We start from the raw sequence: 521,437 nt of genomic DNA, 5'->3' as shown, positions 1-521,437 counted from the left end.
AATTGCATGCTAGTAGGTTTTTGCTTATTTAAGGTGACAATTCGAGATTCATTTGTTGGGCAAACACATTAATATCTGACCCAACTTTCAGGACTATTGGGAGTTGAAGATCACTCCTACGAGTTTGGAGCGGCCAATCACTCACAATGCAAATGAGAGCTCTCTACTGTCCTTGTCAGGAATATTACAAAATTAATCATTGAAATGATGAACACAAGAATAAAAGGTGGACAGGCCATAGATGAATCTGTAATATCTTGGACTGAGAAATGTATAAAACATACCTTTGGAAGCCCCATTATAAAAAAGGTATGTTGATTTATATCTCAACTGAATCTTACAACTAACTAAAAAAACAAAACTCTAGGTTGACTTCCAAAACAGAAGAGTTGTTTGTAGTTATTGCAGAGTCGTCTCAGATTGGTTTGAGAACATTACTCAAATTTACAATAATTAATTTTTTAATTGAAATAGTTATAGGACCAAAATTTTATCAAGTCCATTTGTGGCAATGAGAAAACTTCAAGTGTGTGTAAACATTAACAATTTTGAACTTTTTTTTATTTACTGTGAGAAATAGAAGTTTCATGATTTTGCTTCAGTGAAGATCAATATTTTTTATTACCATAAGACATACATAATTACAAAGCTACATCGTCATAATTTATGAGTTATAGGTATAATACCAGTTTAAAATGTTAAACACTAGCACTCTGGCATTTCAAAATAACATAGATGTAACATAGATCTAGAAAAATATGGTTTATTAAATCACCTTTCTTTTGATTTATGATTTTCTTGTAGCAATTTCAAGTTTCAGTCTGATTATTTGGATGTCTAGTAGCAAAAAAGTTGTCTCATAATAGGTCATTGAGATTTGATTGACTAAAATGTGATTGTACTGTATGTAAAATAATAGTGTTGGATCAAGTTGTATGCAGGATCTGCTCTATCATTTTCAGTGAATATAATTGGTTTTTTTTTTGTGGCATTACGATATAAATTTTGCATTAAAGTGATCAGTAAGTAATGCTCAACATTTTTGTATAGTGTATTTTTTAACAATTCACAAGAAGGTACAAAATTTAAGTTTTTTATACAATTATTTTAATATTTCTATTTGGTCTGTATTCTTAAAAGCAGATAAGAAGGGTCTAGAGATAAGGCCTGAGGAACTGATAAGTGCAGTGACCAGAACTGACCTTTGTATTGTTTGTTAGTAAACTTCTTATCTCACATGTCATTGTAATGATTTTGTTATGTACCTGTAACTATTCAGTGGTTTAGATCTGATAGCTCAATGATATAGTTGAGGACTTCTGTTCTGAAAGTTCTGGGTTCAAATCCAACTGTTGTCATTACTTTTTTTGTTAAAAAAGTTAATTATTGTTATTATTAAGTAACCAGTATTTATATATACAAATACATTTTCAGTTTTTTCCTGAATTCATACTAATAATTTCTAACAATTTTATATAAATGAATAAGAAAAAATTACAGTACCCATGTGGTAAATGTTCTAAAAATATAACCAAAGTCTGTCATGCTATACTTTGTACAGGAGCATGTTCTAAATGGTTCCACAGAAAATGTACTTCTCTAACTCTTGAGGAATATAAAAGCATAGTACAGTTACCAAGAAAATGGCTCTGTGACAAATGTACATCTGTTGATTTCCAATTGGAACATGAAAAAGATACTATAGGTATCAATCAAGATGTAACTCAAGAACTAATAAATCAACATGAAATTATAAATTCACTTAATGATGACATTAACCAAGCAAGAAAAGAAATAATAAGTCTTAAGAATCATAATATACAACTGGAAACTTTAGTAATAAAAAAAGAAGAAACAATTATACAGCTGGAAGAAGAGGTAAATAGATTACGTACTAAATTGAACCAAAAAGAAAATTTGAATATCTCTACAATCAAGAAAGTAAATTCAGGTGTACATCATAGTCTGTCTCCTTTAAATTCCACACCTTTCCATAATAACACTGGACTGAAAAATGTTTATGGAGCCCTGAAAAAACAAAGCTGGAGAGTTTTTCAGTGGTTGTAAAAAGTAAAAAAATATACCCAACCATATACCCAAGACGTATAATGGAAACCTAAATCCCATTGAATTAAGGAATCAGTTTGAGGTTTTACAAGTTGATGAAGATGAGACTTCAAATGTTAGTGATCTCAGTATTGATGGAAGCCACAGTGAGACACACATGAATAAGGTGCTCATTTGTGCTGATAGTCATGGACGAGATTTAGCCTGGCACCTTAATAAAATACATGAAGATCATGAAACAGTAGGTTTTGTGAGGCCTGGGCCTTAAAATTTTGTACAAGACAAATTTTAAATTATAAAAATATAGAAAATGTAAATTTAAGTAAAAACGATTACTTGGTGATGGTATGCGGCACAAATGACGTGGCAAAAAATGAAGCTTTGACTTTAATAACTGAAACCTTGGACAGAGCTACAAATACAAACATCATTTTAGTAGACCTCCCACACCGTTATGACCTGGCTAGTTGGTCCTGTGCACAACTAAAAACAGTGCACAAGTAGAAGCTCACCAGAATCTAAGGACTCATGCCTCATATCACTTAAATATTCAATGTATAAGAAATAAATTAGAAGAATTAAATCTATGGTCAAATAAGTTTTGAATTAGAACATTTATGTGTAAATTTTGTTTTTGAGGTTTCAGGTATATTTTTAGTTAGTTTGAATGCTATCATTATAACAATTTTATCGAACACCAAATTCTCTCATAAATGATTTCATAAGTTTTTTTGATGAGCTACTTGGTTATACAAATACAAAATATTCTAATGTGAAGTTTTTCATATCAGGTGATTTTAATATCAATATAAAAAAATTAGTGTCGAGGTAGATTCTTTTTTCAATTTATTGCGTTCCCATAACATGCATTGCTTAAATCTAGAAAGCACCAGGGGTGAGGCATGCCTTGATAATATAGTTACTAATGTAAAAAAAGGTACTGTAACCTGTAATGTTATTGAACCTCATTTATCCGACCATGCAGCAGTTTGTGCAAATTTTCACACAATTGGTGCTCCAAACTCAGGTATAAAAAAAGGTATTTCAACTAAAACCATTAGAACATTAACGCCATACGCTATTACAAATTTTAGGAAAAATTTGACTCGTGTAGACTGGTCACAGCTACAACGTTTTACTAATGTAGATGCAGAATTTGATTATTTTAACTTTGTCTTGACAAGCACTTTTAATGTGTGCTGTCCTTTTGAAGAGATTAAATTAGGCAATAGTGACAATACTAATAGGTTAAGTAGTAAATGGTATACAAAAGAATTGGAAAATATTAGGAAAATAGTAGTTGCATTGTATGATAAGCTTAAAAACAGTAAGGGTACAGTTCATGAACTACAATGTAAAAATGTGTACACTAAAGCCAAAAATCTGTATGGATCTGAAATTAAAAGACAGAAAAATTATCAATGAGAAATATATCACCAATTCAAAAAATAAATGTAAAGCTGATTGGAAAATAATTAATACAGAAAAAAATGTTGAAGAAAAAAAATCATGAAAGTTTTATTGATTCTAGGACTTTTAATAACTTCTTTACACTTTCACCTTCTAATATAATTAATACTTCTGACCAGCATAATGACAATAACCTTGCTCTTGAATATTTAGAAAATTACATAAGAAATAAGGGTGTATTAAAAAATGATTTTAAATGGAAAAAAACTTGAAAGAAATGATGTTTTATATTGTACATCTAGGTTGAGTACCTCAAAAAGTGAGGATTATTATGAGGTTTCCAATGCAATTATGAAAGACATCAGTGACATAATATTAGAGCCAGTTACTTATTTATTTAACAAAATGCTAGACCAAGGAATATTTCCTCAAGCATTAAAAATAACCAAAGTAGTGCCAATTTTTAAAAAAGGAGATAGGACTAACCCCTCTAGCTATTGACCAATCTCATTAGTTCTATATGCAGATGATACAACTATTTTAAATAGCAATAAACATCTGGAAACTTTAATTTTAGAACAGGAGCAGGCAATGACTGAAGCTATTAAGTGGTTTAAAGCCAACCTTTTGGTAGTAAATAATAGTAAAACAGAAAATTTAATTTTTACTCTTGATGGAAACTGTGTCCTTGATAGTAAGTACACAGAACCTATTAGGCTATTAGGAATATACATGGATAATCGGTTAAATTGGGATGCACATGTAAGTTTTCTTTGTAAAAAATTAGCTAGGGTTACATACCTTATCAGGAAACTAAAGTATAGTATCGGTAATGAAATGTTAATCACAGCATATTATGCCTTTTTCCATTCCCAGCTCAGGTATGGTGTAACACTTTGGGGAAACAGTACTAGTGCTAAAACTGCTGTAATTTGGCATAAGAAAGTAATTAGAATTATTGCAAATGTTGGCAATAGACTTTCTTGTGTCCCAATATTTAAAAAATTTAGAATTATGACCCTTCCATCCCTGTATATTTATTGTACTTTACGTAGTATCAAAGAACAATTAGACAGTTTTATTAGTAGACAAGAAATACGCTCCTACTGTACAAGAAAAAAATATATGCTTGAACAGATGAATGTTCGATTGGAGAAAACCAAAGGCACTTTTATCTATATGAAGATTAAACTTTTTAATAAACTTCCTGAAAAAGCATGGCATGTGTCTATTAGTAGATTTTAAAATGTTGTGAGTAATTGGCTTGTTGATAACACATTTTATGCTTTAAATGACCACTTAACCTGTGATATTAGTACTTAAATTTTTTGTAATAGTTATGATTTTGTTAATAGTTATATCTCTTGTTATTTATTTATTGTTGTTAAACCTATTTTATTGTTAATTTTTATTTGTTTTATTGTTTTTATTTACTATTTAATTTATTCTGTATATAATGTTTTAGACATGTTTTATATATATATATATATATATATATATATATTTAACGAGATGCTGCTAATACCATATTCACTTTTATTTTCTTTTTAATGACCAAATTGTGGCGTTATTCACATCTACCATGTACATATAACATTTACTTTGACTTACTGTTTAATCATTACACTTGTATTATGGGATTTTAAAGGTGTGATAGGATTAGGTAGCCTTTTAGATATAAGAAAAAGTGACGTTGTCCATTGCATTGTCAAGTGATTAAAGACAATAAAGATTTCTTGATTTATTGTTGTATGAAATTACAAATAATAATTTGATGACAGATTACATCTAACGATTATAACAAGAATTTAATTCTTTATTTAAAGTTTGTTATTGGCAATGGAAATTTTGACAGGATAACAGGATTTTGGCCATTTGCCATCGTTATACGTTACAAAAGGTATAACACAAAGTTTCGAGGACTGGAATCTAACCTCTTTGTCGGGTGGGGGAGGTATATAACATTATTATTAGGTATTAGTACATACAAAAATAAAGAACAGAAAAAAGAAAAAAGGGAAAGAAAGAGTTCAAACGTACTACCCAAAAGCTGCTTGGAGTCTAGTCCAGGTGTTGACACTGCAGAGATGCACAAGTCACAAGTACGAGAAATACAATCACACCGGCAACCGGCACGGATGTGTGATCCCACAGTATCCCGTGCCGGTTTACATTATTGATATTACCCATCAACCCTCAGGATTCCACCCCAGGCACTCTTTGTTTCCTGTTAAATGTAAAATTAAATGCTTCCTAATATAAAACTCTGAAAACCTTTCAGTCAGCATCTCTTCTACAAAATGGTCAAGGTCAACCAATTTTTGCTTACTTATGTTGCTTTCAAGAAACGTTTGTTCCTAGTCTGGGATCCCCCACACGTGTGTTTAGTCCAATTTTGTATGAATATTTTGTTAGTTTATTATTTTTTTTTTTGTTGCCTATATTTACTTTTTATTAGTACCTGTAATGAAGCTTTAATGTTTTTATTCTAAAAATAAAGTGTTCGTTTTGGTGCAATATAGATAATTTACGCGAGAAGAAGAGAGACTGCACAATCTGCGATAGTTGCTGCTATCAATTAACTAATAATCTATGCAATGAGTCTATCTATAAAATATGTCACATGAAACTCCTATTGATTAGAAGAGAATTTCTAGCAGATCATTAAAGCTAAAAAAATTGGCATCTTTTTAACAGATAATTCTTTTAAAAATGTTATATGAGAATGATTATTTTGTCGTTTATTTATTTGTCATAAGGTATTCTAAAAAAATCCATTCAACGGCATCAAGTTTAAATGAAAAAAGTTATGACAAGGACATTATTACTAACAAAACAGTCAGCATATTTAACACAAATAAATTAAAATAATCTAGATTATTTATATACATGACTTGTTCAAATGAATAAATCAAGCTGTATTTAACATATTAGTGACAAATTAAAACAAAATAATATATTTATGAGTAAAATATAATAAGGTTTAATCCATCCTCGCAAGTAGCGTTGTTACGAAAATTGGTGCATGTGCCTGAGGGTTAAATAACAATATTGTGTCATAGATGTAAAGAAGTTAATGCTTAAAAGATATTGTCTATAAATTACCTACTTGAAATATTATACAGTTATTAATTAAGAGAACTAAATATTATTCTAGATTAGCAGATGAGCTGCATATCGACATTCAGGTGAGAATGACCGATAGCAGCTTTCAAATTATATTATGTGAATGCTGCTCACATGGAAGGAAGGAAACCGTCGTTACTTCGAGCAATGTAGCATGATTGTATTTAAATATCATACAGCTAAATCTGCGAACGAGAGTGTATAAAAGTACGATTGATTATATCGTTTTGTTTGTATTTATATAGTATTATACCGAATTTATATTTATAGCGATAACCTTTTAAATATAATAACGTTTGATTTATTTTAAAAACATTTTATAATTTTAATTAAATACCAATAATTATTCTCTACAGAAGAAACACCCAACAACAAAGGCGCTCCCAACGGATAAAGTTTGAACTAATTCAGCCCGTAACCTGGTGGATAGGAACTGAACTAGCAGTACAAAACACAACAGGGCGCTCGCTCCAAACATATCAAGTGTAAACTAACTCCTGGTGAACAAGAACTGAATGTAATACAATCGTGATTATTTTGTTTCATTTTTTACAAGGTATTCTAATATAATATAACCATTCACAATCGAAAATTAAGTTTTACGTTCAATTAAACGGAAAGAATTATTTTAAGGACATTAACTACGCAATGTGCACGGTAGATCAACCGAATGTTTTACACATAACGTAGGAAGGGATGATTAAATGTTGAGTTGAGTCTTAGCTGTTCACCTTCCTTTTATTGTGCATAGATATCGGTCTATCACATCGTAGTGCGCTTAATTGTGCACCTAATGAGACAATGAGACTGTCACTTCACCTATTCATAGGTGACTCTGATGTCGAAACGACGTAAAGGTTCGTTTTGAGCTTCTTCGTCGCCGACTTTTTCCGACCACTTCGGATGAAAAATGATTCCAGATTCCAGGAGTCAAGTCTGACACAACGTCAGATACCTGACGCTGCAATAAAAGGAAGGTGAACTGGAGCTAAACTCAACAGTTCAAATTCTATATCGCTCCATAGATTGATCAGCTGGTTTTAAATATAACTTCTTCGTCCTTGATCTTAATCTCGTACTCACAATTCAGGGCTCGAGTAAATACCAGTACCTAATTGTGCTAAATACCCCTTGACATCTGTATAGCTATTTAGCGCTTAATTTCCTAAATTTACATTTTTACCTTCACAGTGATTTTCCAAAACTTGGATTTTACGAATGGACACAACTGAATTTATAATAATACTGTGATTTGCTTAGATCAACTATCATGATACTTTCTGTCATCGTAGCAGAGTGACAAGTAAATCACTTATTTTACAAGTTTTTGTATGTCCCTATTTGCCACATTCACAGCTTGAATATAGGGTATCTGATGAGAGATATTGATTTTCTACTTAAATTTAACCATAGACTTGTTATAAATTCTAACATTTATACTTGGCTTTTAAAATATCTCTTTTTCTGAAATTTAAATACTTTTTCTACTTAAACCCTCTAAAGTCTTTAAATTTCATGCTACTACAGTAAAAATAACTTACATGAGATACATATACAATCCTCCCTTGTAGACCAGGTTTTAGCTAAAACATTTCTTGAGTTTTGACCTCTTTGTCAGTAACAATTCTTCGCTCCCGCAAAGTGTGGGTGTTACCGCAGGATAAGGTGCAGGAGTACTCACTGTAGTCTGTATAATCCACACTGCTCAACATTGTACAAAAGTTGTCCTAATAACTAAACTTTTTCGAATAACACAAAATGCTAATTTAGCACTTCCAAACCAAATGTAGATTGGGTGTTTTAAAATGAAAACGGACAAAGAAAAAATGTGACACATTTACATAATATACATGAATTAAACCATCAGTGAGTGAAATTTTTATATTCGTTTGTGGATTAAGAAAGATATGTTTTTAATTAAATATAATTTATGAAAATGACATGATTTAGCGACGTTTTCTTATGAAAATAGACAATAGGCTTTATTTGTATATTCTTAGAGAATTACATTTGCGTCAAAACAAAAGTATAATATTCAGGGATAATACATGTATAGTTTTAAATGTCAAGATTCCATTGAGTTTTCCAATTTAAGAACTCTTCAATTGTGTGAAGTGGATGATGCAGCAACCATCTTCTTAGCTCTCTCTTCATGGCATCGCTAGATTTGTAGATTTGCTTTACTAGAGTTGCCCCATGCTGAAACACAGTAGCTGAGGTGAGACTCAAAAACTGCATAGTAAACGGTAGTTGCTGTTTTTAGATCACTTATAGACTTAATTCTCTTTACAACATAAAGTCCTGTGGCCAGCTTTTTGCAGAGAAATCATACTTTTCGTGAATAAAACACATAATACTTTCATCAGAGAACTTTGATATAAGTACAATCGAATATAGCTACAATATAAAAGATTCGACCACAAAACCGATGAAACCAAATTTCAGGAATATTGCCAGGTGTTAGGGATCACTCTTAGCTGAACCCACAACTGATTATAATTCACAATGGACAGTGAGGGTCAATAATTTGACGATTCTTTGTTTAAAATGTTTTGTTGACGATGACAGGCTTGAAACGATAACAGGATATTGTGCAACTGACATAGTTACGTTTTAAGAACAAATCACGGTGCTAAATTTGATTGTGTTATAATTAGAATTTGATACTGCTAATTTCCGCCGTTTCTTTATTCGTTCGAGAAACAGTAACTTCCGTTGAATCGAATTAAATCAATTTTGCGTTATTTTTCAAATAAACGAGCTTTTAACGTTGTCAACCACGAGGCGGTGGAATATTCGAGCATTGCCTGAGATATAACATAGTCTTCTGGAGATTTTGTTTTCTTCACAACTTTAATAGCATTTTAGCTCAGGGTCGATTTCCTTGTAGTATGGGGCATAGGCGTATGCAGGACTTCAGTAGCGGTGGTGCACTTAAGATAAAAACAGTGATGCATTTAGTCTTCCTAACCAAGTACGAGTATATAGTAGGTCTACTAACCAGTTTGTATGATGAATGTAAACAACTTTGATTTTAGAATTTTTATTTACATCCAGGTACACTGAACAATCTTAGTAGATACACAGTGTAAGTTTTATCAATGTGTACCGTGAACAAATAAAATAAGAAATATAAGAGTAGTCAATGCCAAGGTAATACACGTAACCTGAACGGCAAATATTACACGTTGACCTTTCATGTCACTTTATTGTACCCGAAAATCGAATGCTGTTCTTGAATATATCAATTTTAACACATGTTCGTATAATGGATTGATTTTAATTTTAGTAACATCAATTACTTTAAATTCCCAGAATATAGCTCCTGAAATATAATCTAAAATCAATTTAAAATATAGAAATTGAAGTTACACATTTATATTTCAATCCTTTACTGTGACTCTAAATTATTTAACTCTTCAAAATCAGGACGTTATCTGGTCAGAAAGGCATTTTACTCTTTGCAACGGATGGAAGGTAAATATTAAATTGAGCGACTACTCTCGGCTCATCATCAATAATGGTGTTATTGATTTTAATTTTGATTTTGGTTTATATCCGTTTTGTTAAAATTGTTATCTCGAGAAAGGTTGTTAATAATTTTCCAAGCGGTTTTCGGAAAACGTTTGCATCTACTCAAAGCTCTACTGTTGTTATAAGCTTTAGCTGCGCGAATGGCGTTTTATACCCCTCCCGGTATGTTCTAAAAATAATTGTTAAATTATGGTTTTGGGTTTCAGTACAAATGTCGTGGACAGAATTTGAGCTTTTCTTGAGGAACAAGAATCTCTTTGGTTATCCACGAACACTTTTCTCGTTTTTTAAACATTTGTTCAGCAAACAGATTTTTTGATATGTAACAATTCTTGAAATGTTTTAATTTTTAATTTTTATATTCCAGGTTGCGCTCACGTAGCACGACCTCCTGTGCAAACTGATCAGTACTTTTTGTTGCGGTAACTCCTGGCGAGGAGTTCACGGACCAATTTAAGTTGAAGGGGGTTAAGAGGGTGGAGGGGTACACTATATATAATCCCGTCTATATACTAACTTACGATACTACACGTTACAAACTGCTCTACTGTTTTGCTATGGCCGCCTTGCGCCGTTTCGCCTCCCAACACCGATTGTTCTTAACACCTCTGAATAACCTAAATCTAATTTTAATTATTGTTAATAATCAATATTTTTAATTTAATACTTTATTCTATAACAAATAACACAAGTTATTTAGTTTGCTTCATATGATTTGATATTAAAACAATTAGATTATAAAGTATTTTTGGCATCATCTATGAGGTCTGTGGCCAACACATTACAGTTGTTTATTTTTTATTTTAGCTTCGAGGTACGGCAATTGTTTTTACAATATACAAAATTGTTTATTATGATTAATAAATTAATTGTTATAATACCGCTGTGCACATCGACAATAATAATATACTTGTCACCACGCACAAGCCTCTGTGGCCCATGTGGGACTAATTTCGTGTACATAAAGTGTACTATGTGTGGCTGTAAGTTACAGAAATAAATTAGATTTTTATTTGAATATTCCATATCAAAGATAACATTGCCGGAAATTAAAAAGTACGTATATAGTATAAATATCAGAAAAACGTTATGAATTTTCCTGTATAATGCTACAAAATTGTTAAAAACGCCCCTCCCCTGCGAAGTGGGAGGAAGTAAAACTTCAAAGATAAGTTTTAGGTTCTGAAGTATACCCAAACACACTGTTTATGAAAAAATATACATAAATATAAACAGTTGAATTTTTATCAGACTCTTCCCTTAAGTCGACTCACACACGCGTACCCGCACGAGCGCAAAAGAGGCCATCCCGCTATCCATTATCAGTGGAGCATTATCAGTTGGAGCATTATCAGTTGGAGCATTATCAGTTGGAGCATAATAATAATAATAATTTTATTGCTTTAGAACCTGTACATGTTATAGCAATTATTGTCAATGAAAAAATAAGCTAAAATTTTGGATTCATACATTACATCTAGGTTACTTTCATACATACAATTTATTCCATCCATCCTACTGCTCATTCATTCGAATTTCCCACTCTAGCACCAGCGTCAGTCAGCCAATTATGTGGTCACCCAAACATGTGCCATGAACTCGTCTGTATTGTAAAAAGCTTCTGAGAGCAATGCAGTTTTCAGACGAGTTTTAAATGCCTTAGGTATTGCGGCACTTTTTATGAAATTTGGCAGTTTGTTGACAAACTGAGCTCCTGCCTGAGAAGGCAAGCGCTCATGTACTACCGTCCTGTGTCTCCCAGTTCGGTAGTTGTCCCTGCCTCTAGTCTCATATGAGTGTATATCACTACCTCTGATGAGATTGCATTTTGACTTGAAAAACATAGACGTCTCTAGAATGTAGAGGCAGGGTAATGTCAACAGTTTCAGTTTTCTGAATGCTGGTCTGCACGACTCTCTCCATTGTAGTTTTGAAATTGTTCGAACGGCTTTTTTTGGATTGTAAACACTCTAGAGAAATGTGTATTTGCACAGCCTCCCCACAAGACCACTCCGTATGACAGGTGGGGGTATATCAATCCATAATACGCCGTCATCAGTACCTGAAGCATTATCATTTGAAGCATTATCAATTAGAGCATTATCACTTAAAGCTATATCATTTGGAGCATTATCAGTTGGAGTGTTATCAATTGGAGCATTTTCAAACGGATCACTCACTACTGGGGCCGGTAGTTTCATTCCAAAACACATAAACCTCACCCATATTGTGAAAAGTTCAAGGGCCACGACAAACCGGCTAAAGTGAAAACTGGGAACATCCAAGTGCACAGGATAGGATCGGCCGAATTTCCACTCTGACGTCATCTAGTGCACTTCCCTAACATAACCCAGATTGTTGGTATTAGAAATTTTATCATAAAGCGAATAATCGAGGAGACAAACTGGAAAGAGGAATGATTTTTACCGTGAAAACGTCTTGTATCTGTATTATTATTTATAATAACAGTTAATAACTGAATAAGTAAAGTGTTTATAATCCAAATTTTGAATGTGTCCAGGAGTACCTCAGACCACAGTGTTGGGATCTCTTTTTATTCCTCCTTTCTCTATGTAAACAATATTCCTGATTTTCTTACAAACGAACGCATAATAAGCGTTCTCTCAATATATCCCCTTTTGCAAACGTGCCGCTTTGATGTTCAATCATTGTATTCATGAATTTCTCTCCCAACATGTCTTGAAACTCTCGACCGATTTCTATATTGGATAGCTGAAAACAAACTCCATATCATCCAGTCTAAAACTCGACTCATTACACTTTCGCTCCCAAACTAAACATCTTCCACACACATTTCTTTTTCATAATTAGTCGTTAAAGAGTACCCTTTCAGTAAGTTCTTGAGTATCTACAAACTGAAATGAGTACTCTCACATAAATTATCTTATAAAGCAGTTTAATTCAGTAAATGTTTTCTCTGAGGTGGATAGGTGTCTATTTGCATGCCAGGAAACTCTCAAATGAGTTTAAGTGGGTTATTCGAGTCAAGAATTGCTTACAGCCAATATAATTTACTATAAACTCCTTTACTAAAGTCTTCTATTTCCAAAAGAGGGCTTAAGACAATGTTTGGGGTTGAACCAACGTGAGAGCTATTGTGAGTTCTTCCGATTAAGTGGTACTCTGAGGTTGGCAACCCTTGTGATTTATTATTCCATGTATTTTTTCAAAACAAAAACAATTTAAATGTTTTAGATCACTCCCATGATACGAGTACAAGATACAAACAAAACCTTATAATTCATCAATGCAGATCGACTATTTTTATTCAAACATTTCCTTTTTTTACTTTCGTCCAAAATTATTGAATGCCTCAGTCTACTATATGTCAAACTAGTTGAGGCCACCGGAGATATCCAGGGGGTTACAGTATTTATCGCTGTTTTCCAAGCGTTTTGTTTGGTGTAAATGTAATCATGTTATTTCAGACAAATTCAATAGTCTAATTTAAGCTTGTTATGAATTATTTGTTGTTTTACTAAAGACAACGTTTAACTGTGAACTAAATACTCGATTTATTACTCTAGAGCAATCCACTTCAGTCAGTGAGTACCAAAGATAACAATTGCACGAGAGTAGTAAACACGCATTTTCCCGTTATTTATCATACATCCAAAACAAGTTGGGTATTACCATCTTTGTCTTTTACACGCTATACTCAGCATAAATAACGTTTAAACCACCTGGTTTGGTTTATACTCGTGAACACTGTAAGCATCACTATTTATGATGCAAGCGACATTTTTCCAATTTAAGCTTGCACATTTATGGTTGCCTCTCCGTTTATTTCGGTACTGTGGCAATGCAAATGTTGTATAATCTCTTAATAAAATGGAACTGTGTCACAGTTATTGGTAAGTAATTACTCATCAAACCAAATAATTTCTGGATAGAAGTTATCAGAAATATATATATATATATATATATATATATATATATATATATATATATATATATATCATCAAACTGACTCGTGCATGTAGCGGAAGCAATTGGATACCGCACATGTGCGTCCTTACGGCACGGCGTTGCCACATTGTGCAAAGTCCAGGGACCACACCAACACGTGTCTAAAGTGGAAACTGGGAACATTCAAGAGTTCCGTTTCCAACTGGCCCCTTTCCCCTCAGTCCACGATCGGCCACTGCACCTTTGCCGTACATACAGCGTTGCCATATTGTGTAAAGTGTAGGGGCCACGACAACCCGGCTAAAGTGGAAACTGGGAACATCCAAGTGTGTTAGGTAACCCTTCCCCCTCAATCCGTGATCGGCCACCTTACAATATTGCCACATTGTGCAATCCAAGTGTGTTAGCTACCCCTTCCCCCTCAATCCGTGATCGGCCACCTTACAGCGTTACCACATTGTGCAATCCAAGTGTGTTAGCTACCCCTTCCCCCTCCATCCCTGATCGGCCACCTTACAAGGTTGCCACATTGTGCAATCCAAGTGTGTTAGCCCCCTTCCCCCTCAATCCGTGATCGGCCACCTTACAAGGTTGCCACATTGTGCAATCCAAGTGTGTTAGCTACCCCTTCCCCCTCAATCCGTGATCGGCCACCTTACAAGGTTGCCACATTGTGCAATCCAAGTGTGTTAAGTAACCCTTCCCCCTCAATCCGTGATCAGTGACCTTACAGGGTTACCACATTGTGCAATCCAAGTGTGTTAGCCCTTTCCCCCTCAATTCTCGGTACGAATTCTGGTCCCACCCAATTATTAAAAAACGTATATCTTGGAAAGTTTCCATTGCAAACCGGGGATGAAATCGGAAAGTAGAATGATATTGAAGAAAACTGTTGCTTAGTTCAAAATATTAAGATATCATCTAATATTTTTGATCTCTTTTCTCACTCTGTAAATGTTCAAAGTACAGGAATTGTGTATGTGCGAGAAAATTTAAGGTACGTAAGCAAAATACGGACCCGCCTATTTTGTTACAAATTGGTTTGAGTAAGGTTATGTTATGTCATGTTAAATTACTATCGCAACATAACCTAACCTAACCTAGGTCAGGAGACTAGGTAGTGGACATGCAGAGCGGGCGCGTGAGCCACAGTCCGTCGCCTGCGCGCCTGTAACTGACTGACACGTACTGCGCAGCGACAGTACAGTCAATCCATTGCCGTCGCTACCCTGATTTGGGAGCTGCCGTCTACAGAAGAAGTTGTGGGTTTTTCCGATGTCGAGTTCTGCTGCCCGTAATGAAATTATGCGAAGGAGGACATGCTATGAAGTTGTATTTCGTGGTGTGGCCGACTGGCTGACAGTTGGGATCGTCTATTCACACAACAGTGAACTAGAACAATTACATGAGAGAGGTATGTGTTGAATCTGTTATAAAAAAATAATGTTGGGCAAATTGGTCGTATCAATAAAATAGTTGAGATAGACGAGAGCTTGTTTACCAGACGTAAGAACATGTTGGTCGTGTTCTGCCTGAACAATGGGTGTTTGGCGGACTGCGTAGGGAAACTGATGCCAGATTTTTTATTAAGGTACCGAACCGTTGAGCAGCTACACTTATGGCTGATGTTCTGGAGCATATCGAACCAGGTGTTACGATTATGTGTGACTGCTGGAAAGGATACAAAACCAGTGAAATGGAAAGTGCTGGATTTGAATATTTTTCGGTCAACCACAGCTACAACTTCGTAGATCCCGAAACTGGGGCCAAAACGCAGTGTGTACAAAGAGTGTGAGGTAGTGCGAAGTGGCGCAATAAGGTCCAAAGGTGAACCGCTCGGCATCATCTGGATACCTACTTGGCGGAATACATGTGGCGGTCGGCAGTAGCGGAGACCGGAGGCGGTAGGTTTGATGCGTTGCTAGTGGACATCGTGGCCTTCTGGGATGACGACAATACATGTGGCGGTCGGCAGTAGCGGAGACCGGAGGCGGTAGGTTTGATGCGTTGCTAGTGGACATCGTGGCCTTCTGGGATGACGACAATACATGTAGCGCTCGGCAGTAGCGGAGACCGGAGGCGGTAGGTTTGATGCGTTGCTAGCATACATCGTGGCCTTCTGGGAGAACGCCAATACACAGTAACCATTTTTTCTCTCTGTTCACTGTTGTAAATATATTCATATTCATGCTACACACGTTTTTTCCCTCCTAACTGTGCCCAATTTGTAAAAAAATTAGGTGCTGTCCGTATAGTGCGTAAGTACCAAATTAATACAAACAAATACGAGACGAACATTCAAACAAGACTTGACATTGTATACACAGAACGTCAATCACAACAAACGTGTCAGAACCTGTTGGCGGTCAGGACCGCTGTGGCTGTAGTGACATAACCTCGCTTGGTCGGTTGTTCAATCCCTCGCCATGGATTTCAAGGTAAATGTTAGATTGTGGCAGAGTTGTTCTAAACCGAGGTTCTAACACTTAAGGAGGCTCTGAAATATGATGTTAAGGAGTTACCTGCTTAGCAATACAATAAACTTATTTTATTTGCAATGAAAACTAACCGATGGGCTAGGGTCTTGGGTTTCTTATTCCAATCCATTTAAATTAGCAAGCCAACTATTGGTTCAAACCAACAAATATTTTCCAAAACTTCGAATTTAGTTTAAATAGGTAGCTTAATTTAAGCCATGATTTAATCACAGCTTAAAATTAAATATCGGTTTTCATGCAACAATCTTGTTGTCTCCCCTTAATTTTAGGAGTATTATGTTTTACGTTTCTATCGAACAACATAAATGTAAAGGGAATTGCAAACATATTCATATAATAACTTAATCTGACTAAAAAAGTCATATTTCCACACTTCTCTTAAATGTAATTTTCTTGTGAAAACCTCCTACAAAACCCGTTATTTGGACAAAATCCTGAGGTATGGACATTTATAAAAGAACATTTACTTATATCACTGTGATTTTGATAACATTCAGAGAAATGTAATGGTATACTGAACTCCAGTAAAAAAATTCATACTCTCACATTTTTCTTACACGCGTTTTTTTTTTTAAACTCCTGCAGACTAAATAAATCACCACTTACTGAATACAGTACATGGATATGCAGTCCCAATACAGATTTATAAATGATTAATTTTTATTATTTTTTTTATTCTTTACTTAACCCTTTACACGCCATGATTATACTGAATTGTGCAAAACTAGCCCAAACGGCAAGGGTGCAATGTATCTGTTTACTTTATTTATAGGTTTTGCATTTTCAGTCACTCAAATGCTTTTAAAACAACTCAGTAGCAACACTGCTACACGGAAAACACACTTTCGTAGTACAGGAGTTGCAGGAAATAATTTTCAACATAATTACTTTTACATTACATTTACTATTTACATTTAGTAGGTATTATTGACAGTATATAAGTTCATATAATAAACCGAATATCACGATTCAAAATAAAACCTTAACATTTCGTGTGCAACCTGATACCAAATTAAATTGAACTGAAATGGGCTCATAAATTTTAAGTTTTAAAATGATAAAGTAAGTTATAAATTAGAATTTTAATGTGTAATATATTGTTATTGTTGGAAAGCACTTTAATGTATATTTTTTATCGTATTTCATAAAAAGCTACTTGATCTATGGAGAATTATTGCATAGATAGACAGAAGGACCTAGATGAACCTAGGTCCAGTTTTAAGTCTCTAGGGCCTTATTATCAAGTGTAATTGTACAGATTGGTAGGTGGACAGACCGACAGATTGAACTTTGACCTTTTAATTTCAAAATCAACGGGGATTTTTCTTCAACCTAGAGGAACTTAAATACCAATTTTCAAGTCTCTAGGACGTTTCTAGTACAAGAGTTAATGTACCTATATGTTAGTTTTAAACTCTATATACAAGGTGTTTGAAAAGTTTGGGTACGGCTTAATATTTTACAAACCATAGCAGATAACATCTATAAACTTTGCACAGTGTCATATGGCTATGTAAACAATCTTTCCTTGCTATTACCATGACATGCACACCATGGGGGGACGGCCCACAGAGGAAAACATGGAAATCTTAAATGAAAGCATGGGTCGAGTGATACCTCATTTGAAAGAGCTCACTTATTAGAGTTGAATGCCGCAAACCGCACCTCAAAAGGTTTATCCAATCAGAAATGGCGGGTTGTTTTATGTACACATTGTGAAGTACATTATACGCTGCCATTTCTGACTGGATCGTCGTATTCTGATGCGGTTGGCGGCGTTTCACTCTACTAACCTATGGTTTCACTGATTAGTATTTATACAAAATAACAAACAAATTTAATTCAAAAATTAAGTGGTAAGTTAACTATTTCACCAACAAAGAACAATGGTAGAACTGAATTCATTCATAAACATAAAGACAACGAATTCATTTTAGTTTTATTTATTGTGTTATAAATTTATGACATAATTTGCTAATTAAAAAAAGTCAGTGAAAATACATCCAGTCAGAAATGGCAGTGCATAATGTACTTCACAATGTGTACCTAAAACAACCCGCCATTTCTGATTGGATAAACCTTTTGAGGTGCGGTTTGCGGCATTCAACTCTAATAAGTGAGCTCTTTCAAATGAGGTATCACTCGACCCATGCTTTCATTTAAGATTTCCATGTTTTCCTCTGTGGGCCGTCCCCCCATGGTGTGCATGTCATGGTAATAGCAAGGAAAATAGTTTACATAGCCATATGACACTGTGCAAAGTTTATAGATGTTATCTGCTATGGTTTGTAAAATATTAAGCCGTACCCAGACTTTTCAAACACCTTTGTATATAATCTAGCTTGTATCTATTGTAACTAAGTAGCTTTACAAAACTCCATTAATTTAATGATTTATACTACTGTTTTATTTAGTATACTGTATATTTTAATAATAATAAATGTATATGATATTTTATTTTTAAATACCTATATTTTAAACTGCATATTGATAAATGGTCAAATTGATATACATAACTCAACTATTCTTAATAGGTCTTATTCTACTATAATAATTACTGACTTTTGTTTTTTTATATTTTTAATGTTAAAATCAATAATTATGTTTTTTGTCGATTAGAAAAATAAGTTAACTTTGCCTATTCGATCTAGGTTGTCAATGGCAATAAAATTCTTGAATCTTGATATAATGAAGGACAAGGACAACTTCAGACTTATAGGATTTGTCTGATTAACTGTTATTTTATAGGCATTCTGAGAATACAGTTTCAAATATCAACGTGTTAATTTGCCCAAGGGTAATCTACGAATGTCCCACATTTTGACTGAATTTATGTTTTTATTTGTAGCCGTAATGAATCGTAGTCAAATCCTTATATTTAGTCATAAAAAGTAAACTAAGGATTGTCAACCCACCTAAACATCAAGCAACAAATATTAAATAGAAATTCTTGAAATCCTGGCCAAATAACAGTATACAGACATATACTGTTACATGTATATGGAATTCGTCGGTTTTAAATAAATGTAATGTAAATACGGTATAATTATATTACAATCATATTAATGAGTCATGCCTGCTGTTTTATTAATAGTTTAATTCTGTTGACTTTTAATAAGGCGTTTGTTTTATTTAAGGACTGAAAATGTTTGTCCAGTAGATTACGTTCAATAGATAAAATAACCTAAGCTTCAAAATTGTGTGCACTATTATTAAAGCCTAGCAACATTTAAGCAATTGAAATGCCAAAACTATTTAAGGCAGCTGCAAGAAGCCTCTAATTAATAAGGCATGGTGGGGGATATCTGGAGATTCCTTGTGTACTGACCCTGGCACAGTGCCAATTAATTGTTTTGTATCATAGTTTCAAAATGTGTTTATATCTACTCTAAATTTATTGATACATTTAAATCATAAATTTTAAATCAAAATAAATTTTTTTCATTTTTTTTATCCTATTACCTAAGGTTAGTTTTATAAATTTAACGATGACTTATATAAACTATTTAAATTGTCAATGAATAATAATATTGCAGTTATGTTGTGAATTTCTCATAACATATGTTCTATTGCACAATGTATTGTTACAATTGACTTCTTTATAAGAAAATAAATTCAGCTGCCAATCAATGGTTCAAGTTCCAAAAATATTTATGTTTTTATTAAGAAAAATTGTGTTCCTCATTGTTAAATACATTGAATAATTTGCATTTATTATTAACTCTTACCCATGGTTTTATACTAAATTTCCAACTTCACAATCGCTAACTTTTTTGTTCTTACCGACATGAAAACAGGAAGTGATTGTTTGTAAATATTTAATTGTACACGGAGAAATAGACATACTAAATTGTAATCTAACTTCTATTATTGTAGTCCTGCCAGTTAGTTGTTGGTTAACTTTGAAATTTGGGTATCAATTCTTTGTGATCTGAGAGTAGATATTCTTTTAAACCTTCAGAGATAAGTGATGATCGTCCGAAGATATTCCTATTCCCTCATGATTCACTTTGGAATAATAGAAATTTGAATTTAAATTGTAGTGTGGTGGAGAGGATACAAGTTCTATAAATACCAAATATACTGTTCAAAATTCAGTAATATTTGTTTGAATATGATGAGGTGGTAAACATTGCTGTTTTAAAAGGACCAAATACACTGATACCAATTTAAAGGTGAGAAAATTCACTCAAGCATCTTCGGCGTAATTGATAAATTTTGGATGCATCTATCCTAAGAATTTTAGTTATCTGACAGATTGCCAATGGACACTTACATTATCCAAATGATAATGCAAAACATATCTGATACAGAACCATATGTTTTACCTCTGTTCATTCCCAAATTATTTTAGTAAGTTTTAATATTAGAGGCTTTTTAAAAATAGAATTATTTAACCATAACATAACATATTATATCACCACTAGAGGTTTTCCTATATTGACTGTTCATATTTGTTTGGTAAATTATTTTTGGTCGAAAATAGTGTAAAAAATCACCTATTTAACTTAAATTTAAAATAATAAAGATAATAAGGAACGTGATAATTGAATAAAATAAGTTGTCAAATAGGGAATTAAACTTTCTAAAAAAATAAAACAGATAATAGACAAAAAATTGCTTATGGTTAAAAAAAGAACTGCTTTCAAATACGTAAAACATAAAAAAAATGTTTCCTCTACATAAAACCAAATTTGTGAAACATTTGCTTAGAAGTAGTGTTAGCCTAGATTAGTAGTTTGTTTCAATAAGCTATGAATCATGCATTTGACATTATAAATGTGTTATAACATAAATACAAAATAATTTTTTAAACAAATGGATTTTGGTAATATTTAATGGAAACCATCCAGAGAGGTCAGTTTCGGACATGAAGAGACCAACTGGTAGATATGAACTTGTCTTGTTTAGAAGCACTTTGATCAAAGTTGAACAAATTTTCTTTAGTCTCAGTTTTGTGGAAAGTAGCAACTGGAATAAAAGCAGTTTCCTATGTTCCAGTTGTTCTCTGGTGATATATGTTTTGAGAAAAAAAAAAAAAAAAAAAAAAACAAGAATGATGTAGGTAAAAATAGTATTTTAATATAGCATACATGAAAATAGTATTTTAATTGTATAACATACATGGTAAGTGAAAGCGTAGGGCATTAGAATGCTATATATTATTAAAATTTAATTGTAATTTACAACATTATAAAATTTATCAGAAAAAGTTAAATATACTCTCATGACAAATTTATATGATGTATTAAAATTAGACTTTGGTATATTCCATATTATGCGTAAATGCACCCGTTCAGAATTTAAATTCTCTAAAGATTTGGTTTTATTCAAATATAAGCATGATATTCGAGCAAATGGTTCCTATTCAAGGGTGAATTCAGTACTAATTTTTGGGAGAGGGGTTTCCTTTTGGTTTACGATTATCTGTACGGTAACAAGTAATTTTGTATTTTTATACAAAAAAAAAAAAAAAAAAAAAAAAACACATTTAGAAAGAAATTTACTTGCACTCAAAGTGTGGTTCATTAAATTAAGTTAATTTTTTATAGTTATAATATGAGAATAAGGTATATTTTTCACAAAACCGCCTTTTTTAAAAATCTTGTTGGGTGCCATAGCCCCTCTCTTGGATACGCCACTGATTTAATCAGGAGTTTTACGCAGCTTGTAGTTAGATTTGCTACAACAGAATAAATGCTCTAATATCACTTTATCTAATCTATTATCTTAGCAGTTTTGTTTGCAAAAGTTGAACATAAAGGCAATCATAACTTGGAAGTAAAAAATATGAAATTTATAAAATATGCATGACAACTGATTGTGACAGGAACTTTCATAATTCAACATACAATTACATAAAAAATACAGTCTATTTTATAGCTGAATTCCTCTTAAAAATTTTGATTAATTTTTTTGTCCAACAAAATTTTTGCACTAAAAACCCCCCAAGAAATCATAATGTTTTGCATCATATGCGGCACCCACACTATTACTAAGTAAAGGTGATTTATTCAAACTACAACAGAGGGATTTGTGGTAAATTGGTGCATTCTCAAAAAAATGTTTAGAGTAAAAAAATATAATTTTCATCTCTAAAACATAGATTTTAATGTTGTAAGGGGTTTCTCACCCTGTAGAAAATAAAATTCACCAAGCAAATCCATTGCTAAAATTCACATATTATTTTGGTTCCAATTATGAAATGATCATCTTGTACTTACCTGTCTATAACACCATATACACGATGGTACATACAATTAATAATATTATAACAAAGAATATAATCAGTTACTTTTTACACAAGAAAGTACTTTTACACCATGATAAATATTTATGACACTGCTCTCCTACCACTCTTTATAATCACAATACTCATCCTTATTGTTTAAAGTATTAATAAACATGAAATAAAACATCAATCTAGGGCATTGAAAATAAATGATTCAAAACTCAACTGAGATTTTAAACTGTGACAAATAGTATTCTGTTGTAAAAATGTAGGTTATGGAGAAGAAAAAGTAGTTGGATATTTTTTGTTAATTAAATCACAGCACCACTGCCGTGTAGCTGTCTACTTTTCCTACTTGAGCAAATCAGCACAGATAAAGTTAATTGATCTTATATTTCTAAAAATTTAGAAGATTTAATTACAGTATTTTCAAACTATGTAGATATTTGTACACCATACCCGATCAGTGAAAGGGTAGATCCATACCATACAGTTCAAGTTGTTGTAGTTCCTATAGAACTTGAGTGCTTGGACTGTTGAAGAACTGATTCTACTAAAATTGGCCTTGGTATTATCGGTGATAAAATCCTGATGAGGGAGTGAGAATACTGGCGGTCAGGAGGCTCTTCAGCGGGTGTAGACTCTCTAGGAGATGTGTTCGATGGCAAGGGAGGATGTGGTTGCTGCACGAGCACCACTGTTCAATCCCTTTTTTCTTTTTTTTTGTTCTCTTAGGACAAGAAGGTTATTAATTGCACTAAGTACTGTAGGAACCTTAGTGCTGCTTCCGGAGTGACAGGATATTCAGGATGGGTAAGGTTAGGGAGTAGGGGCCACTTCCTATCGAGAACCATGAGGAAGAATTAGGGAACTAATCTCAAAGTCATGTCCTCGTGGAAGAAGGGGAGGTCAGCTCTGAACCACCCTCTCCAGTCAAAGCAGGCAGGGGGTGGAACACTCTTGTTGAGGCTAGCAAGAACCTCTGATACTTAGGGAACGAATCCCACCAACTCCAACAGTCATCTCCCGCAGTAGACTAGACCTATCGAACTATCCTTGCACCCCAGCATTTCGACATTTGCGATCAGTGATGTGCCATTCCTGGATATCCATAAGGTTGCCCAGATTTAAGTGACACATCGGTTTTTGCTGTGCTCAGTGGTAGGTTCAACTGGGAGGTATAAACCAGCCAGAAGTGATTCCTGCTGGGTAGTTCAATCTCTTAATCAGTGTGTTATTGAGATCATTCCTGGGTGTCCTCATGATGGGATTAACACGTTTATCATGGCATGATTCACTGATGACTCATATAACACTTTCAGTTGAGAACCATACCGACTTCACCCACTACTATTTGTGATAAAGTAACATATACTGTATTTGTGATAGATTTTTACCAATTTAATCAGGGATTGAAGTGGACAGATGTATATTTTATAAGTATTACAATAAATAGTATTATTACGTAAGAGTCATGGTGGCTCATGCCGTACATGAACAATATTACTTACACAGTTATTTCTCATAGTCACTGGTGCCCCATATATGTAGCGCATCTTCATGAGTCACTGGTGCCCCATACCACACATATATAGCGCATCTTCATGAGTCACTGGTGCCCCATACCGCACATATATAGCGCATCTTCATGAGTCACTGGTGCCCCATACCACACATATATAGCGCATCTTCATGAGTCACTGGTGCCCCATACCACACATATATAGCGCATTTTTATGAATCGCCGATGACTCATATCACAATATGAGAAAGATTAGCAAATTTAACAATGCAGTGAATGTGTTAAAATGCCCAACATACTACTTAAGCTCTTGCTAATGATGAGAGAAATTCAGGACCTGGTTGCAGCGGTGAAGCGAATTCCTTACATAAAGTAGCAGATGTTTCGTTTCACTTTTGAGGTCTTCCCTCAATACAGCTGTCCCCTAAATGTCCTGCACTCATGTCATTTCTACATGTTAAGGTTCCTTGTGCAAAGTTCTGCTGAATTGTTCTAACTCTAATACTTTGTTCCTAGTACATTGAACAATAACCCGCAGTGTTAATTTTTTGTTTGAGTCTTCATTTCTTATGTATAAAGTCATTTTTCTTTGCTTTTAAGTATATGTTATATGCTTCAGCCTGATCTGTGAGAGTTCTTCCTGGTAGTTGTGTCATTTTGAAAGTCAATGCATTTTTCGGTTGACCTTAGAAATTTTACTTACAGAACTATTCAATAGTTTGCCAGTTTTTATAGGAACAAGATTAAAGTTTGTTGTCGGTGGATGTTTGTGTTTTTTTTAAATTTTTTATTTGGTGGAATGTAAGACTTTATACAATCTGATGAACATCTCCAACAGTCCAGTCCATGAGGCTAAAAAAAAGATCAGCATCTCCTTTATTATAAAAAGTAAGAATAGATCTCCTAAAGGATTTGATTTTACTCAATTCAAACCAGTTAGCACCCTTGTATGAGGGAAAGCTGAATGTGGATCTCTTCTTACCATGGTTAAACATGACTAATTGTTCGGTCTCAAATTTAAAGTCTTGGATACAGTATTGTATAATACACCCATACATTTCAATATCAATAATCATTAATGACTCTCTTCACATAAACTTAATATTATATTACGTGTGTTTCAGACGAGGTGTCCACTTTGCTACAAGTTCTTCTGCTGTGTGGCTCACCGATCTGATCATGAACTCAAGAATCACCCTGTTACGTTTACAAAAGAAACTGGACGTATACAAAATATGTTAGTGAAACGGTTTGAAAAAAAGGCTGAAAGGTATCTACTGACATCTCAGAAATATCAAAAAAATGTTCAAACGATTCACGCACAAGAAAAGACTTCGGCAAATTCAAACTTATCCAAGTTTAATCATAAATCGGCACCCAAAAGATTGTACAGTGAAATGAACAAACGGATATTGTCCACATCTGTTTCTGTTAGGTCTGAAACAAGGCAATTTTTGGTACCTATCAGACGACTGTCGACTTTTTACCATTCTAACGATGAAACAGGAACGAAGAGCTTCAATGAAGCAAAAGGAGATTCACCTTGTGATGGAGAAATCGGTAAGACTAGCACACCTATCAATGATGCGGTTGAGGACACTCCGCAGCATGGAGTGAGGCGCATCTGCACGCCCGGTTCTACTGTTTCAGTCTATCAAACACCCTGCAGTGACTTCAAAACTGATGGACAAAACAACTTAAAACCTAGGGCAAACCGAGCAGTTGTTACTCCTCTGCGGAGCATAATGTCAAAAATTTCTAGATACGAAGGTGATAGCGAAACAGGTCCGAGCCCGATCATAAACAACTCGAGATGTAGACGAGTCACATTTTCCTTCAGTAGTAGTCAGGCTTCTAGCATTAACAGTAGCCCTTTGGAGGTTGTCGAGGAAGTGGAGACTCACGTGGAGATCCAGGAACAGAAATTGTCAACTCCAGTCTGTCTAGTCGAGAGCTACAAAGGTTCTGATGTGTTATCTGAAGATTTTAAAGAAATAAAATCGTTATTTGAGGATTCTTCTTCGGTGAAGGAAGGTGGATTTTTTAATTGTGTGACAAGTATATTTTGTTCTGCCGTGCACACGATACCTTCGATTGGCTCTTGGGGTTTATCTCAAAACAAAAACAGAAACAACTCAAAACGCTGCAGGAGCCCAGAGATTAGAGAAGCCGGTGAAACAGAACTATCAAGCCCAATTCACAAACGCCCGTGCTACCCGTGTGACCTACGTCTGAATCCCATCAAAGCGAGGAAACCCATAGGTAATTCATAATCTATTGCTCTAAATTTGTTTTGTGTAACTTCATTATTCTCTTTGAAATATTTTTTGTGAATTTGTAAAGAAAACTCACACCATTCGTGGTTGAATTCAGAATTATAACATAAACTAGAGACTAGAAATGTTGACTGACGATCAAAAATAGTTGTGATATAGAAGTAATAATACACAATTATTATAGTCATGTAAATTCAAAGTCTGCTGTAACATTTTTAGTTCTATTGTGAAATTAATACTGAATAAGTGTGGGAGACATGTTTTATACCAGAACTGACTTTGTTCTATTGTAAATACTAGAGTTGCTATTACTTAAAGTTCCTGACATTGATTTATGGAACCTGAGCAGTGTAAATTTGGTAAGTTACTTATGAGCAAGGGCTATATGTAAGGATGATGTTTTAACTTGAACATAACTGAGTTGTAAATAGTCTTTTTAAGCGCTGTTTATTTATAAAATCTGAAATTTTATTTGAAGTTAGTGTTAAAATGTATAGCTTTAACTCTTATTAATTTATTACGATATATGTTAATTTTCAATTTTATTCTAACAAATGTTGTATGATGGATACCCTTTGGGTCCCTTCAAATATAATTACTGTTTTATTTGAAATTTAAATATTAAATAATTATAACAATGTTACTCATGTAAATGATTTATAATAACAATAAATGATCATTTTAAATTACGAATATGATATTTTTTCTAAGAATTTGTCTTATGATATTCTATTTTTTTGTCTTATACTCTTAAAATTCTTTGGCCAATCAATTTGGCCTGTAATACTGTATTTTACATGAACAATACCTTTGTAATAGTAAAGGGCAACTGTAAGATGGTGATGTTCATAGTAACACTAATAGGGCAATTATTAAAGAATCTTTGTGATTTAAGGCTAAAAAATCTCTTAAAAATGAATGAAAATAAAACTGAAAGCATACTCTTTTCTCTGAGAAATGTTGGAATGCATACTCTATTTTAAATCAAGTAAAAGGTCTTAGCTATTGGTTAATATAAGTTTGCATGGGGGTAAAAACAGATAATTTTCAAAGCCAATGAGAGTTTGTTTTTTATCACACAAAATTAAAGAGCTTTTGTCAGAAATTATTAAATTAAAATTGCTTATTTTAGTTTTTTATTCCATCTAGTTATAGAAACATTGTTATACAAAATAATTATGATATACAAGACATGCCTATGACTTGGTTCTGCCTAAAATGAAATTAACTAAACACAGTAAATGTTATAAATACTTGTAAATCAAACTTTTAACAAACTTCCTGAAGCATGGAGAGTAAATATTTGTTTAAAAATGTTTAAACAATACATTCCAAATTGTTCTTATCTTAATGTTTTTTCTTTACCCTAACATAAACAATGTCTATATCTCTTGTTGCACTCTGTACTTTTGTACATTATTGTAATGTGTATTGTTTACGATTGACTTTTCCTATTCTGTAAAATGACAATAAAATGATTTTGATTCTGAAGTATGGAATATCCTCCTATCCAACTGAGAACGAGGAATATCCTCCTGCCCAGTAGGGACCTGTTTGTGGAATATTGCATAACCATATTCAGGGTGTACAGTAAAAGTGTTCCAATACTTTGGCATTTTGTTCCACACATAAAAATGAGCAAAAAAGTTCATATGGTATGTCCTAAAAACATTAGCTTTCAAATTATCTGTTTGTATGTGTTTTTTATAAAAAAAATTGTATCTTTTGAACCAGCTAAGGTACAGTTATGAAACTAGAGAATTGTATTGACCTTTGGTAGACCTTTTTGAAAATAAAATATTAAAAGTTTAAAGATGGCGGACGTTAGTTGGTTTTGACTTATTTTGATGGAATAATTTAAACATCCACCATTTTGAAACAGGTAGAAGGATTTTGTTAATATTTTATTGTAAAAAATGTCTTACTAAGGTTAATACAATTCTCAAGTTTCATAACTTAATAACTTTCTCCTCTTAACTGGTTCAAAAGATATAATTTTTTTATAAAAATCACATACAGACAGATAGACGGAAAACTAAACGTTTTAGGACATATGTCATATGAACTTTTTTGCTCATTTTTACGTGTAGAAAAAAATCCCAAAGTATTGGAACACTTTTACTGAACACACTGTATAGAACATTCCACATTCCAACAGAAACTATAGAACGCAGTTGGTTCTTTTGTAAAAAGAATTTGCATTAAGTGTTCTTGCTTCAGGGTATTATGAAAAGAAGAGTCTTTCATAAAGTACATAGCCTAATACTCAGCTACTAGGTAATGAATGCATGGCATATACTAAAAAGAACACAACAAATATTAGGAATAATCTGTTTTAAAACAATACCACTGTTACTTTGTTTAGTTTGTTTTATACAAGCTGTAAAATACTCTTAATAATCCTGGACCATTATCTCTTTTTCATTGGTGGTGTTTCTATCATCATGTGGTGATTCCACAGTTCTAGAGTTCGTTAACATTCTTCTTTGTATTGCTTGAACAACCAAGGGGGTTCTCCTCAGTAGAACCCTTTGATGACACTGGTAATGTTGGGTCAGACTACCCAGCCATTTTCACTTTCGATCCTTCAAAGGAGACATGTATCCAGGAGACTCTGAAGAGAGAGAGATGAGTCATCAGACAGTTTCAACGAATTATGAGTCTGGCAATGTTACATGAACTCACAACGCGTGTAAGAAGGCTTAAAAAACCAAATCATGGTACAAGAAACATCTAGATGCTCTTCGTGAAAGATGTTGTGAAGCAGCTGTTGTGGTTTAGTCAGCAATGTTACATGAACTCACAACGCGTGTAAGAAGGCTTAAAAAACCAAATCATGGTACAAGAAACATCTAGATGCTCTTCGTGAAAGATGTTGTGAAGCAGCTGTTGTGGTTTAGTCAGCAATGTTACATGAACTCACAACGCGTGTAAGAAGGTTTAAAAAACCAAATCATGGTACAAGAAACATCTAGATGCTCTTCGTGAAAGATGTTGTGAAGCAGCTGTTGTGGTTTAGTCAGCAATGTTACATGAACTCACAATGTGTGTAAGAAGGCTTAAAAAACCAAATCATGGTACAAGAAACATCTAGATGCTCTTCGTGAAAGATGTTGTGAAGCAGCTGTTGTGGTTTAGTCAGCAATGTTACATGAACTCACAACGTGTGTAAGAAGGCTTAAAAAAACCAAATCATGGTACAAGAAACATCTAGATGCTCTTTGTGAAAGGTATTGTGAAGCAGCTGTTGTGGTTTAGTCAGCAATGTTACATGAACTCACAACGTGTGTAAGAAGGCTTAAAAAAACCAAATCATGGTACAAGAAACATCTAGATGCTCTTCGTGAAAGATGTTGTGAAGCAGCTGTTGTGGTTTAGTCAGCAATGTTACATGAACTCACAAAGTGTGTAAGAAGGCTTAAAAAAACCAAATCATGGTACAAGAAACATCTAGATGCTCTTCGTGAAAGATGTTGTGAAGCAGCTGTTGTGGTTTAGTCAGCAATGTTACATGAACTCACAACGTGTGTAAGAAGGCTTAAAAAAACCAAATCATGGTACAAGAAACATCTAGATGCTCTTCGTGAAAGATGTTGTGAAGCAGCTGTTGTGGTTTAGTCAGCAATGTTACATGAACTCACAACGTGTGTAAGAAGGCTTAAAAAGCCACATTATGGTACAAGAAACATCTAGATGCTCTTCGTGAAAGATGTTGTGAAGCAGCTGTTGTGGTTTAGTCAGCAGTGTTACATGAACTCACAACGTGTGTAAGAAGGCTTAAAAAACCAAATTATGGTACAAGAAATATCTAGATGCTCTTCGTGAAAGATGTTGTGAAGCAGCTGTTGTGGTTTAGTCAGCAATGTTACACGAACTCACAACGTGTGTAAGAAGGCTTAAAAAACCAAATCATGGTACAAGAAACATCTAGATGCTCTTCGTGAAAGATGTTGTGAAGCAGCTGTTGTGGTTTAGTCAGCAATGTTACATGAACTCACAACGTGTGTAAGAAGGCTTAAAAAACCAAATCATGGTACAAGAAACATCTAGATGCTCTTCGTGAAAGATGTTGTGAAGCAGCTGTTGTGGTTTAGTCAGCAATGTTACATGAACTCACAACGTGTGTAAGAAGGCTTAAAAAAACCAAATCATGGTACAAGAAACATCTAGATGCTCTTCGTGAAAGATGTTGTGAAGCAGCTGTTGTGGTTTAGTCAGCAATGTTACATGAACTCACAACGTGTGTAAGAAGGCTTAAAAAGCCACATTATGGTACAAGAAACATCTAGATGCTCTTCGTGAAAGATGTTGTGAAGCAGCTGTTGTGGTTTAGTCAGCAATGTTACATGAACTCACAACGTGTGTAAGAAGGCTTAAAAAAACCAAATTATGGTACAAGAAATATCTAGATGCTCTTCGTGAAAGATGTTGTGAAGCAGCTGTTGTGGTTTAGTCAGCAATGTTACACGAACTCACAACGTGTGTAAGAAGGCTTAAAAAACCAAATCATGGTACAAGAAACATCTAGATGCTCTTCGTGAAAGATGTTGTGAAGCAGCTGTTGTGGTTTAGTCAGCAATGTTACATGAAATCACAACGTGTGTAAGAAGGCTTAAAAAACCAAATCATGGTACAAGAAACATCTAGATGCTCTTCGTGAAAGATGTTGTGAAGCAGCTGTTGTGGTTTAGTCAGCAATGTTACACGAACTCACAACGTGTGTAAGAAGGCTTAAAAAACCAAATCATGGTACAAGAAACATCTAGATGCTCTTCGTGAAAGATGTTATGAAGCAGCTGTTGTGGTTTAGTCAGCAATGTTACATGAACTCACAACGTGTGTAAGAAGGCTTAAAAAACCAAATCATGGTACAAGAAACATCTAGATGCTCTTCGTGAAAGATGTTGTGAAGCAGCTGTTGTGGTTTAGTCAGCAATGTTACATGAACTCACAATGTGTGTAAGAAGGCTTAAAAAACCAAATCATGGTACAAGAAACATCTAGATGCTCTTCGTGAAAGATGTTGTGAAGCAGCTGTTGTGATTTAATCAGCAATGTTAAACACCTCTTAGTGTCTCAGTATGGAACAACCCCATTTATCCTAAAGTAAGATTTCCTGCAGCGCTGTTTCTGAAAGCGCATCCCTGAGGCTTCATCTCTCTCATGGTGAAGAAGATTTAACTAGCCCTTGGGTGAGAGTGTGGAGGGGAGAGTTGTGGTAACATAAGAAGTAATACTTTAACCCTGAATGCCAGGTCTCCTCTCCCGAACCACTTCCTCTTAGGTTATTGGTGTGCTCTCTGCTCTCTGTAATTAAGAGATGTTTGTTAACCTTCTTATCAACCAAACGTTTTGCCAGCATGTAATTTCTATATAATTACAAACTAAGATAGTTAAAAAATACTTACTTCACAAATTTTAATTTGTATAGAACTTTTGTATATTTTTATACCGTTGTATTATTGGTATTAAAAAGAAATACAACAAAAATGTTCAGTGAATGTTCCAAATAAACGCTCATTTTATGTTTACAACCCAGGATAAACTTGATGTAAAACCAAAATTTTAGATAACAGCCATAATTTTAGTGTCCAAATTCTACCTTTTTAAAAGATTCTCAAAATGTTTTGGGGTTATAAAAGTCAAGTGTTTTATTTATAGGCCTATTTTTTCATATTATAACCGGGTTTTAACATTGTGAAATCATTCAACAATTCTTCCCCATAATAGTAAGGGAAAGTTTTGCATTTTGCAAGTGTTTGTGGGCACATAAATTTGTAAAGTTCTATAAACGATAGGAGAATGATTGAAAGAAATTTGTTAATGAAAGTAAAATCTATAATACGAGGGGTCTCACAGTAAAATCTATAATCTCGTATGTAGCATGGGGTCAACACAGTATTCAAAAATAAAGTTACGACAATTTAAACAAATCGAAAAGACGTGTTTAGTTATTATTATTTTTTTTAAATTATCTTACTTTAAAAACTTGTGCTACACATTGTAAACTCAACTAACTGAACAAAATAAATAAAATCATACTTATATCAATCAGAACTTGAGAAATGTTTATACTTGTATTGAAAAAGTAAATGTTTGGAAAATAAAGGAAAACCCAAAACACTTTGTTAGTTTAAAAGTGATTTTTTTAAAGATCTATACTTGCTATAGACTAACTGATTTAAATGAAAACCCTTACTCAAATGTTGTAATTGTAAATTGAAAAAATAAAATTTTCAGAAATAATTTGTTAAAAATAAAATAGAAGAAGTCTAACTTAAATGTATAATGGTGTTGTTATGAATTATTTAAATTTCAATAATTCACAAAAATGTGTCATCTATTTATGTAGATATTTTGTATTTGTTTGATTTTTTGAATATTTTAAGTATATTTTGGATTTTTTTGTTGCTCAAATTAATAGAAAAGAACTGTCAAATAGTTTAAAGAAATAAATACGCAAGTAAACGTAATGTTTGTTGCATTGATAGAATTTTCAAGTAGCCTATATTTCCATTAGGTATTCAAGAAGACTTATTCAGACAACTAATTAATGGTTGTTAGAAAACAAAAATTTACTTTATTTTTTTAGTTTCCTTGTTAGTTAATTTTTCAAAATTGGTAACCAAGGGGCCTAATTTCGACTGATGGTTTTTACTAATCGGTTGGCCTGCTAATTGAATGCATGAAGTGTCAATTAATTTCTTTTTTTTAATATGAGGGTGCCGATGTATTATGTTGGCTTCATCCCAAATCATACCATGGTCTTTGGACCAACAGTCGTGTGCATTTTTTTACTTTTCTGTTAGCCCCTTCTTCGTTTTTTCTTTTTCTTGTTTTATCCTAACGCTTAATCGTATTTTTGTCTCGCCTATGTATTTTCTAATAAAACAACGTTTTGTACTACAAACACAGTTTTTGAAATCATGTGTACCATTTTTTGTTTGAGTGTTGTATGTTTTACACGATTTTTTAATGCGGTTCTAATGTACTTTCTACGCACTCCTCTAATTGTATACGATAATTCCGGCACATAGAAATGCAAATTTATCTCTATTTTGAGTCACTGTTTCAGAAATGATTTTTCAGTTTAGTTTACTATTGTTTATTACGGATCTATAGTAGTGTCCAAAAGTTTTTCTGTTCACACTGTGTTGAAACATCGGTTACACAATAACATTCTTTCAGTCAGATCAGATGTGCTGATGTACTGAAACTGCCAATATTTTCACAGCAAGGCCGAAATATTTAAAAAATGTAAGTCTACTTACATAATTTTGTTAAATTACTAATAATTCATTTGTTAATGGGGACCATGCAGAGACGTTTGAAAACTAATTTTATTTTAAATTATCGGTAATTTGGAAATTACATGATGAATAATAACAAATTCGTCAACTATTACTGGTCTGGTATATATTTACTTTGTTATTTATCGTTCTCAGTTAAAACCAGTCATCTGTTTTTTTTAAACCTGTATTTACACACCCTTATCAGACAGTGTACATGTTACAGATTAGTTAACATAAGTAGTAGTTATGTACACATCCTGTAGGGCTAGCTAGGACAAACTAGGGCCTAAAAACTCCTAAGTCCGACACTAACTACAGCACGATTTAGTTACATGTATTTTAGCCGCAGTTAGTTTTTTATGTGTTATATTGATGCGTAGAAAAATGTTTCAGCAGTGGAAAATGTTTATTTCGATTTTCTTCAAGCAGAAAAGATAAATGAAATCCGCTCTGTTGTGAAGTGAGAGCTAGTACTGCACAACACTTTGTAGAGTTTGGACTTTTGCAGCGAACATTAGGCAACTTTCGTTCTCGTCAAGGTCAATCTTAATCAGCTGTTTGTGTTTAATATAAACAGTATTATGTAACGACGTCTGTAATCTGCAATGATGCTCTTCACTCGATTGCTGACAGGCTACATACAAATGTTTACCTTCCAATGTTAACTCAAACGATCTGACATTATAAAGCAAACTTGTGAGTGGAAGCATAAAGTGGGGACTGAAAAATAAGCGGTCTACTTCACACTCAGGGTTGAGGAGCCTCCACCCAAATAATAATAAAAAATTCACTCAGATGAAATAACAAATTTGTATGCAAAATTCACATCTTTACTAACAAAATCACTATCAAATAAAATTGTAAAATGTTTACCCGCTTCAGGTGCATTTACGAGATCATTCAGTTCATGTTTTTCATCACTACAAGAACACACCTTCACTTTTTATATTAACTGACTTTTTATTTAGCCAAAACCAGAGAACCAATTCTCGAAATTTTGTCTAAACATCCTGTATACTTAATGCATTGTGTCTAACAAAATCGAGGTCGACCCCCATGAAATACTTTGTAAAGGTTTTGGGCCCCCAAACCCAGCTTAAGTTCCAATTATTTGAGTATTTCCTGCGTTATACTCAAATTGCAGTACTAATTTAAATTTAGAAATATCGAACTCAAGAGGTGAAGAATTAAATTAAAATCGAAGTGTTTCCTAGGGTCTGTCATTAAGTTGCAAACTTCTCTCAGAAACTTGAGTGCAGTTCGGATATGCTGTCACAGGACACACTGAAACAACTCACTAACTTTTAGACCATTATCACTAATCGCGGAAGGGAAAGTTAGCGTCAATGTACCATTGGCGAAGTGAACATCGCGTCACAACAGATTGTTTGACGCTATATAAGTACCAAAGAAATTGCCGAAAACAGTGTAGACAAAACTCTTATCACATGACACAACTTCACATGAGTTCTCTCGCTAAACTCGATCTTGGCGAAGATGATAGGCGGTCTGAGAGCACAATTAGTGAGCATGTGATCACGCACAGTCTCGTGATCAGAGGGCGCAGGCCAAGGAGCAAGCAACGGAGAGGCGTGTTTGCTTTGTGCCAGTGAATGTGAGAGTCAATGTTAATGTGTTGCTCTGACTTCAGGATTCCGGTCCACTGGATTTTAAAGTGGAAAATAATCGATTTTTTGGAAACAACTTAATCAAATATGATTAACATTTCCACACGACTTCATGTTGTCTAATGAATGCTCACTATGAGGAAGTGTTGATCTGACTTCAGGATTCCTGTCCACTGGATTTTAAAGTGGAAAATAATCGATTTTTTGGAAACAACTTAATCAAATATGATTAACATTTCCACACGACTTCATGTTGTCTAATGAATGCTCACTATGAGGAAGTGTTGATCTGACTTCAGGATTCCTGTCCACTGGATTTTAAAGTGGAAAATAATCGATTTTTTGGTAACAACTTAATCAAATACGATTACAATTTCCACACGATTTCAAGTTGTCTTATCAATGTTCATGTTAAATCATGTTTTATACTAATGTGATTTGGCCATTTTTATTCAAGTACAACTATACTTTTATGTCATGCACGAAAACTGTTTTATATTTGAGTAGGGCGTTTACATTAAATTTATACAATGATAATATATATTTGTTTATGGATAAGTTATATTGTGACTATCTTCAATGTGTTACAATATGGCGTATTGATATAAGGTTTATAAAACATAAAATTAATTTTATACAATTTATCTGTTGAAAAATGTAAACTTTAAGGGAAGAAACTATGTTGAACCCTTCACACCTTTTCCTTGTTCAGGTTTACCGTCCTTTGGACAAAATAATGATATCCTGTTAGAATGGTACGTACAGAAAAGTCTATGCTCTTGGAAGTTAAGTAACGCTTTTGTCAGAGAGAGCCGAATTAGATTATAAGATTGGAGATATAATCAATGTCGTTTAACGAGGATAGTCCAATTAGTGCAACACATTAGGACAGATGGATTGTTTGATCAACAATAACAAATGAACGTGTTTCTATACAATTAGCATAGGACACTTTTCAAAATAACTCAACTCTAACCTTATCAAAATCCATCCCATGGGCGCTCTATTATGAGTGTTACATTGATGAGCAAAACTTCAATATTGGTAGAGGAAATAATAATTTCGACTTCCAAATTGTGATAAAGTTCATTTCTTGAGTAAAAGCCAATTATATTTGAGTAGTTATACGAAAGTTTGACTTGATGACTAATTACGAGCAGAAATTTCAATTCGCTATACTGTATTGAAAATAAAACTCGTTTCTTAGATATAAACATGTTTCAACAAACCTCAACAGATTTTTATTCCGGATAACTTTAACGTAATTTTATGGTCCTTTGCTTTTTACGGTTTAGGTCACATTCTCAGTAACGGGGATTAGTATGGGAGTTCACATGTTATCGTGTAAAAGTAGTTTGAGCATATCGTCAAATCATTGAGCATAACTATGTCATTTAAAAAACAATATGAATTTGAAAATCGCACCATTTTAGTTAAGGTGCTTGTAATGATATTTAGGTATAATACAGGGTGTTAACGAACCAATATAAAAACAACATACAAAGGCGGGCGGTAAACTAACCATTTCTGACCCTGTTTATATTACATTAATTTTTTGTTCGTCTTGAGACGAAGAACAAATTTTAAAATTGTTGCTGGAAAGTACTTTAAAACACTGTATAATGCGGTATTCTATACATTTATTGATAACAATTTTAGGATCAAAATTTTAGTTTTTGGAATACACTCTAAGATAAGAAGGGTCACCGAAGTTACACTGCTACTTATAGTAATTAATACAGGGGTTTACATTTTAGTATTTTGATAACCAGTCTGATGGGCTATAAAAACTATGGTTTTTCGTACATGTTTTCAGATAAAAGATCATGATATATTGGCGTAGGCCCTATCCTCAGCATATGATGTGTTAAGTATATATAGCACAATTAATTTATTTTATAATTCATTTTTTAAATCTACAGTGTTTACAGGACGAAAAAAGTGGGACAAAAATATCTACACTGTATCTACTTAAACCCTTTTACAGTTGGTAAAAGTGAATGTTTTTTCATTTTTATCACTGTGTAAGATATGCACCTGCACCATGCAAACCATTTGGGTTGAATAATCTGATATAACTGATTTTATCAGTAGACAGATAACAAAGTTGCCATACTTGTTATCATCATTCTTACTTAAAAACCCCTTGAACTCTTATGCAGGCTATTGCAAACTTCACTTTTACTAATGCAGTTTTCCTACTTTTTTGTCCCACAGTGTAAATGGGTACTGCTAAATGCTATTATTAATTATTAATATTAATGATATAATAAAGAAGAAACGTATTTATTTGTTGTAAAAAACTAAAAAAATCCAGAATAAACTAGTTTTTACTAAATAAAAAGAAATTAATATATAAGTAGTGGATCTAAGGCGGCGGTCACCTCAGGGGGTCTCTTCTGGCAAGTTTAAACCTTCCAGTTGAATCTACTACACTGAGTACAGCAAAACATGTGTCATTTAAATCTGGGCAACCTTAAGGATGTCCTGGAGTGACATATCACTAACCGCAAGTGTTGAGATATAGGGATGCAAGGGTAGATCGATAGGTGTAGGCTACTGCGGCACATCACTAACCGCAAATGTCGAGATTCTGGGGTGCAAGGGCAGATTTATTGGTCTAGTCTACTGCAGGTGGTAATTGTTGGGGGGTTGTTGGAGCTCCCTGAATGTTAAGGTCTATTGCTAGCCCAGAAATAAGGGCGTGCAGCCCCCTGCCTGCTTTGACTGGAGAGGCTGGTACAGAGCTGGCCTCCCCTTCTTCCGAGGGAACATGACTGATATTAATGCCAAAATCCTTCCTCGTGGATCTCGACAGGAGGCAGCCCCTACCCCCAAACTTACCCATCCATGATACCCTGTCACTCCAGAAACAGTGCAAAGGTCCTTTGAGGATTAAGTTTATTTATCAGCTTGTTACCCTAATAGCATGAACCTTGACTGGTCATCATGTTCATTTAATGTCCTCGAAATTCGATGAATAATTCCGGGGGAAGAGGCTTAAGATAAATTATGTTACCTTAACCCATTAACTGCCAGTTACAAAAAAGTTTATGTGGCAAAACTTGTTTATTCTATCTTAAAACTATCATACTTAAAGTATTTACAATATAAATAACTTTTAAATTGTTATATTGAAAAAAAAGTCCCAATTGGAGATAATTGCATCTAGGGCGTGTAAGTACACATTTATGTGGTATTATTTACATGAAGATTATAAAAAAAACAGGACAAACTACTTGTTTTACTTGTGCCAAGCTTGAAAACAGTCCACACGTAATTCAGCATTACATTTTAATACTGGCTCCTTCTCCCTTCAATTGGTAGTTCTTTCTATTAAGTGTCCAACTGGATTCTTTATTATAGGCTCTGGTGTCCTCTTCGATGCAGCTTTAGATAGGGAGGACCTTCCAGATTTTTGGGGTCTTTTTGGGCAAGATAAACTCTGGCTACTTGTCGTCTAAAATCCAAAAGAGTGATTTTGGAATTTGCAATGTTGTAAAGCACATGCGCATTGTCAAGTGCCGTATCAATCATGTTTGTGAACCATGGGAAATCCCACTTCTTTTCAAGTATCTGTATTCCGTACTTGTTCATCAACCGATTCATTTTGTCTTCACACTTATTCCTATATTGCAGTTAGAAATAAAAAATAGTTGGTTAACTCTTAGTTGATTTTTTTCTTGACTAGAGCAACGGTTCACTTTCTGTAAAGGTGCGATCCCTTTGTGGTTTGCCACGACTTTAACAATGTTGTCGTCTTTACAGGTAAATTTTAAGGTTTCGTTTTCTTCATCGAACTAGTGTTCCATGGTCTTCTTTCTCATGATTTTGTCATCTTTCAAAGTACTTGCACACATTCGTCTGAATTTTTTCAGTACCTGTTGTGCACATTTTGAGCTCAATTAATGTTTTCATCAGTTTATAATTAGTTAAGAAGTGACCGAAGAACAGTGTATGATCCTCAGGATACTGTAAAACAGCAACCTTTTTCACGACAACAGAGTAGCCAAGTGAGAAAATGCCATCGTTGTTGAATGCTTCTTTGCCTTTATAGAGTTAAGTGTAAAAACCATATCCAGTTTCAGAGAGGCATAGTGCCCATTGTTTGAACCCAAACCTAACAGGTTTGCCTCTAATGAATTGTTTTAAAAAGTAGTAACCATAATACAGAACCATTTGTTCGTTTATACTCTGCTTTTCTGAGTAAACTCCGTACTTTAGTTGTTAAGCATTTCATAGAGTGGAGAGGTTTTAAAAACTTTTAGGTGAACTTTTCGTTACAATGTTAATATTGTTGTTCCAGTTTGCAACGCTGAGATTGAACGGAGTTGGAAATATCATCCTCAATCCAGTTGTTCTTGAGGTAATGAATTATAGACAGCAAAAAGCAAGAATCCAACAACCCTTCTGAGAGTGAAATTCTTAGAGTGAAACTATGGCGGCTGTTTTGTGATGCAACAATTATGCTTTGTTCAACAATGTGGTGATTATACTCTCATCGAAAAGAGTTTCAAATACTTCAGTTGGCGATTTATCCTTTAGTTGCAGTTTTATAACCTCTCTTTGATCAACTTCAAAATACTTCAATGGTAAACCAAACCCTGGATCACATTTCCTACAAGTCACAGTAGAGTTTTTAGCTTTTTTGAGGTTGGGTTTTAGATTTTATTTAAGTTTTCGTGGATTTACAAGCGTACTCGAAGCACTTGTAGAGGAACCAGGTCATGGTAAAGGACAACGAGTCGGTAATATGTTTTTTATTTTTATACCTTTGGTTGAAGGATTTTTCACAATATTGCCCTATATCACTGTTGGTTTCTTTCAGTTAGGTGTTTCACTTTTAGTTACTACATTAGGAAGCAAAGAGGGTTTAGTTTCACTATTCCCAAAACCATCATGCGTGTGTTGTGATTGCACTAAGGTTGTGTTTTGGTTATTACCATTGGAAAATTAAGGTGAAGTAGGCGTAAAGTCATGATCAGCTATTGTTTCACCTGCATTTTTTTCAAATGTATTGTAGTGAAGTTCCAAGTTCTTCTGCAACGTCAGTGGGAATTGTGTTATCTAAAATGTCGCCATCAATTTCCTACAAGTCTGATAAGTTGTATGCAGTGTGTGGTTGTGCCTGAATAATGTCAACATGACTATCAAGGTTAATGGAATCAATGAAATCGGGATAGTTTACAAACTCTTCTATGTCACTCAGTTTCAGAAACTATCTTTCAGTCATATCTGCAAAGAACGTCACAAAAACGCTACAAAACTTGATCTATCAAGTGTTAATTGTTAAGTGTCCAGGTTAAGCGTTAGAGTGGGCTTCTTAGCCCTAGCTTCGCCTGGTAAAATAAGACATCTTTACTTTAATTTACATTATCCAAATGGGGATCTAAGTTTATACACCTAAAACAACTAACCAAAGACCAATACAAACAAACCGATAGTGATTAGTGATGAGGTCTATACACTCTTTACAAAGAGTGTCACAAGTTTAAACATCCATAAACAAAACATAACTGCATTGCAACCATTGTATAACTAATAATACAAGAAGTTTTCACTTGACCTGTCATTGGTTAAGTAGATATCATGTGGTAAACAATAAAAACCATCAAATAGATTAAAAACACGTCTGCTTGAACACAACACTATGACAATCTGTATTACTTTGGTACCAAAGAAGCAGTTACCAACCTGAATAGCTTAGAACTGAATATCCCCAAATGGGGATCATGGCGGGCAATGGGTTAAGAGCGGTATCCTTTTGATAATGCAAGTTCGGATACGATAATGCAGTTTCACACTCTTTCTCTGTTGTTTATACCACAAATCATTGGAAGATTGTAATCGTTAGGAGCGGATCTGCGTGAATGAGATAACATTCTCAAGTAGTTCTATTGATCATGGCCCATGTGGATGCGATACTGTCTATTTCGTATTTGAAGAGAAAGTGCATGACCACATCGTGAAACATTGACTCCATTTGACATTGACTATCGACATTGCAAGTTTCAAACAGTTCGGGTGCATTTAGGAGAGGGGTTTTAAGAGACAAACGAGGTAAAATATTTCTCCACTGCTGCCTAATCGATAGTCAGATGCTCATACCTATATTGTAATGTTATTATCTTTTATCAGCCGATAACCAGGCAGAGGTCAAGGCCTCGTCTGATAACGGCAGTACATGGACTTCTCTCAGATCGCCCGGCCAGTCCAAGCGGTGTTCACCAGTGTGGTCGTAGCAGCATTCGCTCTCGCGATTTTCGGATATTTCTTCGTCTCTTTCGTCAGAGGTGAGTTTGTCTTCCATTACTTCGTAACTAGTTTTAATTTTGTTATTAGTCTGTACTGAGTTTCGTTTCAGAGGTCAGTAAGAGGATATCCGATAAACAATGTTTGTTTTTATGTAAAATATGCTACCGAAAGTAAACCCGTTGTTGTTACATATATATGCTCACTTTAGCTGTGTCGGCGACAGCTTTGGCTCACGTCATATTCAACAGCGAACAATTCGTTCAGTTCTCTGTAGTAAAAAGACGTTTTGCACTGCAGAAGAACTCTAACAGACACCACACGCTTCAGCGAATTGCTGGAAACAAATATACAAGTAATCAGAGATTTACATGCCCCGGTTGTTGCGTTTAATAGTAAATGTAATAACATTTGAGAGTCCAAGATATAAATATACATTAAATAAATCAGAAAGTAACACGAGTTTCTAATAATTCAGGATTGACTGTACTTCACAGATAATTAATTTGGTTTACGTATTAAAACGATGTTTATAAAAAGTGCCTCCGGAGTCCGGACCCATATAGACAAAATTTAAATTTTAAAAATCTAAGTAATTGAATGTAAAAAAAGTATAACACTGAACAAACATGAAATATCACGCGACATATACACAAAAAGCACCAATAGAGCCAAGTAAAATGAAAATGTACAATTTTACGGCCACGTAATAAATGATAAATTTCTTCACAAAAGTAAAAATATGCCTGCTGACTCATACAGGATACAAATTTGAAAAGATTGGATACATTCCAGAAAATTTTATTTTTACTTTGTTTAGCATAATCACTGAATAAAAAATCCAAAATCTGAGTGATTATGCTAAAATATAAAGGTCCAACTAGTTTACGTAGGTAAATATTAAACTTCGTGCCCACGATTTACATTAAGGGAATGTATTAACGAGAATTTCTCACAATGTCTGAAAGGCAATTTCGTTAGAATGCCGGGTGATTTAAATATCGAAAATCGGATTGAAACCGGTTTGCCCTTTGACGCACAGCCCAGTGTAATGGCTTAGGGTATAAGGTTGTAGGGTGAAATGGTATAAGCTTGCTTTATCCTATTAACAGCGTGTAATAAAAATATCTTGTTAAGGAGGAGAATGTTCAAGTTCTTGATGACACATGAAGTTTTTGAAATAAATTGCATCAATGGATGGTTGTTGTAAACTGTTAAAATGGCAGATACACAATTCCGTACACTAGGTTTTACCATTTAATGTACCAAAGGTTAAAATAACACTCTAATGTTAAAGGCAGCTGTTGAGTGTTTACCACTAACACGTCATAGTGTCAGGATTTTCAGGTTTGAAGCATGGGTGGGACTTATAATGTTATACTGAGGACGATGAAATGTATAGTTCAGTTAAAACTAAAGTATACAACTGTGTACATTTTTATAACAATCGAATAGTGTTTATTTACTGAAAAGATAAATTTATCAGGCAAGTGCTCAATGTAGCTTTAAAACAACAAACCAATCGTTTTGGGATTCTAGCAGTTTGTACTGACTGAATCATGTAATATGACTTTCGGTGTGCTGAATAATGCAATATGACATTCATTGTACTGATTGGGGTTCTAGTAGCTTGTACTGAATAATGCAATATGACATTCATTGTACTGATTGGGGTTCTAGTAGCTTGTACTGAATAATGCAATATGACATTCATTGTACTGATTGGGGTTCTAGTAGCTTGTACTGAATAATGCAATATGGCACTAATTGTACTGATTGAGATTCTGGTAGTTTGCTTGTATCGCGACAATAGTATGCAATCTTTCAATGTTAATGTTTAATTTAGCTCCATTTAGATTTAGTTTAGTGCTGCATCTGTAACAGACTTGACTCCTGGAATCTGGATTCCTCGTCCGTCTGAAGAGATCCAAATGAGTTGACGACGAAGACGTTCAAAATTTGCATTGTTTCGACATCAGATCGGCTTCTCATCGGGTGTGCACAACTGAGAACAGATGAGACAGTAAGAATGTCTCTCCATCTATAATTACACTGGATGGCTACTGGTTTAATGAGACAGACCACTTTTGATTTATGATTGTTTTTGGATCTCTTCAGACGAACATGACTCCAAATTTCGGGAGTCAGGTCTGTAACAGCGTCAGATTCCAGACGTTTGGTTAAGTACGATATTAGTTCACAGTCTAACTTTAATGAATTGCCGATCTTTCAGCTAGCTTGCGGTTGTATGAAGTCTATCATATTCGTAATTTTTCAAATGCAGGTTGATCTTTTTCAAAAGTTCGTCAAGTTTTGCATGAACATTCGGAAATAACTAAACACTTATCTGTCTCCTCCGTTAGTTTTCCTAGACAGTTGAAATAAGTAATCTCTTCACCAAAAGGATGAAACCTCACACTTCGTAAAATAATCATAACTTCCTTTAATCTATAATTTCAAACTATATAGCCTACGCCAGCCACAAGTTGAAAATTATGGGAAAATCCTCCACACATGTGGGGTTATGTGAAAGGAAAATTGTACGTAATTCTGCGTCCGCATCATCTCCGTTTCAAGAGCCCTACGTGGTCACTAACGTTAGTTACATACCAATACATACATGAAGCACGAACATGAACATACACCGTGTTGAGGTCACTACAGATTTGTGCAAGAGAAAAATAATACAGGTCCCAGTATGGAGCCTTGTGGTACCCCTTTTCTCGCGATTGTTGGAGATGAATCAACGCTTTTGCGGATTGACTGTATAAGAATACCACGTATAACCATAACAAAAGTATCGACTTTAAAGTCTTCTCTAAGTCGTTTTATGAGATGGAATCGAAATTATTGTGGAGATCTTGAAACCCCGATGGGTAGCACAGTTTTGTCTAGCAATTTGTAGTACTGATTTAAAGAATGTAGCACGATAAAAATCTTTGCTCAATTGTAATGTTATATTTAGCAGAGTAGTTTATATACTAAACCTGGACGGAATGTGTTAATTCATGTTTTGCATCTACTTGACACATCCGGGTTGAGAAAAATGCTATTGATAGTTAAATGTTTGGTTTGAATTTGTATCGAACAAACTGTCACGCAAACATTTTATTATTGTAAGCAAAATGAATATGACATTTTAAGTACATTTTCGCCGTATATTAAAACAGTATTATTTTCTTTCTTTCTAACGAGTGCAATGTGAAATGAAATACATATTTTTAAGTATATGAAAATATGTACAGTTCATTATAGAAACAAGGAAGACAATGAAACTGACATTTTATTGCTGCCGTTTTAATGGTAGACAAGGTAATAGAGATTTTAATACAACATTTAGTGGGTTTTTAAGATATTTAATTTGTTCTCCAACACTACCGAACTTTATATTTAAAAATATCAAATTTCGGGATTTTGTATTCGTATCTCCAAAATTCGAGATGTTATTAATTTGGAGTAAGTTTTGAATTCGATGTTACACGTGGTATTGTTTTCTACTTATATAATAAAAAAAAAACAAACCGTGTTTCCATTTTTATTCAGTACATTCACCTAAACCACGAATTTGTCAGATATTATTACGTAACATATTGAAACACGTGAAAAATGGTTCTCTAATGATTTATTTAGGTTCAAAGACAGTTCTTTAAATGAAGTACAAAACAAAAGGTGAACGCGAATCAGATAACTTTGGACTTGCAATCAGTTGCTTACAGTGGACTTTGAACTAATTTATTTTTATATAATGAAGTGGCCTGTACGACTCAGAGAAACATAATTGGCTCACACACGTTTACATTTGAAAAGTATTATCACGTATTGAAAAATTGGTGGCAGTCTCATGTAAAGTTAAAGAGTAATTCAAATTGTCTCTACATTCATGCATGTCTCTTGGTAGTCAGAGCTGTACGAATTAATTAATTGGTAGTTGCATGCACCCTTCCAAGAGTTTTGTTTCAGTAGCTGCTGTTTGTTATAACCTCTTTAAGTGGTAATTTGATTGTTAGGCGCTTAACTAAATAATGGAATGGGCCTTGCGGTACATTCTTTATAGATTAGTACTTCGTCCTGACCACCAATTATGTCATTTGGTTCCTTACCCCCCTCCCCCGGGGTCTAGGAGACCGGCCGTCTCGATCCCCCCCTATACCAGTGGTAACTACGGCCCTGACCGCTGCTGATAACAGCTGAGCAGCTGATCACTCGGATATCACTCGCTGAAGCCCGGAGCTGTGTGCTGATGTATTATTATCCAAGGCCGTCGCAGGGTTATCAGAGCTTGCTGATCGTGCCCTTGACTGTCCTTGACCCCGATCGACGTTTTTTAACCAATCACGTCTTTAAATACGCAGTTGTGCCTGCTGGCATGCAGTCAGCTGTATCGTTGAGACCTCCCTAAAATACGTGCAGCAGCTGTTTTGAACTGATTTTAGTTAATTATGTAGAACAAATTCTTGGCTTCAAACGTTGTAATGTTCCCCATGATTATATGAACAGGTGATATCCTATTTCTAAAAAATCTGAATATAAACAGAATATTTACAAAAACAATACACCAGCATTATGCTACACGAAAATGTATGTGCTCAGTTGTTAAGGGTATATATATATATCAGACAGACCTCTGTCTGAGTAATTTACCTCTGTTTTATATATATATATATATATATATATATAAAACAGAGGTAAATTACTTGTTACTGTTGAGAATTACAATGTAAGCTTCACTTGTACCTCGGTTACAATAATGGTAAAAACATGTATTTTTAAATCATTTCCTTGCAGTCCTCCAACTAATGATAGGCAAACACTTTGTGTTTTAAACAGGCACTTTATGTGTGTATTTACAGACGTTATAATTATATTTTCGAGGTGTTAAATAAAATATTTCCTTCCAATAAATGTTCTTTTTCGGTATTCATTTTGAAAAATAGTTAAATTATTTTCGTAGAAAATGTTAACTTATAAAGTTGAGTTTCTAAAAAATAATTTCATTGTCTTTATAAGGCCAATAAATCAATTACTCTATTGCATTAATTATAACTTAGTGATGTTTAATTTTATAAAAACTTATTTTCAAAGCCTTATTTTTGGTTGCTGTATTATATCAGTTTCTTAGACATTATTGGTTCCCAAACAAGTTTTTTTAATGGAGTATGAAATATTTTCAAATACAGATATATAAACTAGTATAGGTATTTGTCACAATGGTTTTGAAAAGGTCGATATCAAAAGTTACAAATTTTATCTTAAGAGCCGTACTATCTTACAGCTTTAGTAAAATGACCTTGTGTTGCAACAACAACGCAAAAACAATGTCAAATATAATGCGGTTTTACCATTTTAGTTGTAAGACAAAATCTAAACACATTTGAGTTATTTCGATATTTTTAAAAGGTATCCAGAAAGTCGAGATGTACTATTTAAATACTCTAAAAGTTTAGAAGTGACTACTTCTTTTAACGTGCTGTGAATATAAATTGGGAATATAAGTGGTACAATCCTATTATTTGCAAAATTTTAAATACCTCAGGAGTTAGACCTAGAGAAATCCATGAAAAATTAAAATTTCAATATTATAACAAATTACTTAAAACCCGATTTCAAAACATTTATGATATAAAATTTGAGTACCTAAACTATTAACTACAGTTATTCACACATACCATCATAACCTTTTGATTAGTACGTAATTTAGAATATTTGAGGTTATCCTAAGAATATAATATTCTGCAACCCTGTATTACAATAAATATGCATTTTTCCAAAAACAATAAAGAACAATAATTTGTGTTCCAAATCTATAACATCCTGAGTTCCCGAGGTTATAATGTCCTATACTCTAACAGTTTCCGAGGTTATAATGTCCTATAGGCTAACAGTTCGCGAGGTTATAATGTCCTATACTCTAACAGTTCCCGAGGTTATAATGTCCTATACTCTAACAGTTCCCGAGGTTATAATGTCCTATAGGCTAACAGTTCCCGAGGTTATAATGTCCTATACTCTAACAGTTCCCGAGGTTATAATGTCCTATACTCTAACAGTTCCCGAGGTTATAATGTCCTATAGGCTAACAGTTCCCGAGGTTATAATGTCCTATACTCTAACAGTTCCCGAGGTTATAATGTCCTATACTCTAACAGTTCCCGAGGTTATAATGTCCTATACTCTAACAGTTCCCGAGGCTATAATATCCTGTAAGTTACCACATGTCTAGGCTCTAAGTCTCAGTGGGCTATGGGGTTTCCGTGGTTACAACGACTAGTACATTATTACACCTTTTTTACTGAATTGTGTTATAATTGTTAGGTCTACAAACCTTCCCTATTCCATTATGCCTCTCAAATGCAGCTTCGGTGACTTCCGAAACTAAAGTCGTAAACTGTGCAGCTCATTACTACGTCGCTACCTACCTGCAGTAAAGGTCTCTCACTCCTACTATCAGAATTACATTTCTTAGTTTTACTGTGCGTTGTGTATGTGAATATGTTATGGATCTACCAACAATCATAACACACAATTATTATGCCCTTTACAACATAAAACTATTTAAATTAATCAGGAAAAATGCTGACTAACTATACCAGGTGTCTTAAAGTCCCTCCACCCCATTTTAAGTTTCTTATGAATAGAGATGGAGTAATTTACTTTAGAGGATATTTTATGACCAACTGAGGATTTCTTTATGTACGAAAGTTTTTTATTCTCCCCCCCCCCCTAAATACCCCATTTTTGGGATGTCGAAATGTAATAGAACTCCTAGCAAGTAACACCTAATTTTAAAGGTATTATAAAAAGAAGAAGAATGACGCAAACTGGAGGTCTCTAATGTTACTCTACCAAATTTAGTGGCCAATTAATGTTTGAATTTTTTATAAAGCGCCCACATTTTAAGTTACATTTAAAGTTGCAGATAAAACGTTCACTCATCAACAAGAATCAATTCAGCTTGTTTATTATCAGCATTTATTAGGTTTTGTTTTGTTTGAGCGAAGCCCATTAGGAAGTCCTGGGAATACCAATAGATGGATGGTCTTGCTATGTTATCTCTTATTGCTTACCAGTTAGTATGTGAGACACATTAAGACCACTTTGACACAGTAACTGTAATTAAAAAAAGTAAAATAAGTCAGAAAACAATGCGTTTAATCGTTTAGTGCTTGGGAATCATTGCATAGAAACCAAAGTTATGAACACTAATAAATAATGAAGATGGTCTGTTTGTACACTGTAATGCAGTCAAACTGTTTTTACTTATATTTAATTTCGTAGGAAACAACGAATTGCTCGTAAATGCTCTGTTACTCGTATTATCATTATTGAAGTTAATTGTTGGAGGAATACAAAAACTTAATTTACAAAATTATTGAAACACATGTTGAAAAAAGTGTTACATTTAACCCATTGGCCTTGTATCACGGAACGGTTCCGTGACAAGTACAGCGCGATCTAAATAATTTTTTTTTAACTCCTTTTTCAACCAAATGTTAGTATAAATTAGACTAATATTGTTGTAACACATGAGAAAAACTGCAATACTACAATTAATTGAAATTTAAATGAATAATAAGTTACTATAAGAATATTAGTGTATTACAAAAGAAAAAAAATCAATATTCTTGGAATTTTCAGTATTTTAGAAAAAAAAACATTTATTCTGACAAACTATGCATATATATACACATATTCTAGTATTTCTAGGTAGAGAAATACATTTCAAATAAAATAAAAGCAACAATGGGGTATTTTATTTTTTATTATTTGAGTAAAAAAAATTCCAAAATGTTTTTAGTTTGTACAGCATTATTATATTTAAATTGTGACCAAATATATCACTATATATTTATTATTAAAGCCCATTTCATGTTAATCCAAAAATATATAAAATATAACCAAATAACTTGAAAAATAATTTTTTTATAAACATATAACACAACTCTTACGTTTTTAGCATTTTTAATAGGATAACTCCAGTTGAGCTGATAGTAAAAATATGTATAAGCCAATGGGTTAAGATTGTCATATTATCCACCGTGCATGAAAAATCTACCTTCACTTTTAAACATTTAAAATAAATTTGTTTTAAAGTTTCTAACAATAATGTGGTTTCTACTCGTAAGTTAGGTTGGTGTCGCTCGCAATTGTAGTGCAATTGCAATGAACGTCTTGCGTGCAATTCTTGGATGGAGATAAAGACAAGCAGGAAGTCTATCAATATGCACACAAAGAGATGCTTTATCAAAATATCAAGCAAATGGATACATGATGATCGAGATTATAACGAACGGTGAAAAACCTGTTCTATAACCAGTTCTACCTGATGTTATTGCCTTCAGCGTCTCGGCGCGTGTAGAACATTTCCAAAGTGTTATATAACGCGTGTTGTGACACGCATCGTTTAAAGCACGATTCCTTTTTTTATTCTTGTAGAGCTTTAACACAAGGAAGTAGCCATCGAGGGAGTCCAAGGGTCCGGACCTCCCAAATTTTCTATTTTTTAAATTACTTTTTTAACAAACGATCATTATTGTTTAAATAATTCAGCATTACGGACATGTACTGTACATGAACATTAAAACGCTTTAAGGAACAACATGGAGAATGAGCCTTACTTTCTATCAAGTACTGGAAAATATCAGTCGTGTTAACCGGGGGGGGGGGGGGGCCCGGCAATTTTTTTCCTTGGCTACGTTCTTGCCGAGTTTAACCCAAACTCTGTTGGGAAGTTTGGAACTATTCTAATAAAATCAATCAATCAGTCTACACAATCTTAAATCATTTTAATTTACTATTAGACCTAATAAACCCCATCAAATACAATCATTAGCCCTGACACAATAAATAATCGAGATCTTCCATTAGTCATTTTGGGCGTTGAACTCCTCAATGGGTCAATTTGTTTGTGTATGAAATAAGATAATTATAATAAAATTTGTCACGGAAAAAATAACAGCTTTAAAACTATTTCTCCAGTAATTTAATTGTTTACAAATTTGTCACTTTGATAACAGCTAATCACGGCTCAATGTTTTTCATGTTTTTACCGTTATCAGAACGATTTTGTGGAGAACTCACATTTTTATACCTCAACATTACTAGTAATTTCCATTTTCTCATAACTGCTGTTGGAATTAACTCAACAGGATATCATATATCTGTCGTTGACACGACAACAGGAAATGTGTGTAGACCTGTCGCTCTGTTACGTCAGTAGTGAACTTGAAACAACATTAATCATTATTAAAGAAACAGCTAGGCCTAATTTTCTGTTTTCTACGTATCAACTGTGTGGTCGATTATACACAAATTTCATTAATATAGTAACCATCCTTCAGTGAAAGTAATTTTGGAATTCGGACTCTACGAATGCCCCAATTCTCACCCAATGCGATATCCATTCTTTTCTAATCAGAAGGAGCAGGTCGGTTGCCCCCGGCAGGCGCTGACCAGTCGGCCTTCGTCGGTATGACCAGATATCACGACCGGGGATGGAGTCTATGGCCGCTCTACACTAGCAGCAGGTGTATCACGTGGTTACCCAATCACTACGGTGTGTCCACCGAGGTTTCGTTACGGCCTAATTACGGAATTTGGGTTCCTATAGCGTCGAAACTTCGTCGCTATTAAACAGGTGATAGGGCCCAATACTGTTACAGTCAGAAACATATATTTTTATCCCCGGAATAATATGTCCTTCGGTAAGAATAATTTTTACCCGAAAAGACATTATACATGCGGCAACTCTAAAAGGTTCACATTTACCAATGACGAAGATAATTTGATGTTTGATTTTCAATTCTTTAATACATAAGACTCATTAATTTTCTAGCCATAAATACAAACAGATTCCTGTACGGGTTTTTACATGTTATGAAACACCACTGATTAGAGAACACCCTAGCCTGTATCGCTACGTCAGGGTCTGACATTTGGAGGCTATAACCTTTATCTTACACTGTGGAAGTTCCAAGAATCTCGCATTTCTGTGACGACCAATGAGGGAAATCATAATTCTTGCACCCTACCCCTTATCGCTGCGCCAGGCACTGACATTTGGAGGTTGTAACCTTTATCTTACACTGTGGAAGTTCCAAGAATCTCTCAATTCAGTGACGTTCAATGAGAGAAATCATAATCCTTGCACCTTACCCCTTATCGCTGCGTCAGGCTCTGACATTTGGAGGTTGTAACCTTTATCTTACACTGTGGAAGTTCCAAGAATCTCTCAATTCAGTGACGTTCAATGAGAGAAATCATAATCCTTGCACCTTACCCCTTATCGCTGCGTCAGGCTCTGACACTTGGAGGCTATAACCTTTATCTTACACTGTGGAAGTTCCAAGAATTCAATGACCACTAGATAACGTACCTTATTAAGCGGGAAATACGGATCGACGTTATGGAAATTTCCATAACTACAAATCATCACATTGCACTGAACAACTCCTGGATGCTTGTAACCTCAACAGAGACGTGATCGAGAACTCATACATGGATGATTATATATGTAAAATCAAGATACATAACTGAGATAAGTAATGGCCAATTGGACGTATTCTAACCCAACTCAACACCACTCACTCCTGCATGCAAGTGGCTGATATCCTTATTGGGAAGATCCCTTACTTGCCTGATACACCTTTATTTGGTACGCATAACCAAGTCAATCTCACGATCCGTGATCATTAACTAAATCTGTACACGCTTTTTGTCCACTTTACCGTGGGGTAGAACCCTCGCCTGAATATTTCCACAGAACTATGGAAGTTTGTGGTAAGATTCTTAAAAAAAATACTATGTTGGATGGTACTTTTTGGCCTTAATTAGGACGATTGACTAGGAAATGGTTACACTTTCTGATACACCTTTATTTGGTACGCATAACCAAGTCAATCTCACGATCCGTGATCATTAACTAAATCTGTACACGCTTTTTGTCCACTTTACCGTGGGGTAGAACCCTCGCCTGAATATTTCCACAGAACTATGGAAGTTTGTGGTAAGATTCTTAAAAAAAAAAATACTATGTTGGTGGCTACTATTTGGCCAGAATTAAGACGATTGACTAGGAAATGTGTAAGGTTGCGTCATGAAGGTTGTAAAGAAAGTAGCAGTCAATAGCCCGGCAGTCCAGTAGCCCATTGACCTTGGGGACCAGTACATGATCCACACGTTATGTGTGTGTGGGGGGGGGGGGAGGTGGGCACTGTGCCTTTTATACAACAGGTGACAAGGATGTCGGCTGGCCTGGCCTGTATGTACGGGTCAGACCAGTTTTTGTAACATGTTCCATACCATGGTAAGTATGTCACAAGAGATTCCCTCACACACTCACTCTAAAACAATGCTTATTTACCATTCAGCGTGGCAACATAGAACACAATCTTAATCAAGATTTCACCTTAATCTTAATTGTAATCGTAAAAACAATTTTCTAGTAAGCCCTTCGGCTATTTGGCAGGATTTTCACACTTTTGTGAAATATTGCCCTATTTATTGCGATAAACTATTGATCACTCATCAAGATTCTTAGGTATTAACACTTTTGTTTTATATTTTAACCTGTCTTTCAAGCCCTAACCTATTCTTTATAGAGAGTTTTGTGTTTGTGCCCCCTTTTTAAAAGCAACGCAGTTTTATGTATGAGTGATTGTTATATCCAGTTAGGTAATAAAGTTGAAAATCTGCTCCAGCAACTTTACAAGAAACGCGTCCAATTCCGTAAAAGAGTATGTTTTCACCACGAATATTTGCACCTCATATCTGCAACGTGTCTAATACTGTCACGAGTAACATTTAACGTAATATGAGTACAAGTGTTGCCACTCTATCTCCTTTTCCTGGGGCATTTACTAGCGTTTTCTTGTGTGTATTCTTTTTAACTGATGCTTTATTTCGCCAAAAGCGCGGAGTGCAATACAGTCTGTTATAGGCACAGGCCAGATTGAGGTTGCAATCAAGCAAAAAGCACAAGTCCTAAACGTGAAATACTTGTCGTATAAACGGGCTTGCGTTGTTGTGAGACCGAACGACCATGTAGGTCTATTGCTAAATCAAACCCAATACCGCGACTGTAAAGCAAGGTCCGGAAGGTAGACGACTTGTTCCTGCAAGGTAGACGACCACTCCGAGGTGAAATCTTGTTTACTACGTCACTTACTGGTATCCGACTCCACATGGACCACTACAGATGTTAATCTTGGGCTTCGGGAAGTCAAACACCATATAGGAGGGATAGGTGAAGCCTATATACAAGTCTTGCTAAACGTTTTAAATTACTCTCCGTACAATTGACTATGAATTCCATAGCATTAAAACAATATAAGTTAATTTGAACCTAGAAAAATTAAATAACTCTTGAAATGGTCAGGAGTAATTTCGCCTTCCTCCAAATACATATTTTAATAAATCTACGAACCACATTAAACCTAGCACTGCCATGAATATTTCGTTTGTACCGAAAATCAGTTCCATAAATACGTAAATACCGGTTTACCAGGAAAACTTTAGGGTTAATTGAATTTTCTATGAAGTGCTTAATTCGTGGCACGAGCTTAATATTTTGAACGTAGCTCTGTACCAGGTGTGCATATCAACCGAGTTACCAGGTAGGATTCATGAAGAATTTAATCTTCTAGAATAAAGTCTTAATTCTAGCCACGAGCTTAATATTTTGAACGTAGCTCTGTACCAGGTGTGCATATCAACCGAGTTACCAGGTAGGATTCATGAAGAATTTAATCTTCTAGAATAAAGTCTTAATTCTAGCCACGAGCTTAATATTTTGAACGTAGCTCTGTACCAGTTCATGCATAACAACCGAGTTACCAGGTAGGGTTCATGAAGAATTTAATCTTCTAGAATAAAGTCTTAATTCTAGCCACGAGCTTAATATTTTGAACGTAGCTCTGTACCAGTTCATGCATAACAACCGAGTTACCAGGTAGGGTTCATGAAGAATTTAATCTTCTAGAATAAAGTCTTAATTCTAGCCACGAGCTTAATATTTTGAACGTAGCTCTGTACCAGTTCATGCATAACAACCGAGTTACCAGGTAGGGTTCATGAAGAATTTAATCTTCTAGAATAAAGTCTTAATTCGTGGCACGAGCTTAATATTTTGAACGTAGCTCTGTACCAGGTGTGCATATCAACCGAGTTACCAGGTAGGATTTATGAGGAATTGAATCTTTTAGAATAAAGTCTTAATTCTAGCCACGAGCTTAATATTTTGAACGTAGCTCTGTACCAGGTGTGCATATCAACCGAGTTACCAGGTAGGATTCATGAAGAATTTAATCTTCTAGAATAAAGTCTTAATTCTAGCCACGAGCTTAATATTTTGAACGTAGCTCTGTACCAGGTGTGCATATCAACCGAGTTACCAGGTAGGATTCATGAAGAATTTAATCTTCTAGAATAAAGTCTTAATTCGTGGCACGAGCTTAATATTTTGAACGTAGCTCTGTACCAGGTGTGCATATCAACCGAGTTACCAGGTAGGATTTATGAGGAATTGAATCTTTTAGAATAAAGTCTTAATTCTAGCCACGAGCTTAATATTTTGAACGTAGCTCTGTACCAGGTGTGCATATCAACCGAGTTACCAGGTAGGATTCATGAAGAATTTAATCTTCTAGAATAAAGTCTTAATTCTAGCCACGAGCTTAATATTTTGAACGTAGCTCTGTACCAGGTGTGCATATCAACCGAGTTACCAGGTAGGATTCATGAAGAATTTAATCTTCTAGAATAAAGTCTTAATTCTAGCCACGAGCTTAATATTTTGAACGTAGCTCTGTACCAGGTGTGCATATCAACCGAGTTACCAGGTAGGATTTATGAGGAATTGAATCTTTTAGAATAAAGTCTTAATTCTAGCCACGAGCTTAATTTCAACACTGGAGTTACTGCCGTGGATTTAAGAGAAAAATAATCTTCTATACTGGAGTCTTTACTGATTTAATAAAAAGTTAATCCCCAAAAATTGTTGATAATTTCTTATTACTAGTGGAAATTAATGATTAAAATGATTTCTTTTTATTAATTTACGTTGTTATATCAATGATCAAAGATATTATACTTGCATTACGCGAATGCTCTTTTGTTGATTTTTCGAAAAGGGCTCCTCTGAGAGTAGGACAGGGCCCTCCTTACACCGGGAAGTTGACGTCCTAGCGAGATGTAATACTCCTGAAGAACAGGCTCTGGCGACTCCCTGACACCAGACTCTCCGTCTTTCGGGCAGTCTCTCCGCGGCCGTGGCATACTCCGGTGTGCGTTACCGTCTTCTCTCCGCGCCACAGTGTTTCTAGGAGTGTGTGTTACATTGTTTCTATTCCGATAGCAAACTTTCATTCCGGATATATTAATTTAATTTCTGAATTAAGTTTCTGACACATTTGAAGATATATTATACAAAAGAACAGACCCACAAGTGTAAATAATTAGGAATATCTTTAAGTTTTAAATATAACATGTAATCAAATTTAATAATTTGGTGTCCAACCATTCTTAGCTGACAGTCACATTCATTAAAGTTATAACTTAATCGTGTACACAATATTTTGGAGGCCATAAATGAATTAAAGTTTTTTTTTACGCCTATAATCTTTTTAGGCCTTGAACATTAAAATATTTACTAACCAAAATTAATCTATTAAACATTAATCTCTGTAGAAAATAGGTTAAATTTTAAGCATTTTAATTGTTAAAACGTATTGGTAATTTTGAAAACAAAAGAAAAATGTTGTAAATCGAACGCAGAATTCAAGATTTACCGCGTTTCCCATAAATTAAAATAGTATTTCTACAGAGTGTTCCATAAGTAGAGTTCATTACGTCACACGATGATTTCTCGTAAATAAATTTATCAATCAGTACCTGTGAGCATGCCATAATACATTAGCATTTCTGTCTGTTTGTTTGTTTGTCCGTTTCACTTAAAATTCCTAACTGATAAACCGTTTAAATTGCAGTGCTGTAACTTTGCATGGTTTTTAATTACTAATTTGCTTAATTTCTTACACTTACTTTCTTTTTAAGCTTATGGTTATTTAAAATGTTTTTGTGGAATTTCAAAAGAACTTACAAATCGGATATTATTAGGAAGTATATGCATCTTAAATACAATTATGGTACATTATGTTTGTTAATTATGCATTTTCTCAGGTATTTGACAAACGGATTATAACGAAAATGAGTTACCAAACGTCATGTCTGTTTTGGAATATATTTTTCTCTGTTATACCGTTATGATAATATGCACTTTTTCCGGTCTTTAAAATGTTTTGAATTGCTACCAAATTAAAGCAGAGGAAACTTTGTATTGTTTTTATCAATACATTGAATCCTGTTTTGAAAACATCAAGGCTGTTACTTAATAAGTTTTATGAGCAGAGCGCTTAGTAGAAAACGGAGATTGACGAACATATATAGTTACATATTAATTATCATTATTGGCTGAGCGCCAGCGAAGCGTATCAATGGCAGAGGTGGAAATATTTAAATTCTGTCTGTCTGTCCACTCGATATCTCGAAAACAAACTGGCTTAAAGATTTGAAACTTTGCGCGAAGCTTTATTTCTATATAAGTAACACTGAGTTCGATGACGGTGTATGTCGCTCCATGGGATTTGGCTGAGCGTTAACGAATATATTTACATTCGTCTTATGGGTAACCATGATGGCAAAGAAAACCAGCAGAACAAATAAAAGTTTTAAATCTGAGAACAACCTTTTGAGATTTTAAACATGTGACACATTGACACGGGCATTTACACTTTTTCATTCATTATAGAGTAAAATAAAAGTGAATAAAAATAAGATTTTAGACCTAAAGTTTTGCAAGCATTAACATATTATTTTACCGATTTTCCTTAACCTAATGTGTTTAGAATGGACTAGAAAGTACAATTTTTAGATGTTATTAAAAGAACATTCGTCCAACTGTTAATAAGAGGGTAAACAAATTAGAAGAGTGCAGTCTTGTAAACCAAATTTGAATTTAATCGGATTAATCTTTCCGAGCGACGCATTTTCGAAGTTGCAGTTTGGTTGAAAAGTGTCAAAAACCGGTACCTTTTTTCGCTGTTGTCTACATAAAAACTAGAAGTTATTGGGTGAAGTGAATAAAAAGTAGTAGCCCACTTGCTTCGTTACGCCGATTTCGAAGCAACTACTTCGTTTCCAGTGCATAAAAATGAAAGTACTGCCAAATGATAGTACTCGCTTCATATGTCCCAGACCCCGTAGTATTTGCTCCCGATTCATGCGAATAAAACTTAACTATTACCTTTCCGTAGTAACTGCTTCGAATTTGTGGAGCCTGGCGTAGGTCAGACTTCGTTTCAGTTCAGTTACCATCAGGGCCATGTTCATGCACGTTCGTGAGCGTAAGTAGTATCGTGAGCTTTGTCAAAGTCACTGACAAACAACTTTTACGTAGGAAAAACGTCACAACTTTTTAACTGCCGAGTTTCTGCTTGAAAGTGATAAAACACAAACATAAGCTTTGGCACTAAAAAATTGAAGTTTTTTTATGGTCTATGGCTATCCAGTATTTGTTGGGGGTGGTAGAAGATGTTGGAGTACTGTACCAGGAATATTTTGGAACCTTGGAATTTTCGAATTTTCAAGAAGTGTTAATGAAAGGGCGTTCTGTTAAAAGACGAAAAACAACGTTTTGTTCACAGAGCTCTTTTTCCAGAGTACCATCAGGGCACAGATTCATTTCTGGATATCATCAAAAGGTGATTTGAGCATCGTGCTCATCAGGCAACTATCTGAGCCTTAAATGCTTATCTTATCGGGTGGTTTAGGGAGATAGTAAGGAAGTAACAACACTACCATCTGCTCTGGACGCCTCATGGTAGTAACTACATAGTGATAGCTGTTTATTCACTTTATTTGAATAAAATGCTATTACTTTGTAGTAGTTGCTGCCACTATTTACTTTTCTTTATTTACTTCACCCATTGTTTGTAGGTTATTTCCTTTTTACGTCTAAATGCAGAAATACACAAGCAAAATTTTAATGTAATTTCTGCTTTACTAGTTACTTTGCTGTTAATCATTTTAATCACTTTGTTTTCAATTTAGAGTCTACCATTGTTTGGTTTATTCCGGAGGCCGAATTTACTAGCTCAATATACGCGTTCCAATCTGGTTTTTAGTGAAATGTTTTATATATAACCCATACTGTATTAATGGTTTCCCAATAACGCATCGCCACACTTACATACCGTTCTCTTACCGGTACTGGTAATATACACCACGATGTTACTAGCCGACTCATATTGTATTATGGTTTCCCAGTAACGTATCACCACTCTTACATACCATTTTCTTACTGGTAATATACACTACGATGTTACTAGCCGACTCATACTGTATTAATGGTTTCCCAATAACGTATCACCACTCTTACATACCGTCTTCTTACTGGTAATATACACCACGATGTTACTAGCCGACTCATACTGTATTAATGGTTTCCCAATAACGTATCGCCACTCTTACATACAGTTTTCTTACTGGTAATATACACCACGATGTTACTAGCCGACTCATACTGAATTAATGGTTTCCCAATAACGTATCGCCACTCTTACATACCGTTTTCTTACTGGTAATATACACCACGATGTTACTAGCCGACTCATACTGTATTAATGGTTTCCCAATAACGTATCGCCACTCTTACATACCGTTTTCTTACTGGTAATATACACCACGATGTTACTAGCCGACTCATACTGAATTAATGGTTTCCCAATAACGTATCGCCACTCTTACATACCGTTCTGTTACTGGTAATATACACCACGATGTTACTAGCCGACTCATACTGTATTAATGGTTTCCCAATAACGTATCGCCACTCTTACATACCGTTTTCTTACTGGTAATATACACCACGATGTTACTAGCCGACTCATACTGAATTAATGGTTTCCCAATAACGTATCGCCACTCTTACATACCGTTTTCTTACTGGTAATATACACCACGATGTTACTAGCCGACTCATACTGAATTAATGGTTTCCCAATAACGTATCGCCACTCTTACATACCGTTTTCTTACTGGTAATATACACCACGATGTTACTAGCCGACTCATACTGTATTAATGGTTTCCCAATAACGTATCGCCACTCTTACATACCGTTTTCTTACTGGTAATATACACCACGATGTTACTAGCCGACTCATACTGTATTAATGGTTTCCCAATAACGTATCGCCACTCTTACATACCGTTCTGTTACTGGTAATATACACCACGATGTTACTAGCCGACTCATACTGTATTAATGGTTTCCCAATAACGTATCGCCACTCTTACATACCGTTTTATTACTGGTAATATACACCACGATGTTACTAGCCGACTCATACTGTATTAATGGTTTCCCAATAACGTATCGCCACTCTTACATACCGTTTTCTTACTGGTAATATACACCACGATGTTACTAGCCGACTCATACTGAATTAATGGTTTCCCAATAACGTATCGCCACTCTTACATACCGTTTTCTTACTGGTAATATACACCACGATGTTACTAGCCGACTCATACTGTATTAATGGTTTCCCAATAACGTATCGCCACTCTTACATACCGTTTTCTTACTGGTAATATACACCACGATGTTACTAGCCGACTCATACTGTATTAATGGTTTCTCAATAACGTATCGCCACTCTTACATACCGTTCTGTTACTGGTAATATACACCACGATGTTACTAGCCGACTCATACTGTATTAATGGTTTCCCAATAACGTATCGCCACTCTTACATACCGTTTTATTACTGGTAATATACACCACGATGTTACTAGCCGACTCATACTGTATTAATGGTTTCCCAATAACGTATCGCCACTCTTACATACCGTTTTCTTACTGGTAATATACACCACGATGTTACTAGCCGACTCATACTGAATTAATGGTTTCCCAATAACGTATCGCCACTCTTACATACCGTTTTCTTACTGGTAATATACACCACGATGTTACTAGCCGACTCATACTGAATTAATGGTTTCCCAATAACGTATCGCCACTCTTACATACCGTTTTCTTACTGGTAATATACACCACGATGTTACTAGCCGACTCATACTGTATTAATGGTTTCCCAATAACGTATCGCCACTCTTACATACCGTTTTCTTACTGGTAATATACACCACGATGTTACTAGCCGACTCATATTGTATTAATGGTTTCCCAATAACGTATCGCCACTCTTACATACCGTTTTCTTACTGGTAATATACACCACGATGTTACTAGCCGACTCATACTGTATTAATGGTTTCCCAATAACGTATCGCCACTCTTACATACCGTTTTCTTACTGGTAATATACACCACGATGTTACTAGCCGACTCATACTGAATTAATGGTTTCCCAATAACGTATCGCCACTCTTACATACCGTTTTCTTACTGGTAATATACACCACGATGTTACTAGCCTACTCATATTGAATTAATGGTTTCCCAATAACGTATCGCCACTCTTACATACCGTTCTGTTACTGGTAATATACACCACGATGTTACTAGCCTACTCATATTGAATTAATGGTTTCCCAATAACGTATCGCCACTCTTACATACCGTTCTGTTACTGGTAATATACACGACGATGTTACTAGCCTACTCATATTGTATTAATGGTTTCCCAATAACGTATCGCCACTCTTACATACCGTTCTCTTACTGGTAATATACACCACGATGTTACTAGCCTACTCATATTGAATTAATGGTTTCCCAATAACGTATCGCCACTCTTACATACCGTTCTCTTACTGGTAATATACACCACGATGTTACTAGCCGACTCATATTGAATGAATGGTTTCCCAATAACGTATCGCCACTCTTACATACCGTTCTCTTACTGGTAATATACACCACGATGTTACTAGCCGACTCATATTGAATTAATGGTTTCCCAATAACGTATCGCCACTCTTACATACCGTTCTCTTACTGGTAATATACACCACGATGTTACTAGCCGACTCATATTGAATGAATGGTTTCCCAATAACGTATCGCCACTCTTACATACCGTTCTCTTACTGGTAATATACACCACGATGTTACTAGCCGACTCATATTGAATTAATGGTTTCCCAATAACGTATCGCCACTCTTACATACCGTTCTCTTACTGGTAATATACACCACGATGTTACTAGCCGACGTTGAACTGACGTTATTAAGTTGTACCACACAGAGTCTACATATGTGGTTTTATTCACACATTACTTTAGAACACAAATTAAGTACATTTTATAGATCACATAAAATGAATCGTATTAGGAAACAAGATGTTTTTACGTTAAACTGCGATATTATACATCAATATAGAGAACAAGCCTGCTAACAGTAATATCCTCTCTGGTAAACGAGCTCATTTTGAATTTTAACAGAATTCTGAGATTTTCCCTCCAGAAAAACTTCTATAAGTGTCTTTCAGAGTTATAGCCTACTGCTTTTAAACTTAAAATGCATTCAAGAATAAAGGCATTTTATCTTTTTAAATGTACAAGGAAAACGTTATTAAAATAGAAGTACTCAGGGCCAGAACCTAAATGCAATAAATACGTTTTATAGACCTAATACAGCTTTTCGAACGCATATTACGAACAGGTACCAGTAACTTTTGTCAGAATTTTGTAAGAATTTGTCAAATTAACTGTTCATAGTGTTTGGTAAATAAGATCTTACTAATTGCAACACAACTATAGTTTGTTGTTGAAAATACACATACAGTTACAGCACTGAATTATAGACATGCTGCGTTCGGCCCGACCCACCACTGTGCCTTGAGTTTGCTATATACGATATATTATATCATATTATTGAAACGCGCCTACCTATTCTGTATGTTAAAAAGGAAAAAAATAAAATATTGTTCCCACACAAACCAAACAGCTGATATCAAACTCGGGCATCTAAACGTTTTCATCCGAGAACAGAACTAGTTGAGCTTAGACTATAATATTTATTTGCGTGAAACTTCACTTCCACATAGACAAGATAGAGTTTAGTTGTGGCCATAGGATTTGGCTGAAAGTTAGTGAAGACTGTTCATAGAATTCTCGAGAATGAAATAAACCATATACTTGAAATTTCAGTCAAATCTCTCAGAGGGCTGCCAAATTCATCTTGTCTATTTTCCTACCCTCCGCAGGATATATATTGAACGCTTTGAACTAAAGACTTGAATTTTGTTGACACCAGTGAAGCCCACACACGATGTGGCGTATTCATGACTTTTATGTTTATGGGCTCAATCAATATTTCCAAAAGTCCTGTTATATTGTCCTTGGTCATGTGAAACAAAATTGTTAATAACGTTTATAACTCCAACTAAACGTAGACATAAAACCAATATGTTTATAGATATGTAAATGTTTAATTGAAAACCGAGTATTAATATATGAAACACACAATAAACAATTTGTATGGTTCAATAATTTTAGATCACACGTACCATAATTCTTAATTCGGCCTGCCCGACAAACAATAAAATAAGTTCAGCCGCAAAACACACTCCTGCTCATTTCGTGTGAGCCTGCCAGCGTGGTTTATGCAACTACGCGACATATCAGTCAAGCGGTTAGCGTTTTATATTTGTCGGCGCGAAGAATCTTGTATAGTATTACGTCAAACATAGATGTTTTATATTTCGCTAAAATCTCTGTAATCTCCTTTCATAAACATTTGTATTTTTTGTTTTTGTACATTCTTCTCTTGGATAATCACTAAAGAAAATTAAACTCCTAATAATATCATAATTTTATATGAGAAACTTGACCTATTTTAATAACATATAGCAAAATTAAAAATTTCAGCGAACAGGTCAAGATATCCATATAATAATGAATGGGAATGTTGTTTTCTGATTTATTGAACACAAATTTATTATTAAAAAAGTATTCGAACCGACAAATTTAATATTAAAATTATTGAATAGCACATGAATTTATGGATCCAGAAATTAATAAAGCATCATTAACACAAAATCACATTTAATTGGAATGAATTTATGGAAGTAGGGGAGGGGTGCACAAAATTCCGAGGCCCCCAAGGTGTAGAACTTTAGTTACGAAAATGTTACGTAAATAGGCATAGTTTGAAGCAGGGTTATCAAGATAAGTTAACACCTAGTTCCTTTCTCTGTTTCTTGTCTTATTATGGTATTAGTTAACTTATATTAAACCAAAAAAGCTGTAACTTAATTGCAGTTGGCTCTCAAATCCAGATACATTACCATTAGAGTTATTGATAATATGAGCAATATAAATAATTCAACATTGGTGTTATTCAGCATTAGAAGAATTTATTACATCTTAAGATTTTAATATGACTTGTAAAATATTGTAGCTTATAAAACACTTTTGAAAGTCAAACATTTTCAGAGATATTTTCTTAAAAGCTATTCCCATTTCACTATCGAAGATAAGGGACCCATTCCTGTCCGATAACTCTAATGTTTAAATGGAGTTCATGGTATTTGGTGTATCTTGGTTTAATTATTGATGGCATGCAAAATTGTGTCTTTAACAGATTTATAAACAAATCTTGATACATGGATGCTGAACAGTTAGAGCTAGATATCCTTCTGATTAAAAATAACCGAACCCAACAATGGATACCTACATTACTCTTGGATAGGAGTGTCAAACCACTGAAGAAACTAAGTATCATCTTAACTTGCTCTAGTTTCTTATTGTTTTAGGGGGGGGGGGGAGGAATAAAGGGATCAACCAATTTTCTTTGGTAAAACCACAGTTTATATTAAATTTATAACAGTGGTGTATGTAGAAAATGATTTCGGGGGGTGGGGGCTGACACTCTGGGTGGTTTAGGAATTATAAAATAATCTCCTAAAACAGGGACTTGGGAATCTTACCCAGGAGATTGTTGAGCTTTAGTACCTCATAAATGTGTTCTATCTTAAAACAAACTATTGGGTTCAATTTCAAAATATGGAGGAGGGGGTAAGGCTTGAGTCCCATGAGCTCCACCTTTTTTTATTTTCCAAACCATTGAGGGCGCATTTGGATTAAGAAAAGAAGAAACAAATACTTAATTTTATATCTTACTGTAATATACTGAATTAGTAACAAAAATGTATGTACTCATTAAAATTTTTTTATTGCTCATGGCGTACCAAGTGTTATGTATCAAAATTGTTTACAAATTGTAGTTTTAGTGACTGTTGATGATTTTTTAATAGGAGTTTTCAATTTTGGATAAATGTTATCAAGTTATATTTAATATTTAATAGATAAAAGTATTAACATAAAAATATCCTTATCTTCAATGCTTTTTCTTTGGATTTGATTATGAGATGTACTAAAATTCTTATTCAAATTCCTACCACTCCCCAAGGAATAATAAAAGAGAATTCTATTATTCCTGTCCATAAATGGCATCTTAAAAGCACAAATTTTCTTTTAAAATATATTCCAACCAAATGCACCATCTTTGAAGCCAAAGAGTGGTGCACTTTGAACCTTGCACAGCTTCAAGAAAAAAAGAAAGGCTTTCATGGTTGGAGGGCATTTATAATGAAATAATGAAACGTTTGTATTTGGGCAATTTTAGTTCCTATATAAGAAACTTTTTTAAATTGAGTACATAAGCTGATATTGTGTAATGTTATGTAAAACCATCAACCTGTCTAAATTTATTTACTGTTGCACCAAAAATTGTTATTCCAAAACTTATGTTTGATTGAATATATGCAAATTAGTGTCTATACATCAACATTAAAAATCTTTAATATCCTATTTTAACAATTAAATATCAGTACTACCTTTTTTGCAACTACATCAATATGAGCACCCCAAGTTAAATTATTATCAATATCAGCCCCAAGAACTTCGTTATTGTTACTCCTATCAGTTTATTGTTTTCAAAAAGTGTTACTTCAGGAGCATCTGACAATTTACTCTTAACTATTAATTAGCATAAAATTTGTTACTTCTACATACTGCTTTCTTTTGTTTGGATACGATTTAAACACGACAGATTTGGTTCTTGGATTTTAACTAAGCTAGTTTGTTAAATAGTATTTTGTGACACACTACAAAGGCCATTCTTTTGACCATGACCATTCCTATATCCTTTTCACGTACCGTATATCAATTGAACTAACGACTTATTCTGATTCGTTCAAATTAAATGCAATAGTTTAAAATTCCCCGTTATTATGCAAGCTAGACATAATGTTCTCTATGATGGAACATGCTATGCTATTGATCAAGCGGTTTTGATAAGGTTTTGTAAGACGCAGTTACGGACACGGTGAGGTATTTATTTGCTCGTAGTAGTGGTGGGGGTTAACGATAACTGAATGGAGATTGCCCTTGAAAGGGAATAAATTGAAGTAAATAATGTAGACGGTTGAGTGATGTGACGATGATTTTACTGTCCAAGACTCTATTTAGTACTTTATTTATAAACGGTTACGTTTTAATAAAACATGGTTCAATGTGACGTGGTATTGATTATAAGATGAGTAAGGTTAACCTCCAAATGCGGTTAACCTCAAAACACAACAGAACATTTAGTACTATATGTGTTGAAATGTGATTGAAGTTTATAATTGTGTGGTGTACTGGTGTGCTGATGAGTAGACTGAACATGAATTAAACAGAAACTACCAATAAACACTTTAAAAGAAATTCAATGCACTTTAATTTTGAGTCATGTACATTAGCTACAGGTAAATGGTGAATAGGAAACTTTCATTTTGTAGTTTACTTGTATGGTTTAATTAATTGCAATGACCTGTGTTGTTCATACAGATTCACATTTTAATGCATGGTTTGAATTTTATTTTTTAGGCATAATGCTCTACATTAAGGTGATACAGACATTAGGTGTTAAATAAGGTTAGTTCAATAACCAGCTGCATAATTTGAATGGGCTACAAAAAATATAATTTTATAACGGTTGATTAGGGAAATCAAAATATTAAAATGTGTACTAGGTAATCTTGTGTTATAACTATTTGAAGGATATTATGTCATGTATGCCGTAGTTAAATATTTACAAAGTTTTTTTATAATACTGTACATTGTATATAGGATGATTCCCCTGCACAGGGTTTGTTATACTAATTTTCCTAAATAAATTTATTTTAGTAATGTCATGTCCTCATCCAATAATACCATCAAGCACACCCATAACTTAGCCTACCTTATTTTTTATTTTGAGTTGGAGGATTCAGAGTTCCACTTTTTGAAGTGATGGATATTGACTGAATAAAATTAATTTGTTCTTGTATCTTGCAATATAACAAACAACAAAAATGATCCAATCAAATTATTACAAGGGGTTGGAAACACCTTAAGGCAACAATTCACTCTGTGCAACTACATGGAATTCACCCAGGCATATTTCTTACTATACAAATTGAAAAATTGTATGTGATTTTACAAATTTGTAAATGGGTTTGGATTATTTTCTTTTTAAACAATTGGTATGAATAATTAAAATCTATTGTTGAGAAACCCACTTAAAAATAATTTGCCAACCAAGTGTTATATCCCTCATTGCTTATCATTCTTACACATTTGTAGAATAAGAACAAATCAGTGTGTTACAAGTAGTAGCACCCCATGTTATACAATTTTGTCTGGTGGAAGTGGAGAGGGGTTCTGAATAGCAAGTTTCGTGACAATTTGAGGGATAGCAATATTTCCTTTGTTGTTATTAAAACTAGACATGATAACAAGAAAAACTTTGGAGGCATCTGTTCAGATGTATGACTATCCTCCATCCGTACAGGAGATTCTTGGTGTCTATGCCATTCATTATAACTTACACAATATCATAGAGACACGTCCATAATAACTAATTGGTTTATACTGAAAGGGATAACATCCCTGAATCTGAGGATCACTGCCATAACAAACAAGAGTATTTGAACTAATAAAAACAAGTATTGTGGTAAAATATATATATCTCAATATTTTACCCTTTTGTTCTCTACAAAAGGAAGGCCTACTACACATTGTACATAATTTTTATTAGAAATCCAGTACTCTTATTAATCAACTTATTTTTCCCCTATTTAAATACATTGCAAAGTGAACATTTAATACGTAAAAGTAATCCTTTGTTCCTATATACTATTATAAAACACAATTTTAAATTTTTATGTGTATAGGTATATGATGGGTATGTATTACTAAAAATAAAGTAGGGAATCACCCTTTTTTACACAATAAAAAAGAATACCAAAAATGTAGATCGAAAATAAATTAAAGGTGATAATTTAAGAAATATACAGAGTTTACATAAACTTTACCCACATGCTGAGTTTGATCAAAATCAGTCTGACCTATGGCCAATTCTTATAGTCTACAGACAGACATACAGACATATTCATACATATAAAATATGTTTTTACAAAAACAATTTTATTTTGCTCAGGGGTTTCCAACAAAATGAATAATTCCACTGGAAAACAAAATTAAGTTATTTTTCTATTATTAGTAGTTTCTCCTCTGCAAGAATATAGCAAACCAATAACAAAAAGAATTTAAAAGTTTATCAATCTGATTGTTAGAGTGTTGGATGTGTATTTGTAATGCCAAATTCTGGTACGGTACTTAAAGTAACTATTAAAATATTCTCTTGATTGGTTTAAGCATGTTCTTAATTATTCGTACTCTTTAACTTCAAGACTGAAACTTATTTGTTACGAGTTTTATTGTTTGTGTAAATGTTTTCTTACATACTGGTTTTGAATATATTAAATCTACATTTTGCATGTACTTGGAACAGATCTGGTCAGAGCTTAACAAAATAAATGAAAATTAACAATTTTAAAGATATTCATTTGAATGTGACTGATTATTGCATTTACAATAACACCAAACGTTAGGTCTAAAGATGAATGTTTTAATCAGCAATTAAAATTATGTTGAAGTATTTGTTGTTTGTTGGATAACTGTCTGGTGCCAGAGTACAAGGTCAAATTAATGTAGGCTAAAATAATATTGATAGTAACAATTTTCAATAACATTATTTCAATATCGTGATTAAAAAATGTTTGATTAATCAAAATTAACATTAAAGAATTTTGAGATGGCCATTATGTACAAAAAATGTGTTTAAAATTTTTTATTTTTCTCCAATGCAGGAACGTGCTACCTTAAATTACAATCATAATGATTTTAGTGAATGTTTTTGACTGAAAATATGGATTATATCAAATAAAAAATACTGATACGTAGCAGCTCACTAGTCGATAAAAAATGCTAACTAATCAATACAAAACAAACAGAATTTGGTTTTGGCCAAACATACTGGTTTTTGGTTAATTTTAAACATTAGTTATCATCTGTCGGCATCTATTGAATATTTCCACAACTAATACTTTGTTATTTTGAAGAGCTCTGCAACTATAACCGTTATAGTGTTATATCTAAGGACACAACTGCCTATTTCATCACTAGCTGGATTCAAAATATAAAATGTAATAAAGACTGAGATCTGAAAATTAATTGAAAGAAAGTTAAGGGTGGGGAGTTTGCTATTTTATAGCCTCGTATTTGAAGTATCTTGAGTTATAATTTTCGTACTTATAAAGAGATTAAATATAGCAATCAGTTTGTAAATTTTTGAGAAAATATAAATTTTTTAACTACCCAAAGAACCTTGTGAGCCCAAATTAAACACTTGTATTAAGCTACTAAAGTATGTTATTTATATATATATATATATATATATATATATATATATATATATGTATGTATGTATGTATGTATGTATGTACTTAATTAAAAAGTGTAATATAAGTGGTGCTATAGACATTATAGATAATTTGTCAGTTGCTATCCAAGAGGAAAATTAAATAGATAGTAATGAAATAAATCTAATCTATACTAGTGCAAATGTGGATATAATCATTACAATTATAACTCAAAAGTAAATAGATTATCATATAGTAATGATCAGTGGATTCCAAGCCATGAAGCGGGTCTACATTGAACTTCAGGGAACGTTTGCTGACCAACCCCCCAGTGATAGTAAGTAGGACCTGTTAACTAGCAATGGTGGTGGGGGGGCTCAAGTTGAGATAAGATTACAGTACTAGAGTATGTATATTCTAGTGTTCAGATAATCTGACTCGCCTCAGCTAATCTGTATTGAGCCTTTATCGTCATAGAACTCCTGCTGTGTTGACCTACTGTGAGCTATAAAAGTGTTAAACCATCTCAATCTGATAAACAAGTATTACATTTATGTTATTAAGTACTAAATTAGACTACAATTAAAATCTGGCACTGTCCGTTGTCTGCTTGGTTAATATCACTTGCACAGTTTTAGCTTAAGCAATTGTTATTATTCCTGATTAGAAACGTGATTTGAAAGGATTCCCAGACAGAACGATGACTCATATTTAAGATTAAAGAAAGTAAATGTGGTAGTTAGTTAATGTTGTCAATAATAGAAATAAGAAACTGTTTTCATTTTTTACACTCAGGAGATATATCCTGTCATTTATATAAACTATTTGACAAAAAAAAGATATATAATAGCACAACAACTCCTGTAAAAGTAATATTTTTATAAACTTGCAATATTGCATGGAATTTGAAATTTAGAACAAATTAGAAAACAAGTAACTTTGGTATATTTGTTTCAAGATGGCGGCCAATGTTTTCCATAGATTTTTTTCTATTCAACTTGAAATGTCATACACAGATTTTTATATACTGTATTTGTTGGAAATATCTATTTTGGACTCTCCTGACATACCACAGGAGTAAATAGGATCCATGTCTGCCAATCTATAGACAAATGTATCTAGGAACTTAAAAAATATTTGTATTAAAAAAAGTTTCATGTTGTTAAGAAACGTGCACAAATATTTTGTTTCTCTAAAATTTGTTTATGTTTTCAATTGGTAGAAATTGACATACCAGGCTAGGGGAATGCTGTGTTGACAGTCCTGGAAACAAATTTTTACTTTATTTTATACATAGAGTGAACTCTGCAGTAAAGGTGAGTGAGACAGTGTGTTTATGTTTAGAGCTGATGAAGCAGTTCCTCAGGCAATTCTTTGGATTAGAGAGGTCTCTGAAGAATCCATTGACTGATGGTAAATTGATTCTACCTTACTACTGTAAATGGGATCATAAGTTGTGGTTTTGGATTGTTGCTAAAGTCTCCTATGCGTATCCAAACCTGGTTCAGTCTAAATTTCCAAATTTTGCAAAGAAAACACTGTACAGGTTATGTCAAAATAGTTTATGTTCTTATGTATTGCTGCTAAAAAATAATGGATTCTATATTTAATGCCAATCCAGATAAATTGTGGATATGTCCACTGTTTATTTCAAAGCCAGTGGACAAATACTGGAAGCCTATACTCTGCTGGTAATACATCGTGTTCGGACATTTTGTGATATTCACCAATAAAAAATCTTTTATAACATTACTGTAATAATTGCTATTTTTGTACCAAAACTTTTGGCCTGAAATTAACCATAATTATATCTTGTGTGGAGCATTTAAATTGCTTAAAAAACAACTAATTCACTTAATTAAGGTAAGCCAGTTCTTAATAGCTGTATTTTGCCTCCCTTCATGGGCCACTGGCCTGTGTGGAGATATTATCAAATAAAATAATGCAGAGATGACCAAATTTGCTGCCAGATGACCAAGTCAAAAGTACATATAACAATGTAATATTCTACAAACTAAACAAAATAAAAATCATACAGAGGTCCAACAGTAGAATTTACAGCAACATTGTATAAGCTTAGTGGTTTAAGACAGTTTTTCTAATACTCTTTGTTTTTAACAAACCGCATTAAAACTAGTCAGAACAGGGCATTAACAGTTGTAAAAAGTAACAAGATTATAACAAAATGTATACAATTTTACAAAATTCCCCACCAAATATATAAATCATTAATAGTTATAAAATTTAACAATAAATATAAAATTCAACAACAAATATAAAATTTAACAATCAATATATAAAATTTAACAATCAATATATAAAATTTAACAATCAATATAAAAAATCATACAGATACAATTACATACAAAAAAACCTACAACAGATTAGTAAAGAATGATTTGTAGTGAGAAATTCCTCAACTGTATAAGATGGAGATGTTAACAATCAATGGTAAAATATGTGTTTAAATGTTTTTACAGGGTATTTAAGAATGAGATGCGCCAATTTATTGTAAATCTTAAGTGAAAGGACTGAGTGACTATTGATTGACACCTAATCTGTGAAAGTTAATTATTGTTTTATTTTTATTACGGGTGTTGTAGCTATGTACATCACTGGCAAGTTTTGTTAACTGTGGGTTTCTCATAATATATAAAATTTAGTTCACTGATGTATCCAGGGATAATATCAGGCATATCTTCCCAAATTTTAAATTAATATTTTTGTCATTGGGCTGTTGTAAGTTGTGAAATATCCCAAAACTATCAGTACATTTTTTATCCATTTATTAACACGTTCCAGTTGAGATGTATGGTTGTTTGTTGCTTCTGGCTTGTGCAAGTGTATCTTCAAAGTGGTTGTGCTCGCCTATCATTGAGGGTTTTCGTTGTAAAAGTACTGTTGGAATTGGTATACAAATTTTGAAATAGGTGGTATATTGTAAAATTTGTATAACCTATTTCAAAAAGCTGATACCTATCAAAAGACAAAATATCTTAGTTGCTCCCGGCTTGTGCAAGTATACCTATAAAAAATTATTTTTTATAAAAAACACATACGGACAGATAGACGGAAAACTAAAGGTTTAAGGACATTCCTTTATATGAACTTTATTGCTAGTTTTTATGTGCAGAACAAAATCCTAAAGTATTGGAACACTTTTACTGAACACTCTGTGTATTTAATGTTCATGATAACTGATCTGTTAGACTTTGTAGTTGTAGCAAGCATAAGTATTGGAACACTTTTACTGAACACTCTGTGTATTTAATGTTCATGATAACTGATCCGGTAGACATTGTAGTTATAGCAAGCATAAGTATTGGAACACTTTTACTGAACACTCTGTGTATTTAATGTTCATGATAACTGATCCGGTAGACTTTGTAGTTATAGCAAGCATAAGAGGTGGACATTCATAAGTTCACATGTGAAAATAATAATACTTGTTAAGTTTGTGAAATATGTAAGCGATAATATTCGCTAGGAACACAAATTGTAATATGACGTCTTGTTGAAAATCCTGGTTTAAATATTCAGTCACTGTAGAGTAAAAATATTCAAACATAGTAATTTTAACAGGTTCAGACCCAGCCATGTTGCCTTATACATGCATGATTAATGGCTGGCAAAAATTTACATCCAAATAGTGTTAAAAATGGTACACTGACATTGTAAAAACTTCTCAAGGTTATTTTTCAGATAGTAAAATACTTTCTGAAAGACTATACATAAATTGATGTTTAGATATTGGTTGTTGAGGGATTAGAGATAAAGACACTTGTAGTGTTTACTGGCCACCTAAGTGTATGAGTATATTGTTTATATCTGATAAGAGATTTTTTGTGTGTGAATCTTTCTGATATAGTAGTCACAAGGGAAAATAATAACACGCCCTTGAATAGTTACACATTTTTTAACTCAGTAATGAATAATTGTTAAAAACTTTCAGCAAATAAATGGGAAAATAAGAACAAGTAGAACTAAATAACAATTTTCTTGCCACTTGTATGCGTTAATAATAGAAAGTACAGTTTTATTTATTTTAAAATTATCCGTATATCTGGTGTTCAAGTATATGTATGTTATTTCAGAAATAACAGAATTTTATTTTTATTAGACACACAGTGGTGCAATTAATGCTGTAATGTTATAATTACCAATAATCAGTAATAAAATTTATAATTAATTGAAAAATTCAGAAAACCATAACAATGCTATTGAATTTAAACTGAATCTTTCAAGATTATTCTACAGAATAAAATGAAAGTGGATCCACCTGAGAAAACATAGTGTTACAAATGTTACAAAGTTGGTAAATGTTAAACAAATTCTGTGACCTTCCACCAAATATGGTGCCTTTACCAAATAAAAATTAGAAAAACATATTTGTAGTTCTTTTATAATATTACACATTAGGTTGTGACTTCTCATTAAATACCCCTCTAGAAAGACAAGAAATGTGATTTATAAGGGTTTTAAAATTGAGTTGTGATAAACCTGTAATTAGAAAAGCAATGGAAACTATTTTAAGACATGCAATGTATTTATTAATAATATTATTAATGGATAGACCTAATATTTACACTTATTAAATCATGTTTACTTTTGTTACTTTACAATCTTTTAGATTGTGTAAACACTTTTTACTATACATTTTTAACGGGTTCTATGGTTTCTTTTGATTATATTAAATTGCAATTATTGTATATTTAAATTTCTCGAGGCTGGTCATCCATCCAACAAACAAATTAAGTCTGTTGTAAAACGTTTCAGGACACCTTGTGTGAATAATTGAAAAATGAATAATCTGTAATAAACACTATAAATGTTACAAACTGCGTGTTACCTCAAACGCAGTTACACATCACTGACCAGAATGAGCATTTTGGTTTGTGTGGTAAACATCATCCAATAAAGTAATTGCTAGTTAAATTTCAACATATTTAGAATGCTTATCAGTGGGTATATTATGTTTTTGTATCAACGTACGGGATTAGACAAAAAAGTGGATGAACATGTTTACTTTATACAAGGTGAACAATGAGAGTCGAAATATTTAGGAAAAAATGAGGTTTTTGGTTAGTAATGGAGTGAAATTTCCCATTTTTTTCTGGAGGGGGGCAGCTAAAAAATTTTAGGGTACATATAAAGCCATACTTAGAGATATATCTCTTTTAATGTACTGTATTGTTAAAAGAAGAGATACAGTTAAAACATCGGCTAGCTCATCTCATTCATGGAGACTAGGAGAGGAAATTTGATGTATCCTTAACATATGTTAATGAACAGTTGGATACTGTTTAGTTTGTCTGTTTAGTTAACAATTACAGACGTTTAAAGTATAGTAAATGTGAGACTTAATTTCAATAGTTTCCTATTTTTATTCTATTGAGATGTTAATAATCCCTTATCAAAGGCATCAAAAAGAGGTAATCTTTGAGTTACAGGTGTGAACGTGGTGTGATGTTCACACTTATTCTCTAAATCAGCAACCAAAGTTTGACATCCCTAACTTCACTCGTTTAAGTTAATTGTCCACATGATTTTCTAACCTTGCATCACAATTAATTATTATAGTGTGGAAAAAGTCTGGATCAGACTAAAATATTTAATAATTCAGATTGTATACATTTGCCACCAACTTAACTCTGATATATCAAAACACTGCACTGATAAGATGTTCAGAAATATTTTGTAATATGTTATATATTTAAAACATTATGGTGTAGATCCTGCAATAAAACGCTCTCTAGCAGCACTGGATTTTTTTTCATAAAACAAGTATTTTGTTTTTCAAGACAAGAATCTCTTCTAATTCTTATTTGTGGATGGCAAGACTGAAGCAACGGTGATGAAAGGTATAATACGACCCCTGACCCTAACTTCCGCTGGCATTGTCACTACCAGAGGCCTGCTTGCATACCTTACACCAGCTCTCTCTTTACAGTATGCTAGTCACACTGGATTTTTTCTGGTTTTTAATGTAAGCAAGTTTGACATGTCGGCCTTAAACTAAGTTAAGGAAGTTGCTACAGTTTAGTGAGTCATTCATTAGCAGCAATAGATGTGATTATCTGAATGCAGATAACGTTATCTGTAATCTGTTTTGTGTGTGGAACCATTACATTGTATACTGCTTGTATATGTCTGTGTGTAGTTTCGACCCTGTTGTTGAGTAAGTAATGCATGATAAAAAATATGAATAGATGGATTGGATTGAAGAGATTTGATGAATGCTTTATGTATCAGATTGAGGGAACCACCACAGAACTAAATATTAAGATTGCTTCTATGTTAGTCTTAGTAAACATATAATGTACATTACTAATACTCACAATTTATTATTACTTTTTATGTGTAAGGATAATGATCAAACAAACTGAATGCTGTTGCTTAAAACTACATTAAAATAAGATATAATATAAATAAATTCTAAATTTGAAAAAATAGTTTGTTTCCATGAGTGTATTTCAAATATTAGAATGAGCTAACTACTCGTATATAACTTATACATAATGGAATGAGCCTTCAACAAATTAATACTCATTTTCTCAGAAATTTGTCTTCAACTCGTTTAATGCTAATGCATCACTGATTACAGACGTAACCATCATCCGATGCTGTACAAGGTTACTCGTACGAGTAATAGCAAATGCCAGAGTGTATTTATGTTATATGACACTCATTATTTAAAGCACTTCACACAAAGTCCAGTATTTGGAGGTATTTCTAAATATTGACAAAAATATACACACTAAATATATAGATCAAAGTGTATTTATGTTATATGACACTCATTATTTAAAGCACTTCACACAAAGTCCAGTATTTGGAGGTATTTCTAAATATTGACAATAATATACACACTAAATATATAGATCAAAGTGTATTTATGTTATATGACACTCATTATTTAAAGCACTTCACACAAAGTCCAGTATTTGGAGGTATTTCTAAATATTGACAAAAATATACACACTAAATATATAGATCAAAGTGTATTTATGTTATATGACACTCATTATTTAAAGCACTTCACACAAAGTCCAGTATTTGGAGGTATTTCTAAATATTGACAAAAATATACACACTAAATATATAGATCAAAGTGTATTTATGTTATATGACACTCATTATTTAAAGCACTTCACACAAAGTCCAGTATTTGGAGGTATTTCTAAATATTGACAAAAATATACACACTAAATATATAGATCAAAGTGTATTTATGTTATATGACACTCATTATTTAAAGCACTTCAGTCCAGTATTTGGAGGTATTTCTAAATATTGACAAAAATATACACACTAAATATATAGATCAAAGTGTATTTATGTTATATGACACTCATTATTTAAAGCACTTCACACAAAGTCCAGTATTTGGAGGTATTTCTAAATATTGACAATAATATACACACTAAATATATAGATCAAAGTGTATTTATGTTATATGACACTCATTATTTAAAGCACTTCACACAAAGTCCAGTATTTGGAGGTATTTCTAAATATTGACAATAATATACACACTAAATATATAGATCAAAGTGTATTTATGTTATATGACACTCATTATTTAAAGCACTTCACACAAAGTCCAGTATTTGGAGGTATTTCTAAATATTGACAAAAATATACACACTAAAATATATAGATCAAAGTGTATTTATGTTATATGACACTCATTATTTTAAAGCACTTCACACAAAGTCCAGTATTTGGAGGTATTTCTAAATATTGACAATAATATACACACTAAATATATAGATCAAAGTGTATTTATGTTATATGACACTCATTATTTAAAGCACTTCACACAAAGTCCAGTATTTGGAGGTATTTCTAAATATTGACAATAATATACACACTAAATATATAGATCAAAGTGTATTTATGTTATATGACACTCATTATTTAAAGCACTTCACACAAAGTCCAGTATTTGGAGTATTTCTAAATATTGACAAAAAATATACACACTAAATATATAGATCAAAGTGTATTTATGTTATATGACACTCATTATTTAAAGCACTTCACACAAAGTCCAGTATTTGGAGGTATTTCTAAATATTGACAAAAATATACACACTAAATATATAGATCAAAGTGTATTTATGTTATATGACACTCATTATTTAAAGCACTTCACACAAAGTCCAGTATTTGGAGGTATTTCTAAATATTGACAAAAATATACACACTAAATATATAGATCAAAGTGTATTTATGTTATATGACACTCATTATTTAAAGCACTTCACACAAAGTCCAGTATTTGGAGGTATTTCTAAATATTGACAAAAATATACACACTAAATATATAGATCAAAGTGTATTTATGTTATATGACACTCATTATTTAAAGCACTTCACACAAAGTCCAGTATTTGGAGGTATTTCTAAATATTGACAATAATATACACACTAAATATATAGATCAAAGTGTATTTATGTTATATGACACTCATTATTTAAAGCACTTCACACAAAGTCCAGTATTTGGAGGTATTTCTAAATATTGACAATAATATACACACTAAATATATAGATCAAAGTGTATTTATGTTATATGACACTCATTATTTAAAGCACTTCACACAAAGTCCAGTATTTGGAGGTATTTCTAAATATTGACAATAATATACACACTAAATATATAGATCAAAGTGTATTTATGTTATATGACACTCATTATTTAAAGCACTTCACACAAAGTCCAGTATTTGGAGGTATTTCTAAATATTGACAATAATATACACACTAAATATATAGATTAAAGTGTATTTATGTTATATGACACTCATTATTTAAAGCACTTCACACAAAGTCCAGTATTTGGAGGTATTTCTAAATATTGACAAAAATATACACACTAAATATATAGATCAAAGTGTATTTATGTTATATGACACTCATTATTTAAAGCACTTCACACAAAGTCCAGTATTTGGAGGTATTTCTAAATATTGACAATAATATACACACTAAATATATAGATATTTTTATATATTTCAGATTTGGTTCCTATTTATTAGTAATGTTTAAGTGTAAAAAAAATATATAAGGTGGCATAAAACATTTTAAAACCGTTAACAGTACTGGATATTATAATGTAACATTAAGTAAAAAGTAATCAGTATTTTTTTCAATTACAAAATAGTACGATAATTGAATCGTTATTAGCTATTTAATTTATTGAGTTAAATTTATCTTTAATAAACAAAGTGCTTGAGCTCCCAAATTTCCTTACAGTTTTTCAAATTCATATTTAAAAACGGTGCCCATTTTGGGATCTTAGATCCATCTCTCAGAAGAAGACCTGTTTATTATGAAGTGTAATGTAGCCTGTCATAAATAAAAAGAAAACAAAGAAGTGTCATCAAAGGGAAATTCATTGGTACATTAATTGTTAAGTTCTGGTAAAAAAATAACTGAGAAAGATTTTAGAGTTTGTAGTTGTTCAAACAGAAAGCTTTCTATTTACATTATCTGCAATGCAGGAATTTCTGTCAATGCAGTAGTCTAGTAGTCATGCAAAGATAGTTGCTGCTGGTGATCGCTGAGTCATGTCCTGGCTGTTGGTCACTTCTAAACTGTTGATTCAAGATACTTTATTAGAAAATAATTCTGTTACAATAGAAACAATACAAAAGTAGTAGAATAAAAATAAATAGAAGCAGCATTAAAAGAACAGAACAATTTGACAAAATAAGGTACAATTACATGTTCTAATGTATTGCTAGATTAGAACAGTAATTACATTCCAGTCCATTGGATAGTATTCAAAAGAAAAATTTTATTTTATGTGCACAAGAATGAAAACTATTATGAAATTAAAAGAATATTTCCGTATAACTAAACAGGGGAAGTGATCCTTAGGTTGTATGAGGGAGGGATCCCCATCACTAAAATAGCTGTTTTACTTGCGACTTTATAAGCAAGTAAGAAAAAGGTCTGAATATTTGTGTTGGTGTGAAATTCTGTGCAACAATTTGTAAAAAAGCCACCACATAAAAATATTAAATATTTGACTAAACTAAGATCAAATGGAAAAAGACTTTTTACCTACTGTTACAGTAAAATCCAAATCTGTAGCATGTTAAGTTTTAGTGAAACTATGTAGGTTCAGTAGTTTTAACTAGGTATATAAATATAAAACTGGTAGTATGCAATATATAGTATATAGTTTATATTTGTGTTAATTACATCTAGACCTGTTACCACTGACTACTGAGTGCTGCAGTGGCAATGTTCCAGTACCTTTGGTAGCATACATTTTAAACTCGCTCAGCAATTTTCTGCAATGTACTTATATTTGTGTTTCTATCCAAAAAGAGTTTCACAGGCATAGGAACAGTTTGAGACTGTTTTATATGGCATATAGATAAGAATAAGATAAAATTAGTGTCTTAAAAACTCTACACAGTTATACATTTTTCATAAAAGAAAACAAAGTACTAGACTTCAATAAAGTACATACCCTTTTCAGTTTCTATGTATATATATATATATATATATATATATATATATATATATATATATATATTAGTTAAATCAAAACTATAAACAACTCTAAGTATCCAATTTTAAATTTGTATTCCTTTAGTAGAAACTTTAACTAAAGATAAACTTTTGTTTAATTTATGAAGCATTCTGGTGTTGACCAGTTATAAAAAATATTTAAGATAATATAGGCTATGTTATTATGATCTTATAAGTATTGATGGTGTTGTAATCAATCTTTTAATGATTGATTGGTTGTAAGCACATTTTTTTATTACACCCATTCAACTATTATTTAAAATCCATTATCATTTTAGAATTATGCTTTTGAGCCAGATATAGATTTAGGTCTACTTATTTAGATAGGTTTACTGGAAGGTATCACATTTCTGGCAGTCCCTCAAATCACTGTGAATGATTGAATGCTAGTTAAACTAAGTAATTGATAACAAACTAATAAATGTATTCATTGTCAAAAATTACATTTTTGAGAAATAATAAAAACGACTAGTACTCAGTACAGAAAGATATAGTTTTAAAAACTTCTTTAATATTTGTATTCTGATGAAGGATATTAGGATCAGGTGCTACAGAATATTGTGCGATATCCAGAAACTTTTTAAAATTATTTCAGTCACTCTACAATTTCTTTTTTGGTTCTACCCATATATAGGATATTCTAGAAACGTTTTTCAACTCTGATCATAAGAACATGACTGTAAAATTATCAAGCACAACAAGATGGTCGGCAAGAAAAGACGCTTGCAGAAGTTTGACCAGAGATTTTGAGCCAATTACGAAGACCCTCGAGAGTCTTAAAGGAGGAAAAACAAATCACAAAAAATAGATCTAAAGGACTGTTGACACAACTTCTTTCTCAAGAAACATTTATGACAATTTTTTGGGAAGAAGTTCTACAAAAGTTCAATTTTGTAAGTGAAAAGTTCAGTCTGATCGAATGAACTTGTTGACAGTTATGAGCCTTTTACAAATTCCTCATTAAATTTGTTGATGAACTAAGAGGTACCTTTAATTTCTTTAAGGTAGCTGGAGAAAAAACTAGACATTATTCAAAATACCTGTGATGTGACACTGTCATTGAGTGTATTGGAGACAAACACAGCCCTAAACGATCAAGGAAAAGGATGAAGTTCTTTGAAGAATCAGACTCATCTAAATCAGAGGAAGTTGAAGAAAAAGAAGCAAACCATGAAGAAAGTTCAGATCATCGACTTAAAAGTTATTATTCGATAATTACTAACAAACTTCATTCTGAGTTAAAAAAGAGGTTAGGTTAACAGTCTATAATTAATTTCTCAATAGGTTATCAATCTTATCAGATCCATGCAACAAAAGTGCAGATGAAATCACTGAAGAAGGGAACTACTCCTTGCACAAAATATATGCAACTGACATTGAAATGTTTTCGTTTATTGTTGAGTTGCTTCACTTAAAGGGACTTTTACATCAAGAAAAGTCAGAGGGCTGCAAAAAAATGTTCTTATCATAAAAAGTTTCTCTTGTCAAAGGACCTTCAGGACTGACCTGAAGTTGTTTTGATGTACACTGGCAACCAATTGTGCAGCTGAGAGATTTTTGTACTGTCCAGAATAAAAAGTTATTTGAGATCTACTGTTGATAATAAACTAGTTTATTTTTCTCTTTTTGGGTATTGAAAAAAAACCTGACTTTTAAACATGATTTTAATGACTGCAAGGCGGAAGCAGTTTAAATAAACATAAGCAGTTTTGTTGTAGCTAGCAGACATTTAGATTTTATACTCTGACTTTTATTACAATACACTATTCATATCAGATCAATGAATGGTTTTATTTTTAATACCTTGTAAGTTATACTGTTATTTATAAAAAAGATTAATATATTGCATTATAGAGCAAAGTAAAACTGTTTTCTTTACACAGTGATTAACTACCAAATAGGTTTTTTGTTACCTGCTGTGTATGACATTATTCTTGTGGTGGGAATAGGAGGTGGCAGGAAATGTCTATGGCTCATGGGCGTAAAATATGTAAATTTGGCTCTGGTTGTGGTAGTGATTGGAAGACTGGTGTGTTTACAGATCTAGTGAGTTGGGGGGCAGCCGCCAACAGGTGACAGGATGAGCAGAATGGTCTGCCCAATGATAATTGGGAGTCTGTTAAATGTTGTGATAGTGATGGAAGGCTGGTGTGTTTACAGATCTAGTGAGTGGGGGGCAGCCGCCAACAGGTGACAGGATGGAGCAGAATGGTCTGCCCAATGGCAGCTCGGAGCCTGTCAATTTCATTGTGGGTGACGAGGGGGACGGAGATGCAGCGGGTGCACCCATCACTGAAGAGGAGAAGCGGGAGAACACTGATGCCTTCCCGAGTGAAACCACTTCCAACAATGCCTCATACAAGGACCTCTTTGGACTTGCTGAGCGGCGGAAGCGTCTCAGGTAATTCTCAATCTCTTAAGCATGTACCAGGCAAAAGATAGTTGGCTATATAGAAATCCAAAAACCTGAAACCAGCCAAGTTGATTGCTAATTATATTGAATTCACAAAGAAGAAATGTAGGTTAGATTTTGCATTGTAAGTTAACCCTCCAGCTGTCCACATTTCACTATGGAATGCAGGCCCATTTTAAACATTTTTAAAGTTTCTACTATAAAATTCATAAAAGTAATAAAAGTAAGGCAAAGTACAACATGATCAGTTTGGATATAGAAAGGATAAATCAGCAATAGACATAATCGTGAGTCTTGTCGATAAAATTGTGCACCATAGATTTGTTTCTTTGCCTATCCAAATCTTTTGTTTGCGTTGACCACTCCACACTGCCTGACAAATTAGAATCCCATGGCATTCTAGATGTGCCTCTCTTGTGGCTTAGTTCATTTCTAAGTCAAAGAACTTAAGTCATCCTAATTTCAGATTCCATTAAAATGAGCTATGGAGTCCCTCAAGGATGTATTCTCAGTCCCATTCTCTTCCTGCTTTATGTCAATGGATTTTTTGTGCTTGCGTTCGTAAGAGTGTTTAAATTTCAAAAACAATCAATCCACGTAATTGCAAAGTTGAAGTTTGCAACTGTTGATTCTGCTAACGTCTACATTCTGGAAACATCATTATATTGTATGTCTTAATTTTGTATTGACAATGGCTAAGACACACTCGTTCCAGACTAGAGGTAGGGAGAACTAGAGACTCAGTACGGCGATTCATGAAACACAGCAAAATATTAATTGCAGACATAAATAAAGTAATTCATAGTTCAAAAATAGTTTATTTTTAAAAGCTTACAACAAGCAATATTTAGTGCTTGATTTGAGCTTTCAGTGGTACAGTTCAAGAAATCAAGAAATCAAGAATCTTTATTGTTGTCCCACTTAAAAGTATTAACAATGTCAGAGCTGGTATGAGTTATGCCACATCAATTGTCACATTTCTTATAACTAATTAAAATTCCTTAAAACCAGTTTAAAATTCAACATTTACAACTAATTAAAATTCCTTAAAACTAGTTTAAAATTCAACATTCAATGTTATTAAAATCACTTAAATAAACTTCCTCAACTGAATAAAAGGCTTTCACTTTTAGCCACTTAATTAACATATTCTTAAAGTTCTTAGTGCTCATTGTTTTGCCGTTGAGAGGTAACTTATTAAATAGTTTTGTACCAATGTAGATATAGCTATGTTGGGATTTGCTCAGCCTAGTATATTTCACATCAATTAAGTTTACAGATCTGGTATTATAGGAATGTACAGAGTTTCTTAGGCTAAACGAAGTCAGATTTTCTTTGATAAAAACTAGGCTTTGCAAAATGTAAATACTTGGCAGCGTTAGTATGCCTAGCTCTATAAAAAAAGGTTTACAAGAATCTGTTTCACTTATGTTCGGTTCGTGATCGTCTACAAACTAGTCCAGCTGTGATTGAAAAAATGATGTAAACGTCAGCTAGCAGTGTACAAACTGTCTAATTGAAAACATGGTAAATAGTTTTATTATGATGATACAAATTACGAGGCTGTGAAAGATGTATTATACATGAAATAGCAAGTTCATTTTATTATCATTCTATTGGTATGCATTACTTTGCAATTGGAGTAGGATTTTGCAATGAAATGTTGATTGTAATAAAAGCTGCCAAAAGATTAAATTGTAGCTCCAACAGGACTAGGGCTGTAAACGTTCAATGTTTTTACCAAAGAGTAAGTGATAAGAACAGAAATGAAATAAATTATCGTTATTACAGTTTTGGTTCTAAAAACAAACAAATGCTTATCATCAAATTATAATCACAGTACACGATGTAGTGAGGCGTTAGTAAGTAAATGACACAAATCCCTTAGGCTTACATTTGGCTTATACCAAAGTAGCTAAGTATGTAACACATAGTACCTTGTAGCATTGGCTCTTATCCTGTGTCTAAGAAAGCTTTCACTGCCATCCATGGATCCATGGTATGACCACAATGTGAGTAAGATTTGTATACAATCCTTTGTTGATTGGCAATTTTAGGGATAAAAACAGGCCAGGTAATACAAAACCTGGATCTGAAGTGAAAAAATATGTGACCATATTGAAAATTTCCTCTCACATTATACTAACCGGGAATGTACCTAAGTTTCAGAGCGAAAAGCAAAAAATGCACAGCATTATAGTCGTAACTTCGTCTCCAATAAAGCCATGTTTGTAGAGCTTCATCCTAATAGTGGAATACTCTGCAGCTACCATTATAAAACATAAAAGAAAGCTTCAGTTAAGTTACAGTTATAGAAGACTTCAGGTTGATATCTGTGTCAAAGGTGAAGAATTAAAGAGTTAAAATTAAGAGTGGCAGGCCGAATGATGCAGCAATACAGGTGGTGGGTGGCGACCACTGAGTAAATGGAAGAGACAGTATCTGCAGTAGAATGTTTGTCAAACATGTGATCAGGAGGGTATTGTCACTAATCAATCATGCTATCAATCAATCAATCATTTATTATCAGACCACATAGTGTATAACAATGTCGTTAGTTAAAGGATCACAACAATCCACGCTAGCCTATAATTATTAACTAAAAATACATTTAAAAAAATTCATCAACTCTTTAAATACTTGTTTTCTTTATACCTCTTACACGATCAGTGTATTATCAGCCCTGTTGATCAACTGTAAATACTGTTACATCCTCAAAATATACAAGAAGGTGCAAGCTCGTTAAAATTATGTTTGGTTGTCAAATGCCAAATAATGCTGTTTAAAAAGTATTCTTAATTACATACCTGAATTTTTACATTCAAACTAAGCAACCATGTATGAGTAACCTGTTAACAAACAAGCGAAAGATTGAGTCTGATTAGTGCACATAATGACGATCAGATTCATTTTGTCATATGTCAATCTGTCAGTCAGTCATTCCCTACTATATACAGTCAGTAATAATGTTAGTCTTTTTGATTGTGTAGAGACCAATCACCAAATAGGTTAGGATCAGCACATTTATATTTCAATTTTATTTTAGGCAGAATATCAAAGCACCACATAAAATTCAACCGCATATCTAAATAAGCTTTACTTTGTTTACAACAAAATTTTGAATATTAATTAAATTTAGTTGATTTTACGGTATGCTTTGAAGTCCCTTTACAGTAAAAAAAATAAATATTAATATTAGTCAAAACTGCTCACCTATGTCCAGTCTCATGCACTCCTGAAATGTTGGAACACAAATACTAAAATGGTGAACTAACAGCAACTCTTATAAGTAAAATACGTACAGATAGACTCTTGTATGGGACAAAATAAATGGTTGTCTGGATGTGACTCGTAGTACAAAAAATAATTAGAGTTGAATTCTCATTGTTAGGACTGTTGTAATTGAATTAATTACAGTAATGAAAATGAGGTGTTTTGGCAGAAATAATTATGTTGTGTAGTGGAGGGCCAACTACAATTAGTCTGTAAACCGGTACTACCTTAATTAACTATGAAAACTGTTTCAAGGTGAACAGGAATATGTAAGTATTGCAATTGTGTGAGGATAATTTTTAAAGGAAGGTGGTTTCCTGTATGAGGATCAAGCCAAACTAATGTAAAAATACACTGTCAATAGTTATGTCCACAAATTTTATATAACTTTATATTCAGGTAATAAAAATTGATTATGATCTCTTGGGGTATGAAACCAATGTCCATAACCTATTCAAAACCACACTAAATAAGGATATGAGTTATACCGTGTGTCCCACAAAGAGGTTTGAATGTGTGATTTTATATTACTTGCCCATTTATGCACTGAACATTTTCAAACTCTACACAATTCATTAAATAGGTTTTAAAAATATCCTGTGAAAATTTCAGCTCTCTACCAGGTATTGAAACAAAATGGTGGCATTTTGAGAAACTATACTTTAAAAATAGTAAAAAAACACAGTATTTTGGTTTTGTAAAATTATTTATTGTGATATTCTAGAGAAATAAAGCATTTTAATCAAAAAATTAGAACATAGCTTATTAAAAACCTACAATTACAGTCCACAATTATTCAAACTGTAATCCATCCATACAACACACTGATAACAGCGTTTAACAAATGAATCGTAAGCTCTTACAAAAAATTTCTTTGGTATGTGGAGAAGTTCCTTTTCAATTGATTGTTTTAATTTTTCATCATTATTGAAGTTGCTATACTCATAGCTCGTAGACAATAAATAATTTTACAAAACCAAAAATACTGTGTTGTGTTTGCTAGAGATCTGAAATTTTTACAAAATATTTTTAAAACCTATTTAATGAATTGTGTAGAGTTTGAAAAATGGTGCATAAGTGGGCAAGTAATATAAAATCAAATGTTTAAACCTCTTTGTGTTACACCCGGTATATGGATTTACAAGTTTGACTAATAGACTAATAGATATAAATTTTTACTATGTGCATTTATATCATTAAAGAAAATCAGCATTTAGAAAGTTGACCAACAAATATAGAACACTCAAGAAATCATGATCTCTGTAAAAGTATATGCCAATCAAACGATTTTGGTAGGATCTCAAACCTTTTATATTCTGAGGTTTTAGCTCCAGGGAGTGTATTGAGGCATACTGAGTCCACCTTGAATAGTGACAGAATTAATTCTTCTTGGAGGTAGGGTGTCTGTTGTTCAGCAACTAAAAAAATTCTGGGTGATGAGACGCCCCAGAGAGAGAGAGAGTGCGCTCCTGTACAATCAAATCAAATTAGTTGTGTTCACCATTAGCTACACATTCGCTTAGTAGATTGTAGCTTATGGATGCTTTCCAACAACCACACAGATTATAGATGATGGGATGACCACGATTGAGTTAGGATGATAAGTTATGGTGTGAAAGCAACAGCTTTTGAAATTGCACTCACCATTGCTTGTTGCCAATTAAGATCGAATCTTGGAGGCCATTGTATGACAGATTATTATAATTTGGTGTAGGTTCTATAATCTAACTTGGGTTTTTTGTTACAAGTGTAGTGTTTATTCTATCATCTTTTAAAGAGAAGAATGGCTTTTTAATAAGGTTATAGAAATTGTGTTGGTGCTACATTTCAGTCACATATATAAATTACTCATTTAGATACTTTAGTAACACAGAAAAGGTAATGCTGTTACAATTCAGCAAACCTAAATAAAATCGAAATTATTTAATTAAAACAAACAATTTTAAATAAAATTCATTGTTTTCCAAAACTTTTAATTAGTTAAAACACTAAAAACATGGTGTTTAAAATAATATTAATATTGCTTTCAGACACCTTATAGCTGATACCGATTAAAATGGTAAATTCACTATTATGTTCAATGTTATAGGAGCCTTCCTTTTAAAATATAATAATAGTAGGTTGTAATGACTTCAGCTTTTAAAAAGCAAGTTTAAAGGCATTTAAAATTTAAGTACAGTAGTTTTAATATGAATAAACATTTCTTTCAAAATATTTTTTTGGAATTTTTTCTGAGATCTTCCTTTCTTCCATTCACCAAAATATTTAGCTATTAACTCATTCTGTAAAAGACATGATTCAGTTTTATTATTATTAGTCATTACAAACTGATATTAGGCTTTAATTTTTGTGTATGCTTAACCTTATGTTCTGAGTTTTTTAGCTAAAGAAGATGATAGGTTCTAATCCGTGGAACGGTTAGAAAAATCTTTAAGCTAATTTGTGACCTTAACTCAAATGACCAAATTAAAATATGTGGTAGATTTACAGTGAATTCTAACTCAGCAATGAAGGCTTCAGTTTTATGCCACAGATGTAATAAAGTTTTCTACTGACCGTTGTGTCAAAATGCCTACTAACACTGATCTGGTTTTGAACGATAGCAAATGTTCTGAAAAATCCTGTTTTGTTCACAATTTTTCCATTGTCAAAAACAAACTGCAAACAAAGAATAAATTTAGAGCTAAGAAATTCTCTCTAACACTTGACATGATCAATGGCCTAAGTAACTTTTGAACCACCACAATTAAAACGTGCTGATTGCTAAAACAGAATCACTAAGCGGTCAACTATATTAGGAGTGCATATGACCATTTTTGCTTGACTGTTTTGTTATAATTGCTGTACCTACAAGACATTAGCCATTAACAATAGTTTGATGGTGGTACATATCACTCCATGGGATGTAGCTGAGTGTTAATGAATATTTATTCATTGATCGTATGGGTAACCATCATGGTAATGAGAAAATAGTAGATTAAATAAATCTGTAAATAAACTCAGTACACTAATAAGAGATTTTAACTTAGGTCTTAAAACCTAAGTCCCAACTAGGTTTTAAAGTTCTATGTCCCAATTTGCCTAACTAACCTAATTATACAACATTATTTGACAGTGACTTGGTATGTAGACTTTTATTACTTAAACATTGATATTAAACCCAATGTAATGAACAAAATTGTGAATGTATCATGTAGCAAGACATATCAAGAAAGATTTCATCTGTTGAAATTTTGCTTGAAAATTAATTTCTTCATAGACAAGACTAAACTGATGGTTCATGAACTGATGGTTGGTGAAATTTGCTGTGTCGTTGCTGAAGTGACTCAGTAAACTGACACAAATTCTCTTTTGTTTCTCTGAGGGTGAAACAATTTCTTTTCCTTCTAATGTCTTGTCGTTCTATCTGTCAATAATAAAATTATCTATAGGCTTGAAATTTTATATTAAACTTCAGCCTCAGCAATGCCTGTTAAGCAACACGTGGTGTGGTCTACTCCTGCCTTGTTTTAGTCGGAAAACTTTGTTCAATTTGTCATGGTTTATAATGAAAGTCCATTAATGACCTAAAACAAGTCAACATGGTCAAACATATCTGATGAGGCATCCATGTTTCTTTCTATAACCTATCACTATTTTCCTACATTCGAACATTAAAACTTTTACTTTGGTTGGTTATCTTAGCTTTATAATTGATCTCCTATTTTAATTTTAATTTTCTTGTATATTAACATGGTAATTTCATCCCACAAATGTTCATCTCCATTCTTCATGCAGATATTCAGGATTGTGAAACTTGTGAAAGAAAGTATAACCTGAAATACTGGTAATACTGGTACTAGGGATTTTGAAATGTGTTTTAGTTATGTAGTATAGCTTTTCAGCAACGTCAGGTGGTCAAACCGATTATTCAGAGCAAAGGTCGCTGTGGGTAGTGTATAAGACATGAAACATTAAAACATGGGGTGCGGGGTGTGTGAAAAGGCGTAGCTTTGTTTTGAGTAAGAAGTGTTTTATCCTTACATCAGCAGCAGAGGTTTCAACAATTGTCCCACTAACCACTTGGGAAATACTCAAAGAACTATTAATTTCTGATAATGTTAAGTTGTATCTTGATTGTCTATGTGAAATTATATCTACAACGGCAGTTGTTCTGCTAACTTGGGGGGGGGGGGGGAATCCAATTTCAGTTTTGTTCTGCCAACTTGAGGAAACAATCCAATTTCAGTTTTGTTCTGCTAACTTGTAGGAACAATCCAATTTCAGTTTTGTTCTGCCAACTTGAGGAAACAATCCAATTTCAGTTTTGTTCTGCTAACTTGTAGGACAATCCAATTTCAGTTTTGTTCTGCTAACTTGTAGGAACAATCCAATTTCAGTTTTGTTCTGCTATCGCAGGGCAACAATCCAATTTCAGTTCTACATTTTGGCCTGTTTTAGATTAACACCTATTTTAATATTGTAGCGGGGTTATTAAAAGATTCCACATTATATCGCACATTTTGAAACGTTTGTCAGTGCATCATAGTGTTATAACAGATTTCCCAACAGATTGTTTCGCACATTTGCGTGTTGCATAGGTGGGCGGGGGAGTTGTAATCTTCGCAATGATAGGCATATCTTGTGCTGAGTTCATCTCCAAGGCAATTGGTAGCATGACAGTGAGTGCGGCTAGCTGTGCACATCGGCACCTGCGATTGTGAAAGTGACGGACCTTCCTTGCGCGGTGTGGCCACCAGTCAGTCACTCAGTCGGTGCTCGCGAGTCCCGGCGCATGCGTTGTCGTCGCGTCGCGTCTTCGTCCTCAGTGCGCGACTCTCTCTCTCTCTCTCTCTCTCTACAACACTCATTTTCTTAGCTGCTAATCTGTTAACAATATGGTGTAGTCCTTAGGTTTATTATTCATTTCACTATGGTATTTATATTTCCATATTTTAATTGTAATATTGTTTTAGTTTATTTGGCTAAGCTACAGGTCGATAATTACCAACTAATTTTATCGCGACTTCGGCATGGCCCTTTTCTAATTGCTACAGAAACTGAAATTTTAATATGGATGGATTTATTGATGTAGTTATTGTGTAATGTTTGTTTCGTCATTGCTGGAAAGCCGCATTTGTAAACAGTTTCCCTAAAACTGTAAAGGATTACTTCAAACTGTACAGACTGTTAAACTCTTCTTTTCATTGTCTAACAGACCGTTTAGAAATTAGGATTTGGACTAAGTTTTAGTGTAACAGTGATGGTTGATCACTTTTATTATTACTGTTTCTACATTTTGTTTAAAGGAGCTTAGGTCTCTAATTCGCCATAAGAATTTTATCCATAACCACCCCACTTGTCACACTTAAACTGAGACTTTAGAGGAGCGCTATGGTTGTAAAGTGCCCGTAACTCCCGATGATTTGACAAGTACCTAATTGGCATATTTAAAGAGCAATATCTCTATAAATGCCGAGATATTAACAAATTTTCGTGACCATTCGTTAATAAACTATACAGGAACGAAGCTGGCAAGCAGAATCTCTTTGTTCGTGCGTATTTTTTAAACCAACTAACTGACTAATAGTTAACTACTAGTGAATAACTATAACGGACTTAGTTAAGACGTTGGACTTTGGACCTGAGTTAGAGATAGCGCAGGTTTAAATCCTGTCTGTGACCGTTGCACTTTTTATCAGTACCATCGACCTTGTACTGTATCGACTCTCCCCCTTATTCTGTTTGATAAGATCCTCGCACAGGCCAGATGCCCATTAAAACAGTCAGAATAAGGGTTAAAAGATAAAGATTATAAACTACCGTATACGTAATTTACAATTCGCGCTTTTAATAATTTGTGGTTGGCATAGGTAGGTACCTTGTTTATAACGTTTCGCATGTCAAGCGTTGTAATCATGATCAGTGTCGTGTCTGTTTGCTCATTTCTGCTTCCGAACAGATTCGTTGTCAAACCTAACGCGTCGGTATCTGATCATCGTTGAATTTTTAAAGTAAAATCTGGGAAATATTAATGTTCTTATCGACAGTTTGTCTAGGTCTCTACAGTTAAAATGTCATAAGTAGTTGGTTTTATGAAATCAAGTGTGATGGTGCAAGTCAAATTCAGTGGTATGGAATAATTAAATTAAAAAACATAATGTGTGGTTCAGTATATATGTTATTATAAAATAATAATTCTTGATTATGACTTGATACTTCTTGATACGACACTTGTACCATAAAAATATATAATTATATAAACATTCATTTCAAATACAAAATTGCACATTAGTAATATGTAATGCAGGATCTTATTCCGCATATAACATGGGAAAAAATCTTTCAGTAACTTTTTTTATTTCTTAGTTTACTCGTCTTCTCCATGTGTTAAAACGTAAGTTTAAAGTATTCTTTATATTTATAAATAACATCTATTTCACATTTTTATACAAACTTTCAAGAAAACTGCCTCAATTACTGTCTGTGTTTGTTCCCACCAAACATTGAAAATACACGAAACTATAATATTGTAATCGTTATTTATGTTGTTTTATATTTTGGAAAGTATTTACCTTGTTTTATAATAATGAGGGTCAGGTAACGTTTCTATCTTATCTTATCTACTAATGCCTCCAGCCATCAGACCCCCTCACTGATGGCGACGAAAGGAAACGTCCTTCGAGATAAATCCTATCACGTAACAGAACTCTAGAGGGTCTGATCACAAATTTCAGAAAAATCAATCAAATAACCTATGTAAAGGTTCCAATGTAACCCATGTAAAGTGGTTTGGACTCGTAACATGTCTCGAGGTTTAGCAATTTCTTATGGGATATAGCTAGTTAAGATTGCCGATTGTACAGCCGGCTCTTAAATGCGACCATGTCTAGGTCTAGGATGTTTTGGGTTGTCTGTTGTGATTACTCTTGGATTCCCTGCAGCATTCTCACACGCGCGAGACACACGTAGCTGCGTTTACTGCCTGTATTAATCACCGGTTTGACTTCTTGGTTCTGAGTCAACACTCTGACATGTTCATTGAATAGTGTTGGCCACCCATCGCAAGTTGCGTGTTGCAGACAGCACAGCACTTAGGAGATATCTGAAATGCCCATAGCATCGCCAGCAGTCAGTAATTTTTGTGCCAGTTGCGTATTTATTAACACTTTCCAGCCAACTGTAATTGCGCAATAGTGTTTTTCTTCTACTGTGTCTTTGCACAAGAGTGGGTTTTCTTTTATGAGAGACATAAAACCATACTGGTGGCCTCGGGTTTGGCGAGAGAACTATACAGTTTTCGTTTGAACAGAAACATGTTTTAGTAATAAAACGTAACAGTGGTAGTGATTTTTTAAATTGGAGCGTGTTACTGAAATATTACCGTTCATCTTGGTGTATACAATTTTAAAATCCGACCGTATTTGCAGGAACTTACCTGGCCTACTTTCTAAGCAAAAATAACTCTGCCTTGACACGAGTCCACTCACCGTTACGTAATGTTCGCCGACCGGAGATGCCTGCAAGAACACCACAAGCCGGGGAGCAAACATCCCGGGAAGTGGTGCCGAAGGCGGACCGGTCAATGTTTGCCTACTTTGTGTGTAGACCTTGGTTTGTGGCCGCGGCCTTCCATTTGGAGGATTGGAAAACTTTCACTCCACTTGGAATTTGTGAAACGGTGGAAAACCGTTCTCGTCTCGGTTAGGAGTGACACCGCACCACCGCCCCGCGGCCGCCTGTCGGACAAACACCGAGTCGTGGAGAGGTTATTTTGTCAATTCCACACAGATGCGAGTCTGTCTATTTTAATAAAACGAGCAATGTTTCAACACGAACTTAGCAATCGCCCAACAACGGACTGGAATCGTAAAGTAACTTTTAATTTACATAACATTATAACATGAAGAAAACACATTTAGTGCGTTAGGTTCATGTGCCGGATTAAAGATTAAACCACTCCAGTCCAAAGTAGGTTGATAGGGAATGGATAGAAACACAGCTGACAGGCGGGTTTAGTGAAATTGACTTTAAAACAAGATTATAATTTAATCGATACTCTTTCGCTTTACGGTTTTTAAACTCAGTGAAGAGCATCGTGGAGGTAGAATAGTAATATGTGGTTACCCGTTCAGAAGCAACAGTTCCCTTTACTGGAATATTGTTGGGGCATTAGTAGTCATCGAAGCTTGCTAATTACCCAGGCTGCGTAGTTGAGAGAAACCTAAATAGGTGCCAGAATGCTGCAGGATTCCTGATTCTTTTCACCTACCTTTTTGAAACGTATTTTACTACGTAATTCTACCACTTAAGGAGTTACAGCGTGTTCTTTGTCCGGTGTTTGAATAGTGTCTTTTAACTCCTTCAAATGAAAGTTTGTAGACTCTGTTACATATTTTACACGGGAATAGGCTAGGAAAGGAGTTATTCTATAGACCTAGCCCTGTTCCTGTAGAACAGAAAGCACGTTTATTGAGTAAAGGATTCAGAAAAACTAAATACGTGGTGTAATAGAACCGACCACTAAACCGGACGTGTGAAACAGTAATTAGAACAGAAGTAAATATTTAACGGGTGTAATAGGACGTGAAATATCAATGAAGTTTACAGACCTAAAAACGGTATTACACTTAATACGCGTACTGGAGCATTTGTGTCCAGTTATCATATACATCTATTACTTATATTTTATACATTCTCAATTAATGTTTATTAACTGATATATACAATATGCCCTGCATAGGATATGTACAACATTTTTCCTGTCTAAGTATTGTCAGTCTAGTGGACATGAATGATGTCAGTGATCCAGAAACCACAAACCTAAGAAGCACCAGTTATGCCCACATCCGGTGTAAAGAGTATTAGAAACTACACATTGCGAGACCGAGTGCTGTTGCTTCTCGTGTGTAGTTAGTCGCTATATACTCACTGTGGTTCCGTGCTACAGTCACTAATAAAATCGCTGCAGTGCCATGTTTCATTTACACTCACATCAATGTAGTACATTGCTACAATTACTAACCACGCCACAATAGTGCCGCACTACATGTACAAGTAATATCACTGCAGTGATTACTACAAGTACGAATCACATTACTGTAGTGTTGTGTTAAAATTATGAACCACGCCATAAATGTGCCGTGCGACAGTTACTGATATAATCAATACAATGCCGTGCTAAATTTACTAATCACTTTCACTGCATTGCCGTGCTACATTTACTATTCACACCATAGTAACGTCCATCACTGTAATCCCATGGCGCTACTAGTACTGCTGAGGTATCATTACGTACATAACTACATCACTATTGTGACAGCTTGGAAAAAAGTGATTGGTCCGGAATTTACTGTGTAGAAAATTACTTATAAAGCCTCGAGAACAAATCAAGATTAATTTGTTAAGCAAATTTTCAAATGAAGTTATTGTCTCATTTGCGATTATTGATAACACTGTATTTCTGAAATGACATTTAATTTTTCAATGTGTAGGCTAACAAATGAAAAATTACAAATGCAGTCTTAAACGTTCATCGTACTGGTACCCCAAAAACAAAAGTGCGACATATTGGAACCATACCAGTGAGCCCGGAGTAGCTTAGTGATACTTGTGAACTCAGTGTGTGAAGTGGTGAATAACTGGTGAAAACAGAATGATCCAGCGTCGTAACTCGCGCCGGTTCATACTCTCCGAGTTGAACGCCGGGGAGGAGAAGGAGAAGGAACCCGAGGCCGAGACCGAGGACAGCTCTAACTCGCAGTGTACACCCCCGCCCGAGCCACCCCTCCATACTCCACCGCCCAGCCATAACGAGATCTTGAAATGGCGCTCCATCAAGTCGCTCAGAGCACAGATAACGTAAGTTACAATCTGTTGGTGGGTGCAGCAGTTACCTTAATACACGTGATTTCCAGCAAAAGCTGAGTTAACCCCTGACTATGTAGGTGGTACAAAGTTTGTCGTTGAGTGAATACTGTCATGCCACAATGAATACTGTAACTCCGTGGACGAGATAACCGCTGAGTTAGCGTTTAGCAATGTAGGTGGTACAAAGTTTGTCGTTGAGTGAATAACGTCATGCCACAATGGACACGGTAACTCCGTGGACGAGGTAACCGCTGAGTTAGCGTTTAGCAGTGGAGGTGTTACAAAGTTTGTCGTTGAGTGAATAACGTCATGCCACAATGGACACGGTAACTTCGTGGACGAGGTAACCGCTGAGTTAGCGTTTAGCAATGTAGGTGGTACAAAGTTTGCCGTTGAGTGAATAATGTCATGCCACAATGAATACGGTAAATTCGTGGACGAGGTAACCGCTGAGTTAGCGTTTAGCAATGTAGGTGGTACAAAGTTTGCCGTTGAGTGAATAATGTCATGCCACAATGGACACGGTAACTCCGTGGACGAGGTAACCGCTGAGTTAGCGTTTAGCAATGTAGGTGGTACAAAGTTTGTCGTTGAGTGAACATGTCATGCCACAATGGACAAATGAGGAATAATATACCCCATGCTTATTCTGGCTGAGCGGTAATACGGGTTTCGTTTGGTATTGGACATTTATGTAGGAGGTACAGTGACAAATTAGTAGGCGGAATTTGATATTTGAAGATGAGAATTGTCTTTGTTCAGAAGGCAATGTTATATGTGAAGCTCGGTTTGCTGTATTTAATAAGAATGATTGTCCATTTTTGACTTGACGCGGATAGCCAAGTCACGTGCATATGAAAATTTGCTGACTTGCTGACTTGACGCTTCAGCAGCCGTCTGTTGCGAAGACACGCTGCATCATCCTGCCCATTGTGCACGCACATCTCTGCCGGATTGTTGTAAAACTGACGTAATATCACAGCACGCACGTGGTTTGTTAAACATTTTGTAAATTTTCTCTTCGTAGAACAAATCCAGTATTGGTTTTTAAAACGCCCAGCCAGTTTAAATATTTTGGCACCTCTAGAGTAAACCAAATCGCTGCGATAAAATAGTAAATGGATGTTAACCTGGCCTACTTCGACTGAAAAAATTCTTAACTTACCTATTCTTACATAACATAACCTATTGTACTTACGATGATTAACTTCATTTAAACCTATTCTTACCGAGTATAACCTTTCCAACCTGACGTATTTCAATTTTAATGATAACTAATCCTACCTGTATTTCATGATAAGTATTTTTCCTGTATAAACGGTAAACGTGGCATTTTATAAATTAGGGATTATACACTTAACCTCGCCGTCAACTATTTCAACATGATGAACACATGTTCAAGATTAGGTTGTAAAAAATAACTGACCTGGTTTTAAAAATTCAGTAATGACAAGTTTTACCGATGGAGTAAAATAACCCAAACATTTTACAGAATGGCTAAATAAGAACAGGCGTATTATAAAATGTCATAGGAATGTTCAGGTATAATCTCAAACACTGGGCATTCATTAAACAATTGATACATTGTTTATTTCGATGTTCCAATGAACCCCTTAGCTCTTTTTTGACACTCTGCATATGAAAAGAAACCGAATTTCTACCATCCGGTAACTATAAAACACTATTTTTAGTAGTTACATGTTACCAAAATCAGTGAGAACACAGTTTATACATCCTTTTTGTCGTATTGGTCGTATCGTTAAAGTTTAACACACTCGCTGAAACGGATTTATCTCGTTGTATTGACCACTCAATGAATATTAAAAATTGAAAAGCCATTAATATTCAATTAAAACATTTAACAATTCTTAAAAATGCTACCTCATAAATCGAACATATTACTCTGTTAAAGAGTACTTAAATACTTTATTTATTTCTTGTATGTCTTAAATAATTTTGTTGAGCACAAATGTAATTTGTACCTTTGATTTCTCATTCCTTTTATTTGTTGGTTTGACTGTGATAATTCACGTGTTTATTTTAGCTCTGCTAAAGAATGTAAACACGATGTGAAGCTTTTATTGAATAAATGAATAAACGAATAAAGTAGTAATGACGTGTCTCCGCAGTGAAGGTGCACGTGTAAGAACATATGTACATACCCTTTGTTTGAAGTTTGTTTTTGACGATGGAAGGATTGTGAAGGTAACAGGATTTTCCGGACATTTTCCATCGTTCAGTGATACAAAAAAATCAGTAAAACTACGTTTCGAGATCTGCAATCTGATCTCTTCTTCAGGTAAATAACTAACATAACACACATTTAAAAACTAGGTTAAAATAAACAAATCATACCAGAGCGTTGTGACTCGCGTAAGTCAGAAATCACAACTACCAAGTTGTCTGTTAAATTCACTAACTCTAAAATATGCTCTTAATAAAAACTAAACACAACACTAATTATAAAAACTTGACCACAGAATACAGGTCACAAGAGATCAGATTGCAGATCTTGAAACGTAGTGTTACTGATTTTTTGTATCACTGAACGATGGCAAATGTCCGGAAAAATCCTGTTCCCTTCATATTTACACGGCTATATTCAGATTTATTTCTGGTATAAAACCATCGATTGCGCCAATTTCTGGCGAGTGAGAGGTCCTCCGTAGCCAGAGAGAGCACGTGGCAGAGCTCTCGCGTGGTCGCCGAACAAGAAGTAATCAAGCGGTACTTGATTCTCGGGTTTACCTGTAATTTAACAGATGTTTTCGTCCAAGGCCAGTGATGACGGCAGTGCTTAACAAATCCACAAATAACTTGAACAACGACGTATATTGAACATTCCGCCAGTAATGAGAGTCGAGTAAACGATGACCTTGCGTGTTACGGACCTTCCGTCCGTCCTTGGCTCAGGGGCATCAGGGCACCATTGTGGGTACCATTGTCCTTCATGTCCGTATTTTCTCATTTCATCCCGATTTCCCCTTTCTATCCGTTATCAGTTGGTATCGCTAGCAATAAAATGTGTTTTATTAAAAATTAAATCTATATATAAATGAAACAACATTTGTTAGTCTCACTAAAACTCGAGAATGGTTGGGCCGATTGGGCCAATTTCGGTTTCTAAATATTCGTAGAAGTTCAAGGAAGCTTTTAAAAGGTGAGACACATCGGAAAAGTTTCTCAGAATATTTTATAATTCTGGAAAATAATTATAACATTTACGACACGTAATCCAAAGTTAACTGACCCTAAACAGCTTTTGACACTTTCAGCTGAAGTTCACCAAAGTGGTGCAAACATTTGTTTAAATTTATATTGAATAATTATACAGTGATTGATCAGTAGTGCAGATGTTACGCAGATTGCACCAGTGACGAATAAACCATCTAATGTATTGAAAATAATGTTTAAACGGTGTTCTAAAACCCACCTTGATGAACAAAGCTATACATGTTTTACACATAAGGTTGTCTCCCTTAACAATTTTACTGTAGTTAAAGGAAAACGAAGGGATGGCTCACTCTTCCCCTTATATCAGTAGCAGAATGCAAGTGACGGAAGTAGATGCATTTTGACTAAAGTTGCCTTTTTAAGCTTATACATAAGCACATATTTTCTTGGCCGGGGTGAAAATCAACATTACTTACAGCACCAGAAGCATCGCAGACCGCAAGTAAACGCTTTAAAATCTAAGTTAGATTCCAAACCCCACGTGTGTATTTTTTTGGTCATTGCAACAACATAAATTTAACTGTGGAACCGTTAATAAATTAGAGCGGATGTGAGTTAAAAGGTCATAACTTTTCAGTTTTACGTAAGTTATATATTTTATTTATCGCGGCAAAAAAGCAAACCTTCACTATTATGGCAAAATCTTAAACAGAGAGTAAATTAAAAGAATCGAAAGTAGACGCTTTTTAGTCGAAGTTGGTTTATTGTTGGTATATATTTCTTTGATCGGGACACAAACCAAACTCAACTATGCTTGAAATACCTTACATAAAACATTAATCTAAACAAACGGAAGTTGACACTTTTTGATCAAATTAGGTTTTTTGTGACTTATGTGTATATATTTCTTTACACAACTAAACCTAAAATAGAACAGGCAAAATTGTTTTTACGTTTTAAATCTCGTATCTGTCGATATTGAAATAATATGTACCTGATGTGTCTACTTATGTCTAAACAAATTGTAAGGCTCCATCATATAACATAATAAATGCTTTCACTAAGAAACCTATGGCTTAGATTTTTAAAATTGCGTGTGAAGGTATTGTGCTAGTAGTTAATAAACCGATACTCTTGTACATTACTACAGTGAAATACTCGTACTGTGTACTGAGCGGTATGTATTGTAACATAATACGATGAAGTTGTAGCAATGTTACTTTGTTTAGTATGTCACATTCATCAATAAAGCAAGACAACAGGTGTTGATGACCAGAATTGTGATCATTTCATAGTTAACCTTCCAGAAGTGTTCGGAAACCTTGATTTCCCTCTCTCGTCAATAAATTTCTACCTCTCTCTCCCAAGCCAGAAATTTGATATTTATCAAGAAAAAATTCCACTTATAACTTTTGCTTCTAAATCGCCAGACGGCCTTCATGGACCCGAAGTGTTTACTGCTAATATCCTGCGTTGCTAATGTTCCGAACGGATGCAGGTCTGATTGTGCCAAATCAGATTATACCGGGTGTTTCAAAAGTCCCACTACCCCCACCCATATTAACTTTTTTATCAATAGAGGTTGAGTGATTTGCTTTGGGGGCTGTTTATATGAACAACTGAGGAGTTTTTGACGTATGAAAATTTTTGACTCACCTCCCTCCCCAAATGAGGTATTTTAGGGGTAAGTCCAAATTTTTAAATGGGAACCTCTAGCAAGCGACACCTCATTTTAAAGGTGTTATAAAAAGAAGAATGGCGCAAACTAGAAGTCTCTAATGTTACTCTATCAAATTTGGTGGCAAATTAAAGTTTGGATTTGTTATAAAACCTCCACAGTTTAAATTACGTTAAAAGTTATTGTAAGGCAGATAAAACATTCACTCACTAGTTATTTTGAGAACTTACGACACAAAATCGTAAAGTAAGTTATTAAAATAATCAACAACCATGATTAACATAGCATTTATCAGATTTGTTTTGTCTGACCGAATCCCATTAGGAAGTCCTGGGAGAATACCAATAGCTGGTTTTTTGCAATGTTATCTCTTATTGTTTACCAGTTAGTAAGTGAGACACATTCAGACCACTTTGAAACATTAACTGGACTTTTTATAAAAAATTCAAACTTTAATTGGCCACCAAATCTGATAGAGTAACATCACAGACCTCTAGTTTGCGCCATTCTTCTTCTTTTTATAATACGTTTAAAATGAGGTGTCTCTTGCTAGGGTTCCTATTTTAAAATGTTTACTTACCCCCCAAAATACTCCATTCTGGGGGGGGGGGGGAAGGGAGTAAAAAATGTTATAGGCTACGTATAAAACTGTTCGGTTAGTCATATAAACCCCCAAAGTAAATAACTCTATTTCTATTCATAAAAAAGTTAATATGGGAGGATGTCTTTTAAGACACCCAGTACAATGGACGAAGGGCAGGGAATATTACCAGTAAGGAATCGGCCAAGAGGTATATTTTAGCCGGTAATGATTGAATAACGCAGTGTTCGGTATGGGTGCTCAAGTGGACAGTGGAGCAGTGCTGACAGTCCCACATCCTCGGTGTCATTGGTCATCGTCAGTTTTTGCCTCTCCGATAGCAATTTGCTCCGGCAAAAACTTGTCCTATCCGACTTGTACGGCATAGTAGCCTGATAGCCTCGCTAGACTCGGCATTTTGCAGCAGTCTCTAGTCGCACCGTAGCGAATACATTTATTACCTTTTGTGGTTAGCTATTGCGAGAGTCATGCCGCTATTAGATAACTAATTTGTATTTACCCTGTTGAAGCAAATTTCCACTCAACTCCTCATTGTTTGACAAAACATTGTAATGTGGATTTAGCGAAGTGTCACATTAATTTTTTATGAGATTTTCACACCCTACACTTTTTGTGTAATTGATTCTTTTAGATATACCACAACAGCAGAAACTCATTAATTTCTCTACCACTAACGTATTTGGCCGAATCCAGTAAATTCAAAATTATGATACTGTTGTCAAACAAAGGACTCAGTAATCTCCAAAATAAATTTTCCAGAGTTTGGTTTATAAGATAGTCTCTACAATCACTGCTGACATACTCGTACATACAACTCAGTAGCAATTTATATAAGTTGATGTACATTATGACTGGAATTGAGCAACATCATGTTTGTTTCTAAAGGTTGTGATTGACTGCTTCACTGTTGCCACTAATCTAGAAGTTGGTGGCTACTCTTATATCTTAGCACGTCATCTGATACAGGGCCAAGTTGTGCAAATCATCAACCTTCCCTTTTTACAACTCAGACCTTCGTGAGGTTCTTTGTATTTCCCCAGGAGGGTTCACTTCTGGATGGTTTATACCTTCCAGTTGAATCCACACTGGGTACAGCAAAAATCGAGGTGTCACTTAAATCTGGGCTACCTTATGGATGTCCAGGAGCGGAACATCACTAACCGCAAATGTCGAGATTCTGGGGCGCAAGAGTAATTCGATAGGTTCAGTCTACTGCGGGAGATGACTGTTGGAGTTGGTGGGTTTTGTTCCCTAAGAGTGAAAGGTTCGTTTAAGTCTAGACATAAGGGTGTGCCATCCCCTGCCTGCTCTGACTGGAGAGCTGGTTCAGAGCTGGCTTCTCCTTCTTCCTAGGGGACATGACTTGAGATTACTTCCCTGAACTTTTACTCATGAATCTCGACAGGAGGCGGCCCCTACTCCCAAACTTACCCATCCAGAATATCCTGTCACTCCGGAAGCAGCGCAAAGGTCCTTATAGGAATAGGTGCAATTTTCTAAGTCTCTTGCCCTAAAAGAACAAAACGAGGTTCGTTGTAGACTCGGTAAAAATATCGATAATAATGTTTGAAAACTGCACACAACAGTTGGGTCTCTAAAACTGTAGTAAGTTATTTATCCAAAGGCTTAACTCAACTCCGAGTTGTGCCAATATACTCGTAGCTTTGCACGGGATCGACAACAATTTGTGTTTAAGTGGACACAAAATCACAAGTGAAATAGCTTTCTAAGATGAAGTACTCCACGTAGTCAAAGATAAAATGTGCACTTGCAGATCTTCCGGATATTAAAGGCGATGCAATAGTTTTTATTCACTCTTTATGATAACTCCTCTGAAAACAGACAAGTACGAGTATATCCAAAAACTTAGAGTTTAATGTGAGGAATACGATGGTATTGATAAAGCGAATTTCTGTCAGCTCTTCGAATCGTAATAACTAATTTCCTACAAGTTCGTGATGTTTTACTTCAGTAATGAGATATAGTGCCTCTCAAAATCCATGTATCATTTTGAGTTGAAATCATTTTAACACGTCCCAATGCTGTTTTTGAAGCCCTGCCACTAAACTCATAAAGTGTACACTCTCAGTGCTACTGGCAGGACCTCGGCAAGGACGCGGCAAGGAGGTGAAAGTGACATTGAAATATTGACTGATACCGGAGACCGGATCGGCCGCGGTCGAGCGGTGCGTAGCGGACACTGTGTGCGACCACTGTGCGGTGTGCGCGGCCATTGTGCGCGACATCGGCTTTCAAGGTGAAAGCACGACTTTACTTGAGCTTCTTTTGTATTTTCGTACATTTTCTCTCCCCCCCCCAACTCAATCTCTTTTGGTTATTTAAAGTCTAGGAAGACAAGAGTCAACATTATTTTCCAAACTTAATTTACCTATCATAGACGACTTCTACAAAACAAAACCATACGTCTACTAAATAGTTGAACTTAAGAGTTTACTTCAACAGAGCTGTACAGAAAGTCCCTTGAGGTATCTTCGCCTCCTATGGGGTGTATTCCCATAAAGCAGGGGTTCTCACCATTTTTGCACCTACGACCCGCTTTTTGTGTCCGATATTTTGACGACCCCAAATCATAAATTGTAATTGGGAGGAGGGACGAAAAGATCAACACCGCTAAATTAATAGGACTCGTATCCTGTAAAATGCTGTGGTTTTATTTTATGGGATTTCCTCATTAAATATTTGAAAAATATGAGAGTCAAACCAATAAGACGTAACGTTGAAACGAAATCTAACTATATTTTTTATCGCTTTATAAAGCTGCAAACGCCTGTGCTGCTACACGTGGGAGATTTTATGAAGTACTTAGGGATTTTATGAACTATGATGACTTGGTCTTATGTCTGTCTGAGGTAACCTGTATAAACCGGTAAGCTTTCTTGAACAAAACCGTAGATGTTTTTTCCGTGAGCTCCAACGTAGCCTTTCGCGGCCCCCTCGGGGGTTGCGACCTCCAGGTTCCAACTATAAGGAAGTTATGAAAAAATATCCATGATCTTATATTTGTATTATACAAATTGGAGTCTGTTGAAAATTGTTAAAGTCAAATAACAAAAAGCCTGATGTAATACAACCTGCCAAAGTACACACCTATCAATTGGCGTGTTTAAGAATGTCCAGTAATTGTTGTAATTATTGGTGATAGTTGTTAGGCTCCGACTTTTATTTTATTAACGCAAGCAGCCAATTTACAATAATTACACTTACGATGGCGAAATGTACAAAAGTTGGAAAAGTACACATTATAACACAATAATTAGAACCAAACATTACGAAATCACACACCACGTGTACTAACAGAAATAAACGTGATCAAGTATCAACAACAGGAGTGTAAATATGTTTACATCCTAATAACAACACAAGTGCCAAACTCTCTAATCATGGTCATGGTGGCCTAGGCTAATTGCATGGCATCATATATATAGCAATGGTGAAAATTTAAATGTGTAATTAATAGTGTAATAATACATTAAGCAACAGCAGTATAGCCGATACAAATCAATCCGAAACATAACAACAGTAAATAATAAAGTAAGTAATAAGTATAATTACAAATACATACTGGTTAGGATTTTAATACATCCGGTTATTGAGTTAACTTGTTATAGATAACTGTATACAAAATGGAATTGTTTACACACCAAATGTATAATCTGTTAGATTATGTTAGCGTAGTTTGTAACTGCAACAACAAATATAATCTATATCAAATATAAGAAAAAATAATCTAACTTAATGAAACTATCATTTTACTATCCCTATTATTTAGAACATCTTTTATAAACGGTGGAGGTCTGGAAAATTCTGACCTTTGGTCATTTTAGTAGTGAGATTTAAAGATATAAAATCATCTTTGATGCTCCTTTGTTGAAAGTCAATAAACAGTATTGACATATCTTTAATGAAGGTCACACTTATGGTCATGATACAAAATTTATTTATAAACGCTAAGGGGAAGATAAAAGGTCTTGGGGCAGCTTTAAGTTAAAATTTGCACGATTAAAATGATGTTTGGCTGATCGCTAAATTAACGCGGCAATAAAATAACTCACTAATCCACTGCGAAATTTTGTTCCAACATTTCTTGAGATAAAACCTATTGGCAGTCCCTTGGACGTTATCTTATAATTTAACTATTGAGGACTGGACAGCATGTTTCTTTATAGTAAACTTCGCAAATGTTTAATTATTTTGTTTGAGAATGGTATATTTGAGTGTTCTCTCTGCTTTTCCGAAATACTGTATGTTAAACGTGTGAACAATCGCATTATATATGGGTGACGTCGAAAGTCTTAATAAAACAGTGGGTTCAAAAACCATTCCGATATTATATTAATTGACAAATATTATGTTGGCGGATGTAACACATTTCAAGGCCAAATTTTTTGTTTTTCAAATTCTGAATATTTTATAAACCTCGCAAATAACCTTTTCTAAATGTTACATGTTGGTTAAAATATAGATTTTTTCATCTAAAATACCTAATCTCGTTAAGGAAAATGTAACCCGTGTGTCATCTGCGCTTTGTATTCATCCAGCTAAAGTGATATCGATTAACTGAATACCCAACGGGATGATTCACGAGTTAAATCACCGGTGCACCGGCAAGTGCCGGTGAGCGCAGCCCAGCTGTTTCTGTTCTCGGTGGTACGGCTAAACCCTATGTTCGTATTGGCTGGAATTATATCACGCCATCCATGGAACAACCAGTAGAAGCGAAGAAATTTTGACGTCATATATACAGTTGTCGGCTGCTGTCACAATGGCAGATAAATGTGATAAATTCAAAATCCTTTAAGTCAATCATTCGCTATCATCAAAATTATTTGACGTTATATTATAGTTATTAGGTGTACGGTTTATTTTATTTGATATTTAATGCAATAATTGTGTATTGAAATTGGATTGGCATTTTATGATTTCGGATGTAATGGATTTGTTATAGTAACCACAACCTAACCTATATCAAACATGTTAAAGTGCAAAGTCGACTTCTTAAATAATAACAACTATTTACTTCTGGATCAAGTTAGCCCAGGCCAATTGTTGCCGACAAAATGTACTATGGGGTAAGAAAAGCAAACTTTAAAATAGATTAATGCTTTGTGTAGAATAGTAAATTTGGTTAATTTTCTCTCAAAATTCTTTGAAAATTGTATTTATATTTATGAAGGTTTAATAATTAATAAAGTAAGTGCTCATTTATATTTTGTAGTTATATTATGTGTACAAAATAAATATATCCATTATATTATCAAACAGGTTTAAATTTGTTATCAAGTTAAATGAATAGCCTATAAGGTTAAATTTTAGATTAGGGATTGAAAGAACTCAATAAACTTGATTGTTAATTTTATTGTTTGTTAATTGAAAATGAAGATAATTTACACTAAAATCATTAGTATTCTTTTTGTAGTTAATTAATCTAAGACTAATTAGGCTATTCTTATTTCATCTTAACTGAGGAGCAACTGATGTCAAAATGCCCTTAAAATGTTCACTGAGTTTAATTTTGTTTCATTTATTTTAACTATTATAAGATAAATTGAATAAATACTAAGAAGGATTATTCCAAGTTGTAAAATTTAAAAATTGGCTGAAAATGTTGAATTTAACATCTAGGCCTATACCACTCTGAATTATGAAAAATGTTTAATGGAGTATAAGAATATTTTACACATAAGACGTTTATTTCTCCAATTTTATATTAATTTTACACTACGAATTGTCCTAGTATGTAAGAATAAAATTATTGTCTAATATACAGTTACAAATTAGAAATATAGGAATCATTTAAAAAATATTCTTTCAAGAAGTAAAATGAATGGCTTGTAAGGGAAGTGTTGATTGTTTTGCATGTCATGTAGTAAGTTGACTTTTTCCAGTTTACTAGAGGAATGAACAGGGTATGGAAAAATTACATCTTGTTTTATAGGAGCTTTGGCCATTATTTATAAACAAATTTGGTTTTCTTACAAAAAGTTACAAAATTAAAAATGTAATAAACTTCCTAAAGTCATTCATTATTTTTGCTGAAATGAATACTGGCTTACATTGGTACTTAAGGTCTTTGTATGTTATTCATAAAGTTCTTTTTTTATAAAAAATATTATACTACAATTTTGTAAATTTGTGCTATTCCATTCAGTAAGCCATAGTTCATAACATTTCGATAATTTCAAAAATATACTTATAATGTCTAATGACCAGAATTGACCAAAATTCTAAGTGTAAAGCAAACTGAATTAAATTATTTGCCAATTATTCAGTGTGGGAAGAAAAGCTCAGTTTTGAATCAACAAAAAGTCAAAGAATCTTGATGGAAAACTCCACAAAAACATTATTCCCTACAACGGGCAGATTAAACTGACTAAAATTAACTAATACATTTTAAATTCATTGAGCTTCAAATCATTGGTAAGGAACCAGTTATTCAGCTCACCCAAGCACTCAGAGATACCAGAGTGCAGAGATTGCAAATCCCTCTCCATGACCACAGTCTACTGTATATGTCATGTATATATTGGTACAACCCACAGTTTATTTTGTCAACATTGGCGGAAGATCAGCCACAAAGATAAGGAATAAAATTGGGCCCTGATTAGAGCCTTGAGGGCTTCCAATCGCACTTATTCTCTAGTCAGATTATGATGTGTAGGCCTACTACCTGTTACGGGCAATTCCTCTAACCTCAATTCCTCTAATCTCACGCTGTTCCATTTGGTTTAGAAATATATCTCCATTCATACTATCGTAGGCCTTACTGGATGAATATATGTATATAAAACAGTCACAAATATAGCTGGAGGTGGCATTTTATTTTTAAAACTCAAAATTGTTTCCATTTGTGATGTGTTGATATTCTGGTAATTCTATTATGTATGGCAATAATACCCTGCTTAGAGAGAATACAAGAACCATCAGGACGATGAGCAACCCAGCAGTAACCAGTAATATAAAAAAGACCACTTGTGCTTAAATAATCTTTACACTCCATCCTAAGTCAATGTTCTGTTAAAAAATAGTTTATAACTTGGTGGTAGTTGTGAAAAAAGTATATTTTATTCTTCTAACTTATTGGATATTACCTTTTTGTGCTAGTGCAGTATTGTTTTCTAAAAAAAATTATTATTGTTTGTACATTTGCTATCTGTTTTAGTTTTTTACATAGGCCTACATTTTTGGGTACTTAAGTTTGTTAGCAAAATGTGCTGTGATTCAGCTTGGCTTTTATTAACTAAACTTTGAAACTCAGAAAGAGACACATCTGCTGGATTTCCAATACTGCATTGGTGATAAAGTTTTCACTTGCAATTAGACTTATAGAACTTAGGTTAAATTTCTGCATTCTTCAGTCACTTTTCGTAGTATTAGCTATGTGCACCCAAAATTTATATTTGCCTTGTTTATTTATTTGGAGACCATGTCATATGTGGTATGACCTAGACAATTGAAGTTACTCATACGCACCATGTTTGTGCTTTCAGCCAACTAGTGAATTTGTTGTTGTTTATATTGTTAATTTTCTGAATGTTATCATTCAGATGGTCAAAACAGACAAAAACCTGGATAAACTATATCTCTTTTACAGGTTCTTTAACTTAAGTGCAGGCATGGAGTAAAGTCTTTTTCAGGCAGTTTCTATGTCGTAGGCCTTACACATTCTTTGGTCATGAGGGCAATTATCTCCTCTCTGTTACAGCTTCTTACATGTTCTTTAACTTAAGTGCAGGCATGGAGTAAAGTCTTTTTCAGGCAGTTTCTATGTCGTAGGCCTTACACATTCTTTGGTCATGAGGGCAATTATCTCCTCTCTGTTTATTATGTAGGTTACATGTTGTGTAGTACATATACCAAAAGTTACCTCATATATATATATATATGAGTAATTGCAGCATTGTGTATTTGTTGAGTATAGTAAAAAGACTACATTAGAACTCGCATCATGTAGGCATTCCATTGATTAATAATTTTCACTTTTGTCCATCTATAATCTGTATAAATTATAAGTTATAAATAATCTACAATTCAGTCAGAGTAAAATGGTGTACAACATGATGCATATTCCTAAATATGTAAAATTTACAATAAGTCTTTACACGAAGTTTAGAAAGAACCCACCACTCTAGACAGAAGATTAGAAAACAGTTTGTTACATTTTACTTGGCTAATCAGAACTACCTGACATAGAATATGCTTAACATAGGAGGTGTGTTTTGGTTCTTCTGTAGTCATTGCACAGTGATGGCAAAGTTAATTGGTAAGTGCTATGACAATAGTCTTAATAGATTAATCGTTATCCTAAATATTTTGTACATTCAAGTACTATTTATATTCATAATATATTACATGAACTACTGTAAGTTTATATAGCTGTTTTAACCGAACTATAAAATCTTATAATTAAATAATGAGCTAGATTGTAATTAAAGAATATTTCGTCTTGTAACTGTTAAGGTCTTGAAGTTATTCATACAATGTACATTTTTTTAACGATCACATTGACATCCATGTTCATGTGCTTATCTCTTATAATTGATTTTTACACGATATAGGAAATTAACAAGTTGGTTGTGTACAATGGTATGCCTATTTTTTCAGGCCGAGTATGTCTCAAGGAACCGTTATCCACGCAAGACAACTTGACAAAGACTTCACCGTAGGAACACCAGAAGAGTTCGTCCGCAGATTCAAAGGAACAAAAGTTATCAATAAGGTAGTTTTTCTTTCAAATATCTTAGTTGTAATATAATGTAAATTATACTACAAAATAGACATGAGGTATTAAGTGATACAGTCTTTCATGATGATTTCCCAGTTTTATGATGATTTGAAATCTCTCTTAACCAAATATAGAGCAGTATAAATGTCGAGTTTAGCTTCAGTTCACCTTCCTTTAAGAGCAGTGTCTAGAATCTGACACTGTCACAGACTTGATTCCTGGAATCTGGAGCCATATTCATCTGAAGAGATAAAGACTAAGAGGAAAGTAAATTGTAGCTAAACTCAATTCACATTGAATTCACCCTTCCCACCATAGCTATGTTAATGTGAAGGAGTAGTAGTTGTCTATTCGTCATATAAGTTAACTACTATAGAAGTTTTAACAATGTGGCCAGACCAAATAGTGAATGAAATGAGGAAGCCGTGTTAAGAAGAAATCTCTATTCAGGTGTGTGTAGATGTTTGGACTTGGATCAATTTTCAGTGGAGTTCATAAATTTGAAACTAATGCTCAGACTCAGGATTGCTTCCAAAATATGTTACAGTGATTTGGAGGCTTAATACATAGGCTTTGATATACACCCAGTCCTGAGATTCTTATTTTGATATTTATTCACTCCACCATATTCTAAATTATTATGTTATCAGCTTGATTTCTGCTAAGGGTTGATTACTTTCTAAGGCTTAAAGCAAAATAGTGATTGCTGACCTCACTGTAGGTGTGTAGTTTGTGTGTGACACCCCCTTTAAATTATAGATATCAATCCCAAACGGAAGTATATATTTAAGGGTGGTCTGCCTTATTTGAAATTTAGATTTTCTGAAATAGACTTGCTTCCAACAACTTAGGATAATCATGTCTAGGGCATGAAAAGTTAACTCCGTAGCGTGGCAGACCTGTTGTACATAATCTTGGCTTACTATACAAATTCAAGACTTAGGTTATGTAGTATTTTTGTTCCAGAAGATATTAACGATATGGCCCGTTATGGCTTTTTGTCCAGTTAGAAATCATGTGTGGCAACAAAAAAAGACTGTTTCTCTTTTTGTTAACGTCGACTGATGTGTTGTACATAGAATTCTAATTTCAATTGATTAGTTATAAGAATGGTAGCATAATCAAAAACGGTAATGTTTGTAATGTACATGTTTTTATTTGTAAATCTGAATTTGGCAATCAGGAATAGTAGTAGCAGGAGGACTAGAGGCTGGAAGTAACTGTTTTTAACTCAAATCACTTTATTGCTAAGAACAAATTTTCTGCATTACCAATAGTCAGTTTTCGTTGTACACTCTACCAAAAAGGGTTGTGGTATAAATATAGCATATTTTGCAAATTACATAAGATCTAGAGAAACAACACAACTTTAAACAAACTGTAGTGTTATATCTCAACATTAACAATTCATGGAGAGTATATAATGGTTTGTTAATGAGGATTGTTATCACTTAAAATAACTGTTGGGAGACAGAAGGCTGGTAGAGTGTGAAACAGTACAGTTGTACATTGCATGCTTAGTGTTATGGTGTGCAACTGGGATGTTTGCTTATGTCCGAAGTGCGTAAGGACTTGAAAATGAAATAACCTGGAAAAGTAAGGATATGCTGTTCCTTGAATCAGGATCAGAACTTTATTCCCTATTAGGTAAGTGTTAAAGTACATTAGGAATTGTCATAAAAATAATAAAATATGAAATATAAGTAAACATACATAATATAACATAATGCATACATAAAATTAACATTCTCAATGAAACATGCACATATTACCGTAGTAAACGTAAAGTATGTGGGACTTAATAGTATAAAATTAATCAATCAAAGTATTGCAATAATTCATTAATTGAACTCAAATTAGTTTATTTGCCTAATCTGAAACTGTACAGATTACATTGAGATGAGACCTGAACCGATCTTACCGTCTCATGTTCTCTTTAAACCGATTATGGTTTGGAGTGTTTTGTTCTGTAGTCAAAAGGTGTACTTGGTCATAAAGCTGTCATTTTCCTAATAGGAATGGCATTTGCAAGTTGCAACAGACATAATAGAGTGAACATGTGAGTTGTATACTGTGACAGTTCTTGAAGTGAAAATAAGTAAGAACTAAGCTTACCAATTATTTTTTTAATATGGATATCAAATCACAATCATCGCTCAAACTCAAAAACTGACTAATTCTGTACTAGTTACCATACATTCTCCCAGCATCGTCAAATGGGTCACGTTTGAACATGTGTTTTAACTATGCGTTCTTTTCAGTTTTTAAAGTAAAAATGTTGGGAAGAAACCACTTAAGTAGAAAATGTGATTCAGTGAAGTCATCAAACCTCTAAATCAAACTTGTTTGATGCAGTCATCGACAAGTAATGTGATGAGTTGGGTTTTCTTGTAGCTGTGCTTTGTCCTACATATATTTATAAAATTCACCGGTTCTTGCTAACAAAAATGGTAAAAAATGTTCTGCAAATGCTACAAGAGTTCTGCTTTGCCTTTTTACATTTTTAAAATAAAACATTTAATTTGTAAAATTTTGTGGTTATTATATGAAGACATACTCCAATTGTTTGAGTTGATAATAAGAGCTAGAATGATTGCATTAAATAAAATATTCTTCGTTTTCATAATTATTTTGTTACTGAAGTTTACAAACTTCAGTCTGCAAAGGTATAATTTGTCTATTGTACAAAACTATTATATTGTATTAGAAGTACAAGATTAATGTTTGTGTTCAGGTCCTGATTGCTAACAATGGAATTGCAGCAGTCAAGTGTATGCGCTCCATTAGGAGATGGTCGTATGAGATGTTCAGAAATGAAAGAGCTGTCAGATTTGTTGTCATGGTCACCCCAGAAGATCTTAAAGGTATTTAAGTTATACATGTAACAATAGATGTAATCAATTGATGGTTACAAGTTGAATTTTATAACATATTTGTTTTATTTATTATACACTTATTTGTATATTTAAATGTAAAATGTGAAATCAAACTATAAATCTCGTAATCTGTGAAATCCATTTCCAACAAATGAAATCCTGGTTTCATTAACCCAAACTTATGTTTTGCTGTCCATTATTTGAAACGGAAGAAAAGCCCAAATGTTGCCTTGTTATAGCAGTCCCAAGGGCCAAGAGCTTTTGTTTGGATTTTCATAAGATCAAGAAGATTGCCTGTAGATATAAGGCCCCTTATACACATAACGACAATTTGAACAAGGCAGAATTGAACTGGAATACTCTTACTAATCTAAGCTGATTCTTACTTCTTCAGAAATCTTGACTACTTGTTCTTTTTCAAATTTTGTTAGGGTGTTTTTACTTTCTATATAGAATTTAATTTCTAAACTTTCACATGTTAAATGTGCATTCAGTACTCACGGAGGGAGAGGTACAAGTTATTTGTAGGGGTTTGTGTTTGGTAGAGTATAGGGTATGTTAGTGATAGTAATAATTTTTTTATATTTGTTAGTAGCTTACATTACGAAATCAGTTGTCCACGAATATACTTATTTGAAGAATTGGTGGATTCGAGATTAGCTATCACTGATCACAATATTGTGCAGTTGTGAATTCAATCGTATTGAATCTAAGCACTTCTGTTGATTTTATTTATTATTTTGTAATAAAATACATTGAAAATGATGGTATCGGAATCGAGTGGAAAGAGTTGTGATGTAGAGAATCCTTGATACCACTACGAATTGAGGTATCGAGTATCAGATTTGATCCATTTCTAATTAAGACGAATGTTGTAATTTACAGCAAAATATCTATACTTATCAATACTGATATAAGCATGGGTTGAACCAAGTTTTTCTTTTAATGTATTGATGATTGCTTTTATATTTTTAGCTAATGCGGAGTACATCAAGATGGCTGACCATTATGTCCCAGTGCCAGGTGGAACCAACAACAACAATTATGCCAATGTGGAACTCATAGTTGATATAGCCGTGCGCACACAAGTACAGGTCTGTTTGGAATAATAACATATAGTTTAAAATATAAAATGTAGCCTATATGGAGTAAAGTACGGATATTATAGATAGATTATTTTGACGTGAAACGGTTCGCGCATGGAGGGGTGAGGGGATGAGTGGGCTGAGTGGGATATGGGGAGCGGGAAGGCAGGTACAGCCAGTAGACTACTACTAGAACTGTTGCAGGTATCCTTTTGATGCGCGTCTAGGCTTTCATTGTACTTCGTTAACATAACACTCCAGGGTACTGTTTCTCCATATAAACATTGTAGGCCTTTATTATTTCATCAGTTTTTGTACAGTTTTCGAAACTGAAACACTTGTGGTGTCCCTTTTAACCCTTTGACGTCGGCGCTATTTGACGTACGCTGTACCTGAGTGGCGGTGCGCGCGAGACCTGCCTGCCCTCGCTGGGGGGCGGGATTTCACTCAAATCTCACGTCCCACGAGATTCTAGTTATTTGCCTCTAACTTTCTTATTTTTTATTCAATTGGTTCAAAGTAAAGTTTTTATTTTGTTAAAACTAAATTACCTTTATTTTGAGTTAATCTTACGAATTTTCCGACAGTTAATATATGTGTTTTAAATTAATTTAGATTGAAAAACTTGTTTCATTACATTTTAAACGTGTTTTGTGGTAAAAAAAAACCTAGAATGAAGCTGTTTTCAAATACTTATCATTGAAATTAGTTTTAATATCAAATTAGTTTTAGTTGAAAGTCACTAATGGGCTTCTTTGTTCCATTTTCAGGTTTGTAGAGAATATAGCTGTTCAATAGCTGTGGTATTCCAAAAATGAAAGAACAATTTCAATTTGATTTTTGTGAAAAAATAAAAATTTTTAAGAAATGAACAAAAAACATTTGGCATGAAAAGGTTAGGGTCGGTCGGGGTGGTAAAATGGGTATACTGGGGTGAAACGGGTATAAACATTATTTTATATTATAAAACTTGAGTTATTGATGTTTTGGATCAGAAAAAAATACCATAAATGTATAACATCATCTTATATGATATTATACTGAAAAGTGAGTTGGCTAAACTGCTGGTAGCTTCTTAAAATGAAAAAAAAACATATGTTCACAGGAGTCAGTGTAACCAAGACAACCTAACTGATGACATTGTTAAAGTTACCTAATCAAATAGAAGTTTCAAATTCAGGTATGTATACATTACACATATATACTTTAACTTTTAACTTGTTTAATGTTTTAAAGTTTAATAGGTTTTATGCTATTCATAATTTGTTAACATGGGGTTAAAATAGGTATAATATTTTAAAAAACTGAAAACTAACCTCACTTTTTTGTTTTAGATCATGCCACGCACATACATAAAGAAAAAAACCAAAAATATGATGAAGATTCTTTGAAGGAAGCAGTAAAGGAAGTTGACAATGGAAGCTCAGTATATGCTGCAGCAAGAAAATATAACATTCCTTATGAAACCCTTCGGCGGGTGGAGTGAAAAATCCTCCTAAAACTCCTGGTTCTGGGAAAGGCAACAGTGCTATCAAAAGAGAGGAGAACTATATTGTGGAGGCTTTATTGTATGCAGCAAAATGTGGTTATCCACTAGATAGAAAAGACTTGCAATATATGGTGTGTAGCTATGTAAAATCAGTGGGTAGAAAGACGCCATTCAAGGACGATATGCCAGGGTATGACTTTTTAAGAGGGTTTGAAAAAAAGGTGGGCACATGAACTATCAAAACGGAAACCCGAAATATTAACAAAAGCAAGGCTGAAGGACTGTCTCAGTTTGTGGTAGATGAGTTTTTTAAAATTTATGAGCAAGTTCTTGTGGAAAATTGGGTTAGAAAATCACCCAGAAACGTATTTTCAACTTGGACGAAACTGCCTAGGCACAGATCCCATAAGGGTAAGGTCTTTGTCCCTAAAAGTGCAAAAGTGTCCTATTCAAGATCAGGAGGAGCTGGCAGACTGCAATTACAGTGTTCTTTTTGTAGCCAGTGCATCCGGTGAACGCTACCCACCTTGTGTTGTTTTTTAAAGGACAGGGAGATTTGCAAAGTACTTGGGTTCAAGGAGGACCGCCAGGTGCACTCTATGGAGTCACACAGTCTGGCTGGATGCAAGATTTCATTTTTGAGAAATGGCTCATTAATTTTGCAAATCAGACAAAAAAAATCTTGAAAAACCAGTTCTTGTCTTGTTTGACGGACATGGAAGTCACTTGACCTATAACGTAACCCGAGTGGTGGCAAGAGACAATGACATTATTCTTCTGTGTTTGCCCCCAAATACATCCCATGCACTTCAGCCATTGGATGTTGGGGTATTTGCTACCTATGAAAAGTGCGTGGAGAGAAATTTTGAAGAACTGGTATCGTGAATCGCGGCTTAAAAATGTTGACAAGGCTGTTTTTCCAAGTCTTCTAAGTAAACTCGGTATCGACTTCATTCAAATCTGAGCACATTATTGGTGGTTTTAAGGGCTCTGGGATCTATCCTGTGAATAAGTCTGTTTTAGAAAAAAGGATTGTTTCAGTACAACCAACTAGGCCAATGGACTTACAAAGTGGAGCACAACCTAAGCAAAACTCCATCGAAACACCCAAAGACATCGCAGAGGCACCCATTGGCCGACCAGAACCCACTGGATTAAAGTTAGCTAATCCTGTACAAGATTTACCCGGCCCATTCAAGTTCTGTAGCAGGCCTACCTGAAAATTTCCTCCTTCACCAATGAAGAAACTGAGAGAAGCAATTTTAAGTACATTGTCACCTGAACAGTCATCAAGTGTAAAAGATGCATTGAAAAATTCTAAGACAAAAAGGCGACGAGTTCAAGGAAGTTGTGGTGAAGTAATGACAACAAATGAAGTAATGGACAGACTGAAAGAAGAAGAAGATGCCAGAAAAGAGAAAATAAAAAGTAAAACTAATAGGCCTAAACCCATTACAGCTTAGGAAAAAACAATAAAACAAGAGCCTGGATTGGTCCAAGCAAAGCCGCAAAAAAAACCTAGAGCTACTAAACGCTTATTTTGATACGGCAGAAAGTGACGATGAAAGCAAGCCCTACCTAAAAACGTAAAACCTACTGAACCCACTGTAGGATCATGGGTAGGTATAAACTACCAAAGTGAATGTGGCACGGTTGTGAAGGAGTACAGGGGACAAATTACTGCACAAGATCTTCGCAACAAGGAGCGATATTCCGTAAAGTTTTTTGACAAAATGCAAAAGGTGAAGGAGAGCGTTACAATTTTTCCTGATAAAGAAGACATTGAGTGGGTTGATTTAGGACAAATTTTCTAATGTTTTTTCTGTACCAGATTATAATGGAAGATTTTTCAAGTTTGTGTGAAGTGCCCCTCTCAACGAACTGTTTCTATGTTTTAATTTTTTAAATAAATTACTTGTCTAACTGATATTTTTAGTAATAATAAATTTTTTTGTGACCAAAATATTTCATTAGTTATTTTTACTGTGCCTACTTTACACAAATACTGGGGTAAAATAAGTACAGCACTTGTAATTATTGTGTTTTTACTATGAAAAACATTACTATACCCGTTTTCCCCCAAACCATGGGGTAAAATAGGTATACTATAAAAAAAATAATTACTTTTATACTAAATAGTTTATTAACTTTTATTACATATTAAACTATTCTAAGAGGTCACAATGATAAGCTGGAACCTGTAATTATTTTGTAATTATTTCAAGAAACTTTTTAAAAGGCTTAAAGTTAAAAAGAGCATGTTTTTGTACCCATTTTACCCCGACCGACCCTAGTTCGTTTAGGAGATACAAAATAAAGAACAAATCAAATCAAAGCATTTATTGTCAGGATACAAAGACTGTGTATAACAACGTCAATATGATACATTAAACTAGCTTGTGAGATTTTGCACTACAAGAAAAAACTCATCGACACTGTAAATAGCAGATTTTAACAACCAATATTTTATGGTATTTTTGAAATTAGTCCTGCTCATGATCTTTACTTGCATGGGCAGAGCATTGAAAAGCTTGATACCCTGGTATTGAAAGCTGTATTGAGTACTAGTAAAGTTACAGGACTGCAGAGCGGGACAGCAGGTGTCCCGCTTCGTACTCAGCCACTCATCAATTACGTTTTTTTCGCTATGCTAGAATGCACTTTACTTGTGAAGCAGACAGAACTGACTGCGCGATCAGATGAGTGGGCGGTGCACGCGTGTTGTAACATTTGTCCACTGCGCCACCAGGGACCGTTTCACACCTAGGTAACCCATCTATACATATGCTTATACAGAATTGAGCCTGTTACTTAGCCTTGGAGGGTGACCCATATAGAGATTAAATTGAAATACTCATGTTTAGAATAACTATGTGTGCATTATTCAGATAAGTACAGCCAAAAAATTGAATAAAATTGGAAATTTAAATTGACTTTATTGAACTAGAAGCGGCAGTCAAAAACTTACTAAGTGGGTGACTAAGATTACTCTTCTTTCAATATTGCAAGTGCAATAGTAATATTTTAAATAGTAAAACCTGTTTCTACAACTAAAATATTTATTAAATTTACTAACTTGGCAAAAAACGTCAGTGAACACCTAATTGTGTTTTCAAATTTAAGTACCTGATAAAAGGTTTTGATCCTTTGTATTTCGTCATATATGTTTGTCATGAGTTATTCGAAACCATGAGTAATGTTATAGTTTGAGCGTGAGTAATAGTGGGCTAAGCAAATGTCAGTACAGGGAACGCCAGTCTCTCTTTAACTCACATTGAACATTCTCACATGCCATTGGTCGATCACAAGTTGGGTCTCCATCTTTACAGGGAGTCTGGGCCGGCTGGGGTCATGCTTCTGAGAATCCAAAACTGCCAGAGCTTTTGCACAAAAACAACATCGCTTTCATTGGACCCCCGGAGCGTGCCATGTGGGCTCTCGGAGACAAGATAGCATCAAGTATCGTTGCACAGACAGCGCAAGTGCCCACATTGCCTTGGTCTGGTTCAGGTAATACATTTTAAATTCTTTATTCACTCTTGACATTGTAAATTTAAAAAAAATCTGGAGCCATGAAATAAATACTGTTCTTATTGTAAAAGTTTCTTCAAATTACAGTAAGTGTAAGCCCAATTTAAACCCTTTGTGTACCAGGTGGGAAGTTGTGGAGTGTACAGTCTCATCTTCAAGAGCTGTCAAATAATCGTCTATTATTCAGAGGGCTATAGTCTGTTGTGACAGAAGCTTTTACATTGGTAAATTGTTTTGGGAAAAAAAATAATGAGATGTTGGCAATGGGCGGGGCTAGAGCCACCATCTTGGAGATAAAATGTTCCCACTTTCAGTACACTTCCAGCTTTGGAAACATGCAGACTCTGCCGCTCTCTCGCTGTGATGTGTTCAAATGTTTGCTGTAATACAAAATCTGACCACTGGTGAGAGATGTTCTTTGATTATGTTCTTGATGGTAACAAACTACTAACCAATTGAAATTTATCTCCTACTTATTGATTTGCATGGAAAGGGTATAATGAGTGAAGCGATGATTAGGCCTTGCCTCCAGACTGGTTAAAGCGTGGTTCTCAAACTGAACTGAATGCCAGTGTAAATTAGGGGTTAAATTTGCAGTCACTAGATTTCTACAGAGATACTATTGAAAATAGTATGATAGGTCCTTTAAATTGAATCACCATAATGTAGAATACCTTAACATGTTCGCTGTGGGCATAACTATGATTAACACAGAGCCTTTGTTCTGAAATGAGGTTAGTGTGCAGTCAGCACTCGAGCAATCATAACACTATATTTTTTGCTCCTCGGGAGGTACTTTTCCCACATTTTTATGCACTTTGTTTTCAAATTAGACTTTTTCATTATTTTTTATGATTTTTAAAGTTTTTTAAGGACCAAGTGGTGTACAACAACTGAGTTCTAGGCGTATTTGTAAATAATAAACGACTTTTGGGTGGGTTGGTTAGGATGTATATACACATTTGTATCAATATTTTATTTTTTAAACTTATTTCTTCTTTTTTCTTCATTTTTATAAACTTATGTACTACAATATTTTTTGTAAACTACAATTATTTCAAGTAAACATTTAAATATATATTGTTATAATTACTCACCATGTATTTGTAAATAATAACTGAATTTGAGTGAGTTAGTGGAGATGCATATAATCTTTTTCACATTTTTATAAACTTACATTCATTTCGGTTTACACACTTTCTTATAATTATTGTTTATATTTGTCTAAAACGCATAAAATACAGTTCACTTAGCTACGATGTATTCATTTGGAATATTCCCATTGCTATAAAAGGGTCTTCCCTAGAGCGAGTGGTAACTAGAGTTACCAGCTGGTAAGGAAGACTGTCCCCAGAAGTCTGGTGGTAACCACAGTTACCGGATTCCAAAAATGGTAAAGAATGATAGTTTTTATGACTAATGAGTAATTTTCATATATTTCTATCATATTTCATCCAAAAGTAAGTAAAAATATATTTAAAAAATTTCAGCATATACGGAACTTGATATAGGGATTTTTAGCAGTGAACGTGTTAAGCACAATGTTTGTAGTAAAACTTGGTCTTTAATTTTTAAATTTCAGCTTTTCTGTTACTTTCTGGATATGCTTTGTAACAGGCTGTCCAGAAAATAACAAATGTTTTGAATTTAAAATTGACATAGTAAAGGAAAATGTTTTACTATATAGATTTGAAAGCCTCATTCTAAGGCTATTTTTCAAAGTGATCTCCGTTACATTAAGGCACTTATCGTAGTGTTATACAAGTTTTTCGATTCCAAATTTGAAGAAATCTGCAACCTGAAGTCTAACCATTGGTAAATGTTGGCATGAAGTTCGGCATCTGTATCAAAACACTGCATTTGAGAGCCAGGTCTTCATCGCTGAAAGAGGTTGTATTCACTGGGTGTTAGATCTGGGCTGAATGAATGATAACCGATTACCTCCCATCCAAGAGGCTGTGTGTGTGTGTGTGGACGTGTATTGTTGTTAAGAAAGAACATTTTTATCTCTTGTCTTCTATGACATGTCTTTAATCGCCCATTGTGGTTTCTGCAGAGTTTCACAATATGTTTCCTTCAAGAAAAGTCAGCAATATAGCAAACCTATGTTTTTTGTGGTCGTCTGTAAAGATTCAACAAGTCTTTAGTAACCAGTCAACTCCAACCACTGCCATCCTTGTCTTGAACATTGGTGCATTGGTGCAACCATGCTTTAAATCAGTACACCATTGCCTCTATCTGTTTTCACTAGCAAACATCACAAAGTTGGCAATGTATTTAAATCAGTTTGTAGTATTTTGCAAAAATAATAAACCTAATCATCGAATGTACTTCACAAATGGCAGAATTTTCAACTGCGGTGTAAATGTATTTTAATACAGTTACAGCGTGAAAAGTGGGAGAGATACAGACTGCACGCCACCACAGCTCGGTGTGTACAGAGTGTAGGAATCTTTACACATGTTACTTTCAGGACATTCCTCAAATTACAGTTTGTCATGGTTTGATTGGCTGGTTCTAAAAAAATTGTATTCCAATATTGTTAATGGTATATATCTTAATATTTAATCCACCTTTTTCTTCTATTAAGTAGGTTTCAAGTACTAAGAATAACATGTTGCTAATTTTCCATTATTTTGTGTACTAGTATTGCATTAACTTTATTACAGACTTGACAGCGATGTATGTCGGCAAGAAGATCAAGATCAGCACAGAGCTGTACAAGCGAGGCTGTGTCAATACCTGGGAAGAAGGTTTACTCTCCGCACAGAAGATTGGGTTCCCTGTCATGATCAAGGCCAGTGAGGGAGGAGGTGGCAAGGGCATCCGGAAAGTCGAGGGACCGGAAGACTTTGCCAATCTCTTTAGACAGGTTTGTTATTTTTTATTTTTCAATCTAATCTTATATCATTTTGATTTTGTTGTAAAAAGAACTTTATAGGTGCTTACCTTTGCACATTGCCTACACCTATTGCTCATTTAAAATTTTTAAACTTAAACGTTTAAATCTTATATGAAATATTTTATAATAAAATTATCTTTTACACATTTTAGATCAAAATGTAAAAATTTGCTTAAGTCACAGATATTTTGTGCGGAATGTTTCTAACTGTTAAATACAACTACAACCAGTTCTAGGAAGTTCTTGATATCAAAATTTAATGTTTAATTTAGTAAGGAATAGAGGAATAAGCACTATTCTTCCCTGTACGTAAAGTAAAATTTAAAACATTCGAGGGCAAACATTTATTTTTTATTGCAAAATTGGGTTAAAAATGTATTTGTGTAGACATTTAGGTTGGTTGCCATGTTGTACATTGGAGACATTATGGGTAAAACCATTTAGGTGTTTTTATCAATTAGTGGGAGCTACTTCCAAATTTAAGGTATGTATGTTGTGAATTTTACTAATTAAAGTGAGGTATTGGCTGACTTAATATAATGTCATCATTCTCATTATTAATAGTTAATTTCTTGAAATCTTTATCAACAGAATTGATTCTAAAATGAGATCAATTAATCTTTATTAATTGGTGCAATCAACCTCTAAATTCATGACAGGGAATGTTCTTTTTATTATTTGTTCTTAGTTATTTTGCTTATTTCCCAGTTTTTATTTATGGCCTTGTCAAGTAACAGTTTACTAAATTCATTAAGAAAAACTTTAGTTGCAATCATCAGACTTGCATGTCTGTAGATTGTACTGTAAGTGTGATAGATGTAACATGAAGGATGTAAATGCAGGTCCAGTCGGAAGTGCCGGGTTCCCCGATATTCATCATGAAGCTAGCCAGCTGTGCCAGGCATCTGGAAGTGCAGCTGTTGGCTGACCAGTACGGCAACGCCATCTCCCTGTTCGGCCGTGACTGTTCCATCCAGAGGCGTCATCAGAAGATCATTGAAGAGGCTCCTGCCGCCATTGCCAAACCTGAAATTTTTGAGGAAATGGAAAAGGTTTGGATTCTCAGTTTAAGTATAAGTATTAGCTTAATGTTTTACAAATCATTCATAACATATATTATGAATGAAAATAAATAAGTCATACAGTAGTTTGTACATAACGTCTCACCATGTACAAGTGTGCTATGTTGTGAGCCAAGATTCTTTGCCATTCCGTCAGTTTTTATATTACTGCCAGTAAAACAAAAATAAAATAGAAAATTTCCTTTGGGGTATGGCAGATAAAAATGATTACATGTAAAAATGACAAAGTTTGACATGGTTAATACAATAGAAAAACCGTAATACGTTGAAGATTGTAGGAGTGAAAGACAAAGGTTTGCAAGGATACCCCTTGGCTTGGCAAAAACGAACAATATTTTTTTCAATTGGAAGACATTTTAAGAAATGCATGTTTAAATTTTAAAATGATTCCATGGAATGGTAGCAATTGGACACAAAGTTTTTAAATGTCATCATTAATGTCATAGTAGTTGTTTTTATGTATGTAAAGAACCAAATTGTATATAAGTAGGATGATTTGATATTTTCCATATACAATTGATAAACTGTACAAAGTATTAGCTGTAACCCCAAGTAAATGAATGTTGGTGCTTGCAGGCTGCAGTGAGACTGGCCAAGATGGTAGGCTACGTAAGCGCTGGAACTGTAGAGTATCTCTATGATACAGACGGAAACTACTACTTCCTCGAGCTCAACCCCAGGCTGCAAGTGGAGCATCCTTGCACTGAGATGGTCTCCGACGTCAACTTGCCCGCTTCACAATTGCAGGTCAGACAATATCCACGTTTCTTTTACCGATTCCCTTAAATTTTTGTTTTTTTCACTTGATAATTTTTTAGATCTATCCATTTCAAAATAATTTGATTCAGATTCGAATTAAGTTTGTCTTCATCCTCAATTCTAAATCAAATTATGATTTTTCTTATCATGATTTGGGTTATACATTTTTTTTAAGCGGTTAGTGCTTTTCAAAAAGTGTTCTATCTGATTTTGAAATTTTTTTGGATATCAAATTATGTATTCAAGTACTCAGAAACAAATAATTACATATTTTCCAATTAATTTTTCATATGTTACTGTGATTTTCTCTATTATATCTGTATTTATATATTGGTGTTATAATTGGTGTTACGTTTTCAATTTTCAGTTTTGGTACTAAGACAAAATTCACTATTTTAAAAATAGCAAATTCTTTTTCTTGATATTGGTTGCATCAATTTGTAATTCTTCTGCATAGTTTTGCCCAATTATAGAATTGACTACTTCCCGTTAAACCGTTAACTAAAGAACATAGACAGGAAGAAAGAATTTAGTGTGCACCTAACCTAAATATATAATCTCCATGTTTAACCCCCTCTTTCCCTTGCATGCTTACTAAAGAACTGTTAGCATGAAATATATAGACTGTGCTGATATATTACTGTTAATATAGTTTAGTTTGTAAAATAATCATAGAAAGTGCACCCTTTTTTCGCTGCAACTTCTTGGCTCTGCAATTTGGCAACACTGGATATCTCAGATTGAATCTCTCCAACACCAATACAAATGAAATGGTTCCAGTATCAAGAGTATAAATTAGCCCATTTGTTGATGATTTCATGACCAGGTAGAAAAATAAACTTTGTCATTAATATAATATTTTATTCTATAACAGCTCAACATTGAAATTATTTAGGTGCTCATTATATTAAACCTTACTGTTCGTAAGGCTCATTCTTGTCTTTAGTGCACTTGAATATTCAATGTGATGCGCTGTCCTCCCTGATCGGGCGGCCACGCTTAGGATTCTCTGCTCACCACTTAACGCTGACAAATTGGATTTATTTTACCGGGTAGCTCCAAATTGGCTTCACCTGCCTCGATTTCAAATGACCATAATATTGTTGTATGGTAAGATTTAAATACCAATCTTACCAAATACCAACGAAGTTTCCAACCTCCACACTCACGGTGATGGGTGACCATCTGACCTGCTGGGGAATCTGTTATTTTTTCCAAGCGCTGAGAGTTAATAAATTAATATTTTTTGCAGTTTTATAACTGGATGCTGTTACCATTTTAACTTAATAACTAGCCAATGAATTATAATATAAAAAAGGAGTTGTTCTCGTTCTACCGTCTCTCTTAATTTACTGTGTGTGTAATGATAGTAGTTAAAGAGCATTGCTGCCATTGTCTGTGATTGCAGGTGGCCATGGGTTTGTCTCTGCACAAAATCAAAGACATCCGTATGTACTATGGTGAGTCTCCTTGGGGAGACAACCTAATAGATTTCGAGAACCCGACACACAAACCCTCCCCATGGGGACACGTCATCGCTGCACGTATCACCAGTGAGAATCCTGATGAAGGTAAGGTCTATCTACATGTTGTTTGCAGTTAAATTAACTCTGTCATAGATAAATTAAGACTGTTGCACATAGACACAGCAGACACTTGGCGGTGCACACACATAAATATAGGTAATACAAACTGCAAGAAAACTTTTACAAAACTACAGTTACTTCTTATTAGATTTACTTTGTGCATAAAGTATAACAAAAACATGTTATATAGCAATCGGTAATTTGTGTACTGCCAATCAGCTGTTGTCCACAAAATGTGCAGTAGACTCTCTGCAATGTACCATCATAAATATATAAAATATATTTTATATATTTATATTTATTTTCTGTGATCACAGTTTATAAACTGTGATCACAGTTTATAAACTGTGATCACAATATTATTAAAAATATATTTTAATTATTTTAAAACCCCTTGTTTTATTGTCAATTTACTAATATTATGAATTTATTCCAGTGGAAAATAATTTTCCATTTTTATAACTTGTAGTTTTTAGTTGCTAGTCGTTGGCCTGCCTATCGCTCCTTTGAATATTATTGTTTGTTGGTTAGAATATAAATCCTGCATTTACAAAATACAAAAATAATTTAACTGTTTAGTGTATGTTATTTGTTGTTAATTTTGTACTAAGTTCAATTCTAAAAACTCACAAAATTTGACAAGTTGAAAAGTTAAAAATATAAAAATACTACAAACCATTAACTGTGTACAATCAAATAGAGTCAAACATATCAAATTGAAAATTAGAATTGTTCACATGGATAACCCAGCAGGCCAGGACAGGTGATTGAGTAATTTGTGAGTGAGGGAGAGAGGAATCGGGCAAAGGGCAGCGATTGGTAAGGTCTGCGGGATAAGCGAGTAGTTCTCTTGTTATTGGTTTTTGAAATGAATTAAGTCGTCAAAAATGGCTGGCTGTTCCCTTACCGATGCTAGGCTGGTAAATAACATCTTCTAATACCCTATTAATATCCTCTCGATGATGTGGGTCCAGCAGGAAGTTACGCTTAAATTACTTTCCATACATATATATATTTTTTCCAGGGTTCAAACCCAGTTCAGGAACTGTTCAAGAGCTCAATTTCCGTTCCTCCAAAAACGTGTGGGGATACTTCAGCGTTGCTGCGTCTGGAGGCCTGCATGAGTTTGCTGATTCTCAGTTTGGCCACTGTTTCTCGTGGGGTGAGAACAGAGAACAGGCAAGGGAGTAAGTGTTATGGTTTCATTCTGTTATTCTCCTTACATACCAATGCTAGTTGTAAGTAGAAGTTCAGAAATGTGTAGGCATATTGAGTAATCAAAATATTAAATTGAGTTTACTATGTATGCTTGCTCTGTCATACAGTGATCAAACATTGAGTGTTGGCTTATCAGGCAATATCAACATACGGCACTTTACATAATACTTTGCAATGCTTCTTAGAATAAATCAATGCACCACTTAAACTATCATGCTCTTAACAAAATTGTAACTTCATATAGAATGATGATCGTTGTATTAACCCTTTCCTAGAAAAATCATTGTGGCATGCTTTAGTGCCCATGAGTTGAATTAATCCAGCTGTTCTGCTAAAGGAGAACACTTATTCTTATCTGTTTAATTTTAAAGTTTATATTTTGAAAGAGAGCTAATTTATTATTTTGTTTTTAATTGGTCAATTATTGAGAAAGCAAATAAAATAACAAAATAAGAAACGTCTAACCGTCAAAATAATAAGTCTGACTACTTCTCTGTTTTCTTATGCATCATAGTTTTTCTATATGTTGTTCAGTTTTCACGTACAAGGGATTAAATATGATTGTGTTTCTGAACTGCTTTTTAGTAAGAAATTGTGTGAAACTGACATAGTTTTTCAAATTGCTGAAATGGTTTTCTTTTCCAATGCTCTCAATAATAACTAATCTTAATTTATTTCATTATTGTAAATCACATTTCCTAGAGCAGGACTCTTGAGAGTTGGATTAAGCCACTCCTTCCAGTAATTTTATTTATGAGGTAGACTTTAATCCCAGCTATCAACTTATGTAACACATTTTCTAACACAGTTTTTATTGATTTTGTAACATTTCAAAACTAATACAATCAATCTTACAGAAACTTGGTGATAGCATTGAAAGAACTATCTATCAGAGGAGATTTCCGAACAACTGTGGAATATCTTATCACCCTCCTGGAAACAGATGCCTTTCAGGTTGGTAATAGATAAATATTTTATGTCACTAATTAGTTATGCTTATACTTCTAAACTAATTGAACAAATTTCACTGTCCATGTTGGAACCGACTCAACTTAAAAATTCATTAATGAAATTTCTTTTTATAGCATAATGAATATTTTATTATGATGTTTGTGAAGTGGTACGAGGTAACTGTTTCAGAACAACACAATAGACACAGCCTGGCTGGACAAGTTGATTGCAGAGAAGGTACAATCAGAGAAGCCTGACATCCTGCTGGGAGTCATTTGTGGAGCTTTACACATAGCAGACCGTAAGGTGCAGGATGCCTTCCAGAACTTCCAGTCCTCTCTGGAGAGGTACGGAAAGGCATTTGTAAACTTTCTTCATATGTAATAATATAAATTTAATAAATAATTACAAAACTTTAAGTTTTTTATTTAATACAATAAAGTGTAATTTTTTGTATGTCTACAAGTAATAGTACAAAACAGATGTTTTAAAATCCAAAGCAACATTAGAGTTTAAATATTTTTAAATTAAATAGAACTTTTTCTTCAAACTGATGGAATTCCATATTTGGCTAAGTTTTATGTTAGTAATCTTACAGTGGAAAACAGGGAAAGAAGTGTGAAAGAATGAGCCTTTGGCGTAATGTGTATTGTTCTGTTACAGAGGTCAAATCCAAAGTTCCAACACACTGGACCATTCGCTGAACATTGAGCTGATACATGAAGGCTATAAATACAAAGTTCAAGTAACAAAATCAGGGGCGAACTCCTACTTTCTTGTCATGAATGGATCTTTCAAGGAAATAGAAGTTCATCGCCTTAACGATGGAGGTATAGTGCACTTAATTATTTTAATTTTGGCTATTTGTTAGTTGAACATGAGTAAATGTAATTTCAAAATTGTTATCGGGTTTGAGAAGGACTCAGGACCAGGTAAGTTAAGACGATTCATATAGAATTAGCGAGGCTTCTGACTGGAACACTGGAGATGTTACATAAGTCACAGTAAATGCAGATTTTTTTCCGTAGCTAATGGCTTTCTAAAAACAGGTTTGAAAGTGGAAAGATAACACCACATAGGTATGTTGCTTCATGAACTCTTTAACACCTTGATTGCCTCAGATGAGAGTACTCACAACTCACAATCACTAGGTACAAACCAGCAGTGAGGATATTACAGAGGGGAAAGGTGTATGTGAAAATCTTTACTGATTTTGGGTCTACTAGCAAGGAAGGTAGGAGAGGCGGTATGTAAATAACATTGGGAGGGCCATCCTCCATGAATGCAGGAACGGTTATGGACCATTGCTAGGTCCATAAGTCACGTTGATAAATACACAACTGCCAATAACAATCTCCACTACCACGAAACCACCAAAACTTTAATGGAACTGATAAGAATGTAACTTGCCCTATGGTGAGTCGCCAAATCACATGATCATCTGAACCTCAACCCTTTGAGGACTTGTGGCTATATATCGCTCACACACTTCTATTATGTCTAGTTTCATAATTGCTTATACTGCGGACATTCGTGTTTTTCAAGTTGTATTTGGTGTGGTTCGGGTGTTTAACTGAATTGCTAAAATTTGATCTGAATCGCACTGAGCCCCATTGTTAGTGCTGTATTTCACAACAATAAGCAACAAGAATTAATTGTCATGGGGAATTTATTTTTGTCAAGGCGTTTTTGTGAATAATGTACCCACCCATCTCAAAAATTATGTATTTATTTTAGTGTTTGTCAAAAATATTAACTATTTGAAAATATCTTTTTCCAGAAAAAAGATTTTTTCTAAAATTACTCAGTCCGATAATGTAGCAAAATAATGATCCTGACTGTTTCCAATTTTTCCGGAACACAACCACTGTTATACAATGGCACACAGGGTACAATTTTGTTCTCTGGATATATCCTGAGCCTGTTGACAGGTATCCTGCTGTCGGTGGATGGAGCCAGTTTCACCACGTACATGCGAGAAGAGGTAGACAGGTACAGAGTTGTGATCGGAAACCAGACCTGTATATTTGAGAAGGAAAATGACCCTTCACTTCTGAGGTCACCTTCTGCTGGCAAACTGCTCAGCTTCCTGGTGGAAGATGGAGGTCATGTCAACAAAGGTCAAGCGTACGCCGAGATAGAGGTGAGTACGTGTAAGATTAACATTTGTCAATTTCAGTCGAGAACAGTTAAACAGTTTAATTCTTCAATGCCCACAATGTACTACAAAGTGTCAAAAAAAATAAATAAATGCAGAGGACGGAGATCTACTACCACAATAAATAATGTAAATCTGGATACTTTTTGAGCTTCCCTTCTTTTCCCCTGAGGGAAAGAGACGATTGTCCCCGCACTTAGTCTTAAAAGGACCTCCCTAACTTATATTTGTATCCTCAGAATATACAAATATGGAAGGACTCTTACAGAAACCTTTTATGAGTATTCCTTGTATTTGTATGTTTGGATCTTCGTATTGTTTTTATCATAGGCAGGATTAGATTGAATTTTTTTATATTCTTTGTTTATAATGCATATTCTAAGTATTACCCATATATCTATTTATAGTATATGCCTTTCTATTTTGTTCATGTAAAAGTCATACATTTTGCAAGCCAATTATATAATTAATTTATCAAATAACGGTAAAAGGTGAGGTATATAAGTTATCTTTCAAAAATAATTATATCACAAACAAGAAAAGAGACTTTATGGTAAGAGTAAATATATAAATCTCATTTTTATGTAAATGGAAATCGTTCTGCTTCGTCACTTGGAGTTGGACGATGCTACTCTAGTCACCAGAGCCATCGACTATACTGTACTTGGGTGTGTTGATAGGTCATGAAGATGGTTATGACTGATGGCCAACGAGTCGGGGACCGTGTTCTACACCAAGCGACCAGGAGCAGTGCTGGATGCTGGGTCTCTGCTTGGTCACTTGGAGTTGGACGATGCTACTCTAGTCACCAGAGCCATCGACTATACTGTACTTGGGTGTGTTGATAGGTCATGAAGATGGTTATGACTCTGACGGCCGAGTCGGGGACCGTGTTCTACACCAAGCGACCAGGAGCAGTGCTGGATGCTGGGTCTCTGCTTGGTCACTTGGAGTTGGACGATGCTACTCTAGTCACCAGAGCCATCGACTATACTGTACTTGGGTGTGTTGATAGGTCATGAAGATGGTTATGACTCTGACGGCCGAGTCGGGGACCGTGTTCTACACCAAGCGACCAGGAGCAGTGCTGGATGCTGGGTCTCTGCTTGGTCACTTGGAGTTGGACGATGCTACTCTAGTCACCAGAGCCATCGACTATACTGTACTTGGGTGTGTTGATAGGTCATGAAGATGGTTATGACTCTGACGGCCAACGAGTCGGGGACCGTGTTCTACACCAAGCGACCAGGAGCAGTGCTGGATGCTGGCTCTCTGCTTGGTCACTTGGAGTTGGACGATGCTACTCTAGTCACCAGAGCCATCGACTACAAGGGCCAATTTCCTGAAGTGGATGTCTCCACTCCCATCATGGGCGACAAGCTGAATCATGTTCACAATAGCTACAGGACCATGCTAGAGAATATACTTGCCGGTTGGTTTTGCTAAGAAACATTCCATTTAGTGCACTTTTGTTATAAATTAAGAGCGAGAATATATGTATATCACCTTCCATGGTAGTTGTCACGCTTCTTTTTCAGTCTTTAAGAACAGACAAATTTGAACATGATAAGTTAGCAAGTCATGCATGTGGTTGTTTACCAACCATGTTACCGATACAGTAGTACTGTATTCCAAGTTTCTTAACCCTTTGAGTGCCACGCTAAGTGGTGGAGGTCATGCAGCCAGTGCCAATAATTTGTGACAAGCCATTCCCCTCAGTGCCAAGCACAATTTTTATGTTACTGCAGTATTTTACTAAAAAATTAACACCTTCCTTAAAGATTAACATAATGGGACACTTTTTGCTTTATTATTTAGGGCAAGATACAGGCTACAAATTGGTATATATATATTTTGACCATAAATTAAAAAAAAATATTTATATATGTGTAAACAAAAATACAAAAACAAAACAAAAAACACATTTTTTTATTTAAGATACAAAGAGTATTTCGGTTTAATCAATATTAAAAAAATTTCAAAATGCAACCAAAATATTTTAATGAAGCTAATCAGTTAGTTTAGAAGCTCTTTCAGCCCCAGATTGGTGACTGATTAATTACAAGTTGCCCTGTATCAATTGATTGTGGGTTTTACTAAGATTTGGTCTATGCATATGAATACTGACAACGGCTGATAAATACTTTCTTTTTGCTTCAATAAATACTTGATTTTAATAGTAATGTTAATGAACATTTTTAATAGTATTGATATCTGTAAGAACACCAATAACAATTATTGAAACAGTTTTTGCTCCAGTTGGTTATCAAAATATACAAAATGAGCACAGCCTTTTGTAGCGTGTACTCGCGTTTGTGTCTTAGCCACATGGATATTATCAGTGTACAAACTACATTTTACTTGTTGTTGCTGGCTGATAAACATTCAGTCATATGGGAATGTTTGTTCATAAATCTTGGATCTGGCAGTTGAAAATTCTATAATGACAGACACTATTGTTCTAGTTGTGTACACCTTCATTGATACCTGTGTAGAAAGTTTATTATTGAAGTGAAGTATACATTATTATAATTTTATTTTTCAGTACAAAACCAGGAACATTTATATGCAGTTGGATTAATTTTTTTTATTTAAGTTTTTTTTTTTAATTATAAGTGGAAACAAAGAAAAGTAAAACAAAAACATTCAAAAGTAAAGCCTTTAAAAAAATAAAAATATTTTATTTTATTACTTTTCTAAATATACTAAATGGCCTAAAGAAGGTATTTTTATGGAAAACATAAAAAGTTAACTTTCCCAAAAAATTGTTTTGGCAAATAGTGAAACAGACTTTAACAAAATAAAATATTTACATTATAACATTTTTTAAATATTTTCTGTATGCTTATTATATTTTGAGACCTTTATGTCATAGAGCATAACATTTCATAAAAAATATTTGTTTATTTTTTTATAGGTTTATATGTTAAATTGTCAAATCCTAATAGTGTTTTTTGAAGAAATAAAAGTTTATAAAAACATACTATATTTTGTTAGAAATGTTTCAAATGAAGTAAATTTATTATAATAAAAACTCATTGTCTAATAATAATTGTCAAGTTCACCTGACTTATTTACTAAGTCATTTATAGTGTTCAGTAAATGAACAATAATGAAATAAACATTTGTAAACTAGGCCTAGGGGAAGGCATAACTATTTTTATATAACAAATTAGCCTACAGACCTCTGAATGTCACTAAATTATTGCCCGATAAATGAATCACAAATACAACTATTGTTCACCCTGTAATTTATAAATACAAGTTTAAAATACACATTGAGTAATGCTGGTGCATCACTATGGGCCCTTAGTCCTCTCGAAATTATAAAGTTTGTTCACCAAATTAATACTTATAATTCACTTATTCCTTGAAGATATCTATACCACTTGATGGCAAATTTCACAAGGAAAAGTTTGATGCCATTGAGTAATGCTGGTGCATCACTATGGGCCCTTAGTCCTCTCGAAATTATAAAGTTTGTTCACCAAATTAATACTTATAATTCACTTATTCCTTGAAGATATCTATACCACTTGATGGCAAATTTCACAAGGAAAAGTTTGATGCCATTTGATATTAGCACAACACTAATAATAATACGAGAAACAACAAATTACTAGCGACTAGTGAAACTAGTTGTCTAACATTAAAGAAATGTCATTTTGAAATAGTATTTGTCCTACTTGACTTCTCTTTATAGCAAAAGTTTCATTAAAGAGATCACTGCAAAAATCAAGTAGTGAATAGTCGTTCAACATTGAAAAACATTTTTTGGCGACTAGTCACTAGTCGTCTAACAGATGGAGGGTTAAACCAACCTATGATCCAATAAGTAGGAACTACAGATTGGTTTATTTTGAATGTGGACTAATACCAGCATTGACTGTTGAGATAATTTCATCAGGGATCAGTGCATAATCTTAAGTTAGAAAACATGTATGCGAGAACCAGTTACAAATAAACACCAAATTCAGTATAAAAAACTTAAACAATGTTCGAATATAAATAACATATTTTTGGGGTCAGAACACCCCATTAACATAACTTTTTAAGTGAACAGATAATTTAAACTTATTCTAACCGTGTGTTGAAATTAAGAAACTGATTAATCATTGATAAATGTTGCTCTTCAAAGTCCAACTGGGTTACATAGAGGTCTGGAATTTGGGTACTAAGTTATACATGCTCTGTTGTGATTGTTGAGTTTAGCTCCAGTTCCCTTCTTCTTAGTGCAGCGTCTGGTACCTGGAGTCTTGTTCGTCTGAGAAGATCCAAAATGAGTGGTGATGTTATAAATGTTGAGTTTAGCTTCAGTTCCCTTCTTAGTGCAATATCTGGAACCTGCAGTCGTGTTCGTCAGAGGAGATCCAAATAGTGGTGATGAAGAAGCTGAAACCGAATTCCGTACATCGTTTCGACATCACAGACTAAGAGGAAGGTGAACTGAAGCTTAATTCAACATTCATATTGTATTAACCCTTCCCACCTTAGCAAAGTTACACTCTATTGTAATGTTAAGTGCAGTAAATATTCGTTGTCTGAGTTAAACGCTGTGTAGGTTACTGCCTGCCCGAACCATATCACTTGGCTCGGCTGAGGGAAGTTATAGAGAAGTACATGAGCTCCCTGCGAGATCCGACTCTGCCGCTGCTAGAACTACAGGAAGTGATTGCCTCCATTTCGGGCCGTATACCCATCTCTGTAGAGAAGAAAATCCGGAAGCTCATGAACCAGTACGAGCGCAACATCACCTCAGTTCTCACCCAGTTCCCCAGCCAGCAGATCGCCAGTGTCATTGATGGGTCAGTCTTGACAGGGCTTAGCCCGTGGCTAGAATGGATGTGTGCGTAACTAAAAGTGTGAAAAAGAGTGTTGAGGATAGTCAAAAATCTTTAGCTTTGTCTGGTTATGGAAAACGAATCAGTAAAACATGAGTCGGTCTTGACCAGCTTTCCTAGTTGCTTTCTCCGATCGTAAAAACATAAGGTGAGAAATAACAGGCTTAGTCCAGGGCTAGAATAAATAGACGTGCACATAACCAAAAGTAAGGAATGGAAAGTGATGAGGATAGTGAAAAATCTTTAGCTCTGTCAGGTCAAGAAAAACTGATCAATATTTGAGTTGTAAACATTGCAAAAGTTCATCATTTGGAAAGTGTTGTGTTGTACCTTATCACAGGCTCATTGACTTTTAACAGATCTGTACGAATGGAAGACTGATTGTAATGTGATTGATTAAATTTTCTAAAAATTTAATAACAGATAATTATGTGGTGTGGACTAACATTGGGAAACATTTAAATGTAAACCAAGTTAAACATAACAAATTTCATCAGGTTAAAAATTAGAGCAAAAAAAAAAAAAAAAACAATCTGGGGATCACCAGCACGAACTAACTTCCAGATCACTACCAGCAGCCGGTAAGCCAGGTGTGCTTCACAGGAACGGATCATTCACCAGACACTCATATCCCAATTAATATGCACATGTTTTGTTGCTTGATTTTAACAGTTATTTAATAGCAATTGTGGTAACCTCCATAAGTTTGTCAATTTTTTTAATGGATGAAATCAAAACATGTTGAGCATTCTACGTGGGTCACCTTAAAAATTTGTTGATAGACTTCATTTCATACATGTTGGAAAGTAGTCACCCAGTGTGAATGCACTTTGGAAGCCAAATTTTTCATGGTAGAAAGCACTTCGCCACACATCTTTTTGGAATCAAATTGAAACATTTATTAATCATGTCATGAAAGACAGTTTCCAATGGAAAGTAACAACCAGAAGTCATACATAGAAAGATCAGGGTCACAGGATATAATTTTTATTGTGTTTAAACATCCATACACGACGTTCTCTGTGAATTGGAATGTCATAAATTGACATGTAGGTCTGACTTGTGGTAATTTTACAAATGATTACATGCATTAAACATTTACCTCAGTCACCTCCGGAGAGTTAACTTGTGACTAGTTTACACCTACACCTATGGATGTCCAGGAGCGGCACATCACTAACCGCAAATGTCTACATTCTGGGGTGCAAGGGCAGATTTATTGGTCTAGTCTACTGCAGGTGGTAATTGTTGGGGGGTTGTTGGAGCTCCCTAAATGTTAAAGGCTGTTGTTAGCCCAGACAAAAAGGTATGCCACCCCCTGCCTGCTTTGACTGGAGAGGCTGGTACACAGCTGGCTTTGCCTTCTGCTCAGATTAATGCTCAAAATCCTTTCTCATGAATCTTCACAAGAGCCACAACCTTACCGATCCAGAAAATCCTGTCACTCTGGAAGCAGTATAAAGGTCCTTTTAGGACTGCATGCAATATCTAAGCTTCTTGTCCCAAGAGAACAAAACATAATTCTTACATTCACAGATTTTTGTTTATCTGTAAAATTGTGAGGCATCTAATGAGAAAAAGTTTTCTGACTCCTATAAAATTGTGCAAAGTTATTTGCACTGTTGCGGATCTAGTCCATGTGTGTATTGAATGTGGCCTTCCTGAACATTTATTGTTTTGAAATTATCTATTTCCTCTCTGAAACCACATCCTGAAAATGCTCTAATAATCCATGACTTTTAAACTTTGTGCACAGGTGACACAGGTATGCTGATAAATCCACATTAATGTTCAGTACTAACTGACTTGTCAGACAATCATAACATTAGTCCAATATCCACAGCTTACTTTTGTTAATTTCAGAACTTTTGGGATGACCATCATTTACAATTTATTTAATACGATATTTCTTCTACTACTTTTTTTTCCTAACCTTTTCTGTTTGTCATGTGTCTCTTTCATATTGTAGTTGATAATCATGTCTATACATCAATCTCACAATTCTCCTCAAATCATCGTAAATAATATGCAATTAACTATGTTGCTGGTGTTGTTTGGATGAACATTTATTCCCTGTTGTTGTGTGTAGACACGCAGCAACTCTGCAGAAGCGGGCAGAGAGAGACGGGTTTTTCCTGACAACTCAGGGCATCATCCAGCTAGTCCAGCGGTACAGGAACGGTATCAGAGGCAGGATGAAGTCTGCCGTCCACGAGCTGCTCCGCCAGTACTACGAGGTCGAAAGTCAATTCCAGCAGGGTAAGTTGTTACAACATACTGGATGGTCATAACTGACAAACCCATTTCAATTTCTTGCCTCGGAAAAAATTTGAACCAATAAATGATATGGGAAAAACTGGGAATACAGGGCACGAATGTTTTTTAAGTTACATAAAAACAATGTAACTTTTTTTCCTGTATGATTGCTTTGAGCAGTGCAGATAAATGGAGATATTACACTACACAACAATATACAGCAATATAATACATCATTTAATTGATTATTATTAATTAGTTTTGAGTTAATAATATTATTAATTATTATTTTGTCCTTGTATTTAACATAAATGCCTGTTGCTCTAATTCATAAGCGAAGGTCCCTCTCGAACAAACCAAATTTTGTAGTTTGTAATTGCTCTTATAGCAGTGGTCACAAAGTTTTTAAATTTATAATTATAAAGTATGTTAGTTTTATGTATTATACAATGTATTTATTACTCTCATGAATAGTGTATTCTATTTAGATGGGTTTTAATTATTTAAAAACTGTTGAAAAGGTAACTAATACTTAAAGCATTTTAAACTTCAGAGTAACAATAACTACAGAATGTGTAATGTGTGCGTTTTATTGTTTGTCTTCATAGGCAGCTATGACAAGTGTGTCACTGCCATCCAGGAGAAGTACAAGGATGACATGGTGTCGGTGGCCGGAATCATCTTCTCCCATTCTCAGGTCTCGTTAACACTATTCTTTGTCATCAGTATTACATAATGTAAAGTTACTAAATACATGAAACTCACTAGATGATGAAGTGATTTCAGTGGTTTTAACCTTGATGTTGGAAATGACTGCATGCTCTCAAACATTAGGCGAGTTGAATAAAGCTGAGTAGACACTCTTGAGAGGGTTCTCCAAACGATCTGAGAGCCCGCTTATAAATGTGAGTCAAGTCTCTAATTTCGGTTGAATAAAGTTTTGACTTAGAAGGCGAGTGTCCACTCCCGTAAAATTACAAAATATGAGTGTGCTCTCACTGTCCGAGATGGAGGAGAGCGTTCAGGTCAGAACAGCAGCCCCAGCTGACTGGACCCTACCGCACCATCGGCACAACACTTTCTCAATTAGGTACAGATGAACTACATCGTCACATTTGTTTTTAATTCAGTTTATTTCATACATTCATAAAATGATACAACCCAAAGCGCACACTATCGGCGGAGGCAAAAAAAATCATTGGTATAATAAAAGATGTTCCCATCATTTATATACTTCTAACGTGGAATGACAAAAATATTTTTGTTTTTTTCTTCAAAAAAGACATTTTAAATAGCTGTAACCGTAATTTTCTGTAAAAATTGTTTAAAAATATTTCGTTCAAAACCGATTGTATTACCTTAAAGGTGGATGTCATACAAATATTATGTTAATGTTACCATAAACACTTATCAATTTTAAATGTAAGATGACATCCTATAAATTGTATCTTATTTTTTGGGTTTTTTACACGTATATCTTTTGCCAAAAAACTACATTTTAGTTTTGTTCCCTTAACTACTATGCAACTGAGGTTTTCAGGAAAAATTATATAATAACATGTTTTGCAGATATCTGTATGCAAACAAAATAAAACAGATTTGAAAGAATTTACTCTACTTTGGTTGATTTTCTAAATGCCTGCAAATTGATTTTCAAATATTGGTAAGCTCAATAACCTTCTTGTGCATTTCTGCTTACTTTGTACTGCACTAGCATACGTTCAGTTATGCTAACCGCAGAGAAAAAACACTCGACTGTTTTCAGTCTGCTACTGGGCACACTGGCCAATCTGCGAGTGTGCTCTCCATTGTGTGAGTAGGCTCTCAACTTTATTCATCTAAAAGCTAGAGTAGGCACTCGCAAATAATTACCAAATTCACAACACAAGAGCCCACTCATTGCTCAACTGAGTCTGAGTGAACACTTGCAAAATACGAGAATTAAGATGGTACTCATCTTTAATCAACTCACCCATTGCACTCAACAGAGACAAAGTTCTTTAACTATAGTAATGATAGTAGCAAGTACATGGTTATTCTGAGCCAACTTTAATTTTAGTTATACTCTCAGTACGGGTTTATAAAATTTTATTTTCTCTGGATTACTTCTGGTCCTAATTAGTCAAGTTTGCAGTATGTTTTATTTTAAATTGGTTTTTCATAACTTTAGAAATTTCTTATATGCTTATTAACCCTTCCCACGGCGTAGATGGCTGTATTAGAATGGCATATTTTGACCAAAACACCAAATACAGTTATATCCAGTATTATAGATTGTCTCTTGGAGAGTTTGCTAGTTCACAAAAGGCCTTTCAAATGCCCGGTGCATGCTCTGTGCTTATCTCAGTTGCCAAGGAAGTATTTATAAACGACCTTCACTTAGCGGCAGGGGGACAGGAGCACCCTTTGTCTAACTCCGACCGCCTGCTCGCCAGTTCTGTATCTCCTACGGAGCCATAATCAAACATATCCGTGGCGTGTATTACTGCTTTCTCGGTCGTCATGAGCACGCACTCACGCGTGTTGATTACGTATCTAATTAGTATTCTTCGTCGTGTGGTAGTATTGTGATTAGTTTGAAATATTTATCTTGTTTTATAGTAAAATATAAGTAAACTATTCAATTTATTACACTTTTCAACGAAATGGAAACTATTTGAAATAAACAGTTTTGTAAACAGTTATTTTTTTATTTTTATGAATAAATACGCTAATTTTAAGTAAAAAGCCCTGTTTATACTTTTTTTGCTTTTATCTTTTATAATTTTGTTATAATAAGAATTAGCTTGAAAGAAACAAAAGTTTTTTACTTGTCTTGGCGTTATAGGAAAGTTAATGGATTTATTAATGGCGTGTGAAGGGTTAATATGCGTATTTCTCTCAGATTCTTGAGTTATAAACACTAATTTAAATAAAAATTATCCACTCTTGAACCGGGTATTCCAATCGAAATTTGATTACCTTTTGATTGTAGGTAGCCAAGAAGAACATGTTGGTGACAATGCTCATAGACCACCTGTGGTCCAATGAACCTGGGCTGACGGATGAGTTGGCAGCCACTCTCAACGAGCTCACCTCTCTCAACCGCAGCGAACATTCCAGGGTTGCCCTCAGGGCCAGACAGGTAAGTCCTCTGTCACACCCTGTTCTCTTTACCCTGTCACCCTTTCAAGGGTTAGAGCCATAATTGTAAATTATAACTGTACTATGCTCCGTTTAATTCCTCAAGAGCATGATATGAATATAATTTTTGAAAAAGTTGTTGGTACAGTATTTTTATTATTCCTTAAACATGGTTTCTCATGTCAGTCTGGATCGGTAAACTGTCCATGTAACAGTGGTTTCATGTGTACGCAACCATGTTTTTGTGTAGACAGTATTCATTTGTTTCGGAAATCAGCGGAATTCTGAACTATTTCAAGCAGTTATTTCTGTCACGATAGAAGACGAATTCTTCTATCTTTTTCTTATTACTGCAATTTGTTTTATTCAGGTAGCCTTTTTTATCCAAACAGATTATTTAAATCTGCTGATTATTTTGACAAGAACGTGATGTTCATGCTGATTAGAATTGCTCAGGTTTACATTATTTTTATCATACAGTTTAAAAATATGATATTTTGTGAATAGAGATAATAGTACAAAATATTGTGTTTCTATGCAACAAGTGTAAAGTAATTTGCCACAAGTGTCGTAGTTGGGGACATCTTGTTGGACTAGCATTATCATGAAAATGTTATTATTTTATATGATGTGAACAGTTATGTAATACTGTAAACTATTTCAAATCCTTATTAAAAATGGTAAGTGACAATGACTGGGTAGCTTACTCATGATGTCAGTTTAGTAGTCTGACTAACTCTTCCAGGAGGCGGGAGCGAGTGTGCTAAAACCCCACTTGTAAGGGTTTACTAATGTGAATGTAAAGTGAATCATACTTTCCAAGACTTCTGTCTCTTGAAATTGGTTATACTCGGAATTTGAAGTTTTACTTCATCATCTGTGAAAATCCAGTTACACATTGGATGTGACAGCAGTAACTGGATGTATTGTGGATGTGACAGTAGTAACTGGATGTATTGTGGATGTGACAGTAGTAACTGGATGTATTGTGGATGTGACAGTAGTAATTGGATGTATTGTGGATGTGACAGTAGTAACTGGATGTATTGTGGATGTGACAGCAGTAACTGGATGTATTGTGGATGTGACAGTAGTAACTGGATGTATTGTGGATGTGACAGTAGTAACTGGATGTATTGTGGATGTGACAGTAGTAATTGGATGTATTGTGGATGTGACAGTAGTAACTGGATGTATTGTGGATGTGACAGCAGTAACTGGATGTATTGTGGATGTGACAGTAGTAACTGGATGTATTGTGGATGTGACAGCAGTAACTGGATGTATTGTGGATGTGACAGTAGTAACTGGATGTATTGTGGATGTACAGGTCCTGATAGCTGCTCACCAGCCTGCCTATGAGTTGAGACACAACCAGATGGAGTCCATCTTCCTGTCTGCCGTAGACATGTATGGACACGACTTCCACCCGGAGAACCTGCAGAAACTCATTCAGTCCGAGACATCCATCTTTGACATCCTCCATGACTTCTTCTATCACACTAACAGAGCTGTCTGCAACGCAGCTCTTGAGGTGATTTTCTGCACATTTACATCAAGTAAACTAAGTAATCTAAACACAAGTTCAGATTTTAAATAAACCATTACTCTACAACATTATTTAATTGTACATTCTATTAACTATATGTTTTAGTTTTGGTTGTGTGAGTAGTTTTAAATTAAAATTTACATTTAAGCTTCTTTGTTATTTGGTCGTCAAACTGCGGCACTAATTGTGGTTGTATGCAGACAGCAATGCTTGCGAATGCTTGGTTAATTCTTTCTTGTTTTCAATGCTTTTAAGTTGGCAGCTTAAGGTATTGATTTAAGGTTATGTTTTAAAATTTCACAAAGCCGCAAAAAAAATGTTATGAGTTCATTTTGTAACCTCAAAGGTAGATTTTCATTTATATTCTGCTCACTAAAATTTTTACTGCACATTAATGTTTCTTCCATTCTTTCATCAAACATAGCCATTAATTACATTTTCATATTCTACAGTAACAATAGAACTCTTTGAACAAGACTGTAAATTTTACCCTAGCAGGAAATTCAGCCATAGTTTCAGCTGTAGAATAACCATAACCATAACCATATCCATATCTATAACCATATTCATGAAAAAAGATATGGGTTATTTATGGTTGGTTGTGTAATGAGCTGTATAATCAGTTTTTAACTACGATAAATATTAAATACAAAGTAATTATAATGTTTTTAATGCTTACTGTATTTTCAAAATGTAAAATCTTGTATTACATGTTGCAGGTATATGTACGACGAGTGTACATTTCTTACGACCTTACTTGTTTACAACATCTGGAACTATCTGGAGAGATACCTCTGATCCACTTCCAGTTTTTACCCAAGACTGTAAATTTTACCCTAGCAGGAAATTCAGCCATAGTTTCAGCTGTAGAATAACCATAACCATAACCATATCCATATCTATAACCATATTCATGAAAAAAGATATGGGTTATTTATGGTTGGTTGTGTAATGAGCTGTATAATCAGTTTTTAACTACGATAAATATTAAATACAAAGTAATTATAATGTTTTTAATGCTTACTGTATTTTCAAAATGTAAAATCTTGTATTACATGTTGCAGGTATATGTACGACGAGTGTACATTTCTTACGACCTTACTTGTTTACAACATCTGGAACTATCTGGAGAGATACCTCTGATCCACTTCCAGTTTTTGCTGCCTTCATCACATCCTAACAGGTATGTACAGATTACACCAACTATTAATATACATATACTATTTTTATATTATATGTATTGAAGTCATGATGGTTTTTTTTTTAATTTGAGCATAACTATTATCTAAGTTTTCTAATTCTGACCTCATTGAAAAATTGCTACATAAATTCAAAATTTTTATATTTATCATATAAACCTTTGTCATGAACAAGTTAAATGTGATTGTTGTATGTATATGCCATAACAGACAAAAGTTGACTGACGCCATGAAAGAGAACGGAGTCACTGCAGAGGTTATGAGCACAGATCCCACTGGCTCCACAGTCGTTCATAGCTTCCAGCGCACGGGCTGCATGGCTGCCTTTGAATCCTTTGCACAGTTCGAGAACTATGCTGACGAAATATTGGATCTACTGGAGGTATGGGTCTATATCTCTTGTAGTAGATGATGTGTTGTAGTTTAACCCTTTTGGGACCTGGACCAGAAAATTACTACGTTCCGAAATTACACTTCGTGGATATGTTCCAAAACTGCATAGGCAGCAGATGTTTTTCTTAGAGTAAAAAAAAAATCATAACTAGAAGCCCAATAAACATAAAACTCTGTTTCATTACAAAAAAGGTGTAGAAACGATATGCCTTCAATAAAAGTTTTATGACTAGAAAATTGTAGTCATCCAAATTATATAAAAATAAAGTAATTGTGTTTATGGAGTAATTTTCCACAAAGTTTGAAGTAATAAGTAAGTTAAGCATTGTGGAAGTTGGATTCTCAAATGCAATTATTTGTGGCTGCCAATAATTGAAGACTATAAACGCAAAATGAAGTTTCAGTTTAAGATTAGAGTGCACATTACTGTACAATAAAAAATAACCCCTATTATAGAAAATTATCTTTAAGTAAGTGACTAAGTCCAGCTTTAATGTTTAGGACTTTGCTTCTCCAAACACGGTCTCACCGAAGATCCTGGAGGCTATGGAGAGTGGCAGTGAATCTCGACTCAGCACCTCCATCAATGTCTCGTTGTCTACAACTGACGTCAGATCGACCCCAAGTGACGAGAACATCCAGGTAGCTCCAGCTCCCTCTCAGTCATAGTTATTCTTAGGGAACACCTGTGGTCTAGAACTTTTTTAAACATATTCCCCTGTGTTTGTAAAAGAACATTGTAACCAAGCTAATGTTATTGGCAGGGATGGAATAATTCAATTAGGCTCTCAAATTTTGCCTTGTGATGAGATTCTGTATTCAATTTTAGATTTGCTTCTGTTTTTTGTTGTGAGACACCAACAGACGCAATCGTTGACTTGCTTGCTAGAGTGTTTTTTATTTTGTAGAGTGAATCACATATATGGATAATCCTAAATTGTTCAGTGTTACATGTGCTCTTATCATTCCCTTAATGTAGGATTGAGTGGTTTTTACTTAGAACGACTACCTACTGCAGCATGATTGTGTATTTGGTCAGGAGGGAATCTATTGATTATTTTCGGCTTTTGATTAAATATTGGCTTTTCAATGACGAGCCAGATATTTAAACAATTACATCACAATGACATTTTTGCCTGGCTGGATTTTAGGCTATTTTTGTTGTAGACAAGAAATGAGGTGGGAAAAGGAGGCTGTAAAAGTTTATCTATAAGTAGCCATGTTTATTTGTGGGTGAAAGGGAATGTGAGGGTATTCTTAAATTAAGTGTGTGTGTGCAAATGTGTTTGCCTGTGATGTATTCATATGGGATTGCATTAGATTAATAGTGCAGTTTAAGTTGACAATATATTAACAGAATGTTATTACTTTCTTGTTGTCTTATAAACTATACTTCAAGCAATGAAGACTGGACAGAAATTCAAACAATACACAATGTTGACGCAGCCTATGACTCTTTTTGCAATATACTTCAATATTCTCTAGATATTGCCTGTCCACATGTCACTTCAAACAAAAAACGTAAACCAACAAAGTACGTCTGGGATGAGGAAAGCAAGCTGTTAAGGAAAATATATATAGAAGCAAATGAACAGTACCTGCGCTCTGGGCTACCAGAAGACAAAGCAGAAGTAGCAAGAAGAAAAAAGGACTATGACCTAAAGCTCAAAAAACTTCGTAAAGACCAAAATGCAGCTTTCATTGACCAAGCGGACAACAAATCAAAAGCATTATGGCAGGTCATAAACCAAGAAAGAAAGGAAAAAAATGGAAAACTAACCGAAATGGTACTACAGGTGAATGGTAGGGATGTGAGAGAACCAAAAGATATTGCAAATAACTTCAATCAGTTTTTTTCAAACACTGCAGAAAGAACATTGAATGAAAATAACCAAAAAAACAACCCTGCCTCAAATTTCCAAATTTTACAACCAAACATCCTTGAAACACTCTCATTGTATCCTGCTACTCCTGAAGAAGTCAAGAAAACTATAGATTCCCTCAAACCAAAAACATCAACTGGAATTGATGAAATTTCAGCCAAACTGGCCAAGAGCTGTAAAGAAGAGATAGCCATTCCATTGACAACCATAATAAACAAATCATTTCAACAAGGCATCTTTCCATCAAAATTAAAAATTGCAAAAGTCTACCCGAAATTCAAAAATGGGTCAACCACAGAGATTAACAGCTACCGCCCCATTTCTCTACTACCGACTTTCTCAAAAATTATTGAAAAAATCGCCTTAACCAGATTACTACTACACCTGGAACAAAACAATCTACTAACTAATTACCAACATGGCTATTTGAAAGGCAGATCAACTACTACAGCGCTAATACAGCTGATTGAAAATATAATTGACAAACTGGAAGAGGGCTCTAAGGTGACAAGTCTATATTTGGACTTCAGCAAGGCTTTTGACTGCTTAAATCATAACTGCTTACTTGATAAGTTAAATACTCTTGGAGTCACGGGAACAGCACTAGCCTGGTTTGACAGCTATTTAAGGAGCAGACAACAAATGGTGGAAGTTGAATGCCTCTCTAATAATACTCTGAAGAAAGCTCAATCAACTCTAACTCCAATGCAGAGAGGTGTGCCTCAGGGATCAGTGTTGGGCCCGGTCCTATTCCTGCTACTAACAAATGACCTACCAGACCAACTTAAAGATGCTTGCCAGACTGTTATGTTTGCAGACGACACTGTCATTACAGTAGCAGAAAAATCAAATGAACAACTTGACATCAACGCCTACATAGCCTTTAATATGACAAAACAATATTGCTACTCAAATGACCTTGTGTTGAACGAGAAAAAGACTCTGCAGATGATCTATAACATTCGGAAAAAGGAAATCGAGGCTGGACTACCTGAACTGAAGAGAGAAGAAAACACAAAGTATCTCGGAATAGTGATAGATGAGAATCTGACCTGGCGAACTCATATAGACCAACTCTGTAAAAAACTCAGCTCAGAAACATATGTAATCAGACGAACCAAACAAACAAGTGGGATAAAAACATCAAAAATTGCATATTTTGCACTTTTTGAATCACATCTAAGGTATGGCCTGGCAATATGGGGTGGAACAACAAGCTCAAATCTGGAAAGAGTGCTTATACAACAGAAACGAGCGATTAGGAGCCTTGCAGGGTTAAACTACCAAGATAGCTGTCGAGAATCTTTCAAAGAACTTAAAATATTAACTGTAATAGCACTGTACATAAGAGAAATCATCCTGTATGCAGTAAAAACCAACCAAGACAGACACAGAGACCTACATCAACATAACACCAGAAACGCAATAGATTTCTCACTCCCAACTCACCACTTGAGTCTTTATGAAAGAAAGCCAAGCTACAGAGGAGCCTTGTTCTACAACAATATGCCTGGACACCTCAAGAAAGTATCTGGACAACGACTGAGTAGACAACTAACAGCGTGGCTGGAAGACAGACCCTTCTACTCAGTGAAAGAATTCCTGGAGAGAGCCCTTGACTAAATGAAGACCACATAATGAATTTACAAACACTGACTATTACACTCATTTATAACATTAACACTTCTTCTTGACCTTTGTTCTGTTCTCTAAGAATATGTACAATAAAGAAAATGAAAATGAAATACTCTTCATGCATCTATTTACTGATTTTTCTTAATGTTTGTTTAATTTGTTACATATTTGTTTTGTGAGTGTTCTATATATTCAAATACATGTTTAATCACTGCTGTAGTTTGGGTTAATTTCCATAACATGATGCTTGTGATTAATTTTTGGATGTATATTATATGCATTCAAACAGAGTATGTTGTTGTAAGTAATATTTAGTTTATTTATGAAGAAAAGAGGCAGGAAACCAGAGTTTAATATGTGAGCTTTAATAGAAGAGGATGATCAGGCTTATCTTTACCAGATTTAAAGGATATTCCTCTTATTCTTATCATAAGTATATTAAATTGAACGCTCAAAAATGGGATATTTCGTCAACTACAGAGAAATTCAGTTTGATGTGTTCAGTGGAGACAAATTTCAGAAACAAAGAGGTTGTACTTTCATTGAATTTATTTTACACTTAATATCATGTTAACATACAATGCTATATCTAAACTATCAATGAAATTCATGTTTCCAGTTCTTTAGTAGGCCTGCAAGGGAAGAAGGGGGTTAAGCAATGAAACTACCAAATGTGTTAAATAAACTGTAGATTGACGAGTTGCAAACATTAATTAAAAAGGACCTAAAACGATTCTGCTACACGCATTTCAGTAATTTCATGCATTGTAAATATTCACATAGCACAATGTATGGTTTCGGTCAGTTGCTCTTCAACTGGGTTTGTACAGTATACAATCGGAAAGCACTGTTCTGAACTCCAAGTTGCGGAGACTTTCTTTCTCACGAATACTCAATATTGCAAATTTCACTTTTCCTAAAAGTATATTAATGTTCGTTATTTTATTGGATTGTTGAGTTTTGTGTGGGTTTGTGCACGAAATATCCGGTTCTTGTGTGTTCTTTTTAATGTTTCTATGATGAAGAAGAGGAATATCCTTCCAATCTGATAAAGATCAGCCTGCTCTTCATATCCTATCAAAACTCTCATGCTAAAACCAGGCTTGTGGCACCCTTCATTCATAAAAATGCTATAATAAATTTGATTAAGTGTATCTGAAGTCCCTTATGCCAAATTATAGTAAGAAAATTATAATGGAAAATTAAAATTTTGTTGCAACAAAGGATTTGTTGGGTGAGGTGAATAAAAAGTAGTACTTGCTTTGTCACGCTTATTTTTAAGCAAGTACTTTGTTTCCAGTGAATAAAAATGAAAGTGCTAGCAAAGGATAGTACTTGCTTCATATCTCCCGACCCTGTAGTATTTGCTCCAGATTCATGTGAATAGAACTGAACGACTACTATCTGTCTGTAGTAACCGCTTCGTATTCGTGGAGCCTGGCGTAGTTCAGACTTTGTTTAAGTTCAATCTGCATCAAATATTTAATGGAAGCTATAGAAATATTTTATTTTGATGTTATTTCAAACTGAACTATGGACAATATATGAATCTTACCCGCAAAATTTTACATTTATTTTACTATAATTATAACTAATAGGAAACTGGACGTCTTTCTTAGCTCTTTAGCGGCAACACAAAATAATTCACCTTGTCCCGGTCCCTTACGTGAAGGTGGCAGTATTAACACTGGACAGCTCTAGTGTGTTACATAAGGGTGATTATTAACTTTCCAGGTAGTGCTGTGTAGAGAGAGAATCGGATGAATCAGAACATCTGAGGCTTTAGCTAATGACAGACCCAAAGAAACAGCTGTTTTGTCAGCACACAAACAATACTACTTTCAGTGATGAGGATGATTGCTCAAGATCAGCTGTTGATTCAGTTATAAGAGCCACTCCGGCTACTAGTACTTGACAATGAACTCACTGTGACTGAAGCAACTGCTATAACTTAACACAAGTGGTTGAACGGTTCTCTTGGTGTTGAACCAATCTTGTTTTCCATACTATTTATTTACATCACCCATTTTACTTAATTTAATATAAAATTCAACTTTGGCAAACGTTTTTTAATTTTTAATCACTCTAATATGGAGTTTGATTTTAATTAACATTCTAATCAAATGAAAGTTACTATACCGAGATACAGTACTATTGAAATTATCTTAACATTTAGTGATAATTATTTGATAATTGCTTGAAAACTCATGTTTAATAATAATAATAATAATAATTAATTAGTTGTCCCCTCTCAATGTAGAGCTGTTGTAAATTTTTGCAATGATTCCACGACTGGAACGACTTAGCACTCCTCTATTAGAGCAGACCTAAAGAGAAACAGCTGTTGTAAACAAGAATTATAATATATATATATATATTAATCAATGTATTAATCTATCAAACAAGTGTGATTATTAACTCTCCAGGTAGTGCCGTGTACAGAGAGAATCGGATGAAGCAGAGCATCTGAGGCTTTAACTGATAACAGAACTGAGGAGAGTGCAAGTCACTGTGTAGTTTAGTTCTTACTTGACAACACAGTAATTGTAGTTTGTTCACGTGGTGTGTGTGTGCCGTGTTCAGGTGGAACCCATTCACATCCTGTGCATAGCTGTGAAGGACAACGGGGACATGGAAGACTCGAAGCTGAGTAAAATGCTCGGCGACTTCTGCGCGAAGCACCGAGATGAACTCAAGCAGAGATCTATTCGCAGAATAACTTTCCTCGCTCTCAACAGGTAACGTAACAGTGTGTTCTCGCCATTCTAATACTGTAAGCTGATTCCATACATGGTACGAATCTTTATAGCATTTTCCATAAAATCCGTAACAAATTCGATTGTAACTTGTGAAGCTCATGTTGAACAACATTCTGTATTGATTGCGTGAACGAATAAGTCTTTATTTGTCGTATGGATTTTTACAATAATTGACAATGTCATAATACAGCCATTAGGCGAAGTGAGAAGAAAAACAATTGAAATAAAATAATAACTTATTCAATTATTTAGAACGAAATTTTATGCTGTAAACTAAACTATACATTTCATGGCTTTCATGAAAATACAAGCAAATAAACTAACTGAGAGGTTAAACTAATACCACAATCTAGTAACAAGTTTAGTCTATAAGGTAAACATAAACTATTAAATTTAGTCTTAATTTAAAATAAGGAAATTACTAAAAATATTCATTATAACAACAAAAACCATATAAACAGTTATGCAGCTAAAATTCAATTCTTCAAAAGCCAATCATACAGAAGCCTAGTGAAAGTTTAGTGAGGATACTTATTCACTGATGGTTCTAAAGAATTGTAGATTGTCAGGGATATCATTGTATTTCATGTAAAATTTAGACATTTTGAATTTTTGAAAATATAGATCTTTAAAATCATATATATTAATCATGGTTTGAATTTCTAATTAAATAAAAAGGGGTTTACAATGTTCCAGTTGATGAGAATTAATCATCATTCTAATAGCTTTTTCTGGGGAGGAGGGGGGGGAGGACTAGGTTGTTATTCCTTAGTCACATTTTTGTGTTGTTGACTCCATATATGTTTTGGAGTGTGTTGGAAATTCAGTATTTTTTTTATTTACTTATCATTCCTCATATTTTCTTTTTCATAATTTGATGTCACAATGTTTCGATCATGTTCCTCAAACATTTTGATAAATTTTTCTTTCTGCAGCCTTTTATTAGCCAGTTTCTGATCAACCTCATTTAGTGTCTTAACTAGAATGGAGTTTCTTTTAATTAAATCTTCTGGTCTACATTCCAATTACTCTATTTTCGCTTCATACTGAGTTTGTTGTTGTTATTTTGTTTATAAGTCTGCTGAGTCAGATGAGTGTTTAATAGGCTCATATTTGCAATATTGTTTTGTTGGTTGTTTTCTGCTAGAATTACATTTCTAACCTCTGCTGAAATAAGGGTAAACTCTAAACTCTAGATTATCCCCCTCTTGAAAATTATTACTTTTGTTTGGATATCTTCCATTTTTTGTATTATGTTTAACCTAGAACTGCCATCTTTATTGTTGTTTGCTAGTGCTGATTAGTTGCTGGGAGTTAACAGCACTTTTTGGCATTTCCAGGTGGTACAAAGGTTTTTAAAGTCATTACCTGATATTCTAGCACATTAACACTTTGAGTGCTGGCCCTAAATGACATGTAACTCTGTAGAATGCTGGGCGTTTTTGGTGGTTTTCAAAAATTTATTTAAAAAAAAGTATTTAAGGTATGAGAAAAATACTTACATACCTTAATTCAGCTTACTTTCGTCTTTCTTTTAATGTGAGATTTTTTGTGGTTTTTTTAAAAACTACACATAAAAAATGTTTTTTAAAAACATATATTTTTGGAAAAAAAAATTATTTTTTGAGACAGTTTTTTTATCTAACTTACTAAACTAAGCATACATACAATTATTTACAATGACCCATTTACAAATATAAACTGTCCTTTGAATAATACAAATCATGTTTTTATGTTTTGTAGTTTTTTGACAAAAAACTATGCCGTCATATTGATGCGTCGGCATCACTTTCGCTGTCAGCACTGTTTTCAGCATCTGTAACATAATAATATACTATGTAAAATATGAATATATTTTTATTTTATTCATAAGAATAAAATATTAGTTGTATAAAGTTAATTTATTATAATACAAATTATAGTTTGATTCACGAAAACAATAACATAACCAAACTTTTAGACTGATGTTTATATGATAAATAGACTTACTTATTCTTACCTGAAGTATGTGTCTAATCTTCTTCCATTAAATCAGGATCAATGTCAGAATCGTCAAAAATACTATCTACTCCAATAAAATTATCTTTATCTAATACATCACTGATCGCAACGTCGTTCAAGCTGCGAGAAACCATGATTGCGACATCGACTGCCGGCTGCAACGAACGTCACGTTAGCGGCACGTAAACAACGCGACCGAAGTTGCTTTGTCATTAAGCTCATACAATACATCTGACGCTTTCTAGCGGTGAATTGTGTAACTAAAAACCCAAATAACATTGTAGAGTAGGCAAAACCCGTTTAAATACGGACAATGTAATATAATACCAATTGAAATGACAACCACGTAAAACTACGGGATTAGCATTCTTCGGAAGTTTCGCCGTTCCGTAAAATTACGGGATTAGCACTCTAAGTGTTAAGTATGACCAATATTTGCAAGGGCCTGTACAAGCTATTGAAGAGTGCTTTGCTCCTATACCACATGTGTCAAAGGAGTTTTTGACAGTTTTGTGGGTTTATATTACTAAAATATTTGGTCAAAATTAATAAAATGGATTGGGTTTTCCAGCCAACAGATATTTATTTCTATTAATTTAGTAAAAATGCTAAAGAAAGAAAATGCTACAGACCACATCAACAGAGCAGAAAATCAAAATCAAAAGCAACACATATTACAATAATATTTTGGCAACTTTTATGCTCTACTATTTTATTTGGTTGTAAAGCCAAATTAATAGTCTTTTCAAATCAAATAAATAACATTCATTGTTATTACTGGAAGTAAATGAAGTTCTCAGGAGCTGTCAAAGAATTTAGTTGACAGTACAATCAATCAATCAAAATTCTTATTTACATGAACATAGAGTACAGTAATAGCGTCGTTATTAAAGATTTGTACATTTCATATCTTAAAATTGTGTATACAATAATAGCTTAGTTGAAATCAGTCAAGAAGATATAAATAGGTAACAGTTAGAGTTTGAAAGAGATAATGAAGCTAAGTTTATATATGGTACAGAAATGTTACCATAAATAGTCAGGCATTGAAAAATTCTTCTAGGGTGTAAAAAGATTTCTGTAGCAGCCAGGTCTTGAGTCATGTCTTGAAGTACTTGTCTTCTCTACGTCTCTTCAGATCTTCTGGGAGTTGATTTGAAAAGTTTTCTTCCCATGTAGGTAGGTTTCTTTTCAAACAGGGTGAGGTGGTGCGTTGGCAGGGCATAGTCATATGGGTTTCTTGTGTTATAGTTATGATTGTTATCTAGGTGGTCAGGTGTCTGAGCTATTGTGTAGCAGGTGACCTCGCAAATATAGAGTGAGACCACTGTCAGGATTCCAAGTTCTTCAAAGGCCTGACGGCATGACTCGTGAAGGGTTAGTTCTGCTAATATTCGAATAGCCTTTTTTGCAGAACTAGAACACGGTCCCTGTTTCTTGCTAAAGAGTTGCCCCATGCTAATAATCCATACCTCAGGTGGGACTCAACTAGAGAGAAATATGCTGTCCTGGTAGTATCTTGGTTACAAGAACTTTTTACTCTTTAAAGAGCATAAATACCGGAGTTAAGCTTACTACAGAGATCGTCAATGTGTGGGTTCCAAGATAGCTTGTCATCTATTATAATGCCGAGGTACTTTGCTTCTTTATCTTGAGCTATTTCTGGTAAGCCATAGTAGTTACTGGTTCTTCGGCCTTTCCATATAAGTTGCTGTGTTTTGCTGTCACTAAGAACAAGATTATTATGTTGGCAGTATTGTTTGGTCATATTCAAGGCTATAAAAGAGTTTAATTCGAGGGATATTGAGTCTTTTTGTGCAATAAGAAGGGCTGTGTCATCTGCATATAGCATTGCTTGGGCCCAGTCAAGAAGATAGCTTGGAAGGTCATTTGTTAGCAGAATAAAACTTCTCCATGTTCCCTACTTTTTGGAGAAGTAGAGAGTGGTTTAGGCAGTCAAAAGCCTCACTGAAGTCCAGGAGCATGGCAGTCACAGTTGTACTCTCTTCAAGTTGGTCGATGATGAATTCTGACAGTTGAACTATAGCTGTAGTTGTGGATTTACCACGGAGGAAGCCATGTTGCTGGGTCGTCAAGATGTTGTAAGTCGTCAGATGTGTTATCAGTTGGTTTAGTAAGATCTTTTCCACTACTTTAGATATTGTTGGGAGAATTGATATTGGTCTATAGTTTTTCACTGATGTTACGCTGACTTTTTTGTGAACAGGCAGTACTTTTGCAAGTTTAAGTTTTGTTGGAAAAATGCCCTGTGAAAATAAAAGGTTGATTATGTGACATAAAAGACTCACTATTTCATCCTTGCAGTGTTTCAGTAGTGTGGAGGTGAGTTCATCGATACCTGCTGATGGTTTTGATTTCAGAGATGAGAGTGTATGGGAAACTTCTTCTGGTGTGGTGGGATGAAAAATGAAGTCAGTTATTTCGCCATAGTCTTTGCATGTTGGTAACTGATTATTTATGGCTTGGCCAGCATTGCAGAGAGTGAGTCAGCTATTTTTGTAAAATACTGGTTGAAGTACTCAGCTGTTTCATTAGGATTCTTAATTTGTTCTTCATTGATTACAAGTTTTAGTGATTCGTCCTTTCTACTATTTTTGCATCTTTCGTAGTTAATAGCCTGCCAGATAGCCCTTTATTTGTTGTTTGAGTTGTCAATGAAGTCTGAAGTTAACTGTTTTCTTAGTTTTTTTAAGTAGAGGTCATATTCTTTTTTTCTGTCAGCAGTTTATATCTTATGGTCATCGTAGCCAGTTGTCCTTTCCATTTCCAGAGCTCTGAGGAAGGACTTTCTTTATCTTTCCGACTCTTCATTGGTTGCTTTAAATATTGCGTTCCTTTTCAGTCGGGATTTTTTAGGAGGGCATGTTAGATTGAGAATTTGAATGAGGATTTCATGAAAATAGTTATACGATTCTTCTGCAGAAGGGGTGTTGTAAGCGTTTTCCCATGTCTCTAAATGAAGTGGGTATTTAAAATAATCCATGTTTTCCTGTGAGAAGTGTCTTTTAGATAAAATGGGTGGAGGTAGTTTTTTATTTAGAGTAATAATAGTACAGAGGATTTCACAATGTGGTCTGATAGGCCAGTGACGACTAGATCAGTGTCAATTTTACTCTTGTCAAGGTTTGAGCAAACAAAGTCAATTGATGATTCAGTGTTTAAAGTGACTGTAGTTGGTGGAAGATCTATCCTACTGATGTTATGGCTGGCCAACATGTCTTTTAACTTTCTATTTCTGTAGTCATGATTTAGCCCATCCCCATTAATATCACCCATGATAATTGTGGGGCACTTCCAAGTAGGAATGAGGTCTATTGTACTAGACAAGATGTTGATTTTGACATGAGAAACTTCCTATTTAAGATCACTAAGTCAGGTGAGTTCTAGAACATGTGTTAGTCTGTTTATTTTCCCTCCTATGCCGTCAATGTTTTGATGAAAAATCCTCAGTTGGTGTTTTTGGTTGGTAGAGTTGTGTTTTACTATGGTATGGTTTTTGTGGAAATAGGAACTTCTAAAAAAATTTGCTCAGTAGCGTTTGCAGTCAATGCTTCTGTGGAAGTAGGTGAATTTGGTGGAGGAGCTGAGTTAACTACATTAAGATTGCTAAAAAAGTTGTCATTGATGGTTTTGTAAAAATCTGTATGTTTAGTAAAAAACATGTCTATGTCTTCACCATCAGGACAGATTTTTGCAGTTGAGGGAGGGTTTTTAAGCTGTGTAGACTGGAGGATATTATAGTTCAGTTTTTTCTGGTTGGGTTGGCTGGCTCCAACTGTCAGTAAAGTACAGTAAGTACAGTATGAGTAATGCAGATAACAACAGACAGATAGCAGACAGTAAGCTTATTGTTAGTAAACAATAAGCTTACTAACAACAGCTTGTGAGTGGTGGGGGTCAGCAGTCGTCAACAGGAAACTGTCAAAGCAAGTCATCAGTGCAGCAAGAATAAGGCTTCAAAATTGTGCTCCAAACCATGTGCTTTTATCAGGGAAGTTAGTGAGTATTTAGACGGTTTAATTTAATTAATTCATCTGCAGCAGTAAAGTAATACCTATTTATTCAATGTAACCTGTATAATTCTTGAATTAGTTTTAAATAAAACTCAGCACCAGCTAGTCTATAGAATTAATTTAAATAAACTTTAAAATTACTTTGACACTAAAAATTTAAATACTATAAGTACTGTAACTTGAGCAACGTCATATTACTGCTCATTACTGTTGTTTTATCAGAGTCATTAGTTAAATTATAACAATTCAGGAATTTTTCTAAGCCAGCCAGCTCTAATGTACCTCAAATTTATATTTCTTTCTCTGATTTACCTGATATTTTCAAATTCACATTGTCAGCGTAAAGGGACAAAGTTGTAGATGGTTCAAAATTTAGACATTTTTTTATATGTTTCAAATAACAAAGGAATAGAAGAGTCTTAAAACTCTTCTGTAGGGTTCTGTAAGGTAAAAGTATTTCTTTATTGTATAGTTTATTAAATTGGAAATATCAATATTATGTGAAAGATTTAGATTTATAGATTCAGTGATATTAAGATTTCTATATTTATTCTGATCTATATTTTTAAAATAGTTTTCAAAAAGATTACTAACTTCAAGAGGATCCATGACCATTTTATCTCCAGTTCTAATTTTAACATTATTGTTTAAAGTTCTCCCCTTATCCACATATTCCTCTATTCCTTATTGAAGTGAAAACTTCTTTAGGCGCGTTGAGCGTTTTGGTAGAGGGTAAAATCCTCGGTTCGCGTCACCGACATGCTAATGATACTAACCTGCATGAAAAAGTCAGTCTCGCTGTGTTTTTTTAACCGTAGACTTGGCCGCGGACTACTAACCTGCATGAAAAAGTCAGTCTCGCTGTGTTAAAACTGTCCCGGCGGAGTATGAAAATAGACTGCGAAAATCAGTGACCTTTACGGCTTCCTCTCGCGATTTAAAAGTGAAGCCAATGTCGTACAATTCTGTAAGATGCGTCAAATTAAAGCTCTTAATATTGGCAATCTATTGGTTACATTTTTAAATATTAAAAAAATTTCGAAATAATTTTGATTATTGTTTACATTTTACATAGCGTTTACAATGACAAGAAAAAAGTAGTAAGCGAGGATTTTTTTTTATTTTTTGGTCAGAAAAAATTTGTCAGCGAGAAAGTTGTGTGAAAATAGATGAATATTTTTTTTGTAATTTATCATTTTTTTATTGGAAGTTTAGTTTAGCCTGTAGTAGCGTATGAAGTGATGAGTGAACGTTTCTGCCGGAACTGTAGTTGGCGCATTGGCTCACTGATACCGTATTAACTCAATAAATTAGTTTATTGTGCAATAAAAATACCTTTACGAAAGAACCAAGTTAATTTAGCTAATTTATTAGTTTTAAAAATATTGTGGGTTTAATTGTTATTGCAATTATATACTTTATCCGTAAGTAAAGTTAAATTGACCACGTGGGAAGTTACAAGTGAGTATGAAACATATTAATATTTTTATACAGTTAAATGAATAATGAAAACAACGAATATATTTTTAAACATTTTTAATATTTGTACGAATATTTGTATTTAAAATTTAGCATTATTCATTTTAATTATGTTTTTAATATTTAACCTCTTCATCATGAAATGAGTATTATTACGGTATAAGATTTATCTTACTAGCGTTGTAAAATAGATTTCTAGTTATTTGATAATATTTTTTCGTGGATTTTAAAATTGGAAAATTAAAAACGCGTCACATTTACAATTACAGATGTACTGCTACTATAACGTATTGTTAATTACTCTCAACTTAATAGTTCTGTTTTCACTCCTATCGGCAGTCCCACGACTGCTACTGTTTTTTTAAATTACATATTAATATACTGTTAGTAACTGTGCTTTGACTTGACTGATAGATTAAATAAAACCTGAAGATAACATTTTCAATGCACTTCAGATTTTGAGTGTGTATGAAACTATACAATTTTCAACAGTTATTGGAATACAAATGTATGTTTTTGTGATTTTGATAATAAATGTTTAAAAACAAATTGTATAGCACACAATTTTGTAGCAAACAATAATTTTGAACCTGTAACTTTCACATTGTTGACCATTATGCAGCAGCAAACAATATTCTGTTCAAAACAGTGTCAAACTCCTAAAATATTGTCTTTTAATTGTATATTTGACTTGATTATATTATTATTCTGTTTTTCTTAGTCCTACATAAATTTTTAAAAATCTGCATGGTTTTGCTGCTAGGCTTCGGACTTAAAGTGTTATGTGGGACTAACTTATCTCTCGATACATGTCACTATCTCAGTTACGAAACTAAAATCCTGTATCTAATGTTTTATGCAACATAGTTCAAAGTTAATCAACTTGATCACAATGAAATTCACTGTTGACAGTTTGTGTTGTATTTAGAATTAAGTCAGCGCAATAGCACAATTATTAGCTATTTATTTGGTTAGTGTTTTGTGCTGTTTTACACAGAATTTACACTTACAGTCATACATCACATATATTGTATTATCTATATATATAAAAATCTTGAGTCACGATGTATGTTGCCAATAAACTCCAAAACGACTGAACCAATTTCAATCAAATTTCACATGTATCCGTAATTTAGTCTAACTTAGAAGATAGGATAGTTATTATCTGAATTATTCGCTTATGTCGTGAATATAAACGAATAAAATGAAGAAAAGTTTTCAAAGCGCCTGCACATTATAACCTGCAATTACGAGATAGATACGTATATTAAACAGTGAAACACTATTTGAAGGCGCTAAGTTATGATGTATAATTGTCTAAACTAAATTTTTGGTTGAACTTAAAGGTTGAGTGGTAGACCACTTTGTAATAAAATACATTATGCATGTACAATACATTTTTGACATATTTTCTTGATCGTGACATCAAGGTAAAATCTACATCGGGGTTGGAAATATAATTTACTTCAACCAGAAATGCTCATACGCGGGCAAAACTTATGAAAAGCGTGCGAAGCCGCGGGAAACAGCTAGTATTTTAAATAATAATGTGTAGTGAGTTTAGTAAACAGTAAGTTACCTCCATTTATGTTGTGTGTTGATCTGCCATTTTTAGCCTTGGACATATTTGTTCTATACAGCTTAGTCTGTATATGTATTGTAAATTTAGGTGTTAATATATTTTTCTGTGCCTAATTTTGGTTTTTTGTACTTTGTCACTTGTAACTAAAACCAAGAAAAACCATAAACATAGAATTTTTGTGTGTTGAAAGATAAAATTCTTCAGTAAATATTTATCCTTTGCATTACTTTTCAAATGTCCAGTTTTATTTACAAAATGATGTTTATTTTCAGTAAAGCCATAAATAAAATATACCAAAATAGTTCTTGTCCACAAAGCCAAGTATTTGAAAAGAGTTTTGTATACTTATGAAAACAGTTTTATTGGTGTAGGAAAAATATTAGATCTCAATTTGTAGATAATTTTATTTTGAAGAAGAATGTTAGAGCCAAAATTCATTGCTACACTCGTAAATTAAACCTACAATGAGTTAAATAGAATGCTGTTATTTTGTCCATTTTAATTGCTACTGCAGGAGACAAGAGCTATGCCAATGGGTTAAGGAACAAAGGTATACTGATACTTGAAATGTATTGATTGTTCAGACGGCAGTTCCCTAAGCTGTTCACGTTCCGCAATTGTAACAACTTTGAAGAGGATCGTATCTACCGTCACCTGGAGCCTGGTATGGCGTTCCAACTCGAGTTGAATCGTATGAGGACTTACGACCTAGAAGCTCTTCCCACTGCCAACCGCAAGATGTACCTATATCTCGGGAAAGCAAAGGTATTTGCTCCACCATTTTGTTTTGTTTACTTTGCCAGTATAATTGTATATTTATATGTACAGTATAATTCAAGTCACAAAACAGCATTTTAATTATTTTTCTAGTTTGAATATTTTAACTAAATGACTGTACGGATTTTATAGACAGGGGGCCTTATTAAAAAAAAAGTTTGTTTTGCCTATTAGTTATGCCTAGCTTGTTTCGTTGTTACAATAAACCAATGCCCCCTCCCGATAGAGTTTTGGAGACTTGAAATGACAAGTTCATTTTTGCACGCTCAAAAGCAATACTTTTTAGCCAATAGTTATACAACTGTACAGAAAAGATTTTGGACTTTCACTGTAATATGCAATTGATTGATTACAAGCGCAATTCTTCTTTTTCTGTATGAATGAATAATTAGACAATGCAGCACGTCACGCATCAAATGCAGACGTTCTGTTTCATTACCGTTTTCCACTATTATTTATAGATTTCTAGTAGTTCACAACAAAAGACTCGACAAATTGACAACACTGCTTTCTTTTTAAATGCTTGTGAATCTTAACCAATGTGTCAATCGATCGTAATATCTTTATTCACAAACTGTTCACAAGATACAGATGAGCAGTGTCACAAGTGAAATTATTTACAAGCTAACATCACAGTAAAGCTTATTTACTGATTAAAATTAAATAGTACTAATTAATACTAAGTTATGATTGTCACTAAGCAATGTCTGTTATACCGTTATTTTTTTTATAATTCAAAAGAGATAATAGGCGATATATAGCTTTTCCATCTTTGTGATCTTTACTGCTGACACTTTATGCCATTTTTACTGTAAGGTGGCAAAGGGACAAGCCGTAACGGACTACAGATTCTTCATCAGGTCTATTATTAGACACTCAGACCTGATCACAAAGGAGGCCTCCTTCGAGTATCTGCAGAATGAGGGAGAGAGAGTGTTGTTGGAGGCGATGGATGAACTGGAGGTTGCATTCAGTCATCCTCAGGCCCGGCGCACTGACTGCAACCACATCTTCCTCAACTTTGTGCCCACCGTAATCATGGACCCTGCCAAGGTATACATCCTACTTTATACCATAGCTGTGTTTGAATAAGTACAGGCCGTTTTGAAAGATTATTTCTCATAAAGAATGTAAAAGGGTATTTATTACCTGAGATATTTAGATAATGATTAATTTTATTAACTCATATTAAGGTAATCACAATAGTATTTTCTCATGATATTTAGTTTAGGTCCTGTAATATTATGTATTTCTCTGCAGAGGTGTAAATTATTCAGTATTGAAGTGTTGGTATTATTTGCTTTTCAAACATCAAATTATAGAAAGCTAGGAAAAATGTTAACAGGCTCTTTTAAATTACTTTTTGCTGTACAAGGTTTAAACAGTTGTCAAAATTGGGTAACTAAATATGATAACGATAGAAGCAGTAAATAAATATATAGGTTTTTTTTAATTGCATTTTATCAACTTTAGTTCATATTGATATTTTTTAATGTTAATTGTTTATATTTCTTTAGAATACTTCATAGTCCCAAAACCATTATAATATATCTCATTCAATTAATATATGTAGAAGTCATGGGAGGTATGATATTAACTTTTACAATTCTATGACAGCTATCCTTTTAAGTACACATCTCACATAATGGTCTATAAAAAAGACCTTAGTGTTAAAGACATACTGACAGGGTTTGCCTTATGAGTTTAAGACAAACCTGGAAATATAATAACATCAGTATATGAAATTAAGGATATAACTGTATGCTAAGTAAATTACATGAAACAACTCGTTTCCCACTTTATACAGGTCTTGCAGTCTATACTCACAAAATATACCCTCTGTTCAATGCAGCACCAAAAATATACAAAGATCGGGTAACACAATAATAATAGATTTTCAAATTTCAGCATTCATCATCATTTATTCCTTGAGAAGTGCTTAGGTACCAAATGTAGGTGTTGTAATAAATAACCTACCCCTTTATGTGCAGATAGAGGAGAGTGTAACGAGTATGGTGATGCGTTATGGCCCTCGGCTATGGAAACTCCGAGTGCTGCAGGCAGAACTACGGATGACCATCCGACCATCACCCAACGCTAAAACATCCAATGTTCGTCTCTGCCTGGCCAATGACAGTGGATACTACCTTGACATTAACCTGTACAAAGAAGTCACTGATTCCAAGACTGGGGTGGTAAGTCTTAACTATGTTACAAATGCAATATACTTGCCACCAAAAGTCATATTTGTACAGTTACTTCAAGTGGATTTCAATAATTTAATTTGTTAATCTGGCGAAGACCTGTTTGGCGTGCTCCGTCAGAATTATAATGTGTATCTCTTAACAGATCCGACTGGAGAGCTACGGAGCCAAGCAGGGCCCTATGCATGGCATGCCCGTGTCTACTCCTTACCTCACTAAGGACTACCTTCAGCAGAAGAGATTCCAGGCCCAGAGCCAAGGCACTACCTATGTGTACGATCTGCCTGACATGTTCCGCCAGATGACCGAGAAACTCTGGAAAGAGTTCATTGAAGAGAGGCCGAATGGTAATATACCATTTAAGCTTACGCTTAAATTCATACACTTTTAATGAAAAACCTATGAGAACTAGATTTAAGTAGGAATTATCACTGTCCACTTATTTTATTTTAACAAATCCTGTGGTTTTCTTTCCAAGAAAGTAGTTTAAAGTAATAATTAAAATGAAATAGTACTAGTTTTGGTAGAAGAAAAATAGTACAATATGATGGCAAATGTCTGAAATTGTATTATCCTTTATTATCATTTGTTGTCAATAACAATCTTCAAACAAAGAATATCTCTGTTTTAATCCTTTAACCGCCACGCCCGAGATATATCGTGCAGCTATAGCTTAGCAAACATCCGCCCAAGTATATTTGTTTTCATATTATCAGCTGTTTTATTTTTGTTGTATCAGCTGTTATATTGTGTTAATTGGTGTTCTACTATGTTAGAAATGTCTAGAAGATTGTTGTCCAGTTGGAGTTGGGAATGGTTACGTTGATATTTTGTGAGTTGTTTTCTGATGTGTGTTCATAGATAGTTGTGTGATAGAGGTAATATGTTGTAATCATTTGACAAATTGACATTATTTGAGAAGTTTGTAAACATTGTTAATTATTTACTCTATTCATTAAACTTTAAATAACATATTTAACATGTTATGCCAAAATCTTCTAAAAATGGGAAAAAATATTCTGTGCTGTGCGGGTCTTAGTAAGCCCAGCACTCGGGTGTCACTGAAAATCCAGAAATGTGGCGGTTAAAGGGTTAAAAGTTAAGTGATGAAGATGTAGAAATGTAAACACAGGTTCCTCATTGTGTTGTGTTACAGAGGCAATAGTGAAGCCAATCTCTGTGATGGATTGTGTGGAACTGGTGTTGGAGACTGGAGAGGATGATCAAGTTAGTCTGGTAGAACAGAAGAGACTACCGGGAGAAAACAACGTGAGTACTACTGTAAAGTTACTATTAGACATAATATCTTGTACGTGTCTGTATGAATATTGCCTTGTATTTGTGTTATGCAACAATCTTTCCATTTATCTAGTTAGCTTGAGTTCCAATCCACCAAAGTTAACTTGTCCTTTCTTTGAGTATGGAGCTTACATTGGTTATTTGCTATATACGACTAAAATAAATATACCAATACTTGTACACTTTTTATTTACAAAGTTCTTTCAACAGCAAGGTTGTCTTTGTTACACAAGTCATAGATGTAAATACAGAAACCTTTATTAGTATAATGTTTGAAAATTGTGATTTATGTATTATTTTGTACTTTTCAAAAGACATTTTGAAGTGTTGTGCTTTTAATCATCAAGAAAGTAAAACATATCAAAAATTTTGTATTGGTCCTTTCTCTGTTATGTTTGTATTCTCTGTGTTATGTTTTATGCATTATAATTCTCTTAATTTTGCAAACCAATCAGAGAAAGTAACGGATATAGATCAGTGCTGAGTGAATAAATTTTTCAGAAAATTGAAAAACATTCAAAAGACACTCAAAACATTAATAGTGCATATAAAACTAAACACAAACTTATAAAGTAAAGTTAAAATGTAAATGATGTTTAAGAAAATGATAATAATTTTGGAATTTATCAAGTAAAATGAATTAACTACTATAAGAAATGCATTACAAAATCATACAAGATAATATAATCTATGATTGCTAGCCATAGTATCAATATAGAGTTGGAGAGTTGACAGCCAATGTACATTGTTTAAACTAATGACATAGTTTTGTGTGAAATTGATACAGAAATTTCCCATAACAAATGTTGATTATCTATCACGCCAGTTTTAGGGAGTATCAAAAAGTGAGGAAGGGAAATGTCAAAATATTAAATCAGAAATGGTAACTTTTATCACCTTTTTAACTGATGCTGATTGAACTACATTTGAAAAATGTATAATTTGGTTGTTTTAACCTTTTCAATACCCTAAATTTAAAACTAATCATTCATTAGAAGGAATACATAAAACTCATATGAATACAATGTAAACACAATACAATACTAACAAAGAATGAATGTAAACAAACATCAGGTTGTTGTTCAACTTCACGGCCACAGGCAACCAAAAAGTCCTTATTTTGATTCAGCAAACCTCCTAAATTCATTCTAAGGAATTTTGAAGCTATTGTTACAATGTACAGTCAGTAAAGTTAAGAAATCCGAGCGCCCATGCCATAGATACATTGGCAATTTAGAAAAAAATGCTGACATCTGTTCAGTACAAGTTTTAAACATATATATCAACAACATTATCACAAATATTTTCAGTGTAAGTTTTATGCAAACTATTCTTATTGGTACACTGACATTCTTGGACTAATTTTTCAAATAGATTGACTATTTAATTCAGTATTAAAGACAAAATGCTGTAACTTAAAATGAGTTTCAGCAATCAAGATTTTTGAATGTGAATTAATGAAATTTTATTGCGTTATAGGTGGGCATGGTGGCTTGGAAGCTTACGCTGAACACACCTGAATATCCGGAGGGAAGAGACCTCATTCTGATAGCTAATGACATCACTTACCTCATCGGTTCATTTGGACCAAAAGAAGACATCGTTTTTAACCTGGCTTCTGAGCTGGCCCGGAAACTCAAGATTCCGAGAATATATTTTGCTGCTAACAGCGGAGCAAGAATTGGTAAGTTTACCATCTCCGAACTTTAATGGAATATAAATTTTAGGGGGGGGCTGGATATGTTAAAAATTGCATGATCGCAATATTCGTAATTGAATCAAGAAATCTTGATTTCTCAGCTCTTTTTACTCGATTCTGATTTGGTAAATTTGGTTGAATTATTATTTGATATCAGTTCAATTCAAATGATAGCATATTGTTGTTAAATGATAAACTGAATTTAATTTGATTAAAAAATTCAAATCAAATTGTGGCTAATGAAAAGTGGTATATGCACTAAATGGTAAAACATATTTAAAATTAAAATGTGAATTGAGATTAAAAGTGAGTAATTTACTGGATGATTTGCAGTAATTGTTGTACTGGATAGTAATACAGTAAACATCAGTTAAGTAATGTAAGTAGCGAAGGGAAATGCAAAATCTGATGTTTATTACAGTGTGTGAGAGAGTGGGAACTCATGAGATTGACTTGTTAAATGGAAACACCTACTAGATGCATGTCACTTGTACGTACTATATCTGACCGAGAGGTAACAATATTTGTGCGGTCGAGTGTACATTAGTAATAATGTGACAACTCGTGATGTGTCACAAAGTCTGAAGTAACCAGTTTATAGCTACTGTAAATTGAGATGGATTTGTTTGTATTGGTTCAGAGCAAATAACTGCAACAGAAGCAAATACCCAATTTATTTTGTAATTTGTCTGCTTATAAATTGTAGTAGAGTTTTCAAACTTGATGGATGGTCACGTGATCTTGTACACCAGGTATGTCTCTCAGGTTTAAAATGTGTCAAGAATGTGTTTCCAATATTTTGATAACTGATCATGTTATAATTTTTCTAAAATGTAAAGTGTCATTGTGTTCTACAGGTCTGGCAGAAGAAGTGAAAGCCCTGTTCAAGATTGCCTGGGAGGACTCAGATGAGCCGGACAAGGTAGGCATCTTGGCATATACCAAGCATAGATTATTCAGTGAATTAAAAAATTATTCCTAAGAATAAATTTTCTATCACATTTGCATCTGTTTAGCTACAAGACTTTAAACATAGTGTACTTTAGAAATAATCGGTAGGATACGATGGTCGGTTACTTAAGTTCCAGTTCTAAATGTGTTATGCATGTTTCAAATTTTTATAAATGGCATGTGATTATTACAAACTCTAAAAACATTTCTAAATAAACAGAAAATTTACATTAGAAATTTAAAGATTTTCAACATAAGCATGATGCTGTAATTCTACAGTGTGAGCTGGAAGGGATTGAAATAATGCTGTTTTTGTTCTAGGGTTTCAAGTATCTCTATTTGACAACGGAAGACTACACCAAAATCTCAGCTCTTAACTCGGTAAAAGCCATTCTCATAGAAGACGAAGGTGAAGCTAGGTACAAGATCACTGATATCATTGGTTAGTAGTTTTTCTTGCCAAGTAAGTAGTTTAGGATTTAAGTTATTGCCATGCACTTAAGCCTCATGGGCTTATATAATAACTAAGCATGATATTAATTAAACACGTTGAACTCATCATCTATGCATTTTCATGTTTGATTATAAGTTTTCAAAAGAGTTGAGCGTATGATTTAAAAATTTCTTTAGTTTTGTAAATTTTTGAAAATCTGGAATTAGTCTAAAATGTGTTTTAAAAATTAATTTAATTATAAAGATACCTTATATAATTAACTGCAGTTAAATTTAAAGTAAAATAATGTTGAAATAATTACTAAAAGTTTCTAACTGACTTCTGCTATTGTAATCTTGGTATCCTGTACTTTAATTTTGTCTACAGGCAAGGAAGACGGTCTGGGAGTGGAGAATCTCCGGTATGCCGGTCTGATTGCGGGAGAGACTTCACAAGCATACAAGGAGATTGTGACTATCTCCATAGTATCCTGCCGTGCCATCGGCATCGGGTCGTACCTGGTTCGTCTGGGCCAGAGAGTGATACAGATTGACAACTCCCACATCATTCTCACCGGCTACAGTGCGCTCAACAAGGTCAGTTATTATTCCACACTTACCAAGCTGGAAAGAGATTTTCTTCAAACAAGAATTAAAATTTAAAAACTAATGTTTCCAGTGTGAATTTTTCCATTTACTCAGTTTAAAGTGTAGTCAGTAGTCAATAATCAATAGTCAATAGTCAAGTGTGCTTTATTCATGAACATTAAGAACAGAATTTGCGTCAAAATTGAATTAAAAACAATAAATATTTACAACATAAGAATTGTATTGTCTTCTACGAAATGTGCATATCTTCTAGTAGTCTCCATTCAAAAAATTCATTTAAAGAGTAGAAGGGATGATCTAGAAGCCAGTTCTTAAGAAGATTACGAAACTGTTGTTTCTTGGACATTTTCAGGTTGGGGGGAAGAGTGTTCCACATCTTGGCTGCTGCGTAGCTGGGTATCTTCTCTGTCATAGTACGATGATGTATAGGGAGGCAATAGTTAGCCGAGTGTCTTGTATTGTAGTTATGGAACTGAGCTGCGTTCTTCATGGAATCAGGTGATTTCAGGTGTAGCTATGTGATGACTTCCAAGATATACAGATTTACCACGGTTAGAATTTTCAGATCTCTGAAACTTCTTCTGCAGGTTTGTCTGGGCTGGAGATCTCCAAGTATTCTTATTGCACGTTTTTGTACCAGGAGTACTCGCTCTAGATTATCTCCTGTAGTTGCTCCCCAAACAGCAATACCATAGCGCAAATGGGACTCCAACAGGCTGTGGTAGGCGATCTTAGCTGTTTCAGTATCACATATACTCTTCACCCTTCTAATTACAAAGAGACTTGAGATTATCTTGTTACAAAGGGCATTAATGTGAGGAGTCCAGCTGAGGCCTTCGTCAATAATTTACCCCAAGTAGTTTGTGGTGTTAGCTATCTCAAGGTCAGGTAGTCTCCCAATTTCCTCTCGGTGCTTCCCAAGGACTAGTTGTTTGGTTTTGGTCTCATTTACAATAAGTTTATTTTTATAACAGTACTGTACTGCCATATTAAGTGCAGTGTTGGAGGCCACTTCGAGTTGTTCTGGGTTCCTATTACCTAATAGTAAAACAGTATCATCAGCATACATTAGTGACTTACTGTATTCTTGTAGATATCTTATATGGTGTTTATTTGTAGTCCGATCCCATACATATTTGATTCAAAATATAAAGTAAAATGTACATCTTGTTTAGTTCAATTGAAATGAAAGAAAAGAACTTTAAACAATTTTATACTAAATTATTTGTATCAGATAAGAATTGATACTAATTATCATCCAATATTTAATGATTTAAGGCAGTGTTTCTTTTTGGACTCTAGACTCCCATAGGTTTTTACTATTTTCCGCAGCACTCCACCCCCTCAGCCTCACCTCCACAGAGTTGATGAAGAAAAACAATAAAGTATTGTGACTTTATAATTCACATAATAATTTGCCCCATCATAAAAATCCCAAGTTGATAATTAAAAAAAATATATATAAAACAGTACTATTCACTATTACTGATTTTTAAAGAAGAGCACTATTATTATTTTATTGTTAACTCATTGGCCTAGACTCACGTATATACCACGTGCAGTGATGCAAGGATCGAACCTGGACTCACGTGCGCAGCATGATCTGGTGACGTTGCGATGTACTATTTAAAGTATTTATAGTTTTTTTTTTTTCCCGTTAGATGGTATGCCAATACGCTTTCTGCAGACCTTTTGAGTTGTTGGTGAGTTCAGGTGTGCCAACTATGGCAGAAAAATATTAATTTTTTCTATAATTGTGATCTATTACCAGTGCTTATTTTGTGTTGATACTAGGATTATGTTACGTCTAAAATTACGGCACTTCTGACAATATTATTGAAAGTTTATTACAGTAGTTTTATAAAATCCATTTAAATATTTATTTGTGATATTCAGTAAAATTTTGTTTTGTTGCAAGGCTAAAGGTTAGCCTGCAAAATAGAAACAATGTCGTTTGTCGTTTGTTTGTGAAGTTTTATTTTTGTATGTATTATTTTTATTTTATTTATTTAATTTTTACCGTGTATTTTTAGTGTAGTTCTGTGTTTTTATATGCAAATTGTTTGTGAATGCTACAAAATCTGCGACCCGTGCAAACTGATGGAAAAACTGCACTTGATGAGTACTCAAATATAATTTTTTTAAATAATAAATGTTCAAAAAAAAATTGAATATAATTTATTTTTTATGGCAAAAAGTTACTGAACAATAATATATATTGTTTTTAGATAATAAATAATTTTAATAGTGAAAAGAAATTAAAACTAAAGTTTTTTTTACATAAAAAACACAACATTTTTGTTATATTTAACATTATTAGTAAATTTAAAACTAAATAATAATTAATTTTATAGTTGTAAAATGTAGCCTAGTTTCTTAGAAACATGATGGTAAAATAACCATGGTAATAACTTAATTAGTTAGGTTTCTATAAAAATTATACGAAACCTTTACACTTTCAGCAAAATTAATTGCTAGTTCAGGTCCATGCAGCACCAGAAAAACTACTAGGCCAATGGGTTAAGTCTGGAGTAGTAACAAGTAAATATATACAGTAAAGTAAACAAGTTTTACGTTTTAAATATTGCTTTAATTAATTCAATAACTGCTTCGTATATATTACAGTTTAGCGAGTCAGATCAATATTTTACTCTCTTTTCAATGCTGAGTCGTGTAATATTTGGTGTAGTAAAGAATCAAATCAAGTTAAAAACTGAAGATCTTGTACCTAAGTGAAATTTCCATTAAGTGATGTCTGGATGTGTTACAGTTGCTGGGCCGTGCAGTGTACGCCTCCAACAACCAGCTGGGAGGCACCCAGATCATGTACAACAATGGAGTCACCCACAAGACTGAATCCCGAGATCTTGACGGTGTTTACACTGCCATGAAGTGGCTCTCTTACATTCCCAAGGTAATACTCTGCTGTCTTTGACCTCTTGTACCACTATGTAATTGTTATTCTGAGATATTGTACAGAAGTTATAGTATAGTTGTTTGTATTGCATTGTGGATCGATTTGTTTGGCCGCCCGTGTCTCAACGGGAACAATTACGCTGTGTGTCGGCAGCAGAACAGTAATGCTGCATCACATTGATCCGCCTGGTGTTTATACTCATCTTATACTTTGAACTGGATTGTGATAAATTAGATATATTTTTGTCTGTGTACTTAAGAAGATTTTCAATATATTGTTTCAAGAACTATTGTGATATTTCATAGCACTCTCTAATAACTAACAATCGTAAATTTTTCATGTTTAACACATAATATTATTACATTGGTCGCTCTCAGTAAAGATTGAATCTTTTCCAGGACAAAATGTCCCCGATACCTGTAACAAAGCCTGTTGACCCGGTGGACAGAGAGGTTGGGTTCATCCCCACCAAGACTCCTTATGACCCAAGATGCATGTTAGCTGGTAGACAAAACCCAAGTAAGTTCCTGTTTTCACTCTAGAATCGAACAATTGTTTCAGTAGGAATGCTGGTTGTTGTAGTTTGATTTCATCTTAACATTGTAATTTAAATGCAGATTTCTTTTGAACTGGCAAATGGCCTAAAATGTAAAGGATCGGATAAATTTACAATTTTATTATAAATTGTTTGAATGTATTTGTTAAATTTTGTTAGAGCTGAATGAAAACTGAAATTTTAGTTTGAATTAAAATAGAAATAAAATTAATCCAAGATTAAAATCAAACTCAATTTAATGTCGTTTTCAAAATTATTTACATTTTATTAAATAACTCTAAATCAAATTATTCTGCGAATATTTCATTTCTAATAAATAAACTATCTTATTTTAAAATATTATTTAGCTAGCAATAAAATATTATTTAGCTAGCAATAAAATATTATTTTGCTAGCAATAAAATATTATTTTGCTAGCAATAAAATATTATTTTGCTAGCAATAAAATATTATTTTGCTAGCATATCTTGTATGCATTTACATGCATTGCCGAGAGCGTTGCGGATGTTCATGAACAGCAGGTGATCATCAGAATGCAAATTACAGATTAATAAAACATGTGTTTTTCTTTGTGTGTTAAAACACATAAATAGATAATCAAAATAATAAATCATTATACTTTATTAAATAATATTTTGCTTTCATTTCATATTTTCTATATTTTATGTGTATGCAATGGTGTGTCTATGTGTGGACGTCAGCTGCTTGACAGGAAGCAAACAGACAATCTCTAATTATTTTATTTAGCTCACAATATGTTTATCACATTAGGTATACCATTGCAACACCTCCTTAAAATAAATTTTATTTATTGTACATTTTCTACAATTATTTAATATTTAATGGTGAGAAAATTTTGGAACAGTTGTTAGTAGGACAGTATGCTAGTTAGCTGCTGGATGTTTATCTAAGACTCTGCTTATAACATTGAAATAAGTTTAAAACTGTGATACAAATAGAAACTCATGCCAAGTTAGTAATTCGTTCCAGAAACTTATTTTAATGTCTTATGCCAATTCATTGTTAAAAACACAGTTATCTGTTGGTTTGCATATTAATGGTTTGTAATTTATATTCAATATCGAGTTTTTTATAGGGAAATCTATACTGAATATAAATATTTTATCCAGTTCAGAGCATGTTTATCATTGTTAGAGATGTAACTGTGCAGGCAACACCTCGCAGTGGGAGAGTGGGTTCTTTGATCACAACAGCTGGCAAGAGATCATGCAGCCGTGGGCCCAGACCGTAGTGTGTGGCAGGGCTCGGCTAGGTGGTATTCCTGTGGGTGTCATAGCTGTGGAGACGAGGACTGTGGAGCTCAAGCTGCCTGCTGATCCTGCCAACCTCGATTCCGAAGCTAAGGTTCGTGTTTGTTGTCTTTGTTTCTTTGTTCCAATTTTAAGTTGGTAGAAAAACATGCTCAAAGGGGTCAGCCAGGTAATTTTCTGGTTGGCCATTATTCATGCAAAAAAGTCCAGTCATCCCGTAATCATAGAGTAATTTGTATTACTCATTATGAATTCATAAAAGATGTATCCGTTCCCAAAGTAACTTTTTAATAACATTTAGTTTATTATAATAATAGATGTTTATAAAGGTATTTGCCGATGCAGAAATAACTTATTATTAAAAAGTATAACATTTGTATCAAAACAACAATGCTGCCGTAGTTCTGAAGTAGCCCACTTTGTTTTTTTTTGTGTGTGTGGTGTTTTGTGCATTTTGGAAATAGTATAGCTGTATAAAAATCAAAGATTGATAGCTGATGAACTGAATCTAGAAAACTCAAAGTGCGCACTATTTTAATTGAATTTTTGAGTAAAAAAAATTGTGCAAAAACCGTGCCCAAGTTGCTGACATTCAATCAAAAGTTGAAAAGAGTTGAATGTGTTACCGACTAAAAATATTCACTTGAAAACGAGGCTGGATTTCTCAATAGGGTTATTCACTGATGACGAATCATGATTTTACGAGTATGACATTGGACTAAAATCACAAAGCAAGGAGTGGAAAGCTAAAGATGAACCTTCAAAAAAAAAAAAAAAAAAAAAAATTAAAATCAAAATCATGCTCCTGGTTTTTTTTATGTTGAAGGCATTGTTCATCATGAATTTCTTTTTGAAGGACAAACATTAAATGCTGAGTTCTACCTCACAGTTCTCAAGCATTTGAGAGATCGTGTGCGACTTAATTCGACTTAAGGCGATGGAAAGATCCTTCACCATGGCAATGCACCGTTCAGCATTGATTGTTCTCCAGTTTCTGGCAAAAAATCCAATCACCATCCTGTATCATCCTCCTTATTTGCCAGATATTGCCACCTGCGACATTTTCCTATTCCCAAAATGCAAAAGTGTGATGGGGAGACATAACTGGAAAGGCTTGGACACAATAAAACAAGAAACAATGAGAACATTAAAAAACCTAACTGTCGAAGACAAAATAACGTCTTTATAGCCTTAGTTCGCGTATTTGCTTGGCATCTCATATTTATCCCTTAATTACAAATTTAGACTCTACAGTTTTATTAAACATTCATTAAACAGTTTTCGGAACAATTTCATGTAAACAGATAGATAAAAATGAGACTTTAATGCAGAAATAGAAGAACATCAGAGAGGAGGAAATGCTGAAAAATATAAAGAACTGTGATAAAATTTAAAAAAAAATATATTTTTGCATTCCCATTAAATATGACAATATATAAAACAATAAAAATATTGAACATGGTCATCCACTCTTGATTGGATCACTTTATATGATTGGACAGAGGACTTGAGTTTTACAGTTTATTTTTGTTGCAGACGGTGTCCCAAGCTGGACAAGTATGGTTCCCAGATTCTGCTTACAAAACGTCTCAGGCCATCAAGGACTTTGACAACGAAGGTCTTCCTCTCATCATATTCCCCAATTGGAGGGGTTTCAGTGGAGGAATGAAAGGTAATGTAGTCAGCAAGCCGACTAGTATTCAATCACCATTTGTGACATAATAACTGACACAATTCTTTACGCTTTATAAGTATCGTTAATCTCTCTTTTCATTTTGCTTGTATGGACTTTTCAGAAATGTTCCTGAAATGTGTTCTGATATTCCGTATGGTTTTTATAGCAGCAGATACGTATGTGCAGGTAGCATAGGTTTTTGTGTGTGAAGTGTTATCAAACTTATTAAAATTGGTTAGAAATCAATTTTCCCCCTGTGCTATTAGTTTTTGTGGTGATGTGGACTGGGTAAATACCATATGGTCCATAAATACCCTAAGGTAAATATAAATTTGCTATTTACCATATCATATGGTCCTCTCTAAGTACCCAAAACAAGAGTATTTTTAGTTGTTGAGCTTAGTATAACTCTGTTTGATGTTTTGATGAATTTTTGAACAAACAAGAATTGAAAAACAGTCATTGAGTGAGTACCTTAAATTTAAATTAGCAAAAATTTTTATCCTAGTAAAAGGTACATCCAGGTGTTTTTGGGTATTTACAATTGTTTGCACTTCTATTGTCCTTCTTAGTTCTTTAAATGCTATTTAATGTTTAATGTTTTTTCTTAAACTGATGTGTTTTAATACATACTGAAATATATTTAAAGGATTGGTAACATTTCATTAACCTGGTACTTTATCCAGGTTTTCAATGCTCAATTAATATTTTTCAAGGTTAAATAAGGGTATGTATAAAAATAAATCCAATAAATATTAAAAATACATATATTGAACTTGAGTAAACTTTAAAAATAATGTTAAGTTTTTTAAAATTCTTGAATTCTGCGGTGATCCGAGACTTAAAGGCCTAGCATTCTAGGGATGTTTATGGGTTGTCGGGGTGGCTTCTTAAACAGTGTCTCCACACTATCTTGAAACCATTGGCCAGAATGATTAATTTTTCTTTCCAAACTGGGCAACTTCCAAACGACCTAAAAAATGCAAAAATCATTCCACTCTTCAAAAAAGGTGATTCAAAATCTCCAAGCAATTACAGGCCCATTGCCATTCTTCCAACAATCAGCAAAGTATTTGAGAAGTTATTTCTCATTAGAATGCTTTTCTTTCTGGACGTGCATGATATTCTCTGTAAGGAACAGTTTGGTTTCCGGAAGGGAATATCGACAATTGATGCAGTCACTAAACTGATCGACATTGTTGTGAAGGGCTTGGACAGGCAAATACCTACGCTTAGCATATTTCTTGACCTGTCTAAGGCGTTTGACTGTGTGGACCACCAGACTCTCATTTCAAAACTACATGACTGTGGGATACGAGGTACACCACTCTCATGGGTTGAGTCGTACCTGAGTTCCCGCCTGCAACAAGCCCATATAAATGGTGTTTCATCAAACAACACCCTCGTAAAATATGGGGTCCCACAGGGATCAATTCTCTGCCCAGCTCTTTTTTTAATTTATGTTAATGACCTCAGGTCATCTATATCATCTGGCCAAATGATTCAGTACGCAGATGACACAACTCTCTGTTTTCAGAGTAAATGCAGGGCCTCATTGGAAGTGGAATGTTTTGTAAGTGCAAATTCTTGTCTGCAGTTCTTATCTAAGGTCAATCTGCAGACAAATTATTCAAAATCCAATTTCATCTATTTCTTAGGGCGGAGAGTGTCCCATGACTGTGGTCCATCAGTTGTGCTAAATGACACAGTCATTGAAGAACTAAACATCATTAAATTCTTAGGAATCCACATTGACAAAAGTCTAACGTGGGACAATCATGTAGACACAGTCTGCGCCAAAATGTCCTCGGGCATCGTTGCTCTGAGAAAGTTAGCAGAATTTTGTGCAATTCCTATTCTAAAAATGGCCTATTATGGCCTTGTGTACCCACACATGTCTTATGGCATAACGTTGTGGGGAAGATGCGCAAACACCCACTTCCAAAGGTGCTTTGTCCTGCAGAAGAAAGCAATCCGAATCATCTCGAAAATAGGAATGAGAGAATCCTGCAGGGAGCACTTCAAAAGTCTCGATTTGTTAACGCTCCCATCCCTCTACATGTACGAGACTGTCCTGTACTGTCGTTACAAATGTGAAGTGACGCAGGGCAGAGACGTCCATGACTACAACACTAGAGGGAGGGATGCATTAAGACCAGCGCAGCACAGGCTCCGGGCTTTCGAAGCCCTGCCATCTGAGGTCGGGCCAAACTTATCAACAAGTTGCCTCTTGAGCTACAGGCTGAAAATGGGCAACCACTGTTTAAGAGGAAGCTAAGGAACCTATTGGTGCAAGGGGCCTTTTACTCCGTTAGCGAGTTCGTGGACCGGGGAGGTTAGCTGGTACAACCGTTGAGTGGGGGGTGCCAGGCTTTAGGCATACACGATAAGCCATAATGTTCTCTCTATTTATGTTTTGTTTTATTTGAGAATTAAAATTTTAAGTGGTTTCTTTTATTTGTTTAGTTTTACATATAACTTTGTAAAACATTACAATATTATTTTATTTAAATACCTACACGACTTGACGCATACCATGCAATGTTGTAAAAATTGTTATTACGGCAATAAAGAAATTTATTTATTTATTTATCTTCATCCCAACTGCTAACTTTGTATTTATTAATTTTCTTTTTATTTTAAAATAATTTCTCATCTGTATTTTATTTCAACCACTATTTTGAAAACAGAATGCGTTACAAATTGTAACTTAAACCTATTGTAGACCTATGCCTATGGTCATAAATGGATTTCTCCAACTTTCTCAATGTTTTCAAATCGTTCACTTGTAAAGAAAGCATTTTTTCGGAATTTGTCAGGTCAGATGGATTAGATCTATTAGATTATATTTCCTAATCTTTTAACCTTAGTGGTACGTCCCAATTCTAATGTCTGTTACTTTTAATAACTCTCTAGTGTTTTAACAAGTTTGAAAAATGAGTTTTCGTACATTTCCCAAGATTTAATTTACTCCAAGACAGGGTTTTTAATTAAAATTGTAAAATACCTAGCCTAATACTTTTTTTTCCCCCTTGGGGCGGCCTACTGCCATGCACTTAAGCCTCAAGGGCTTTTTGTGCACCTCAGAAACACACCATGAGGCCCACCAGTCTACAACTTCAGCAGTTCCACTAACCGCTGAAAACAACCTATCAAGTCCTCCTGGGAAAATTCACCACCCCCGTGCAAACTACCAAAGATGGCATACCGCTTTCTTGCTATTGCGGGGCAATCAAAGAGCAGGTGCTCAGCAGTTTCCTCCTGCTCATTACACCTTCTATAGAGCGGATCCTCCTGAAGGATGCCGACTCTGTGAAGATGCTTCCTCAGGTGACCATGCCCCGTAATGAGACAAATAACCTGAGAAGACATTGATCCGTTTAATGAGAGAAGGTCCGAAGCCACCCTGGAGGAAGGTGACTGTAATACCATTCTACTCATTCTCAAACCCGGATGCAACCTACACCTTCTCTCATGCTCCACGCGAATCCATTTCGAGACAACCCTAGAGGATTCACACCTTGGAACACCGCAGAACGGTTGAGGGCCCGTCATAATTGTCGCTGAGCCCCGGTTGGCCAGGGCATCAGCTCTTTCGTTCCCAAGAATCCCCTCATGACCAGGAACCCAACGAATGGTTACATTGTTGATTCTGGCAAGGGAGGAAACGGCCTGATAGCAATCCCAAACCAGTTTGGATTTGATCACGCAAGAGTCCAGCGCCATCAGCGCTGCCTGACTGTCCGTGAAAATATTAATCGTCTTGCTCCTATATCGCAGACGAAGATTCTCACAAGCACATTCCATAATAGCTGCGACCTCCTATTGAAAGACTGTCGGATACGGACCCATAGGGACCACCAGCTCCCTACATGGTCTCACTCCCAGAATTCCAGTGCCTGTGCCGCTTTTTGTTTTAGAGCCGTCTGTGAACCATTCGAGCTCCCCTAGTGGACCTAATACTTTACACGCCTAGTTTTAAATAATTTTCCATCAACAAATCAAATTGCTATAGTATTTAACTGAAACAATAACAGGTTTGCATTGGTTTATTTCCTAAGTTCAGAAATTGTAATCTTGTGGGTTTCTGACTTACTATTTAAACAGTCTAGTCATTTCATTCAACTTATACGATTACAATTCTCCCAAATACGTAATAGAAAGTGTTTGCTCAATGGTACTATGTTTACAGACATGTATGAACAAATCCTGAAGTTTGGAGCCTACATCGTGGATGGCTTGAGAGAATACAAGCAGCCGATTATTACTTACATCCCGCCGAATGGAGAGCTGAGAGGTGGGGCGTGGGCTGTCGTAGACCCCACCATCAACCCTGTACACATGGAGATGTACGCAGACCCTGACAGCAGGTGAGTCACATTCTAAAGTTTCAAGCATTTTATATAATTTATAGAGTTTTATGTAACAGACTATGATATTAAAATCTTTAACCCATTGTGGATCGTCATGTAGTGGCCGGGCCTTAAGTCAAGTTGATGAGCTCAGCTTTTAATAGCTTACTATAATGCCACCTAATGGTTGTAAAAGCTCATGGTAGAACTATTTATTGCTATTCCTAAATTTCCATAAATTACTCATAGACCGCACTAGTATGTTAAAAGTAGAGCTGCATTTAGTAGAGCTTATAAAGTTATCTGTTTGGCAGCACTGTTTGTTATTTTCCTTAGATATACATGAATGTAGTAATGTTTTATATGGTTTTACATTATAAAGGCACAAGTAATATATTTAAAACTTAAATTAACTTAATTTTAAAGGTAGATTTGGATGAAAACTACAAATGTCAACTGTCATGCTGTAACAAAAATGTGCATATGCTGTAGGGGCATGCTTACTCGAACAATGCCATTGAAATGGGCTTCACTACTGAGCCTCATTTTCAAAGAAAAGAAATGTAGACTTCTAAAGCAAATATCTAATGTTCTAAAGGTTGTAACAAGTGTAAAACTAAAAACTATTCATTAAACTACAGATGCCTTCAAGCCAGTATGAAAATGCAACATAACTGAAAATTAAATGCAGGAAGTGCGATATAAGTGAACACAAGAAAACATGGCTGCCAACTGCAGGGAGATCTACTCTGAGACAGTCATGTACAGACTGAGTGTGCGACTTGTGATGTGCAACTGATAGATCAACGTTTTTCGGACATTAGCCGTAATTAATGTTACAAAAATAGAAAGATCACAACGTTTCGAGGGTCAGAGCCTATGGGATCATCTACAGGCATTGTTGGCTCATAGTGCTGTGTGATGCACGGCATCTATCAACATCTTGGCTTGCTAAGAGTTAAATGATAGATTATATTAGCATATCCCATAGTCAAATAGGCTGAATGCTGAGAAATCATGATGTAATACTGAACAATTCAGGGAACCTGGATCTTGTCAATGAGTTAAAATACTCTAGATTGGTGAACATGATAAAGATGGTTTTGGGTATCTTAGATAAAGGGGTCAGTACTCAACACGACTACCCTGTGTTGCAAGTACCTGAATTGTGAAGTACTAAAAATATTACTAACAACCACTGTATTGTACTTCATAAACCAAATTACCATTTAGATAGAGTACCTTGTTGATGTAGTGCAATAGAAATTCAACTGTCATTAAACCTGAAAAAAATTCGTTTAAGATGTGACTTAGCTAAGCTATATCATAAAGAACTAGTTGTTAAGTTGTTGCCTTTATTTTTTCACATCATTTCTACAAAGAGATTTTTCTATACTTAAATGATTTCTTTGTATAAATTAATTTTCTAGAAATGGCCGATTTAAAAAATGTTCACTAATTTTTATACATGACTGTTTTTACCAATGTATGTGTAGTAATGTTGTTAAGTAATGTGTAACAAAGTAATAGTTTACATGCTTGAACTTGTGTTACAATATTATAACTAAAGCCACCTGAAACTGTATTAAAAGCACAGAATGCATGTCGGTGTAAGTGGCACTCAAAAATATGGCTGGGAATTACGGAGTAGTGACATTTTGTAAGGCTGGCAAACATCACTAAACAATGGTGTACAATATCTGAATATTTCTTGCATTGCAGAGGAGGTGTGTTGGAGCCTGAGGGTATAGTAGAGATCAAGTTCAGAGAGAAGGACCTGCTAAAGACAATGCACCGGATAGACTCGGTGTTGCAACAGAACAAGACACATCTGAGCGGAGAGCTGAGTACGGACGACAGGACCAAGGCGGAGAAGGCGTTGGCTGAGCGAGAGAAGTTCCTAATGCCGATGTATCATCAAGTGGCTGTACACTTTGCAGATCTTCACGACACTCCGGAGCGTATGCATGAGAAGGGAGTTATCTCGGTGAGTTTGACTTGAGTTACATTATATCTTTTACTATAAATTTCTACTTATACGGTTCCGATCATGATTTTTTATGTAATTTACCAACACGCAATATATGTTTCCCTGTCGAGAGTTTACAGTATACTAAATTTTGAGTGTTGTTTTTGTAAACGGTATTCTTAGCTTTCGGAATCATTATCTTAAAAGCCAGTTAAACAAATAAGTATTTATACAATTATAATTGTTTGAGAATGTGATATTTTTGTACTCTGTAACTTTTATACATCATGTATTAAAAATAACTTCGTTTATTTTATTTTTTTTTAATTTATTGATTTCTGGAATTTACGAACACCGTATTAAAACTGCTCTAACCAACTGTACAGTCATGAGTGGTGAAGAACAAGTATTTAATTTTTGTTTTGTTGACAAAATCACTGACTCGACTGGTGGAAAAGAACAACAGTAATGATGATGATGGTTTATTTGGTCTGATTGCCATGTTGGTTTCTGTTGTTATTACGCCAATTTGGCAGATTGTTTTTCTCTTTCTAATATTTTCATATTTTAAAATTATTATTGTTTATAAATAAACGTTTGTGTGATGTTTTCATAGAAGGGAAGTGAAAAATGTAGAGGTTTTTGTATGTAATGTTTTAGTGAATTGCTTATATGTGTATGAAACTATTGGTAGGTTTATTGGCCATTGAAATTTTGTTTGTAAAAATAAAGATAACAATAAATTTTTTTTTAACTTTAATAAAAGTGCTTTCAAAATAAGCGATTTTTGATAAAAAAAAAAAAAAACATTCTCTATAGATTTTGACCCTAATTTGCAGTTTTTATATTTGTAAGAACAAAAATTAAAGTTTGTTGCCTTATAAGAGACCCTATTATAGACATTATATAAACCTATAATTATATATTTTTTTAAAATTTTACATTTATGTAGCTTTTATGAAGAAATAAACTTATTCAGTACAAACAAAAATGTTTTAATTGCACACAAAAATATATCAAATGAAATATTTGCGGTTTTTGTAGTTGTTATCTATAAATTATTTAAAAGTACCAACAAAATCATTTACTGACAATATTTTTGATAATTCACTACTTTAGAATGTGCTGTTGTGCACTGTTGAATGTGCACATTTTAGTATAACTTAGTAGGAAAACACATTCTTTATTATTATTATATTTATGAGTTTTGTTGTAAATTTAGCATATGTATTTTTTTATATTTAAATTATTAACTACATTTATTTCTGGAGCTAATGGTGTTTCTAAAATGTCTATAGATTGAAAAATAGATGAGTTTCCAAAACAATCCTTATAAAATTGCACAAGTGCTTGGCATTTTGGTGAAATTGAGTGCCAGTTCCAGAGTGAAGTAACAATATAGTAACAAACAGCACCGTTACTGGACATATTCTCAAGTGCTCTCCACAGCCAATAACAGATTCTATATTTTAATTACCTGCAGTATTCTCTTTGAACAGTAAAATTGTTTTTAAATAGGCCGTAAATTACAGTTCAACATTATTTTATTTAGTGTTAGAGATTTTAAATTGATAACTAACAACAGTTGATAATTAGCAGTAATATCAGTTGTATGCAAGTGACAGCGCCTGTCAGATATAAATTTTAATCTACAAGTATTTTCTTATTGATCTAGTTTTGAGAATGTGTTGTGTTGCTAGGACATAGTCCCTTGGCGCAAGTCGAGGTGTATACTCTACTGGAGATTGAAGAGATTACTCTATGAGAATCAAGTCAAGAAAGAAATTATCAAAATCCAACCAAACTACAATGAAAACCAACTCCAAGCCATGATTAGGAGATGGTTTATTGAAGACAAGGGAACCACTTACGTGAGTCATTGTGCTATATTTTACTATGTGATAATTAAAATTTTGTGTATGTTACCCTGTAATTATTGTGTTACATTTTCTTGACTATTATTTGAACCTACTTTTTTATTATAATGGTTCATTTAAACCGATATATTTATATTCTATAACAGAGTATATAAACATAACCTTACTTAATTTATATTCACTATATAAGTTGGCTAATGGTCAACTAAATGCTCTCTTTTTGTTAGCGGTGAAGTCTAAAAATAATATATCACAATAAATAATGGACAGTTCTGATTGTAAACAAAGTTTGTGTTGGTTTTACAAAATATTTGAACTATCCTAACAAAAATTGAGGCGTTTTTAAGTTTTATAATGTTGGATATTAAATAATCCCAATTTGTTACTGCATTTAGTATGAAAAAATTGATTTCCTTGATTTGTTTCTATACACAATCTTATCTACATATTATTTTAAACTATAAGCAACCTGGTAAGATTTCTCAATGATTTTACTTACAGACCTCACGGAAATTGGTATATCGTCTTTTTACTTATTTCATAGTTCCCTCTTCATAAGTTGAATCATTTACAAAACATTCATTTTGTTCTTACGTTGGATTTATCAAATTAACAAAATTTCCTAGAATACATTGTTAGTATCAGTGATTTGATAGGTATTACACAATATTAGTCAGACAGGAAGTGAGTAAATGGTGCTGATGTTTAGGCTTACCAATGGGAGAACAATGAGGCCGTGGTCTCGTGGCTTCAAGAACAACTCTCCGCCGGAGACTCCACAATCGGCAACAATATCAAGTCTGTCACCCGAGACGCAATCATTCAGCAGGTCAAGGCCGCACTGGAGGTCAGTATTCATTCATTCTTTACTTCCATTCATTCTATTCATATCTCATGTCCAGAGACAAGTGAGCTGACAAGTTCGGTTTTGTGTTTAGAACTCACCTGAAGTAGCGATCGATGCCTTGGTAGAAATGTTCCAAGCCCTGCCTCCTGGCAAGAAGTCTGAAGCTGTGAGGACGCTGTCTTACCTGGAGTCCATACCTGCGCAGCAACCTCCGGACTCACAGAATGACGGATGAGAACCTTTCCTCATCTCGTAGTATCAAGTGCTCAGGTAAATTGATATATCCATTGTATATGTAAAGTTTTGTTTGTTTTTAATCTTAGAAGTTTTATAGTAATGCAAAACTGTGTATAACAGAAGACACTCATAGGAATTATTTACATTGGTGTTCCAATCGGTTCAGTGAAATCTGGGAAGAGTAGACAAAACTACACTTAAATCAATCAGTAGTTTATGGATACCATTGTACATTTTTTAAATAAAACTTATTTAACATTATAAGACTAGGACAAAAAAATTGAGATATTATGCTCCAAAATTGTGTGACCTATTAGCTATCAAGAGTTGTAAATATATCTTAACTAGGATTCTATTAAAGAGAGAAAGTATCAACATGTGCAGAATTTAGATAGCCTGTAATAAAAAATAACTTTTTATAAATATTTGAAAATATTTAGAACATTAAATAAATGATAAAAACTAAGCTAAAATTGAAATTTAAAATAAGTTTTAATTTGAAGGTAGTCTAGTTACCAAAAAAAGAAAACAAACACAATAATAATTAAATTTCATAATGCACATATTGAAAATGTTAATCAAACTCAGTTTTGGATTTAATATTAGATAAGAGCGTAACTTAGGGTGAGAGCGCCTGGTCAAAGGACATGTGATATCTCACAGGGAGCTCATTGGTAAGTTACGGCACTTTGTTGAGCTTCTTGAACGAGCTGGAATGTACGGAACCCTCTGTACGTAATGGCAAGTGCAAAAGCCCTTGTACTTAAGTTTTTAGGACCTCTCCTTTCGAATGAATGAACTTTACTTCGAACGGTCCCATAGAGGTCATCCAAAAGCAAATATCTTTCTAACTATATGCGTTAAAATAAATTTCAAAATTTTGTCATGAGGAGACGTTAAAAATGGTTTATTACTCTCATCTTCACACTCATATTTATTTTGGTGTAGTTTTGTATAAAACAGGTACATTGTTATTGCAAAAAAAGTTGTTCGAAATAAGGCTTATGTAAATATGGCACTTTCCACATTATTCAACTAGAAACCGTAATCAATTGGTAACCTCATAGATAATCTCCAATTTACACAGAAAAACCTAATAGCTGCAAATATTAGATCTTACAATAATTTTATAAAGAAAATAAAAAAGTACTTGATTGCAAGATATTTTATTCAATGTTTTCAACGACCTTAAAGGCAAAAACGTATAATACGTTACATTATTATTATATGTCTGCATTATATTTTATAAATTAGGTAAGGTAAGTAGTTATATAAATTGATACCATTGTACGTTTGCATGTATATGTCAATGTACAAATTTAGCAAGCACCTATGATATAAAATAAACTTAAATAAGATTTATAATAAAGATAATTAATAATATTTTATTAATCTAAACTCAGGTGGTTTCAGAGTCAGCAGTTGGTACTTTACTTATACTATATATATATATATATATATATATATATATATATATATATATATATTTCGATGAAAACTATTTAACATCTTAATTTTGTGTGTTTTTTTTGTTGCAGGTCAAATTATTGTGTTGTCTAACATAAGTGTTGTAATTGGTGGAAGCAGTTCCAAGGCACTTTTGTAAAAATGTCTGTATAAAGTCATACCCGTACACCACCCATTTATATGTAACAACTTCAAAATCTTTGAATATAATATTAACATTGCTGTAAATAATAAAATAATAAAATACCAAAGTGCCCTTGTTTGTGTTTATTAATGTTGGTAATTTTTGTACTGGATAAATATTATTTATTGTTACTATAATTATTTATTAATTACGTTTAAAAAGATCAGTGTGGTATATATCATCGTGTATAAACTATAACTTAGGTCCTGTGAATGACTTTTATTATTGTTCATAAATAAAAATAGTATAAAAATCATTAAAAACATCAAGTTTTAATAAAATTATGTGTTGTATCATATACCTTCTTCACAAATATTGTTTTAAAACCAACTAAGGTTATATCCGCTGGATTGGTTGAGTTGAATTTGCTAATGATATCTGTAGAGGCAGCAGTTGTTGGTTCCTTTGTGCAATAGACTTGAATTGAGGTCTGGTTCCATGAACTAGCTAAGATTCAAGATTCAAGATATTTTATTGCTATTAAGCAATTTATATGCAATAGACAAAGTCATAGCAGCAATATTTAACTGTTTACCCTAAAACAATAGTATATTTAAAAGCATAAATAAATAATTAATTAAAATTCATAACTAAAACTTAATAAATAAACATGACACATACAAACTAAGTATAAATAGTAAATAAAAATTATAAAATAATTAAAAAATCAGGGTATTAATATCACATATTAAATATTCGTCAACAGAGTAGAAAGCATTCATTTTTAACCATTTACTTAACACTAACTTAAATCTATTCATTTCTACACTAAAAGCTCTCTGAGGTAGTTTAATAAATAATTTAATCTTCATGAAGATGTGGCTACTTTTTGATTTTTCCAACCTTACTGAAACTTGATTAAGTAAGTAGTTATTCCTTGTATTGAGGGTATGAATATCTTGCCTAAATTTAAAATGGTACAAATTTTCCTTAACACTAACTAAACAAGAATAAATATACATACTAGGAAATGTCATTATTTGAAGTTCTTTAAAGATGGGCAAACATGACTGTCTTTCTGGTATAGATTTAATTGTCCTTAGAGCTTTCTTTTGCCAAATAAAAATTCTATCTGCATGACTGCTATTACCCCAAAGTGTAATTCCCTACAGAAGATGAGAATTAAAAAAGGCATAGTAGGCTGTAATCAACATGGACAAGTTAACAAAATGTTTTAGTTTTCTTAACAGGTAGATAACCCTAGATAACTTTTTACACAGACTATTAATATGTGAGCTCCAACTTAACCCTTTGAACCCCAGGCGACGAAATATCGTCGCCGAGAAGATATGCGAAGATCCCCGCGGCGACGATGTATCGTCGCCAATGAAGTTGCGAGAATCCCCGGGCGACGTAATATCGTCGCCATGGTATATGCGTTTAATACATATTTATTTGAAATCGTAAAATATTTATTTTATGAGTATTAATACATATTTATATGTATTTTATTAAAATACTAATTTTTTTATTTATTTATTTACTAATTTATTTATTTAGGTAATATCAGTGATTTTTGTGTTGTACGCCTAGACGTTTTTACAAGTTGCATACTTTTATATAAAAATTCAAAAAAAGTTTATTTTTAGAGATATCAATATAATTTTTTTTGTACATACACAAAACTAAATTTAGAAAAATAAAATGTGGGTGCCCATGGTAAAAATATTTCTTATTTTTTAATTAAAAAATCTTAAAATCAATTTTTTTGCCTAAAAATCTATATACATATATTTTAAAATTATGTTAATGCTGTTAAACATTTTTTTATACTTCAGACTAATCTTTTTCTGTGTATACAATTTCATTCTGGACATTTTGGTGTGTAATACAAGACAATAGCATAAAAAATAGCAAAAGTATTAATTTTTTACAAACAGTATGCAAAACAGCTGTTTCTGCTCCGGGGATTCTCGGTAGTTCTTAGGTCAAATGATTTTGGTACGTTTTTTCCACCATCAATATTTTGGTCTGGGGTTCAAAGGGTTAACTGGCTGTCTAGATTAATGCCAAGTAATTTAACATGCTTACTACTTTGAACTACTTCCCAATTCAGAGAGAAAATTATTTTTTCAGTTTTACTATTATTTACCATCAATCCATTTGATTTACACCATTCTAGAGCCATACCCATAGAATTATTTTGTTTAGTTATCAAATTATCTAAAGTTTTGTCACAGTTTAAAAGTGTTGTATCATCCGCATATAATACAGTTGGACATGGCATGTTAAATGATAAATCGTTCACAGCAACTATAAAAAGGAAAGGTCCTAATACTGATCCTTGTGGAACTCCTTTCTCTGTAATTTTAAAATCTGATTTTTCATTATTTATTGTTACCATTTGTTTTCTTCCACTTAAATATGATTTTATTAAATCGATTTCTTTATTTTTAATTCCATAGCTTTGCAATTTATCAATGAGTAGGATATGTGAAATACAATCGAATGCTTTTGTTAAGTCAATCAAGGTAGCAGAGGAGATTAGTTTATTTTCAAAGTTTTCTAATACCTTTTCTACAATATTTTCTAGGGCCTTGATTGTGTTAAGACCTTTTATAAATCCAAATTGTTCTTTGCAAATGTACTCGTTTTCATAAAAAATAATCATTTAGTTGCTCTTTAATGCACCATTAAAATATTTTACTAAAAATAGGAATAAGAGAAATCGGCCGGTAACTTGAGGGGTTTCATTTTTCACCCTTTTTATACACTGGAACAATTTTAGTTATTTTTAAGCTTTGGGGAAAAATTCCTTCATCCAACATTCTGTTGAAAAGTAGAAGGAGTGGTTCAATAATTAGATCGATTATTTCTTTTACTATTTTGTTAGAAAATCCGTAGAAATCCTCACTCTTTGATGTACTCAGTGTTGAAACACATTTTAACATATTGCCTTCAGTAATTCTCTTCCAGGTAAAAGGTCTAATCTCTCTATTACAATTCATTAAGTATTTGTTTAAATAATAAACTGCTTCATCACTTGACATTCCTTGAGTCAGTGTTGCAACAGAGCCTACAAAGTACTCATTAAAATCATTGGCTTTTATATTAATATCAGAATAAATAGGTACTTGTTGCTAAATAAATAGGTACTTTGGGATTATACCGACCACACCCGTATGAAGAACACAAAAATATAAATTTATAGAAACAAACATGATAGAACGAAAAAACAACTCTTTAATTACAAACTTACAAGCATTTCCAGGTATTGTGATCGGTATTTTTGTCGCTGTTATCTTTCTCGAGAATCCCGATTACGGCAGGCCACGCAGCATCACATGATTATTTAAGTTTTTTGCACGGTACATAATTGCCTTTCCATTACAATTTAATTTATATTTCTGATCAGCCCCTCTAGAATTTGATATTTTACTGATAGGTACTATCTCGAGGGATGTTTTTCTTTCGTCGACATCAGCGCGGGGCAGCAGGGTGCCGAAGCCTGCGCTGATGGCCGGAGGCACTCACATTTTGGGTGGCGGAGTGTGATCAAGAATAAAAACAAGTTTTTAGTGTTTTTTTTCAATAAAGAGTTTAGTTTTTGTTTGATAATGTTTGTTTTTGTTGAATTTTTGTATTTGGAGAAATGTACGGGTAAAACACGGAAGTACAACAAAGCGAAGCACCAGCTGAACGGGCGGCGAGACTCTGCAATCACGTTATCTATTAGACCGCTCGACTTTGACCTCTGTCTGAGGATGGGGAGGGGTTTGCGATAAGACAATTCCTGTTTTATACTGACGAAATATTGTTCTACGCTAATCTAGTAATCAGTAGAAGCAAAATTTCAAATAACGATTCATGTCTGGGTATGGTTGGTATAATCCCAAAGTACCAATAAATATATTGAAACAGGTGATACCAAAGTCTAAAAGTATAAGTATTATAAATTTAAACTAATCATTTCTAACTTTGGTGGCAAGGGTTGATTTAATGTGATTTTGGGATCACCTTCTTCTTATTACAGCGTCTGGAATATGACACTGTCACAGGCGTGACTCCTGGAATTTGGAGTCACTTTTATCTGAAGAGATTAAAAAAAAGTTGTCAACAAAGAAGCTCAAAATGAACTATTTACATTGTTTCGACATCAGAGACACCTAGACCCCAAAAATAGTGTAATCTAGGTGAAGAGGTATTCTCATTGTCTCATAAGGTGCACAATTGAGGCATTTAGCAATTGAGATTCAACTGTGTACCGGATGTGACATAATTCTAATTATGAGTAATAAATCTGTAAGTGGAATAATTTTGTTTTGAAAGTGCTTTTGTTCTAATATTCAAGGTTTTCATGAAAACTCTAAGTAACTATTCACTAAATTAAGATATTTGTGCTGTAGAAATTTCAAACAGCATAAAAAAACAATGGGGTGTACCTGTTGGTTTATCTGCAGTGATTGCTTGGCTATTATGTCAGTTAGAGATTTGATTGTTGCAATCAGTAATGTTTCAGTTCATGCCATTATGAGTTTAGTTAACGTGAACCATCAATGGTCAATGCAACAGTGTGCTTTCGTGATTGACACACTTTTCAAAAATAATGTGTCTGTGATGTCCTATTAACAGTTCTGTGCTCACATCAATTTCTGTCGTCATGGAGCGATTCTTTGTAGTAATACGATTTTAAAGTAAGTCGATAATTTCCGGAATATGAAGATGTAACCAAGTGGTAGGCCACATAGAGTTTGAACACCAGTAACCACTGTAGTGTTTTGCACAAGTGTACAGCAAAGTCCTAAGTGATAGGCCCATAAACACTCATTGCCATTATCCAACACTTCTGTGTGTGGAATCATAATTTGGTGATGTGAATATAGAGTTAGCTCTATTTCACTTTCCGTTTAGTGCATCGTCTGAAATCTTTACACAGGCACAGATTGACTCCTGGGATCTGGAGTCCACGTTTGTCGGAAGATGCCCATAAAAGGTAGGTAAAGAAGACATCTAAAGCCAACTTCTTACATCTCATCAGGTGCATCTCATTGAGTGCAAAACAATGTTTTAGACACTTACCATAAAGCATGGTAAAGCAACCAAGTTTTCTATACACAACGTAACTACCGTGGGAAGGGTTGATTGAACGTGAATTATAATTTTAGCTCTATTTCACCTTCCACTTCAAGTGTCTGAAATCTGATTAACTAGTATTGATTAACTGAACTGGAATCTTATTGACTTTTCAGACAAATGTGGATTTCAGATTCCAGGAGTCAATCGGTGCCAGTGTAGATTTAAAATGCTGCACTAAGCGGAATGAGCATAACTCAATATTCGCTTTGAATCAACCCTTCCCACCATAGCTATGTTATGTGTAGATTTTGTTGATATTCTAAGGTTTGCGTGAGCCTCAAACCTTGTTGCTGTTGGCTATGGAGCTTACTTAAATGTGTAACTCACAAGTGAGCTCCACAATATCATTGAACTTAGGCAATGTATATGAAACAAGATTGCTGTTGTTTCTGGAAGAATGTTACAGAAGGTCAATTTTGTAAGTATGCAGAAAAGGTGGGAGGCCTGTCTGTGTAGTGTATAACAATGACACTTGAGAGACATTATTTACCAGAAATAGAAATGGCAAAATCATGTAAATATTTTAGTTGCCTTTCTAATATTAAACTAGTTTCGTTTCAGTGTAGTTTAAGTTTTAAATAATTATGTTTTTTGGCTCACCCATAGTTATTTTTTAGATTCATATTTTTATGAATACATTATTTGTTGTTATTGTTGGTTTTGGGCTATGAGATTATGGAAAGTATACAAATTCATTACGACAAATAGAAACAGCAAAAATAAAAATGTGAATTTTATTTTTTAGGGAAGGTTTACACTCCTTTTACACCAATCTCACTGATTTAACGTTGAACTTAGTTTTATATATTTATATCAGTCACCAAGATGGTTGAAAAAAAGTAAAGCTGACTTCACTTTGACTGATGTTTGAACGATGTGACCTTCTTTTGCTAGAAAACATGTGAAACGGGTATTAAAATTTACATAGTTTATGTTGAGATACTTTTATTAATAAAATATACATAAATTTACAAAAATATTCATTATGAAAAATTATGGTAAATTCCAAAATGGCAATGAAATCCTTTTAACCCTTTCGTGATGTTACCAATTGTTCGATATACTACTATTCTTATGTTATTGCATTACATTATATTTCAAATAATAATTAATTTTGATTGTAATGTACATTTACATGTATAGCTATTCAATGTATTTAGTAAAGAACAGATTGTATTTGGCATCGAATGGATGATGAATACAATACATTACAAGAACCCTGACAAATACTAGTGACGTTTTACTGCTAACATAGAAAATTGAACACTGTTAATCACAAAACAAAGTCATTAAATATGATTTTGCCTCATATTGCTGTGAAAATGTATAAAAAAAATGTATTTACCAATCCATCCACAAATTCTCCTTCAAATTTCTAATTCATGTTTAAGTTTCCATATTGGTTCAGACATTTTCACAGATATTATCACTTAGAGTTATTCTACTCACTATCATTTGATCGATGAACTATCTTCTTGATATCTAGATTAGGTCCAAAGTCATGTTGCAGTACATGGTCATACATACATCAAGTTTCACTTAACGTAAATGTAAAATAATATGAAATCGACAGTAAATACAATGTGTGTTCAAAGAGTAATGGAAATTTTTAATTTTTGCGGGTTTAGAGTGTCCGATTGATTGAGTTTGAGGATTGGAACAAAGCACAGGCATAAATGCATAATATCTAATTGGGACTATTTTTAAGGTGACGGCATTAAAGTAGACGAATAAATAAATATTTTTTCAAAATGAAAATTCCCATTACTTTTTGAACATACGAGATCGATATACCGGGTGTCCGGAAAATAACTCCCTAGTTTTGGAAGTTACTCATGATAGTATTAGTTTAAATGGATGAGTAATAATCCTTTGGTGCTGTAGAGTAAATTTGTAAGTTTTAGTTTCGAACGTTGGCAATAAGTTTGGTACACCTGTTTGACCTTGAGCGTAGTTTTACCACGCATCCAGCGCTCAGCGCTGTCAGTACTGTCAGTGCAATGGCTACTCCGCAGCAGAAAGCACAATGTGTTATTTGGTTAGTGGAAACAAATTCCGTTACTACTCTGCAGCGTTATTTTAGGCGTGAATATGGTGGTAATGTACCTGATCCTAAGTCAATCCATAAATGGTTACAACAATTCAAAGACACTGGTAGTGTTTTAAAAGGAAAATCGCCAGGTAGGCCATTTTCAGCGGAGAACGTTGAGAGGATCAGAGCTTCTTGTTGTCGCAGCCCGAAAAAATCACTAGTGCGACGTAGTCTACAACTGGGATTACCAAGATCTACTGTTTATGATGTGGTACGTAAAAGGCTTAAATTGCATGCGTACAAAATCCAACTGGTACACGAGATAAAACCAAATGATAAAGGTTTAAGGTTAGATTTTGCTGTGGACATTCTAAACAGAATTGATGATAGCGAAGACTTTTTAAACAATGTAATTTTTACTGATGAATCGATGTTCCACGTTAATGGGGTTGTAAACCGCCACAACTGCAGAATTTGGGGGTCTCAGAAACCACAGGAGATCGTTCAATACCAACGAGACTCGCCTAAGGTTAATGTGTGGTGCGGCCTAATGAATGACCGAATTGTTGGACCTTTTATTTTTGCAGAGAAGAAAATAACTGGTGATATCTACTGCGACATGCTGGAACTGTACGTGTTTCCACAGGTGGATGACATCGAGGCGAAAAAGGGGCCGGTCATATTCCAACAAGACGGTGCGCCGCCCCACTACAAACAATGTGTGCGCTCAGCCTTAGATGCCTGTTTCCCAGGGAGATGGATGGGTAGAGGTGACCCAATCGCATGGCCTCCAAGAAGCCCTGACATAACACCATTAGATTTTTTCCTGTGGGATTATGTCAAGAACTTTGTGTATTCAGAGAAGATACGTAACATTGACCATCTTCGCCAGAGAATCATAGCAGCAGTAGCATCGGTCACACCTAATATATTAACTAATACCTGGAGAGAGTTCGAATATCACTTGGATATCTGTAGGGCTACAAATGGTTCACATATCGAGGTGTACTAGTGTTAAAAAACATTTATTTCATTACCTTTCATTTAATGTAGCAGTCATTGTAATTTGTATATTGTACAATAAATAAAAAGAATCCAAAACTAGGGAGTTCTTTTTCGGACACCCGGTATATGTGATCTCTAAATACATGTAATAGGGTACGCGGATATAATCTTTTTGATTAGAAAGTGTTGTACATGATGGCTTAACTTAACTTACACTACCATTTAACCTTTTTTTGCTTAGAGGTATTTGAACATGGTTTGTGAAAGTTTTTATTTATAGGTGACTGGAAATAGAGGGGAAATACAAAATTTCAGACAGGAAGAGAAACCATAATAGAAATAAAAGAAAACATTTAAATAATAATGTTTTTATAAATTTTAAGTATGGAATAAACCGTACGCTTTTGTATAAAGTGTGAGAAAACAAAATGGAGTGATGATGGCTAAAACATTTTGACCCACAAGCCTTGGTGTCTTAAAAATAATGCATACATATTTAATTTGATAAGAGCATGTAAACATTGTTTTACAAATGCCATTTATTACATGATTTTTCACTCTTCAATTCTGATTTGAAAACGTTCAGTTATCCTTTCATTCAACACTTGCCCATGGCAAATTTCAGAACTGAACTGAAATGAATGATAGTGCTTAGCCCAGAATAGGTTATCAGATAATACCTCAAACAATAAAAAGGTTTAAGTGGGTTGTAAACTACTTTTGAGTTATGTTGTGTATTATAGTATGAAGATAACACAAATGGTAAAGGAAGGATAAAATTTCACTCTTGTGTCTCTAAAAACTATTAAACATTTTCTTTTTTACTTAAATTTTTAAGTTTAGTTCAAAACATTACTAGGTTGTTTCTGGATTAAAAAAAAAAGTTGATACTGTTTTAAATTTCAATAATAGGTATTTGTGTCAATTAAAAAACCCACAAAAGATCTCGACTAATAGATATCCAGATACACACAAATTCACTCTCACACAACATAAGTACGAGTGTGAAACATATCATAAGTAATATAAATACTGTAAACAAAACGTGTTATAGGATTTTGTGCACATTTCACTCCTGGACGTTATTTTAAGAGCAGCCAAAAGCAACTCGTATATAATTTTCTCAGTAAAACTAAAGGTGGTTAGAACACCTTTTAACCATTACAAAGATGTAAACATGGAACATATTTGAATACACACAATCGTAGAATGGTCATCTGATAGCAGTGGTTCTGTGGTCGAAAGTAGATCTAGTCAAGTGTCTATCCCACGAAGTCCGTCTGAACACGTCGCTCAATCGACTAGAATTGTTGGTATTCCTAATTGCACTCAGTAATTCATCGTACTCGTCAGTTCTGGTGCCCTGTTCATATTTTTCTTCCTTTGCCAAAAGTTTTTCTCGCTGAATTTGAGTTTTCACTTCTCTAGGCACATCAGGGATCGCGTAGGCCATTATTCCAGTCAGTGCAAACACTATGTGCTGGAAATGTAAGATAAATAAAAATTAAACTGATTACATACAATCAAACCGTTCAGTTCTGATATTTATAGCAGTAGTTAAATATTTTGAGCAAAATACATTTTTGTTTGAACTTGATTATTGATGATGGATAATTTGAAAGGGTAAAAGGATTTAGGACATTTATCATCGTTACAAATTACTAAAGTAGAACACATCGTTGCAAGATCTGGAATCTATCCTCATCTTCAGGTTTGAGAAAATTAAGAAATAAGGTTAAGCATGCACAATAAATTGAAGCACAAATCAATATTGATTTGTGCTTCACTCTTATACATATGCTTTACCTTATTTGTTAAGTTTTTTTGACAACTGAAAAGGATAGATTCGAATACTCAATCAATCAAATCAATCAATCAATCAATCTTTATTCACATATACATTGAGTACAGTGGTGCGTCAACAATTATTAATTAATACATCTAAATTTAATAATTAAAAAACATGAGAAGAAAAAAAAAAATACATCTTTATATTGTTTCTTTGTTATCTTGGTGTTTGATTTCTCCAGTCCAGGAATTCTTGAATTTGAATATACAGATCTGTCTAAGAGCCAGTTCCTCAGGGAAGTCTTCAATTTTTCTTCTGGCAGTCTCCTCAGTTCTTCAGGCAACTGGTTGTAGAAGGCAGCGCCGCTGTATGAGGGCTTCTTCTTAACGAGACTGAAGGTGGTGTGTGCTTCAAGTAGGAAGTTGCGTCTATGCCTTGTGTTATAGTTATGCTGGTCTCCCATCCTGGTTTGTCCTGATTTCACTACGTAGAGGATTGCCTCAAGTATGTAGAGGGAGACTATTGTCATTATCTTGAGTTCCTTAAAGGCATCTCTGCAGGTTTCACGCGAGCCTAGTCCATTCAGTGTTCTTATGGCTCTTTTTTGAATTACAAGTACTGTTTGGAGGTTTGTACTACTTGTTCCACCCCAGGCCAATAGTCCATATCGTAGATTTGACTCGAACAAAGAGTAATAGGCAGTTAGGGCTGTTTTTTTTTATCACTAATCTGTATCATTCTTCTAATAACAAAGAGGTTGGAATTTAACTTCTTGCAGAGCTGTTTTATATGGCCTGTCCATGAAAGGTTGTTGTCCAAATGTTATTCCTAAATATGCATTCGAGTCTACCGTTTTAATGTCTGGCAATCCTTGGTGTTGGTTTGGAGTTGGTGTGAAAATAAGTTGATGGTGTTTTGTCTTCATTTAAAACTAAGTCATTATGATAACAGTACTGCTTTGCCATGTTGTAAGCTATATGTGAGTTTATTTCCATTTGTTCTTTATCTTTGGCTGTAGTGATCAATGCTGTATCGTCAGCAAAACATGACTGTTTCACAAAATTCTTCAAGGTATTGTGGGAAGTCATTTGTTAACAGGATGTAGAGGATAGGGCCAAGAACGGATCCCTGTGGTACACCTCTATTCAATGGTAGGATTTCAGATTTAATTTTGCGTAGGACATAATTTTCTTTGTAAGTAATCTCTAACCAGTTGTTTCCTGTTTCCAAGGTAGCTTTCAAACCATTGAGCTTCTTTTCCAGTGACACCAAGAGATTTTGAGCTTTTCAATTATCAGTTTGTGATCCAGAGTGTCAAATGCTTTACTGAAGTCAAGCAAGATGGTCGAAGCTACGTGTCCTTGTTCTAGTTTGTCTATGATGCTTTCGATAAGTTGTGTGACTGCACTTGTTGTTGACCTGTTCTCAATAAAGGCCATGTTGCCTTTGGGTAAGAAGATTATGATCTCTTAAATGTTTTAAGAGTCTATTCAAAACAGCTCGTTCAAGGATTTTTGAAAAATTTGAGACCAGTGATATTGGACGGTAGCTGGCTGCCTCTGTAATTTGGCCCTTTTTATAGTTAGGGTAGACTTTAGTTGTTTTTAGGCTGCTGGGAAAAATACCTTCGTTTAAGGATTTGTTTATTAGGTTCGTAAGTGGGATGGTAAGTTCACTTTTTGCAATATTTAATTAGTTTAGAGGTCATATCATCTATGCCGGCTGATGTTTTAGGCTTCATTATGTCAATTATTTTGCTTATTTTCCTCTTCAGTGGTATTTGAGAATTGAAAGTTTTGAACTGCGTTGTTGTTTGTGAGATTTATTATTTTACGTTGTTTTTCATTTTTATTTTGTTCAAGTGTTCTTTCTGCAATTGTTGCAAAAAAAAGCAATTTAGGTAATTGGCAATCTTTTCAGGTGATTTGCAGAGAGCTCCTTCAACATTCATTTTCTCAAGATATGCGTTTCCACATTTTTCTTTCTTTCCTGATTTATTACCCTCCACAAAGCCTTTGGCTTATTTGGTGCTTGCTCTATGAAATCCGCATTGTGTTTTTTCCTTAGATCTTTTTAGCTTAAGAATCATAGTCTTTCTTTCTAAGAGCTGTGACTTCTTTATCAATTGCATTTCCCAGTAATGTTTTGTCTGTTTAGTGCTTCTAAGTAGGATCTTTTTAGATCTTCGCTTTCAGCGTCCCATAGTCTTTTTGCTTTTGCTTTCTTTTTCTTTATTGTTTTATATGGGCATACAGAGTCTAGTGTAATTTTTATGACACTGTCTAGAGCTGAAAAAGCACTTTCCGTGTTTTCTTTAGATGTGACATCTGACCAATTTTGTGTTGCTAATAGGGCTCTTATCTCTTCCATATTATGTTTATTTATGACCCTTTCCTTTGACCCCGTTGCTGTATGGTTTTCCATGTCTGTCATTATACTACATACTTGTGCTGTATGATCTGACAGCCCTGTTTCTATCACACAGTTTGTTATCTGTTCTGTAGTTAAGTTTGTGCATATAGTGTCAATCGAAGTCTGGCTGTGGTGTGAAATTCTTGTGGGGGGTAGTTCTAGTCTGTTTATGTTGAACCCTCCTAGAGCTTCTATTACTTTTTGATTTTCATGGCTGTCAATCAAGCTATCCACATTTATGTCACCCATTATGACTATCGGGCTATTCAAATTGTGAATGTTGTCCAATTCTGTTGAGATTGTGTCTAACGTATTTTCCAAGTTGGAGTGTGGTGGTCTGTAGACTCCCATCAGGTATAAAGTTGCATTTTTTTAGATTTATTTTCAGCAAGATAGATTTCACATACCATTTCTGTTTCTGAGTCGGAAATGGAAACTATACTGACCTTGCATTTGAATTCCATGTTCCTGAATATTGCCACCCCTCCCTTCCTGTGTTGTGTTCTAGAGAAGCCTCCAATGAATTTATATTCTGGTATTCTGATATTTTCCAAAATTTCACTACTGAGTCCATGTTCCGTTACAATGACAATATCCGGTTTTTGACTGTGCAGAAAATGGGTCAATCGTTTCAATTTTGTTTTTTAAGACCATCTATGTTTTGGTGGATTATTTTGATTTTTTTGCCTATTTTTGTCTCCTTTTTTTTATTGTGGTAGCTTCTAAAAAATTATGGGAAAGTGTGTTCTGTGAAAGGAGCTGGACTCAGTTTGTGATTATTCAATTTTATAAGTGTAGTATAATATTCAATATTGTTTTTTAAAAAAATCTTCTAGTTTTTTCGTCACTTGCCCTAGGTTTAGCATGCATTGGCGGTGATCGGCTCAGGTGTTTAGGGCCCATCCTAGGCAAGTCAAACAGGCTTTTTAACCAAGTGGATTGGTGCTGAAGGCTTGCTGAGGGTTGCTTGTTTACCAGCGGTTTAATCTGTGTGTTCAGCTGATAGTTCTTTTTCCTCGGGTTTTTCCTTGAGAGGAAAAAAGTTACTCAAAAGTTACTCGGGTTACTCAAAAGTTAGTGTTCTTTTTGAATTAAATGTCCAACATTTTGATATCCTTTCAACACTGTTTAAAAATATACCTTTCATAGCAAACAAATTCATGAATTTACCTTTTTTATACATAGTGTTTACAAACTCTCCAAAGATATTGTGGGAATTTGTTTTTTGGATCATTGCAAACTAGAAATGTAATTTAAACATTGGTTCAAAAATTTTAGATTTTATTTTTTCAGAAACCAGTAAAGATAAAAAATTCAAATGTGGAACGATTATTGATTTTACAAAATCAAATTGAGAAAGAAATTAATATTAGATTATAATCTAATAACTAGCGTCAGATCACATTTTAAGATGGTGGACGGTTGAAATCTTAAAAGCTTAAGTAATAATATTTTGAAAATGTTTAGTAATATTAAGTGTTCTAAATTTAAATACAAACATTTTGACACCTAGATCATAAAAATTTGTGAACAAATAATGTAGATATAAGTTATAATGCATCGATAAAGCTGCAGAAATTTGGGCCAGGTACATTATTTTTTGTTTAAAGATTTTGACAAGATAATCTTCTAGTTTGTTTTTATTTTATTTAAGTTTAACCCTAGAGTGCCAGTCTGATATAAACAAGATTGGCTGGTTTCAAATACTGTAACGTATGACGTTGGCACTCAAGTGATTTAAATTTAAATTAAAGGAATGTTATTTATCTGCTCATTAAAAATCCTTCAGTGAAGACCTTTTTTTATAAAAGATATGTCTTGTTATGGTTTCTTGGTAATAGATAAAAATTTAAAGACAATTATTTGATATTTGTATTATTAAATAGAACCTTATTTCTGGAATAATTATTTAAATTTAATAACTTAATTGAATTAACAGATTTTAATTTTAATTGTGTTTCAAGGTTCACTCTCGTTTTAGCTTTTTCTAGTACTAAATTAATGATCAACTGGAATTACAACTCGACATTAAAATATACATATACAGTATAGGTTCCTCATGTAGGGATAGGGGTGATAGACTTCTGCACAAGCGGGATATATAAAATGTTCTTCTCTGGAGTTTACATTCATATTGTTCATTCTAGACTGTTAAAAAGAATGATTATAAACCTTAAGATTTTTATAAATGAATTTTGTTTTTTGTGTTTTATTTGATAAGCATCATTTGAACACAAGAATGACAACGATGAAGTATAACATTTCAGTCCGTCACAATAAAAATATAGGCCTTGTATTGGATTGGTCCGATTTTACTTCATGGGTACAGTAATTAAATGAAGTAATTGCTCCTACTTCTATATTTTCAAGTAATTATTTGATTTTAAGTTAAAAAAAACCGCTAAGCAATTGCTCATGATTTCCGGGTCTGAAGTAACCACTGATAAAATAAAGTGAATAAATCGATGTTTAAACCATTTTGAGCAATTTCCTGGTAACAATCAAGACAGCCTGTGGTCATAATTCTTCAGATTTCAAGTGAACTGGATTTTTAAGAACTACACAAGTTATAGATAAGCATTGAAATTGTCCTTTTCTCTTATTCTAAAACATCTTACAACATAAAAATACACACACATAATTTAGACACATAAAACACAAAAAGGAATATGAGCAGACATGTGAAAAACAAATAGGCATGGACTGAAACACAAAAAACAGGATTAATTTGAAGTAATTGTTCAAAATAAAGAATCAAGCATAAATGCAATGACTGCTCAATGTTTTTACATATATTTCTCCGTTGACTTCACAAATCAAGCACTTGTTTATTTCCTCAAATTAAGAATACTATAAACTCAGGTCTAGTGCTTCATAAAAGCAACAATTATTCACATATTCCCGTTGTTTCAAAAATTGTATTACAGTTACAAGACCGATAGGATTCAGCAAACGGCAATGTAGATGAGGCATACTGAAAAATATTTTAAATGTTTGTAAAAGAACAGTTCATTTTGATGTTACAATGATCCTTACCTCAAAAACAACAACGAACGCAAGGCGGGCAGCGAAAACGTGCCAGTACTGCGGTGACAGTCCGTACTTGTCCTCGTGGTCAGGACCGTTACGGTAACCTCTGTACTGACAGGTGGGCGGTTCATCTTCTTCCAGAGCATCTTTGTCTATACCCATGTCATCCACAAAGTCTGATGTGTTGAACACTAGACAGTACACGTTACATAGCATCGGACTTTGAGTGTGGGTTAGGGTTACGCTACAAAAGTTAAATTCCTGTTATCTGTAATATCAATCTATACTGTAGATTCTCTCCCTTTCTTTGATAAGGTTCTTACACAGGTCTGCAACTCATGAAATCATACACTGAAAAGAAGACCAGCTTCTCAACGATGTTTATATATATTAATTGTAAATTTTTATTCTTCTTATTACTAAAGGAAATTAAAGTTTTATAACATTATTCCCATTTAATTACAGTGTATATTTTATTAGTAGCATGCATAATTTCTTGTTTACACAAATCAATAATGCTATTGACAATGATTAGTAAAGATGTTGAATTTACTAAGAATATAAGCTTAAATAAGTAAATTCACAATTATATAGAATAATTGTTGCACATAAAGTGATTTCATATATTTATATTTCCATTAATTTTTTATTACTACTTATACAATTTATATTAATATTTTACAGGATTAAAAATATTGGACCAGTATTAAGTATTTTTTTAATTATTCAATAAATAAAAATGCAACTCTTTGGTGCCTAAGAAACTACTCTTTAACCCAACAGTGACTTTATATATCTTCTGGGAAACAATCTGTGAGGAGTGTGTGAAGAATCTTTAACATAAAAATAGCTCAGGTTGCATATCTGTTTAAGGTTTTGATAAGACAAAAATAATTATATTATACAAAAACTAGAAATTTGAAATATTAACAAAACATGGTATTTTTTGTCTCTTTCAATGTATATGTTTTAGTAGAAAATGGACAGTTCTGACTATTTCATACCCATCAATAAGTCTTAATTATTCATGCAAAAGTAAACATGACAAAAATATCTACTCCATATTTAACAAGCACGGGGAGTGGGTTTTCACTGAACAATTATATTATTTTCTTGTATTTCGTTTCTTCAGCAAAAAAGCATGTATGTGCGCCAAACCACTGCAGCCAGCTAAGTGTCAAAACATCCAAGTATTCATCTTTCAAAGTTCTTTTACAAAGATCTAAGTACTTTACGAATGCTAGTTTTATTTCATATTTTGATTTCACTTACGAATTTTATTTTTATGAATTAAGAGAATTTATTGAATGTTTATTAGTAATCTTCAACTCTTAAATATTTTAATCTCATTTCTTGTATGTATGTGAAGAGATAATTTACTTACATGATAGAGAGGAATCTATGTATCCTTCAAGAGTATTAGTTGGTGAATACACAAATGCATAAACCATTCTAGGAATGTAGTCACTGGTGTAAGCGATTACAAATGCCTAGAAACATGACATACACAGTACACAGTATACATAGGTTAATTGTTTAAAACTAATTACATTGATAATGAGTGGTATTATGTAATTTTTACCATTAAGCTGAGTATTGAGCATGTTGAATGGAACATTTGGATACATATAGTGGATGAGTTGTCATTGCCATTAAAGTGTTGTATGTATGTGTGAATGTTCGGATGAGATGCCAAAAAGACTATGAGGGGCGCTGTTGTATATCTGGGGGCCAAAGTATCCAAATCCAGTCCTCCCCATCTCTAGCCTGACCCTTGGTACCTCGAGCAAGGCATCCTGCTAAGTGGAACAGTTCCTAACTTCAGCGCAGGTCTGCAGCATCTCCCTGACCTGAGGTAAAAGTTATTCCCGTCAGCAACACCTTGCGAGCAAGGCAAGCCACCTGAAGCCTGAAAATTCACTTTACCGGAAGGATCCTAGTCACACTGCGATACTGTCTGATGTGATAAAATGTTCTCAGTTTTTACGCAAATCTTACAGTAGAGTTCTACAACCTATTAACCAAGCCCGTGCTCCCGATTGACAATCTTCCTCCAAAGGTTAACTGTTTGCCAAAAGTTACACCAAGGATTTTAACTGCGTCCGAAAACTTCAAAGGAACACCTCCCAAGGAAACTCCGAAAAGGTCCATAGGAAAGAGATTTGAAGAGGGGTAAAAATTAACAAGTGAAAACTTTCTCGGATTTAACTGAAGTCCTTAATCGTCAGTCCAGAGCTTGACCCTCAACAAATCATCATTAATCCGCTGCATTACCAAGGCATACTGTAATGGAGGATGTCAACACAAGCTGAGTGTCATCAGTGTAAGAGTAAATGGAACAAAATTGTAGCTCAAGATTAAGATCCGCAGTATACAACAGAAACAGAATAGGACCAAGCAGCTACCCTGAGGAACACCTGACTGTTTGAAAGCAATCATTGAAAGATGATAATTCACTCTGGTTAGCTGGGTTTTGTCAATCAGACAAGAGACCACCTTGATGAAACCTGATCAAAGCGTAGTAGTGAAGTTTAACCAAAAACAACTAAAAAATCACTGAGTCAAATGCACGTGAAAAATCAAGAGCTGCTAGACCACTACAGAAATTCTTATCCTTAGCGGAAAACATTTGGTTTATCAAGCTTAGTAGAGCATATGTCGTGCTGAAACCCTTCCGCCATAAGCATTAGTATTGTAACTGTTAACCATAATTTATATGCAAATGATCCATGCCTTATCAGCAATCTAGTTAATTTATATAATGCACCAGGTGTTGATTTTATGAGGGTTATATTGCTTCCCGCATTAAGAATCATCATGCTATGTCTTATAAATGTTAGCTGAAATAGAAGTTTCTATCTAGGCACAATTTAGAAGAAGGGCAAGGCCTAATGGACAAGCTGAATACTTTTATCTTGTTTTCTTATTCCATACTGTATTCATCACACATTGAACACTTGGCATGATTTGAATATTTAACAAATCCAAAGTAAAACAACGGATTTTATATTTTATAAATATACACATAATAAAATCAGCCTCTAAGTTTTTGTCTGATTTCAAACAGTACTCATGTACATGCATTCATATACAGGAATGGGTAAGATTACAAAACGTGTGTTGTACCCAGGGTACCTCAAAATGGATAATTCTACCAGAAATAATGGTTAGCCGGTCAATAGACTTAAGTAAGATTTGGGCAAATTAAAAAAATGGACAAATTTCCCAAAAGGGAACATGTATGTTGTATTTCTCATATTGTGTATTGTGAAGAGACTACGTTGTATACTCACATTAGACACTACTGCACAGTAGGTGATGCCTTGCAGGATACCGTACCATGCACCGATGTCCTCCACACGCTCGGCAAGAGGCCGTCGTGCCTGCGTCACCATCTTGTACGCATCCAGGCGTATCTCTCCGATGTTGTTGAGTAAAGCAAACAAAGGTGCCAAGGGAAATGCGGCCACAAAGAGTGTCACGAACCCATACTGGATAACTGAAATACTTTGTAAAGTCAGTCCTTTTCAAAGGTAAAATCACCTGAACCCTCTTCAGAGATGGATAAATTTGCACTCTTACCACCTCCGCTCTGAGGTAACATTGAAACTCCTCCGCACAGTACAATCTCCTTTCAGAGACACCTGAATTGCAGTGAAGGGCTTAAATTATAAGAGTTGTTTCCACTTACAATCCATGAATCTTGTGAAAATTCACTATTTTAAGGTTTCTCTATATAAGTCTGTGTTTAGTTGTATAAAAATCTTTTAATTTGGTTATCAAGTAAAATAAATTTTATATCCAAGCAATATATTGTGCCTTTTGTCGGTAACATTATGAATTAATGGAGTAATGTATACAAGGGGTATGGGTTTACAACTCCCCTCCCATGAGATCTCTTGTATAATGGAGGAGACAAAATATTGGTAAAGTTGTATAAATGAAAAAGTTGTAAACCAGGTAATTAATAATTGACATAACTCACAACTGGATGTTCTTGCTGGCATTGTTCTACTGCCCATTTGTATGAATTCGATAAATCTACTTTACTAAAAATTGTAACTAGTGCTGTAACTCAATGATTCAACAATAATGTTATGTATTATATTGAAGAGTTTCTTACTCCTGATTATAGTTTATTTATGCTACAGTATTATGTTTTAAAATGTTACTAAAATGCTTACCCATCTCCAAATATTCTTCAAAAAGAGCAAGTTTTCCAGGGTCTTGGAGCTGGTAGTCCTCTTCCCAGCGAGTATAAGGCCTGTTTACATCTTTGGTATCGTGTCTCTGTTTTCTGTATCGCCACCAATTCAGAATTGCTCTGGAAATAGCGTATCGGATGGTATATGAGAGGTGATTACTGACTAATGTGCTACTAATACTAGTAAGTGCTAGCTGATTACTGCTATCAACACCTACCTGTCGGATGAAAACTGAAGGATATCCAAACCTAATTCTAAACAGACCAAAATATATGCAATACCGAGGGTTGATTAAAATCTACCTGGTTACTTCTACATGATTAAATTCTATGTGGTTACTTCTACGTTCTACATCCATAAACTACTCCATCAAATTTCAACATTTGATTTACATGTTATAACAAGTAAGAAATTTCATAAACTATAATTCTAATTTGCTTAGTTTACCATATGTCTGTCTGTTTGTGTTTTATATTTAAAAAATTATACCTTTAAATTAAATAAAGGTAAAAAGATCAAACTTTGTGAAAATATTTATCTTATTAAGTCCTGTTTTTAAAAAAAGTCTGAAAAATATGATTTCAGGTTTTAAAATGGCGGCTATAGAAAATTTTCAAACTGTAATAATTAAAAAAATGTGAGATTTTATTGACAAATTTAAAAGAGTGGTTAAATACTTTTAGACAAACATTTTATTACCAAGTTTATTTCACTATGAAATATAAGAACAGGTTTTACTGAGTACCATCTCACAGATAGAAGAAAGAAACAGATGGGCATAAGTGAGCGGCAAGGTCAGGTTTCACCAATAAGGAGTGGGGTTGGAATAATTAATTCATTCACTACCAAGGGTCAAGCCTAACTATTTCATCACTGTTATTACTGTAAATAATTGCAGTATGAATACACTTTTAAAAGTAATTATTCATTTAAAAAGTAACAACAAACTTTCTCTATTTGGAGTATATTATGCAGACCCCACCTAAGAATCTGTAATTGCTTAATGTAGTTTGAAGTATCTTTAATTTATCCTGTGCTTCATCAAAATACCTAATACATATATATTGAGAATATTATATATATATACATTTCTTTATTTTAATTAACCAACCATACACACACAACGTAAGTGGCTAAGTGGAAGGAGAAGTAGAGGTGAACTCAACATTCGTAGCCATACAGATCATGTAAAGACAAAAAATTATCACTATTAAGATTATACCCTATTCAACAGGTGTGTTATGGTACTGGTATCAACTTTAAATAATCTTATTTAACTACAGTTGTAAAATTATATTTATAGATTTTAAATTTAATTTACAAATGTAAGTAAGACAAATTCACTGCAGAAGATAATATGCTAGTTTGATAATAACTTACTAAAGGAAAAGGGATTTTTCCTGAGATTTGCCATCATTCAGTACAAAAAATCAGATCCTTCTTCAGAACCAGTCCATTGTCAAAAAAAAAAACTTAGAACATAGAGACAATTTAATAAACATACAATACATCATAGCATGGCTCGAGTGGCTGACTCCCTCATAGTGACGGGCCATTTCTGATCTCATTTGTAGAAAAATTACACAGCTCATTAAAGTATATGAAGAATACAAATTATTTATTCAGGTTTTTCCCAACAATTTTATTGTTGACAAAAACTCCTGACCAAATAAACTGTAACTTTCTCATGTTTTGAAGAACCTTTTGATGTTTTGGAATTAAGAAAAGTTTAGCCTCTAATGTTTATTTATTCTAATAAAAATGAAAAACTATAATTTCTAAAATGCTCATCATGATACCAATATACTGTGCACACAAGTCAAAATTGTAGAATTCTATTACAAATGTAACTGTGCTTTATGTCAGTTGTAATGAATTAAAACTGAGTGCTATTTTTGAACATTGGTTCAATGGTTTCACCAATAAGGGACATGTTTCATCAAAATTATAAAATTTGCTCAAAAAGTCAACATTTCAAAAAGTTAAAAATTACTCCTGCTGACTAACATAAGGCACGAATCGTTGCCTGATTCGAACCAAGGGGTCTAATCAGTCGTCACTAAAGATTTTACTCTCTGGCACAACAGACATCAAACCATTACAGTTTCTAAAAATCATACAGATCAAGTTAATTACTTGACAGTTTCAATAAAGCAACCAATCCTGAATTCTCACAGCTGATCAGTCTAGAGAAAAAATTGATTTGATAGTCTTGTTCTATATTTATACACTTAAAATCAAACACTACAATTGCAAAATCAACAATAAGACACTTTATAACTATAACTTAAATTAAAATTTCTTTTAGATTGAAATACATGTCCGTTGTATTATCTGTGTAAAAGAAGATCCAAACGAGCTAAACTTAAATGCACTATTTGAAAGCCACATACGTTACAGAATAACTGTTTGGGGAAGTTCTTCTGAAGGTAATCTTCACAGAGCTCTTTGTCTTATTTTGCAGAAAAAAGCAGTTAGAATAATGGCAGGACTAAGACCTAGAGAGAGCTGCGGAAGCATTTACAAAGACTGGAAACTACTTACAGTAGCTTCAATTTACAAACTGGAAACCATCCTGTACTCCATAACAAAAGACCCTTCGAAACAAAGCCACCTGCACAACCATTACATCAGGCAAGCAGAAGATAATTCACTACCAGTCCTCAGAACAGTCTTATTAAAAAAAAAACCATCATATGCCGGATTGAAACTGTTCAACAAACTACCACAACATATGAAAGAATATCTGAAGGACCACAATCCAAGAACCATGAAGAAGACCCTTCAGAGTTGGCTACAAGACAAGGCTTTCTACATGCTGGACGAGTTCTTCTCATGTAATGATGAACCTGACTGACTAAAGAATTTTGCTAACGACACTGTAACATATCTTAATGATATTGTTAATAGAGAATATTGTCTATTGTCTAAATGTAAATATTTGTTTTGTTCTTATTTTTATACACATTTAAAAATATAAACAATTTTACATTTATATTAAGGAAAATTGACAGTATTTTCTTCCACATTCATGTCTTAATTGTACTGTGTATAAAATACATTTGGATTCACCCCAACTTTTGACGTCCACTAGCTGGTTACAATTTTTGGATTTTTATTTAAACTGAGACTAAGTACAACATTACTAATTTAGTATTTAGCACGAAAACAACATAACTACAATTTATGGTAGGGTTATCCAAATTTTATTGTTATAGTCTCATTCAGAATTTAAATTGAATAGAATGCTTAACATTTTTGTTGATTACCACTGGCCTTACAGTATGGAAAATCTTACAATTTACATAGACATGCCAAATTTCACCAATGCAGCAGGTTAATCAAATATTACTAAGTAATTTAAATATTTTATAAATTTAGGAGTTCATCCACAGTGCTGCTTAAAATACTGTCAGTTCTTTAGAGAACAATTTAATTCATTGGGGGTACAGTTGTGGCTCTACTTAATTGTACTTAACATGAATTCGCTGCAAATAATGAATTTGAAAATCCTCAATAGTTCAAAAATTGATATGGTGAGGAGGGGCTGGGACTTTTGAGAAACAGGTACAGATCATTCAGGTTTACAGAATTACGATTTCGTATGGGATATCGGCCAGGTGAAATACTATATTTGGTTATGGACTCACGGTGAAGCCAGTTCAAGGAAATTGTTGAAGCACTGCTTCCCCACCATGATGATGGCAAGTTGGATGCATAGCTCACTGAGACATCCAGCAGGGTCACAAATATCTCCCTTAAGTCTGAGAAACTTGGAACTGCGTGCCTCCTTGTCACCTGGGTAACTGTAGAACCTTCCCTGTAGACAGATAACAGATCATCTAGTCTACATTTGAAAATCTCAGTTCTTAGGCTCACACAGCCAGTATCACATTCATTATCTACACATTCCGGCTCACAATTCATTGTAATGTAATTATAACTGTGAAATAATTTGTACTTACTATAGAGAGCCACATCAGGCAAAAGCTTAACCAATCCATGACCAATGATCAATATGGCTTCCTTATCACAGACTGCCAGCATTTCTATAATTTGATACTGTCCTCTTTGTTGAAGTAATTTTCTGTCTTGATTATTTCTAAGATTTTATCTTATTAGATATGGAATTTATGCAAATACTTTTTTCTTTTCACTCATATAAACGATTTTTTTAGTACTCGCAATAATTCCACATTTTTATCTAATGCTTTCTGTTTCCTATGTATTGTGTTTACCTTTACAATATTCACCATATATAAATAGGACATTTAAAGTTATATCACAGTACAGCCCCCTTATGACAACGCATGTTTACATTTCTTTAGTAGTGCATAAGAATCCAAATGCCACAGGGTTAAGTTACAGTATCAAGTTAACAAGCTTGAAGTTTAAGAAAGACTTGAAAATAACAAGAAATATCAAGAGTATCGAAACACATCTATGTATTTATTTAACTAATGCAAGTAAAAATGTTTAATAACTTTCTGTGGACATTTAAATGTAGACATTTAGACTTATTTATTTCTTTGATACATTTAGGTATCAATCAAATTACAGGTGATTACAGGTGAAAAATACAAATGAATTTTTGGATCTGTTAAACTATTTTTTCTAACTAATAAATCTTGACCCCTTACACTAATTCTCAAAACTAAAAGTTTTGGTCTGTAATTGTGGAGAAATGTATTATATTAGTTTACAGCAACATAAGTTATTGTTAACACATATTACCACAGCAATTGTATTGCTCAATATAAAATGCGAAAACAATCTTTTACTACTATAAACACAATTTCAATAAATCATAAGACAAACCTTGAAAAAGGCGATGTATATAAGAGAAGAATAGAAGTTCATAAACTCAAAGAGGAATATTTTGAATGTGTAGCTGTCTTCATATTCTGTTTGAGTGCGGGGATTCTCCTTGTTGGTGAGCCACAATGCCAAGTGGTGGTACAACTAGAACAATCCATGCATCTACAATTGTTAGTGATCCGCTAAGCTTATTTGTGATATTCATAGAATAGCCCAGAACTGAGCAAAAATGCAAACTGAAAGTACACCTTCAAATTAATGTGAGTATATTATTAGAAGTACAAAACTTCATAATATTATTCTTTATGTTTCATTTAATGTCAATAATATAGTGGAGGTATTATTTCAAGGCAAAGGACAAATGATAAAACTTATAATTAATTAAGGGAAAAAATCTTATTTCCAGCAATTTTACAAACAAATACCTTAAGTTTAAAAATAACCAAACTATATATATATATATATATGTGTATATAAACAGAAAAAGTGTCCTAGCGACCCTGATGTGAGTGATAAACATTAGAAGAAAACTCCATCTCTACACTTTGTCCTAACTCATTGCTCCATGAGAGATTCTCCTTGAACTCCAGTTGAGAAGACATCTAGAACCTTAACATGAAAAGGCAATGCGATGGTAGCTATGGATATAAACTTACAAGGAGAAAATTAATAATATGCTAAAAGATGTTCCCTACAAACCAGTCAGGAATCCTACAAAGCGCATCACTTCATTAGTAAATGAAGCAATTAGATCTAACACAGAAGACACCGTAAAGAGACGTTTCATTAACTCTGACCCAAAACCACCACTTCTGTATTGGTTGCCAAAAATGCATAAAAAAGACCTATTACCAGCTCTGTTGGCTCACCTACATATAATGTAGTTTAATGTGTTCAAGTTGTTGTCTTATTGCATGGGAAGGAGTGGTTCATATGTACTGGATTCAAGTCATTTCATAAAAAATGTGATGAAAAAGATATAATCATCAGTTATGATGTTGAATCGCTTTTAACCAAAGTGCCAATTCATGAAATAGTTGAATAAGTAAGGAAATTAAATCTCAGGAAATGGCAGAATTGGCAGAAATACGCCTCCAATTGACTTATTTCTTTTTTTAAGGTAATTTCTACTAGCAAACTGACAGAGTGGCGATCGGGTCACCTGAAGCAGCAATCCTGTTTATGAAAAAAATGGGGAAGCCCTGAAAGGAGCGGAGAGGAAACCGAAGTGACAGGTTCACTTCATAGATGTACGGTAAAGACAGCCTAGATGAACTCCTACCATATTTTATATTAAAGCCATACATCCCAACATCAAGTTTACCGTAGAAGTTAAAAACAATCATTTACCATTTTTGGAGATAATGACAACTAGGAAGCCAGACGGGAGTAAAGGAATTTAATTTAGTATATAGGAAACCAGCACACACCAATAAGGTATCTAAACACTGATTTTCATCATTATTCCACCAGTTTGGAGTTTGAATACAATCAGGTGATCTGCATGTCAGATGAAGACAGTTGGAATAAAGAGAACAGGATATTATGAGGAGAATTGGTACAATATCATGCATATAGATAAAGCATATACACAACAAATTACAAAAGTCACATGTTAAAATGTGCCATATTTAGATTAGAGGCAAAATGTAGAACGTCAAAAACTAGCATGACTCCCTTACATTCAAGGAAAGACCAATACAATAGAAAGGACATTAAGGAGACATAATATCAAAACTGTATTCAAGCCAGCCCAAAGTCTAAAGAACTGTTTGAGTCCAGTGAAGAATAAGATTGCTCTGTGTATGGAATCCCATGTAGCTATTGTCAGTCTGCATTGGAGAGACAAAACATTTAATACCCAGACGAGTGAGTAAACACATTAGATACATGTAACATTAAGATACAGAAAAATCGGTCATAGCATAATACGGTTTCAAAATCAAATATGCCATAGAATAAAAATAGTACTAGCAAAAATCCCATCTATTATCAAAGGGTAATAAGAGAATTTTTAGAAATAATCAACAATGAAAATAAATTTAATAAAGGAGATAGTGTGAAATTGTCTAAATGCTGGCAACCAATGATACAGAAAAACATTATATAGCATTGTTAATGTACGTGACAAACATTGGAAGGAAACCCCATCCCTGCACTCTATCCTATCTCGCTACTTCAGGATAGATTACATTTTGCTCCAAAGGGTGATAGTGCAGTACCTAAGTATAAAATTGAAATGTTCCTTAGCATTCCTATGAAGTGAGTATCAGACATTAAAATGGGGTGCCGATTTCTGTTTCAGTCTCTTGTCTGTGTGTGTCCATTATTGGTTGCAGTTAGCTTTCAACATGGAGGTCATCCAGAACCATAACAGAAACAGTGAATTATTTCCAACCATCCTTGTGGGTAAGTTATGACAATAGATAGGAAATGGTATGAGTAGGGCTTAATGGAGTGCATTTAAAGAGTTTCACTGCAAATTCAGGAATGTACTTGGTTTGGACCCTCAGTTCTTTTTGTTGTTTTTAATGATTTAACTATAAATATTATAAACATAGTTCTATCTTGAACTATGATGTATAGTGTATAGTAAACGGATATATTCCAATTAATTATAGACTTTGACTGAAACAACAAACACGGTTATATCCTAAATTATACATTGTGTCTCTTGAAGATCTTTTTAGTTCATAAAAGACTTACGGAATGACAGATGCTCCAAACAATGAGAATACTATTAGTGCTTACTTATGGGAAGGATGATCACTGAGGTGTAAGAGTCAATGGGAACATAACTTAAAATTTAAAACTAACTTTATTTTATGTGGCAGCTTAAGACATTATTTCAGTTTTGCTATTATGTTTTACTAAATATTATTTATAAATTATGGGAATACAAGAAATATTTATTATTGGATTCATTGCAACGCCTATCACTTCTATCCTACTATAATTATCTCCTTTCTTTGACATTCTCTAACAAGTTGCTGACGAGACTGTTACACATTTTAAAACGAACAGTACAAGAAATGTTTGTATCGTTTATAAATTGTGAATTTATTGAATTGTGAAAAATCGTTTCAATGTGTGAATTTCAACGTGTTTCAAGTTCTTCAAGGTACAAAAACTTGATTTGGTGTGTTTGCCAACATTAGGCACTGTGCCGCTCAGGAGTCAAATGTTAAGTGCAACAAATCATTTATTACAAAAAAAAACTTATCTCTTCAAGCAAGTTGTATCTCTCAACAGGACCTTTATTGTTTCCATAACTATACGTAAACAATGCAGAGGAAATATGTAGATAATCTATTAATTTCCCATGGAACTCACAGAATTTCCTACTATGTCCTGCTCTTATATCTTCTGTTGTGCCACAAAGATTGTGAATCTGAGCTGATAGGAAGAAGGTGGAGGGTTCGGCTTTTCCTTCCAAGGATCAGAAAGGATATGCTTCTACTCTGAGAAAGTTTTGAGTGTCCAGTCACTATTGGTTGAGGTGAGACTGGCTCAAAAAAGAAAACCAAACTTTAACCTCTCACTGGTTTTCTGTCCGGAGAAAAAGACTGGCGAAGTTGTAGAAACGTTCTTCCAAACAAACAACAAAGGGCTTCTTTACCTCTAAAGATGCCCAAAGTTTCAGAATGTACCACTTGGTCCCTTTATTATTATTATTATTCCTTTCCTTTCGTTATCTTTTAGGCAGTTCCTTTTCTAAAACCGCCTAAACATAACAGTTGATCAATAAATAACATTATTAAATAACATAGAAACTCGACAACAGTTTCTATTCCCTTTCCTAATCGGTTGTCTTGTTTTTTTCTTGCAGTGGGATTGTACAATATGCAATTAAATGAGCTTGTGGTTGAGGTAACAGTCACTGTGTCCATATCTAAAAAAGAAGACAGAACTAATGTAAACAACTATCATCCTATAGCCCTGGTACCAGTCATATCTAAAATAATTAAAAGCGATTATTAACTGTCAGATTGAGTATTATTTTGAACAAAATACTTGCTCTTGTCTGCACAGTTTGGGTTTAGATGCAGTCTGTCTACTGTTAAGGCTGTTGATAGCGTGGTATCATACATCTTTCAGAATTTTGAAAAAAAAAACAAGTTAGTGCCCTACTTTTAAATTTAAGCAAAGCCTTTGACACCAAGAACTTATTAGAAAACTGAATTACTATGGAGTTGAGGGAAATAAGCTTTCACTTTTTATCTCTTATATATCTAACAGGTACCAGTTCGTAAAAATAGGCGGATAGAGGTCAGACCTTAAACGGGTGATAATCGGGGTCCCCCAGGGCTCTGTCCTGGGTCCCTTCTTATTCACTATTTCATTAACGACCTTCCAAACTTTGTACCTAATGAAAGTGTACACTACACAGATGATACTACATTAATGTGCTCTAATTTTCTTCCAGAAATTAATTCAACTATGATCAACTAACTATATAAAGACAGGTCTAAACTCTGGTTTTCCGCTAATGGCTTACAAGTGAATGAAGATAAGACTGAGCATATTATTTTTAGCTTAAGGAATAACTCTGTAAATAAATCAGTCAAACTACTTGGTAGCAACCTGGACTCAAAGCTTACCTGGAAACACCATACAGATGTTCTTTGTATCCGATTATCTAGAGTAATATTTTTGTTAAAAAAACTCAAAACTTGTACCAGCTCCACCTTGATAATGAAAGCAAATTTTGCACTATTTCACTCATATCTTTTGTATGGAACTCTTCTTTGGGGTAACTCAAGTGGTACTAAAGAGGTCTTTCTATGCCAGAAGAAAGCATTACGCACAATGTTCAATGTAAGTACTTCTGACTCATGTAAACCCTTTTTTATAGATCATAATATACTTACTGTACCCTGCATTTTTATATTTCTAAGTTTAGTGTATATTAAAGAAAATTTAGACATATTTAACCTTAGAAGCTCAAATCATGATTAATCCACAAGATATCGAGACCTTATTGACTTAGAATGTGGTAGGCTGACTAAAACCCTTGACTATAGATCCTTAAGGATCCTCAGAAGGATCTATAATCAAGGCTAAAACCCAGCACTCCTACTTCTATGTTGGAACTAAATTATTCAATTAGCTGCTTGTAAATGCCAAAGATGTCTCTTTTAAAATATTTTGCTTAAATGGTTCATGCAATAAGCTTTTTATAATGTTAACGAAATTCTGATGTGCAATTTAGATAATTTATTCTTTTAAACTTTTTCTTTGACTTGTACTATTTACCGCATGTATGTAGTATGTATTTATATTTACATATATATTTTTATACTGTTGGTGTTATATATTGTATATATGCATATAACTCTTTTGCTATGAGGACTTTGTCATTACAATGTATTTGTGGGATGACAATAAACATTCTTGATTCTTGAAGGTACCTTTTCAGAAATCTCCTAATCATAAAATAAGCTATAACCTATATTGGAACAGAAAACATGTATCATCTTAAATTTCAAAGTTACAATATGATGATATAAATCATTATGATACAATGAATAAAGTAGAAAAATTGAAGGCTGAGTTTAATAATTTATATAAAATATAGATGCCACTTCTCATTAAAATATTAAGGTTAAGTACCTTAGTGAGAATCATGATAATTATCAAGTTGATGAGTGCTGCGGTCATGGAGGTGAAGATCTTGGCATGTCGCTTGATGAACATATTCCCTCCTTCGTATATGACGGTGACCACAGTGATGCGGTAGATGATGGTACCCAACACTGCACTGAGGGCCACACACACCTGCGGATGGATATACCCAACATAATAATACAAATCCACTTTACCATGGTACCAAAAGATTAATACTCGAAAATACAGCTCTTGGACATCTCAATGTATCACGACGAGTGACTGCAGTATTGGCTAGGGATGTTGCCCTATGAACATGAGCCATGGACTAAAATTTTATTACTTTACATAATTACTAAATTTGAAAAAGTAAAGACTTAAATGTTAATTTGTTCAAGGAAATTTTTTTGCTTTTATTAAGTGAACTTATAGACCAAGATCCTATGCAATAGTCATGTAAGATATAATAAAGAAAAGCATGTTCAGATAAAAAGTTTTATATGTGATAAGATGAATTTGTATGTCTGCTGCTGTTGTGTTTTGGTATCTGCCTAATTGATTTATTTTTAGTTTATGTTTTGTTTTGGTTATTAGTAATATGGCTGATGAAGTCATGCTCAATTTTAGGAATAAATATAGTAATCTGAGAGAACTATTAGCTGAATTGGAACCAGCATCCGCATCAGGCTAGTTCAAGGTAAAACTTTTTGTGAATAAAAAAAAATATAGCAACAATAATAAGTGAGTATTATTATTCCTTTAGTTTTCCTAAAAATAGTGATGCATAATAAGTCATATATAGGTAGAATTTCAGTGTTGTAAAGCAATTGTACAAAATGCTAAAAATACAATATTAGTGGATTTTGCGCTATTCAAAGATTGCTAAAAAAGTAAAAAATTTTTAATTAAAAGAGCTAAACTATATATATATATATATATATATATATATATATATATATATATATATTAGTAAGTATAAAATTGTGTTCCTTTTGTGTGATTTGGAAATTATATAAACCTTTTACACATTTACACATTCATGATGATATAGTGCAGTTATAAAAAATTTAAAAACTTCTTATCAAGAATATTTAAACACTTACATTTTTTGAAAGTAAGACAATTTTAATGAAGATCATTAATGATTATTATGTAAAATATTCTGAAAACATTGATATATAATAAGCCATATATAGGTTAAAGTTTCAGTGTGTAAAGCCATTGAACAAATAGCTGAAAATACATTCTTAGTGAATTTTGTGCTAAAGTTCAAAAGGTCCTAAAAAAGTAAACACTTTTTAAGTAAAGCCACTAAAACTATACGTGTGTGTGTGTGTGTGTGTGTGTGTGTTTTTTTTTTTTTTTTTTTTGGGTAGGGATAAAATCGTGCTTCTTTTGTATGGTTTGGATTTTATAGAAATCTTTCATACATACATGATAAGATAATGTGCAACGTTGTCAAGTCTTAACAAAAAATAATATCTAGCCCATTCAGACACAGAAATCTTTAATTTATTATTGTTATTTGGAATATTCTGAAAACAGTTATATATAATAATTTATATATCTGAAGAATTTTGAGAGGTATGTAACAGTTTAGTGTAATTCTTACAAACAGCTGAAGATAGGGTGCCAGTACAGAAGCAGACACCACCAGCTCGAGGGTTAAGCACTCCTATGCGCCGGGACAATAAAACCTCTAGTTATATGAATGGATCATGACAACTGTCTGAAACTCACCATGAAGAAAACCATGCTGCCCGTGGCGGCGAAGCGCAGCAGCTTGTTCCACGCGGGGATGTAAGGTTCCTTACGTCGCGTGACGGGGTTGGTGCGGATAGTCTTCACTGTAGCCTCGAACTCCGGCCTCGGCTCCTCGTCCTCCTCCACGTTCTGCAAATCCCACTCCCAAGCTACCACGGCCTGCTTGCGTTTCCACAGTTCTAAAAATGTTGTAGCTGTAACAGGGAAGTGTAATTAGTAAGCTGTCACATCATGTCTAAATCCACCTTCTAGAAAGCAATTATATGGAGTGATCAAAAATGAATTTATTTACAAAATATTCAAGTTTTTGGACTCCTCTTGGGAAGGTATATATTTTCCCTCTCGTCGTTTCACTGTTTGATCGGCCCTGAAAACTCATCTACTGTAATGCTGTTCAGCTCCTTCAGTAGTTTTTCTTTATGTCGTAAACTGACTCAAATCTCTACTTTTTAACGATCTCAACAAATCCACAGAGTTCAAGCCTTGTCCTTACAGGGGTCGGGAGATGATGGTCTCGACGGGGTTTGTGCAACAATTATTAATATGTAGGCTTGTGAGGAAATATTACGACACATGAAATCTTCATAAGCATGGGCAGCGTCATTATCAAATATTAAGGTAGAAACATATTGTAGGAAGGATGACTTCAGGAGCGGATTAGAAATATCCTCATGAAAATATAGCCAATATATGGTCAAGAGTACTAAATACATAATGGTTGAGGGTATTTAGGTTATTTAGCTGGTGAAAGTGGTTTCGATCGTGTATGGGTGACTGGATGTGAGTTATGCCTTGCATTGCAGAATAACAATGGTAGATTGGTGACTGGAATGGAGGGGTTATGTTGGAATCTGACCAGACGCCAGAATGTTTTGGAGTTTTGAGCAAAGTCAAATTCGGTCTTATTTTATGCTATGTTATGCTACCAAAGAAAGCTGCTTTCACACCTGTACGCCATGAAAGCAAAGCATAGTACCATATGCAGTATGAAAACAGGACTTACTCGAGTATACAAGATCTAATTTTCATGTTGAAGAGAAGAGATACATGATCAGAGTTAATGTTGTGGCTTATAAAGGCATTGATGATTTTGTAGTTAAATTCAGGGCGATTAGGGTTTAAATGCTGGTTATCAGGGTATGGTGCCTGTTGGAAGAAGATGAATGGTGGCATAGATTAATGGTCACGGCCAGGATCACGTAGGATAGGATAGTGTTGAGGTTCACAAATCTTGATGATCGCTGTTGAGGGACGCTGCCGCCGCTGGCTTGGGTGTTCTGTGAAGGGTCAGGAGACAGAATGGTTATTGGGAAAATATGAATTTCGGCCATGAAGTTGGTGTGACGTTTGATGCACACAGATTATGGTACGGCCAGAGCGGTTATCATGCACACGAGAAAAAAGTTTTCGCAGTATACATACACCCCAAAGATGTAGTATTATATATGACTAAAAACTGGCTATGTTACTACGTTAAGTAAAAAAACCGGTTTTATAAACATGATCAGTCTCTAGGACAACATGTTTTCAAACTTATAAGGTGCTTATATTTATATTTAAATACACAACCCTTAAGAAGAGGTAATTCTAAGTAGCATGTAATTTTACTAACTGAACTATACAAAATTCGATCAATTTACCTCAAAATTACGCATGCATTATTTAAAAATAATTTGTTCACTACGCATACTATCCAACTCGGTCTGACGACTAGACTGTACCATGCTTGCTTGAAGTTGGGGTCAGCGATTCTGTATACAGTAACAGTAAAGTTCCCGACACGGTACGTATGCAGTTAGCACATATTTACGCTCGAGACGATTAACCGGAGATTTGGCCAGTTCGGGCACACAAGTTCCCAACACGGTACTTACGCAGTTTGCAGATAGTTACCCTCGAGATGGTGAACCGGAGATTCGACCAGGTCGGGCACACAAGTTCCCAACACGGTACTTACGCAGTTTGCAGATAGTTACCCTCGAGATGGTGAACCGGAGATTCGGCCAGTTCGGGCACACAAGTTCCCAACACGGTACTTACGCAGTTTGCAGATAGTTACCCTCGAGATGGTGAACCGGAGATTCGACCAGTTCGGGCACACAAGTTTCCAACACGGTACTTACGCAGTTTGCAGATAGTTACCCTCGAGATGGCGAACCGGAGATTCGGCCGGTTCGGGCACACAAGTTCCCAACACGGTACTTACGCAGTTTGCAGATAGTTACCCTCGAGATGGTGAACCGGAGATTCGACCAGTTCGGGCACACAAGTTCCCAACACGGTACTTACGCAGTTTGCAGATAGTTACCCTCGAGATGGTGAACCGGAGATTCGGCCAGTTCGGGCACACAAGTTCCCAACACGGTACTTACGCAGTTTGCAGATAGTTACCCTCGAGATGGTGAACCGGAGATTCGGCCAGTTCGGGCACACAAGTTCCCAACACGGTACTTACGCAGTTTGCAGATAGTTACCCTCGAGATGGTGAACCGGAGATTCGGCCAATTCGGGCACACAAGTTCCCAACACGGTACATGCGTAGTTTGCAGATAGTTACCCTCGAGATGGTGAACCGGAGATTCGGCCAGTTCGGGCACACAAGTTCCTAACACGGTACTTACGCAGTTTGCAGATAGTTACCCTCGAGATGGTGAACCGGAGATTCGGCCAGTTCGGGCACACAAGTTCCTAACACGGTACTTACGCAGTTTGCAGATAGTTACCCTCGAGATGGTGAACCGGAGATTCGGCCAATTCGGGCACACAAGTTCCCAACACGGTACATGCGCAGTTTGCAGATAGTTACCCTCGAGATGGTGAACCGGAGATTCGGCCAGTTCGGGCACACAAGTTCCTAACACGGTACTTACGCAGTTTGCAGATAGTTACCCTCGAGATGGTGAACCGGAGATTCGACCAGTTCGGGCACACAAGTTCCCAACACGGTACTTACGCAGTTTGCAGATAGTTACCCTCGAGATGGTGAACCGGAGATTCGACCAGTTCGGGCACACAAGTTCCCAACACGGTACTTACGCAGTTTGCAGATAGTTACCCTCGAGATGGTGAACCGGAGATTCGGCCAGTTCGGGCACACAAGTTCCCAACACGGTACTTACGCAGTTTGCAGATAGTTACCCTCGAGATGGTGAACCGGAGATTCGACCAGTTCGGGCACACAAGTTTCCAACACGGTACTTACGCAGTTTGCAGATAGTTACCCTCGAGATGGCGAACCGGAGATTCGGCCGGTTCGGGCACACAAGTTCCCAACACGGTACTTACGCAGTTTGCAGATAGTTACCCTCGAGATGGTGAACCGGAGATTCGACCAGTTCGGGCACACAAGTTCCCAACACGGTACTTACGCAGTTTGCAGATAGTTACCCTCGAGATGGTGAACCGGAGATTCGGCCAGTTCGGGCACACAAGTTCCCAACACGGTACTTACGCAGTTTGCAGATAGTTACCCTCGAGATGGTGAACCGGAGATTCGGCCAATTCGGGCACACAAGTTCCCAACACGGTACTTACGCAGTTTGCAGATAGTTACCCTCGAGATGGTGAACCGGAGATTCGACCAGTTCGGGCACACAAGTTTCCAACACGGTACTTACGCAGTTTGCAGATAGTTACCCTCGAGATGGCGAACCGGAGATTCGGCCGGTTCGGGCACACAAGTTCCCAACACGGTACTTACGCAGTTTGCAGATAGTTACCCTCGAGATTGTGAACCGGAGATTCGACCAGTTCGGGCACACAAGTTCCCAACACGGTACTTACGCAGTTTGCAGATAGTTACCCTCGAGATGGTGAACCGGAGATTCGGCCAGTTCGGGCACACAAGTTCCCAACACGGTACTTACGCAGTTTGCAGATAGTTACCCTCGAGATGGTGAACCGGAGATTCGGCCAATTCGGGCACACAAGTTCCCAACACGGTACATGCGCAGTTTGCAGATAGTTACCCTCGAGATGGTGAACCGGAGATTCGGCCAGTTCGGGCACACAAGTTCCCAACACGGTACTTACGCAGTTTGCAGATAGTTACCCTCGAGATGGTGAACCGGAGATTCGGCCAGTTCGGGCACACAAGTTCCCAACACGGTGCTTACGCAGTTTGCAGATAGTTACCCTCGAGATGGTGAACCGGAGAATCGGCCAGTTCGGGCACACAAGTTCCCAACACGGTACATACGCAGTTTGCTGATAGTTACCCTCGAGATGGTGAACCGGAGATTCGACCAGTTCGGGCACACAAGTTTCCAACACGGTACTTACGCAGTTTGCAGATAGTTACGCTCGGGATGGTGAACCGGAGATTCGGCCAGTTCGGGCACACAAGTTCCCAACACGGTACATACGCAGTTTGCTGATAGTTACCCTCAAGATGGTGAACCGGAGATTCGGCCAGTTCGGTGAGGTGCGGTTTCCCCGTCACCGTACCCAATGAGTTTACCCTGTCTCCCATTCAATCAAGTTGGATGAAAGATGAACCAAGTCTGGGGCTTGTTCCTGTCGAGTCTGACCAGCTTCTCAGCTCGCCTACGACTATAGATTTCATGTAGTTCTCAGCCCCAAGTTACACATTTGACTCCTGGAATCTGGCGTTATGTTCTCAAATGCGTTTCTTTGGTGGTTTTCTCCTTTTTGGAGTTTTCTCTAAAATATGTAGTGCTTTGCTGAGAGGATTATGTGCTCAGGTCAGGAGTTATACTTGTCTATGTCCTGGGACATCCATTGGAACAGAAATAGACTAATTATCTCAAATCTATGATACAAAAAATTGTAAGATGATAGTATAAAAGTAATTAGAGAACAATATTTACCTGTGATCTATAAAAATTCCACACCGTACTGAAATATAATAAAGCATGAAAACCGAGTGCAAATTAAATCAGTATTAAAATTTGTATTTATTTGCAAACTATAGTGGCCAATTTGAAGGAAATTAAAACTTAATAAAGATCATAGAAGTTATACAGGATATTATAAACAAAATTACAACTTGAAAGGAAATATTTAACACAATATAAGAAAACCTAATGTGTGGAGCAAAATATAATTCAGAATATTTTAGAGTAGGTTGTGAGTGTTGAGTTTAGCTTCAGTTCACCTTCCTCTTAGTGCAGCGTCTGGAATTTGGCGATGTTACAGATTTGACTCCTGGAATCTGTATGGCGTAAATAAAATTATTTCAATTGAAAGTTTATTTCATTTAGTCAATTATTATCAAATTTTTTCACATGTGATTTTAAAATCACTATAAAATCATAAAGATGTTTAATTAACTTCAGAGCGAAAATTAAGTAGGTACTGAGTAACACTAGAGAGATCCAGTGTCTAACTAACACCCCATAGTTCAATAGCTTGCCAAATTATAATTTTAAAATCTAAATTTTTAATTTGCTGTGGAATTTTAATAGCAGATAAGTGATATTACCATTGCGAATCTAATGAAATAAAAATGTAAACATATACTTATTATAAATTAAGCTTTTTATTATCTGTACGTGGATTTCTAACTAAATTAAAGGAATAGACTCTCTTAAATTGTGTTGCAAAACTCTAACTGCATCATAAATATTGGATTCCTAAGCTATAGAGTTTACGAAATATATCGTCCACAATATTCGAATGAAAAATATTTCCCTCAAAATTCTTGACTCATTTAAAGTAAAGCATACGAATATCGGATGGGAAATATATTACATTTGCAGACTTGTTGCATCTTATTTTCATGAAAAATTGTCTTAGAAACCGTCTTTTTGGGTTAGTATTGTCGTTATTCAATGAAATAACAAATACGACAGGTTTTAACTTCAGATATGTACAAATTAATTTTTACGGACTTCTGCCTTCATCAATAAACATGGAAATTGCTGTTACCACAGTAATGATTACAACTGAGTTCAGGATCTCTATACAAGAGAGAATAAAAAGAATATCTTCCAACTACTCCCATTTAAAACATGAAGTTATGAGATCAAATGGTGAAGAATTTCGGATAAATTGGCTTATCTTACCCCAGAAAGACATGAATATCGCAAAAAAGACGGTGGCTGGGTTGTCGAAGAGGTACGTGATTTTGGCAAATACACAAGATTCCTTCAGCCTCTGGTAGGTGCACACTTTATCACACAATGGGCACAGGGTGATGTTTCCTGCTAGCTTTGGATCGCAAATCTCTTTGCTGTAAACACAAATCACTGGATTTTAACGTCGCTGTTATTGGAAAATTGATCATTTATAAAATGGTAGTTAGTAAACTATAGATACAAGTAACTTAGCAGGGGTGCCTGGTTTAGAAAAAGTGGTAATTGTAAAATTTGGACTTCTTTATGTACTTAGTGTCCTGTTGATTTATGAACTACCTCAAGTTGAAGTCGAGCAGTACAATCATTCGAATGTGATGTTTGCAGTGTCAATAGATAATTTGCAATTTCTTAGTAACAGTGAAACCATTAGGCTTAAACTTAATTATACAACATTAAACTCCCTTTCCTTGAAGAAAGCATCGTCTTAATTTGATGACTTTGGTGAAAGTTTGTAATTAATGAATAAAAACATCTTACTGTTTTAATGGACGAACTCAGAAATAAGACTACCTATTATAGTCAATGCAAAACTATGTTGGCTTTTTTACTGGCATAACTCTTAATTAGTTATTAGTGAGTTATAAGTTCCCACTTCTTTTATTTGTATTTTGCATTTCTATTATTTTTACCGAGACTTTGTAACTTTACGGTGCAGAAAGCCATTCAACTCCTGTGTTTATGCACTCACTCAAGCCAGTAATATTTGTAACAATCAAAGCTTCTCAAGTACAATTTTGATTGAACATTAACTATTTATCTCCATTCTGTTCAAAATTAGAGTATTTATTATGTTACAAGTTTTTTTTGGTTTGACCATTATCTGTACGGCTTTTATATCTTTTTTAGTTGCATAAAAAGTCGCAACTGTCACAAATAAAATCTTAAAAACTGTGTTTTATGAAATGATTGATCAAAATTGTACTTTATTGAAAACAGTTGTAAATTGCTTTATAATTTGATCTACATGTTTATTATATTTATAATTAGCGATATTTAATATTTTATTTTAAATGACTATTAAACCATTTAGTTTGATACCAACCAAAAAATGGGAAAATGGTATTTGCAACATTTAGTTTTCTTTACTTATATGTATAATTTGATGAAATGCATACAACTAGTATATGTATTCCTATATCCACATGAACAGCCATTCTTATGAGCTTGAAAAAATGCTTATTAATCTCAACTCGGCGGACGTCGCGAATATGCCGTCATTCCCCAAAGGGTTAAATTGCTTTCAAATGTGTAAAATGATATAAAATTATCCATAATCAGTACTAAATACAATTGTTCTGTCGTTTTCCTTACTCTCCTCTTAATTATTTTTGTGGAAAGATGTTTAACTAGTAATAAAATAGTTTTGAACAAATAAGCTATTTTTTGGATCAAATTAAAATAGTAAGGATAATAAATACAAACGTACGATGAAAACTAGATTTTTAATTTACCTGGGAATATTGTCCGAGGAGTCCATAGACAGAAGGCCGTACATGAAACAGAGAAAGCCGACGATGGCTGCGGGTATCAGCATCTTCGTGTAGAAACCAAGCCAAGTAAAGTAAAGAGCGATTTTGTCTCCAAAGTACTTTCGAACCAACCACAATGGCTGCTTCTTGTACCATCGACCAGGCCGAGCCCACTCCATGTACAGCAGCTGTCATCACAAGAACATTACAACAATTATCAAATGTTCAAAGTTGACAAAGTCAACACCGTATAAACCACAATGGCTGTTTCTTGTACCGACGTCCAGGCCGAGCCCACTCTATGTACAGCAGCTGTCATCACATAGAACATTACAACAATCATCAAATGTTCTAAGTTGACAAGTCAACACTGTTACAAAAAAGCATTTGGGTTGTCTAAGGAAAGTATGCTCAGGTGTGCTAAGTTTTCTCAGTGGGTAAAGTCAAGTGAGTATTACTAGTTATGGTATTAGTTACGCAGGAGAGTAATCGTTCATACGGACGAGATGTGGATACAGTGGATACATGCTTCGGTACAGTGGATGTGTCAGTAACTGACTGTTATGTTCTGAGATCTGACGTTAGGGCTGCAACACGTAACTTTGATCGTTACCGTTTAAATATGCTAGTAGATTTTTCATTAAACAGATGGCAGTCCAAGCGCTCATTTTTGCCGTGCCTCAATTTATAGCACTGGATGAGTTGTCGCTTTTGTAACTTATGCAATAAAAGGTATTATCAAACACTGTAAAGATTAAAGTAAAGAATATGAATTCTGTAAGAGGAGGTTCTAATTTAAATTAAGTGTTTTGATTAGACAAGTTGTGTACAATGCAATCACGAAGGGAAAGGCTTTCAACGGTTCAAGGTGATAGCAGTCAAGTACGATCTTTTGTGTGGACAAGGACTTCAAGGCTTTGAGAGCAGTCAAGTACGATCTTTTGTGTGGACAAGGACTTCAAGGCCCAGATTAACTGTTACACACCGGTGTCAAAGAAACCATCTGTGAGCGAAGTGGTCCTACAACCTAAATATCTGAACTTCACGTGGAAAGGATGAATAGATCATCCTAGAGTTTATTTAAAGAGAATTGTTTAAATGAGGAAAGACATGATACTGATTTAAAACTTAAAAAGATACTTTTCTTCTTCTGGACCAACATGAAATGCAATTCTTGATATTTACACAGGTTAATAAGACACTAAAAGAACCGTACCCGCCTCAACTTACATCATCCACAATGAACTTCTGTCTTCTGGCCTAGTCTGTTACTCGGATCACATTAATTATAGCTGCTCAGATCCTGGACATAGATTATGTTGCCCCGATGGAAATAAAGGACAGATGTATTTTCCTTTTCCCAAATAATTTCAACAGAACATATAACCGGCCAGAGATGAAATAATTATTTATTCCTCCATTATTTAACATTTTGAGGATTACTTGGGACTGAGCTAACCACGTTGCTAGTAATATGTGTAGCTGGTTAAATATAAATTTAAGATCTATCCTGTTATAGAGATTTCAGTATTTAAATTTTTAAACTATGAAGTATAGAACTACAACTTTATAGAACTATACCACACTCCGGGCGCCCACATTAGCGCAAAAAATAATACAGCTTATAATACTTATCGTTACATAATACATTTCAACAGTTCATTTCATTTCCTAACACCTAAAATTTGGCTGTTCTGCATTTACTTTCTTACATTACCACCCAACAATTATTTTAATTTACAAGACACTTCAGCAACCACGTTTTTATTTAAGTAAACGACAACCACGTTGCTCGAGAAAAACCGGTAACTTCGGAAAACTCCAAATACCATTATCAACTAAGATAAGGTACCACCAGATAGATTCTTTTACAATAAACAGATAGCTCATGATCTGCAGAAGACTTCTATATACTACCCGCACAGTTCATTATCTGTTATGTGCTTTTTGCAAACCTGTTAAATAAACGAAAAACTGATTTGATGACCGGTACTGATGGAGTGGTGAACGTTTCAAATGTGTTTTTTTTAAAAATCTCGAACTTTAATAACGAAATGTGCTGGGGCACCATCTTGTTGCCAGATGAGCGAATGCATATAGAAAGCAGGATTGTTTCTGAGCTCGGGAACTACTACTTTACTTCTTGCAGCACCCGTAAGTAACCTTCTGAGTTAACATTTCCTTGAAGAAAATAAGGACCAATCAGTGCAGTACTCAAAATACCTCACCATTATGTATGGTTATGTATGCCGATTAACGCGTCCATTTAGTTTGAAACATGCCTCATCACACCACAACATTGATCGAAAGAAATTTGGATCAGCCTCTGAGCGGATAATTATTGTCTCACATAATTCCAATCGCCTATCGGAATCATCCTCGTAAAGGGCTTGGAGTAAAGATTTACGGTATAGTTTAAATTGTAATTGCTTTAACATTCTTTGCACGCTTCTTCTTGATATTTCTAGTTCAGCAGATGCCTTACGAGTCAATTTACCGGGACTTACTACAAAAGCTTGAGCAACTGTCTGCAGGTTTTCTTCGTTGCAAATTGATCGTGGACGACCACACTTCGGGGCATTTAAAATGCTTACTACTGTGTTTTCAAATTTCTTATTTAACCTCCGCATATACTGTCGAGTGGGTATCGCGACACCTGGAAATTTATCACTAAATTCTTTAATTATTATAGCAGTATTTATATTATTCTTCCACTACAACTGAATGGTGTAAACTCGTTGTTGGGTTGTAAACATAAACACACACACACACACACACACACACACACACACACACACACACACACACACACACACACACACACACACACACACAACACACACACACCACACACACACACACACACACACACACACACACACACACACACACACACACACACACACACACACACACACACACACACACACACACACACACACACACACACACACACACCACACACACCACACACACACACACACACACACACACACACACACACACACACACACACACACACACACACACACACACAAATAACAGTTGCAAAGAGCGCCACTTTACACTATAGCCACTGGAACAGACAACAATGAACTTACTCCGTGTTGCTGCCAACTTAACATTGTTACCAACCTATCGAAACAAAGTAACCCAATTTATGGAGAAACCGACATATGCGCCACCCTGTATTATTTGAAATCCTCACACACACACACACACACACACACACACACACACACACACACACACACACACACACACACACACACACACACACACACACACACACACACACACACACACACACACACACACACACACACACACACACACACAGAAAATTGTATTTATGACATAATAAGTAAAATGAAGAACAAGAAAAGTTGTGGATTGGATTGCATTAATATAATAACTATAAAGAAAAATATAACTGTTTTTGTTCCTATTTTGAATCATATATTCTCAAAATCGTTATTGCAGGGTGTGTTTCCCAATGCCTTTAAGGTCGCAGCTGTTGTGCCAATTTATAAATCTGGAAATCCGCAAGAATTCTCGTCATACCGACCTATATCCGTGATTAGCACTCTAGCAAAGATTTTTGAGTCTATTATAAAACAACAATTGTTAATGTATTTTTTAAACAATTCTATAATAGCTAATAATCAGTTTGGGTTTTTGCATAATAAAGGTACAGATGTTGCTATAGAGAAACATATAAGATATATTGCTGAGTCGCTGGATGTAAGTAAATTTACAGTTGCAATTTACCTCGATTTCCGTAAAGCTTTTGACCTTGTGGACATAGAGATACTGTTGAGGCAGCTGAGGGGGTACGGAGTTAAGGGTAATGCATTGGTCTGGTTGGAATCATTTTGTAAACATAGGAAGCAAGTAATAAAAATCGAAAATCATACTAGTGCAGCTATGGAATTGAAGTATGGAGTGGCACAGGGAGGTGTTCTTGGACCCCTTTTGTTTATTATATATATAAATGAACTATTAAAATTAAAACTAAATTCTCAGATTTTTGCATATGCAGATGATACAGCTGTAGTATGTTCATCGTATAGTAAGACTAGTTTAAGGTTGTCGATCTCTAATGATTTGGAAGCTGTGTCAAACTGGCTAATAGATTATAAACTCCTAATAAATACATCTAAGACAAAGTGTTTGGTATATTCAGAAAGAGAGAAAACCTGCGAAGATCTACAACACGACTTTACTTTTTATTGTCACAAGCACCTTTGTAAATATAATTGTGTATGTGAACCAATTGAAATCGTTAGTAATATTAAATACCTAGGTTTGATTATTGATAGGTGGTTAAAATGGGACGCTTATGGTAATTATTTAGTGAAAAAATTGAGAAAAGTAAACTATGCCCTATTTCATATGAGAGAATTCCTTGCCTCGAACTATTTATTAAAGCTTTATTTCTCTTGGTTTGAGGGTCTGTTAAGGTATGGAATAATCCATTATGGGGGGAGTAATGAAAATGTTTTAAAACCAATTCGTATGACACAACGATTTGCTATTAGAAATGTTTTTAGTTTAAAAAAATTTGATAGAGTTTCTCATGTATTTTTTGAAAACAACATATTAACTTTAAATAAACTATATGTATTATGTTCAGCAATTCATATGCACAAACACATAGATAAGTATCATATTAGGGAAAACGGGGTCAATACAAGATCATCGGATATATTGTCAGTTCTTGTTCCATGTTTTAGAAAGGAAATCGCTCGAAAACAATTTTGTTATATTGGACCAAAAATAATAAATAAATGTATTTTAAAATTAGGAAATGACATAATATTTGATTCGAGACCCAGATTTAAAATGAAGATTAAAATGTATGTCGCGGAAAGTAATGAAAATTATATATTCTATTAATACTTACATACTATTTTATGTTGTTGTCGTCTGTTTGTGTTATATTTGTCATTGGTATTTTATATTTGTTATTTACTGTTTGATAATTATTTGTTTGTTAAATCTATTTATATATTTATGCTTGTTGATATTTTTTGAAATTTATAATACTCTGTTGCTGTTTTGATAATTATTTGTTTGTTAAATCTATTTATATATTTATGCTTGTTAATATTTTTGAAATTTATAATACTCTACTGCTGTTTTGATAATTATTTATTTTTAAATCTATTTATATATTTATGCTTGTTGATGTTTTTTGAAATTTATAATACTCTGTTGCTGTTTTGATAATTATTTGTTTGTTGAATCTATTTATATATTTATGCTTGTTAATATTTTTGAAATTTATAATACTCTACTGCTGTTTTGATAATTATTTATTTTTAAATCTATTTATATATTTATGCTTGTTGATATTTTGAATATTGTTTGTTGATCTTACTGTTTTGGGTTGTTCATGGGGATAGAAAGTGTTCTGGCCAAAAATGTGATATTTGATATTTAATATTTTATTAATTATATATTTATTTGTTAAAACTTAATATATAACTTAATTTTTTTTTTACCTCGTTTTTGTGAGATGGTTCTTGTTAAAATCTGGATTGTATAAGTAGTAAATTAAGTATATATTATGGGCTGATAGTAAGAGTATAGTATTTGTGCACCATGGTGGAAGAAAGCATAAAAATAAGAAAAAAACCTGGAATTGCCAACTGCATGTATATTTAGCCTAAGTTATTGCATTATGTTGTAAATAAGTCACACGTGCTTCCAAGCACCTGACTCTGTAAATGTATGTACATTTTTGAAATAAAGGTTTTTGTAAACTCTGTAAACTCTGTAAACTCTGTAAAAAACACACACACACACACACACACACACACACACACACACACACACACACACACACACACACACACACACACACACACACACACACACACACACACACACACACACACACACACACACACACACACACACACACACACACACACACACACACACACACACACCACACACACACACACACACACACACACACACACACACACACACACACACACACACACACACACACACACACACACACACACACACACACACACACACACACACACACACACACACACACAAATAACAGTTGCAAAGAGCGCCACTTTACACTATAGCCACTGGAACAGACAACAATGAACTTACTCCGTGTTGCTGCCAACTTAACATTGTTACCAACCTATCGAAACAAAGTAACCCAATTTATGGAGAAACCGACATATGCGCCACCCTGTATTATTTGAAATCCTCACACACACACACAAAAGCCGAGTAAAAGTTTCTCGGTTCAACCAAGGAAATATATTATAATTTTTCACTATGCATTGAAATCTAATTCAAGTCATATTAAGCATAAATAAGTATAAAAATTCTAAAAATAATAAAATCCACATTGTCATTAAAAAATAAAACCTTAACTTGTTAAATATTTGGCTTTGCATAAAAGAAAGCAGAGGGAATCGCTTTCGTGATTTCCCCTTAGCAGTACAAAGTCTATTATGTGGATATATTCTTTACTAAAGTTCCTTTTTACTTGTACTTCAATAATAAACCCAAAAAGATGAAAATTGTAAACACCTTCCAGCTTGGCAAGCAACGAAGAGATAATACAATAGTTTCTATAAACCTAGGGTACTGAATTTCAGCAAGACATTTATGAAGTACGCTGAAATGTGAAGTAAAGTAAAGATGCCTTATTTTACTAGGTGAAGTTAGGGCTAAGAAACCCTCTCTAACACTTAACCTGGGGACCAACGGCTTAAAGGTGACTTCTGAACAACCACCAACGGTCGGGCATGCGGGCTGGATCACTCAGCGGTCACCCATCCAAGCAGTAGCCACGCTCGTTTGATCTGGTTATCTTGCGATAACCGTTGTACCCGCTACACTACGCCATTGGCATTGGAAGAAGTTTAATTTAACAGCGTATTATGAATCGATTGAAACAAATACTAATTGATTAAACGGTAAAACTAAAGTGTACCCTTCTATCGTAGATGAAACCGTTAGCAGAAGGGGTCTTGTAACTGCCCTCGTGGAGGGGGAAGGCACTGATGTAGGTACCGTTATTCAGTAATCTTCTGATCCCCACCTGTAACAATGTAGACACAGTTACATGAAGCAAGGAACACCTGGAACAGAAGAAACTAGACAGCAGACGTAACGAAAACAGGAGATTTTATCTGGTCTGCAAGAACTCTTGTTGGGTTTTAGGTTGGAAAATGTCAAGTTGACTCCAAAAAGTTTTAAATTCAACTTGGGGAGTTTAATGTAGGACTTAAGTTCAAAATCAATGTATACAGGATGACTTCTTCATCTCTTCTTTATGTTTGAACGCATTAAGAATGTTTAACTTTTCGGAGTCGAACTGACGACATAGACTGTTACTAACTGACCATATTTATTTATAAATATTTATTTATTTCACTTCCAAGGGTAAACTCAATATATAATAATAGTAAAAAAGATCTATTAATTTAAAGATAATTATTTTGTGTTAAATTAGAATAGTAAACAGGTGACAACATTACAAAAAATATTAGCAAAAATGCATAAATATAGTAGGTAGTGAATTAATATTTAATTCACGCGCGCGCGTGCGTGCGTGTAGCGCATGCTACCACTTAACAAGGCAGATGCTTATCACACACACAACTTATGAGATTTTCTTTAAATAAATTAAGATTTGCTGCAAAAAAGTCTAAATAAGGGGTAGCTACATTTTCAAGGCGTTGGATCCTATTCAGAACACTATAAAATTCATAGTTCCTGCTAGTAGATCTCCTACCAAAACGTTCCCTTGATCTTGTTACAGAAGAAATCAATACTGCTGAGAATGGATGGGCTATCAATCATTCCTGTGATGACTTTCTACAAGAACAGCACATCCTGGACATTTCTTCTGCATTCGAACGAATGGAGTCCCAGGAGAGTCCTAATATCATTGAGAGGAACCCGTCTATATGGAAATCCCAAACGACAACCAATCAATCGCAGAAATCAATTCTGTATGTGTTCCAACTGTCTTGCAAGAGTAACTTGATAGTGGGTCCACACTACACAACAGTACTCTAGAATAGGTCTCACGTGAGCACGGTAAATTTTAGGGCCCTTATTTGGCTATAGTACTGGAGGTATGAATTAACAACCCCCATGTTATTTAGTTACTGGTCTTATAAGTATTAATAGACCTTAAGAAATAAATTATAATTTACGTTACTGTAAATTCTTTCCATTTTAACCCAGGAGGGTTCACTTTTGGCTGGTTTCTACCTTTCAGCTTAACCCACACTGGGTACAGCAAAAACCGATGTGACACTTAAATCTGGGCAACTTTATGGATGTCCGCGAGCGGCACATCACTAACCGCAAATGTCGAGATTCTGGGGTGCAAGGGCAATTGTATAGGTCTAGTCTACTGCGGGAGATGACGGAGTTCGTGTGTTCATTCCCTAATAGTCAATGGTTCTTGCTAGCCTAGGCATATGGGTGTGCCTCACCCTGCCTGCTTTGAGAGGCTGGTTCAAAGCTGGCATCTCCTTCTTCACAGGGGACATGAATTGAGATTAGTTACAAAAAAGTTTTCCTTATGGATCTCTACAGGAAGTGATCCCTACCCCAACCCTACCCATCCAGAATATCCTGTCTCTCCGGGACCAGCGAAAAGGTCCTTATAGGACTAGATGCAATTTCTAAACTTCCTGTCCTACGAGAACAAACCCCTTTCCATTTTTCTAGTACTTCTAGTAAATTTCAGATTTTAAAAATTTAAGTTTTCATTGAACTTTTAAAAAGTATTATGTAGGTTGATGTACTAAAAAGTGATATAATTGTTTTAAAGATCAAATTATAAAATCTTTACTCCACCACTTTTTCAGTTTATTCGGGGAATAAAACTGTGAATGTACGACATAATGGCGTCCGAATTAAGCTTTATCGTGTTGTTGGTTTTATCCTATATTGTGATTATTGTGATCTGTAAAGATAAACATCACATGATATATTTACTCATTTAAAGTTTTACACCATTATTTTATAAAAATGTATTGATAAAAATAACAGGAGCATTGGTCAAAATGTAATGAAAATAATACAAATAAATTTCCATCTTTTTTTAAAGTTAAGCGGAGAATATCTCAAAAATACACACTTGCCTTCCTATGTGGACACTTTTGGATTAAGATATTTGATTCTTGAGGTAGCCTGTTGAACGTTTAACTAACTTGTCAATATATCAAATAAAATGAACACTGCTATGTGACTACAACTGTTGCATGTGTACATCGGGGGAACGGGCCATAGAGTGTCATATAAATTTTAAATATGAGCATGGATTGAACCATGCCTTTATTTTGTAGGTCTCGTTTAGCACAGTTGAATGCCACAACTACCATCTAAAAAGGTTGATCCAATCATAAATGGCGGCATGTTGAAGAAAACAAGTAACAAACAACAATGGTGGAAAACATTTTCCTTGTGTTTTAATGGTAATAAAACCCGCTGCACAGTAACTAAATGCAATATGTAAATTTAGTATCTTACCACCCATTGTGAAAGTTTTTCATGACATTGATACTCTAGTTGAATTTCTAACTAACCTTGCATTCTTGTTTATCTGATTTTCCTCAGAAACAAATAAACATTCATTATGACTTAAACAGGCATTGCTCACTGCTTTACAGCTCAGAGTAGTAAATATTTAGACAGAAGACTTTATTGATCCATCGAGATTTGCGAAGTAAGTAAAGATTTTCTGAAGTGTACACTCTTGAAAGCTGTGAATGTTCTTATTGAAATGCATCGCAGTGAAATAGAAAGAATAGCTCTAGTGTCAACAAGGTTTCCCGAAATCCCCTCATATCGAAGTATACTTGCATCCAGAACATATAACATTTTGAGGAGACTGGCAGTATTGAAAATCACCAAAGAAGTGGTAGACGATCTGAGGTTCGAAGAATGAAGGCAATTCTTAGAAAACATACATTATTCGAGGAACCTACATCATCCATAAGAAAGCTGCTTCACATCACGATGTAAGTCCTTATTCAGATTTAAAAGTTTTAGAAGAAAATCCATATCATCTCTATAATGGTCTATTACTTTGGTCCAGGAGCTTTCCAAAGTACATTTCAACCGTGAACTCGAGTTGTGTGAAATAATAATGACTAAGTGTGAGCGATAACCTAACATTTTAGTTAATGTGTTTTCTGACTAAGCTGCCTTTACCCTAAGTAGAAAAGTTCATAGGCACAAATGCCGTTATTGGATGAGGGAGAGTAACTTACGTTCTAGCTCTGTCAACCATAAACTCATTCTGTAAAATCCGATGTTTTGATAAACCAAGTATTTATCACCCGGGTTTATAACAGTTGAGTTCCAGTATTCCAAATATTGTTTTTTGTTTCAATATAGTTCTTGTCCAGTAAAAACATTTTGATATGGCAATCATCTTGATCTATTAACCAAAATTTAAAATTTCCATTGACACTAAACAAGGCTATATAATAAAGCCCCATGAAAAAGTAATGAATCGCTGAATGTATAACAGGTAACTTTTTCGCTTCTATGGAAATGTTCAAGCTTACTCTTTATAAATTAAACAGTTAAATCCTTTTATAATTCTTACATCAAGTTGCATTGGAATAATTTCAGTTTTTAACTTATGCTTGTCGAAAGCACAGGCGTGTGTTAAGCAGCCTCACCTGTCTACCCTCGTCGTATTTGGTTCTGATCAGTATTTCCCAGACCACCTGACTCCTCTGCGCCGAAGTGAAGTAGTTCTCTCGATCTTTCACCACGAACCTGAATGATACAACCAAACAATGACATTACGTAGAAGCAATGGTGGGAAGGGTCGATTCAATAACAATGTTAAGTTCAGCTCCAGTTCACCTTCCACTTATTGCAGCGTCTGAAGCCTAAAGCCGTGACAGATTTGACTTGTTTAATTGTCTCAGTTGTGTACCTGATGACAATAAGGACACCACTTCATCTTGATTACATTTGTTTTAGTCCAGGTGTCTCTGGTGTCCAAACGATGTAGAGAGTTCGTTTTGAGCTTCTTCGTCGCCGACTGTTTTGGATCTCTCTGAAGATAAAAATCTCTCGTTGATTGCAGATTCCAGGATTCAAATCTGTCACAGCGTTAGACTTCAGACACTGCAATAAGTAGAAGGTGCACTGGAGCTGAAAAAAACATTCTTATCAAACAATGACGTTGAAGCTGGTATAAGGCATTTACAAATCTATCTCATACAGGGTGACAAACTTCTAGCGTCAGCTGTACAAATCAAATCAGATTTTGTTCCATGCTTGAACTAAAAAAGAAACATATCGTGTAGTGAGCAGATACATGTAGGCCCACATTACAAACACAAGCGAACTATACTAACTCTTCTTTCATTTAATAACTTAGATTTCTTGCTTAGCGTTCAATCATAAGTTAGTAGAATACTTTTACATAATTTGTTGGAGAACTTGTGGTACTGGGAGGGATGATGGGATTCAGAACTTCGTAAAACATTGTGTAGCCTATTACTATATAACGTAATTTAAGTAAGTATTTCAGGGCTGTTTTACTTAAATGTTGAAACTCATAGACTTGTGCGCTTTTTATTGAGAAACGAATGTTGTAAAGAGGAACCTCTTCTTAAGCTCACCTTTAGAGGCCCTATTTTGTTTTCACGAATCATTAGTTTTCAGTTTTTCTTTCAACTTTACTCTTTTATATTTTAACATAATCTTGTATTACATGTTATAGAAATTATTAAACTGTAGTTTCAGTTATTAAGGAACAGCTTTCGTTTTAAAATGTGCTTTTTAAGATAAAACTTTACATACATATAGCAGTATCTTTGTATAAATGTGTGTATTTTATATGTAATTGTAACAAATTGTTTCTTGTATTATTTTAATACATGCAAAGAATTATATTTAAAAATAGTGAGTTGTATATTGTGTATTATTGTATTATTCATGGAAATAAATCATTCATCTTCTATATACAATGTTTCCCTTATTAATGTGCATACCATCTCTCTTTTACTCTTATAAAATTTCTCGTATTCGATTATTCTGATTGGAATGATTTAAAACAACTGTTGAATACCAATATAATAGTGCTATTACTAATATATGCAGCCTTCATTGATTAATTCGTTTAAAAAAATGAGGTGTTTTATGTATTATGCGATGAAACAATGGTCTTTTGACCATCACCATAAACGATTTTTAACTATTCTGTAAGTCCCTTTATCGTGTTTTCTTTTGATGTTTCAATTTCCAACCAATATATTTAATTTCCATGTAAATGAAATCTTAAGTTTTTTAGGTTAAAAGTCCTTAATTTGTGCGCGTTTCTTTAAAGAATTGCAAAACAAATAATTTCATGATCAAATAAGTTCGGTGTATCTCAAAAGTAAAATTAAAGTTTGTTGATACTATTTTTATAATTTGTTCATAAAACTCAATGACCGTTTGTAATATTATAGTATGTACACATGTTATGACAATAAGTACTATACATAAATACTACGAATTTGTAGAAGAGATCATTGATGATGCAATGAAAAATTGAATAAATCATTTCATACGTGACATGTTATGTATAAATATTACTACAATAATTACAAAATATATATTATACATTACACAATATTAAAACTGTTTTTTGCAGTTTTCACTTCATCTATCATCCAGTTGCTTTTCTTTTTTCCACCTGTTCATTGTCTATACACAGTCATTGTCGAAGATATAGCTGATTTTGCCAACTACTCTCTAACTCGCTAACCTCATGGTACCATCTGCTGATCCAATCCCAGGATACCAAGAGAACCGTTCTCGTGATCCCTGGGCCAAATTTAAATCCCTATCCTGATTTAAGTAGAATGTTATTGTTAGTACTCACTGTTCTTCTCTGTCCATGCTTTGTGTAGCACTGTAGAAAGACGGTTCCTCAGCTATGACCTTGGGATCCAGGTCGAACATTCTTCCCAGAGGGAACCGCAGATTCTTTGTCTCAGAATGTCTGTTGTCTCCTTCCTGTGCGGACAAACAGACAATCAGACAATACTTCAGGGTCTTCTGTAACGCGCAACAGTTTCTAAATTGATAGAAGAAATAGAAAAAATTATAGAAAAATTGTGGTCAATTAAGTGTTATTGAAGGAAACATTTAATATTCTGATAGTGATGTTATTTCTCAAACTCTCAAATGGATTCCAATCAAATTTTAAATGTGGGCAATTTGAAGCGGTTGACAATTAATATAATTTCGAATTAGGATTCTTTGAAAATCTAAATACTTCGATCTATAAAGGTGGATTTTACATTAGTTTTATAAGAGCGGTATTGAAAACAAAAACTAGAAATGATATGCCCGTTGATGGAAAAATTACTATTAACGATATTGTTATTTGACTTCCAATGGTTTAGTTGGTAAATGGTCAAATTTAATTTATTGATGAAACTACCTACAAAAACTCAATATATTATGTTTAGTTGTCTGGGTTGGCAATGCATTGAAAAAAAACAGGAATTTCTGGAACAACTTGTTCATTCGATATTACAAATACTTATAGAAATATATTCTATCCTAATTTTGTAATTATTGGGGTTTAAACAAAAAACATAACAATTAAGGAAAGATTCTTCAAAATTCGATAATTTGAATGTAAAAACTGAATTGCTCTTATTATATAAATGAATTACAAAATTGACAACATCCTTCTTCTTAAAATTATGTATAAAATATGTCAAGAATTTAAGAAAGTTTACTGCAAAATATGAACATGTATTACAATCCCTAAGAATTTATAGAAAATGTACCATTATTATTATCATTATTATTATGATTATATGTCATTGATACAACGAAAGGGTTGTCAAGTCTTTGTGGTCCAAAGAACAATAATAATTATAAATATGAATTTTCAAAATGCTATTACAAGATCAAACTGTTAATGTTGTTTCTGAGAGATATTTAGTACATGATGTAATTAATAATGATATTAAGGAAATTTAGTGAAGTTTTTAAAAATATGTTATAAGCTGTTCGTTAATTAGTTTTTATAATTTGTAAAAATATAAAAGACACTGATATAATATTCATTTTTAGTCTCAAAAGAATATCTAAAAGATAGGGATCATATAAAAAATGTATTTCAAGGCCATTTACTGGAAGTGATGAATTAAAAAGAATTCTTTAATATTTACTGATTCTATATACTATACAATTTTCATCGAAAAAGCTCTAATAGTTCATGAGATGTACGCGTTTTAAGATAAGGGTTAATTGGGGGGGGGGGGGTTTAGACAATATTGTTATTTTTATAAAATTATGAGCAGAATTTGCTTGTTTTTGTAGTTTAGGATTTTTTCAGATAAAACGTGTTATTTTTCTAAGAATATTAAGAAATGGGGGATGAATTCACTCTCTGGGCAAGTTAAGCCGAAAGAGATAAGTATTCGCAATATTTGTTCCAAATCGGTATTTTTCGAGTTTCGTGTTTTTAATGAAATTTTTGTTAAAAAAATCAAGACCACGCGGAACGCCGACGTCACAAGTCTACAGAAGTAGAGAATTGTTTATATATTTTGGCCGCATACCTTTTTTAAAATAGTTGACATGGTAAAAATAATAAAACGATTTAATAATAAATTGTAGTATAAGTTGTAAACAATACCAATTCACATTTTGTGCGTGAAGAGAACGGACAACATATTATTCTTAGCTAGCGATTGTACCTAATTCACCTTGTAAAAAAACATTACTCTAAGTGCAATAAATAAAACCATAATTTTTTAACAATATTTAAAATCTTAAATTTAAAATGTCCCACGAAGCAGATTTACTTCGGTTATATCATAATAGTTTATATCAATAGTTTTAATTGAACAAATCTGGTTCACGAACAACATGTTAATTTCACTGTAAAGCGTTCTTTGGACCAGTGTAATTTAATTATAGACATTGATGAACTATTTTACTTCATGTTTTGTTTCTTTTATAATACTTGGTTTTACATAGATATTCTTTTTTAATGTTTAAGTTGTAAGACTGCAAAACAAACTATAAAAGAAATTTGTCCCTCGTTCAAAATTATTAAAACTCTATAGTGGTGATTGGTCAAATCAACTTAAAATTGTTTTCGAGAATTAAATATATAAAGTGAACACACGTTCCATTATGTTCTATAACATTAATTCATCTGAGTTCCTTTAATTGATTTGGAACGTCAAAAGCACATTTCTATTCGCCAAAAAGTTTCCAATACTTTCTCTGCAATTGTATTTCATCTATATTAATATAAATACTTCCCATGTTTCTAATGTTTTAAAGGGAAGAAGTCGGTTTGGAAAATTCACCTTACGTCACAAAAGAAAGTAATTTTATGAAATAAATAAATCAATCAAAAATTTTACTTACCCAAGCCTTGACAGAGATGGACAGGAATCTCTGAAATCACAAAAGATCATTATAATAAGTACAGAGAAAGTGTGGGCATAAGGGCCATTATTGACGTAAGCGATTTGTCCACCATTTCTATTATGTAAATTGTTTGTTTTACTGCTGTTAGCAATATAAGGGTTTATATCTCTTAACAGAAAATCCCAATAAACATGACGACAATCTAATGATTTGAAGTTCTGGCTTGTAAATTTTCATTAACTTTCCTTCTCAAAACGGAATTAATGTTAGCTTTAAGTTAAAATTAAATTTGTACTCTTGGATTCCGAACTGACCGTTAATCTGGCACAATTAGCCAAGTTCGGTCAATATTACATTTCTAAGTGTAATGTATTAGGGATGATGCAGACTCTTTATCCACATATAGAACAGATATAAAATGTCTTGAAAGTTAACCTCAAATTACATATTATGTAATTTGAGGTTAACTTTCAAGACATTTTATTTGATATACGTAATTTACATAAATGAATAAATCATTCAAGAGCGATGTGACACGCATAAGATGTATGCATGTCAACTCTATGCACACTAACTCTGAAACATATACTTAATGAAAACAAAACACGAATTATTAAAACTAAAGTAAAGTATCCAGATCACATTGATTGATATGGTTCCTGACTTATGCGTGTCACAATGCTCTGGTATGATTTGTTTAGTTTAACCTACATAGTAATTATCTGTTAGGTTAGTTATTCACTTGAGAAAGAATATCAGATTCTCTCTCTCTGTCTCTCTCTCTCTCTCTCTCTCTCTCTCTCTCTCTCTCTCTCTCTCTCTCTCTCTCTCTCTCTCTCTCTCTCTCTCTCTCTCTCTCTCTCTCTCTCTCATCTCAACTCGTAGTTTTACTAATTTTTTGTATCACTGAACAATGGAAAACGTCCGGAAAATCCTGTTTCCTTCATGTAATTTTAATAGTAACGAACTGGTAACTTGATTTAGAGACTAATATTTGGGTTTGTCAAGAAAATGCAAAATATATCTGTATTTGGCAAAAACCTACCAACAATTTTAAAAATGTGAAGTGTTTTGTTGTGAAATAACAATTTATTTCTATTCTTTTGGATTTAGGAACATCTCAATTTAAGTACCTTCTTATGTTCTCGATAAACACATACTATTCATTTTATCTCAGATAAACAAAAACTCAAACAAATAGAAAGTTTAAACAAATAAAATGTTAAAGTGTAATATCCAACCATTTTGGGAAAATCGAGAAATGTCGCCGGTGTTAGCATAAAGCAATACATATGGTTGGCTTTTTTTTATCAAATTTCACTGGTGTACAAAAATAAAAATGAGAACAATTAAAACATTAAATTACTAATATTATCCAAAATATGCATTATATATAATAATTGTTTATCTCTTAAAGTGTTAACAGCAGCTGCCATAGCTTTATAGAACAAGCTTCTAATTCGTGCTAGCAGAGTATGTCTGCTATAATGAGGTTATTTATTTGTGTATATATCATAATACAATTGTAAAGTACAGTGAATTAGAATGAATAGTTATCAAAAGAATTATATTGATTTATTACCTCAAAATTTTGCAGAAAAACTTCCGACTAAAGTATTAAAAACTGTAATTTTAAAATAAAACATCTCTCCACTCATAAAACAATACGAATTGCATAATGGTAAGAAACCTTTAGCGGTGTTTAAAACACAGAAAATAGTATTGTCTATGACATTTATTCAAAGAGTTATATTACAAAAAAGAATTGTTTCTAAGTATGGGGCGTTGGCTTAACATGTTTGCTATATAAGGCATGTTCTCCACTTACAGCCGTTTACAGGTCGATGACGAAGCCACTGACACTTTCAAAATAATAGAGCAAAGGTCACTCACTATTCACCAACTCTTTATATTATATTCTCACCTAAATTAATGAATTAAAACTAATAGAATAATATAACAGACATGTGTCATTACTTGTGAAAACATGACAACATAAAATTATACATATATAATTTATTATATATAAATACATTTATTATATAGTATAATGTTATTCACTCCACATTACAGGGTCATCTTTATATTAGAATAATGAGTGGTCAAACTTTGAAAACAAATAAAATGTCTATAATAAAATCAAATTTCACTGGACATTTATTAGAAACTGATCATAACTACATAAATGTTGAAAAGAACATGGAAATTTTAGATATAGAAAGGAAAGGAGGAAAATTAACACGAAATAAGAATTACATATATGTCTAAATTATAATAAAGATCCTCGTAAAAGTTGAAATAGCAATCAGAAAAATAGACAAACCCAGTTTTCGAAAAAATTATAATATTAAAAACTGATTACTAATCAAGATTACAACTGTATAAATGTAACATCTGTTTAAATGGTCCACATGTGATATTTAGTTGTTTATTATTTATTTAGGGATGAAAGAATCATAATGTTCACACTGAAAATGGTTTAATACCGTAACACGAAATAAAGTTATTAAAATAAGGGTTTTAGTTGACCCTTTATATATATATATATATATATATATATATATACATAATATATAATTTTATGCTGACATGTTTCCACAAGTAATGTACAAGTAAAGTCTGTTATATTATTTAATTAGTTTTAATATATTTATATATATATAATTATTATTATTAGAATATATAATTATTCTACTATATTTACACACACACACACACACACACAAACACACACAAACACACACACACACACACACACACACACACAACACACACACAAACACACTCTTAATGAACCATACTACGCCATGAGAAGACAGAGACTTACTTTTATTGGCATTTTGAGGTTCATTGCGTCTGCATATTTCATGATTATTCTCCAAGGCACGTGGATTTTCAGAAAAAACGTTTTTTGGTCAAATGATACCTGAAACGCAAATAAAAATAAACATTATATAACAAGGTATATAACAAAGCCTTGACTGTTTTGTAAATATTTTGGCAGTTAAAGTATTGCGTCAAAAATCTATGTATGTGTATATCTCAATAGTACAATCTTTTCCAGAAGTGTCTTAACTGTTACGTAGAAAAAATTGATAGTTAATTTTGATAACTATTTTGTTCTCAATATAATCTCTCTCAATATTACAATCTTAGTTAAAACTGATAAAATCTGAGGATACAGCGATAATATACTTAAATATTAAAACTCTCTATAAAATGCAATAAATTAGTACTATTAATAAAATGTTTTTTTACATTAAGTGAAAAGTACTAAACATGGACTCCTGGAGGCTCAATCTCTGGAAAATAAAAAAACCAACGAGACTTGGAACCACCTTCCTTCAACTCGTGGAAGAAACCAACTTCTAGTTAGGATCTAGGTCGGTACAATGAGATGTGCCCAAGTCAGAGTACCCATATTTTCAATCACTTGCCGAATAGAAAACTATGAACTAGAAAATGTCGATTTTCGCAGTGGACTCTGTACCTCTTTATCCTCCAATTCCACTTCGAGGCCCTCTTGCAGAAGACTCTCGTAGAACTGACGACGGTACTCCTGCTTAAGAGTGTCCTGTTCGGTCAGCACTCCCACGCTGAGGTCTGGATCCTCGTACACCAACACCATGTCGATCCGGCGTTTACCGTCGCGGAAAAACAGCGTTTCTGAGTCCAATCGCTACAACGAAAATTCAGCTTTAAATTCAAAATGATATTTGAACATCTAAAAGGTATAATAGCGTGTAGGATACAGTTTTCCGTCCTCTTAGGCAGGCAACAACTATTACGTCACAGAATACGTCTATCATCCAAAAATCACCCTTTGCAAGAAACTACAATATAAGATTTCCAACAGATCATAGATTTTAGTATTAGTGTGACGGATGAGAAAAACACTATTGCTCAGAACTGATTTAAACACAGCTTTTTGTTTAATAGTTATGTTAAAAACTACTGTCGTGTTTTATTGTACATAAACCAAAACAAATTGGTGGTGCACACAAGTACTATTTGATTTGTTACAAATTGTTTGATTTATAGTCCGGTAAGTTTAGCAAAAAAATAGAAAGTTCTGTAATTGTTTTGTTTCTCAAAAATGGTTAGTGTAATTAAAAAAGTGGAGGGACAATTTTTGTAGATAATTGCATGATCTTCAATTTTTGTCTGACACATTTTATCATAAAACCAACCGTTTCGCTGACAAATACAAAAAAACACATTTTTGCAACCTTTGATTTTGAATAAAACTTTTTGCAGAACTGGGAAAGATGGGGACTTTTCACCATTTCATAACAATGGTGTCCCTAACATCTATGCAAATTTTCAGCTTTCTGAGAGCTAATGCAAGGTTACGCTTATTTCTGGGCTAAAGTGACCGGACTATTAATGAATCACTGGATTTATTTGTACGCTGTATTAAACACATAATAAAGGAAATGAAAGCGTAGAAATAAATAAATTATGGCTTTCTAACAAAAACCAAACACCACTCAATGATTCAACCCGACATTTCCGTAACCACCGATCTATGAAGATGGAACTTTTGCAGTTTCGTCTTACTTTCGTCTTTCAGTAAGGGACACTATGAAACCTTTATTAATCACGAAATTCTGAAATTGTGTACTTCGGTAGTACTTGCACCATAAATGTCCTTAGTGAAAGACTTAAAACTGTCACAATCCATTCACATACAGTAAAAAACCCGAACCTTTTCGATCACGAACCTCTCAGCTTATTGGGAGCTGAAGTTTGGAACTTTTACCGTCTGTCGCCTTGTAGTGTTGTAGTGCCTTCAGTGCTTTTGTATAAACATGTTTCAAAATCTTCACATTCTAATCGCGGATTTTCTTTGAAATAAGATGGGGTTCAAAGACACAGCGTCTAGCTTCCCACATGAACTTAATTGCAACTGTTAGAAGGTAAGGCTCCCAAATTTGATTTTATAAGGTAATTCAAAGAACTTATTAAAAAAATTAGGATATTGCTAAAAAAAGTTGAGATGTCGCTAAGTTTTTAGTTCGGGAGACGAGGGACCATTTGCATAACATGTTTAGCTTTATCATAGGGATTTGTAATCATGTAGGAATTTGGAACATGTAATCAACATAGGAATTTGTCCGTAAGGACGAAATTGATCGCCAGCCGTGCTAGTCTTTTTTGGGTGGGGAGGGGAAAATGAATGGGTATTGAATAAAAATATCGAACGATAAATTCTTTTGTAAGTTATAATATATATAACTTACAACTAGTTATAAGTTATATATAAGTTATATATATATAACTTATAACTATAACTTTTGTAGTTTACCTCATATATATATATATATATGAGGTATATGAGACATTGAGGTAAAAGTTGAATGTTAAGCAGAAAACTGTTGCTTTCTCTCTTTATTCGGTTGGCTGACGATGATCTAACAATTATATAGCTAGATTACCTAATATAACTGTTATATTACAGAAAGAAAACATGGTTCTCACTATTTTTTCTGAATTTAAAAAATGTCTTTAAATTCAGTGGGAGTTCCTTAGAATCCCACCCAATATCTCGCACACACATGAACGTATTAGACAGTGCGAATGATGTTAAAGTAGCAGAATATTTTAGAGATACAGTATACCATTTATAGCATCATTCTCGAAAAGCTCTAGGTTACAGTCCGCTAAGATTTGTATTTTAGTTTGAGTTGTAGAATATTCTAGGTGACCTTAAGGTTTGTTTCCACTATGCTTCTGATCCTGTGTATACTGCATCTCCGGTGCATGCATTAGCGACCTGCAATGCCTCTGTTTCCACAACCCATGCTCCTACAGAGGCAGTTTAATACAATTTAGTCTGCGTGATATGTACGAGCTGCCGATGCATGCATTAGCGACCTGCAATGCCTCTGTTTCCACTACCCATGCTCCTACAGAGGCAGTTTAATACAATTTAGTCTGCGTGATATGTATTAGCTGCCGATGCATGCATTAGCGACCTGCAATGCCTCTGTTTCCACTACCCATGCTCCTACAGAGGCAGTTTAATACAATTTAGTCTGCGTGATATGTATGAGCTGCCGATGCATGCATTAGCGACCTGCAATGCCTCTGTTTCCACTACCCATGCTCCTACAGAGGCAGTTTAATACAATTTAGTCTGCGTGATATGTATGAGCTGCCGATGCATGCATTAGCGACCTGCAATGCCTCTGTTTCCACAACCCATGCTCCTACAGAGGCAGTTTAATACAATTTAGTCTGCGTGATATGTACGAGCTGCCGATGATGCTGCAGCCATACTCATTCTTAATTGGGAACATAACAAGAGAACTAATAATATCTTACTTTATTACCATGATATATTTTTGGTATCGAGATTACACAGCGGTGTCGTGTTAATTTTATTAACCTTCACAAGAATGCCAACCCATGATTTTGACCTTTTTAGTAATTTAATATAAATCTGCCTGTGTGGACTTCTGCAATATAAGAATAAGAATACATTTATTTTTCTAAGTTTGTGACATATTTTTCAGAAACATATTTAATGAACTACTTTGTTGTACTGTATAACGTAAGATGGTGAACACAATAATTTGCCAAGTTTAAGCCAGTCTTAACCAATCAAAATGGCGGCCGTTCGCATTTTGGACAAGGGGTGGTTATGCTTTAGTTGACATTTATAATAGAACAGAGTTAGAATACTGATTTTTAACAGGGTTGCATGGTTCTAATATTTCTTTATAGAAAGATAACATACATACGGAAGTTTCAGAACGGGCATTTTTATTCAAGTTCATTTGTTTACGACGGAAATAAAGCAGATGCTTTTGATTTTATTAATTACGCCTTGGTAATCAAACGAGTAGGTTAACTTGGTAAGAATCTGAACTGTATTTCGCCATCCTGGGCAATCTTTGTAATCAAAGTGTGCGTTCCACGCCTTAACCACGGGTTTCTTGTAATTATTACAAAATCCATTACAAAGTTTTCTACATACTTCGTCCCTTGTCATCGATTAAAAAAATACTGAACTGTTACGATTGTAGCAAGACCTTTTTTCGGCAGTTTTGGGGAGCACATGCGCTTATCAAAATTCAAACTGACAACTCAACATTGACCATCATTGGCACCTACAGGTAGAGCTGATAATCTTTTTCTCAAATCTCGAAACTTTACTGACAAACCTGACAAAAACATCACACATTCCTTTAAACCACAGCCCATCAAAAAAACGTTTATTTTTCCTTACGCCCTACAGACTCACAGTGAGGTCACAATGTCAGCAGACTCCATGCTGAAAGAGGCCCATTCAACAAAATTCCTTGAAATATACCTGAATCAAAGGTTGACATCGAATGGTCACATCAATTCTGTCTTTGCCAAGCTATCCTCAGTCGTTTATGTTTTGAGATCTCTAGCTAAATACTGCCCAATACAGATACTAATGATGACATATTATGGCCTCATTTATTCACAACTCTCTTACGGAGTAGTGTTTTGGGGAGCATGTGCAACACAGACTTAGAATTCATGAGAGCATTCCGGCTTCAGGAAAAACTGTTTGAATTATTGCAAAAATAAAACCCAGGGAGTCGTTCAAAGAGACATTCAAAACCCTGCAGTTGTCGACGCTCCCCAGTCTATCTTGGAAGCCACATTGTTTTGTATGTCTAAATGTGCCTAAAGAAGAAGCCAAGACGTTCTCAAGTATGAAACTAGGGGTAGAGAAAACCACCGAACTGGAAGACACAGGACGGTAGTTTGAACACTTGTCCTTACAAGCGGGTGTTGACTTCATGACAGGTTGCCATGTTATATAAAAATGCCCCGGCGCTAAAGGCGGTAAAAAACTCGCCTAAAACGCCGGCGAGTTTCTGGCAATTATACCGGCGTTTAAACCATCCATTTGGCTAACTGACACCGGTGGTGAGGCTGGGATTTGGTGTGTGGCTGAGTCGAATGAATGTACAAACATTGTAAGTTTCAGTGAGGAAAATTGTGGTGTGCGTGTTAAAATTATCACATGACTTTGGCGATGCAATACTTGTTATTGTCTCCTGGAATAAAAGAATTCTATTGCATTCTATTCTAGATGCGCTTACTCACGGTAAGCCTTGCAACTAGTTTTGGGGCATGCAACGTCGTGCGTCTCTAAGCAACTAACAGCAAGTTGCACGACGCATGAGAAGAGGCATAGTATAAACAAACCTTCACAACTATATTTACTTTTTTTATTTCAATCATTTTATATATGTCCGATACAAGAGGTATGTATTTTTAACCAATTGAAGAATTTGTAAAAAATCAAGATATTCATCACATACAGACCCCATACATATTGCATGTTGCTGAGGCTTGAAACGTATTTTACTCTCAGGTCGTAAGTGTTTGCTAAGAATGGTTTCAGAAGTCTTAATGGTGGAAACCCATAAATATGACACTTTAATGCCTGTTTTCACCATATTGAGAAGTCTTAAACCTTAAAAAACAAATAGCTTTAAGGTCCCAAGTTTGTGATAATTGCCTTGTTAGGTATTTACATATGAAAACGTTTACCACGCAATTACAATTAATCTTAGAAATTCGCGGAAAACGGAAAAAGTACCTCTTAACTAACTTGTTTAGAAATGTTTATAAATAATTGAACTGAGACTTAAAAATAGTATGTTCTATGAAGATACAAATGCTCGCTAACAAATGCTCGGAAACAATTTTATAACTTTTATAAACACTTTTTATAACAAAAAAACTTTGAAGTGTAGTGGAAAACAACATATTCAAACAGAATTCGTCACATTTGCTTACTTAATAGCATTATAAAATACCGTTAGGACCCCAGTTTATTCTAAAACACGTGTTTACTGGCTGATTTTGTGTCGCTTGCTTTCATGTCTAATGGCAGAAATTTTCGGAAAAGCTTGTGCCATAAGATGATATGTCAATATCTCTCTACCTACAGCACAACATTTCCAGAACATACTGAGACTGCTGAACCTAACGTTATGAAGGTTGTGAACTGAAGGATGGGAGTTCTGCGCCTATAATTATCAGGGCAGAAACTATTACAAAAGAAAATACCTAGCCAAACAGCTAATAATGTTTCTAGCCTTTCGTATTACCACAGCTGATCAAACCTAGTGGCTGCCAGCTGTTATTGGCAACAGCGCCGTGATACGCCTAGTGATACTACTGCTCTCTGACGTTGTCGTCACTAACTACGGCTTTGCGCTCGGAGAGTCATCAATCTGCATAAAACTGTAATGTGTCCCACCTGTCCAGTGCCTAGAGAGTACTGTTACATTATAGTTCCCACTTCCAAACAAACGGTTGTAGAATTGACAGGCGGAAAATTAGAACTGACAGAAATTTCAGAAACTAATGAAATACTTGCCATGAAAGTAGTTTGAGCTATTCATAACCTGTACCTTCGTGACATTGGAGGTTCAACACTGAAGTTAAATGGTTCAATAACAAATAATAACAACTATTTCCCTTTCCGACTTCATGGTTCTGTTTAGCAATTAAAATTTATAAACAGTTCATGAGACATCTTACAACAATTTGTGTATCAGAAATGTTTCTGATGTTAATGCTAATGTTCTAGAACTGTACATTGATTGATGTTCTAACTGAGGGTAACAAATAGTTTTACTCATCTAAGCTGCGCATGTATTCCTGAATTATATTTAGCTATTCCTTACAGTTTGGTAAATGAAGAAGTTTCTTTGATCCCGGTGTGTACTAATTATTATTATTTCTTGAAGATTTCAGTACAAACATGTAAATGAAAATTTAAATATATTAAATGTATATGCTTCTCAGAATAACCAAATTCTATATATAGTGAATTTATATCAATCGAGTGAATAAATAAATCAATTAGTTTGCCTCTGTATAAGTAAATAGCATCAAACATACGGTCTGAATCGTGCCTCTGTATAAGTAAATAGCATCAAACATACGGTCTGAATCGTGCCTCTGTATAAGTAAATAGCATCAAACATACGGTCTGAATCGTGCCTCTGTATAAGTAAATACCATCAAACATACGGTCTGAATCGTGCCTCTGTATAAGTAAATAGCATCAAACATACGGTCTGAATCGTGCCTCTGTATAAGTAAATAGCACCAAACATACGGTCTCAATCGTGCCTCTGTATAAGTAAATAGCATCAAACATACGGTCTGAATCGTGCCAACGTACAATGAGTGTGTTTTAATATTTACAGAGATAGGGACTAAAGTTATCACGCGAGTGTGGCTCACTCTTGCACATTTCAATTATAACGTGATCGCCCAGATGGCCGATTATTGATCGCAATAAAAACACCAAAGTTACTCGATAAAACTTTACTCTTTGGCGTTGCTTCACTGAGTGTTACTTTCCTTTCCTGCCATGCTCCTTTCTGTTTACGCAAAAAAGTGACAGATGATTGTGTCAAGTAATTGTAACTGGTCTCTGAATAAGTAAGTTTGATGAAAGAATACCCCGTTATCAAAGTCCCGCTCACCAATTTTAGTTTGACCTCTTTGAATAAGTTATGTAGTCTACACCCGAAATAGAAGTAAAATACATTGTTAGAAGTCGTACTTATGTGCCTTATATGAAATGGACTCATTTTTGTGTTGGATTTATGTGGATGAACTGTCGAGATTCAACTGATTTCCTTTTTTATAAAAAACATGGCATACTTATTGTGATATCAACCCACAAAATTCTTCTAAAATTTCTCAATTAAAATTATCTTGGTTTTATACAAGTTTTTTGGTTGTAGAAATAAAACGATATTTTTAACACATGAAGATGTGTGTATATAACGTGCAAGATGTATAAGATGGTAACGTCATATCCTTATATTATACAACTAGAGTGCTAACAAACTAACAAATAGTACCTATACAAGACCTCAACAAGAATTTGAGTAAATTTTGTATTTAAATTTTGGGAAATTATTCAGTGAAATCACAATATCTAACTCTGTTAAGAACAAATCCTTATTTCTCATAAATATGACAGACATTAGAATATTTTTATGTCTCATATTCTTACTCAATTAAATGATCAGCTATAATTATAATTGTTAGGATTATTTTTCCCTCAAAATATACTTCAATAGTATAACTAATAGTTTATCTATAACTGCCCCAATTCGCGTTTCTTGCTTTTAACCACAAAGTAATACACACATACAGGTACCTTTCGACCTATAACATTTCTGTATATTTTGTTGGCAAACACCAAACCTTCCAAGTCTTAGGTTTATATAAAAGGCCATTATAAAGAAATAGCCATCAGTGAGGTTTTATTTTCACAGAAGTATAATGTACCTTGTATTACAAGAATGGGAGTTGGGTAATGTTCCTAAGTTCGGTATACGAGTAGGTATACCTCCTGTGGAATTCGACTTTAATCCCACTTGATGAGTAGTTGTGCACACTAACTACTTAATAATCTGAAGTGCAAAGATTGGTATATACCTTATTTTGAAGGAAGGTATGCCTCCTGTGGAGAATTCGACTTTAATCCTACTTGATGAGTAGTTGTGCACACTAACTACTTAATAATCTGAAGTGCAAAGATTAGTATATACCTGATTTTGAAGGAAGGTATGCCTCCTGTGGAGAATTCGACTTTAATCCCACTTGATGAGTACCAGTTGTGCACACTAACTACTTAATAATCAGAAGTGCAAAGATTAATATATACCTGATTTTGAAGGAAGGTATGCCTCCTGTGGAGAATTCGACTTTAATCCCACTTGATGTGTAGTTGTGCACACTAACTACTTAATAATATGAAGTGCAAAGATTAGTATATACCTTATTTTGAAGGAAGGTATGCCTCCTGTGGGGAATTCGACTTTAATCCTACTTGATGAGTAGTTGTGCACACTAACTACTTAATAATCTGAAGTGCAAAGATTAGTATATACCTGATTTTGAAGGAAGGTATGCCTCCTGTGGAGAATTCGACTTTAATCCCACTTGATGAGTAGTTGTGCACACTAACTACTTAATAATCAGAATTGCAAAGATTAGTATATACCTGATTTTGAAGGAAGGTATGCCTCCTGTGGAGAATTCGACTTTAATCCCACTTGATGAGTAGTTGTGCACACTAACTACTTAATAATCAGAATTGCAAAGATTAGTATATACCTGATTTTGAAGGAAGGTATGCCTCCTGTGGAGAATTCGACTTTAATCCCACTTGATGTGTAGTTGTGCACACTAACTACTTAATAATATGAATTGACAAGATTAGTATATTCCTGATTTTGAAGGAAGGTATGCCTCCTGTGGAGAATTCGACTTTAATCCCACTTGATGTGTAGTTGTGCACACTAACTACTTAATAATATGAATTGACAAGATTAGTATATTCCTGATTTTGAAGGAAGGTATGCCTCCTGTAGAGAATTCGACTTTAATCCCACTTGATGTGTAGTTGTGCACACTAACTACTTAATAATATGAATTGACAAGATTAGTATATTCCTGATTTTGAAGGAAGGTATGCCTCCTGTGGAGAATTCGACTTTAATCCCATCTGATGTGTAGTTGTGCACACTAACTACTTAATAATCAGAATTGCAAAGATTAGTATATTCCTGATTTTGAAGGAAGGTATGCCTCGTGTGGAGAACTCGACTTTAATCCCATCTGATGTGTGGTTGTGGACACTAACTACTTAATAATATGAATTGACAAGATTAGTATATTCCTGATTTTGAAGGAAGGTATGCCTCCTGTGGAGACCTCGACTTTAATCCCATCTGATGTGTAGTTGTGGACACTAACTACTTAATAATATGAATTGACAAGATTAGTATATTCCTGATTTTGAAGGAAGGTATGCCTCGTGTGGAGAAATCGACTTTAATCCCATCTGATGTGTAGTTGTGCACACTAACTACTTAATAATCAGAATTGACAAGATTAGTATATTCCTGATTTTGAAGGAAGGTATGCCTCGTGTGGAGAAATCGACTTTAATCCCATCTGATGTGTAGTTGTGCACACTAACTACTTAATAATCAGAATTGCAAAGATTAGTATGTTCCTGATTTTGAAGGAAGGTATGCCTCGTGTGGAGAACTCGACTTTAATCCCATCCGATGTGTGGTTGTGGACACTAACTACTTAATAATATGAATTGACAAGATTAGTATATTCCTGATTTTGAAGGAAGGTATGCCTCCTGTGGAGAACTCGACTTTAATCCCATCTGATGTGTGGTTGTGGACACTAACAACTTAATAATATGAATTGACATGATTAGTATACTTCTGATTTTGAAGGAAGGTATGCCTCCTGTGGAGACCTCGACTTTAATCCCATCTGATGTGTGGTTGTGGACACTAACTACTTAATAATATGAATTGACAAGATTAGTATATTCCTGATTTTGAAGGAAGGTATGCCTCGTGTGGAGAAATCGACTTTAATCCCATCTGATGTGTAGTTGTGCACACTAACTACTTAATAATCAGAATTGCAAAGATTAGTATGTTCCTGATTTTGAAGGAAGGTATGCCTCCTGTGGAGAAATCGACTTTAATCCCATCTGATGTGTAGTTGTGCACACTAACTACTTAATAATCAGAATTGCAAAGATTAGTATATTCCTGATTTTGAAGGAAGGTATGCCTCGTGTGGAGAACTCGACTTTAATCCCATCTGATGTGTGGTTGTGGACACTAACTACTTAATAATATGAATTGACAAAATTAGTATATTCCTGATTTTGAAGGAAGGTATGCCTCCTGTGGATACCTCGACTTTAATCCCATCTGATGTGTGGTTGTGGACACTAACTACTTAATAATATGAATTGACAAGATTAGTATATTCCTGATTTTGAAGGAAGGTATGCCTCCTGTGGAGAAATCGACTTTAATCCCATCTGATGTGTAGTTGTGCACACTAACTACTTAATAATCAGAATTGCAAAGATTAGTATATTCCTGATTTTGAAGGAAGGTATGCCTCGTGTGGAGAACTCGACTTTAATCCCATCTGATGTGTGGTTGTGGACACTAACTACTTAATAATATGAATTGACAAGATTAGTATATTCCTGATTTTGAAGGAAGGTATGCCTCGTGTGGAGAAATCAACTTTAATCCCATCTGATGTGTAGTTGTGCACACTAACTACTTAATAATCAGAATTGACAAGATTAGTATGTTCCTGATTTTGAAGGAAGGTATGCCTCCTGTGGAGAAATCGACTTTAATCCCATCTGATGTGTAGTTGTGCACACTAACTACTTAATAATCAGAATTGCAAAGATTAGTATATTCCTGATTTTGAAGGAAGGTATGCCTCGTGTGGAGAACTCGACTTTAATCCCATCTGATGTGTGGTTGTGGACACTAACTACTTAATAATATGAATTGACAAAATTAGTATATTCCTGATTTTGAAGGAAGGTATGCCTCCTGTGGATACCTCGACTTTAATCCCATCTGATGTGTGGTTGTGGACACTAACTACTTAATAATATGAATTGACAAGATTAGTATATTCCTGATTTTGAAGGAAGGTATGCCTCCTGTGGAGAAATCGACTTTAATCCCATCTGATGTGTAGTTGTGCACACTAACTACTTAATAATCAGAATTGCAAAGATTAGTATATTCCTGATTTTGAAGGAAGGTATGCCTCGTGTGGAGAACTCGACTTTAATCCCATCTGATGTGTGGTTGTGGACACTAACTACTTAATAATATGAATTGACAAGATTAGTATATTCCTGATTTTGAAGAAAGGTATGCCTCCTGTGGATAACTCGACTTTAATCCCACTTGATGAGTAGTTGTGCACACGAACTATTTAATAATCTGAATTGCCAAGGAAGATATATCTGAATCTTATATACCTGATTTTTGAAGGAAGGTATGCCTCCTGTGGAGAACTCGACGGGCGCGTTATCCTCCTCTTGTACCTCCTCTCTGAGTGGCACTTTCACTTCATCCTTGCACGAAGGATGAGTATCCTCTGGCAGAGGTGTTCCGGGAAGATCCTCTTCCACAGTTGCCCCCCCTGTTGGTGGACCTTACACAGTTATCGTCTACTTCAGTAAGGTGAATAACGTTGAAAACAAAGTTTATAACAGTACCCCTAAATAAATATTAATTCATAGTACAGAAATATATAAAATTGAGCTTTTATGGTACATTAAAAACAGGTTTTTTTTATTTAACAACCATCGGGAGTTCTCAGTATGGTGTAACCTTTTTTCATTTAATTAACGTAGTTTTAATAATTAACGCTCATTTATGTTTTAGGTTGCAATAAATTCCAACGTATAGTGTTGGTATTGGTCGTGTGAAAACATTGATTTCGTAAGGTTTGGTGTACAGTAATACTTGACGACATTTTATTATTTACTTGCCTATGCGAAATGAAATGCTGCCGGTGACAGCAAAACTGTTGTGTTGTATTCTAACATAGCAACTTTTTGTGTGTGAAGCTTCAAACATCTTTTCTTTGTTTTATATACACAAAATAAAGGAAGTAACCAGTAATATTCAATGAATGTAAACGTAGATTTTAAAAATTCCATATATTACATCTTCCAGTGATGATGACTCCTGGTACGGTTTAATCATTATAAAACAGCATTTCAAGATTATTATGATGAATAAAATATTATGTAGTAGAATATTGTTTGGCGTTTGAAAATTAATGGGAATATACTAAAAGGTTCGCATTTGAATTTTGAAAACTTATTAGGAAATCATATTACAGATGTTTTCACACAGTAACGCTGTGTCAGACTGTGTGGACACAATAAAATGTTTTTATGTCATAGTATAACGTTTTTATACCTGTGTGTTCAAAAATGAAATGATTTGAAAAAGCTTGAAATCTATAATAATTTCCTACACGGATTCCAAATTATTTTAAGACAAACATATTAATAGACTATTTTCCAGTCCGCTGTCTATTTTATCTTTCATTTGTCGGAGTGTCTATATATACATTGTTTAACTAGTCACTAGTCTTAACTATGGATACAGAATTGATACCAGCAGGTTGACGTACCGAACGCGTCTTGTAAGAAGGCATTGGTATACGGGTGTACTGAGCTCCGTGACCATCGTCTCTCCCAGACTTGGGAAGCTGAAAAATTTATTCGTTCTTAGAATATAATTGAATCATTCTTACAAACGAATCGTATATTTTCAAGAGGCTGACGGAGGTTTACCGAAGTGGTGATGATGAGGAAGCCCGGCGATAGACGAGCGGGCTGCACGCCGGCGCTGGGAGGCCAGGACCTCGGGTTCGTATTCTCCCCTCAACTCAGCTTCCAGAATATCCCCGGCAGACTGCCGCCTCAGACGACTCGGGGGGATCTCAGGAGTAGATGACCGACCCTGGTCAGGTGTCCGACTCTGCTCTCCTACCTCATCGTCTGTAAACAGGGCTCTCAGACATTCACTGTTAAGCTAGTGACTAAAAAAATAAACAGTGCAAAATATTTATTTTGCCCACAATTAACTGGTTCTGTAATCGACAGGAGAGTGGAAATTTCGTAAACCTCGAGCTTCTGTAAAGTTGATCCTTTATGGAGGAGGCAGAAAAGCAAACTCGAATCTTCTGCGACTGATAATATTAAATTGAACAGTAAAGAAAGTACAAATCTAATGTGGAAATCAGTTTCGTAAAAATTAGAATTTTGTATGAATGTTTTTGTCTGAGAAATGCACAGACAGGATAAGAAACGCGAGGTTGTAGTCTATTTACAGAAGCTGCACAACCCGTAAAGTAAGTAAGACATTGCTATCTTCTAGGTTGGACGTAACATCCGTGTAAAAATATTTCTAACTCAATAATATTCCTAAGATATCTTAGATGTTCATTCAAGAGATAATAAACTGAACCTAGTTAAGCCAGAGTATGCGGGAGGGAGACGGAGCTATCTCGTAATTTGCTCAGCCAATCACAAGTCAGTATAATTTAAAAAAAAGCACTGGATGCCAATTTTTGATAATCTAATGCTGTCGTAGTTGTTGAAGTTTATCTTTCCTTTGTTTATTTCTAAGTGTTCTCTTATTATCTTGGAATAAAACTACTTAATTTTTACAGTGAGTTTTATTTTGTCAAATTCTATTGGGTGTGTCATGTATTTTGCAATAACAATTTTTCATCACGGTGGTTTTAGGCCTAATATGTTGACAAACGCATATAAATATTGACCTGCTTATGTTCCTAACGCAGAATCAGCCGTAACTACATAACATTTCGTAGACATATAGACTGCCCTCAAACGCTACTTAGCTGTCAAACCCTCTTCGATCACCTATATTTGGTTTAAACAGTTCCAAAACTATAAAACTTTATGAAAATGAAATTTGTCACACTTATTCTTTATAAGTTCTTGATCCGTACTAAGAAAGGATTATGGGATAATCAGCCCGTAAGAATGTTAAATACTAAATAGTAATTGTATGTTCGTGTTAGCTACCTAACTTTGACGAAGGTGCTGACCTATCACTCGTTACAATATCACTTAAGACACACACTATCTATTCCTAGATAGATGAAATTTTCCACAGATGGTATTTAAGAGCCATAGCTGCAAAATCAGTAGTGATTACAAAATTTCCCTCTCTTAATTCGTTAAAAATCCCTCTTTCAATTCATGTATGTAAAATAATATGCCGTTTGTATTTTGGGAGACGTGTGGAAATTGGTTAACGTGTACAACCCAAGAAAGGTACGGGGTTTATGAGAACAAAATATTCCACTATAATACTATTCATGTTGCCTAATGGTAGAAATTTATTTGGAGCGTACATATAAAAGCTGCGTACGTATAGAAGCTGAAAAACTGAACCATTCTCACTATTACTTTTTGAGAATTTATCTATTACTATTTAGTTATTTTATTGTTCCGAAACTTAGGAAAGAAAAGATTATAGCAATGAGGGTTACAACTTATATAATGGCAGCCACATCTTTGGATAGGGGAGAATTGCGCATTCGACATTTCAACTAAACGTTAAACTCGAAACATTACAGACACTCCAATGTGACTATGGAATTACTTGTTGGGGTTTGACATACCTAAAAAATCTTAATACTGTAATCATATGTCAAAAACATGTTATTCGGGTCATCGCACGGAAATACAAACATGAATTTTCTTATCCAATTTTTGCCTTCCTCGATTTTACCTTTAAGATATATATTCATGTATACAAAGTTCTTATACACTTTTATGTAAGAAGTAATTCATACATTTCAGATAGCCCTTACAAATCCAAACTGATAAACAATTGTAACTTTTTGTCGCGAAAACCTTGAAACACTTATTTCACTAAAACAACTTTTCTAGGAACACGAATATTTAAACGTATTCCACCTTATTTAAAAGCTAATTACGCAGCAGTTCATTTGTTCAGCAAAGTGCTAAAATATGGTTGTTTACGGTGGATGATATTGAAAATGTAATGTTTAATATACAACTTTAAAAATTGTTCTCAGTATCATTTATGTCTGTTATATTATATACATATATACTTACTTTTTAAAATCATATTTACATTTTGGTAGCGTTCTGTAACACTAATGGTAATTACTGCAACTTTGTTTCTATTCTTATTGGAAAGCATTTTAGTGTTGGATTTGTTTGTATTACAATATTGTATTACAATATTACAATATTACAACAATATCTGAACTACTCTTCTTTTGTAGTTTTGTTGTCAGCTATTCATTTGATGGATCTTAACCAAATTATTACATTATTTTCATTTCATGTGTATACCTTATACTAAAATTGGAATGCGTTTTAACTTAAATTACTTTTCCTGCTCAACATTACTTCAAATGACTGTAGTGTTTCTTAATATTATTTTTGTATTAATTGTAGTTATAAGAAGTGTGCAGAAGTGCCAACCAGACAGACGGTCGAAATGACCATTGCATTTAGTGCTTAATATCTGTTCCTTTCTTTGGACTAAATAAATACTAATTTACTTTTAGAGAGCTAAAGCTCATTTCCTATAAAGGTTAGTGAGGGTAATGTGTTGTTATATTGTATAAATAAAACACTTATTCTTTCTTTCTTTTTTACCTATAATGATGTAAGGATCCTCCGAACAGGCTCGCCTTGTATGAATTCTACTTTGTTTGTCTCCTTTAATATAGAACAGTGTGCCGTTAACCACAAATTCTTCCTAATAGTTTATGTATTCTCAGTCCTATTTAGTCATAGCAGACGAGAAGTTACAGGAGTGGATGATGAAAGTAAATATTCCGGTAAGTCTTTCAAGGTTGTTCGATACCCAAAGAGATTAACAGAAAATATTAACCCGGATGTACACAATTTGAGTTGTAAAGAAACGTATTGGCTCAGAGACCGATCGATATGGTAACTCCTAAAAGCGAGTCTGCAACACACACGAACGATCTTTTACCGGTGAGTAACGATCTATCGATTCATTAGAAGAACCAGAAGATGCTGTTCACCGTCCTGTCAAGTTTCTTCAGTATATTAACCCGCCAAGTATTTCACCTCACAATCCGTGTTTGAAGGTGTATATCTAATAACGTTACTACGGAACCGCATTCTTGCTAGACAGTGCACGCAAGTGTGCACATTTTCTGTTATTTGCAACGGCACAAGGCTGCAAGTTTAGACTTCGCACAGAAATATCACAGTGGCTGTTGGACGAGTAAAACGATCTTCGTTCCCCGTATTCCCATGATTCCTTCAGATTATCAGTTTCAATTTAAAACACTATAGTTCCCAGTCAAACCCTGTTTTTCTATGAGTTATTAAAGTGACCCTTAAACATGGCTGCAGTGGATTTCAGGGGCCGTGTTTCTTTCACGACCACTGTTTGACCTGCTCTCGAATAAGCTCTCCTGACATCTGACGAGTTTTCGAAGTGATGCTGGCACAAAAAATATTGTGTTAAATTTAATTACTGACACGTTTATTACAGTAGTACTTGGCACATAGCAAAATAAGTTAAACAATTTTATGTTTTGATCCCGTAGCAGTTCACCGGTTCTTAGGATGCACATTACTTCACAGATCGTCTGTAATTAATCTCATTATAGAAAATCGTTGTAAAACACAATATTTAAAAATACACAAATACTCATAGACGGAACAATACTAATATTAGCACATGCGTATCGTATATATGAACTTGTTATTTCAATGTGCTTAACTGCCTGTATTTCTGGAAGTTAGTACTTTGGTCTATTTCAGAACCACCCTGCATAATTACAATAAGGACAGGCAAACTAATTAGATCAACCGTCCTATACGACAGGGAACATTCCAATACATTATGAAGCTTTATATGTTTACTGAAGGCGGTGCGTGCCTACACTCAATCGGTGAAGTGTGTCACTAGACATCGACGTGTCTGGCCATGTTTAGTCCAACCTGTCACATTTCACATCGTCACGGAAAACTTAATTGGACATCGCCCAATGGCGCAAACATTATTTTATTGCGTTCTATTCACAGATGCATTGTCTATTGATCACGGACCTGGATACTAAAAACATGTAATATAAATGTTTCCATATCCTACATTCTAGCATTTAACGTTTTATAACTATCGATTGAACTAACTGATCGCAGAGTAGATCAGCCCATTTTACTTTATGCTTTTTTACTTTTTTCTTTGCAATTAGGAATCAATCAATTGGGTAAGTATCAATTGTAAATTAGTATACTTTTCGGATAAAGCTCCAAATCTTACAATATTAATCAACATGTGTATGAAATAGTTTACGAAAATGAGTACTCTACGAAGAGTTGAGTTACCTTATATTAAGTGAACCTGTTGTTCCTGCGGTTATTTTGGACTACTCTTAGATAAAAAATGAACTGAACGAAAAATATTATGAGAGCATTTAGTTGTGACCTCACAAATCAAATAAAACTATGAAGAGTTTATAGTTTAACATAGTTTGGGGATCTACTCGGTACTAGATGAGGTTGCCCGAAGGTAACCCTATTATAAACGGTTACTTACTGGATTTAGTGGTATTAGGTGGGAAATATTCGTAAATGGGCATTTGTTTCTACAATCAACACTTACCACAGTGTGATGTGTGGGACATCATGATAAGGTTGTTTGATATCTCATATGGTTATTTGACTCACAACTCCTTATTGTTTGTTTGAAGGTTATTTTTGACGATGGAAGGATTGTGAAAGAAAAAGGATTTTTCCGGACATTTGCCATCGTTCGGTGAAACAATAAATCAGTAACACTACGTTTCGAGATCTGCAATCTGATCTCTTCTTCAGGTAAAGAACTAACCTAATACATAATTACAAACTAGGTTAAAATAAACAAATCATACCAAAGCGTTGTGGCATGCCTAGTCAGGAACCACAACCGCCATGTTGTTTGTCAACATCACTAACTCTAAAAACATGCAAAAAACATGCACTTAATATAAAACTATACACAACACTAATCATTACAACTGAACTACAGAATACAGGTCACAATACCTCTGCATTCGTCTACCAACAATCTACGACTGATTGTATTTTATTGTTATGCGTGAGGAATTACTAAATAAATAACGCTTTCTAGTACAAATCCTAATGTGTAAAGTTTTTGTAAATGCTGTATTCTAAATAATAATTAAATGAATCTATAAATATTCATTTTAAAACGTAGAAAACCAGGAATCCTAATCATACAAAAGTGGGACGAGAGTAAAAACTCATGTCCGCACATAATGTTTTAGTGCAAGTTTTAGAGCCTACTTTGGGGGTTCACAGTTCTGAATGGCAGTTTGTTAAATATACTTACAGTTATACGAAATACTTACTGATTTGATCACTATAGCACTGTGTAACCTCATGTGATGCTGATCATCACTTCATTACTTATGTTGAAGTTTACAAATATATGTATTACTATATTTGTCCGCATTCCTAAGCCGCCTCTTGGGTGTTCATAAAAACACGTTTATTTGTTTTCTTCCATGTTAAATTTTTTCTAATGTTCACCTTGCTTAATTCTACGGCAGGTGTTTAACGGCCGATTGGCTATATGTTTCTGGTTTCACAAACCCACTTGTTCATGCACAAAAGACACTACATAATATCAGAGTTACCTATGGAATGTTTCAAAGAATTGCAATGATCATTGTTAATCATCTTAAAATCTAATACTAGAAATTACAAAATAAAATACTAACTGTTTAGATAGGAATTTTTCTGCAAATTTCAGAAAAATGATTAATTTATTTAAATAATTCTGTTAAAGACCCAAGAGAAAGGTTGCCAATCTGTGAAATACGAATTGAATAAAGATATATTTCCCCCGGAAAAGGTCTCAGGGGTTGTCCCATGGACGATGATCTAAACGGCTGTCTTAAATTTTTTGAGGAAATAGAAGTGGCTCCTTTTTAAGACGTTTTTTTTTTTAATTATACTCTGAAGTATACTCGTACATAACAAAGTAAAGTAGAATGTTTAATCAGAGTTTGCAAGAGTTGGTGTTTTCTTAGAACCGTCCTCCTTTTAGCCGTAGATATTAAATGTGTTGATTAATATTCTTGGAAATACTATTTTGGGACCTTCAATTGAAATCTAAACGGAGACATGCATTATTTACAAGTATTCCGGCAATCGGTTTGCCGTTGTGGGAAGGTATATTCAATGCGAATCTTGAGTTTTTCTCTGTTTCATACGTTATGTGTTTCTCCACCGTTTTGAAAGTCACCGACTTCGAATCCCCCTCAGACTAGCGTGGACTCCTTCATCCAGGACTCAAGTCTGTGACAGTGTCAATGTTTAAGACGCTGCACTAAGTGAAAGGTGACATCCAACAAAAACTCAACATTCACAGTGATTTTGAGCTGTATACGGCTAAATATCAGTGATCACTGTGTCCATGACATGACGGTAGCACTTAGTGAGAAGCTGCAAAGGACTGAAAACTACTGTTTACGTTACGTTTATGATGTGAGACGAGACCAACACATTACACCGTACTATATTCAGGGAAATATTTTTAAATTAAAAGAACAACGATCAATCAAAATACTAAATTTAATTAATTCAATTTTACAATCTGGATTTCCAAAATATTTTTCAAACTATTTCCAATTTATATCTCATGATAGTGTAAGAAGCACTCGCTCTGGTTCTCGTACCTTTAGAATGCCCCAACACAGGACTGTAGTATTTGATAGATCTTTTCAAGTGATGGGTTGTCGTCTGTGGAACTCCCTCCCCCCAGAAATCACTTCCATTGAGAGAGATCGGCGGTTTGTGGCGGCACTGAGACGTTTGTACCATGAACGGTTGATCGGGGCGGGTCCATCCTAGGGGTCTGTGGGTGTGGTGCTGGCATTGTGTGTGAGGAGTGTGATTGAGACAAAACTGCATATATATTATTTATTTCAAAAATATTCTTATTATATATTTATAAATTATTGTTATTAGGTATTAATTATAGTTTTTGGTTCTTATTAAAAATGGAAGTTGTAATATTATTTTGTGTTATGACTGTATAATTATATTTTTATTTAGAAGTATCATATTTATAATTTTTTAGTGTTTAGATTAATGTTTAATTTAATGTATTTAATAAGGTAGATTAGTGTTAATATTAATTTGGTTAATATTTGTTAATAATTATTGATCAGACAGGTTAAGTGTAAGAAAGGGCCATGAGGCCCTAACTTTGCCTGTTTAAATAAACGAATTTTCATTTCATTTCCATTCACAGTGATGGTTACAATAAACCTCTTATACCCCAGATAATCTCGTATATTTGAGAAATGTTTGTAACTATAGAACAATTACAATTATTCCAACTCTGCGATACGAGAGTAAGGTTTTAATAAAACATTAAAAAGCTGTTAAGGTTTTCAGTAAAGCATTTATTGAAATTAAAATGCTAGCGAGTTGTTGTGTTTTTCATTAATACATTTCTATAGCTATTTATTGCGAATTGTTAATTTCAGAGGTTTCATAATTTTAAATTTGATTTCACTCTGAATCTACCAGTTTTTCAAAATGTTGTGTAATACCACTACCAAAATCGTGTATTTCTAATATAAATAAATTAAAAATTGTAATGATTTAAACGTTAAAATCGAACTGGAACCGAATGGGAAACGGAACAATCCACCTACGTAATAATGCTTGAAATTCCATGTGACTAGTTCAGATACCTTGTTGATCACTTCTTACAACTATTGGGGTTTCGATTGGCAGGGGGAGGGGTCAGAACTTTTCAATTACGGACACAACAAGTTTTGCCAATTATCAACATTTAGTGTTGAAATATTCAATATATCGATGGCTCAGATAATGAGCGCATAGCTTGTAGCTTTATTACTACAGACGCTATGGTTATAGGACATAAAGAGTGACGTGGTTTTAGAAAAATGAGTACACAGAGAAACAAAAATTGGGGATTAAAATAGCTGACTTCATAGAATATATAAATATACATATAAATATATGAATATACGTACATAAATATACATACATACATACACACATATATACGTATGTATATATATATATATATATAATTCAGAGTATATTCCCAACCATCCAACAATAAGAATGCCTCATAGAAGCTGCTTTAAAAATATATTCTGTTATTCGTCTTCCCTGTTTTTGAACAAACGTAACTACAAACAAGTTTCAACAATTCCTAGACTATATTCGTCACGGATAAAAAGTGAATTCGTAAATAACATAATGAGGATTCTATTCATGAACATTAAATAAATTTTTTGATTAATTAAACCCTTACTAAAATTGATTACTTACTATTATTTTCATCTATAAAAACACTATTATTTTACTTTAAATTAATTTTTGAGTTCTTACCTAACCTCAACGCATCCCTGGTCTAGAGAGATCCGCCGGACCATCCCACCATACGACCATAACACATCGGAGAAAATTAGCAGACTTTATCGTCATTTAGTAGGGAAGAACTCAGATAAAACCGAAAGCACGATGTAATACATTATTAATGTGGATAGATTTTCGGGTGCTTGTTTATTAATGCACTGGTATATCCAGGATTGCCAGGCTACTGGGTGTTTGGGTCAGCGGCAACACATTGTTGCTAGGTGCCTCTACCGGCCACTTTTGCAACTAACTCGTATCGAGGTTTCCGAGTCAAGGTTCTCGTGTACTCGAGACTTAAGCTAACATTGTTTCTTTACCTAGCTACAATCTTACTACTACAATGGCACTGTGGTTTATTGGATCCATTCTCCGTCGTTGACCACAGTTTCGTTCGTTTGTTTTGTAATCACCGGCATACACTACTGTAGAATGGCAATACTATTGGCAATTTCAATGTGACAACAAAACTGTGATTTAAAGTTACAACTGTTTGAAAGTCGGGAGATTAAACCTTCAAGGTCTTTTATAGTTAATATTAATTTATACAAATGTAAATGAAATAAGAGCTACATTTTATTTTCTGCAATCATATCGTTGATCGCAATTCGAAGATTGTCTTTCAGTTTGCATTTTAACCTTTTTCACCACCAAGTACCCTGCCCACAAAACCGATTAATTCTGAATGTTCAACTTTCCATAGTTTAATTGAACGGCCCTGGACATTCAGATGGGGCCTCTCTTATTCTGTTTGATAAGATCCTCGCACACGCCAGTGGACCAAGTGAACGGACAGAATAAGACTTAACAATGGATCGGACTATTCTTAAAAACGCATTACTTATTCTACTGAACAGTATATGAGTGTTTAATGATAGTCTGAAGTTGGAGGAGCTTCCCTTACTTTAACTTGTAGCATCAACCTTCACGGTGAACTAGACCCATCGATGGTACAAGAAAGGTAGAGCAGTGTTTAATCTGGAGAGCAATACATTAATGCTGAAAGTTTAATCACATTAAACTGTCTTTGACGTTGGAAAAGCCTCCCTTACTCTGACTTGTACCTTCATTCTTCACGGTGGATTACGTCCATCGACGAAGTAATAAATGTAGAGCCGTGTATAATCTGGAGAACAGTATATTAGTGCTCCAAATTTACACACGAAACTGTCTTTGACGTTGGAGGGCCCTCTTTTACTCTGACTTGTACCATCATCCTTCGCGGTGAACTAAGTCTATCGACGAAGCAAGAAATGTAGAGCCGTGTATAATCTGGAGAACAGTATATTAGTGCTCCAAGTTTACACACGAAACTGTCTTTGACGTTGGAGGGCCCTCTTTTACTCTGACTTGTACCATCATCCTTCGCGGTGAACTAAGTCTATCGACGAAGCAAGAAATGTAGAGCCGTGTATAATCTGGAGAACAGTATATTAATGTTCCAAGTTTAATCACATTAAACTGCCTTTAATGTTAGAGGAGCCTCCCTTGTCCAAGCCTACCACCACTGCCCGTGATTACAACTAATAGACCCATCCACGAAGACTAGATAATTAAGTATAGTCTACCACGTAATTGTATACGTATCTGTCGAGTGACTAAGTGAAATGCTGAACATTGAAAAATAAAATTATGTAAAAGTCATTACACAGTATCCTAGCTTTCTAGAGCTGACCAAACGTTTACTTTTCACTCTCAATTTGACAGTTTCATATGTTAAATATCTATAATTTGTTTTTGGTCAAATAGAAATATGCATATTATTTTGTCACGTCAGAAAAAACAACGATCAAAGTACTACTTCTTGCTTTTTGTAGTGTTAGATTAATTTATAAATTTAGTTGCAAAACCCTACTTATTATTTGGCTGGTTGGGGTCTAATATAAAGTTAATAACACCATAGGGCCAAATAACCGTAGTATTATAAGGGAATTGGTAGATTATATTGGTGAATTAATGAATACTCTAATAAAACCATTATGTGCCAATAAGGTGTAAATCCATCATAAACATTTATTCTAAATTCGAAAACAATGACGAAACAAACTAATGCTACCACACAGTATCTTTTAATGCGTTGTAAAATTATAATTCAGCACTGAGATAAATGCAACTCGACACCAATCAATTTCAGAAAGGCTAAAATGTTCAAATATTTATCGTCAAATCTGAACTGCAGACTGAGAACACAGAATTGTTAAAACAAAATTAACAAACCCAGATAGAAAGCCTTTAAAATGTAACTGGAATCATTTAAGTTTTAATATATTATGTAAAAATATTATTTAATAAATGTATACACAACTATTGTTTGCATTGCATTAATAATCTGTTTTTGAGAACATAAAAACAGATCATATATAATGGTCTATGTCGTGATGTTTCTTTCACATAGTTATAAAATAATTATTGTGTGAGACGCAATCACCTAGATAGATGAAATTAAATCTCTGCTACGTTAGCAAGCGTCCAAACTACACAGATCGGTATGATGACACCCGATGAATTGAAATTTCTCAGAGATGATTTTTTGTTCATATTCTTGGTTTAATATTTGATTTCTGTAGTGCTATATGATATAGGTTACATATGTTATAACAGACTACAATGCTACCGGTTTTAGAATAAAAATGTTTTATTGTTTTACATCTACATGACAACTTTAGTGGTTGATACAAATCCACCAATGCTCGTACGCACACACCCATAAAATATGAACAAATATTAAATATAATAGTTATTTACATTTTGCAAATTTATAACACCAAAATATTTCGTTCCATTCCGATAACCTCAGATTTAACTGTGATTTATGAATTATTACCTCTGGATATGGCAGTTCTTTATTACTAAGTTTGTAAATAAATAATTTGACATAATTAATACTAAAAGTCATCTAAAATGACTATCAATAGAACTGCTTACTTTTAACTTGGAAAGTCTTGGTCGGGATTCTACCAGTAGTTAACCTAGTGTCAAGTAAGCAAGACTAGGAAGTTTATATGTTGCAGATGTTAAAATCAAAGGCTCCTTTTTATTATGATACACACGACAACTCTAAGTGTAATACAAACGTAAGCCTGTATGTAAATTGCCTAACCCCAGGAATACAGGCGCTCCTGGAGACAGATACAGTATTCGTAATAAAAAAGAGTAAGTATTAAAGACAAGACATGAAAGATACGATAAAGTGTATGAGTTAACATAACTTTTTACCTTTAGCATTCACTTAACAAATACTCTTACCGATCAAAGAGATCTACCTGTAGTACTCCCAATTCTATTAACCTGAACAGCATTAAAACTCACAGATACACCCACTGACCAATGAGATCTACCTGTAGTACTCCCAATTCTATTAACCTGAACAGCATTAAAACTCACAGATACACCCACTGACCAATGAGATCTACCTGTAGTACTCTCAATTCTATTAACCTGGACAGCATTAAAACTCACAGATACACCCACTGACCAATGAGATCTACCTGTAGTACTCCCAATTCTATTAACCTGAACAGCATTAAAACTCACAGATACACCCACTGACCAATGAGATCTACCTGTAGTACTCCCAATTCTGTTAACCTGAACAGCATTAAAACTCACAGATACACCCACTGACCAATGAGATCTACCTGTAGTACTCCCAATTCTATTAACCTGAACAGCTTTAAAACTCACTGATACAACCACTGACTGACCAATAAGATCTACCTGTAGTACTCTCAATTCTATTAACCTGAACAGCATTACAACTCACAGATACACCCACTGACCAATGAGATCTACCTGTATATACCCACTGACCAATGAGATCTACCTGTAATACTCTAAATTCTATTGACCTGAGTAGCCCTTCATCTCACAGATGCACCCAATGACCAATGAGATCTACCTGTATTACTCCCAATTCTATTAACCCGAGAACAGCATTACAACTCACAGATACACCCACTGACCAATGAGATCTACCTGTATATACCTACTGACCAATGAGATTTACCTGTAGTACTCTCAATCCCATTAACCTGAGCAGCATTAAAACTCACAGATACACCCACCGATTAACGAGATCTACCTGTAGTACTCTCAATTCTATTAACCTAAACAGCATTACAACTCACAGATACACCCACTGACCAATGAGATCTACCTGTATATACCCACTGACCAATGAGATCTACCTGTAGTACTCCCAATTCTATTAACCTGAACAGCATTACGACTTCACAGATACACCCACTGACCAATGAGATCTACCTGTAGTATTCCCAATTCTATTAACCTGAACAGCATTAAAACTCACAGATACACCCACTGACCAATGAGATCTACCTGTTGTACTATCAATTCTATTAACCTAAACAGCATTACAACTCACAGATTTTAGCAATGATCACTGACCAATGTGATCTACCTGTATATACCCACTGACCAATGAGATCTACCTGTAATACTCTAAATTCTATTGACATGAGCAGCCCTTCATCTCACAGATACACCCACTGACCAATGAGATCTACCTGTAGTATTCCCAATCCTATTAACCTGAACAGCATTAGAAACTCACAGATACACCCACTGACCAATGAGATCTACCTGTAGTACTCTCAATTCTATTAACCTAAACAGCATTACAACTCACAGATACACCCACTGAACAATGAGATCTACCTGTTGTACTATCAATTCTATTAACCTAAACAGCATTACAACTCACAGATTTTAGCAATGATCACTGACCAATGTGATCTACCTGTATATACCCACTGACCAATGAGATCTACCTGTAATACTCTAAATTCTATTGACATGAGTAGCCCTTCATCTCACAGATACACCCAATGACCAATGAGATCTACCTGTATATACCCACTGACCAATGAGATCTACCTGTAGTACTCCCAATTCTATTAACATGAACAGCCCTTCATCTCACAGATACACCCAATGACCAATGAGATCTACCTGTAGTACTCTCAATTCTATTAACCTAAACAGCATTACAACTCACAGATACACCCACTGACCAATGAGATCTACCTGTAATACTCTAAATTCTATTAACATGAACAGCCCTTCATCTCACAGATACACCCACTGACCAATGAGATCTACCTGTTGTACTATCAATTCTATTAACCTAAACAGCATTACAACTCACAGATTTTAGCAATGATCACTGACCAATGTGATCTACCTGTATATACCCACTGACCAATGAGATCTACCTGTAATACTCTAAATTCTATTGACATGAGCAGCCCTTCATCTCACAGATGCACCCAATGACCAATGAGATCTACCTGTAGTACTCCCAATCCTATTAACCTGAACAGCATTAGAACTCACAGATACACCCACTGACCAATGAGATCTACCTGTAGTACTCTCAATTCTATTAACCTAAACAGCATTACAACTCACAGATACACCCACTGAACAATGAGCTCTACCTGTTGTACTATCAATTCTATTAACCTAAACAGCATTACAACTCACAGATTTTAGCAATGATCACTGACCAATGTGATCTACCTGTATATACCCACTGACCAATGAGGTCTACCTGTAATACTCTAAATTCTATTGACATGAGTAGCCCTTCATCTCACAGATGCACCCAATGACCAATGAGATCTACCTGTATATACCCACTGACCAATGAGGTCTACCTGTAATACTCTAAATTCTATTAACATGAGTAGCCCTTCATCTCACAGATACACCCAATGACCAATGAGATCTACCTGTAGTACTCCCAATCCTATTAACCTAAACAGCATTACAACTCACAGATACACCCAATGACCAATGAGATCTACCTGTAGTACTCTCAATTCTATTAACCTAAACAGCATTACAACTCACAGATACACCCACTGACCAATGAGATCTACCTGTAATACTCTAAATTCTATTGACCTGAGTAGCCCTTCATCTCACAGATGCACCCAATGACCAATGAGATCTACCTGTAGTACTCTCAATTCTATTAACCTAAACAGCATTACAACTCACAGATACACCCACTGAACAATGAGATCTACCTGTAGTACTCCTGATTCTATTGACCTGAGCAGGCCTTTATCTCATAGATACACCCACCGATTAATGAGATTGATTTATTTATTATTTATTTTTTATTTATTTATACGGCATACACCATTTTACAAGAAATGTTAAATCCGATTCAACAAGAGAGAAATTATTATATAATACAGTACAACAAGCAATAATATATTCAAAAGGTAACAAGCAACAAATAAATAACACCAACTATATGAACAATTAAAAAATTATGGCAATAATCACAGCAACGATTTATATGTGTGTGGGGGCGTGAGGGTTGTGTGTGTGCGTATAATATATGTATGCGTGTATAATTAAATATAACCTGCAGTAGATTATGAAGTTTCGACAAGTAATAATGTATCCTATAATATATAATAACAAGCAATAAATACATTTATAATATTTAACAAGCAATAATTATAAAACTTCTTATTACAGTATAATCACGATGCCAGAATGTGTGGAGAAGAATCACTCATGCACTTAACTTTTGTCATCACACTGATATGTGACCCTCTAAAGGCGTCACCAATCACTCATCACTAACTCCATCATTTGCAGTAAGAAGGCGCACGGCTTGGCTACGAAATCGAGCCACACCAGGAGAGAAAAAGTCCACAGATCCACCTATCTCATTTCCGAGTTGAAAAAGGCGTGGGAGCGTACTGCGTTGCTGGTATAACGTAGAGTACTGAAGCCTCTCAAACAAATCCTGGGATCTTGTACGACCAGGAATGTGTAAAGGAAGCTCCTGTAACAGCTCAGGGCAGCCCCCAAAACCATTGATCAACTACATGAGGAGAACTGAGTCTTGAATCCTTCTGCGAATGTCTAAGTCATGAAGACGGAAGTGAGACTTCATTAGTGGTACAGGGACTTCAAGGTAGTTGTATCCCATTCGGCAGCCAACAACTCTGATGAATCGGAGATCTACCTGTTGCACTCTCAATTCTATTAACCTGAACAGCATTACAACTCACAGATACACCCACTGACCAATGAGATCTACCTGTAGTACTCCCAATTCTATTAACCTGAACAGCTTTAAAACTCACAGATACACCCACTGACCAATGAGATCTACCTGTAGTACTCCCAATTCTATTAACCTGAACAGCTTTAAAACTCACAGATACACCCACTGACCAATGAGATCTACCTGTAGTACTCCCAATTCTATTAACCTGAACAGCTTTAAAACTCACAGATACACCCACTGACCAATGTGATCTACCTGTATATACGCACTGACCAACGAGATCTACCTGTAATACTCTAAATTCTATTGACCTGAGTAGCCCTTCATCTCACAGATACACCCAATGACCAATGAGATTTACCTGTAGTACTCTCAATCCCTATATTAACCTGAACAGCATTAAAACTCACAGATACACCCACCGATTAATGAGATCTACCTGTTGTACTCTCAATTCTATTATCCTAAACAGCATTACAACTCACAGAAACACCAACTGACCAATGAGATCTACCTGTATATACCATTGACCAATGAGATCTACCTGTAGTACTCCCAAATCTATTAACCTGAACAGCATTACAACTCACAGATACACCCATTGACCAATGTGATATGCCTGTATATACCCACTGACCAATGAGGTCTACCTGTAATACTCTAAATTCTATTGACATGAGTAGCCCTTCATCTCACAGATGCACCCAATGACCAATGAGATCTACCTGTAGTACTCCCAATCCTATTAACCTGAACAGCATTAAAACTCACAGATACACCCACTGACCAATGAGATCTACCTGTAGTACTCTCAATTCTATTAACCTAAACAGCATTACAACTCACAGATACACCCACTGAACAATGGGATCTACCTGTAGTACTCCTGATTCTATTGACCTGAGCAGGCCTTTATCTCACAGATACACCCACCGATTAATGAGATCTACCTGTTGCACTCTCAATTCTATTAACCTGAACAGCTTTACAACTCACAGATACACACACTGACCAATGAGCAGTGGGTGTTTGTGTTGTGTTGGTACCTGAATGCTTGGTTGTGTCTTTGGTTGCTCTGGCGAAATTACGTTACCACTTGTTATATTAATCTCATGGACTCTTTATTGACACTGATCTGTGAGTAGATTGTATGTATGTGTTCCACTTTGTTTGGACGAATAGTTAAATACTGGACAATTCAATAACCAATTGCTACCGGAATAAATAACACCATTATCCAACCTATGTTGTAAATAACCTACGTCACGTCTCTGTCACTCACCTTGTGTCAGCACTACAGACAGACTGCGGACGAGACCTGCGCAACCTTTTTGCCACGGCTTCTGAATCGCTCTTCGTCACTGGTGCTTGTACTATATAAATACGCGGTTTGTAAGTTCGTCTGGTGGGTGGTGTTGTTGGTCTTTCAACTTTGAGGTGGATCGAGTAGCCTCAGATCTGAATTCATCGACTTACTACCTTGCATACAATATAAGATATTCGTCTGTTCAGTCACAGATATCACATTCTTACACATCATATAACCTGGTGACATGAACTCTTATACCACAGTCGACACTACAACATGCAAAGTCTGTATGAAGAAAGTGTTGGACACCGAGGATGGTCTCCAGTGCGGACTCTACCTGCCAGGGATGGTTCCATATAAAATGTGTGGGAGTCACAAAAAACCGAGTATCTCATTATGCTAGTAACACAAATAACAAATGGTAATGCCTGAGAGTTGACTGCCTTCCTCATGGTTCCAATCCATCCCAACAACTTATTAATAAAATGGATGAGTTGCTAAATAAGTTTTCGCTTCTTGCAACTAAGGATGAGGTGAAGTGCATAACGGAAGGGCTTCAAGAAATAAAAAACTGATATTAATAATCTGAATACCAAATTAATTCCCTTGAGGCCTCGCCTTAGGAAAGCTTGAAGGTGAAGTCCTTGAGCTAAAAAACATAGCTGCTGATACAGTGCTTCATGCACCTTTCGAAGGTATTCTTGAGGAATTTAACGGACAGGCAGCGCCGCACACGCAATGCAATCGTTCTTGGTTTAAGGGAGTGTGAGTCATCATCACCTGCGGCTGTTAGGGAGCATGATAGAGGTCTCATAGAGCGTATTCTGGGGTGCTGTGGACTTGCTTCATCTTTGAATGGGACTCGGTTCTTCAGAATTGGGAAAATTACTGATAACAGACCCCGAGCTGTCAAGCTTTGCCTCCCGTCGGAGGATGATGCCATTACACTCTTCCGAAGTTTTGGCGTTGGTAAGGATTCGGATAGGGAGTTGACAGATGTCTCTCTTGCTCATGATCGTACCTTGAAAGAAAGGCAGTACCTCTCCGACTTACGGGAGAAGCTTAAGTCTCGTACTGAATCAGGGGAGCCTGACTTGACCATTAAATATGTAAGTGGAATACCCAAGATAGTTAAAAAAAAACTAATTTACTTCCAACGGCAAAACAAGATTAAATGTTTATTTCCAAAATGTTAATGGACTCCGAACCAAACTTCTTGACGTAAAAAATGCTTTGGCTTGCAACGTCTACGATATCCTACTACTGTGCGAAACAAACCTGTCTCCAGATATATCTAACTCTGAATTACAGCCTGTTAATAATTATATTGATTTATCGTAGAGATAGAAGCACGTACTCTAGCGGCAAGATTTCAGGTGGTGGGGTATTGGTGGCCATCAGTAATAGTATCCAGTCAACATGAAATAATACATAATACACCCATAGAAAGTCTCTTTATTTCATTACCTAGTTACAGACTTATTCTGAACTGCGTCTACATTCCCCCGGGTCAACCAGTCTCAACGTATGAAGTGTTCTGTGAATCAGTCGATGAGGTTGTCTCCTCTTTTCCGTCATCTTCATTGGTATTGGCGGGTGACTTCAACATCGCTACTTATGACACCGGTTCATTCGAGCAGCCCTCAGGCGACCGACCGAAGAGGGAGCTTCTTGAAAATCTCTCAGAGTTGCACTCGTTGGACCAAATTAACCATGTAAGGAACTTTAGGCAAGTGACTTTGGATCTGGTCTTTAGTAGCATCAAACCTGTATCCGTCTACAATGCTGATGACCCATTGGTTGAAGCTGACCCTCATCCACCCTCCGTTATCTTTTTCTCTGCCTGTCATGAGAGGGACTCTTCCTGCTAGATACGTCACTTTCCCAAATCTTCGTAAATGCAACCTTCAAGCGGCTTCAGATATGCTTTTCTGAAGTGGATCTTTCCTTCATTTATGAGCAAACCTAACATCCAGGAGAATTTCAATAAAATGGCTGCAATTCTTGGCAACATTTGTATTAAATGCAGTCCACTAAAACGAATTGGGACTTCACCCTTCCCGAAATGGTTCTCCAGGGAGTTTGATTTAATCTGGTGATACAGAAGAAGATTGCACATAAGCGTTATAAGCAGTCATTTCAACCATCAGCTACTCACGCTTCTGTTCATTACGTCATGCTTGCAAGATACACAGCCGGACTTGTTACAGAAAATTACTTGATCCACATAGAGAACTCAATCCGCATAATCCAAAACAGTTTCTGGAGTTTTGCTCGTTCCTCTGGAGAAAAATCTGGTATACCATCTATTGTAACTCTTGGCGATCGTTCCTCACTCGATCCGCAGGAAAGGGTTGATTTGTTCTCCGAATTCTTTTCATCTGTTTTTCTCACAGCCTGCAACTGCATGCCCCCCCTTTAATTTTAATTCCGCTTCTTCCTTGGCAAGTATCTCCTTCTCGGCCTCGGAAGTCTTGGGGGTCCTCAGGTGGCTCGACGTGAGGAAGGGTGCCGGCCCCGATAGCATCACACCGTCCCTTCTACAACACTGCAGCAACCTCTTGGCCCACCCCCTTGACCTTCCTATTTAACACATCTATTTTGCTTGGAAAATTTCCAGATACTTTTAAAGTGGGGCATATTGTCCCAATATTAAAGGGTGGCAGCCCCTCGAAAGTGGAGAAATATAGATAGACCAATCACAATTATCTCTGCACTTGGGAAGGTGTTTGAAATGCTTATTCTCTCTCGTCTCAAAACCATTTGTGAGGTCTCTGACTTGCCCTAATCAGCATGGATTCACCTCCTCTAGATCTACAGTAACCAATTTACTGGTATTTGAAGATGCCATATTATCAGCAATGAGGGAAGGGAGGCAGTTGGATGTGGCCTTCGTTGATTTCGCCAAGGCGTTTGACAAAGTCGAATCACTCTATCCTCATATGTAAGCTGAAAGCTTATGGGATCCATGGCCCACTGCTCTCATGGCTCCATGATTACCTGCGGGACCGACGCTTGAGGGTGAAACTGCCGGGCTCTATATCCAGAGAATTTCCTCAAACCTCGGGTGTACCACAAGGCTCCTTGCTCGGCCCTTACTTATTCACTGCATTCATCAACGACCTTACGTCCATCCTGCTAGTAGAGGCCCTTCTCTTCGCAGATGATGTCAAGATCTTCACAGTAATCTCTCACCCAGATGATTTTGCAAGGTTTCAGACTAGCCTTAATAGTGTCCTTGATTGGTGCAATACAAGCAACATGAAGTTGAACTCTTCCAAGTGCTCTGTGATGACCTTTGGCCGGTTGCGCGACCCACGCTATTTCCAGTACACCTTGGATGGCCGAGCTCTGGATAGGGTGTTCACGGTGAGGGACTTGGGTGTTACCTTCTCTGCTGATTTCTCCTTTAACGCTCACGTGGATGATCTGTGCAGACGGGCATACAGGATGTTGGGGTTCATCTCAAGGTCGACTCGTGGCATGACGAGCCCTGTTGTTTTAAAAACGCTTTATTCTTCCTTTGTGCGGCAACTACTGGAATATGCTAGCCCCGTTTGTTCACCCTACCACTTGACTCTCATCCGGAAAACTCGAGGATGTCCAGAGGAGGTTCTTAAGGCTGGTGGGAACGAGGCGGGGACATCAATTCAGGGAGGTTCCTCTCGCGGATCTGCAGAACGAGCTACTCCTACCAGATCTCCTAGCCAGACGAAAGGCTGCAGATGTCCTGTTCCTTGCCAAATTGCTGAATGGTCTGCTGGATTGTCCTTCTCTCCTCGCACAAGTGGATATCCGCATTCCTTCAGCTACTCGGTCGCGTGATCTGTTCGGCAGGCGTCACTCTCGGCGTGATTATGACTTCCATGGTCCCCTCGCCCGAATGATGAGGCTGGGAAATAACTTCTGCCACCTTGTCGATCTTTTTCACGACAGTGCTTCGACCATCCGGGGAAGAGTGCTGGCATCCCTCCGCTGTCCTGAGTAGAAACAAAATTTCTAAATCTTTAAATGTTATAGTAATTTATTTCATTGTTATGCTTGTTACCCCTCATATTGATTGTTGTCCTTACTGAATAGTTTACTGCTTTGTTGTTATGTGTTATGCTATTTGTTGTTACTGTTACTTGTATTATTAATTGTTGTATGAAAAATATTTATGTAGTTGTTTTGTTAGATTGTCACTGTCAACTTTATTGTTATTTAACTCATTGTTTCTTTCTTTCAGTTGATATTTAAATATACCACCCGCTTGTACTTTGGCTTGTTTGCCGTTGGAATGTAATAAAAAAATAAAAATAATAATAAAATGAGATCTACCTGTAGTACTCTCAATCCCATTAACTTGAGCAGCATTAAAACTCACAGATACACCCACCGATTAATGAGATCTACCTGTTGTTCTCTCAATTCTATTAACCTAAACAGCATTACAACTCACAGATACACCCAATGACCAATGAGATCTACCTGTTGTACTCTCGTTGTACTCTCAACTATATTAACCTGAACAGCATTAGAACTCACTGATACACCCACTGACCAATGAGATCTACCTGTAATACTCTCAATTCTATTAACCTGAACAGCATCACAACTCACAGATACACCCAATGACCAATGAGATCTACCTGTAGTACTCTCAATTCTATTAACCTGAGCAGCATCACAACTCACAGATACACCCAATGACCAATGAGATCTACCTGTAGTACTCTCAATTCTATTAACCTGAGCAGCATTAGAACTCACAGATACACCCACTGACCAATGAGATCTACCTGTAGTACTCTCAATTCTATTAACCTGAACAGCATCACAACTCACAGATACACCCAATGACCAATGAGATCTACCTGTAGTACTCTCAATTCTATTAACCTGAGCAGCATTACAACTCACAGATACACCCACTGACCAATGAGATTTACCTGTAGTATTCTCAATTCTATTAACCTGAGCAGCATCACAACTCACAGATACACCCAATGACCAATGAGATCTACCTGTAGTACTCTCAATTCTATTAACCTGAGCAGCATCACAACTCACAGATACACCCAATGACTAATGAGATTTACCTGTAGTACTCTCAATTCTATTAACCTGAGCAGCATTAGAACTCACAGATACACCCACTGACCAATGAGATTTACCTGTAGTACTCTCAATTCTATTAACCTGAGTAGCATCACAACTCACAGATACACCCAATGACCAATGAGATTTACCTGTAGTACTCTCAATTCTATTAACCTGAGCAGCACTTCACAACTCACAGATACACCCAATGACCAATGAGATCTACCTGTAGTATTCTCAATTCTATTAACCTGAGCAGCATTACAACTCACAGATACACCCACTGACCAATGAGATCTAACTGTAGTACTCCTGAAGATTCTATTGACCTAAACAGCCTCACAACTCACAAATACTCTCACTGACCAATAAAATATACCTGAAACATTCTCTCAAAATACAACAGTTCAAAATGTTGTACCATAGTATGAGAAAGTTTTAATCAAACCCTACCAGCGGTTATTATAAAACAAAAACATAGAGTAATTCTATTTAAAAATATGGTTACCATATTCGCGTAACTATATATACTGTTAAGAACAGTAAAAATAGTTTAAAATAATTCGTCTAAATAAAATGTGGGTTTGTTTTCACTAAATTTCATCTATTTTTTTAGTTTTTCAGATAAAATATCTCTTGTAAAAGTACCATTTACGAAGAGATTTAAGTTGTAATTGAGAAGCGCGGAGGGCTTCGGATTTGAAAATATACTATATTGCCACACTGTATTGGGTACAATCAAAAAAATTTAAAAGATATAGTATTACTTATTAAAAGATACATAGATTTCTCAAACTCTACAAATTATTATTTTTATTAGGTATCTTGAGGTAGGTTTGATTAATTTTCTATCACAAACATACACACACACCCCCGACATTTTACTTTTGTCCTTTACATTTTTAAATACCATTTTATGGATAAATAGAACGAGGAATAATCTGAAATAAAATACAGTACGTTACAGATCTAGCAATCTATAAAAAATATCGGCCAGACATCACTGTCTCAAAAATGTTTTTAAATGATCTTCGACATGCTCGCTTACAATATAAGAGTCAATATTCCTATCTCACGATCAGAAAGTTCACTCTTGGCTTTGTAATTCTTCCTATGTCTATAATAAAATCAATAGGAAAATAATCACAATCAATCAAATTATGGTTACCTCTTCAAATTACTCGTATACCTTTGTATAGAGGGACTAGAAACATAAAGTAATATGTAAACTATTTTATACCGTGTTAACAATTTTGAGAGCCATTCTCCTGAAGGTGAGGCACTAAATTAGCATTTTAATGAGGGAAGTTGTGGTCTATCAGATTCTCTTAGCCAGGAATGTTTAAGTAGTAGAGTTTAGTCTCCTAAACTGGCTGGGATGGTACTCGAAGAAAGAGAGAAGCTCTCGACTTCAGAGCGAGTACGCTGTAACACGGTGACAACTGAAATCTGATAGCTTTCAAGAGAACGAGACGAAACAATGTCGAAACAGCTTCATTAGGAGGAGTATCTAGCCTTTGCTCAACCGAGTTTTCCGAATTTTATGGTAACGGGTATTAATTTATGAAAGGAACAGTCCGTTGTAACTCTGAGGAATGGAATAAAACTAGTGAGATCCTCTCTAGTGAGCAAGATGACCGCTGGAGCACGACCGTCAGGTAAGTTAAGGACGATCGATGACCTCTTTCCTGCAATACAGTGAGCTACGGATTCTGGAGCTACGTCGGCACGATTTGACAAAGCGTGTCACGTTGATGATCTTGTGCGAGTCCAAAGTGCCACGTTATCCTCATGAATACAACTCGTCTATCTCCTCGTGGATACACCTGGATACTCCGTCCATGGTCCTAGCGTCTCCCGCTTCTTCACGCGACTGTCTAGAGACAGACATCTCGAAACGCTATCAAGAATTTCGAGAGGTAGCGTCCCATCTGGGATTTTTCTTTTTTTTCTGGGACTTGAGGTAGTAAGAGTCGTGCCCGACGAATTTCAAACAGTTCTGACTTCGGGGATATCTCAACAGTTCGAGAAAATTGGCATTTTGGACGCTCTCAGTTTACCAGTGTGGTACACTTTTCTCCGCAATCCCTCACCTCAGAGCTGACACGGATCGGTCTCTCAAACCGTATGACCCGTTACCACGTAGGTGGCTGCTAAGGCGTAGTGGATACCGTGTGTATTGTGCAACTTCAGCTTCCTTGAGAAACCTCGGTTGAGCAAAGAGTAAACACTCCTCCTAATGAAGGTGTTTCGACGTTGCTTCGTCTCTTCAGACACAGATAGACAACAGATTTCAGCTTAAAGTGTGTTACAGCATACTCTGTTGAAGATTGAGAGCTTCTCTGTTCGAGTACCATCCCAGCCAGTGTAAGAGACTAAACTCTACTACTAGAATTTTCAAATAAGAAAAATACCAGGTATCTGCTCAAAAACCTTTTCCAACCCTTCCTCTTGTTGCATGCGAATTGCGAAGTGCAAGACTTGCTGCAAATATCTGTATTTTTAACCAGGAAAATGCATGAGGAAATTTAAAGAAATTTACTGTTTTTAGCACTGCTTATATTTCAATTTTCACTTCTGAATTATTTTCTGACGCTTTTAAAAATTAGGCGTGTTGTTAAAAGTAGGACGCGTAATTTTTAAGATTTTGTGAAAATTAACCGGTATGTGCTAGCCACATCATCAATCCGTCTTAGAAGAACCTTTCGGAAATGAAATACTCTGCAAATTAATAATTAGTTAAACAATTTCCATAAAAGGAAATTTGAATTGTTTATTCAGTGCAAGAAGACTTGCATCTACTCGTATGTACGCTATGGAAACAAGAATCAATAATGAACACAAAATTAGAGCTTGTTTACCCCACCCCCCCTCCCCCACTTATCCATCTGTAACCACTTACAAGTCAGTAGAGGGGTGGGGAGTAATTGATCACCCATTACTTGTATAATGTATTATACAGAATCGACTATGAGAGGCGGACAGCGTTTAGATAATCGATTTCCATTTAGAAATCCATTTTCTGTTTGTATGAAATATGTTCAATGTTGTGCTGTAGCGAGGACTGGGAAAAGGAGATTAAATTTCCCTCGCCATTAACACATTTAAAATGGCATCGAATTGTGCTTCACGTAAAAATGGACACATGCTCCGTAATAACACAAAAATTGTGCTTATATTTTTCAAAAAATATGCCACCACAGTAATTCCTAATTAAATGTTTTGGAGGACCCATAAAACTTGGACTAGCCTTTGGCAAATCCCTTTGTCGTAGTAATGTTTGTATTTAGGTTTGGAAAATAAAACAATCAAGGGCATTTTATATATATATATATATATATATATATATATATATATATATAAAAGTATAGAAGTATTTGTATAGTTCTAATTATAAAAACAGTAAACACATAATTCAACATTACATACTTACTCAATAATACAATCTTGGAGGAAATCATCTGTAGGAAGTCGAAAAGAAAAGTTATCGCGTTTTCACTTTAGTAGTGTGCACTTATTAAAGTGTATAAGTTAAAGTAATAATATATAAGTTATAATGTATAAGTTAAAAATAAAATATACTTTGTTTAGATTTGAAGTACATTAACTTCATTAAATGGGTAATAAACACGCAAACTTGTTAACCAAAACTTTTCTAGAATTTAATTCCGAAGAGAATAATGTAAAGTAGGCTAATAATAAGCAAACACTAAGTTTAAAAAAATAGTATTTAATTAAATGAACACACGAAAAATAAGACAGAAAATGCAATATCTGTTTATTAAATAAACAGAATTTGTCTGATATTTCAGAAATGGATGGTCTTACAGGTCTAGAACGTATTTTATTCAATTTTCCAGTTACTTTTACATAAAATCTAATAAATTGAACAACTTTAAGCCATAAAAACATCAGTTTCCCTTTCTTTCTGTCCTTCCCTAGAAAATCGGGCGAAATGTTTCACTAACCGAAGCCTACTGACAAAGGGTTTCCGGACATATGTTTATATGAACTTTTTTCATTATTTTTATGACAGGAAATCACCTGAGAAGTTTGTCGGGTTACTCGTGGGACACCCTGTATAGTATTCTAGCTATCCAAATTTGTAGGAAGAATGTGCACTCTGGAAGCAAATTTTACTAAACTGTTAAATAACAATGAGTACCTTGAATTTTCTCTCGATCAATTAATATGTAAAAATAAACTATTTGAACCTAGTCAAATTTACATCTTGTTACATCGTGTTACATTTGCACTTATTTTCGAAATTGTTGCACATTTTAATTTGTTGGTGCATTCAAGTTCAATATAGACTAATAATATCTCTGAAGAATTAGTAACTCCGAGTTTTCCTTATATATATATATATATATATATATATATATATATATATATATATATATATATATATATATATATATTATACTTCTAGTATAAAATTTGTATATAAGTATTAAAATTTAATTTCTTTAAATTTTTGGCGTATTATTTTGTTATTACTAGTTATTGAGATAAAATTGAAATATCATGTACATTACTTGTAGCAGGTAGCTTAGTTATCTATGTAAAACTTTTAGGTTAAACTCAATTGTCTTTTTTGTTATATCTTTTGTTAAACTGACACACTACTACAAATTGCGGTGTGTTTATTTCCTAGTTTTATATGTTTAACTATATTAGTATAGTTGTAGAGAAAATACATTCATAATTGTATTTAAGATGTTTAAATTCTTATTTCATATATATTTTTAAGTCGGATATCGTGAAGGAAACAGGATTTTACCGAATATTTGCCAACTCCAGCGATACAAGAAATCAGCAACACATTATCACCGTACGACGGGAAATGTCCGAGGGATATATCCCTCCTTCACAGCCCTTCCTCCGTCAAAAGCAAACTCCAAACAGTAAATTCATTCTTGGGTCGTACACTTCAGAGCTCCTTTACATTGCACATATTTTAAATCTCTAATAATTCTTATTGGTATTCGCAAACTGTTGACAAAAATGTGTTACAATAATCAAAACTTTCTCGTACATACCGGCTGCTTGCAAACATACATACGTATGAAGAACATTACAAATTAACTGTGGGGTACCGTATGTAATCATTTGTATTTGGTATAAAATTAAATTGTACTGTATAACTTTCGGCACGAATTGTTGGTACACGTAAAGTTGTGCTATTTAGCTAAGCATCTTGTTTAGATTAGTTTGAGCATTTATAAATCATATAAATTTAACCAGATTCATTACAGTCGTTTTGCTAAAATAAATATGTTTTTCATAAATAACGTCGGTCTTTGGAAAAATTATAAATGTACAAAATGGTTCAATTAATGCAACCGTACATACAATAGACGTTAAACAACCATTGTGAGTGTGAGGATCTTAATCGCATTAAACATTCAGAGACCCACGGTTTAATATTATTACCATCAAAAAATTATGCTGTAGAATGGAAAAATGGTAAAATTAAAGTTTTAAAACATTATTGTGGATTCTCTTCTCACAGAGAGTTAATTTATGTTGGAAATTATATTACCATTACATTGAATGCTGTGTTTTTAATTGCTCTCGTTATGTTTGTGCTTTGTGTGTAACATATCAATATCTATATCCACACAATTTCATATTAGAGCTTTTTCATGTTTCAAATTACGCACGCTACGTCAAGGATGTTGTTCATGTTTAGACTAGAATTTAACAATATGTTTAGGACGTAGTGTTCAGCATAGTGTCCACATGATGCTCAACAATATGTACCATGTGTCGCTTTCATTTACTAGAGTAGTAAAAGTTAGAATTATGTATTACTATTTAGAAATATATAGTAAACACGATTAATAAATAATATTTATTATCTTTATAAATATAATTAATACGTGTTTATTTCATATTTAGAAATATTATTATTATTATTTTGTATTACTAGAATTACATCTCTATATCTATAGTTGATTAGAACTATTTATGAATGAATAAAACACAAATAAAACACACACAACATAAACAATGTTTTTTATTATTTATTTATTTATAATGGGTTTCCTTAGTTAAGTAAACTCATGTATAAATGGTGGAACCGCTGGAATAAATAAATAAATAAATAATATCGAGGAGACAGTTGTGATTATTTTTACGTTTCAAAAAACGAAATAAAAAATACAATAGAGGATGATCTTAATTTGTCTATCAGATATTCTTATCTAGGAAAGTTTAAGTAGTCGAGGTTAGTCTCCTACACTGGCTGGGATAGTACTCGTAAAGGTCTAATAAAATATGTACATCTTGAGCTATGCTTACGTTAATTTTCCCCCCACCCAACTCCTTATAGACTATCGTCCATTGGATTCGAAGAGTCACTAACTACCTTAAAAACTATTTATTTAGTCTAGCATTCATTTGCTAAGTTTAACTTTCACAACTTCAGCCAAGACAAGAATATTAAAGCATCCATAACAATACCTACACTGTAAATGTTTCGAACTTTAAACCAACATACTCGTAATTTTTTTAATAGTGAACCCTTTGAGATCGGATTTGCGGCATTGTACTGTACTAATATAGACCTTTAATTTGATGTACTACTCGACGCATGCTTTCATTTAAGACTTTATTCTGACTCCTAACGGTCCATCCCCCTGACATGACATACTTCAAAAAGTAGATTTATAGGTGCAGTATGTACCAAGTTTTATTGCTTTACCTGTAATCGTTCGGAAATTATCAAGCCCGTGCGGGACTTCTTTTACACCCTGTATATGTGACTGTCGGTTGGTTTTAGGTATGTTAGCTACAAATACTATATGTGAAGAATTGGTTATTTCTGTGATCTTTTAAAAAGCGGGCTGATGATTTCGAAAAATATAATGTGGGATTCTACTGTATTTGAAAATCGGCTTGAGATATTATCGTATGTTTAATGCAAGCTTGGTGTATTGTGTGTGACAAGACCACGAAATAGAAGCAAAAAAGCAGGTCGAACTTTTTGTTGGTTTGGAGAGTTATACAAATATTACCATAGTGAAACGAATCAATTATAAGAGATTTTATATTTATCTAAAGATATAACTGATTTCTTATCAGACTGTAGAATACGCTATTAAATAGATCAGCCCTTGGAAGTCTAAGTCAACATTCAATTATAAAATTCTACACTGTGGCGAGACAATCATGTTTTTGTAGCAAATTCCTTCATGTGCCACAAAAGTAGTATATGTTTTGTAAACAGTATAAAAATGTGTAAACAAAACTTGGTGAAACTAAAGTGCTTTTATTTTAAATCCTTTTGAAGCGCTCTTAAAATTATGTATAGTGGTTATATCATTGAGTTTTTTATTGCTTTACAAAATTATTTTTAAATAATGCATCTTTCAGTCTTCTCAGAACTGTTAGAAAGAACTATCAATCTGGAGGCGCTTGGAAGTTGTAGGGGTTATTTTCAGCTCTATTAAATAATAAAAAGTTAAAGGATTTCTTAACTTAAAACACTTCTAAAATTTGTAGGTATCACTAAAATAACGAATATTCCAAAAAAATATCATAATCACAATATTGAAATCAGAAAAACATATTAACTTGCAACTTAAGTACAAAAATGAGTTTTTGATAAATTGGTGAGTACGGGAAATAGAGGTTAGGCCTACCGTGAGAGGCGAGGGACGAGCGCGCTACTGTCCAGCGGCCTCGGAGTGCCATACCGGTGTCTATGGCCGCGCCGGCCGTTGTCCACTAAGTACCAATCACTATCGATCTCTTCTGAGACAATGGACATTGCGCGATTCAACCACACCCCACCCATCAGGAGCACTTCCGCAAAAATCTGCAATTTGTCGTTGGCTCGTGCCTTACTCATCTGTAAGCCCACTGGTGTGTTTATCGAGCAGACCAAACCGGTATAATCTTATTTTTTTACAAGAATAAAATATTTTATTTTATAAAGGGAAAGATTTGTCTCGCCGGTTCTCATACACACAGTTACACATCGTGCTACCGGTTCCTAAACACTCAGGTTCGGCTGCCAGGTACCATAAACACATTTGGGACTCCTGAGTACTTGTCGTAACCATGCATAACGAAGTATCCATTAGTTTCAATCTTAATTTACAAGTTATGGATACGTCATAAGTACAATAGTGTCACTGAAGCAGTGTTTGTAGCAGTAAACGACAGTACAAACGTACTGACATTATCAGGTTGCTACGAGAAGGGATACTTAATTGCTTATAGCGTTCCTTCCAGGACATCTTTTAAAATTGACGTTCAAAGAAAAGTTCTGAATTTGTATCTATAATGTCAGTGAACAAGGTTCAAGCATAGGTGAAAAGCTCCTTTTTCATACCCCGAGGTGGTGTGCCCAGGCCTGCCTATCGTATTTCTACGTGTGATAAGACACACTGACGGTGACCAAACATTGAAGGCACAAATTCCACAAAATGTGCCTTTCCACGCAAATGCACCAATCATAACACCGTGGCGGAGTGTCAGTAAAAATGCCAGCAGGGCCTTTTCTCTTGTATTGTACGTGTGATAATACACTCTGGCACTGACCAAATATTGGAGGCTAGGGTTTTTGTAACAAAAATGCACCACCCACTAATCCTGTATGTTAAATTTAAGTGATTAATAATGGCGTTAGTTTATAACCTTTAAAACAGCCATAATACACTTTTAATGTATTTTAAATATTCTAATAAAACTTGTGCTATTTGAGATCCATAAGAAAATACTTCATAGTGTAAAATATATTCCACGTTGAAGTGTACGGTGAGGAGCACCCGAAGACTGCAGACCCGGGATAGGCGACTAAAAGCAAGACACATCGAACGAATACGCCGACAAACGTGTCAACATGGATATCCCAACTCAGAGACTCAGAGATGTGCATGTAAAGATCCAGATATACAGCATATACTTTAAAGGAAAGCTGTGCTCTTGTAGGAAAGTTATTCTTCACTCTATACTACAAGGTGAATGGAGATGTATGGAAACAAACAAATTTGAATTATATGAAAATACTTTTGGGGGGGGGGAGGGATTCGGCTTTGTATCTATAGAGAGAGTGGGCGTTGGGTCAATCCCAGTAACAGCTTTGTAGTATTGAAAAATCTTTTATCTCTCAATTCTTGTAATAGTTTGCTTATAAGACTGCGGTACGATTACTCAAATAAAGAAAAGGACTGATTGATGTTAATCGTTATAAAAATGGGAAATGTGACGTGTACTTTTCTGTTTTACCTGAGCAATTGTTATGTAGAACTGATCACTCTACATAACGTAATTTTACATCCAAATGAAGAAGCGCGCATTCATTGTTGCTGCAATAACAGAACGGTCACTGATTAGACGCCAATCAGCTGTTCAAATAAAGGTTCGACTGCTGTTACGGTAAGCGATAAGGACGCCAACGACATGACCGTTGATCACCGACAGCTGTTCTGTGGAACTCGTGCCGTGCGACAAGTAGGCAACGGACTGGACTTGAGTTCTGGATTTGGCTGTGCTAGTGCGTGGTGAAGCCGACATCAAGCCCTTCAGCATCGCTGGATTTTGAGAGCCTGGATAAAGGAGTTAGGCTAAGGGCTTTTACTGGACCTGTCACTCAGCACTGGTAGTCCTGCTGACCCACGAGTCTACTTTTCTGCTGGACCCGTCCAATTACTTGGTGGTCTACGGCGGGTGCTCGCGCCCTGTGTCTCACTCGCGCCTACCAGACATTCTGCGCAAATTCCATACGCGCCGCGATTCGAGCGTGGATCGCACGGACGACACAATCGACGGCTCGTGTGTGTGTTTTTGTGTCCGCCCAGTTGGTGAGTAGACTTTACACTACTTATTCAATCGTGCTCCCCTGGGAGGTCGGACTAACTCCGTCAATGTCATGGTGGAGCCTCTACCTATCGGACTAGGCCTGAATAACTGCATTAGTGTGGATCCAGTTCCGAACTTTGACAAATGTGGCTCAACTTTAATTTAATGTCTAGCCATTCTGTATTCATGTGTATTATTGTTTTGTAATTTTGTAGTTCAGGAATGTGGTCATCATGATTTTGGCCACTGTAATTTTGCATTAATAATTGGAGCGCTCCTACCGTAATAATTTTTCGTATTTTTATTTCAACTTGGCCAACGAGTTTACTATGTTTAAGTTTGCATAACTATTTGTTTATTCATTGCTAAAGCGCTATAGGTGCTGATACTAACTACGCTTACTGAATATTTAGTTTAAGACCTTAGCACTGTGAGAGAAATAGGCAATACAGATTGAAATACGTGAAATATTGGTTTTAATTTCTAATTGCCTGATATTTACTTGGAGACCTTGCAACTTACTATTAGAAAATAATCAACCGAAATCTGTGGCTAATTTAAGTACCTAAGGCTTAGTGTCGTAAACATAATAGTTCTTGCGTGCATGGTAGTGGTCTCGATTGAGCATACCTGAGGGCAGGAAACTGTTCCTTGTTGGAGACCTGCAACTATCACACCCCATCAACAAGGTGGCGCCCTTATTACCGAGCAAACCGTACCCATCTGGGTATCCTTCAATCTTAGTAGTCCTCTATCACTGCTCAAGAACTTGGTTGTCCCGGCGCTCTACCAATACTCACGCCCTTCTCCACTGAGCGAGGCCGACAATATTTGCTAACCCTCGAGGAGGGGTGGCAGAAAACTAAGAAATTAACCATACTGTAACTAGATCAATGTTAATTATAAATCTGGAAACCAACTATAAAAAAAAGAAATATGGCATTGTATTGGTCACTGTTAAAGGATTTGTATACATATAACTGCAAAAACAAATTACACAAATAGTTTTATTACCTCCCTAATTATTTTTATATGAAACAATTTCAGTTGAGAATTCTTACAACAACAAATGAACACCTCACCATACTTGTAAGTATAATTTATGTTAAATAACAGTTTGAGACTGCATTTATCAAAGGGAAACAAATTTCACCTCATTTAAAAATGTTCTTTCCTACAAAATATAGTTTTAGTAAACATATAAATGTTACGAGAATGAAGAATAACAACTTATATCATAATCCTTTGTTTAAAGAAACATCTTAAATTGTTATCACGACGGAAGCTCAGAAATGGAACAAAATAAATGTGTACATACTGTACCCACTATCACATATTGGCATCACAGCCTTTGTCACAAGTATTTGTGTAAACTCTCCTTGGCCCTTATTTCCACTTAGGTCGTAGGTCGTAGTTCTAACAAATAATTAATTGTGAAGAGTTTGAAGCTACGTATTAAATATTTGTCTGCAGAACGGATTTGTCTACAGAACGGAGTGAAGAACCTGTTCTGATCACTGCTAGAACTAAGATCGAGAAGCAAGTGGCAACGTAGCCACTCAAACATTCGCGGTGAGATGCGAACTGAATCGACTGACCTCGTTCGGTTTGATTTCGTAATGTAGTGTGTAGCACCTACCTCTGCCGAACTTGCCTTGAGCAACGACCCAGTAGACAGAGGAACGCCCTTGCGAGTCACGCGAATCAGCTAGCACCGAGTAACAATGATATCTACAATAGTGTGTACCGACTCTTTGCTGGATTTGAGCGATCTGGTATATGTCACTCATTGTGACTTATAATGAGTAAAGGCAGTTCACGTATATTGTGCATCGTGGCCTTGTAATAACGTTGCATGGTGAACGCAGTCGAACGCCTTAATGCGGTCCAAAAACTCACCCAAAACATCTCGTCCTTCCCAGCCCCCAACCAGTAACACTACCAGCTCATTGTAGACATCGATTGTAGACATTTTCTACTAATCCGAGTTGTTGTGCGACAAATGAACTCTCGACGCTGAAAATTCAAAATCATGTCAAGGAAGACATTTTCAAACGCTTTACTGAACATGGACAGAATTTAAATTGGGCGGAAAATATTGAAATTATTCTTTTTTAAATATTAATTTGAAGTTTTAACAGTATATGTCAATGAATTCCGTGTTCAAAGGAAGAGTTGATCAGTTGTGTCAATTTTTTTTAAATATAGCTGTAGCGTCGTTTCATTCACCAAGTTGGAAGGCCATTGATTTAATTTAATTTCTTTGTTTTTAGTCACAAGATGAAATGCGTTCCACCTCTTTCTCCGACACAGAAGTCAGTACCATAGATGTAACCGATCCGTAAGGGAATTCACAAGATTTCAGACCTTGAAAGGCTAAACAGGAGTTGCATCAGTTATGCAAAGTAAATATTGAATGCATCTTCTATTTTCAAAGATGAATTTTACAACTCTGCACTCTTGGAAATATGTGGAGACATTACTATTAATAATCTTCCAAGCAGTTTTTTTAAACATTTTAGGTGTTTTTCCTAAATTTAATTAAATACTATAAGCCTTTGCGGCATGTATTAATTGTATTGTAACTTTTTTATAACATCTAGTTTTTAAACGTCTTTAGGCCGCGAGTTTACCGATGTTTCGGCTTTGTAATTAAATGACACGAGTTCTGCACATGATACATGAAACGTTTGTTGGATGCCGCGAGTTTACCGATGTTTCGGCTTTGTAATTAAATGACACGAGTTCTTCACTTGATACATGAAACGTCTTTAGGATGCCGCGAGTTTACCGATGTTTCGGCTTTGTAATTAAATGACACGAGTTCTTCACATGATACATGAAACGTTTGTTGGATGCCGCGAGTTTACCGATGTTTCGGCTTTGTAATTAAATGACACGAGTTCTGCACATGATACATGAAACGTTTGTTGGATGCCGCGAGTTTACCGATGTTTCGGCTTTGTAATTAAATGACACGAGTTCTTCACATGATACATGAAACGTCTGTAGGATGCCGCGAGTTTACCGATGTTTCGGCTTTGTAATTATATGACACGAGTTCTGCACATGATACATGAAACGTTTGTAGGATGCCGCGAGTTTACCGATGTTTCGGCTTTGTAATTAAATGACACGAGTTCTGCACATGATACATGAAACGTCTGTAGGATGCCGCGAGTTTACCGATGTTTCGGCTTTGTAATTAAATGACACGAGTTCTTCACATGATACATGAAACGTTTGTTGGATGCCGCGAGTTTACCGATGTTTCGGCTTTGTAATTAAATGACACGAGTTCTTCACATGATACATGAAACGTCTGTAGGATGCCGCGAGTTTACCGATGTTTCGGCTTTGTAATTAAATGACACGAGTTCTTCACATGATACATGAAACGTTTGTTGGATGCCGCGAGTTTACCGATGTTTCGGCTTTGTAATTAAATGACACGAGTTCTGCACATGATACATGAAACGTTTGTTGGATGCCGCGAGTTTACCGATGTTTCGGCTTTGTAATTAAATGACACGAGTTCTGCACATGATACATGAAACGTTTGTTGGATGCCGCGAGTTTACCGATGTTTCGGCTTTGTAATTAAATGACACGAGTTCTTCACATGATACATGAAACGTTTGTTGGATGCCGCGAGTTTACCGATGTTTCGGCTTTGTAATTAAATGACACGAGTTCTGCACATGATACATGAAACGTTTGTTGGATGCCGCGAGTTTACCGATGTTTCGGCTTTGTAATTAAATGACACGAGTTCTGCACATGATACATGAAACGTTTGTTGGATGATCCTCGAGTGATCAGGTGTATAGGTGTATGCAGAGAATTCCAAGGTTCTTGTTCACGACTCCAGTTCAATTGTTCAATATGTAAGGGTGTAACAGTCCTCTTTAGATAGCTATCCTCGAGTGATCAGGTGCATGCAGAGAATTCCAAGGTTCTTGTTCACGACTCCAGTTCAATTGTTCAATATGTAAGGGTGTAACAGTCCTCTTTAGATAGCTATCCTCGAGTGATCAGGTGCATGCAGAGAATTCCAAGGTTCTTGTTCACGACTCCAGTTCAATTGTTCAATATGTAAGGGTGTAACAGTCCTCTTTAGATAGCTATCCTCGAGTGATCAGGTGCATGCAGAGAATTCCAAGGTTCTTGTTCACGACTCCAGTTCAATTGTTCAATATGTAAGGGTGTAACAGTCCTCTTTAGATAGCTATCCTCGAATGATCAGGTGTATGCAGAGAATTCCAAGGTTCTTGTTCACGACTACAGTTCAATTGTTCAATATGTAAGGGTGTAACAGTCCTCTTTAGATAGTTATCCTCGAATGATCAGGTGTATGCAGAGAATTCCAAGGTTCTTGTTCACGACTCCAGTTCAATTGTTCAATATGTAACGGTGTAACAGTCCTCTTTAGATAGCTATCCTCGAATGATCAGGTGCATGCAGAGAATTACAACGTTCTTGTTCACGATTCCAGTTCAATGTTTCAATATGTAAGGGTGTAACAGTCCTCTTTAGATAGCTGTACGCACGAGAATGGTCCTACTACTATACGACACACCAGCTCATTGCACCTCCCAGTAGCCGCTGTCCCCTGATATTTCTAAGTCACCTCTCCCCACGGCGTCCACTACTGGAGGCTGCCAGTATCTAAACATCTATAGGGAACTGGAATAAAAACCATAACATACATTCTTAGATTGATAGTATTGTTAGAAGAAGACATTTTCGTCAAAACATCTTCAATTTCGTCAACATATAATAGTATATTATAATAATTAATAGATCTTCCTAAACAGTATTGTTTAGAACGATAGTACTAGAGAACCTCTAGTACCACTACTGGCACTACTATCTATATCTATAATATTTTGATACCTTTCACAGTTTTGTAAGGTGGATACGTCAATACCTATTTCACAGGGCTTGTCAAATATCAATATCAATAAAGAATGTTATATTCAAACAATTACTGTAATAATTGAATATAATTTAGTTATTACAGGCAGAACTGTAAGATCATTTTAGTTCTGTCCATCTCATACTGTAACGTTCCCCCTCGCACAGAACCGTTGCTTATGAAAACTTGTTAAAAAAACTAAAACGTATTGGTCAATCCATTTCCTTTAAATTAATTAACTACCGTAATCTAATCGATTGGTACCTGGGTCTCAATAGTTTATGTGTACTGCAATATTCTATATTCAATGAATGCTGTACATATCCAACACAGTCAACAATACAATTTTATAACAACTCACTCTGCCGAGAAGTAAATATTTAGAGGTTTATATTATAAAAGCATGTAAGATCACAACCTCTAATGCCAACAAAGGAATCTGGTTTCTAGGATAACTTTTGATGGATCCCTCTCTGAACACGCCCTCTGAAATTTGTTTTTTCTAAGCTGCGATCAAGAAAATATATTTTAAGCAGATCAACGCTGAGTATACTAGTCTAGATCTAAGCTTTCAGCAACGGTATACCGGGTTATAATTTATGAAAATCTATGACATTTGCTTGTAGTAGTAGTTTTAAAGATGGAGACAGTAGTAGTTTGCTTTGTGAAACGGTAGATATAGACACCTAGTCACTGTAATCGACCGTGCTATAGCAATCTTCCAAGCCACCTACCGTTATACAACACTGAAAGACAAACAAGTCACGCACGTCAAAGATGGCTCGATAACAAATTACTATACTTCTGCTTCGGCGATAATTAAAGATGGGTTAAAAATTTCATACAATGGTACCAACGTCTCGTATCGATCTTACGAGTATCGATTCTATTGAGACCCTTCTCGATAGGCCACCATTTGAAACTAACTGGCTGGTTAACTGTTACAGCTCTACTCAATTCTCTCTAGGGCTTTTGACTCTGTCAGTTATTTTTTTCCACATTAACATCTACTGCCCTACTAAAACGATCAATGTTTGCGAAAAAAAACAAAACAACTGGATCACAGCGGGTATTTTGGTTTCTAGAGAGAAACTAAAATTCTTTTCTGAAATTTACAAAAACACTTCAAACGAACAATTCAAAATTGTTTCAATAATTATAAAAAATATACAGGAAAGTGATTCAAGCCGCAAAAGCATATGATGTCTCAAAATCAATTCTCTCTTCCAAAATCGTTTCAAAAACAATTTGGGGCATCATTAACAATAAAACAAAAGCTCCCAAACAAATCAAAATTAAAGTTGGGGATAGGCTTGTAGAGGATGAAACAGAGGTTGCCAATCAGTTCAACGGCGTTTACGCATCCGTTGCTGGTGGGCAGGGTGCTCGGCCATCTGAACCTCAAGTACGCCCCTCGCGAAGACAGAGCCCCATATCTTCAATGGCGTTGGCTCCTGTAATTGAGGATGAGCTTCACCGAACTATCAGAAGCTCCCAGCCAAAAAATCGAATTACCTCAATCTAATGTCCCCATGGCTCATAAAAAAATGCTGCAAGCATTTAGTGAGACCTTTAACTCAATTGGTAAACTATTCATTCCAAACAGGAGTGTTCCCCTCTCTCCTGAAAATTGCTAAAGTTGTACCAATGTTCAAGAAGGACGACCCAGCTTCAATCACTAACTATTGGCCTGCCTCAATTTTGCCAGTTCTAAGCAAAAGTTTTGAAAAGTTTTTTCTTATAAGAATACTTCAGTTTTTTGACAAATGCATTCAGATCTTAGATTGGATTCAGGAAGATAAAATCGACCACAGACTCTCGTGAGTCTTGTCGATATGATTGTAGATTGGATTGAATGTCGTAACCACACAATGGGTGTGTTCTTATACCTGTCCAAAGCATTCGACTGCGTTGACCACGGTACACTGCTTGACAAACTTGTGTCTCACGGTATTCGTAGTTTGCCTCTTAAATAGCTTAGCTCGTTTCTAACTCACAGATCCCAAGTTGTCCAGATATCTAGTAAGTCGTCCAAACAAATAGAACTGAGTTACGGAGTCCCTCAGTGATCCATCCTCAGTCCTGTGCTTTTCCTGCTTTACGTCAACGATGTAAAATCATCGCTTCTGCATGGAAAATTAGTGCAGTTTGCCGATGATACGACTTTCTTTTTCAATGCAATTTAAAGTGAAGTTTTGGAACAACAGGCTTGTGTTTGACGTCAACAACTGTGTCCAATAGTTCCACAGCCTCAATCTTACAACAAACTCTTCAAAAACCAACGTTTTAAATATTGCCTTGCGCACTGCGGGCAACCAGTGTGGGCCTGCCATTTTGTTAGATGACTCCACACTGAGAGAAGTCAGTTCGTCAAAATTCCTAGGAATGCCTCTTGATCAAGGGCTGACTTGGAATGAGCATATTGACTATGTTTGCGCCAAAGTGAGCTCAGGTATTTTTGTTCTGAGATCATTAGCCAAATACTGCCCGAGTCAGGTACTGATTACGGCGTATTATGGACTGATTTACCCCCATCTGGCCTACGGAGTGGTTCTTTGTGGAGCTTGCGCAAACACACAGTTTCAAAAAAAAGCAATTCGAATAATCGCCAAAATCAAATTTAGAGAGTCGTGTAGGGAAGCTTTCAAGAAACTGCAGCTCTTGACTCTGCCGTGCCTCTATATTTTGGAATCAACTTTGTTTTGTATGAGTAAATGTGCATTAACCAGAGGCCGAGACATACACATGTATGAGACACGTGGGAGTGCTAACTACCGAACTGGGAGACACAGAACGGTGGTTTATGAACGCCTGCCCTCGCAGGCGGGTGTTCAATTACTCAAAATACTGCCCAATTCAATTAAAGATGCTCCAAACGCCCAAGGCGTTAAAGACTCGCCTTAAACACTTCTTGGTATCAAAAGCATTCTATAATGCAGGTGAGTTTTTGGCATTCGACTGGGAGACCGCCCAATTAGAAAACTGACTCCACTGTACTAAGTGGGTTGCATTGGCGATGTATGAAAGAGGCGTAACTGTGAAACTGTATGTGTGCGTGTGTATTGTTGTATGAATGTCAGAAATTTAAAAACCCGTGACGTTTGCCATACAATGTAAGAATTGTCGATGCAATAAAAAAGATTTGAGTTGATCCGAAACGCGCGCGCGCGCGCGCGCGCGCGCACACACACACACACACACACACACACCACACACACACACACACACACACACACACACACACACACACACACACACACACACACACACACACACACACACACACACACACACACACACAAATAATTTCATCATACAAGGCAGCGACGAGTTGTTGTTTGAAAGCAAACCAAAATTTAAGATGAAAGCTAAACAATATATTCGCCAAATTATAATATAATGTAATGCTCCATGATGTGATTCCTGATTATGGCTTTCCAGTTGAACAGTTTTATACATTTAATTATATTTATTGAGTTCTGTTACTGATTTTTTTGGTTTAAAGTTTTATTATCCTGTTATTGAATTTAGAAGTTTATTATTTGTTATCATTGTTGATATTTATTGCTGTTATGAATTTAGATGTTTATTGTTAGTTATTGTTGTTGTTCATTGTCATCATTATTGTTGATCTTTATTGCTGTTATGAATTTAGATGTTTATTGATAGTTATTGTTTGTTTATCTTGTTGTTATTTATTTATTTTATTTATTTATTAATCAATAACTTATACATATGGGTGTAGACTCATGAGAGAGCTTACATGTACTGGGAGTCACTTGGAATACCTTTTAGTCAGAAAATGTGTGTTTTGTTGGTGTAATTGTAATTGTAATAGTATTTATTGTATTTTGTTGGGGTGTAGTTTTGTTTTAAAATTCTGTATTTGATAGTTTTAAATTGTTATTATGGATTGTTATTGTTATTGTTATCATTATTAGTTATAAAAAGTAATTTCATTCTAGAGTAGACTTTTCCTATATTGGAGTATTGCACTGTATAGTAGCCATATAAAAAAAAAAAAAAAATTGTATTAAAGATGCTTGTTTTTTCAGAATCCCGCACGTGCTGTGTCAGGCACATGGGATCATGTATCAAATAAAAAAACAGTTAATAAATAAACATATTTGAACTGTGAACTGTGAACTGTGAACACACACACATAATTGTGTGTTACAGGGACTGTAAACTATCCTGCCTTGTTATTACTGAATAAAGATTTTTGTGACTTGTGGCACATACACACACACACGCGAGCTCGCGCGAACGCACGCACGCACGCACACTCTCATACATATGAACATGAATATGATGGTAAGATGTTTGTAATTCTACCTACCATTCTAATGCGTCTGTTGTATGGTAGTGGCATGAATAACTGTGACTTGTGACACACACACACACACACACACACACACACACACACACACACACACACACACACACACACACACACGAACGTACGCACGCACGCACACTCTCATACATATGAACATGAATATGATGATAAGATGTTTGTAATTCTACCTACCATTCTAATGCGTCTGTTGTATGGTAGTGGCATGAATAACTGTGACTTGTGACACACACACACACACACACACACACACACACACACACACACACACACACACACACACACACACACACACACACACACATTGTATAGTATGTTCAAAAAATCTTTAGAACAAGGAAGAGTACCTGATGAGTTCAAATTGGCCATTGTAGTCCCGATTTTTAAGTCCTGGTGATAAATCGGATAAATCGGAAGTATCTTCTTACCGCCCAATTTTCCGTTATTAGTGTAATAGCAAAGATATTTGAGACAATAATTAAAAATAAAATACTTGATTTCTTTACTCAAAGATCACTCTTTTCTAATAATCAGTATGGATTTATTCCTGGTAGAGGGATAGAGACCTAGCAGTTGAGAAACAATGTGAGTTCTATTGTAAATGCATCAGATAAATATAAATTATACAGTGGCTGTGTATCTAGACTTTCAAAAAGCATTCGATGTATTAGATATTAATTTGTTGTTTGAATAAATTTGGGAAATTTGGTTATGGTGGATTGGCTCTTTCATGGTTAAAATCTTTTTGTATAGGAAGAAAACAAGTTGTTAAAATTAATAATGTTATTAGTGATCCATTGGAATTGTACTTTGGCACAGCTCAAGGCGGAGTCCTGGGACCTCTTATGTTCCTTGTGTACATCAATGACTTGTTAGAATTAGATATGTATTCAACTGTGTTTGCTTATGCTGATGACACTGCACTAGTGTGCTCTGCCTACAATAAGCAATCACTACAGCTTAAGATTAAAAAAGATCTAGATAAGGTCTCTTCAATGGCTGTCAACAAACCGACTTTTGATAAATTCTACTAAAGTCTAAGTGTATAGTTTTTTAATGATTATCACCTCACTAATGAGCATTTACAACGGAATTTAATTTGATGTGTCATAAGCACCAGTGTATTTATAATTGTGCTTGCAGTAATATTGAGGTAGTTGACTATGTAAAATATCTAGGCATGTATATTAGATAAACGCCTTAAATGGGGACCATCACATTAATTTTTTATCATTGAAATTAAGAAGGGTAAATTATGTTTTGTATCATCTTAAAGGTTTTGTAAGAATGTGACCAATTAATGAATGTTTATCTTTCTTGGTTTGAAAGTCTAATGAGGTTTGGAATTATTCATTATGGCGGAGCCTACAATTCTTGTTTAAAAATCAGGTTATTATGAATCAAAGGCATGCTGTGAGAACTATATATACAATGTAAAACGCATGGACAGAATGAGCTACCTTTTTAAAGAAAAGAATATATTAACATTTGAGCAACTTCATAAGTATTCAGTAATCTTGTATATTACCAAAATTTATTTACCAATTTGACCTTAGAGAAAGTAATAGAGTCACTAGAGCTAGTCAACAGATAGTTTTAAGAGTTCCTTTCTTAACTAAAGAATCAAGTAGACACCAGTTTTGCTATTTGGGTCCCAGAATATATAATAACTTCCTGCTGCACTATGGCGATAGATTTATGTTTGAAAAAAACCCAAGGTAAAGATGAAAGCACTTGAATATTTGAAAAGTATGCCAGTTGAATAAACCTAAAGTATTGTTAAATTGTTGTCTTGATCCAAATTGTTTTTGTTATACGTGCTTCTCTATTTATTTTTTCTTGTTATGCTTGTGTTTGTTATATTTTTTGTATATTTTATATTTGTTATGGCTTTGTATATTTGTTATATTTTGTATATTTGTTATATTTTGTATATTTGTTATATTTAGTATATTTGATATTTTATATATTTTATGTATTTGTTATAGTTAATATAGTTAATGTGTTTTATAGTAATTATATAAAGGATATAGACTGCTTAGGCCTGTACCGCTTGTGCCTCATAGTGGTAAACATTCATAGTATGTGGTGTTGTAGTATTGAGCTTGATGTTAGCATTTAAAATGTAAGAAAAAAAAACCAACTGCACTCCCGCACGCGCATGCTGCGCATGCTGCGCATTGGGAGAATATTGTTTATTTGTATTATATGAAATTTTTTTGAATAAAATGTTTTGAACTTGAACTTGAACTTGAACTTGAACACACACACGAACGTACGCACGCACGCACACTCTCATACATATGAACATGAATATGATGATAAGATGTTTGTAATTCTACCTACCATTCTAATGCGTCTGTTGTATGGTAGTGGCATGAATAACTGTGACTTGCGGCACACACACACACACACACACACACACACACACACACACACACACACACACGCACGCACGCACACACACTCTCATACATATGAACATGAATATGATGATAAGATGTTTGCAATTCTACCTACCATTCTAATGCGTCTGTTGTATGGTAGTGGCATGAATAACTGTGACTTGCGGCACACACACACACACACACACACACACACACACACACACACACACACACACACACACACACACACACACACACACACGTGGTTGGGAGGGGAGTATACTTTGGGGTTTGTTGAAGTATGGTTTGTTTACATAATTTGTTAAATGCATTAAATGTATATATTTATTATTTATTATATTATTTATTGTCGTAAATATTTTTGTCTGTATTTTTTGAAATTGGTATAGCACTGTAATGGATGTTTATTTATTTAACATAATGATTATTTAATGAATTCTGATGAGACTTTTGACTGCCTACGGAATGTTGTGTATCTGTGAAAATTATTTAGAAATGGTTAAGTGACACTGTTTGGACTGCCAATATTAATGTAAAGCGATATTTACGATGTGCAATGTGATATCCCGCACGCGTCCTACGCGACGCTTGGGAATTTAAATAATGTAAAAATGCAAACCATTACTGAATAAAGTGTTTCTGACTTCTGACTTCTGACTTCTGACACACACACGCACGCACGTACGCACACACGCACACTCTCATACATATGAACATGAATATGATGATAAGATGTTTGTAATTCTACCTACCATTCTAATGCGTCTGTTGTATGGTAGGGGCATGAATAACTGTGACTTGTGACACACACACACACACACACACACACGCACGCACGCACGCACACTCTCATACATATGAACATGAATATGATGATAAGATGTTTGTAATTCTACCTACCATTCTAATGCGTCTGTTGTATGGTAGTGGCATGAATAACTGTGACTTGTGACACACACACACACACACACACACACACACACACACACACGCACGCACGCACGTACGCACACACGCACACTCTCATACATATGAACATGAATATGATGATAAGATGTTTGTAATTCTACCTACCATTCTAATGCGTCTGTTGTATGGTAGGGGCATGAATAACTGTGACTTGTGACACACACACACACACACACACACACACACACACACACACACACACACACACACACACACACACACGTACGCACGCACGCACAATCTCATACATATGAACATGAATATGATGATAAGATGTTTGTAATTCTACCTACCATTCTAATGCGTCTGTTGTATGGTAGTGGCATGAATAACTGTGACTTGTGACACACACACACACACACACACACACACACACACACACACACACACACACACACACACACGCACACTCTCATACATATGAACATGAATATGATGATAAGATGTTTGTAATCCTACCTACCATTCTAATGCGTCTGTTGTATGGTAGTGGCATGAATAACTGTGACAGTATAAAATGTCCAATGCAACTACTCCTGCACCCAACAGTCAATCATCCTCTACTCCCCTCAACCTCCAATATATGATTGGATACATTTCTATACACTATATGTGAAAGATAGAAATAATTCTTTTTATCAATGTTATTAATTATAGTCTAGGAGAGAAGAATCGAAATTGAATTCGTTCCGGACATTCAAGAATAGATAATTTTATTATTGTATATGTGTATTACAAAATTTTGTGATAAACAATTCTCGGGTACTAAGAACTGGAGTACATACTCTGTGCAGTACATCTCTTGGGTCCCTTTTTTGATAATCGCCCTCTGTACGACCGCCAGTGGCTCCGTGGAGGCACCGCCCCAGGCCAAGATGCCACACTGTAGCACCGACTGCACGTAGACGAAGTAAACCGTCCTGCAGTGATTAGCGGACAGCACCACACTTGTTTGTGAGAAGGCGTAGATCATGTATCTGAGTCTGCTTCACGTATTGAACGTGAGGGACCCAACATGGCTTATGATCAATAATTACTCCAAGACATTTGTACTGGTCGACTCGCCCCGTTGATCACTTCAGTAGTGCAGCCTAAGCACCATCCCTACTGTTCGATATTAGATTTGGAAAATATTGGTAAATGTGTAGTTTCACTTATATTTACACTTAATATATTTTGGTGTAACCAATTTTTAATTATAGCCAGGTCGTATGATGCCAGACTATAGGTCTCCCACGTCCAGCCAGCAGAAGCCAACACAGCATCTTCCGCAAAGAGGAAGGTGCTGCCAGAGATATTTAATTTTGAAAATTGTTTATGAACGTCAAGAATAAGAAGGGACCTAGAGAATTGCTCTGTATAACCCCATAATGTATGTCTATTTCGTCATTCTCGCTGCCGTTTATAGACTCAAACTGAAGCCGAGAAACCCAATAAAGGGAGTCTTTGAATCCTAATACTGTTTAGCTTTGAAATTAGTTTTGTTCTATCTACTGAGTCAGCAGCCTAAATCTAGAAATATACACGATTCTTACCGCCACACTTCTCAGCTATGGTCTTTCTAAAATCAAACAAAGCGTCTTTACTTCGTCTGAAACCATTCTGGTGGTGGTTTGAGAATAATAAATAAATAAAATACATGCGTATAGAAAAAGAGTGCTAGAGCAAAACAGTTATATTTCTATAACTAATAACTCTTTACACTTAGCACGCAAAATGCAATTATTAAGAGGTTTTAATATATTTCTTAAATAGGAAACACACGCAATCGAATTTGAAAAAAGCAAATGCGTTGTCTAGAAGAGTATTTTGAAATAAGGGTTTATCTTATAAATGTACAGGATGAATCTGATGCATTGCGTATAATTGAAATACTCGCCCTTACAAAACTTTGAGATTCGAAATATTAGAGTTATAAATATAGTTATAATATAGTTATAACACTAGTTAGTAAGATTACTTCAGTGATTGTAACTCCTTTTTAAATATTGGTGTTTAAGAATATCGAAAGTATGGTATTATATATATATATATATATATATATATATATATATATATATATATATATATATATATTTGTTTCCCCTCTCTGCTACACTCTGAAGTGCTTCTTCTATGGCAATATTAAATAAGATTGGAGAAAGACCATCTCCTTGCCTGACTCCTGAGTTTATCCCAAAAGGTACACAGTCCCGACCATTAATTCTTACTGAGCTTCTTGACTCTGTGACACTCATCTTAACTAAATTTATTAATTTTCTCGGGATGCCAAATTTATCTAGTTGTGTCCACAACTCTTTTCTGATTATGCTATCGTATGCTTTTTGAAAGTCAATAAATATGGCAAAAAATTCTTTATTATATTCCCAATATTTAGCTAATATTTCTTTGAAAATGAAAATCTGATTTGTGGTTGATCTGCCCTTTATGAACCCTGCCTGTTCTTCCCTGATTATTTCATTTGTATAATGTTCAAGTCGGTTTAAAACAATTTTGGATAAAACTTTATTGTTTTATAAGGGGTGGAAGTTGGAGCTAAACTAAACATCCTAGCTTTTGCAGATGATGTTGTCATATTTGCAGAAAATGTAGATGATTTGAGGTCACTAACTAGACTATTTATGAGTGAGGCAGAGATAGTGGGGTTGAAGACGAATGATGCAAAAACTAAATATATGAACTTTAAAAGGAATCAAAATCAAAGAGGAGGACCCCTACAAATTGATGGGCATGTTTTCGAACAAGTGGAGAACTTTAAGTACCTTGGGGTCACAATATCAAATAAAAACACAGATGAACCAGAGATACAAAATAGGATCAACTCAGCAAATAGATGTGTATATGCATGCAATAGGATACTTTCAACCAAATCTCTCTCTCACAAAACTAAAACTAGAATATACAAAACAATTATATGTCCAGTGCTTTTGTACGGATCCGAAACGTGGAGGCTAAATAAGAAGGATGAGAAAAAGCTTCTAGTTTTCGAGAATAGAATTTTACGTAAAATTTATGGGCCATCATATGAACAAGGGGTATGGAGAAGAAAACATAACAGAGAAATCAGGGAGCTCTACAATAGTACGGATGTAATAGGAGAAATAAAGTGCAGAAGACTCCGTTGGGCAGGCCATGTTTTGAGAAGAGAAGAGGAATGCAAACTGAGGAGGGTAATGTACGGTAACCCAGAAGGAAGACGACCCCGTGGGAGACCGAAAGTGAGATGGTGGAACCAGGTGAAGGCTGATATGGAGAAGATGGGCGCTTCAGAGGAAGATGCAGAGGACCGTTCAAGATGGAGGAGCTTTGTTGGTGCGGCTAAATATCACCTCCGATATAAATGGCCCTGGGAGTAAGAGTAAGTATATATTTGTTTAAACTAAATTAAATATTTTTTTTTATAGAAGATGTCTTTTTCTGTCATTACTAACAATATAAATATAGAGATTAGTACGTAGTTAGCTAACTCCCTGAATTGGATACCGTGGACGAAGGGATAGCTTTTAGAAATATGTGAGGACAGCGGCTACTGGGTGGTGCAATGAGCCAATATTCTATTAGTCTTCCTACTCATATCAGTGCTGGTTCCCGGTTAGAGCTGCTATCTTACAATTTTGACCAATCTCTCGTTCAGAAGTTTACACCTATTCAATATGGGCAGTTTGCGTGCTGCCAAAGCGCTAATACTCTGCCTGTTCCAGTTACTAGTTTAGCTACTGCTCAGGTACGAGTTAAGTCAAGAGAATATATCTCCACTTAAAAACTGCGCAGCTTTCACTTTTAAATTTAAAACATTCTAATTTAAACCCTCTTCTTATAGAGAAATTTATGCTGTATGGATACAAGTTAGATTTTATTTTCTTAATCTAATAAAATATAATTAATATAACATTTCTAGCCAGTCTTAAATTTAAAGAAATCTAATCGCACTCGTTCTTGTTAGGTAGTGCTCAAAAATTTACTAAGTGAGTTTTCCATTATAAATATCTTTGATTTGGTTTTAAATGTAACTGGTACACTCTTTAACCACGGGAGGTTTAAATATTTAGAGGCCTAAATACGTAATGGACTTAATTGAGAAGTACTGTGGAATTGCAAGATTTGATTTGTGATCGGTAGAACAGTCCTTCTTCTAACTAAAAAGATTAAATATTTCTAAGAGTATGAACTTATATAAAATAAATAAGGAAGGTAAAATTAGTACTATTTCATGCACAAAATCCCCCCCCTCCCAAATTCGTTTTACCTCTTCCCATGAAACTACAAAACAAGGGAACACACACTCGCCGTAACGCAATTCTCCAAAATATTAAATAGTACAGATGTATGTTATAGAGAAACATTGCCGTTATAAATAAGTTTAAGGGACTCAATATTTCAGATTTCAGTTGTATTTGCAGACATGTCACAAATAGCATTTACTGCGTTTGAAGCATTTTGTGTCACGTGATGTTTTTCCTGTTAAAGAAAAAGTCTATATCGAGACTGTAAAACAAATTACTCGCATCCGTTTCCAAACTCTAATATTATATGTCCTATACCACTTTATTAAAATTACCACCTTTTCCTATTCTAAAATCACTATAAGAGGATTTCGCAAATGAAATCAGAATGACAATAAATAGTTCGTAATAGGACAATAAACAGTTACCTATACAACAAATAATATTGTATGTAAAACAAACTCACAGACCAATACATTATTATTGTTCACCCATACTCTACGGTACTTTTTTTTAATTTTTTAAAATAAATTAATTTTTGTAGTATGGATATGGCTCAATTCCAAAAAAAGTTATGTCTTTGTGATCTGCAAATAAAATCAAAACTACGTGTAACGTGTCTATAGTAAGGTTATCTTCTATAAAACAAAATCACAACTATTTTTGTTTTAGTATAAGAGCGATTAATTGTGTTCTGAACTAATAACCCTTTATTTTAAGAATGCACAAGTTCCAATGGAATTCAAGAAATTAAACTCAGTATAAAATAATAGTAATTTTAATAAAGTTTAAAATCAATAATACAGCAACGCCAAGCTATCTTTTTTACTTAGAATTTATTCTCAATTATTTCATGTTTTTAACCCATCAAAAGTTCACAAGTCCAGTCTTAAAACTAACAATCAATCAATCATTCAATAATTGTGTCCTTCAAGTTCTCAGTGCTAATGTTTCAACACAAACTCAAAATTAAAATCTTCATTAAACTTCAAAATAAAATAATCTTCTTATAATATAAAATACAACAAATAATAAAATACGACTTCTTCTCAAAATAAAAATCAAACAAATTAAGATAATATTAATATTTAATTTATGAACAAAGACAATGTCCAACCAGTTAAAGTCAAAATTGTATCAATTTCAAACTACTTATTTTCTGTAAATTTCCAATTTACAAATTATTGAATTATCTAGAATTATCCGCTTGGCTTTGAATGTTAAATTTAGGAACTTGTTAAAATATATATAGAATCTCAGAAGATTAAATAAATTTTCTTTTGCAGTAGATTATTCCTGATTAAACCAAATTGAACAGGAAAAGATCATCAAGTAATTTTCTATTTCAATATTAAATTCTAACTTTCACAGTACCTCGCACATCTGCTGAAGACTTCTCCAAGTAACTAAAATGACTATTATAGATTAATTAATTCAAACTTGAGACTTTAAATTTTGAAAATAAATTTTAATCTTACAACTCAACAAACTCAACCTTCTTCCCGAAAAATCAAAACGGCAAGAGTAGGCTAAACCTTAATACGTCTAACACTCTCTGAGCACACAGCAAAGAATCTCGTGAAAACGTGGTTGAAGCCACCGGAAGGATCTAGAAGTCCCTCCCACCATCTAATCAAGCTAACATTGGCCAATCAAAATTGAGCAACACAATGTCTGAGTTGAATGGTATACCTATCCAACCCAGACATGTAACCTGTGCTCAATACCTACATACAAAAGGAAGCTTCTAGCATTCCTTGAACCCGAATTGACAAGAAATTCAGCACTGCTGGAAGGTTCACAATCTTACAATTCAATTACTATATAAGTTTACAATTCTCTTAATTAAAAATAAAAAATATTCCTATAAAATAATTCAATAATATAGGAAGCATCCTATATCCTCCCTACCTTCAATGCTAGAAGCAAGGCTTCTAGTAATAATACGGGCAAACTATTAACATCAATTTAGCAAGAGGCTTTAGTAATAATGAGGACCAAACTACTAACATCAATTAGCAAGAGGCTTTAGACCTCACCTACCTTTTACCAGAAATAAAAAAAAATTTTTTTTATACAACATTCACCTTACAAAGTTCAACCTTGAATATCCCTTAAACCAAGCAGATCAAAGAATAATTTCTTCCTACAATATGTTTACTTACAATTACTTACAATAAAAACAAGTTAAATTCAATTTAAGTTCAGAATATTTAAATTAGTACATCATCAATTAAGTTTACAGTTTAAAACATTAAGTTACTTCTCTAAACATTATTCTAATTGAAAACCATAATTTATTCTGTTAATTTAATTACACTACATCAAAACAATCAATATTTTAGAATCACTATAAATCTTGTTACCTAACAGACTCAGCTATATATAAATCAAATATTTACATTTAATGTTTGGTTAAGTCCAAAACTGATGAACATTATGTTTACAAACAAAGGTTTAAAATGTAAACAAACAAGAATTATTAATGAAAGTTAAATATATATAACTATGTTTCTTAACATCAATTAGACTACTAAAATATTATTTATTGTTACAAATCTTTGAATTTTAAAACCTTAAATTCTCCAAGTTTGTTTTGTAACCTTAAAGGTACATAAAGTATAATAACATATTTTGAATTTATTATCATTAAGTCAAAAGTTTTAAAGATCCTTAAAAACTAATTATTTAATTATAACAAGTTTACTTTTACAATCAATAAGATACTAGTCAGTGTATAAAACAATTGATTAATTTTAAAATGAATTTAAGCAAATACAATGATCTAATATACAAATGATGCAAATACAATGATGTTTTATAATTTATTATCATTAAATCAAAATTTTAAAAGATCTTTAGAAGTAATTATTTAATTATTTACAACTTTAGTTCAACAATCAATAAAATATTAGTCAGTACATAAACAATTGATTAATTTTGAAATCATTTTAAGCAAATACAAAGATTCATATTTTTACATAATTCATTAATTTAAATGTAAAGTAAGTATTCTAAAACTAACTATTTCGATGAATTTAGAAATGGAAAGTCTGTAGATAACGGTCCTGGTTATTGATCGAGAGAGCAGTTAACAATCTTATCTCGGGTCCTTTGTTTGTGAGGCCCGCTGATAACGGACAGTCCCTTCCGAAGCAGGTTATTCTGCAGACTGCTCCTGGTTCCAGCTCGGTCATCTCCTTCACCTCGCTCACACCCCATGACTTTCGTTCCCTGGTTTTGAATTTGTCTCGTTCTCAGCAATGGTTCCATATGAAACATTTATTTAGAACCCTTTAAAAGTATATCTGTAAAGGTTAAATCATCAAATGTCCACTTTTTACTCACTCAGTAGAATTCTTTGTGTATACCCCCAAAACGTTTAAGTTTATTTCATAAATACATTTATTTCGTCAGTCCAACAACTTCATCAATCCACAGCACAAATCTTTACCATAAGGAGCTTTCTACAAGATCATCTCTTCTCATCTTTAACTGTGCAGTGCAGTGCTGTTAAAATAATTTTCTTTCTTTAAAAATTTTGGTAATCATTGTGGTGCAAATTAATACAAGTTAAATTCTTTTTATTTTAATTTTAATCAGTGCTAGTTACTTGTTAAGTTATTATGGATAACCAATCCAGGTAACAATTATATATAAGCTGTATCCTTTTTCACTAATTATTTTTAATCTTAGTTTAGTGCTTATAATGAGGTAATATCATGTTGTATTTTCTCACTTTCACTGTGTAAACATTTACTCAGGGTTGTTGGAAAATTTCCTGTTATAGACCACAACCTGGGATTTCCACAACAAATACAGATTATTTTTCCATCCAAATTTGTTATTACAACAGGAAGGATAGGTATTCACATTCACCAAATTATATATAGTGTGTCTGTATGCGTGAATTAAACACATGTCTCATTGTACTTTCACTCATATGGTAACATGTATGTCGATTTCATAAAACATTAGTAATATCTATAACTAATTGGTTTGTTTATAAAATCCCACATTATTACATACTCATTAATCGTACAAGTTTCATGTATTAAACACTCACAGTCCATGTCCAACCCAATCGCACACATGTCTCATTGTACTTTCACTCATATGGCAAAATGTACGTAGATTTAATAAAACATTAGTAATATCTATAACTAATTGGTTTGTTTATCAAATCTCACATTATCGCATATTCATTAATAGTACAAGTTTCATGTATTAAAGACTCACAGTCCATGTCCTACCCTGAAATTTACACCATACACTTTCTACACCTATATTCATTTTACCATCATTGTTTTACCAGCTTCATGTTCATGCTGTGAACTCGCTTTATATACATTTGCATCTCTCAGATCTTGCACCATAAAACTGACATCTAAAATTACTGCAATATAATTTTGTAGGGTCCTTCGTTAATGGCATCCAACTTCTTTCTCTGAAAATTAACTTTACAAAACACAATATCACCCTTCTTAAATCTAACATTGTTACCATATTTGCTTAATTTCTCATTTTTTCAAACATTGTTGCTTCAGATTTCTGACTGCATTGATTAATTTAATTTTTTATTCTTTCCCCGTAATTCGTTATCTATTAAGTCCTTCAGATTCCACCGCAAACTTAAACTATTATTTGGTTTATAATTAAACAACAGTTCAAACGGGGTCGATTTCACACTTTCATTGAATGTACTATTTACTGATAATTGGAAAATTTTCCCAAATATTTAGCCCATCCTCTTTTATTTTCAGAATAATAACCAATTAAAACTTGATTTAAACTTCGTAGGTAGACACTCCCCTTTTAATTAAAAAAAAATATTTGTATTCTTCAGTAGTGAAACAAGTTGCGTTTGTCATCCACTATATTTTCAGGTAATGAGTAATTTATTAAGTAATACTATTTTCTAAGGCTCTTATCACATTACCTGATGTTATTTTCCCGCCGTGGAAGGCACCAAGTTAATTTATTCATATCTTCTACAATCATCATTATATATTGATATCCATCTAAGATGTTCCACATTGACTAATACCTTTAATTTAATAAAGTTTTCATAATCTTTTTCTTGACTCTACGGCCACAGACCGGTTTACGATAAATACCCCTAAAAATTTTAAATTCAAACAACAGTTCTTCTTTAATAAGTAGGTCCACCTTCAGCGACATCGTTCACTAATTAAAGTTCAGCACTGTTCACAATTGTCACTTTATATTACAGTTTATTCCTAACAGAATAATTTTTTTATTAAAAATAATTTATCAATTAATTTAATGTCTTCCTTTAAAAGTTCACACAAATACCAATCAGTGTTCAAAACTGCTTTCACATTAACCGCTCAATTATACCTAGGCAGAGTTGCGCAATTATGTAACGTGTCTATAGTAAGGTTATCTTCTATAAACAAATCACAACTATTTTTGTTTTAGTATAAGAGCGATTAATTGTGTTCTGAACTAATAACCCTTTATTTTAAGAATTGCACAAGTTCCAATGGAATTCAATAATTAAACTCAGTATAAAAATAATAGTAATTTTAATAAAGTTTAAAATCAATAATACAGCAACGCCAAGCTATCTTTTTTACTTAGAATTTATTCTCAATTATTTCATGTTTTTAACCCATCAAAAGTTCACAAGTCCAGTCTTAAAACTAACAATCAATCAATCATTCAATAATTGTGTCCTTCAAGTTCTCAGTGCTAATGTTTCAACACAAACTCAAAATAAAAATCTTCATTAAACTTCAAAATAAAATAATCTTCTTATAATATAAAATACAACAAATAATTAAAATACGACTTCTTCTCAAAATAAAAATCAAACAAATTAAGATAATATTAATATTTAATTTATGAACAAAGACAATGTCCAACCAGTTAAAGTCAAAATTGTATCAATTTTCAAACTACTTATTTTCTGTAAATTTCCAATTTACAAATTATTGAATTATCTAGAATTATCCGCTTGGCTTTGAATGTTAAATTTAGGAACTTGTTAAAATATATATAGAATCTCAGAAGATTAAATAAATTTTCTTTTGCAGTAGATTATTCCTGATTAAACCAAATTGAACAGGAAAAGATCATCAAGTAATTTTCTATTTCAATATTAAATTCTAACTTTCACAGTACACTCGCACATCTGCTGAAGAACTTCTCCAAGTAACTAAAATGACTATTATAGATTAATTAATTCAAACTTGAGACTTTAAATTTTGAAATAATAATTTTAATCTTACAACTCAACAAACTCAACCTTCTTCCCGAAAAATCAAAACGGCAAGAGTAGGCTAAACCTTAATACGTCTACACTCTCTGAGCACACAGCAAAAGAATCTCGTGAAAAACGTGGTTGAAGCCACCGGAAGGATCTAGAAGTCCCTCCCACCATCTAATCAAGCTAACATTGGCCAATCAAAATTGAGCAACACAATGTCTGAGTTGAATGGTACCTATCCAACCCAGACATGTAACCTGTGCTCAATACCTACATACAAAAGGAAGCTTCTAGCATTCCTTGAACCCGAATTGACAAGTAAATTCAGCACTGCTGGAAGGTTCACAATCTTACAATTTCAATTACTATATAAGTTTTACAATTCTCTTAATTAAAAATAAAAATATTCCTATAAATAATTCAATAATATAGGAAGCATCCTATACTACGTTTATTTTTATTTTAGTGCCATACGCATTTGTTGTTTCAGAAACTGACATTTTGACTAGGCCGCTGGAACATTCACTTCCCAACTTGTACACATCCTCCCCAAGCATAGAATTTTGAGTGTATATTATAGTGGTAACAGGATGTCGTAGAGCCCTGTAAAGCCTCCTCAGAGTGGTTATTGTACTGTACAGTTTGTATCCGTCTAAATCCCCAAACAAGCTCGGTAGAACAGTGACAAGTTTGTGAAGTGCCCCGTAAAGCCTACTCAGAGTGGTTATTGTACTGTACAGTTTGTATCCGTCTAAATCCCCAAACAAGCTCGGTAGAACAGTGACCAGTTTGTGAAGTGCCCCGTAAAGCCTACTCAGAGTGGTTATTGTACTGTACAGTTTGTATCCGTCTAAATCCCCAAACAAGCTCGGTAGAACAGTGACAAGTTTGTGAAGTGCCCCGTAAAGCCTACTCAGAGTGGTTATTGTACTGTACAGTTTGTATCCGTCTAAATCCCCAAACAAGCTCGGTAGAACAGTGACAAGTTTGTGAAGTGCCCCGTAAAGCCTACTCAGAGTGGTTATTGTACTGTACAGTTTGTATCCGTCTAAATCCCCAAACAAGCTCGGTAGAACAGTGACAAGTTTGTGAAGTGCCCCGTAAAGCCTACTCAGAGTGGTTATTGTACTGTACAGTTTGTATCCGTCTAAATCCCCAAACAAGCTCGGTAGAACAGTGACAAGTTTGTGAAGTGCCCCGTAAAGCCTACTCAGAGTGGTTATTGTACTGTACAGTTTGTATCCGTCTAAATCCCCAAACAAGCTCGGTAGAACAGTGACAAGTTTGTGAAGTGCCCCGTAAAGCCTACTCAGAGTGGTTATTGTACTGTACAGTTTGTATCCGTCTAAATCCCCAAACAAGCTCGGTAGAACAGTGACAAGTTTGTGAAGTGCCCCGTAAAGCCTACTCAGAGTGGTTATTGTACTGTACAGTTTGTATCCGTCTAAATCCCCAAACAAGCTCGGTAGAACAGTGACAAGTTTGTGAAGTGCCCCGTAAAGCCTACTCAGAGTGGTTATTGTACTGTACAGTTTGTATCCGTCTAAATCCCCAAACAAGCTCGGTAGAACAGTGACAAGTTTGTGAAGTGCCCCGTAAAGCCTACTCAGAGTGGTTATTGTACTGTACAGTTTGTATCCGTCTAAATCCCCAAACAAGCTCGGTAGAACAGTGACAAGTTTGTGAAGTGCCCCGTAAAGCCTACTCAGAGTGGTTATTGTACTGTACAGTTTGTATCCGTCTAAATCCCCAAACAAGCTCGGTAGAACAGTGACAAGTTTGTGAAGTGCCCCGTAAAGCCTACTCAGAGTGGTTATTGTACTGTACAGTTTGTATCCGTCTAAATCCCCAAACAAGCTCGGTAGAACAGTGACAAGTTTGTGAAGTGCCCCGTAAAGCCTACTCAGAGTGGTTATTGTACTGTACAGTTTGTATCCGTCTAAATCCCCAAACAAGCTCGGTAGAACAGTGACAAGTTTGTGAAGTGCCCCGTAAAGCCTACTCAGAGTGGTTATTGTACTGTACAGTTTGTATCCGTCTAAATCCCCAAACAAGCTCGGTAGAACAGTGACAAGTTTGTGAAGTGCCCCGTAAAGCCTACTCAGAGTGGTTATTGTACTGTACAGTTTGTATCCGTCTAAATCCCCAAACAAGCTCGGTAGAACAGTGACAAGTTTGTGAAGTGCCCCGTAAAGCCTACTCAGAGTGGTTATTGTACTGTACAGTTTGTATCCGTCTAAATCCCCAAACAAGCTCGGTAGAACAGTGACAAGTTTGTGAAGTGCCCCGTAAAGCCTACTCAGAGTGGTTATTGTACTGTACAGTTTGTATCCGTCTAAATCCCCAAACAAGCTCGGTAGAACAGTGACAAGTTTGTGAAGTGCCCCGTAAAGCCTACTCAGAGTGGTTATTGTACTGTACAGTTTGTATCCGTCTAAATCCCCAAACAAGCTCGGTAGAACAGTGACAAGTTTGTGAAGTGCCCTGTAAAGCCTACTCAGAGTGGTTATTGTACTGTACAGTTTGTATCCGTCTAAATCCCCAAACAAGCTCGGTAGAACAGTGACAAGTTTGTGAAGTGCCCCGTAAAGCCTACTCAGAGTGGTTATTGTACTGTACAGTTTGTATCCGTCTAAATCCCCAAACAAGCTCGGTAGAACAGTGACAAGGTTTGTGAAGTGCCCCGTAAAGCCTACTCAGAGTGGTTATTGTACTGTACAGTTTGTATCCGTCTAAATCCCCAAACAAGCTCGGTAGAACAGTGACAAGTTTGTGAAGTGCCCCGTAAAGCCTACTCAGAGTGGTTATTGTACTGTACAGTTTGTATCCGTCTAAATCCCCAAACAAGCTCGGTAGAACAGTGACAAGTTTGTGAAGTGCCCCGTAAAGCCTACTCAGAGTGGTTATTGTACTGTACAGTTTGTATCCGTCTAAATCCCCAAACAAGCTCGGTAGAACAGTGACAAGTTTGTGAAGTGCCCCGTAAAGCCTACTCAGAGTGGTTATTTATTGTACTGTACAGTTTGTATCCGTCTAAATCCCCAAACAAGCTCGGTAGAACAGTGACAAGTTTGTGAAGTGCCCCGTAAAGCCTACTCAGAGTGGTTATTGTACTGTACAGTTTGTATCCGTCTAAAATCCCCAAACAAGCTCGGTAGAACAGTGACAAGTTTGTGAAGTGCCCCGTAAAGCCTACTCAGAGTGGTTATTGTACTGTACAGTTTGTATCCGTCTAAATCCCCAAACAAGCTCGGTAGAACAGTGACAAGTTTGTGAAGTGCCCCGTAAAGCCTACTCAGAGTGGTTATTGTACTGTACAGTTTGTATCCGTCTAAATCCCCAAACAAGCTCGGTAGAACAGTGACAAGTTTGTGAAGTGCCCCGTAAAAGCCTACTCAGAGTGGTTATTGTACTGTACAGTTGTATCCGTCTAAATCCCCAAACAAGCTCGGTAGAACAGTGACTTTGTGAAGTGCCCCGTAAAAGCCTACTCAGAGTGGTTATTGTACTGTACAGTTTGTATCCGTCTAAATCCCCAAACAAGCTCGGTAGAACAGTGACAAGTTTGTGAAGTGCCCCGTAAAGCCTACTCAGAGTGGTTATTGTACTGTACAGTTTGTATCCGTCTAAATCCCCAAACAAGCTCGGTAGAACAGTGACAAGTTTGTGAAGTGCCCCGTAAAGCCTACTCAGAGTGGTTATTGTACTGTACAGTTTGTATCCGTCTCTAAATCCCCAAACAAGCTCGGTAGAACAGTGACAAGTTTGTGAAGTGCCCCGTAAAGCCTACTCAGAGTGGTTATTGTACTGTACAGTTTGTATCCGTCTAAATCCCCAAACAAGCTCGGTAGAACAGTGACAAGTTTGTGAAGTGCCCCGTAAAGCCTACTCAGAGTGGTTATTGTACTGTACAGTTTGTATCCGTCTAAATCCCCAAACAAGCTCGGTAGAACAGTGACAAGTTTGTGAAGTGCCCCGTAAAGCCTACTCAGAGTGGTTATTGTACTGTACAGTTTGTATCCGTCTAAATCCCCAAACAAGCTCGGTAGAACAGTGACAAGGTTTGTGAAGTGCCCCGTAAAGCCTACTCAGAGTGGTTATTGTACTGTACAGTTTGTATCCGTCTAAATCCCCAAACAAGCTCGGTAGAACAGTGACAGGTTTGTGAAGTGCCCCGTAAAGCCTACTCAGAGTGGTTATTGTACTGTACAGTTTGTATCCGTCTAAATCCCCAAACAAGCTCGGTAGAACAGTGACAAGTTTGTGAAGTGCCCTGTAAAGCCTACTCAGAGTGGTTATTGTACTGTACAGTTTGTATCCGTCTAAATCCCCAAACAAGCTCGGTAGAACAGTGACAAGTTTGTGAAGTGCCCTGTAAAGCCTACTCAGAGTGGTTATTGTACTGTACAGTTTGTATCCGTCTAAATCCCCAAACAAGCTCGGTAGAACAGTGACAGGTTTGTGAAGTGCCCCGTAAAGCCTACTCAGAGTGGTTATTGTACTGTACAGTTTGTATCCGTCTAAATCCCCAAACAAGCTCGGTAGAACAGTGACAAGTTTGTGAAGTGCCCCGTAAAGCCTACTCAGAGTGGTTATTGTACTGTACAGTTTGTATCCGTCTAAATCCCCAAACAAGCTCGGTAGAACAGTGACAAGTTTGTGAAGTGCCCTGTAAAGCCTACTCAGAGTGGTTATTGTACTGTACAGTTTGTATCCGTCTAAATCCCCAAACAAGCTCGGTAGAACAGTGACAAGTTTGTGAAGTGCCCTGTAAAGCCTACTCAGAGTGGTTATTGTACTGTACAGTTTGTATCCGTCTAAATCCCCAAACAAGCTCGGTAGAACAGTGACAAGTTTGTGAAGTGCCCTGTAAAGCCTATTCAGGGTGGTTATTGTACTGTACAGTTTGTATCTGTCTAAATCCCCAAACAAGCTCGGTAGAACAATTAAAAGTTATAACGTTTCATATAGATACAAATTAAGTACATTTATCCCCAATATCAAAAAATTTATTTAAAATTAATTTTAAATTTATTTATTTGTGTATTTTATTTCTTACTTTATCTTCAATTAAGAAATAAACTGAAATAAATTTTGCTTTTTTTCAGAAGATGAAACATAGTCTTATGACATCCCAGTTCAATATTAAAACTACGAAAGAAATACATGGTGACAAAATAAACTTCAGTTTTCCCAAAATTACATGCATAAAGAAAATATTCACTATACAGCACTGACATTAGTTTTAAACTTCTGCTACCTGTTTTTTAGATGGTTCCACCCCTGTAATACGGGATATTGCCGACATGCTTATTTCGGATACTGGCGGTTAAGTTAGTTGTGGTTAAGTTGCGTAGGTTTGATACAGTGAATGGCTAAACAGGTACAGGGGTTTGCAAAAGGTAAACCTATGCACAAAGATAGGTTTTGATGATTTTATTTTATTTTTTTAGTGATATAATAATTGTAACCAAGTAGTTTTAGTAGTTAAACTGATCTCAGATATGGTATAGTTTTCCGAAAGGATGAGTAGTATTACTTCAAAATGCGGTCGTGTGAAAATAAGTACAAAAGGATGCATCGGCATCCAAAGGTGTAACATCGGACGGAAGGGGCGTGATATCGTGGAAAGTAATAAAGAGGCAAGTAAGTGTATATATGTGTGTATCCGCCGCAACTGCAACTGCAACTGCACGCGGTAAGTGTACACAACCAGTTTCCTGATTGCACACAAGCGTCTTGTACTTAGTTGCACCTTTCACAACTGCTGCAACTAGTTTTCCGTCTTTTACAACTGCGACCGACCAGTCACTTGTGCCACTACACGCTTTAGTGTACACATAATATTACCATATGGGTGTGAGTTAAAATGTGTTCTACATACATATCATTACCTAAACATCGCCCTTCGTTGTCGGGTAGGCATTATTCATATGTTCTACCATAATCTCGAATCTACCAATAATATTGTATCATACATGCGGACATTACAACAACGGATACTCGACAATCATACAAAAGAATTGAGAAGCAAGAGTTTAGTTTACAAATTAGATATTCGCAAATTATTTGCAACTAGACGAAACTAATTGAAGAATTAAATTACATGCACTGCTTTTTTCATGAAGTGAAACCAATGTTGAAGTTAAAAATTGGAGGAGAACATTCAGTTTGATTGATTCGGGTTTTGATTCGACCTTGGAATAAGTATTCCAAAAAGTACTTATACAATTGTCTTGTAAACCCATTAAAAGTACTACAATTGAAGAAAGTTCGAAATGCAATTTAAGAAAGTATAGACCATACATAACTAAACAAGAAAGTCACTTTGACATCTCTAAATTGTCTAGAGCCCCAATTAGGACAAAAAATATAAAATTGTGGAACTAGAATTACTTGAAAAGGATAATGAGCATTACTGCTATTGTTTTAGGTTTCAGTAAATAATCACAGTATTTATCTGAAAATATTACAAATGTTATTTGAAAATTTCCATAGAGCTATATAGCACTAAATTCTGGAAGATTTTGGCCAAACAGAAAATTAAATGCGTATTGCCACAAGTTTAACTCTCATACTTGGGTGATAAATAATATGCATACTATATGGTACAAGATGTATGAAATTAAGTGGTATCTAACTAAGCATTGTACATTTTAAATATTCTGTCTTGGAACGGCCTAAAACGATAAATACAAGATGGTTGACATTAAAGGAACTATAAATTATGTATCTGACGGTTTTTTATAAAGGTTTTGAAACAAAAATAACAAAAAAGAGTGAATCCTTTTTATTAAGTATTTTAAAACTTTTAAAACCAGGTCCCACCAAAATGTGTGCGTCTGACGATTGATGCTTTGCCTGGGAGAAGTTATTCTATCGATTTCACTGAAAACTAGGCTGTAATTTTACACCAAAGTTCAGTCTACTCCTACGTCTCTGCCTGTGTCCCCGCACGGAATATCGAGGGCGTTGGTCGAGGTTGGTTTAGACCATTGATAATTTGTTTCCATTCTGTATAAAAATATAAAATGCAGAAACTTGGTGGTCAAAAACCTTGACCGAGGTAACTTAAAATTCATTTCGAGTAGATTCCTCTAGTATGGTATATTTGCAAACGTGTTATACCATATTCAACCTTGACCGAGGTAACTTAAAATTCATTTCGAGTAGATTCCTCTAGTATGGTATATTTGCAAACGTGTTATACCATATTCAACCTTGACCGAGGTAACTTAACATTCATTTCGAGTAGATTCATCTAGTATGGTATATTTGCAAACATGTTATACCATATTCAACCTTGACCGAGGTAACTTAAAATTCATTTCGAGTAGATTCCTCTAGTATGGTATATTTGCAAACGTGTTATACCATATTCAACCTTGACCGAGGTAACTTAAAATTCATTTCGAGTAGATTCCTCTAGTATGGTATATTTGCAAACATGTTATACCATATTCAACCTTGACCGAGGTAACTTAAAATTCATTTCGAGTAGATTCCTCTAGTATGGTATATTTGCAAACATGTTATACCATATTCAACCTTGACCGAGGTAACTTAAAATTCATTTCGAGTAGATTCCTCTAGTATGGTATATTTGCAAACATGTTATACCATATTCAACCTTGACCGAGGTAACTTAAAATTCATTTCGAGTAGATTCCTCTAGTATGGTATATTTGCAAACATGTTATACCATATTCAACCTTGACCGAGGTAACTTAACATTCATTTCGAGTAGATTCCTCTAGTATGGTATATTTGCAAACATGATATACCATATTCAACCTTGACCGAGGTAACTTAAAATTCATTTCGAGTAGATTCCTCTAGTATGGTATATTTGCAAACATGTTATACCATATTCAACCTTGACCGAGGTAACTTAACATTCATTTCGAGTAGATTCATCTAGTATGGTATATTTGCAAACATGTTATACCATATTCAACCTTGACCGAGGTAACTTAAAATTCATTTCGAGTAGATTCCTCTAGTATGGTATATTTGCAAACATGTTATACCATATTCAACCTTGACCGAGGTAACTTAAAATTCATTTCGAGTAGATTCCTCTAGTATGGTATATTTGCAAACATGTTATACCATATTCAATGCTCTTCATTATTCAAAATCTGCTGAGTACCAAAAAGAGCTGGACTATGAAGAGATTAGTTTCATTTTTTTTTCAGATGCGATGGAAATATGTGTTCGACATGATTATCAATTGCAACAGAAGACTCACAAATTTAAATTATTAAAATTAAAATTTGTTTCGTCGAAACGTAGTGTCACTACTTTATTTATTACTAGAAGAAGAAAAGTTAATGAAAATGCTGTTACCTACGTTATCGTCACAAACTTTCCATAGGTTACCCAAAACTAGCAATTTATTTCTTGTGCGTCGTTTGTATGTAGGACTGTTTCATGGTTTTCGCAGTCTGTTGACTGTTTCCAGAAGGTTTACAGACGGTTTATATTCTGTATGGAGACTTTTTTCAAACAACTTGGATACACAATCTCTGGAGACAAAACACAATGTTTTCCGGTCTCCATCTTGCAACCAGATACAAAACACGGACACAAGATACAAATTTTCTGTAGAATTTATCTTATAGAGGACGAATATGACTTAGTTGAAATATTTTGGTCAAATTTTTTTAAGTAGAGACCGACCCCCTTTTAAGCCCTTTTATGAAACAAAATTGTGTTGTGATTCTTGAAATTTCCTGATTGGATATTTTAAAACGCCTTCTTCGGTCACTATATTGTCATTCACTGGCCGGCATGTGTGGAATCAAAACAAGTAACAAACATGTAGGTGTTCTGATTGTATCCAGATCTGCATACAGTCTGCAAACTGCCTGTGTGCAATTTGCATTAAACAAGCTACAATAAATTTGCATGCGAGGACGAGGTTTTGGTCAAACAGACTATATTAGTCCATGAAGTATCAAAAACCTGTTGTACTTGATTTATATCTTACACTTTATAACAAATTTGGAAGAATAAACAGCTCCCTGCCTTATCAACAAAGTTTATATCTCTTTTAAACAGACGAACAAAGTTTCAGGTACATATAAGACTTTCATACTTAGACGACTCTTCGGTGAGGTTTCAATTTAGAGATTAATAACATCAGCTAAACATGATTTCCCTTAAGACAATTTCAAGTTGAAACATTCTCTCAGAGTCTGGCAATATAAGAGATGAAATTTCTATTTTAATCTTTACTGAACAACTAATAATAATGATGTTGATCGAACAAATATACTGTAATGTTAATAACTTAAACTACGTACGCAGTGCTGCCTTGGCGATATATTTAAATAGAATCCCTGTATGTGGTTTAAGGGTTGCATTTTGCTTCTTTGCTACGGCTCTAATCATTCTCCTAGTATAAATCTAACTCACCTTAGGCGATACACCCTGATGCTAGTGCCAGGTCAGTTATCCACCTGAGAAAGAGATCGGTTTGCAGGTGATACTGACTTTTTTAATTAACAAACGTCGTAAGAGGTACATTTTGGATACAGTCCGCATACAATGCTTCAGGAGTAGATGAGGCTTTAGTTCATATTCCCGAGTTTTTACTCCCGCGTGTATTTTTCTTTGTAATAAAGGAATATACTGCAGTTATTAAACTCGTAATTTGAAGCAGTACTTGAAACTGTGCTGGGTGGTGTTTGTCTCTAACTTGTAGTCTAGTTATATTTAAAATGTAAATAGCTGTTAACAGCAAGTTTATTCGCATACGTACACGTTATAAATCTCGTATTTGTCTCTAACTTGTAGTCTAGTTATATTTACAATGCAAATAGCTGTTAACAGCAAGTTTATTCGCATGCGTACATGTTATAAATCTCGTATTTGTCTCTAACTTGTAGTCTAGTTATATTTACAATGTAAATAGCTGTTAACAGCAAGTTTATTCGCATACGTACACGTTATAAATCTCGTATTTGTCTCTAACTTGTAGTCTAGTTATATTTGCAATGTAAATAGCTGTTAACAGCAAGTTTATTCGCATACGTACACGTTATAAATCTCGTATTTGTCTCTAACTTGTAGTCTAGTTATATTTACAATGTAAATAGCTGTTAACAGCAAGTTTATTCGCATACGTACACGTTATAAATCTCGTATTTTGTCTCTAACTTGTAGTCTAGTTATATTTACAATGTAAATAGCTGTTAACAGCAAGTTTATTCGCATACGTACACGTTATAAATCTCGTATTTGTCTCTAACTTGTAGTCTAGTTATATTTACAATGCAAATAGCTGTTAACAGCAAGTTTATTCGCATGCGTACATGTTATAAATCTCGTATTTAAATGCAATTTATACTAAACATGATTCTTAAATTCTAGTTTTTCGATGAATTATTTCGCCAAAAACCTGGTAACCCCAAATATGAAATCAAATGTATTATTCCACTTGTGTTTCATGAAATGTTATTATGTATCCTATTTCTTCCATAACACACTCTATACTCGTTTTCCAAGATTATTTACAAAGTTCATAGATTGATACTCTTGTTATTTTTATACTTGTCTCTTTGAGGAGACAGAGAATACATTACGTTTAGCAAACATAAACAAGAGCGAAATCGTGAAATAAAAAAGTAAAACTCATTCGGAGTAAAAACTGTATTGCAAATTAATTATTAAACAACCAACCTGTTTATTGTAATAATTGTAACAATAATTCCTTCTTCCTCAAGCCAAGTCTCCATCCCTCGGAACAATATTCAAACTGTAGTAATAAAACGTTAAATCTCTAATATTAAATACGGTACTTGCCCATATTTCAAAAATACATTTAAAATACTTTAGCACTTGAATTGAATTAATATTATTCTACATAGTGGGTCATTGGTTGTTTAGGTTCTTTGTGGGTCCTACTAGAAGAAATAACAAGTTACCCATTATCCTTTACATCGACAGAAAGCACCATCATCTTTTACTGGTCTATCCTTTCGTATGTAGTGTAACCTTATTACAAAAAACATTTCATGCACAACACTCTTAAAACAATCAATTTTAAACTTAATAAATTGCTTAATTTGAAAATTGTGAAAATTATACACACTGTTTCCCAAAACTGAACAAATTTCTTCAATAATTATTCCTGGACAAAGACAAATCAAACTTCTCATAAACTTCTATCAACCAATCATCTTGAAACTTTCATAAAGCCAATAATTACCAGAACAACCACCATTTGGATTTTTACTTATTGATTTTTAATTTCAGAACGCCTTATTGTAATAAGTTTAAATTTGTTACGTATGTTTATGATTCAAAATCTTTTTTTCAATGATTTAATATAATTAGTGTCAAAAGAATGTTACTAAACATCTAAGGGCTAATAATTGAAACCCACACATACAACGACTTATAAATGCTTGGCAAAGATTATACGCAGGCATTTTGTGAACGGATTTAGGGCAAATACGTAACAAATTAATATGTACGTAGGTATTTTACTTATCAAATAAATCGACATTCAATGCTAATAAACCCATTTATAGCCGTAGAGTAATTTTATTTACAGGGAATGAAATAGGTTTTTAAGAAAGAAAAAAATCAGTATATTTAATCACTATTATGTGGGCTTACTAAAGTATAAAATTTAATTTCAACTTATGACTATAAATTCAATTTAAGTATCTTCGTCGACACTGAATATTTGTTGCAGTAATCATGACAGTGTCATGCAACGAGGAATCGTACAACAAGACAATATCAAGCAGTAAATCTATTCACAGCACTAATAAACACACAGCGTCCCGTGATAAGCGTTAAGAAAAGATTTCTGTTACAATACTTGGTATTGGCTACTAAATGGTGTGTATTTAATGAGTTATAATCTAACTGTAAGGGAATAAAAAGTTATTATAGGATTTATTACAATAAAGGGACTCATTCTAGTACAACAGACATTTAAAAGTTAAGATACAGTGTGAGTTAAAAGTACGGAGACACTCTGTTTACTTTGATGGATAAATATGGAGGTATGGAACTCGGAACACCTTTATAGGAAATAGAAGTGAACTTTTTAGTCACTGCTACAACTTTGCCCTTTTCCCCAAAAATGTGATTTTGTTGGGGCGGCTCAAAGTTTTTAAATGTAAAGACCAAAATTATATTATATTATATTTTGCTCCTTTACTGACATTTTTGAATCAACCTGAAATTTACAAAAGATCAAGTACATCTTGTTTGCGTTTAATGATGCCTGTATGTTCAATTTTGGGCTTGGAGTTAAATGTTGTACTATTTCAGGAAAATCGAACCACATTTGCTGTGTATTTAGCGAACCATAAACTCTAAAATGTGTCCACTATTATAAAAAACGTCCCCCATTAATTAGCATATGATACAACGTTCCACTGCTATTATATTTTATAGTGCTATATAGGTATAAACGCAAAAAACATGGTGTGGTTAGAAAAAATGGCAAAACACTTACCGTCTGAATTCATAACACTTATCACAGGACACCCTGTATATTTTCAATCGGTAATATTTGCTGGTTGCATGATGATGTGTATGTATGATAACACAATGTGCTCTACTTGACAGGTTATCTACTGAGAGTGCATCGTTGAGCAGTGTACACTCTACGGCGTGCTCTAGGAGGGGGGAGGCGACAAAGGCAGAGACGCGGAGTACGGCGAGTAGAAAGCATCGCTCGAATCTCGCAGTTCGTTGGACGACATGTCTGTGGCCGTGGGGATGTTCGCAGTGGCGGGCTGCGCCCTAGTGGCCACCGTGCTCACCGACGTGCTTTGGGGACTCATGCTCGGCATCCGGGCACATCTTCTCCCCAGACTACACTTTTTTGCCGTCGACCTCAAGGAGAGGTACGGATCTTGGGCCGGTAAGTAAACTATTTTCTCAACGTAACATTTTACTTGTTTTTTTATGGTATCTAAACTAAGATAAACACAATTTTAAGAGTTTTTATATTTTGGATATAACTGCCTCTAGCGTTATTAAACCGTTTAATTTTTTGTCTTTAAATAATTAACGGGACATGATTTATAGCAGAATTATTTCTATGCATTTTAGATTTCTTAGCAATAATTTATTTGTAAAATCGTCTTCAATATCGCTAACATATACATTAAGCAATATCATTTTTACGTATTGTTAAATGTAATAACGTAAATTGCAAGAACGTAGCTAGGAAACCTGTGGGGGTAGGGTCGAGAAGACTGATATTTTTCCCGTAGTGGACAGAGAGTAAGGCAAGCACCGCCAACCGCTCATTCCCCATTTTGTTCCTTAAAAAGTTCTTGACTCGTTTCAATGTCAGCTATATTTCAGAAGTACATGTCAGTAACACTGAATCATTTAAATAATAATAATCTTTTGATGACTAAGTAATTGAAAATATTGAAAAATTCGGTTGGGGGGCGGGCCTCTTGGACCCCTCGCTGGCTATGTCCTTGCTAAATTGTAAAACTTAATGAGAAAATTGTTATGAAAAAATAATTTTTATATTATGTTTAAAATATAACGTTTATATATGCATAAGTTCTGTTTACGAGTATGATTCTTAAGTGTTTATAAATTAGTTTTAGTCGTATTAACTAGTATTATTTTTAAAATATAACAGCCAACATATGAAAAAACAAACGAGCCGGGCGACACAGCATACGATAGTTTTAGATCGTGTAAATTACTAGTATAACCATACCCACGATTTCAGTGTTGAAGCAATAAACTTGTACGTATTTTTTCTTTTAACCGATTAACTCGCATAAATCAACTAATTCTATCGTTGTACTATTTTATATTAGTTATTGTTTATTGTTTGTTGTTAGTTGTGCTTTACGTGATGCCAATATCCATATTAACAGGCATTTTTAACGTTAAAAATTAACGTTCGGTTATCTACTAAAAATTATAGTTTGAAATTGAAACTCCTGAACCACAAATATCACATCATGGCTATAAAGGATAATTGTATTTTACAAAAAGTGTTGTGGCCTTTGTGGAATAAGTGGTAATCAAGATACATCGTGACAAACGAGGTTTAATCAGTGGAAATTATTTATTGTAAAGAATAAAATATCATCTTTTTGGTCCGTGTTATAAAACATATTATCTTATTTCTATAGCTTAATATTAATACATGAATTTTGATGATTACAAGGATCTAACGATGACAATTAACGGTTTTCGTATATTAAGTGTAATATTATGAAAATCAAAGAGCTTCCCGGAAATCTCTAACTTGTTCATCTAGGTAAGTTATTTAATGCAGATTACAAACACAACACTACAAATACGTTTTTATAATTTTATAACACCCTCTGTAACCGGAAATTTGGAAATACAATACGAGTTCAGGGCTTGCGTGCTTATTTCTTGACTTTCTTGCCTTGGCCTACCGTTTCTTTACACCACGAATTTCACGGTAAATCAGGTACTGAATTGGTGAAATCGTGTGTATAAGTTTGATAGAACATAGACCTAATCTCATAAAACGTAAAATTTGCCCAGCTTTTGTAAATAACTATATACAAACAGACCACTGCCTTACTCGTTCGTAGCCCAGGCTAAACTTTACTTTATTTTGTCACTATAATATTGTTTAATGACCTTTTCCAGGGACCAGTCCACCTTTCATACTGATTAAACTGCAATAGACTCATTTAGCTTTTTCGAAGAGTACGAACTATTTAAATTCACAAAAACTCTTGAATTGAATTTGCCTTGAAAATAAAAATTTTAAATCCGGTTGCAAAAGACGTGTAACTCCGAAGCGGCAATTCGCGGAAGAACACTAGGAGTATCAAGAGCCCAAGAGACGACAGGTTATGCCCCAGGGCCCAGGCAGTAGTTACGCCCCTGATGACGAGAAGACAGTATTGCAGCGACAGCAGGAAGCAGCCTGATGGGAATGGGGTCACTCGTGGTCTCCTTGTTAACACACACTGCTCAGACATTGTATAATCCAGTTCAACCAGATCCCAAGATAGGTGCTCGTTCATAGAAGAAATCAACAATAAAAACAAGCTGTAATCATTGGGTGCTGAGTTCTTCATAGGAAGGTGCCCAAAAACATTGATAGGCGCTGTAATATATAGTTACTGTCCTCCGATTCACTTGCATGACTACAAATGTAGTGGTAGTCATCTTTTCCAAATCCCTTTTTCCAACAGTAGGAAAAGGGTCTGGTTCGATTACTCCACCAATCTTTGGCCCAACGACCCAAACATTGGTTTAGTTTTAAATAGGATTGTCGTTGCTCCAACGATGAGTGGTGTAATCGAACCGATTTGTTTGATAAAGTAAAACATAAACTAAACGGGTCGTTGGCCCAACGAACCTTATTTACAATTTAAATGTTGAATTTATAATCAAGATTCGTTGGTCCAACGATCCAAATTTTACTTTCAAATACTAATAGCTTATATGGTTCGTTGGGCCAACGACCCCTTTGCAGTAATGGGTCTGGTTCGATTACTCCACACGATAGTTGGCCCAACGACCCAAACATCAGTTTAGTTATAAGGTTATATCTTTTACATTTTACAGAAATGAAACAAATAGGATCGTTGGGCCAATCTAACCGTCCCCGTAGGAAAAACTACGGGCTGGACGTTTTAGATTCTTTTTTTACTTATTTCTATATCATAGTAAGCCAACCGCTCATATTTAGAAATGTTCCATTAAAATGAAGTTTGATTAAAAAGGAAAATATCTCTTGCGCCAAAAGAGCAGTAAAAGTTTACGCTTCCAAATTATTGTCACGTATCAAACTACTTCTCACAATCCTCTCGAACATGTGAACTACACTTTGCTGTTTCGCTGTTTAAACAGTTTACTGAGAAATATCCAACATAATAAACACACCTGACACATTGGGCAAAGACCTTCAGTGTAATTAACAATTTGTCTGTCCATTAGTGTAATATCAAGTTGTTCTGGAAGACGTTGGTGCTCCTCTTTCTATACACGATAGTCATCTTACTATCGTATATACGACTTACGGCACAAGATCGTAGTCATCTTACGGTAACTGTGGATTCTCATACCCTGCAAAAACACATGTTGAACGACATTAGAACACCTCTCTGAGAATATACAGATAAGGTAAAGCTAGCGATCCCTGAAAATCCTTCTTTCTACAACAGTCTCTATAATTTATATTTGACAAGATTCTGATCGACCTTTTTAGAAGAGTAAACGCCACGAGACAATGTGAGGGTAAACTCAGAATTCTTAGAACTTCAATGAGGGCTTCGAAACGTCAAGCATCAAAGCTTTTAACTCTTGAAAAGACTTTACACTCTAGTTCAGCCTCCGAGGAAGTTGAATTTCCAAGAATATTCTTGAACATTTCCAGAGACGTACTGTCTTTGGCCCAGTGTCTCCTTTCGTCTAACACTGCTTAATATATTTTTCAATAACATTTGATTTAGACTCTAAAAATTAAATTTTATTCAGTCATAAATTATTGAATACAATACCGCAAATTTACTGAGTAAAACAATTAAATTGTTGAAAAGGTAAAGATTTCAATGTATCCTGAGTTTAGGCCATATTTCTGTCTTTGTAATGCATTGTAATTAATGCCACCATTATGAAATGAAAATATAATGTCCTTAATTAATATTAGAACCGTAACTTTGGTCTTTAAAATGACTTTCAAAACTATTTCTCCTTTCTCAATAAGAAACAATATTAAGCAATGAGATAAGCCGTTAGTGGGTGTTCGAGCATCGAATACTTCAGCGCCTCTCGTTGCTGGACCTAGATCCTAAATCCGGAAGATGAGGATGATTCCTAGCTCAGGGTCGATGACGAAACTGGTTGTTGAACCCACAGAAGACGACCAGTTCGACCGTTCCCACACGTGTCGTTCCGGACCCGTGGCCTGCAACTCCACACTCTCGTAGATATGAACATTTAACACTGCGCTTAACGCTCTGGAACCGATCGTAAACGTAAATCGTTGTTCCTCTTTGAAAACTCTTCTCTCACTATTTTAGTGGTCCCTGATATGAAGAGTGAATCAATTGCTGCAGCCTTTCTCAAACGAAACTATTGTAACGCAGTATTGTTAGCTGATGCTCGCATGTTGTTCTTGGGGCGAATTCACTACCTTTACAAAATTAATAATATTAGTTAATTTTTTTTGAAACTCTTAAACCTCGATGTTTGCAGATCTTATGAATGCAGGAAATATTCTTATAGTTTGTATCAAAGTGCACGAACAAACAGATTAGTTTTGAAATTGAACTACTTTTTGGAATGTTGAGTTTGTATAGCAGGTTATATGGGTACGGGGTGCTATACTCAAGGAGGGTCCTATTGAAATCTCAGAAAATATCAATTCTACGTGAAACTTTAAATCAGGTATTTTACCTTATTTTTTATGCTTAGCATAATTAAAAAGTTAAATTTTTAAATTTCGATCTCCATTTACTAATATGGAAGTCAACTTTGAAATGTCTTCTGGGAACTCCAAATTCACGTATTTATTATGTTAAACGTGATTTTAGTACGTTTTATGTACAAATTAAAGTATATTGTGGAATTACAACAGCTTTATAACATTCCATTGAAAAACATATTGTATCAAGTATTATTGTTTGCAAATGGTAAAACATGCCTCTTAGATTTGCATGAAAAACTAAATCCGCCGGAGAAATTAGACAAATAATGACCAAATTTTAAAATTTTAACTACGTAATTCTAAGAAGAATAAACGTAATTAAAGTTTCCTTTTTAAAGCTTAGTGTAAATTAATAATTTTTATATTCCAATGGTGGCCAGTTGATCAATATTATATTTTTATAGTCGTCAAAAACATTAATACATTACTTTGGCGATATAGAAAACTGACAATAAATGTATATACCGGTACAATAGTACTGATGTAGATTAGTATTACATTCTGTTATACCTCTAAGAAATTAAATTCTTCTCTGGGAAAACACAAACAATACCTATCCTACATTTTCAGCATCGTAGCAGTGTTTTACGCCTAGTATGAACGATGTAAGCATTGGTGTAAATTTCCCGAACACTATACGCCTTGAAAGGCGATCATTTACGTACAATGCTAGGCTCACTGAATTAGCATTGATTAATAGACACCACATTGCACGAGGTGTACTATACTACTGGTCATTGATTGATAGACGACACTTCGCTCCGTATTGCACGTTGTGTACTATACTACTGACCATTTATTGATAGACGACACGTCGCTCCACATTGCACGAGGTGTACTATACTACTGGTCATTGATTGATAGACGACACTTCGCACCACATTGCACGTTGTGTACTATAATACTGATCATTGATTGATAGAAGACACTTCGCACCACATTGCACATTGTGTACTATAATACTGATCATTGATTGATAGAATACACTTCGCACCTCATTGCACGTTGTGTACTATAATAATGATCATTGATTGATAGACGACACTTCGCTCCATATTGCACGTTGTGTACTATAATACTGGTCATTGATTGATAGAAGACACTTCGCACCACATTGCACGTTGTGTACTATATTACTGATCATTGATTGATAGAAGACACTTCGCACCTCATTGCACGTTGTGTACTATATTACTGATCATTGATTGATAGAAGACACTTCGCACCACATTGCACGTTGTGTACTATATTACTGATCATTGATTGATAGAAGACACTTCGCACCACATTGCACGTTGTGTACTATATTACTGATCATTGATTGATAGAAGACACTTCGCACCACATTGCACATTGTGTACTATAATACTGATCATTGATTGATAGAAGACACTTCGCACCTCATTGCACGTTGTGTACTATAATAATGATCATTGATTGATAGACGACACTTCGCTCCATATTGCACGTTGTGTACTATAATACTGATCATTGATTGATAGAAGACACTTCGCACCTCATTGCACGTTGTGTACTATACTACTGGTCATTGATTGATAGAAGACACTTCGCACCACATTGCACGTTGTGTACTATACTACTGGTCATTGTTTGATAGACGACACTTCGCTCCATATTGCACGTTGTGTACTATACTACTGGTCATTGATTGATAGAAGACACTTCGCACCTCATTGCACGTTGTGTACTATACTACTGGTCATTGTTTGATAGACGACACTTCGCTCCATATTGCACGTTGTGTACTCTACTACTGGTCATTGATTGATAGAAGACACTTCGCACCTCATTGCACGTTGTGTACTATACTACTGGTCATTGTTTGATAGACGACACTTCGCTCCATATTGCACGTTGTGTACTATACTACTGGTCATTGATTGATAGAAGACACTTCGCACCACATTGCACGTTGTTTACTATACTACTGATCATTGATTGATAGACGAAACGATAGAATACTTTTTAACTCTAAATGAACAATTTTGTGACTTTTAAATAGACCTGAATTATAAATGTTGGTCTGAACACAATGTACTACCCGATTCAGGCGGTGCGATTGATTTGGGGTTTGGAAAGTATGTTTCTTATTAAAATTAATTTTCTTTCAGAGAATTTTTCTATTTTTAGACATCCCAGGCTGCAGAAAAAGTAGAAAATGTATTTAATCAGGCCCAAATAAAAAAGCAGAGTATAAATGTGTGAAATTGTCACAGTATTCGTATATACATGAAAGTTTTAAGATGGCTACAAGTAAATGTTCTAAAAGACTATAATTATTGTTCAGAATTATAGAGCAGAATAGAAGATAGTTTCAGAATTATCAGGCTATTTAAAACTGTTTTCCATTTGTTTTTTGAAATCTTGTGATATTTCTGGGTGGTGGCATATAAATTTTTAACAAGTATACAATAACATATCAGCAATACATGGACACAAAAACTATTTTAATTCTTAATTAGCCCCGATCAAAACTGATGTGGTAGCTTATTCACAATGAAGGGCAACAAGATCTCTTGATTGTGGGTTTGTAAAGTATTGTTTATGCTGAATTCGTAGCCCATTTATATGACTACCCTGATTACAAAAAGTCGAAAATTTATGTTTTATTACTAAACGTGAAATTACAGTACTTTAAAGTAAAACATTTACGTAAATGTGTAATCGGGCCCAAATAAAAGTGGAAGAACACAAAAATGTGAAATTAATTTTAAAAAGGAACTATAATAAGCGGGGTTTTGGTGGTCCTGCAGCAGGAAGAGTGCGGCCGGGGCCAGCGCGGTCACTGTCTTGCCCCTCACATTATGTAACAGGGTACTTACCTCACCACAGCACTGGGCAGGTCGAGGCTATCCCACTTTCCTTGTCCGCACAGAAAGTTCCCTTTCCGTGCGTATGATTACTGTCTTTCTCCTTCAAGGAGACCAAATGATACCGAACGTTGTCAGCTTCCTGGTGTAGCTTCCACCACTCGTCACTAAAACTGATGTAAATCGATCCGATTAGCTTCTTCCATAATAAGATTATATGTAGCCGACTTTATTAGTTGCGTCGACACATCGATCCAATTAATCGTAAATCGTGTTTTACCTGATAATCTTATTAATTGAGCACATTCTAGTATGTAACTTATTATACCCGGTGCACATGTCATCCATCCATATCGCAGACACTATCGCTAGAGAAATGTATACGCGAGACTAGTGGTACTATCGCACTTTCAAGTCATTAGTATCGAAACCTTCCATTCGATTGTACACGACTAGTCTTTCGGAGCTAATGCAACGCATCTTTCAACATAAGTCTAGTAGGTTCCTACATTTGTAATAACTTTAAATTTATGAACGTTTAGGGATATTTGTAAGAAACATATTTTGGCAATTGTTAACAGATTTACTATAGTCATCAAATAATTAACAACAAAGTGTTATAATATCGCGTGAATTAATTTATTAGGCTTTAGAATATTTTAAACATGCTGCATTAAAACTGTTAGTAAACCTTTTATGTGTGGGCTACAGGTATTTTCTTTATTATTTAGGGCAATGTTAGTACAACGTCGGTTACGTGACACATGTGCGTGTGGAAGTCTGTGTGGACTGCTGTACGTGGGCGGCCCTTGCGGGAATACAAAAACAATCTGTCCTCGAATAATTGCTTTTGTGAAAGATTAATAGCTAGATGCACCAACTGAAATTGAATTATAGAAACTAAATATAGGTTTTGTGAGAATCCAAATTTGTTGTAGAAGTTGACATTTGGTTGGTGTTCATAAATTTGTAGGAAAATGTTGCTTTACCATGGAACTTGCTTTGTAATACTATTACAAGGTTCATAACGTATATTACAACTAAGCTACTGTAAAGGGTCCAGGAGGCAAAGGCTAAAAGAGGGTGTATTTGGGTCACACCTGCTTTTCGGTTAAATACGAGTATTTATTCCTTGGCTATCCAGAACATCGAAAGACGTTTTCCATGTGGCTAAATTCTGAACTCGTGGTAAATATGAAGTGGAAGTTTCAATAAAATAGTTAATCAAATTATTAAAACACATTTCGTCTTAAGATACAACTATTATTACATAATATTTATCGAATTGGAAAATTTTAAATTCTATGTGGTACAATCGGTTTCCAGTTATGCTACTTTAATATATTTTTTAAACCATTTTATCACAACGGTTTAATAAAACTGGCCTAAAAACAATAACATTTAAAATATGTATTATTCTCAAGACATTTTAGGCCTTTAAAGTAAAATTTTGTGGCAACTTGAAATCAAGCTTAGAAAAAGATAATAATACGGATTTTAATAACAATTTTACATTGTATATTCAAGATGAAGGTAAAGAATACAATGTATCTATACACATAAAAATATAATCTTTCTAAGCAATAAATAATAAATATTATTTTCTTAAATTAAATTTAATTAAATAATATAATGTCCTTAAATTATAATTTGTGACAAAAAGCACGCTTTTCCAGGATGTAATAATTATTCATACACATACTGTAAAAACTCGTATCGCTCTCTTTGCTCGTTTTTCATCGAAGCTGCTTAAAAATTGCCTACTATCCTTACTTTAAATCATATATTAATCTTGATTTGCTCCTTATATTAAACCAAATGTAAAAAAAAAAATAGGTTAAGTTCTGACGTTGATGCTCTAGTTTTTTAACCAATTTCAACTTTATCATTAATTCATTTAGCCAAAATATTTATCTATACCGGATGATCAACTTATGTGGTCACTATCGTGATCTCAGACATGCCAGTCAACTTTGAAACGTCTAAGGAAACCCTTATTTTTCACTTTAATACATAATATATTATTACTGTACTACGTGATATTTATTTATATTGTGTATCAAAATTAGTGTAACGCCTTCTATGAATCCTTTTTACCCCAAGTTTTATTTATTGTTTAAATTTAAACCTAATACTAGTTAAGTTAGAGAAGAAGAAAGGACCAAGTTACAATCCTTGTGTATTACCTGGAATTTTTCATGTACTTAATCGATGTATTAATGTTTTGAATAAAATTACTTTAAGTCATGATCTAAGTCCACATTACTCGATTGTGGAGCTAACGGATTTGCTTGTGAAATAGTAAATTAAGAATTAAGTAACGTTAAATTCCTGGTTTCTGGAAGACAGTTTGACTTGGGCGACTGGGCAGAGAGAGGCCGGCCGCCTTTCGGAGTCCGGTGTTTGACCCGTAACGAAACCCCGTAGCGTGTGAAGTGTTGCATCCACAGGCCCAGAATTGTGCAACGTCCGGCTTCCAACAATTTGTATTCTTGGAATGAAAAACTAATTTTTATGTTTAAACTCAAGTTCAAACTAGTGTAAAGATTTACAATTTATCCGTTTAAAAACATTTAGTATGTTGTAGACTTTGCGCTATACGTTTCCTCACTTCATTTTTAATGTATTGTATGCGTGGCACTTTAAACTATCATTTTAGTTTAGAGACCACGTTGTCCAGTACATCCCCAGTAATATTTTTAACTATTTTGATTTTTACATCCGTTTATCTTGAAATAAAACAACATTTTATGAAATAAGGTTTATAATATTAGTGATTGTTCAAATATGAAAATACGTTATTTTACCACTGATAATTTCAAGAGCACAAAATTACGCTTTCCTGTTCAATACAATCTTGCAGTCCTAATCCCAAATTAATAACCTGAGGTCTTCCCGTCGTTGTAGACTCTTGCTATCGTTAAATGTAGACTCCAGTAAAAACCTACAGTTTATAACAGTTTCCGCTTCACATTCGACCAAAAATTACAAACCGTATTAAATCTTGACACATTTCATTTCACTCAAGAAACTAAAACCGTGAACAGAGATTGCGTTAGGAAATTCTTGGCAGGATGTGAACAGGAAATTTTAAAAATCCTCGCTATTTAAATCGATATCGTAATACTGCAAAAAATTGGTTTTTGTTTTATCATTTGTTGGGAATGGAATAGTTTTGACAATTAATTCAGGATTTAGATATGTTATCTTTCCGTATCGAACGTTCCTTTAGAACGGTGCCGTGAAAATAAGTTACAGACAAAAGTCAGTAAGTGGTTCAAGTTCCCTGGCTGATTCTATTTGTTAAAATAAGATGAAGTACCTGCACATACATCACGCCTCTGTACGAATTGACCACAGTTCCGACCTCACTAGTAAGTACATGAACCAGATTCCTTGGCCGATTCCGTGACTAACTCGGGGCTGTCAAGAGAATACCGATCACAGAAATAAAGTTTATCAACCCAGTAGTAGGTCCAGGCTCCGTGTACAGCTCCTACCAGCCGTTACATAGACAGAATACTGACTACACCCCTCACTACTAAACTACTAGTAGGTCGTCTTATTTTCTCTCCAGAAGTCTTATGAATGAAAACTACTGACATTAGATCATACCTGTACCTCGCGATCGAACAGTATCAGTTTGCTAGGAGCACGAACCATTAATTTCCCTAAGTATCTGACTATCCTGCGTGAAACTGCTGAGAAAATTCCCGAAATCCCAATCTACATAATCCCAATCGGTGTTCCAGCCTTTTACCCTGGGCAGCGGTTGTGAATGTTTTGGAGATCACTTAAATTTCCTGTTCCGAAGTTATTTTGGACCCATTTTTACGTATTGTTACATATAATAATATAAATTGCGAGAACGTATTCAGGCAGAAAATTTTGGAGGGGGTCAAGACGACTGATATTTTCTCTTAGTGGACAAAAAGTAAGGAAAGTGCAGTCGACCTCTAATTCCCCATTTTGTTCCTTAAAAGGTTTTTGGCCCATTTCAATGTTAAGAATGATCTTTCAGCAGTACATGTCAGTAATACTGAATTATTTATATAATAATAATAGTTTGATAAAAAAGAAATTTATAGGAATTCAAAACTTTTGGCGTGGGTCTAGACCCCTTGGACCCCCTCCCTGGCTACCTCCTGGTCTGAGGGGTCAATAAACTATGCTTCTGTAACCAGCTCTTGTACTACGCACTGTTTTCCAAACCACAAAAATTTACATTGAGGCTCAATCCATAACAATCTGAGCTGTGAAGAAAGTAAAGTTTTAAACAATGTATACACTTATTAATTAAGGAAATGTCTTGTAAACATCAACTGCAGATAATAGAGTTCTTGTAAAAGGAAGAGCGAAAGGTGCGACAACATCTTGTCGTGACTTCATAGAAAGGGAAGGGGCAATTGTCGCAACAATAATTGCCGTCTTAGTAAACACGGTAATTAGTCAGTGTTGCAGTATAACATAAACTGTAACACTGTAACAACTAACGCTCGTACAGATGGGCCAATCGTGGCCCAGACGGCATCAGTGTAAACATTTCTGTACTGTACTGCTACCACTAGTTCCGTTCACAACACTCAGATTTAACGCAATATTCAGATATTTATTTTTTAGCATATTTTTATGTCCTAACACGGTACGTACACGGTTCGCGAGTGTTTAAGGCTCTGACTGTAAACTGGAGATTCGGCAAACTCTATGTGGGTCGGTTCGCTCTTTCACTTGGAACCTACACAAGGACCTAACACGGTACGTACACGGTTCGCGAGTGTTTAAGGCTCTGACTGTAAACTGGAGATTCGGCAAACTCTATGCAGGTCGGTTCGCTCTTTCACTTGGAACCTACACAAGGACCTAACACGGTACGTACATGGTTCGTGAGTGTTTAAGGCTCTGACTGTAAACTGGAGATTCGGCAAACTCTATGCGGGTCGGTTCGCTCTTTCACTTGGAACCTACACAAGGACCTAACACGGTATGTACACGGTTCGTTAGTGTTTAAGGCTCTGACTGTAAACCGGAGATTCGGCAAACTCGGTACGATTCGCTCGCTAGCAAGCTCGTTGAACCTGGAGGATAGGCATTAGGGAATAAGACAGATCACAGAATATTATACTTTCTTGTTGTTTACTAAGAAACAACTCTTCTTTAAAAGTATCTGTAATCTCACTTTATAAATTAAAAAGGCTTAAAACATAGCAGACTGCTAAATATTTCTATTAAGTAAAAATGTTTACATTCTTAAATTAAGTAAACGGCTAAATACTTGGATCATTGCCCTGAACTCCATTTTATTCAGTACGAATGATCGTATTTCAAGTGTTAACAACTTGTTCCTGCAGTTAATGACCTAGAACCATGGCATCAGTGGTCTAACATCCGTATTTACATTGGCGGGCCAGTGAACCTACGGTTATGCGGGAAAAGCAAAGCCTTGGACGAGCACCTTTCCTCCAAGGTCACCCACTGACCGACACGGCGGTCAATCATCCTTCTGTGGCTGGTCGTCATTATATAACCTGGTATACTTCCGAGTTAACATTGTTGCAACTCATCCTGTACAATAATGCTATTTATAAATTATTTGTTTATGGTAAATTTTTATAGTTTTCAGAATCATTTTGGCATCGATTACCAACAAATAAAACTGCAAATGAAAAGATAACAGGATTTCGGACGTTTGCCATCGTTATAGGTTATAAGAGGTATAACACAACGTTTCGAGGATTGGAATCTATCCTCTTCGTCAGTAGTGTTTAATCCTCGAAACGTTACGTTATAACTTTTATAACTTATAACGATGGCAAACGTCCAAAACCCTTTTATCCTTTCAAACCTTTCATCGCCAATAACAAACCTTAAACAAAGAAAACTCCAATTGCTATGAACAAAATATAATTTCCCAATACCAGTAAAAGGTTACCATCGAACTTAATGAAATAAATAGTAATACGTATGCTATTGTTTGTGATTCAATTTATAAAAGGTACATAAATGTAATTATTGAGCGTTTCAAACACTTAAATGCCATTTAAATTCCATTAGCAAGCACAAGTCAATCATTTACCGCAGTTGTATCAAAGTATTGTAAATGTTCTGTAAATTGATAATCTGTGATGATAATCTGTGATTCCTTAATGTGAGGATATCTACTTATTGGGGCTTTTGACAAAGTGGTGATATAATTTATGTGCTGAGTATGGAAAGCTCATCATCCCAAATTGAAGATTGAATTTGGAAAGGTGAAGCTAATATATATAATCAAATCAAATCAGATTTGTACTGCCGGAACATTTTACAACGCATGGTAAAAGTCAACTTTTTACTTGCTAAAATTTGTCATGCATGTCTCCAGAAATCTCATTCAAACATACAGTTTGCATAACTTGCATACATCCATTCATTAGCCTATTATTCCCACTTCCAGCGACGGGTTCAGTCAGTATTTTTAATCGTCGGTCTCTCAATCATATGCCAAAACTCGCCATTATGAAATGTTTTTTAACACCTGGGACGTTGGTGCCTTTTTGATCGAATCCGGTAATTTGTTGACGAAATGAACACCTGCCTGTGAAGGCAAACGTTCATAAACTACTGTTATGTGTCTACCAGTTCGGTAGTTGTCTCTGCCTAGTCATATACTCATACTCATATATGTCTCGGCCATTCGTCATGGCACATTTATTAGACATACAAAAATACATCTGTGTGCTGTCAAGTGTCACCGACGGAAGCAAACTAGCACCATCCGATAAGGAAATGAGTGATTGAAAAGACTCGAATGGAAAGTAAAGTAAACTGCAGCGTTATAGATCTTCTAAGTTCGATCAAAATCTCCCCTCGAAACAGTGTTTCCTTTAGCAGTATAACAATGATGAAACTGATAATAGTCTCCCATGACCCCCCCCCTCAGCCTGTCAAGACCACCGTAACCGACTACATAAATTTCATAAGCTGTAGATCTCTAAATTGTTGAAACCCCTTTAATTTGCCTAAAAGGTGGAAATTTCCATGAACGGTGGCGTATCGTACCTGACCCTAAGGGGTCAAACTATCACCTCAATGTTTTACGATTGGGGAGGCATTCCGTGTGAATATTACCTGTGTATATTACAAGTAGGCGTTTAGAACGCGTCAACTAAATGTCTGAGCTTTAAAAAAATGGGTGAATACTTTTTATACAAAAATTTTTCGCCTGCGATTCTATGTCTTCGTCCCATTTACTCTGTAACAGGTACTAATGATTGTTACTGTCGTATGTGTTGCGATTATCAACCTTAACTAACTCTTTAACACGCACTAATAAATGTTACAGTCGTATGTGGAGCGATGAATAACTAACTAGTGTATTTAGTCAAAACACTAGGCTGACACGGCGTCATGCGAGGCTGGTCAGAAAAACGATGGTATTGATCGGTTTGAAAATGATGGATACACAACTGAATAGGCTTGTACGTAAATAAAAGAACTAGTAACCGAGACGTACTGTATTTAGTCAAAACACTAGGCTGACACGGCGTCATGCGAGGCTGGTCAGAAAAAACGATGGTATTGATCGGTTTGAAAATGATGGATACACAACTGAATAGGCTTGTACGTAAATAAAAGAACTAGTAACCGAGACGTACTGTATTTAGTCAAAACACTAGGCTGACACGGCGTCATGCGAGGCTGGTCAGAAAAACGATGGTATTGATCGGTTTGAAAATGATGGATACACAACTGAATAGGCTTGTACGTAAATAAAAGAACTAGTAACCGAGACGTACTGTATTTAGTCAAAACACTAGGCTGACACGGCGTCATGCGAGGCTGGTCAGAAAAACGATGGTATTGATCGGTTTTGAAAATGATGAATACACAACTGAATAGGCTTGTACGTAAATAAAAGAACTAGTAACCGAGACGTACTGTATTTAGTCAAAACACTAGGCTGACACGGCGTCATGCGAGGCTGGTCAGAAAAACGATGGTATTGATCGGTTTGAAAATGATGGATACACAACTGAATAGGCTTGTACGTAAATAAAAGAACTAGTAACCGAGACGTACTGTATTTAGTCAAAACACTAGGCTGACACGGCGTCATGCGAGGCTGGTCAGAAAAACGATGGTATTGATCGGTTTGAAAATGATGGATACACAACTGAATAGGCTTGTACGTAAATAAAAGAACTAGTAACCGAGACGTACTGTATTTAGTCAAAACACTAGGCTGACACGGCGTCATGCGAGGCTGGTCAGAAAAACGATGGTATTGATCGGTTTGAAAATGATGGATACACAACTGAATAGGCTTGTACGTAAATAAAAGAACTAGTAACCGAGACGTACTGTATTTAGTCAAAACACTAGGCTGACACGGCGTCATGCGAGGCTGGTCAGAAAAACGATGGTATTGATTGGACATATATTTTCGATGGTTTGCTGTTGTCTCTAAAAGTGTTCCCGGAGTGACATATTATTAGAATAATATAAGGATAATTATTATAATAATTTGAGTGTCCTATACCACTTTTGGGGACAGAAGGAATTTGCAAACTCTGTCTAATCTGCACCAATTAATTCATGGAAACATACAGTAAACACAGTATTTGTAATACACCGTATAAAACATACTGAAAAGTAGTATTAAAATCGTATATGCTCTACTCTTAATACAATATCATCAAATTTGAAATTTAATACAAATATAAATAAAATTGTAAAATGTAATAAAACAAATTTAAAGTCTGTAGGCAATGAATAAAAATTATGTTTCGAATAATAAAAATCTGTTGGTATTGAATAAAAATTCTGCTGAGAATAAATAAGAATACTGTTAAAAAATGAATGTTAAATATATAAAATTAAAACTAAATCTAATGAGAAATCCTCATTCAACAAAATTAATCTTAACACATTCTTTATTTTTTATTGTCATTTTTCAACAAGAATCATATATAAATTAGCTTTTTTATTTATTTCTTTTTGAAAGTAAATTTGCTTTAAAACTTGTATCCTGCTATAATTGTAAACCTAAATTATTTTAATATCAATTAACTTCTTATATTCGTTAACTCTTAATTCTCCAACTGTGTTCAAAAGTCTTAAGACGTTGTTTAAAGAAATTTGAAATATTTCAAGAGGGCATTCTAAATCCTCTGTATGAAATAAATGTAAAGTAAATGTTCTGGATATCTTATAACGTTTAACGCCGATTAACCCTTGGAAATGGTTTGGTTTGTCCCAGTGACACAATTAAATGAGCATTTTACCATGACTTCCAAACACTCAATTTCCCCTTTAATAAACGACAATTATTATTAAAATAATGACTATAAAGTGCCGAGGAATGAATAACAAGGATGAGCTAAAATATGCTGTGGTTGCCCAACCGTTGCTGATGTAATGTTTAGAGGCAATCAGAGAAAGTTGCTCTCAGAGGTTACGTCTGCATGGTCGACTGAGCTGGCGCGAATACACTTCAGTCGTATATTTTAGCTTGAACCTTTTAATTTTTTGTTTCTTTAGATCGAGTACATATCTATCATCCACGTGCCTGAAGGTTGGTTTCAAGTCTATGAGCCTAATAAAAACTGTTATTTATAAAGATTATCATTTGATATCTTTAACCCTTTTGCTACCCTTCCAATTCAGTACCCAAAAAGTTAGTGCGGCTGGCGATCAATTTCTTTCCTAGGAGGAATTCTTATACGAGTAGATGTTACAAAAATAGGTTATCTGCCCGTCCTAATAAGCTACTGGCCTGCGCTAGGATCTTATCAAACAGAATAAGGGGGAGAGTCGATAAAGTACAAGGTCGATGGTACTCATAAAAAGTGCAACGGTCACAGACAGGATTTAAACCTGGGCTATCTCTAACTTAGACCCAAAGTCCAACGACTTAGATCGCTCGGCCATCTGCACTCCAGAAATTGCACTGCAGTTAATGCTATGGTAATATAAACCCTGGATTAATTTTGCACGTTTGCATCATTACACAGACTACTCAGACATTTACGTTAATGCTATGGTAATATAAACCCTGGATAAATCTTGCACGTTTGCATCATTACACAGACTACTCAGACATTTACGTTAATGCTATGGTAATATAAACCCTGGATTAATTCTGCACGTTTGCATCATTACAACAAGACTACTCAGACATTTACGTTAATGCTATGGTAATATAAACCCTGGATAAATCTTGCACGTTTGCATCATTACACAGACTACTCAGACATTTACGTTAATGCTATGGTAATATAAACCCTGGATTAATTTTGCACGTTTGCATCATTACACAGACTACTCAGACATTTACGTTAATGCTATGGTAATATAAACCCTGGATTAATTTTGCACGTTTGCATCATTACACAGACTACTCAGACATTTACGTTAATGCTATGGTAATATAAACCCTGGATTAATTTTGCACGTTTGCATCATTACAACAAGACTACTCAGACATTTACGTTAATGCTATGGTAATATAAACCCTGGATAAATCTTGCACGTTTGCAGCATTACAACAAGACTACTCAGACATTTACGTTAATGCTGTGGTAATATATACCCTGGATTAATTTTGCACGTTTGCATCATTACAACAAGACTACTACCTGAGTTGGTGTTTTTCTTTCATCTTCATAGCGTATACGGATAATTGGTCACACCTGCTATTTGCAGATCCCATAGAGAGATTTAATTGTATTACTCGCAAAATCCTTGTTCTTACACATTTGTTTTGAGCATTCAGGGATTATTTTTACAAGTACAGAAGTTAGAATAGTTTACATTACACGGGAATGGTTCTACAAATGCATTCGTGCCGTAGTAAGTAAGGCAAAAAGGTACGTCCTGATTAAATGAAGTAATAATACATTTGGCAATTAGAATCCATTCTAAGACCGGGACTTCTGACCATCCTACACATGTTTTGTTCCCTCTACTCTGAGTTATGATACTATGTTATTATTTAATAATTAAATTATACACTTCGTTTTTTTTTTCTCATCATCACCTTTTGCAGTTCCAGCATCGTTGGGTCTGCGTGATCCTTTCCAGCGCCTGTTTCCTCATCTTCTCTCATAAAGCACCATCGGATAGGCCTTTCTGTTTTATCCTCGCCTGCTTTCACCTCCTTTACCCAGGTCCTAAAGGTCTTCCTCTCAGTCTTCCTCCTCCCATTCTACTCTCGAGTATGTCCTTCCGTAACCCGGCCCCCATCCTGTCCAAGTTATAGTTATTGGAAGATATATTTTGTCTTCCGAACTTGGATGGCTAAATTGAAAGTCTATAGTGTTGGAGCTCTGAAGTCGGAAAGTTAAAGTTTTTTTAGTGAGCATCTAAGAAGTGACGTGAATTTCGTAGCTATTATTGAATCATGCAACTTGTAAGGAGACTGCTGTAAGATCTGGAGTCATGAATATATCTACCATTTCTATAGTATTTCCTTCAATATTCCCTGATATTCCATTTGCTTCAAGACTATTGGGCGGAAGTATGGAATAGTAATGGACTCAGACAACCCTTTGTAAGAAGCAACCCTTAGGTAACTTTAAATATTCAGACGTTATAAATTTCTGTAAGTTATGACATTTTCAGTTTCTTTTCCTCCATACATGGCATATGTTCTCTTCTTCGGGTTTAAAATGTTACAACATGGGTTGAAACTGTTAAATATTTTGAAAATTGTCACTAAAATATGACAGTTATGATTTTTGAAATCGCTTTTACAAAATCTCCTGTGACAAAACTACATTTCATATTCTAAGACTTGAACATGAAATTTAATAAAAATTATGATTAATTTAGTACCTGGGATGTCACGATTTCTGAAAATATGCGGAGAGATTTATCAGAGTTCTAGAGTCTAAGAGCATACCAAAATATAGCTTTATAGGTACATAATTATCGCAGAAGATTTTGTGGTACATAAATAGAATCTCTAATCAAAATAAGAACTTCACAGAGCTACTACATTGTTTAAAAGATAGCAAATAGTTGATTGAGTTATCTGAAGACCTGTCAAAGGTAGTCGATAATAATGAAACTAAATTTCAGAAATATATACCATGTTAAATGTTCCGATTTCATAATACTAACTTCCAATCGACTTATAAATAATTCATATTTCATATAGGTCGTATTTGATCAAGTTTAGTTTCACCCTACAGATACTAGCCGAGATTACCTGTTACCAGTTGATCACAAGGTAATATTACCAGCTGATCACAAGGTATCATTACCAGTTGATCACAAGGTGACATTACCAGTAGATCATAAGGTGACATTACCGGTTGATCACAAGGTGACATTAATAGTTGACCACAAGGTATCATTACCAGTTGATCACAAAGTTGACATTACCAGATGACCACAAAGTGACATTACCGGTTGATCACAAGGTGACATTACCAGTAGATCACAAGGTGACATTACCAGCTGATCACAGGGTATTATTACCAGTAGATCACAAGGTGGCATTACCAGTAGATCACAAAGTGACATTACCGGTTGATCACAAGGTGACATTACCAGTAGATCACAAGGTGACGTTACCAGTTGATCACAAGGTGACATTAACAGTTGATTACAAGGTGACATTAACAGTTGACCACAAAATGACTTTAACAGTTGATCACAAGGTGACTTTAACGGTTGATTACAAGGTAACATTACCAAACCCTTCCAGTTGAGAGTATTATGTCAAAAACAAAACTCACAGGTCACTGCCACCAAACCCAGGTTTGGTCGAGGGTATTTGCCCCGTAAGATACCGACCAATTACCTGTTACCAGTTGATCACAAGGTGACATTACCAGTTGATCACATGATAACATTACCAGTAGATCACAAGGTGACATTACCAGTTGATCACAAGGGTAATATTACAGCTGATCACAAGGTATCATTACCAGTTGATCACAAGGTGACATTACCAGTAGATCATAAGGTGACATTACCGGTTGATCACAAGGTGACATTAATAGTTGACCACAAGGTATCATTACCAGTTGATCACAAAGTTGACATTACCAGATGACCACAAAGTGACATTACCGGTTGATCACAAGGTGACATTACCAGTAGATCACAAGGTGACATTACCAGCTGATCACAGGGTATTATTACCAGTAGATCACAAGGTGGCATTACCAGTAGATCACAAGGTGACATTACCAGTATATCACAAGGTGACGTTAACAGTTGATCACAAGGTGACATTACCAGTAGATTACAAGGTGACATTAACAGTTGATGACAAGGTGGCATTAACAGTTGATCACAAGGTGACTTTAACGGTTGATTACAAGGTAACATTACCAAACCCTTCCAGTTGAGAGTATTATGTCAAAAACAAAAACTCACAGGTCACTGCCACCTAACCCAGGTTTGGTCGAGGGTATTTGCCCCGTAAGATACCGACCAATTACCTGTTACCAGTTGATCACAAGGTGACATTACCAGTTGATCACATGATAACATTACCAGTAGATCACAAGGTGACATTACCAGTAGATCACAAGGTGACATTACCAGCTGATCACAGGGTATTATTACCAGTAGATCACAAGGTGGCATTACCAGTAGATCACAAGGTGACATTACCAGTAGATTACAAGGTGACATTAACAGTTGATGACAAGGTGGCATTAACAGTTGATCACAAGGTGACTTTAACAGTTGATCACAAGGTGACTTTAACGGTTGATTACAAGGTAACATTACCAAACCCTTCCAGTTGAGAGTATTATGTCAAAAACAAAACTCACAGGTCACTGCCACCAAACCCAGGTTTGGTCGAGGGTATTTGCCCCGTAAGATACCGACCAATTACCTGTTACCAGTTGATCACAAGGTGACATTACCAGTTGATCACATGATAACATTACCAGTTGATCACATGATAACATTACCAGTTGATCACATGATAACATTACCAGTAGATCACAAGGTGACATTACCAGTAGATCACAAGGTGACATTACCAGTTGATCACAAGGGGACATTACCAGTTGATCACAAGGGGACATTACCACACCCTTTCATTTCAAAATGGTATGTCACGACGTTTCCAGGTCACGAAAACGCATTGGTCACTGCCACCAAACCGGGGCACAGTCATAAGTAGATTTTAAATCGTTTAATAGCCAAAATGTTGAATCCTCTGGCCCAGGTCTAACATACAAACAAAATAACGAATCAAAAGTTCAAATTAAACTACGTAAAACATTTAAGCTTAGTATGCCATTTGATTTTTTAAAATAAGTCGTTACAATGTGGACGATACATTATAAACTTAACAAACTCAAGTTTATGAGATATCAGTATTTTCTATTAAAACATCAGATAATATTATGAGCTGGGTTAAACTCTCTACGAATAACAACGGAAATTAGTATAGTGAAGATACAGTCATTCTTTAGCTACATTCTTTAGCTTCTTTAGTACACATCGTTTTTAGCTTAAAAACTGTCCGAAATACAGCATTTGATTTTATATATACTTTACGTATTATGTTAGCAAAATATAGAGTCCAGATATAATACAAAAGTATTCTGGTTTCAATGGGAATATTGATATTAAATTTTACGAAGTCGATAACACAGCTTTCTCGATTCTGAAATAACATTGTTTTTGCAATATTTAATTGAATTTATTTAAACAGAAAAAGTGTACTTCCAGTTATATTTCTTCCTGTTCTAACACATAAGAAAGAAACGTATATTTAGGCTTTCTATGTATTTATTACATATCTATTTGTCTAAATATTAATTCTGTCGTAATTTTGAGATCAGTAATAATAGGTAAATGCCTATGCGAAACTGCAATTCCATAAGTTAAACAGCTTTAGAGTATCTTTAATAAAGCCGAAACATACAAAATTACATTTGATTAAAGTCGAATAAACTTTTTCTAGAAGTGTTTCCAATTCAAACACTTCCCGAAGTTGTGGGGACTTTAACAATATTCTAAGAAGTTTTGGTAAGGTCACCAAAACTTTTGTTATAGATACGGAGAAACTTGTTATAAACCTTGAAGCAAGAGTACGGATAATAAACTCTGTTCGGAAAAAACAATGAACGTACGTACGACAGGCAGATCACATTTATGCACGTTCACTGCAATCAATACAGTTGGTCACGGTCGTTGAAGAAAAGATATAATAGTCAGTGAAGCATCAACTACTGTTACGACACAGCATCGTACTGTCTGTAGATCGTGTTGTATTGTTACAATTCACAACGTATAACACTGGAGGTGGCCTGATATTGGGGCTTTGTTGTCAACCAATGCGCTTAAGACATTTATTGGTGGTGCGCCGTATATTGGCATACTGGCATTTGTCAAAATGATGTAAAAATACTGACGTAATGCAGCATCTGCGAGTTTTGAATGAGGAAGTCACTATAAAGCCATAAATAGCAGCTACGATTTCGACACACACGGCCTCATTGATCAATTTTAAATTGCATCGCTTTTTCTAAACAAAATCGTCCAAATACTGGAAAGAGATAATATTTGATCGGTTCCTTTTATATACGAGTACACAATGAAGTCCATAATATACCACATAATAGGATCCGTCCTATAATTTTTTAACGGATAGGCTTTGTATATAACCTTTAGGGGTTGCACATGCGCAAGCCAGGCGCTTAGGGGTCTTGACTTGTTTTGTATTTAGTTTTTTTTCTCTCTTAGGGCAAGAATATTATAAATTGCACTTAGTCCTGTAAGAACATTTGTCAAAGTAGGCAGGGGGTGGCACACCCTTGTTGAGGTTAACAAGAACCTCTGAGGTAAGGGAACAAACCATACCAACTCCAACAGTCATCTCCCACAGTAGACTAGACCTATCGAACTATAATACCCTTGAACCCCAGAATCTCGACATTTGCGGTTAGTGATGTGCCGTTCCTGGACATCCATAAGGTTGCATAGTAACGCATCAGTTTTTGCTGTTTCCAGTGTGGGTTCAACTGGAAGGTATAAACCAGCCAGAAGTGATCCCTGGTGGGTTTGTATTTAGTTAGTTAACGTGTAAACACACATCTTGGTAGCGTAGTCAATGAGCACGCAAAACTATACCAGATCCTAAATGCCTTTCATTCTTGGAAAATACTGACAGTTCAGAGTGTAGAATGATAGATGTCCTGAGGAACAGATAATGAGAGAGTGAAGGACAGTTTTGTTCACACGGCTTCAATGGATTAGCATTAGATGTAGAAACTGTATCAGTCATTTGAGCTGTTTTATTTTATCTGAATTTGGCAGAGAACTTTGAGTTCATTAGAATGGAGAATCATTTAAAAAGTAGATTTTGTATTTTAACGCAAAGTTAAAATCAACACACAATTTGTATGATTGACGTACATCAATCCTAGTGAACGGTTAAACATAATATCTAATGTGCAACGCGTAAGACTCATAAAACAGAATTGACGAAAACATTGATTTTGGCCCGATTGACTATAGTGACGTCATAATTAATAAAACATGACATTCTCGATGAAACCTTCACCGAATTTTTAGAGTCGATACAGTACAAGGTCAATGATACTGATAGTTCGACGGTCACTGACAGAATTTGAACCCGCGCTATCTCTAACTCTAGCCAAAGTCCGACGTCTGAGACCGCTCGCCTCGGCTCCCCATGTGACTTGAAACTTATTGGTTGTTTCGTTGACAGCTATAGCCTTATGCCTAAAAATGTTCAATATACACTTTTTACATTTGTTATTTTAATATAGAGAGCTGGCGTTATGTTTTTACAGAGATGAGAGTTGAAATGTGGAGATAAACTCCTCACAGAGACAGAGTGTCTTTTTCTGAGAAGCAATTTCTAATTTTAAATGGCATAACTTTTCATTTAATATATCAAATAAGAGGTCTAGATGAGTACGGAGTTCTGAAACTCAGCATTACCAGAAACTATAATTCCGACTCCTCTCTATCGGAGATGTCAGCTGTTATTACTTGTAGGAACCAGAGAGATATTGGGAAACTTCCTTATCACGACCCTCAATGTCACATGTCACTCGGACATCATAACACCTTTGAGTGATTTTGGACCAATCGATACATATATGTTTAATTTACGTCTTTATTATTATGCCAAATTCGTTTAATTCAGATAATTTGTTACCTCTTTTACCAATTAGGGTCTTCTGATGGTTTCTTGCTGACATTAGCATTCGAGAATACTCAATATTGTTTGATTTATCAATAAATGTTTTAGCACATATCTGTTTAAAACTTATGTGGAATTTTAAGCCATTCTTCAGCTGATGTAAATAGTTTATAAATATGTGCACCTCATTTAAAGCTCTGTGCTAACAATTTGCAGCAACTGGATGGACGGTGTTTTATATATATATATATATATATATATATATATATATATATATATATATATATATATATATATATATATTTATATATAAAACGTTTCTCCGCCGATTTGAGTTCACATTGTTTAAAAAACAAAGAGTGCCATTTGTGTAATATTAAATGCAAAATTTAAGTGTGGCGGATCTCAAAAAAGTCTTCTTCCAATTTAGTTATATCCAATTTTTTCGCAATATGCCTAGTTATAGGCTATGCGCAGTGGAGGGTCTTTAATGAGGAGATTATCTTTGTATGTTTACAAAGCGTTTTGTTCACAATGCAGTTGCGTCAGTAAGATTTTTATTTCTGCCTCCCCAATGCTAATCGCAATAGTGCAATTCATTTTTATTCCAGAGTTCTATTCTGTACTCCTGTAGGATATTGAATTTGTGCTTATGAGTTCAGCAGAAGCGGCGAAATATTAACTTCACAAGCTATCGACATCGTTACTAATCGAAATCGTTGTGTAATACACTTGGAGTAAAGAACCGAGCCCTACAACATAATCCTATCCCGAATAGTATATAGTACAATTTATACAGATATGTTTATTTATGAGGAGATACTGTGTCCATGTACTGCCATCTTGAGAGGATGTGTGATCTAAGATTGCTGCATAGTCGGAAAAAGTCCAAAGATTCGAGATATCCAAGAGCCTGGATAGTTCTTATTTGGGAATGTTTATAGAGACTATTATTCTACATATTCTAGTAACTACAAAGAAGAACTAGAAATGGGTAAGCTAGAACTAGTTCGGAGTTTGTGGCAGAGCCTGGTTTAGGCTGTGGTGGCATGGTCAGTGAGCTTCCGTGATCTAAAAGCTTCGTGAAATACGCTTTGAAAGTCATCCGACACAGTGCTAAAATATAAACACGAAAGGGTATTTATCTCAATTTCAATTCAATATTATGAAATCGTAACAATCGACTTAGAGTCCAAAACTCAAGTCGACTTCACCCACCGCTTTCTCATCGTAGCGTAACTGTGATCCTCCAGCGGTAATCACTGTCACGGTTTAATGAGACACTGGGTTGTTTGATGTACTGATATTAGGTATTTGAGGCAATGAGTGTAGGTCTGTAATCAGCCAATTAGGAAGTAAGTCAGGCCCGAGACCGGTGTAAACGGCAGAGCTCAGCACTTTCACCGCCAGCCCGAGTTGCATAACCCCGGCCACCGACTCCGAAGCGAGCGCGACACCACCGCCCACCGCCGCGCTGCAACTTGTTCTACCACAAAGTTACGGCACACTCCCCAGGCCTTCCCTACTTTCTATCTAGGGGAATTCTCAAACGGCACCAGGAGCGTCCCGATTGCATTACCTATTCTAGAAGTTAATAAAATTCATCACGCATTTATACTTGTGAACATGTCTTGTAATTATACCAGTTTGACAGGACAATTTTATTAAGTGGGGGGGGGGGGAATATTTATGCAAAACAATTTCTTATCTGTTATTGGATGACCATTAGCAAAACCTATCACTGCAGGGGATGGAAAATTTATTTATGTTACAACAAAATCACCCGTAGATATGAAATTGTCACGAAGCTTCATTTCTATGCAAGGAATATCGAGTCCAACAATGGTGTATGTCACTCCATGGATTTGGCTGAATAAATTGGCTGGATAGAATAAACAAACATATATACAGGCTGATTACAATCTTATGACATTTGTACATACGATATTTCGTGGATCGGCAAGACTTCTGTACTCCTTTGTATAGGTTTATTTGTTTTTAGACAAGATATAATTCAATAATGGTGAACGTCGTCAACGTGTTGATAGGTTTATTTCCAAAATACGTTTATTTCTGGAAATATTGATCAGTAACACACGCCAAGCCACTGGCATTGCACATAGACAACAGGGCTGCTTACCCAACCCTAAAGATCATTTGAGAATAAAATTATCCAAAAGTTAATTAAGAGAGTAAAGCACTATACATCACTATACAAAGACATCTTTTTCCAAAGATCAGAAGCAGATTAAGTGAAACAATGTGCTCCATTTTAATATGCACAGATTTGTTCAGATGCTCGGTCTATTTTGTTGACTGTAGTAGGTGCCTGAAGTATCAAGCCGGTGAGCAAGGTATGGCCGCCTTGGCTGTGACAGAACTGGTAGCACAAGAGAGGAGACGATCCTAGGATGTCGCAACAAGTCGTGCAATGTTTAACCTTTCTTGTCTCGTGCCCTACTTTCTCTCTTAAATCCTTGCATTGATCTCTGTGCAAGCTTGGCCTGCATACTACTCCTCCATCGTGCAGTATGCAATATATTTCCCTATGTGTTACTCGATTTGCTGTAAATTGAAAAGTAATCTAAAGTTAGCTAGTCCTAATTGCTGAAGACGTGAAGCGAGTTGCAGCATACTTACTCTGACAAAGGTGTCACAGAGTTTCATGTGGCTGATGTTCACATGAGTGCCTTAGATAGAGTGCCTTTCATTATTTTGCCACATATTGAAAGAAGCTTTTTATCCCCAACTCGTAAAAAAGTATTGTCTCGATACAGTTTTCAAGTTGCAAAGATTGGTAACAATGAATAAGCTATCATATCTTTATATATATATATATATATATATATATATATAATATATACATAATAGAATCATTATAAACGTTATTTGCATGCCTTGTTATGTAAATTTTATTAAAGAATACAAATTTATTTATTGTGCTTGAAAATAAATACAAAAAAGGTTAGATTACAAAACTATATTTTTTTTAATTTTCAGTAGGTACTTTCAGCTTCTTGTAGTTTTGATTCGGTTCTCAAGAGAATATATATTTTAAATGATTTTTTGTGAAAGAGATACAATTACGAATATCTGCAGTTGATATGTTTTTATCTACCGGGTTCGGGCATAATATATGATGAGTTTCAGGTGGAAATGTTGTTTTGTTTAAATATAAAAACAATAATGAATTAATGGTAAATCAACTGAGAGTGGAGTATCAAATCGAAGCAATTCTCTGCAGCGTTCACTTGAAACCACGCCCCAGATTTCTTCCCTTAAGGCCTCTTCTGAAAGACAAAAGGGTGTCAAACAATGAGACTCTTCGAGAGAATTTTAATCCAGTAAACAAAGCTACATACAGTAGTACTAGTATGATATGTTGCTTTATCATGTTTGAAAATCGTGACATTTTATTCCAATTAAAACTTAAAGCAGGTAATGTTTGATTCTAACCGCAAAAGTGATGCTCTAAATGTAACAAAACTCCTGTGTAACTATGTTGAGGTATTGTTTTCAAAATAAAACACCGTTATAACACTTTTCTTTATGAAAAATTGAGAGTGATGCTCGTCAATACATCGGAAAATTCTCTTAGTTACCTAAGAAGGCTAAGCTTGTACGTAATTGTTAATATATTACAAATATTATTGATTAATTATATTACTAATTATTAGTATTAGTTATTAAAAAAATGTCATTTATAATACAAATATTATATAATTTGTTAACTAAATATTTATTACAAGTTGAATAAATATGTTTTTCGTTGTTTTTTTATCTTAACATTAAGCAACGCTTAGAAAATGTGAGGAGTTTCGTTAATTTAACAGTGACCGCAGTCCACAACTGATTCGGGAGAAATGAGTTTGTATTATATTTAAATAAACTACAGCAGTTAACTTCAAACGGAACCCTACCTGCCCTTCACTGATCGAAAGCATGCCAAACCTTTCTCAATTCTTAACATCAATTTAAATATGGAGTATCTTTGGTTCACTCTCTTGTGGGGAATTCATGGTACATCAGCTTGCTGTGAAGGCTTCATGGTACATACTGGAGCCAATCTGCAGGTGGAGGTACTGTTGGTGTTACGTAGGTTATTGCGACAGAAGTATTTTTGGTATTAACGGGAGTTACTGCGATAGAGATACCATTGGTGTTATGGGCTGGTGTTACGGAGGTTATTGTGACAGAAGTATTTTTGGTATTAACGGGAGTTACTGCGATAGAGATACCATTGGTGTTATGGGTTGGTGTTACGGAGGTTACTACGGTTGAGGTTTTGTTGGTGTTACGGAGGTTACTACGGTTGAGGTTTTGTTGGCGTTACGGAGATTACTACGGTTGAGGTTTTGTTGGCGTTACGGAGGTTACTACGGTTGAGGTTTTGTTGGCGTTACAGAGGTTACTGCGGTTGAGGTACTGATGGTGTTACGTAGGTTATTGTGACAGAAGTATTTTTGGTTTTAACGCGAGTTACTGCGATAGAGGTACCATTGGTGTTATGGGCTGGTGTTACGGAGGTTACTACGGTTGAGGTTTTGTTGGTGTTACGTAGGTTACTGCGGCTGAGGTACTGATGGTGTTACGTAGGTTATTGTGACAGAAGTATTTTTGGTTTTAACGCGAGTTACTGCGATAGAGGTACCATTGGTGTTATGGGTTGGTGTTACGGAGGTTACTACGGTTGAGGTTTTGTTGGTGTTACGTAGGTTACTGCGGCTGAGGTACTGATGGTGTTACGTAGGTTATTGTGACAGAAGTATTTTTGGTTTTAACGCGAGTTACTGCGATAGAGGTACCATTGGTGTTATGGGCTGGTGTTACGGAGGTTACTACGGTTGAGGTTTTGTTGGTGTTACGTAGGTTACTGCGGCTGAGGTACTGATGGTGTTACGTAGGTTATTGTGACAGAAGTATTTTTGGTTTTAACGCGAGTTACTGCGATAGAGGTACCATTGGTGTTATGGGCTGGTGTTACGGAGGTTACTACGGTTGAGGTTTTGTTGGTGTTACGTAGGTTACTGCGGCTGAGGTACTGATGGTGTTACGTAGGTTATTGTGACAGAAGTATTTTTGGTTTTAACGCGAGTTACTGCGATAGAGGTACCATTGGTGTTATGGGTTGGTGTTACGGAGCTTGCTGCGGTTGAGGTACTGTTAGTGTTACGAAAGTTACTGCAATGGAGGTAGAATTGCTATTACGGAGGTTATTGTGATGGCGGTAATGTTGATGTTACAAAGGTTACTGTGATAATCCGAACGGCACAGATTATCCTTTTAAGGTTTATCCTTCTACTTGAAAAATAAAAATAGCAGGAGAAAATTTTAAGGCGTGTTTAAGGAGTGTGTTTATATATACAGGGTGTCCTATAAATAGAGGATGAATCGTTGTAAGGTGATCCGTGAGTTTATTTCCCACAAGAAAATCCTCATATGTGGTTATCCAACTGATAATAGTTTCCTAGTTTTCATACGTGTGTGGTTTTCGCCACAATTACGATCTAAAGCCATGAAAATGTTTTGTGATCATTACAAAACTAATAATACTTCTTAAGCTATTTTTGTAATAATGCAATGAATAATCCTCAAGAATAAAGTAGTATTTGAAGCTATTTTTTAATATACTGTAACATAAAAATGTTTTTAAAGTGCAAATTTTTATCAATTTTAAAATGTATACGGTACACATGTGTAACTGAGTCTCGTGTTTAAAACAACTCTTTAAAGGAGTGAACCATTTTTATAAAACCTTCCTTATTTAAAAAAAAGTACATAAAACAACAAGAAAAACTGAAATTGTATGAACATTTTAGTTAAAAAATATTTTACTGTAATAAAGACATTCAATAACGAAAATTGAAGTTTTTTAACTATAAAAACAAAGCGTATATCTCATTAAAAATTTTCTTAGAACAAGTCAATATATCTTTTATAGAAATTGTATTTTGTTTGCAGGGTCCATAGTCATATTGAGGAGATAAGGACAATAATGTAGAACGTGTATATTTATTTGAGCCCATATGGATATGTTATTCCTTATAATGAGCTGTCCTTCTATATAAGAGCTTTAATTCTCGACGTTTTAATTTATCAAGAGTGTTCGACTCATTAGTAAATAACTAACATGTCTATACATTAATGGCAATTTTGTGTATCTTCAATTGTTATAATTAAAAATTGTAATGAAATGCTAATTATTAGGTTCACACCGTAATGCGTTTATGTTAGACATACATGAATAGTTTAAATTGGGATGTATCAACAAATAACCTCACTATATACCCAATTTTCGAACGCTATATTTATAGCATAATAATCCCAAAAATATGCAAAATATTAGGTATTCGTCTATTAGAATCGGATGTAAGTGCGAGAGAACATGTCGTTTTACTATTTAAATAAACATATAATTTAACATATTATTTGATAAATAAATTTCTCGGCAATGTGATTGCAAAATATGAATTGTATTTTTTTATCCTAACCGATCCTAAAACAATCGGGGATTTTCTCGTGTTTTGACAAAAAATTAGGTCAGGTCTAAGTGTTGCATTTCTTTGTAGTTTGTTGTAGTCTTTTTGGAATTCTATTATTTACAAGTCCATTTTTTAACATCTTTAACCAAAGCTTTTAAACTACACAGTGTTATTCTTCATTTTAGCTATTGTATGATACAAAACTCTAGCTAGCTATTGTATGATACAAAACTCTAGCTATTGTATGATACAAAACTCTAGCTAGCTATTGTATGATACAAAACTCTAGCTAGCTACTGTATGATACAAAACTCTAGCTATCGTATGATACAAAAGCTAGCTAGCTACTGTATGATACAAAACTCTAGCTATCGTATGATACAAAACTCTACGTAAAACTACAACATTACAATTATATGTGAGCTGTGAATCTTATATCAAACCTCCTTATCAGGCACTAAAACACGGAATTCTAATAAGATTTTAGATTATTAAGAAAATCGAATTAGGTGTGGAATTAAGCCGAGTTTTTTTATTATACTCAGTAGGTATCTAAACTAAAACATTATATAGTTCAGTGAAATAAAATTGAACTATAGAAACAAACAACGGTCTGTCTTATCCTTCTTGCTGTTGGAAATCCTTAATAATTCTTGCGTGAGAAGACGTTGTCCTAGAACAAGGAATACAGGAACAAGAATTTGTTTGGAGAAACAAGGATTTAAAGATGCATGCACTGCATTAACCAATAGAAGACTTCCGAGAAGGCAAACAAGGCAGTAACCTCCGTGTCGCTTCCTCCAAGACCCCTGTTGGGTGAGGGGGTTAAGGTCGAAATAACATTGAGAATGGAGTAAATTAATACGTAATCTATTATATACTCCTGCAGCTGAATTTTAATATTTTACAATCGAGGTTGTGTTAGGCTTCTTAGTCCTAACTTCGATTTGGAAGATAAAAAAAATATTTAATTTTACACATTTTTATCTCTTGGATTTGACTATTAAATTAAATAAGGTTATGTACCTTGCCGTCAATCCAATTTTTATGTCAGTAATGACAAGTTTGATCTTTTTTACTTCGATTTTCAGTGTCAGGATATCAAAATATGATTGTAAACATTTTATCACAGTCAAAAATAAAATATTGCATATTGAGGTGAAATATCCTCAACTTCAAAATAATGTTGGTGCAATGAATAAACAACAGGAAACTGAGATGAAAGTACCTCCTGAAGAATGTTGAGTTCTGAAATATGACACTATCAGATATGACTCGTGAAATATGGAGTCCACGTCCATCTGAAGATATCCAAGATAATCGGCGACGAAAACTTTCAAAACGAACTCTTACATCGTTTCTATGTCAGAGACAACTAGACTATAGAAGAGCTCTTTCTACCTGGTTTACCCAACAGCCATATAGTGTAATTCAGATAAAGAGGTGTTCTTATTGTCTCATCAGGTGCACATCAAAATATTGATGTTAAAATCATGAACTTAAATGGTTCATTCAACCAAATAAGTATATCACTAATGCAGCATATCATTAAAAATAATGTACAAATTGTAATTGCATTTCGTGATAGGGGAGCGATTTAATACAGTTATGATTACTATTTCACAATATCACATTTCAAATTTTAAGAACTTGTTATTACGATTTTAATTCTTTAATATCCACATTTTTCAGCTGTAAACAGATTTAAGTTCTCTCAAATATTTCGATTCTGTATCTTCTAAATAGAGTGAACGAAATTCGCCAAGAATTTTCTCATCCGTTCCAGAAGTGAACATCGTATACTAAAGAAAATAAGTGGCATACGAGAAACCAGAGTACAGTTTAAAGTAGATCACTGGTTTACGTGAACGTATTTAGAAGAAAGGACTAACACTTCAACTAACAGTACTGTAGTTACCATTGGCAACATTTACTAATTGTTTAATTTAACCGAGTTAAATTTTCTATGCAAATTAGTTATTTCAGGATTGTTGATAAGTTAATGTTACTAAGAGGTTCTTGTTTTTTTCAGTGGTGACGGGATCCACCGACGGCATAGGCCGAGCGTACGCCATGGAATTGGCCAAACGCGGTATCAACATTGTCCTCATCTCCAGGACTCAGGACAAACTGACCAAGATCGCTGCTCAGATCGGTGAGTACGAAGATCACTGAAATCTCCACCCAGTAAACTGGCAACAAATACACCTTATTTATCAATTTGTGACAATTGTATTAAGCGACCTAGCTGTAAACTGTGACAGATCATAATGGCCTTCTAAGTTCAATCACCTGGTACGAAAAGAACTAGTTGTCACTAGACAAAGCCTTCACCGACGGCTTTATCTAGTATTGCAATAGCATAGTAAGTTACTCGCTTTTTACCAATAGCATTGCAACATACTGGCACACTTTCTACGTATAGATACAAACGGAATTATTGCGTCATAGACTTATACAATTCCCTCAAGTGTTTCTTCGGAGTTTCCCACTTAATGCACACCGGATCCTATCAAACTCATGATACTGAAATTGTTTATTAATTTTACAATTATGAAAAAAAACTAACATTTTCCCAACAAAATGATAATAATTTCCACAAATACAGAATACCGTAAATTCCAGTATTTAAATCAACCTATCTTCAAAAATTCTCAATTAAGCGGAAATATCAGTTTTATCTAGTGGTTTTATCGGTGCAGGTACTGGATTTCCTAACTGGAAACGAGGTGGCTGTTGCACAATAATCTGAGAAACAAAGTGACCGTTTTTGTCCATTCTTCCTACAAAGTACAATTTGACAACAGAGGAGAAAATGGATGTGTGGATCCTTGAGAAAAACAACACGGTCACAATCTTACCAGCTGATTAAGGCACCGCTGATTAATTCAGTAGTGTATAAAGAAAAGATTATAGAAACACTAAATAATAATAATGTTTCTCAGATAAATTAATACCTAAACTAACTTCTTGCCATTCCAAAATCCCTCGTATACATATCCTTTCGAAAATTCACAAACCTAGCATCCCTATCCGGCCAATTATTACTGTATTAGTTGCATTAGTTCTCGTGATTCGCCTTGCAGGGAATTGTCTAAAGTTCTTTTGGACATTCTAATGCCATAAGTAGGGGAAAATGTCCTTTTCATTAAAAATTCGAGGGATTTTATAGAGAGTCAAAATTCCCAAAGTTGACTGAAACTGGCCACCTAGTAAGTTTCGACGTTGAAAGTCACAAATGTAACATTTCGGAATCATTGATTCGCAATCTTGATAACGGCCAAACATTACTCGTAAATGAAAAGTCTAAACTTCCCATACCCGTAATTATGGAACTGTTACAACAATGAATGCACTTGATGTAATTATTTTGAGACAGATGTTCAAGTTTACTGTCAATATGAGGGAATGGCAATGGTTCTCGGTTGTAAGTCCTGTTAGGTTAGTTATCCACCTGAGAAAGAGATCAGAATGCAGTACTTGAAACGGACTGTTACTGATTTGTTTGCATCATTGAACGAAGGCAAATCTTTGGAAAAATCCTGTTTTCTTCAAATAAACTTCATATGTAATTTAAGTATAAATTATCTTTATGTTTCCTTCCTGCAAAAGGTATACTCCTCCGGCGATTGTGAAATTTATTATACAGGGTGTAAAAAAGTCCCGCACAGGCTTGATAATTCCCGAACGATTACAGGTAAAGCGGTAAAACTTGGTACATCATTACTGCACCTATAAATCTACTTTTTGAAGTAACTACCATTTATTGTCATGTGATGGGATGGCCCGCAAGGAGTCAGAAGGAAATATTACATTAGAGCATTGATCGAGTAGTAGATCAAATTAAAGGTCTCTATTGGTGGAGTACAACGCCGTACTGAAAAGATCCACTCTATAAAAAGTTACGCTGGTTTAAAGTTGGAAACATTTACAGTGTTTGTCCTGTTCTAGGTGATTTAATATTCTTGTTATGGCCAAAGTTGTGAAAGTTAAACTTAGTAAATGAATACTGGACTTAAGAAATATTTTCAGTTGGTTATTCACGTCCTTTTTTTCACCTTGTATAATGTACAATATGTGAAAACATGCCGTAAACACAAATACGGATACAACATCAATGGAACATAGCAATATAAATATTATGTATAGTATTCACTTTGTAGTAATACAAGAAAACCTGTTATATCCGACACCTCCGATACTCGGACTCGTAACAAATGATAACACGCTTTAACTGTAAGCTTTGTGAGCAGGAATGGCACACCAGCTATCTGGATTACTTTTTCCAGCACACCAACCGATGGGATAGGGCGGGATAAAAGTGGGACGTTTTTCCCCTTACGAAAATTTAACCCGTTGCTTTTAAGAAACAACAAGCTTGATGAAGCTATTGTATCAGAAATGTTGCATCAGCTCTCAAATGTGCGCTGGGACATGTTGTATTGGCGGGATAGTTCTGTATTTTTACCACTCCGAGTTGTATTTTATTTTACATACGTAACCAGAAAAACGTAAAATGCCAATACATTATTTTAGTTTTAAGTGTTCAAATGAAATTACATTTTTATATCACAAATTTATAAGGTTTCCAATGCACTATTTAACGTTTTCATAATTACGTAATGCCTTCAAAAAATAAACCACAGTATCGGTAGTGTATTTGCTATAAATGACTACTTACGTTCTTCATACTACAGTTCCATATCCGGCTATAAAGATACCCGGCCTCCCGTTGCAACATCAGGCCGGATATGACAGGTTTTAATGTAATACACCAAAATGTTTCGTTAAAATCAGTTAGTTTGAGGCTGGCGTTGTTTACTGCGAAGATTCTCGAACTATTCGGTAGCATGAATTGACGCCTGACTTGACGCCAAGCCCGCCATCGATGAATTAAACTTGTTATTACGCGAAACTGACTTGAAAGTATAGCATTTCTATATAACAATATTCAGTAACGGTGGTCCTCTTTTGCAAGAAACCCACGACTTTCCGTAAGCACTGTAAAATTATAGTCTCTCTGCAGAAAAATATATCATAAGATGGCAATTGACTGAAAAATCTATAACTTTCGTATTACATATATTTAATGTAACTTTTTTTAACTTGTAAGTTATTTTTACTTCATGTTTAAGGTACATTCAACGCCTTCACAAACATTGTACAGGGAAAACTAATTTGAACAGTATCAGGCAGTGAGTATTGTCCCTTTGCAAGATGAAAGTATACGAAATGGAGGTATTTCTTAACCGATTTACCAATAACACATTAGCCAATACGTAACAAAAACTTGGTTATTCGAGAATTTCGTCTGCATTAAAAACTAGTACTGCACGGAGCGCGGGGTTCGGTCATGTAAAAACCGGTCTGACCTTTTGACAATACAAAAAGTTTGAGCCGAGAGGTGTGACCAATGCATATTGGGACACATATGTCTTCCAAACTGTACGACAGAATATCACAGGTGTTTAAAAGGTTTTATGTAATTTGCTACTTATTAGTGTTCTTCTTTCTCTATGTTTAACTGCGTAAATTAGTATGTTATTTTTAATTTCCCCCCACACACACACACACACACACACACACACACACACACACACACACACACACACACACACACACACACACACACACACACACACGCACACGCACACGCACACACATATATATTTATATTTTAAGGAGAGGCCGATCCCCTTTTAAGCCTTATTCTGTCCGTCCTCATGGGCCACTGGCCTGTGCGAGGATCTTATCAAACAGAATAGGGAGAGAGTCAATACAGTACGAGGTTTATTGTACTGATAAAAAGTGCAACGATCACAGACAGGATTTGAACCTGCGCTATCTCTAACTCAGACCCAAAGTCCAACGACTTAGACCGCTCGGCCATCGGCACTTTGCTTGTTGCCTTCGTGTATTAAAATTACAAAATAACCTTGTCAAATATGAACTCAGCCAGTGAAACAGTTTTTAGTTTATATTTAAGTTTCTTTATGCAGATAAGCACCGGGTCGCGTCGAACGAGTAAGAGAGTTTAATCGCTTTGATTGGGAATTTAACTTGTTTGATATCGTAAACCATTTCCGACTTGTAAGAATAACTTAGACATCAACCTGCAAAAGAGTAATGCCCTCTGTTGTCACATCGCATATTATTATCCTCACATGCTGGTGATAACGGAAAACTTACTCGGTTGGACGAAAAATTTAGTGGAGAATTATTTTGTATTCCGTTATTATAAGTAGACATCGAGTGGCCACGTGATAAGACAACTGAAACGTCCAATATTTCTTAATGGGTGGACACTTTATTTATCCTAATTCGACCGAGAGACCGTCGATTCACAGTTTTTCAGCTCACATAAATTTTAAAAATAAGAGACAGTAGGTAACCCCAATAAGTACAATAATGTGGATAAGTGAAAGACGGAAGGAGTTGGCTGCCGATTGGATGACTTTACACTTTTATTTTGTTTCACCCAAATACAATTCTTTCCTTCAATATTACAGACATCTAGACATATGTTCTGTCAACTCATGAGGCGATGACAGGAGAGGTGGGGATCAGCAGAGAAAGGAGAGTGGACCACAAGGGTTATCCCCTACTGCAGCCTTGGGTCCAGCGTGGACACGGACACACTGACTACCATGTCACCGAGTGTTTAAGTGGACATAGTAGCTTCCGCAGCTACCTACACAAGATACGCAAAAGCCAAACTGCAGAGTGCTGGTACTGTCTTGAGGCTGATGACACAGCGGAACATACATTTTTATATTCAAACGGTGGAACCTAGAGAGAAGAAAAGGGGTGCAGAAACTCACTGTGGACAACATTGTGGGGAAGATTTTGGAGAGTGAAGGAGCATCGGAGGATGTAACTCGAATGATTGTAAAGCCAGAGACGAGTTATGGGAATAAACCGACCAACAGATGAAGCAATGAGTTAACTGAAAGCTAAAAGACCTTGCAAGAGCTGAAGTAATACCGACTCTTGCAGGATGAAGATCATAAGGCGGGAGTTTTAGTGGGTGAGAGAGCTTCACATGCCTTGGGGATCCGTCAAGGATAGGCGGTACCCTCTAGGTATCTGGTAGAGATTTCCCCCTCCCCTTGAAACAAAGAAAAAAAAAACATATGTTCTATACTTAAATCCAAAACCTTTGTTTTTATTGTTACAATAAAACAAATATTACACAAGTAAGAGATTATTTCAAACGTAGCGTTATTAAACGTGTATGCGTTGTTCTGAAAACAATTCTAAGCAAAGAACTATCAATAAAATTGCAAATGTTTATTTGAGAAATGTAGTGTTTAAATTCTAAGTACGTGATATGGTAAAAAGGACGAATTAGTTTGGTAGAAATAATTGCTTCACCTTACAAAATCATTAGGTCAAAGCATCAATTTCATAGACAAAGAAAATACATCAAACCAGAGCACTTTAGGTGACCGCGCGTACGTATATGTAATCAGATGATCGAAGGCTTGTTTAGTTTTGAAAAATATGAGGTGGAGGAATATTTAAAAAGATCCCATCTTGTCAAATATTGAATGACAGTAAGCACAAAATCATTCAACACAATGTCAACACATTATGAGTGTTTGCAAAACTAGTAGTATCAGCATCGAGTGAGCTGTGCAGTATTGTGTATAACATTATTTTAAAATGTAATTTTATAGCTTGATTATTTCCTCACCTTCCTGATCAACCCTCCTTTTCAAACGTGCAGTAAATACGACTTTGCAAATCCTCATTGGCCTTGTTTGTTGTGGTCTGAGATTTGCAAAATATACAAGCTATAATGCAAATTCCAAAGTTCCATTTTCGAAATCTCAGACTCTTTGTCATGATCCAAGTCACACAGAGATCGGTTAGATGAGTTACATTGGGATCATTAACTCATAGAAATACGTTATTCTCTCGGGATCCATAATTCCATGACGCTTTGACGATCTATGAAGACATACAAGTACGTACAGAACCGGCAGCAATGCAAATTTACAATGTCCATGGATTCTTCGCCATGTTAATGAGTTAGAATTAGAATGAAAACAGGATCGTATGCAAACTGGACCTAAATCATTTCCATTTTGCACAACAAACGCTCTCGTGTGAAAGGCATAAGTCACACCGAAATCAGTCACCGTTTTGGGACCCATAACTCTATGATGACCGAAATGCATTTTGTGAGTGCGTTGATGCAAATTTATTCTTTGAGCTAACGCTCTCACATCTTTTTGATGATTTGCCTGTTTCAATTTTGATTCGTCTCTTCAGCTGAGGAGTTTGTGTGTAGAAGCAGCAGATTTTCACTGCAACACACACACACACACACACACACACACACACACACACACACACACACACACACACACACACAGGATGTGGATGGCACACAATAACATTACCTATGTTACTTATAGTTTTACAATCAATTGTTTTAACTCATTTACACTTACCGATTACAAGAATGCATCATTACAAAAACGTTCTGAAACTAAAAACTAATCTCATCCTTATCTAATAGTGCTATATTAAATAAAAATAAAAAAAGTTTTCTTTAGAAAAAAAAAAGTTATGGTATGGTAAAAATAGATTATGGTGGATGATAACACTGGATAAGGTTTACAGATGCATAGATGATACCTAAAAATGTTACAAAGATGAGGTATTGGGTAATTTTGGGGGGTTGGAAAGACAGATATCCTTGCTTGGTGCGATCTTGACATGGGAAGAGCAAAAGACCAAAAGTCTGCCATATACCATGTGTTGAAATTAAGCAAAGCTTAATTTTGTATGCCAGACAAATACAGGAACTAATTAAATGGTATCAATCTCTTTTTCAGCTTTTAATGTGATGATACTAAAGTGTAACTAAAATGTTTAACTGGAAAACTAAAGATATATCGCAGAAATCTGTGAGTATATAAATTAAGAAAGTTTATTTAGCAAAATACAAAAGATGTTCTAGCACTTTTCCATGTTCAAAAGCATACATTCTCCAAACCAAGATAGCTTGGGTTTAATCACATGGATGTCTCTCTGATAATATAATTAATGAACTTTTATATAACAGTTGCGGTTTAAAGAAACAGAAACAGATTATATCACATTTTTTAATTCCATTTTATGGCATCAAACACCAAATAGATTTTTTTTATTTGTTTAAAGTCAAATATTAAGATTTGAATTGTGAATAGTCAATAGTTAAATTTGTATAGTAGCGACAATAAAAATGTATAGCAAACGTAATGTTTCAATAATTTCAACTAAAATGTGGGCTTGCGTAGCACAATTCTCTCATATTGTTTATCTCGACTTATTCATTGCCAATAAATCCCTTTTCAATCCAGCATCATTTTAATGATTGTATGGTTTCCCAGTTTATTTGCAAAAACTCCTTAACATTATAAAATGTGGATGCTAAACAGCGTTTTAAATGCCTGGAATATTTTATATACCAATTGGAATCTGTTGATCACATGAACTCCAGTCTGCGAAGGCAAGCGATCATGAACCGCCGCCCTGTGTTTCACAGTCTGATAGTTCTCCCTGCCTCAAGTCTGGTACAAATGTATGTCTCGACCATGATGTTTCCAGAATGTAGAGGCTAGGCAGAGTCGAGTTGCAAACTTTTGAAAGCTGGCATGCACGACTCTTCAAACTTCAACTTTCAATCACGCAGATTGATCGTTTTGCAATTTTAACACTGTCATAAATTTTGATTTGTCGCATCTTGACTATCATAGCTTAATACTTGTATATTTAATCGTATGTTATATTAATCCTTTATATTGGATATACATATCGTGATAGTTCAAATATATCAAAGCCGTTATAAAGCATGATTTAATAATGCAACAAGTGAGTGCAGTAGTGCACATTAAAATGTCAAAATTCTGCACCAGCCACAGTACATCTGTTAAGCATTGTAGCTGGCCAGAATTCTTCTTTTATTTTTATTCCATACTATGTTTATTTTATAAAGCAAAGATTGATTGGGATTATAATAACATAGCCCTAGTCACAATTACAAATTAACAATTTCAAATATGTTAGTTTGAGAAGTAATTAATTTAATAATTCCACTGTCTTGTGTCGTTTAACATTAACATTTTTTCATTTTATATTTATGTTATATTATTTATGCAATGACGATCGTGCTTTTATATTCATTTCTTGTATAGGATACAATGGTGAATAATGAAAAAGTAACTTACAAGTGAATGTGGTTTGGATTTCTTTTTCTTTCAAGCTTCTAAGTCATAGCCTTGTTATGCAACATTTGTGTCAGGAAATTCAGGAATAGCCGTGCATGCTTTTGCTCGACGCTATAATTGTCTATTTTTTTTCTAGAGGCCTCCACAAAATAAGAAATTTAGTTTGTACTAACTGGTATAAAGTCAAATGTTATGTGGCGTGATCTTTCATCTGGTTCACAACTATGCCTAGATAGAATATGGTATCTTGATCTTCATTCTATGTAGACGACTGGAATGTCCGGTGAAGAATCAGAAAACTTGCTATTTGTGTTCTTTTGTTCAATCTCAGGGTCACTCCAGCATTCTCTTGGCCTGAATATTTCCTTGCTCTTTCTTCTATTGCTCCTGATGCTTTCTTGACATCCAGCGAAAGACAATTTTCCTTGCCAAACTAAAGTATACAAGTAAACCACATAATATTGATTTTGGTCTGGTGAGAGGCATTGCAACTCCTTTCCTCACACAATGGTCTATTCCCTTTTGTTAATGGACGCCCTTACGACCTATTAGTGAATGAAATTGTCTTCATACTTTCGATCGATAGTAACGGTTTACCAATGCCATAAACTCTGATTTACAGCTAGGATTGATTTCAGAGTAATTTCAGATGGTCCATTTTACACTTGGTTTACATTTGATGCTAAGAATACTGCTTCCATCCCTAGTTTAATTCATTTCTGCCCCAGCTTTTAGAACTATTTAGTTATACATTAGAATATTAAGTAAATGGTTTTTAATACTATTCTAAAATAAGAATTATTAGAACGTTATATTCAGTGGGGAAGATAAGTAACTGCAAGAATATGTTGTGAGAATATATCACCCTCACAGAACGAGCTTTTTGTATTACAGAGTATTTGTTCTCATTAAAAAGAACAGAACCTATAACACTTAGTCTTTATCACAGATTTGAAACTAGTGTGAGGTAGTTTCGGCTGATATAGAATTATCTGTTTGTATTTTGACAGGTTTTATAGGAATACCGGAAAGTTAAACATCAAGTTAGTTATTCTTTGGCAGATTATAATTATTTAATATGTCAATTGGGTGCATTCAATGATATATTTATATGTAAAAAGTCAAGGTTGTTAAATCATTTGATATTCTTACCTCTAAGATTTAAGAGGCCAGTTTCATATACGTTTTTCAGTTCACACTGTGTTGAAAAATTGTTAGCACAATTAACACCTTCAAATATTTCAGTCACGCTGTGTTGAAAAATTGTTAGCACAATTAACACCTTCAAATATTTCAGTCACGCTGTGTTGAAAAATTGTTAGCACAATTAACACCTTCAAATATTTCAGTCACGCTGTGTTGAAAAATTGTTAGCACAATTAACACCTTCAAATATTTCAGTCACGCTGTGTTGAAAAATTGTTAGCACAATTAACACCTTCAAATATTTCAGTCACGCTGTGTTGAAAAATTGTTAGCACAATTAACACCTTCAAATATTTCAGTCACGTTGTGTTGAAAAATTGTTAGCACAATTAACACCTTCAAATATTTCAGTCACGCTGTGTTGAAAAATTGTTAGCACAATTAACACCTTCAAATATTTCAGTCACGCTGTGTATTACTATTCTCAGTCAGCATTCAAACTGACAAATGAATTTGTCTGTCCAAACCGAAACTGCTAATAATAAGCATCAATTTAGATGATTTAAGGAAGATGGAATTATATCGTATTTGGCTAAAGCTTAAACTATTTATGACCGATGAGTTCAATCAGTGATCAAAATTACTTCTTTATTAAAGACTGCCAGCTTCTATATAATTTACTACTGTCTTCTTTATTGAAGTGATTTTCTTTCTCCATTACATCTAAAGTTTCTCTTTTATCCTTCGGTAATAGAATGGAATTTTTCCAAGAAGTCTACATTAATTTTGTCAAATTCTATTGTGTATATTTTTGTAACTGTGTTCTTCTAAAGCAGATTTTTTCATATGTTGATGTTGCATAATGTATTCATGAAATCATGTAAATATTACACTTTTTTTGGGAAATAAGTGAAACTTTAGCCAATTACGACACAGCTTCACATCTAACTCATCTGTAAAAGCATATATGTATTACTGGAGTTTCAGTTAACATCAATTGACTGAAGATGGTTCTCCACAATGTGGGTGGAATATCTCAAGATTTTGATTGTGTTACCAATGTTTTGAGTATCTTGGTTGTCCAGGAGTAGCAGTACAGGGTTTTCAAGATTTTATTTGGACAAGATCAACAATTTTATAAGGCCATCCCGCCCATTTGTTATTTCCATTTTGTGTAAGAACTTTACATGCCTCGTGAATTGTTACATAGTGTTACGGTTTCGTCACAGTTGCATATCTAAAATGGTTGAAGTGCATCCACTACCAGTGCATTATGAAGAAGAATTCTGTTATAGTTTTAAAATTTAGCTAAAACAGTGTATTTGTGATTATTAAAAGCAGTTGTTCTGGGCAAACTAGTTGCTCATAGCTTTCTTTCTTAATCATTGTAGCTTTCCTACCACTATTTTCCTGCACTTTTGTTTGCAATCTAAAATGGATCTGTACTTTTTTCATTAGTTTAGTTATAATTATATCAATGAACATGTGCTACTCTTGTGTTTGTTACTTTGATTTTATTTAAAACACACTGCTCATTAGTAGCTACCTCCACACATAGCTACATCAATAAACATGTGTTACTCTTGTGTTTGTTACTTTGATTTTACTTAAAGCACACTGCTCATTAGTAGCTACCTCCACACATAGCTACATCAATAAACATGTGCTACTCTTGTGTTTGTTACTTTGATTTTACTTAAAGCACACTGCTCATTAGTAGCTACCTCCACACATAGCTACATCAATAAACATGTGCTACTCTTGTGTTTGTTACTTTGATTTTACTTAAAGCACACTGCTCATTAGTAGCTACCTCCACACATAGCTACATCAATAAACATGTGCTACTCTTGTGTTTGTTACTTTGATTTTACTTAAAGCACACTGCTCATTAGTAGCTACCTCCACACATAGCTACATCAATGAACATGTGCTACTCTTGTGTTTGTTACTTTGATTTTACTTAAAGCACACTGCTCATTAGTAGCTACCTCCACACATAGCTACATCAATAAACATGTGCTACTCTTGTGTTTGTTACTTTGATTTTATTTAAAGCACACTGCTCATTAGTAGCTACCTCCACACATAGCTACATCAATAAACATGTGCTACTCTTGTGTTTGTTACTTTGATTTTACTTAAAGCACACTGCTCATTAGTAGCTACCTCCACACATAGCTACATCAATGAACATGTGCTACTCTTGTGTTTGTTACTTTGATTTTACTTAAAGCACACTGCTCATTAGTAGCTACCTCCACCCCTGCACATTTTTTTTTTAATTTAGGAGGATATCAAGAATATTGTAAATCTGGCATAACTGAATGTTTTATTTTGATTACATGAATGATTAAATTCAGCTTCTTTACTTCAAAATGTCTGGAGTGAGCTATCGCAATTTGTTATTTTTATTCCCGCAATAATTTAATATTAACATCCACATTTTCTTTCTTAATGACTTTCTACTAAACTCATTGGAAATTGAACATTTTCTGTCAATTCTTTGTAAGAGTGGTATTAAAATAGCTTTGATACTATAGTAATACTATTTGACCCTTCTGTTGATATGTAGAGATTTAATTTTCAAATATCAATAACACACTTGTTATATTTAATACAAAATATTAATTCAATATTATATTATTCAATCTATTTACTCCTGATGAAGAGGGCAGATTTCAATCCTCGAAACATGGTGCTATACACTTTGTAACATATAACAATGGCAAATGTCCAAAATCCTATTACCCTTTGGAATCTTCCATCGCCAATAGCAAACTTGAAACAAAGGACTATGACTATGACTATGAGACAACTTAATCTTTGACTTCAGGAATCAGACAACCCTGCAATCAAAAACTAGTCAACACTACGACTACATTCTTGACAGAGCCAGGCAACCCAATGACTTATATAGTCTCTACATACAAACTGTTAAAGCTGCAAAACAATCTGACACCACTAAAAGAACACACAAAGTATTTAGTAATAAGAAACCAACATTACAGACAAAAATAATGCCAAAAGGAGGAATCTTTTAAAGAATTCTTCTCAATACATATTAATTTCAGAATATTAAATAAAAGAAATATGGTTAATAGGCAAATTAGGACCGAAGGAAAGTTGTAGAGACAATTTTGAAAGAATTGAAATACTGAGTCCATTCTCTATGTATTCCTGAAACATTATTGTATTGTCTATTAAAAGACCTTCCCCGAAACGGACATAATACAAGACATGTACTCCCCTCTACCACCTCACAGAACTTGAAAAAAAGCAAACCTATTTTGGGAAGAAACTCTTTAATGCTCCGCTAGAAGAAATCAAGAAATAGTAACAAGAAGCAATAAAGAACTGGCTCCTGCAGAGAACCATCCACATAATAGAAGTTTTTTTACATATAGAGACAACTTAGTAAAGACCAACATCACCTTGTATAATTATGTACAGTTTCATTAACACACTTGTAATCTTAAAGATTATCAATGAAACACCTCTAACTTCTAAGTTAAGCCATATAAAATCTAGAGGTGAAATTCTTGTCAATAAAGTAAAAGCCAAATGAAATAATTAGCAGTATCATTTTTCTTAGGAGATACACAATTAAAATATAATTCATTTCTTCCAGCATGTCTCATAAGTTGTTGTTTGTTTCAGAGAGTCTGTACGGAGTGAAAACTAAAACTATAGCGATAGACTACAGTAAAGGCCAGTTCGTTTTTGACACTATTGATAAGGAGCTAAAAGATATTCCTGTCGGCATATTAGGTGAGTAGATTATTATATAGATTAGCTGTAGATGACTATTATTATATAAACACAGTTTTTAAGCTTGATTTATCAGCATAGTCTGCACATTGAAAAAATGGTAGATGTGCTCAAAAACAGACTACAGGTATAGAACCAGCTAAGGTCAAACAGGTAACTGCAGAGAAACATCTGGAGAAATGTCATTAATTTGGATTTTTGTTGTGGCAGTTAATAATTTGAATCAACACAGACTTAGATCTGTATAATTAGGTGCTTTGTAATCAAGATTAAAATATTATATTAATCTTATCATTTCAATCAGTAAAGTTGCTTGGCCTTTACATTGATTCAAAATTAAATTAGTCTCATCACATTAGGAACCTGTTCTGTAGCATTTCTAGGGCTTACCTGATTTGGAAATTGAGTGACGTTGTTATTGTAGAGTATTGAAGAATAAGATATTTTTGGTTTGTTTCATTCCTGTATTTTTAATGGTATGATTCTCCGGATTATGCAACATACATGAGAGATATTTTGATGGATCAAGAGAAGGTCTTAAGAACCATTTGAAAAGCAGGTCCTATTGATCGCTGACAACTGATTTTTGTTCTGACTGATGTGTTAAAGATGTTGACTGTTATCAATCTTTATATTTTTCATGTATTAGTATTATACACAAAATCTAATCTACACTTATTCATCACCAGACAAGACATACATATACATAATACAAGAAATAATTTAAGCTCAATATTCCTCCGCATAGATGAACTAAAATTGGTTTGTCTCTTAAGTCAAACTGTGAAAACTTAGTTAATAGGTTAGATAACTCTGCTAAAGCAGTATCTCTTACTGTGTTTAAAGTGTGCTGTTGAACTGGCTGTCGAGTAACCCATTTTATACAGTAGCTTAATTTCTCAACTGTGAAGTAGATTTACTGTTATGAGTTGATTCTACATTGGCTTGTCCTATGCAGAGCTCTTATGTGATTATTGCATGATTGTACTTTCATATTTTTTAACTTTAAATTATGAAAATGTATTGCATTAATGTGCTTAAATATTTTAATTTATAATAATGCCTATAGAATATGCGTAAATGTGGTCAACAGCAATAAAATGATTTGATTTGTGTAGCAAACCAGATGCTTTAAGATCTTATACTAACTAACAAATCAAGATAGAATCAACATTCAGCTTTTTTAAGTACAACTGTAATAATCCTCTGGGCCACACTATTTAAAATATTTTTAGGAATTGGAGTGAGGGAGAGAATCACTAAGGGTTTTCTTATCTATACCATAGATTAATGTGGGATTAGGTTCTTTGCAAGGTCAGCTGGTGTGAAAGAAACGGGTTAATCTACTTCATTTACCACCCAACAAAGCAGCTATGTTGTGATGATTTCTTATTTCTGTTGAATTTGGGGCCAATATGCATTACTTACAGTACAGGTTGTCCCAGAACTACAGAAGGAATAAAGTATGTTGTAAACCATATGTCTACCAATCCTTGATACTGTCTACACCGGTTCATGTTATCCTACTTCAATTAATATTCTATAATGAATGAGTTGAAATAGTATGATTATTACGCAAGGCCTTAGTAACAGACTATGCTAGACAGAGGATGAGGGATGTACCATCATGAAACTTCATCTTACCTATGCAGTCAACTTATCTATCTTTACAAATCTCAACTCTGTAGCTGAATTCATCCTTAAGATATCGCGTAGACAGTCAGACAATGACAATAATGATTTATTCCTTCAAATAAATACAAAAACATCACAAAAACAAAATCACAAGTAGTGTGATTAGGTTTAACAAAATAAAATAAACTTGATACAGTACTTTTTGAGTTCAGTTACTTACATGCTGGCCACTCTCCAAGGTACCTGAAACTACATATGAACTAAAAATAAGAATACAAAAAAATATTACTAATATAAAGATAATTCTAACTAATTTTTCCATATAATGTCAGGATAAAAATTATCCAATATTAGCAGCAGAAACAACATAACAATTAATATCCTCCGTATACAATTTGAATTAAAACATAGTACGTAAAAACAAATCAACATTATAAACATATAAATAACTTCTGTCATTTACAGAAAGATCAATGCTCTATTTAAGCACATTCATTATTATACAATGAATATAGATGCATTCAATAACACACACAGAGTACATTATACATATATACAACAACCATTTATATACAATTGCTATATGAAACCAAATTAATTGTTATATAAAATAAACAGTAACTTTTAAATTTAGCTAATGATTATATTAAAAAATCTTACATAATTTATCTCAATTAACCAGCCAAATAAGCTATTGCTGAAAAGGTTTGATTTATCTATTGTTCTAGAATTAATAGGTAATTTATTTAAAAAATTTGGACCTAAGTACTGAAAGCAGACTCTAAATATTTCCTTTTTTACTTTTAGTACTCAAAAAATTCATCTATTTACCTTGTTCCATATACAAGGTATGTTGTACCTTCATTTCCACTTCTTCTATAAAATAGTTTCAGTACTTTGTACACATATAAATGTTGGAGAGGTAGAGCTCTAATTTGTTGGAATAGGGGGAACGAGCTATCTCTGAGTTTTTTCTTACCATTATCCATACTATATGATTTTGTGAAACTCTTAAGATAGAAACAACTGTAAGATAGAAACAAGCAGATAGAAGAGATGTTTGGGAAGTCCTCTGAGAGATAGGCTTCACTAATGCTAAGGCAATACTTTAAAAAGATTACCAGAGCAAAAAGCACTTCGTATTTTACTCTACAAGTAAGTAGCAAATTTTTCCTTTTCCGAGTTATTAAAAAAAAATTGCAATTGCTTGAGCGGTCTTGGCCAACATCAGTAAAGTCCTTGATCAAAAAGTTTGAATGGATTCTAAAAATTGATAGAGTACTAAACACAAGAATTTTTTAAGAGTGTATATTGATGCTCATCTTACAGCCACTGGTTAATTCTACTTAATTGCTTTAATCATGCTAATGCAAGCCAGTTCAAATTGTTGAGTCCTTTAAACTATTTTTCTGGCAATAAACCCATTTAAAAATAATTTTTATGCAAGATGTTAAAGATGCAAGATTTTTTAAGATTTGAAATAATTATCTAAAAAGATTAGACCTCTTATCTTTTCCATATCTCAAATTGAGATAAGATATCTTATATACAAAGTATTTATATAAGAACTCATTGGTTTCAAAAAAACCATAACAAAATAGAAAAATCAATGAAAAGTATGTGGCTTTCATTATTGTATTATAACATTTTTCATTATTAATGTTCAATCTGAGTTGTTATCCCTGACTACTTGGGATAAGGAGGAAGGCCGGTGCAGAACTGATAGTCATGTCTACGATGCAGCAGAACATTCAGAGCATGATTTAGTTTGTCCACAAGTTTGGTAATTACGGTTTAGAGTACGCAAATTTTAAATAGACTAAGAATGAAATAACATAGATCACAAACTTAAAAATGTAAATCTTTAAAACTAGTGTGTGATAAAATAAAAATGCATAATCGGCTACCTTTTTAAAAAAAAAAACTTCATGGGGAGGATCCCAGAACCTCACAAAGAATAAGCGTTCCAGTAGTGCCAAAATTACTATATGAAGTATATTCTATCTATGAATGTTTGAAAATGGTTCATGGCTAGCACCAATGTGCTCATGTAAAGCCAAACAATAGTGTATGGGCACCGGTATGTGTTAAACAACATTTAGCCAACACCTAGTTTTTCTCCGTATATGTTTGCACCACCACAGTTACAAAGGAATCATGTTTTCTTTGAAGTACTCATAACTATCATCATAGCCATATTCTCTGAAGATCTCAATAAGGGGGTTCGGCTCAAATTTAGCAAAAAAATTAAATTTTTTTTTATTTGTGAATTGTTTTTTACAACTCTTTACCTTTAATTTAACACAAATTTTATTTAAATAAGATGAGTATTAGTGGTTTTATTGATATTTTAGTTTGTGAAAGCACGTGCATTTTTTACTGGTACCGTTGGTTAGCAACCTTGATTGTGCTCTTGAACACACTTTATATAATACACACCTACTATTTTAGGTTATATTGTTTGTTGTAACCTTCCTCCTACAGTTATGGCAGAGATAAAGCCCATTTTTAGAGATTTATCTCAAGAACATTTGTTGCGGAAATGCCTCCATGGTGGAACACAAAATCCTTGCGAGAGCCTGAACAGCATAATTTTGAACCGGTTACCGAAATCGACCTTTGTGATGAAGAATACACTTGACTTGGGAATTTATGAAGCCATTGCTACCTTCAATGATGGCAATATCACAAAGTGTAAAATCCTGAGTAAATTTGGTATTTCCCCTGGCCCAATGTGCATAAACACAATAAAGAACTTTGACTTGACCCGGATTAAAAACGCTGAGAAAGATATGTTTGAAATCGAGAAAAAGTGCCGGAAACAGCGAGAGATTGCTAAGAAAAGACTAAGAGGACATGTATGAAGAGCAGGAAGATCCAGAAAACCCTTCATATGGGCCAGGCATGCACTAAGGTAGGATTACTTATGTCACTGTGGTTAAATGATGTTTACTAGCGATTTTCCAAAAAAACAGATTTTTTATACTTAGGAACAATTTTCTCCTGGACTACTTGAGTTATTGCATTGATTTTGGTTTTGTTTTGTTATTTACACTACAATGAACAATATGAATGATGGGATATTCATTATTTATACTAGAATATATTTTTTTATTAAAAATAAATTTTAATTTTGAATGTTTTTTCAACATTTTTTTGTTTTAAATTAAAAATGTGTTATTTTCATTTAATTCAAAAACCCATCACTTAAATGTTAGGTATAAGGATAAGTATCAAAATAAAAAAAAAATTAGCTTATTACTTCTAATGGTTTTGGAGTTGTGTGTTCCTAAGTTTGTGCTTTTTAACATGGAAAGGATAGGACGAGCCGAACCCCCATAAGCTGTCTATGATAACCGAAATGTTTACTCAGTAGACTTTGAACCAAAAGCAGCTCATGCATCAATGAGGACTATAATATTACTGACTAACAATTCTTTTCATTTCACCAAACACTTCCTCAATAACTCCAGTTGCAATATATCTCTCTTGTTCATATTCCAACTGCAATATCAATGCCATAATGTTTCCCAGTTCTAAGAAATCGAAGTGATCTGAGTAAGGTTTCTTATTCTCATCTAATAATAACCCATTCTGGACACAGTTTTTTTCTGCTTCAAGATGTTGTTATGTTCATTCATACACTTGCTGACTTTCTCAATAAACTTGGAGTTGGATGTTTCAACACTTTTGTAACTAGAAGATGTTTTGAGGTCAATATAGTCGACCACATATTCATGATTATGTTCCCTGCAACGGGGATTCTGTAATTCCACTTCTAAATAATGATATTTATGTGTTAAACTTTTTCTTGTTAGATTTCATATTTCATAAACCAGTCTGATACTTTGTTTACACAAACAAATATCAACTACATAAAGTTAACAAAAGAATCACAAAACAATCATGAAGTACTAAATTTGTTGTAAGCACACAAAAATGACAAAACGTCAAAAACAATGGTTGGACAAATTGGAAATGCTTGTTAACAGGACAAGCTAAAAAGACACTTGAAGGCAAATAGATCAATCTCTCCTTTTTTTTAAAAAAAGTTTTGGCAGGAGAATTGCAACATAAGTAGACGGCAGACTCCTCTTTGCATAAATTAGTCATTCTGCAGAATTTCAGCTCAATACAATACACATGCTACTGTGATGGATAATGGCTTTATAATGTAAATATTTTTAAATGATTTAATCATTAACATTTAATGCGATATTCAATTACTGTGCAAAAATACAAATTGGATAAAATTAAAATTATGCTGAGCAAATAATAATGCAGATTTTTATGAGAAGAGTATACAGTTATTCTATTTTTATGAAACAACTTACAAGACTTAACTTCTAAAAAATATGATTACTTCTCCCAAAAATTCAGAGTTCCAGCACCATAATACCCTTGCTCTAGACACAGAAGTCTAGGTCTTGTTTATGGAGCACCACAGCATGATAGACACAATTGAACGCTCTCATCCGAGATAAAAATAAAAGAAAACAGTCGAGTACATGACTGTACAACTTTTAGTTAACAATAAAGCTTTTTGTTTGTTTCAACCGCTACCTAATCACGATATCGTTATGATGATCTAATGTGTTTTAGTGAACAACGTGGGGAAGCAGTATTCTTACCCCATGTATCTAACGGAAGTTCCTGAGCAGGAGCTGTGGGACATCGTCAACATCAACATTGGAGCTGCAACATTGATGACGAGACTGCTTCTACCCCAAATGAAGCAGAGGGGCCGAGGAGCAATCGTGAATGTGTCATCCAGTTCTGAATTACAACCGTTACCTCTTATGACTGTCTATGCAGCTTCTAAGGTCAGTCATGTGGTCAGCTGTGTGTAGATAACAGCTTTATTGAGTTGTTATCTATTGAGTCTCTCCGTAACATATATTGTCAATGATTTTAAGGAACACAACAAGGGGATGAGTTGGTACATATGAGTATTTTTTTAGGTACATCTAGAACCAATAAAGTTGGTTCAATGGTTAAAGTAATTTTTTGTCTCAGGGCAAAATAAAGCGAATTTGATGAGTAATATTTAATTATCAAACATTCTTTAGTGTGTGTTGGCGTTAGTAGGACATACTGTGCATACCACTAAGATGGTAGATGCATAAGTAAGTTCTTTTATTTGTTGTTTGTACTTGGTATTTACAAAGCAGCAGTTTAAAATCATAATATAAACTTTATGACAATTATTAACAATCTGGACAAGTTAGGTAAAATGCGGAACCAAAATCTTTGTTTTCATTCAAGGTCACAAGCTCAGACCAGCCTATTTTTATGGACGGATACTATGGTGGGAAATAAATCTAATTTGTACTATAAAAAATACTGTTTTCTCAAAGTTTTAGATTAGCACAGTGGCAAAATTACAATTCACATGACAGAAACTGAGGAACCTTGAATTTAATAAAACTATTAAAGCACATACATAAGTCACAGCCTAATAATTTAATAATAATTTGTTATTCATTACAATTCAGGTATATCGACTTTCTTACTCCTTTATACTCTCATACAATAATCATCAAGCATATAATTACTACTCAGTTATTTATCACACTTTGATCCTACGTAATTACCCATTTTCTTACAATTACATGATAAAATACCAAATTCTTATAAATCAATAAGTTTTTACATTCTAACCAATATATTGTTATTCACCATTCTCACTATTCATTCAACAAATTTTAGCCATTCAGTCGAACACTACACCAGGGTTGCTACAGGAGTCCAATAATGAAATTCCCTGACTTTTCCCTGATTTCCAGACCAAATTTTTCATTTTTCCCTGACTTTTTTCGACGCAATCCCCAGGGTTTTTGGCAATTAATGGGTGAGCCAGCCGAGCCACCTCGGCTGCCTGCTTCATGCGCCGCGTCGTCTGCAGGCTTGGACTCGGCGCTGCGGCAGTAAGTTTATTTGTGTAAAGGGATTTTATATTTTTCCCTGACCAACGTCGAAATTCCCTGACTTTTCCCTGACTTCAGACCGGATTCCCTGACTTTTCCCTGATTTCCAGTCCTGTTTTTTTTCCCCTGACTTTTCCCTGACTTCCCTGATTTCCCTGACCTGTAGCATCCCTGTACACCCTCACCATTCAATCACAACAGCTTTCTTCCGATTCAGTAATTCTTTGCATTCATATCAATCAATCATTCACCACATTTCCATAAGTTATTCATATCACACTCACCAGTCATCCACTCCTACTTTCTCACCATTCTATAGCTTCACCAATTAATCATATCCATTTTCCTACCATTCAGTAATTCATCAGTCAATCATTTACTTTCATATAAGTACTTATTTGACAGGCTTTCATGATATATTAAGTAATTACTAAATTTGTTATTTACATATTGTATTAACTTGTAAAACTTTATTGAAATACGTACTTGAGATTCTAAAGCGCTGCAAATGGAGCACACATATTCTATAGAATCACAATCCAGTATCATTCTCTTCTGTTTATCAACATCAAAAGAAAGGGTTGATTCTATACAAATATTGTATGGGTGTGACAGAGTCAGATTTCAGACACTGTACTTAGTGGAAGGTGAAATGGATAAAAAACTCAATATTCACAAGAGAAACTAATTCAAGGAAACTTACTGCTAGGTGTACTTGAAGAGTTTCTCTGAAGCACTGCGAGTAGAGTACCAAGGCTCTGGAATCACAATCCAACATCTCTCTCCTCTGTTTATCAACACCAAGATGAATGCCTTCAGCTACAGGCTGCAGACCAGTAGCATCTTTGTACCAGATGCCGAGACTTATGCTCAGAATGCTATAAACACCTTGGGCATTGTCAACCACTCTACAGGCTACTGGGCTCATGGTATACAGGTATGTTCAATGCCGTCTTCTTTTTTTTAGCCTGCAGCTTATTCCTTCATACCCATTTTTATTTAGATATAGTTTAATGTTCTTTAATTTTTAAATTATCGTGACAATCCTAGTAAAAATTCCTTTAAAATACAGATTTGGAAAAACTTCATATTTAAAAACAGGCTTATTTTAATAAATGTCCATTCAGCACACGATTTGTATCAAATTTACGGATCTTAAAATAATAGTACATACATCTTAACTTTTGTGGCCATTTGTTAACCTCCTCATGTTTCAACGTAAGGAAGATAAATACAGAAAACTTTACCTAGTCATACGTAGCTCAGAGGCCACAACACTAAGTGGTGTATAAGCAAGAATAACAAAAACTATAAATACTTTTGTAATGAATTAACTATACAGAAAGAATAACTTACAATAAGAATCAATTGAACCAATAAAATGTCAATAGCAAAACACTTAAATCAACGCTTTCAGTGGTCTTCCCTGACATAGTCAGTTGATCCAAGGGTTCAATGTAAATCAAATGGCAAAAGCCTCGACCAATAACAGTAAGGCAGTCAAGTAGTAACATTTTGAAAAGGGGGTTTTTGGACAGAGCCCTGACTACAGCGCTACCACCATATTTAAGTGTTGAACGCAACTATGTGAGCAATTAAGTATGTGCAACGCACACAGTTGTTGGCAACACTGTGGCAGCGATCTATGGTACTATTTCTACACTTCTGCTACAAGTAGTAATTAATCAAGGTAGAGCAATGTACGTTTATTTAGCTACACCGGTTTTAGAGTGCAAATACAACTACTAATGCATTCCAAATAATAATGTGATGGAACATATCTGCAAAATAACTTATTGCTTCATACAATATTTCAAACCTGTTACTATGAAATATTCATTTGAATTAAATAGTAAATATTAGTTTTGCAATAGACTTAGGTTCCTCAAGAAATGCGGCTTGATTCAAAGTAATAAACTTAAATAGACTAGGTTTTATTAGACTACAACTATGAATGAACAAAAATATCATGTTTACACATAAAAATTTATGTAGTGAAATCATTTTAAATGTAATTTCGGTTGATGCCTAAATACTCCAACTACCTTTAATCACTAATTTTAAAAAACTCCACCCAACAGTGTAATCCCTACGTCGGTAACCCCTCCAACACTCACAACTGCCACTGAGTTGAATACATACTCTCACAAATTAGTGTTTGATGATACTTTTCCATAATAACTGAATGATTCCCAAGAAAATAGTTTCGCAAAAATGCTGCAAGTTGTCAGAGTAAGTTATTTTCACCATCTACTACAGTCTGCTAAATGCAAATCTAATGTCTAAGAATTATCATTTGATAACCACAGTAAGTAAACCATTAACTGATGTGTGTTTTATACTCTAGCTCCGCCTTTCCTATTCACTTGTGTTTGTACAGTTCTGTTATTTTATAATGAGTTTGGTATCTTTTAGAATTTTGCTCATTCCTGTAAATTATCACGGCTTATTATCAGATGACTCCGACCTTGACAATTTCATTTTTGAGTACAAAATTGTATACATTTTTTGTGCTAGGACATTGCTGCACAATAATTGGGCTTTCTGAGTGTTAAAATATTTTTTAGTTCTACTTTAAATAATCATTAATATGTAAGCCTCAAACAAGGGTCGAGGAAAAGCGGCTCATTTTAACCCGGTCCATGTGACAAAATGAAGCAGATAAAGAGGGGGTTACTGCCCAGCAATTTGTATAGATCCCAAATAAGAGCAATAATAAACAGTTTTACAAATTATTATCAAAATGAAATATTTTTATCGCAACATAACTCTTGACAATAAAGAGTTATTACTATTTTTTAAATTACTGGTTATATTATATGTAATTTGCTTTCATACATATTAAGTTCTATTGTCTAACACAATATTAGTAACATATATATGTTTTGTTGTTGCAGTATTTCTTCACAATAGTTCCTCCAATGTGGGTTCGCACATACATCGGTAACCACATGAACAAAGTATTCAGAAGAGACTACCTCAGTACGAGAAGTGCCACCCTACCAGTTCTTTGATCCTCATTGTTTTCAGTTATTTCATTTTGTAAGACATAGATTTAAGGATTTTGTTACCTGATATATGTAAATTCATAAATTAAATTGCTAAATGTGTAATATACCTATTATTTGTGATTTATTCTTTTAAGTTCCCCCCAAATGATAACACTGCTCTATTCAGGACAGGACTGGGCTTTATGGGTGAACTGAGAATATAGAAAATGCTTATGGTTTGACTAAGTAAGAGAGACAGCAACACCATTGCGTATCAAGATTATTTTCAGTTGAATACTTTATTGTTCTATGTTTAGCATTTGTTTGAATCCTTGAACTCGAGGGATATAAAAAATGTATGTGATGGAATTAAAGAATGATTTGAAACTTTTTCAGCGGAATCCAAACTGTATTGTAAGAGCAGAATCTGTATCTAAAAGCCAAGAAACTTATGGAAGCTGTTTTTGGGTGTTCAAAAAATAATCTCACTATTTAAACAAAGGGAAACAATTGGAAGATTTCAGCAATTCCTGTATCTCCAGTTCCCAGGTATGGCTCTCTTAGTATCCAACTGTCACCCAATAAAAAAAAGTCAAATAAAATCTGGTTAAAACAAGAATTCAGTTTCAGAAACAAATATATATTTTATGGCTTTGACCGAACTAATTATATTGAAGAGAAGAGATTTTATCCGAAAATACACATGGTTTATATCAAACAATTAAATACTTTGTACTTTTCATAAATGACTTGAGTTTGACAACTATCCTCAGAATGTATAAACAAATAAATGACAATGAGATGGCAATAAATAAAGTAAATGTTGCTTATAGCCAAGTATAGACTCATATTCCATACACACTGGGAAGATTGACCTTGTTGGATCTAATATTTATTGTGAACAGAGTAATAATGAGTTTGATAACTATCCTCAGAATGTATAAACAAATAAATGACAATGAAATGGCAATAAATAAAGTAAATGTTGCTTATAGCCAAGTATAGACTCATATTCCATACACACTGGGAAGATTGACCTTGTTGGATCTAATATTTATTGTGAACAGAGTAATAATGAGTTTGATAACTATCCTCAGAATGTATAAACAAATAAATGACAATGAGATGGCAATAAATAAAGTAAATGTTGCTTATAGCCAAGTATAGACTCATATTCCATACACACTGGGAAGATTGACCTTGTTGGATCTAATATTTATTGTGAACAGAGTAATAATGAGTTTCATTAAAATAATTGCCTTTTTACAAATGTACTAAATCCAGAAATGTTAAAAATCATTGAATCTTGATTGAAAGATCAAACTTTACATGACAAAAACTAAAAAATTAATATGCAGGGTTCATACAGTAATACGAAATTTAATTCGCTTGACATTCCATGATTAAATGTATAACTACTTATTTTGGAACATTTTTAAGGTTATATAAAGAATTTTATTTTTAAAACTACTGTCCTATACATAGCCATCAAACACTCCCAAAAGTTTATTTCGATGTTATAAAGAAATGTACTTTTTCACAGAAAATAATTCAAGAACAATTTAATACAGTTTTGACGCACAAAAAAGCATTTTCTCATCATTCTTGCCTGTGTTTGTAAATTTTTTTTATTGGATCTCAAACTTTATCAGAACTACAATAATCTCATATGTAAAATTTGATTCCTTTATATAATCGTGTGTCGCGAATCCGACTTATACTGTACATGACTACGGAAATAAACCTTGCAACTTTGGCACACACGAAATGTTGATATATTTCCATGTTGCTTGGCCAATAAGTACGGTCTGCCACTACTTAAGGCATTCACTTAGAAGTAATAGATCGTAAATGGAGAGTCAGGTGATGTAATAATACTGAACACATAGTTTTGCTTATTCAATGTTGTTTTACTCAGTGCTGGTCACACAGAGGTTGACAAAGGTAAGAAGATTAAAACATTTTAATATAATCAAATTTGTTAACAACAGTCATGATCATTTATGAACAAAAATAACTTAACATAAATGGCTGTAGAAAAACACTCAAAATGTTTTAAATAATTACAAACAAGATCCAAAAATACAACCAAGTAAATGTATACAAACAATTGATGTGTAAATATAATTTTAAACCTGGGCAGCACTTAAATTGAACACCTTGTATAATTAATTAATCTCTAGTTTAAATTTGTTGTGTGAAAATATTTTGTGATTTTAAAATTTACTATTTTATTGGGTGAACAATTACTACTCAAGTGCCCTAACACTTGTCTCTATATTGGAAGGCTACACTCCAAACCAAACATTTTACACTTAATCTAAAATAAAATTAAATAAACATTTCTCTTTTAAAGCCAATATTCTAGTGAATATACAAAACATGAAAAAAAGTTTTTATAAGTCAATATTTATGTCTAATAAATTTCCAAATATGTACAATATATCAACATATTAACACTGGTGGGTTCCATAGCTTCAGGACCAACCATGACTCGCACTCGTGTACTGCCACCCATTCACCTAACACGCACACAATAACTATTTTATCCTCTAATTAGTGATAATAGTCACTTAACAAACTTAATACTTTCGTCAGATTGCAAGAGGTCTACGATATAATCAATTTTAAGATCGGTATGGTTCGTCCAGGAAGAAAGTTGTGTTCCCCATGTTTTTGTACAAAATTCTTTTTACTGTAGAATTACACTTTTTATCCTAAATCTAATCAAATTAGACTAAAATTAAATATATTTGTAAATTTAGATTTAAATAAACGCTAAACTCGAGTTCCCCTCTACAGTTTCCTGCTTAAAAAGTCAGCGTGGATCGTGTCGACAGAAATACGTTACTGCAGGGTTTCACTGTATGGTACATAAATGTTTTTAATCCACTGAAATTTAATATTATTACTTACAATATTTTACAACATTTAATTTGTTTTTCATGTATGGTACATAAGTGTTTTTAATCCACTGAAATTTTATATTATTGCTTACAATATTTTACAACATTTAATTTGTTTTTACAAGACATTAAATAGTAAAATGTTGCATGCATCTGATGGTATTATCGATTGTAATAACTGTTCAGTAAAGTTCATTTTTAACATACTTTCACGATCAAAAACTTTCAATAAGATATGGGCAAACTGATCTCCATTTTACTCCTTCACTTTCCTCCATTAAAAGAAACTCTGGAAAGAACACTGTGATTCTACAATTACGTAACCTATAACATGCATATCACTGTGTACAGACTATATCATGAAGAATAGTTGTCTTGTGAGATGACAATTAATGATGACTGACGATTTATCTCACTTAATCTTGATTGATTTCATCATTTGATCTTGACATTTGCAATCCGTTGATTTCACATAATCTTTAAACGCTGATTTCACATAATCTTTAAACGTTGATTTCACATAATCTTTAAACGTTGATTTCACATAATCTTTACATGCATAATCAGTTGAACTGATTTAAAATATTTACACTGTAGCAGACTGATCTTGAGCCATCAATAAACATTGTACGGAACCAATGGCCCTTTATATCATAACAGTACCAGACTGAAATTTCAGGACAATACAAACTATTATGATTATTGCTTCTCATCGATCAAAATATAAAACACAGTTTTCTGGCCAAACAATATGATCTAGTGTCACAATCTTGACAATCTGACTAATCAGAGAAAATAAAAAACTAATAAAAATGTGGTAATGTAAAACAAAACAGGTACAGTGAAGTACACAGAAGAGAGATTTTTCATACTCGCTCGAGTATATAAAAAATTATTTTGACACACTTAAATATACATTTCAAATATTGAAAATATCGACAGGTGAACTAAACCAATAAAAGGCTCACTGGCACTGGAGTGTCTCAGACATGGAGCCGAAGTTTCAATACTACTTTCACTGTAAGGATCACTGTGAAGTTTTTAGGTTCACAGTGGCCTTAAATGCGTAATCATTTCATCTCATCTTGTTTAAACCTCTTGGTTGGAGTAAGTGGGGCAAGAGCTTCTCGCTTCACTCCTCCCTTCATTGTACTTGAACTTGCAACCACATCTGAAACAGAAGAAACCCAGATTATACACAATTATAGAATAGAACCGAACAGAATAGAAAAATCGCTTTGTAGCGATGTACTGGTTACATTTGTAACTAACATAAGGTGCTGTGCTACAGTTTATCTAACACTAGATATTTGTTATTCAGGTTAAATTAAATATAAACATGAAATGTAATACAAATTACTATTTATAAATTCAAATTTGTTCATATTACTTTAAGAAATAAATTAACAAAGACTATAAATTAAAAACCACAATACAATTACCAAGCATTCATTACATTCAGATGTACTTGCCTCACAATAATTAATATCGATTTCTTTTCACATCAAGAACATAAAAGCCTTTTACACTTTTAAACCGGTTTCAATATTTCATTTTGTACCCAAATATAGTGAAAACTGTACTGCCAGGAATATTCAGACAGTTGTACACTGTACTATTTTATTTTGCACTAAAGGTATAGCTTAGGCCTACTGTCTGCAAAAAAACCAATGATGATGGAACACTCAATTTACTAACAAACTTTTAACAATGCAACTTAAGCAGTTTCCTGTCAACGTATGATGGTTTGATCTCAAAGAGCGACATGCGATGTGCAAGCAGGTTGAACATTTGTGTTTCAGAAGTTGTTCTTATGAACATAATTTCATTATGAAGATTCCACGTTTACGGAATGGATTACCACTTCCATAACATGAGCACTACAACAGTCAAACTAGGCTCTTAAGAGTCTTGGAGGTCTCCCTGAAGCTATCCAATCTTAGTGGTTCTGCCAGAGTTCTGACTAATGCTGGGGAAATTCATAAATTTTTAATCTTGAATCAGATCCTGAATATTCAAAACTGATTCCAAACTTTCCCAGAGCTTTTTTAACCCACGTATAATTCAAACAAAATCATAACCAGTCCAATTTCTGCCTTTCTTCAATCTCAGAACAAAAAAGAAACACAAAACATAATCCAGGAATGCCACTCTATTCTAAAGAGATTTCTAAAGATCAAGGGAAATTACCGCAAAGGTTACTAGGATGGCACCATCCTACACCAATATCTATATGAGCAAGCTTTTCTGAACAAACAACTTGACCTCCTAACGGGTTGGTTCTGACAAATCCTTTTTATGATATAGACTGCCGGGAAAGATTCTTTAAACAACTTTTTGATAAAACTTCAACAAATTCAGCTCCCTACAGCCTCCACCACAGACGTACTGTTTCTAGATGTCATCATTAAACTGGAAAAACAGACTGGAGTTCATCAATCCAAGAAACCACCTACAATACCTTCACTTTAACAGTTAACACCCTAACAACGCCAAAAGATCCATTCCATTCACCCAAGCAGTAAGAGGACAGTGCATACGCTCTAATGAAAATGAACTGAATAATTTTAATAATATCATCACTGAAGTTTTTGTACAGCGGATTTACCTACGGAACTCAGTCCGGAACCAAATCCACCTTGCCCAATCTAACAACAGATCTCGCTCTAAGATCCAAATCTGATAGGTAAGTTCTTGTCTCTCACAACATTTAACCAAGACCTACAACATCTGAATTTCATATTAAAAGATTACTATAAAATATTACAGACCTCTTCTCACAAAAAACATTTCCTAACATCTGGTCCCACAGTTACTTTCAAACAAGCCCATAATCTGAAAAATCTGGTTGTCAATCCTAAAATCCCTGATCCCCAACAAACCTAATAGTAAATACAATCCCAAAACATCCGTGGTTCATTCTCATGCAATAACCAAAGATTCAAAATATGTTCCATAAACCAAATTACACTAAAAAATAATGAAGGAGACAATATTGTTTTTGAACATTCAAAACTAAAGAAAAGGGAATGTAAGAGTGTGATATAAGGAGACAACACCTGCTCTACAGAAAACCTCATTTACCAACACCAACACTGACCTACCCAATACATACGCCTTACAACAAACAGCCTAAGATAAAAAATGAGTTGTCACAGAGTCTTAGGCTATAAAGATAAACCAGTTCCCCAAAATACTGCAAGCCACATCACAGCCTCAATAACTGTTTTAAATTCACAAAATCATTACCAAAAGACTAATTCCTCACAGTTAAGGAGATGGGAACTAGCATACAAATGAGTAACATAATCAAGAAATCTTCCAAACCTAAACTTGAGATAAGTCACTTCTCTCTAACCCATTCAGCAGGCTAACAATTTCCATAGATATAGAATATAGTACTCAATACAGTATCAACAATTACGCAGTAATAACACATAACCTGAAGTAAGCAGACAACTGGAATGCTCTCCACCGGTTTAGAAGACCTGCTGATTTCCTTACTAATTACGAATAATTTATATAATTACTTATCTTACATAATTTATAAAATCTAACCCAGACCTACAATAATTTAGTCAATATGATACATATAACATATTATACATTTCAGTCTTTAAGATTGTTGAAAAAAATCATAAAACAGTAAAAATATCTGACAATCAAGAACGGTTTCAGCTTGTTACAAAGTCATAACATTGTCTAAGGCTAAAATATTTATGCGTAAATTAATGTAAAACCTGGTAATGCCAATGAAGCTAACCCAGACGCAATCAACACACTCACAATATATATTGTGCAAATTATGCAATGCATAAGGTTTCAAACTCTTATAATATTTCATCCTTTCCCTCAGTCTTTTAACAAACTCCACAACATTATGGACTTCAATAACCATTAGACGCCCTATAATATATAATATCGTATTATTCAAATTTAGTTTAAATAAATAAATGTCACAGCTAATATCTTACGTTTGGCACAACTACAACAGTAAACTTCATAATGCATACAACAACAAATATAACCACGAATGTCCACTAACTGTGAAGAACAAATAAAACAACAATTTACGCTAAAAAAAAGAGACAGAATCAAGTTCTGAATTAGACAGATATTAGCATTGTTTTTTTAGAAGTGTTAAAAGTTCTTGAGAGATTCAATTTCTTTGCAGAAAAATGCTCTGCAAACCAAGAATTTCACCAGACTTTCTCCTGAGAATGATGTATGAACTATCCAGTTGCAGGTAAAGCCTATAAACACAGAACTTACAACACTTTAAATGCGATTGCGATTATTAACACGAAATGTGCTTTACTTTTGAAATAGCAAAGAACAGTTCTTAACCTTTTAAGGTCCATTTGTTTCCCACTGGGTTGACTCACCAGGTCCAATTTATTTCCAGTGATTATGCCTATATTTCAATATTCCATAAATACACTATAAACCAATAAATTGTAATAAACTATTATTTTTTCCAGGAAGAACCTCATTCCATTGTTTTAAAAATATAAGTGATCCTAAATAATATTTGTATTTATCATTTTTTTAAATAAAGTAAACATACATTTTTATTCAGGTTTTAACTACTTTATTTCTTTGAGCCAAAACTGTAAGGGAACCCATCATAAGTATTATTCATGTTCTAAATACCTACAAAATGAAGTTCACGACTTAGGAAACTTATCTGATTCAGTAAAATACCCACATTTTAGCTAATGAAAGTATGTAGTACTAATTATACTGGCAAACTGTATAAGTGGATTAGTTGGTGTGCTCTTTTGAACAAAGTGGGCTACTTGAAACATAGTTAGGCCTACCTAAATTACTTGGGTTCTTTTTTACTTTTAAAGCTGATTACATCAGTACAATAGTAAAAAAACTAAAAAATATATGTCGTTACAATAACAATGACTTTTTGGACTGTACATAGAATTAAAAATTTAAAAACGAAAATTTATTGTCTGGACCTATTTACACAATACACCAATACACACATCATCCTACAATGCTTAGGAGTCCAGGTTTGCGTGGGTCTAGGCCTAACCTTACCTGGTGCTGAAGGTTGTTGTTCAGCCTCGTTGACATCTAAACCATGATCACTTACAAAACCTTTGTCCTCAGAAATAGCAAAATCAGAACAATATCATCATCACCACTATTAAAATCAAACAGTGCATCCTCAATGTCTTCATCGCATAAAACAATTGCATCACCTCAGCTAGTAGACACCATTTCAGTTGAAAATGAAAACTCACTTCACATGTTTCTTGTTGACAACTAAATAATCACAATACATCTGTATCTATTCCTAAACAAACGAATTCAAAACAGCAGCAGACGCTTCAGTGGTTGGTCAGCTGAAAATAAACACTAAGCAGGTTTTCTTATTATAAATAAATAAGATTCAATAAACCCACTTTTTTCTTTTCTTGTATACTACTATATGATTCAATTGGTAAAAATATTCTAACATAAAAATATATGAAGAGTTTTTAATATATTTATTTATATTTGTGTACTAATTATTATGCAGTTCCTTTGTTACAATTTATTCATTGTAATTTATCTGGGTAAAAGTAGTGTAATATGTCATATATTACTTCTCTGTGCACTATCTTGCAATATAGTTTATGCCTAATTTCAAGTGTTTTCAATGTGTATACAAATTTTTTAAATATATTATACTACATTTTTTTATCAAACGTAACCCCAAGGACTCCAAAATAAAATTTAACTTGAGATATAAAAAAGTTGGGGCATATTTTATTGTTTGGGAATATTTTAATTAGTGTTTTAAGGATTAATGCAATATACAGAAAGTATAATACAGACCTTGTAACCACCTGACTTGGGTGGCAGGCCCGTATCCCTTCTCATTACGAGCTGCTATCCTAAATATAATCGCAGGCTTGGTGCTCATGTCGATGTGAGCAGCTGCTAGTGAGGCATTTGGCACAATAGCTTGGTTCAGGGGTCCGCAGTACACTCGCACAAACGCTAACGACGCACTCTTCCCTTCCACCTACGACATATCAGTTATTCACAGTCACTATGCAATAAGACACCTAAAAATTAAAACTTTAATACATCAGCAGTTGGTAGCCAATCCTGTCTAACAGTCACATTGAAACTTGTACAATTTGATGTCATTTTAAATCTAAGACCATCAACACTGCTAAATTAACAGCTAAATTCTATTGTTAAAACCTGAATCTTGCCCTCTTTAACCATAAATAGTAACAAGAATATAACTTAGTGGTTTTGTGTTGTTACCATTCAAGTAAATCTGGCCAACAGGAGCAGCCAACCAAAATTTTTAAACCACCTTTAGCTATTCTATTATCAAACACTATTTAAAAAATTACAGTAATTTTACCTATCTATGTTTTTCCATATAGACATTACGACAATAACATTTTAGCGATTGATAATTTGCGTATTCTGTTGATTTTATTCATTAATTGTAATAACATTATTTGAAAATATTCGTGTTGGAATCAAGTGAAAAAAGCTGAGGTATTAAGAATTCAGAATATCTCGATACCTCTAAGAATCAAGGTATCAAGCATCGGAACTGACCCATCCCTAATAAAAAAACTTTATAAAAAGTATATGTAAAACACAAAATATTATTTGTAGTATGTTATTTTAATCAATATGAAGTAGAACTGTAATAAGACAATACACACATTTGTATACATACTTATTTCTTAAAAAATGAAAAATTTTAGTTTTGAACATTAACTTTTCACATAAACAACGATGTGGATTCAATGCTGCAATAGTTGGTAACAAATGTTAAATAATTATACCAGGGATATAAATGTCTGAAATGCATCTGTGTACAGTAAAACTGAAGGGTAAAAACCAAAACTTTCTAAACCATAACAATTTGGATAATCTTTGTTCATAAATATCATATATTTCACATAATATTTTGTTTAGTATACAAAATTCATAAAAAATGAATTTTACTATACTAAGACAAGGTATATACATGTATGTATTATTTCTTAGAAAATAAATTAATTTTCTACAAATTTTAAAAACAATTTTCTACTTTTACATCAAATTTTAATGCCCAACGAGTTATGCCTTGAATCTTGTTTTCAAGTTTTTCAAAAGTGAACCAAAGAAACAAATCTGTTCTATCTGCGTATTTATTTCATGTAAACCAACAGGACAAAGTAGTTCTAATTTTGTAATAATGCTAAGTATAGGTATTTTTAAGCCCATCTTCATTTGTTTTGTGTCCTAACAATAAAACACTTGAAGTCTCAAAACTATTAATAACTATGTAAATGAACGTTTGAAATGGAGGAAAATGTCAGAACTAAAAAGAAACATATACTGTATGTACAAAAATATAAAAAGGGAGATAACACTTCATAAATATAGATGGATGTCTATGGGACGTCCACAGCACGGGTGGGAAAATGTATGCTTGTGCTATGCATAAAAATATGTCGAAGAATGTTTATATAACAAAAAGTCATGTGTGTAAAGTTTTGTTGCTCTTCGTTTAAATACGGGGTGAGTATGACCATATCCAGCCAGCAGTGATCTGAACGTGTTGAACAGCAAGGAGTTTGTATATTTGTCCAACCACTCGTACGGCCAAAAACACTAATAAATGTATTTGGTTATTTGAGTAAACATAGACAGTTACTTAACATATTGAACACATGCTGGCCAGAAACTGTGGAATCTGCTCCCTAACAACTTACAGGCCCTAACTGGAGACCCACTGAAAGAGAGCTTAAAGAACGGCTTGTCAACTGACCCTTCTACAGTTTGGGCGAGTTTCCTAGATATCCAATGGAACAATAACTCTTTAATAATAAACACATTGTTTTTATTATTGACGCATGTACTTTTCTTGTTAAAAATGTAAATAAAGATTATATGACTATGACTGAATTCACTGCTAAGAAAAAAATTAAAACCTACTTATTAGGCATGCTATACAATTTTAATTTTAGCGTATATTACAACAATGACTGAAGGTCTCCGATCCGAGACCACAGCACTCCAGGAGCGTTAGCAGTGAATATGTTAATGAATCAATTTACAACAGTTTCATTTAAACACATTAAGCAATTGCGTATGTAATGAGATCAGAAGAAAGGTTGAGTATCCCTTCCAATCATACAACTCATATCAGTTTAAGGGTTAACAGTATATAGCACATAAAATTAATTTAGAAAAGTTGATATTTTGGTAATTAAAAAAAAGGATTACTAACGCTGTAAACGGTACATGAGTTTCTAACATGACACGAAATTGAGGATTAAATAACTTTAAAATGCCTTTTACTTTTTCTTTCAAAAAATAATTTCTACAAATTGTCTTATCAGTTCCAAGATAATTTTTTGAAATATTCGAGAGAAAATGTTTACAAAATGAATAAAACAATGTTTTACTATACAAGGAGTAGAGAGGTAACAGAGACAGATTTTGATAATGTAACTCAACATTAAAAATATCGGGAAGACTCAGCTTTGCTTGAATGTTAACCTGTACTCTAAAAATAACTTTTTAAAAATTACCTATTTTGGTCAAATCTACAAGAATACAATTTCCAATTCTGTGATAGGAAACATAAGTGATTATAATACAAAATTTATTTTTTTAAATAGAAAGAGGAAAAGTGGTATATACCTGAGGCTGATTCTGGCGTACAGCCAAGCAAACTGAATATTCAATGATCTTTCCTGCTGTATTCACAGGGGGTTCCCAGGATAGATGAGCTCCTTCTGCAGATTTGGAGATCTTAATAGCTGATGGAGCCCCGGGATACCCTGGCAGGCAGATTCTCGTTCCAGATGCCTAAAAAATATTCTTCAGTGAACTTCCTAGCATTGATCCAAATGGCAGTTTTTCAAAATTTTAACAACAATTTTAACCCTTTCAGTGCCAGTCATTTTTTTGGAATGTTAGTCAAAAATGCCAAGGTTATTTTTACAAGTGTTATCCAAAAGTGCCGTGTAATTTTTAATGATTTGGAAACAGTTATTATAAAATGACATAACTTTGTTGTTTACTGGCCAATTTTCATAATTTTTGTTTTGTTTTGTACACAAATGTGTGTATTAACACTAAATGAACTTTATAATGTCTTATACTACAATTAAAAAAATAAAATCTTACCTTGTTATTTTATTTTTTAATCTTCAGGTTTGACACGTATATATTGATAAAAAATTTCAAAGTCCTTTACTGACTTTCATTGTTCATACATGTGATAGCTATAATAATAGCTATATAAAATTGTAGAATAGAAATAAACAGAATAGGCCCAACACGATTTTGCCTATTTACTACTACTGCTACTTTCATCCTGAGATATTTCAGGTTCAGAAATATCACTGTCAAAGTTGTCATTTAGGAATTCTTCTTCCACTACTCTTCTAAGAGTATTTTCACTCAGTGGGGACCTTTAACGATCCATATTACATTGCTTACACAATTCACAATTTGCTTATAACATTATTATAAACAAACACGTAAACATAACCTCAACAGACCACACAGAAACAGCAGACCGGCAACTACGAAAACAAAGCGTCACGGCTACAACGTCATTGACGACCGGCCAGCTTGATCGTAAACTTTTGTCATTATTACTGATTGATCAGCTGTGTTTGTGCTATTTATAACATGCATAAAAGCAAGTATGTTTATTTTTAATGCGAATTGATATAAAATACGCGTAAAAATATAATGTATTATATTTTTAATATATTTTCTTAAAAACGTCCACCGGACGTTGGCAATTAATGGATGTTTTTTTAACATCCGGCCACCCGGACGTTGGCACTGAAAGGGTTAAATTGTAAATCAGTAACAACTCAAATCCAAAAGGAAATAACAAGAGGTGAGAGAAAAGTATTATTTTGTTAAAATATTGAGTAAATAGTTACAAACCTCATTCTTAATGCCGTTTGTTGTTGAAGCTTGGTTGCATCCCAGTGCTGCTGAGGCTAAAGTCGACAGTGCATCTGCTTCATCAACCTGAACTCAGAAAGAAATATTACTTGTTATCAAGGATAAATGAGATTAGGTTTAGGGACGGGTTAACCTAGGAAGTTCCGTTAAGTTACCTCTAGTTGTCTCCTCCTATTAATTAACTAAATTAAATCATTACTCTCGTTATATAAAAAGCTCATCAAGTCTGAAGTTTCAAGTATTCAATGACTGAGGTAATGTAATGTCTTGAACGAGTTAATAAAATATCTGATGTTTACGTGGTGGTTTTTGTACATTTTTATGAGCCATCATTACCAGCTCTTGTTAAACTCATAGCTCTGTGACAAAAACTAGTAGCTCTATTTCTAATTACATTTTCAAGATTTAAGTAATGAAGAATTTGGTTAATGACCAAGATTCTATTAAAAGTCTTTTGTGAATAAAACTAAACTTGTTTGTAATTAAGACTAAACATCCATGATGAGAAGCAAGAAGTGTCTTCACAGAACTTTTTGTGTAACTTTTTAGAACCTTTAAAAACATTTATCCTTTGGCCAGTCATACCTAGACCTACATGACTAGTAACAGTGTACTAGTTTAATACAATTTAGATAGCACTAGTTGTTTCATCTTTATAGAGTATTTGTAAACATCTTCAATTAGTCATATTATATAATAACATGTTTACTCTATAAAAAGCTATTTATTCTATAACAATCGAAATAAAACAGGATGGTCACTCAAAACCATTTTTAAAATTCCTGGTTGTAACCAGGAATGGTTCCAGGTTGTGGTTATTTTAGCCCATTTTTAAACCAAATATAAACTGTAATACTGTATTTAACCCTTACAGAGTGTAACATTGACAGTTTTTCGTCACCAGTTGTATTTGCAGAAAATTACACGAAGTTGCAGTGGCCCAGCAAATTTTGTTACCAACAGTATGAGCGAGAAGTTTGGTGACAATTTATCACTAACATCTATTAGAAGCTCCTTTGTTTATACCTCTGTGCCTTTCAATGTGTTAATATAACATAGCATATAACTAACAATTTTCCTTTCTGTGATGTTTGAAAAATAAATGTATAAAATTTGGAGAAATAAATAGAACAAATAGAAGCAACACAACACTACCATGGGGCAGACTAGCTGCATTGCAGGTCAGAGGTCTGTGGGTGCAAGGACTTTTGATACTAGACCACGATTTTGCTGGTACACAAAATCAGTTTGGTACAACAAAATATAAACCATAAAAACTTTAATCTGAACTCTACTTTATCTTTTTTTCTTTTTGAAAAAACAGCCTAAGAATACCACAATATTTCAAAGAACTCATGTGGAAACATGCAGATGTTCAAGGAAACAAATATATTTTTAAAACTACAAGTCGTATCCACTAAATTTTAATTTTAAATGATGGAAATGGTAGATCATAAAATGGCCTACCAGAATATATTCCATTTACATAACAATGTATTAGTATATATTTGAATTAATTATAACATCAATATTTGTGAAAACAAAGGATCTTTGTTCACGAATAGAAAAATGTGATACAATGATATAAACTATATTCTTTATATTTATAGAGAATTTATTTATGTACAACTACACAAAGTAAGACGTAAAGACGTTATTATAAAAAAATAAGAACTAACACTTATCTGATTACTGCCAAAAGCAGCTGACGTCCGTGTACAGAACCAGCAGACACATTGACAAATACAGTCATCGAAAATACGAACTTCAAGGGAATATTATTTTTTAAATCACACTATTTTTTATATTGTACGTTTCTAAAGAGGTTTTTATACACAGAGAACTACAAAAACTTGTTTAATCAATCACTAATTTGCGTACTGCCGATAAGTTGTTGTCCATTAATAGAAGCATCAATAATCGTAACAATGTGGCGAAATAAAAATATGAGATATGAATTATAACTAAAATATTATGTTTTAAACAAGGTAATTTGTTAATTAGGTTTTATATATATATATATATATATATCATCATGTATATGTATATATATATACACATGATTTCATACATAAAGTAAAACAAAAACATGTGTTAGCAATCAGTAATTTGCGTACTGCTGCTCAGCTGTCCCTTTGAATAGACCAATTTTGATTCGAGATTAAGCTTTCACGCATCACACACAGCCACAATATTGTGAAATCGAGTGAAGAATTTCATGGTACTGAGTATCAAAACTGATCCATCTGTAGTAAAAACTCCACGGACATTATACAAATTCACGCATAATCCACACACCCTATTCCGGAGCCCAAAACTTACGAATAACCTATATATAACCTATATAATAACCTATATAATAACCTAGAATATGTGTGAAAAATGCATCAGAAAGTTACCCAATGACGTTTATTCGTGACTTCTATAATAATTAGATATCAATATCGAACAGATATTGGGTACATGTTGTTATTATTAAGAGAGAACTGTACCTCTTTTTTAATTTTTATTTCAGGCTCTTTTTTAATTTCCGGTTCACTGGTGGTAGAGACAGGTTGTGACGGGGTAGCATCATCTTTGTTGTTAAGACCATTGGAACTGTTGCCTTGGACAAAGTCCGACACGTAATCATCAATGAGAGAGGGAATTCTGCCGGAGGGTTTCTCCACATCAGCTGTTGATGATGGCTCCATATCAGATGTACAGTCCATCCCTATAAAACATCAGCCCATCCACATTACACTCTAATATTAAACAAGGACATAAAACACACACTAGTTATGTGATCTGCATTTGATCTTGTATTTTTTAATATAGTTTCCTGAATTTTAACTAGATACTGTCCAAATTTTCTTTTTAACTATTTAATGCAACAGCTGATAAATTAATTTCATTAATTTTGTCAAGAGTGTCTTTGTTGTTTCTTCCACGTACCATTCATTCCTTTGAAGTATTTGTTTTAATTGTGCAACACTTCTGTTTACATAGCGTGTAATAATTAAACATGGAAAATTGAATGATTCTGAAATTGATAAAGTGTTGGTTTTATAGTGATTGTGAATATAATTAAAGTAATAGTGATATAATAATAATTAACTAGTGAATTACTGTAATAGAACAAATGAACCCTGCCAAACCTGTAAATACTTCTATATAGAGAAAAAAAGTTTTTAAGCTACTGATAATCTTTCATTCAATGTAATGTATTAACATGTTACTGGGGAAAATATACTGTTGTGAAACATACAAAAAATTCAAAGGCAATTCCTCTACCACTTTTTATTTTTAAGTTAGTATTATTAGATATTTTTAATTAGTTTTAACTTTTATAAATGTTGGATTTTATCTATTTAATTTAAATTACTTGTATGATATAGATGATAAGTAATTGTTTCAAAACGTGTTAAATTTTACAGTTATATAAAAAATAGAAAGTGATAAAAGTAAAAACCACATTCTTATATTTTCAGCATTCCTAAACAACTGCTAAAAAGCTAGCAAAGAGCTGAATCAACGAGTTAATGGATGAAAATTGTAGGCAAGTGTTGATCAAATAACAATGTTTAAAATGAGTAATTATAAACAAATTGTAAACTTTATTTTTTGTTCAGGATATGTGTTCACTTTATATGATAAAACTTTTGGAACTGTACTTGGCAGTTTTTTAATTCTTTATAGGGCTCAAATATTATAAATAAAATATGTCTTAACTATTGTGTGGTTTGTAGAAGCAAAAACTGATTTTCCTATTAAAATAACAACTGTTCAATACACATCCTAGTCAGATAACATAAGCACTGTGAGGACATGAAGTCCAGATACAAGCATGTCTCTTGAGTTTTAAATGGCTAACTCAATAGATGCCACATAATCTTCCACTACAAAATTTCACTAGAACTTCAAAATGTTTATCCCAAAACCAGATGACCATAATCTTTCTGTTGTTGAAATTTTGATTGAACTGTTAGGGATAGATTAATGAATTTGTAATGCATTCACTGTTGTGAATGGATTTTTGTCATATTAAATCCATGTTTAATTTACCCGTTACAACCATTAAAATAATCCTGTTTCCTTCACAATCCTTCCATCGTCAAAAATAACCTTCAAACAAAGGATTTGTTTTCTGTTAAAAATTATTATACTCACATTTCAGTTCTAGTATGATTTTTAGTAAAATTAAAGATTTTTATTGACTTATTTAAGATAATACTTAAGGACAAATAATCACACATGAATTTGAACTACGGAAATCAAGCAGTAAAATCAATACATAGGGAGAGTCAGCCAAACTCCCTTTAGCAAAAAACTGAACTACAACATTTTATTACAAAATGGACAAATACCCGACCAAGACATAGGGAGAGTCAGCCAAACTCCCTTCACCAATAAACTGAACCACAACTCTCTATCCTACGCAACAGAAAATGAGCTTCAAGAGCCCATTAACATTATACGTGGTAATGGTGCAAATCAAAGTTTTTTAGACCTCTGCCAAAAAATAAAAGTAAAACTAAAAACAAAATAGTCTCTCTGCACAGAAACACAGGGGAGAAATTTAATGACACAAGTAAACTGACTATATTACATCAGAACATCAACTCCATGTCAAATAAAGTGAACAGACTAAACCACTTGTTAGACGAATTCCTCCCTAGTATTGTTGTGCTAACGGAGCACGGACTAAAACATGATGCTCTTGAAAATACCAAAATTCCTAACTATGAACTGGTAGGAAGTTTCTCTAGGATGCATCATCAAAAAGGAGGTGGTGTAGCCATATATAAACACTTAAATCTGGGAAATAAAGTGGACAGGATTGATACAATCCCAGCACTAGAGATGATAATATGTGAGACCCAACTTATCAAAATCAAAGAAGGCCAAAAGAGCATCTATGTGTTGGGTGTTTATAGACCACCATCTGGGAACTTGGATGAGGCAATCGATCACTTGAACACAATCCCCTTTCAACAAAGCATTATAATTGGCGACATAAACGTGGACAACCTAGTTAAAGACAGTCCCTGTTTGAAACTTAATGACGCTCTTGCACAATATGGTGTTAGGAGATTATCACTGCCACCAACCAGAGTAACCAGCACTACATCAACATCAATTGACTGTGTCTGCTCCAACATCCCTTTACCAGAAGTCACAGTAGATGTCTTGACCACAGGGCTTTCGGATCACAACGCACAGCTGTGTTCAACGAATCTGAAGAAATCACCTGTTCCCACAACTTATTCAATTAGGAGACATCTTAATAAAAATAACCTTGACAGCCTGAGTGACTACTTAAAGGGACTTAACTGGGAATTAGTGCTTAATGCACCAGCTGTGGACACTGCTTTTAGAAATTTTAGCCAAATACTTAACTCTGCAATGAACCTAACATGTCCTTATAAAAAAACCAAAGCAAAGCTTAATGCAAGAGCTTGTCACTTTAATGATCCAGAAGCTCAAAGACTGAAGACCGAGTTTTTAGAAGCCTTAAATAGAGAAGAAACCACAGGTTGCGTAGCTGCTAAAACCCAAACAGCAGAAAAGAAAAAAGCCTATGATATGAGACTGAAATATCTAAAAAGGCAAGCAATAGTAGACAGCATAAGCAACTCAGAAAACAGGTCAAAAGCAGTCTGGGACACAATTAATAATGAACGCCATGAGAAGAAACAGGACACTCCACTTGAATTGACAGTCAATGGCAACAAATTAAACAATCCATTCGAAATAGCTGAGCACCTAAATACTTATTTTACAACTATAGCTGAGATAACACTAAAAGAAGCAGGTCAAACTTCAGATATCTCAAGGAAGCCTCAATGCACTACCAATGCACCTGAATTTGTTATTCATAGCACTACACAGGCAGAAGTTAAGAAAACCATCATGGCAATGAAATCAAAGCCATCAGCAGGCATAGATGATGTCTCATCTATCTTACTAAGCACTGTGTTGATGAAATTACAATGCCTCTGACTGATATTATGAACGTCCTTAGCTCAGGGTATTTTTCCAGCTGACCTCAAGATTGCCAAAATAATCCCTATTAAGAAACAACCACAAAGCACAGAAGCTGGCCACTTTAGACCAATATCTCTTGTATCAACCATCTCCAAGATATTTGAAAAAATTGTTTTAACAAGATTAATAACCCACCTCATGGACAATAATTTGCTCAGTAAACATCAGCATGGATGTTTATCCTCTAAATCTACAACCACAGCTATCACTGACTTCTTTGAGAATGTAATTGACCAAATTGAAACTGGAAAAATAGCATCCAATTTACCAATTTGGGATAGAGGAACCAATATACTTCCGCCAGTTCTTGGTTTTGGTTCTTTTCTCTCAAGCACCACTGGAACCGAGAGTCTACTCTAGAAACCGACACATCACTGATACTGACCTGATGAAACTTACACTAACACATAGTTATGAAGGACAGGGAAGGGAATGGGTAGACACATTTAGACGCTGTAGAATGAAGGCACCTTTTCTAAGATCGGGTCGACTGGTTGGTGTGAGAGGTGTGTCGAATGGCAGGTCCTCCGTCGTGGAGCCGGGGAGAGTTGAGCTGCTGTCTGTGTCCTGAGACTCTTGTGGTTCAGGATCATCTTCGTCCTCTTCGGTTAACTCATCTCCTACCAGTCGCAACCCTACATCACACACGACCATATGTTTCATATCAAAATATCCAAATACCATTGATTGTAATTAAAGAATAACAATCAAAATAACAAGCTATTTGTAGCAAATCTGTTGTCCTTCTACATTTTCCATGATATTTTTACCATTGTGTCATAAATTAAACATTTAACAATAGTATTATTTGTAAATGCAAACTTTCATTCAAATCAAAAGTTTAATTGTCAAGTTTTAAGACTATTTGTTAAGTTTAATTTATAGTAATTTAGTCACAGGAACATATATACATCATTATCACATCTACCTCCAACAAGGTAATAAGAAATTGAATCATGCACTCTTCTATTACATTCTGCCAAATTCTGTTAGCCATACACTCTTCTTAAAAGTGCGGTTCTATAGAAAGTATAAAACTATTTTATTGCCATTTATATTATTTATGTGGTGTCATTGAACAACTGTGTGCAGGAAGGCTACTTGATCAGTTAACAAGTGAGCAACGATGATCAACTGTGGTGTCATTGAACAACTGTGTGCAGGAGGGCTACTTGATCAGTTAACAAGTGAGCAACGATGATCAACTGTGGTGTCATTGAACAACTGTGTGCAGGAGGGCTACTTGATCAGTTAACAAGTGAGCAACGATGATCAACTGTGGTGTCATTGAACAACTGTGGTGTCATTGAACAACTGTGTGCAGGAGGGCTACTTGATCAGTTAACAAGTGAGCAACGATGATCTAACTGTGGTGTCATTAAACAACTGTGTGCAGGAGGGCTACTTGATCAGTTAACAAGTGAGCAACGATGATCAACTGTGGTGTCATTGAACAACTGTGTGCAGGAGGGCTACTTGATCAGTTAACAAGTGAGCAACGATGATCTACTGTGGTGTCATTAAACAACTGTGTGCAGGAAGAGTACTTGATCTATTTTCAAGTGTGCAAATGTTCCAGACTTGTTGTATTAATGATGATCTAACAGTGAATAAAACACAATCCTGATGTGATTGCATGTTTAATAGGTTTGATGCATAACTTCATCTCTTAACAGTCCTTTATTCTCCAGACCACAACCCAAACTGCTTCGATCAAGCATCTATAACAAGAATAATGAGGCTTCAAAGTTAAATTGAAATTAAAATTGCTTTTATTAAACAGATGGAGTTAGGGGCTATGAAATCCTCCTCTACCACTCAACCACAAACTATGGACCGACCTACAATCATGAACTCTGTGTTTGTAGCAAAATCCTTAGTGGATGATGTGGTTATTTTTAATTCACCATTGCACAGTTGCAAGTAACTGCAGTTGATGGTAGTTGAAACTGGCCTAATCCGTTGAAAATGATATTGTCTTTATGTTGATGTCTGAGTGTTGTTTTAAAAAGGAATGATGAATACTGTTCTAAAACCACTATCTGTAACAGAAATGAAGAACATACGACCATGGTCATTACTCGAAAAAGAATAGATCAGAAGAATAATGTCACTTAGGAAGAACATATTTTCAATCACGTGTAAGACACTGCAGCAGCTGCAAGAATGGACACAAACAAGAATCAAATCAAATCAAATCAAACCGTTTAATTGCAGTTGACAATATACATTGCATAGCAAACGTCAATTTTCATGTCTAAATTTTTTCCATTCATCCCACATCAAGGCCACATTTAAACTTACAACATTCAAACATTCAATCCCCATTCATTCCATGCCAATTACGCCCACTTTCGGCGCTGGAGTCAGTTTCCTCATCGCGTGGTCTCCCAGTTGAATGCCAGAAACTCATCAACACTGTAGAAAGCGTTTGACGCCAGGCAGAGTTTGATAGGAGTTTTTAACACCTTGGGCGTTGAGGCATTTTTAATTTTGTTTGGCAATCTGTTTATAAAATGAACACCTGCCTGCGAAGGCAAATGTTCATAAACCACCGTTCTGTGCATTCCCGAACAGTAGTTATCTCTGCCTCTTGTCTCATATTCATGTATGTCTCGTCCTCTGGTTAAGGCACATTTAGACAAACAATATAAGGTTGTTTCTAAGATGTAGAGACATGGCAAAGTTAACAGTTGCAAATTTTTAAACGCTGTCCTGCACGACTCTCTGAAGTTTAAATTAGCGATAATGCGAATTGCTTTTTTTTGTAATTTGAAAACTCTCATAAAATGGTTGTTTGGACAGGCTCCCCACAAAACAATTCCATACGAAAGGTGGGGATAAATTAGCCCGTAGTACGCCGTAATCAGTACCTGACTTGGGCAGTATTTTGCCAAAGATCTTAAGACATAAACTCCTGAGGATAATTTGGCACAAACATAATCAATGTGATTTTTCCATGTCAAGGTGTATTCCAAGGAACTTTGAAGAATAGACTTCTTCCAATAATGTATCTGCAACCATAACAGCAGGACCTCTTTCAATATCTATAGAGCGCATTGAAAAGTTTAGGAAATTTGATTTTGATGAGTTTATTTGAAGATTGAGGCTATTGAAATGTTGGACACAATTGTTAAGGTCAACAAAGGTCTGTATTTGTAAATTTTGTTTTGTACCTCCTCTAAAACAGAGAGTCGTGTCATCTGTGTACTGCACAAGCTTTCCATGCAGTAGTGATGATTCAATGTCATTAACATATATCAGGAAAAGAATTGGACTGAGTATTGATCCCTGGGGAAAGGGGAACTCCATATCTCAGTGCAGTAGGTTTTGAAATTTGATTCGAAATTTGGACGACCTGTGTTCTATGGTTTAGGAATGAACTAATCCATAAAAGTGGCACGCCTCGAATGCCGTGGGATTCTAATTTGTCAAGCAGTGTTTTGTGGTCAACACAGTCAAATGCTTTTGAAAGGTCAATAAATACACTTTATGTGTGATTATGACCTTCAATTCCCTCTACAACCATATCGACAAGATTCACTACAGCGTCAATTGTCGACTTTCCCTTTCTGAAACCAAATTGGTCGTCTGAAAGTTGGTTGTGTTTGTTTAAAAAATTTAGCATTCTTGACAAAAAAAGTTTTTCGAATATTTTGCTCAATACAGGCAAAATAGAGACAGGCCGATAGTTATTTACTGAATTGGGGTTATCTTTCTTATGAATTGGATGCACTTTTGCCAATTTTAGGAGAGAGGGAAAGACTCCTGTTAGAAACGATAGATTAACTAATTTGGTCAGTGGCTTCACTATATGCTTTGAGCATTTTTTTATGAGCCACATTGACATAAAATTAATGTCATTAGACTTTTTGTTTGGAAGTTGTTGAATTATTTTATTAATCTCTTCCTCAAACACAGGAGCCAGCACCAATGAGGTTGCTGGGCTCTGTCTACGCCTGGGGTTTCCTTGTGGAAGTGATGAACGAGGATCTCGCCCACCAGCAACAGATGCAAAAAATCTATTAAACTCGCTAGCGACCTCTGAGGCATCACTCACAAGTCTATCCCCTATTTGGACTTTTATTTGATTATTTTCGCGACTTTTGTTGTTTATAATGTCCCAGACAGTTTTGGAAATATTTTTGGAAAAAAGAATTAATTTAGAAACATCATATGCTTTCGCAGCAATGATTACTTTCCTATAAGTTCTTTTGTAAACTCGAAAAAAGGCTTTAAATTGTTCGTTGGTCGTGGTTCTATTGATTTCTGAAAAAAACTTAAGTTTTTCGTTTGAAACAAGGATGCCTTTTGTAATCCAAGTATTTTGCGTCTTTTTTGTACCGATTTTAACTGTTTTAGTAGGACAACAGGTGTTGAAATGGAAATTTAAATATTCATTAAAAGTTTTAAACTGCTGTTCTACCGGTTGTATCGAATTTAGAAAATCCCATTTTTCTTTAGAAAGGGAGGCGTTGAGGAGAGCAATATTTCCAGGCCTTGTGTCTCTTATTGTTTTGGGAATTTTCGGTTCTTTTTTGAATAGTTTACCTCTGATAATAGCCTCTTGGCCATAGTGGTCAGAGATTGCTGTATTGACCACAGTCACTGCAACATCAGAGATATTAGTAATAATGTTGTCTATAGCCGATTGAGCATTAGTGGTTACTCTCGTTGGAGATTTCACCAACAGTTCAAGATCAAATGATCTTAGCAAATCGACTAAACGCTTGGTAGATGGGTGATTGTTGTTTAGTGCATCAACATTAAAATCACCCATCAGAATGTAATTTTTTTGTTTACCCAGGTCCGTAAGTAAAGCTTCTAAACTATAAAAGAAAACGTCTTTGTTTCCTCCAGGAGACCTGTATATGCCTACGACGACTAATTTTGATTTGTTTGTTTCAAGTTTGACCTCGACTGCTTCAAAATGTTTTTCAGACGTTTCTTTGATTGTAAAGTTTGTGAAGATACAATTTTGTTTTAAGAAAATAGCAACACCGCCTCCCTTAGAGACCTGTCTGCAGTATGAGTTTGCCAATTTATAATTTTGAATTTTGCACAGACCAATATTTTCACTGTTAAAACCGTTTTCGGTTACAACGAGAATATCTGTTTTCAGTTCTTCAGCCATAAGTTGAAGTTCTTCCAATTTGTTAGTTGCTAATTGGGCATTTTGATGAAGCAGTCGTAATGAATCATTATTGTGTATTTTTTGTTTGCACCGATTTGAGTTGGCTAACTTAGCCCTTTGCCGAAAAGTGGGCTCCCTAAAAAAGTCGATTGCGAGTCAGTCTGTCGTATAGTTGGCGATATGTACTCTGAGGCCTCTGTGGCACCAGCAAGAACCCCGCCTCCGGGCGACATCGAAGCAGCTGAGCTCCATTGACTCCCCGTGGCACGGCCGCAGCAGATCCGGACTTATCGCCACTGTCCAGCACAGGGTATTTCCTCAGAGCTTCAGCGTATGAAATGTGCTGCAGTCTTCCGGAGTGTTGGTGCTGAGGGTTGACAGCAGCTGGCACCTGGCTAATGGTGGGAGAGGAGGAGACAGTTGGAATCGCCAGGCCCGGTGCACCCGCAGTCTTGAGAGGTCTCTCCGATGCGACCCTCACAATCATCCTAGCCAGCAGCCGCTTGCCCCTCATTGTGAGGTGTTGTCCGTGCCTCGTGAAGAACTTTCGGCCGATCCCCCCCAAGTTTAGCACTCTGGCATTATATCGGGCAGCCAGTTCCTCGATGTAAGCATTGACGAGGACGGTCTCATCGTGGACAGGAAGGTCTGGGTGCAGATCATGACGGTGCGGCAGGGTGGCAATGAGGAACTCGGCATCGGCTTGTCGGGCAGCAATAAATTCTTCTAGGTGGCGGTATATATTTCTCTGGGCACCGACTGCCAAATCATTTGCGCCGGCAATCAGTACCTCACATCGAGGTCCAGGTCCAGGGGATGACTGGTTCAGCTTGATGATGTCTAGCAGTCGGGCACCAGGCATGCACACGCCGCCAATCGAGGTCGCAGAGTCGGTCAACTCCCGCACAAGTCCCGTGATATGCCGGGTGTGACTGTCGCCATTAATAATTATTCTTTTACTGTTGGGAATGGATGTCTTAAAGGAATGTCTATTTTTTTAATTTTATGCCTTCTTTCTGTAGTTATTATTGTAGGGACATTTGTTTCTATATATTTGTGGGCCGGTAGACTATTAATTTTGTTTGGTGATTGCAATGACGATTTGTTTTGAATATTTCCAGGATAGTCCACTGTCGCGGAAGCGCGGACGATCTGGTTGACGCGAGGCGAGTTGTTCACCGTGAAGATCTCGCTGGTGAACTGGAGCAAACGAGTGTCGGATTCGATTGTGTGGTTCAACAATCCTTGATACTCGTTTTTGAGGCGCTCTATCTCTTTTCTAAGTATAAAAATCTCCTCTACCAGGTCGTCAGGTGAACCAGATGGGAGCCCCCCACTCGGTGTGACGGTCAGCACGGATACCTGGTCAGGGGTGGAATAGGCAGGCCCTGTGCAAGGTGTACACGGTGTGTCGAGTGCAGGTGGAGTGTCAGGCACCGATGTTGAGGCGGATGTAGTCGATGAGCCAGATCTTGGAGTGTCGGGTCCTGGCGGCGCCGTCGACGGAGTGGTCGCTACAGCTTGAGTGTTGCGATGCGGTGATAAGAGATAACGCATCGTAACAGGGTGTACACCGCTATGTTTGCTATTACAAACCGTCACTCTTGTAATATTTTCATCGGTTTTAATTGATGCGACACAACTTTTTCCAAGGTAGCGCCAAGATAACTCTCCACTTTTCAAAGTCCTATGCTGCCTGTATTTGGCATTATTAAAAACTATACAGGGTTTACCAGTCTTTGTTTGTTCAATTTTAAACATCTTATTAGTAGATGTATAGAAATAAATATAATAAATAAAATAAAATTTTAACAAATACAATAACACGAAATAGAATATAGATATTAAATAACAAACTACAAAACACTGATAATGAATAAATATATTAATAATAAATATTAAAAGAATTTAAAAAGTTAAAAAGTTGCATTAAAATAATAATAATTTATTTTTAAAGTGTTCTCTGTTAAAACTCCAGCGTGGCAAAAAGATAACGCATGAAGTGGGATTCGATCCGGATAAGTCAACTTGAAAGGCTGGCGCTTTACCGGTTCAGCTACAGTTGCTACTTGATATGAACGGTACACTAGTCGTCCATAAAGCGCGGCTCTCCGTAGTTACGTCAATAACCTGTTGTGTCTAGATGCAGGCATAACCTTGTTAGTTTGGTTATTACTAATTTATATTTTACTCACAAAGATATCGATCGTACGAATTCAATTTAAAAGCAAAAGTAATAAACAAGGGTATCCTATAACTTAAAACTGAGAATTAAAAAGTTGAAACAGTGTAAAATAATTTAAACTACGGAGCGTCGTTGCTAGCGTGTTACACGTTAGGGCCAGGCCAGGAGAATGATGGCTCAACACAGTACGGTGTTCTGGTCATATCAGAAATAATGCACTCAGTCACTTGTATGAAAGTAAGATCAGTCTAGAACAGCATCCTTGACAGATCCAAGAAGAAAAGATCTTGTGATGTCCCACATCAAACCTATTCATCAAAAATAAGTGTCTGGAAACTGTTCAAATGTGAGGAAAATTTTGAGACAAGCTCCTTCTATCCCTTGGTGCCACGAAAAGGAATTTTTAAAGAGGATGTGTCAATGTGGAAAATGCAATGTTAGTTAAACATGACACTATTTACAGTGTATATTTGTCAGTGAGGAGTTGTTACTTGGTCAAACGTTTTACCAAAAAAAGCTTTTCACAATTTGGTTATACCAATTGAATTATATATTGATACTCAAACCACTGGGGTAGACATACAGACGTGTTAGGTTGACCTTAGTTCAATGTGTTTCCGCTACCTATTATTAGAACATCCTTTGAAAAAAAAACCTAATTATTTTTTTATATTGGTTTTAACTTGTAATTTGTTTGGATATTTTGTCAGACCACTTTGTTTGATTTGTGTCTAATGCTGGACTGTGAAGACTCTGATGAATCTGAAGACGATATGGGGTAGTACGGTAATTGTGAATATAATACGCACTTGGAGTGGATCCTGTGGGTGTCGTGGTGTCGATAACAGGCTGGGGCATCTGGTTGAGCACCTTGCCCAGAGAAGATATCAATGTGGGGCCACCAGCAGCAGATGTGGTGCAGCTGGGACTGGGCACAAAAGTCACGGTCTTCTGGCCTCCCACCATCTGCACAGTCACTGGTTTTCCTCCTATTGTGATTGCCTGCACAGAAGAAATCCTTGTTAATCCTTAGTTTTGACCCAGTCATGCTACCCTTGGATACCCATGTGGAACTAATTAAAAGACTTGTCAGGCTTAAACTGCTCCTAATTTAAAACACAATAATTACAATTTTCCTTAGTCAGGGATTCATATGTTATTTATGCATAGTCCACTAAAAGAGTGTAAAACATGACTATCTTTACTTTCTTAAGCAACAATATAAAATTAGAAAAAAAAACATGATAAGATCAGTGGAAACCTCAAAATTGGGTTCAAACAAACAATGAAAAAATGACTAATTTAAAATGGTTTTTTATCCTTAACTTACCAAATTAAGCACTCAACAATGTAGATGACAAAATATGTAAGAAGGAAGTGGCCCGTACTTGGAGTATTGGAGAGGGTGAGCAGTTTCGAAGCACCCGATTTGCATGAACATTCAACAGAGAATCTCAAACTAACAAAATGAATAATGTAAGAAGTGAAAAGAAGGAAGCAGCTAGTACCTGAGAAGCACCGGAGGTCTGGGTGAGCAGTTGAGAAGCACCCGGTTTGCCCGTAATAGTGACTGTCTTGGGTAGGCCTCCCTGGCCTGACCCCGGCATGGTGATCGTGATGGGTTTGCCGATTGCAGTGGTGGTCGTGTTGGCTGATGACACCATCACCATGCGCATGCCGCTAGTGCCTACAGAACCTGACACTGGCAGAACCGATACTGTTGATGTAGGAGTACCTGCAACACAATTTGCTTAAGTATTACTTACAACATACCTTAAAAGAAGATGATAGAAAACTCTCTCGTTTTTCCTCAATTCCAACATTGTTTATGTTTTTGTAATTTTGTACAATCTTTTAGTTTTCAATCTATTTTAAGTTTAAAACTTTTATACCTCTCATCAACTGCTGTAATACACAACCCGAGATTTACCACATCACTGACTATTGGAGAGAATGGAGTTCATGTACCACAGTGTCCACTCCGTTAAACTTGTAAATAACGAATCATACAGCAAAAAAATAATTTTGTTTTTTCGCGTCGTCAGTCTGTTGCGATGGTCAGTCAATACTGGCGAAGAATCATTAAGTGAAACAGTGCTCAAGTAAGTTCTCTGGCTAGTAGGGGTAGAAAGCAAAAATTGGAGTTAATTAAGCAAAGCAAGGTAATATCGTGATTTTATAACAATAACTGACTTTAAAATTGTTTTATTCTGTGTTTATGTGCATTGGAGCACATCCATTCATAAACGACAGCTGATCGGCAGTACCCAAATTACCAACTGCTACAGCTGTTCTTGTTGTTCTGTGTTTGAAAACCACATGTAAGATAGCATAATTAACATTTTATCATTGTTTTGTAAATTATATTTTACTTGCTCATGCACAACAGCATAAATATTTTCTATATTTATGTTTGAACATCACAAATTGTCTGCTGCTTACAGACAAGTGATCAGCATTGCACAAATGTTTGTTGTAGTTTGTGTAGCCACCTCACCGGTATGTAATTAAAACTACCTACATGTGACAGAAACAACTTTACAACAATATTAAGTTTATGAGTTTAAGTAAATAATCATCCAACAATTTTTACTTTCAAATTGAACAGCACATATCTCTGCTCGCCAAGGAAATTGTTAACGCATATTAGTCCAAAGCTCGGGAAGGGCTGTCATATTCTAGTTTTATTTGATGGACTATAATATGATCTTTTAGAAACTGTGCATTTTAGCTCATAAATTATGGGAATACGTTTGTATTACTTATATAACGTGTTTTAGACGTTTTTTAAATGTTTGAGTAGTTTCTAATCGCTTGTAGCAATCATGAAGAAAATATAAATATTCGTACAATTTATAGAACACACATATTTTTTCTTTATTTTTTTTTAATTTTATTTTTATTCATTCCAGATTAAGATCCTTAAGTGTAGAGAAGGTTTCTATTGGGTAGTTCACGTCTTGTGAGAGTCCCACACTACAGGCTGGCCACCTGTGTGCATAAATGCATTTTCCTGCTTCTCCCTTTAAAAGAATGCTCTACCCTATTTCAAAATTTAATTTTTTTTTACTTAAGATAAGAAGATGAGGAAATCCTTCATTGCACTTACATACTAATGACCTTTACACTGCTTCAGGAGTGACAGGATATTCAGGATGGGTGAGGTTGGAGGTAGGGGCTGTCACCATCTCAGTCATGTCACCATGGAAGAAGAGGAGGCTAGCTCTATTCTTGATCAGTTGTCTTCCGCAGAAAGACACAGTTATAAATACATGCATGTAAATAAATATAGAAAATATAAACTATAAGAAAATATTATTTACAAAACTATGATAATTGCCATGATAATATTATTATCCATTCACTAAAAACAATTTTGTAATAATTGTGTTGTAATTTATGTTGGTAATATTTAAAACACAATTGTTCACTAAAATGGTTTTGTATATTTTGCCAGTTTTTACAGTTATTATTCATATATTTCCGTATAACATTTCTTAAGTTTATACTTTAACAAAATGAATTAGAATTGTTTACTTTTTTCCATCTTGTTTGGCTGAAACCAGGAAACTCAAAAGTTGAAGTTTTGAATCTAAATGTTATTGCAATAACTAATAAAAACTAATAACTAATGATAAAAATAACAATATAATTGGTCATTATTGTTTTCTGTGTGAGGCAATTTTATTATCATTCATAATAAGACCAAATTTTTCATTTCATGCTAAAAAAAATGCTTTGTCAAGGTTTTTTTGTACAATGTTCATTTAGGGTTTCACTTGTGCCACTGACATTCCATCTGCATTGCACTGTCTTACATCGCGTTGTTCATTACCACCAAGCTGTGTCCGCTTATACCAAATCACATCACACTATCCTAAAGCATTAGTACCAAGAACTGACCTTGACCGGCCTGGGAAGTAGATATGGCCTGAACAGTACGAAGTCCTGATGCAGTGGTGACCACAATTATCTGCTGAGTGGCGGGTCGCCCGCCTCCTTGTGGCTTGGTGATCACGATCGTTTGTTGTTTGTTAGGAGGGTTCTTGTTGACCGTGACCATGTTGGATGGTACAGTCTTCATGGTAGTCAGCACCTTTTGACCACTAGCTGCAACATTTGGAAACGATCGTATTATAATCTCTGTGGCAGAAGATACTTAGTGGTGTATCCGAGCAAAATTTCAAGAATTGATTGACGAGATTCGAAAATCGCATCTTCTGAAATTATTTGCATCATTATTAAAGTTCATGTTTCACGACTTTTAAAAAGGTTTGTAAATGAATGTCGTTGCAAGGTCACTGGTCTGTACAAATAAAAAAAATCAAAGATTAGTTGAGACTCATTGTCAAACTCTTCCAGCTCATTGCATAACACAAAGATGATCAACAAACCACCAAGATTATTAAATATTCATTTGAAACAGTCAAAATGGCTCCTAAATTTATACTAAGAAGCTATTTATACATTTCAAGTAATTCACATTATTTGTATTCTGTATAATAAGAATGTTACATGTAATCACATAAATTTCATTCTCAATTCTTAAACTCATAAGTATAACTCTGAAAAATAATAGTTTTGTTTCTAAAAGTCATGAGTTGGAACTATTAAAAAATAACACAACACATACAAGAAATAAATTTTAAGAAAAAAAATCCAGAAAACAATCAAAAGGAAATTGACATCACATTTTAAAATAAACTAAAGAAGTATTTATTAACTTATCAATCTTTTTATTGAAGAACTTTATATTGTTTTTATCAATTATTTTACTAAATCAAATAACAAACTAGAAAACAATGAATCATTTCAATCAACTTCTAGAACTTCTTCACTAAGCACATTGTTACGGCCATACTCCTTATCTGTGTTTTAGCATGTTTACCTCACTTTCCAGTTTTGATTTGAAGCCAATAAATTTGCTTTTGCAATAAATGCATCAATTTTTAAACTTATTTTCATAGCGTTTTGAACATTTTTACAATTTTCCTTACCAGATTTCCAAAAATGTATCAAGGAGTCTACTTGAGGTATCATATGAAGCAGTTATGTAAGATAAATCTGATACATTACATTCACTTATTAAAGGTACAACATAAGATGAAAATGTATTATAAAAATGTTAAATACTACGTTGCAAACGTTTTCCATGAAATGTTATAAATGTATGACACAAAATCGTTTATTACGTTACAAAATTTAAAACACAAACGTACGTCAATATAATAACATTAATAATGTCAATATAATAACAGAATAATTCAAATATTTCAAAAGGTTACAAGAGTAAATACAAATGTTTATTAGGAAAAATGAAGCATTTAGTAATGAGCAATGTTTAATCCACTACTACAACATTTTCACAAAAATACTAATATCAGTTTCGCCAAGATCATCGGCCAACGTGTGAAGAGCATTCTTCACTCACAACGCTTGCTGTTATAAACCGTTATATCACATAAGCGATATCACCATGCTGGATATTAGAGATTCCGGACATCGTACGTCCCCAGATATTTACCGGTTTTACAGTACTATAATAAACATTCATGTAAAAAAAAAAAAATGTTAATCCAAATCAAACTTAGTAATACACATAAATGCATCAATAAACCCAGGCATACTTCAATGACTATAAGTGAATACGATTGGTGCAGCTGCTTGGAATATTTGGTTTTTAAAAAAACTTAAGATTAATTCTTTTTTTAAATATAATTCTTATTTCTACACAGATCAAAATTATTCAAAGTCCAAATGTGAGTAAAGCACCAAAACATCTAGAAACAGCTGGGCAGAGCAACGATTAAAGAGAGATAAATAACTTCAAATAGGTTGTTTGACACAAGCAAGAAGAATAATGCAATGTAAAGTCCAATATAATGAATGTCCACTATTTTAGTTTTATATATATATATATATATATATATATATATATATATATATATATATAGTGCATGTGGTATTACCTTGGGTTCCCTGAGCACTGACAAGTTTGACAATGGTTGCTCCCTGCGGAATACCCTTTCCTCCGGCTGACATTGTAGTGCCAGGTTTTCCTTGGATCAGGCTCACCTTAGGAACCTGAAAATGTCAAATTGTACATATTATTTGTTTTGTAATTTATAATTCTTTATTTACATTACTTACTTTAAACGAGTACAGCATTACAAATAAAATTAAACCTCTCCCACACAAAAGCCTGTGATCGTCCTGGACCACACAGTGCTCAGACCAAGGAAATACACTGTCGTAATTAGACCTGCGGAAGAGAAGACAGCAGAAGTTGTAGGCATAATCAAGAAGGTGAAAATCAAAAATTCTGGCACAAAGTTTGAAGAATTCAAAGTAAAGTTAGAATTTGTTTGTGGTAAAATGAAGTCATAATGCGCAGAGGGGCAGAGGAGTGGTGCTCACAAGTTGCCTTCCTTCCAGTATACTGTACCTGTCAGTGCAGCCACTGTTTGCTCTCGAGACTATTATATTAGACAGTGTGATAACACTTGGTGTCCAGTATACTGTACCTGTTAGTGCAGCCACTGTTTGCTCTCGAGACTATTATATTAGACAGTGTGATAACACTTGGTGTCCAGTATACTGTACCTGTTAGTGCAGCCACTGTTTGCTCTCGAGACTATTATATTAGACAGTGTGATAACACTTGGTGTCCAGTATACTGTACCTGTTAGTGCAGCCACTGTTTGCTCTCGAGACTATTATATTGGACAGTGTGATAACACTTGGTGTCCAGTATACTGTACCTGTCAGTGCAGCCACTGTTTGCTCTCGAGACTATTATATTGGACAGTGTGATAACACTTGGTGTCCAGTATACTGTACCTGTCAGTGCAGCCACTGTTTGCTCTCGAGACTATTATATTGGACAGTGTGATAACACTTGGTGTCCAGTATACTGTACCTGTCAGTGCAGCCACTGTTTGCTCTCGAGACTATTATATTGGACAGTGTGATAACACTTGGTGTCCAGTATACTGTACCTGTCAGTGCAGCCACTGTTTGCTCTCGAGACTATTATATTGGACAGTGTGATAACACTTGGTGTCCAGTATACTGTACCTGTCAGTGCAGCCACTGTTTGCTCTCGAGACTATTATATTGGACAGTGTGATAACACTTGGTGTCCAGTATACTGTACCTGTCAGTGCAGCCACTGTTTGCTCTCGAGACTATTATATTGGACAGTGTGATAACACTTGGTGTCCAGTATACTGTACCTGTCAGTGCAGCCACTGTTTGCTCTCGAGACTATTATATTGGACAGTGTGATAACACTTGGTGTCCAGTATACTGTACCTGTTAGTGCAGCCACTGTTTGCTCTCGAGACTATTATATTGGACAGTGTGATAACACTTGGTGTCCAGTATACTGTACCTGTCAGTGCAGCCACTGTTTGCTCTCGAGACTATTATATTGGACAGTGTGATAACACTTGGTGTCCAGTATACTGTACCTGTCAGTGCAGCCACTGTTTGCTCTCGAGACTATTATATTAGACAGTGTGATAACACTTGGTGTCCAGTATACTGTACCTGTCAGTGCAGCCACTGTTTGCTCTCGAGACTATTATATTGGACAGTGTGATAACACTTGGTGTCCATGATACTGTACCTGTCAGTGCAGCCACTGTTTGCTCTCGAGACTATTATATTGGACAGTGTGATAACACTTGGTGTCCAGTATACTGTACCTGTCAGTGCAGCCACTGTTTGCTCTCGAGACTATTATATTGGACAGTGTGATAACACTTGGTGTCCAGTATACTGTACCTGTCAGTGCAGCCACTGTTTGCTCTCGAGACTATTATATTGGACAGTGTGATAACACTTGGTGTCCATGATACTGTACCTGTCAGTGCAGCCACTGTTTGCTCTCGAGACTATTATATTGGACAGTGTGATAACACTTGGTGTCCAGTATACTGTACCTGTCAGTGCAGCCACTGTTTGCTCTCGAGACTATTATATTGGACAGTGTGATAACACTTGGTGTCCAGTATACTGTACCTGTCAGTGCAGCCACTGTTTGCTCTCGAGACTATTATATTGGACAGTGTGATAACACTTGGTGTCCAGTATACTGTACCTGTCAGTGCAGCCACTGTTTGCTCTCGAGACTATTATATTGGACAGTGTGATAACACTTGGTGTCCAGTATACTGTACCTGTCAGTGCAGCCACTGTTTGCTCTCGAGACTATTATATTGGACAGTGTGATAACACTTGGTGTCCAGTATACTGTACCTGTCAGTGCAGCCACTGTTTGCTCTCGAGACTATTATATTAGACAGTGTGATAACACTTGGTGTCCATGATACTGTACCTGTCAGTGCAGCCACTGTTTGCTCTCGAGACTATTATATTAGACAGTGTGATAACACTTGGTGCCCATGAAAGTTACGCTCTTCTTTCTTAATCAAGGAATTATTGTTCTTTGGTAGGTAATAATAAACCAACTAAGTATATCAGCAAAAATGCTGAAGGCGAAAAAGATGATAATCCGCAGGTCAGGTTGGACAAATAGTCTATAGATATTTGTAAAAAGAACATCTGAAAACAGTGTGTGTGATAAAGTGAAGGAAGAATCAGAATCAGTCTTTATTGTTACATCAACGTTTATACATAGCATTGCTATAGAAACAGGTAACATTGTCATAAGTTAATGTAATAATGATACATACACATATACATTCATACATATGCACATCACCACTCACATATACATATAAACTTAATAAACATACATATAAGAGGTCAAGACAGCGTAACAAATTTAATGTAATCTATGTTAAAATACAATTTTAAAATTCAGGATCCATCAAATACTCATCAACACTATAATAGTTTTTTTCCAAGAAAAAATCTGTTAGTTTGCTTTTAATTGTTTTTGAATTGATTAAATGTTTATTTTTTTTGAGGTAACTTATTGTATAGTTTTTTGCCGTGTATATTGGAGTTTTTTCTACCAGACGCAGTCGATGTATGGGATATTGAAAATTAGCTTTAAATCTAGTATTGTAATTAAGATCAAAGTTATCACTTGATAAGCTTTCAAAATTTGATTGTACTGTTAGTAGGGTTTTCAGAATGTATAAATTTGGAAGTGATAAGATTTTTAATTCTTTAAACAGAGGTTTGCAAGAAGTTCTAAATGATGAAAAGGTCATTAATCTCATAATTTTTTTTGGATCTTAAAAACTTTATCAAAGTCAGAAGATGATCCCCAAAATTCAATACCATACTGAATTATTGAAAAAAAGAAAGAGTAGTAAATTATTATTCTGGTTTCCAAATTAATTGAATTTCGTAACACTAGCATTTGATAACATGCCGAGTTCAATCTTCTAATAATATTTTCAATACATTTTTTCCAAGAAAAGTTTATATCCAGATCAATACCTAAAAATTTTACGATATCACATAATTTTATTTGCTGGCCGTGGAAAATCACATCCTTATTATAGCCCTCCTTTAATTGTGCCGTTCGAAAATTTAGTAGTTGAGTTTTCTCTTGATTTAATTTCAATCCGTTAACCTTAAACCAGTATGCCAATTCATAAAAAGCTTGATTTAATTTATTTTCCATTTGAAAGTGAGAGTCTACTTTAACAACTGCGGTTGTGTCATCTGCATATAATATAATTTTTGGTGAAACATTTTTAGGTAAATCATTAACGGTAAACATTGTTTTTAGGTATTTTAGGTAAACATTGTTCCTTGTGCCTCTATAATTAGAGTAGTTAAAGAAGGAGACATATCACACAGTGACCCAAAATGCTTTTCCACACCAAGAAAAAAAAGACCTAGGAAGAAACTAAAACTGATTTGGATGATTTTGATCAGTGCACTCTTAGAAGAGTTGTAAATTAATTCCATCACAATGAAGACACACAACCAACATTAAAAGGAGTACTTTGTATAGCCAGACAAAAAATAAACTATAAGAAGAGTGTCTCTAGTCTTGGGATAGTCAGAAATCTCGGATTTTGGGTGGAAATAACTCAAAATTCTATTGGATCAATATCAGGGACATCTGGAAAAAATTAAAAGATGTAAATGCTGGCCAACCTAGAACCAAGGCTAAGTTGCAAAGATGCCTTCCAAACACTCTAGATAACTGTCACGGTGCTGTGGATCCAAGAAGTAATTACACATGCACATCAGTTACAAATGCACATCAGTTACATATGCACATCAGTTACATATGCACATCAGTTACAAATGCACATCAGTTACATATGCACATCAGTTACATGTGCACATCATGCACATCAGTTACAAATGCACATCAGTTACATGTGCACATCAGTTACATATGCACATCAGTTACAAATGCACATCAGTTACATGTGCACATCAGTTACATGTGCACATCAGTTACATGTGCACATCAGTTACATGTGCACATCAGTTACATGTGCACATCAGTTACATGTGCACATCAGTTACATGTGCACATCAGTTACATATGCACATCAGTTACATATGCACATCAGTTACATATGCACATCAGTTACATATGCACATCAGTTACATATGCACATCAGTTACAAATGCACATCAGTTACATATGCACATCAGTTACATATGCACATCAGTTACATATGCACATCAGTTACATATGCACATCAGTTACATATGCACATCAGTTACATATGCACATCAGTTACAAATGCACATCAGTTACATATGCACATCAGTTACATATGCACATCAGATGATCCTCAACACTGGAAAGGACCCACATCATTACAACACACGCTATGAAACAAGCTACACTTTACCCATACACTGCACAGCACTTTTTGAGGAGAAACCAACTTACATTGGACAAAAATTATGAAACCTTCTACCACAACCATTTAAAAATCTTCAGGGAAATGCTTTTAAAAAGGAACTCTATGACCTCTTTGACCAACAGCCTTTCTACACAATTGAAAAATTCCTGAACGAAATGCAGCAGTCCAGACAAACTAATTTAAAATTAAAATTAAATTGTAGATATAGTTTTTTTTTACCCAAGTACCAAATATGTGTGAAACCAAACTATAATTGATGGTAATTGAGATGCACTCACCGTGGCCACTGTCATGCCTTGGCTGGTCTTGACGAGGGTGACGATCTGAGGTGAGCCTTGAACACTACCTGGCTTCTGTACAATGATCTGCTGTTGCTTTCCAGTCTGGGGGTTGGCAGTTTTGAGCACCGTAGCACCTGCGGGTGCTGCGATACGCACCTGCTGGTTTCCTACAACAATATTTCATCAATCAAATAGTTTTTAAAAGCCCAATCAAGACCAAAACCAACGAAATCCATTAAATAATCATACCTTTAATACAGCAATACTATTGGCATTTACCTATTTCAAGATTAAATATTAGGTTGATATATGAAAGGGTGTCTACACAACAAGTCTGAGAAAAATAAGTGACATTCGCAATCCTATAAAGATGTTTTTGTTCCCAGATTATGTGCACAGAAAATTACCAGTTTATTTTGACTCACCAAAACTCTCACATGAAGTAATCCTAGGTATCTGGTAACTAGCTCTACCACTAGTGGTAGGCCTAGCATTGTCCCACAGGAAAAAAGAATAAAAATAATTAATTATTTATTTTAACAAGCAAAGTAAGGGCCATATGGTCTTTTCTATTGTTAAGTGAAAAAACTAAACTTCCTGTGCTAGCAATTATGGAAATTTTAAAATGATGCATTTAATGTAATTATTTTGAGTGGCAGGGTCAAATTTTACCGTCAAGATGAGGAAATAGCAGTTGACTCTCCATTATCTGCTACTTCCAAAAATGTATTTATAGAGGAATCTGAGCATAAAGCCTTGATTTAGCTCAATTCAAACCGAAGATTTGTTGGAGATAGGTGGATGATACTTTTGTTTTTTTTTCCTAATGACAGAATTCCTAACTGACACTAAATTCATCAGGATCATATTAATAGTATTTCTCCTTCCATTTGCCTCATAATGGAAATTCAAAAAAAGCTTCTTATTTTTGATGCGTGTGTGTATTAAGAGATAAGATTATTCTTAAGACCATGGTTTTTCTACAGAAAACACAAAGAGAAATATTTAAACTATCAAACCATCAAAGAAGAATAATTCCAGAGCCCGTACGTCAGAATAAAGATAAATTTGTGTTTGTGTCACTCCATTATACAGTAAAGTAAAGGTGTCTACACACTCAATGTAATTATTTAATTATGTATTATGCTGGGATTATTAGAGACAATTAGAATATTAGGTAGAAAGTACAATATTAGTAAAGAAATGTTAAAACACACAACACTCTTGTAACATCAAAACAAAAAAAGGCATGCAGGATTTCATGATCCATGTTTACAGCAGAAAATGTAGTTAAAACAGTGAATACATATGTGAGACAAAAACACCATTAGGATAAAGGAACAAAAAGGAAACACGAGGAGAGGGGCTAACAGAAGTAAAAAATTGCACATCACTGTTGGTTCAAAGATCATCATATGAATTGGGATGAAACCAACTTAATACATCACGAACCTCATTTCTCCATAAGGAAATTAATCAAGACTTCTTATATAAAATTATCGAGATATTAAGAGATTCTAATAAACCAAAGCAGAGCCACAGTATGGTTTCCAGAAGTTCATCTACAATGAACCAATAATAAAAAGAAAGCTCAACCCCCTTTCCTAATTTGCCACCATCTTGTTTCTGCCATGACGATCACTATTTATTGGACTCTGATCAGTTTTCAGTGGTTGGTTATTCAGTGTAGACCTATCGTGACCGTATTTTTTAGTTCGATTTCAATAATAGTGTGAATGGAGTTAACACACAACATGGTTGTTGTGAGTCCTGATTTATGGGTGTCACAATGCTCATGTATGATTTGTTTACTTTAACCTGGATTGAAGTTATGTGTTGCGTTACTAATCCACGTGAGGGAGAGATCAGATTGCAGAGCTTTTCATGGACATATATAAAAAAGGTGACTTTATCAGGACTTCCATGACTTTTGTGACTGGTAGACATCTTGTATGATAACTCTCAAAACATTTTATGTTTTTATTAAGATACTGCATTATATTGTCACTATGACATTACAATTTATAAAACCTATGATTGATTCGTTCTCAAATTCAAAATTTTAAGAGAAAAGAACTAAAAGATAGTAGTAGTAAACCGGACCTGAGACAGCAACTGGAGAGGGTGCCCTTGGCTGCTGGATAATACGTATGGGCTGACTAGTGATCATGCGTGGACTCTGCACCAAGCGCATGCCACTCGGTGAAGGGCTCTGGGTGCTAGGCGACATTTTGATTTTCTGCGTAGCAGAAGCGGCTGCAGCTAATGCGTGGATGCCCGTCATAGACCCTGGGGGACTTAAGTTGGTAGTGGGGGCAGGGGGCGACACTGGCGGGACAATCGGTGGACTCGCAACTGTTGGAGACACAGTAGCACTCTGAGGCACCGTAGCTATGGCTGCAGCCACAGCAGCTGCACTCTCACTTGCCTCCAACCCAACACTCTCTGGAAACACAATCTTGCATTAAACTACTTTCTACTATAAACTCTGGAACTGGCAGTCAATTTCTCTGCCAGAATATATATATATATATATATATATATATATATATATATATATAACATATATATCATATATATATATATATATATATAACATATATATATATATATACAGGGTGGAAAAAAAGTATGGAAACGCTTTCACTAATTTTGTATGGCTTCACTTATACAAATTAAATTTTGTACATCACCACTTGTATTAACAACCTAGTTTTTGAGACCAGTGGGGACATTTTATCTTTTCAGGGGGACGGCCCGTGAGGAGTCGGACGAAAATCTTAAATGTAAGCATAGGCCGAGTTTGGTATCAAATTAAAGGTCTAGTAAAGAGAAACTCATTACGGCAAACCGCACTTAAAAAGGTTAACCCTATCCAGAATACGGGCCGTTTGAATTTCATAAGTAACGTTTGATTAATTATTATTTCTCCGCAATTTCACAGTCTCAAGTAAACTGTTCTGACTGAAAATGACACTTTATGGAACACAATTATCCAAAAGAATTAAATTAAAAATTATCTATGTATTACAAAAAATAACCATACCTTTTAAATGAGGTGCTCAAACTGCTCTCCGAACACTTGTTGGCAATGAGCTAGTCTATTATAAAAACCTACTGCAGTCACATTTTGAAGCATCTCGGGTGTAATTCTTCTTGCTTCTTCTAATAAACGATTTGTCAGCTCCTCAATGTTGGCTGGTTTAGTTTTATACACATTATCTTTTAAGAAGCCCCACAAAAAGAAATCTAGTGCATTAAGATCCGGTGACCTAACCGGCCACTCAACGGTACCCCTGCGACCAATCCAACGGTTAGGAAACACTTCATCTAACAGATTGCGCACCCGCAAATAGTAATGGGGCGGTGCTCCATCTTGCTGAAACCATACTGCATTAAAATTTGCCCCAAGAAGAGCACGCACTGCTGGCAAAATGTTATTTGTCAACATATTGAAATAAATTTCGCCTGTTAGATTTCCATCTATCACAAACGATCCTACAATGTTATTGTTTATTATTTCAGCCCACATATTCACTTTCTGAGGCCTTTGTGTGCGGCCTTCTATCATCCAGTGTGGATTATGGTCGGCCCAGTAACGGCAATTATGCCTATTTTAACTTGTCCCTTAACAAAGAATGTAGCTTCATCTGAAAACAATATCGAACTTAAAAATTTTTGAATTTCGTCACACTTTCTCATCATTATTTCGCAAAATTCAGTCCTTCGATCAAAATCATCCTCTGCAAGTTCTTGGGTTAGGGTTACTTTAAAAGGGTGATACTTGTTTTTGTGTAAAACATTCAACACTGAGGTATGGCTCATATCAAGATTTTCTGCAGCCACTCTGGCCGAGGTGCTGGGATTTTCAACAAATGTTTGGAGTACATCCAAAGATTTTTGTTCATTTGTTGCCGATTTAGGCCTGCCATTTCTTTCGCGATCTTTGACTGTTCTAGTTTCTTCAAATCTTTTTACTGTCTTAAACACTGTTGACTTACTAATTGGGGGTCTATCAAGAAAAGTGTCATTAAACAAATGCGCTGTTTCTTCATAGGGACGAACTAGATATCCATACCCACGCAGCATAAGCAGCGTGATTCTCTCAAACTCACTAAGTGACATTGCTTTTAAAACTAGTAGAATAAAATGTAAACACTTAAGTAAAAAAATGTATAACTATCGCAGTACCTTCTAGTGAAGACTTTCAACTTTATCTTACGTGGACGAAATTATAACGTAGACTAAAAACCAAGCTGATATTAAAAATACAAAACTGTGGAGTTTTGCTGTGACAGTACTGTTTGTATTGCCAAACCAGTTTATGTTTGCCTGAGATAAAAGGGCTGGAGGGACTGGACCTTGACCTCATGTTGATAAGGAGTTAAGGTGGTATTATTGAATACTCTCAGTTTCTTGAAGACAAGACAGGAAAACCCCTATTTACTGTTATCCAACAAATGTAGAGGTAAAAAAAATAATTTTTTATTGGAAATTGTTTTTCAAATTTACATAACCGACATAAAACATACTACTGAAAGTAAATTAGTTACTTCACAAGACAAAATTACTAAATTTATTTGTCATGAAATTCATACGGCCCGTACTCTGGATAGGGTCAACCTTTTTAAGTGCGGTTTGCGGTAATGAGTTTCTCTTTACTAGACCTTTAATTTGATACCAAACTCGCCCTATGCTTACATTTAAGATTTTCGTCCGACTCCTCACGGGCCGTCCCCCTGAAAAGATAAAATGTCCCCACTGGTCTCAAAAACTAGGTTCTTAATACAAGTGGTGATGTACAAAATTTAATTTGTATTAGTGAAGCCATACAAAATTAGTGAAAGCGTTTCCATACTTTTTTTCCACCCTGTATATACGAGGTGTGTTAGAAAAATAATGAGACTGATTTCATACTAACCAAAGTTTTTATTATTTTCAAACAACAATGTTATCCCCTTCAAAGTAGTTTCCTTGGGCAGCTATACATCGGCGGAGTCGTCGTTCCCACTCTTGGTAGCAGCGCTGGAAGTCTTCAATTGGTATGGCTTTTAACTGGTCGGTCACAGTCTTTTGAATGTTCTCCAGAGTTCCAAAATGACGTCCTTTTAGGACATGTTTCAATTTCGTGAAGAGGAAAAAGTCACAAGGACTTAAATCAGGTGAATAGTGGGGTTGAGGAACAACAGTAATGCGTTTTGAGTTCAAAAATTCACAGATGGAAATGGCCGTGTGACATGGAGCATTGTCATGATGAAGCATCCACTTGTCTGCAATTTCCGGTCTCACACGGATCACTCTTTTCCTCAAATTTTCAAGGACACTTTTATAAAACACTTGGTTGACAGTTTGTCCTGGTGGAACAAATTCTTTGTGTACGATACCTTTCCTGTCAAAAAAACAAATTAGCATGGTCTTGATCTTTGATTTGCTCATTCGACATTTCTTCGGCCGAGGAGATGACGAAGTGTGCCATTCTTTACTTTGCCGCTTTGTTTCAGGATCGTACTCAAATATCCAGGATTCATCACCAGTGATCACACAATTGAAGAATTCTTGGTCATTAGCAATCCTCTCAAGAAGATCAACGCACACATTTTTTCGATTGTCCTTCTGTTCAGTTGTGAGATTTTTCGGCACCAATTTGGCACAAACCTTTCGCATGTTCAAATCATCTGTCACAATTTGATGCACGGTGAAAGTGTTTAAATTTAGCTGTTCACTGATCATCTTTATTGTTAAACGACGGTCTGATCTCACAAGCGCCCTCACACGATCCATGTTTTCGTCCGTTCTTGAAGTCAAAGGTCTCCCTGAGCGAGGTTCATCTTCAACGTGTTCTCGGCCTTCCAAAAATGATTTGTGCCAGCGGAAAACTTGTGCTCTCGATAAGCACTGTTTCCCATAGACCTGTTTCAACTTTTCAAAAGTCACACTCGCGGATTCACCAAGTTTAGCACAAAACTTTATTGCACAACGTTGCTCTAAATTTCGATGCTCCATTTCTGTGACGCACAATTAAAACACAACTTTACTAATGGCGCTGTCAAAACTAATGTGTTAACTGTACGGAGTTGTAACTCGGACTGAGGAAGTGGAAGGGATAAATAAACAGGTTTAGCGTCAGCCGGTAGACACAACGTTGCCAGATCTCCCGCAGTGTTACCAATCTCATTACTTTTCTAACACACCTCGTATATATATATATATATTCTGAAAAGAGTGAATTCAAAGTTTAATGATTCATACAAAAATTGTTATTATTGGTGAAATAAAAAATAAAACATACAAAATATAGAGAATTTAATTTTGAGTTAACCAGAAAGAATAGAAGGTTTCATCACTTTTAACATGAGACAAATAAAATAAAAATAACATAAGTACGTAAGTATTGTTAAAATAGTAACTTACCATAAAACTCTAAGATTCGTTTCAATTGTTTGCAACATAGTACACTTTCATCTCTCATAATTGTTTCCAATATAATTACTAAAGCATCGAAAAACTATTACACAAGTTTTCTGATGAATTAAGTGATTGAGTAAATTATAATCCATTTTCACAAGTAATGGTAGGAATCGTACAGGATGTTTGAATATCTGTGGCCACATGACGAAAACATTGTTTACACTCTAAAGAGACAAGTAGACACGCCCATCCAGATTGTGATCCAAGTTGAAACATTTTCCTGAGCAATAGAGATAGCATATTAGAACACAAAATAGTTACAAAATGTTTAGACATGTACAAAACATTCTTCTTTCGATTAGTATCAATACTGAAATTTCTTGAGCATATTTACAGGCATAAAAACAAAACAGTAAGCTGTATTAAAAAACCGATATAAAGTGCTGCACCTTGAATACAATCTAAATTATAATAGATCAATTGTATCTATTAACACTTTTACTGCCAAAGACCTATAAATAGGCCTGGATATGCATGGAGGCCTCTATATATAGGCCTTTTATAGACCTACAATGTTCTATGTTGTGTAATTAATTTTTATCATAATTTTATTTAATTAACTGCACTACATTCTGAACAATATGTTCTTTAAGAAAGTTATTGATTTGACACATTCATATAACAACTAATTATATTGTGTACATTATATAAAGCCATATTTTTAGACAGCAGTAGGTGTTTAAACTAAGGTGTTTAAACCTCGCTGTTGAAAAGGCCTCACAAATCAATAAAAAAGTCTTAAATATTGGTTTTATGTTTTTCATCTAAGTTAAGGTGGGTAGTTTTCTTTGTACACAAGATTGTTATTCTTATGCACTTTTATGTAGAACAGGTAGACTTAATAATATTTCCATGGCAGTAAGGCCACCCCTTAGAAAAAGACATATCTATATCATTAATATGACAGTTGGGAAACAATACCATTACGTGTTGATCGCTTACCAATAATACACAATTTTACGCACACTACACATATTTATATAAACAGAACTACCTGATGGTTGTTGTTGGGGTGGAGTAAGACGTATCAGAGGATCTGTAGGGCAGAGCTCAGGTGTGGGGCTGGCAGATGCATTGACAGGCACGGGGCTGACCTGTAGTATGGATCTGCGCGGTGCTGCTGTAGGCTGAGGAGCAGGTTTCAGCACAGTAGGCGCAGGAGACAAGGCAGTGGGGGAAAGAAGGTTCACGTTGCTAGGGGGAACGGGCGGCGGGCCCTCGGCTTGTGGGGCCACAGGCGTAGGTGACAGCATTGGCAGTGGGGGTACGGGAGACAAGGTAGGAGTGGGGCTGGGCAACAATGTTTGAGCGGTTGGAGGAATATCATATTTCATTACCTGAGAACATCAACCACTGTCAGTACCGTAACAGAATACACTTTGATATTTCTTATTCTTTTAAACTAACTTTATTCCAATTACCTTTCTGACTTAAGCACTGTTATTATTGATGCTCTTATTTTACCAAATGTTCAGGAGAAAAAAATACATAATGTACACCAGTTTCATTCATACCATAATAAAGTTCTCACATAGATTTAATAATATCATACAAATTATTAAATTTTAATTAAAATTATTGATTGATAATAACCCAAAAGAAATATCCTAAAAATTATATTTAAATATAACCCTTGTTATCCTTAAGAGTTATTTTATGCACATTTCGACTCTCATGTACAACTTTTACTAAACATCTATTTGTTTACATTAAAAATAACAAACAATAAATTTTTACATGTCAACACAGTTACGGAACCAAGATATGAAGCCAGTACAGTTTTTTAGTCTTATGGCTTCACAATGGTTTACAAAGTAGCAACTCAACAATTATTATAGCATATTTCCTTTGTAAAACTTTCACTCAAAAAAGTTTACAAGCTAATTAGTTTACAATTTCGAAAAGTTTGATATGCAAACAATGAACTGAGTTCAGATATTCCATTTCTTAAATATTAGTTGTTAATTGTATTCAGTTGCTTTTCTATCTAAAAAATGTATATCCTTAGTTTATAACAGAACATAAGCTTAATACTTTGTATTCAGGAATAATATGTAGAACTCTTTCCCCACACTCAGAGGTAAAATCTTCGTGGAGAAATATTGTTCTTTTTCTGTACTTTTATGTTTATTTATTTATTTTAAAAAATTGCTTTTAAACAAGCCTTTACCCAATCACAAGCAAGCATTAATTAAACTAACAAATATAAATTGAGAATACAGTGTCCTTCATATACACGCATTCACAATAATAATTAAATAACACAATTTAAATGGTCCCCTCGTCACAATTTTAGAAATAATAATAAGATGATCAATAAATTAACATGTATAAAAACAAATTACGGCAACAATTACAAGATAATACACTTTTAAACAATATAACCTATGTGTATTACAGCATATACATCTGTTTATATAGTTATTCGGTTTTGATTTAATTTTTTTCATATTTTTCTTAATTATAATATATACCTGAAGGACATAGTTTTCAGCAGTTGGTACTCCTGTCCACAGTACTTCCAAGCTGTTGGTAGAGGCCCGAACAAGCTGCACTCGACCTGTCATGTATGGTTTTTCTACCTCCAGGTACCACAAGTCCTTGCAACACACCTGCCACAGTACACAGAACTCAATACTATGAAATCTTCAGTATCTTTGGCATTGCTTATTTTACTAGAGATATTTTATTTAGGGTGTCTAGCAATAAAAATAAACTAAATTCAAGACTTTTCTGGACCTTTTATTCTAATTTAAAGACCACGAACTTTATACAAAATAACGTCTAAATGTAAAACTTCGGCTTACGAGCAATTGTGGAGAGGAGTTAAGCACGTGTGGGAGAGACAGTTAAGTAATTTGTTATAGAAAAACTTACACTTTTTACTTTATTAACTTATATCAACACAATTATAGTACTTAAAGTGTGATGGTGGTCAAAAACAGATGATAAGACATTTGAATTTGGATATACTTGTATATTATTTACATTAATAATATTTACATATTTCTACTAAAAGACTTAATTTTATTATTTCTCCACCAATGCTGTGCAGTTCTTCTTTAAGTTTTTCCACTGTTCTGTTCTTTCGCAGCAAAACAGCCTTTCGTTTTTTCTGCCGCCCGCCGATCTTTAACAGCCATAGTCTAAAATATAAAAAGTACTATATGAATAATATAGACGAAGCAAATGGAAAAAATAACTTATTAATATTTCTGATTAAAAAAGTTGTTAGTAGAACTAGTTTGTTTTAATAGTTTAATTTAATGTATCTGAAGTGTTTGTTTAATTTTACATCTACATTTATTTTACAATATAAACTGAGCTGTAATTTTTAGTTTTTCTTCTCTAATCCATGGAAAATAATTCCTTTCAGTTGCATTTAAAATATTAATTACAGTTATGCAGTAGCCATTGTTTAAAACAATACATTAAACACATTTCATATGACATCTGTCACATGCTAAAGCTATTTCTTAAGTTATGGTGTGCACTAAAAGTTCCCCTCAACAAAGTAAATCAAACTTTAAGAAAGAATTCTTTGTAAGAAAGAAGTTGGGGTCTAGGAGACGGGCTGACCTTAGTTCGGGTGAACCCCAATGAACTGGGAAAGTACCTCTCCAGGGGCGGCACCGCCAAGGTGTTGCTCAAGACCGAAGGGGGATCCGAATCCAACCATCTAACCAATGGTTGGGCTCGGATAAACGCTTACTTAGCATCCTGCTTGAGGTGGCCCTCAAACCCCCAGGATCTAGGGTAGTGCCTCGATTGTGCACTCTGCGCGGTGACGGCCCTCGGCGCCATGCAGTAGTGGTGCCAGTCCGGGTCCACCTGGAATCGCACCACACAAAAACTTGTTTTTGACTGAGGGCACCCCAATCCCACGGTGTGAGGCGACCCGTGCCTAAGGGATGCATGGCGCATGGGTTGTGCGTCGTAAACGGAGCCCTTGGGGGTCGGGCGGCCCCCCCAAGCGTAAATAGCCTTACCTGGTCATACGGGGCTCTGGCTGGGTGGACCGTTATTTCCTCGGTACTCGTAGGACCTTTCATGGATTCTTTCAATAAAAACAAAACAACACCAACAGATTTAGATCTGGAAGAACTGCAACGGGCAGTTGCATCCGGCACCCAGGCCTTGGATGTATCTTAGGGTGGGCTGAAAAAACTAAATTTTTGAGCATCGAGAATCAAGAATCAAGAATCAAGAATTTTATTGTCGTTAAGCACATGGCAATAGACAAAGTCAAATAAAATACAGTTTCATCTAATACAATTTCTACAAAAAAAAAAAATATACATGTGCAAAATAAATAAACAGTTAATAAACATTATTTATATTTTACATAAGGTCTAGAAATTTATTATATATTTAAGCATCTTCCTAAAGAGTAAATATCTTGACTGTTTAATAAACATAGACATAAATATATATCTATATAAATAAATAGATAACACATAGACATTAAAATTACAAAATAAATTAAAAAACAAGATGACATTTAAAAATACAGTTAAAATCTTAAAGTACTAATATCACAGGCCAAAAAATCACTAACAGAGTAAAAGGCAATTTCTTTCAACCATTTTGACAGAATAAATTTAAATCTGCTAAGGTTTACAGACCATGCTTCTTTTGGTAACTTATTAAATAATTTTATTTTCATAAACACATGGCTTTTTTTTGATTTTTCTAGTTTTATAGAAATACAGTCAAGTAAGTAATTTTGTCTAGTATTATAGGTGTGAACTTCATTTCTAAAATTATAATTATTTAAGTTTTCCTTAACACTAACTAAGCTAAAATATATGTACATACATGGAAGAGTCATTATCTGGAATTCTTTAAAATATGGAACACATGATTCTCTACCTGAGATATTTGCCATTATCCTAATAGCTTTTTTTTGCCATTTGAACACTTTTAGTGATTGTGAGCTGTTGCCCCAAAGTGTTATTCCATATAATAAATGGGAATTAAAGAAGGCATAGTAAGCAGCAACTAACATTGGGAAACTAACACAATTTTTTAGTTTTCTTAATAAATAAGTAACTCTAGATAGTTTTATACACAATTGATTTATTTGACATTCCCAGCTAAGCCTACTATCTAGATATAATCCTAATAGTTTAACGGGTTTAGTACCTTCATTTATAAGTTTATTCAATGAGAAAACAATATTTTCAGTTTTACTACTGTTTACAAGTAGCCCGTTGACTTTGAACCATTCCTGAGCTGCTATCATTGAATTATTTTCTTCTAACAATAACCCATTCAAATCTTTACTTTGATTCAGAAGAGTGGTGTCATCGGCATATAGTACTGCTTTACATGGCACATTGAATGAAAAATCATTCACAGCAATTATAAATAGAAAAGGACCCAGAACAGATCCTTGCGGTACCCCAACTTGAATTGTTTTAAAATCAGATAGTTCCAAGCCTGCCACAACCATTTGTTTTCTATTACTTAAGTAAGAGGAAATTAACTGTAGTTCAGAATCTCTAACTCCATAGCTATTGAATTTACTTACAATCAGTTCATGAGAGATGGAGTCAAATGCTTTTGTGAGATCTATTAAAGTTGCAGACGACAAAAATTTATTTTCAAAATTCTCTAAAACGTTTTCTACTATTGCTTCTATGGCTTTGGTTGTGTTTAAGTTTGGAAGAAACCCAAATTGATCTTTACATAATAAATTATTATTGTAAAAATATAAACTTAGTTGGTCCTTTACACAACTTTCAAAAACCTTACTAAATATAGGTACCAAAGAGATTGGCCGATAACTGGAAGGATGTGATTTCTCACCCTTTTTATAAATTGGAATGACTTTGGTCACTTTTAATGCTTCAGGAAAGACACCATATTCCAACATCATATTGAACAAAAAAGTTAATGGGTCTACAAGTACATCGATTATTTCTTTTAAAAGTTTGTTAGAGAACCCATAATAATCTTCACTTTGGGACGAACTTAACTTTGAGACACACTTTAACACCTTAGTGTTATCAATGTTTTGCCACTTAAAACAACTGACCCCACCGTTACAACTTAAAATATAATCATCAACAAACTCAATTGCTAAAACATTATTTGTTGGTGTAAGTGAAACAGAGCTTATAAAATAGTCATTAAAATCATTAGTATTAACAGGTACTTCTTGACTAACTTTAGAACGGTTGGTCTCAAGCTTTATAATATTCCAAGCAGCTTTACATTTATTCTTAGAATTCTTTATATATTCGTCATTCGCAGATATTTTGCCTTCTAAAATTTTAGCCTTATATCATTTTTTTGCTTCATTATAAACGTTTTTATGCAGTTGTTCACTTTCTCCCCCTACCGATAACTTATATCTATCATATAAGGTAACAATAAAATCTCTAAATTTTTTTAACTCTGGTGTGAACCATGTGATTTTTGGCCTTTTAACTTTACTTTTTTTTATTTTTTTAGTTTTACAGCATTCTTCAAGAGAAGTTGTCAAAATAAATAAGAAGTAGTCAAAAGCTTGGTTAACATTGGTGCACTTCGTAAGTTGTGACCAGTTAAATTGTGACAGTTGTTCCTTAAACTTTAAGACTGAATTAGCAGAAAGCATTCTTTTTAACAAAAATGAAACTTTTTCACTATTGTTGTCAACTATGATCAAGTCAAAAAACACTAATAGTCGAGTTCTAATAGCGCTCAAAAGTTGCGTATTATTGAGCTGATTAAGAGAAAAATAATAAAAGAAATATTAATTAAAATCTTTAGTTCACGCATCGAGCTTAAAGTTTTCTAAAAAATGTACTTTTTTGCTACTTTGAAAAAATATTTTAAACTCGCTTATGATGATTTTTTTATTGTACTACCATATATATATACTACGTTTGTAAGTCCATAACGTCAATAAAAATATTTAGATACTTTAAACCAACATATAAAGTTTGCAAAATGTAACGAAAATCTCTAACAAATTCCTTAAAAACAAATAATCTAGTAGTTTGATTACTCACGCGGTGAGCAGCATGAAGTTAGGCACGGAGTAGAAAACAAGTCACTACATGAAACCTCTGAGGCATCTGGCGCCGTAAGCAAGTCGCGACATGAAACCTCCCTACCTGACCTACCTTTGTTTGTGCTTCAAGTGAATTTAGTTTTTTTACTGTGCGATCGGTTAGTTCTGAAAGTTGTGTGTTCTGTGTAGTGGCGGTGAAATGGCTGTTTCAAACAAACTATTAACAAGACAGTCGCACCGGTGTCCTATTTTTGGTTTATCCAAAGGCCTCAATGGGGTAAGTCTTCCTACATATGAGGATGTTTTGTTGTGTTGTTTCGAAGAAAGTTACCAGTTGTCAGTAAAATCAGAAACAAAGAAAAACATTTCTTTTTCTCTTATTGCGGAGAATGTTGCTTTTCAGATTGAAGCTATTTATGTCAAAGCCTCAATTCCAATTGTATCTCACACACGAGTTGTCCAAATGATTCGGTCTTACCACGATTCATATTACAACTGAGCCGGGGCTCAGTTTGGACAATTTATTTTTGTCTTTTATTTTGCCCACCTCGGCCACTCTTGTCAGTCGGTGGGGGAGTCACTCCGTCAGAGTATTGATTTTCTGCCTGGTTGAGGTCAGCTGGTTGACCTTGACTAGTTTACCGACCAGCTGTTCACCGGCACCGGCACTGGCTCTGGCTACTGTTCGGAGCGGTCAGACACGTTCGGAGAAGCTTACTGTGTTCTGGCTGTTCTCTGTTCTTCCCGTTTCTCCATGGCTGGCTAATTCACCGACTTTCGGCAGGTAATTGTCTTTTTCACTCTCTTAACTTATTTAGTTGGCGGTTTTTCTCTCCCACCCAGACATATATTATCGTAGATTAGTTATAAGTAATTTATATATATGTTTATTTTGTAACTTGTGTTCCTCGTGTACGTGTTCGTGTCGCTAAGTGTTCGTTCCTGTCTTTCGTACGTTCTAAAATTTGTTAATTTATTTACTATGCTAGTTTAGTTTTTTATCTTTCGCTCTTGTGCTTTCTAACTGATCCGTTCGGCGAACGGAAATTATTTATTCCGTGTACACACCTTGTTTTTATTTAGTGTAAGCGAGACGGTACAGACTTTGCAAATTTTTGTTACCTCGTGTTTTGTGTTGCGTGCAAAATTGGGTGGCAACATTCATGATTTCAATTTTATTATTTAATTATTGCCTTTATAGTAGCGTGAAATGATTAGAATTTAATTATTGTTATTTGGGAAATAATGTATTGTTATTATTTGTAATTTATATAATTATTATTAGGCCTACCTTACAATTAATATTTAATAGCAAAATGTAAATTATTATAATATTATAATAGAATGATTAAAATCCAGCGAATTTTAGTTACAAGTAATTGTTATCACGCTTAATCATTTAGTATGGCTGTTCTAGCCTATAAGTAAATGTTTATATATTTGAAAATTTGTTTTGTTTGTAATATTTAATATTGTCACCAAGTAGTGTATCTTTTAATACTTGGTGTCTTGAGGTATTTTTGGGAAATAGTCTTCTGATACTTAAAAGGTACTGTTAGTTACAGATTGTTATTTTTTTTTAATTGTTAAATTTAAATATTTTATTATACTTTGTGGCAAACATAATTAAGTTTTTATTATTTCTCGGGTTGTAGTAAAGTTGTTCTCAATATCTACTGGTTATGTTGGGATTCTATAGGGTCCCCGTGAGTGCCGTCAGCGGGACTGGTGCGGCGAGTCTGCCCGAACAACTGAAAAATTGAATGCCCGCGCCCTGCCAGCGCTATTGGACCGGCATCCAACCGGAGTGTAGTGCTCCCATTCATTTCTTCTGGAACAAGGTTGGATTAAAAATGTGTTTTTTTACTTCTTATACTGAACTTGCGAGGACTGGGGTGCAGGGAGCGCTGCCAGATGTTAGATCTGGAGGAGGGCCAGTACCTAGCCAGTATTTATTTAGTTAGTTACATGACCTGAAGGGGAGGATTTCATCTTTAATTCGGATTCGTGGAGGCAACTAAGCCCCCGCCTCCTTCGAAAATTGGCTTTAAATAGATTTTTTTAAATTTCGGCTACAAACTTGAAACAAAATTACTTTTCAAAAATAGTGGGCCTAGAAATTCTACAACCTTTTTCCTCCCCTCAGTTCATAAAAAATTACCAGTTAAAATTTTGCTACTGCCGTACCTGATATATGTTATTTATAGACCAAATTTCTATTTATTGTGTTATTATTATATTATTTATTTATTATGTTATTGTCATTATTGGAATTATATTTATTGTTGTTATTTAGTTTTTAAGTTACGCGGTGCACCGTGGTGCTGCATAATTGTATTTTGCATGGAAATGTTTGCCACCTACTAATTATATTTCTTGTACTCGAAATCTTGTCTCGTTTTTGTCTCTTCCCACTAGTGGCATGTGATTGTTTTTTTTTATGATTTGCTCCGAGTTTGGGAGGGGCACGCTTCCGAGGCCTCCTGTATTTTTCACTAACTCGGAACAAAATGGTAGCAGAGCGTGGTTGCGTGTTTTTACCCTCTGCGGGCCCGGGGTTTTTGTTTTGCCACTGGTGGTGAGAGAGATGAGTTGAAGTTGTTAGTTGACTTCCTGCGCCTGTGCCGTCTCGCTGTGCTATTTTCCGCCGATCGACAGGAAGTGTGTGAACCTATTTCTTTCCTGATTTTTGTTACTTGTGTGTTTTTGTTATACATTGTCTTCGTTGTTTTTTTTCTGGTTTTGTTCTGGTACGGCGTAGTGTTTTGTTGCGGTATTTTGGTTTCGCTGCCGTGTTTCGTGGACGGCAGGAATTCTGGGGACCCTGCTGAGAGTGTTGTCTCACTAAGTTATTCACTTGTCGCCTTAGTTATTGCTTTGTTAGTCGTTGACTTCGAGTCAGTGTGTGTTACTTGTTAGTCTGTGTCATTTATTTATTTATCATGCCTGTCTCTCTGGTGCCTGAATACTTGTTGAAGGAGGATCTCCATTTTGAGTTGTTGGCTCGTGGGCTTACTCCGGGTTCCGACTGCGAGTCCATGCGGAAGCAACTGCGTGATAATATGGAACTGGACACGACCTGGCCTAGAGATTTGACGTTCCAGAAGCAGAGGCCTATTTTGGAGGCTAAGTTGGAGACGTTTGAGAATAGTCAGGAGGACTGGTTGGAGTCGCCGCCCACTGGCCGAGAGAGGGCTAGGTATTTGTCCCGGCTTACCCATCTACATATGAGGCTGTCGCTACTTAGAGCCAAGCTTACCAGTTCTGGTGATAAGGAGTGGTTGGAGGAACGCGTCACCTTGGTTGACGGCCTGCTGACTGTACTCGAGAGGGACGAGGGGGCAAAGGCTCCTGAAAAAACTTTGTCTGTGATTGACTCTGCTGCGGCTGTTAAGGGTGAATGCCGGATCCCTGGGTCAGTTGTTGCTGATTTTGATGTGGGCGTGGCGTCGGGGGTGTCTGGTGTGGACGGGGCCCGGGGGCCTGCGACCCAAATGCCTGCTGGATCTGGGGGACTGGGGACTGTGGTGACGGGATCCTTTGTTCAGTATCACAAGCTTCCGAACCCACTTACCCCGTTGCTGCAGCGACTACCAACGGTGGATGGTCTAGATACTGAAGCCTTGCTGCGGTTTCTTTCTGAGATCCTGCGACTGCATGACTTGCCTGGTCTTCAGGGAGCGAGCTTCCTGCATGTCATCTCTCCGTTTTGTAGGCCACCTTTGGGTGACTGTCTGGTTCGAGTTCTCCAGAGGGGTGGTTCCCTGGATGATTTTCATAGGGAGGCATTGGATTTCTTTGTTCCTGGTCAGTTGAGGGAACGTCTCCGTGTGGAGAAATTCTTTAGGCCTCAGGGCAACGGAGAGAGTTTGGCTAAGTTTGTGGCCGAGGTGAGGGACACTGATAGGGTGTTAAGGCTCAATATCCCCGAAAGTACTGTGGTCACCACCATTCTTGAGGGTCTCAATCCTGAAGAGAGGTCCCGTCTAGTTTTTGCTGGTCGCCCTTCCACCTTTTCTGAACTGGATCGTCTGTGCATTGCTTCGCGCAGCGTGCAGTTTGCTGACCGGCAGAGGGCGGAGAGGAACAATCATCGTTCCATCCAGCCCTCCAGGGCTGTCACGGCCGTACAGAATCCCGTGGATGGGCCACATCACTCTGGTGGGCTTCATCCACCCATCTGCTATGCCTGTGGTGAACGAGGTCATACTCGTCGGGAGTGTCCTAGGAGATATCGCACTGGTCCAAAAAACTAGATCAAAGGGGGGTTTTCTCTGAAGTTCCCCCGAGGTCTAAGAAAAAATTTCAAAAAAATAGTACCTGTGCGAAAAATTTGATTAATAGTTTGGACACTATGAGCCTAGCAGAAAAGGGAAACCTACGGCTTAGGACAGCATCTTCGGTGTGCCCTTATATCAATATCTTAGTGGGAGACTCAGTGCATAAGGCCCTAGTTGATTCCGGGTCAGCCTGTAGCCTCATCTCTTCCCGTCTTTTTGAAGCCATTTCAAGGTTAGGTTTGGTGAAGCACACCGAGGAGTCTTCTTTAACTTGCTGGACTGCTTCTAATTCCCCTCTTCCAATTTCGAGGAAGGCTTCAATCAAGTTTAAGGTTGAATGTTTTTCATGGGTGTGGAGCTTCCTTGTGGCCCAGGACCTGAGCATGGACTGTATTTTGGGGGCGGATTTTATTCAAAAGACTGGTTTGGTGCTGGATCTTCAGGCGGGCCAGTCTTATTTCAAATTCAATCGGCGAGTGTCAGTCCCCTTTTCTGATAAATGCAAATCAACGCCGCAGGTTGTGGAGGTGGAGTGTGAGGAAGGTTCTGCCCCTGGGGACCCGTTCGGTCACTTGGATGAGGAGCAAGCTGGGGTTCTCCGTGAGCTTTGCTCAAGATTTCCGGAGGTCCTCACACCCAAGCTCGGTTCTACCCATCTCATTGAATATGAAATTCGTCTGACTGACACTCAGCCAGTACGCTCCCACCCATACAAGTTGGCTCCTCCAAAGATGGAGGTTATGCGTGGTATCATCAAGGATCTCTTGGATCAAGGAGTTATTGAGCCCTCAAACTCATCGTATGCCAGTCCAGCATTCTTGGTTCCAAAGCCTAATGGAAAACATCGTATGGTGGTTGACCTAAGAAAACTTAATGCCAAAATTGAAATAGACTCAGTGCCTCTCCCCGATCTCCATTCTGCTTTTGATTGGTTCGGTAAGGCCAAATTTTTCACTATATTTGATTTGAACCAAGCATATCATCAGATTCCGTTGAAGAAGGAATCACGTCCTCTCACGGCCTTCTGTGTTCCGTGGAATTTGTATCAGTACCGATCTGTGCCTATGGGGCTAGCTGTGGGGGCCCAAACGTTAACTAGGTTGCTCGACTCCATCTTCCACGATGTGAAGTTCAGGTATGTCTTTAATTATCTTGATGACCTTCTGGTCTACAGTGAGTCTTTCACGGAACACGTTAAACATCTTGAGGAGGTCTTGGTTAGGTTGGGTAGGGCTGGCCTTACAGTCAATCCGGAGAAGGTGTCTTACGCCAAGTCTGAAATATCGTTTCTCGGTCACCTCGTGTCGTCTAGGGGTGTATCTATAGACCCTGCCAGGACCCAAGGCATTCGGGATTTCCCTCCTCCGAAGGATGCCAAGGGTGTTGCCAGATTCATCGGCATGGTTAATTTCTACCGTAGGTTTATTCCTGACTTTGCCGAGGTGGCCGCCCCTCTGAACGCCTTAAGAAGGAAAGACGCAAAGTTCGTTTGGGGTGAAGATCAAGAACGTGCTTTTCAACTGCTTAGGGAGGCCATTATCCAACCTCCTGTGCTGCGAATACCGGACTTTAGTAGGCCCTTCATCTTGCAGACTGACTCCTCATCCTGTGCTGTAGGAGCTGTGCTTTCTCAAAAATTCGACGGCGCTCGGCAACCTATAGCTTTTGCATCTAGGACTTTGACCCTTCAGGAAAAGAAATCTTCTATTTATGAGCTGGAGTGTCTGGCGGTCGTTTTCGGCATGGATAAGTTTCGGAGGTTCCTAGAGCATTCCGAATTTCTGCTGGAAACTGACAATCAGGCTCTTTCCTGGCTATTGGCCCATCCTCGACAACTCGGGAAGATTGGTCGCTGGGTTGTCAAAATTGCGGCCTTTAAATTCAGGGTGCAGCACATTCGCGGCACCCAAAACGTCGTCGCCGATGCTCTTTCTAGAATGTATCATCTACCCAGCGATCCTGTTGATTCTCAAGCACCGTTGTGTGGGACTGTTATGTTGGATTTCCCTGCTGCCTTTGAGAGTTTTGGCTCTCACCAACTTCAAGACCCCGAGTTGTCAAACATCATTGGTGAGCTCCAGGAGGGAGAAGCCCACTCTCCTTACTTCTTGTCCAAGGGTGTCCTCTGCTGTCGTGCCCGACGCGGAGGTGGTCCCAAGATTGTTCTGCCGAGTGCCCTCATACCGATGGTCTTTTCCTATTTTCATGTTTCTCCCGTGGGCGGTCATTTAGGGATTCACAAGACCATCGCTAAAATCAGAGATAAGTTTATCTGGAAGAGTATGGACAGAGACATTGCTGGTAGAGTACGAGCTTGTCATCTTTGCTCGGTCAGTAAACCAGCACAAAATACCAAATTAGGACTTCTTTCCTCCGAGGTGGCGGAGCGGCCTCTTGAAAAGGTGTTCATTGACTATGTGGGGCCCTTTCCCCGTAGCAAGTCAGGGAACACCTCCCTGCTTGTCGCTGTGGATGCTTTCTCTAAGTTTTGCTGGTTGATTCCTCTTAGGAGTGCCACGGCGTCGCTCACCGTCAAGGCACTCAAGTCCCGCCTTCTACAGAATTTTGGAGTGCCCGCCACCTTCGTCTCAGACAACGGCACACAATTCGTGTCGAGGGAGTTTCATCGCTTCTGTTTTGGGCATGGAATCAAACATGTTACGACATCTCCTTACTACCCCCAGCCTTCTCATGCTGAGCGGTTCAACCGCAATCTCAGAGCCGCCCTCATCGCTTATCACGCTGAGAAACAAACTACCTGGGATGAAAACCTGAGCTGGCTTCAGTTAGCCTTCAATTCTGCTCTTCACGAAAGTCATGATTCCACGCCTTTCCAGGTCATGTTTAGTCGTCCTCCTTCTGATCCCTTGTCTAATCTCTGGAGTCTGGATAGTCTTCTACCAGTGCCTGGTACTCCCAATGTGAGTGACACTTGGGAAGCAGTCAGGGTTAAGCTCCTACAGTCTAGGGAAAGGGTGAGGAGAAAATTCAATAAGGGACGTATTGCTAACCCCTTCCAGGTGGGGGATCTTGTCTTTTGTAAGGCCCATCCGGTCAGTTCGGCCGTGGATAAACGGGCAGCCAAACTTTGCTATCGGTGGACAGGTCCTCACCGGATTCTTCGTTTTCTCTCCCCAGTTACTGCTGAGTTGGTTGATCCCGTATCGGGGAGGTTGTGGCGGAAGGCCCACGTTTCTCATCTGAAGGCCTTCCGTGGTGATACCTCTGGTCATGCTCTGGATACTGGTGCGGCTGCGGGGGTGTCCGGGTACTGATCACCCCTGGTTTTCCCTGTGGTGTTGTTTTACTCTCTTTCTATTTTCTTCTTTCTCCAAGAGAGGCGCCTCTCAAAATTTCAGGAGGATCGTGTTTTGTCTGCCTCCTGCTCAGGACTTCGTTTCCTGTTAGGGTTCTCGACTTCCCGTATCCTGTACCAGAGCTTGTTGGTTCTTCTTTCAGTGGGGGAGAGGTTTTGTTTGGGGTTGCACCCTTTTTAGTGGGGGAGGTTGAGCCGGGGCTCAGTTTGGACAATTTATTTTTGTCTTTTATTTTGCCCACCTCGGCCACTCTTGTCAGTCGGTGGGGGAGTCACTCCGTCAGAGTATTGATTTTCTGCCTGGTTGAGGTCAGCTGGTTGACCTTGACTAGTTTACCGACCAGCTGTTCACCGGCACCGGCACTGGCTCTGGCTACTGTTCGGAGCGGTCAGACACGTTCGGAGAAGCTTACTGTGTTCTGGCTGTTCTCTGTTCTTCCCGTTTCTCCATGGCTGGCTAATTCACCGACTTTCGGCAGGTAATTGTCTTTTTCACTCTCTTAACTTATTTAGTTGGCGGTTTTTCTCTCCCACCCAGACATATATTATCGTAGATTAGTTATAAGTAATTTATATATATGTTTATTTTGTAACTTGTGTTCCTCGTGTACGTGTTCGTGTCGCTAAGTGTTCGTTCCTGTCTTTCGTACGTTCTAAAATTTGTTAATTTATTTACTATGCTAGTTTAGTTTTTTATCTTTCGCTCTTGTGCTTTCTAACTGATCCGTTCGGCGAACGGAAATTATTTATTCCGTGTACACACCTTGTTTTTATTTAGTGTAAGCGAGACGGTACAGACTTTGCAAATTTTTGTTACCTCGTGTTTTGTGTTGCGTGCAAAATTGGGTGGCAACATTCATGATTTCAATTTTATTATTTAATTATTGCCTTTATAGTAGCGTGAAATGATTAGAATTTAATTATTGTTATTTGGGAAATAATGTATTGTTATTATTTGTAATTTATATAATTATTATTAGGCCTACCTTACAATTAATATTTAATAGCAAAATGTAAATTATTATAATATTATAATAGAATGATTAAAATCCAGCGAATTTTAGTTACAAGTAATTGTTATCACGCTTAATCATTTAGTATGGCTGTTCTAGCCTATAAGTAAATGTTTATATATTTGAAAATTTGTTTTGTTTGTAATATTTAATATTGTCACCAAGTAGTGTATCTTTTAATACTTGGTGTCTTGAGGTATTTTTGGGAAATAGTCTTCTGATACTTAAAAGGTACTGTTAGTTACAGATTGTTATTTTTTTTTAATTGTTAAATTTAAATATTTTATTATACTTTGTGGCAAACATAATTAAGTTTTTATTATTTCTCGGGTTGTAGTAAAGTTGTTCTGAATATCTACTGGTTATGTTGGGATTCTATAGGGTCCCCGTGAGTGCCGTCAGCGGGACTGGTGCGGCGAGTCTGCCCGAACAACTGAAAAATTGAATGCCCGCGCCCTGCCAGCGCTATTGGACCGGCATCCAACCGGAGTGTAGTGCTCCCATTCATTTCTTCTGGAACAAGGTTGGATTAAAAATGTGTTTTTTTACTTCTTATACTGAACTTGCGAGGACTGGGGTGCAGGGAGCGCTGCCAGATGTTAGATCTGGAGGAGGGCCAGTACCTAGCCAGTATTTATTTAGTTAGTTACATGACCTGAAGGGGAGGATTTCATCTTTAATTCGGATTCGTGGAGGCAACTAAGCCCCCGCCTCCTTCGAAAATTGGCTTTAAATAGATTTTTTTAAATTTCGGCTACAAACTTGAAACAAAATTACTTTTCAAAAATAGTGGGCCTAGAAATTCTACAACCTTTTTCCTCCCCTCAGTTCATAAAAAATTACCAGTTAAAATTTTGCTACTGCCGTACCTGATATATGTTATTTATAGACCAAATTTCTATTTATTGTGTTATTATTATATTATTTATTTATTATGTTATTGTCATTATTGGAATTATATTTATTGTTGTTATTTAGTTTTTAAGTTACGCGGTGCACCGTGGTGCTGCATAATTGTATTTTGCATGGAAATGTTTGCCACCTACTAATTATATTTCTTGTACTCGAAATCTTGTCTCGTTTTTGTCTCTTCCCACTAGTGGCATGTGATTGTTTTTTTTTATGATTTGCTCCGAGTTTGGGAGGGGCACGCTTCCGAGGCCTCCTGTATTTTTCACTAACTCGGAACACAACTTGAGAAAATCATATAATAGGGATCATAAAAAAGACTCGTTTCAGAAGAAAGTAGAGAAATTTGTTACAGAATCCAAATCAAAACTTTTCGACATTGCCGCTTGTAAATGTCAAATGATTTACACTTGTCAATGTGGGAAAAAGACAAGTTCCTGTGACTGCCCCATTATAATGGAGTGCAATTGTGATAAACAGAAAAAGATACCTACATGCATTGGGGGTGTAGATAAGGTAGTGACAAATCAACTCTTGAAGAAAGAAGAAAGGAAACAAGCAGAGAGCCTGTGGGAAAACTTGAATGATGGTTTTGAAAAGGAAGCCAAGGAAATAGGAAGATCTTCGCAAGAAAATCCGACTGAACCTAATCCACCGACAACCCCCTCCAATACATCTGAAATGAGACTCAGTCTTCAATCAACTGCTTTAGTTAGTGACAGATTTGGCATATTTGACAGAGCAACGGCAGCAATAGCATCGAGTGTGCTATTTGATCTTGGAATGGTATCGGAGTCAGATACTTCACTAGTAATTGACAAAAATAAAATTCGAAGAGAAAAACAAAAGGCAAGACAGGCTATTAAAGAAAAAGACCTCGAAAATACAGAAACAAAGGGAATCTACTTTCATGGGAGAAAAGACAATACTTTTTTCCAGGATAAACTTGGAAATAAAATGTACCGTAGGGTCAAGAAAGAAGAACACATAAGTATTGTACGAGAACCAGGAGGCCAATACATAGGTCATGTAAGCCCAGACAGCTCAACTGGACAAGGGATTGTAGAAAGCATTCTCAAGTACCTTGAAGATAATTTCTCTGATTTAGATGAGGTAGAAGCTGTTGGTTGTGATGGAACAACAACCAATACTGGTTGGAAAAACGGAGTAATTCGAAATATCGAAGCGAAAATTAATCGTCCACTCCAGTGGTTTATCTGTTTACTTCACTTTAATGAACTACTGTATAAGCACTTATTTCAGTTCTTGGATGGAGAATCTATAGGACTTTCAACTTTCAGTGGAGTTATTGGCGTCTTCCCGATTGCAACAAAATGCCTGTTGTGGAGTTTGAAAAAGTAGAATCTGAAATCATAGATATTACACAAAAGATCTAAACAAAGATCAGCAGTACCTTCTCGATATCGTCAGAACCATCCAAACGGGCAATTGTACTCCAGATCTGGCTAATAGAGATCCAGGGCCTCTAAGTCATTCCCGTTGGTTGACTTGTGCTAATAGGGTGTTACGTTTGTACATTTCAGATAGTAATCCTTCAAATGAACTGAAGATTCTTGTTCAATACATAATGAAGACCTATGCACCAGTCTGGTTCGACATAAAACGCCATCATTCCGTGAAGTATGGACCAAAACATGTGTTTAAAGTAATCCAAACTACCAGAGATTTGTCAGCTGAAATAAAAAAAGTTATCGATCCTGTGATTGAAAGAAACTCCTTTTTCTGTCACCCAGAAAACATGCTGTTAACAACGATAACTGACGAAAAATTACATATAAGAGAGTTAGGTTTCAGAAGAGTTTTGAAGGCAAGAAGTGTGGAAAATAACAGCAAATCGGCTGTAAGAATATTTCATACACCCACTCTTAAGTTTGAAGCTAAGGACTACAGTGAGCTCATTGATTGGTCTAAATGCAAAGTTTCTCCTCCTCCTATGATGAGGAAAATAACAACGGAAACAATATCAACCTATTTGAGGAACAAAACTTTACCAGAGTTCGAGTTCATGAACTTTCCTTGCCACACACAAGCCGTGGAAAGGTGTGTTAAGTTAGTGACAGAAGCGTCGGACAAAGTGTGTGGTCAAGATAACAGAGATATGGATTTATCAGAACCACATTGTTATCAAGGTCTGTCATGCCAAAATTTGGACATAAATTAGAGTTTAAACCTTCGACGTCATTCTAAGGTATGTAAACTTAGGGAAGCGTAGAACATGTAAATAATGTAAATACATTCAAACACACCCTATTTGGTTGGATGGTTGGGTAGGGTGTGGGTGGAAATCGAGTTGCAGCCACCTCCCCGTGGTGAGTTCTGGGTCATTCCACCAAAACATTGGTGAAATGGGCAAAGAGCTGCAAATCTGTGATGTTTTACTCTTTGAAGAAAAATTGTTATTTTCGTACAATTTTCTAATAATTACGATATTTCTTGAGAACCTTATATGTTTGTTTAAAGTATCTAAATATTTTTATTGACGTTATGGACTTATAAACGTAATATATATATGGTAGTACAATAAAAAAATCATCATAAGACGGTTTAAAATATTTTTTTGAAAATAGCAAAAAAAGTACACTTTTACAAAACTTTAAGCTCGTTGCGCAAACTAAAGATTTTAAATAATATTTTTTAAATTATTTTTCTCTTAATCAGCTCAAGAATACGCAACTTTTGAGCCCTATTAGAACTCGATACTCGAAAATTTAGTTTTTTCAGCCCACCCTAATGTATCTGCCTGTTCCTCTAGCGCTACCACCATCGACGACGATGTAGTACTCGATGATGCAAGCGGAAGGGTTGAGTCCATGGACACAGACACTGGAGCATGTGTAATGGACTACAACCTTAAGCTCCCCTTTAAACTGCGCAAGCGTTGGGTGATGGAGTAGAAGAAGGCCGACGACACCTGGCTTCCGGACAGTCAATGGAGGAGGCAAACGGGCAAGATGTCGGCCAACGAAAGAAGGAAGATGAGGAAACAGAGGGAGGCAGCACCGGAGGCAACTGCAGGTGCAGTCTCTACTCCTAGTGGGAAGAGAGGGCGCTCGGGCGTTTCTTCGGCGGAAAAACCCCTGCCGAAGAGGCGCCCGACCGCACCTCCTGAGCAAGCAGAGCGTGCGAGGAGTACCAATCCCTCAACGGAGGAGGGATTGGGAGAAACATTCAGGGAGGTTCTGACGGGACATAAGCTAGTCTTGGTCCCTGCGAACTTTCCTGAGAGGCTCCTCTCAAAGTAGGAGGCTATGGAGCTTCGGGGGCGCTTTCTCGACGAGGTACTCTCAGCAGAGGGTGTGTGCCTGCAGTTCAAGAGGTGTTTCCCGGAAAGGGGGGCTCTCGTCATGCTGTGTGGCAGTGACGAGACCAGGGATTGGCTGCGGGGTCTGGCTCCGGGGCTGGGGATCGGTGGCCCTGGGGGAATAGGTGTGATCTGTGGGGACTACAAAGACCTCATAAGATCTACCAAGGTCTTCCTAAGGGTTGATGGTCCCATGGCCGAGAAGGACTCTGCGACCATTCTCAAGGCCATAAATAAACAGAATGCTGGGATCTCTGTGTCCGACTGGAGGGTTGTTGGAGATGTCCACACGGGAGATTCCAGAACACTCGTAATTTTAATAGATGAACAATCTTCAGCCACTCTTAAGGGGAGGGGCTGGAGGGTGTTCATTGGTGTGGAGCAGGTCCAGCTGAGGGCGCGGGTGGGGCGGCTAATCATGGGGATCAAGGTTCTTCAGAACAACAGCACAATAAGGCTGTCTCGGCTGTATTCTGCAGACGCTTCCTGTCGGAAGATTATCATGTGGCTCTGATACAGGAACCTTGGATCAGCAAGGGAAAAATATCAGGGCTTTCAATGACAGGGGTGAAAATTGTTAGTGCCCAGGGTGAAAATGCCAGGACATGTATTGTTGTAAGCAACAAGGTGGACAGCATTCCTGTTCTGGAATTTTGTTGCAGGGATCTCGCCACAGTCAGGCTGGTACTTGACGAGCCCTGCTAGTTGCATCATCATATCTACCGTATGATGATGCGGAGTCCACGCCCTCCAGGGAACTCGCTGCCTTGGTGGACCATGTTGGGAGGAGTGGAGCGGAACTGGTGGTGGGATGCGACGCCATCTCGCACAACGAGGCGTGGGGCAGCACCAACACCAATAACAGAGGTAAGTTACTTCTAGAATATATTATGTCCCGTAGTCTAATGATTGCAAATGTGGGAAATGTGCCCACGTTTCGCACGAGGACAAGAAGGGAGGTGCTAGATGTGACCATGATGTCGGAGGGTATGGCTGGTCGGATGCATGGCTGGCATGTGTCTGACGAGCCTTCCCTCTCTGATCATGCTCACATCTGTTTTAAGATCTGTGAACAGATGCTGGAAAAAGTTCAGTATAGGAATCCGAGGAACACAAACTGGGTATCATACAGGGAAAACCTCAGGGCACGGCTGGATTCTGATTCCACTAATGGGAAACGGATTCACAGCGCGGCGCAGCTTGACGAATCTGCTGACGGTCTTACTTCTGCGATTGTCGGCTCCTTCGATCTCAGCTGCCCGGTTATCAACAAAAATAGATCAAAGGTAGCCTGGTGGAGCTCTGAACTGGCCTCTTTGAGGAAGAGGGTCAGGGCTCTATTCAGGAAAGCCAAAACTTAGGGCACTTGGGACACCTACCATGAGGCTCTTGCACTGTACAACTGCAAGGTTCGTACGGCTAAGAGGTTAGCCTGGAAGAAGCTCTGCACCGATATTGACAGTGTGCAGGGCAGTGCAAGGCTACAAAAGCTATTAGCAAAGAATCCCATCTCGCCGCTTGGTAGTCTCAAGGACGATCAAGGTGTTTACATTACTGAGCCGGAAGGAGTTCTGAAAGTTATGATGGGAACACACTTCCCGGACTGTATTGTTCATGAGGGTGAACAACCACCCAAAAGTGAGGGGAGACATGCGGGTCGCGCCACCCATTTGCAGTGGAGTCTGGCGCACCGTATTGTTACCTTCAGTAGGATTGAGTGGGCTATTAACTCATTCAGTCCTTACAAGGCTCCTGGGGGCGACGGGGTGAGACCGGTTTGCTTGCAGCGGGGATTGGACATTCTCCTTCCCCAGCTGTGCCGACTGTTCAGAGCCTCCGTGGCTCTCAGATACATCCCACTATCCTGGAGAGTGTCCAGAGTGGTGTTCATACCGAAGCAAGGGAAGGCGGGCATGGATCGGCCGAAGTCTTTCAGGCCGATATGCCTGTCCTCCTTCCTTCTCAAAACCATGGAGAAAATGGTTGCCAGGTTTGTTTGGGAGTCAGCTCTTCTGGAGTGACCTTTGCATCCTAACCAGCATGCCTACACTCCAGGAAAGTCATGCGACTCGCGCCCTGCATCAATTGGTATGCAGGATTGAGAAGACGCTGGCGGCAAAAGAGGTAGCCATAGGAGTCTTTTTAGACATTGAAGGCGCCTTTGACAATACAGCCACTCAGGCGATTATCAATGCGGTCTCAAGACGTGGCGTTGATGGTCAGGTGTGTGACTGGATAGGGGCCTTGCTCACAGACAGAGTTGTTGATACAACCCTCAGGGGAGCAAGTGTTAGTGCGAAGACTACGAGGGGCTGTCCGCAAGGCGGCGTCCTCTCTCCTCTTCTGTGGAACCTGGTTGTGGATGACCTGCTAAATTCTTTGAATAGCAGCGGTGTCTTTGCACAAGGGTACGCAGATGATATTGTGATTCTTGTGAGTGGCAAGTTCAACACAACAATCATGGAACTGACCAATGCTGCTCTGAACATAGTGGGAAACTGGTGTGATAAGGTTGGCCTCACCGTCAACCCCACCAAGGCTGCCGTGGTTGCCTTTACCAGGAGGCGACAGATGGAGGGCATTGGTCCCTTTCTATTTAAAGGCTCACCCGTTGAGTTGAAGCCTGAGGTCAAGTACCTGGGCGTGATCCTAGATAGGGTTCTAAACTGGGGACCTCATCTAGAAAGGGTCATTGCCAGGGGTAAGTGGTCTCTAATGCAATGCAGACGTGTGATAGGTGGGCCCTGGAACCTGAAGCCGAGGGTCTTGTACTGGCTTTATGTTTCCGTGGTCAGACCTGCACTAATGTACGGAGCTGTCATATGGTGGCCAAAAACGGAAGCCAAGTCGGTGGTAGCACGTCTGGCGGGTATCCAAAGGATCGCCTGCCTTGCTATCACTGGGGCTTTTCCTAGTGCGCCAGGCGCGGCTCTGGACTGTTGTCTTAATCTCGCCCCCCTGGACATTGTCATTCGAGCTATGGCCAGGAGGAGTGCCTACTGTCTTCAGCAGATGGGACTCTGGTCGGGCTGCAGTGGTGGGCACTGCAGAATTAGCACTCTGATACAGGAGGATGTTTTGCACATGATCTCTGATCAGATGCCACAAAAGTTTTCCTCTGACAAACCCTTTAGGATTATTTTACCCTCAAGGGATGATTGGTCAGAGGGGAAGAAACCTCTTCCGCCAGCGGAGCTCGAATGGTACACAGACGGCTCCAAAACAAAAAGCGGCACAGGCGCTGGAATTCTGGGAGTGAGACCATGTAGGGAGCTGGTGGTTCCTATGGGTCCATATCCGACAGTCTTTCAAGCGGAGGTCGCAGCCATTATGGAATGTGCTCGTGGAAATCTTCGTCTGCGATATAGGGGCAAGACGATTAACATTTTCACGGACAGTCAGGCAGCGCTGATGGCGCTGGATTCTTGTGCAATCAAATCCAAACTGGTTTGGGATTGCTATCAGACCGTTTCCTCCCTTGCCAGAATCAACAATGTAACCGTTTGTTGGGTTCCTGGTCATGGGGGGATTCTTGGGAACGAAAGAGCTGATGCCCTGGCCAACCAGGGCTCAGCAACAATTATGACGGGCTCTCAACCGTTCTGCGGTGTTCCAAGGTGTGAATCCTCTAGGGTTGTCTCGAAATGGATTCGTGCGGAGCATGGGAGAAGGTGGAGGTTGCATCCGGGTGAGAGTGAGTAGAATGGTATTACAGTCACCTTCCTCCAAGGTGGCTTCGGACCTTCTCTCATTAAACAGATCAATGTCTTCTAAGGTCATTGGTCTCATTACGGGGCATGGTCACCTGAGGAAGCATCTACACAGAGTTGGCATCCTTCAGGAGGATCCGCTCTGTGGAAGGTGTAATGAGCAGGAGGAGACTGCTGAGCACCTGCTCTTTGATTGCCCTGCAATAGCAAGAGAGCGGTATGCCATCTTTGGTAGCTTGGACAGGGGTGGTGAATTTTCCCAGGAGGACTTGATAGGTTGTTTTCGGCGGTTTGTTGAACTGCTGAAGTTGTAGACTGGTGGGCCTCATGGTGTTTCCGGGGTGCGCAAAAAGCCCTTGAGGCTTAAGTGCATGGCAGTAGGCCGCCCCAAGGGGGAAAAAAAAGAAGTTTTTGTAAAGGGCCAAAACAAATTTTTTAAAAGTTTATTTTATGGTTCCTGAATTTGCATAATACATTAGAAATAATAATAGTCCAACACGAAACTTAATAAATAACCCCATCAGAGTTCCCATAAAATAAGTTGTAGGAACAAGTTGAAAAATGAAGTTACCTTATTGACATGAATAATAAACAAGCGCTACAAATCATCATTAGTTTAAAATATTCTTGATCAGATGTAAAATTCTTGAGATTTTCTCTTTTAGTTTCGAATAAACATAGTGTCTCATAAAGTTGAAGCCGGACCGACAGTGATAATAATTACAGATGAATTTATTATGAAGCTCGAAGCGGGTACAGAGCCGGCCGGCCACCGTGCGTAGCTGGAGTTGCATAATGCCTTTATCGTCTTATCTCTCTCTCATGAAGCCTGTCTCACTACAGCTTTTGTTGATTGAATTACATGTTTACAACTGAATAAAGACATTGATCTCAAATTTTAACGTTCGAAATAATTACACAGTTATACAAAATAAACTTAAACATCTAAATCCTAATGTCTATAAATAGCTTGAAAACATTTATGAGTATATATCTCTAGTAAGAAACAATTATTCATAAATTAATTTTGTTATTAAAATAAATGCATACATGAACTTAATAAAACACGACTCACCTCTTACTAATGGATGAATGAAGAAAGATGAACAATGTCAACTGTAAATCACAAATTGTCTTATCATCAAACAACACGCATAACTGCAGACTACAACTTGCGAAATCGCAGACAGAAAACCATTCCAAGGAAGGGCATTTAGATTTTAAGTGAAGGGCAAGTGACTGGAGTGAAAACTAAATAATTTCACTCTGACTCGCACCTCGTTGCCATGGTTACGACACTTACACCATGCAACAAAAAAGAGTACCGTAGTCCGCACTTCATTCTATTTCGCACCTTGTTACCATGGTTACGACACTTACACCATGCAGGAACTAGCAACAAAAAAGAGTACCGTAGTCCGCACTTCATTCTATTTCGCACCTCGTTGCCATGGTTACGACACTTACACCATGCAGGAACTAGCAACAAAAAAGAGTACCGTAGTCCGCACTTCATTCTATTTCGCACCGGAACATGAACCTAGAGACTGAGAGATTATTTCCCAATTACCTAATTCAACTTCTTTTCGTGACTTTTTATGCAAAATCTATTATATATCCCCTTTTTCACAACTTTATTAAATTTCTATACAAACTTCCTAACTTTTCTCAACCGCTAGACACCCTGTTTACTGCAGTATATAATTCAAATTTTTAACCTTCATTCAAGTGAATAGATTTACAGCATGTATTATTTATTATACGTCAATACAATAAATTAGATCTAAACTATATGAAAAATTACTGATTTTGTAATAACTACCAAGATGTTTACAACTAATTTTTTAGAAAATACTTTATATTTTTGAAATTGAACATTTATTCAGTCTTGTTCTTCTAGGACTAGGAAAATTATATTTTTCATTCATAAAAGAATATTTTTGTTTATTAATTTGCTATTTTTTATAACTTTTGATATAATAAGTACAGTTCACTTTTATTTGTACACTTTGATTTAATGCCTCTTATCATATTTCATGATATTTTATGATAAATTTAGCATTTTAACCCTTTCCGCTCGTATGTCGGACGTCGTCCGACATTGCTATTTTGCCGTTCCGCTCGTATGTCGGACGCCATCCGACATTGCAGTGACGTCAGCTTTACTTTATTTTTAGCCGGCCTACGATGTTTCCGATTGGTGCTGCGATCGCACGGCATTCTCAGGAACTAATAAATTACAGCTGAACTACGATTAGTCGGCTGCTGATTTATTTTGCTTTGTCATTGTAGTCACGTTTCCTAACCAATTTTCAGACGTGTTCGCATTAGTGACTCGATATGTCTATACCAAGTACCTCTTTTCTTTCTGATTCAGAAGTTATTGCTGAATTACTTAATTAAGGCAAGGATAATCAAATAAACATACAAAAGCCAACAGTTATCTGTCAGTATAACAAATATATGGGTGGCGTGGATCAAGCAGACCACTATATTGCTTCCTACAAATTTCCCCGTAAATCTCTGAAGTAGTGGAGAAAGCTATTTTTCTGGATGTTGGAAGTGGGAATAGTAAATAGCTTTCTCTTGTTCAACACGAATAAACAAAACCATGGAGAAAAAACAATTCAACACAGGAATTTCAGAGAAATCCTTATCACTGAACTTGTAGGCCATGTCCGTAACCCTATGAGTTTGAAGCGGGGTCGTCCTTCATCAGTAGAAAAAGAAGAAAGGCTAAACAAACAACCTCACTTTCTTGCAGCTCATCCAACAAAAAAAACTAAAGACTGTGCTGTTTGTAGCAATAGAAAGGTGCCAGGAGGAAGAAAGGAAACACTTTACTATTGTAAAACCTGTTCAAAAAATCCTGGTCTTCATCCTGCAGAGTGTTTTGAACGATACCATACCATGCTAAAATATAAAACTTATTAGTGTAATTATCAAATTTTATATCTCTAAAATATAAATTAGAAATAAAATAAAATTATTATACAATATAATAATGTATATACTTTATTGACTTCCAGTTTGCTAAAAATGGGTTTTTACTGAAAATATGCTAAAATAAATACGAGCTGAGGGGGCAGACTAGTGAAAAAAATCCGAGTGGAAAGGGTTAAGGATGTTTTGATTTTTTGTTATGTAAGGAACAAGTACGGGAATTTCCATTACCGGCAAAGTATTTTAAGCCTAATTGTAGTACTTTATTTAACAAATTATATTAACCTATACCAATCCTCCAATTTTTAAATATCATATATCATTGAAATAGTTGTTTTCAACAACTATACTTATATAAAATAAACATTTATTATGACTAAAAAGTTATACAATTTTTTATATCTATATATTATTCCATAGGCTAAGTGAAGTCAATGGAATATACAATATATATTGTTCCGATTTAATGTTGATTTAAAGAACATACAGTTCATGACACTTTTTTAAAAACATGTTTGTTTTATAGTTTATGCACATTCACAAATGAAGCTTTTATATTTTCTGAAGGGAAAGGCAACAAGTTAATTGTGTAATAATCAACCTAAAAATGAAATAAGGAACAAAATTAATAAATATTATATGTAGAAACATATGTATGTATTTACAATAGATACAAGGAAAGAGGAACTGTTATCTACAGAGTTGCTCTAGGACACAAATTATATTCAGCTGGCAGGATACAAAACCCATTAAAACTGGTACTTATGTATAAATGGTTCTCTTTTTTTGAAACAATGTGAGTTTTAAAGCCATCGGTGAATATTCACGTGATCATGAGTCATGAAATCAAGCCCTCACAAAAACATCGGATATCCGGAGATAGCAGTTGAAAAACCACTTTTCTCGCCAATTATCCGGCGATCACCTATTCAAGGATTAATGCATTGATAAGTTCAAAATGAGATATTTGATCTGTTCTGAACACTTACTTGGTTATTCCAAGCCTTACGGTATCCGTCACGGCCTGACCAGACGTACACACGGCAGTGCACTCCAACGGCGCAATGGCCTGCACGAGCACGAGGTATGTTCTCTTCGGCAGTCTCCATGGCTAACTCTTCCCACGTCATTGTATCTGTTGATGGAAATATGTATTTACAAGAGTTCATTACAAATTTTCAAAACGATAGATAGACAAAATAACTTTTTTGATTAGAAATATAAAACTGTACTATTCTTAAAATTAAATGAAAGATATTATTTCTCTGGTTTAATTAATTGCTTGTCGGGTGAAGTGTTACATGTAATAAGATAGTACCTACACCTGTCACAATAAAGGTTACTAGTAGAGACAGGTAAATATTTGAATATTGAATCACTGCTCATGAAGAAATGTCGAAAAAAGGTATGGTGGTGAAAAAGCAAGGCAACAAACATAACATCCAAAATGCCATACAGAATCAACAATCAGTAATTTGTTACACATGGTGTTCACCGAATGAGTTTTCTCAAGACAATGTCTGCCATTCTTGACGCACACACAGACTCAATTCTTCATTCTTGAACATAGACTAAATTTGTAATTATTAGTGCTTTGGTAAAGCTAGCTTGTTGCAAAATGAGATTACTCAAATACTCACATGTGTCTTTAAAAAAACAAGCAATATAAGTTTTAGTTATTGCCCTTCACTTCTGACAAAAAAAAATACTCAATAATCAATCTTAATTTGCAATTTATTTAAAAATTCTTAATATATTTTTGGCTTCATTCTCAAACACTAAATATATTCAATTTTGTGATGGTCTACATCCAAAACAATTTGGCAATGTTTTTATTTTGATTCAACATTTCATTCTCAATTCAGAATTTGATTTCAATTCTTTTAATTGTCACTAGGAATAGAATATAGAGAGAAAAAAACAAAAGGTATGGTATAAAAAAGAGTTCAAACACTTGATAAATATGTGTATATTCGATGCACATGCGCTTCATACCAAACAAGGGGGGAAATTGACAAATCTTCAATTTTGGGAGATTCTTGTGGAGAGGATTGTGTCAGAACACCATGATGAGAGCAAAAAAATAAAAAAAGGAAGACCATCTGCTGAAGAAGACCCTCTTCGTCTCATCCAACGTCACTTCCCTGAGTATGTACCTCGTACAGAGAAGAAAGAAAGTCCAACAAGGAGGTGCGCGGTCTGCTCCAAACACAATGTGCGCCGAGAGTCGCGCTACCAGTGCAGTGTCTGTGATGTAGACTTGTGCGCGGCTCCGTGCTTCAAGGCATTCCATACCCAAAAAAAATTACTAAAACCTTTATGGGCCAGATTGTAAATATTGTGTATATACGTAGTGTCTTAAATATATTTCTATGTTTAGAAGAAAATAGTTTAGTGATCTTTTTGAAAAACTTATCGGAACAATGAAAAAACCATGAAACGACATAAAAAGGAATATTTGCTGATATTTTATATTTAAAATACCATTTATATACGGTTTTGAATGTTTTATGCCATTAAATATGTATAATAAACAAAATTATAACATAAAAAAATAAGCACTTTTTTCATTTTTCAAAAATTTTAAAAAGCTGTTAAGGGGTTAAGGAAAACCCCTTCAAATGACAACTTGTATTAACCCTTTTAAGGCCAATGACCAATTGAGTTGCACTAGTCTCAAAGGCCAGCTCCTGATATTGCTCAGGTACCTTGAAGGCCAGGCTATTTTTGTTCCTTTTTGCATAGTTTTAGTAAATAAGCTGTAACTTCCATATTGCTTAGTAAAAACTGAAATTCTTTTTTTTAAATTGTTTGTAAAATTATAGGCTTAGACAGGAAACTATAAGGTTGGTGATAAAAAATAAAATATATTTTTTACATACATGTTTGTTTGTAACATTTGTAAGAGTAATTTACTTTTTTTGGTTTTAACACCTCATAAAAAATACAAAAGATTGTTTTGCACCCAACTAACACTTATTTTCTAAAACTACATATTATTTACAACAAACATGCCAATTTTCAAGTGCTTATCAATAATAAAAGTGAAGTAGGCACAAATTATTCAAAATCTGCAACTGCAGCTTATTTGTGAAAATTGTAGAAAAGCTAGTCTTGTCTTCAGTTTATACAAAAAATATCTTTTTTCTTCATACAACTCACAAGAATCCATACAAAATAAACACAAAACACTGTTAGTAATTAAAAAGTTTTAAAATTATTATTATTATTAGGCATATTTACATTGTTTGGTAAATAAAAAGTTTCTTTAGTAACAAAACTGAACACCGGTACCACTAGCAAGTAAATTGTTTACTAAAGTGTTTTCACTTGTAGGTGATTTGCCTCTCGTTCTTTTGCTCATATTTATACTTAATAGTTCACTGCAAATACTCAGAAATACCTATAACATCGTACACAATTACTGAATTGCATCAACAAATTATAACCACAACAACTTTAACCTATACACCACAACGCCGTTGTAGTAAGACAGACGATTTCATCGAAATGCATAGAAGTATAATAATAGAAATGATGCAAGAAACGGCAGTGTTTGCGTTTACTCATGAAGCCCATCTAACCCCAAACAAGAAAATATCATATTTGGTGGCATTTGGAAAGTTTACTGGCCAGAAAACCGGATATAATGGACGGCTACCTATTGTAGCCGTCGGCCGCGAACGCCATTATGATCACGGCTACCTATTGTAGCCGCCGGCCTTCAACGCTATTTTGACGACGGCTACAACAGGTAGCCGTCGGCCTTATAAGGGTTAAAAGTATTGGTAAAAAAATATTTATGGTGAAAACAACAGGGCTCCATTTCATTCAGTTAATCAGATAACTGGTTGGCCTTGTCAGTCCCATCCGTCAGTATTCTGCAGGCATTCTTTAAGTCATAAGCCTAGCTGTACGAGGGTACACATTTTACTGCAAAAATTGTTTATATACAACAACATATAAATCAAGATGGCAGATAGCGAATTTTAACCACATTTCACAAAGCAATTTTGGGTGGCATTAAAAATATTAAGTCACAATCAATCCAGATAAATGCTAGTAAAACAAGGTTTATCTAAATTTTTCCTGGAATAAAACAAACTTTACCTAAATTGAGACAAGCCAGTTGGTTTGTGCACTTCCATTCTTTCTCATTTGTTGCAACTTTCACATCGTCCATAACCAAAGGTACCCAACCGCCAAATACGAACATGCGGTTAGATATCATGGTGGCTGTGTGCAAGGACCTTGGCAGAGGTGCATTTCCGTGTACGATAGGCTTCGCCCAGGACATGGAATCTGCAAACACAAACATCTGGTTAGATATCATGGTGGCTGTGTGCAAGGACCTTGGCAGAGGTGCATTTCCGTGCACGATAGGCTTCGCCCAGGACATGGAATCTGCAAACACAAACATCTGGTTAGATATCATGGTGGCTGTGTGCAAGGACCTTGGCAGAGGTGCATTTCCGTGCACGATAGGCTTCGCCCAGGACATGGAATCTGCAAACACAAACATCTGGTTAGATATCATGGTGGCTGTGTGCAAGGACCTTGGCAGAGGTGCATTTCCGTGCACGATAGGCTTCGCCCAGGACATGGAATCTGCAAACACAAACATCTGGTTAGATATCATGGTGGCTGTGTGCAGGGACCTTGGCAGAGGTGCATTTCCATGCACGATAGGTTTCGCCCAGGACATGGAATCTGCAAACACAAACATCTGGTTAGATATCATGGTGGCTGTGTGCAGGGACCTTGGCAGAGGTGCATTTCCATGCACGATAGGTTTCGCCCACAACATGGAATCTGCAAATATAAAAGCATTCTTTTAATACACTGTAAGACTCAACATGTACACTTCTCAAACTAAACCACTTGACAAATTTCTGTACATGTGTTTAGTGATACATGTTTCTTTTTTTTAATTCTTATACAAAATGACACTCAATATTTGATGTTCACTGACTTTTCAACAATTTCTGTTGAATTTGGAAAAAACTACATACTTTGGTAATTTTTCTCCTCTTTTTTGGGGGGAACTGGTAGAGTTGTACGTTCCATTAGTTTATGTTGAAATTGACATTTAATTAAAATTTGTAAGATGGACGTGTAATAATTTAACCCATTGCGGATCGTGAAAACGTCGCGCGCGCGGGCCTTAGAGTACGAATTAATCCGTATTACAACGCAGCACCCACAGTGTTTGCACGCCTACCTGCCTGCTTAGCGCGCTCGCTAATTATACATGTTTTGTTTGTTTATGTTGTTATTTATGTTATATAAACATTATACAGATCATATTAAACAAGTATATTATACTTTAAAAAATGTAAAAATACAGGTACGTAACATTTTTACTAACGTTTTTTGCGTGTTGTAGCTGCTTGATGTAGGACGGATCAAATGTTTTACACAATAAAAAAATGTTGTAATAATACTGTCACTTCAAGAAACAACTAATCTAATATTTACAAAATATTTACATTGTATTGAGACTGTCTTTTGTCTTAGTAGTGGATTTTAGTGTGATAGCCCGCTCGTCACTGTCAACATTAGTAATTATGAAAACGTGGACAAATACGCGTGATAGAACCGTCTCCATCCTCAATAACACTATCGATATCACTTTTATCACTTCCAATTTCTAATAATAGTCTATCTAATTCTCCCTCAGGGGCGGTCTTACTTTCAAGGCCGTACGGGTAGTGGCGACCCCGAGGTACCCTAGCTAATGCTCCAGATCCCTTCTCTTCTTGTTCTGGAGGCCTATGGCTGGCACACTTCTCTATGTGTCAGCCTATCTCTCTTCTTCACTCTCTTCTATCTGAGGTAAAGTTCCTCAACTCTTCGATCTAGTTTCCCTTTCATTTCTCCCACTAGGGGCCAAGCCACGGTGGAACAGCGTAGGCCAGGGCTGAATGGCTGGTGGCAAACCAGTCTATACTATGCGGACTCTGGACACCGGCGACCCTCCAGTTTAAAAGCAGCTTACCCAGGCATGCGGGGCTCTGTCTGGGCGGACCTTCCATTCCCTAGCTTCTCGTGGGAACAACATGGAAAGAAGCAAAAACAAAAAACAAAACAAACCAACCCTTGAAACAGTTCCTGAAGCTGTTTCTAACCTACCTCTTCCTGCTGAGGTAGCTCCTGAAGCTACCTCGCACATACCACCACCTGGCAACACAACTCAAGAGGTTGTTATGCCAACATCCCTACCTTCTCCTCAACAAAGTGCCTTAGGAACACAGGAGGTTCCATTGCACACTGAAGCTCCCATACATGGCAAGGCTTTATCTGAGGAAGGCAGTACAAGCGCTGAGGAAGCAAAATCCCTTCAAGATATAGAAGATCAGCTCCTCAACAGCCCAAGCACTCCCATGTCTACAGGTACGCTGGATGATGCCACAGAGCAACTCGGCAACCTCAGAATGAAGAGGCCCAATCTCACCACTGCTCAAAGAAGAGAAGCACTAAAGGCTAAACTTCTTGAAAAGGGTGAAGCTTTTGACCCTTCCAAGTGGAGGAGGGGGAAAAAGAAGAAGAAAAAGAATCCAGAACGGCAGGAGGTCTCAACTCCGGGCCCAACTGCGGGTACCAAGGCGGGGGTGGGGTCGGCCAAACGCCCCAGAGGCACCTTGGTCACCCCGCCCTCCGCTGAGGGACCCGCAAAGAAGGCTAGGAGGGAAACCCAAAAGCCCGAAGCCCACGATCCCGAGGCCTCTGGTAGCACACCCAAGGCTACCTACAGAGAGGTCGCAGCGATTAAAATGGCCATAGCCCTCGAAGGCTACCCGGAAGCGAAGCTTAGTGCAGAGCAAGGAGAAGCCATCGAGGACGCAATTATGGAAGAAATCCAACCCCTGGAGGATGGTTCCGTTCCATCGTTTGCGGGCACCTACCTAGAGAAAGGTGTTTTAATTGCTTCCTGCATCAACGAGCACACCAAACGTTGGCTGGAAGAAGTTATCCAAAGAATAAAACCTCTGGGAGATGATATCTCTCTGAGAGTGGGTCTGCGTAAGGACATCTTGAGGTCCACTAGGGTGTTTTTCAGAGCTCACCCGAAGCTTCTGAAGAAGACACCTGAAAAGGTACTTGAGATGTTCAATAAGCAGAACCCCAACCTGAATGTAAACGAGTGGAAAATCCTTCCATCCAAGCCAGACCCGAAAGGTTACGGATTCGTCTGCTTCCTGGACGAGGTCTGCTACAAGGCTGTGAAGGCTTCCAACTGTAGAGCCAACTTAGGACTCTGGCAGGTCTCAATTGTCTCCTCGACAGTCAAGGACAATGCCACGAGTTCTACAAATCAACCTCCAGCACAGTAGGGCTGCCTCGGCAGCCTTCTGCCAGTTCTTCCTCCAGGAGGGATTTGATCTGGCACTGATTCAAGAACCATGGCTTCACCAAGGGAGAGTGGCGGGCCTAAATGAAACCAAAGGTAAGTTAATTTACTGTACCTCTCTAAGGAATGTCAGAACCTGCATCCTGTTGAGGAGAGGCTTGGATTTTCTAACCCTCAACGAATTCTGCTCCAGAGATCTCACTGTGGGCACACTGACCTGGAAGAATGGAGGTATAGTGCAGAGCACAATTGTAGGCTCCGTATACTTGCCATATGATGCCAGGGAACTCCCTCCATCAAGAGACCTAGAGCTCCTGGTGGAAGAAGCACAAGCCAGACGTCAACAACTTCTTCTAGGTTGTGACGCCAACGCCCATCACTCTGCTGGATGGGGCAGCACCAACACTAACCCTAGAGGTGAGGCACTTTTACAATTTCTTCTAAGTAGGGACCTATTTATATGTAATAAAGGTAACCGCCCTACGTTCGCAACACGAATTAGACAAGAAGTTATTGACATAACAATCTGCACACAAGGAATACTTGGAATGGTTGATAAGTGGCACGTAAGCGAAGAGGCCTCATTATCGGATCACAGGTATATCCTCTTTAACTTGCAAGATGAGGCTGCAGAGGTCCTCTATCGTAATCCCAGGAGGACTGACTGGTTGGGATATAAGTCTGACCTTCAGTCACAGTTGGGATCGGTAGGCGGAAGGGTGCGATGCTTCACAGACATAGATCAGATAGCTTCTGACCTGCAGAATGCTATAATCAATAGCTTCCATGACAATTGCCCATTGCGACGGGGGAAGAGTCGAACCAATAGTAAGTGGTGGACTGCAGACCTCGCTCGCAAAAGGGCTAATGTCAGGAAGCTGTACAATCAATGCAAAAGGAGCCGTATCTGGGAGTCCTATCATAGAGCTCTAACAGAATACAGCCTAGCAATCAAAAAAGCAAAACAAAGTTCCTGGAGGCAGTTTACACAGAAGGTAAATGAGTTAAGCGCGGCAGCTAGACTGCAACGCTTGCTAGCCTCAAGTCCAACCGGTCACTTGGGATCTTTAAGGTCCCAGGGAGGTCAACACACTTCCGGGTCTAGTGATAGCCTCAAACTTCTCCTTGAGACTCACTTCCCTGATTGTATCTTTGAGAATGACGACACTGGAACGTCTGGTAATCACGAGGCAGGCTCACGGCCAAGAGCTTGTCGTGGTAGCTGGGCCATTGCCAGAAGGATTGTCACTCTCTCTAAAGCCAAATGGGCAATTTCTAAATTTGCCCCTTTCAAATCTGCAGGAGGGGATGGAATCTTTCCGGCCCTGCTTCAACAAGGGCCGGAGAATCTCCTTACCCTTCTATATGAACTATTCAGGGCGAGCCTAGCCTATGGGTACATACCACAAGTCTGGCGTCTCAACAGGGTGGTCTTCATCCCTAAAAAAGGGAGAGCGGACTACTCTGTCCCTAAATCTTTTCGTCCCATCAGTTTATCTTCGTTTCTACTGAAAACATTAGAAAGACTGGTGGAGAGGCACCTGAGAAAGGGAGTTCTCTCAGACACTCCCCTTCATCGCAACCAACATGCATACCAGCAAGGCAAATCCTGTGAATCAGCACTGCACCAATTAGTCAGTAGGATTGAGGATAGCCTGTCCGCCAAGGAATTGGCATTGTGCACCTTCATAGACATTGAAGGAGCTTTCGACAATGCCAAATTCACTGCAATGGTAAGTGGAGCACAGCGACGTGGCCTCGAGCCAGCTCTGTGCCGGTGGCTTAGGGCCATGCTGTGCTCCAGACGGATCAGGGCCGATCTCAATGAAGTATCGCTTGTGATCGCACCCACAAGGGGATGTCCTCAAGGAGGCATCCTGTCACCTCTACTGTGGAATCTAGTAGTAGATGGTCTACTTGAGGACCTTACTAACAACGGAATCTATGTCCAAGGATATGCAGACGACATAGTCCTTATGGTACAGGGAAAATACACAAATGTTGTTGTTGATATCATGAATACCAACCTTCAACATGTACACAACTGGTGTCAGGGAGAGGGACTGAAAGTAAATCCCTCTAAGACAGTAGTTGTACCATTCACTAGAAAAAAGAACCTAGAGTCTCTTTCTAGGCTGAAACTCGCATCCACTCAGCTGGAGTGGTCAAAGACAGTCAAATATTTAGGACTGACTCTAGACCATAAGCTTACGTGGAATGATCATCTTTTTTGCTGTCGAACAGTTACAGCTTACGTGCTGTCGTGTGGCACTCAGGGGGTCACCAACGCCAGGCAGTGTTGACGAGAGTGGACGCTCTCCTGAACAAAAAAACTTGGAGAACATTGTCAGAGTGAAACCGGTATAGGGATGATTTCGGATCCAGCCGTAAAACAAAACCAAACACGGAAAAATCTTCAAAAATCTCAAAATTCCAAATTCACAACCGAAAATTTGAAATTTGTTCATCAGAATGCCCAAATTGCAACCAACAAAATTGATGAATTGGCAGTCATGTGCGAAGAATTAAATCCCGATGTGTTTATAGTATCTGAGCACGGTTTCATAGATGACAACATCCATCTTTTCAAAATTCCAAATTTTGAATTGGCAAAACATTTCTGTCGAAATCGTTTCAAAGGGGGCGGTGTGGCAATTTTTGTGAAAGCATTTTCAAAATTTGAACCTTTCAACATTAACAACATGATTGAAATGAATTTTGAAGCCGAAGGCATAAAAATCACGTCAAACTGTTTGGGAAAAATAGCAGTCATCGGGTTATACAGATCACCCAATGGCTGTAGCAACTCCTTTTTTGAAAATTTTGAGCGACTTCTTAATGACCTGTTTTTAAATTCTGTGAAGTTCCTAATAATGGGAGACTTTAACATTAATGTAATGAATCCCACCGACCCCCTAACCCAGCGGCTTCGCGATGTTTTAAATTCTTTCAATCTAAATTGGTCCGTGAATTCACCGACACGAGTGACCGCTACGACGAGTACTGCCATCGACAATGTTGTCACAAACATTCCTGACATCACAGTCTCTGTTTTGAACTCTGCAATCTCTGACCACTTTGCGCAGGGGGCCGTGATCCGTGGGTGCAAACTTGAAAGTCAAAATTCAAAATTTAAAATTGCAAGAGTGATTCGGCCCCAGAACATTCGCCACTTAAACGATGTTTTGGAAGCTGAGCCCTGGCAATTTTTGGATAACTCTGGAAGTGTCGATGACATGTATGCGGCATTCAGTGATAGTTTCAACTATTATCTGGATGTTGCTTGTCCGTTCAGAAGGACCAAAGTCAATCACGCACCTAAAAAAGGCACGTGGTTGACAAAGGGAATTCTTGTATCTCGAGAAAAGCTTAAATTCTTTCACAAAATTTTCATTGGAACCCAAAACGAACATTTCAAATTTTTTTTCAGAAATTACCGAAGGATTTATAAAAAAGTCATACGAGCTGCTAAAGCCTATGATGTTAATAAGGCCTTGGGTAACTGCGAAAACTTCTCGAAAACAGCTTGGAAAATCATAAACGACTTTTCTCGTGATACACACCAGATAAAAAACACAAAAGAAATCGCAATTAAAATTGAAGACAAAATTGTTGAAAACCGAGCTCAAGTGGCAGACGAATTTAATAAATACTTCTCTTCCGTGGCTACAGTGGGTTCGGCATTAACTGAACCACGGTTTCACGGAGGAGATGCTGTTGTATCGGTTGCATCCATGGCCATGGCTCCTGTGTGTGAAGGGGAGGTTGCACGAGTCATACAGGGACTCAACTCAAAAAAATCTTGTGACGCAAACGGGATGTCAGTGTGGCTACTCAAACACTGCTTCAGGCATATATTGAGACCACTCACAAAATTGATCAACTTTTCTTTTGAAAAAGGAACCTTCCCATCACTTTTGAAGACATCCAAAGTCATTCCGATCTTCAAACAGGACGATCCTTGCCTTGCAAGCAACTATCGTCCAATCTCAATTCTTCCAGTCTTCAGCAAAATTTTTGAAAAAATTTTCTATGAAAAGCTTGCAAGCTTTCTAGAAAATAACAATATCCTAAATCCGGAACAATTTGGATTTAGGAAAAACAGATCCACAATAGACGCGGTGAACAATCTTTTGGACAATGTTGTCGATGGATTGGAAGGACGAGAACATGTGCTCAGTATATTCCTCGACCTATCCAAAGCGTTTGACTGTGTGCATCATGAAACACTTTTGCTCCAGTTGGATAAATGCGGCGTCCGGGGTCTCTCGCACTTATGGCTCACTTCTTACCTCAAGGATCGAGACCAGTGCGTTGAGGTATCGAACGTCGTCTCAAACAAAATTAAAATGACCCATGGTGTCCCTCAGGGCTCCATCCTTGGGCCTCTTTTGTTCCTAGTTTACGTCTGCAGACTGAATTCAGTGATCCAGCATGGAAAACTGGTTCAGTATGCTGACGACACAACTCTCTGTATCAAAAACAAATCAACTCAAGACCTGGAAATCACATCCTTCATGGAACTGAATGCATGCATTCAGTATTTTGCTGAATTGAACCTGAAAACAAATCATTCAAAAACAAATGTCATGTGTTTTAGCCTCCGACAAAATGATCACGAAGTTCAGCCTGCCGTGTTTGTGGATGATGTGCTTTTAGAGGAAACTGACTCCACAAAGTTTCTGGGAATGTTCCTAGACAGAGGACTGACCTGGGCTGATCATGTTGACAATGTATGTGCTAGAGTGGCCTCAGGCATATATGCCTTGCGGCACCTGGCAAAGTTCTGTTCCCCCAGAGTTCTGAAAATGGCATATTTCGGCCTGATTCATCCACACTTTGCGTATGGAGTGAGACTCTGGGGAGGTTGTGCCAAAAACAAAATGGAAAGAGTTTTCAAGCTCCAAAAAAAGGCAATCAGAATCATTGCATATTTAAATTACAGAGAGTCGTGTAGGGAATCTTTCAGGGAGTTAGAATTGCTGACTTTGCCCTGCCTTTATGTTCTGGAGGTGATCATGTACTGCAAATCAAAGTGTGATTTGGTTCGTGGCGATAGCGTTCACCACTATGAGACGAGAGGCAGGGACAACTTCCGAACTCGGCAATACAGACTGACATTATCACAACATCTCCCTCAACAAGTTGGTGTCAGACTAATAAACAAGCTCCCTGAAAGCGTCAAACTTTCCGCCAATCAACATCAATTCAAAACTCGTCTTAAACGCCTTTTGGTGTCCAAAGCGTTTTATTCTGTCGATGAATTCATGGTCAGCCGCTGGGATGTCTAAATCTAAATTTAACTTGGATCTGAAGTCAGTTTGAATGTGTTTGAGTGAATGCATGAATTGTAAGTATGAATGTGTTTTGAACGTCTAAGCCTGTGGTTTATCTTACTTACTTCTGACTTTTGCAATACAATGTCCATTGTCAAAATGCAATAAAGAGATTGATTGATTGATTGATTGATTAATAATATCCTGCACAAAGCAAAGTGGGCGCTCATGACGTCCAGGAGACTTGCAGGAATCTCATGGGGCGTAAAACCCCATATAGCACTATGGCTTTACAAAGCAGTTGTAAGGCCTCAAATCACTTATGGTTCATTAGTCTGGTGGACAAAGGTGAATCAGGTAACTGCCAAAGCCAAGCTTGAAAGCTTACAAAGGCTTGGCACAATCTTTGTAACCGGAGCATTCAGGAGCAGTCCCTCAGCGACCCTCGAGGTGGCTTTAGGACTTCTACCTCTTGATGTTCATATAAAAGCTGAAGCGCGTAAGTCAGCTTATCGGCTGATGGTTGCTGGCTTGTGGAGGAATGGCGCGTCTAACGCGAGCCATGGCGCCATCACTGAAGCTGTAAACCCAAGCGCTATTCTCGAAATGGTCTCCGACACAATGAGAACGGAGTTCGTATTCAATAAGCCATTCTCTGTTGACTTCTACTCCAGAGATGAGTGGAAATCGCAAGATAACATCCCAACAATAAGAAAGAGCTTTGTCTGGTACACGGATGGCTCGCTTATTAAGGGTAGAACTGGATATGGAGTGTTTAGTCAATCCCCTAGAACTGCCCTTAGCGGCAGTTTGGGTCGGAACTGCTCCATATTTCAAGCCGAAATCTATGGTATCCTAGCCTGTGCCAACCTAGGCCTCACCAGAAGGTACCAGGAAATGAACATCTGTATAATGTCAGACAGTCAGGCAGCTCTTAAAGCTCTTGACTCCAACAGCATTTCATCCAAGCTTGTGTGGGAGTGCTTTAACACTCTCTGCAAGCTTGGATCACGCAACTGTGTGCGTCTTGGTTGGGTACCGGGCCACACAGGCATAGGTGGCAACGAATGCGCCGACAGGCTTGCCAAAAGCGGAGCAAGCATGCCATACACCGGTCCAGAACCGAGTTGTGGTATAAGCAAGTCAGCCGCTTATCAAAGTATAAACAAATGGTCCAGGAAGACACACCGCTTGCGGTGGCAGAGTCACCAAGGACAAGCACTCGGCAAAAGACTGCTTGCCGATTCTAGCTCCGGATTCACCAGATGGCTGATGGGGCTGGGGAGGGATCGGGTTAAGCAAGTGATTGCCTTGATCACTGGACACGGCCACTTCAGGAAACACCTAAACACTCTAGGTTTACGAAATGAGGACTCGGAGTGTAGACTCTGCAATAAGTCTGAAGAGACTGCAAAACACATAATACTGGACTGTGAGAGACTGGGAGCAAGGAGAAGGGCTCTTTTCGGTGATAAACAACCAGGCGACGAACCAGATGCTAGTATCGGGGAAAAGCTTCTTAGCCTAATTAAGGGCACGAAGATAGGCTTACCCCTCTAACATCAAAGGGGCACACAATAAGCTCAGGTTGACGTGTGAGGATCTAGGAATCCACCCCAATATCCCAAAGGAAAAAAAAAAAAATAATTCAGATGATCGTAAATTGTCACCCATTTTATTTACGTACACGCACTCGAGGCAAAGGAAAATCGAACGCCACGACTGTACGCCTTAGACAAACTATTTGTCGCAAATAATAACGTTATTGACCGATAACGAGGGGAGTGTTTGTGGACGAGTACCAGAGATAAGATAGGAAGCCAGTCCAGGAAAACTGACTATAAATATCTCCGAGGCTTATAACAGCGATAAGCGTTCAAAACAAATGAGTCATCCGTACCACGTCATCCGCGTGAGGGTCACGTCATTGTGCTTTTGGTCCACGCCTCGCCCCGCGTCACCCTCACGTCGTTGATCCGCAATGGGTTAATAAAAACCAAGTTTTGTTGAACATCGAATAAATTACAAATTCAATGTTTTCTTTCATAATTTCAGCGAATGGGATAAGAATGATAAATGACCAATACTTTAATTTTTTACAAAGAAAATGATGACAACAAAAAAGTCTAGAAGTTAGAATTGTGTAAACCCATGTTATGTTAAAATCATGTGAGCATGATTAACATATTTGTAATTACTGTTTAACCCTTTTAGTGCCAACGTCCGTATATACGGACGTTTAAAAAACTACCGAGAAATGCCAACGTCGTTTGAATAACTACCGAAGAATGCCGACGTCCGTATATACAGACGTTCGGAGTAAAAGTCATACCGCAATAATTTTTTAACTTGTTCTAAATTTGTTGGTATACAAACAATCAGAATGAACCAATCTACATAAAAAAATAATAATAGTAATATCGTAAGGTTAGTCAGGTGTTTAGCCATGATAGAAATGGCCGTGGTTGTTGCATCAGACAAAGTTGTGTCAGCTGATAGTTCACGTCTAACATCTGTGTTTGGTTGTTTGTGTTGCTGCTTCCACAGTGTTTGTTTGTTGATAAATAGTTTACTAACAATGTTTTACTAACATAAAAAGTAAACTTCAATAAAATGAAAACCACATTTGTGTGCAAACGCTGTAAAAAAGGATTGCATCCCTTATGTTTGCCTCACCATATTTGTGTTACCGCCTAACTATAATACCTATGTACAAAAGTGTGTAAATTTGTTTTTGATATTTTACAAAGTGTACATTATTTTTTAAGTAGAAAGTAGTTTCAGACAGTTTTTAATGGTTTCATAGTGGAAAATAGGTACTTTGGGATTATACCGACCACACCCAGACTTGAATCGTTATTTGACATTTTGCTTCTACTAATTACTAGATTAGCGTAAAACAATATTTTGTCAATATAAAACAGGAATTGTCTTATCGCAAACCCCTCCCCATCCTCAAACAGAGGTCAAAGTCGAGCGGTCTAGTAGATAACGTGATTGCAGAGTCACGTCACTTTGTTGTAATTCCGTGTTTTACCTCTACATTTCTCCAAACACAAAAATTCAACAAAAACAAACATTACCAAACTGAAACTAAACTCTTTATTGAAAAAACACTCAAAACTTGTTTTTATTCTTGATCACATTCTGCCACCCAAAATGCGAGTGCCTCTGGCCATCAGCGCGGGCTTCGGCAGCACCGTGCCCCGCGCTGATGTCAACGAAAGAAAAACATCCCTCGAGATAGTACCTATCAGTAAAATATCAAATTCTAGAGAGGCTGATCAGAAATATAAATTGAATTGTAATGGAAAGGTAATTATGTACCGTGCAAATCATGTGATGCCGCGCGGCCTGCCGTAATCGGGATTCTCGAGAAAGATAAGATAACAGCGACAACAATACCGATCACAATACCTGGAAATGCTTGTAAGTTTGTAATTTTTGTAATCACAGAGTTGTTTTTTCTATCATGTTTGTTTCTATAAATTTATATTTTTGTGCTCTTCATACTGGTGTGGTCGGTATAATCCCAAAGTACAGGAAAATATTATAAGCTTTATAAAGAAGCTAAATAGTGTAAATAACACAAAAAAGTGAAAATGTAACTTTCTAAAAAAAATTAACATGATTTTTTTTTGGTTTTTGAAATATTAATCAAAACTTTTTATGTGTGTATTCAGTTTTAATTCCTCTTTCAAGTGATAGTATGTGTTATAGTGAAATAATTTTTTTAAAGTACTATTTTTCATGTGAAACTGGAAAAATATAAAAACTGTAACTAAAATGTCTAATTTTTAAAATTTTTTTAAGTTAATTACATTTAGAAATATAATTTGCTTTATATTTTTTTGTAAGGAAATTTATTTTACTGCAAAACAATGAAAAAATTAGGAAAATATCTCAATATTTGTAATTTTTACAATTTTTTTAGTAAAACACTGCAAAACGGCTGAAATAGGCCTTCAGTAGTATTATGTGAAAAATCACTGGCATTTCTCAGATCAACTTTTGATTTTTGGTCTGGCACTAAAAGGGTTAAACTGTTTAAAGATTACTTTTTTTTAAATTACAGTTTAAACAGTAAAACAGTGTAATTACTGTTTACACTGTTTGGTATTCATAAAAATATAAAATATGCTTTCAACAGAACCTTTTTCTGTTTGAAGAATTTATATCTGTTAAAGAACATACCCAGTTTATTTTGATTGAAGAATACTCTATTTAAGTTTTAACAAATTTAAACACAAGGAACGTTGATCACTCTCTTTACGTTGGTATTATGTTTCTATATTTTAGTTTCCTTGTTGGGTGACCAACATTAGAGATCTACAGTTTATGCTATAGCAATGTTTGCTAATAATAACGAATTGTCAGTATGATTGTTAACATTGTACAGTATTTCGCAAACCTTTTCGTATCAACAAATATGTTTGCCACACATACGTCTGATAAATTGCATGTTAATTACCAATATCGAGGATCCAGAGGTCTCCGAGACGGCAACCACTCATTCCTCCGTATACAATCAGCTTCGAGTGGCTGTCCGAGACCGAATATGCCACTGCTGTATGGGACTCTCTTGGTGGTGGTGATGTCCCGAATGTCTGTGGGATATCCCAAGCAGTTGAGTTATTATTTCGGAGCTCCAGGATGTAGAGATCATTCAGGTATCTGAAACATTACATGTGGCGTTAGGTTATACAGTACTTAACATCTTAAATTACTATTGAACTAAATTATAATTAATTTTTCAATGCATTTTACACACATATAAACAGTTCAGTTTCATTTATCCAACATAAATAGAAAGTTGTAATGTCGAATAAGTACATTGTGTGATAATGGGACAATATCATTTAAATTACGCTACAGCAATAACACATATAAACAGTCCAGTTTCATTTATCCAAAAATAGAAAGTTGTAATGTCAAATAAGTACATTGTGTGATAATGGGACAATATCATTTAAATTACGCTACAGCAATAACACATATAAACAGTCCAGTTTCATTTATCCAAAAATAGAAAGTTGTAATGTCAAATATGTAAATTGTGTGATACAATATCATTTAAATTACGCTACAGCAATAACATATATAAACAGTCCAGTTTCATTTATCCAAAAATAGAAAGTTGTAATGTCAAATATGTAAATTGTGTGATAATGGGACAATATCATTTAAATTACGCTACAGCAATAACATATATAAACAGTCCAGTTTCATTTATCCAAAAATAGAAAGTTGTAATGTCAAATATGTAAATTGTGTGATAATGGGACAATATCATTTAAATTACGCTACAGCAATAACACATATAAACAGTCCAGTTTCATTTATCCAAAAATAGAAAGTTGTAATGTCAAATATGTAAATTGTGTGATAATGGGACAATATCATTTAAATTACGCTACAGCAATAACATATATAAACAGTCCAGTTTCATTTATCCAAAAATAGAAAGTTGTAATGTCAAATATGTAAATTGTGTGATAATGGGACAATATCATTTAAATTACGCTACAGCAATAACATATATAAACAGTCCAGTTTCATTTATCCAAAAATAGAAAGTTGTAATGTCAAATATGTAAATTGTGTGATAATGGGACAATATCATTTAAATTACGCTACAGCAATAACATATATAAACAGTCCAGTTTCATTTATCCAAAAATAGAAAGTTGTAATGTCAAATATGTAAATTGTGTGATAATGGGACAATATCATTTAAATTACGCTACAGCAATAACATATATAAACAGTCCAGTTTCATTTATCCAAAAATAGAAAGTTGTAATGTCAAATATGTAAATTGTGTGATAATGGGACAATATCATTTAAATTACGCTACAGCAATAACACATATAAACAGTCCAGTTTCATTTATCCAAAAATAGAAAGTTGTAATGTCAAATATGTAAATTGTGTGATAATGGGACAATATCATTTAAATTACGCTACAGCAATAACATATATAAACAGTCCAGTTTCATTTATCCAAAAATAGAAAGTTGTAATGTCAAATATGTAAATTGTGTGATACAATATCATTTAAATTACGCTACAGCAATAACATATATAAACAGTCCAGTTTCATTTATCCAAAAATAGAAAGTTGTAATGTCAAATATGTAAATTGTGTGATAATGGGACAATATCATTTAAATTACGCTACAGCAATAACATATATAAACAGTCCAGTTTCATTTATCCAAAAATAGAAAGTTGTAATGTCAAATATGTAAATTGTGTGATACAATATCATTTAAATTACGCTACAGCAATAACATATATAAACAGTCCAGTTTCATTTATCCAAAAATAGAAAGTTGTAATGTCAAATATGTAAATTGTGTGATAATGGGACAATATCATTTAAATTACGCTACAGCAATAACACATTTTACAAAGAGAATATGAACATAATATAGCCTACAACTAACTACTGTAATGTACTAGTGTATAGCAATAAATATTATACGTAAAAACTATTAATTTAACACTGACGGCCCAAATATGGTCTTTTACAAGTTTTTAATTTTAATTCTTTTAATACCGATGACGCCTTTCAGTACGGATGTTGGTTAAAACTACCAACATGCTTACAATGTAAAAACGTTTTCAATATCTCTTTGGCTTCATCATACTTTAAGAAAAGTTTTGAAATTTAGCACACTGAAATCTAAAAACATGAAAAGCATAAAAAGTTGTTTTTACCGGTCCTTGTATTTAGCAGTCCATAACTGTGAACTTGAATAGCAAGTATACAGCTTAAACTGTAATGTAAGCTAATTGAATGGGCAATTTTATCACAATAAGTAAAGCAAATCTATATTGAACGGAATGACACCCATTAAGAGGTTTTAATTTTCCAGTAACTGTATTTCATTGTAAATAATTTTTTGTATAAATTGCGAAATGTTTTACATAACATTTTGAAATCAATAGTTGAGTACAAAAGTCATGAATATTACATTGTTGAGAGTTCATGACTTTTAGAATAGCTTATGAATAAAGGTGGGCCTGCATTCTTGTTTCCCTGTACTCAGAAATCAATGCAGAGTATCAAGCAAGAGTAACCATTCTTTCCAGTCAATCATTTTTCATCAATAACACAAGTGGCAAAACAATACAAAAGGAGAACTTTTTACACAAATCTCTATAAATATTTATTGCATTTTTCATGAAACAATTTTCCTTTGTCCTGAAACTGTTTAATTTCATACAATACCTTACAAAATTAACTTGAATCTTGAGAAGAAAATATAAATTTAAAACAATATCTTACAGTTTGCCATTTAATACCTAAGCAGCATTTGTATCATGGACAATATAATTGGAATATCTCTAAACGCAGAATAATGATAACACCTTATTTTCCTACATTATTGTAGTCCTTAAATTACAAATTTATGAAATGCAAAAATGTGAAATTATTCACATTTTAATTGTTATTCATAACTCATACTTTATTCAGTTTTAGGACTACCAGGAAGAAACTAGAATGCATGTAACGCTTACAAAAATTATTAACCGGTTCTACTCTTTATGTGTCCCTGATGCAGTATGTGAATGTAGGAGGATGGCAATGGAACGTGCTAACTAGTGGTGCAAAAATATTTAACTGCTTTTCTTTAGGTAGGCTAATTTGAAGTGTTGAACATATTTATGGGATTAGTTTTGATTTATGAAATAATATAGTTTTCACTAAAAATATCTCAGTCAAAATATAAAGATTTTTTATGTTAATTCATTTTCTAGCATAAAAACAATCATTTCCAAGGCCTTTTGCTTGACTTATAAACCATTTAAAACATTTACAGGAGTTTATCACTATTTTGTAAATGAATTCCTTATTCAGAAGTGGAACATCCTTTTCACCTACCACTTTGAAATTTAACCTCATTTGGAAAATGATATAAGGAGGTTTAAGTACTAAAACGCAAAATAAACACAATTCGCATTATACCTTGTGCACATTATACCTGGGTATGCTATACAAATCATACCTGGGTATGTTATTCTTCGGGTCGTCACTATCATTTGCCAAGCCCCCGAAGAGATAGACTTTGTTCCCAATCAGGGTGAAACTGTGGCCGAGGCGAGGGCATGGTGGAGGTCCGTTGCGCGGAGCTCGTGGCCGAAGGCGCTTCCATTCCCAACGACTGGCCTGTACATATTACTCCTATGTCACTGACATTGATATGTAACATTTTATTTAAATTCTGTTTTAAACTATTATTATTGATGTAGGGTAGAGTTTGGACACATAAGGTTAATAGAAATTTAAACATAATATCAGATTAACCCACTCGAGTGTCTAACATAAAAATTATATAATGCTCCGAAACAATTTTAGTACATGTATTAAATTTAAAGGTGTTTTACTAATCCAAATTTATCTAAGAGTGTGAAAATTACAGATATGCACTGAGTATTTTTACTACTGCAGTAATTCTGCGGAAAGCAATCAAGCCTTCTTATGAAATAAGTTAAAATATATTTTTCAGTCAATATCGTAAATTTAAAATATAAAGAGTCATAATGCATGTCATTAATGGTGAACTTCCGATAAACTTCAAATATTTAAAACACAAAGAAAAGAAGTCAAATCAAACAAAAAAAGAATAAAAATACTGCTCATATTTTTCTAGCTATAAGATTGTGTCTGATGTTTTGAGATAGCATGAGATGACTTATGAAAATATTTAATATTAATAGAAATAAATAAGAGTAGAGTTCAATAAATTATAAGATTTATCACACTATAAAGATAAAGAAAAAACAATGGGTATAATTCACTAAAGCAATAAATATGGTTACAATTACATCATTATCTAAGATTTGGAAGTAAAACTAATGTTTCGTAAAGGGTATAACAATTATACATTAAAGATTATACATTTTTATCTAAAGTGTAAAATAAGGTTGCAGACAACATGTTCTTATTTATTTCTTTATTAGTGATTTCAATTTTCATTATGACAAGCTCAACTTTAGGTTAACATATGACTCGTCAATTTACATTAGATAAATTATGCTAATCTACATTAAAATTAATACATATATTCTATAACAAAAAAATCACACATACATATAATGAAAGAAAACTAAATAATTTACATTTCATTAAAAAAACTCAGTAAAACTGTAACGCAATATGCTTGGGCAATGAGATTTCGTTCTAGGGCACTTCTGAAATTAATAATAGACTCTTCCAACTTTAAATGAACTGGAAGTTTATTATACAATCTAAGTGCAGAGTAGAATGCTCCTCTACTCATACAATGTGACATGCTGGATTGTATAATGCAGGTATTACCGGTAAAACTACTAATATTTAACCTGTGAAATGATGGCGGCTCATCAATGTATGTACAAGGCAGTGTTATCCTACTTTTGAAGATTTGTTTGCATGACTCTTTATAATGCAACTGAAACATAACTGAGTTTTAAAAATTGTGCACAAGTCTACAGAGTTGCCTCCAAAACCTCACTCCATATCTTAGATGGGAGTATACATATGCGTAGTAGACGGCCTTTAGAGTATTAAAGTTAATAATCAGATTTAAGACTCTTCAGGCAAAATAAGTGGAGCTTAGCTTCCTTCCAAAAAAGTAATATGAGACTTCTAGTCAATATGAATGTCCATTACGACACCCAAAAACCTTGCCTAAATCACACTTTGTCTAAATCTATAGAAAGTTCTTACCATCAATATAGGAATACGTCGATAATTTTACATTGAGTTTTAAAAGAACGGTTTGTATAACAGAACTGCAGCTAAATGTACAACTTTACGCAAGAACTTAGAAATTCTTACCTGAAGTTCATACAGTTCATTTGAGTACTTTCCATACTCAACCATTCCCCCGAATACGAGAATTCTAGTGTTATCGACAACGAACCCATAGGCAGCGCACCCAGGGGGTATGTCCCCTTTCATTGTTGGGATGAACCATTGGTTTGATGCTGAAACAACACAACATTGTTAGTTTTAATCAGACAAGTGGTATGTAAACATCAACACGTAAGATATTTATTTTCCCATTTTTATATAAATTGTACATTAGAATATGTAATGCACAATTTATAATACACACTCACAGAGTTACAATTAGTATTGCACTCGTGCGGCAATTCAGGTAACACCACCTGTCACTGACAGCTTAAAACCTAAACTTAGAAAAATGGTTTACTTGTTTATCAGTTAGGGTAAATTTTAAATTATAATGAATTAAAAACTCTTTATTTTGCATATGTTCAGTCTATTTTACAGTATGGAATCATAGCGTGGGGAGGGGCGTTCAAAACCATCATTGATCCATTAAATGTTATTCAGAAATCAATACTATCCAATTCAATTCAATTCAAAAAACTTTATTCAACAAAAAATGTTTTAAACATTTTATCATTCCCCATGTGCACTCGCACGTGCGGGGTTATTATAATTTAATTGTAATACACTGTATTTTATTTGGCTATATAAGCAGTCTTTGTTGACTATCAAATCAACCTTGACGTTTTTCATCAAATAAGTTGTTTATAGAATCAGATATTCTCACGATTCATCAGTTATATATCAGTAATGATGGTCTACACCTATAGACACGGGGAGGTGGTTCTCGGTCTAACCACCCACAGATACTCTACCAGGACCGCATGCGGGCCCCTGTCATCGAGATGACTGTGAACCTGAACGCATACTACGAGACGAACCAACCGATCTGTTCAAACGACTCATTACTACTTGGCTGCGGATGGTCGGCTCTGATAACGTTAAGTCTCTCCTCACTCCCACTTACTGTTATTAACTGCATTTTACCATAACTACTTTCAGTTGCTTTGCTGTTGTGTTAGCATATATAACATGTTTAACCGCTTGCTTAGATATTTATTTATTTGTAACCATTATTTTATTTAGTAGGACTTGATGTGAGAGCTGAATTTTGTTTACTGTATGGATATATTAAAAAAAAATGACTGTTCTATTTTAAATGAGACCTATAAGAGTGACCATGGCACAGTTTGCTATTTTCTACTACACTATTTCCCATCTCGATCGGCCATTCCATTGAGCCTACTGTATTTAAGTTTCAAAATTAGTTATATTTAAAAAATCTGTACCCAGGAGTAACTGGAAAATGCTGTAATCTCTCGGTCAAACAAGAAACTAAATTTATATTTCACTATTTACTGTTATGTACACAGTTATGTAATTAAGTGGACTCAGAACACAGTCGCCCACCATACATGGCATTGATAACATATATTGTACAACCTATTTGGCAAATCGGTCCATCAAAATTGAAATCTTATCTGAACAGAGAGTACATGAACGACCACACCAATTGATATTCTAGATCAATATTGTACATGGACTCAGCATCAAAAAACTGGGACAAAAAAGTGCAAAGAAACAATAAAGTGCTTTGTCAATTATTTATTATTAACTAATGGTTATGAAGAAGAGTCAATTTTCAGTAGATATTTTAAACTTATACGTTGATGACAGCCAGGATGAGAACCTGCTCTAGCTAATATTCTACACATCTTACTAGCTCTCGTTTTGGCTACTGTTGCATGATAACTAAAGCTCTGTGTTGAATGAGCATTTGTATTTCCTCCTCGCCGTTGCTGTTTCCATATCAAATGATCCAATGTGAAAGAAAACTAATAACATTTTTGTGATTTTATCTGGCATTGTTCCAATGTACATTGTTACAATACAAGATTGTAATATTTAACTATAATAGAACAATATTTTAAACCATTTGTATGGTATTTTTTCAAACAAATGTTCATGAACAATTATCTGACTATCTGATTAAACAGCTATGAATATCAATTAAGATACTGCTATCATTTATGTCTCTTTTGGGAGTATAAAATTAACAGAAATTATAAGATTGTAATATCTTTTGACAATATCTGTCTAAGACTAATTCCAGTTAGCAATTCAGGTATTCAAAATAAGAAAGGACGATGCAAATTTTCCTGCTATAAATAAATCTATGTTCGTATCAGTTTAAATATGTTCTCTGATTAAGTAAAACGCGACCTGGTCCCAAAATTGTAAATATCCTCAAACAACTTGTATATGTATATTCACATTCTAAAAATATTCTGTTCAAATAACATATAGATCGTTTCTGAAACTGAAAAATTGCAATAATGGTTTAGTTATGTATTCCAATTTCACCTGACTACACTCAACATAAAAACTTGCACGAGAGGTTAGGTTAGATAGATATTAACTGATCCTAAACAGTTCTAAACTAAAAATGCAATCTGGACTAAATACAATTTTTAACCTCTTAATTGCTGTACAAACATGCTTTTTCAGTTATCATGCCATTATTACTATTAACATATCAATATATGTTTTTTATGGCAGCTAGCACATTCTCTTGGTGCCTTAAGCAGTTGGAACTCATCATCTCATCTATTTTTCACACAGTTTGGTTTATTACTGATGACAATCCACATTAGTAACTAGGGCTAAGTATTCTGATCTAAAATTCAGGTACTATGACTTCAATAAGTGAACCAAACTGCTGTCTTTGCTATTGTGTTATTGTATTACTCAGTTTTTCAATAATGTTTTCTATAATGTTGTTGTCCTATAAGTTGGTTTATCTTGTTATTGTTTTATTAGTTTATTTAGATTATGTAATGTTAAATATACGGACATTGACGAGGACTGTTAACTCCAACAACTACCCGCTTGTACCACAGGTTTTTAATATTTATAAATAATTTTAATTAAATACAGCCTTAATATAATGTAAATTGTATCAAATTTGTTGAAGCGAAATCAACCTGACAGTGTACTTGTTAATTTACTTTGAATATAGAATATAATTCTTTGTTTAAAGGTTATTTTTGACGATGGAAGGATTGTGAAGGAAACAGGATTTTTTCCGGACATTTGCCATCGTTCAGTGAAACAAGAAAACAGTAACACTGTTACTGTTTTCTTGTTTCACTGAACGATGGCAAATGTCCGGAAAAATCCTGTTTCCTTCATAGAATATAAAATGTGCTTGAAAAGTTCCAGAACGGTTTAATAATTTTTTAACTATTTCTTGTAATGCAGTGAGTGTGTACATCAATACTTCGTATAAAAATCAAAGTTTTTAATGTGATTGTCAGATTTTTATCCCATCAGGGAAATAGCCTGCAAGGAGTCATAAGAAAATATTAAATCTAATTTAAGATTTTCTTCTGACTCCTTGTGAGCAGATCCTATCCACAGCTGTACAGATCCTGTACTTTAAGTACATTCCAAGAACGTTTAGAAAATATTAGATTCAAGGATGGTGTCAGGGATCTATAGAGTGAATTTCATGTTACAGAAAATTCTCACATTGCCGATCTCTTAGTACACAAACTGGATGAAGCCAGAAGTGAAAAATGAACCAGAAACATAAAAATGCTCGGTTTTCCTAACAGTAGCTGGAAAACTTGGTCCTTACCACCTGGAAACCTGTGGTTAAAATTGCACCATAAAAACCCAAACCCAAAGATACACCGAAGGATATTTTTGCTCTATCGTAAACCAAATGCCAACCTACTGATACATATGTTTGCTACAAGTTTTGCAAAACATCAAGTCAGAAAGTTTTCTTAGAGGATTCCAGAAAACGTTTTGAAGGTGAAGGCAGCAATCACACTCGGCTCAGAGCTCTGTCAGAAAGAAAGGTGGCCAAAATGAGTGGTATTTTTCCAGAATTTTTTAAGAACGCTGGCTCAAAAGTAAGAACTTGGGTGGGTCTTAGGAAATCTAGCTAGTATATAATAAAATCCTTGCAACCAGAAGGCTTCCTACATCTTTTAAAGTAACAAGGGTAATCATAGTCTTGAAGCCAGACAAACTATTACCTGATTTATTATCTGAAAGCTATTACCCAATAACACTTGCAAGTTTCTGTTATAAGCTGCTTGAAAAGCTATTGTATGCTGTGTTGAACAAGCTAGGTTCAGATCTGGCTGTAATTGCGTTCTTGTATTAACGGCTTTTATTAAGGGGGTCATAAGAGGAAATCCAAGACATCTGTTGCCTCCTTGGATCTTACAGCTGCTTATGGCACTGTCTGGAGGAACGACCTTCCTAACAGAGGGCCAGTCACCAAAAGGTATGTATTTCTATCCAAAAACGTCTGGAAAATGGCACAGCCTTTTCGCACAGTAATTGATAAATGACACGGCACCGAAAAGGTAAATCTCTTGACTCGAGCTTTGTTTTTGACTTCAGAATATTTTATCCCCTTACTATTTTCTATTTAGTTGGTACCGATAACTGATAACATACAAGATATATATATACATACATACACACACACTGCATACATCTGCACACATCTAAGCACTGAATGAGTTATAAAATGGAAGGATTTGAAACAAATCTTAGTCTTTCTATATTTTGAATCTCCAAATCTATTTTATAATAGCCAATCCATCAATCAATGATGTACCCTCTATTTATAAATATTACGTAATGGGAGTCATAGTATATGTAACATTAAAAACCTACTTATTACAAGAAATTAACTATGATTATAGAAATCATCTATACATTTAGAAGTAAAAAGATTAATTTACAGTGTATATAGATTGATCCACCGACCATCTGTGCATTTCTTTCTCCGCGAGCTCCGTCATCCTGATTCTAGATTGTGTAACAGTGAATGGTGTAGCTTGTGTCCGATACAAATGGCTTTGTTGTTCTATGGTGAGGTAAGATAAGTTAAGTTGCATGTCAGTGTAGTGAGTTTGTAAAAGATTACAGTCTCTATGTAATGTGTTATTACAGTTTGTAGTTAAAATGCCAACTTGTCAAAGCTTAGATTAATATTTGCAGATTTTCTCATCAGTTTCATTTGTTGAACAAGTCATTTTGTAATAAATGTACCAGCTCAAATTACTAATCCGTATCTCAAGTGGCTTTCTGTTCAACGGACATTACTGATCCGTACACTATCTTGGCTGCCTACATTGGCAACCTACATTATTCTGCCATTTTACATACATTATGTGTTGAGTTTATATTTTTATTTGTTCTATTTCTAGTAATTGTTCTTTTAAAATCATTTTGTTTTTGAATCATTTTGTTAGGATTAACGAAAAGGTGACTTTGTTGGCAGTAAGAGAATGTGTTTTCTATAGCTAAATGTGTCCTGTGATATACTCAGCAACATTACAGCCCTTAACCCACTAAGGTAATAGTTTTAAGGTTCTTTTTTTATTGATGTAAGTCAGTTACTTTGTTTTTCTATGACAAGACTCATACTCCACAACATTACATTTTATAAATTTATCAAAGTTTTACCAAAGTACACACATAGTAGTATTTACATGATTCTTTCTTAAGTAATTTAATATTTTGTAGTGGCACTTGGTACTGTTCATCACTATCACTTGAATTATAATCATAATTACTGTACAAAACCTAATTAACTTTTACAGACTGGTAGAGCTGACCTGCCCGCAAAACTGACAGTACAAATAAATATTATAAAAATAAAAAAAACAGCTCAGACATTTATGAAAATTAAATAGTTTGGTTGATTGTTGTAACTAATAACTTAGTATCTAGTAGACATACTGTGGACTAAACGAACATTTAATGTTCAATGCAGACCACTTGACTTACTATTTAGTCCTGGCCGAAGGACCTCAGTGCTTAAAGGATTGTCATGTTATCAGCAAACACTGTTATATCGTATCATACCTTTTCATATAGTATGGTAATTCATTGGATAATAAATTAAAAATATTGGACCCAAAAATAAACTTTGTGGCGTTAAATAATACTTTTTAACCCATAGATATTACTCCTTTTCTGTATGCTCGATTTCAACTAACTGTACTCAAACTGGAAGATAGCTTCTAAATCATTTTTGCAGTACCTATCACAAAATATGTCCTATTATTAGTCGCATTCAATGTAACCGAAAGCTTTGCTATGACCAATAAGGCAACTGCTCTGGAAGATAAACTGAACATGCCATAGATACTGTTGTAATAAAACAGCTTAAATTTATATATAAATGAATTTTGATAGCTACTTAATGTTGTACTGACTAACTTGAGAAAAGGGTATTATTTGCCAATCAGTTACAAACGGAATATTACTAATTTCTTAGCATATGGTACATAATAGGTTAGTTGTATGGGGGCTTGGGATCGACAATCTAATCCATTAGATTATTGAAGCCCTGTCTCTTTATCAAACCTAAAATCGTATAAATAATAATCTACCATCGAGAATTTTCACTGATTTTAGAAACAAAACTCACACACACAGTTAGATTCAGGTTTTAAAAATAATGCAGGAACACTCAATAAGTCTACTTTATTAGTGATCAAAACTTATAAGGTTTTATAGACATTTTTTATAGAATTATTTAATACAGTTAACAATAAAACATTGTTGCCTGAATTTCTACATTGCTGTTACAATGAAACAGCAGTGGTTTCATTTGTTAATAATGAAACCGGGAGGTTTTTGTTAAATACAAAGTAATACATGTCTTATTTTATTTTGTATATATAAAAAAACTGTATTTACTACCCCAATAACAAATAAGTAATTTATTAACACCTTAACACCTTGGCTATAATAAAGTTACACACTAATATAAATGCAAACCCATTTTAAAATATTTATTGACCTCCCAAATAGTTAGCCCTCAACCTCTTGGTTGAGCTGCAGCTTTATTGGTCATATAGCCTTATTATAGCTACAGTGAAGGTTATTATTATTATTATTTTACAAATTGGAAGAATATCAGAAATGTGAGCTAAAATGATCAATAATACAAGATTCAGTAAAACAAGTTTTAAATTATTATTAACTTATGTCAATTTAATTTTTGACAACAGTGTATCACTAAAATAACAGTGAACAATATAATTGTAAGCTTAACCTATAGGTCAACAGGTAAATAATAAAAAATAATTTAAATAATAAATAACTTAAATTAACATTTAGAACGTTTTATATTTGCAATACAAGTACTGAAGAGTAATAAAAAGGTATAAAAAACAAACAAAAAACTACACTAAATAAAACATAAACATATTTAAATCAAAATTATAAGTATGAAATAGTCAATCAGTAAAACGAAATACAGTAGATTATGTTTTAAATTATTAGTATTAAATAGGCCTTACAGTAATATATAGTACATTAAGTTATAAATTATTGGTATGGAACAGGCCTTACAGTAATACAAGATATAAAGTATTTTAAGTTTTAAATTATTAATATGAAATATGTAATAAAAAAGTTCACTTTGTTCTTCAGTAGTTAATAGAGTAATTGTAGAGAATTATCCATTAATTCAAGATATTACATTAAGGTTTAAATCATTAGTATAGAATGGACCTAACAGTTTTATATAATATATGTACTGCATCTTAGTATTGGAAACTTTTCTATTTTCTTGTTTATTTAAAACTAGAAAGAATGAATATGAATATGGTAACTGCAATGACTAACATACTGAAGGATTAATTATTGTTTAAACATACCGTGCCTACATTAGAATTTGTTTACTAAAATAAAATATTGATACAAATGTGTATATACATCCTAACCAACCCACCCAAAAGTTGTTTATTATTTACAAATACGCCTAGAACTTGGTTGTTGTATACCACTTGGTCCCGGGGGAACATCCATTGTGTTGCACAATCACTTACTACTAAAAACTCTTTAAAAAATCATGAAAAATAATGAAAAATTAATGTGAAAACAAAGTGCATAAAAACGCTGGAAAAGTACCTCCCGAGGAGCGAGAAATACGGCGTTGTGATAGCTCTAGTGCTGGCCGCACATTGACCTCATTTCAGAACAAAGGCACTGTGGTAACCATAGTTACCGTCCGCTCCTAGCGCAGCGTAGCAGTGGTAACCAGAGTTACCGCCCGCAGCGAATTTGATAATGTATGATGTTCAACATTAGGTGAAAATTAATTTACAAATCACATCGAACAAATCGTGAACAGGAACAAATTTGGATTTCCTATTGTGTTTTAATGAAACACTGCAAAATAATGGACCAAAGCAGAACATGAACAATCATGAGCAGAACATGAACAATCATGAGCAGGACATGAACAATCATGAGCAGGACATGAACAATCATGAGCAGGACATGAACAATCATGAGCAGGACATGAACAATCATGAGCAGGACATTTCCAAACACTACTCTCTAAGCAACTGACTGACTTAACAGTTTCTCCCGTAATTGATTAGCATACAGCCATGCCTTTGTCCCAATAATTAATGTTAATACAGGGGTTTTGTCACTAAATCAATATTTTTGTAACTATTAAATATTCGCTTATTTGCCCTTACTAATAGAATTTACTGAAACATTCAAAACATTTTGTATTGGGTCAAGATATACTTAACAAGTTCTATTTGTGCACACTTTGAAGTGTATAGCTCAAAAAATGTTTTAATTGTGTAAGTGAAATGTTTAGAAAATATACACAAAGATTAATATTATTGTGATTTTAGATAGTATTACCCCTTTCTGCCTTCCTGAGAATGCCGTCCTTAGTGTTCCTGTGAATGTGGGAAATTTCTGCAACAACACACTCTATATGCTACCAACCACCTGTAGATGGTAATATAGATCCCCTGCCTGGGAATTAAAGATTTGCCGAAAGAACTAGAACTACTTCCATCTGAACGTTCCAGAACCGAAAAACAGACCTGTAACACTTAACTTCTTCGAAACTCCATGTTTCGTTGCAACGGTAAAGTTCTGTCTCTGTTTAGCGGAACGACTAGGCTGCTAAGTTTTACAATAAATAAATACTAATTTTGAATTTTTGTTGAAATATTGGTCTAGTTTGGGGTTCCAGAAAGCATAAAGTGAAACCTAGGTGTCACTGTCAAGACCTACGTTGTCTTGAGTCTGACAGGCCAACAAGTTCTCTAATGCCAAAAATCAGCAAAACTTATTATTGAAATGACAGCCTAAAACAAAGCTATAACAAGCCATAAACCAACATAATAAACCATACCCACGATATATCATTAATACTGTAGCTCCCAAATACTTTTCACTGCACTACACAAATGCCTACATTGACCTTGGCTTACTACTAATTACAACATATCACATATAAAACCATGAAATTACTAACAAAAACACTACATATTGATGCAAAAAGATCCATAATAAACTCGTTCATAAGTAATTAACACTATCTCAAGAAATAAATACCTTTAATGAATTAAGTCTGAATACCAAAACAGGACACCGACCCGACGGATTTAATTGGTGCCTGTCCAAATTATCTTATCTTCCTTTAAATTTAAACTTGGCAAAGGGTGACATACAATTTATAATACAGTTTGCAACACGAGAAACTTCGGTTAAGGCTTATGATCGATACAGCATATCACAACAGAACTGGTTTCAATATTGTTACAGAAACAACACTTTCTCTCAAAATCAGTATCTCTTTAATAAAAAATACTTTAAGTTACGCAGATAAAAAATATGAAGTTTTTTGATAATTAGTAAAAGAAGAAAAAGATTTAAGTTCATAGTTATATGATCCATCACATTTTTGGGGGAATCAAATGTACTATGATAAACTTTATTTATAAGCTTAAACCTATAAAAGGGTAAAAGCAATAAGATACAAATTCATTTATTTTGGACCTCATGTCTTTAAGTTATTGAGTCAAAATTACTACTTATACATTATCAAAGGGAAACTGGTCAGTATACCTGAGAATCTAAGCAAGACATTTATCTCAGGCACGTCTGGCTGTAAATTGTTCTGGCCAAAATGTTATCTATCCAGAACATTTTTACTGTGACAGTGAAAAAAACAGAAAACACTTCTTTATTATTAATACTTACATAGTTAAAACTGACGATTAAAATTTAAAATAATAAATCTTTGTAATGAGTAGGATTTTAGAGTGGTAAAGTATTGGGCTAGAGGCCCAGTGAAGCAATGCTACTGCAGTAACAGTATCTGCAGTTGTGCTATTGTCTTCGGCAGGGTGAAGGAAGAGTAAATTAGATCTACCAACAATATAAGAACCAAATGTGGTGAGCTGAAAGAAAAAGTATTGTCTATTGGGGTTATATAGAAAGTCTGGAAGATGTCACATATTACGAGGCAGTTGTATAATCTAAATAAATCATTTGTTGAAAGGAAGCATTATTTAGACTCATTAGGTGCAAGTAAGGTAGATTTATTTTTCAGTTCTTAGTTAATTTCAGCACACGGTAATTAAATAGTTATTACACTGAGACTGATGCACATTGCGGTGCAATGTTGTGTATTTATTATAGTGCAATTATGGTAATCTTCTAGGCTTGGGTTAATCTGTTATTTTAGGCTTCTCTTAATAATTTTAATTAATTATTATAAATTTTATTTTGTTAATTGATAATAATTAAACTGTCCATTTTTGTCCAGTATCTAGTAGCATGTTACAGCTGGTGTTTCTGTTCATAACAATTGAAGTTAGAAAATAGAACCAGTACTTAGGCTGCAGAAAATAGTTGAGGTTAGGCTAAACCAGTACCAGCTATCCCCACTACTCTAATTGTGGTATATTCATTGGTGGTGATACAATATTTAAGGGTTATGTATATTTACAAATTTGTATAGTGACAAATTTATTACACTTATCATCAGTCATTCTGATAAACAGCATAGATACTCTAGGTATCATCATAGAGGGTAGCTCGCCACTCCATTAATTTGTATAGTTTACATACCATCATTATTATTGTGAGATTTATAGCAAGTCTCTAGGTTATTTATTTACAACTTAGTGATTCTCCAGGCCTACCACCACCTGGAGGGTTAAACCTCCATGCTGGTTGCAGACCAAAAAGTTAATTCACTATATTCCTCAGCCTCCTGTTGTGTGTATGTTTGAGTGTAAGATTATAGTTGGGAGTTATGGAGGAGGAATGGTTGGTGCTGTGGGCGGAGACTCCTAGTCACTGCAACACCTGGGGTGTGCATGGAATAGGTTCCGACGACCGCTGTAGAAGATCGGTCATATATCCTGCACACTTAACCTTGTTTGTTCATGTAGGAACCCAGCATCTTTTTTTTATTCAGAGTGGAGAACCTTAGGTGACTGTCATACACATGTAGGATCACTAAGAAGTTATCAGTCAGATGTGATACCGGGGTGTTTGGCATACTCCTACACTCCCCTTTAGGGTGTGGCAGTGATTACATTTCCGAGTGGTAGTGAACTTGGAACTTTCCTATTATCTCCATTGCTCCTTTTTATCTTATTCCTTATTTTACCTGTGGCATGTAGAACCCTGGAATTACCCAGCCCATTCATAATATTCTAGTTAAGGTTACTTTCACAAGTGGAAAATTCCTCATAAATTTACTAAAAGGTCATATTTTGAAACTAGAAAAGCCAAAATAGATGTGAAGAATGTTAAGTTTCTTTCAAAATATCAGGGATTTGGAAAAGTATGATTTAAGAAAAACTATTTTTATTTAACCCCTTAAGTGTCGGCTTATTCAGACCTGTACTCTGCCATGGCTGGGTTTTATTTTGTCCCAAATGACCACATGTGCAATCTATTTTTTTTTTCAATCATGCCATTTTTGTAACTTATGATAGAGGTATTATAAAATTATACACATGTCCTCAAGTTATATAATTCTTTATTTGCAAGATCTTTTTGGAGGAGGAATGTAAGGGGGAAAGTTTACCAATACTAACTGGTCAATAATATAATATATTTGTATAATTTTATAAGAAAATGATAATACACGGAAAAACCTATAATGAAAACAGCTGATAATAAATTAAATGGTCAATGACACACTTGTTTACAATGCAGTAACAGAACAAGTGACTCACGATACAGAAAGCGGCAGCGGACAGCACATGGCAGGAATGGCATCTTCCCTCCCTCACCCATACCCTAACCCAATAACACTATGGACTAGTTGGCACAAAGTCCATAGACAAAGATGTTAGAATCACTTCATATATCAAGCACAACAATATGATCTTTGTTTTTACCGGGAAAACACAAGTAGTATATTACATGTCATCAACACCTATGAGATTCTCAGCCGCAGACATATTCACGCCAACAGCATGTAAGGGTTTAAAAGGAAAAATCATACATAAATGAAATATATTTCATTACAATTTTTGTTTAACAACTTAGCCCTTTGACTTTAAAATATTACATATTTTGTTTAATTAAATAAAAACAGCGTAAAAATGTGTTACACCATTGGCCTAGAAAATACCAATAGTGAAACAACCCAATACTTTGTGGCATAGCAAACTTTCAGTGAGAATATTCAGGTGCATAAATATAACATTCTTTCCTAATTTAGAATAAAACATGTGTTCCCTTAGAAGTGAATACTCAACTAAATTATAAGCTATTACAGTTATCGAAATATACAATTTACGAAATTGTATTCATCTATACCTGCTCTCTGTTCTCTACGAGAAAAATTACAAGAGCTTAGTGAGGTCAGACACTGCGGCGCTCTCAGTAGTAGAAGTGATGCCATTGTCTACTATAACTCGCAGACCAAAGAAAGAAATAGAATGGGCATTCTCATATAAGGGCCATTACAGAAGTTGAAGCTGAACCATGCCCTTTATTGGTGAAACCTTCAAACCAATATCCAAAACTTAATGTTCAGAATGTTTCATTTACACTGCCGTATAGCATAATTACAGTTGTAATAAAACTCTTCAATTGGCATGATGGTAAACGTTTTGGAACGTCTAGTTATATTATAAACATTAGTAGCAACAATTTTTAATTGCAGGTCAGGCAATGTTTGCCAGCAGGAAAGTTTTTAAAACAGACCAGAATTACAAAAAGTTATTCTTCATAGTTTTTCAGAAACTGCAGTTTGATTACCTACAGAAGAGATTGAAAGTGGTCCATAACCTTGTGCCTCATAATACCGTGTGACCTACCCAGTATTGTATTGTAATTCTGTATGTAATATATATTGTTAAGTCTTCTGCAGTGAATGTATCAATTAAACTGAAAATTAAATCTGTATCTATTTGATGGTTATAATTGTAAATTCATTATTCAAAATGAGATAATACTGCCTGACAACCTGTTGAAAAAGACGCAATATTGCAGTGATCACTTTTTGTCTTTAGATGATGTGTATGGGTAAATAAAATAAAAAATGTATATATTTTACAATTTTTTATCAAGCACACAAAACATTAAATTATGTTAATTAATTATAACATTACCTATAACAAATTGTTAGTTTTTGCTTGCAAGAAACATTCAAAATACAGAAAATTTGTTATTGTTATTTCTCAAATACACATGTCACCAGAGACTGTGGTGCTGTGCTTCTTATCAAAGATACTAAACATTGAAAAAATACAAAAACAAAAAATGTATTAGACAAATGTGGTAATATGTCTAAACTGGTAATAATAAAAAATTGTTACAGCTATTAAAAACAACATTATACTCCTTGCCATCATCTTTCATTCAAGCAGCTAAATTTAAAAACATTTTAAACAGTTTCCTGGTGAAGTTACAACTAATTTATAGATACCATCATCAAAATGACTAGCTTAGGAAACCAAGCAACTAAAGTGTCACTGTATGAGAACTGGATTAAGCTGAATAAATCTACTATTGCATACTATGTTTATGCCTCCTTTAAACGCAATTCTTTTTCTTTCCTACATCACATTCTAAGGTGCATTTTCCACTGTGCATTAAGGAGGTCAATTCATAATCTGTCTATTTTGCTTTTTCTACTTGGTCAAACTTAATCTCATTTCTTTCAGTTGTCTTGAATATATGAAGTTCAATGAAAAGGATCAATGATGGATTAATGTGATGTGCTTGGACAAAGTCTTAACACGAAACATTGTGAGACCAAACGTTATTGTGATGAAGCAGTTTAAAGCTTGTACACTCAGTCACTGCTGTGATACGCAACTGAAGTTTCTCCAAAAATGTTTACTACCTACGTTAGTAATATGTTTGCTGAAGTCACTATGGGCTTGAAACACTTAACATGTTTCTATTATGGATTTTCTAACATTCACAATAACCTATTCTATCTTTAATTAGAGTTATATGGCATTACATTGTAGAGCAGTTCAAGTGGAGGCAGCAATATATTTGTGATTCAGAAAAGAGTACTTCGAATATTGGTAGGAGCAGGGCTTAGGGATTATTAGAGTTTTATTTGTACAGGAAAATGTTTTAAATAACCGTATATAGCTTGGATATTTTTAATCTTATTGGGGATTAAGAAAGAAGCTACCACTTTAATGTTAAGATCTGTTATAATACAAGAAATTATGTAAATAGTAATCTAAGCATACTTCATTGTAGGCTAAGTAAGATAGCCAACAAGTAGGCCCCTACAGAGTTCTAGACATAAATCTATTTAATACGCTAACTTTGGACTTAAGAAACACTGAATCAGTAGCACAGTTTAAAACTATTTAAAAAAAATAACCTTAATAAACAACTTTGTTCTACTAAACATGTTTATGCCGATGTTAATGATAAGTTCAAAGACCTATTATCAAAAACAGTGAAATAATGTTATGAAATAAGTGTATATGTCAATCCCCATGACCATGTCTATTACAGGTAAAAGTGTTTAATTACAATAAAGGATTCTTATTCTTCTTATTCATGAAGTTAAACGCTTACGCTACCTGTGTCCTACTGTTTCTAAAAGTTCTTTAGGAAGTTAGTTATTTCACTAATCTTTCATTTCATATCAGGCCTTCAGATATCAGGGAAATATACTCTGACTAGAAATTGACAAGGTGTACTGCCTAGACTGCAAATTAACCAGACAATATTTGTATAAAATATAGGCTATAGGTCTGACTTGAACTTCATGAGGAATTGATGAGATGGATATGAATGTAGGCATTGCTATTATGCAAAGTACATTAACATCATTTAGGCCAACAAATTCTCAAACTTAACATTAGTTAGAAATTATACTGGTTTATACTGGTTCAAATGGTTTGATTACATTCTCAAAATAGTTATATTTGCTGAAAACAAATTTAGAACTAGATATGGGAATTTAAACAGTTTCCATTAAAATAATTCGAATAACAGGTAAGTAGGCTATGGTTTTTGGATTGCCACATTACATTTTATGCATTGAATGGGCTTAGTATTACAAATAAGTGATTTAAATAGTAATAAAATACTTAAAAATAATAAAAATGTTCAGTTTTATTACACAAATTGGATCTTTTAGTTAATATTTCATCAAATAAATGCAATTTCTACATGAAAACCCATTTTAAAGTTACTGCATATAGAAGGTTTGATTAAAGTATGCCCAAAACACTGAATTTTCATTTATAATCTGTGAATTTTTAATATTTATGAGAAGGCGGTATTTGAAAATGTGTTTGTGTTAAAAGCTTAAAATACAAAATAATAATGGGAAATGTTTTAAAATTCTTATTTAAACATCATTTTACATTTGGCTTTACATTTAACTTGTCATATACACCTGACTTTATAAGTTTAAAGACAAGAAACAACTTTTCAGGGATCTTGGAATGTAAAACTATCTGAGCCTCACCCAGCGGAGGCCATTGTGGAAAAGTTCCATTATATGTGAATGTGAACAAGTTGGGAATGAAACCAATAACAATTTTGTTTAGCGGTGAAGCAAAATGCTGAAGTGTGACCTAGTTACAACAGTTGGAGGTTCAATGGCACCAAGGCGGTGACCAGTCAGCAATACCACATTGTTTATTGCCTACTGGGAGAATACACAATTCTCATTAAGTGTTCTATCTATTTTATTTGAAACATACGGCTCGGATACTCAACCCAAAATGTTTATAATTGGCTTCAGAATGTCACAAAATTAAATTAAATTCATGTATTAGTAACCACGCATAAAACTAAGAATTGAGGATTAAAATATTGTTACTTAAACACCAAATAATGATTTTTCTTATCATTGAGTCGTACAATTTCGTATAGTTTGGAGTACTAGTTGGTACGGTAGTCATTGATACAAACATTATTAAAAGTGTTATTTATTGGCAAGAGTGTGCTAACTAAGGACATTATAGCACAGAACACTGTATCATTAGGCTACTTCAAAATCTGGCTATCTGCTTGTATCCTACTGTCTTCAGTTATTTAATAATCATTATATAATATTTGAATAGCATTATTAGAACTGGTGTTTTACAACTGAAATACCTTAGTTTAATCATTATGTTAAGTACATAATCTAAGTTATCAATATTTCACTTGAGAATAGAATATGAGATGTTCAAGATTAATTAATAGTATAATATATAACACAAGATTTTTAATTGTGAACACGCACGCGCATGCGCACACACACACATATACCTATATACTTTCACCTGACCTACACAGACCGATGCTTATTATTGGCAGTTGGGGTTTTAAGAATTTAATAATAATCGGTTGATTATTATTAAATGTAATGATCTGTTAAGAATTTAATCGTGTGAGTAATATTTTGACATTATTAACCAGATAGCTTAAATATTAGTAATGTTAGTTTTAAAACATAAGTCTGAGAACTAAAATTAATAAATACTCTTCTTTATATTTGTATATAAAAATTCATTTTGCAGTATAAAGAAAACTATAGCCATGAAAATAAAACAAAAACTAGACCAGTAACTTGGAATATGATTTATTTGTGGAATTTCAAGTAATATTCTACAAAATTGCCTTATAAAGCTTTGCACCTTATCAGATACAATGTCACAAACACAAGCACTTTTCAGGCTAAACATGAAAAATCATAAAGCGCTAGAAGGGTGAATTCAGGATGAACTAACTAAATTTATTTTAATCGCTAGTAGAGAACACAAATTACATTTGATACTGTACATACAGAGCAAAACTGCTATTTTTAATTTCCTTATATAACTTGGGTTTGTGCTTTTTTTATCTATACATTACAACTCCAATGGCATCAAGAAATGGAGTCATGTTAAAGCTTAAGTTATTTTTCATTGTAGAAGTCTCAGAAATTCTTCCAAGGTATACACTGGATTGACAAAACAGTATTTTTGTAGTCCTTTCTTGAGGATTTTTCCTGTCAAACCTTGAAGATTACGTGGTAGCAGGTTCTTCAGTTTACGCCCGATGTACATTATGTATATGTATATTGTTTATGAATTTTATAAAAACAGTACACAAATCATCCCAAAATACAGCTTGCCGGTTACGGCAAAACAACTTGCCAGTACAAGGGTTATATGACAAATGTCTTTTTATTTTACCCTAAATAACATATATAACTAAACGTTTATTATTCTATTTTATTTTAATTAGTACCATCTGACTTACTCAAAATCGGTTAATTTATTTTGGTTATACAAGTGTTGTTTTACTACCATGGCTAAATTCAGTACTAGACTATTTGCACAGAAAATTAAGTCTTAGGTCTACTATAATACATTGTGAGGCTCTACAATGTTGTGACTTACAATACTGTTACTATCCGTCACAAGGTTCATTGCGGCGAATTGAAACATATCCCAATGAATACAGTATTAATGTGCTTTATTGTTAAAAACAATTTAAGTAAATTTCAGTATTCTTATCGGTGATTACGAGTGTAATGAGTTAATTATTAAAAAGTACAACAATATATAAAATAAATTTAAAACATAAAAAATTCATAATATTGGATACCAAATTATCACACAATTTTGTTCATGGTAATTGATATACTGTGGTACATTTGGTATCGTGTCTCACTGATGAATAAATGGAGCCTCAGTGAAACACTTTAACAAAGAGTGTGGTCAAACAGTTGTGAAAGAAATAAATGTTATTAGTTTGACAACAGCCTTCAACTGAAGTATGCATTTGTTGTAATAGTTATAACCTGAACAGCCTTTTTAGTATCTAGTAAGACAAAAATTGGTGGTCAGCAATATTAAATATAAATACGAAAATTATTTATTTCATCTAGTCTAATAAGAAATTTATTGCTTTCAATTGTCTTAATCCATCAGATTAGAAAAGGCAAAAAATAATAATAAAGGTCAAAACATAGCTATCATTAACTTTCTAGATATATATCACCCTCGCTGTAGAAAGCAAAACTCAGTGAACAGATGTTAACCCACAGAGGTAGTAGGACACATGGATTGGTTATGTGATACAGACTGGGACCGATTGCTGAGACAGAGAAAGTAATAAAATAAACAATGAAATGAATTCAAATGTTTAAATCAAAGCTAGTAAACATTGGGTACTTTGATACTTTGGTATTATTGGTACTTGAGGCCATTATTTGTGAATGAGTGTCTTCCCACAAAAAAACCTTAAAAAACTACATTATTAGAAACAACACATTTTATTTGACTTACTGTGAAAATTACATGTCATAACAGTCCTTTTTTTTTCTTCCTCACATGAGGAAGCGATGTCAGCGAGAAGGAGGCCACTCTGTCCTTATCTATTATTAGTTATAGGTTATATGAGTAGGTTTAGATTAGGTTATCATAAATAAATTACTATCAGTGCCAAAACTAAAGTTAACCTTTACAAGCGCACACGTGATCTGAGCTAGATGGACGTTTTTCTTTTTTCGCCAGAAATGCGGGGTGACACCAAAGCCCTCAATGATGGCCCTTCCAAATTTTCCAAAGTCAAATCACGTTGTGGACATTCTGACACTTGATCTGAGGTCGGGAAAGCACCGATCGGAATTGCCCCTGGCCATCAGTGAGGGCTTTGGTGCCACCTTCGGCATCACCCCATACTTCTGGCGAACAAAAGAGACGTCTTTGAGATGTTACCTAAATTCAAACTTAGATCATGTGAGTGCTCGTTAAATTTTTGTACATATAATACATACGTATAAATTTACCTACTTATATAGCCTAATAACAAATATTAGATAGGGACAGCGTTTTCCTTCTCACAGACGTCTCAGACATTGTTTCTTTAGGAGGCAGAAAACAACAACCGATCATCATAATGACATGTCATTTTCACAATAAGTGAAAGACTGTTCTCTCTACTGAATTAGTTTTTCTAGTCCCCAGTAATAAAAACTCTTCCAAAAATAGTGGCAACCTGATAATACTTAAGTACCAAACACTGTATTAAAAGTTCGAGAATTGCATTTAAATCCCAGTCATATAAAGGGTTGAAGGTCAAATACTGCCATCTAAATTTGAGTAGAAGTGATGTACATGGTTACTCTATCACCAAGTGGAGATGCCGAACTAAGCAACGGACTGGCGAGATGAAAGAATTATCCAAGAGTTCTTTTGAGCTGAGTGAGATCAGTAAGTGCCATAATTAGAGGCCTTATGAGTGCACAGGTTACAGTAAACTTTTATTTTGCTACTAATATTTTATTCAATGTTAACTATAAACAGTATGGTGTACAATGTGGTAAGTTCTGAGGCCATCTTTAAATCTCTGTGTAAGTGCTCGTAATAAATTCATTAAAACATTTTTTTAAATATAAATTTGTCTTTAAGTTATATTTAAGTGAAATCATTGAATATATTGCAATTTATGGTGTGCAAGGTGTTGATGCATTATGTGAGGTGGTTGTCCACCTACGGCATGATCTATTTAATCCAGATATTGCATTGTAAATCACTGCACTAGTCACTCACCACATCTATACTTCCTCGGTTAAAATGTCAAGATTCAAATCCAGTGTAGAGCAATAAACTAGGATCAAATATTAAACACATTGCACTTCACAAAAGCATTCAATTCTATATGAAGAGTTCAGTGATTTTAAGCTCAGTCTATTTCAGTTCTAGCCTAAAATCGAGCTAGTGAACCCACAAGGAATCTCTTAACCCTGAAACTGACAATCGACATTATAATGCCGATTCAAATCAATTCCGTAGTGGCAATCAACATTATAATGTCGATCTGACACGCACCCATTCTGACAATTTGTATGGATATATCCTTTCAAACAAAAAATTTGCTGATTTCAATGATGAAATTTGTTTTACTGTTTTGACAACAGTAATGTCACAGTGACTTCATAAAACAGGCTAGGACGGTCGTCTTCATCTAGCCATTTTGAAACTAGTGACCGTCGGTCTTTAAATTTAGCCACAAAAGGTATTTATTTTACGAGATAATTTTTATTGCTTATAAACGAGTTTATTATGGATCTCATTAAATCGATATGTAGTGTTTTTGTAAGTAATTTCATGGTTTTATATATGATATGTTGTAATTAGTAAACCTAGGTCAATCTAGGCTATTGTGCAGTGCAGTGAGTGTTTGGGAGTTACAGCATTATGAATCTATGATGGGTATGGTTTATAGCTTGTTATAGCTTTGTTTAATACTCTCATTTCAATAATGTCACAAAATATCGCTGAAAGGTCGTCTGACATTAGAGAACATGTTGACCTGGCTGACTCAGACAACATAGACCTTGACAGTGACACCTAGGTTTTCCTTTAGGCTTTCTGGAACACCAAGCTAAGCCAATATTTAAGCATTAGTTCAAAATTAGTATTTATTTATTGTAAAACTATTGTGATCAGTAAAATATTTTCATATCAAAACTTACAAACCTTTGATTTTTCGAAACTGGTTGCTCTCAAAACCACTTTAAGCCCATGCACCTGAAAGCCTGCATTTGCAAGATACCAGGTAATGAATATTAATTTATTATTTTGCAGTGCACACAATTTTCTAAACTTTTGTATAATGTGGAAACATTTAGTGTAAAAATTATATCTTTTCCTAATTTTTGAAAAGAATTGTACCCATAGCCTAGTGACATATTTAGTGTACTATTCGTGGGTTTTAAAATATATTTATAACTTTTCTTCAAAAGAAACTGGACACCATTAGGCTATATATTTTCTGAAACTAGATAAAATTAAGAATTAATTGACTATCACAGATTCTATATTTTTTATAAGACTACACTTTACAAAGCGTAGTTCCACCAATTTTCAAAAAATAAAAATAGAAAACATGATAGTTAAAGAGTGTGTTTAGTTATTTATTTCGGCAACTTTTTATACTATGGTTATTTCCATATTCCCCTGAAAACATATTACACATGTAGGTTTATAATATAAATTTATTATTTGCAAAGTTTTCATAGTACAGGTACAACACAATCAATAATGGCCTGTCCGCTGGGTGGGTAATGACCGCCAGTTCCTGTGTCAAACCCGAGTTTTCATAGACCGTGTCTGTGATTGAATTTTTAGACCGTGGGTTTATCCCTCCCTCATTTAAACCGAGCTTATCTTTAGACCATACTTTAAGTTAAACCTGAGCTTGTGAACCAGTCCTTAATGTAAAGTCCACGGCAGCAGACTGAACACACAGCGTTACCTGTGACAACTATGACGATCTTGCTACTCAACTGCCCAAACTGATACTAGTAAACTTGTAGAACAATGCATTGGTATTTTTCCTTGCGCAGCATATTTTTCAGATATTTAAAAAAACATATGCTAAATGGTAAGTATAAGATTGTTTAGTTACAAATAAGAGAAAATGTAAAACAATAAAATGTTTATTTTTGGTTTTTCTTTTTCTAAGTTTCACTCATTGTAGCTTTTACATAACTTGAGATAGTAAGTAACTTCAAATGTACAAAGTGTAAACAGTTTTCTGGTTTCTGGTAAAAAAAAGATCACACGAAAAATTATTACTGACAACACAAAAAAAGTTTTATGATGACAATTGAAAGTATTTACTACATTTTTCTTAGCCATCACCACTGGCATTAGGTCTCTTCCCTGAATGTAGGACTCCAACATATGTAGGAAGGATGCCACAACTGCAACTGGGACAACAGAAAACACTTTATTCCTTTAGTCTTTATTGCTCGACAAACTTGAGTCCCACGGCATTCGAGGCGTGCCTTTTAAATGGATTAGCTCATTTCTAAGCCACAGATCCCAAGTTGTCCAGATATCAAATAAATCATCCAAACCAATAGACCTTACATATGGAGTCCCCCAGGGGTTTATCCTCAGTCCTGTGCTTTTCCTGTTTTATGTCAACGACATAGAATCATCGCTTCTGCATGGAAGAACAGTGCAGTTTGCAGATGATACGACTCTTTTTTTCAATGCAAGATCAAGCGAAGTTTTGGAACAACAGGCTTTTGTTGATATCAACAACTGTGTCCAATACTTCAACAGCCTCAACCTCACAATAAACTCTTCAACAACCAACATGTTAAATTTTTCTTTGCGCACTGCGGGCAACCAGTGCGGATCTGCCATCTTGATGGCTGACTCCACACTGGACGAAGTCTACTCTTCAAAATTCCTTGGAATGTACCTTGATCGAGGACTGACATGGAATGTGCACATTGATCATGTTTGCGCCAAAATCTGCTCAGGCATCTTTGTTCTGAGGTCTTTAGCAAAATACTGCCCGAGTCAGGTACTGATTACGGCGTATTATGGCTTGATATACTCCCACCTGGCCTATGGAGTGATCCTTTGGGGAGCTTGCGCTAACACTCAGTTCCAAAGAGTTTTCAGACTCCAAAAAAAAGCAATTCGAATCATCACTAAAATCAAATTCAGAGAGTCGTGCAGGCAAGTTTTCAAGAAATTGCAGCTGTTGACTCTGCCATGTCTCTACATATTGGAAACAACTATGTTTTGTGTGAATAAATGTACCTTAACCAGAGGACAAGACATACACATGTATGAGACACGTGGCAGAGCAAACTACCGAACTGGTAGACACAGAACGGTGGTTTATGAACGCCTGCCTTCACAAGCGGGTGTTCAATTCCTCAACAGACTGCCCAATCCAATCAAAGATGCTCCAACGCCAAAGGCGTTTAAGACTCGCCTAAAACGCTTCTTGGTGTCTCAAGCGTTTTATAATGCAGGTGAGTTTTTGGCTTTCAACTGGGAGGCTGCCCAATTTGAAGAATGACACCGCTGTTCGAAGTGGGTTGCATTGGCGATGAATGAAAGAGGTGTGACTTTAAACATTGTATGTCTGTATGTGTATTATAGTATGAATGACTGAAATTTTAGGATATTATTATTAATTGACGTTTGCCATACGATGTATTATTGTCTCAGCAATAAAACAGATTTGATTTGATTTTTATACTTGGTTTATCAGCGCAAATTCTTTCCAGGTAAATGACCACCATCACCCATATCATTTGGGTTGTGTGTTCCATCAAATTTCGTTTTATAACAAAACAATCAACCATTAAACACTACATAAAAGCCAAGCAACAGTGGCAACAATAAACAAACACTAAGCATGGCATCAACCATGCAGTGAGTCACGTAGTCGGTCAGCTGATAAAGCGTAATATTACAAATACAAACTATATGAAATTTATTGTTAATTAAGAACAGGGGAATCCATTAGTGCAGATTACATCTATATAACTTAAACAGTTTTCACATAATTATAATGAAAAGGTAACCAACGGCTTTGCCATTTTTATCAGTTCACAATTAGTAGACTATAAATTAATGTCTGTGTCCGGTCCTCAGTTCGAGGCTTAACACATCCATGACGACAACTTATTTGCAGACTATTTTATATGCCATAATAATAATGGGAAAACGGTAATCTTTTATTTACATTAAACGTCTAAGTAGATTGAGAAAAGTATGTAGGCTTCACAATTTTGAACAAAAATAACTATTTCAATGTTTTTCCGTGTATGCCAAGGGGTACCTAAAAATTATGCAATTGTGTACCTGAGGGGGTACGCAGGACGCAGGATCAAATTTAACCCTTCACCTACCACTAATAAATCCATTGACTTTTCTAAAATGCCAAGACAAGTACAAATATTTGTTTCTCTAAGTGCAAAGCTAATTTTCATTATAACTAAATTATAAAAGGTAAAACAAAACAAAAGGTATAAAACAGAGCTTTTTATTTCAAATTAATGTATTTATTGATAAAAATTTAAAAATAACTATTTACAAACGATTTATTTCAAATAAATTTAAATTAAATTAAATAAACCTCATCACACTATAAAAAAAGATAAATATTCAAACTAATCACAACATTACCACACAATGAAGAATAATAATGAGATATGTAGTAGACGCATACTTGCAACAACCGAAAAAGCAATACACGCCACGGATGTTTGGTTATGGCTCTGTACGAGACGCAGAACTGACGGGCAGGTAGTTCCTCTGAGTTAGACAAGAGGCGCTTCCCTCCCCATGCCACAGAGTGAAGGTTGTATATAAATACTTTCTTGGTAACCATGATTCTTTCTATGGAGCGTGCACCGGGCATTTTGAAGGCCTTTTGTGAACTAAAAAACTCTCCAAGAGACAATCTACAATATCAGATATAACTGTATTTGGCGTTTTGGTAAAAGTCTACCATTCTAAAATATCCGTCTACGGTGTGGGAAGGGTTAACAAACCACCAAAACAGGCAAACAATAAAAATGCAATAAGAAAATGCATAGAAATGTGTATCCCTTCAGGCGAATGATGCACTTAACGAATGCCCGTTATATACCCGATAGGGTACACAACAGCAATAGTGAAAGATCACACGATGGAGTACAAGTCGTAAATGTATTAACCCATTTCTCCATCCCTTATCTATCAAGTTACCGGTGTTTGGTAGCCGTAACTTAAGTAGCAAATTATTCTCTAGCTACCCGATTACCAGCGACCTGCTTGACTATCGTTGCCCACCTCCCACATCCTTTCCTCAGACTCTAAATACTTGTATACGACTTACCTGTTCGACCACTCTTCTGCTAAATCAGTGAGACAGGATTTAATAAGTACCACAGTAAGCCTATATTAATATTCAAGAATAAAGGTATGACAAATATAGTATTTCGCTATCCTTTGTTTAAAATTTGTCATGTTTAAAATAAATGTTATATTTTGTGATGTATTAATAACGTATTAAAATCAATAACAATATCCTAAATTATTTTTCCCCTTTCCGTACCACACTATGATAAGCAGTCTCTTGTACCGAAAAGTACATAACAATATTTCAGTTGCTGTCTTTTCTGATAACTACATCAAAGCAATAAATTATTTAGTTTCTTTTTTTGTTGATATTGTCCTATTTTGAAGAAAATCAATGATAAATAACTATATATGTGTATACAAAAAATATATAAAACTTAAATGATACAAAGAACTATTTTGTTGGGAATGTGAGGGACCAATCAAACTCATCATTAACAGATTAACTCTTGAGGAATTATTCCAACGAAATGAAGACAATACCCAAAATTGCCTAGACCTACAGGGACTGGGGTTAAGTGTAAAATGTCAGTTTGGTTTCATAATTAGTTACATCGAAACACAATTATAAATTTTTACATAGTAGCATATTAATTGTCAAGAAAAAGTAAGGTTAAGACAGCTGAAGTTTATTTTTCATGGTGTCCCTAAGTAAACTGCCAAGGAAAAAAGAACTGGCTTCAGAGAACTTGTCAAACAAATGTATAAATTTTCTCAAAAAATTGTGAAAATACAACAAAATAGAAAAGTGGAAAGAATTTATATATTGTAGAAACCATAATAAGAAAACAGAAGCTATCTACTCTTAGTAAAACATTTGTTTTGAGCAACTATTTTGAATTTTGAACTATTGTATTAATTACGGTGCGGTGTCTAATGGAGGCCGCCATATTGATAAAGCAATAACCGCGAAATTGAGATCTACCGAAGCAAAAAATATAAAATCTGAAATAAGGCAACTTTTTTGAATAGTAGGTAAAATAAGGGGAGGTATTCTTAATCGATTTTAGTTAAACTTGAGGCATTAAGATGGTAAATAACATTGGAAAACTGAATTAAAACACCGCCATTTTTTAATCCTAGGACTGCAATGAATTTGGTTACCTGTATTGTAGACATGTAATTCATCTACTATTCCTTCATTACCACCACCGAACACAACCATAAGATCTTTAATAGACACAGCACGATGTCCGTGACGAGGTCTAGGCTGAGGACCAGTAGGATTTGTAACTCTTTTCCACTTTAAAATGGGAGCCGCCATGTTGGTGTTGTAGTAAACATTGCTGGCTTAACACAAACACTGAAGATATTACCCACAATGCAAAGTGATTTCTCCAAGTGGGGGAAAACGGAATGGACAAGCTTTGTTTCTGTACCAAAACATACAAATAAAATAATCACGTTGAGTATAGTATAAAATGACCATAGTTTGTGTTGTAATTGAACTTATACTTGTATCAATTGTTGTGTCAATAATAATTTATTCAGCTCTAAGGTCCTTTTCAAACTCAATAAGCAGTCGGGTAAACGGCGCCAGCTCTTGTCTTTAGGGTTAATTTTAACGTCTCCGAACTAACTGGACTAGCGATCAAACATGAAATGTGTCTCTATAACAAATTTCAGTTAGACATATTGTTGGAGCTCTATAATTTTATTTTCTAACTACGGATTCTTTACAACGCCTATAGAGCTATTGGGGAATAGTAAGATAGCTTTTACGCGTTCTTTGTAGAGATGTTTTTTAAAGACAACCATATCATAATACGTCGTATGGAGCCGGCCAACTCGAGTGGTAAAAACTTGAGTTGTAAAATAAAACAATTACTACCTACTTATTTCTTAGCTATCAGAAGGGTACTTTGGTATTATACAGAGACCACTCTGCCCCTATTTACTACTTCTTATTACATCAAAAAGTAGGTAAATACATACGTACATACAATAAACAAAAAAGTTATTCTTAACCTTTACGAGCGCTCGAGTAATCTGAGCTTGAATTAGGTATGATCTCGAGGGGTGTCTCTCTTTTTTCGCCAGAAGTGCGGGATTGGACTATCTGCCACGTGATCTGAGGTCGGGAAAATACCGATCGGAAATTATCCTGGCCTTCAGAGTTTCGGAGCCCCGCTCTTCTGGTAAAAAAGGACATCCCTCGAAGTAGTTCCCAAATTGAAGCTCAGATTAGGTGAGTGCTCCTAATGGTTAACTTTATCTTTAGTACTACCAGTAGCATATTTATGATAACCTAATATAAACTTACTTATATCACTAATAACGAGTATTTAGAGACAGAGTGTCCTCCGTATAATATTAAAGTACCATCAGAAGTTATAATGAATTAAACGTTGTAATTGCAAGGTTAAATAACAAAATCAACCACGAGACACAGAAAGCAATAAGAGACTAACTAGGTTAAGAGAGGCTCTCACCTATGGCTTTCTTTTATATCAAACAACCATAACGCATACAAGAGTAGTATTGTACAAATAACGCAATAAGAAATTGTTTACTATTTTCCAATAATCTCCATAGACGTTCTAAAATCTCAATTAAAAAGGCAACAGTGCTGTGCTTAACTACATATTTAAGGTACATTTTTCGTGATAAAGAGTGTAAATCGGTCGACTGGGCAAGAGAGTGCTCCCAAAAGGCAGGACCTTGAAGATCTATTGTGATATTACCCTGAACTCTAGAGGTAATCTTAAGGTTTTAAGACGTCCTTGGAAGCTAAAGATTTCTACAACAGGTTTAATAAATGCCCTGTAAGTATATTCACCTATACTCAAGGCAATATATTTATAGTAAAAAATATTGTTTACAGTATAGTCTCCATGGACTCACTGCAGAAATGACATATGACCGACTAAGATTACCCATATTATACAGAAGGTGCAATTTCGAGGGTTACCATATGGATTTCGAAGACTACCTATTTTTTAATTTTTGTATAAAAATATGTTTAACTTTCATGTTGAAACCGTATTTTATGACTAAAACTATTTATGTCAGTAACTTTATTACACTATGTAGTGATTTCCAAAGCGAACCCCACTCTATATTTACATTTTAAAATATATCATCAATACTCTCTGTAGTTTCAGCGGGAATATTAGTTAGTTTGCACCTATTATATAATTAAATGTTACTTAGCGCTGAGGATACGAAGATTAACTGCTCCGCGCCAGCCGAAGTGATACTAGTTAAAAAAAATGGAGAACCATAGGATCCAAACTAAAGATGAACTGTTTTAGTATATGTTCTGTTAATTGTATTGTAAGAATCAGGCATCTAGTTTTTGATAACGGCAAATCAGCTTACATTGTAAGGCTTAATGTTGTAGCACTTAATGTTAGGTAAGTATTTATTGTGACATAGATGGGAGACAAAGAAAAGGCCAATGTAACAACGTATTAGTTCTTGAGGGATGGTTTCCTAATTAGCTGCTCGTATATACAGAGAATGTTTTTCTTGTCTGTTGAATGGACAAATACTGTATAGTCTACCAGTAGTATAGTATACGATGTTATGTCCTTCCTAAATCTCAATCAATATAACTACATCAGAAATGAGCTAGGTGTTCTTCTCGATTAGGTCTTCTCTTCTGAGGCCTTGCGCGTCCTAAATGCCTCTGACCCACTCCTTGCAGCCGAATGCCATCATCCTGCTTTGGAAATGGAAATTTTTGTGCGCCCTAAAGAAGACCTGAATATTATAGTGTTCTTACTCCCAATATAAGAAAATGTGACATTATCTTCGTGTTTGAATGGGTGCAACGCCTCAATTACCCTCTACTTGATGTTACAGACTCTATTGACCATAAGTTTTTTGAATGTTGCTCACAGTTAAGTTGCACTATTAGAAAAGAAAGTCGACCCAAATATATGGGAACAAAGTGCTTCCCTGTTTGGTTTTCTCCCGAGCTTAAACATCTGATAATAAAAAAGAAGACTTTACATAGGCGCTTCAGAGTCTTGATGATCGAATTTATCTTCAGTTCTGTGGTGCTCGTGCTACCTGCAAAAGACTGGCGAGGGAATGCTACACGGCATACATCCTCATTGTTGACTCGTCTATTTAAGGAAACATTCGTGCCTTCTGGAATCATATCAAGTTTTCTAAGAAAATACCGTCTCTTCCCTCAAAAATGCAGCTTGATGATGAATCTGCAGAAAACCCGCAGGATATCTGTGATTTGTTTGCCAGGTTCTTTTCCTCAGCCTACAGGCCCTCGTCACTAAATCCACCAGTGTACAACCTTGAAGCAACAACTTCTATATTTTCATGTCAATTTACCTGTGAGGAAGTGGAGGCTGAGTTGAGGTCGCTCGACACAAACAAGGGTGCTGGCCCCGATGATATCTCTCCTATGATCCTGAAGCATTGCAGCGGTGTAATATCGCTTCATTTCACAATTTACTTCAACGCTTGCATCTTCCCTATTAATTTAAATATTGGTAACACCATAAGTTTAGCTCCTTTGATGACTCTTCGATACATTCTTTAGTAATTTTGAAAGAAAATGTTTAAACTCTAAATCATTTGTACGCTTGTTAATTTCAGAGAACAATTTTACTCTCAAATCAAGAATACCTTTAGTAATCCACTTGTACGTTTCTTTCCTTGGCTTTTGATGTAGTGTTTTTAAGGGACACCTCATGTATAAATGAAAATTGAAATTTTTAAATTGTTGGCCCATTGGATCTACTATGAACATTGGAACGACCTAACTGTAAATGCATCCAAAACAATTCAAGTCAACTTCAGGAAGAAAAAAGACTATATCCCTAACATACATGATATATCAATGAAAAATTCTGCAACATTTCTAGGGGTTATTCTTGATAACAATCTCACATGGTCAGAACATGTAAACAATCTCTGCAAAAAAATCAGCACTGGAATCTATGCTATAAGACGAATTAAATGGATTAGTGACCTGGAAGCTGCATAAACAACTTACTACGCTCTGATCGAATCCCACTTGAGGTATGGAATTGCTGTATGGGACAGATCATCAGCCACTAAAACAACAGAATCCTTCTTTTACAGAACAAAAGCCATACGAATTCTTTCTGAGCTTGGACCTCAAGAGAGCTACAGACAAGCCTTCAAAACCCTGGGGATACTAACAGTCACAGCACTATACATTCTAGATGTTATTTTATATATCGACAAGCTAAATCTGCAAACCAATGAAGACTTCCATAAATACAATACAAGAAATTCCAAACGCTATGTTCTGCCAATACATGGTACAACCCTGTATGGGAAAAGTCCATCTTACAATGGCCGGAAACTGTGGAACCTTCTACCAACATCAATAAAGCAGCTCAAAGGAACAGCCCTAAAAAGAAGACGACATGACTTCCTCGTGAGCAGACCAGTCTACACACTAGAAGAATTCATAATTGCAAGAGAAGATGACCTGAGATGCACAGATTCATGAACATTCATATCTGTAACATAACCATATTTACTTGTACTCATGACACTATTGCTGTTCTTATGAATTTGTTATAAAGAATTTTGTCTACTGTCTAATGTCTACTAAATTTAGAAAGCGTCATCACTCTTTTTAAAGACAATAGTTCAAAAGAATAAGGTTTGTTGGTCTTTTGTCTCTGAAAGATGTTTTACTGTTTTGATCCCATGTTGGCTCATAACCACTAATAATGGCTTGCCGAACATAGTGTTCTGGTATGGCTGTGAGAATCTCCTTGGCAAGTCAATCAGCTAGAAAGACTGGATGGTCTTAATTGGTGGTGAAATCGATTTTGGATTTAGAAAATATTTTTTTATGATAAAGTCACAGCTTTTAAGATAACAGAAATACAGAAAATATATAAAATATCTTGTACATCACTCCACATGAATTTACAGCCATTTAAAGTAGACATTTAAACCAAGTAAAAATGCCTGAAGTTAACAATGTGAAATGTTTAAGGTATATACACGACTTCCAGCTTCAGGAGGTGACATTTTTTTTATTGTGAGAGAATATAATTTTGATGAAATAAATATTTATTTAGTTAAAAAAATTTCATTTCCTTAACTCATAAGTGAATAAAAACATGTCTGTCTCTGAAGCTATAATCCATGCATATACCGTACTCTGAAAATTTCATATTTCTTATCTTGAGCCATTTTTTTTTACTAAGGCAGTGGCATAATAATTAATTTAGCAATTAATTTAAACTTTACATGCGCTATAAGAACAGTCAATGCATGAGAAAATACTCAAGATACATAACAATACAAAATGTAACAGTGAATAAAGTAAACCACAAAGTGGACACTGAAATACAATGATAGAGATAAATCTACAATCTACAACTAACAGGTAGGTAATAACAGTAAACAAGCGTGCAATGTGGCTGAGAATTACTTGCAACATGCGGTAAACTAAGGATAGCGGATAACAGGTAAATAAACTAAGGATAACAAGTAACAGATATGTAAAGAATGAATAACAAATACTATAGTACATATAACATAGAGGGCAATCAGTGAAAGGCAATGTATGAAAAGTTGAAAAGTAGGCAGTGCATAAACTCAGTTACAGAGGTACTAAAAAGGCTTTAATTCAAAGAGATAAGGCGAAAAGAAGTGTGAAGGGAAGAGTAAAACTTTTTTATAAATCACTCCCAGCTGTTTCATCAGGAACTGCAAAAATAGTTAATTTTTTATGGTGGTCTTATTTTTTTTTTCAAAAAAAAGCTAGTACAGCTTCAATGTTTCTAACGGTGTCTTCTGGTAATGTCCCTTTTATTTCAGCAAGATTCTTGGCCCTAGCTCATTTCCCTTCCGTCGGCAAGTTATCCTACCCTGTTCTTGTCTTCTTCCTTTTTCCACTTTGTAGTACTCTGAGACTTCTGAAGCTACCTATAGAAGCAGAAACACACATGATGAAAACCCTGAATTGAATTCACCTGTTTATTTTTGAAGTCTCCATCTAGAATTTAATTTCAAATTCAAATTATTTATTGCACATTAAAATTTGAATAATTACAGTAATAAAACAGGTGCATGATCAAGTTTTTTAAAAGTATAACTAAAATACAGGCGTTGCAGTATGTACTGCATGTATTGTCTATATTGTATAGTGTATATAAAGAATAACAAATCATCCTTATTTTACATAAACTGAAGTGATAATATGGTGTAATAATGAATAATTGCATGGGTTGGGATTTTAAAATTGATTAGTTGTATTATTTGAAAAATCTTTCTGCATTTAATTTACACTGTAATAAGCTTTTTCTATGAGGAGGTTTTTAATACTATTTTGAAAATTATTATTTTTAAGCTCTTTTAGTGATAAAGGTAAACAATTACATAAGCAAAATTCCATATAGTGGACTTTTTCCAAATAAAGAAGTTTTATGAATTAGAAAGGCAAGAAGAGTTTTGTGTCTAGTATTATGATTATGCTGATTTTTGTATTGGTCAAAAGTGTTTATGGACTAAGTTCAACAATTCAAAAATATATAAACCTGGTAGTGTGAGTATTTTAGATTTTTTAAATAGTGGTCGGCAGCTCTCTCTAAAGTTTGCACCAACCATTGCTCTCAGAATAGCTTTTTGGGCTATGAATACTTTTTCAAAATCAAAATCAGGAGGTGAACCCCAGAGTACAATACCGTACTTCAGAATCGACTGTACATAGGCATAGTATTCTATCAATTTTAATTTTACAAGTAGTAATAGATACCGGATCTGCTAATATTTTCATTGCAGCGAAAAGAGCTTAGTTTGTTTACTAGATAATTAATATGAAATTTCCAGTTTAAATTTTTATCAATTTCCAGTCCTAAAAATGTATGTGAATCAACTAGGTTTAATCTGCTACATTTCAAGACACTGTTGTGGTTATTTTTTGTTTTAAAATGCATTACATTTGTTATAGTTTGATTTTATAATATTCCAGCAGAATTAAACCATTCATTTCTCCAGCCTAACCACTTATTTTCTCCTCATTTTCATAATTTTGTTCAAGGCTTTGGTTTGTGGTTTGGACACTATTTCTTTGTTTAAAGTTTCTTTTTTTTATGAAGAAAGGATTTTGAAGGAAACAGGATTTTTTCCAGATATTTGCCATTGTTCAGTGGTAACAGAAATCAGTAACACTCTGTTTCAAAATCTACAATCTGATATCTTCCTCAGGTGGATAACTTAGACCGTTATTTAGTTATATGTTCACAGCACTCGAACTCGTTACTGGCTAGTATTATTATATTTCTGATGTTCTTGGAACTAAATTTTTGGTACAATGATAACCTAATTAGTAAGCGTAGTAATCTTTTCTCTATCAAACTTCGTAGCCGACTATCCGCCTATCAGGAGGGACTTTATATTCATTCTCACTCTACTTTGGCATTAACGTGACAAAAGTCATATTATTATTTAATACCTAGAAGTGGTTCACGTAAATTTCTTACCACAGTTAAAAATGCACATAAACTTTGAAAATGTCGAGTATTTATTACTACGACCTCAGACATCTCACCCCATGTGCCCATTCAGTATGAACTAACCTTCACATACTACAATCTAAGTTAAATTAAAGAACTCATACCGGAGCGTTGTGACACGCATAAGTGAGGAATCACAGCAAATAAGTTGTGTCAACTTCAAGCAGGCTATCACTAAAACATGAACTAGACACTAATTACTGAAACCGAACTAAATACAGGTCACAGTAGGTCTGCACTGAACGACCATCCGCTGTAATCTGAACAGAGCACAGTCAGAGGACAATAGTGAATGGTGATTGTCACCAACAACAAACAAACAAGATGGCGGTATGGTTACGTTTTAAAAATATTATGATATATTTATGTATATTGTGTGAATAATAACCCAACTGACTAGAGAAATGTATCGATAACTTTGCTACTAATTGTAACAAAAGTCTACTTGCTCTAGGGTTGTGGATAAAAATACGCAATTCAATAGCATCAATTAAATCAAATTTCCAAACTATTTGTAATCCTGTATACAAGTATTGTATGTTTATGTTGTTAAATGATGTTAAATAACCATAACTTGGTTTGCTGAATGACGGTCTCTGTAATGTAGAGTGGAATCTTGTATATGGCGGATTTTTCATTGTCTTTACTAATTGATCATTTAAATTGTTATTGTTCAGTTAAAACAAAACAACAAATTATATTAAAAGTAAAGTAAAAGTAAAGTAAAGAATGTCTTATTTTTACCAGGCGAAGTTAGGGCTAAGAAGCCCTCTCTAACACTTAACCTGGGGACCAACGGCTTAAAGGTGACTTCCGAACCACCACCAATAGCCGGGCAGGCGGGCCGCTTGCAAGGACAGGATCGCTCAGCGGTCACCTGTCCAAGCAGCAGGCACGCTCGGCGTTGCTTGATCTGGTTATCTTGCGATAACCGCCGTACCCACTACACTGCGCCATTGGCAATATTAGTGAGTCCAATAAGAAAAGTAGTGCTTTTAACACTTGGTTTGACTAAACATTAGGAAGGAAGATGGAAATAGTAACTTTTATCAGTGACATATAAATACCAGTTTACTGTACAACAATTATGTATAAAGTGCTTACCTAATTGTGTTTTTAATGTATTTTACATGTAATTGTGTTTAATTTTAATGTATTTAATAAATACATACAGGACTATACATATAGCTTTAGACAAGTAAAAATAAAATGTAATGATAAAATTATAAGTGAAGGTCTGACTAGGTGCCAGGCAGCTTGAAGTGTCATTAGGTCACATACTAATAGAACAGCAAAGTTAAAAGTTTTGCCAATCGCATCTAATCAATTCAACAAACACTATACTAGGATATAAGGCAAAGATTTTTAAGCAGACAGGATCATTGTATGAAATTCAAAAGTATTCTTAAAATACTCCAACTACACCTGCAAGAGGAAAAGTGTGGATATAGTGGATATATACAAAATAATTACACCATTAGAATTATCAAAAAGGACATCTACGGTCTATCCAACAATATTGTGAAGCAAGTGCCTATTTTAGAACCTCTACTATACCTCATAAGTTTTAGTATTTCACAGAATGATTTCTTGTGGCCAAAGAGTTAAAGTTTTTCCAATACATAAAAAGGTGATTTGACTGACCCTAATTATGGACCTACCCATTACTTTGATTCTGTCTAAAGTAATTGAAATGTCTATAAGAAATGAACTCGTGGAGCATCTTACAAAATGTAATAGTTGGCAATTAGTGATATATATTAAAACCTATTTACTTAGTAGAAAGCAGTTTGTTTTTGTTGATACTCAACACTCTTTACATCTTGATTTTCTTGCAGGTATACTCCAGGACTTGGGATTCATGGCCCCCACATATGATTACAGGCCCTGGTATCAATATCAGTGACAGGTTCCCACCCATTTTCGTGGTCACCATGTTAAAGTATAATTGCATGAGTATTTTTTACTAACAAAACTATTATAATATAATTCAAAATGAAAATGGAGGGTATAATGATAAATATTTTACAAGTTCAATCTTAAGTTGAATTATAACACATAATTTTTATTTATATGATAATGACATGCGTTTATAGTTTATATAACTCACCAGTAGACTAAAACACGTATTTAGTTCAGTTACAATAGGTCACTTGGTCACTGCTGTTCATATGGCATAAATCGCGGATTACCTCACAATAACTCTGTTGAATAATGGTGTTATCAGCTTTCTTCTGACTAAAAAAGTCAATCATATCAGAAAAGTCAATTGACTTGGCCAACTCATTCTCAATTGACAGAAGAGTTAAATTATTTGGTCGACTTTGGTCTGTTATACTTCTCTGTCAAGTTTTTAAGAAGTTGGTCAATCTACTAAAAGACCTTTCAGCCGTAGACACAGTTACTGGAATTGTACAAAGAGTCTTATTGAAGTACACAGATTTACAAAATCATTTGAAGATTTTACTCGTAGATGGAGTTAGGAAGCTTCGTTGGGTCTTTCTCTGATTGGAATACTGTTCTGTGAACGGTCTTTATATGAACAATTTGTTCAGCTAAACTGCCTGACACTATAAAGTCTGAAGGATACTTAGATACAAGACCGCTTGTTTTTACTTTAAATACCTCATTTTCCAGGTCCATAAATGAGATACTTGGTGAAAACAGTTCACATATTTATTCAAAACATACAAATCTTGTTTCTTAATCAACCCTAATGAAATCCAAAATAGAAATAAAAGGCAGAAGGTTTGAATGCATTGGATACCTTTAGCTGAAGTTTTTCAGTTTCAGATATATTTTTATTAGAGTTCCTTATAACAACAAACTTAGGTGGATTGCCTACTACCTCTGCAACTATAGTAGAGAATTTATAGCATGACCGGTGACTTCGAGATGCGCCGTAGGCAAAGACGGAACTAAAGTGGTGGGGGTGGAGCGGGTCAGTCTGTTGCCGTATTTAGCCTTGTGAACTTCGGTCTCCAATCTTCTATACGTGCCGCCTAAAAAACATTCGCTTGTGCCAATTCACGAGTTGTAATACAATTTTTGAATTAATTGCGTTGTGCTCATTACGTTTTAAGTAAAGAGTGTGAGATGGATCATAATGTAAAAGTAAAATTGGAGGTAGAAAGGTTATACACGGCCAAGCAAGAGAAGTGCTTCCCATTTTATGAAACGGGAAGCAGAAACCAACACACTTATAAATTTGAAGAAAGTTCAACAGCGTGTCGTAGAGGCAACTGGAATTTCTGAAAGTACGCTGAGACGAATTTTGAAGGAGGAAAAAAATAAGTCCAATTGGCAATTCTTTTAGTACGCCCAACAAAGTAACAAAACGCAAACATACTAAAAGTAATCTGGACAATTTTGATTTGGGTGTAGTTCGAAGAACAATAAATAATTTTCATCGACAACGGGGTTTTGTTATGTTAACTATTGCGTGTGGATCGTTGGCGTTATTTTTATTTTAAGTATACATCATTAAATTAACTTGATACAAGTTGGTAGATAAAACTGAGTTTTTTCTTATTCTACTGTGTATATTGACAAATTAGTTTAACCAGTTTTATACTAATTTTTATTTTAGCAGCTAGGCTATGTCAGTTGAAGATTTTGTAGTGTATAATTGTATCTACTATCGTAAATCCTGAAGCTTACACGGTTAGTATATGATAAATTGAATTTTAATGGCTAACAAAGCGTAACAATTACAATTCTGAACTGTTGTCGTCGTTGGAGATCAAGAATAATATAAATTCCTACCCTTTCCCAATTTATGAGAACCCTTTCTTACCACCAGGTATCTCTACTGCGAACTCATTAAGAAGGGTGAGCTATGAACACAATTTCGACAGAACATAGTCATTGTTAAGATCACGTACATCCGGTCCCAATATTTCCAAGATTTCCTGTATTGAATTCCCCATCATAAAAGTCCGTCGCCGTAACTTCAAAAGAGTCTAGAAATGTTCAAATATTCTCAAGGTCTCCTATACTAAATTGCTCATCATAAATGACCACCGTGGTAAGAACATAAGGGTCTAGAAATGTTGGCAAACACTACAATATTCGGCTCCCGCCACCACTATGAGCCGGGAGCCGAAAACTCTCAGTAGGGTTAGTAGCACCGTATTCACTCCCCTACTTTAGATTGTGCCCCCACTCGCTCAACTCCTCCACTCCTCACGCGCATCCCACCGGTCATGCTATAACTTCCCTAGAGTACTTTTGCTTCATTAGGATGGTTTCCCACGAATCCCTTTGGACCTGCATCTCATTCAGTAAATCTTTAATTAGTTGTGTGTTGATATTGAGGGTGATACATTTCTTCTGTATTATTGTGCTTTGATCAATAGAAGCCAAAATCTTGAGCCAAAATGATGACATCAAGAGGCCTTTGAAAGATCTAAAGTACTTTTTGAATCCCAAAACAGTATTTCTTGCTGATGGAGTTAATGTGGATACCTTATCTTCCAGGAGCACGTTTAACACTGAGGATTGAAGGATAGTGTTTCACAGTTGGGTGGCACAGCTTGTAGTCATTCGTTCCAACGAGTTTCGGAAAGGCTTAATAAAGACAACGGTAAATGTATCAACAGTTCCCAACGGCCAAGGCTGCTATAGAATAAAGAGTAAAAACTTTAAAAAAATGTTCATAACATCAGAATTAAGTTTAGTGGCATTGACACCAATTCTGTTGAGGTGTCCACAGGGGAAAAAATAGCAGACTTGTTTTTCCCAAGCATTCTTGACTGAACACCACTAGTGTGACCCCACATGTTGGACCCATTGTCATAGCCCTAACAAAAGTCAATGGTATTGAAGAGATTTCAATGAGGACAGTATTTCATCGGTTTTTTGCCCTTTTCCCTGGTAAAGTTCATGAATTCAATAAACCTCAGACAACTTCCAATGAATTTATCTCTGGATTTTGACATACATAGTGAAAAATTAGCACATTGATGGGAAATGTCAGGGGTCGAATGATTCCATAGAAAACAGACTCTTCTCTTTGCTGTAAAATGGGTTTCAATATTTTTTCTCTGCATATAGAAATAAACACATTTTAAGAGTCCCAAAATAAATAGTGAGCTTGGACTATCATACTCTTGTTCATAAGTAGGTTCTTCCTTACTTCTGCTAGATGTTAGCAAGTTACCTCGTCATACTTTCCAATCAGTTCCAATACTCCCAAAAAATTGCCATTTTATACACATTTCCGATTTTAGTATTTTCCCCTTGTTATGCTAAACTTCTACTACTTAAGAATAAAGTTGTGTTCAGTATTCATTGTAATACAGCTTTCCATTTTGTTGCTTCATATTTTGTCATCTGTTGGAGGTTACTGCCTACACCAGCGTTTCCCAAACGGTGGGTCGCGACCCACTAGTGGGTCGCGGGGCGGATTTGAGGTGGGTCGCGGCGTGACTGTCACTCGTAAGGCCATGTCACACTGCCGTGGCGTCGCGTCCGTCCATCCATAGTATGAACGTCCGCGTATGCCGCGACGGTCTCGAATCCCGTCAAACTACCAGACACGCATCCTTGTCCGCGGCCAACGCCACGTATTTCTAGGAGGGTGGAAGTTCAGTACACAATAATATGTCGTTACTCACCCTTATGATTATAGTTCACATTGCAGCTATATGTGTCCTGAGTAACTCGTAAAAACTTTGTAGCTGTAGCACAAATAGTTTTTGAGTTTGGTAATGTAAAACACAGGTTTCGGAAAATCGCTGTCAAAGTTTTTTAACACTATTATTTATTTTAAAATTTTAATTTAGCATATCTAACCAGCAGCATAACACCTTCTCTTTCCTTGTTTTTTTTGTTCTTTTTCAATTCTTAGCTTCCTTCTTGCTCTTCTTACTTACAGTATTCCCAATTTTGTCTTTTTCTCTCCGAGTATCCCACTCTTAAGATGTCAAAATTTTCAATGAGATTCCTAATGGTTTTTTCGACAACATATCTTTGTGAGCGTGCCTTTTCAACCTTGGTTCACATCAAGAATAAGTATAGAAACAGACTGGTGGACCTTGAAAGTGATTTACGCCTCAAAATATCTAATTTTAATCCTGACATTGAATTACTTCAGTCGAACAGTTCAGACAAAACAATGCCAGAAGTCACACTAGTATTATAGAAAAATTATTTGTAATCTTGAATAATCAATAAACTCTATCTATGTTTTCAATACTAAGCTGTGTACATATTTATTTACATTTTACATTCTTTCTATACACGTATTTAAATATAAATCATGTGTATTTTATATTAATGTTATTTATACATAATATACATATGTATATATAAAATCACGGGTGAGGGATGGGTCGCGAATGTGAACAAACATTTGGAAGTGGGTCGCCAAACACAAAAGGTTGGGAACCACTGGCCTACACTATAATCATTCAATAATGTCTGAAGAGTTTTCTATTTAAGGAAGTGTTTCCGATGCTCCGAGCTTTTTCATGAATAGGTGACAACCTGTAAAGTCTTTTGAAGGGGGGTTTAAGAAAAGAGAAACTCTTTACTTTGATTTGATTGAAAATGCTGCACAATAAATAATGAATAGTGCTTTTTCATTTGCTCACATTAACCATTCATGTGGAAATTGTTTACTTGTTTTGTTATTAGCTGTTTTCATATAAAGCAATGTCTCATGAAAATGTTTTCCTATAAGTTCAGAAGGAAACGATTTTGATCTGGTTTGAAAAGTAGAAAACCCAGTGTATGATGGTGTTATTCCCTGTCTCAGTTTATCAGTGATTACTCCAGATCAAGAACCAGGATCGTTTAAAATAAAAGTATTGCTGTAATTTATACTCATACTATGATCATCATCATTTTTTGTTTTCTCTGCTTCAACTATTTTTCATGTTTACAATCCATAGCATCTTGTTTGTCTGCCTTTGAAATAGATTGATCAAAAGAGCACAAAGGTTGTCTATCTAAGACTGTTGTAGATTCAGATATTTGAGACTGAACGTATTGTTATTGTCCTTTTCCTTGACTGGAAAAAACTTTTAATACTCTGACGACCTTTAGCTACTTTTTCCGAATTCCTTTTTGGCGTTTTATTTTTAATGCCCCAGATTTGTGCGTATAGATGGACATGTTAATTTTGATTTGTGTTAGTTATCAGAAAAAATACAGATACAGCTACACCATATTCGTACTTATAATTTTTTTATTGTGGTGGTATAAGTATAACCCTGTTATTTTACCTGAGCGTCTTATTATTAGTAAAGAATATTGCTCTTAAATTTTTCTGATTCTTGATTAAGATTGATAAAAGAATATGTTCATATAAATATAGTCATGATTCGAGAAGCCCTAGCACTATAAAACAAATAATAAGAAACTTAGTTAAGATATCACTATTAAATTAGTAGGAAACCAACCAAATTCACTTTTACTCTCAATAGTATGAGACAACGGACTGCAGGGAGAGGAGGTGGCAGCTCGCATGGTGGCAACAGTCTCAATATTATGCATTACAAGACAGTAGTTGCGATCTGGTCTGGTAAATCATGAGTGCAGACTGCAGGGAGAGGAGGTGGCAGCCGGCATGGCAGCAACAGTCTCAATATTATGCATTACAACACAGTAGGGGCGGTCTGGTCTGGTAAATCATGAGTGCAGACTGCAGGGAGAGGAGGTGGCAGCTCGCATGGTGGCAACAGTCTCAATATTACATTAGACAGTCTCATTACAACACAGTAGTTGCGATCTGGTCTAGTAAGTCATTAGTACCATGAGTGCAGACTGCAGGGAGAGGGGTTGGGGGGCGGTATGGTGGCAACAGTCTCAATATTATGCATTACAACACAGTAGTGGCCATCTGGTCTAGTAAGTCATTAGTACCATGAGTGCAGACTGCAGGGAGAGGGGTTGGGGGCCGGTATGGTGGCAACAATCTCAATATTATGCATTACAACACAGTAGTTGCGATCTGGTCTAGTAAGTCATTAGTACCATGAGTGCAGACTGCAGGGAGAGGGGTTGGGGGCCGGTATGGTGGCAACAATCTCAATATTATGCATTACAACACAGTAGTTGCGATCTGGTCTAGTAAGTCATTAGTACCATGAGTGCAGACTGCAGGGAGAGGGGTTGGGGGCCGGTATGGTGGCAACAGTCTCAATATTACATTAGACAGTCTCATTACAACACAGTAGTTGCGATCTGGTCTAGTAAGTCATTAGTACCGTGAGTGCAGACTGCAGGGAGAGGGGTTGGGGGCCGGTATGGTGGCAACAGTCTCAATATTACATTAGACAGTCTCATTACAACACAGTAGTTGCGATCTGGTCTAGTAAGTCATTAGTAGCATGAGTGCAGACTGCAGGGAGAGGGGGTTGCAGCCGGCATGGCAGCAACAGTCTCATTATTATGCATTACAACACAGTAGTTGCGATCTGGTCTAGTAAGTCATTAGTACCATGAGTCCAGACTGCAGGGAGAGGGGTTGGGGGCCGGTATGGTGGCAACAGTCTCAATATTACATTAGACAGTCTCATTACAACACAGTAGTTGCGATCTGGTCTAGTAAGTCATTAGTACCATGAGTGCAGACTGCAGGGAGAGGGGTTGGGGGCCGGTATGGTGGCAACAATCTCAATATTATGCATTACAACACAGTAGTTGCGATCTGGTCTAGTAAGTCATTAGTACCATGAGTGCAGACTGCAGGGAGAGGGGTTGGGGGCCGGTATGGTGGCAACAGTCTCAATATTACATTAGACAGTCTCATTACAACACAGTAGTTGCGATCTGGTCTAGTAAGTCATTAGTACCGTGAGTGCAGACTGCAGGGAGAGGGGGTTGCAGCCGGCATGGCAGCAACAGTCTCAATATTATGCATTACAACACAGTAGTTGCGATCTGGTCTAGTAAGTCATTAGTACCATGAGTGCAGACTGCAGGGAGAGGGGTTGGGGGCCGGTATGGTGGCAACAGTCTCAATATTACATTAGACAGTCTCATTACAACACAGTAGTTGCCATCTGGTCTAGTAAATCATTAGTACCATGAGTGCAGACTGCAGGGAGAGGGGTTGGGGGGCGGTATGGTGGCAACAGTCTCAATATTATGCATTACAACACAGTAGTGGCCATCTGGTCTAGTAAGTCAAGTCATTAGTACCATGAGTGCAGACTGCAGGGAGAGGGGGTTGCAGCCGGCATGGCAGCAACAGTCTCAATATTATGCATTACAACACATTTAGTGGCGATCTGGTCTAGTAAGTCATTAGTACCATGAGTGCAGACTGCAGGGAGTGGGGTTGGGGGCCGGTATGGTGGCAACAGTCTCAATATTACATTAGACAGTCTCATTACAACACAGTAGTTGCGATCTGGTCTAGTAAGTCATTAGTACCATGAGTGCAGACTGCAGGGAGAGGGGTTGGGGGCCGGTATGGTGGCAACAGTCTCAATATTACATTAGACAGTCTCATTACAACACAGTAGTTGCGATCTGGTCTAGTAAGTCATTAGTACCATGAGTGCAGACTGCAGTGAGAGGGGTTGGGGGCCGGTATGGTTTCAACAGTCTCAATATTATGCATTACAACACAGTAGTGGCGATCTGGTCTAGTAAGTCATTAGTACCATGAGTGCAGACTGCAGGGAGAGGGGGTTGCAGCCGGCATGGCAGCAACAGTCTCAATATTATGCATTACAACACAGTAGTGGCGGACTGGTCTGGTAAATCATGAGTGAAGACTGCAGGGAGAGGAGGTGGCAGCCGGCATGGCAGCAACAGTCTCAATATTGTGTCTTGCCTCTATACGTATGACGCAGGTAAACACATAAAACTAACAACAGTTTTATACTAACCAAAACCAATCTATGTTAAAACCTTAAAACTTAAAATATTGAACACATCGAATTCTCTTTAAATACCACTTATTTGGTATTGTGGTCAGGCTATGACAATGGGTCCAACAAGTGGGTTCACACTAGTGGTGTTCATTGAAGAATACTTTCTTAAGTTTATTGAATCTGAAACTGAAAAATGCCTTCCTCTTTTAGATGTGCCACTTAACTCTCGAAATCAATATAAAATAGGGTACAGTATTCATCTTGATGACAAATCAACATGTCAGTCTCATACCGATCAACTTGAAACCACACTATCAGAAGTATGTTTTATTTTAACAAGACTTAAAAATGTTCAAAATGAATTAGATCTTTTTAAACCTTACTTATTTAACCGTTAAAAGCAGGTTTCTACTGGGTGTGATTTATCTCAAGAAGTTATAGTTGTGTATGGTGTTCTCAAGGTTCAATTTTGGATCCTATCTTTTTTCATTATCTATCAATGACCTTCCTACCTAGTATTTTGGAGTGTGATTCATTCTGGTATGCTGATGGCACAACTTTTCTATGTCATACTAAATGTCTTAATGTTCTTGAAAACTTGTCTTGTTCTAATTTGGGTACAGCAGAAGAGGGGTTTAGTGGTAATGGTTTCTTATTTAAGAGAGGAACAAATTTTAGAACCTAAGGTACTATTTTTAACCTAAGAGATATATATGTAGAGTAGATCATTAACATATTTTTCAACAACAATTAAAACAATTCATTAACAATTTTTGGGACTAATGCTGGATCATGAATTTACATGGGGAGCTCATGTTGACTTAATTGTTTCAAGGGTTTCAAGAGTTATATTCTTACTCAAACGGCTGATGCACCAAGTTCCAGCATTGTATGTCCGTAATTCTTATTTTGCTTTTTTCAGTCTTTAATAGAATATGGTCTATTTGGGATTCTGTTATTACAGTTTATAGAATACTAGTTATTCAAAAGAAATTTGTTCCTATGTTTACAAATTCAGAATATATGCACATTGTAACCTTTTTTTGTAAAAAGTAACATTTTAACAGTTTTTAATTTATATGTTTATGATGTTGCCTTATATGCTCGGTCATATAGAAGTTTTTAATCAGACATATGATGTACATTCTCACAAAAATAATCACTTTTCTCTGAAACGTCCTCTTTCTAAGCTGGACAAAGTTAATAAGTCTCATATTTACATTGAAATTAAAATTATGAACAAACAGTCACCAAATACGGATTAATTGATATCAAATTATTAAACAAAAGAACTTTATAATTGCCTTATTCAAAATCTTTTGCATTCGTTAATTGACTTTTTCTATGCTAGTAAAAGAAATGATCTTTTAATGAAATATTTGCCCAACTCTGTATTTTAACGGTAACAATTGATTTTAGAGCTACTAACTGTTATTACACATAGTTGTTCTTATTTATTTGTGATTTTCATTATTTAATATTGGCTTAGCTTTAGTGAATGGGGCTAGACAAATTTCATTTCTGTCCATCTATTTGTAAAAAAGTAAAAGATGACTTGTTTAACCAAGCGAAGTTAGGGCTACAAACTCCTCTTTAACACTTACCTGGGGACCGATGGCTTATACATGACTTCTGAACCACTACCAATGGCTGGACAAGTGAGCTGCTTGCAAGGACAGGATCACTCTGCGCGCGGTCACCCATCCAAGCAGCAGCCTTTCTAAATGTTACTTGATTGGGTTATCTCACAATAACCACCGTACCTACTCTTCTATACCATTGACATCTGTCCATCATTCCGCACGATATCTCGATAACGAACTGACCTATAGACTTTGAACACTAAGTTCGATGATGGTGCATGTCACTCCATGGAATTTTGCTGAGCCTTAGCGAATATTTTTACTTTGGCTTATGGGTAACCATGGTGGCAACAAGAAAATGGCAGAATAAATAAATTGGTAGACAAACTCAGTATGAGATTCAAACATATGACATATTAACACATGTAGTCTATCTATCCCAACACATACATCATTTTATAGTGATTTGGTGTGTGACTTTATTATTTAAAACCTTAATATGAAAACTAATTAAATTAATAAAAATCTAAATTTATCATTTGATAAGATATGTTAAGAAAAATTTCATATCTGGACTTCTTCATTTTTACAAGAGTAAACTCTATGGTGGATAATTTTTTGTCAACTTCTTTTTTTATGATTGTGTGTCCATCTCTCTGTCTGCAGGACATCTCAAGAGTGAAATGAGCTACAGATTTGAAATTTTGCATGCAACCTCAGTGAAGCCTGGAATTACATTTGCTTATAACATTATTTTTATAAGGAAGGCCGAAATAATTTAGTAAATAATGAACTTGGGCCTTTCCAAAATTCACTGTTATTGTTTTAATCTAATTTAAAAACTAATTTTATTTTGCATATATACACTAGGCATACTTTCTTAGTTTTAAAATTGTATATACTTGTTTTTTTTTTAACGACACATGTTTATATTTAAGTGTACATTTTTTCATATTATTACTGTAACCACCTTGATTTAAGTGGGTCTGAACATGTTTTCATTGAAAACAAAAGTTCTCACACAAATAAAATTTGATTACTATTAAAGTATTTTTATTTTTACTATTTCATAATAAAATCCAATAAGAAAGAAGCTTCTGTACAGTGCATAGTATTTTTTGTTAGGCTTCTTGTAGTAATTTGGATTAGTGATCAAACCAAAGACACCTGCTTCATTTTTATTCCTCTAGAAGGTCAATTGTGAAGTCAAACAGTGGAAGTGGGAGGGCTTGCCAAACTGATTGCCGAAGATGACTGCAACTCCCACTGTCATGTGTCTGTCACTTCCTATTTCAGCTGATATCGAGTGACCAAACACAATCCTTTTTCATGTTTGAATATGTTGATCTCCTTATTCATGTTTTATTATGAATATATTATTATTTTTCTTCTCTCCCTTGACAATACTTGGCTTGGAAAAGATGTTGGTAGGTGTTTCCTAAGCTTTTTTAACATTTTTTCCAGGAATTTGAATACCGCTTACATATCCTACCAGCAATAATTTGTTTACCTGCTCAGTTGAGATGAATCCCAGATAGAGTTGCATAATTTACTCATTTGTGAAATATCGAAAGGTCGCAAAAAAGTGGGATGCCAGCTGCAGATATAGTTTAAAGACTGTAGAGCAGATTTCTGATTGTTGTAGATATTGGAAGCTTCATTGCAGTAAAACATATTGGATTCTACCATAAGAATTACAACGTCTTCTATTCAAACACGGTGTTGTTTCTTGTGGCAGATGTGTCATCTAAAGTTACAATCTCTTAGGCCTGCTATCTGAAAGCCATGTCATAGAATAGATCACTGCAGTATGTGGTCGAAACATACCTGAAGAGATCCAGTAAAATCAAAACGTTGAGGACTAGTGAAAGAGATTTGTCTCTTTTCACAGTTTTCCATTCATAGTGGAGTCAGTGATTTATGAAATGGAAAGATGGTTCGAAACCATTTATACTGTTTAATAATCAGCATAACAACACAAACAGTTGGCACTCAACAATCAACATACTTTTAGCAACACAAGCACTTTGAGCAACTACCTGAGTAACATGCACTTTGTAGTGCTATACTGACAAAGACAAACCATAATACATCATAGGAATATTGCTTCTTTGGCTTGCTTTCTCTGACTGAATTCCTTGAGCCAGGCACTATCCAAATAGAGCAAACTCAAAATTCAAAACCTCAACCCGAGTTTGGAATTTCTTAGTATTTCCGATTCATCCAAATGTATTGCATCGTTTAGACTTTAACATGTGGCAAACTCTATCTTGAGGTTTCATTGGACTGATCAGAGTTCGTTTGGATTTTCTGTTATGTAGATCATTCATCTGACTTAATAATTCTTTTCACTTCAAATTATTTTATTTCATACTGGTTTATCTGATGTTGAATTTTATAGTGTGAGGTGGAATCTATATTTTTAAGTTTGCATTGTCTAACTAGTGTACAAGGAATGTTTACATTTTTATATTATTGATTAAAAGAACATTGCAAGAATCAATCCACGCCACATCCAATTTTTGTGCAAATTGAGTTATTCATCCTACCCCATAGTTTCAAACATGATGAATTCAAATAAATCATTATTTTGTAGCTGAACCTGCTACATCTTACTGTAAAAAATGTTGAAAATATAGCTTAGTTTCAAAACCAACCAGATCCATTGTCATTTTAGCCATCTTAAGTTTCAAACTCCACCATATCCATCGCAGCCAATCAGAGGGTTCGGTTCAGTCATTTGTCTTCCCAGCATGCTCAGTAAGTGTTTACCTGTTCACCAAAATTTATTCTGCTTGAGCCAGACAAGGTGGGTGGAAATTTGAACACCGTTTTAGTCTTTACATTTTAGAATACGAGTTTTCTGTTGACCTGGAATTCAAAGTGAAAGAATCTTATTTTTGAGAAGTAATCAATACACAATTTAACTTTGGTTTTGCTTCACCAAAAACATGCTTGTTCAACATTTTTGTACCTGGAAACTCAACACAATTGCACAAGTTAATAGCTAATGCCTTTTATGAAATTTTAAAACAGTATGAGGATATCCTAGTACAGCATGGCACTGTTCACAAAGTAGTACTAACAGAACTAGTCTATGATTTTCAAAGTGAATCTGGAAAGGTACAAAGGAACCTGCCACATCCAAATTTCCAAAAACTATTTTTCCTCATAATAAACTATTATTTGTTATATGTTTTCATAATTTTTCACTAATCAGTTGTCAAATTTAGGAGTTTTTTAATAAAAAAATTATGTTTGTATTGTGGTGGGTTTATTTGTTACAGTTTTTGCCTCTCTGACAAAAAAGTATGCAAATGTATGTGGTGGGGTTTGGCTCTAGGTGGCTCAAGTGTATTATTTTTTACAGATAGCTTCTGAGTATTTTTGAAATAGACAGAGAGGAAAATTATTTATTTGCTTATGTGTTTTATGTTGGTTGGCAGGAGAAATAAATGATTTTTATTGTTTTTCAAAATCATCTCCCACGTTAGAATTGAAAAGCATTTTAGAACTTTTTTGTTAACGTTTTACTGAACTTTATCTTTTTTAGGTTACCATTGAATTTATAAATACAATTTAATTATTGTTTATGATATAATATTATATAAACAAAAAGTGTTGATGTGTTATTTAATATTAATTTCTGTTAGAAACTATGTGAAAGTTAAAGCAACAAACCTCCATTGACCAGCCTGGTTCCTATTTGTTGTCATTTAGGTTTCAATATCTTACTCAACCATATATATAAGAATTATTCAGTCTAGTATCGTGGTCGTGAATTAAATTGGCATAATTAAAATTGCCAATATTTGCTTTAACATACTTCAAGATACAGTTAATATAGGTACAGACAAGAGTCATAATATTAAATTGCTGAAAAGTTGTTCTGCATGAGTCTAACTTGGATAATCCAATTATTATTCTAAGAACCTTCTTTTGGCAAATAAAGACCCTCTTAGCTGAACTTGAATTACCCAGAAGGTATGTACCATAAGTTAAATGGGTATGAAAAAGACCAAAGTATATCATGGCAAGAACCTCATCCCATATCATCCCATGATATTCACACAACCCTTTAACTTCCTTATAAGATAAGTAACTTCGGACAGTTTTTTACAAAGATGATAGGTTTACAAGTTTAAATAGATAATTAACTATCTACACCTGATAATTTGTTTTTTAAATCTAAATATTATTTTTTCAGTCTTGGTATAATTTATTAACAGAAAAACCAGTGTTTTGTTTGTTCAAACGATCTTTCAAATTTAGATTTTATATCTCAGATATCTAAGATATACATATAATACTTTTATATACTTACATTTTTATAAAAATTCATTTATATATATATATATATATATATATATATATATATATATGATTGTTTGTATGTATGTCCTTTGTAGACTCAGAAACTATTTAGCCGATCATTATGAAAATTTTTATGTATATGTATTTTCCACGTAGAAGGTTTATATACTATGCCCATTGATGTAACTCACCACCAGGCGGCACTGCAAAATAAAAAAGTTTACAACGCGCCTGCAAATTATAAACTGCATTTACGAGACAGTTACGTATATGAAATAGCCAAACACTATTTAAAGGCGCTAAGTTTTGATGTACATGTACTCAGTAGCTATAAACATGTACTTTTGACCGACTTTCTAGATCGTGGCAACAATTTAAACTCTACATCGGCGTTGGAAATATAATTCACTAGAACCAGAAGTGCTCATACACGGACAAAGCTTACGAAAAGCTTGCGAAACCGCTGGAAACAGCTAGTAGGTACTCTGTAAATAAACAGGTTAGATTCTCATTTATCTTCATTGTGTTG

The 521,437-nt window shown here is 35.0% G+C and overlaps 6 protein-coding genes across 7 annotated transcripts; 3 read left to right on the top strand and 3 right to left on the bottom strand.

Annotated features, from left to right (window-relative positions):
* The first annotated feature begins 16,002 nt into the window (after positions 1–16,002).
* LOC124368687 lies at positions 16,003–28,086 on the top strand. 2 transcript variants are annotated; one of them, XM_046825974.1, is made up of 2 exons: positions 16,003–16,149; positions 25,444–28,086. In XM_046825974.1, the coding sequence occupies exon 2, from the start codon at positions 25,555–25,557 to the stop codon at positions 26,590–26,592; it is 1,038 nt and encodes a 345-aa protein (XP_046681930.1). In that variant the 5' UTR covers positions 16,003–16,149; positions 25,444–25,554; the 3' UTR covers positions 26,593–28,086. The 2 variants fall into 2 exon arrangements, with proteins under 2 accessions (XP_046681930.1, XP_046681929.1); XM_046825973.1 differs by lacking the exon at positions 16,003–16,149 and adding an exon at positions 16,230–16,505.
* Positions 28,087–41,684: 13,598 nt separating this feature from the next.
* Positions 41,685–183,780, top strand: LOC124368686 (acetyl-CoA carboxylase). Its single transcript, XM_046825972.1, has 45 exons — positions 41,685–41,808; positions 70,868–70,936; positions 82,235–82,475; positions 109,685–109,799; positions 112,540–112,669; positions 113,657–113,775; positions 118,585–118,765; positions 121,456–121,658; positions 122,531–122,740; positions 123,347–123,517; positions 124,938–125,100; positions 126,140–126,302; positions 127,191–127,287; positions 127,474–127,631; positions 127,948–128,114; positions 129,216–129,427; positions 130,625–130,874; positions 134,004–134,247; positions 136,373–136,542; positions 137,148–137,236; positions 139,514–139,663; positions 140,993–141,196; positions 142,276–142,394; positions 142,621–142,792; positions 143,305–143,445; positions 148,905–149,059; positions 158,761–158,941; positions 159,770–160,006; positions 160,945–161,148; positions 161,303–161,504; positions 162,314–162,426; positions 163,936–164,140; positions 165,013–165,077; positions 165,428–165,548; positions 165,927–166,135; positions 168,918–169,061; positions 169,463–169,583; positions 170,792–170,985; positions 172,428–172,563; positions 176,759–176,936; positions 178,641–178,905; positions 180,588–180,758; positions 181,474–181,611; positions 181,703–181,881; positions 183,387–183,780. The coding sequence occupies exons 1-44, from the start codon at positions 41,700–41,702 to the stop codon at positions 181,844–181,846; spliced, it is 7,230 nt and encodes a 2,409-aa protein (XP_046681928.1). The 5' UTR covers positions 41,685–41,699; the 3' UTR covers positions 181,847–181,881; positions 183,387–183,780.
* A 5,723-nt stretch (positions 183,781–189,503) lies between these two features.
* On the bottom strand, positions 189,504–253,700 carry LOC124369358 (anoctamin-4-like). The gene is made up of 19 exons (XM_046827336.1): positions 253,613–253,700; positions 253,097–253,260; positions 241,718–241,906; positions 241,055–241,153; positions 238,225–238,254; positions 235,706–235,839; positions 233,502–233,601; positions 229,784–229,891; positions 222,787–222,992; positions 221,264–221,430; positions 215,214–215,431; positions 213,480–213,644; positions 207,867–208,010; positions 206,699–206,868; positions 203,028–203,167; positions 202,137–202,342; positions 200,228–200,333; positions 198,850–199,034; positions 189,504–193,092 (listed from the first exon to the last, which is right to left on the bottom strand). The coding sequence occupies exons 1-19, from the start codon at positions 253,698–253,700 to the stop codon at positions 192,826–192,828; spliced, it is 2,886 nt and encodes a 961-aa protein (XP_046683292.1). The 3' UTR covers positions 189,504–192,825.
* Positions 253,701–254,191: 491 nt separating this feature from the next.
* On the bottom strand, positions 254,192–322,067 carry LOC124368685. The gene is made up of 3 exons (XM_046825971.1): positions 321,942–322,067; positions 254,429–254,635; positions 254,192–254,343 (listed from the first exon to the last, which is right to left on the bottom strand). Exons 1-3 carry the CDS (start codon positions 321,952–321,954, stop codon positions 254,225–254,227), a joined length of 339 nt encoding a protein of 112 aa, XP_046681927.1. The 5' UTR covers positions 321,955–322,067; the 3' UTR covers positions 254,192–254,224.
* A 48-nt stretch (positions 322,068–322,115) lies between these two features.
* On the top strand, positions 322,116–379,152 carry LOC124368684 (hydroxysteroid dehydrogenase-like protein 1). Its single transcript, XM_046825970.1, has 6 exons — positions 322,116–322,352; positions 355,362–355,484; positions 368,356–368,466; positions 374,704–374,924; positions 376,738–376,965; positions 378,926–379,152. Exons 1-6 carry the CDS (start codon positions 322,190–322,192, stop codon positions 379,040–379,042), a joined length of 963 nt encoding a protein of 320 aa, XP_046681926.1. The 5' UTR covers positions 322,116–322,189; the 3' UTR covers positions 379,043–379,152.
* Positions 379,153–380,907: 1,755 nt separating this feature from the next.
* Positions 380,908–498,010, bottom strand: LOC124368683 (host cell factor 2). Its single transcript, XM_046825969.1, has 20 exons — positions 497,812–498,010; positions 471,740–471,888; positions 469,926–470,086; positions 466,382–466,584; positions 453,394–453,585; positions 450,273–450,418; positions 425,262–425,399; positions 423,782–424,124; positions 418,423–418,764; positions 416,317–416,486; positions 411,191–411,305; positions 409,125–409,331; positions 406,730–406,956; positions 406,031–406,223; positions 398,373–398,537; positions 394,368–394,588; positions 391,855–391,941; positions 390,589–390,756; positions 387,760–387,949; positions 380,908–383,095 (listed from the first exon to the last, which is right to left on the bottom strand). Exons 1-20 carry the CDS (start codon positions 497,969–497,971, stop codon positions 382,995–382,997), a joined length of 3,678 nt encoding a protein of 1,225 aa, XP_046681925.1. The 5' UTR covers positions 497,972–498,010; the 3' UTR covers positions 380,908–382,994.
* Positions 498,011–521,437: the final 23,427 nt, after the last annotated feature.

Source organism: Homalodisca vitripennis, chromosome X (genome assembly GCF_021130785.1).
Source record: "Homalodisca vitripennis isolate AUS2020 chromosome X, UT_GWSS_2.1, whole genome shotgun sequence".
NCBI lineage: Eukaryota > Metazoa > Arthropoda > Insecta > Hemiptera > Cicadellidae > Homalodisca > Homalodisca vitripennis.
Note: the sequence above shows the minus strand (reverse complement) of the source record. Positions and strands in the feature narration are given on the sequence as shown.

What these genes read in the sequence shown, in the direction of transcription:
- LOC124368686 (XM_046825972.1), top strand. Translation starts at nt 41,700, where the DNA reads ATGGACTTCTCTCAGATCGCCCGGCCAGTCCAAGCGGTGTTCACCAGT. An exon ending in AAGCGTACGCCGAGATAGAG is followed by an intron (nt 129,428 to 130,624) that starts GTGAGTACGTGT and finishes GTGTGTTGATAG; the next exon opens with GTCATGAAGATGGTTATGAC. An exon ending in CCTTCATCACATCCTAACAG is followed by an intron (nt 142,395 to 142,620) that starts GTATGTACAGAT and finishes ATGCCATAACAG; the next exon opens with ACAAAAGTTGACTGACGCCA.
- LOC124369358 (XM_046827336.1), bottom strand. Translation starts at nt 253,700, where the DNA reads ATGTTTGAAGCTTCACACACAAAAAGTTGCTATGTTAGAATACAACAC. An exon ending in CCATCTCTGTCAAGGCTTGG is followed by an intron (nt 235,840 to 238,224) that starts GTAAGTAAAATT and finishes TTGTCCGCACAG; the next exon opens with GAAGGAGACAACAGACATTC. An exon ending in ACTGTGCAGTAGTGTCTAAT is followed by an intron (nt 200,334 to 202,136) that starts GTGAGTATACAA and finishes TCATGTTTCTAG; the next exon opens with GCATTTGTAATCGCTTACAC.
- LOC124368685 (XM_046825971.1), bottom strand. An exon ending in TCCTCATCATCACCACTTCG is followed by an intron (nt 254,344 to 254,428) that starts GTAAACCTCCGT and finishes TAAATTTTTCAG; the next exon opens with CTTCCCAAGTCTGGGAGAGA.
- LOC124368684 (XM_046825970.1), top strand. Translation starts at nt 322,190, where the DNA reads ATGTCTGTGGCCGTGGGGATGTTCGCAGTGGCGGGCTGCGCCCTAGTG. An exon ending in CAAGATCGCTGCTCAGATCG is followed by an intron (nt 355,485 to 368,355) that starts GTGAGTACGAAG and finishes TGTTTGTTTCAG; the next exon opens with AGAGTCTGTACGGAGTGAAA. An exon ending in ACTGGGCTCATGGTATACAG is followed by an intron (nt 376,966 to 378,925) that starts GTATGTTCAATG and finishes TTGTTGTTGCAG; the next exon opens with TATTTCTTCACAATAGTTCC.
- LOC124368683 (XM_046825969.1), bottom strand. Translation starts at nt 497,971, where the DNA reads ATGGCGGCTCCCATTTTAAAGTGGAAAAGAGTTACAAATCCTACTGGT. An exon ending in CTGAAAACTATGTCCTTCAG is followed by an intron (nt 424,125 to 425,261) that starts GTATATATTATA and finishes TGATGTTCTCAG; the next exon opens with GTAATGAAATATGATATTCC. An exon ending in ACCCACAGGATCCACTCCAA is followed by an intron (nt 398,538 to 406,030) that starts GTGCGTATTATA and finishes TGTGTGATGTAG; the next exon opens with GGTTGCGACTGGTAGGAGAT.